This window comes from Heterodontus francisci, chromosome 5 (genome assembly GCF_036365525.1).
Source record: "Heterodontus francisci isolate sHetFra1 chromosome 5, sHetFra1.hap1, whole genome shotgun sequence".
Lineage (NCBI taxonomy): Eukaryota > Metazoa > Chordata > Chondrichthyes > Heterodontiformes > Heterodontidae > Heterodontus > Heterodontus francisci.
In genome coordinates this window covers 194964611-195513907 of record NC_090375.1, presented here as the reverse complement: position 1 = coordinate 195513907, position 549297 = coordinate 194964611, and the positions used below count along the sequence as shown (strand labels likewise).

The following is a 549297-nucleotide window of genomic DNA, read 5'->3' as shown; positions in this document are numbered from 1 at the left end:
TTTGCCAGCTGCCTTAAATCTGTGTCCTCTGGTTACCGAGCCTCCTGCCAGTGGAAACAATTTCTCCTTATTTACAAAAGGTAAAATACAGCGGTTACTGGAAATCTGAAATCTAAACAGAAAATGCCAGAGATGCTCGGCAGGTCTGGCAGCATCTGTGGAGAGAGAAAGAGTCAATGTTTAAGGTCTCTGAATTTTTGTCAGAATTCCTCTCCTTATTTATTCTCTTCTTTGTAAATAAGGACAAGCATAGTGAGCCTTTGTGGGTTGGGATTCTGTGTATAGCAGTTTCCAGTGTGAGGAGGAGGTCCATTGAATTTAGGGGGCGAGGGAGGTGAGGTTGTGGGCAGCTGTCAGTATTTGGATCCTGTGTGGTGAAAAACACGATGAGAACTGATAATGTCCGTATAATGCGGGGAAGCTTGGAGTAGAAACCTTAACTGTTCAACCTCCCAGGTACTTCTGTAAAAGAATAGTCCTGTCTCAGTTACAACAAAAAGGCAGCATCCAAGAACGCCTAGTTTAACTTCATTGGGTTGGCATCCTTTCATCTATGAAAGATGGTGGACAATCCATTTAGGTGGGGTGTCTTCTCTTGGTGCATCTTTGCTGATGGCAGTGAAGGCCAAACCTTGAGAGGCAGATTCTGCCACAAGTGCTGCACATGAAGCTGCCAAATGACGCTGAGAGTTGTTGTTTTTGATAGCGCCTTTTGCCAAGCTGCTGTCGCCACTGGTTGTCGTGGTAGTGCACACCAGTCCACAGGATGTGTCAACATTTCCCTCTTTCGCCAACTAGTGACCTCACAGATGCGATAGTCAGTGTTCATGGCCTCCATGTCAGGCTTGCAAGCATCCTTGAAGCGGAGCTTTGGGCACTCCACTGGTTGTCTGGTCCCAGCTACCTCACCATACAGAAGGTCCTTGGGTATGCAACCGTCTTCCATCCTGCAGATGTGTCCGATCCACCGAAACTGCCTGTTTTGACTAGTGCCAACACACTTGGGGAGCTCTGCCTTTGCGAGGGACTGCTACATTGTGACCTTCTCCTGCCAGGATATACCCATAATGCACCGCAGACAGCCAAGATGGAAATACATCATTAATGGTTCCTCCCTTGAGTGCTGTAAGTGGTTTTCACACTAGTTTTCAATCCACTTAATAGCTGCAGCAGAGCGATTTTCTGCAAAAATATTTACTTTTTATTCATTGCTTCAAAGTTGATGCCATTGGCAAGCCTGACATTTATTGCCTGTCCCTAGTTGCCCGTCTTCTTGAACCATTGATAGGATGGCAGCAGTTTAATGCAACTGAGTGGCTTACTAGGGCACTTCAGGGGGTAGTTAAGAGTCCACCACATTGCTGTGGAACTAAAGGATGGCAGGTTTCCTGGACATGAGTGAATTTTTGAAAGAATGCGTAGAAAAAGAAAAATGTAGAGGCTGATAGAAAATGTATTTTAAAAAAAACGTGTTTCTTGAATAAACTTTTAGAACAGGGACAGTTGAACATTTTAAATATACTTCGTCTTTCTGTATCTGTTGGGGTTGTGATAGACCAGTTGTAATGATGTTTCTTTTATATACTGAATGTAAATGTAAGGAAAAGAGACACATGTTTTGTACGTTTTTACTTTGCTGTGGATTTTTTTTTTCTTATTTATTTTAGAGATTTTGTTTTAATGTAATTTGTGTTATTGAGAGCTTTTTAAACTGCTCAGTCTATCATTCTTTGCAAAAAAAAAAGAAATCTCTTCACACAAAATGTCAAATATCTATGTCAATACAGACATTTAATACCAAAGGATTAAGATTCGGAGTGCAGCCCAGATTTTTTTGAACTGACGGCAGAGCAAGCCTGCTGGCTAAATCAGCTGCAGTATTTTTCTCTGTCTGTTACTGCCCCTCCAGTGCTTTCCCAATTTTCTGACCTTTGAGTGAGCTTGGAGATTTGAATCCCTATGATTTTGGGGATAGCCATCTCAGCAGTGTTTAAACCCAGTGACCGCTTCTGACAGGGAGAACGTGATGGAGGCGCTTGATAGTGTCACTCCATCCGTCCAAAGAGCAGCTAGACTTTGGAAATTTAATTAAAATCCACTCCTGTGGTCCATGGGTGCTTAACATTTGAGTACAATTTGGAATTAAATTTGATGACATATTGATGGACGGCAAGCGCTTTAAACAAAGCGATGAGCTTTCGTGAACCCATAGCCTGTCCTTTATCTCTGTTTCTGCTTCTGTTCAGTGGGGCAGTCAAACCAAGTAAAAATGAGTGGAAATTGTTGGATGATTGCCATTACAAGTGTCAAAGTGTTCCTCCTCACCTTATCAGAATAGATGTATAATTTAGGAATTAACATTAACCTTGCACCCCCTCCCCCCAAATTCTCCATTAACTACCTCCCTTCTGAAGTGGATAGAAACCAGTTGCTTGGAAGTTTGAGTGCAAAGCGAGGACACGTTTACACTGAAGTTTGTGAGAAAGTGTTGTGTTGAGAAGATGTCAAGTCTCTTGGGCTCAAGTAAACTCTCTCCAGTTTAATTGTCTTTTTGAAAGCTGCATTAGAAGTCATTTTGACTGTCAGATCTGGGTCATTTTGCTGTTGGAGGGTGGGGGGTGTTGGGGAGGGTGAGAGGTTAATAGCTTGACACCATGAACTCAAGAACAGTGCCATCCTGGGGCTGTGCCTAATTCTTCCTCTGTTGACTTCTAGCTTGCAGGTCGCAGCAGAAAGGAGACCAAGTACTCGCTGAAGGTTGTGGAAGATATGTTGGAAGCATTGCAGATCACGCAGTCCTGAAGCCATTGCACGAGTCTGGATCAACCACAACCTAACCTGCCACTTCAGCGCACTCTTCGGACCTCTATCGCCAGCAGCCCTTCTGTCCCTCTACAAACTTTATTCTGTGGAATGTAATTCAGAATTCTACTGCCTGTGGGGCTGCTACTTCACATCAGTGACAATTAACCGACATTCGGGCACGAAACAACAATTAGAGACTGGTGGTAGCTTGTAATGTTTTAGTCGTTATTAAAAAAAAATATTTAAGATTCTATGGAAAAGCCCATTCACAAAATAAAGTGCTTCACCAGTCACTGGTGAGCTCCTAATGATCTCTGACTCAGAGACCACCCTCATTGAAGGAAATACCCTGAACTCGGTGTTGCAGTTGAGAGGATGGCTAATCCTGAGTCTGTGAATGTAGCGATGAGAACTTTGCAAGCTGTGTTTTATGTCTGTCCTGCTAGAATTTGCTCAGGCTAGTGATAAAAGGCAGCAATTGTGGGCCAGAGCACTAGCATTACCCCCTGCATGCACTGTGAAAATGCTTCCGCTTAGTGCCGCTGTGCTGGAATATCCTTGTGTGCCTGCCCTAGCTGATGCATGCCGCTCTCTCCAAACCAATGTGTAGCACAGATATTATCCTGTCTATAATAAAAGCAAAATACTGCGGATGCTGGAAATCTGAAACAAAAACAAGAAACGCTGGAATCACTCAGCAGGTCTGGCAGCATCTGTGGAAAGAGAAGCAGAGTTAACGTTTCGGGTCAGTGACCCTTCCTCGGAACTGACAAATATTAGAAAAGTCACAGATTATAAACAAGTGAGGTGGGGGTGGGGCAAGAGATAACAAAGGAGAAGGTGCAGATTGGACCAGGCCACATAGCTGACCAAAAGGTCACGGAGCAAAGGCAAACAATATGTTAATGTGCTGGAGAGAGAGGTCCAGTGTGTGCATGTGGCGGCGCATAGCATTATCCTGTCTAGTTAGCCTAGGTGACTGAACCAGGCAGTCCTGTTTCCTGCCCAAATCTCAGCGCAGGGACATGTGCAAGAGACAGTGGTGTGTACCTGACCGGAGTAAGCCAGAGCACCAGTGGAACCCAGTGGATGGGAGTGAGGCCAGTGTAACTCAACCTCACCAGTCCAGTGACTGTAACAAAGCTGTCAATGCTACTGTTGTGCATTTATAGATCCCAGAGTTTAATTTTCTGATCACTGCTTGTAAATAAGATCCTATTTTAACTTTCATACAGGCTTGCACGTGAATCCTAACATACTCCGGCAAAGACGCTGGTCCAGTAGTATCCGTATGTTGCATTTGTCCTGTAAGCCTTTGCTTACCCTCCCTATACTCACAATTGCAGTAGGTAGCGATTGCAGGTTTGATCTGTTCCAGCAGTAACTGTGTTTTAGACCAGCTATGGTCTGCGAATGGAGAACGCTGTACATTTGGAACAGCTAATTGGCGAAGTTTACCATGCATGAAGCGGTTCATGGAGGTGGGGAGGGGGAGTCATGACCGGTGCCAGGTAATTTCTTCCTGCCTGTACCTGAGTTACCTGTAGTGTAGTAGATTTTCAATCATCTGCTCATGTTGCAGAAGTAAATATCCACGCGGCTCGCCCCGGACTTTGCAGTAGCTCAGTGCTGCTGCCGTGATCCGATTATCCCGTGATACTTGACTCTGCGCTTTTGGTTATTGGATTATCGTTGTGCACACTTTAAAATAATTGGGATAAATAAAACAGCGTCAAAAAAATGTTTTAATTTCCGTTCTCCCCCGCTGAGAGGACGCCAAGCTTTGAAAAAGTCTTTTGACCAAATCCTTGTTCCAAGAAAATAACATTAAAAGAAGTTTGTTCGAATTGCGGAGAGTATATATAACCAGACTTAAGTCTAGTTTTGAAGAGATGACACGATTAGCCTCCTCTGCTGAAGTGACCCAGAGTGTTTTAGTCGTGTTAATTGTGTTAAAAGCTGGCCAACACTGGAGCTGTCTATCAGCGCCATCTACTGCGTGCTGACTCCATGAACGCCCTGTGTTTCCTTTTTTTGTTGTTGAAGGTGCTGTTTGTCCTTTAATCTGAGAGAGTTCAGTGATCAGTTCCCCAGCTGGAATAAAGAAGGCAAGAAAATTGTGTTTCGCTGATGCCAGGCAATGGAGAGTTCTCTTCCAGCTAGTCTGGAGAAGATGCATTAAGAGCAAGCAGTGAAATGCATTTGTCTTCAACATCTGTCTTGAATGGTGCAACCCAACATAATATATACCTGAACTCTTCAAATAGTACCGAGATCTCAACATCCAGGAAATCAGCCTGAGATTGTGTTTATTTGACTTAAACTCTGTGAAGTGTTTAAATATCTGCTAGTAATTGACCTACACTTGGTCTGTCTCTCTCTCTCTCTCTTTGTCTTTCCCTCCGTCTGATCCTGGTACTTTATAATGATGCAGTGCCAAGCAGGCATGGGATTGCTTTTGCAGTTTAATACTCTGCCTACTCACATAGGATAGTAGCAACGAGGGTGGGCAATTGAGGTCGCACTGTCTCCCAGCACAGCTTGTGCAAGCTAAGTCAAGTATGTGTGCACAGAGTCAAGTACAGTACATGCATGGACTGCTCATTCCAGGCCCCTATCATCAGCTCCTTCCCACTGAGAATACGTGATGAAGCAGTCAGCAGCATTCTGTCAGCAGAAATTGAAATGTGGCCTATTGTTCTGCCAGAATTAACAGCAATTTGCATTCATACACTGCCTTTAACATAGTAAAACAGCCCAAGGCACTTCACAGGAGCGTTATCAGACATCAAAAATTGACACCAAGCCAAAGAAGGAAACATTAGGACAGGTGACTAAAAGCTTGGGCAACAAGATAGGTTTTCAGGAATATCTTAAAGAAGGAGAGAGAGGTGGAGAGGTTTAGGGAGGGAATTCCCGAGCGTAGGGCTCAGGCAGTTGAAGGCACAGCCGGCAATGCTGGCAGGGAGGGAGTGGAGAATGTGCAAGAGGCCGGAATTAGAGCTGCACAGAGGTCTCGGTGGGTTGTCGGACTGGAGGATATTACAAAGAGAGGAATGGATGAGGCTGTGGAGGGATTTGGAATGTGAAGATGTGAATTTTAAAATTGAGGTGCTGGTGAATGGGACTTGGTGCGGGTTAGGATACGACTAACAGATTTTTGGCTGAGCTTAAGTTTATGGAGGTTGGAAGATGAAAGGCCGGTCAGGACAGCATTGAAGTGTTAAACATTTCTAAAATGTAAATTATACAGGAAACTTTGCAACTGGAGCAATTACATCACCACTGAAGACAACTCATTACACCTTTGCGGGGCTCCTATTCCTTTTGACCCATTCTGCACATCCGAAATGCTGGGGTACTGAAGCCAGAGTTGACGTTTTCAAGACAGCATGAACCATTCACCAACACCTCTTTATAGGCACAATGGTAAGCCTTGGTTGCAATGCATTGATGAGACAAGTTCATAGAGTACACCGTGCATCTCACATCCTACAGGAGAGGTTTTAGTAATGAGTGAACTTGGCTGTAAAGTGGCAGCATTATTAGTGTATTCTGTGAATACTCACTATGTGCATCGCTGGTTAATTGCTGTGTGCACCGTTGACTATCCGGCGCATGCGCCGCTGCATACCCGCTGCACGTGGTGCTGATTTCTGCTGCGCGCACCGCGGATTATTCAGTGTGTGCACTGCTGGATATCCACTGTGTGTACCACTGATTACCCTCTGTGTGTACCTTTGATTACCCTCTGTGTGTACCTTTGATTACCCTCTGTGTGTACCACTGATTACCCTCTGTGTGTACCTTTGATTACCCTCTGTGTGTACCACTGATTACCCTCTGTGTGTACCACTGATTACCCTCTGTGTGTACCTTTGATTACCCTCTGTGTGTACCACTGATTACCATCTGTGTGTACCTTTGATTACCCTCTGTGTGTACCACTGATTACCCTCTGTGTGTACCACTGATTACCATCTGTGTGTACCTTTGATTACCCTCTGTGTGTACCACTGATTACCCTCTGTGTGTACCACTGATTACCATCTGTGTGTACCTTTGATTACCCTCTGTGTGTACCACTGATTACCCTCTGTGTGTACCACTGATTACCCTCTGTGTGTACCACTGATTACCCTCTGTGTGTACCTTTGATTACCCTCTGTGTGTACCACTGATTACCCTCTGTGTGTACCACTGATTACCCTCTGTGTGTACCTTTGATTACCCTCTGTGTGTACCACTGATTACCCTCTGTGTGTACCACTGATTACCCTCTGTGTGTACCACTGATTACCATCTGTGTGTACCTTTGATTACCCTCTGTGTGTACCACTGATTACCCTCTGTGTGTACCACTGATTACCCTCTGTGTGTACCACTGATTACCCTCTGTGTGTACCTTTGATTACCCTCTGTGTGTACCACTGATTACCCTCTGTGTGTACCTTTGATTACCCTCTGTGTGTACCACTGATTACCCTCTGTGTGTACCACTGATTACCCTCTGTGTGTACATTTGATTACCCTCTGTGTGTACCACTGATTACCCTCTGTGTGTACCTTTGATTACCCTCTGTGTGTACCACTGATTACCCTCTGTGTGTACCACTGATTACCCTCTGTGTGTACCTTTGATTACCCTCTGTGTGTACCACTGATTACCCTCTGTGTGTACCTTTGATTACCCTCTGTGTGTACCACTGATTACTCTCTGTGTGTACCACTGATTACCCTCTGTGTGTACCTTTGATTACCCTCTGTGTGTACCACTGATTACCCTCTGTGTGTACCACTGATTACCCTCTGTGTGTACCTTTGATTACCCTCTGTGTGTACCACTGATTACTCTCTGTGTGTACCACTGATTACCCTCTGTGTGTACCTTTGATTACCCTCTGTGTGTACCACTGATTACCCTCTGTGTGTACCTTTGATTACCCTCTGTGTGTACCGCTGGTTACCCTCTGTGTGTACCGCTGATTACCCTCTGTGTGTACCTTTGATTACCCTCTGTGTGTACCACTGATTACCCTCTGTGTGTACCTTTGATTACCCTCTGTGTGTACCACTGATTACCCTCTGTGTGTACCTTTGATTACCCTCTGTGTGTACCGGTGGTTACCCTCTGTGTGTACCGCTGATTACCCTCTGTGTGTACCGCTGATTACAAGCTGTGTGTACCTTTGATTACCATCTGTGTGTACTGCTGCTTACCCTCTGTGTGTACCGCTGGTTACCCTCTGTGTGTACCGCTGATTACCCTCTGTGTGTACCTTTGATTACCATCTGTGTGTACTGCTGCTTACCCTCTCTGTGTACCGCTGGTTACCCTCTGTGTACTGCTGGTTACCCACAGTGTGTACCGCTGATTGCCCTATGTGTGTACCGCTGATTGCCCTCTGTGTACTGCTGATTACCCGCTAACCGCTGATTACCCTTTTTGTGTACCGCTGATTACTCCTGTGTACTGCAGATTACCCGCTGTGTTAGTGTCTAATGGATTTCATTTGTGCCACCCGAGATGTGAGGGTGGTCCTATTCGGGTGAGGTAGGTTGTGCTCCAGGTGTACAGGCTGTGTTGTGAGGGCTTGGTAATGTCAATCTGTGGACTTGCCACTGCAGGGAGCTAGGAGTGGGAAGCAGATTTTGAAGAATGTCTGTGGTTCAGCTTCAGTGAGTTTGATTTCCTCAGAATTGGCAAACCACTATCTGAAGGTTCAGCATGATTGGGAGAGATAACATTTTGCTATATATTCTTTGAGTAAGTTTGCAAACTGATGTATTGAAGCTAGGCATCCTTATACTGTAATCTAATCCCTATAGCTGAAGTTAAAATGTTTCTCAGAGTATCCCAAACAAGGCTGAGAGTATGCTGTGTGGTCAGATGGATACAAAGCACAGAGATGGTGGGATGGGTATCTCTCTCTTAACTTGCTGGCACTGTGGTAGTGGGATTTGAGGGCATTTTAATGAGCTCTTTCCTCTTGAAGTGTTAGGGCCACTTTTCCCAGAAGTAAATGCCATGTTTCCCTTCAGTCCAGAAGGTGAAGCCTTCCAGTGTCCTACCTTGCCCATGCAGGGACCCCGGACCCTTGCAGTGCTGGATCAGTCGTGTCCCGGAACATCATCTCTCAACATTTCTCCCTGGGACACAGTGTTATCAGCATGCTGCACTGCACTGGGCTCAGGTTCAGAATGAACTAACTGTGTTGACAGAAATTAAACAAATTGAGAGAAGTGTGGGGAGACCAAAACTAGGGGACATAAATCCAAGATCGCCACTAATAAATCTAATCGGGAATTCAGGAAAAACATCTTTACCCAGAGAGTGGTGAGAATGTGGAACTCGCTACCACAGGGAGTGGTTGAGGTGAATATTAGCGATGTATTTCAGGGGAAGCTGGATAAACACATGAGGGAGAAAGGAATAGAACACAATGCTGATAGGGTGAGATGAAATAGGGTGGGAGGAGGCTCACGTGGGGCTTGTTGTGACGCACACACACAGGCAGATGGTAGGGTGGCTTAGGACTTTAATCCCCCAGGACCTCCACAAACATTGTAGGCAGTTAAATGAAGGCTTAACGTACTACAAAAGCTCATAAAACATTTGTCAACCAAAGATACAAAAGGTAGTAGTTTTTGCTTGAAAAAGTAGGGGTTAAGTGAGTTGTTTAACGTTATATACCCTATAATTTATTGAGGCCACTGTCAGTTAATCCTTTACACAATTGCACAGATACATGCAGGAGCTGTAGTGGTATTACAGTAATGGCATGTTGTAACTTGCAACACTTGCAAGCAATAAACCAGTTTTACCACTCAGTGGGAAGAGAGCAGAAATTTAAAGTTAATTTTGTTTTTAGAAATTGCATTTTAATAGATTTTCAGCGGGAAGTTAGCTTGCACATATGCAGATTACTCTAACCGTTCCCATCTGTAGAACTAGCGGAATCTGTGAGGAAGACATCTGCTTCTGTGGTATTGTGTAGGTGTGTAAACCATGTGGGGTGAGTGAAGTATGCAAGGGAGATTATTGGATCGCAGCTCCACTGGAAGTCAAGGTTGTAGCACATCTGGAATAAATGACTCTTGCATGCCAAAGGTATTGAATTAATATTGAAGGGAGAAGTGTTCATGTTGATGGGTCAGGCCATTTAACTTCATACCTGAAGTATGAAAGCACTTTAACTGTTCCATGTGTTAATAAATTACATATTGTAGGAAACAGATTTTCACTAATGAGAGGAGGTTAGGGTTGCCAACCCTCCAGGATTGTCCTGGAGTCTCCTGGAATCAAAGATTAATCTTCATACTCGCAAAAACCCAGGGGAAAAATCACAGGCGCATTAGAAAAAAAGTTGCGATTAATTTCATTTTAGTTTAAATCTTTTTAGTTTATCTGTTGTAAAACTATCTGAGATGTGAAAAAGGCTGTTTGATGGTCAAGAATCACCCAATCAGATAACAATGAGTCTGCTTTCCGATTGGCTGTGGGAAGGCAGAGCGGCGAGAGGATGGACATATTGGACAATCAATGGTGAGCGTGTGAGGGCATGGTGTCTGGAGAGTAGGGGTTGTATGCATATGTTGGTAAAATGGTAAGGCATGAAGCAGAGTGCATGAGTTTTTTGATCATTGTGAACACTTTGCTTCCTTGGTTACAAAATGGTGAGAGATGCTTGCGCAGTAAGTATCCACACGTGAACTACATTTACCTGCATTGTGTGTGGCTGCATCTAAAGAAAGGTTTGCATTTGTTTGGCTCCTTTCATGACCTCAGGGTGTCCCAATGCGCTTTACAACCAATGAAGTGCTTTGAAGTGTGATCACTGTTGCAATGTAGGAAATATAATGTAATGTATTCTACTTAAATGAGTGCATGTGGCTGATAGTCTTTGTTAGCCTCACCTCTAGCTAGCCAGCAATTTCTAGTGAACAAATATATCATAAGGCACTTAAATAAAAAAATATAATGACATTTTATACTGGAAATACGTAACATTTTAAAAATGAATATATGTGCATCATTAATCTTTCATGTTGCTTAATATGAAAATTCAAGTTACTGCCATTCCCCTGACATCTGTGATGATGCCAAGCAAATCCGAGTACTCGCAGGAAAGAAGCATGTGAAAGATTACCAGGTCACGAGCGCTAATATAACAAATAAGTACATTGGAAAGAAGGTAAAGAATGAAACAGCAGCAATGCAACTTTTATATAATGCCTTTGATGTAGTAAAACGTCCCAAGACGTTTCACAGGAGCAGTACCAAACAAAGTACAAGAAAATATTAGGATATTAGGACAGGTGACTAATAAGCTTGGTCAGAGATGGGTTTTATGGAGAGCCTTAAAGGAAGAGAGAGCAGGAGAGTTTTAGGGAGGATATTCCAGAGCCTAGAGCCCAGGCAGCTGAAGGCACGACCACCAATGGTGGAGCAGTTAAAATCAGGAATGCACAAAGAGGCCAGAATTAGAGTGCAGAGATCTTGGAGGGTTGTCAGGCTGGAGGAGATTACAGAGATGGGGAGGGGTTTAGGAGGTGCTGGAAGGATTTGTACACAAGTTCAAGAACTTTAAAAATTGTTGCTGAAATGGGGGCTAATGTAGGCATGCGAGCATAAGATAGATGATTGAATGGGACTTGGTGCAGGTTAGGACATAGGCAGCAGAGTTTTGGATGAGCTCAAATTTACTGAAGGTGAAAGATAGGAGCCCGAACAGGTGAACATTGGAATAACTGAGTTTGAGGGTAACAAAGGCATGATTGAGTGTTTCAGCAGGACATGAGCTGAGGCAAGGCAGATACGGCAACATTGTGGAGATGGAAATAGGTAATCTTGGTGATGGAGAGGATATGGGGTCGCAGGTTGTGCACAGTCTGGTTTAACCTGAGAGAGTGGCCAAGGAGAGAGATGGAATCACTTTCTAAAGAACAGAGTTTGTGCCAGGGACTGAAGACAATTAAATATCAGGATTAATATCTGCTCATTGAATACTGAATGTTGGACAAGTAGTGGAGGGGTCGAGAGAGGTGGTGGTGAGGTAGAGCTGGCTTCTCATGAAGGTATATGTGAAATCTGACAAACAGATTACATAGATCGTCAGAGTGATTGTAGAAAAATAGAATTGACTTTATGTCCACAGACAGTAGGTGGAAACAGTGTTTGGACTCCATATTTCATATACAAAACTGAGTGATAGAACGCCTGAACACCCTGACTACCACTCGTACTTTCGTCCTAGTGATGAATTGTTATTTACCTTGTGTCATTGGTTGAAATCCCTCCATGGCCTCACAACTCCCTGTTTCTGTAATCTCCTCCAGCCCTACAACCCTCCGTGACCTCTGTACACCCCCCATACTGGCCTCTTGCACACCCAGACAGAACAGATAGGGAGAAACTGTTCCCATTGGTGGAAGGATCAAGAGCCAGAGGACATTGATTTAACGTCGTTGGCAAAAGAAGCAACGGTGACATGAGCAAAAACCTCTTCATGCAGCAGGTGATTATGATCTGGAATGCACTCCCTGAGTGTGTGGTGCAGGCAGATTAAACTACAGCTTTCAGAAGGGAATTGGATAAGCACCTGAAGAGAGAAAATTTGCAGGGTTACAGGGAAAGGGTGGGGGAGCGAGACTAGCTGAGTTGCTCTTGCAGAGAGCCAGCACAGATGTGACAGGCTGAATGGCCTCCTTCTGTGCTGTAACCATTCTAGGGTTCAGAGGTGATCTAATTGAGACATGCAAGATTCTGAAAGTGCTTGATAGGGTAGAAGCTGCGAGATTGTTCCCACTGGTCAGGGAATCTAGAACATGGGGACACAGTCTCAGGATAAGGGGTCAATCATTCAGGACTGAGATGAGGAGAAATTACTTCACTCAAAGGGTTGAGAATCTTTGGAATTTTCTACCCCAGAGGGTTGTGGATGCTCCATCATTGAATACATTTAAGGCTGGGATAGATAGACTTTTGATCTCACATGGAATATCAAGGGATATGGGGAGCGGGCAGGAAAGTTGAATTGAAGCCCAAGATCAGTCATGATCGTATTGAATGGCGGAGCAGGCTCGATGGGCCATATGGTGTACTATTTCTCCTTCTTCTTGTGTTCTGTGATCCCTGATTTCCTTTGCCCCACCATGCCTACAGCTGTCTGGGCCATAAGCTCTGGAACTCCCTCCTTAAATTTCTCTGCCCCTCAACCTCTCCTCCTTTAAGACACTTCTTAAAAACTACTTCTTTGACCAAGCTTTTGGTCATCAGCCCTGATATCTCCTTCTGTGGCTAGGTGTCAAATTTTGTTTGATAATGCTTCTGTGAATTGCCTTGGGATGTTTTACTACATTAAAGGCACTAGATAAATGCACATTGTTGCTGTAGAATCACAACTTGTTTGTCTTAATAAAAAGAAACCATTTAAACAACATACATTTTGTTAAAAGAAATAAGGCAGAAAAACAACATGGAAACTGCCTAACAGGTTTAACCTCAAATCCACTAGAGAAACTGATACGTTTTGTTTTCTACATTATGGTGATTGATGGCAGAATCTTTTTCATATTTCGAACTGATTGTTTTTGAAGAGTTGAACTTCAGTAATTTAATGAAGATTCCTAACTTGTAAAGGCTTATTATAAGCTAATATTTCAAACTATTGTGTCATGGAAGACAGACCTGGATTAAGTTAATATTGAACTAATTTAAACCAAAATAAGCAGCTGCACCATACTCCTGTTGTGTTAATTGATGGTCTGTCTTATATATTTGTGGTGTATTTTTCCATTTTGTTTTAATAAGTTTCAGACATTTTAAACTCCAACTAGAAAGGACTTTTCTGAAATTGTAGAAGTTCTATTCAATAATTGTAATTACAGAGGATTTTCTTAGATCGGTTGTTATGAAAATTGAAATTACGAGCCATAACTCTCTAAACATTGATCTTATTGTCTGGAATTTTGTAAGTTCCAGCATGTTTGCTGCACATATCCTAATATCAAAGCTGGAGAGCTAGATGTCTCTTAGTCTGTAAAGTTTATTTTGGTTAAAGGTAGTTGCAACTAGTTGTTTGGTAGTACAGAACTTGAGTATTGTTGAAAATAGAGACAGGTTGTCGAAGCTTTTCGTCTTGCTCTCATCAGGACAATACGTAAGAATAGGGGAAAGCAACAACTTATACTGCATGAGAAGAGAGTGTGCCAAGCTTTGTTTGAAATTTAAACCAGGCAGCTTGACTCTGGTCAAGGCATTGCCCTGAGGAATGAACCAGCAAATGGCTGTCACTTATTTTGTTTAGCTAAAACAGGTGCAATGTGTGTACATGTTCTTTCTGTCTACAAAGAGCAGGACCCTGTGTATTAATATATGTAGCTTCCAATACACACACATGCGCCACACTGCGAGCCGTACTATCTTAAATTGGTTGTCAGCTTAATTTTTAGCACATTGCGGATTATTTAGCAAATGCTGTCCAATTGCAGAATCACATCTAATGTTGGACACTGTGTTTTGAGTTTTGCAAGCACGGGCTGGTTGGTTACGGCCTTTACCTTGCCCATTGCAAACAGCAGAAGGGACATGTTGTTTGATATAATCTGCCAGTCTTTGGGACGTACGGCCTATATACCTAGCATCACACTGGCATTGAAATTCATATATCACATTACTCGTTTGTGTGATAGGCAGAATGTCTTTTTGGCTCCATGACAGCATCCTGTTAGTGGCGAACACCACACATGTTACTGCCGCATAATAGCAGCGTGAAACAGCTAGCTTTGCCCTTAGCTCAAATTTTTGGGACACATTACCCTTCTTGGATGATTTGAGGTTGACTGGGCACTTTCCAGGACCGAAAATGACGGCCTTAGGCCCTTTCATTTGTCCATTGGACCTGCTGCTCAACATGACAAGACAGCCTTGCTCGAAAGTAAGCTTAAAAAACACTTCTTGTTTTTGCTTAAAAAACACTTGCTGGACTTGTGTAAGAGCAATGAGTTGCCGGGTGATATATATGACAGGCTTCGTCCTCACGGCTTGCTACGTCTGTGTATGTATGGGCTGCCCAAGACACACAAAAATGATGCCCCTCTAAGCCCTATCTTATCTATGACTGGGTCTGCACAATATGCTCAACCTCTCCCTGCGGTAGCGAGTTCCACATTCTCCCCACTATCTGGGTAAAGAAGTGTTTCTGAATTCCCTATTAGATTTATTCGTAACTATATTATATTTACGGCTGTTAATTTTAGTCTCTGCCACAAGTGGAAAGATTTTCCCTACATCTACCTTACCAAACTCAATCATGAAGACCTCTATTAGGTCATCTTTCAGCCTTCTCTTTTCTAGAGAAAAGAGGCCTAGCATGTTTAATTTTTTTTTCCTGCTGAGGTATAACCCCTCAGTTCTGGTATCATCCTTATAAATCTTCTCTGCATCTTCTCTAATGCCTCCATATCCTTCTTGTGATATGGAGACCAGAATTTTGCACTGCCCTCCAAGTGTGGTTTAACCAAGGTATATGGAGACCAGAACTGTATGTCATTAGTTCTGAGCAGGTAGAGCACCAATACAAGAGCCACTAACAGGATGCTGTCATCGAGCCGAAAAGACATCCTGCCTATCACACAACAGGCCAAATGGTTGGGCGAAACTTTACAACCGGTTTTGAGCAAGTTCTCCACATACACAGTGAAGAATTCCTTCACATTTTCAAAGACCATACAGGCCTTGTATATCGATAGCAATGCCGTGTCCATGTGCTCATTTGACATTGCTAGCCTATTCACCAATGTACCACTTAAGGAAGCCATAGATATTTGCACTGCAACATTATATCATGGCGATCTACACCCACCACCATTGCGTGAATCAGTATTCATTGAACTTATGAACTCAGCAACTCGCGCAGTCGAGTTCAGTTTCAACAACACCATATATGCCCAAATAGATGGTGTTGCCATGGGATTACCTCTAGGCCCAGCTCTCTCAAACATCTTTGTTGGGTTCCATGAGAAACGTGTCTTTGAGGGAATGACACCTAACCTCCTACCTCTTGCATATTTCCCATATGTAGATGATATGTTTGCTATATTTGAATCCGCAGCTGCATGCAGTAACTTCCTTACACGTCTTAATGGGCTCCATCCTGCGCTCAAATTCACCTTTGAAATGAAGCAGTCAAATGAGCTCCCTTTCCTTGACGTATTAGTTGAGAAATGTGCTAAGGGGTTCTCTAACACGGTGTACTGCAAACCTACCTTCACTGGTCAATACACACGTTGGGATTCTTACAGTTCCACACACTGTAAGATTGGCTTTATTGGCAACCTCATAAATAGGGCCCGAGCCATTTTCTCACCATGCAAACTTGATGCTGAAGTAGGGCAAATCAAAGACATCCTACGTGACAATGGTTACCCTGATCAGATCATTTCTCGCTGTATATCGCGCAAACGTATGAACGGGCCGAAGGCCGTCATTTTCGGCTGTGAAAAGTGCCCAGTCTATCTCAAATTACCTTGGAAGGGTAACGTATCCCAAAAATTTGAGCAACAGATAAAGCTAGCTGCTTCAGGCTGCTACTATGCCGTAGCAACACGGTGGTGTTCGCCACTAACAGGATGCTGCCGTGAAGCCAAAAATACGTCCTGCCTATCACACTAATGAGTAATGAGATATATGAATTTCAGTGCCAGTGTGATGCAGGTATATAGGCCGTACGTCCCAATGACTGGCAGATCGTATCAAACAACATGTCCTTTCTGCTGTTTGCAATGGGCAAGGTACAGGCCGTAACCAACCAGCCTGTGCTTGCAAAATCAAAACACAGTGTCCAACATTAGATGTGATTCTGCGATTGGACAATATTTGCTAAATAATCCATAGTGTGCTAGGAATTACGCTGACAACCAATTTAAGATTGTCATTAGGGCTTTGGGTGTGTGGCGCATTTGTGAGTGTAGGAAGCTACATTATATTACATAATACACAGGGCTCTGTTCTTTGTAGGCAGAAAGAACATGTAGACACATGGCACCTGTTTCAGCTGAACAAAATAACTGACAGCCATTCGCTGGTTCATTCCTCAGGGCAATGCTTGACCAATCAGAGTCAAGCGGTCCGGTTTAAATTTCAAACAAAGCTTGGCAGTTAACTGTCAGTCGCTGTAAAATGGTACATTCTCAACGGCAACACCTCTACCAATCAGAGTTCACTTGCCAACCAATCAGCACTGTCTTCTCATGCAGTATGAGCTATTGTTTTCCCCTAAATTGGTTATTCTTGCGTGTTGTCCTGATGAGTGCGAGACGAAAAGCTTCGAAAACCTGTCTCTATTTTCAGTGGTTGCAACTCTTGTATTGATGCTCTATCTGCTCAGAACTAATGACATACAGTTCTGGTCTCCATATACCTTGGTTAAACCACACTTGGAGGGCAGTGCAAAATTCTGGTCTCCATATTACAAGAAGGATATGAAGGCATTAGAGAAGATGCAGAGAAGATTTATAAGGATGATACCAGAACTGAGGGGTTATACCTCAGCAGGAAAAAAAAATTAAACATGCTAGGCCTCTTTTCTCTAGAAAAGAGAAGGCTGAAAGATGACCTAATAGAGGTCTTCATGATTGAGTTTGGTAAGGTAGATGTAGGGAAAATCTTTCCACTTGTGGCAGAGACTAAAATTAACAGCCGTAAATATAATATAGTTACTAATAAATCTAATAGGGAATTCAGAAACACTTCTTTACCCAGATAGAACTCGCTACCGCAGGGAGAGGTTGAGACAGATAGCATTTAATGGGAAGTCGATGAGGGAAAGGGGAATGGAAGGTTGCGCTGATAGGCTGAGATGAAGTAGGGTTGGAGGATATTCACTTGGAGCATAAACATCAGCATGGGCCCATTGGGCCGAATGGCTTATTTCTGTGCACCGAATTCCAAGTAAATGAGGGGGCTTTAAATGTTCGTATCAGCCAGTGAGTGCTAACTCAGGCACCAGTGTGCAAATGTCCAAGGGCAAAGGCCAGGAAAGGAGCCTGAGCTTTAAGTCGATAAAACTAATCAGTATCCAAATTAAGCCTATCATGTACCTCACTGGGTATCTACATAAAAACAAGTGGTTTAAATCCGAGACAATGCCATTAAGTGCAAATCCTCTCACAGATCCTCTTCACAGTGGATGGCTTTAGTGGATCAGCCCACAGTTTTCCACAGTAGCAGGATTATAGTAAGCTGCTTGTCCATCACCTCACTGTGGCTGTGCGTTGGAATGAAAGCAGCTGAACGCCCCACAATATTTTGGAATTCATCTGCACGGCGGTGTTCTAATGCATTTAGGTTTCCCAAACAGTTGCCTGCAAGTCATAACCAGTCAACCGACTCCTGCATTTCTGATGGTTGCTTGTCGTTTTGAAAAAAAAAATCCATCTTTTTATTAGCCTCTTCACCTCGTCAAATCCCAAGCCAAGAAACTTTGAAAAGGCCTGACAGCAGGAAAGGAACGTCTGTCAGAAAGCAGAAACAGGTGAGCTAGATTACTGTCTCGTGGCCTTGGGTGGGAAAGCTTCCTGAGGACCCGGTCTGCTATTGTGACATAGCCAAGAGCTGATGGATTTATCATTAGAAGCCTCACTGACAAATGAAAGCTCAACATCCACGTTTGTAATCACAGAGCTTTTTTTAAATTGAGGACTTGGGCAAGGCCGACATTAATTGCCCATCCTCGTTCCCCCTTGAGACGGGTGTTGGTTGTCCTTCTTGAACTCTGCACTCCATGTGGTGTAGTTTAAAGGAGTGAGAGGTGATCGCATTAAAGCGTATAAAATTCTTAGAGGGCTTGATAGAGCAGATGCTGAGAGGCTGTTTCCCTTGACTGGAGAGTCTGGAACTAGGGGTCACAGTCTCAGGATAAGAGGTCGACCATTTTGGACTGAGATGAGAATTTCTTCACTCAGAGTTGTGAATCTTTGCAACTCTCTACCCCAGAGAGCTGTGGATGCTCAGTCGTTGAGTATTTTCAAAGCTGAGATCGGCAGATTTTTGGGCAGCAAGAGAATCAAAGATATGGGGATCAAGTGGGAATTGGAATTAAGGCTGAGAGTTTGGTGGAGTAGAGCATGGTATCTTACTGACCGATGTCTGTTTCTTTTTGGTTCTAATCATCACACTGACATTTGTAACACATTGTTTTTTTTTACTGAATTCTTCACTTTTATTGTCCCCTCCATATCTCTCCTCAGTCTGTATCTTGGGTAGTTTGTTGGATTCCAGCCATCTTGCTGACAACCAGCTTGACTGTTTCAAGGATGTGGCATACCTCAGGGTTCAGTGATTCTAGTAGACTGTTCAAATATTGCTGGTGTTAATGATGTTGTTTGAAGCCCGCTCTGGGTTACTGTTTGTGAGTTCAATATATAGGTGAGCAGTGGGGTTTGGTGACTAGGCAGTAATATAGTTTATTCCTAACTGTTACTAAGTACATATCTGAATAGTGCAGAGATGACAACATCAACTTGTATTTATATAATGCCCTTAAGGTAGTAGAACATCCCAATAACATTATAAAACAAAATTTGATACCGAGCCACATAAGGAGATATTGGGACAGGTGATCGAAAGCTTGGTTAAAGAAGTAGGCTTTAAGGAGCTTCTTACAGGAGGTGAAAGATGCCGAGAAGTTTAGGAAGGGAATTCCGGAGTTTAGGCTCTAGGCTGCTGAAGGTACGGCCAGCAATGGTGGAGTGATGAAAATCAGTGGGATGCAAGAATTGATATCTGTGCTCCTCCAATTCTGGCCTCTTGCAGAGCCCCCAATTTTAATCACTCCACCATTACTGGCTGCCTGGGCCCTAAGCTCTGGAATTCCCTCCCTGAACCTCTCCATCTCTCTGTCTGCCTGTAAGATGCTTGTTAAAAGCTACCTCTTTGACCAAGCTTTTGGTCACCTGTTCTAATATCTCCTTTTGTGGCTCAGTGTTGAACTTTATCTGATAATTGCTCCTGTGAAGCGCCTTGGGATGTTTTACTACCTCAAAGATGCTACATAAGTAGATGTTGTTGATTATAGGGAGGGGCGAGGCCATACAGGGATTGGAAAACGAGGATGAGAATTTTAAAATCAAAGTGTTGGACAAGGAGCCAATGGAGGTGACCGAGTATAGGTGTGATAGTGGAGTGGGACTTGGTCCAACCTGTTAGTTCCGAAGAAGGGTCACTGACCCAAAACATTAACTCTGCTTCTCTTTCCACAGATGCTGCCAGACCTGCTGAGTGAATCCAGCATTTCTTGTTTTTATTTCTGATTTCCAGCATCCGCAGTATTTTGCTTTTATATCTGTTTACATTCCCCATTGTTTCATTAATCTGGGCCTTTTTATGGTTTATGTTGTTCCTTCTTTAAGGGAACACTTACAGGAAAGAAAATATGCATTTACCCAGCAAATTATTTCCCCTCAAAAACCTTGCAAGGCACTTTGTACACAGTGAAATTTATAGGTGGACAGATTGTGATCTAAGTCTAAACTTATGTTACAAGATGCCCATTCTACAGCATGCAGTAGGGTAACACCTGTTAATGGGAACTACACATTATGCAATGGGATCCCTTGGCATTCCTGAAACTTAGTAGGGTAGACTACAAAAGACTAATAGGACACTGGGAACACACCTACAGTTAGTTAACAGCAAATAGGTGTGTGTGGAATGCAGCACAACCTATTGATGGGCTATTCTTTTGGGCCTCCTTATCTCGAGAGACAATGGATACGCGCCTGGAGGTGGTCAGTGGTTTGTGAAGCAGCGCCTGGAGTGGCTATAAAGGCCAATTCTGGAGTAACAGGCTCTTCCACAGGTGCTGCAGAGAAATTTGTTTGTTGGGGCTGTTGCACAGTTGGCTCTCCCCTTGCGCCTCTGTCTTTTTTCCTGCCAACTACTAAGTCTCTTCGACTCGCCACAATTTAGCCCTGTCTTTATGGCTGCCCGCCAGCTCTGGCGAATGCTGGCAACTGACTCCCACGACTTGTGATCAATGTCACACGATTTCATGTCGCGTTTGCAGACGTCTTTATAACGGAGACATGGACGGCCGGTGGGTCTGATACCAGTGGCGAGCTCGCTGTACAATGTGTCTTTGGGGATCCTGCCATCTTCCATGCGGCTCACATGGCCAAGCCATCTCAAGCGCCGCTGACTCAGTAGTGTGTATAAGCTGGGGATGTTGGCCGCTTCAAGGACTTCTGTGTTGGAGATATAGTCCTGCCACCTGATGCCAAGTATTCTCCGAAGGCAGCGAAGATGGAATGAATTGAGACGTCGCTCTTGGCTGGCATACGTTGTCCAGGCCTCGCTGCCGTAGAGCAAGGTACTGAGGACACAGGCCTGATACACTCGGACTTTTGTGTTCCGTGTCAGTGCGCCATTTTCCCACACTCTCTTGGCCAGTCTGAACATAGCAGTGGAAGCCTTACCCATGCGCTTGTTGATTTCTGCATCGAGAGACAGGTTACTGGTGATAGTTGAGCCTAGGTAGGTGAACTCTTGAACCACTTCCAGAGCGTGGTCGCCAATATTGATGGATGGAGCATTTCTGACATCCTGCCCCATGATGTTCGTTTTCTTGAGGCTGATGGTTAGGCCAAATTCATTGCAGGCAGACGCAAACCTGTCGATGAGACTCTGCAGGCATTCTTCAGTGTGAGATGTTAAAGCAGCATCGTCAGCAAAGAGGAGTTCTCTGATGAGGACTTTCCGTACTTTGGACTTCGCTCTTAGACGGGCAAGGTTGAACAACCTGCCCCCTGATCTTGTGTGGAGGAAAATTCCTTCTTCAGAGGATTTGAACGCATGTGAAAGCAGCAGGGAGAAGAAAATCCCAAAAAGTGTGGGTGCGAGAACACAGCCCTGTTTCACACCACTCAGGATAGGAAAGGGCTCTGATGAGGAGCCACCATGTTGAATTGTGCCTTTCATATTGTCATGGAATGAGGTGATGATACTTAGTAGCTTTGGTGGACATCCGATCTTTTCTAGTAGTCTGAAGAGACCACGTCTGCTGACGAGGTCAAAGGCTTTGGTGAGATCAATGAAAGCAATGTAGAGGGGCATCTGTTGTTCACGGCATTTCTCCTGTATCTGACGAAGGGAGAACAGCATGTCAATAGTCGATCTCTCTGCACGAAAGCCACACTGTGCCTCAGGGTAGACGCGCTCGGCCAGCTTCTGGAGCCTGTTCAGAGCGACTCGAGCAAAGACTTTCCCCACTATGCTGAGCAGGGAGATTCCACGGTAGTTGTTGCAGTCACCGCGGTCACCTTTGTTTTTATAGAGGGTGATGATGTTGGCATCGCGCATGTCCTGGGGTACTGCTTGAGCATTACTGCATTAACATGCAGTAATGTGAAGGAGTAAATAGTTATTTGCAACTTGTCACGTTCAGTAGTAAATACTTTGTGCACCACATACACACACCTGGGGACAGGTATAATTAGTCCACTGGGATCAGTATGTAAAAACTGCAGCTTTCCTAGACACAGTTATCTATCCTGCAATTAAACATTGTGTTGTGCTGTTACAATGAGTCATCGCTGGCATTAGGTACCGTACCTGTCTATTATTAAAAGCACTGCCCTGCAATCAGAACTCCCACTTTTGGGCCAATACAAGGTCTGCAGTCCTCATTTGCGAGCTGTATACCTGAAGCTCCCGGCAGAGGTGTAACACTAGCTGAATTTGGGGACTGCACCTGGCAGGTGCTATTTGTTCAGCCTCTTTAACTCATTTCAGTGCTCTCATTCCATCTTCCTTTTATCTGGCCAGTGTGTAATTTGAAAATGTCTTGGAGAACCAGAGGGCATTTTGGGAAGTGGGATTATCCAGCCATTCATGTCAGGATGCAAGTCCTCTATTAAAACTATAGGGGCTGTTTTAATAGAGGACTTTAAGCCCTCGGGCAACTTTCCTTTCAAAGAGATTCCCTTGGTTCCCTACGCTGTTCAATTTTTTGAAAATGCGAATGAAATGCTAGGACTTAGCAGCACAGTGAGATCGAGATCCTGAGGCGACGTCATTTAGAACAAGAGAAGGTCATTCAGCTTCTCGAGCCTGTTCTGCCATTCAGTTAGATCATAGATGATCTGTACTTTAACTCCATTTGCCCGCCTTTTCTTCATATCCCTCAATACCCTTATCGAACAAATCAATCTATCAGACTTGAGCTCCAATTGACCTCCAGCATCCACAGGGGAAGAGAGTTCCAGATTTACACTACCCTTTGTGTGAAGAAGTGCTTCCTGACATCACCCCTGGACGGCATAGCTCTAATTTTAAGGTTATGCCTCTTGTCTGGAACTCCCCCACCAGAGGAAATAGTTTCTCTCTATATACCCCATTGAAATCTTTTTAATATTTTAAACACCTCAATCAGATCACCCCTCAACCATCTAAACTCTGTTATGATCACCTGGTTGCTGGTTTTTGTTAATTTTCTAGAGGTAACTTTTAATTTGGGAATTGAACTTTTTTTTAATGCAAGACAAATGAAAACACCAGGCTTGAGAATCTGGCAAACAAACCTAGGGTGCTTACAAATCAAAGGGTGGCTCATGTTTATTTAGTATGGTCATATTGGGAAGTGTGAAGGTCCTAAACAATGGGAACCTCTCTGAACTTCTTGATGGAGATGGTGTGTCTGCAGCTGCCTTGATCAGGGGTTTAAATTATTCATATGATTTCCCAGAACAAAGAGAAGATTTGAAGTTAAATATAATTAGTTTAAATTGCTATCGGGGACATCCCACGTGTACTGCATTGCTATAGATATTGATGATGCAGGGGTTGCCTGTTGGTATTTTGATCTGTGTATTTGCTGACAAGTCGTTGGCTTTTAGTTTAGTTTAGAGATACAGCACTGAAACAGGCCCTTCGGCCCACCGAGTCTGTGCCGACCATCAACCACCCATTTATACTAATCCTACACTAATCCCATATTCCTATCACATCCCCACCTGTCCCTATATATTTCCCTACCACCTACCTATACTAGGGGCAATTTATAATGGCCAATTAACCTATCAACCTGCAAGTCTTTGGCATGTGGGAGGAAACCGGAGCACCCGGAGGAAACCCACGCAGACACAGGGAGAACTTGCAAACTCCGCACAGGCAGAACCCAGAATTGAACCCGGGTCGCTGGAGCTGTGAGGCTGCGGTGCTAACCACTGCGCCACTGTGCCTGCTTTTGGAAAAGCAGGTTGGCTTTTGGAAAGCTGTTGGCTTTAGACAAGCTGTTGATCACAGAGAAAGCAAGTGGCTATTGGAAGGCATTGGACGCAGGAGCAAAGAGGCCATCGGGAACCAGGGGTGTTTTTGTTTTGAGGCAGGCCCGTGCTCAAGCTGTGAAGTCCAGATTTGAGAGGTGATCTGATACCTCAGAAGATAGCTGATAGACTAAGAAATTGAAGTGAATTGCTAGGAGCTATGGTACACTTTGGATTGGTCCCAGGAGAAATCCCAGGAACTCTTGGGGTGGAAGTAATAGTCAAACATGAGTGTTCTGTTGAGATTTAGAGTTTGAAGTATTCATCATCATGCTCTGTTAAGATTTTAAGTTTAAAATATAATTGTTTCCAAAATGTAGTGTTAAGTTAGTAGTGTTTTGCTTTGTTTAATTCTGGTGCAGTAAAGTTTTTTTGTTTAAAATGTGAGATCTTGTGGCATAATTCTTTCAGTAATAACTGAGAATTGGACTTTCTCTTTTTAAATGTTAACAGTCCCTGACAGGATCTTATCAACTCAAGGGAATACTCAGGGATGATGGAAGAGTGGGACTTGGTGTGGACAGCAGAGTTTTGGATGAGTTTGTGTGAAGGGAGACTGGAGAGAATAAGAGGTTGAAAGCTCAGCTCAGGATCAGATAGCGCACTTAGGCTGTGTACAACCTGGCTCAACCCAAGATAGTGGCCAGGGAGGCAGGGGCATGGACTCAAAGGTGAGGGTAAGGAGTTTGTAGCGGGAGCTGGAGATGATGGCTTTGGTCTTCCCAGCGGTTCACTGGAAAAAAATAATTGCGTTCACCAATACTGGATCTCGGCCAAGCCAGTTATGTGGAGAGACTGGAGACATGGGATCTCCTTAGAGCAGGAAATATTAAGGGGAGAACAAATAGTGGTGTTTAAAATTATGTGAGATTTTGATAGAGCAAGCAGGGAGAAACTGTTTCGTCTGGCAAATGGGTCAGTAACCAGAGTTCACTGATTTAAAATAATTGGCAGAAGATCTAGAAGGGGAATGAGAAATTCTTTACACAGCGAGTTATGTTGATCTGGAATGCATTGCCTGAAAACGGTGATGAAAGATTCAATAGTAACTTTCAAAAGGAAATTGCATAAATACTTGGAAGAGGCAGAATTTACATGGCTATGGGGAAAGAACAGCAGAGTGGGACTAATTGGATAGCTCTTTCAAAGAGCCAGCACAGGTATGATGGGTCGAATGGCCTCCTCCTGTGTTGTCAGGTCCTTTGGTTTTCTTCTAAGCAGTTTTTTGATTTTTTTTATGACTGCAGTTTTGTTAAGGGTGGGCAGAGTGCCTGAGAAAAGGGAACCATTTACAGTGTTGGGTAATGTGGGACCCAGGAAGGGAAATTGTGTGGCCATAAGTTTAGTGAAAATTTGGTTGAGGGGCCAGAGAGTGGGTCTCAAGGATGAAAGGATTGGAGAAGGAGATGGATGGTGGGAGAATTGGGGAGAAACTAGACTGATAGAATGGTTTAGGGCTGTAATAGGAGGGGTACTAGAGTGGAGGCGGTTTGGCTTGATGGGAAGGGAGGAAGCAACTGAATTAGTGAGGTTCTGTGGGATTAGAATAGATAGGCGCTTGGCTGGCACAGACACCATGGGCCGAAGGGCCTATTTCTGTGCTGTATAACTCTATGACGCTATGTGACTCTATGGGTTGAGACTCAGCAAGCATAAGGCTTTTTATCCCATCAGTCTTGACCGGATCTCGACCCTTGACCCAAATGTGAAAGGATAGTGCGCTAATCCACTCTGTCTTTCAATCAACTTCTCCACCTTGTGTTTTCTCTCTCTGTTTCACAACAGATGTTGTATCTCCCTCTCTTCCCATCTAGACCTCTTTAATGGACCTAGGTCAATGTACGTGCAAGATACAAACTCTGACAGCTCCCTAACTGGTTTCCTGTTTGTTTTACCTGTGTCTCCATACGTCCAGCTAATAAAGAATTGAGCTGTTAGTTTTTAGAATTCACGTGCTCCATTTTTGGAATCACTTCTCTGCTTTTCACAGCCCTATTGGTGCTGATAAAATAATGGTGAGCTGAGGTCTGTTTAATGTACAGAATGTTTGATGGGTTCCCCCGCAATGGTCTGACAGGAATGAATGAAAAAAGTAGTCAGAAATCTTGGTCCTTTTTGTGGGGTGTTTTGTTCTTTTGGTAAACCTGCATCGTTCCTGAATATCTGGCACACAATACGTGCTGAGTTGAACCAGATGTGGGGCCGCATCCACTGCTCTTGGCATCCAGTAAGATGCTAAAGACAAGATTTCAAACATCAGTTGCAGTGAAGAATTTAAAAGCAATAAAGTTTATTTTCTTCCACGGAATCCATAACACCTGTTGTAGCTGGGAGAACGGGAGGAAGTGTGTGGGACAGAGCTTTATGATACAATACATCTTTATTTAGAATAGGAGACAGCTTGGTATTTATGTTAAACCAAAATGTAATTAAATTCTTCAATGGGACAATGGGTACCAGCTGAAAGAAACAAATACATTTTAAGAAGCTCCTGTGGCAAATAAACTCCTGGTGATTTGGGTGAAATGACAGACAAATGCCTCAAAGCCATGTGAGAGTTAATGGGATAGAAGTAAGGGACGAAAGCAAGACTATGATTTTCCCCAAGATTTCTCTAAGACTGGTGCATATGAAAACTACTGTGCAGAATTAGAACACAGGACCCACCTGATGATTGAGTGGGTACATTTACCATGTAGTGTGGTACACTGAGCTATACAAAAAGAAAGACTTGCATTTATATGCACCATTCACAATCTCAGGACATCCTAAAGTGCTTTGCAGCCAATGAAGTATTTTTTGAAGTGTAGTTTTATACGAGGGGAATGGAATATAAAAGTAGAGATGTTTTGCTACAGTTATACAGGGCATTGGTGAGACCACATCTAGAGTATTGTGTGCAGTTTTGGTCTCCTTACTTAAGAAAGGATATTATTGCATCGGAAACAGTTCAGAGAAGGTTCACTCGATGATTCCTGGGATGAGAGGGTTATCTTATGAGGAAAGGTTAGGCAGGTTGGGTCTGTGTTGATTGGAGTTTAGACGGATGAGAGATGATCTTATTGAAACATATAAGATCTTGAGAGGACTTGACAGGGTGGATGTTGAAAGGATGTTTCCCCTTGTGGGAGAGACTAAAACTAGGAGGCAGGATTTAAAAATAAAGGATCTCCCATTTAAGACTGAGATGAGGAGAAGTTTTTTCTCTGAGGGTCGTGAGTCTGTGGAACTGTCTTGCCTGGAGAATGGTGGAGGCAGGGTCATTGAATGTTTTTAAGGCAGAGGTACAGATTCTTGACAAACAAGGAAGTCAAAGGGTATCGGGGGGTCGTCAGGAAAGTAGAGATGAGTCCACAAACAGATCAGCCATAATCTTATAGAGTGACGGAGCAGGCTTGAGGGGCTGAATAGCCTACTCCTTCTCCTAGTTTGTTTGTATGTCACTGTTGTAATGTTGGAAATGTGGCAGCCAATTTGTGTACAACAAGCTCCCACAAACTGCAATGTGATAATGGCCAGATAATCTGTATTTTAGTGATGTTGATTGAGGGATTAATATTGGCCAAGACACTGGGGAGAACTCCCCTGCTCTTCTTGAAAATAGTGCCATGGGATCTTTTCCATCCACCTGAGAGGGCAGATTGGGCCTCGGTTTAATGTCTCATCTGAGAAACCAGTATGCACTGGGAGTGTCAGCCTGGATTATGTGCTCCAGTCTCGAGTAGGTTTTTGCACCTACAACCTTCTGACTCAGAGATTATAGTGGGTGCTACTCACTGAGCCACAGCTGGTAGAGCAGAGTAAGCATTTATTTAATGGCTTTACTGTGTAAAATACTTGAAAACGAAAGTTGTTTTTATTATTGATGCCTTTTTCATTTTATTTTCACCTTAAGAACTTGTAAAATCTCTGCCTGTTTTATGGCGCAGATTGTCACTGTATAGTTTGAGAATTGTAGCTCCTGGGTCACCTCTCTCGTAGAATAAGGCTGCAGAAACTGAACTCCCAGCACCCGAAGTTTCGGTTTTGAGCTCTAGGCGAGAGGGAAGGACTACGTGGGGAAAATATTTGCAGATGTTTGTCACATCAAATGGTCAATTTTATTGGCAAGTTTTGGTGAAGTCTTTTCTCAGAATTATGTATTTTTCCCCAATGATGCTATTTCAAGCTTTACACACTTGGACCAGCAGAGTGAATGGGTATTGGGCCTAATTCTCTCAGGCTTCCTGTAGAAGTGTCCAGTCAACAATCCAATGAGATTGAAGAATGGTGGTCTGCATGCTTAATAGAATCACAGAATGATAAAGCACGAAAGGAGGCCCTTCAGCCCATCCTGTGCTGGCTCTTTGGCAGAGCTGCCCCATTAATCATACTCTCCTTCTCTTGCCCTATTATTCCTCCTTCAAGTATTTATCCAATTCCCTTTTGAAAGTTACTAGAATCTGTTTCCACCGCCCTTTCAGGTAACGCATTCCAGAAATGTTGCCTCTGGTTCTTTTGCCAATCACCTTATATCTGTGTCCTCTGGTTACAGACCTTTATGCCACTGGAAACAGTTTCTCCCCATCTAATCTGTCAAAACCATTCATGATTTTAAACACATCTATCAAATCTCCTCTTAACCTTCTCCGTTCAGAGGAGAAAAACTGCAGCTTCAATTCTAGCAGCTGGTTAAAGCTAATGATATAGGTGGTGAATGTCGCACAAAAAAGGAAATCCTCACAGCCGAATCAACTGTTAGTCTGGGAATCTTAATCCCCTTCCTTGTTTTGTTATGTAGAGGATTTCAATCTGCACATAAGAGTCTGGATTTTCCCATGGGTTTCAGAGCCCCGATACTGGGGCCAAATGGGAATCCTGCACTTGCTGGCAGCGGGATGGGCTCAGCAATCTTCTGGGAGGTAGCCTCCTAATTGGCTGTTTCCGTGCTCGTCCTATTAAGGAGGGTGGGTGGGCTTTTGATGCTGCCAGCCTCCACCACCACCAGGAGACGTGGGCACTGCTGAGGCAGGTCAGGGACCACAAGGTCACGTCAACATGGAGCTGGCCTGCAGACTGAGCAGTGCAGAAATTAACCAGATCTAAGTTGGCAGGCCCATTGGGATGGAGGGGAAACCCCTCTGCTGGATTGGGATTGGCTGTGATTCCAGCCTTTCATCCCGACTGTCCCCTCTTTGGGGCATGGAGTCTACAGCTTTGATGGCCCTTCCCCTTCTGGCCTGCCGACAGGAGGTTATCCCCATTGAGATGGTAGCCTCTGCACATGGCAGGACGGGGTGGGGGCTGATCCGCCAGCGGCAAAATGCAAGCAAGGCTGCAAAATCGCCCCTGATTGTGGTCTCAATCACCTTAATTGGCTGTCTGCCTCTGTGGAGAGGGCAGCCAATCCGGTTCCCTGCTGGCAGCTGGGAATGTTCTCCGGCAGTGGGAATGCACCAGGGAGCTGTCCCAACACTGCTCCCCACTATTTTCCCACCCCCCCACCCACCTCCACCTCCGTCTCCACGGAGTGGGAAAATACAACCTAGTCAATCCGGCCATCTATACATCTGATATTGGAGCAGCTTCTAGTAGATATTCCCATGACCAGAGCATCGATCGTCATAAGGGTCTTAATATGTTGGTTCACTGGAGTATTTTCAATCATAGGTAGAGAATTTCCACCAGCATCAACTATCAAGTTGCATGAACTTTGGCCATGCATCATTCAGAGATTAAAGGGTCAGAGGCAGAAGGAGAGGCTTCTTAGAAAAATGAATGAACTTGTATTTATTTAGTGCCTTTGACAATTACAGGCCGTCCCAAAGTGATTTGCAGCCAATCAAGTACTTATAAAGTGTATTCATGATCCCATAAGCAGCAATGTGATAATGAGCAGATAATTTTTTTTAGTGATGTAGGTTGAGGGATAGATAATGACCGGGAAACTGAGGAGCACTCCCCTGGTCTACTTCAAGATAGTCCCATGGATTCTTTTACGTCTTATTAGTATCTGACATGCTACATTTTGTAAGGACATTGGAAGGAACATGCCAACAGGAGGAGGTCATTCAGCCCTTTGAACCTGTTCCATCACGACTGATCTATATCTTAACTCCATCTACCCACCGTACCCAACAAAAATCTATCAATCTCAGTTTTGAAGTTTTCTTTTGATCCCCAGCCTCAACTTTTTGGAGGGAGAGAGTTTGGCGTGAAGAAGTGTTTCCTGATATCACCTCTGAATGGCCGAGCTCTAACTTTAATGTTTTGCCCCCTTGTCCTGGACTCCCCCCACCAGAGGAACTAGTTTCTATCTACCCTATCAAATACTTAAAAATACTTTTTAAAAAAACCTCGATTAAATCACCCCTTAATCTTCTATATTCAAGGAAACATAAGCCTAGTCTATGCAAACCTGTGCTCATAATTTAACCCTTTTAACCCCAGTATCATTCTGGTGAATCTGCACTGCTCCCCCTCCAAGGCCAATATATCCATCCTGAGGTGCAGTGATCAGAACTGAATGCAGTTACTCTCCAGATGGGGTCTAATCAGAGCTTTATATAACTGTACAATAACTTCCACCTCTTTGTATTACAGCTCCCTTGAGATAAAAGCCAATAATGTCTGATTTTCCTGTCAGCTTTTCTTTGTGACAAAGAACAGAAAATCTGAATGTGATCAAAAATTGTTTGAAGGTTTTCAAGGTGAGAGAGGTAACGTTGAGTAAGATGATTTTATGGTTTTACACCATGTGAATTTGCTCTGAAAAGAGCAGTTGTTTCCTTGAAAAAGGAGTTCTTAAAAGAATGGGCAGGCCTCAACATTTTGGGCAGCATACTCTGCCCACCGTCTGGAGAAATAACTGGAATGGGTGGAAACAGTGTGTTTATATATGGTGGAAATGGGAATGTGGGTGGGATCATACTGCTGATAGGTCATTACTGCTTGCTGCTGTTAGTCAGCTAATTGTGTTCCATGATGGGTCAGTACATGCTATTGTTCCTGCTGCTGGTTGGTCAGCTATTGCGTCTTGTGGTGAGTCGCTACATACTATTGTTTTTGTCAGGTATGTTAGCTGCAGAGCAGGTGGTCTTGAGTAGGGGTGGCCAGATATCACCGATGAGCAGGCCACTGTCTTGGGAAATGGTGTGGTAAAATACTGCAAATGCTGGAAATCTGAAATATAATCAAAAAGTGATGGAAATGTTAAGCAGCGCAGGCAGCATCTGTGGAGAGAAAAACTGAGCTAACGTTTCAGGTCAATGACCTTTCATCAGAAACGGAAAAAGTTAGAGATGTAAGTTAGGGCGGCGCAGTGGTTAGCACCGCAGCCTCACAGCTCCAGGGACCCGGGTTCGATTCTGGGTACTGCCTGCGTGGAGTTTGCAAGTTCTCCCTGTGTCTGCGTGGGTTTTCTCCGGGTGCTCCGGTTTCCTCCCACAAGCCAAAAGACTTGCAGGTTGGTAGGTAAATTGGCCATTATAAATTGTCACTAGTATAGGTAGGTGGTAGGGAAATACAGGGGCAGGTGGGGATGTTTGGTAGGAATATGGGATTAGTGTAGGATTAGTATAAATGTGTCGTTGATGGTCGGCACAGACTCGGTGGGCCGAAGGGCCTGTTTCAGTGCTGTATCTCTAATCAGGTTTTAAGGAAGTACAGAGGAAGGGAAAAGGGGAGGGGGGGGGAAGAATAAAAGGGGAAGGTCTGATAGGGTGGAAGGCGAGGGAGATTAAATGACAAAAGGGATGATAATGGAATAAGTAAAGAAACAAATGAAGGGTCCAGAGGAAGTGGAAATGGGAACAGCAGAATTGCATAGGGAGAGGGTAGCGTGGGAAATCTGGCAAAGCGGAGCAGGTTGCCATGGGACAGAAATGTGGTGGAGAAAGATGGGGAGACTCCAAGGGACTGAACCCCTCCCCACACCCGACCATGTAGCAACAGGAGATCCCCATGCCAAGCATCAGCTCACACCTCCTGCACACCCAGTGACTCTGCTGCAGCCATTCTCCATCATCAGCACCCGAGAGAGGACAGGAGTGGTGACTAAGATCTGGAGTTGTAAAATTCAGTATTAAGGCTCGAAGGCTGCAAAGTGCCAGGTTGAAAGATGAGGTGCTGTTCCTCAAGCTTGCGTGAGTTTGATTGGAACTGTGTAGAAGGCCGAGGACAGAGAGGTCAGAGTGGGAGTGGGGATGGAGAATTAAAGTGGCAGTACGCAATTGGATTTCATCAGACATATGTACAGAGCTGACGGGCAGGGAAAGTCCAGCTGGTCCGTCAGGCCTGCCGCACATACCATGATGGTTGGAACATCAGATCTGAAACCTCCTACCGCCCCACCACCACCGCTGCAGCCATTTAATCCCCTGTGAGAGGCAGAAAGCGAAAGCAATCTCATGTCCTTGGTCAAACTGAAATAATCTATCAGCAGGCAGACAATCCAGCTCTCTGATTATTTGATATACTCCGATCAGGTCACCTGTAAATTTACACTGCTCTGAAGTAAGTTATGACCCCTGCAAGTCAAAGTACTTTCACAAACCAAATTTCATTTTACAAGGTTGTCAATGCTGAGAGCCATTAAACACTCGCATCTGAAATTGTGGCAGGCTCACTTTAGTTCTCGGATTTAGAAATGAACTGTGAACATAATCAAATCTATTAGTGCTTCCAGACAAATTAATTGTCTAATTTGTTTCAGAACTACTGCGTAGGGAATCTCAGCAGTACAGTTGCATCTTTAAACACTCAGACGAATCCCTCTAGTTTTTTTTTGTCGATTTTCTGTGCTGAGGGATAAACACAAATTTTGGTAACACTAACTGTATAAAGTTTCCATGTAAACATTATTTTGGCAGTTTTTTCAAAATGGCATTAAAGTGCTCAATGAAATCTAATGTAGAAATTGCAAAGGACCAGGCAGGGAATTGTTAATGCCTCTATGAAACAATAGCTGCAAAGTCAATATTACAGCATCCAACATGACAATTAGCAAGAAAAAAAGATTTGCATTGCTATAATCACCTTTTACAACCTCAGGACATTCCAAAGCCCTTTACAGTCAATGAAGTACTTTTGAAGTGTAGTCACTGTTGTAATGTAGGAAATGAGGAAATACGAACATATGAATTAGAAACAGAAGTAGGCCATCCCCTCGAGCCTACTCCACCATTCAATAAGATTGTGGCTGATTTCTTTGTGTTTCAAATTCCACACTCCCATCTACCCCGATAACCTTAGATTCTTGTTAGGCAAGGGAATCAATCAACCTCCACCTTAAAAATATTCAATGACCCCGCCTCCTCCACCACCTGAGGTAGACATTTCCAAAGTCACACAACCCTCTGAGAGAAAAGATTTCTCCTCATCTCTGCCCTAAAAGGGAGACCCCTAATTTTAAAACTGCCTCCTAGTTCTGGACTCACCCACAAGAGGAAACATCCCCTCCACATCCACCTTGTCAAGACCGTTGAGGATCTTATAAACTTCAATCAAGTCTCCCCTCACTGTTTAAACTCTAGTGAAAACAAACCCAGTCTGTCCAACCTTTCCTCATAAGACAACCTGCTCATTCCAGGTATCAATCGAGAAAGCCTCCTCTGAACCACCTCCAACACGTTTACATCCTTCCTTAAATAAGGAGACCAAAACTGCACACAGTATTCGAGATGTGGTCTCACCAATGCCCTGTATAACTGAAGCATAACATCCTTACTTTTATTTTCAATTCCTCTCGTAATAAAGGATAGCATTCCGTTAGCCTTCTTTATTACTTGCTGTACCTGCATACGAACTTTTTGTGACTCACGCACTAGAACACCTAGTTCCCTCTGCAGCCCGGAATTCTACAGTCATTCTCCATTTAAGTAATACTCTGCTTTTTTATTCTTCCGGTCAAAGTGAGCAACTTCACATTTTCCCACATTATACTACATCTGCCAGATTTTTGTCCACTCACTCGGTCTGCAAACTCCTTATATTCTCTTCACAACATACTTTCCTACCTATCTTTGTGTCATCTGCAAATTTAGCTACCATGCAATCACTCCCCTCATCTAAGTCATTGATATAAATTGTAAAAAGTTGAGGCCCCAGCACAGACCCCTGCGGGACTTCACTCATTTTATCCTGCCAATCAGAAAAGGACCCATTTATGCATACTGTCTGTTTTCTGCCAGCCAGCCAATCTTCTATCCACGCTAATATGTTACGCCCTACACCATGAATTCCTACTTTGTGCAGTAACCTTTAATGTGGCACCTTGTCAAATGCCTTCTGGAAATCCAGGTACAGTACATCAACGAGCTCTCCTTTATCCACAAAACATGTTACTCCTTCAAAGAACTCCAATAAATTGGTTAAACATGATTTCCCTTTCACAAAACCTTACTGACTATTCCTGATTATCTAGCAAACTAAATAACTAGGGGAGAAGAGAGGGCTTTAAACTAAACAAGGGGGATGAGGAATCAAGGTTGGGTAGATGTAGCAAATCTAGGCATGGAGTCAAGGCAGGAGAGCAGAATAGTAATATGGGAACTGAAGGTCAGAGAATGGCAGCAAGGGACAGTGGGAAAAATCCTAAGAGCACACTAGTCCCAGCCTGGTTCAGGTGCAGATCATCCCAATGGTACAGCCCCCTCTTTCCCCAGTACTGCTGCCAGTGCCCCACGAACCGAAACCCACTCCTCCCACACCAGTCTTTGAGCCACGTATTCATTTCACTAATCTTGTGTGCCCTCTGCCAGTTGGCACATGGCTCTGATAATCTAAAGATTATTACCTTTGAGGTTCTGCTCTTCAGTTTGGTGCCTAGCTGCTCATACTGTCTAAGCAGAATCTCCTTCCTCATCCTTCCTATGTCGTTGGTACCTGCATGGACCACGACAACTGGAGCCTCCCCCTCCCACTCCAAGTTCCTGTACAGCCCTGAGCAGATGTCCTGAGCCCTTGCATCGGGTAGGCAACACAACCAATGCAGCAGCAATTTGCACACTGCACACACCCTTAAAGAACAATGTGATAATGACCAGTGAATCTGTTCTTGTGATGATGGTTGAAGATACATATTAGCCCCAGGAAGAACTCCCTTGCTCTTCTATGAAACTATGTTCTGGGATCCTTGACATCCATCGAAGAGGGTAGGTGGGGCTTGGTTTAACATCACATCCAAGAGACAGCACCTCTGACAGGGCAGCAGTCACTCAGTACTGCACTGGAATGTCAGTCAAGATTTTGTAGACAGGTCCCTGGCGAGGGACATGAACCCACAACCTTCTGATGTAAAGACAAGAGTGCTACCCATTGAACCACAGTTGACAAATAGTTTATTATAACTGAAAATAGAAATAAGAATTTTTCTTATTTTTGACAAAAACGTTTTGAAGACTAGTGAATTCTATGTACATATATATTAAACAAGGATCCTATGAGAACTGCGAAGTTGTACCCATCAGGTGTCGTGCTGGGCCCCCACCTGCCAAGAATGAGGCATATTAATTTTGCCATATGGACATTAAATTTCAAGTTGTTGCTGGGAAGAAGAGAAGGCCTGTTCCAAGGACATTTGCATACCAAGAGGGACAAGAGAGGTTACTTCCCTTATCCACTTATCCTAAAATGGACTTTGATCACCAGGTATTGTGTGTAAGAGGAGCATTTCTGAGACTGCTAAGGTGATACAATCCACAAACTGCTCAAACCAGTTGGTCACATGACTAACATGCTGGTCCAGGGTTTATTGAACTAGCCACAGAGTTTGAACTCAGAGTGTCTCTTTGCTGCTGGACTGAAAAGATCTCTCCTGGCTGGCTCACCACAGCCTCCTATCTGTCTACTCCCATCTCTTTCTCAAGGAACTCCAAATCCACTGAAGACACATGAACCCCAAGAGAGAAAAGTCTCCTACAGCGAACAAGGTTTAAGAAGGATACAGGGCCCCAACAAAAAGCAAGATCTAACTACAATTAAGGATTCTACAGTGAGCTCAAAGATCCGTAACAAAAACCCTCTTCAGATATTGCCTCAAACATTTCCACTTTATTTCTTCTGCTCTGCTCTGTCTGCATGTGTGTGTCGCCTATGCATGCTAGCGTGGGCGCGTCATGTATCCATAGGCGTTAACTGAATTAGAGATTAAGTTTAATAAATTTCAACTTTTCTTCTGTAAACCTAAGAAAGCCTGTTTGTGCTGGTTTCTTTGCCTTATAATTGGAAAGTGGTGAATAAGGATTCACCAAGAGGGAGCTAAAAACACAGTGTGTTTAAAATTAAACCCTGTTACAGTAAGAACAGGTGAAGACTGAGAAGGAACCCTAGACCCCTTTCTCACCTGGTTGTAACAAAAATTTGGGTGCTACCATCCTGGATTTTACCCACAGACAAACGAGAGAAATTGGAAGTGGGAAGCCAAATTGTTCCCAATCAAAAAATAGCAAGATTTCAGTACAGGTGTTCTTGTAGTTGTGTGTGCTTGAATACTAACATGTCTGCAACTGAAGCCAGTAGCTCCCCAAGCCAGGGTGAAGTAACTTGGGATAAGTTAAAAGCACTGTCGATAGAGGAGTTGAGGAAAATGGCTGAGCAGTGTGGGATCACTGTACGTGGCAAAGCTAGGAAGTCTGAACTCCTAAGACTAGTGGCCAACCATTTTTCCCTTGAATCTGAAGAAGCAGAAACAGGGTTAGAAGCAAACCCTGACAGGGTATTGCTAGCAAAGATACAATTGGAACAGAGGAAACTTGAATTAGAAGACCGGGAAAGATAAAGGGAAAGAGAGAGCCAGGAGAGGGAGAAAGAAAGAGCCTTCCAGAAAGAATGTGAAGAAAAAGAAAGAGAGAGAAAGAGAGAATATTTTGGAAGGAATGCGAAGAGAGCTGAAGCAGTTTGAGTTAACTAGGGGGGCGACAGAGTAACCCGAGTGAAAGCATGGCCAGTATGGAGGAGCGTAATTCAGGGCTGGGTAAAAAATTGTTAAAACTAGCTCAACTAATTCCAAAATTCACTGAGGAGGATGTAGAAACATTTTTTGTGTCCTTCGAGAAACTGGCAAGGCAGCTAAAATGGCCAGCTGAGACCCGGCCTCTTTTATTACAGAGTAAGCTAACTGGAAAAGCCCATGAGGTTTATTCCCTGTTGCCAGATGATGTCATGGGTGATTTTAATCTGCATATTGATTGGACAAATCAGATTGGCAGAGGTAACATGGAAGATGAATTTGTAGAGTGCATCAGGGATTGTTACTTAGAGCAATACCTTGCAAACCTACCCGGGAACAGGCTATTTTAGATCTAGTAATGTGTAATGAGGTAGGATTAATAAGATATATCGTAGTTAAGGATCCTCTAGGGGGTCGCGATCACAACATGGTAGAATTTCAAATTCAGTTTAAGGGCAAGCAACTCGGGTCTCAAACCAGTGTCCTCAGCTTAAACAAGGACAATTATGGAGGTATGAAAAAAGAGTTGTCTAAAGCAGGCTGGGAAAATAGACTAAGGGGAAGGTCAGTGGATGAGCAGTGACAGACATTTAAGCAGATATTTCATAATGCTCAGTAAAAATTTATCCTGGTCAAAAAGAAGGACTCGATGAGAAGGATGAACCACCCAGGTCAGGGAGAGTATCCAAATAAAAACTAAGGCATACAAAGTGGTGAAAACTAGTGGTAGGCCAGAGGATTGGGAATTTTTTAGGAACTAGCAGCGCATGACTAAAAAGCTCAGAGGGAGAAAATTGATCATGAAAGTAAATTGGGAAGAAATATAAAAACAAACAGCAAGTGCTTCTATGGATATATAACAAGAAAGAGAGTAGCTAAAGTGAGAGTGGGACCCTTGGAGGATGCAACTGGAGAATTGATAACAGGGAAATGGCAGATAATTTAAACCAATATTTTGCATCGGTCTTCACGGTGGAGGACATTATAAACATCCCACAGATATCAGATAAGCAAGGAGCTAATGGGAGGAAAGATCTTGTAACAGTCTCTATCATGAGGGACAAAGTATTTGACAAATGAATAGGACTAAAGGCAGACAAGTCGCCAGGACCTGATGGCCTGCATCCAAGGATTTTAAAGGAAGTGGCTGCAGAGATAGTGGAGGCATTGGTCGAAATATTCCAGAACTCACTGGATTCCGGGAGGGTCCCAGCGGATTGGAAAACCGTTAATGTGACGCCCCTGTTCAAGAAGGGAGGGAGGGAGGGAAAAAGCAGGAAACTATAGGCCAGTCAGCCTAACATCGGTCGTTGGGAAAATGCTAGAGTCCATTATTAAGGAAGAAATAGCAGGACATTTAGAAAAGCTTAACGCAATCAAACAGAGTCAACATGGTTTTGTGAAAGGGAAATCATGTTTGACAAATTTGCTAGAGTTCTTTGAGGATATAACAAGCAGAGTTGATGAAGGGGAACCGGTAGATCGAGTGTATTTAGATTTCCAGAAGGCATTCGATAAGGTGTCACATAAAAGATTATTGCACAAGATAGGAGCTCTCAGTATTGGGGGTAATATATTAGCATGGATTGAGGATTGGTTAACTCACAGAAGACAGAGTCAGGATTAATGGGTCTTTTTCAGGTTGGAAAGACGTAACAAGTGGAGTACCACAAGGATCAGTCCTAGAGCCTCAATTATTTACTATCTATATTAATAACTTGGAGGAGGGGGTAGAGTGTAATATATCCAAATTTGCTGACGAGACAAAAATAGGTGGGAGGGAATGTTGTGATGAGGACATAAGGAATCTGCAAGGGGATATAGATAGGTTGAGTGAGTGGGCAAAAACTTGGCAGATGGAGTTTAATGTAGGAAAGTGTGAGGTCATGCACTTTGGTAGGAAGAATCAAAGGGCAAACTATTATCTAAATCGAGAGAGACTCCAAAAAGTGCAGCACAAAGGGATCTGGGTGTTCTTGAGCATGAAACAGAAAAAGTTAGCATACAGGTGCAGCAAGTAATTAAGACGGCAAATGGAATTTTGGCCTTTATTGCTGGGGGCTTGGAGTTTAAAAATAGGGAAGTCTTTACAACTGTACAGGGTGTTGGTGAGGCTGCACCTGGAGTACTATGTAAAGTTTTGGTCCCCGTATTTAAGGAAGGATATACTAGCATTGGAGGTAGTTCAAAAGAGATTCACTAGGCTGATTCCTGGGATGAAGGGGTTGACTTATCAAGAATGGCTAAACAGGTTAGGCCTTTATTCATTAGAGTTTAGAAGAATGAGGGGTGATCTTATTGAAACGTACAAGATCCTGAGGGGGTTTGACAGGGTAGATGTTGAGAAGATGTTTCCATTAATGGAGGAATCTTGAACTAGGGGATGTAGTTACAGAATAAGGGGACACTCATTTAAAACTGAGATGCAAAGGAATTTCTTCTCTCAGAGGGTGGTGAATGTCTGGAATTCTCTACCCCAGAGACTTGTGGAGGCTAGATCACTGAAAGTATTTAAAGAGGAGGTAGATTTTTGAAATATCGGGGAGTTGAGGGCTATGAGGAGCTGGCATGAAGGAGGAGTTGAGGTCTGGGGCAGATCAGCCATGATCTTATTGAATGGCAGGGAAGGCTTGAGGGGCTGAATGGCCTACTCCTGCTCCTATTTCTTATATCCTTATGAGAGTTCATAAAATTATGAACTGACCAAAAATGCTATCCTTGGGGCATATGAATTAGTACCCGAAGCCTACCGCCAAAAGTTTAGAACCCTCAAAAAGCAAGCTAATCAAACTTATCTGGAGTTTGAAAGAAATAAGCAACTGGTTTTTGACCAGTGGCTGAGGGCTACAAAAATACAGTTCAGCTATGAGAATCTCAGGGAAGTAATTCTGTTGGAGGAATTTAAACACTCTCTCCCATTCTCCATAAAGACCCATGTAGAGGAACAACGGGTTCAGAGAGCCCGGCAAGTGGCTGCTCTGGCCAATGAGTTTGCTTTAATTTATAAGTCGGTCTCCCAGGGGAGAACCCTTCCTAGTCAACCCCACAAATCTGAAAAGTACAAAGGGTGGGAAGGTGATAGGAGCCCAAGCAGTCCTGGGAGAGAAAGAAAAGCAGGAGACACGGGGAACTCTCCTCTAGCCAAAAAGAAAGGTGCTGTGAGCAGTAAAGAGTAAGACCCAGACACCTGTGTGATTCCATTGTAATAAAGCAGGGCATTTAAAAGCTGACTGCTGGAAACTAAAGGGAAAACCAGCAGGGTTAATCAGGGCACACCCGCTCAGTGAAGAAGTGATCCTGATGGAAATCACAGCAGAACAAGCTGTGACTTTAACTGCAGTAAGAGTGTGGCCCAGGAAGCTTATGGCTGCAAGTGCAGGAAAATTTAACAGGATTCCTGAAGGTTATCAGGGTTTTGTGTCTGAAGGGAAAGTAATCTCATATCCCTCGAGTGGGGCAAACAAGCCCATAGTAATTCTCAGGGCTACAGGGGCCACTAGATCCCTTTTACTGGGAAAAGGCCTGACCTTTCCCCTAGAGAATGCAGTAAACACCAGAATGGTGGTGAATGGTATTGGAGGGCAGTGTATGCCTGTACCTGTATACCAGGTGCACCTGGAGTGTGACCTAGTTTCAGGACTGGTGACTGTAGGGATTGTCACAAGTTTGCCTGTGGACGGGATTGACTTACTCCTAGGTAATGATCTGTCATGGGTGAAGCTGGTAGTCCCCGAGTAGTGAAAGAAAGACCACAGGAGGTCAGAGAGACAGGACTGTGGCAGGAAATGGACCCATGCAGTTTCCCTGAATGTGTAGTGTATCAGGCCATGATCAAACCAGCTTCCCCCAGAGGAGACTGCATTGGCACTGCAGGCAAATGACCAGGTGTGTCTGTCTGAGACTTTCTTTGGAAAGTTGGGAGACCCCAGGGAATTAATTAAATGGATTTTCCTTAGCTGCTCAGTGAGCCGACCCAGTATTGCGAGAGTTAGCACAGGCTGCCCAGTCTGAAAGTGAAGCAGAGGGATTCCCTGATTGCTACTATTTAAAGAATGAGGTACTGATAAGGAAATGGAGTTCTCCTCACAGACCTGAGAGCAAGGAGTGGACAGTAGTTCACCAGTTAATGCTGCTGCAGAGGTACCGGAGAGAAATATTAAGAAAGGCCCACAAGACTACAGTGGCTGTACATGCCGGTATTTGAAAGAGCAAAGCCCGCATAAGACAGCAGTTTGACTGACCAAAACTCCACAAAGATGTGGTGGAGTACTGCAGGAGTTGCCACATGTGCCAGGTTGAGGGGAAACCCCAACCTACAGTGAAATCTGCACCCCTAAGTCCTGTTCCGGTGTTAGGAGGACTCTCCAGCAGAGGGCTGGTGAACTGTAAGGGACCCCCACCGAGAACAAAAGGGGACAGGTAGACACAAGGCTGGCAAAAGGTTAGACAGGGAAGGAGAAAAAGTGACCAAGAGGGCAGGTTACAGGAAGTCCAGGAGAAATCCCAGATGAAAACCCCTACTGTCCGGTCAGCCAACCCCAAAAAATGTGAAAAGTTGGACCCCACATCCTCCTACATCAATGCAGACACTAGAAGCACCCACCTGAGTTGCTAACAGCATTTACAGGAATCTGCAGAGACAAAGAAAGACCTCTAGGGGGCAGAGAAACCATGAGGGTGATGCCTCACATAGTCGAAGTGCCACAGGGGAGTGCAGTAGAGTCTGCACAAATACCTGCAGATAGGAGTGTCCCAGAGGACAAAGGGGAGATTAGCAAAGAATCCTCCTCCACCATCAGAAAAAAGTGGATCAGTCATCCCCTGAAGTCAAAAGCCTTTGCATGACTCAGCAAAGCACTGAAAGAGAGTTCAGGACAGACCCACCCACTACTGACTCTCCTGAAAAAAAATTCCAACTCGGCTAATTAAACCTAACCATCTCAAAGACCCGAGGCAGCTATGGAAATGGGCAAACTGAAGGAACGCCCCCCCACCGCCTGCCCCCCCATCCCCCAACGAACCACATGTGTATTGGGATGCCAACAAAGGGGTAATTAAAGCAGCACTGGAACCAAGAAAAGACAGGCTGTAATAGGTTTTAGGATGTATGAATGAATGGGAATGAATGAGAGAAATGCATGTTTTATTTTGTGTCTTATATTTTCTCACGACCCTTTTAATGAAATGTGCTTTTCACAAATTGCATTTCATTCTGCTGGGTGTGGAGGTGTCATGCAGGCCAAGAATGAGACATATTAATTTTGCCATGTGGACATTAAATTTCAAATTGTTTTTGGGAAGAAGAGAAGACCTGTTACAAGGGCTGCCAGACTTGGATGGAGGACATTTGCATACCAAGAGGGACAGGAGAGGTTACTTCCCTTATCCACTTATCCTAAAATGGACTTTCATCACCAGGTATTGTGTGTATGAGGAGCATTCCTGAGACTGCTAAGGTGATACAATCCACAAACTGGTTAAACCAGCTGGTCACATGACTAACTTGCTGGTCCAGGGTTTTTTGAACTAGCCACAGAGATTGAACTCTAAGTGTCTCTTTGCTGCTGGTCTGAAAAGACCTCTCCTGTCTGTCTGCTCCCATCTCTTTCTCACGCAACTCCAAATCCACTGAAGACACATGAACCCCAAGAGAGAAAAGTCTCCTACAGCGAACAAGGTTTAAGAAGATTGCAGGGCCCCAACAAAAAGCAAGATCTGACTACAATCAAGGATTCTACAGTGAGCTCGAAGATCCGTAACAAAAACCCTCATCAGAGATTGCCTTAAACTTTTCCACTTTATTTCTTCTGCTCTGTACTGTCTCTATCTGCATGTGTTTATCGCGTATCCTTGCTAGCTTGGGCGCGTCGTGTATCCCTAGGTGTTAACCAAATTAGAGTTTAAGTTTAATAAATTTCAACCTTACTTCTGTAAGCCTAAGAAAACCTGTTTGTGTTGATTTCTTTGCCTTATCATTGGAAAGTGGTGAACAAGGATTCCCCAAGGGCGAGCTAAGAACATGGTGTTTTAAAAATTAAGCCCTGTTACGGTAAGACCAGGTGAAGGCTAAGAGGGAACCCTAGACCCCTTTCTCACCTGGTCGTAACACAGGAAAGGATGAACAGCTGGGTCTCTTTTCTTTTGAAAATAAAAGTCTAAAGAGTGATCTAATAGAGATCTTGAAAATTATGAAAGGTTTTGACAGAGTAGACGCATAGAGAGTGTATCTACTTGTGGGGAAGAGTAAAACAAGAGGCCATCAATATAAGATAGTAACCAAGAAATCAAATAGGGAATTCAGGAGAAACCTCTTTACCCAGAGAGTGGTGAGAATGTGGAACACCCGACCACGGTGAGTGGTTGAGGTGAATTGTATAAATTCATTTAAGGGGAAGCTAGATAAACACATGAGGGAGAAGGTAATAGAGCATTATACTGATAGGATGGGATGAGGAAGGATGAGATGAGGCTCAAATGGATGCTAGCATGGACTGGTTGGGCTGACTGGCCTGTTTCTGTGCCGTATATCCGATGTAATTCTATATACATAGGTGGCAGTATAGCAGCTTTTTGAGATACACTTGTTTAGAACTGACACTTAATGTCTACTATTGGAAATTGATAAAGGAATATGATGTAGTGGCAATAATGGAAATATGGATTAAAAATGGTGAGGTCTGGGCACTTAATGTACAAGCGTTCAGAAAAGATTGAGAAGGATAAAAGGGAGTACTGATTAGGGAAGACATCACAGTGCTGGAAAAGGAGAATGTCCTTTAGATGGCAAGGACCAAATCCATTTGGTTAGAGTTAAGAAGCAAAAGGGGTATGATCACACTACTAGGTGTATTCTATAGGCCACTAAATAATGAGAGAGAGAGACAGAGGAGCAAATCTGCTGGGTAATCACAGAGATGTACAAAAGCTATAGATTGATCATACTGGGGGACTTTAATTACCCAAATATCGATTGAGATAATGTTAGAGTAAAGGGTAAGGAGGGGGAGGAATTTCTGAAATGTGTTCAGGAGAACTTCCTTGCTTAGTATGTTCTTGGCCCAACTAGGAAGGAGACATTGCTGGATCTGGTGCTGGGAAATGAGGTAGGCCAAGTGGACCAAGTGTCTGTGGTGGAGCACTTGGGTAAAAGTGATCATCACATCATAAGCTTTAGATTAGTAATGCAGAAAAGCAAGGAACATAAATAAGGTAGAATATCGAGATTGGAAGAGGGTTAATTTCAACACGATGAGAAGGGATCTAGCCAGGGTAAAATGGAACCGAAGACTGGCAGGAAGAGCTGTATCAGAACGATGGGTTATCTTTAAGGAAGAGATGCTTCAGGTACAGGCTAGGAACATTCCAACAAGGGTGAAGGGTGGGGAAACAAGAACAGAGCTCCTTGGATGACGAGGGGAATAGAGATTATGATGAAACAAAAAAGAGAGTGTATGATGAATGTCAGCTAAATTCTTCAAGTGACAACCAGGCCAAATACAATAAGTTGAGAGGGAAAGTGAAGAGGAAAGTAAGATTGACAAAGTGAGGATATGAGAATAGAATGGCAGCCAACATAACGGGAACCCAAAACTCTTCTATTGGCATGTAAATAGTAAACGGGTAGTAAGAGGTAGTTAGCAACAAAGAGGGTGACATATGATTAGAGGCATGGGGCAATGCTAGAATACATAATGAGTACTTTGTATTGGTGTTTACTAAGGAAGAGGAATCTGACAAAAACATCGGTAGAAGCAGAGAGAGTAGAGGCAATGGATAAGGTAAACATTGAGAGGGAGGAGGTACTGGAAAGGCAGGCTATTCTGAGGGTAGATAAGTCACCTGGTCTGGATGGCTTGCATCCCAGATTGCTGAAAGGAAGTGCAAGGGCTTGCCATAATCTTCCTTAGATATGGGGGAGGTGCTAGACGATTGGAGAATGGCAAATGTGACACCCTTATTCAGGAAAGGGTGCAAGGACAGTCCTAGCAACTACAGGGCAGTTAGTTTAACATCAGCACTGGGTAAGGTTTTAGAGACAATCAGGGAAAAAATCAACAGGCACTTGGAGAGGTTTAAGTTAATTAAGGAGAGCCAGCACAGATTTATAAAAGGCAGATCATGCTTGACTAATCTAATTGAATTTTCTGATGAAGTAACAGAGAAGCATGATGAAGGGAATGCGCTGGATGTTGTCTATATGAATTTTAAGAAAGTGTTGGATAAAGTCCCACATAAAAGGCTGATTAACAAAATTGAGGCCCATAGAATAGGAGGGTCAATGTCCAATTGGATAAAAATTGGCTCAAGGGCAGAAAATGACGAGTCGTGGTGAATGGCTGTTTTTCAGACTGGAGGATGGTAGACAGTGATGTTTCCCAAGGGTCAGTGCTAGGACCATTGGTTTTTATTTTGCTATATATAAATGACTTGGATCTTGGAATAGAGTAGAATTTCAAAATTTGCTGATGAACCTGAGCTTGGAGGAGTGGCAAACAGTGAGGATGATATGAATTGCCTGCAACAGGACATAGATAGGCTAGCAGAATAGGCAGAGAGGTGGCAGATGGAATTTAATACTGACAAGTGTGAGGTGATGAATTTTGGCAGAAGGGATAGGGAGAGGCAATATAGACTTAATGACACAGTTCTGAAGAGTGTGCAGGACAGAGGAACCTGGGGATATATGTGCATCGATCTTTGAAATGGCCGAACATATTGAGAGTGTGGTTAGTAAAGCATGTGGGATCTTGGACTTCATTAATAGAGGTACAGAGTACAAAAGCAGGGAAGATAGGCTGAACCTTTATAAAGCTCTGCTTAGGCACCAACTGGAGTACTGCGTCCCATTCTGGTTACCACACTTTAGAGAGGAGATGAGGGTCGTTGAGAGGGCGCAGAGGAGATTTACCAGAATGGTTTCAGGCGTGGGGAATTTTAGCTACAAGGTTAGGTCGGAAAGCTGGGGTTGTTCTCGCTGGACAAGGAGATTGAGGGGCAATTTAATCGAAGTGTACAAGATTATGACAGCCTTATATAAGTTAGACAAGGAAAAACTGTTCCCATTAATTGATGGTACAAGGACTAGGGGACACAGATTGAAGGTTTTGGGTAAGAGATGCAGGGAGAATGTGAGGAAGAACTTTTTAATGCAGCGAGTGGTGATGACCTGGAACTCACTGCCCACGAGGGTGGTGGAAGGAGAGACAATCAATGATTTCAAAAGGACACTTGAAGGAAATAAACATGCAGGACTACAGTGATCGAGCAGGTGAGTGGGATTGACTGGATAGCTCCGCAGAGAGCCAGCATGGACTCAGATGGGCCGAATGGTCTCCTGCTATGCCATAAATGACTCTATGAAAGCACGCTGTACATTTTATCAGCTTGCTGTTCCTATCAATCATCACGACGACTTATATGATTTTTGCTCTAATCTTTGTATCAAAATATACCAAACTGTAGATGTTGTTTCCCAGCTCCCTCTCTGCCATAACCTCACAATATAGGGATTATATTAGATTTAGATTTACAGCACTGAAACAGGCCCTTCAGCCCACCGAGTCTGTGCCGACCATTAACCACCCATTTATACTAATCCTACACTAATCCCATATTCCTACCACATCCTCTCCTGTCCCTATATTCCCATACCACCTACCTATACTAGGGGCAATTTATAATGGCCAATTTACCTATCAACCTGCAAGTCTTTGGCTTGTGGGAGGAAACCGGAGCACCCGGAGGAAACCCACGCAGACACAGGGAGAACTTGCAAACTCTACACAGGCAGTACCCAGAATTGAACCCGGGTCACTGGAGCTGTGAGGCTGCGGTGCTAACCACTGCGCCACTGTGCCGCAGTTTCAGTTTTGATAGTGTTCCGATATGTCGCTTGATAGTTTCTGCAGCAGTTTTGTAAATGGCCACTGTCCCTTTACAAACCAGAAGCTTCAGCTACCCTTACAGATGGTGCATGACTCAGGTTTATAATTGCTCCAATTGAAGTCATCTGTGCACTGGAATTTATGTCGGCTTGAATTCACAGGTTAACCAGGTAATCAGTCTTCTTGTGGCAGAATCTTGGAATGCAGCAGCTTTTACAGTGAAGGTAACAGATTTAAGAACACACAAGTACAAGAATGAGGCACTGTTAGACATGGAGAAAATCAATCATGAACATCGGTTGTTGTTTCCACCGATGATTGTTACCCGTTTGAATTTTCTAATGAAGATACAAAGGTGAACACTTCCACTGAAACACTCTGTAAACTGAGCCTCTCTTGACCATACACATTCTTCAGTCTTTCATTTCCCATTAGAGCCCGGCTGGAAGGTAGTCAGAGACAGGGTTATGATCCTGTATGCTCTCTTTGATTGTCGCACTTCATCTGGAGCACGTGCTCTGCGAACATACCAGTTGATCCATGGTCCAATCATCTGTTGACCACTTCCTTCTGGTCAAGGTTTAGACATGAACCCTCCAACTTGAATGTAGAGGATTTAGGGGTGAACTAATCAAATAGCCCGAGTAAAATTGAAGTCAGTGTGAATTAGAGGAATAACTCTCCGCTGGTTGGAGTCATACCTAGCACAAAGGAAGGTGGTTGTGGTTGTTGGATTCCATTCATCTCTGTCCTAGGACATCACTACAGGAGTTCCTCAGTGTAGTGTCCTAGGCCCAACCATCTTCAGTTGTTTCATCAATGATCTACCCTCCAACATAAGGTCAGAAGTGGGAATGTTCACTGATGTTTGTACAATGTCAGCACCATTCACAACTCTCAGATACTGTAGCAGTTCGTGTTCACATGCAGCAACACCTAGACAACATTCAGGCTTGGGATAATAAGTGACAAGTCACATTGGCATCATACAAGTGCCAGGCAATGACCATCTCCAAAACAAGACTCGAACCATCTCCTCTTGATGTTCAATGGCATTACCACCACTGAATTCCCCCACTACCAACATTCTGGGGATTACCATTGACCAGAAACTGAACTGGACCAATCACATAAATACTGTAGCTAAAAGAGCAGGTCAGAGGCTGGGAATTATGCGGTGAGTAACTCACCTCTTGACTCCCCAAAGCGTGTCCACCATCTAAAAGGTAGAAGTCAGGGGTGTGATGGAATACTCTCCACTTACCTGGATGAAGCTCCAACAACACTCAAGAAACCATCCAGGACAAAGCAGCCCGCTTGACTGGCACCCCATCCACCACCTTCAACATTCACTCCCTTCACCACCGACGCACAGTGGCAGCAGTGTGTACCCTACAAGATGTACTTCAGCAACTCACCAAGGCTCCTTCAACAGCACCTTCCAAACATGCAACCTCTACCACCTAGAAGGACAAGGGCAGAAGATTCATGGGAACACCACCACCTGCGAGTTCCCCTCCAAGTTACACACCATCCTGACTTTGAACTATAACACTGTTCCTTCACTGTCACTGGGTCAAAATCCTGGAACTCCCTCCCTAACAGCACTGTGGGTGTAACAACCCCACATGGACTGCAGCGGTTCAAGAAGGCGCCTTCTCAAGGGCAATTAGGAATGGGCAATAGAGTGCTGGCCTTGCCAGTGATGCCCACATCCCATGAATGAATAAAATAAGTCCCACTCCCCTGCTCGTTCCCCATATCTTTGTCACTTTTCTCCTTCAGGTATTCATCCAATTTCCTTTTGAAAGTTACTATCGAATCTGCTTCCAGCACCCTTTCAGCCAGTGCATTCCAGATCACAACAACTCATTACGTAAAAAGGCTTTTCCTCATGTCACCTCTGCTTCTTTTGCCAATCACTTTAAATCTGTGCCCTCTGGTTATCGACCCAAATGTAACTGAGTGTGTCTGATTGCTACAACAGAGAGAATATGATATGGAACCGTTATCTACCATGCTTGCCAGCAGTATTCCATGTTCAGCTTTATCCAGTCAAAACGTTCTGCTTTCAAGATAAAGAACACACAGCGAGTAAAGCCTTTCTCTGAACATGGCCATCGTGTTTCTTGACTGTTTTTTTCCAACATCCAGGTCCTGGAATTATTTCTTTTTCTAATATTTCATGCACTCCCAAAGTATGTATTTTTTAAGTGGGACTTTTCTTTTTGTTGGGTATTTTTTCTGACATGCATCATTTATCTCAGGGATTAAATATGATCAGGCACACAGGTGGTAGAGACAGAAACCCTCATCACTTTTATAAGTACTTGGATGTCTACTTGAACAGCCGTGACCTGCAGGGCTACGGACCTAGTGCAGGAAGGTGGGATTAGGCTGGGTAGCTCTTCATTGACCGGCATGGCTGCAATGGACCAAATGGCCTCCTTCTGTGTCGTAACTTTTCTATCGTTACTCTGATTTCTGTGGAGTTCTCGGAAGTTGGTAGAACCAATCAGCAAAATTCATTCATATGGCCAATAACACTGTTACACCACTAGTTCAGACAATCACCCACTGAACTAACAGCAGAAGATTGGGAAAACCCCACAGTAATTGAGGCTGGTGTTTTGTAATGGATGTGGGCATCGCTGGCAAAACTAGCATGTGTTCCCCATGCATAGCTGCCCATGAAGTTGGTTGTGAGCTGCTTCCCTTTTGAACTGCTGAAGTCCATGCAGTCGACATTTGGAGCTTGAGATGCACTGCCCTCCACAGACTTCACCACCCACCACCTCCATCAACTTTCTCTGTTCTGGTCTATTTAATCTCTTGTGAAGTATCTCGTTCCCTTATGAAGATAAATCAAGCCAAACTTCAGAACATCAACCTAACCTTACGTTCAATGCAATAAAAACAGAAAGTGCTGGAAACACTCAGCAGGTCTGGCAGCATCTGTGGAGCGAGAAACAGAGTTAACATTTCAGGTTGATTAGTAGGCGTTCTGATGCAAGGCATTTCCAGTATTTTCTGTTTTTATTTCAGATTTCCAGCATCTGCAGTATTTTGCTCACATTCCATGTGCAAGGAGCCATTTTCCAATTCCGAGCTCCATCCAGGAATGTGAATTGGACAAAATGCCTGCAATTTCCAACCAAGCCTTTTTATGGTCGCAATCTCCTGCCTGCCGAATTTTCCAATTGCTGCGGTCAGTGGGTAAGGTGTCGGCTAGCAATAGGAAGGTGCAAAGACTGCAATTGGTGTGTCACTGTTAGTTCAGTGGGTAGCACTCTCGCATCTGAGTCCAAAGGTTGAGGGTTCATATCCCACTTCAGGGACTTGAGCACAAAAATCTAGGTCAACGCTCCCAGTGCAGTACTGAGCGAGTGCTACACTGTCAGAGGTGCCGTCTCTCAGATGTGACATTAAACCAAGGCCCCGTCTGCCCCCTCAGGTGGATGTAAAAGATCCCCTGGCACTGTTGGAAGAAGAGTAGGAGAGTTCTGCCTGGTACCTTGCTCAACATATATCCCTCAACCAACATCACAAAAACAGATGATCTGATCGTTAGCTCATTGCTGTTTGTGGGATCTTGTTGTGTGAAAATTGGTTGCCACATTTCCTACATTGCAACAGTGACTACACTTCAAAAGTAAGGCTTTGGGATGTCCTGAGGTTGTGCAAGTTGCTATAGAAATGCAAGTCTTACTTTCTTTCAGGTTAACTAGGGCTAATGACTATTTACATTTGATAATTGGAGGTGAAATGTTCCGAAGCAGGGTCTATACTGAGGTAGTAGCTGAGCAGTAATGCCTTGCTTCATCACATGGTTCCTGAGAAAACATTTCTACGATACAATAACCTCTCGAGTCCGGTTTCCATGAAGCGGCTATAAATTTAAAATCTCGCGGCTAAGCAGTACTTACCACAGCCTTTGGGCTCACAGTCGCCATCACACCTTCCCTGCTGCATAATAACGTAGTATCGCTATTAAATCATGTTTATGTCCTTCTCCACCTCCCACAGCTGTTGGCACCTGACAGGATTCATCACATCAGCTCTGGCGGGAAGTGAGACAAGTGTTTCAGTAACTGAGCATCGGAGTTACTTTACAGTGAAACCTGAAACATAAGGATTGCAATTGATGCCGCTAAATTGTAAAGAAAGAGATGATTTGACGTTGATGTTCCCAAAGGCTTAGGCATATTATGATGAAGGTTAATGGATTGTTCATCTGCTACCTTCAATTCAACCTAAGTGTATTCACTGCGAAAAGCATGCCCAGCAAGTTAGGATATGTATTGGGTTGGAGGTGGCGGGTAAACACCTTGAAGGATTCTCTTCATATTTGCCCCATAGGGCAGGCGGGCCGACACACTTGGTTGAGGCCGGCCTGTCATCAAACTAAATAAAGGGAATCCCTGCCTCAGCTTACCTGCTGCTGAAACCCGCATCCATACTTTTGCTATCTTCAGACTTGACTATTCCAATGCTCTCCACCTTCCATATCCTTAAGTTCACCTTTGGTAAAGTTCTGATTAGGCTACAGCTCGAGCATTGCGCCCAGTTCTGGTCACCACTTTTCAGGAAGGCTGTGAGTGTCCTCGAGAGGGTGCAGAGGAGATTTACCAGAATGGTTGCAGGGATGGAGGATTTTAGCTACAAGATTAGGTTGAAAAAACTGGAAAAGTTGTTCTCCTTAGAACCAAGGAGATTGAGGGGAGATTTGATAGAGGTGTACAAGAAATTGACAGGATTAGATAAGGTAGATGCGGAGGTGGTGGCATAGTGATAATGTCACTAACTAGTACTCCAGAGCCCAGGCTAATGCTCTGGGGGACAGGGGTTCGAATCCCACCATGGCAGATGATGAAATTTGAATTCAATTAATTAATCTGGAATTTTTTTTAAGAAGCTAGTCTAGTGGTGATCTTGTTGTAAAAACCCATCTGGTTCACTAGTGTCCTTTAAGGAAGGAAATCTGCCACCCTTACCTGGTCTGGCCTACATGTGACTCCAGACCCATAGCAATGTGGTTGATTCTTAAAATGCCCTCTGAAATGGTTGAGCAAGCCACTCAGTTCAAGAGCAATTGGAGATGGCCAATAAATGCTGACCTCGTCAGCGATGTCCACATGTCACACACAAATGAAAATAAAGAAAAACTGTTCCCATTATCTGATGGTACAAGGACTGCGGGGCAAGGCGTTGGGTAAGAGAAGTAGGGGGTTGTGAGGAAGAATTTTTTTTATGCAGTGTGTGATAATGACCCGGAACTCACTGCCTACGAGGGTGCTGGAAGCAGGCGATGAATGATTTCAAAAGGAAATTGGATGGGCACTTGAGGAAAATAAACTGGCAGGGCTACTGGGATAGAACAAAGGAATGGGACTGACTGGATTGCTCTAGAGAGCCAGCATGGACTTGATGGGCTGAATTGCCTCCTTCTGTGCTATAATGACTCGACGACAAAACTCTCCTGCACAGCCATCACCCCTGTGCTCGCTGACCTACATTGGTACTCAGTCTGGCAATACCTTGAATTTAAAATCCTCATCCTTCTCATCCTTGTTGTCAAATCCCTTCATGGGGTCACCCCTCCCTATCTCTGTAATCTCTTCCAGCCCCACAACTATCCGAGGTCTCCTGGGCAGGGGAGATTCTCTCTGGTGTTCTGACAAGCATTTATCTCTCAATCAACTCAGCCAAAACACACCATTAACTGGTCATTCATCTCATTGCTGTTTGTGGGAGCTTGCTGTGCTCTGCAATTTGGCTGCCATGATTTATACATTACAAAGGTGCCTACACTTCAAAAGGCTGGAGATTACTGTTGACAATGGTGCAGTTCATCATTTAAGTCATGCATATCTAATCCCTCCCTCTGCTATTTTAATGGATGCATTATCATAAAAACATAGATTATAAGGCATAGAAGGAGGCCATTCGGCCCATCGTACCTGTGCTGGCTCTTTGAAAGAGCTATCCAATTAGTCCCACACTCTCGCTCTTTCCCCATCACCCTGCAATTTTTTTCTTTTCAAGTATTTATCCAATTCCCTTTTGAAAGTTACGACTGAATTTGCTTCCACCACCCTTTCAGGCAGTGCATTCCACATCATAACAACTCACAGTATATAAAAAAAAAATTCCTCATCTCCCCCTCTTGTTCTTCTGCCAATGACCTTAAATCTGTGTCCTCTGGTTACCGACCCTCCTGCCAATGGAAACAGTTTCCCCTCATTTACTCTATCAAAGCTCTTCATAATTTTGAACACCTGTATTAAATCTCCCTTTAACCTTCTCTGCTCTAAGGAGAACAATCCCAGTTTCTCCAGTCTCTCCACATTAACTGAAGTCCCTGATCCCTGGTACCACTGTGGCAAAATCTCTTCTGCATTAACTTTCTTATCTGTTAATGCCTTGGTTAAAATAGTGGAGAGAGGTGCCTGATGTTGGTGCATTAAGCATTCAAGCATTGAGGTTTCCAAAAGGAATTTGCAGCAACATATGTCACATAACTGGACCATCAGTAAACTTTAGACTTGTTTTCTTTTTCATTCATTGTTGGGTTGTGAACATCGTTGGCTAGGCCAACATTTATTGTCCATCCTTAATTGCCCTTGAGAAGGTGATGGTGAGCTGCCTTCTTGAACCACTGCAATCCTTGGGGTGTAGGTGCACCCACAGTGCTGTTAGGAAGGGAGTTCCAGGATTTTGACCCAGCGACAGTGAAGGAACGGTGATATGGATGGTGTGTGGCTTGGAAGGGAACTTGCAGGTGGTGGTGTTCCCACGCATCTGCTGCCCTTGTCCTTCTAGGTGGTAGAGGTCACGGGTTTGGAAGGTGCTGTCTAAGGAGGCATGGTGAGTTGCTGCAGTGCATTTTGCAGATGGAGCAAAACTCATGTAGTGCTTCAGTGTGTGTAGTATCGTAAGGATTGTTACCAAGAAAGGATGCGAGATTGTAGGCTGGGGTTCTTTTCTCTCAATGAGACAAGATCTGATAGAGCTCTTTAAAATGATGAAGGAGTGCAAGAGGTTAGATGTGGACACAGGACAAGGGAGTGTGAAGAGAACATAGTCACAAACTGATCTTAAGAAAATAATTTCGGAAGAATTTCTGTACAGAGTGTGACGGGGATATTGAACTCACTGCCACATGGAGTGATTGAAGTCGAGAGCATTGAAGTGTTTAAGAGGAGGTGCGATGCATTAATGAGAGAGAAAGGAATAAAGGAATGTAAGGGAGAGAGTGGGAGGAGATAATTAGAGTGGGAGGAGGCTGAAGTTAAATATAACCACTGGCATAAACCTGTTCCAAAACAGCACCCAAACTGTGTCCATTTTGCTGATTTCTGAGCTGTAGATTCTCTGTAATTCTATCTAATCCTTTCTTAACTTAAAACTGTACTGATAACTGAATTCCTTTTGCAGTGTTCCTTTGCTCTAATAATTTATGTTCCTTGGTTGTACTAGTCGACAAACTGGGATTAGAAAAATGAAACGAATGGCAAAAGCAATTTTTTTGTTGTTGAAATTTTAATATCAAGTTGTAGGAATAACTTTGGAAAAGTCAGTTAATTAATTAAAGGCAGATTTCTTCAAGCTCTCGTAGTTGGAAACTATGCAAAAGCCTTCATTCCAGCTTTCAAATTTCAAACTTATCAACATCCACACGTGTGCACTTCTCTGATCGTTCCCAGTCAAGGTACTTTGTCTGAAAAGCTTTGTTTGTGCTTTAATAGAGATGGAAGATTGACCCCAAGTTCAGAAGGAATTGAATTGCTTAAAGTGTAATGTTAACACAAAAATACCATAAACCCTATTCATTGCAGGATTGATTTACATTTCAGAGAATTGACGTCGATCTGAAACGATTACATGAAATATTTTCTTAAATTGCATCTAAATTACAGCCTCATAAATGGAAATTGGCTGATATAATGAAAAGTGTCAGGAACTGGGTACATTGAGCACAGAGGGTGATGTTTAACAGTCCTGGCAGTGCTAATCACATACGCTGATTAAAACACTGATAACCCAAGCATAAACAGCTGCCTGCAATTCACATATTGGAACCTGGCAGGATGCCTCAAAGACGATCTCCTAACCAATAAAATTGGAGCAGATTTATTACGTATCACTACATGTTTACTGTAAATGCCACACTCTTAATGTTTAAATAAAGAACTTGCATTTATATAGCGCCTTTCACAACCTCAGGATATTCCAAAGTGCTTTACAGTCAATGAAGTACTTTTTTCGACGTGTATTCACTGTTGTAATGTAGGAAGCATGGCAGCCAATTTGAGCACAGCAAGCTCCAACAATCAGCATTGTGATAATGACCAGATAATCTGTTTTCAGTGATGTTGACTGAGGGATAAATAGTGTCCAGGACACCAGGGAGAACTCCCCTGCTGTGCTTCAAAATAGTGCGGTGGAATCTTATATACCTAACTGAGAGGGCCGCAGTTTAACATCCCAGCTGAGAGATGGCACCTCTGACATTGCAGCACTCCCTTACTGCTGCAGTAGATTGTCAGCCCAGATTATGTGCTCAAGTCACTGACATGGGACTTGAACCCACAACCTCCTGACTCAGAGGCAACAATTGCCATCCACTGAGACAGAACTAATATCAGGTAATTGCAAAATCTTTTTTGTTAAATTTGCACAGTGGAGAGCATTAAACTGATACATGGGATTAATAAAAAGGAGTTTTATTTCAGCATGTCGGGACCTGCTTGTTAGTCATAGAGTCATAGAGTTATACTGCACAGAAACAGGCCCTTCGGCCCATCGTGTCTGTGCTGGCCATCAAGCACCTATCTATTCTAATCCCATTTTACAGCACTTGGCCTGTAACCTTGTATGCTACGGCGTTTCAAGTGCTCATCTAATTACTTCTTAAATGTTGTGAGGGTTCTTGTCTCTACCACCTCTTCAGGCAGTGCGTTCCAGATTCCAACCATCCTCTGGGTGAAATTTTTTTCCTAAAATCCCCTCTAAACCTCCTGCCCCTTACCTTAAATCTATGCCCCCTGGTTATGACCCCTCCATTAAGGGAAAAAGTTTCTTCCTATCTAACCTATCAATGCCCCTCATAATTTTGTCTACCTCAATCGCATCTCCCTTCAGCTTTCTCTGCTCTAAGGAAAACCCGAGCCTTTACTGTCTCTCTTCATAGCTGAAATGCTCCAGCCCAGGCAACATCCTGGTGAATCTCCTCTGCACTCCCTCCAGTGCAATCACATCCTTCCTATAGTATGGTGCCTCGAACTGTACACAGTACTCCAGCTGTGGCCTAACTAGCATTTTATACAGTTCCATCATAACCTCCCTGCTCTTATATTCTATGCCTCAGCTAATAAAGGCAAGTATCCCAAATGCCTTCCTAAACACCTTATTTACCTGTGCTGCTGCCTTCAGTGATCTATGGACAAGGACACCAAGGTCCCCTGGCCCTCTGTACTTCCTGAGGTCCTACAATCCATTGTATATTCCCTTGCCTTGTTAGTCCTCCCAAAATGCATCACCTCACACTTCTCAGGATTAAATTCCATTTATCATAGCTCCGCCCATCTTACCAGCTCATCTATATCGTCCTGTAAATTAAGGCTTTCCTCCTCACTATTTACGACACCACCAATTTTCGTGTCATCTGCGAACTTACTGATCATACCTCCTATATTCACGTCTAAATCATTAATGTACACTACAAACAGCAAGGGTCCCAGCACCGAACCCTGCAGTACACCACTGGTCACAGGCTTTCACTCGCAAAAACAACACTCGACCATCACCCTCTGCCTCCTGCCACTGAGACAATTTTGGATCCAGTTTGCCAAATTGCCCTGGATCCCTTGAGCTCTTACCTTCTTAACCAATCTCCCATGCGGGACCTTATCAAAAGCCTTACTGAAGTCCATGTAGACTATATCAACTGCTTTACCCTCATCTACACAATTCGTCACCGCCTCAAAAAATTCAATCAAGTTAGTTAGACACGATCTCCCCCCCCCTGACAAAGCCATGCTGACTATCCCTGATTAATCCCTGCCTGTCCAAGTGGAGATTAATCCTGTCCCTCAGAATTTTTTCCAATATTTTCCCAACCCCTGATGTTAGACTCACCGGCCTGTAATTACCTGGTTTATCCCTGCTACCCTTCTTGAATAATGGTACCACATTCACTGTCCTCCAGTTCTCTGGTACCTCTCCTGTGACCAGAGAGGATTTGAAAATTTGTGTCAGAGCCCCTGCTATCTCTTCCATTACCTCACATAGCAGCCTGGGATACTTCTCATCTGGGCCAAGGAAATTATCCACTTTTAAGCCCGCTAAAACAGCTAATACTTCCTCCCTTTCAATGCTAATATGTATATCACAATCCCCCTCCCTGATCTCTACACCTACATCGTCCTTCTCCAAAGTGAACACAGACGAAAAGTTATCATTTAAAACCTCACCTATGTCCTCTGGCTCCACACACAGATTGCCACTTTGGTCCCGACTCTTTCCCTGGTTATCTCTTGCCCTTAATATTCCTTGGTTATCTCTTGCCTTGGGATTTTCCTTTATCCTGCCTGCCAGTGTTTTTTCATGTCCCCTCTTCGTTCTCCGAATTACTTTTTTAAATAACCCCCTACACTTTCTATACTCCTCTAGGGCCTCCGCTGTTTTTAACGCTCTGATTCTGCCTTAAGCCTCCTTTTTTTTACTCTATATCCTCTATATCCCTTCACATCCAGGGTTAGAACAAAGAACAAAGAACCGTACAGCACAGGAACAGGCCATTCGGCCCTCCAAGCCTGCGCCGATCTTGATGCCTGCCTAAACTAAAACCTTCTGCACTTCCGGGGACCGTATCCCTCTATTCCCATCCTATTCATGTATTTGTCAAGATGCCTCTTAAACGTCTCTATGGTACCTGCTTCCACCACCTCCCCCAGCAACAAGTTCCAGGCACTCACCACCCTCTGTGTAAAGAACTTGCCTCGCACATCCCCTCTAAACTTTGCCCCTCTCACCTGAAACCTATGTCCCCTAGTAACTGACTCTTCCACCCTGGGAAAAAGCTTCTGACTATCCACTCTGTCCATGCCGCTTATAACTTTGTAAACCTCTATCATGTCGCCCCTCCACCTTCGTCGTTCCAGTGAAAACAATCCGAGTTTATCTAACCTCTCCTCATAGCTAATGCCCTCCAGACCAGGCAACATCCTGGTAAACCTCTTCTGTACCCTCTCCAAAGCCTCCACATCCTTCTGGTAGTGTGGCGACCAGAGTTGCACGCAATATTCTAAGTGTGGCCTAACTAAAGTTCTGTACAGCTGCAGCATGACTTGCCTATTTTTATACTCTATGCCCCGACCGATGAAGGCAAGCATGCCGTATGCCTTCTTGACTACCTTATCCACCTGCGTTGCCACTTTCAGTGACCTGTGGACCTATACGCCCAGATCTCTCTGCCTGACAATACTCCTAAGGGTTCTGCCATTTACCGTATACTTCCCACCTGCATTAGACCTTCCAAAATGCATTACCTCACATTTGTCCGGATTAAATTCCATCTGCCATTTCTCCGCCCAAATCTCCAACCGATCTATATTCTGCTGTATCCTCTGACAATCCTCATCACTGTCCGCAACTCCACCAACCTTTGTGTCGGCCGCAAACTTACTAATCAGACCAGCTACATTTTCCTCCAAATCATTTATATATAATACAAAGAGCAAAGGTCCCAGCACTGATCCCTGCGGAACACCACTAGTCACATCCCTCCATTCAGAAAAGCACCCTTCCACTGCTACCCTCTGTCTTCTATGACCAAGCCAGTTCTGTATCCATCTTGCCAGCTCACCTCTGATCCCATGTGACTTCACCTTTTGTATCAGTCTGCCATGAGGGACCTTGTCAAAGGCTTTACTGAAGTCCATATAGATAACATCCACTGCCCTTCCTTCATCAATCATCTTTGTCACTTCCTCAAAAAACTCAATCAAATTAGTGAGACACGACCTCCCCTTCACAAAACCATGCTGCCTCTCGCTAATAAGTCCATTTGTTTCCAAATGGGAGTAAATCCTGTCCCGAAGAATCCTCTCTAATAGTTTCCCTACCACTGACATAAGGCTCACCGGCCTATAATTTCCTGGATTATCCTTGCTACCCTTCTTAAACAAAGGAACAACATTGGCTATTCTCCAGTCCTCTGGGACCTCACCTGTAGCCAATGAGGATGCAAAGATTTCTGTCAAGGCCCCAGCAATTTCTTCCCTTGCCTTCTTCAGTATTCTGGGGTAGATCCCATCAGGCCCTGGGGACTTATCTACCTTAATGCTTTGCAAGACACCCAACACACATGGCTCCACACATAGATTCCCTTCTCTGTCCTTTAGTGGGCCAACCCTTTCCCTGGTTACCCTCTTGCTCTTTATATATGTATAAAAAGCCTTGGGATTTTCCTTAATCCTGTTTGCCAATGACTTTTCATGACCCCTTTTAGCCCTCCTAACTCCTTGCTTAAGTTCCTTCCTACTGTCTTTATATTCCTCAAGTGCTTCGTCTGTTCCTAGCCTTCCAGCCCTTACGAATGCTTCCTTTCTCTTTTTGACGAGGCTCACAATATCCCGCGTTATCCAAGGTTCCTGAAACTTGCCAAACTTATCCTTCTTCCTCACAGGAACATGCTGGTCCTGGCTTCTAATCAACTGACGTTTGAAAGACACCCACATGTCAGATGTTGATTTACCCTCAAACAGCCGCCCCCAATCTAAATTCTTCAGTTCCTGCCTAATATTGTTATAATTAGCCTTCCCCCAATTTAGCACCTTCACCCGAGGACTACTCTTATCCTTATCCACAAGTACCTTAAAACTTATGGAATTATGGTCACTGCTCCCGAAATGCTCCCCCACTGAAACTTCGACCACCTGGCCAGGCTCATTCCCCAATACCAGGTCCAGTACGGCCCCATCCCTAGTTGGACTATCTACGTATTGTTTCAAGAAGCCCTCCTGGACTGGTTCCTTGGACTTGTTGGTCCTACCCTTCACCTTAACGGGTACATGTTGGCTCTGAACTCTCACTATTTCCTCTTTGAATGACTCCCACTGATCTGATGTCGACTTTCCTACAAGTAGCTGCTCCCAATAGAAAGGTGTAAGCAAAAGTTTCCCTCCAAAGAGAAGTCCAATTGCTTGAATTAACCTGCAACCATAACTGTGGGAAATGTTATCTGTGCTGCACAGGACATGAGGGGGATTTGTGTTGGAAGCAATGCAGGGGCTCCCTCTGTTGGTGTGATGAGAGGTTGCTTGCTTTGTGCTGCACAGGTCACCAGCAAGGTGGACATTGAAGGCTGGAGTTTCCTCCGTGAAAGAGGTGTTTAGGGTGAGAGGAGGCTCATGTGGAGAATAAACACTGGCATAAACACCAAAACTGTGCCTGCTTTACAGATATTACACCCAAGTATCCATGACAGCCGTGCAAAGGAGACACTGTAAAAACAAACACTGCATCAGCTTATGTCAAGAAATTCAAACTGCATGTGACAAAGGAAATCTGTGAGCTGTGTATGAATGAATCAAGAGGACCTGCCATCACCAAAGTTGCTCCCCTGAAGTTGGCAGATGGTGAAGTACTCACCAATTGAAGTAAACAGATGTCCCGCTGAGTTGAACACGACTGCGAGCAGTACTCCTGTGAGTCGGACATCTCCCAGTCCGCACTGATGCTCTCCCGCAACTTCCTTTCATGGATGAGTTAGATGAAGAACCCTGATCACTGGAGCTCGAGAAGGCCATAGACCACCTCGCGAGCAGGGCACCGGGCAAGGACGGAATTCCAGCCAAACTGCTCAAGCACCTTTATGACCTTCTCCTTCTCTATCGGAAAGTAGGCTCTGTTCCACAGGAGATGCGTGATGCCAAGATCACTATACAAAAACAATGGCGACAGAGGAGACTGCAACAACTACAGGAGCATCTCGCTTCTTAGCGTCACAGGGAAGACCTTTGCTATGGTTATACTTAAAAGACTCTATCTACTTGTAGACTGAGTGTACCAGGAAGCACAGTGTGGTTTCCGTGCCAGCAGATCTACTGTGGATATGATCATCTCCATATGCCAGCACAAGAGAAGTGTAGGGAACAGAGTATACCCCTTTACCTTACTTTCATAGATCTCACTAAGGCTCCTCAGTATCATCTGCTCCTTCCATACAACATGCACTGTACAGTTTGGCTCCACTTCCGACTGCAGTTTTGGAGTGAAGAATGAAGTGAAACAGGGCTGTGTCCTAGCCTCCACTCTATTTGGCATCTTCTCCATGCTCCTGACCTTCGCCTTCCCTGCAGATATGGAAGGAGTTTACTTGCACACTAGGTCAGATGGCAAACTCTACAATCTATCAAGGCTGAAAGTGAAGACAAAAATACATCACATCCTGATCAGAGAACTCCTCTACATTGATGATGCTGTGCTAGTCGCTCACATGGAAACTCGATTACAAAGACTCATGGACTGTCTCTCCCGTGCCTGTAACTTGTTCTCCCTGACTATAAGCGTCAAGAAAACTGTGGTCATGGGACAAGATGTTGCATCTCCACCCCTGATCACACAAAATAACACCTCACTGGAAATGGTTCAAAAATTCTGCTACTTTTGGTCCACGGTGACAATCTGTCCCATGATGCAGAGCTCGATACACACATAGGGAAAGCAGTTACTGCCTTTGGCCAACTTGCGAAATGCGCATAGGATAACACCAAGCTGACCCTTAGGACCAAGTGGATGGTTTATAAGGCCTGTGTTCTCAGCATCTTGCTGTATGGCTGTGAAACATGGGCAACTTTCAACTACCAGGAAAAGAAGCTCAATAATTTCCATCTTTGCTATGTTCAGTGCAATATAGGTATATCCTGGCAGAACAAAATCACAGTGTGGCAGTCCTCTCAAAGACAGAGCTCCCAAGTGTGTTGGCACTAATCAAACAGAGGCGGCTTCAGTGGATTGGACACGTCTGCAGGATGGAAGACGGTCACATACCCAAGGACCTTCTGTACGGTGAGGTAGCCAGGGCCAGATGATCAGTGGAGCGCCCAAAGCTCTGCTTCAAGGATGCTTACATGAAGGCCCTAAATGTCGATTATCACACCTGGGAATCACTAGCTGGTGAAAGAGTGAAATGGCGACACATCCTGTGGACTGGTGTGCACTATCATGGTGATCAGTGGCTACAGCAGCTTGGCAACAGGTGCTAACATCAAAAACGACAATTCACAGCATTTCTTGGCAGCTTCATGTACGGTGCTTGTGGCAGAACCTGCTTCTCAAGGATTGGCCTTCACAGCCATCAGCAAAGGTGCACCAAGAGAAGACACCTCATCCAAATGGATTGTTTGCTGCCCGTCCATCATTTTTGTAGATGGAAGGATGCCACAAAGTTGTCTAAATTCATTAAAAGCTGTGAATCTGCCTAATATCTAAGCATGGTTGAAACTTAATTGGAACACAGCCAAGGGGACCTGAAGGTGTGAGTGTGAGCAGTGCCAGGTAAGCAGCAAATAGCTCTCTGTCCTGCAGATTTTTAAACTTAATCGTTTAAAAAGACTTGCATTTCTATAGCACCTTTAGAGCTTTGGAAGTGTGGGAAATGCGGCAACCAATTTGAACACAGCAAGCTCCCACTAACGACAATGTGATAATGACCAGATAATCCGTTTTAGTAATGTGGGTTGAGGGATGTATATTGGCCCAGGACACCTGGGAGAACTCCCCTGCTCCTCCTCCAAATAGTGAGAGGGAGGAAGTGAGGAGGAAGCAAGGAGGAGAGAGTTCTCTCTCCAGGAGGGACTGGTCAGAAGACATTTACAGAGCGATGGGCCTTTGAAGCCTGACATGGGCTTCATGTGTGAAGATTTCCCTGCTGAAAGAGCATGAGGTCCCTTAGCATTATCAGCAGCGCCACTGAGAGCCTCACGGCTTGGCCTCAGACTCTGCAGTGCTGATCAGCAGCAGCAGCATCACACAGGCTGCTACACCGCCAAGGCCCAACCTGTTTTATTGTAGCCAGAGTGCATCTCCCCTTTAAGAAGCACCAGAGCTAGCTGATATATAGTCCCTTTCCCCAGAGAGGCAGCAGCCAATGAATTACCCTGGCTTCTACGCTCAAGTGATTAAGCCTGAGCCAACTGGCTGCTGAGGGAATCAGAGAATCATACAGCACAGAAGGAGGCCATTCGGCCCATCGTGCCTGTGCTGGCTCTTTGAACTATCCAATTAGCCCTACTGCCCTACTCTTTCCCATAGCGCTTGAAATATTTTCCCCTTCACGCATTTCTCCAATTCCTTTTATGGAAGTTACGATTGAATCTGTTTCCGTCGCCCTTTCTGGCAGTGCATTCCAGATCACAAGAAGATTCACCTAATACGACTGAAATTAAATACCCGTTGGTTTAATGACTCATTCCACATCATAATGATTGCAGCCCCATTGATTAATCAGAGGTTATTTAGCTCATTATTTTACACAAAGTGTATGTTGTTTGTGATTCCTTTACAGGATGAAAGTGAGTTTCTCAGATTAATTGACAGTTTCATCGAAGCAAAATGCCAAATGTACCAGAAGGTGGCAGTGTGGTTGCATGCAATCCGAGGCACTCGGACGGCAGTCCGAACTTGAATTGAAGATGAAGGTCCACAATGAAAGACAAACTGGTCTGGCCGAATGATAACCGAAGGACATAAGAAATAGGAGCAGGAAAAGGCCATTCAGCCCCTCGAGCCTGCTGCACCATTCAATAAGATCATGGCTGATCTTCTACATCAACTCCACTTTCCACACTATCCCCATATCCCTCAATTCCCCTCGAGTCCAAAAATCTATCATTCTCAATCTTGAATGTGACCGATGACTGAGCTTTCACAGCCCTTTGGGGTAGAGAATTCCAAAGATTCACAACCCTCTTGAGTGAAGAAATTTTTCTTCATTTCAGTCCTAACTGGCCGACCCCTTATCCTGAGACTGCGACCCCGTGTTCTAGATTTCCCAGCCGGGGGAAACAGTCTCCCAGCATCTACTCGGTCAAGCCCTCTAAGAGTTTTATGTATTTTGTTACGACCAGGTGAGAAAGAGCTCTATGACCCCTTTTAGCCTTCACCTGGTCTTACTGTAACAGGGTTTTATTTTTAAACACACCGTGTTTTAGCTCCCCCTTGGTGAATCCTTGTTCACAGCTTTCCAATTATATGGCAAAGAAATGAGCACAGACAGGCTTTCTTAGGTTTAAAGAAGAAAAGTGAAATTTATTAAAACTTAAACTCCAATTCAGTTGTCACCTACAGATACATGACACGCCCATGCTAGCATGCATACGTGATATACACATGCAAGTCGAGACAGAAAAGAGAAGAAAAATAAAGTGGAGAGTTTTGAGGCAATATCTGAAGAGTTTCTTTATTAAGGTTCTTCGAGCTCACTGTAGAGTCCTTTTGTAGGTCGTTCTTCCTTTTCGTTGGGGCCTATTATTCTTCTTAAACCTTGTTCACTGTAGGGGACTTTTCTCTCTTGGAGTTCATATGTCTTCAACGGATTCAGAAGCTTGTGAGAAAGAGATGGCAGCAGACAGGAGAGAGATGTTCTCAATCCAGGAGCCAAGAGCTTTCTGTCTTCAAACACTGTTTCTCCAATTTAAAACTCTCAGTTCAAAACTCTGCAACAGCCAGTTAGTCATGTGACTAAATTGGTCTGACCACGTCCATTCTGTGTATTGGGAGCAGGGATTGGTTCCTTTGTTCCAACACTGTCTGCTAGTATGCAAAAATGTCTTTCCGGCTAGGGGTCTGGCAATTCTTTGTAATTCTTCCCAGCAACAATTTGAAGTTTAATGTCCATGTGACGAAATTAATGTGCCTCATTCTTGGCAGGTGGGGGCCTGCATGACAATTTCAATGAGATCACCTCTCATTCTTCTAAACTCCAGAGAACACAGGACCATTTGACTCAATGTTTCCTCAGAGGACAGCCTCTCATCCCAGGAATTAGTCCTTCAAAAGGAACCTTCATTGCACTCCCTCTAAGGCAAGTATTTCCTTCTTTAGGTACCTCATGTCTGGGTCTGTTGTAGACTCATTGTTAGAGATTGATTGCTGTGATTGGTCAATAACTCCATTATTGTTATATCATGTGATTACCAGGATGGGAGATGGTGAATCAGATGGAGTGAGGTACAAAAGCAAAATACTGTGGTTGCTGAAAATCTGAAATAAAAACAGAAAATGCTGGAACTCGGGCAGCATCTGTGGAGAGAGAAACAGAGTTAACATTCATAATGAAGCTCAACGTAAGCTCGAGGAACAGCACCTCGCCTTTCGATTAAGCACTTTACAGACTTCGTGATTCAACACTGGGTTCAACAATTTTACATCCGAACCTCTGCCCCCATGTTTTCAGGCAGCAGTTATTGATTCTGCCGTTCCTTTTTGCACCTCCTTTAGCCTATTTCTTTACTCATTCCATTACCACCCTCTTTTGCCTCACACTATCATCCCTTTTGTCATTTAATCTCCCCTGCCTTCCAGCCTATCACAGACCTTCCCTTTTGTCCCCACCCTCTGCCCCTTTCTCTGCCTCTGTGATTGCTTCAAACCTGTTACATCCCTAACCTGTTCCAGTTTTGACAAAAGGTCATTGACCTGAAACATTAACTATTTAACTGAGCTGCTAGATGGATCTTGGTTTTCCTACGTCCCTATTGATGGAGGGTTGGAAGAGGTGGCTGCAACTACATATTGCTTTTCTGAAACTTTGTGCCCACAATGCCAATTTAATCCTTCCTTAGGTGTCAGATGGATGACCCCTTCATTCATTTCATTGCGTGAAAATGCTGTCGCCTTTTTACCAATTCACCTATGTTAACCTGAGAGGGAAATCATGCTTTTAGCACTGAGACAATGGCCTTGACTCTCAATGCCTTAGGGCAAGAGAATGAGGGCAAAATAGAGATATAAATCCAGGTGGTGAGCTGACATGTTTCAGAGGAAGTTGACACAGCCTTGTAGTTTGATTGTTCTCTTTACATCAGAAAGCATGCTATTGGTTCTCCGTATCTCACATCACAACTGCACTCTAAACTGCTTATCCATTTCCTAACAGATCAGGCAAAATAGACTTCGAGTTCCCACCTTCAAGTATCTAGGACGGATTAATGGATTTCCAACTTCCCTGCAACCACTGTACTGTCCATTGACTACAATGGCAGAAAGGTTTACGACTGCATGGGAGGTCCAACTCCAACTTTGTCAAATGTTCGAAACGCTCTTAATGATTATTGTAGTAGGACTTAGAAACTGAAGAGCTTAATTGTCAGGATTTGAAGAAGGAATCTCTCTTTACAAAACAGTATCCTGTGACAGAGGAAATTTTCATTCTAGTCAGAGCAGCTTGTAGTCAGGATAATGTGGTACGGCAGTGTAAAGGTTATATTACTGGACTAATAATCCAGAGGGCGTGTTCAAATCCCAATTCGAATTCAATTTAAAAATCTGTAAATGAAAAGCTGGTTTCAGTAAAAGTGACCATGAAGCTGTCAGATTGTTGTTAAAAACCAACTGGTTCACTAATGTCCTTTAGGAAAGGAAACCTGTCACCCTTACCCAGTCTGGGTCTTTATGTGACTCCAGTTGGCACCAACATGCTTGACGCTTAACTGCCATCTGATGTGGCCTAGCAAGTCACTCAGTGGTATGAAACCTGCTACCAGTGGGTCAAGAAGGTAGACCACCACCACCACCACCACCACCTTCTCAGGGCAATTAGGTTTGGGCAATAAATGCCAGCCTTGCCAGCGACACCCACATCCCAAGAATTAGTTTTAAAACATCTCTTCCTGATATCACAAATTTCAACAAGTCACGTGTGAAGTGTCAAAAGAAATCTCCAAACTGAACAGCAAGCAACCCTAGCAGAAGTTGCTGGTGGCTTGAACTCGCCCAGACATGGGGTAAATAGAATATTCTCCTTCATCCTGTACTGAAAGTCATCCCTAAGAATTTCCCTGCACTCCTTGAAGAGTTCAGATGTTCTTCACTGGCACATGCACCAGATGGCACTGTGCACCAGGTGATTGGTGCCATCTGCAGGAAACAACACCATTGTGGAAATGTTGGACATGGTCACCATGAGATGTATTGGGTAAGCTGCATTTAACCCATGTTCCATAACTGAAGATTCAGCAATGACATATGTCCTTTTGTCTGATTCAGTTAGTGCACTGTGCTCTCAATTTTCAGTTCTGAAGAAGGCTTTTGCCCAAATGTTAACTTATCATAGAATCATACAGCACGGCAGGCTATTTGACCCATCGTGCCTGTGCTGGCTCTTTGAAAGAGGTATTCAATTAGTCTCACATCCCTGCTCTTTCCCCGCAGCTCTGTAAATTTATCCTATTTGGTCCTGTCAGCTGTGGCTCTGCAGGTAGCAATTTTGTGTCTCAGTCAGAAAATTGTGGGTTGAAGTCCCACTCCAGAGACTTGTGCACTGAATACAGGCTGAGACACGAGTGCATTACTGAGGGAATGCTGTACTGTTGGTGGTACCATCTTCCAGATGAGGTGATAAACCAAGGCTGTGCCTGTCCTTTGAGGTGGACATGCAAGAATCAATAGTGCTATTTGAAGATGAGCAGGGGAGTTTTCTCTGGTCCAGAGCAGCTTTTGGCAACTATAAGTGTCTATAAAAATGATTATTGCTTGTTTTTAATAAAATGTAAAAAAAAAATAGTTGATCACTTTAAAGGCTGAGATCACCATCTATATCCCTCCCTTCATTCTCCCAAGTATGGATTGTACACAATCCAAAGAACAGCTCGGAACCTGCGGGTAATTGCGATGCTTCACAGCTGACCCACAGGAGAATGGTGATGTTTCTGTCTGTCTACAAGGCACTGAGTCTCCCCACCAACTCAAAACACACGGTCCAGCTCTCCATACACCGATTCCGCACCCTCCTGGACCGTCTGATGCGTGTACAATTTCACCTCAAATATTAGGTTTGTGGAATCGACAACAATACATCAAAACACCATAATGAGAAAAGACCATTCTGTCCACAATTCCTCCTTCAATAGCCCAATCCATCATCAACTTAAATCAACACATTTGACCACTTGAGTTCTAAAACCGTTTTCCTTGATGCCAAAGCAAAACTTCTCAACATCCGTCTAACCTTCTATCTGCATTGTTCATTGCTAACCAATTGCCTTTCCTAAATGAGCACTTCGAAAACCCAGCAATAACGTGCATTTTTCTAGCACCTTTAATGTAGTAAAACATCCTACGGCGCTTCAGAGAAATGGTATCAAACAAAATTTGACACTAAGCTACTTAAGGAGATATCCGGACAAATGACCAAAAGCTTGGTCAAAGGGGTAGGTTTTAAGGAGTATCTTAAACAGGGGTAGAAAGGCGGAGAGGTTTAGGGAGGGGATTCCAGAGCTTGAGGCAGCTGGAGGCACAGCCGCCAATGATTAAAATCGGGGAGCTCAAGGTCAAAATTGGAGGAGGCCAGAGATCTCGGTGGGTTGTGGGTTTGGAGGTGATCACAGGGATAGGGAGGGATGAGGCCGTGGAGGGATTTGAACACGAGAATGAGAATTTTAAAATCAAGTCATTGTTGGACTGGGAGCCAGTGTAGGTCAGCGAACACAGGGGTGAAGGACAAATAGGACTTAATAAACAAAGACTTTTGGATGAGGTGAAGTTTATGGAATGTACAAGGTTGGAGGCTGGCCAGGAGTGCATTGGAATAGTCAAGTCGAGAGGTTAAAAAAAGGCAGTGGATGGGCTGAGGCAGGAGCAGAGTCGGGTGATGTTACGGAGGTGGATGTAGGCAATCTTGGTGATGGAGAGGTCAGAAGCTTTGCTGCAGGTCAAATAGGATGCCAAAATTGCAAACAGTCTGGTTCAGCCTTGGACAGTGGCGAGGGAGAGGAGTGAGGTAATTGGTTAAGTGACAGCAGGTACTAGAGGAAGTGACAGAGAAGAAAGAAAATGAAGTATTGCATTCACATATTGCCATGCACATCCTCAGGAGTGCTCAAAGCCAATCATGAACTGTTTTGTCAGTAAAGTAGGAAATGTGGCAGCCAATTTGTGCACAGCAAGCTCCCAGAAACAGCAGTGTGATAATTAACAGATAATCTGTTTTTGGGATGTTGACTGAGGGATGAATATTGGTCTGGGTGACTGGGCCTCCTATTCTTTGAAATAGTGGCTGGGGGATCTTTTACATCCACCCGAGAGGGCAACTGGGGCCTCGGTTCAACGTCTCACCCAAAAGTCATTACCTCTGTCAGTGCAGCACTCCCTCAGTACTGCAGTGGAGTGTCAGGCTGGAGCTTTTGTACTCAAGTTTCTGGAGTGGGGCTTGGATCTCAGAACCTTCTGATCCTGAGGTGAGAGTGCAACCACTGAGCCACCGCTGAATCTCTAATGCAGTAATAAAGCAACTCCTGAACACAATAGCAATGTTATTACTGTAATATTAACTAGCTGTTGAACGTTTCAGTGTGTGAGGGAAAAACTGGCCATCTCAGCTAAAGGGCCCTCAAAGGTTGCTGTTGTCATTGTGTGGGTTGAAGCTTCTTGAAACAAGGGCCAGAGGTCAGAGTTCATTTCTTACCAGGGGACCATTCTAGAGCTCAATATTAGATGCAGTGTTTGTACAAGTTTCAGCACAGACTGGAGGTGGGTGGGCAACATCATAGTGAGTTTTTCTTATCTGATCTAGGAACTCATTTGCTGTCTGCCGACTGAGCAATTCCATCTGTTTGCCTGGTGATTTAGGTGTTTCACTGCAGCATTAGTCAGTCTACAGACAGTAGCCTAATCAGTAAAGTTGAACAAACACTACTTCGAATAATATGAGTTATCTGTTTGATGGGGATAAGAAAGAGAGAGAGAGAGAGCAGGGTTAAAGACGTTCCCTCGACAGCATATTGTGCAGGGACTGCAGAAAGGAAAAGAATTTCCATTTATTGTAGCCCAGAGTTGGTGCAAATTTTAATGCTGAAGCTGTAAAGTTAGCAGCTGCAAGGTAAAAGCTGATCTTCAAAAGGTGAGGTGAAGAATGTTGATACCACCCAGGAAGTGTCTCCCAAAGACCCTTCTGATTTGTTGCCTGCAATGAGGTGGCTGCTGGATTTATCCTTGGAGCTCCATTTAAAATGCAATGTACTCAACAACCTGTATTTATATATGTTTTTATTCATTTCATGGGATGTGGGCATCACTGGCTAGGCCAGCATTTATTGCCCATCCTTAATTGCCCTTGAGAAGGTGGTGGTGAGCTGCCTTCTTGAACCGCTGCAGTCCATGTGGTGTAGGTACACCCACAGTGCTGTTAGGAAGGGAGTTCCAGGATTTTGACCCAGCGACAGTGAAGGAACGGTGATATAGTTCCAAGTCAGGATGGTGTGTGACTTGGAGGGGAACTTGCAGGTGGTGGTGTTCCCATGCATCTGCTGCCCTTGTCCTTCTAGTTGGTAGAGGTCGCGGATTTGGAAGGTGCTGCCTGAGTAGCCTTAGTGTGTTGCTGCAGTGCATCTTGTAGATGGTACACACTGCTGCCACTGTGTGTTGGTGCTGGAGGGAGTGAATGTTTGTGGACGGGCTGCCAATCAAGGGGGCTGCTTTGTCCTGGATGGTGGCGAGCTTCTTGAGTGTTGTTGGAGCTGCACCCATCCAGGCAAGTGCAGAGTATTCCATCACACTCCTGACTTGTGCCTTGTAGATGGTAGACAAGCTTTGGGGAGTCAGGAGGTGAGTTACGCGTCACAGGATTCCTAGCCTCTGACCTGCTCTTGTAGCCACGGTATTTATATGGCTACTCCAGTTCAGTTTCTGGTCAATGGTAACCCCCAGGATATTGATAGTGGGAAATTCAGCATTGTAATGCCATTGAATGTCAAGGGGAGATGGTTAGATTCTCTCTTGTTGGAGATCGTCATTGCCTGGCACTTGTGTGGCGCAAATGTTACTTGCCACTTATCAGCCCAAGCCTGGATATTGTCCAGGTCTTGCTGCATTTCTACACAGACTGCTTCAGTATCTGAGGAGTCACGAATGGTGCGGGACATTGTGCAATCATCAGCGAACATCCCCACTTCTGACCTTATGATGGAGGGAAGGTCATTGATGAAGCAGCTGAAGATGTTTGGGCCTAGGGCACTACCCTGAGGAACTCCTGCAGTGATGTCCTGGAGCTGAGATGATTGACCTCAAACAACCACAACCATCTTCCTTTGTGCTAGGTATGACTCTAACCAGCGGAGAGTTTTCCCCCTGATTCCCATTGACTCCAGTTTTGCTAGGGCTCCTTGATGCCATACTTGGTCAAATGCTGCCTTGACGTCAAAGGCAATCACAAAAAATCCCCAATAAATATTAAAACATTCCAAGGCACTTTAAGGAGTGTTATCAAATAAAATTTGACACAGAGCCACATAAGGAGACGTTAGGGCAGGTGACCAAAAGCTTGGAAAAAGAGGTTTTATGGAGTGTCTTACAGGAGGAGAGAGGTAGAGGGGCGGAAGGGCTTCGGGAGGGAATTCTAGAGCTTCGGGCCCAGGCAGCTGAAGGTACTGCCACCAATGGTGGAGCAATGAAAATCAGGGATGGGAGAACAAGACTTGGTGTGAGCTAGGATACGGAAAGCAGATTTTTGGATGGGCTGAACTTTATGGAGGCTCGAGTATGGGATGCCGGCCAGGAGAGTATTGGCATAGTCAAGTCTGCAGATAACAAAGGCAATGGATTAGCGTTTCCGCAGCCCTAAACAGGGAAGAGAGGGGCGCTGTTATGAAGGTGGATGTAGGCAGGCCTGGTGATGGAGAGGAAATGGGGAAAAGTGGAGAACAGGGTGATTATCACTTACCATTGAGAATGAACAGAACATTCCTCTTTCACTGCATCACTTGTGGGCTGTGATTTTAACAGATTTTTTTATTTGCTTTTAATTTACACAAAATGTGTCTACTGCTTTGACCCTGCTCGCAGTTTATATTTCAGTGTTTGTTTTTGCTGCCTCTTGGCCCCATCAGTTGATGTAATTATGATTTAAATATCGCATCATTAAAAATTCAGTCATTTCTAACTACACAGCAGCTGTTTTGTGTATCAGTCTGAGAGATCTGAGAGCAGAAAACATTTCATTAAAGTGAGAAGCAGTTTTCAAGCTCAGTTTTAACCGGGTTAAAATGCCAGTTCCCCTTTTCACATTCTCTTAAGCAAATAATGATCCTTCAAATATATTTTGAACATTTTTTTAGGGGTTCGGGAAGGGGAGGCTCCCTTGCCCGAGGATATAAACACAGGGAATGCCCTGGTCTCTGAGCCTAAAGCCAGCAGGGACTGCAGGTTTGTTGTGGGGTGACCTTTAGAGCGGATGACCGTAAGAAGCTGTAAGTGAAGGTTACTGGAGGAAGTGATGTCATGTCACACATGACCAGGGGGTTGTGCTTGTAGCCTGACAGAGTGAGATGTGTTTAGATGTGGCTCATGCAGTAACTGTTTGTATATATATGATGTAGTTAAGGTATAATAAAAAAACAATGTTTTCTTTGGATATTACTTGGAGTCCTATGAGTCTTACAATAGTTCACATATCAAAGGAACAAGTAATATTACAAAGTGAACCAGGGATTTTTTTTTTGTTTGATGCGCTCTGATATTTCTCTGGCCAGAGTTAAAAAGAGAGTTGCATTTCCATAGTGCCTGTCACAACCTCAAAGTGTTTTATAGCCAAGGTAGAACTCTTTCAAAGTGTGGTCACTGTCATAATATAGGAAATGCAACAGACAGTTTGTGCACAGCATGGATTGTCTTGGAGTCACTGGGAATTGAAGAGTAATCTCCTGGACACTGCATAGGCAATCCAGGAGATAATTCATCAGAATGTTAAAACAAACGGTGTCTCTTTTAAGAGTCTGTTTGCTTCCTGACTGGCTGTGGGTAGGGGGGCACCATGGAAATGGACCTGTCAGCTGACCAATGGCAGGAGTGTGGGGGTGGGGTGGTTGGAGTCAGGAGGTCATGTGATCAAGCCTCCAGGAATACGTCCAACCAGAGTTGGCACCCCTATGTATTACGCAGGCATGAGGCTTATGGTGACCTTTAACAGTTTAGAAGTATATAAGTACCAAATTTACAATAGTCCAGTGGGAAAACTTATTCCCTGCCAGAAAACACGCCGAAGGATTTCTATTCAGTCTGAACAGTTGGAATGAAGATCTAGTTTCCTTGTAATCTGTAGGGGAGCACAACCGGAATGTGCTCAGAGAATCTTAACTCAAACCTCCACCAAACATCACACTCTCCAAGTCATAAAATGGACTCTGCTCTTATTTAATTGTTAACTTTATGTAACAGATATGGAAGAGTCAAATCACCTTCCTGAAGCTGAGAGCCAAGGTGTGTCTTTAGAAGAATAGAGGGGGAATTGAGTGTTGTGAGTGGCCTGTGCTACACATGACCGGAGCTTGGTTTGCTACTCTCAGATGGAACTCTATTTCCACACCATTGTTATGGCTCGTTTTGTGGAGTGTGTGACAATATCTCTTCTGATCCGTCTCACTACACTCTCTGCTCAAGGCTTGTACGTTTTGGTTTGATACTAGGATGAGTGGATATTCCAGGGAAATGGACAGTTGGTGATTAACAGGTTAAACAGATCGAGGCTTTTGGTGGAAGGTGAATGAAGAGTTCTGGTTTGAAGATACGGTAGATGGTGACAATGATATCGGTCAGTAATAACACCTCACCTTCACACTGCTCAAACTGTTAGTGACCCCGCACACTATTCACTCCAAACATTAACTCGTAAAACAGGACTTGATCGAGAGAAACTCTTCAATTCAAAGAATGAAAGAACGTCTTACATTTCTATAGCACCTTTCATGGCCACAGGAAATCCCAAAGAGCTCTATAGCCAATGAAGTACTACTGAAGTGTAGCTACTGTTGTAAGATAGGGAATGCAGAAGCCCATTTGCACACAGCAAGACCTCACAAACTGCAATGTGATAATGACCAGATAATCTGTTTCTGTGATGTTGATTGAGAGATAAATATTGACCCCAGGACTCCAGGGAGAACTTCCCCCCACCCCCCGTCCTTCTTTGAAATAGTGGCCATGGGATAAGTTACGTCCACCTGAGAGGGCAGACAGGGGCCTCGGTTTAATGTCACATCTGCAAGAAGGGTCCGGAGATTGTGCGAAAATATTTTGAAAGAGCCTGCATTGGGATGAAAAAGCTTTTCTTTTTGAACAGGAGATATTTACCTTTACGAGTTGGGTTGCGACTCTCAAGATCAAATGCAGATTCTACCTTAGGAAAAAGCTATTTGCACAGGTCAGTTAGTTTAGAAATGCCGGTTAAGTGCACTGTGTGGGTTTCTGAGGTGGATTGTTGACAGTAGTACTGCTCTAGGCGCTGGCTGCTATCTTTTCAAAATGCTTATTTGTTAAAAGTCGTTCTTTCTTTTCACAAACCTTGACTGGTGACTCATCAAGAAATGATGCATCGAAAGTGAGATCAGTGGTTTCTATTTCAGAACTCCATGGCATTCTTTTAAATTAATGTATTACTCAGTTTGGAAACGAACTGGAATATATTTTGATAAGGCATATTAAAGGGTGTCAACCATTGCTCAGTGGGTAACAGTCTTGTCTCTGAGTCAGAAGGTGATGGGTTCATAGTCCCATTCCAGAGACTTGAATACAAAATCCAGGCTGACACTCTCAGTGCAGTACTGAGGGAGTGCTGCACTGTCGGAGGTGCTGTCTTTCAGAAGAGATGTTAAACTAAGGCCCTGTCTGCCCTCTCAGGTGGATGTAAAAGATCCCATGGCACTTTTTGAAGAAGAGCAGGGGAGCTCTCCCCAGTGTCCTGGCCAAGATTTATCCTACAATTAACATCACAAAAACAGATTATCTGGTCATTGCAGTACAGCGAAGGTTCACTAGATTGGTCCCTGGGATGACGGGGGTTGTCCGTTGATGAGAGGCTGAGTAAATTTGGTCTCTGAGGGAATCAAGGGAAAATCACTAACAATTACATATAAGAAATATTTTTTAAAAAACCCACATTTAATTGCTGGAAAACACAGCAGGTCTTCAGCATCTGGAAGGAGAACACTTGCTTCCAAAGAAGTCTTACACTTTAAACAGCGACAGTTTACAGATGCTGAGGATCTGCGTACTTGTAAAAGGCCAGATTTCCAACACTGGATGTCAACTTACTCCCCCTTATTAACTTTTACCATTAGTTATACACAAATACTTTGAATGAAGCTTTGCTTTTCAAAGCCTTTGTATTCCTTCGCTCAACCTGTATAAACAAGTCACATCCAATAGCCCCTGCAATCAATAAGTTTTAACGTTGATGATTTTCCAGCCAATCAAATCTTTTTTGACACAAATTTTCCTACACAGCTCACTGTTTCATCAGATGATTTCACTAACGTTTGTTTGTAGGAATGTGGAATCGCTGTAATTAACTTTCCAACAGAGATGTAAATAGATCCTGAGACATAAAGTGGAATAAGGGAACGAAATCATGACTGTGTTTTGCAGGATAATGTTTTCCCTCACAGTGGATTCTATTAATGTGGTTATTTGACATAACTAATGTATGAATGTGCTTCATTTTAAGCGTTTTGCTGCATGCTACCAAGTGTGATACAGTTCCACCTTACACAGCTGTAATAACGATCTTTCTGAGCACAGGAGCTTGAACTAGAATGGGATTAAGTGATCTCTAGCTGGAAAATCCAGATAATTCCAGCCAATCACACCTAGTGCCTTAGCTGCCAGCACTCATTATCCAGGCACTGGAAGCCTATTAGGAACCCAGGAATAGGAGCAGGCCATTCAGCCCCTCAAGCCAGTTCCACCATTCAATGAGATCATGGCTGATCTGTGGCCTAACTCCATATACCCACCTTTGCCCCATACCCCGTAATACCTTTGGTTAACAAAAATGTATTAATCTCAGATTCAGAATTAATCTGAATAATTCAGAATAATTCAGAATCTAGCATCAATTGCTGTTTGTGGAAGAGAGTTCCAAACCTCTACCACCCTTTGTGTGTAGAAGTGTTTCCCTAATTTGACTCCTGTCAAGGCCAGGTGGGCGATGGTGTGGCTGGTTTCCACTGTTCCCCACAGCAAGAGTTTTTGTAACTAGTGTTTTAACCCTTTATGTTTTATTTGCCAAATAAACAGACAGAGACAGGTTTCCCTGTAGGTTTATAACAGCAGATTAAATATTTATTAAACAATGCTCATTCCCCAAATATGTTCGCAACACCACTCATGCACACATTCACTCTCACACACACTCTCAAGAGATGATAGATAGAAAAGTACAGGATAAGAGGTGTTCAGAGTTTGGGTTGTAAAAGTTTGTTGTTTCATGAATAACCTGTGGGATCCCCCACAGAAGGTGAGTTTTTTTAAAGTTGCAGACCTATTTGCTGGTGATCTGGTTTGCTGGTATTTGTTGGGCTGTTGCCATCTCCTGGTGGTTCACTCTGGGTTGAAGACGGTGCTGATGTCTTAGGTCAATTCTCACCGATAGAAAAGTAATTTTTACAAAGGCGCTCTCTTGTCTCTGCTGTATCTAGCTTCCAACTTGTCTCAGCAGGGTTCAACTGTATTGGGTGGAACTGATCTCTCTCTCTCTCGCCTCTGTCTCTGTCTCTCTCAGCCTTGCTGGAATTCAAGATGGCTTTTTGTTGCACAGTATGTCTGAGAACAGACCAGACTGATGATGTTGTCTCTAGTCCTGTCCTGAAAAGACTCCCATTTGTTCCTCAAAATGATTTCCTTTTAAGGAATTTTACAAGGGTTGGCTTCGCCCCTGTGGCTTCAGGTTTCAGTCCTAGCTGGGCTGTATAATGGCCTTGACGATGGCCCCATTCTGAGGAGATGATGATGGTTCACATTCCATTCTAATGGAAATTATTCGAAGATGAGAAGTTTGCGAAAGGTCTTGTCTTATTCTGATTGAATATAGCTCACGTCCAGGTGTGATTATCTGTCGCATTTCCATGCAGACGGGGGCTTAAATAGTTTTCTGTCTTAGTAGACATGGATGTGGATTTGAGTGCAAGAGATGCTGAGGGTCATGTGTCTTGTCCTCCATTTTTTGACAGAACATATGTCAGTCTTTTAAAAACTGTTCCAATTTTTATAACTCTTCAGTTTGGACAATTAAATAACTGACAGGAGGAGATGGCTCCACAAACATTGCCATCCTCAATGATGGGGGAGCCCAGCACATCAGTTCAAAAGATAAGGCTGAAGTATTTGCAACAATCTCCAGCCAGAAGTGCCGGGTTGATGATCCATCTTGGCCCCCTCCTGATTTCCCCAGCATCACAGATGCCAGGTTTCAGCCAATCCGATTCAATCCACATGATATCAAGAAATGACTGACGGCACTGGATACTGCAAAGGCTATGGGCCCTGACAATATTCCAGCAATAGTACTGAAGACCTGTGCTCCAGATCTAGCTGTGTCCCTAGCTAAGCTGTTCCAGTACAGCTACAACACTGGGATCTACCCCGCATTGTGGAAAATTGCCCAGTTACGTCCTGTACACAAAAAACAGGGCAAATCCAACCTGGTCAATTACCAGTCTACTCCTGATCATCAGCAAAGTGATAGAAGGGGTCATCAACAGTGCCATCAAGCAGCACTTGCTCAGCAATAACCTGCTTACTGACGCTCAGTTTGGGTTCTGCCAGGGTCACTCAGATCCTGACCTCATTACAGCCTTGGTTCAAACATGGACAAAAGAGCTGAACTCCAGAGGTGAGGTGAGAGTGACTGCCCTTGACATCAAGGCAGCATTTGACCGAGTATGGCATCAAGGAGCCCGAACAAAACTGAGGTCAATGGGAATCAGGGGGAAAACTCTCCGCTGGTTGGAGTCATACCGAGCACAAAGGAAGATGGTTGTGGCTGATGGACGTCAATCATCTCAGTCCCAACATCACTGCAGGAGTTCCTCAGGGTAGTGTCCTAGGCCCAACCATCTTCAGCTGCTTCATCAATTACCTTCCCTCCATCATAAGGTCGGAAGTGGGGATGTTCTCTGATGACTACATAATGTTCAGCACCATTCGCGACTCCTCAGATACTGAAGCAGTCTGTGTAGAAATGCAGCAAGATCTGGACAATATCCAGGCTTGGGCTGTTAAGTGGCAAGTAACATTCACGTCACCACACAAGTTGCCAGGCAATGGCCATCTCAAACAAGAGAGCATCTAACTATCTCCCCTTGACATTCAATGGCACTAACATCACTGAACCCCCACTATCAACATCCTGGGAGTCACCATTGATCAAAAACTGAACTGGAGTAGCCACATAAATGCTGTGGCAACAAGAGCAGGTCAGTGGCTGGGAATTCTGCAGCAAGTAACTCACCTCCTGTCTCCACAAAGCCTGTCCACCATCTACAAGGCACAAGTCATGAGTGTGATGGAATACTCTCCACTTGCTTGGATGGATGCAGTACGAACAACACTCAAGAAGCTCAACACCAGCCTGCTTGACTGGCACCCCATCCACCACCTTCAGCAATTACTCCATCCACCATGGACACACAGTGGCAGCAGTGTGTACCATCTACAAGATGCACTGCAGCAATGCACCAAGGCTCCTTCAACAACACCTTCCAAACCCATGACCTCTACCAGCTAGAAGGACAAGGGCAGCAGATACATGGGAACACCACCACCTGCAAGTTCCCCACCAAGCCATACACCATTCTGACTTGGAACTATATCGCCGTTCCTTCGCTGTCGCTGGGTCAAAATCCTGGAACTCCCTTCCTAACAGCACTGTGGGTGTACCTACCCCACATGGACTGCATTGGTTCAACAAGGCAGCTCACCACCACCTTCTCAAGGGCAATTAGGGGTGGACAATAAATGCTGGCCTTGCCAGTGACGCCCACGTCTCCTGCATAAATAATTTAATTCTGTATTTTTATCTCTGCACTTCACGTGATTGTGATACTCTTAAAAGGTCTGGCTCTAATTTTTAGACTATGCTCCCTCTTCCTAGACTCCCCAGCTAGCGAAAATAGTTTCTCTCTCTGTTCCCCTTAATATCTTTAAACTTTGCTTGAATAACCCCTGAACCTTTTAAATTCCAGGGAATATACCCCTAGTTTGTTTAACCTCTCCTCATAGCTTAACCCTTGGAGTCCAGGTATCATTGTAGTAAATCTACACTGCACTCCCTCCAAGGCCAATATATCTTTCCTAAGGTCACAGACCTGAAACGTTAACTCTGCTTCTCTCTCTACAGATGCTGCCAGACCTGCTGAGTATTTCTAGCACTTTCTGTTTTTATTCCTCCAAATTGTGTTTAGTTAAATCAGAAATTATTCATTGGGAATGTATTTTCAAGTTCAGTTTTAGTACAAAGTGTATTATTCTGGTGAGGTGCAGAATATCACAGTTTAAATTTTTGATTTGAATTTTGATTTTCCTGATAATATCCTTGTCAGGCTGGTTTGGCAGATAAAGTGGTGTCTATTTTAGCAAAGTGCGATAAGCACAAAAATCAAAGGCAGAAAAGGCTTGGGTTGGTATCCTTCCATTTATGAAAGATGATGGACGTGCGGCAAACAATCCATTTAGGTGGGGTGTCTTCTCTTGATGCACCTTTGCTGATGGCTGGGAAGGCCGATCCTTGAGAGGCAGGTTCTGCCACAGGTGCTGAACGTGAAGCTGCCAAATGAAGCTGTGCGTTGTTGTTTTTGACGTTGGCGCCCGTTGCCAAGCTGCTGTTGTACCTGGTCATTGTGGTAGTAGACACCAGTCCACAGGATGTGTCGCCATTTCCCTCTTTCACCAGTTAGTGATTCCCAAGTTTGATAATCGACATTTAGGGCCTTCATGTCATACTTGTCAGCATCCTTGAAGCGGAGCTTTAGGTGCCCACTGGTTGTCTGGCCCCGGCTACCTCACCGTACAGAAGGTCCTTGGGTATTTGACCGTCTTCCATCCTGCGACGTGTCCGATCCACCGAAGCCGCCTCTGTTTGATTAGTGCCAACACACTTGGGAGCTCTGCCCTTGAGAGGACTGCCACATTTGTGATTTTGTCCTGCCAGGATATACCCATAATGCACCGCAGAGAGAGAAGATGGAAATTATTGAGCTTCTTTTCCTGGTAGTTGAAAGTCGCCCATGTTTCACAGCCATACAGCAAGGTGCTGAGAACACAGGCCTTATAAACCATCCACTTGGTCCTGAAGGTCAGCTTGGTGTTAATCCATGGGCGTTTTGCAAGCGGGGAAAAGGTGGGAGCTGCTTTCCCTGTGTGTGTATCAAGCTCTGCATCATGGGACAGATTGTCACTGTGGACACAAGGTAGTGGAATTTGCTAACCACTTACAGTGGGGTGTTACTTAGTGTGATCAGGGGTGGAGATGCAACACCTTGTCCCATGACCAAGATTTTCTTGACACTTACAGTTAAGGAAAACAGGTTACGGGCATGGGAGAGACAGTCCATGAGTCTTTGTAGCTGAGTTTCCATGTGAGCGACTAGCACAGCATCATCAATGTAGAGGAGCTCTCCGATCAGGACACGATGTGTTCATGTCTTCACTTTCAGCCTTGATAGATTGTAGAGTTTGCTGTCTGACCTAGTGTGCAAGTAGACTCCTTCCATATCTGCAGGGAAGGCGAAAAGTTCGGAGCATGGAGAAGAAGATGCCAAACAGAGTGGGGGCTAGGACACAGCCCTGTTTCACTCCATTCTTCACTCCGAAACTGTCGGAAGTGGAGCCATCAAACTGTACAGTGCAGCACATGTTGTCATGGAGGGAGCAGATGAGACTGAGGAGCTTCGGTGGAGAGCCAGTTTTTCCCAAACTCTTGTACGGCCCTGCTCTGCTGACAGTGTCAAATGCCTTAGTGAGATCTATGAAAGTAAGGTAAAGGGGTATACTCTGTTCCCTACACTTCTCTTATAGCTGGCATATGGAGACGATCATATCCACAGTAGATCTGCCGACACGGAAACGGCACTGTGCTTCTGGGTACACACGGTCTGCAAATAAATGGAGTCTTTTAGGTATGACCCTAGGAAAGGCCTTCCCCATGATGCTAAGGAGTGAAATGCCCCTGTTCTTGTTGCAGTCTCCTCTGTCGCCTTTGTTTTTGTATAGTGTGATGATTTTGGCATCACTTATCTCCTGTCTAGCAGAGCCTACTTTGCGACAGTGAAGGAGAAGGTCATAAAGGTGTGGCAGTAGATGGGACTTTCCGTGCTTGAGCAGTTCGGCTGGCATTCTGTCCTTGCCTGGTGCCCTTCTGTTCTGGACAGTTTATGGCCTTCTCGAGCTCCAGTGATGAGGGTTCTTCATCGAACTCATCCAGGACAGGATGTTGCAGGAGAGCATCGTGAGGATGATTGGGATAAGCACAGTTCTCTGCAGCCGAGAGTGAGAGTCCAGAGGCTGTGTTGCTTGCTCGGTGCCAGAGTTGGGGACATCTCCTCTGGGCTGAAGAGGAACTTGTAGTCAGAAGGGGAGGATCCAGTGGTCATGGTCCATGTAGGTATCAATGACATATGTAGAACTAGGAAAGAGGTTCTGATGAGGGAGTATGAACAGCTAGGGTCTAAATGGAAAAGCAGAACCTCAAAGGAAATAATCTCTGGGTTATTACCTGAGCCATGTGCAAATTGGCGCAAGGCAAATAAGATTAGAGAAATGAATGCATGGCTCAAAGACTGATGTGGTAGAAGTGGGTTCCATTTTGTGGGGTATTGGCACCAGTATTGGGGAAAGTGGGGGCTGTACCGTTGGGACGGTCTGCACCTGAACTGTGCTGGGACCAGTGTCCTAGCGAACGGTATAACTAGGGAAGTAGAGAGGGTTTTTAACTAAATAGTGGGGGCAGGGGATCAAATTTGGGAAGAGGTGGTAAATCAAAGAGTAGAGACAAGGCAAGAGAGAAAGGCATTAATATGAAAAAAGCTAAACAGACTGTGACAGGAAGGGACAGAGAGTACAAATCTAAGAGTAAATCAACAGATAAGGCTAGAGGTTACAAAAATAACAAAAGGACAAAACTAAAGGCTCCGTATCTGAATGCACATAGCATTCAAAACAACATAGATGAACTGATAGCACAAATAGAAATAAATAAGTACGATCTGATAGCTATTAGAGAGACATGGCTGCAGGATGACATAGATTGGGACCTGAATATTGAAGGGTACATGACATTTAGGAAGGATAGGAAGCTAGGAAAAGGTGGAGGGGTAGCTTTATTAATTAATGATAATATTAACACAATAGTGAGGGATGGCCTAAGTACAGGATACCAGGATGTAGAAGCGGTTTGGGTAGAGATGAGAAATGATAAAGGCAAGAAGTCACTTCTGGGAGTGGTGTACATGCCCCCTAACAGGAACCACATGGTGGGACTGGGTGTAAAGGAAGAAATAATGGGAGCTTATCAGAAAGGTACGGCGATAATCATGGGGGATTTTAATCTACATATAGACTGGAAACATCAGATTGGCAAAGGTAGCCCAGATGAGGAGTTCATAGAATGTTTTCAGTATAGTTTCTCAGAAGAGCAAATTCTAGAACCAACCAGACAGCAGACTATACCAGACCCCTCGTATTGTGCAATGAGATATGATTATTTAATGACCACATAGTGAAGGCGCTCCCGAGGCAGCATCGATCATAATATGATTGAATTTTACATACAGTTTGAGGGAGAGAAGAGTGGGTCTAAGACTAGTATTTTAAACTGAAATAAGGATCATTATGAGGTCAGAAAGCAGAGCCAGCTAAAGTGAACTGGCAAATTAGGTTAAGGAATAGGTTAATAGAGATGCAGTGGCAGACATTTAAGGGGATATTTCAGAATACACAGAATAGATGCATTCCAATGAGAAAAAAAATTCCAAGGGGAGGACCCACCATCCGTGGTTCACTAAAAAAGTTAAAGATAGTATCAAACTTAAAGAAAAAGCATATAATTGCTCAAAGATTGGTGGCAGGTCAGAAGATTGGACAGAATATGAAAAAAAAACAGCAAATAATGACTAAAAGACTAATAAGGAGGGAGAATTAGAGTATGAGAGAAGGATAGCTAGAAATATGAAAACAGATAGTAAGAGTTTCTATAGATATTTTAAAAAGAAAAGAGTTAACAAAGTGAGCGTTGGTCCTATAGAAAGTGAGTCTGGGGAAAATAAGGAGATTGAAGATGAATTGAACAGGTATTTTGCATTGGTCTTCACCATAGAGGATGCAAGTAACACCCCAGAAATAGCTGCAAATCAGGAAATGGAAGGGAGGGAGGAACTCAAGAAAATTACAATCACCAGGGAAGTGATAGAGTCATAGAGTCATAGACAGATACAGCACCGAAACAGGCCCTTCGGCCCACCAAGTCCGTGCCCACCATCAACCACCCATTTATATGAATCTTACATTAATCCTATTTTCCCTCTCACATCCCCGCCTTCTCTCAATCCTCCTACCACCGACCTACAATTTTTACAATGGCCAAGTTACCTATCAACCCACAGGTCTTTGGCATGTGGGAGGAAACCGGAGCACCTGGAGGAAACCCACGCGGTCACAGGGAGAACTTGCAAACTCCACACAGGCAAGACCCAGAACCGAACCCAGGTCACTGATACTGAACAAATTGTTGGAGCTGCGGGCTGACAAGTCCCCGGGTCCTGATGGACTTCATCTTAGGGTCTGAAAAGAAGTGACTAGTGAGATAGTTGATGTGTTGGTTTTAATTTTCCAAAATTCCCTAGATTCGGGGAAGGTTCCATTAGATTGGAAAATAGTGAATGTAACTCCTTTCTTCAAAAAGGGAAGGAGACAGAAAGCAGGAAACTACAGGCCAATTAGCTTAACATCTGTCTTAGGGAAAATGTTAGAAGCTATTCCAGATGCAGGGCATTTAGAAAAATTCAAGGTAATCAGGCAGAGTCAACATGGTTTTGTAAAAGGGAAATCATGTTTAACCAATTTATTGGAATTCTTTGAAGAAGATTTATAAGGATGTTGCCAGGACTGGAAAAATGCAGCTATGAGGAAAGATTGGTTAGGCTGGGGTTATTCTCCTTGGAAGAGAGAAGGCTGAGGGGAGATCTGATTGAGATGTACAAAATTTTGAGGGGCCTGGATAGAGTGGAGGTGAAGGGTCTATTTACCTTAGCAGAGAGGTCAGTGATGAGGGGGCATAGATTTAAAGTAATTGGTAGAATGATTAGGGGGAAGATGAGGAAAACCTTTTTCACCCAGAGGGTGGTGGGGGTCTGGAACTCACTGCCTGAAAGGATAGTAGAGGCAGAAACCCTCAACTCATTTAAAAGGTGTCTGGATATGCACCTTAAGTGCCATATTCGGCAGGACTACAGACCAAATGCTGGAAGATGGGATTAGAATAGAAGGATCGTTTGTTGACCAGCACAGACATGATGTGCCAAGTAGCCTCCTTCTGAGCCATAAACTTTCTATGATTCTATGTTTCTAAGTAACATGTGCTGTGGATAAAGGGGAATCAGTGGATGTACTGTACTTAGATTTCCAGAAGGCATTTGATAAGGTGTCACGTCAAAGGTTATTGCAGAAAATAAAATCTCATGGTGTAGTGGACATGGATATGGGCATGGATAGAAGATTGACTAGCTAACAGGAGGCAGAGTAGGCATAATTGGTTCATTTTCTGGTTGGCAAGATGTAACGAGTGGTGTGCCACAGGGAACTGTACTGGGGCCAAAACTTTTTACAATTTATATAAATGACTTGAATGAAGGGACTGAAGGTATAGTTGCTAAATTTGCTGATGACACAAAGATAGGTAAGAAAGTATGTTGTGAAGAGCACATAAGGCGGCTACAAAGGGATATAGATAGGTTAAGTGAGAGGACAAAGATCTGGCAAATGGAGTACAATGTGGGAAAATGTGAAATTGTCCATTTTGGCAGGAAGAATAAAAAAGAAGCATATTATCTAAATGGTGATTGCCGAGCACTGAGATGCAGAGGGATCTGTGTGGCCTAGTGTATGAATCACAAAAGATTAGTACGCAGGTACAGCAAGTAATTAGGAAAGCTTATAGAATGTTACCATTTATCATGAGTGGAATTGAATACAAAAGTAGGGAGGTTATGCCAAAGTTATACAGGGCATTGGTGAGACCACATCTGGAGTACTGTGTACAGTATTGGTCACCTTATTTAAAGAATGATGTAAATGCATTGGAAGCAGGTCGGAAAAGGTTTACTCATCTAATACCTGGAATGGGCGGGTTGCCTTATGAGGAAAGGTTGGACAGGCTAGGCTTGTATCCGCTGGAATTTAGAAGAGTAAGAGGCGACTTGATTGAAACATATAAGATCCTGAGGGGTCTTGACAGGGTGGATGTGGAAAGGATGTTTCCCCTTGTGGGAGAATCTAGAACTAGGAATCACTGTTTAAAAATAAGGGGTCACCCATTTGAGACAGAGATGAGGAGAAATTGTTTCGCTCAGGGGGTCATGAGTCTTTGGAATTCTCTTCCTTAAAAGGTGGTGGAAGCAGAGACTTTGAATATTTTTAAGGTCGAGGTAGATAGATTCTTGATAAACAAGAGGGTGAAAGGTTATCAGGGGTGGAGGGAATGTGGAGTTGAGGTTACAATCAGATCAGCCATGAACTTATTGAATGGCGGAGCAGGCTTGAGAGACCGAGTGGCCTACTCCTGCTCCTGCTCCTAATCATATGTTCGTATGTCCGACTCACAGGAGTACAGCTCACAGTAGTGTTCAGCCCAGCGGGACATCTGTTTACTTCAGTTGGTGAGTACTTCACCATCTGCTGACTTCAGGGGAGCAACTTTGGTGATGGCAGAGCCAAGCGCCCTCTTGATTCATTCATACATAGCTCTTAGATTTCCTTTGTCACATGCAGTTTGGATTTCCGGATATAAGCTGACCCAGTGTTTGTGCAGTATCTCCTTCTCCTTTACACGGCAGTCTTGGCTACTTTCAGGTCATGCAATGTCTTAGCTGTTGGGTTTATGTTGTGCATCATGTAGGCTTTGTTTTTTGCATCAATGAGAGATATCATCTCAGCTGAGTAGATCTCAAACCAGCTCTTGTTACAGGTTCTGCCTTTACTAAATGATGCTTCTGCTGCTTCATAGATCATTGACCTTAGTGACTTCTAATCTTCATCAATGCCAGCATCTGTGCTTCCCATTAAGGCTTTGGTGGGTAGCAAGCGTTCTAGCGACAGTGCGAAGTGCTGGTATTTGGCATCATTGCTTATGCAAGTGATTTTGATATGTGGCGGACTGTCGTGTTTGGAGCTATGGAACTTTTGGGGTGCACATTCACTGTGCTGCTGATAAGAGAGTGGCCAGTGTTGCAATCTGCACTATGGTGGGTGCTGTTGTGAAGAACACTGGGCAGGTCACGCCTCCTCATGATGACTAAGTCTAGTTGGTGCCAATGTCCAGACCTTGGGTGACATCATGATACCTTGTGGCGATGTCTGCCCTGGAAGAAGGTGTTGGTGATGCAGAGTTCATTCAGGACACAAAGCTCAAGAAGGCGTTTTCCGCAATCGTTGATCCTGCCGACCCCATGACCACCACAGCACATTGGCCATGAATCACTGTCTGCCCCAACATGTGCGTTGAAGTTACCCAGGATGAATAGCCTCTCGCCATTTGGCTGTTCCTTAGACTATCTCCGAGAGAGTCACAGAAATGGTCTTTATCAGAGATGCAGGCATTCAGAGTTGGTATGTATACATATATGATGTTGACTGTGCCTCCATCAGATGATAACTGCAGGGAGATGAGGCGCTCCGAGGTTACTGCTGGTGGCTCACTGCGAAGACAACACCATGCTCACAGCGATCTTCAGTACTCTTTCCATGCCAGCAGAAGGTACAATTAGCCTCTTGAATAGAACCTGTGTCAGCTAATCTGGTTTCTTGTAGTGCGGCATTGTCGACATCAAGCTTGTGCAGCTCATGGTCAATCAGGGCTGTCTTGCGTACACTTGCTGTGGAGTGTGGGTTGCTGTTCATTCCAGGACACATAGTCCTCACATTCCAACTTCCAAGCCGAAAGGTTACCTTTCTTTATTTTCTGCATAGTCTAGACATGCTTTTAAGGGGGTGCAGACTTGCCTAGCATCGGCGCCCCTCTCTTGACCTTGTAGGCTGGTGTTCAGAGAAAAGACGAAAGCCTGTATGTCCGGGGCCTATTCGATTGCAGGAGTTGTCGGAAGGTTCTAATGGGACTCCACTCCAGGTTTTGTCAGGTTTACTCCCTTAGCCATTAGCTGTCGATGTTGTTGTTAATGTTGAAGGCGCCAATCGTCAGGGCCCAAGATCGGCACAAACGTAGGTGTGATCTTGTCCTCCAGGTGTGGGAAGGGAGCAGCTACAGGTCACTGCTTCCCACCTCCAGGTTGCCACCTCCATCCCTAAACCCTCCAGCTACTACGTCCTCAGGTGGTCAATCTGAGATGACTGGAGGTCAGAAAATAAGTTGTAAGATTTCAACAATTATACTGGGCTCCTTTAACGTCCCAGGGTGTGTCACAGGAGTATTATCAAACAATATTTGACACTGAGCCATATAAAGTGATATTAGGATTAAGTATTAAGGAACATCTTAAAAAATAAAATTTAAAAATCTTAAAAGAGAGGTGGAGAGGTTTCAGGAGGGAATTCCAGAGCTTAGGGCCCAGGCAACTGAAGGCATGGCCACCAATTGTGGAGCAATTAAAATCAGGGATACATTAGAGGCCTGAATTAGAGGAGTGCAGAGATCCCGGAGGGTTGTGGGGCTGGAGGAGATTACAGAGATAGAGAGGGCGGGGCCATGGAGGGATTTGAAAGCAAGGATGACAATTTTAAAATGAACGAGTCTGCCACCTCTTGTGCAGATTGATTCCTACAGTTGCAAAGCGATTGCTGACTTTACTTGATCAGTTTCTGGATCAAGCTGCAACAAGAAAAAGAGCTCTTTTTACTTTGTGGCTTAGGGTAGGAGATCAGACGTCTGAACAATGGGAAAGGGCCAGTGAGCACAAGCCATCGTATCTCTTAAAGGTTTACATCATGCATTGAGAAAACATATCAAGGGATTATGTCACTTGTAATACAAACTGGCAGTAAAACTAATGTCAAATGCCAATACATTTCTGAAAGTAAGAATCATTCACATGAAACAGACTTGAGGAACCTACTAACTAACTCAGTGCCCGTCTCGTCATTCACTGCAACAGAATAAACATTGTGGTCTGGAGCAGCACAGCTCCGGGCTTCTTAAGATGAGGTTAGCTCAGCTGAGAAAGCGAGCAGGGTCTCTGATCTGTCCTGGCTATCGCTTCCCCCATCTCTGATTGTGGATATGGTTTTTGTGCCTCTGTCTGTGTTGAATTGTGCCAAAAACTATCAGACGATAAAGCTCTGGCACAAGTCTCGAGGTTTTTCTAAATTTTCTGTGCTCCACTGTTTTCTGTCAGATTGTGACATATACAAACCTGCTGTACCATGCTACTTTACATCTGCAGTGGGCGGAGAGAAGAACCACTAGCTAAACAAAGAAAAGATGTTGGGTGGATTTTCATTATTAACCTTAATAGATAAAACAGTAAAGCCCATTACACAATAATTATGATCAACAAAATTTACTTTGTTGTCGTGTTCAAACAAGACCCCAATACTTTTCCAGATAGACATCTCTGCATTATTCTGTGTAGCAAAGAAAGTATTGTTCTTTTTCCTATGTTTAAATATCCAGTGTTATTCAGGCAAAGAAACCCTCTGTTTTGTTTGTCTCTTCACTCATTCTACCTCCAAATCCAAATAGTCTTCCAAGGTGGACAGTCATTTAAGGGCATTGTCCTTTTAAGAGCTTGGCTCATGTTCAGGTGACCTGTCCTTTATATTCAGGGTTTGTTTCCTCAGGTCAGCAGGTGATGGGGTAGGGGGGCTAGTTCCCCCAACAAAGGTCAAAGGGAATCCCAGGAGTCCATTGAATAGAGGGGTCAAAGGTCCCTGCCTTCAGGAGCCATAAAACAGCATGAGAGGGAGGAGGGAGAGAGAAAGCGGACCTGGAGCCTCAAAAGGTGAGAGGGACCGTGAGGGAGAATGGACCTGGAGCCAAGTCTGTGGACTAGCTGCATTCGGAGAAAAATCAAAGCATGGCATCACAGGGAAACAGGTAAGTGACTGGTTGGTGAGTATTTTGCTTGTTTATCTTTCAAAACTCGTGTAATTTATTAGTAATAGTAAGGTTTTATTAGTAGTAGTAAAGTTTACTAGCAATAGTAAAGGTTATTGGGGGTAGTAGGGTTTATTAATTATAAAGTAATTAAGAAAAAAGTAATAAATTAATTATAATAATGAAGATGGCAGGGCAGGTGGTGTGTTACAGCTCCAGTATGTGGGAACTCCTGGATGCCTGTGTGATCCAGACTAAATAGTAAGTGTCTGCGGCTTGAGGAATTTTGGCTCAGAGTCAATGAGCTGGAGGCCGAACTACAGACAATGCATTGTATCAGGGAGCGGGGAAGTTACCTGAACACTTTGCTCCTGAAGGCAGTCACACCCCTTAGGATAGAGTCTTCCGATTTGGTCAGTGGTTAGGGACAGGAGTGTGCGACTGCGAGTGAGGCAGGTAAGAGGATTGAGAAGATAGAAGTGGAGGAGCCTCAGCCCTTGCAATTGTCCAACAGGTTTGAGGTTCTTTCAGCTTGTATGGATGAGAGTGAGGGCTGCAGGGTGGATGAGCAAACTGACCATGGCACTATGGTACAGGAAGCCATTCAAGCGGGGGGAGTTAATAGAAATGTAGTGGTAGTAGGGGATAGTATAGTCAGGGGGATAGACACTGTTCTCTGCAGCCAAAAGCGAGAGTCCAGAAGGCTGTATTGCCTGCCCAGTGCCAGAGTTAAGGACATCTCTTCATTGGAGAGGAACCTGGAATGGGAGGGGGACGATCCAGTTGTTGTGGTCCACGTGGGAACCAGCGACATGGGTAGAACCAGGAATGATGTTCTGATAAGAGAATTTGAGGAGTTAAGGTTCAAATTAAAATGCAGAACATCAAAGATTATCACCTCTGGATTGTTACCTGAATCACACACCAATTGGTATAGGGTCAAGCAGACTAGAGAATTAAACACATGGCTCAAAGAGTGGTGTGGGAAGGAAGGGGTTTCGATTCATGGGGCACTGGCATCAGTAGTTGGGGAAGAGTGAGCTGTACCATTGGGATGGGCTCCACTTAAACCGGGCTGGGACCAATGTCCTGGTCAATCGTATAACTAGGGCTGTGGACAGGGCCTTAAAATAACAGAGGGGAAAGAGGGTTTGGGTGAAGGCAGATTTAGAAATCCAAAGAGAAGGGTCAAGTCATCGGAAGAGTTTAGCATTGTGGGTAAAGACAAGCAGAATGGTACAGGAAGGGTCAGAGAGTTTAACAAAAATTGTACATCAGCAAATAGGTTCATTGCAGGGAATAGAAATGAAAAATGAAATTAAAGGTTCTTTATCTGAATGCACAAAACATCTGCAATAAGATAGATGAACTCATGGCACAAATAGAGGTAAATGATTTAGATCTAAATGCCTTTACAGAGACATGGTTACAAGGTGATCAAGGTTGGGAAATAAATATCACAGGGTAAACAATATTTTGGAGAGACAGACAATGGTAAAGGAGGAGGGATAGGACTGTTAGTAAACGATGACGTAAGGGCATTAGTGAGAAAGGATCTGGCCTCAAAAGATCATTAAGTAGAATCAGTATGAATGGAAATTAGTATTAGCAAGAATCAGAAAACACTGGTGGGAGTAGTTTATAGGCCCCCTAATAGTAGTTATACCATTGGACAGAACATTAAAAATAAATTATTGGGGCTTGTAACAAAGACAATGTAATAATTGTGGAGGACTTTAATCTTCATATAGAATGTGACAATGAAATTGGCAAGTGTGGTCGAGAAGATGAGTTTGTAGAACATTTTTGTGACAGTTTCTTGGAGCAATATGTTGTGGAACTGACAATGGATAATGTTATTTTAGATCTAGTATTGTGCAATGAAGCAGGGTTAATTAGTAATGTCATAGTAAAAGATCCACTGGGAAATAGTGATCATATTATCTTTGAATTCCATGTTAAGATTGAAAGTGGCATGCTCCAATCACAAACAAGAATCTTAAACTTAAACAACGCCAATTATGTAGGTGTGAGAGGAAAACTGGCTAAGGTAAATTGTGTAAATAGACTAAAAGGAACGGAAGTAAATGAACAGAGGGAAATATTGAAAGAAACAATTCAAAATGTTCAACAAAAATACATTCCATTGATAAACAAAAACAAGAAAGACCCATCCATGGTTCACTCAGGAAGTTAAGGATAGTATTAGATTAAAATGATGTGCCTATTTTAAGCAGAGTGTGGAGATACCAATTTGGTGAGTGGGGAGTTCGGTGAAGTGGGGAGGAGGTGCTTCTTTTTTCTACATTTTTCACCCTCCAGTATTTTGTACTTACTTCAATGTAATGGAAGGAACTGGTTGATGAGTAACTGGTCAGCTATTCTACTTATAATAAATAGTCTATAAAGTTAAGGTATGGCAGGGCAGCTCGGCTGAGTGGAATGAACAGCCTCTGGCATGTTGGAAGTCATGGATGCACCGTATGTCCTAGACAAGCATATCTGCAGGAAGTGTCATCGGCTGCACAAGCTTGAGCTCTGGGTTTCGGAACTTGAGTGGCGGCTGGAGTCACTGTGGTGCATCTGCAAGGCAGAGAACTAAGTGGATAGCACGTTTAGGGAGGTGGTCACATTGCAGGTTAGGAGTGTGCAGTCAGATAGGGAATGGGTGACTGCCAGAAAGTCTGGGAGGACATGGCAGTTAGTGTAGGAGTCCCCTGAGTCTATCTTGTTCGCTAATCCATTTTTCATTTTGGATACCGGTGAGGGTGATGGTTCCTCAGAGGAGTGCAGTCAGAGCCAGGTTTGTGTGACCACAGGTGGCTCAGCTGCACAGGAGGGGAGGAAGAAGAGTGGAAGAGCAGTAGTGAAGGGGCATTTGTTCGTTAGGGGAACAGACAGGTGTTTCTGTGGCAGTAAATGTGACTCCAGGATGGTGTGTTGCCTCCCTGGTGCCAGGATCAAGGATGTCACGGAGCAGCTGCAAGACATTCTTCTGAGGGAGGCTGAACAGCCAGAGCTCGTGGTCCACATTGGTACCAATGACATAGGTAGGAAGAGGGAATGAGATCCTGAAAGCAGATTTTAGGGAGCTAGGAAGAAAATTAAAAAGCAGGACCTCAAGAGCAGTAATCTCAGGATTAATCCCAATCCCACATGCGTGTGAGCATAGGAATAGGAGAATTGAGCGATTGAACACGTGGCTGGAGAACTGGTGTCGGAGGGAGGGCATTAGATTCCTGAGGCATTGGGATCAGTTCTGGGGCAAGGGGGACCAGTACGAGATGGACGGCTTGCACCTTAGCAGGACTGGGATGAATATCCTCACAGGGAGATTTGTTAGTGCTATTGGGGAGGGTTTAAACTAGATTGTCAGGGGGATGGGAACCTGAGAGGGAGCTCAGATTAGAAAGAAGCAAAACTGGTAACTTGTCAGGGGTGTGGGAACCAGGAGGAAATATCAGAGAGGAACACCAAGGTGCAAAGAATACTGGGAGAGATAGGTAGCACTAGAGTAGGGAATAGTAAGGTATTAGGTGGGGTCAGAGTAAGGGAGAAAATAATAAAGTCTAAATCAGGGTTGATATGCATGTATGTGCATGCATGGAGTGTAGTGAATAAGACTGGTGAGGTACAGGCACAGATTGCCATGTGGAAATATGATGTTGTGGCTATAACAGAGACCTGGCTCAAAGAAGGGCAGGACTGGGTGTTAAATATTCCTGGATACAAGGTGTTCAGGAAAGATAGTGTTACGACCAGATGAGGAATGGGTCTCAGGCTCCCTTCTTGCCCCTTTCCTGGTTTGGCTGCGATAGGGTTTATTTTTTAAAAACACAGAAATTTTAGCTTACAACCTCAGTGAGCCTTTGCCCACTGCTCTCTAAGTGTAATTGCAAATGAACCAATCAGACAGGTTTTCTTAGGTTTAAACAAGAAAGATGTAAGTTTATTAGCCTTATCACTCTAACCCAGTTAAAATTAATAAAATACGCGTCGCAACCACGCTCGCATTCATATGAGAGGGACATACACAAATAGATACAGAGGGGGAGAAAGAATTGGGAGGGGGGGATGTTGAAGTGGAGTTGGCAAATAATGGAAACAGGTACTGTCTTTTGTCTTTGATGTAATGTCCTTGATTGAAGTTGAGGCCTTGGAGTTCTTGCTGGGGTCACGTGCTCAATTTCAGACTTGCTTCTCTGGTACCAGAAGGCCAAATATATGCTTTGTCTGTAGTCTGGAAGTGTAGAAACTGCCACCGTGGTTTTCCTGGGACTTTGCTGGAGAGAGAGTCAGAGAGAGATGTCTTCTCTTTGGTCTTCAAAATTGCAGTCTGTTCCTTTCTGATAGGCACAATTCAAAAAGCTCCAGTCTGGCCAGCAGGTAGGTCATGTCACCCTCTCTTTGTGTGAAACAGCAGCCTCCGGGAGGGTTGTCGATTTCAAAGCTTTCCACACACACTCGGTGGGGGGCTTTGGGGTGGAGTTCTGGCCCTTACACAGACAAAGGATGTTGGTCATCACTATGGCCCAGACTAATCTTGTTAATTGAATCAGTGAGCACTCCCACTGTCTCTCAGAATGCAAATGTGCAACCATGTTTTCAGCTGTTCAGCTCTGTTGTTTCTTTTTAAACAAGTTATGTGCAATGTCCAGTAAAAAAAAGTCTCAAGTAGTATCCCATATGATGAAATTAATATGTTTCCATTTGGCGGGTGTGATTTCCATCACAATAGGAAAGGGAAAAAGGGGGCGGGGTGGCAGTGTCGATTAAGGAGAGCATTGCAATGCTGGAGAAAAAGGAGGTCCCAGAGGGGTCGAGGACAGAATCAATTTGGCTGGAGCTAAGGAACAAAAAAGGTGCAGTTACATTGCTCGGTGTTGTCTACAGGCCACCAGCTAGTGGGAAGGACGTGGAGGAACAAATTTATAAGGAAATTACAGAGAGGTACAAAGATTATAGGGTAATTAAAATGGGGGACTTGAATTATCCAAACATAGACTAGGATAATAGTAGTGTAAAGGGCAGTGAGGTGCAAGAGTTCCTAGAGTGTGTTCAGGAAAATTTTCTACAGCAGTATGTTTCTAGTCCAACGAGAAAGGAGGCACATGCTAGATCTGGTTCTTGGGAATGAGGTGGACCAAGTGGATCAAGTATCAGTTGGAGACCATTTAGGGGAGAGTGATCATTGTATCATAAGATTTAGGCTGACTATGGAAAAGGCCAAAGAACAATCCAGAGTAAGAATAATTAACCAGGAGAAAACTAACTTTAGTGGGGTAAGAATGGAGCTGGGGCGAATAAATTGGAATCAAAGATTGGCAGGAAAAACAACAGCTGAACAATGGACTATCTTCAAAGAAGAGATAGTTTGGGCACAGTCAAAGTATGTTCCCTTGAAAGCAAATGGTAGGATAAACAAATCCAGAGCTCCCTAGATGACAAAAGAGGTAGAGGTTAAGATAAAGAAGAAATGTGCAGATGACAGATGCCAGGTAGAAAATACTCTTGAGAACCAGGCTGAATATCGAAGGTCCAGAGGGGAAGTGAAAAAGCAAATAAGAGAAGCAAAGAGAGTGCATGAAAAGAGACTGGTAGCTAGTATTAAAGGAAATCACAAAGTTTTCTATAGACATATAAATAATAAAAGGGTGGTAAAAGGAGGAGTGAGGCCGGTTAGGGATCAGAAAGGGGATTTACACATGGAGGCAGAGGGCATAGCAGAGGTATTAAATGAATACTTTGCATCTGTCTTTACCAAGGAAGAAGATGCTACCCAGGCAATGTTGAAAGAGGAGGTAGGTCAGACACCAGAGGGGTTTAAAATTGATAAAGAGGAAATATTAGATAGGCTGTCTGTACTTAAAGTGGATAAAGCACCAGGACCAGATGAGATGCATCCAAGGATACTGAGGGAAGTGAGGGTGGAAATCGTGGAGGTACTGGCCATAATTTTTCAGTCTTCCTTAGATTCGGGCATGGTGGCAGAGGAATGGAGAATTGCAAACGTTATACCTTTGTTCAAAAAGGGTGTACAGATAAGCCCAGCAACTACAGGCCAGTCAGTTTAACTTCGGTGGTGGGGAAACTTCTAGAAGGAATAATTTGGGGCAAAATTAATAGTCACGTGGACAAATGTGGGTTAATTAAAGAAATCCAGCATGGATTTCTTAAGGGAAAATCATGTTTAACTAACTTGCTGGAGTTTTTTGAGGAGGTAACAGAGAGGGTTGATGAGGACAATGCTGTTGATGTGGTATACATGGACTTTCAAAAGGCGTTTAATACAGTGCCACACAACAAACTTGTGAGCAAACCTATAGCTCATGGAATAAAAGGGATGTTAGCAACATGGATACGAAATTGGCTGAGTGACAGGAAGAAAACAATAGTAGTTGATGGATGCTTTTCGGGCTGGAGGAAGGTTTGTAGTGGAGTTCCCTAGAGTCAGTGTTGGGACCCCTACTTTTCTTAATATGTATTAATGACCTAGACCTTCGTGTACAGGGTACAATTTCAAAGTTTGCAAATGATACGAAACTTGGAAGCATTGTGAACTGTGTGGAGGATAGTGTAGAACTGCAAAAGGAGTTGGTGGAATGGGCAGACAGGTGGCAGATGAAATTCAATGTAGAGAAATGTGAAGTGGTAGGAAGAACATGGAGAGACAATATAAAATAAAGGATACAATTCTAAATGGGGGTGCAGGAGCAGAGGGACCTGGGTGTATATGTGCATAAGTCGTTGAAAGTGACAGGACAGGTTGAGAGATCAGTTAATAAAGCATATAGTATCCTGGGCTTTATTAATAGGGGCATAGAATACAAGAGCAAGGAAGTTATGTTGAATTTGTTTAATACACTAGTTCGGCCTCACCTGGAGTATTGCATCCAGCTCTGGGTGCCACACTTTAGGAAAGATGTGAGGGCATTGGAAAGATTCACAAGAATGGTTCCAGGGATGAGGAACTTCAGTTATGAAGATAGACTGGAGAAATTAGGACTGTTTTCCTTAGAGAAGAGAAGGCTGAGAGATGATTTGATCGAGGTATTCAAAATCATGAGGGGTCTGGACAGAGTAGATAGAGAGAAATTCTGCCCACTTGTGAAAGGATTGAGAACAAGAGGGCACAGATTTAAAGTATTTGGTAAGAGAAGCAAAAGTGACATGAGGAAAAACTTTTTCACACAGTGAGTGGTTAAGGTCTGGAATGCGCTGCCTGAGAACGTGGTGGAGGCAGGTTCAATTGAAGCATTCAAAAGGGAATTAGACTGTTACATGAAAAGGAAGAATGTGCAGGGTTATGGGGAGAAGGTGGGGGAATGGAACTGAGGGAATTGCTCTTTCAGAGAGCCAGTGCAGACACAATGGGATGAATGGTCTTCTTCTGCACTGTAATGATTCTGTGATTCTGAAAAGAAGAGGCTTACAATGTTTCAAAGAAATAGTAGCAAGTCGAGGATTGGGAGTGTTTTAGAAACCAGCAAAGGGCCACAAGAAAAGTTGATAAAAAGGGAAAAAAATAGAATGAGAGTAAACTAGGCAGAAATATAAAAACAGATTATAAGGGCTTTTAAAGATATATCAAAAGGAGGAGAGCAGCTAAAGTAAACGTTTTTTTCGAAGCAGAGACAGGAGAAATTATTATGGGAAATGAGGAAATGGCAGAGGCATTGAACAAATATTTTGTGTCTGTCTTCACAGTAGAAGACATAAGCTCCATACCAGAAATAGACAGTAACCTCAGGGCTGAAAGGAGTGAGGAAATTAAAAAATTTGATATTGGTCGAGTAAAAGTATTGGAGAAACTTGAGGGACTAAAATCTGACAAGTCCCCAGGATCAGATGGTCCACATCCTCGGGTTCTAAAAGAGGTAACTGCAGAGATAGTGGATGCGTTGGCTATGATTTTCCAGAATTCCTTTGATTTGGGAACGGTCCCGTCAGATTGGAATGAATGTTACACCGCTTTTCAAGAAAGGAAGGAGAGAGAAAACGGGGAACTACAGGCCAGTTAACATAACATCAGTCATTGAGAAAATCTATCATTGGAATCTATTATTAAGGAAGTCTTAACAATGCATTTGGAAAAGCATAGTATGATTAGAACAAGTCAACATGGTTTTACTAAAGGGAAATCCTGTTTGACAAATTTATTAGAGTTTCCTGAGGATGTAACCAGTAGAGTAGATAAAGGGGAACTAGTAGATGTAGTATACCTGGATTTCCAAAAAGCATTCAATAAGGTTCCACACAAAAGGTTAATTGGCAAGATAAGGGCTCATGGAGTTGGGAGTAATATATTGGCATGGATAGAGGATTGGTCAATTGACAGGAAGCAAAGAGTGGGCACAAACGGGGCATTTTCAAGTTTGCAGGCAGTGGATAGTGGGGTACTGCAAGGATCAGTGCTGGGGCCTCAGCTATTTGCACTCTATATTAATGACTTAGATGAAGAGACAGAGAGTAATGTATCTACGTTTGCTGATGATAGAAAGCTCGGTGGAAAGGTAATCTGCAGGGAGGATGTAGAGAGGCTGCAAAGAGATATAGACAGGTTAAGTGAGTGGGCAACAAGATGGCAAATGGAGTTTAATGTAGGGAAATGTGAAGTTATTCACTTTGGTCGTAAGAATAGAAAAGCAGAATATTTTTGAAAGGTGTGAAACTTGAAAGTGTTGATGTTCAAATAGACTTGTGTGTGCTTGTACCAGTAACACAAAATGTTAACATGCAGGTACAGCAAGCAATGAAGAAGGCAAATGGCATGTTGGCCTTTATTGCAAAGGGATTGGAGTACAGGAATAAAAAAGTCTTTCTACAATCGTACAGGGCTTTGGTGAGACTGCATCTGGAATACTGTGTGCAGTTTTGGTCTCCACATTTAAGAAAGGATATGCTTACACTGGAGGTGCTGCAGCGAAGGTTCACTAAACTGGTACCTGGGATGAGGGGGTTCTCCTATCATGAGAGGCTGAGTAAATGGGGTCTATATTCTCTGGAGTTTAGAAGAATGAGAGGTGATCTCATTGAAATATATAGTGGTCACGAGTTCAAAGTGAGAGGGGTAAAGTTTAGGGGGGGATATGCGTGGAAAGTTCTTTACGCAGAGGGTGGTGGGTGCCTGGAACGCGTTGCCAGCAGAGGTGGTAGATGCGGGCACGATAGCGTCTTTTAAGATGTATCTAGACAGATACATGAATGGGCAGGAAGCAAAGAGATACAGACTCTTAGAAAATAGGCGACAGGTTTAGATAGAGGATCTGGATCGGTGCAGACTTGGAGGGCCGAAGGGCCTGTTCCTGTGCTGTAATTTTCTTTGTTCTTTGTTCTTTGAAACATACAAGATTCTGAAGGGACTGTAGAGGGTAGACACTGAGATTGTTTCTGCTGGTCGGGGAATCTAGAACACGGGGACACAGTCTCAGGATAAGGGGATGATCATTCAGGACTAAGATGAGGAGAAATTACTTCACTCAGAGGGTTGTGAATCTTTGGAATTCTCTACCCCAGAGGGTTGTGGATGCTCCATCATTGAATACATTTAAGGCTGGGATAGTTAGATTTTTGGTCTCTCATGGAATTGAGGGATATCGTGAGCAGGCAGGAAAGTGGAATTGAAGCCTAAGATCACCCATGATCGTATTTAATGGCGCCATTAGCTCGAGGGCCATATGGTCTACTTCTGTTCCTACTTCTTGTGTTCCAGTGTTCAGTGTTGTTCTGAGCCATGCTCCTCAGTCTTTAATATTTGCTGTCGTGAGCTCCCCCACATCCAAACAGTTTGTTCATCATTGGAGAATCTTCTTTATTTATTCTTTACCAGTTTCTGTACTGTTGACCTTCAGTTGGTGTGAGCTCCTGGTCTTGAAGTGTGTATCAGATCTGGTGAATCTTCTCCAGTGAGCAGCACTGTGCCATTAGTGGCCCTGTTTCTATCATTCCAATATCAACTCTCTCACACTCTCTCCCTCCCATACACACTCCCTCACTTTCACACAAACCCTCACTCTGTGACACTCTAACACTCTCACTCTGTCAAACTCTCTCACGCTCTAACTCTCATAGACACTCTCCGACCGCTGCGGTACAGGATTCTCCGATCAGTTCGGTACAGGATTTTCCGGTCGGTGCGGTACAGGATTCTCCGGTCAGTGCAGTACAGGATTCTCCGGGCAGTGCGGTACAGGATTCTCCATTCAGTGCAATACAGGATTCTCCATTCAGTGCAGTACAGGATTCTCCATTCAGTGCAGTACAGGATTCTTCATTCAGTGCAGTACAGGATTCTCCATTCAGTGCAGTACAGGATTCTCCATTCAGTGCAGTACAGGATTCTCCGGGCAGTGCAGTACAGGATTCTCCATTCAGTGCAGTACAGGATTCTCCGGGCAGTGCAGTACAGGATTCTCCGGTCAGTGCAGTACAGGATTCTCCGGGCAGTGCGGTACAGGATTCTCCATTCAGTGCAATACAGGATTCTCCATTCAGTGCAGTACAGGATTCTTCATTCAGTGCAGTACAGGATTCTCCATTCAGTGCGGTACAGGATTCTCCATTCAGTGCAATACAGGATTCTCCATTCAGTGCAGTACAGGATTCTCCATTCAGTGCAGTACAGGATTCTCCGGGCAGTGCAGTACAGGATTCTCCGGTCAGTGCAGTACAGGATTCTCCGGGCAGTGCGGTACAGGATTCTCCATTCAGTGCAATACAGGATTCTCCATTCAGTGCAGTACAGGATTCTCCATTCAGTGCAGTACAGGATTCTTCATTCAGTGCAGTACAGGATTCTCCGGGCAGTGCGGTACAGGATTCTCCATTCAGTGCAATACAGGATTCTCCATTCAGTGCAGTACAGGATTCTCCATTCAGTGCAGTACAGGATTCTCCATTCAGTGCAGTACAGGATTCTCCATTCAGTGCAGTACAGGATTCTTCATTCAGTGCAGTACAGGATTCTCCGGGCAGTGCGGTACAGGATTCTCCATTCAGTGCAATACAGGATTCTCCATTCAGTGCAGTACAGGATTCTCCATTCAGTGCAATACAGGATTCTCCATTCAGTGCAGTACAGGATTCTCCATTCAGTGCGGTACAGGATTCTCCATTCAGTGCGGTACAGGATTCTCCATTCAGTGCAATACAGGATTCTCCATTCAGTGCAGTACAGGATTCTCCATTCAGTGCAGTACAGGATTCTCCATTCAGTGCAGTACAGGATTCTTCATTCAGTGCAGTACAGGATTCTCCGGGCAGTGCGGTACAGGATTCTCCATTCAGTGCAATACAGGATTCTCCATTCAGTGCAGTACAGGATTCTCCATTCAGTGCAATACAGGATTCTCCATTCAGTGCAGTACAGGATTCTCCATTCAGTGCAGTACAGGATTCTCCGATCAGTGCAGTACAGGATTCTCCATTCAGTGCAGTACAGGATTCTCCATTCAGTGCAGTACAGGATTCTCCGATCAGTGCAGTACAGGATTCTCCATTCAGTGCAGTGCAGGATTCTTCATTCAGTGCAGTACAGGATTCTCCATTCAGTGCAGTACAGGATTCTCCGATCAGTGCAGTACAGGATTCTCCATTCAGTGCAGTACAGGATTCTCCATTCAGTGCAGTACAGGATTCTCCGATCAGTGCAGTACAGGATTCTCCATTCAGTGCAGTACAGGATTCTCCATTCAGTGCAGTACAGGATTCTCCATTCAGTGCAGTACAGGATTCTCCGATCAGTGCAGTACAGGATTCTCCATTCAGTGCAGTGCAGGATTCTCCATTCAGTGCAGTACAGGATTCTCCGATCAGTGCAGTACAGGATTCTCCATTCAGTGCAGTGCAGGATTCTCCATTCAGTGCAGTGCAGGATTCTTCATTCAGTGCAGTGCAGGATTCTCCATTCAGTGCAATACAGGATTCTCCATTCAGTGCAGTACAGGATTCTCCGATCAGTGCAGTACAGGATTCTCCATTCAGTGCAGTGCAGGATTCTTCATTCAGTGCAGTGCAGGATTCTCCGTTCAGTGCAGTGCAGGATTCTCTGTTCAGTGCGGTACAGGATTCTCCCGTCAGTGCGGTACAGGAGTCTCGGATCAGTGCAGTGCAGGATTCTCCCGTCAGTGCGGTACAGGAGTCTCGGATCAGTGCAGTGCAGGATTCTCCCGTCAGTGCGGTACAGGAGTCTCCGATGAGTGCGGTACAGGATTCTCCGTTCAGTGCGGTACAGGATTCTCCGTTCAGTGCGGTACAGGATTCTCCCGTCAGTGCGGTACAGGAGTCTCGGATCAGTGCAGTGCAGGATTCTCCCGTCAGTGCAGTACAGGATTCTCCGATGAGTGCGGTACAGGATTCTCCCGTCAATGCGGTACAGGATTCTCCGATGAGTGCGGTACAGGATTCTCCCGTCAATGCGGTACAGGATTCTCCGATGAGTGTGGTACAGGATTCTCCGTTCAGTGCGGTACAGGATTCTCCCGTCAGTGCGGTACAGGATTCTCCGACGAGTGTGGTACAGGATTCTCCGATCAGTGCAGTACAGGATTCTCCCGTCAATGCGGTACAGGATTCTCCGATGAGTGCGGTACAGGATTCTCCCGTCAGTGCAGTATAGGATTCTCCGATGAGTGCGGTACAGGATTCTCCCGTCAATGCGGTACAGGATTCTCCGATGAGTGTGGTACAGGATTCTCCGTTCAGTGCGGTACAGGATTCTCCCGTCAGTGCGGTACAGGATTCTCCGATGAGTGTGGTACAGGATTCTCCCGTCAGTGCGGTACAGGATTCTCCCGTCAGTGCGGTACAGGATTCTCCGATGAGTGTGGTACAGGATTCTCCCGTCAGTGCGGTACAGGAGTCTCAGATCAGTGCAGTGCAGGATTCTCCTGTCAGTGCAGTACAGGATTCTTCATTCAGTGCAGTGCAGGATTCTCCATTCAGTGCAGTGCTGGATTCTCCCGTCAGTGCGGTACAGGATTCTCCGATGAGTGCGGTACAGGATTCTCCCGTCAGTGCGGTACAGGATTCTCCATTCAGTGCAGTGCTGGATTCTCCCGTCAGTGCGGTACAGGATTCTCCGATGAGTGCGGTACAGGATTCTCCCGTCAGTGCGGTACAGGATTCTCCCATCAGTCGTGGGACAGGAGTCTCGGATCAGTGCGGTACAGGATTCTCCCGTCAGTGCTAGTTAATAATCTCTGATCAGTGCTTCCTGAGAGTGCTGCTCCTCACTGGCAGTGACCAAGTGAGCAATCAAATTTATTCTATTTTGCAACAACATGATCATGTCAGTCTTCCCTCATCTGGTGGCATATTTTGACATTTGGAGCCAACTAATATTGACACTGCAAGAGGGCACAGGATCTGACGAGTTAAAGAATTCTATTGTAAACGCTGTGCGACATGGGGTGTTGTGTTTGACAAGTTCGTTTGGAAAGAATAACTGGACTATTTTTACAGCAGTTACAGATACAAAATCCCTGGCTGATTAAGGAAATACCAACATATGAAAGGAGTTCAGTGTTGTCATTTATTTTGCCCAGTCAGATACTCCCGTAGCCTCCCAGGATCTGATAACGTGACCTGCTCAAATGTTTACATTGACCTGCAAGTAGCTTGAGTTGTAACAGAGAACAAGCTGAGCAACAAATACCCACCACAATGTCTCACATTTCTAACATACTTCATTTTACTGGCTTCACTCTCATTTTAATTATCCACCAATAATTAACTGCACTGCTTAATCTAACATGCGCCAAATCCCCAACATGCTGGGGAAGAATGTTCAGCAATGTGAACACATAAACTCATGTTGTAATTCCAATGCCAACAGAAATGAATCAAGTTAAGGGACACTGGATTGATCATAACTACAGGATAACTGAGGGAGTTTTATTTGTTTTTATTATTTGGTTTCCCTACATTGCAACAGTGACTACACTTGAAGTACCTCATTGGCTGTAAAGCGCTTTGGGACATTCTGAGGTCGTGAAAGGCGTTATAGAAATGCAAGCCCTTTAAAAGACTTGCAAAGGAAAGAGTAGCATTTATATAGAATGCCTCATGACCTCAGGACGCCCTAAAGCACTTTACAGCCAATGGCGTACTTCTGAAATGCAGTCACTCTTATTATGTAGGAAACACAGGAGTCAATACATGCACAGCAAGATCCCACAAAAAGCTATGTGACAAATGACCAGATCATCTGTTTTTTAGTGATGTTGATTGAGGGATAAATATTGGCCAGGACACCAGGGAAAACCCCCCTGCTCCTCTACAAAATAGTGCCATGGGATCATTTCCAACCAGAGGGGGCAGACAGGGCCTCGTTTAATGTCTCATGCAAAAGATGGCACCTCCAATAGTGCAGCACTCCCTCAGTACTGATCCTCTGACAATGCAGAACTCCCTCAGTACTGATCTTCTGACAGTGCAGCACTCCCTCAGTACTGACCCTCTGACAGTGCAGCGCTCTCTCAGTACTGACCCTCTGACAGTGCAGCACTCTCTCAGTACTGACCCTCTGACAGTGCAGCACTCCCTCAATAATGACCCTCTGACAGTGCAGCACTCTCTCAGTACTGACCCTCTGACAGTGCAGCGCTCTCTCAGTACTGACCCTCTGACAGTGCAGCACTCCCTCAGTACTGACCCTCTGACAGTGCAGCACTCCCTCAATAATGACCCTCTGACAGTGCAGCACTCTCTCAGTACTGACCCTCTGACAGTGCAGCGCTCTTTCAGTACTGACCCTCTGACAGTGCAGCGCTCTCTCAGTACTGACCCTCTGACAGTGCAGCACTCTCTCAGTACTGACCCTCTGACAGTGCAGCACTCTCTCAGTACTGACCCTCTGACAGTGCAGCGCTCTCTCAGTACTGACCCTCTGACAGTGCAGCACTCTCTCAGTACTGACCCTCTGACAGTGCAGCACTCCCTCAGTACTGACACTCCAACTGTGCAGCGCTCCCTCAGTAATGTGCTGGGAGTGTCAGCCTGGATTATGAGCTCAAGTCATGGGAACACATGACCTTCTGACTGAAATGCGAGAGTGCTACCCACTGAGCCACGGCTGAGCCCTACCTTTCTTTTGTCCTTCCAACTCAGTGGCGCAGTGGTTCGCACTGCAGCCTCACAGCTCCAGGGACCCGGGTTCGATTCTGGTTACTGCCTGTGCGGAGTTTGCAAGTTCTCCCTGTGTCTGCGTGGGTTTCCTCCGGGTGCTCCGGCTTCCTCCCACATGCCAAAGACCTGCAGGTTGATAGGTTAATTGGCCATCATAAATTGCCCCTAGTATAGGTAGGTGGTAGGGAAATATATAGGGACAGGTGGGGATGTGATAGGAATACGGGATTAGTGTAGGATTAGTATAAATGGGTGGTTGATGGTCGGCACAGACTCGGTGGGCCGAAGGGCCTGTTAAAGTGCTGTATCTCTAAAAAAAAAACTAAAACTCCCTTTTTCCTTTGTCAGTTACTGGGCAAATCCCTATTCCTGCTAGGAGTAGTTCTGCCAAGTTCCAGCTGCTTTGACACACTGACACTATGGATTTGATAGTTCTACCCAACAACATTAAAAAGAGACACAACCACTAGCATTTATGGAGCGTCTTGAACCCTTCACATAGGCTGAACTGGACACCGCACAAAAGTGGGAGTAAAATCTAGGAGGTATGACTGAAGGCAAGAGCAAACCAGAAAGGTTTGATAAGCGTTGCTGGCAAAACTGGCAGTTATTGTCTGTCTCTAGCTGCCCTGAGAAGATGGTGGTGGGCCTTTATCTTGAACTGATGGTTGGAGTTTAGTACACACTAGGACGCTACAGAGGGCAGTTAAGAGTCAGCCACCTTGGTGTGGGTCTGGAGTCACATATAGACCCAGATCAGGTAAGGATGGCAGATTTCCTTTTCTAGAGGGCATTAATGAAGCAGTTGCGTTTTTCCAACAATCTGACACCCTCATGGCCACTTTTACTGAGACCAGTGTTTGTTTTTCTTCTCTATTTTTTTTTGGATTAAATTGCTGTGGTGGGCTTTGAACCCTTGTTCAATGCTTTCAACCAATAAATATGTTCCAGCGGTTTTCCCTCATTGACTAAAATTGTGAGAAAGTTCCACCTAACTTTCTGGAACTTTAAAGATACAAATATCAGCCTCAGTAAAGGGCCAGCTTTGCTGCCAATCACTTGCCATGTTGTAATGGGATGCTGCAAGGTTTGAGTGCAGGCCAGGTCCCACTTGCCTTGTAACCTCGCTGAGTTCCGGAACTGTAGAGCCACACATTCCGGCCCCTTCCACAGTCCACATTAATGTTCCTGCAACATTAACTCACCATTTAATGTCCTTCCATGAACTGTACATTCAGGGTGCAGAAACGGGTTAGCTAAATAATATTGCTTCTACATTTTGTTACAGTGTCAGACGTCTTACACAAGGCTTGGAGTCAAAGAGACATTCACTGTCTAGCACCTTGACCTTTAACCCCGTGCATTGCCTCCTCAATGAGAGCAGCTCAACTTACTTGTTAAACATTGACTTGTCAGAGATTGGTGTCCCTTTAACTGACCCATGGAAGCTCTAATTCAAACCAGTCATCACAAGCTTCTTCATCATCTACCAGAGCGTATATAAAAGTGTCACCCCAAATTTCTTTTTGTGCAGTTAAAAAGGGCACCCACTTTGTCAATGAAGTCAAGGTTTGTGGGTCCTTTTTACTGAGAAATTAGGAATTCATTAGTTTTATAAAATTACAAATAAATTACACTACAGAAACAGGCTATTCAGCCCAATTGGTCCATGCTAGTGTTCATGCTCCACCAACCCTATTTCATCCCACTCTATCAATATATCTTTCTATTCCTTTCTCTCTCGTGGTATTTATCTAGCATCCCCTTAAATGTATCTATCCTATTCACCTCACCCACTCCCTGAGTTCCACATTGTCTCACTCTCTGGGTAAAGAAGTTTCTCCCGAATTCCCTATTGGATTTATTAGCGACAATCTTATATTTATGGTCCATTAGCTCTGATCTCCCCCACAAGCAGAAACGTCTTCTCTACATTTACCCTATTGAACCTTTTCATAATCTTAAAGGCCTCTACCATGTCACCCCTCAACCTTCTCTGTCATAGGGAAAATGTTGGAAGCTATTATTAAAGATGTTATAGCAGGACACTTAGAAAAGTTCAAGGTAATCAGGCGGAATCAACATGGTTTTGTGAAAGGGAAATCATGTTTAACCAATTTATTGGAGTTCTTTGAAGAAGTAACGTGCTGTGAATAAAGGGGAACCGATGCATGTATTGTACTTAGATTTCCAGAAGTCATTTGATAATGTGCCACATCAAAGGTTAATTGCATGAAATAAAAGCTCATCGTGTGGGGGATAACATATTGGCATGGATAGAATATTGGCTAGCTAACAGGAAACAGAGAGTAGGCATAAATGGGTCATTTTCTGGTTAGCAAGATGTAACAAGTGGTGTGCCACAGGGATCAGTGCTGGGGCCTCAACCTTTTACAATTTTAAAAATGACTTGGATGAAGTGACCATGTACAGTTGCTAAATTTGCTGATGACACAAAGATAGGTAGGAAAGTAAGTTGTGAAAAGCACATATGGAGGCTACAAAGGGATATAGATAGGTTAAGTGAGTGGGCAAAGATCTGGCAAATGGAGTATAATGTGGGAAAATTTGAAACTGTCCGTTTTGGCAGGCAGAATAAAAAAGAAGCATATTATCTAAATGGTGAGAGATTTCAGAGCTCTGAGATGCAGAGGGATCTTGATGTCCTAGTGCATGAATCGCAAAAGGTTATTATGCAGGTACAGCACGTAATTAGGAAAGCTAATAGAATGTTATTGTTTATCATGAGGGGAATTGAATACAAAAGTAAGGAGGTTATGCTTCAGCTATACAGGGCATTGGTGAGAACACATCTGGAGTACTGTGTACAGTACTGGTCTCCTTATTTAAGGAAGGATGTAAATGCATTGGAAGCAGTGCAGACTAATACCAGGAATGGGCGGGTTGTCTTATGCGGAAAGGTTGAACAGGCTAGGCTTGTATCTGCTGGAGTTTACAAGAGTAAGGGGCAACTTGATTGAAACATATGAGATCCTGAAGGGTCCTGGCAAGGTGGATGTGGAAAGGATGTTTCCTTTTGTGGGAGGACTAGAGGTCACTGTTTAAAAATAAGGGGTCATCCATTCAGGACAGAGATGAGAAATTTTTTCTCTCAGAGGATCATGAGTCTTTGGAATTCTCTTCCCCAAAAGGTGGTGGAAGCAGAGTCCTTGAATATGTTTAAGGCAGTGGTAGATAGATTCTTCATAAACAAAGGGGTGAAAGGTTATCGGGGGTAGCTGGGAATGTGGAGTTGAGGTCACAATCAGATCAGCCATGATCTTGTTGAATGGTGCAGCAGGCTCGAAGGACCGAGTGGCCTACTCCTGCTCCTAATTCGTATGTTTGTATATCTAGTGGTCTGCTTGTGTTGTGCATTATGGCAATCTTCTCCTAAACTTCAGAAAGTCGTACCTTATTAATGACAAGTGAGTGCACGAATATGTAGGGGTAACGCTGTCTCCTTGGAGAAGTAAGTGACTTTTCAAGTGTCAGCTGTGACTCCGTGGTAGCACGGTCTCTCTCCTCTGAGCCAGAAGATTGCAGATTCAAGCCCCACTCCAGAGACTTGAGCACAAAATCTCGACAGACACTCCTGGTGCAGTACTGAGGGAGTGCTGCACTGTTGGAGGTGCCATCTTTCAGGTGAGACAGTAAACCGAGGCCCCGTCTGCTCTCTCAGATCTAGAATATCCCACAGCCACTATTAGAAGATGAGCAGAGTAGTTCACCCCAGTGTCCTGGCCAGTATTAATCCTTTAACCATCATTAAAACAGATTATCTGGTTCGTAGAAAACTAAAATTGGGAAGCATATAAAGCAAAAAAGTAATTCTGAGCTTCTCAGTTTCTTGCTGGGCAGATTCCGTTAAAATTAATCCCAACCTGACATTGAAGTGGCTCCTTGTCCAGCAACTCCTCAATTTGAAAATTCTCATCCTTGTTTTCAAATCCCTCCATGGCCTCGCCCCTCCCTATCTCTGTAACTATCTCCCACAACTCTCTGAGATCTCTGCGCTCCTCTAATTCTGGTCTCTGAGCATCCCCTGATTTTAATCGCTCCAACACCATGCCTTCAGCTGCCTGGGCCCTAAGCTCTGGAATTCCCTCCCTAAACCTCTCCGCCTCTCCACCTCTCTTTCCTCCTTTAAAACGCTCCTTAGAACCTACCTCTTTGACCAAGCTTTTGGTCCTCTGCCCTAATATCTCCTTATGCGATTAAATGTTAGATTTTATTTTAATACTCGCTCCGTTAAAGGTGCTATGTAAATGCAAGTGTTGTTGGTACAGTGCACAGGACTCTGACACTGTGGTCAATACTGGGGAAAGTTAATCTGTGGTCTGCTGAGTGGAACTATTGCCAGTAAAGGGAAGACAAAGAGCATACTGGAAATGGAAAGGGATTAATGTGCAAAGTGTGGAATGCTCGGGAAATGGACCCCGAAGGCACAAGTGTGAAGCTGTATCTCTGGTGAATCGTTCCTTGTCTCTTGCTCATTCTACTGATGATGACTAATGACTTTGCCTGATATCTCTCAAACGAGATCCCGGATATGACATTTTTGAAGAATGCAGCAAGTTCAGGAGCCAGAGCAGGGCTCAGCTAGTTCATTCATTTATAATCTATGAGCCTTGGATCAGTTTTGCAGCTAATTGCTTCTATCCTTTGTCTACTTTAGGCTTTACATTTCTGCTTTATCCAAGTCTTAGATTGCGAGTTGACAACACAAGTCCCAGGGGTCGGATTTATCGCCTTATCATTCCAGCCCAGTCATGACAGACTCTTTAAATTATGTACAAGTGAGCTTTATAAATGTGGAAAATATTAACTAATATCACACTAATCTTTATAATTAGACTTGTTGCATCTGCTGCGTTATCTGTGGCGTGATCTTTGAGTCTGTGGGGATTTTAAAGATCGATGTGATTGGGGGTGGGGTGGGGAGGTGGGGGCAAAGGATGATGGGAAACTGCCTGTCCCTCTGTGGGGTTGAGCTCGGAAAACTTTAACTGCCAGGCCTCATCTGTATGATTGGAGGCAATCTCCTGCTTGGATCCAGCAGGAAGTGCGACATGGCTAGTGGAGGAGGGGAGAGCAGGCTCAAGGAGCTGAATGGCCTCCTACTGTTCCTATGTTCCAGTGCAGTGCTGAGCGAGTGCAATTTTGGTCGCAGTGGGCTGACTGTTGAGTCCTGCCACCCAAGGCTGGTGGCTTTCACTTGGAACCAATTTCTGGCTTAACTTCCACCATCTGGAGTTAGCTTTTATAGTTAGCCCAGCTTCAGCTCCGATTCTATTACCCACTGAGCTTTCAGCTGAATCTCTATCACCAAGTTTATGAACAGCTTCTATTGGCAAGCCAGCTACAAATTCACCTTTTTATTACCCATTCGGCTACAATCGCCAACCCAGTTCCCCTTGCAAACCCTTGTGCAGCGACCAGTAGTTAGGATTTCAGTTGCACTGCCTGATAAGGTGGTGGAAACAGATTCAATAGTAGCTTTCAAAAAGGGAATTGGATAAATACTTGAAGGGAAAAAAAATTGCAGGAGTATGGGGAAAGAGCAGTGGGGAGTGGGACTAACTGGATGGCTCTTTGATTGAGCCAGTGCAGTTGGGCTCCGTGGCCTCCTTCTGTGCTGTACTTATAGGAAAGATTAAACAAACTAGAGTTGTATTCACTGGAATTTAGAAGGTTAAGGGATGATTTGATCAAATTAAGGAGAACAGAGAGGGTAGATAGAGAGAAGCTATTTCTGCTGTTTGGTGAGTCCAGGATTAGGGGGCATAGACTAATAATTAGAGCCAGATCTTTTAGGAGTGAAATTAGGAAACATTTCTTCACATAAAGAGTGGTAGAAGTTTGGAACTCTCTTCCGCAAATGCCAATTGATGCTAGATCAATTGGTAATTGTATATCTGAGATTGATAGATTTTTGTTAACCAAAGGTATTAAGGGATATGGGGCAAAGGCAGGTAAATGAAGTTAGGCCACAGATCAGTCATGAGCTCATTGAATGGTGGAACAGACTCAAGGGATTCCTGTTCCTATGTATTGTTCATTGATTTTATATTTTTCTAGAAGTTCAGGCATGTCCATTTTGCCAAGGGCCTAATCCCTGCTTCCAGGCATGGGCACGGCACATTGGTTTTGTGCCCTTTACCAATATTGTAGCTGCATATTTCTGGCTTATAATGAGCGTGCACCCTGCCACCATATTGGAGGCGTAGGCTGATAATTGGCAAGTGACATTTGCGCCAATCAAGTGCCAGGCAATGACTATTTTCAACAAGAGAGAATCTAACCATCTCCCCTTGATGTTCAATGGCATTACCATTGCCGAATCCCCCCACCAACATCCTGGAGGTGACCATTGACCAGAAACTGAACTTGAGCAGCCATAGAAATACTGTGAATCAAGAGCAGGTCAGAGGCTGGGAATTCTGCCGTGAGTAACTTACCTCCTGACTCCCCAGTGCTTGTCCACCATCTACAAGGCACAAGTCAGGAGTGCGATGGAATACTCTCCACTTGCCTGGATGGGTGTGGCTCCAGCAACATTCAAGATGCTCGACACTATCCAGGACAAAGCAGCCCACTTGATTATCACCCCATACACCACCTTCAAAATTCACTCCCTTCACCACTGACGCACAGTGGCAGCAGTGTGTGCCATCTACAAGATGCACTGCAGCAACTCACCAAGCCTCCTTTGACAGCACCTTCCAAACCCATGACCTCTGCCACCTAGAAGGACAAGGGCAGCAGATGCATGGAAACACCACCACCTGCAGGTTCCCCTCCAAGTCCACACCATCCTGACTTGGAACTATATCGCCGTTCCTTCACTGTCGCTGGGTCAAAATGCCGGAACTCCCTCCCTAACAGCACTGTGGGTGTACCTACACCACACGGACTGCAGCGGTTCAAGAAGGTGGCTCACCACCACCTTCTCAAGGGCAATTATAGATGGGCAATACATGCTGTCCTAACCAGTGATGCCCACATCCCACGAATGAATAAAAAGAGTCCGTTTAGCACCCAAGAAATGGGCACAGCACAGCTGTATGTAGATCATTGCGTTTACTGTGGCTCCATCCATTTTGGAACTTTGATACAAGTTCATTACATTTTTTAATACTTCAGAGAACTTTGTAAAGTCACTGTCCATTATTTTGTCTTAACAACCGCAAATCCTCTAAAGTAGATCGCTGGTTAAGTGGTCACATTATCCGAGGTCTCTTCTCTGCTCCTTTTTCTCGAATGCAGATTCTGATGGAGGACTGTTAAAGCTTCCAGTATCTTGTCCCCAAATAGCAGCAACACCTAGACCTTACTACCTCTGTCACGTTTAAATGTTGCAGTGGCTATCGTAATGTGCAAATTCTTTCCACCCGGTGCTTTTCCACCTCTGCTCATTGTCTTGGTGAACCTAGTGCCAAAAGCGGAGGCAATGTGTTTTAAAATATGTTGATGGTCATCTCTGTTTTTTTCAGATTGTGTTTTCGAGTAAGTGAACATCGGGACTGAAATATGTTTATACTTATTTCTTTTGGAGGAATTTGTTATTGGTTTGAGTGGTTATTCTGCCTGTTTCTGCACTGGAATATATTGTTTACAGATGGGAGCCCACTTACTTATTAAATTCCTTTTATCTATACGCGTGCAGAATTCTTCTTTTGTTCTCTTGGTATCGGATGTCCTCACTCATTGTGTGAATCGCAAGGGGACAAACGCTCCTACCTTGCCAGTATAAGTAATAAGGCCTTGTTTTGATGCATGCTCTTTCATGCCTCTGAGAAATATTTTATCAATCTGTTATCCAATTTTCAGCTGTGGCTCAGTGGATAGCATTCTTATCCCTGATGCAGGAGGTAATGGGTCCAAGTCCCAATCCAGATTGGCATTCCAGTGCAGTACTGAAGGAGTGCTGCATTGTTGGAGGTGCTGTTTTTTTTGGATGAGACGCTAAACCATCTACCCTCTCAGGTGGACATAAAAGACCCAAAGACACAATTTGAAAAAGAGGTTTTCTCTGATGTCCTGGCCAATATTTATCCCTCAACTGGACACTCAGTGCTGTTTGCTACTGTCTTGGGAGTGTGGCTTGAACCCAAGGCTGACCTGTAAGTGATCAATCGATTGCAGATTTCTCACAGCCTAATGCATGCTCCAACTGGCCTGACAAAGCAATCAATAGCTATCCCTGCATCTGAAACAAAGATCTATTAATGAAGGAATGTGATAGACGGGGATAAGTGATCCCACAAACAACAGATCAGATCAAAAGTCTGCAGTCCTGCCACATCCAGTGGTAAATTGTGGTGGACAACTAAACAACTAACTGGAGGAGGAGGCTCCATGAACACCCCAATCCTCAATGATGGGGGAGCCCAGCACATCAGTGCAAAAGATAAGGCTGAAGCATCTGCAACCATCTTCAGCCAGAAGTGCCAAGTGGATGATCCATCTCGGCCTCCTCCTGAGGTCCCCAGCATCACAGATGCCAGTCTTCAGATAATTCAATTCACTCCATGTGATATCAAGGAATGGCTGAAGGCACTGGATAGAGAAAAGGCTATGGACCCTGACAACATCCCAGCAATATTACTGATTTGCCAGGTGAGGGGTTCAAGCATGTCAGAGGGTCATTAATCTTTGGAATTCTCATCCCCAGCAAGCAGTGGAGGTTGGGTCATTGAATATATTCAAGGCTGAGTTAGACAGATTTCTGATCGACAAGGGAGTCAAGGGTTAAGGGGGAGCTATGATCTCATTGAACGGCAAAGCAGGCTGAAGGGGCCAACTGGCCTACTCCTGTTCCTATTTCTTATGTTCTTTTGATCTTATGGAAAGCCCAAAGAAGATCCTATAGGCAGAAGGAAAATTAGGATCATTACTCTTCCACACAATTTAAATAGGATTTTGGAAGGCAGGAAACACTTTCTTTGCTCTTCTGAGAAGAACAAGGCAACTGGGCTCAGAGTTGGACAAGCTGCAAGGTGGACATAAAAACAAGAAATGCTGGAAATACTCAGCAGGTCTGGCAGCATCTGTGGAGAGAGAAGCAGAGTTAACGTTTCAGGTCAGTGACCCTTCTTCAGAACTGGCAGATATTAGAAATGTAAAGCAGGGGTGGGGCAAGAGATAACAAAGGAGAAGGTGTAGATAGGACGAGGTCACAGAGAAAAACCGACCAGAAGGTCATGGAGCAAAGGCAAACAATATGTTAATGGTGTGGTGAAAGACAAAGCATGAGTACAGATAGGGTGTTAACTGACTGAAAACTGAACAGCCACAAGCACAAACATGAAAAAAACAGTGGGTAAACAAACTGAACAAACTAAGATAAGATAAAATAAACACAAAAAAATATTAAAAAGAAAAAAGAAAAAATAACTAAAAATAAAAGTAAAATGGGGGGCCCGTCATGCTTTGAAATTATTGAACTCAATGTTCAGTCTGGTAGGCTGTAGTGTGCCTAATTGGTAAATGAGATGCTGTTCCTCGAGCTTGCTTTGATGTTCACTGGAACACTGCAGCAATCCCAGCACAGAGATGTGAGCATGAGAGCAGTGGGGAGTGTAGAAATGGCCAGCAACCAGAAGCTCGGGGGTCATGCTTTCGGACTGAGCGGAGGTGTTCCGCAAAGCGGTCACCCAGTCTGTGTTTGGTCTCCCCCAATGTAGAGGAGACTACATTGTGAACAGCGAATACAGTATACTATATTGAAAGAAGTACAAGTAAATCGCTGCTTCACCTGAAAGGAGTGTTTGGGGCCTGGGATTGTGAGGAGAGAGAAGGTAAATAGGCAGGTATTACACCTCCTGCGATTGCAGGGGAAGGTGCGGTGGAAAGGGGACGAGGTGGTGGGGGTAATGGAGGAGTGGACCAAGGTGTCGTGGCGGGAACGATCCCTTCGGAATGCTGACAGGGGAAAGGAGGGGAAGATGTAAAAACAAGAAATGCTGGAACCACTCAGCAGGTCTGGCAGCATCTGTGGAAAGAGAAGCAGAGTTAACATTTCGGGTCAGTGACCCTTCATCGGAACTGACAAATATTAGAAAAGTCACAGGTTATAAGCAAGTGAGGTGGGGGTGGGGCAAGAGATAACAAAGGAGGTCTAGATTGGACCAGGCCACATAGCTGACCAAAAGGTCACGGAGCAAAGGCAAACAATATGTTAATGGTGTGTTGAAAGACAAAGCATTAGTACAGATTAGGTGTTAATACACTGAATATTGAACAGCAGCAAGTGCAAACCTGAAAAAAAACAGTGGGTAAGCAAACTGAACAAACTAAGATGAAATGAAATAAATGCAAAAAAAAAAGATTGTAAGAAATGTAAAAAAGAATGTAAAAAAAAGGAAGAAAAAATAACTAAAAATGAAAGTAAAATGGGGGGCTGTCATGCTCTGAAATTATTGAACTCAATGTTCAGTCCGGCAGGCTGTAGTGTGCCTAATCAGTAAATGAGATGCTGTTCCTCGAGCTTGCGTTGATGTTCACTGGAACACAGCAGCAATCCCAGGACAGAGATGTGAGCATGAGAGCAGGGGGGAGTGTTGAAATGGCAAGCAACCGGAAGCTCAGGGTCCTGCTTGCGGACTGAGCGGAGATGTTCCGCAAAGCGGTCACCCAGTCTGCGCTTGGTCTCCCCAATGTAGAGGAGACCACACCGTGAGCAGCGAATACAGTATACTACATTGAAAGAAGTACAAGTAAATCGCTGCTTCACCTGAAAGGAGTGTTTGGGGCCTGGGATAGTGAGGAGAGAGGAGGTAAATAGGCAGGTATTTCACCTCCTGCGATTGCAGGGGAAGGTGCCCTGGGACGGGGACGAGGTGGTGGAGGTAATGGAGGAGTGGACCAGGGTGTCGCGGAGGGAACGATCCCTTCGGAATGCTGACAGGGGAAGGGAGGGGAAGATGCGACTGGTAGTGGCATCACGCTGGAGGTGGCGGAAATGGCGAAGGATGATCCTTTGGATATGGAGGCTGGTGGGGTGAAAAGTGAGGTCAAGGGGAGCCCTGTCACGGTTCTGGGAGGGAGGGGAAGGGGTGAGGGTAGAGGTGTGGGGTATGGGTCGGACACGGTTGAGGGCCCTGTCAACCACAGTGGGGGGAAATCCTCGGTTGAGGAAAAAGGAGGTCATATGAGAAGCACCGTCATGGAAGGTAGCATCATCAGAGCAGATGCGTCGGAGATGGAGAAACTGGGAGAATGGAATGGAGTCCTTACAGGAGACAGGGTGTGAAGAAGTGTAGTCGAGGTAGCTGTGGGAGTCGGTGGGCTTATAATGGATATTAGTAGACAACCTATCCCCAGAGATGGAGACAGAGAAGTCGAGGAAGGGAAGGGAAGTGTCAGAGATGGACCTTGTAAAGGTGAGAGAAGGGTGGAAATTAGAAGCAAAGTTGATAAAGTTTTCCAGTTTGGGGCGGGAGCAGGAAACAGCACCGATACAGTCATCAATGTACCGGAAAAAGAGTCGGGGGAGGGGGCCTGAGTAGGACTGGAACAAGGAATGTTTGACATATCCCACAAAAAGACAGGCATAACTAGGACCCATGCGGGTACCCATAGCAACACCTTTTACTTGAAGGAAGTGAGTGGAGTTGAAGGAGAAGTTGTTCAATGTGAGAACAAGTTCAACCAGGCGGAGGAGGGTGGTGGTGGATGGGGACTGGTTGGGCCTCTGTTCAAGGAAGAAGCAGAGAGCCCTCAAACCATCCTGGTGGAGGATGGAGGTGTAGAGCGATTGGACGTCCATAGTGAAGAGGAGACAGTTGGGGCCAGGAAACTGGAAATTGTCAAAATGATGTAGGGTGTCAGAAGAGTCATGGATGTAGGTGGGAAGAGACTGGACCAGCGGAGAAAAGATAGAGTCAAGATAGGAAGAAATAAATTCAGTGGGGCAGGAGCAGGCTGACACAATGGGTCTGCTGGGACAGTCCTGTTTGTGGATTTTAGGAAGGAGGTAGAAGCGGGCTGTCCGGGGTTGCGGGACTATGAGGTTGGAAGCTGTAGAGCGAAGATCTCCAGAGGAGATGAGGTCAGTGACAGTTCTTTGGACGGTGGCTTGATGTTCGGTGGTGGGGTCATGGTCCAGGGGGAGGTAGGAATAAGTGTCTGAGAGTTGGCACTGAGCCTCTGCAAGGTAGAGGTCGGTACACCAGACAACAATAGCACCACCCTTGTCTGCAGGTTTGATGACAATGTCGGGGTTAGACCTGAGAGAACGGAGTGCCTCAAGTTCAGAGGGGGACAGGTTCGAGTGAGTGAGGGGGGCAGAGAAACTGAGACGGCCATGTCTCGCCGACAGTTTTCAATGAAAAGATCAAGAGCAGGAAAAAGGCCAGGGGGAGGGGTCCAGGTAGAGGGAGAATGCTGGAGGTAGGTGCATGGGTCTGCTGGTCGAGGGGAGGACTCCTGGTCAAAGAAGTTAGCCCGGAGGCGAAAGTGACAGAAAAAGAGCTCAACGTCATGCCGAGTGCGAAATTCATTGAGGTGGGGGCGTGAGGGGATAAAGCTGAATCCTTTGCTGAGTACAGAACGTTCAGCATCAGAGAGGGGGAGGTCAGAGGGTATAGTGAATACACGGCAAGGGGTCAGATCAGAAGGGGTGGGGTCAGGGAGAAGTGAAGGGGAAGAAGGGGCGGCACAGTGGCGCAGTGGTTAGCACCGCAGCCTCACAGCTCCAGGGACCCGGGTTCGATTCCGGGTACTGCCTGTGTGGAGTTTGCAAGTTCTCCCTGTGTCTGCGTGGGTTTTCTCCGGGTGCTCCGGTTTCCTCCCACAAGCCAAAAGACTTGCAGGTTGATAGGTAAATTGGCCGTTATAAATTGTCACTAGTATAGGTAGGTGGTAGGGAAATATAGGGACAGGTGGGGATGTTTGGTAGGAATATGGGATTAGTGTAGGATTAGTATAAATGGGTGGTTGATGTTCGGCACAGACTCGGTGGGCCGAAGGGCCTGTTTCAGTGCTGTATCTCTAATCTAATCTAAAAAAAAAAAGGATCTGGAGGGGCATTAGCCCCCATCAGCTGCTGGAGCATGCGTACCTTGACACCTGAAAGGAAGAAAAAAAGTTTTTTGTTAATGCGTCGGATAAGACGAAGGATGAAATGAAACTGCGGAGTAGAACAGCTTTGAGATCAGGTGAGGTGGTGCTTCTGGAGAGAGAGGAGGACAATTGTTTTTGAGGGTGGGGGGGTGGTTGGTGCTACAGTTCACAGTCACTTTGAGTGAATTCATCTTGCGGTAAAGCAACTGTATGAAGAATTATGTTCTTATTAACAGGAACTCTTTGTTCTTTACGCAGCTGTGTGGGTGACTGGGATATATTTTACTGATATATGGCCCCAACTGCTTTCTCCTTCGATACAGAAAACATTTTTAGGTCCTTACTTTCCTGGATCCAGAGCCTAAGCTTTTACATTTTCCTGAAACACATTACGAATTAAATCCTCACTGAAGTATTTCCTCACTAATTTCGACAAAGCCTCAGATGTTTCCTGCCGCCAGTGAGGAGAGATTTGAGATGTCACAAGACCCGAGAGGAAGCCAAAATTCTCTGTCAACCAATCCATTGTTTTATGATTAGCAAGCATTATGTTACATATTTATTATGGCGTTTGAAATGTTTACACATGTTCTGTATTTGTGAAAAGGAGGCGAATGTCAGCAGGAATGAGAAATATTGTTGGCACCAAGATGAAGCAGAACTACCCTCCGAGGGCACATTCAAACGCTTACTGCATTTTTACTATTTTTCTTCGTGCTCTTTGTGGTTTGTGGCTTTCTGGCGGATTCGGTGCCACACACTCCTCACCCACTCCACAATCCCCTCACCCACTCCTCAATCCCCTCACCCACTCCTCAATCCCCTCACCCATTCTTCAATCCCCTCACCCACTCTTCAATCCCCTCACCCACTACTCAATTCCCTCACACACTCCTCAATCCCCACACCCACTCCTCACCCACTCCTCAATCCCCTCACCCACTCCTCAATCCCCTCACCCACTCCTCACACACTCCTCAATCCCCTCACGCACTCCTCAATCCCCTCACCCACTCCTCAATCCTCTCACCCACTCCTCACCCACTCTTCAATCCCCTCACCCACTCTTCAATCCCCTCACCCACTCCTCAATCCCCTCACCCACACCTCACCCACTCCTCAATCTCCTCACCCACTCTTCAATACCCTCACCCACTCCTCAATCCCCTCACCCACTCCTCACCCACTCCTCAATCCCCTCTCCCACTCCTCACCCACTCCTCAATCCCCTCACCCACTCCTCACCCACCCCTCACCCATTCCTCACCCACTCTTCAATCCCCTCACCCACGCCTCAATCCCCTCACCCACTCCTCACACACTCCTCAATCCCCTCACGCACTCCTCAATCCCCTCACCCACTCCTCAGTCCCCTTACCCACTCCTCAACCCCCTCACCTCTGCTCCACCTACTCCTCAATCCCCTCACCTCACCCCTCACCCACACTTCACCCCTTCACCCACTCCTCATTCCCACACCCACTCCTCAATCCCCTCATCCAGTCTTCAATCCTCTTCACCCACCCCCTCACCCTCACACCCCTCACTCTCACACCCTCCACCCTCACAGCCCCCAACCTCTTACCCCTCACAACCTCCTCCCTCACACCCTCCACCCTCACACCCTTCACTCTCATACCCTCAACCCTCACAGCCCCAAACCTCTCACCCCTCACAACCCCCACTCTCACACCCCCACTGCACACCGTTTACCCAGAATTTCCATCGATTTTTCTGCTGAATTTACAGCACTCAATCAGGGGTAACACCCCCAACCCACCACCAATCCCCCAAGGAAATTCCCAGTGTGAGTGCTGGCTGGCTTTTGAACCACAATGGGCAGCACAGCTGAGGCAACGTTATTGTCATCCCACCTCCAAACATGGGGCTTTTGTAGCCGAATAGCCCAGAACCAGTCTTACTGGATCTATCACGGGTCTCTGCTTAAACTGACATTGTACTATATGCTTCATCAGAGTTACATAGCTGGAACTAATAACAAGGTTGAATCAATTTCTACTTGTTTATGTTCTTTAGGATCTTCAGCTTTGGTACAAGGAGAGAGGGTTTCTGGAGACCTCATCTTTCGATGTAAATGTTGCCCAAAATACACTTAACATCATCGAAAGAAAGAATTGCATTTCGATAGCACCTTTTACAACCCTCCAGACCACCCAAAATGCTTTGCAGCCAATGAAGTACCGTTGAAGTGTAGTCACTGTTGTAATGTTGGAAACGCAGCATGCAATTTGCACACAGCAAGATCCCACGAACAGCAAAGCGATAATGACTAGACAATCCGTTTTAGTGGTGCTGTTTGAGGGGTAAATATTGACCCAGGACACCGGGGAGAACTTTTAGGGCCTTCATGTCAGGCTTGCAAGCATGCTTGAAGTGGAGCTTTGGGCGTCGCACTGGTCGTCTGGCCCCGGCTACCTCACCATACAGAAGGTCCTTGGGTATTTGACCGTCTTCCATCCTGCGACGTGTCCGATCCACCGAAGCCACCTTTGTTTGATTAGTGCCAACACACTTGGGAGCTCTGCCTTTGAGAGGACTGCCACATTTGTGATTTTGTCCTGCCAGGATATACCCATAATGCACCGCAGAGAGCGAAGATGGAAATTATTGAGCTTCTTTTCCTGGTAGCTGTAAGCCGCCCATGTTTCACAGCCATACAGCAAGGTGCTGAGAACGCAGGCTTTATAAACCATCAGCTTGGTCCTAAGGATCAGCTTGGTGCTATTCCATGTGCGTTTTGCAAATTGGCCAAAGGTGGTAGCTGCTTTCCCTATGCCTGCATCGAACTCTGCATGAACGGACAGACTGTCTGTCACTGTGGACCCAAGGTAGCAGGGGTTCTCTCAAGCTTTCTTCAACTGGAATTATAAATTGAGGAACTTCACTTCTGCTTTCAGCTCATTGTATTTATATGTTACACATGAAATGATCAGTTATTTAAATCTTTTTGTTGCAGTGACCTGCATGGGAATAAAGTCATATTGACCAGGTGAGTCCTCAGTTCAATGTCTGCTCTATACTAAGTTAGCTGATCTACAGGGTTGCTAATAATTGGCCTAAGAGCTCTTGCGCTCAGGATAAGGAAATCAGAAAACATAGGAACAGGAGGAGACCATTCAGCCCCTCGAGTCTGATCAACCGAGCAATTAGATCATGGCTGATCTGCACTTCAACTCAACTTACCCTCCCTTTCTCCCCACCTGAAAAAATCAATCTATTGCTCCAACATCCAAAGCCTTTTGCAATTCCAGATTTACACTACCCTTTGTGTGAAAAAGTGCTTCCAGATTTTGCTCCTGGCTCTAATTTGAAGATTATGTCCCCCTGGTCTGGACTTCCCCACCACACCAGAGGAAATAGTTTCTGTGTATCTATCCCGACTCTAATTTATGATTAGTATGCATGGGGGCATGAAGACAGAATGAGACTCACTTGATCCCAGAATGTTGTGACATTCTGTCAACACTCTCTGCCTAGATACGCATAGGAACAATGACCGTGTGGCTGAGGTATTTATTTGCACTTAAATAATTCTCGGATCCCGAAGATATTTCAAGGGTGATAAGAGAGTTCCTATTCCACTCTGAGCTGATCAGTAGGGTTGCATCAGTTTTGTAAAAGGATACCCAGGTAAAGGAAATTTGACTTTACAAAAAACAAAGAGGAGCCACTGACAACTTGGTCCAAGCTGAAGATCTTAAACAGGACTTTTCCCAGCTCACTGAAGATAAACACTGTGACTGTTCTCTATTGAATGCTAAAAAGAGAGATACGGGAAGAGGGGAGGGAGATGAGGGAAGGGAGAGGGAGGTGAGCGGAGAAACAGGGAGAGGGGAGGGGGAGAAATGGAGAGAAGGAGGAAAAGGAGAGGGGAAATCTATTGATATTACTCCCGATCATTTCTTGGAGAATTGTCTCAAAGCAATAAACACAATGAATTAGTTCTGAAGTGCAGACACTGTATTGCAGTCAACAATAACAACAACGTATTTATGTAGCGGTTTGAATGTAATAACATCAAGGCTGCAATTTTACGCCCCCCAAAAGGGCGGGCTTGTGGCAGGGGTGGATGGGGGGGGGGGGGCGCGTAAAATGGAGTGGGAGGCTTGGGGTGGTGGTGGGCTCTTCCCGACCCACTCCCACCTCCGCTGCCAATTTACGCAGGGTGGCAGCGGCGAGAAACGGCCCACCCTCCCCAGGCCAATCAAGGCCCTTAAGAGGCCAATTAACAGCCACTTAAGGGCCTCCGTCCACAGCCACGGGGATTTTACGTTTGGTTGGTGGGCGGCTGATGAAATTAGGTGGCCTTCTGATGGGCTGGGAGAGAGGGGGCCCTCCTGATCGGGCACTCTGTGCCCCACGGAGGGCCACCCCCAAAGTCCCAACCACCCCCCTAACCAACCCCCACTTGCCTCCCTGGGGCCCGACCAATTGTCCCCCGCAAGACCCTAAAAACCTAGCTTTTTTCTGGGGCCGTCCGTCATCTTCGTCCTGCAGCTGGGTTGCAGTCCCAGCAGTGGCCACCGCTCCCAGTGGCGCTGCTGGGTCTAAGAGCTGCCGGGCTGCTGATTGGCCAGCGGCTCCATTAGGTGAGACTTCCTGCCTCAATGAGGTGGAAGTCCCGCCCAAGACCAATTAAAGGCCTGGATCCGGTCTGGATCCCCAGGCCCGGTGGAGGCGGGATTGCCACCATTTTTTCAGCAGGTGGACGGCTCCCCCACTCCCCCCCCAATGCCCAACATAAAATTCCAGCCAAAAAGGCCGTTCACAGAAACATTATAAAGCAAATATTGACAAAAGTAAAATCTCCTCCAGCCCCACGATCCTCCAAGATCTCTGCATTCCTCCAATTCTGTCCTGTTCAACATCCCTGATTTTAATTGCCCAACCATTGGCTGCTGTGCCTTCAGCTGCCTGGGGCCTAAGTTCTGGAGTTCCCTCCCTGAACCTCTCTACCTCTCTCTCCTTCTTTAAGATTCTTGTTAATACCTGTCTCTTTGAACAACCTTTCCTAATATCTCCTGAGCATTAGAGTCATTTACGACACAGAAGGAGGCCATTCAGCCCATCGAGTCCATGCCAGCTCTCCACAGAGCTATCCAGTCAGTCCCATTCTCCCGCTCGATCCCCATAGTCCTTCAAGTCTGTTTCTCTCAGGTGGCCATCCAACATCCTCTTGATATCATTGATCGTCTCCGTTTTCACCACCCTTGTGGGCAGTGAGTTCCAGGTCATTGCCACACGCTGCGTAAAAAAGTTCTTCCTCACATTCCCCCTGCCCAAAACCTTCAATCTGTGCCCTCTCATCCTTGTACCATTAGTTAATGGGAACAGTTTTTCCTTGTCTAACATTTCTAAGCCTGTAATAATTTTGTAAACTTGTATTAAATCTCCCCTCAATTTCCTTTGTTTAAGGAGAACAAACCCAGCTTTTCCAACCTAACCTTGTAACTAAAATCCTCCATCCCTGAAACCATCCTGATAAATCTCCTCTGCACCCTCTCAAGGACCCTCACATCCTTCCTGAAGTGTGGTGACCAAAACTGGATACAATACTCCAGTCGGGTGTAACCAGAGCTTTACAAAGGTTCAGCATAAGTTTTCTGCTTTTATACTCTATGCCTCTATTTATGAAGCCCAAGATCCCATACACTTTACTAACCACTCTCTCAATATGTCCTGCCACCTTCAAAGATTGATGCACATTCACCCCCAGGTGCCTCTGTTCCTGCACACTCTTTAGAATTGTGCCATTAAGTATATATTTCCTCTCCCTATTCCTTCTGCCAAAATGCATCACCTCACACTTGTCAATGTTAAATTCCATCTGCCACCTGTCTGCCCATTCTGCTAGCCTATCACTGTCCTGTTGCAGGCGGTTCATTTCATCCTTACTGTTTGCCACACCTCCCATTGGTGCCATCGGCAAATTTTCAGATTCTACTCTGTATTCCAAGATACAAGTCATTTTTATGTATATATAAAATATATATAGTTATGAAAGTGCTTCTGTTTTTTGTTAAACATATTTTTAACAGAATTCACAATCAAACTGAAAAAATGTTGTACCAATTTTCTTTTCAAGAGGGTCATCAAGAGGACACTGAAGGGACTCACTTGGCAACAACGTTTACTGGTTGTCACATGACTCAAGTTAAAAATAGAAGAGAAACCTTGGTAACTAAGGGAAGATGTGGGGAGAGAAGTGACAGGTGTCCCTTGACAGGACAAGCCTGGGAGCAGCAGCGTGCACCTGAGAGAACAGCAAACTCACAAGCTTTTGTTTGTAAGGTCAGTGTTTACCTTCTGGAATGAAATAAAGTTAGCTCCTGTTGCTGAAGAAGTGGTCACGGAGGGAGAGACCGGATTCTTGCTGAATGTTTAAAGAGTCAAACCTGCTTAAGAAGTGTCACGGAAGAAAAGCCTGCTAAATTAATTCTCAATGCCGCCTAAAAAGAACTGTTCTAAAAGATCCCAGTGATCCGTCTATGTGTACTCGGAGGCCGAACGGTATGCCAGTTTTGGAACACAACATCTCTCATCTGATTTTTCCTCAAGAATGAGCAGGTATTCAGCCCAAGTGTTTTTTTGTCTGTAACAGAATGCTAAACAAAAATCCCTCTTATTTTTCCAGTGTGTGTGTGTGTGTGTGTGTGTGTGTGTGTGTGTGTGTGTGTGTGTGTGTGTGTGTGTGTGTGTGTGTGTGTGTGTGTGTGTGTGTGTGTGTGTGTGTGTGTAAGGGGCTAAGGTAAAAAGGGAACTTTAAAATTTCAATCTGTGTGTTTATGCTTTAATTTATTACTGGCTAAGACTTGTTTTATAATAAACTGATAATTTTATTGTTCTTAAAGAAACCTGGTTAGTGTATTTTATTCTGGGAAAAATAGAGTATACGATTGACCATATCAGTAAGTGGGAAAATTTTAATATATGTTGTGACCTGTGGAGAATTGGGACTAGAATAAACAGAGCACTCTTCCCACCTCGATCGTAACAATAGCAAAAAAAAGCAGTGGGCCCAGCACTGTCTTGGGGAAGACCCCTGTCTACCAACCTCCAGTCTGAAAAACAACCACTTACTATGACTCACTGTTTTCCGTCCTTAAACCAATTTTTTATCCAATTGGACACTGACCCTCTTATTCCGTGAGCCTCAATTTTATTAATCAGCCTTTTCTGTGTTACATTATGCTTTCTTAAAATCCATATAAACAACATCCAGCACATTCCCTTCATCAACCTTCTCTGTTACTTCATCAAAAAACTCAATTAAATTAGTCAAGCATGATTTGCCTTTTACAAATCCATGCCGGCTATCCTTAATTAACTCAAATCTCTCTAAGTTTCCATTGATATTTTCCCTAATTATTGTTTCTAAAATCTTACCTACCACTGATGTTAAACTAACAGGCCTGTAGTTACTAGGACTGTCCTTACACCTTTTCTTGAATAAGGGTGTCACATTTGCCACTTTCCAAACCTCTGGCACCTCCCCCATACCTCGGGAAGATTGGAAGATTATGGCAAGCCCTTCCGTTATCTTCACCCCCACTTCCTTTAGCAACCTGGGATGCAAGCCATCCGGACCAGGTGACTTATCTGCCCTAAGCATACCCAGCCTTTCCAGTACCTCCCCACTCTCCATTTTTATCCTATCCATTGCCTCTACTCTCTCCACTTCCACTAATATTTTGTCAGCTTCCATTTCCTTAGTGCTCGACAAAGTACTCACTAAGTATATTAGCCTTGCCTTGCACCTCTAAGCATATATTCCCCTCTTTGTCCCTAATAGGCCCCACTCCACCTCTTACTACACAATTACTATTTACATGCCGGGAGAATATTTTTGGGTTCCCTTTTATGTTGACCGCCATTCTATTCTCATATCCTCTCTTTGCCACTCTGATTTCCCTCTTCACCTCCTCTCTCAACTTATCGGATGTGGCCTGATTCTCACTTGATGAGTTGACCTGACATGCATCATACACTGTTTTTGTTTTATCATAATCTCTATCTCCTCATGTGCTGTTGTTGTTGTTGTTCTTTAGGGACTTTGATGAGCTTCTTGTCAATGTTCACGTCACACAGCAGCTGAATAAATGGGATGGGGGACAAAAAGTGACGTTCAGTTAGCCCACGTTGAGACGCACTGGTGTGTAAACTTGGCTTCACAACAGTAGAAGGCTTGGCTGTCATGGTCTCAAAGGCCAATACTGTCTAGTCAAGGCCTAGTACTTGCAATTATGGGTGCTGTCATTGCTAAGTCTGGAATATGCAGAATATCCACTTAATCAACAATAACATACATTTATACAGCATCATTAACGTAGTAAAACATACAAGACGCTTCACAGGAGCGATTATCAAACAAAATTTGACACCGAGCCACATAAGAGGATATTAGGACAGGTGATCAAAAGTTTGGTCAAAGAGGTAAGTTTTAAGGAGCATCTTAAAGGAGGAGAGAGAGGTAGAGAGACGTAGGGAGGGAATTCCAGAGCTTAGGGCCCAGGGAGCTGAAGGCACGGCCGCCAATGGTAATGAGATTAAAATTAGAGATGCACATGAGGCCAGAATTGGATGAGTGCAGAGATCTCGGACGGTTGTGGGGCTGGAGGAAGTTAGAGAGATAGGGAGGGGTAAGGCCATGGAGAGATTTGATCACAAGGATGAGATTTTTAAAATCAAAGTGTTGTTTTACCAGGAGGCAATGTAGATCAGAGAGCACAGGGCTGATGGGGGAACGGTGCTTTATACGAGTTAGGACACAGGCAGCAGAATTTTGGATGACCAAAAGAATCGAAGGTTTGGTCACAGGAAGAGAGTCTGAGGTAGAAGCTCTAGTTAAAAACAAACAAAATACCCATACAACTACATGAACATTACCTCAGTCACTCTTGCAATTCTGATGAAGGACATACACCCAAAACGTGAAAACTTGCCTTTCCCTGTGACAGATGCTGACGGAAAGTTCCAGCACTTTCTGTTTATGTTCTAGGCTTCCAATATTATCCTTTTTATCCATAGCAACATACATTGACCTCCAATCAGACCCTTGGAATTTGAACTATGGAAAGGTCGGAACCCTGACACTGTCCTTTCACCACTATGTGATGTGAGATAACGCCTCACGTCAGCTGCCTAGACTTGCTTGACGGCAACACCTTCATCAGGGCTCGGCCTTGTCTCACTTTGCTCCACGTTCACTCACTGTTGCATTGCAAGCCTCCCCTGACTCTCCAGTTCTTGGTCTGATATGGTGGGAACATGGCCTTTCAGCTGAAGGTGCCAAGACAAACACCTAATTGGTTTTGTAAATGTCACTCTCCCTTGCACATCATCAATAGAGGCACCAGAATCCCTTTGAAATTCTCCAGGGTTAGTCATGGCAATGGGACCAAGACACAGTTGGCCGGACGAGCACAAGCTGGTTCAGTACAATGGCTGCGATAACTCAGCGGGTAACACTCACACCTTTGAGTCAGGTGATTATGAGTTCAGGTCCTGTTCCAGAGTCTCAAGCATGTAATCTAGGCTAACATTCCCAGGGCAGAGGAGCCTCTTTCAGTTGAGATATTAAACTGAGGGCCCCATTAAGTATTTGTTGAAGTGTAGTCACTGAAGAGCAGTAGTTGATGCGTACACAGCAAGCTTCCCCCATGCAGCATTGTGATAATGAACAGATAATCTGTTTTTAGTCAAGTTGATTGAGGGTTAAATATTGGTCAGGACAACAAGCAAAAGTCCTCTGCTCTTCTTCAATATACTGCCATGGGATTTTTTTTACATCTACCTGAGAGGGCAGGCAGGGCCTTGCTTTAGTGTGTCCTTTGAAAGATAACAGCTCTGACAGTGTAGCACTCACTCAGTACTGCACTGGAGGTGTCAGCCCAGATTTCTGATGCCCTAAAGTCTGTCCACCATCTACAAGGCACAAGTCAGGAGTGTGATGGAATACTCTCCACTTGCCTGGATGGATGTAGCTCCAACAACTCTCAGGAAGCTCAACACCATCCAGGACAAAGCAGCCCACTTGATCAGAACCCCATCCACCACCTTCAACATGCACGCCCTCCACCACTGACGCACAATGACAGCAGTGTGTACCATATACAAGATGCTCTGCAGCAACTCACTAAGGCTCCTTCGACAGCACCTCCCAAACCCGGGACCTCTACCACCTACAAGGACATCGGCAGCAGATGCATGGGAACAAGTTCCCCTCCAAGTCACACACCATCCTCTCTTGGAACTCTATCGCCGTTCCTTCACTGCCGCTGGGTCAAAATCCTAGAACTCCCTCCCTAACAGCACTGTGGGGTGTACCTACCCCACATGGACTGCAGCGGTTCAAGAAGGCAGCTCACCACCGCCTTCTCAAGGGCAGTTAGGGACGGTCAATAAATGCTGGCCTGGCCAGCAACGCCCACATCCCATGAAACAAATAAAATAAAAGGGCCGGGGGATTAATTTTGGATTTTTCTGCGAAAGGTATAGCTGATACAATAGGATGAATGGCCTCCATCTGGTCCGGCGACATCCATCAGCTTCAGCTGGTCTCTGGCTGAGGTTCAGGGCCAACAATTATACTGAGCCTTTCACAGAGTGGGGGTGGGCAGGGTGTAACTGGGATGTTAAAGACCCACTAGGGAATCACTCCATTCCATATTGAAGTTTTAAGCACCCACTAAGTACTGAGTGGATCAATAGTTGCCCCCGGATAGCCACAGCTTAAATAGGGTTGCCAACCCTCCAGGATTGCTCTGGAGTCTCCAGGAAACAGAGATTAATTTCCAGGACACTGCTATGAGCAGAAACCCAGGAGTAACATCATTGTGCAGGGGGGGGGCATTAAGGAAAATGATGGGTTTGTCCCATTTTCTTTCATTTATCAGTTATAAAAAATATTAGAGCTGGACAAAAGGCTGTCTGGCTGACAATCAAGAATCATCCAATCAGGTAACAAGGAGCCTGTTTGCTTTCCGATTGGCCGAGGGGAGGTGGGGGTGCTGTGACAATCAACCAATGGCAGCCGCATGGGGGTGGAGCAGTTGGTGGTAAGAGGTCATGTGACAAAATCTCCAGGAATACCTCCAAGCAGAGTTGGCAACCCTGAGCCTAAAACATCTCAACTTCAGGATTAAAAGGTTGTTTGTTTTAGGGGGTGGGGACAGCGGGGGTGCGTGGGATGACTACTAACTGGGAATAAATCGATATTAAATAATGAATATACTAACTGCGGGTAATGACTGCAATGGAGGGGCTCTTAGATGTCGCTCAATTATCAGATGCAAGGAAAGCACATGATTCATTGCACACAGGAACTGTCAGGCATGCGGACCAGGTATTGCTCCACATGTGTTACTGGCCCGTTATTAAATCAGGATACTGAGCAGGTAAAAATAATGGGTTGTCAATTGATTTATAAGCTGGGCTGACAGTCTGTTAAACTGCAATAAACAAAGCTCTCATTACCAGCTGAAGACCACCCAGGGAGTATGAGTGGGAGGCCAGAGAGAGTAGGTGGGTGGGGGAACTGGGGGTGCACAAGGTGGGCTGGAGTGCAGGGGTGGGTGGAGCAACTCAAGACATGCAGACGTTGGGATTGTTGGGAATTTTGCACCTCTTATCGGACCTTAAAGAGACAGTCCCCAATTAACACTTTGAGAAGGACATGATTCACCCTCAATTTAATCCAACAAATTGCAGTTTTATTGAAAAGGTCCAGAATTTCTTCACATCGTGCTTGTGCTGTCCAACTAGTCCCACACTCCCAACACCTGACTGAAATGTGGAAGTCATGCCCTGATGATGTCATTGGTCCCAGAAGGCTATTTTAGCAAGAATCCAGGAAGGGAAGGTTACCCAATGTTAAACCCATTCGAGGAACCTGGTGGGAAGCAGCAAAGAGGCTAAGAGTGAACAAGAAAGAAAGAGACAGAGAGAATCATCAAGAGAGTGAGTGTGAGAGAGAGAGCAAGAGAAAGTGGGGATGATTAAGAAAGGGAGAAAGAGAGTGAGCAGGAGAAAGAGAGAGCAAAAGAGTGAGGCAGAGAGAACGCAAGAGAGTGAAAGAGAGTGAGCGAGAGACAGAGTGAATGAGAGACAGAGTGAGTGAGAGTAAGAGAGAGAGAGAGCATGAGTGAGAGAGAATTAAAATATAATCTGTGATGTGCTGCGTGCAGTTTGGGTGATTGACAGTTCCTTTTCAAATTTGGAAGGTCGAATATTCAAAATCGAGGAAGAAATCAGTCAATTTAAGGAAGAATTTTTAGCATCAACAACTGAGCAGGAAAATAATTCCTAAGAACTTGATTGCATGATGTTTATAATTTATTCAAATGATGTTACTGCATGATTCATAACACAAAAAGAGCTGGAAGTGTTCGCTGTGGTTCAGTCGGTAACGTGCTGGCCTCTAAATCCAGAAGGTTGTGAGTTTAAGTCCCACTAAAGATTTGAGCACAAAATATAGCCAACTTTCCCAGTGCAGTGCTGAGGGAGTGTTGCACTGTTAGAGGTGCAGTCTTTCAGGTGAGATGTTAAATCAAGGTCTTTTCTCCTCCGTGGCACCATTTGGAAGAAGAGCAGGGGAGTTCCCCCGGTGTCCTAACCAATATTTATCCCTCAACCAACATCAGTAAAACAGATTATCTGGTCATGATCACATTGCTGTTTTTTGGGATCTTGCTGTGCACAAACTGGCTGCCATGTTTCCTACATTACAACAGTGACTGCACTTCAAAAAGTACTTCATTGGCTGTGAAGCACTTTGGGATGCGCAGAAGCTGTGTAAGGTGCTATAGAAATGAAAATACTTTCGTTTCCAAGTTGCCCTTTTAACAGAAAAATCAGACAATATCTGAGCTTTTTCTCCATAAAAAACAGATGTGGTGAAGTTATAGAAGGTGCTGCTTTAAAATGAGTCATTTTGAGAATGCAGATTCATTGGTGACTCGTTAATTACAGAGAAAAAAAACACGAGGTGTATTCCCTGTTTCACATTAACGAGAGTCTTGGACTCTACCTCAGGCATATTCTGACGTTTGTGGTTGAACCATCTTTGATTTAAAAGCTTCTGTTTTTTTATATATATAATTTATTCTCCCTGTGAGGAATCTTACAAATAAAAAATTATTGCTGGAAATCTGAAGTTAAAACCTGAGACTGTTGGAAATGTACAGAAGGTTTGATGAATATCTGACAAACAAGACAGGTTAATATTTCAGGTGTGGCCCTTCCAGAAACACTCTGTATTTTGTTCTCCTTGTATTGTGATCAGTCGCGATGGAGTGGGGAAAGAATCCCTTTTAACGGGTTTTCCACGGTGGAATACGACAAATTATTTCAAGTAAAGTCGACATAAAGTAATAATTTGCGAGAGTTTGAGTATCGAGTGTTATTCCACTATCCCATTGGTATTGCATGACATCTATGAGAAGCTAATTTATTAAGTGTTCACTGAATTATTAGTTCTCAAAAAGCATGTGATCTCAGAATTGTTAACTATGCAACTGGACAGACTTCGGCTTTCATTTAATTAACGGAGTGTTTTTTTGGCAAACTCTTGGATCAGTTCTAGTGAGAACATTGTCCTCTCACTATATTTTCTTTTGCACTCTGAGCAGTCATGCTGTTGACATGGAGAGATACATTAGGCAGACAGGGTTCAGCAGCAGATATGACACACTCTAATTACTCTGTAGATTTATAAAGAGAAAGAATTGGCAAATGTACCGTACTTGGAAAACAAAAAAAAAAGCTTGCTAACTTGACACTGGGACTGTGAGTTGATAGCACAGACAGTATATTGTCCACTTTCTGTTGCGAAGCATGTGGGATCATAGGGATGTAAGAACAGGAGGAGACTATCTCGGAATTGTTTCCCAACTTCACCCTGAAAGGCCTGGCTCTAATTTTTAGCCAATGTCCCCTATCTCTAAATACGCCTACCTCCAGATCAATTCCCAAATAAAAATAAAGTGTGATGAACATTAGGTTAATAGCTCATCTGGTGGAGAGAGAGAGAGATTAATATTTTAGGTAGAAAGGTCCTTCAGAAATAGTCCAATGAAAGACAGAAGACTTCACAAATTAAAATGAGGGTTGAAACCAGTCAGTGGAGGGTTGGCCAATGAGAAAAAAAATTGAGGGGGGGGGGGCGTTTGGAGGAGGGTGATGACTTGGAGTAATTGGCTACGAGCCTGACCCATGCAACTGGGTAGACTAATTTCACCCAGAAAAGTTCAAATAGGTGCAAAAGCCTCTTAACAGATTTTAAAATGCTGGAACTAATGCACGATATACACAGAGCTCCTCAGACAGGAATTATGAGATATAACATATATACATATATATATATATATACTGCTATCTGATGTGTGTGTGTATGGCCTCCGTAAACATGAATTCATCCGGAATTCTGCTGCTTGTATCCTAACTCACACCAAATCCCATACATCCATCACCCGCTGTGCTCACTGACCTACATTGGCTCCCGGTGAAGCGATTCTAAAATTCTCATCCTTGTTTTCAAATCTCTCCATGGCTTCGCCCCTCTCTAGCTCTGCAATCTCCTCCAGCCCTACAACCTCCGAGATCTCTGTGTTCCAATAATTCTGGCCTTGTGAGCATCCCTGATTTTAATCGCTCCATCATTGGTGGCCGTGCCTTCAGTTACCTGAGCCCTAAGCTTTGGAATTCCCTCCCTAAACCTCTCCACCTCTCTCTTAAGACGTTCTTTAAAACTTAACTCTCAACAAGCTTTTGGTTACCTGTCTGAGTTTCTCTTTATGTGGCTCAGTGTTAAATTTTGTTTGATAATGTTCCTGTGAAGTGCCCAGGGGCATTCTATTGCATCAAAGGCACTATATAAATGCCACTTGATATTGTTTTATGCAAGTATATATATATATAGAGAGAGAGAGAGAGAGACATATACATATTTTTATAAGAAACAAAATAAAGCAACCTTCATGACCTCAAGACATCCCAAAGTGCTTTCCAGCCAATTAAGTACTTTTTTGAAGTGTAGTCACTCTTGTAATGTAGGAAATGTGGGAGCCAATAGGTACAAATATCTCAAAGGGTTGTGGGACTGGAGGAGATTACAGAAGTCTGGAGGGGTGAAGCCCATGGAGGGATTTGAAAACAAGATGAAAATTTTAAATCTGAGGCACTGATAGCCTAGGAGCCAATGTAGATCAGTGAGCACACTGTGGGGGGGATGGGCAAATGGGTCTTCAGCATGGACCTTGCCGGTCTATGTGGCTGTGTTATAACCAAGCCTGTCAGCAAGGGGAGTCTCAGCTCATTTACACCAGCATTCCAGGATTTCCCTACTCCTCGGGAGAAGTTGCAACAGGAAAACAAATTAATCCCCGGCGAAAATTAACCCCATGCGGTTTTAATTTCAATCTGTCTACAATATTTTGTGAAAGAATGGTTTCTCATCAAACTCAGCGAGGTTTACAATGGGCTTGACAGCAATCTTGCTGCAGTTTTATTCACCCGCTGCTTCTGAGGGACAGGAATGGTGTTTATAAACATCGGTGGGGGGGGGGGGAGGGGGGGGTTGTGGGGGAATGTCCCGGCAACTGGACAATCTGTCAGCACTCAGCTTCTAGATCTTTGCTCTGGGCAAGAGACAACAGAATGAGGAAAGATTGCCAGTAGTTTATTCATCTTAAATTTTAAGGAAGATATTCTAAACAATTACTGACTAAAGCTTATTCAAAGACCAGCCACAGCATGACACAGTAGATGAAGGATAGCTCTTAGTACATTGCCCTGGCAGCAAGCCTAAACCATAACCTTGGTGGAGCTCACCCTAAACCAATACTCCACCATTTCCATCACTCTATCTTCATGCTATTCTCAAAGGGCTTTGATGCGCTACAAAGAGATTGTTGACAGGAAGCTCGATTTCTGCAGCTGGGGACAGATCGCACCAAGAGCTCAGCCTTGCAGCCAACGTAGGCCAACCTTGTGGCTCAAACCCACCTATAAAGAAAGATAGCGTCTTTCACAACCTCAGGACCTGCCAGCGCTCTTTACAGCCAATGAAGTACTTTTGAAGTGAAGTCACTGTTGTAATGTAAGAAACGCAGCAGCCAATTTCTGCACAGCAAGATCCCACAAGCAGCAACCTGATAATGATAATCGGTTTTAGCGATGTTGATTGAGGGATAAACATTGGCCAGGACACCTGGGGAGAGCTCACCTGCTATTCTTCAAATTGGCATTCTCCACCTGAGGGGGCAGAAGAGGCCCTGGTTTATTATCTCTACTGAAAGACAGCATCTCTAACAGTGCTGCACTCCCTCAGTACTGCAGTGGAATATCAACCTAGATTTTGTGCTCAAGCCTCTGGAGTGGGTTTTGAATGCTCAAACATTTGACTCGGCGGTGAAAATGCTACCATTGAGCCACGGTAGAGGACTTGGAGAGGCTGAAAAGGTCTTGAAAATCCTGCTTCATGTTCTGTTATCAAGTCCCAGCTGGTGTTGGGGAATGACTGGATGTAGAGGTGCGTAAGCAGCCTGGCACAGTAGAGACAGGAGTGAGTCCACAACCTACTCTGTAGGAAGATAGTCCAGATTGGAAGGCCAATGTTCACAACAACAACAACAACAACAACTTGCATTTATGTAGTCCCTTTAATGTAGAAAGAAGGTGCTTCACCAGTGCATTATAAAACAAAATTTGACACTGAGCCACATAAAGAGATGTTAGGACAGGTGGCCAAAATCTTGGTCAAAGAGGTAGGCTTTACGCAGCAACTTAAAGGAAGAAAGAGAGTTGGAGGGGTTTGGGGGAGGCAGCTGGTGGCACAGCCGTCAGTGGTGGAGCGAAGGAAAATTGGGAATGCTCAAGAGGTCAGAATTAAATAAGCGCAGTTATCTCAGAGGATTGTAGGGCAAGAGGAGATTCCAGAGACAGAGAGGGGTGAAACCATGGAGCCAATGTCAATCAGTGAGCACAGGGGGTGATGGGTGAACGGGACAAGGTGCAAGTTAGGACGCAGGCAGCAGAGTTTTAGATGACCTCAAGTTTACAGAAGGTAGAATGTGAGAATCTTTTAATTAAGGTGGAATTTAAGAACCAAAAATTTGGCCTGTGAAGTGGAAAGTAGAGTGGATCCATTTATTAATTCTTGCCTTAGGGGCATCTCAAAGTGCTTTACAGAATCACATTCTGTGCCCTTGTTAAGTATTTTTTTTGCAGACTCATATTTTGTGGAGATGGATTCATTGGAAAGATGAAGATTTTATAAATGCTGGACTTTGCTTTGTTGTTGACAATTCACTGAAAGGACACTGAGATGTTGTTTGAAAACAACCTTTGCTGGAAATCATGTGCTTTGGGTTCAGTAAACAACAGAAACCTTGGTGACCTGGGTAAGATGTTTATAGAGAAGCCACATATCAAGGTTTATGGAGGTCAGGAGGTTGACTTTCTGTTTGGGGTGTGAACTGTTTTGAAGACAGTTGGAGATCAACTTGCCAAGAAAAAACTACCCAGCTCACCTCTTTCTCTACCTCTTTGAAGAAACCCTGCAAAGATCCAGTGTGGGAGAGCTAAAATACCTGGTACTGCATCTCTCCTGAGAAGTTGGAAAAACCTGCCAGAGTAATTCTCAACACCGCCTGAAAAGAACTGCTTTAAAACAGATCCTAGTGACCCATCTCCATATAGCGGGACACCAGACCAAAAGGGCCAACTGACTTCCTTCCATATCTTCTCTTTTTTCTTCAAGAATTAGCAAGTATTCCTTTTTTCGTCATTTTTGTAACAGACCTCTACAGAGAGAATTTCTGTAGTTTTCAGTGAGTGTTTGAGTGTGGTGTGGGAAATTTTAAAAGGGAACTTTCATATTTCAATCAGTGTGTTAATGCTTTGCTTCATTACTGGATAAGTCTTGTTTTATAATAAACTGATAATTTTGTTGTTTATGAAAGAAACCTGGTTGGTGTATTTTATTCTGGGATAAAGAGTAGAATATATGATTGACCAGAACCAAGGTCACCCCTCCAACCTCTGTCATCGAGCTACAGTATGCTGATGACGCTTGTGTTTGCGCACACTCAGAGGCCGAGCTTCAAACCCTTATCGATGCATTGACGCAGGCGTATGAAAGAACTGACCTTAAGCTAAACATCTGGAAAACAAAGGTCCTCCACCAGTCTGCTCCCACAGCGCAACACTGCCCCCCAACTATCAAGATGCACGGCGAACTACTGGACAATGTGGATCACTTCTCATAACTTGGGAGCCTCCTCTCAACGAAGGCAGACATTGACGATGGAACTCAGCATCCCCTCCAGTCAGCGCAGCCTTCGGTTGTCTGAGGAAAAGAGTGTTTGACAACCATGACCTCAAAACTGGCACCAAGCTCATGTCTACAGGGCCGCAGTGTTACCCTCCCTCCTGTATGCATCGGAAACATGGACACTGTACAGCAGACATCTCAAAACCCTGGAGAGATATCACCAGTGGTGCCTCCGCAAGATCCTGCAAATTCAGTGGCAGGACAGGAGCTTCAATATCAGTATCCTCTCTCAGGCCAGCATCCCCAGTATCTGGTCATGGCTAGTCAGTTACGTTGGGCGGCCACATCGTCTGCATGCCTGACACAAGACTCCCAAAACAAGCTTTCTACACTGAGCTCCATCACAGCAAGAGGTTACCAAGAGGGCAGAGGAAACGCTACAAGGATGTCCTTAAAGCCTCCCTGAAAAATGTGGCATCTCCACTGATTCGTGGGAATCTCTTGCCCGAGACTGTCTAAAATGGAGAAGAAACATCTGTGAAGGTGCCAGCCAGTTCGAACAATGTCGACATGCCCAGGCAGAGACCAAGTGCAAACAGGGGAAGGAGTGTTCAGAAATTCGAGAATCCCATCCCATCACCTCATCGAACACCACCTGCCCCACCTGTGGCAAAGTGTGCGGATCCAGAATTAGACTATTCAGTCACCTAAGGACCCACAACCCTGGAGTGGACGAAAGTCATCCCCATTCCCAAGGGACTGCCTGAGAAGAAGACAAAAAGAACTGGGTAAACATTTAAATATATGTTGTGACCTGTGGAGGAGTGGAACTAGAAGAGACAGTGCACTCCTCCCATCTCGGTTGCAATAATACTCCATTTGCCAAATTTTGGCACAAGTCCCCAGATGTTAGTAAGGAGGACTTTGAAGAGTCAATTGCCACATCTCTCCCTTCCACTAGCCCACCGGGCCAGACCTCCTCTAAAGCTCCCCCCTGCCTAGCCCTGAACTCACATCTTTCTCTAGTTTCTCTCCTATCTCCCCTTGTGCCCTCTCTGAGCTCATTTTGTCCATGACACCCACCTCCTGCTCCCCTGACTCTATTCCCACTAAACTGCTGATCACCCAGCTTCCCCTTCTGGCCCCTATGTTTGCCGATATTGTTAACACTTTTCTCTCTTCAGGTGTTGTCCCTCTCTCCTTTTAATCTGCCATCATCACCCTCTCCTCAAAAAACCCACCCTTGACCCCCATCATCCTGGCAAACTACCATTCCATCTACAAACTTCCTTTCGTCTCCAAAATCCTTGAATATGTTCTCGTCTCCCAAATCCGTGTGCATCTTTTCTGTCTCTGCCACAGTACAGAAACAGCTCTTATCAAAGTCACAAATGACATCCTATGTGACTGTGACAAAGGTTAGCTTTCCCTGCTCGACCTTCTCGACCTGTCTACAGCCTTTGACACGGTTGACCACACCATCCTCCTCCAATGCCTCTCCACTGTCGTCCAGCTGGTTGGGACTGCATTCACCTGGTTCCATGCTTATTTGTTTAATCATAGCAAAAGAATCACTTGCAATGGCTTCTCTTCCTGCTCCTGCACTGTTACCTTTGCTGTCCCCCGGGGATCTATCCTAGGCCCCCTCCTGTTTCTCATTTACATGCTGCCTCTTGGCGACATCATCTGAAAGCACAATGTTAGTTTTCATAGGTACGTTGATGACACCCAGCTGTACCTCATCACCACCTCTCTCAGCTCCTCCACTGTTGCTAAATTGTCAGACTGTTTACGTGACATCCAGTACTGGATAAGCAGAAATTTCCTCCAATTAAATATTTGGTAGACAGAAGCCATTGTTTTTGGACCTCATTGCAAACTCTGTTGCCTAGCTACCGATTCCATTCCTCTCCCTCGCAACATACTGAGATGTCTGTTTGCAACCTTGGTGTTGCACTTGACCTCAAGATGAGCTTCCGACCTCATATTCATGCCATCACTAAGAATGCCTACTTCCACTTCCATAATAATGCCTGACTTCACCCTGTCTCAGCTCATCTGCAGCTGAAACCCCAATCCATGCCTTCATTACCTCTAGACTTGACTATTCCAATGCACTCCTGGCTGGTCTCCCACATTTTATCCTCCATAAACTTGCAGTCATCCAAAACTCTGCTGCCTGTGTCATAACTCACACCAAGTCCCGTTCCCCTATCACCCCCGTGCTCACTGACCTACAATGGCTCCCAGTCAAGCAATGTCTTGATTTCAAAATTCTCATCCTTGTTTTCAAATCCTTCCGTGGCCTCACCCCTCCCCATCTCTGTAATCTCCTCCAGCCCCACAACCTTCTGAGATATCTGTGCTCCTCTAATTTTGACCTCCTTTGCATCCCCAATTTTAATCATTCCAGCATTTGTGGCCGCACCTTCAGTTGCCTCGGCCCAAGCTCTGAATTCCCTCCCTACACCTCTCCGCCTCTCCATCACGCTTTCCTCCTTTAAGACACTCCTTAAAACCTACCTCTTTGAACAAGCTTTTGGTCACCTGACCTAATGTCAACTTGTATGGCTCGGTGTCAAATTTTGTTTTATTATGCTCCGATGATGCGCCTTGGGATGTTTTATTAAATATAAGTTGTTGTTGTCAAAGATCCCACTGCACTATTTTGAAGAAGGACATTGGAGTTCACCCCAGTATCCTGGGCCAATATTTGTCCCTCGTTCAACATCAGTAAAACAGATTATCTGGTCAACATCACATTGCTATCTGTGGAATCATGCTGTGCACAAATTTTCAGCCTTGTTTCCTACATTTAAAGTGTACACTTCAAAAGTACGTCATTGGCTGTAAAGCACTTTGGGATGTCTTAAGTTGGAAACATAGAAGCATAGAAATGCAAGTCTCTTTCTTTGGAACTGTTCATAGGTTGAGTCAGTTTGACACTGAATTGGCAGTTTGAGGATTTTGTAAAAATTATTATTTCATTCATGGGATCTGGGCATTTATTGCCAATCCCTAATTGACCATGAGAAGGTGGTGGTGAGCTGCCTTCTTGAACCGCTGCAGTCCTTGGGATAATCAGAGCAATTTGATACAAATAGGTGGCTTGTTAGGCCATTTCAGAGTCAACCACATTGCTGTGGGTCTGGAATCACATGTAAGCCACACCGGGTAAGGACAGCAGATTTCCTTCTCTTACGGGCATTAGTTTTAATTCTAGATTTATTAATTGAATTCAAATTTCACCATCTGCTGTGGTGGGATTCAAATCCATGTCCCCTGAGCATTTACCTAATTCTCTAGATTACTAGTTCAGTGACATTACCACTATCCCACCGCAGATGATTGATATGGGAAATCTAATGCCGAACCAGTGCAGTGTTTGGGAGAATTTGACACCAGCTGTCCCATTTTATAATGAATTATCCGGAGCGTTTGACACTGTGAAAGTCCAAAATAGTAAAGTGTTCTATTCCTGTCTCCCAGTTCCAAGATGGACAACACCTTCTGGTTGTCTGACTGTAATTAAAATACAAAATTTTAGAAGTTAGTTCTATCTAAGCAAGCAAAAACAATCTTAACAGAAGAGTGTTCCTATCACAATGTTTGAAAATGGAGGAACCAAGTCACAGTAAAATAATGTGTCGAATTTTATGTCGCTTGTGTTACCTTTAAGCAAGTGTGCCAGAAATTACAAAATATCACACTGTTTTCAATCATTTATTAGAAAATCTCTTTATAATATGCATGTGCAGAGAATATTTTTACTTTTAAAAAGCTGTTCGCAAGAACAAAGCAAATACAGAACTCCCTCAGGTGTTTTATCAATATCCTTCATTCCTAAAAGATGGGAACATAGGAATGACTGGATGAAAAGAGACCAGGGTCCATTGAGTTCACCTTCTTCCATCCTGCTGGTCACATGATACAATGATAATGGAGTTATTGACCAATCACAGTGATCAATCTCTATCAATGAGTTTACAACAGATCCAGATATGAGGTGAGGAAAACCCCCAGTGATGGAGAGCTTTGGGAAACTTAGGTCCATAATCACCTGTTCCTCCCGAGCACACTCCACTCAACACACGTCATGTCTCCAATTACTCAGATACTGGATCCAAAATATGCACATTCTAATATTCTGCTTCTACTGCAATGTAATTTAACATTTCTCAGAACTGAACAAGTAAATGCTTTTAGTATAACTTTTCAATCTGTATTAATCGTCCAAACGATGAGGCTTTGATGAAATAAGAGCTATTTACATTGGCGTTTATCAAGCACCTGACGGAGAGATGGAACAGAGAGGCAGAGAAGCAAGGAATTTATAAACATATCAAGTGTTTTGGAAATAGCCCTTCATATTTTCAGCCTGATGCTTCTCGAACCAATTGATGCTGTTCAAAAGGTGCACCATGATAACTGCCAGCAGCTCAAAACCATCCAGGACAAAGCAGCCTGCATGACCCCATCCACCACCTTAAACATTCACTCAGCACACAGTGGCTGCAGTGTGTGCCATCTCCAGGGATGTTCCAGGATCATTCTTTGTTCTCTTTAAATTGGAATTATTTCCACTGTCTGATACACTGACGAGTTCCTGCTGAGTGAGGACTCATTAATTTCCTGGTTATCTCTGTATGTTTTTGGCTCACACAACCAACTCCAGCGTCCTTCTGCTCTGTAAGATGTGATACCATTTGTCTTATACAGGAACAATCCAAGCCAAGCTACAATTAATAATGGTGACAAAAAGTTTATATTCAAGGCCAAAACAAAAAATACACACAAGAAATTGTGCATCAGTAATATATCACTGTGAATTCCTTATTAGCCTTTCTCCATACACTAACAAATGAATATAGTTTTGTGCCAAACTCATTATTTATTTAGTGATACAGCACTGAAACAGGCCCTTTTGGCCCACCGAGTCTGTGCCGACCAACAACCCTAGAGTAATCCCATATTCCCTCCCTACACTAGGGGCAATTTACAACAGCCAATTTACCTATCACCTGCAAGTTTTTGGATGTGGGAGGAAACCGGAGCACCCGGCGAAAACCCACGCAGACACAGGGAGAACTTGCAAACTCCGCACAGGCAGTACCCAGAATCGAACCTGGGTCCCTGGAGCTGTGAGGCTGCAGTGCTAACCACTGCGCCACTGTGCCGCCCATAGAGACTAGATAGAAATTGACTAGAATTTGCCCAATTGCTTTATAGGTGAATTCACTATCTCCCAATGAGACCAGGGCCGATCCTTGACCTGTGTAGAGTTGCTGATCTCAGCCAGGCACTGAAACCTGTCTCCCCTTCAGCCCTCCCGCCTGCACCATTCTTGGCAAATCCGGGGCTGTGAGGAGTTCAATCAGCCCTAAAAACCCATTCAAGCCCCAGAGGTGGGTTGGCAAAGAGGCTGAAAGCTAATAGTTAGAACCAGAGGGCTGAGTGATGTGGAAACAATGATTGACACCCCATCCACCACCTTAAACAGTCACTCCCTCCACCACTGACGCACAGTGGCAGCGGTGTGTACCATCTACAAGATGCACTGCAGCAACTCACCAAGTCTTCAACAGCACCTTCCAAACCCGCGACCTCTACCACCTAGAAGGATAAGGGCAGCAGGTGCATGGGAACACCACCATCCTGACTTGGAACTATATCGCCATTTCTTCACCGTCGCTGGGTCAAAACCCTGGAACTCCCTCCCTAACAGCACTGTGGGTGTACCTACACCATATGGGCTGCAGCGGTTCAAGAAGGCAGCTCACCACCACCTTCTGAAGGGCAATTAGGGATGGACAACAAAGGATGGCCTAGCCAGCAACACCCACATCCCGAGAATGAATAAATAGAAAAAGGTCTTTTCAGTGACTGAGAGGTGACCTCTAGTGTACACAAGTCAGTAATGGTACAGAAAAAGTGGACTGCTTCAAAGTACGTCAGCAGGGGCAGAATAGGGGTCAAACCAGTGAAGGCAAATTGAGACAAAAAACAGAAAATACTGGATATATTCAGCAGGTCAAGCATCAACTGTGGAGAGAAAAATAGTTTCAGGTCAATGGCATTTCATCGGGACTGGAAAAAGAGATGTAACAAGTTTTAAGTAAGTATAAAGGCAGGGAAAGGGGGGAGGGGAGGAAAGAATACAAGGGGGTAGAAGTCATGCTTCAACTATATAGAGCCCTGATTAGACCACTCCTGGAGTACTGTGAGCAGTTCTGGGCACCACACCTTAGGAAGGATACATTGACCTTGGAGGGAGTGCAGAGTAGATTTACCAGAATGATACCAAGGGTTAAAATACAAGAAAAAATTGCACAAATTAGGAATGTAATCCCTGGAATTGGGAAGATTAAGGGTTGATTTGCTCAAAGTTTTCCAAGATAATAATGAGAACAGATAGGGTAGACAGAGAGGAACTATTTCTGCTGGTTGGGGAGTCTAGAACTAGGGGGCATAGTGTAAAGATTAGAGTCAGACCTTTCAGGAGTGAAATTAGGAAACATTTCTACACACACAGGGTGGTAGACATTTGGAACTCTCTTCCATAAATGGCAACTGATGCTAGATCAATTGTTAATTTTAGAACTGAGATTGAAAGATTTTTGCAAACAAAAGGTATTAAAGGATATGGGGCAAAGGCAGGTACCTGGAGTTAAATCACAGATTAGCCATGATCTTGTTGAATGGTAGAACAGGCTCGAAGGACTGAATGGCCTCCTCCTGTTCCTATGTTCCTAAAAGGGAAGGTCATGATAGGTGGAGGGCAGGAGAGATCAAATGACAAAAGGGATGATGGTGCAAGGCCAATGGTGATGGTAATGGGACAAGTGAAGAAACAATAGATGGGTCTAGAGGAGGTGCAAATGGCAACATCAGAATCTTCACCAACAGCTGCTGTCTGAAAAAATGGGGGCGGTGGTTATGGTCTGGGATGAGAAGGCAAAATGAGGACTGATGATAGGAAACACTTCACACAAACTGTAACTGTAAACTGTTTGTCCTCTGCCTTTTTACCCCTTCCAGGAGATTACATGGGGAGGGGAGAGTAAGGGAGACGTGTCAATTCCAGATGCTCTGGTCATCGTGGTGTGAGGGGCAGGCTTGATGAACCAGCTGGTCTTTCCTGCCCGTCACCTTTGTCTGTTGTGTGTGGATTGGGAAAGTGGAATCAAAAGACCGTCAAACTATCCAAGTGGTTAAAGTGTATCTTTCTGGAGAGATGAACTAAACTGAATCGAATTCCCCTGCTTCATCTGTATCGATCTCATCAAACGCATTGAACAAAATAAGAGCCCTGGATTTTCTGGCTTCCTGCTGTAAGGCTGGTGGCGGATGGGCAGAACTCCTAGGGATACTGTGCCAGTGGACATTAATGCTGCTTCTCTGGGGGTTCTCCCAATGACTCACCCCCCCCACCCCCTCGACCCCCCCAGAGTGCAGATCAGGTGTAAACCGAAGTTCAATGCATTTATGACTTTACTTGATGCAATTCTTCCATATTGTGAGTGGAGTTGGGTTCTAGTGGGAATGGGGAAGCTGCTGTGTTGATTTGTCCTGCTCACATCTAAATCTCAATGCATTGGCCATTCAACTAATGAGTCTTTTGGTTTCAGAACCAAACCGGGAAGGAGAAGGGCTGCTGTCGCTTTCGAAAATCTGTGAAGGGGAGTGAGAAAGAAACCCAAGTATTGAAACGGTCACATGAGAAATCACAGAAAACCATTTGATCACATGTACTGCCTTGTTCAGACATGTTAATGAGATGCTTGAATTCATTGGCATCCTCCAGCATCAGTCTGCAAAACATTTCCTTTCTCCTTTTCTGATAAACCTAGTTCAAGTATGTCCTTCAGCGCACTTGCCCCATTTAGAAGCAGTAAGACGGCATGATCTTTATCACAAACAGGTCGTACGCAGAGCTAACAGGCATCATGACAGGGTGCGAGAGGTCCTGTGTTCTGGCTGCCAGTTCACTTCTTGTTGTCGTAAAGATAAACCATTTCTTGCCAGTGCTGGTGGATCCATCTTTGCTCCTTCCCGTGCCCCCCCAAACCCACCCCGCACCCCACACACTTCTCCTGCCTTTCAAATGGAACTCATGAAAAGGAACCTCCTTCTGCCCCCCCACCCCCCCCCCCCCAGTAAGAGGGGCCCATCCATTAGCAGGACTGTCAATGAGGCTATGCGAGAGATGACAGGAGTTCCAAAGTTGCAGTGCTGATGGCACTAATATTCAGCAGTCCTGCCGTCAGTTCAAACATGAAAAGGTTCTTTCTCTCTTCCTCCCTCACTAGTTCACACCCCATGGCAGAAAGGGCAAATCAACGAGTGTATAAAAATCAGGAAGGGTCGATGTGGGAGTGGCCAAGCTGGGAAGAGAAGGAGTGCAGCAAGTTTTAACTCTTTCACTATTTCGAATCCTTGGTAACGGAGAGAGAGGAAAGTTCTGGAGGAAGGTGGCTCCAGCAATTGTCCGGATGCAGTTTCAGATTAGTAATCGGCTTTGGTTGGAGAAGTTTGGTTCAGAAACCCGAAGGCCGTATCATCATGGTGACGGTGCGCAAGGAATAACTCGGGCCTTTGAAGTAATGCCACTTTATACCGTTTAGCTTCCCCAGCTTCTGCCCCGCAGAGTAATATATTCCATTCAGATTCGAGGGCCCACAGGCGTCAAACCACCAGCCTGCAAGAGCACAGATTAGAAAAGTGACAGGTCATCCACATGGGTTAGCCACATATAACAGTCATAGATTCACACAATGCAGAAGGAGGCCATTCGACCCATCATGTCTGTGCCAGCTCTTTGAAAGAACGATCCAATTAGTCCCACTCCCCTGCTCTTTTCCCACAGCCCTGCTAATTTTTCCCTTCAAGTATTTATCCAATTCCCTTTTGAAAGTTACTATTAAATCTGCTTCCACCGCCCTTTCAGGCAGTGTGTTCCAGATCACAACAACTCACCGTGATAAAACAAAATCTCTTCATTTCCCCCTCTTAAACTTGTGTCCCCTGGTTACTGACCCTCCTGCCAGTGGATATAGTTTCTCCTTATTTATCAAAACTCTTCACAATTTTGAACACCTCTATTAAATCTACTCTTAACATTCTCTGCTTTATGGAGAACAATCCCAGCTTCTCCAGTCTCACCACATAACTGAAGTCCCTCATTCCAGTCAATCTCCTCTGCGCCCTCTCCATGGCCTTGACATCCTTCCGAAAGTGTGATGTCCAGAGTTAGATATAGTACTCCAGCCGAGGCCTAAACTAGTGATTTATAAAAGGTTTAGCGCGACTTCCTTGATTTTGTACCCTGTGCTTTATAAAGCCAAGCATCCCATATGTTTTTTGAACAGCTTTATCCACTCATCCTGCCACCTTCAAGGATTTGTCCTGGAAACCTTATTTGTCACACCCCATGTATTTGCGCACATGCACGCCAAAACTGCCTGAGTCTGCTTTATATTTCTGCCCTGTTTGAGTCCTCGTCTTCCTGGATTATTCTTTATTCTAACCATGCCCTACGAGAGACTAGAGAGAGAGAGAGAAAACAGATGCGGTGGCAGCGAGAGCGGGAACAGTGGACCTGCTTGACCAACAAAAATTGAAGTGCAAGTGATTCTGTGTCTTTTTTTTGTTTTGGCCAAGTGATTTAAATCAAGAGACATCATTCCAGGTTGAGAGTAGACTTAAATAATTCATTTTTTAAAAAATACTGAGATCCAAGTTAATTAATTAAATAGAACAGAGATGGCTGGGCAGGCGATGTGTTGCAGCTGTAGTTTGTGGGAGCTGGTGGACGCAGGTGTGATCGACGGTGACCACATCTGTGGCAAGTGTTGGCTGCTGGAGGAACTTCGGCTCAGAGTTGATGAGCTGGACTCCGAGCTACGGAAACACTGCGACACATCAGGGAGGGGGAAAGTTACCTGGACACTGTTTCAGGAGACAGTCACACCCCTTAGATTAATTACATCCAATTTGGACTGTGGTCAGGGACAGAAGGGTGTGACTGCGAGTGAGGCAGGTATGGGGATCCTGAATTTAGCTTTGGAGGCGCCTCAGCCAGTGCCCTTATCCAATAGGTACGAGATTCTTGCTCCCAGTGTGAATGAGAGCACAGACTGCAGGGAGGATGAGCGAACTGACCACAGCACCGTGGTTCAGAGCGCCATTCAAGTGGGGGGAGAAAAGAGAAATGTTGTAGTAATAGGGGATAGCATAGTTAGGGGAGTAGATACTGTTCTCTGCAGCAAAGATAGAGAGTCCAGAAGGCTGTGTTGCCTACCTGGTGCCAAGGTTAAGGACATCTCTTCTGGGCTGAAGAGGAACTTGGAGTGGGAGGGAAAAGATCCAATTGTCGTGATCCATGTAGGTACCAGTGCATGACTAGGAAAGAGGTTCTGCTGAGGGACTATGAACAGCTCGGGGCTAAATTAAAAAGTAGAACCACAAAGGTAATAATCTCAGGATTACTACCTCAGCCATGTGCTAATTGGCATAGGGTAAATAAGATTAGAGATGTAACTGCGTGGCTCAAAGATTGGTTTGGGAGAAATGGGTTCCAATTCATGGGACACTGGCACCAGTACTGGGGAAAAAGAGAGCTGTTCGGTTGGGATGGGCTTCACTTGAACCATGCTGCGACTAGTTGTAGATAAGGCTTTAAACTAAATAGTTGGGGGGGGGTGGGGGGAGTTCAATTGAAGGGAAGTTTAAAAAGTTGAAAAGTAACAAGAGAGCAGAGGTGCAGGATAGTGAAAGAACATACATTAATCAGTGTGACAGGAAGGGGCAGAGAATACAAGCATAAGAGTGCAGCAGATATTAGAGCCAGAGTAAGGTAAAAATGGTAAAAAGTTAAAGCTTAAGGCTCTTTATCTGAATGTACGTAGCATTTGTAACAAGATAGATGAGCTGACAGCACAGATAGAAATAAATGAATATGATTTAATAGCTATCACAGAGACGTGGTTGCAGGATGACCAAGGACTGGAAACTCAATGTTCAAGGATTTTCGACGTACCGGAAGAATAGGCAGACACAACTTGGATGCTGCCAGCAGCTGCTGCTACTAGTGCCAATATATTTCTCCTATCAGGTTACCTTCCTGGTTAATTAACTGTTGTGAACTGTTGCAATGTACCAACTCTACCACTCTTTCCAAGCATCGTTTCTGTGGAATCTGCATGCATGCAGTTGGTTCACATAGAACACAGTCACCATGATGGCTGGTAACCAATAGAATTACTGACTAATGGGCACAGTATAAGTGAACAACGATAACTTTTATTTTTATATGGCTTATTTAACATAAAGCGTCTGAAGGCGCTTCATAGGTGCGTTATAAAGAAAAATTTGTCACCGAGCCACACATGGTAATATTAGGGCAGATAAACAAAGTACTGGGTTTTAAGGAGTGTCTTTAAAGGAAGGTGGAGAAGTCGACAGGCAAAGAGGTTTATGGAGGGAATTCCAGAGCTTGGGCCCTAGGCAGCTGAAGGCATAGCCATCAATAGTGGAGTAATTAAAATTAGGGATACTCGAGACCAGAAATAGATGAGTTGTGGGGCTGGAGAAGATGGGAGGGGCGAGGCCATGGAGGGATTTGAAAATAAATGTCACACTTGTGGGAAGTGCAGTGATGGAAATACAAAAATAAACTGGAGTGTTATTTTAAAAAGACAACTTAAAAGACTGGTACACTTGCCTTCAGCAAGATGGAGGATAAAGTCACATGACATACACCTTCCCCTGCACTGAAATGCACATTCATGTCTACCAGAACTAAAATTCATGAACCCTGACTGCAATAAAAGTATAGACACCTCAGTTTACATGGATGTGTGCTATTTACAAAAATGAGCTAAAATAAAGGAGGTGGGGTAGCTTTGTTATTAAAGGAAGGGATCAGTGTAGTTGTGAGTAATGATATAAGTGTAATAGATGATGATGTAGAATCAGTTTGGGTGGAAATAAGGAATAGCAAGGGAAAGAAATCACGGTGGGAGTGGTCTATAGGCCCCCCAAGGAGTTGTCTCTCTGTAGGACAAAGTATTAATCAGAAATATGGAGGCGTGTAAGAAGGGCACTGCAATTATCATGGATGATTTTAATCTGCATATAGACTGGACAAATCAAATTGGCAAGGGTAGCATGGAAGACGAATTTGTACAGTGCAGCAGGGATTGTTTCTTAGAACAATACATTGCAGAACCTGCCAGGGAACAGGCTATTTTAGATTGGTATTGTGTAATGAGGTAGGATTAATAAGAGATCTCGAAGTAAAGGATCCTCCAGGGGAAAGCAATCATAACATGGTAGAATTTCAAATTCATTTGAGGGTGAGCAACTCGGGTCTCAAACCAGTGTCTTCAACTTAAAAAAGGGCAATTACAGAGGTATGAAGAAAGAGTTGTCTAAGGCGGGCTGGGAAAATAGACTACAGGGGAAGTCAGTACATGAGCAGTGGCAGACTTTTAAGCAGATATTTCATAACACTCAGCAAACATTTATTCCGGTCAGAAGGAAGGACTCGAAGAGAACGATGAACCACCCATGGATAACAAAGAAAGTTAAGGAGAGTATCAAATCAAAAACAAAGGCATACAAAGCAGCGAAAGCTAGTGGTAGGCCAGAGGATTGGGAATTTTTTTTTAGAAACCAGCAGCGGATGACTAAAAAACTAATAAAGAGGGAGAAAATTGATTATGAGAGTAAATTGGCAAGAAATATAAAAACAAATAGTAAGAGCTTCTACGGGTATATGAAAAGGAAGAGAGTAGCTAGAGTAAGTGTGGAGCCCATCGAGGATGAGACTGGGGAATTAATAACAGGGAACGGGGAAATGACAGATAATTTAAACCAATATTTTGCATTGGTCTTCATGGTGGAGGACACTGTAAACATCCAAACAATAATAGATGAGCAAGGTGTAAATGGGAGAAAGGAACTTGTAACAATCTCTATCACAAGGGAAAAGGTCCTTGACAAACTGATGGGACTAAAGGCAGACAAGTCGCCAGGACCTGATGGTCTGCATCCAAGGGTTTTAAAAGAAATGGCTGCGGAGATAGTGGAGGCATTGGTCATAATATACCAAAACTCACTGGATTCCAGTAGGGTACCAGCGGATTGCCATGCGCTTAGCGGCTATGACAGGTTCCAGCTCTTCAAAGCGAGATTGAAACCAGTCTGCATTCTGCTTCTCATGTTTACCATAGGTGGTCATTGCTGAGTCATAGATGGTGTCTTTGATGTGGGCCCACTTGGTCTCTGCATCCCCTGTAGGAATGTTTCGAAGAGCTTTTTCAAGTGAATTTAGAAACTTATGTAACAGCTGTGGATAAGAAATTCTGTTAGTGTTGATGTACAGGTGGCCCTTCTGCTTGGAGTGATGTAACTTCTTTGGTTTGAGTCTAACTTTGCTGCACACCAGGGAGTGGTTGGTGTCCGCACTGTGGAAGCTGCGTGTGATTTGGAAACTGTTTATAGAGGCTCGCCTTGTGATGATGAGGTCCAGCTGGTGCCAACGACGTGATCTTGGGTGTCTCCATGAAACCTGGTGACAGGGTTTAATATGAAAGAACGAGTTGGTGATACAGAGGTTGTAATAGGTTCACAACTCCAGCAGTCTCTGTCCATTCTCACTCATCCTTCCAATGCCATAGCACCCAAGGCTGGAGGGCCATGAGTCATGGTCTGCCCCAACCCTGGCGTTCAAGCCCCCCAGCAGGGACAGATGTTCGGTATTGGGGATGCTACTAATGATATTTAGTTCAGAGTTTAGAGATACAGCACTGAAACAGGCCCTTCAGCCCACCGAGTCTGTGCCGACCATCAACCACCCATTTATACTAATCCTACACTAATCCCATATTCCGACCACATCCCCACCTGTCCCTATATTTCCCTACCACCTACCTATACTAGGGGCAATTTATAATGGCCAATTTACCTACCAACCTGCAAGTCTTTTGGCTTGTGGGAGGAAACCGGAGCACCCGGAGGAAACCCACGCAGACACAGGGAGAACTTGCAAACTCCCCACAGGCAGTGCCCAGAATTGAACCCGGCTCGCTGGAGCTGTGAGGCGGCGGTGCTAACCACTGCGCCACAGTGCCGCCCTCAATATTATGGAGTTCCTCGTAGAACTGGTCTTTAACTTCAGCTGGGGAGCAGAGTGTTGGAGCATAGATGCTGAGTAGGTGTACTGGACCAGAGGCGGTGAGCAATCGGATGGACAGTATGCGTTCCGAGCCATTTAAAGGTGGCTCTATCATGCTGAGCAAAGAGTTTCTGATGGCAAAGCCCACTCCATGCTATCTTGGTTCTTCAGGATCCCTGCCCTGCCAGTAGAAGGTGTAGTCTTGCTCTCTTAGAGATCCGCTCGCAGGGAGGCATGTCTCCTGAAGTGCTGCAATGTCCACATTGAGTCTACTGAGCTCGTTGTTAATGATGGTAGTCTTCCAAGAATCGTTGATTTGTGTAAGGTCTTCCGACAGGCCAGGACACATAGTTCTGACGTTCCAGCTTGCAAAACGAAGGGCTGGTACCTTCTTTCCTTTTTGTGTCGTGCTGTTTGGTGCGGTGTTACAGTCCACTTGTCAGGCAATGACCCTGAGCTTCAAGCACCCATTGATGCAGGTGGACTGTGGCGGGACAGAACCTTTCTGACCAGGGGCTGCCCAGTTTGAGGCGGGCTGTAGCTGTCCAGTGAGATGCGATGACCTCTCCCATCGATAAAGGCAACCTGTGGCACCCAATCTCTACGCCAATTGAGCTGGACTTATAACCCGTAACTGCTGTCTTCCGTGTTGATTTGGTCGCTGTGAGGCGACTATGGAGTGACCTCTCCATGGCGCATGCCTAGGCGGAATGTATGGAGGTTGTGAGTTGCCAAGCATCAAAACCCGCCTCTTGGCCTTCCTGGTGGGGTCCAAAGGAGTGCAGAGCACGACGTTTGGCACCGGTACGGCTGCAGGAACTGCCAGAAACATGCCAAAGGTGACACATGGCCGCCTACAGGGTTCCGCTTCGGATTTTCCGTTAGGGTTTACTCCCTTAGCCTTGGTCTCTCCCGAGATGCCCACAAGGCAGTGGGGTTGTTGGCTCCTATCCCTGAGCAGGGGCCCTAACAAGTAAGCTGTGTGATTTCATGGAGGGAGAGGGAAGGGGGGATGGGGTGCGGGGGGAGAAGGGGGTGTGAGGGGGTGCAGGGAAGAGGGTGCAGGGGGGAGGGGAGGAGGTGCAGGGGAAGGGGAAACAAGGGGGAGGGGGTGCAGGGGAAGTGGGTGTGAGGGGGAGCTGGGAAGGGGGTGCTGGGGGGGAAGGTGGTGTAGTGGGGGAAGGGGGGAGGTGTCCAACGGGGGTCGCGACCCTGGCGAGCAGGCCAGCCCACAGTCTGCCTGGCCTCTTCGATGTCGGCGTCCTCCAGGCTGACGCTGTGCTCATGGTCGCCATCCAGCCCACGGTGAAGCTTCTTTCCCGGCTCCCAGCAGTGATGGCAGAAGAGCGACCGAGGCCGGATTGAGGCCTTGAGCTTCGACGCAAAATGACGCTGAGAAGCAAAATGTGGACTGGTTTCAACCTCACTTTGAAGAGCTGGAACCTGTCATAGCCGCTAAGCGCACTACACTGTTGAACTACAAGAAAGCCCCCAGCGAGTTAACAACCATAGCACTTAAAGTAGCCAAAAGCGCTGCACAAAGAACAGCCAGGTGCTGTGCAAATGACTACTGGCAACGCCTATGCAGTCATATAAAAGCAAAATACTGCGGATGCTGGAAATCTGAAATAAAAACAAGAAATGCTGGAACCACTCAGCAGGTCTGGCAGCATCTGTGGAAAGAGAAGCAGAGTTAACGTATCGGGTCAGTGACCTTTCTTCGGAACTGACAAATATTAGAAATGTCAAAGGTTATAAGCAAGTGAGGCAGGGGTGGGGCAAGAGATAACAAAGGAGAAGGTGTAGATTGGACCAGGCCACATAGCTGACCAAAAGGTCATGGAGCAAAGGCAAACAATATGTTAATGGTGTGTTGAAAGACAAAGCATTAGTACAGATAGGGTGTTAACGGACTGAAGATTGAACAGCAGCAAGTACAAACATGAAAAAAAACAGTGGGTAAGCAAACTAAACAAACTAAGATGAAATGAAATAAACATACGAAAAAAAAATTGTAAAAAATGTAAAAAAGAAAAAAGGAAAAATAACTAAAAATAAAAGTAAAATAGGGGGCCCGTCATGCTCTGGAATTATTGAACTCAATGTTCAGTCCGGCAGGCTGTAGTGTGCCTAATAGGTAAATGAGATGCTGTTCCTCGAGCCCACTACCAAACGCATCTTCCCCTCCCTTCCCCTGCCAGAATTCCAAAGGGATTGTTCCCTCCGCGACACCCTGGTCCACTCCTCCATTACCCCCACCACCTTGTCCCCTTCCCATGGCACCTTCCCCTGCAATCGCAGGAGGTGTAATACCTGCCCATTTATCTCCTCTCTCCTCACTATCCCAGGCTCCAAACACTCCTTTCAGGTGAAGCAGCGATTTACTTGTACTTCTTTCACTGTATTCACTGCTCACAATGTGGTCTCCTCTACACTGGGGAGACCAAACGCAGACTGGGTGACCGCTTTGTGGAACACCTCCGCTCAGTCCGCAAGCAGGACCCTGAGCTTCAGGTTGCTTGCCATTTCAACACTCCCCCCTGCTCTCATGCTCACATCTCTATCCTGGGCTTGCTGCAGTGTTCCAGTGAACATCAATGCAAGCTCGAGGAACAGCATCTCATTTACCGAATAGGCACACTACAGCCTGCTGGACTGAACATTGAGTTCAATAATTTCAGAGCATGACGGGCCCCCCATTTTACTTTCATTTTTAGTTATTTTTTCTTTTTTACATTTTTACAAAAATTTTTTCGTATGTTTATTTCATTTCATCTTAGTTTGTTCAGTTTGCTTACCCACTGGTCAAATGGACCGCTGGGTGGAGCACTACCTAGAACTGTACTCCAAGAAAAATGTTGTTACTTAGACCGCCCTCAATGCAGCCCAGTCTCTGCCAGTCATGGATGAACTGGACGTACAGCCAACAAAATCGGAACTCAGTGATGCCATTGATTCTCTAGCCAGTGGAAAAGCCCCTGGGAAGGACGGCATTACCCCTGAAATAATCAAGAGTGCCAAGCCTGCTATACTCTCAGCACTCCATGAACTGCTTTGCCTGTGCTGGGACGAGGGAGCAGTACCACAGGACATGTGCGATGCCAATATCATCACCCACTATAAGAACAATGGTGACTGCAACAACTACCGTGGAATCTCCCTGCTCAGCATAGTGGGGAAAGTCTTCGCTCGAGTCATTTTAAACAGGCTCCAGAAGCTGGCTGAGCGCGTCTACCCTGAGGTACAGTGTGGCTTTCGAGCACAGAGATCCACCATTGACATGCTGTTCTCCCTTTGCCAGCTACAGGAGAAATGCCGTGAACAACAGATGCCCCTCTACATTGCTTTCATTGATCTCACCAAAGCCTTTGACCTCGTCAGCAGACGTGGTCTCTTCAGACTACTAGAAAAGATCGGATGTCCACCAAAGCTACTAAGTAACATCACCTCACTCCATGACAATATGAAAGGCACAATTCAGCATAGTGGCACCTCATCAGACCCCTTTCCTATCCTGAGTGGCGTGAAACAGGGCTGTGTTCTCGCACCTATACTGTTTGGGATCTTCTTCTCCCTGCTGCTCTCACATGCGTTCAAGTCTTCAGAAGAAGGAATTTTCCTCCACACAAGATCAGGTGGCAGGTTGTTCAACCTTGCCCGTCTTAGAGCGAAGATCAAAGTACAGAAGGTCCTCATCAGGGAACTCCTTTTTGCTGACGATGCTGCATTAACATCCCACATAGAACAGTGTCTGCAGAGACTCATCGACAGGATTGCGGCTGCCTACGACAAATTTGGCCTAACCATCAGCCTCAAGAAAACGAACATCGTGGGACAGGACGTCAGAAATGCTCCATCCATCAATATCGGCAACCACGCTCTGGAAGTGGTTCAAGAGTTCACCTACCTAGGCTCAACTATCTCCAGTAACCTGTCTCTTGATGCAGAAATCAACAAGTGCATGGGAAAGGCGTCCGCTACTATGTCCAGACTGGCCAAGAGAGTGTGGGAAAATGGCGCACTGACACGGAACACAAAAGTCCGAGTGTATCAAGCCTGTGTCCTCAGTACTTTGCTCTACGGCAGTGAGGCCTGGACAACGTATGTCAGCCAAGAGCGACGTCTCAATTCATTCCATCTTCGCTGTCTCCGGAGAATCCTTGGCATCAGGTGGCAGGACCGTATCTCCAATACAGAAGTCCTCGAGGCAGTCACCATCCTCAGCTTATACACCCTACTGAGCCAGTGGCGCTCGAGATGGCTTGGCCATGTGAGCCACATGGAAGATAGCAGATCCCCAAGGACACATTGTACAGTGAGCTCGCCACTGGTATCAGACCCACCCGCCGTCCATGTCTCCGCTTTAAAGACATCTGCAAACACGACATGAAGTCCTGTGACATTGATCACAAGTCGTGGGAGTCAGTTGCCAGTGATCGCCAGAGCTGGCGGACAGCCATAAAGGCAGGGCTAAAGAGTGGCGAGTCGAAGAGACTTAGCTGTTGGCTGGAAAAAAGACAGACGCTCAAGGAGAGAGCCAACTGTGTAACAGCCCCGACAACCAATTTTATCTGCAGCGCCTGTGGAAGAGTCTGTCACTCTAGAATTGGCCTTTATAGCCACTCCAGGCGCTGCTTCACAAACCACTGACCACCTCCAGGTTACTGCAATTTCTTTAGAAATCTTTATTTTTCCAAAGTTGGACCCTCTGTGCTACCGACTTACTTATTGTAGAGCCAGCCCTGTTAATTAGCTTTCTGTACAGCACATGCTTACTATAATGGGCTAAAAAAAATCATTTTTCATCTTACTTGTTTTTATTAACTAAAATACAATATATACATTCATTTAATAAGGCATAAAGCTGTAGTTTCACAAATTCGGGATTACCCATTGTCTCTCGAGACAAGGAGGCCAAAGAAGAAGACCAGTGGATTGGAAAACCACTAATGTGATGCCCCTATTCAAGAAAGGAGGGAGACAGAAAGCAGAAAAATATAGACCTTAACATAGATCTTAACATCTTATTGGGAAAATGCTAGAGTCCATTATTAAGGAAGAAATAGCAGGACATTTAGAAAAACATAATGCAATCAAACAGAGTCAACATGGTTTTATGAAAGGGAAATCATGTTTAACAAATTTGTTAGAGTTCTTTGAAGATATAACAAGCAGAGTGGATAAAGGGGAACCGGTAGATGTAGTGTATTTGGATTTTCAGAAGATGTTCAATAAGGTGCCACATAAAAGGTTATTGCACAAAATAAGAACTCAGGGTATTGGATATAATGTGTTGGCATGGATTGAGGATTGGCTAACACACAGAAGGCAGAGAGTCAGGATTAATGGGTCTTTTTCAGGTTGGAAAGCCGTAACTATTGGGGTGCCACAGGGATCGGTCCTAGGGCCTCAACTATTTACCATCTAAATCAATGACTTGAAGGAAGGGACAGAGTGTAGTGAAACCAAATTTACTGATGATACAAAAATAGGTGGGAACACATGCTGTGATGAGGACACAAAGAATCTGCAAAGGGATATAAATAGGTTAAGTGAGTGGGCAAAAACTTGGCAGATGGAGTTCAATGTGGGGAAATCCACTTTGGTAGGAAGAATAAAAAGGCAGATTATTATTTAGATGGAGAAAGACTACAAAATACTGCAGTACAGAGGGATCTGGATGTTCTTGTACATGAAACACAAAAAGTTAGCATGCAGGTGCAGCAGGTAATTCGGAAGGAAAATTGAATTTTGGCCTTTATTGCTAGGGGGTTAGAGTTTAAAAATAGGGAAGTCTTGTTACAACTGTACAGAGTGTTGGTGAGGCCACACCTGGAGTACTGCGTACAGTTTTGGTCCCCGTATTTAAGGAAGGATATACTAGCATTGGAGACAGTTCAGAAAAGGTTCACTGGGCTGATTCCTGGGATGAAGGAGTTATCTTATCAAGAGCAGCTAAACAGGTTAGGCCTTTATTCATTGGAGTTTAGAAGAATGAGAGGTGATCTTATTGAAATGTATAAGATTTTAAGCGGGCTTGACACGGGCTAGATGTTGAGAATATGTTTCCACTAGTGGGGGAATCTTGAACTAGGGGACATAGTTACAGAATAAGGGGTCACACATTTAAAACTGAGATGCAAAGGAATTTTTTCTCTCAGAGGGTGGTGAATCGCTGGAATTTTCTACCTCAGAGAGTTGTGGAGGCTAGGTCACTAAATGTATTTAAGAAGGAGGTAGATAGATTTTTGAAATCTCGGGGAGTCGAGGGTTAGGCAGAGCAGGCCCGAAAGAGGAGTTGAGGCCTGGGACAGATCAGCCATGATCTTATTGAATGGCGGGGCAGGCTTGAGGGGCTGAATGGCCTACTCCAGCTCCTATTTCTTATGTTCTTATGTATCTTGTTTCCCTGATGCTTCATCCTGGTTCCCTTACCCCAACTAAATTAGTTGCATCAATCTCTCGTTTGATTTAACATTGACTTTAATTTATAATGATTCAAGGGTCTGTCCAGACTGTGACTAGCTGAAGTGTTTGCATGAATTTCCCCAGAATCACCCATATGCAATTATAGAACCTGGATAGCAGAATGCCTTTTACTACTGGAGAGGATTGTAGGTGAAAATATGTCACAATGATAAAACAATATCACATTTAGGATGTGATGCTGTGTTAAACTGTTTAACAACAGACTTACATTCTGACCGGAATGAAACTGGAGCATATTCATTTGATTTTGTTTTGCAATTAACTATGCTGCTTGTTTTAAAAATGTAGGCAATGGATTTCTTCACATGAAGGGTGATCTAAATGTGTTTTTACATAGAAACTTAGAAAAATAGGAGCAGGAGTAGGCCATTGGGCCCTTCGAGCCTGCACTGCCATTCAATACGACCATGGGCTGATTGTCCAAACTCAGTACCCTGTTCCCACTTTCTCCCCGTATCCCTTGATCCCTTTAGCCCTAAGAACTATATCTAACTCTTTCTTGAATATATTTAATAATTTGGCCTCGACTGCTTTCCGTGGTAGAGAATTCCACAGATTCACCACTCTCTGGGTGAAGAAATCCCTCCTCATCTCAGTCCTAAATGGCTTACCCCTTATCCTTAGACTGTGACCCCCAGTCCTGGACTCCCCCGCCATCGGGAACATCCTTCCTGCATCTAGTCTGTGCAGTCCTGTTAGAAATTTGAAGGTTTCTATGAGATCCCCTCTCATTCTTCTAAACTCTAGCGAATATAAGCCTAATCGACCCAATCTCTCTCCATGCATCAGTCCTGCCATCCCAGGACTCAATCTGGTGAACCTTCGCTGCACTCCCTCCATAGCAAGAACATCCTTCCTCAGATAAGTTACATAAATTACATTGCATTACATCGTAACTCCAGCACAAAAACAGGTCATCCATCCCAATTAGTTGGTGCTGATGTTTCTACTCCACATGAGCCCCCTCCCATTCCATCTACCTGATCTCAGCCTGTCTTTCTATCCCCATTTCTCTCATGTACCTGTTTAATTTCCTTTTGAAAGCATCTTAAACTATTTCCCTCTACCACTCCCTGTGGTAGCAAGTTACCCTGGACACACACACACACACACACACACACACACACAACTATCCCCGACAAAGTCTTTCTGTTTTCATATGAGTGCTGTAGAGTGGTGTTTACATTACTAATAATCCAGAGAACTTGCGTTCAGATCCCATCATGGGTAGTTTGAGAATTTGAATTCAGTTTAAAATAATCTGGAAAGAAAAAGCTGGTCTCAGTAAAAATGACCATAAAGCTGTCAGATTGGTTCACTAATGTCCCTTAGGGAAGGAAACATGCTGTCCTTACCCTGTCTGGGCCTATATGTGACTCCAGTCCCACACCAGCATAGTTCTGCCCCTTGTTCTGGACTCTCCCCCTGCCCCCCAACCCCACCAGAGGAAATAGTTTCTCTCTATCTACCCTATCAAATCCTTTAATCATCTTAAACACCTCAATTAGATCACCCCTTAATCTTCTATATTTAAGGTAATATTGCATGTAAGTTTATGCAACTTATACAAGCTCAGTCTATGCAATTTATATAAGCACAATCTATGCTACTTATATAAGTTTCGTCCATGCACCTTATACAAGTCTGGAATTAAAACAAGAAATGCTGGAAATACTCAGCAGGTCTGGCAGCATCTGTAGAGAGAGAAGCAGAGTTAACGCTTCAGATCAGTGACCCTTCTTCAGAACTGGCAAATATTAGAAATGTCAAAGGTTATAAGCAAGCAAAGCGGGGGTGGGGCAAGAGATGACAAAGAAGATGTAAATCGGACAAAGTCACAGAATAGACACCAAGCAATGAAGGTGAACAAGGTAAAAGAGACAAACAAAAATCCCATCAGAGAGAAAAGCAAAACCTCTTCAAGGTAGGCATTCCTGGAAAAGAAGTGGCAGTGAATTAAACACTAAAATAAAAGCAAAATACTGCGTATGCTGGAAATCTGAAAAAAAAAACCTTTGACAGTTCTAATATCTGCCAGTTCTGATGAAGGGTCACTGACCTGAAACGTTAACTCTGTTTCTCTCTCCACAGATGCTGCCAGACCTGCTGAGTATTTCCAGCATTTCTTGTTTTTTTTTCAGATTTCCAACATACGCAGTATTTTGCTTTTATTATACAAGTCTGGTCTATGCAACTTATACAAGCTCAGTCTATGCAACTTATATAAGCACAATCTATGCAACTTATACAAGTTTGGTCCATGCAACTTATATAAGCTCAGTCTGTGCAACTTATATAAGCTCACTCTATGCAATTTATATAAGTCTGGTCTCTGCACTTCCACTCATGCCAGGGATTGGCTTTAAATATCACCCACAGTTTATGCTAGATATTGCAGTTTATCCTTAATCAAGTGCCAATCCCCTCATCAAAACTCTGCTCAGTGCCAGGTCCTTGAGCCAGATGTGAGGATTCACACAAATAAATTGCAATTAACTCTCCATCAGGAGTCGCTGACGTCATCTCCCTTACCTCCTGTTAGCATCTGAGCACACTTGCAGATGCACTTGTCGTGATCCAGGTCTTTGGTGCTGAAATCTGCTCCGTGTAAAATCAAACTGCTCTGCCTGCCCGCTGTGCCACTGTATCCTTTCAGAAAGAGCCTGGGGGGAACCAGAGCAGAATGAGAGGGGAGGCTGAATTATATCACTGTCAGCAAGCCATACAAAATATACAATACAATTTCCTGTCAGTGTGCTGAGGAAGAAAGAAAAGAGAGAGAAACAAAGGAAGTAAAAAGGAACTTGCATTTCTATAGTGCCTTGTTCAACCTCAGGACATCCCAAAGCTCTTTACAGACAATGAAATAGTTTCAAAGTGTAATCACTGCAGTAATGTAGGAAACGCAGCAGCCAATTTGCACACAGCAAACACCTACAAACAGCAATGTGATAATAACCAGATCATCTGTTTTTAGTGATGTTGGTTGAAGGATAAATAATCAATCAGTGAGAAAGAACTCCCCTGCTCTTCTTTGAAACAGTGCTGGGGAGAATCATTTGCAGCCAGCTGACAGTACTGGATTGGGAACATCAGACTAGATTTTTCTTGTTCAAGTCTCTGAAGTGAGACTTGAACCGACAACAACCTGCTCTAGAGCTGAGAGGGCCACCCGCTGAGCCATGCCTGACAACTAAAATTCAGCTCTAAAAAGGAAGGGACATGTGTGAACCTCTTTCTATATTCCTGCCTATTCTCAGCCTGCTCCCAGTTAGTGTTTCTCTCCAATTCCATCTTACAATAGAACAACTTTTTTTTGATAGAACATTTCTACAGCTTGTTCTCCTCTGTGGCATCTGAGACGAGGATTCAGTGCCAGTTCATATAAGCTTGCCCTCAATGAGGAGAGTGAACAGACGAGTGGGTTTTTGTACCTGTCAGGAATCAACAAGGAAAGCAAAATAACAGCCGTGTGTGAACAATGAGTCATCAGGGTGGAGGGAGTAACAGATTCGATGGAGTTTGAGCTGTAATTAGGGAAGTATAGCGGTTTACCCGAGTACATAAAATCACAACAGCTTTTCGCCAACTAACAAATTTTATTACAAAGCCAAGATCTATTTATCTCCAATAAACTTGTAGTTCACATCATGACAGAATTCTTGACAAGTTGTCATTTCCATTTTGGAACAAGTGCTGCTTCTATTTTTCTCTCTTGTCACTGGTACTAACTCCACTGTAATCAGTGGTAATTGTTCATTGCGGTGAAGAGGAGACTAACAGGCCTAAGTGAGTATGTAATCGTGCACAGTGGTCAGAACAGTTAAACCTCAACAAGCACGGGCAACATACCACGCAGGAGGTGCTGTGCGACTCCATCCCTCCCTTCTTCTGCCTCTTTCTAAATACATTTGCAGGAGGTGGGCATTGCTGGCAAGGCCAGCATTTATTGTCCATCCCTGATTGCCCCTTGGAGATGGTGTGGAGATTCTTTGCAGCAGTTTTGATACAAATGCACAGCCACCAGAGGGCAGTTCAGAGTCAACAACCAGGTCAACCACAGGTATTGGGGTGTGATAGTGTCGTGGTTATGCTACTGGGCTAGTCATCCAGAGAATGTCAGTTCAAGTACTGTCATGGCATCTATCATGAGATGGAGAGGTTTAGGGAAGTCATTCCAGAGCTTAGAGCCTTGGCAGCTGAAGATATGGTGAGCAAAGGAAATTGGGAATGTACAAGAGGAAAGATTGGAGGAGCAGGCAGTTCTTGGAGATTTGTAGGGCTGGAGGAGTTGTAGAGAGAGGTAAGGCCATGGTGGGATTTAAGAACAAGGATGAGAATTTTAACCTTGGGGTGTTGCTGGATTGGGAACCAATGTAGGTCAGTGAGCACAGGGGTGAATGGGACTTGATGCTTGTCTCTTAATTGGCCGCCTGCTTGGTGAGACCTGGATGAATGATTCGAGTCTTTAAATTCAATGTTCCCTGAGCAACATAAAAATGATTGGTTCATCGAAAGCAACCTGTCAAACCGTATTAAAACAGCCAGAACACGTCCCATTATCTGTAACTAAGGCAGGTGATCATGGCAACACTTGGCGCACGGCCTGTGCTACTCTCCAGTAGACCAAACAAAGTCAATCTGACACAAAACAGCATTGCCTGAAAGCCTTGTAAAACTCCTGCTAATTGCAAGTCCCAGTGCTCTCCGTTTGTTAAAGTAACCTGGGAACCAAAGACAAAGCTGACAGTGACAGATTGCAGTGGGCGGCAGCTTGTGTAGGTGTAGATGTTGGAAGCAAAATTTGTTTTATTTAAGACGTTGTGTCAGCTGAGACATGACTACCATCAGTTACAGATCGGAAGCCCATTGAGATGTTGCGCCTCACCTGCTAAAACATTAGAATCTTTCATTTTGAATCAAAGCCCTTCACCCTTGAATCACCTGCACAGTCAACCAAGCTATGCTGCCTGAACCAAGGCAAGAAATAAGGAGCAAAATGCAAAGAGCCATCATATGTATACTTAGGGAAAGCTGCACTGTCAAAGGGTCAGTACTGAGGGAATGCTGCACTGTCAAAGGGTCAGTACTGAGGGAGTGCTGCACTGTCGAAGGGGCAGTGCAGGGAGCGCTGCTCTGTCAGAGGGTCAGTGCTGAGGGAGTGCTGCACTGCTGGAGGGTCAGTTCTGAGGGAGTGCAATGTCAGAGGGTCAGTACTGAGGGAGCGCTGCACTGTCAAAGGCTCAGTACTGAGGGAGCGCTGCACTGTCAGAGGGTCAGTACTGAGGGAGCGCTGCACTGTCAAAGGGTCAGTACTGAGGGAGTGTTGCACTGTCAAAGGGTCAATTACTGAGGGAAAGCTGCACTGTCGAAGGGTCAGTACTGAGGGAATGCTGCACTGTCAGAGGGTCAGTACTGAGGGAGTGCAGCACTGTCAAAGGGTCAGTACTGAGGGAGTGCTGCACTGTCGGAGGGTCAGTACTGAGGGAGCGCTGCACTGTCAAAGGGTCAGTACTGAGGGAGTGTTGCACTGTCAAAGGGTCAATTACTGAGGGAAAGCTGCACTGTCAGAGGGTCAGTACTGAGGGAAAGCTGCACTGTCAGAGGGTCAGTACTGAGGGAGCGTTGCATTGTCAGAGGGTCTGTACTGAGGGAGTGCTGCATTGTCGGAGGGTCGATACTGAGCGAGAGCTGCACTGTCGGAGGGTCAGTACCGAGGGAGCGCTGCACTGTTGGAGGGTCAGGACTGAGGAAATGCTGCACTGTTGGAGGGTCAGTACTGAGGGAGCGCTGCACTGTCAAAGGGTCAGTACTGAGGGAGTGTTGCACTGTCAAAGGGTCAATTACTGAGGGAAAGCTGCACTGTCAGAGGGTCAGTACTGAGGGAAAGCTGCACTGTCAGAGGGTCTGTACTGAGGGAGTGATGCACTGTCGGATGGTCAGTACTGAGGGAGTGGAGCACTGTCGGAGGGTCAGGACTGAGGGAGTGCAATGTTGGAGGGTTAGGACTGAGGGAGTGCTGCACTGTCGGAGGGTCAGTACTGATGGAGTGGAGCACTGTCGGAGGGTCAGTACTGAGGGAATGCTGCACTGTCGGAGGGTCAGGACTGAGGGAGTGCTGCACTGTCGGAGGGTCAGTACTGAGGGAGTGTTGCACTCTCTGAGGATCAGTACTGAGGGAGTGCTGCACTCTCTGAGGATCAGTAATGAGGGAGTGCTGCACTCTCTGAGGATCAGTACTGAGGGAGCGCTGCACTGTCAAAGGGTCAATTACTGAGGGAAAGCTGCACTGTCGAAGGGTCAGTACTGAGGGAAAGCTGCACTGTCAGAGGGTCAGTACTGAGGGAGTGCGGCACTGTCAAAGGGTCAGTACTAAGGGAGTGGAGCACTGTCGGAGGGTCAGTACTGAGGGAGCGCTGCACTGTCAAAGGGTCAGTACTGAGGGAGCGCTGCACTGTTGGAGGGTCAGTACTGAGGAAATGCTGCACTGTTGGAGGGTCAGTACTGAGGGAGCGCTGCACTGTTGGAGGGTCAGTACTGAGGGAGTGCAATGTCAGAGGGTCAGTACTGAGGGAGCGCTGCACTGTCAAAGGGTCAGTACTGAGGGAGTGTTGCACTGTCAAAGGGTCAATTACTGAGGGAAAGCTGCACTGTCAGAGGGTCAGTACTGAGGGAGTGCTGCACTGTCGGAGGGTCAGTACTGAGGGAGTGGAGCACTGTCGGAGGGTCAGGACTGAGGGAGTGCAATGTCGGAGGGTCAGGACTGAGGGAATGCTGCACTGTCGGAGGGTCAGTACTGAGGGAGTGCTGCAATGTCGGAGGGTCGATACTGAGGGAGTGCTGCACTGTCGGAGGGTCAGTACTGAGGGAGTGCTGCATTGTCGGAGGGTCGATACTGAGCGAGAGCTGCACTGTCGGAGGGTCAGTACCGAGGGAGTGGAGCACCGTTGGAGGGTCAGGACTGAGGGAGTGGAGCACCGTTGGAGGGTCAGGACAGAGGGAGTGGAGCACTGTCGGAGGGTCAGTACTGAGGGAATGCTGCACTGTCGGAGGGTCAGGACTGAGGGAGTGCTGCACTGTCAAAGGGTCAGTACTGAGGGAGTGTTGCACTGTCAAAGGGTCAATTACTGAGGGAAAGCTGCACTGTCGAAGGGTCAGTACTGAGGGAAAGCTGCACTGTCAGAGGGTCAGTACTGAGGGAGTGCGGCACTGTCAAAGGGTCAGTACTGAGGGAGTGGAGCACTGTCGGAGGGTCAGTACTGAGGGAGAGCTGCACTGTCAAAGGGTTAGTACTGAGGGAGTGCTGCACTGTCGGAGGGTCGATACTGAGGGAGTGCTGCACTGTCAGAGGATCAGTACTGAGGGAGTGCTGCACTGTCGGAGGGTCGATACTGAGCGAGAGCTGCACTGTCGGAGGGTCAGTACTGAGGGAGCGCTGCACTGTCAAAGGGTCAGTACTGAGGGAAAGCTGCACTGTCAGAGGGTCAGTACTGAGGGAGCGTTGCATTGTCAGAGGGTCTGTACTGAGGGAGCGCTGCACTGTTAAAGGGTCAGTACTGAGGAAATGCTGCACTGTTGGAGGGTCAGTACTGAGGGAGTGCTGCACTGTCAAAGGGTCAGTACTAAGGGAGTGTTGCACTGTCAAAGGGTCAATTACTGAGGGAAAGCTGCACTGTCAAAGGGTCAATTACTGAGGGAAAGCTGCACTGTCAGAGGGTCAGTACTGAGGGAAAGCTGCACTGTCGGAGGGTCAGTACTGAGGGAGAGCTGCATTGTCGGAGGGTCGATACTGAGCGAGAGCTGCACTGTCGGAGGGTCAGTACCGAGGGAGTGGAGCACCGTTGGAGGGTCAGGACTGAGGGAGTGGAGCACCGTTGGAGGGTCAGGACAGAGGGAGTGGAGCACTGTCGGAGGGTCAGTACTGAGGGAATGCTGCACTGTCGGAGGGTCAGGACTGAGGGAGTGCTGCACTGTCAAAGGGTCAGTACTGAGGGAGTGTTGCACTGTCAAAGGGTCAATTACTGAGGGAAAGCTGCACTGTCGAAGGGTCAGTACTGAGGGAAAGCTGCACTGTCAGACGGTCAGTACTGAGGGAGTGCGGCACTGTCAAAGGGTCAGTACTGAGGGAGTGGAGCACTGTCGGAGGGTCAGTACTGAGGGAGCGCTGCACTGTCAAAGGGTCAGTACTGAGGGAGTGCTGCACTGTCGGAGGGTCGATACTGAGGGAGTGCTGCACTGTCAGAGGATCAGTACTGAGGGAGTGCTGCACTGTCGGAGGGTCGATACTGAGCGAGAGCTGCACTGTCGGAGGGTCAGTACTGAGGGAGCGCTGCACTGTCAAAGGGTCAGGACTGAGGGAAAGCTGCACTGTCAGAGGGTCAGTACTGAGGGAGCGTTGCATTGTCAGAGGGTCGATACTGAGGGAGTGCTGCACTGTCGGAGGGTCAGTACTGAGGGAGTGCTGCACTGTCGGAGGGTCGATACTGAGCGAGAGCTGCACTGTCGGAGGGTCAGTACTGAGGGAGTGGAGCACCATTGGAGGGTCAGGACTGAGGGAGTGGAGCACCGTTGGAGGGTCAGGACAGAGGGAGTGGAGCACTGTCGGAGGGTCAGTACTGAGGGAATGCTGCACTGTCGGAGGGTCAGGACTGAGGGAGTGCTGCACTGTCAAAGGGTCAGTACTGAGGGAGTGTTGCACTGTCAAAGGGTCAATTACTGAGGGAAAGCTGCACTGTCGAAGGGTCAGTACTGAGGGAAAGCTGCACTGTCAGAGGGTCAGTACTGAGGGAGTGCGGCACTGTCAAAGGGTCAGTACTGAGGGAGTGGAGCACTGTCGGAGGGTCAGTACTGAGGGAGAGCTGCACTGTCAAAGGGTTAGTACTGAGGGAGTGCTGCACTGTCGGAGGGTCGATACTGAGGGAGTGCTGCACTGTCAGAGGATCAGTACTGAGGGAGTGCTGCACTGTCGGAGGGTCGATACTGAGCGAGAGCTGCACTGTCGGAGGGTCAGTACTGAGGGAGCGCTGCACTGTCAAAGGGTCAGTACTGAGGGAAAGCTGCACTGTCAGAGGGTCAGTACTGAGGGAGCGTTGCATTGTCAGAGGGTCTGTACTGAGGGAGCGCTGCACTGTTAAAGGGTCAGTACTGAGGAAATGCTGCACTGTTGGAGGGTCAGTACTGAGGGAGTGCTGCACTGTCAAAGGGTCAGTACTAAGGGAGTGTTGCACTGTCAAAGGGTCAATTACTGAGGGAAAGCTGCACTGTCAAAGGGTCAATTACTGAGGGAAAGCTGCACTGTCAGAGGGTCAGTACTGAGGGAAAGCTGCACTGTCGGAGGGTCAGTACTGAGGGAGTGCTGCATTGTCGGAGGGTCGATACTGAGCGAGAGCTGCACTGTCGGAGGGTCAGTACCAAGGGAGTGGAGCACCGTTGGAGGGTCAGGACTGAGGGAGTGGAGCACCGTTGGAGGGTCAGGACAGAGGGAGTGGAGCACTGTCGGAGGGTCAGTACTGAGGGAATGCTGCACTGTCGGAGGGTCAGGACTGAGGGAGTGCTGCACTGTCAAAGGGTCAGTACTGAGGGAGTGTTGCACTGTCAAAGGGTCAATTACTGAGGGAAAGCTGCACTGTCAGAGGGTCAGTACTGAGGGAAAGCTGCACTGTCGCAGGGTCAGTACTGAGGGAGCGCTGCACTGTCAAAGGGTCAGGACTGAGGGAAAGCTGCACTGTCAGAGGGTCAGTACTGAGGGAGCGTTGCATTGTCAGAGGGTCGATACTGAGGGAGTGCTGCACTGTCGGAGGGTCAGTACTGAGGGAGTGCTGCACTGTCGGAGGGTCGATACTGAGCGAGAGCTGCACTGTCGGAGGGTCAGTACTGAGGGAGTGGAGCACCATTGGAGGGTCAGGACTGAGGGAGTGGAGCACCGTTGGAGGGTCAGTACTGAGGGAGCACTGCACTGTCAAAGGGTCAGTACTGAGGGAGTGCTGCACTGTTGGAGGGTCAGTATTGAGGAAATGCTGCACTGTTGGAGGGTCAGTACTGAGAGAGTGGGGCACTGTCGGATGGTCAGTATTGAGGGGGCACTGCACTGTCAAAGGGTCAGTACTGAGGGAGTGCTGCACTGTTGGAGGATCAGTACTGAGGGAGCGTTGCATTGTCAGAGGGTCAGTACTGAGGGAGCGTTGCATTGTCAGAGGGTCAGTACTGAGGGAGCGTTGCATTGTCAGAGGGTCAGTACTGAGGGAATGCTGCACTGTCGGAGGATCAGTACTGAGGGAATGCTGCACTGTCGGACGGTCAGTACTGAGGGAGTGGGGCACTGTCAGAGGGTCAGTACTGAGTGAGTGCTGCACTGTCGGAGGGTCAGTACTGAGACAGTGGGGCATTGTCAGAGGGTCAGTACTGAGTGAGTGCTGCACTGTCAGAGGTGCCATTTCCCAGGTGAAATATTACAACGAGGCTCCATCTGCCCTCTCAGGTGGGTGTAAAAATTCTCATGGCACTATTCTGAAGAAGAGCAGGGGAGTTCTCCCATGGTCCTGGCCAATAATGATCCCTCAATCAACGTGACTAAATAAATGCTGTTTGTGGGATCCTGCTGTGCTCACATTGACAGCCATATTCCCTACATTACAACAGTTACTACACTTCAAAAGTGCTTGATTGGCTGTGAAATGCTTTGAAACATCCTGAGGTTGTGAAAGGCGCTATCGAAATGCAAGTCTTTCTATTTCTTTGACAGGATGGAAAATAAAGAGCAAGGGAGAGATGAACCACAAGCAAAGTGGAACATGCACCTCACTGCTTACAGTTTCATATATTGGATTAGAGTTAATTGGTAACAAATATATTATCAAACAGCCCACCGTCCACATCTAGACCACACAGTTCATTTCAAATACATTCCACTCTGTTCACTGATTACAACAAACAAACCAGAGAGATTAAAAAGGAAATGATCGAGAGATTTTAGAAAGTTCAAAATGGAAGTTTCAGGTCCAATTTTGGCAAAGGACAGCAATTTCTGGGGAGGACATGTTTTTGCTGCTGAGGCAAGCGGAGTGCACAGTATCACCAAACATTAAAGCATACGGGCAGGCCAGTTTCTTAGGAAAACAAAGATTTGAAAGAAAGAACGAACATTTACTGTCAAAGGAAAGGTCTTCGGGGAGTCGAGTTTTCCAAACGGCCGCCTTTGAAGTCGGAGAAGGGGAGCGCCACCAATCATCGCGCCAGAGATGAACCAGGACAAGGTTAAGGAGGAAGACGAGGGGGAGGGATAAGGAGATTGTCTGGTTTTAAGTGTCAGTCTTCAAGCATGAATGGAATGACTGAGGGACTTTCTAGAAAGCATGAACATTTCCTGCACATTGCAAATAAATAAATACATTTTCATAGATAGTGCAGAGTCTGTTGCGACACACTGAATCCAAACTACAGCTCGGTAGAGTTGCAAAAGCTGGTTGCAAATCATTACATGAAGTGCAAAGCCAGGATGATCCCAGTGTGCGCTACGCAAATACTAAGTGAGCTAAAGTTACAGGACTAACCAGAGGAGTAAATTAACTTAGAAATTCCACACAAAGATCAGTACGATCACTGCACCAACATAATCTTGAGGCAAGACATACCTGGGGGCGCCACGAAAGAATGTCATCTTCTCAAGGTATACACCAGGGAAGAGAAGGATACACAAGTACCATGTAGCAAGGAGGTAATGGGAATGAAAAACTGACAGGCTGTGATTAAGTATTCAATAACACTACAATATAAAGCAATTTGTGTTTCTAATGCACTTTTTACATCCTCAGGGCATCACAAGGAACTTTATAGCCAATGAAGTATGTTTTTGAAGTGTAGCCGCTGTTGTAATGTAGGAAATCTGGCAACCAATGTGCACAGCAAGATCCCACAAAAGCAATAACAGTAGCAACTTGCATTTAAGTAGCACCTTTAACATATCAAAACCTCCCAAGATCCTTCACAAGAGCAATTATCAAATATAATTTGACACCAAGCCACATCAGGGCAGATGATCAAAGCTTGGTCAAAGAGGTAGGTTTTAAGGAGCATCTTAAAGGAGGAAAGAGAGGTAGAGAGGAGGAGAGCTGCAGGGAGGGAATTCCAGAGCATATAGCAGCTGAAGGAACAGGCTCGACGGGCTGAATGAACTACATCTGTTCCTATAATATTCCCATGTGCCAATGATGGAGCGATTAAACTCAGGGCTGCACAAAAGGCCAGAATTAGAGGAGCGCAGAGATCTTGGAGGGTTGTAGGGCTGGAGGAGTTAGAGATAGGGAGGGGCAAGTTCAAAACAAGGATGAGAATTTTAAAATCGAGGTGTTGCTTAAGCGGGTGTCACTGTAGGTCAGTGAGCACAGGGGTGATGGGTGAACAGGACCTGGTGTGAGTTAGAACACGGGCAGAAGGGTTTTGCATGACCTCAAGTTTACAGAAAGTAGAATGTGGGAGACCAGCCAGGAGTGCATTGGAATTGTCAAGTCTAGAGGTAACTAAAGCATGGATGAGGGTTCCAGCAGCAGATGACACGAGCAGAGGTGAAGTCGGGCGATGTTACGGAGGTGGAAATAGGCGATTTTAGCGATGGCACAAATATGTGGTGGGAAGCTCATCTCGGGGTCAAACATAACACCAAGGTTGTGAACAGTCTGGCTCAGTTTCAGACAGTTGCCAGGGAGAAGGATGGGTGGAGTCTGTGACTAGGGAACAGAGTTTGCAGTGGGGATCATAGCCAATGGCTTTGTTCTTTCCAATATTTAATTGGTAGTATGATAAAGACCAGATAATTTGTCTTTGTGATGTTGGTTGAGGAATAAATATTGGCCAGGACACTGGGAAGAACTCCCCCGGTCTTCTTCAAAATAGAACCACAGCATCTTCTACATACACACAAGAGGGAGACAGGGCCTAACATCCCACCCAAAAGGCTGCACCTCCAACAGTGCAGCACTCCCTCAGTACTGCACTGGGAGTGTCAGCCTAGATTATGTGCTCAGGTCTCTGGGATGGGATTTGAACCCAGAGTCTTCTTGATCAGAGATGAGTGTTCTACCCACTGCGCCACTAGTGAAAAGTGAGGGAGAAAGGCTCCCTCTTATTTATTAAGGCCTCATTTAAAAGCTGTGAAGATGCTGATTGGTCAAAACTTGTATCATCAAAAAGCAAATATTTTACTTCAGGTCAATCTTGGTGATGTAAACCCCTAATGTCACAGTAACGGAAGGACATCGACCAGTAGAGATGGGACGTTCCCAGGAGCAAAGATTTGTGGCTTTCCCTCCTTTGTGGTCCTGGATTCTAATACTCAATATTGACTCTGTGCTGTTTGCATTGTACAACTATAGTTGTAAATCACCCAGCTCTAAATAACAGAATGTGGGAAAAACAAGGAGAGGATAGATTTGTCTAACCTAATAACTGCTTCTATCTGTGCAATGGATCTATGCCTCTTAATAAGTAATTTATCTATGGTTCATGTGACTATACATCAGCTTGGTATTGTAAATAAACTAGTGCTTTCCATTCAAACAAATATTCCCAGCCTACATGGCCCTCTATTATCAGAAGGTCATTTATTAAGATTTGAAAATCATCAGTTCTAGAATAGGCAGCTCCTCTACTGCGTAACGTCAAAGATGCAGGAGTCATTTATCACCAAGATGTTGCAGACAAATGGAAGCATTTGCTATTCTATTACATTTTATTAAGATGAATGCAGTTCTGCAGTGGCATGACTACATGGATTAAAACTTTGCCACATCTTAGAGAGACAGGACAGAAGGTCGTTCCTATTTCTTGTCCCTTTTTTTATGCTGTTTTTCTCATCCTTCCCTTGTAACTTCCCCCAAAGTGTTAACTCCTTACTGGTGTATGGCTTTATCTGTTGCCCTCCGGTACTTATACTCGAGCCGTTTGCTATTTGACTGCAGAGGCATCGCAGACAGCCACAGTCAGACCTCACCCTACACCCAAATGTATGCACCTCTGAGGAGGAAAGGGTTGCTGACTGATTGTCCCCCATCTGTCACTCAAGGGCCCTGGGGGCACTTAGTAACACTCCATGTTAACATTTTCACTCTAAGTCAGAAGGCCGTGGGTTTAAGCTGCACACCAGAGACTTGAACTCAAACTTCCAGGCTGACGTTCTCAGTACAGTTTCTGCTCAAGTCTATTTGCATATCACCAAAAACAGAATCTGCCATGAACTAGTGCAATCCAGCAGAGTTTTAAAATGTACTTTAAAAAAAAGCTTTAAAAAACATTCCTTGATAGATTTAAGAATGGTAACTTGCTAAAGCTTGATTAATACAGCTGAACATGGGTTAATCACCAAAAAATAAACATTTTCAATCGCGGTCCCAGACTGGAGCCTGGAGTCTGGAACCCGGATTGGGGAATTGGAGCACGGGTCTGGAACTCAGAGCAGGGAGTCTGAAGTCTGGAGCCCGGAGTCTGGTGTCTGGAACAGGGAGTCCGGAGCCCGAAGCCCAGAGCAGGAGTCTGAAGCCTGGAGTCTGGAGCCCGGAGCAGGAGTCTGGAGTCTGGAGCCCAGAGCAGAGAGTCTGGAGCCTGGAGCAGGGGCTTGAGTAGGGAGTCTGGAGTTGGGAGCCCGGAGCAGAGAACAGGGAGGCTGGAGTCTGGAGCAGAGAGTCTGGAGCCTGGAGCAGGGGCTTGAGTAGGGAGTCTGGAGTTGGGAGCCTGGAGCAGAGAACAGGGAGTCTGGAGCCCAGAGCTGGAGCCTGGAGCAGAGAGTCTGGAGCAAGGAATCTGGAGTCTGAGGCCTGGAGTTTGGAGCCCGGTGCAGGGAGCAGGGAGTCTGGCGCCCCGATTCTGGATCTTGGAGCAGGGAGCAGGGAATCTTGAGTCTGGAGCCCGGAGCAGAGAATCTGCAGCCAGGCTCCGGGCTCCCTGCTCTGGGCTCCAGGCTCAAGATCCTACGCTCCCTGCTCTGAGCTCCACTTTCCAGGCTCCAGACCCCAGATTCTCTGCTCTGGGCTCCACGCTCTAGGCTCCAGACACCGGGCTTCAGATTCCAGGCTCCTGACACTGGACTCCGGGCTCAATATTCCCTGCTCTGGGCTCCTGGCTCCAGGCTCTCAGCTCCAGGCTACCTGCAATGGGCTCCACATTCCAGTCTCCAGGCTCCAGTCCCTGGGTTTCAGACGCCGGGCTCCAGACCCCAGATTTCACACTCCAGACTCTGGGCTCCATGCTCCGGCTTCCAGACTCTGGGCTCCAAGCTCCAGGACATGGGCTTCAGCCTCCAGTCTCCGGGATCCAGACCCCGGGCTCCATGCTCCCGGCTCAGAATGAGCAATGATAACAGAGTGACTGAGCCAGGTACAAGAACTCAGTGGGAAATGCGGGCAGTGGAAGGTGGTCAGTTGTCTGGAGTGAGATTGGAGCAGCAAAGAAATCTTGTTAAGAAGTGACAGGAGGAGAGTGGTGGTCTGTTCTACATAAAGAGCAAACAACTATCAAACAGCAGCCCAGCAGGAATATCAGCGAGATTCATAACTGGATCAGACTGGAGGATTAATGAGAGGCAAACGTCTCAAACTAGAAATATTGTCACCTTGAAAAATAGAAATCTGCTCTCAAGTGGATAAAATTTTATATCCTTTCACATTTCTGACCCCATCAACTTTCAACTGTAACTAAATCAATTGAAAAGTACTTTACATGTTTATGTAAATGATAAGCTGGTCTCCCATGGCATTGCACGAGGCAGAGCCATAAACAAGTGCGGGATTTGGGGCATGCTGAATTAGAGGGAGCAGGATAAATAGACCCAGGCTGGGAAAGGGCTGAGTGGAGCAAGGAGAGGAGAGCAGAAGAGGGGAGGGGAGGAGTGAAGAAGAGGGTAAGAGAGAAGGGAAAAGAGGGGAGGAAAGCAGAGGAGGGAAGTGGAAGGTTGCAGAGGAGAGGAGGGGATGTGAGTGGAGGATGGGGTGCAAAAGAGGGGAGAGAGGGGAATAGGGGGATGCTAGCCCAGCGTGCTTGGGAATGATGAAAGAGTCCTGTTAAACTTACAGGATAATCCGAAGGTGAAAGATCCCAACCACCTGCAAGACCCTTGATCCAGTATCAAGTATTGATTGGCTTTGGAGAGAGTTGGGATAGACTCAGGAGGTTGTTATCCTCGGACCCCACTCATGTGCTCCGCTGAGGTTAATTTGAAAGAAACCTGGGAGCAGATTGTTTCCTTACTCTGTCAACTGTGCACAATGCATAACACAAGGAAATCTGATCAGGAAATGGTTTTGAAGTTTACCTGAAGCTCGTCAAGGTAATTCCTATACACATGTTGCTAACTTCTGTCCCTTGCTCTCTATTGATTGGCCCTGTGTTCTTGGGATCACAAAGAGCAGAGTTCTATGAAATGACTACACAAGCCCCACAACACTGACACCCAGCTCAACCATTACAATGTCGATAGCTTCAAAACACAGCAAGGCAGCATTTTATTCCGCCCCTTAACTCTGGTGCGAGAATCGTCTGTTCACCCAGCAGTACTGGGGAACCACAGAGTAAATGTGTCGTTCACGTACAAGTCAGTTCTTTTTTTCATGGTTAATTGAGACTCGGTTCCTTCATAGAAATCCCCACCCCACAAAAAAACAATAATGAGATATGTGGGACTGAGACTTCTGACTAAATATACAATCGGGCTGTCCAAACATATTTCAACTCCCTCAGTGTGAATTGTGTCTGATAAAGAGTCACACACAATCAAATGGTTCATTGAGAGCGGTGGGCTTCTGTGGGGGAAACCCCTTCAACTGACTGCAGCTTGGACCTGCTGGTGCCGCACTGACAGGACAGTGTTACCTTTTATCTGACCTTTGTCTGCTTTTAAAACATGATGGGGAGGGAAAGGCTGTCGGCCACTTTTATTTTGCTTTTCCCAGCATTTTTCTTTTTATGAGGTACAAAAAGGAGATCTCCAGTGAGAACGAGCAAGCAAAACAAACATGCTTTGCATTCAAGGCTTAAAAATACTTGGGTGATCGAATCAGGCTTTCATTAGAACTATCACCTCGCTTGTAGGACATGGAGCCGAATCTTGCTGGAAAAATAACAGACTGTTAATGATGTCGCTGTTATTAATGTACAATCAGCCAGCAAGTTCAGGGGATGAAGAGAATCTGCGTGAGTTGTGAATCTCCAGAACTTGTTTGTCGATTTATGCTGTTCCGCAGTTTACTTCATACAAACACCCTCTCACCCTCAGCCTCCCCGTTTATTTTTAAGAACTTGCTGGATTTACACATTAATTGCCCTTTAAACTCACCACAGAAAGTTAAAGCTGATAATTAACAGTGTACGAACCCTTTTAACAATGTGATAATTGTTCCTGCCATGTCAATCAACCTCTGTGGCCCAGAAAGGGAACAATTTAAACTGTTCAGTCTGTTACGACCAGGTGAGGGCTGGGGGAGGGGGAGGAGGGGGTCTCAGGCTCCCCTTTTGCCCTTTATCTTGTTTGATCAGAACAGGGTTTATCCTTTCTTAACACAGTGGTTGAATTTACCACCTCAGTGCGTGTTTGCTCTTGTTCATCTAACATGATTGCAAAAGATCCAATCAGACAGGTTTTCTTGAGTTTAAACTAGAAAGAGGTAAGTTTATTACACTTAACATTCTAATCCGGTTTAAAATACTAAAAATAATCTACACATTATCACACACATTCACACGAGAATCACACGCACACACACACAAAATAGATTAGAGGGAAACAGATTTGGCGGTTGGATTAAAATCCAGAATAAATGGAATTTGAATACAGTCTGTAAATCCAGTTGTCCTCGGCTGAAGCTGTATTCTTGACGCCCTTGCTGGGCCACGTGCACAGTGGTTGGCTTGCTTTGCTCAGGGCTCCTGAAGGCAGACTTGGTTGAAGATTCTCTTCCCCTGGTTGCTGGCTGTAGCAGTCTGTAGGTTTGGAGGGAGGGTCCCCCAGTTGTAGCCAGGTCTTCTCTTGATATTTTCTGGGGAGAGAGAGAGAGAGACTCACACACAGGGCAAGCAGCTGCTGCCTTCGCTGGCTTACCCTCGGTTACTGCCTGTCTGCTGTCTGTGTCACAAAACTTTAGTTTCTTCAGGGATGAGCCAGCAGTCACATGGGGCTATCAATCATCTTTGTTTCCAATAAAGTGTTTTCTGGAATCTTCTAATGAAATTCAAGGTGCTACATGCCCCAGGGTGTCCATCCACACTTGGAGGGGGCTGGCTTTTTCAAAGTCAATGGGTGGGAATGGCCTTGACGGCCAAGCTGATAAAGCCATTCTAGGTAATTCAATCACCTAGGGCAAGCCATTGTTCTGGCTGAGCTTCTGTTAGAATCTTTGTCTCCAGTCCAATCTCCTGGTGTTTCAAATGTAAATTGCAGTGGCCATCTTGGCTGCTAGTTTTTTTTAAAGTTAACTTGTTGGATTTTTTCCATTAAAAGTCTAAGGCAAGTTTCCAACCGATGAAATTAGTATGTCCCATTTGGCATATAGGGTTTTCCTGACAAGTCTCATTCCTGCAGCTCATAAATTCTTCCTAGAGATTTAAAAACATTTCTAACTTAAATTTTAAAATGTTTTATTTACTGTTCCTTTTTCTCCATTTACTCTCAATTCAATCTTTCTTTCCCTCTCTGGAGCTGATTTGACTCTAAGTCACCTGATTTCCTTCTCCATCATTCCTCTTTATCTTTCTCAATCCTTAAATTTCATTGGTTAAGGAGACAGTCCGTCGCGTCCATTCTTCACTGAGGTCCCAGATGCCTCATTGCTCTCACCGTGCAGTTATCAGCTCAAATCCGACAAGTTAACTTTTTAAAAACTTGCAGCCAAGATGGCCACTGCAATTTATATTTGAAACACCAGGAGATTGGACTGGAGACAAGTGTCTAACAGAAGCAAGTTACAGGGCAAAAGATCTTTCAGCTGATGGGTGAAGAAACAAGTCTAACTGGTGGAGATGCCCCACTCCAGCGAGATCTGCCCATTGCTGGAAGCCTTGCTTTGCTCTTGTTTCTTGTGGCAAGTTTCACTGTGGTTTTATTTTCATTTTTTTCTGTTCCCAACAGTACTAATGACTTCACACAATTTGTTGGCAAGCTCGGAATATCCCAAATCAGCACAAATTTATCTCCTGTAGTAACCCACTCATTTTACAAAAACACCGATTGGCAAATGGAGACCATTTGCACAGGAGCTTGCAAAATGTTAATAACTCTTGAAACACTGGGGAAAGCCAGAGGAAGAGTAGTGAAGCTTCACCGGAAACTAATTCAAAACATCCCTTCATAACGGGCTATCAGACAATGTCGTCCGGTAGCATCAAAGAGTTAAGGCCCTTTTATGTTGATAAAGCCCAAAGAACCCAGATGTACCCTGCCATTGACGTTGTTCTCTGGTATAGGATCATAGGAACAGCAGAAGGCCATTCAGCCCCTCAAGCCTGTCCACCATTCAGTAAGATCATGGCTGATCTGTATCTTAACTCCATCTTCCCACCTTGGTTCTGTAACCCTTAATCCCCTTACCTAACAAAAATCGATCAATCCCAGTTTTGAAATTTTCAATTGACCCCCAGCCTCAACAGCTTTCTGGGGGAGAGAGTTCCAGATTTCCACCCGCTTTTGTGTGAAGACGTGCTTCCTGCTATCACTCCTAATTTTAAGGTTCTATCCCCTTGTTCTGGACTCCTCCCACCCACCCCCCTCCCCCCCCCCCCAACCCCACCCCACACCACAGGAAAGAGATTTTCTCTATCTACCCTATCAAGGCCCATAAATGTTCTATACTCAAGGGAATACAAGACTAGCTTGTGCAACCTGTCCTCATATTTTAAGCCTCTTAGCCTAGATATCATTCTAGTGAATCTCCACTGCACTCACTGTAAGCCCAGTACATCCTTCCTGAGGTGCGGTGCCCAGAACTGAATGCAGAATGAAGCTGTAAACCTGATAAGCTCCACTAGCCTGCCACCAGATCTCTCCTACCCATACATTGTTCTTTTGAGAGCAATGCAGAAGAGCATTCCTCATGCATTGGCATGTGTGCCCCATGCCGTGCAAGTTGAGAACAGAAAACAGATGAAAATAAATCCATTAACAGAGGATAAAGCCAGTTATGCCAACTCAGGGAGCTCACTCTCTGCAGTGTGTGAGTGAGAAGTGCCTGCTCCATCAGTAAGCAGAGGCTTACAACTGTGAAAGCACATCAGAAAACTAGTCTAATTCTGGCAGCAGTGTCAGTACAACGGTGTTGGTATTTAATGTATATGTTACAGGACCATGTAATTGTCTTCACCACAAGTCCACAGTATTTTTGGGAAGCATCTTAAACATAGAGACTGCACTTGATAGAAGGTAATTCCTCATGTCAGGAGACATTCCAGCAGAAGACAAAGATAAGGATGTGGAGAGTGTGGGCAGCAGTGATAATACCAATTTATTTTTGGAATTGTGTGTCATTGGAAACACCAGCATTTATTGCCCATCCCTAATTGTTCTTGAGAAGGTGGTGGTGAGCTGCCTTCTTGAACCACTGCAGTTCGGGTAGTGCAGGTACACCCACAGTGCTGTTCGTTTGCATTCAAAGCAGAATGACAGTTTTTAATTAATCCGTGCAATTCATTAAGCAGCAAAGAGTTTCTAATAAAATAAAGTTACCTGTTAAGAGGATGGACAGCACCCGCCACGGTTAAATAAACAGAGAGTTTGAGCTTCTGCACATTTCTTAGCGTGAAGGCTTTCTCCTAAGCAGCTGCCAGATTGAGTTTTGTTCCTTATGTCGTTTTTGCTTCTCTTCCCAATTACTTTAAATCTGTGTCCTCTCGTTCTCAATCCTTTCACGAGTGGGAACAGTTTCTCTCCATCTACTCTGTCGAGACCCCGCATGATTTTGAATACCTCTATCAAATCACCTCTTAGCCTTCTATTCTCCAAGGAAAACATTCCTAACTTCTCCAATCTATCTTCATAACTGATTCTCATTGGAGCGAAGAAGGATGAGAGGTGACTTGATAGAGGGGTACAAGATGATGAGAGGCATAGATAGAGTGGATAGTCAGAGACTTTTTCCCAGGGTGGAAAGGGCTATCACCAGGGGGCATAATTTTAAGGTGATTGGAGGAAGGTTTCGGGGAGATGTCAGAGGTAGGTTCTTTACACAGAGAGTGGTGGGTGCGTGGAATGCGCTGCCAGCGGTGGTAGTAGAAGCAGATACATTAGGGACATTAAAGCAACTCTTGGATAGGTACAGGGATGATAGTAGAATGAAGGGTATGTAGGTAGTTTGATCTTAGAGTAGGTTAAAGGTTCGGCACAACATCGTGGGCCGAAGGGCCTGTACTGTGCTGTACTGTTCTATGTTCTATGTTCTAACTGGTGCTATCTTAGTGCCAGAAGTTACCGCTTCCATCTGGGTTAACGCTGGAGTTACAACAACACACAGAGGAAAATCTAGGCTTCCGTGGAAATACATTTGTCACATTTCTCCCGGGAACAGACAACTTGAGCTATGCCTTATTCCCAATGTGATATCATCTGTTGTCAATGGTTCAATCATACATTTCAATACATGAATAGAACGAAAACATTTCAAAAAGCATTTGGAGAAACTCAGAGAACCCAGTAGTCAAATTGTGCGACCCAGTCAGCAGCTTGCACAATGGATATATTCCATTACAAATGCAGACGTGGCAGTTTATATTGGAGACTGTTGACATAGAAAGTGTGACAGAAACATGACAATTGGAAGTCAAGTGTGCCACTAAAAGCAAGTGTGCACAGACATAAGGATCGGAGTATCAGCTTGGTTGCGCTGGATTATTATCTGCCCAAAAATTGGCCAAACCAGCGTAAAAGATTGCAGAATTTCAAGCACTATTTACACTCAGCGCAAATCGAGTTTCTGCAATCCTTGGGGCTGGTTTAAAAAGCAGCGGTCTGGAAGCCCCGTCCCGCCCACATAACTGGCCACGCCCCCCCAGGACTTCGAGGAGGCGCGAAGACACCAATAGACACATTTTAATTGCTTTAAAAAAAATTTTTAAATATCTCATTTACTAAGAAACTGATTAATGTCCACCAACAAAACTAGTAAATGGTTCTGTATAGACTATATAATTATTTTCAGTAATTTAAAATCAGCTTGATTATTTTTGTGATTAAACCCATTTTTTGCTTTTAAATATATCAAGGAATATTCTTTAAGGCAAGAGTAAATGAAATAATTACATTGTAAAATGCTGCAGGATTGCACTGGTTTATGGGCGCTTTTGCATTGGGCCATATGCAAATGAGTTTGAGTAGAAACCTGAGCAGAAAATTCAGGCTGGAATTTTACAGTGGCGGAGGGGACCCGTTCACCGACCAAAAAGTTGGTGGTGATCCCGCCTCCGCCGGGGCTTGGGGTCCAGACCGGGTTTTATGCTCCCCAGGCCCTTAATTGGTCTTAGGCGGGACTTCCACCTCATTGAGTCAGGAAGTTCCGGCCAATCAGCGGGCCGGCAGCTCTTAGTCCCAGCAGCGCCCCAGGAACGGTGGCCACTGCTGGGACTGCAACCCAGTTGAAGAATAAAGATGTCTGGTAGCATTGGAAAATGGGTACGTTTTTGGGGCCTTGTTGGGGGCAATCGGTCGGGCCCTGTGGAGGCAAGGGGGACCGTTGGGGGGGGGGCATGTTGGGGCGGCGGGGGCGGCTTTCCATCGGGCGCATGGTGCATGATCAGAAGGGTTCCCCCCCTACCCCACCCGTCAGAAGGCCACCTACTTTTATCACATGGCTTTTCTAAGGCCTTGGCCACGTGACGGTGGGCGGAGGCCCTTAACTGACCACCTAAGGGTCTTGATTGGCATGGGACGGGCAGGCGGTTTCCCGCCACTGCCGCCCCGCATAAATTAGCAGCGGACGCAGGAGTGGGTCGGGATCGGCCCCCCCGTGAGCTTTCCACTCTATTTTACGCCCCCCATCTCTGCCATCAGCCCACTCTTTTGGGGAGGGGGGGGGGGGAGAAATTCCAGCATCAATCTGGAAAGCAGCTCAATTTGTGACCAGACCACCAACTGCAGTAAAACAGAAACTCTACCCCTTCACATGTTTAATATGTTGAATATGAACGAGGGAAAGAAGAGGCACATTCACGTCTTGATGGCATTTAACAAACTAAGTATACCACAGAATGTATGCAAGGTCTGTTATCATTCTGATTTAGTGTTTATGGACAAGTCCTTAAACGCAATGGAATTCTCATTGCGGTGATAGTGTAAGAAAACTTACAAGTGCTCGAGGCATTTTAAAGCAAATAGCAAGAGCAATAGGATGGAATGTGTGAAATTACACTGAGCAAAGAATTGTATCCACCAAATTCTACTACAAGCTTGATGGTCAGAAAGAAAACTACCAGATGTCTCAGTTCAAACTCTGGTCTACCAGCTGTCTGGCCCCCGGCTAGAAAATTAAACAGAACTTGGTTCTGGAGCCGAACCCTATTCTTTCTTGCGACTGATGAATTAAACTCGTCATCTTTTCTAATAACCTTGGCAATGTTTCTTCTTTCCAACGATGTGCCTTTAACAGTCTACTTTTTTGCCCAAAGAAACGAGCAGTAATTTATCCTTCACCAGTAATTGGGCTTGAGAATTTTGGAAGTAGTTGCCAGGATGTATTTATTAACAGAAAAGTTGTAACGCTTGCTCCTATCTGACATGCCAATCAGCTGGAATGAGTCTCAATGAAATATCCAGGGAGCCACAGGAGCTCAAACACTTACATTTTATTGTACATGTCATTCCAGTGGTCTTGCCAATGCCTATCAGCTCACTAGTTATCGCTTGGATCAATCAGAGCAACAATGTTTTTTCTGCCACTATTTGCAGTAGATGTTGCTCCACACTCTGATGCTATCTCTGTGTGACAAGACTAATTGAATCAATGTGATCACTTCAGTGAATTTTGTTTCTATTTCATGGACAATCTGACACAATGATGCAAGACTTGTGGCGACGCACAGAAATTGATGGTGTGCATACTCGCAGGGATATTTTTCTGTGGTGTTAAGCAGTGGATGATCATCTGGTTGTGCCACCTCCTCAGAGAGCAAGCTCTCGATGTCAATCATGCCACAACAACAACTTGCATTTACAAAGCACCTTTAACATAGTAAGACGTCCCAAGGCACTTTCCCAAGGCATTATCGCGCAGAATTTGACTGAGCCGCATAAGGAGATATTAGGTCAGGCGGCCAAAAGCTTGGTCAAAGAGGTAGGTTTTAAGGAGCGACTGGAAGAAGGAGCGAGTGGTCGAGAGATGGAGAGGTTTAGGGAGGGAATTCCAGAGCTTACGGTCTCGGGAGCTGAAGCACAGTCACCAATGATGGAGCGATTAAAATCGGGGATGCGCAAGAGGCCAGAATTGGAGGAGTGCGGAGTTCTCAGAGGGTTGTATGGCCGGAGGAGGTTAAGAGATTAGGAGAGGCGAGGCCATGGAGAGATTGGAACACAAGAATGAGAATTTCACGGATAGGAAATGGATGGTGACACTTAAGAACAGACAGGAATGGGTGAGATAACATGCCTTACTAATCAAAAGCAGCACTACTGTCGTCACTACCCCCGTACCTTTGTGTTAAACTTTGGATTTGGGCTTCAGAGGATGGGAAATTTCTGCTGTTACCTGAAATCTGAACTAACTCAAGTGCTTATCTCTGAATTTTAATACAAGGTCAATTTTCCATTTGCAGGCACAGAGGCCCATTCACTTCAAGTGTGTAGCCCACAATTTCCTTTCTATTCAGATCAGTGAAGTTCTGCTAAAATCTACCATACAGAACCAAATGAGTAGGGCAAAAAACGACATCAAAATGTATGAAGATAAGTTTGGAAAACGTTTAACCTGTACTAACCGGCTCATAGATCAGAGGCTGGCAATTCTGTGATGAGTAACTCACCTCCTGTCTCCCCAAAGCCTGTCCACCATCTACAAGGCACAAGTCAGGAGTGTGATGGAATACTCTCCACTTGCCTGGATGGGTGCAGCTCCAATAACATTCAAGAAGCTCGACACCATCCAGGACAAAGCAGCCCGCTTGATTGGCATCCCATCCGCCCACCTTCAACATTCACTCCCTCCACCACCAGCGCACAGCGGCAGCAGTGTGTACCATCTACAAGATCCACTGCAGCAATGCACCAAGGCTACTCAGGCAGCACCTTCCAAACCCGCGACCTCTATCACCGAGAAGGACAAGGGCAGCAGATGCATGGGAATACCACCACCTGCAAGTTCCTGTCCAAGTCACACACCATCCTGACTTGGAACTATATCGCCGTTCCTTCACTGTCGCTGGGTCAAAATCCTGGAACTCCCTTCCAAACAGCACTGTGGGTGTACCTGCCACGTCGGGGCCAGGAGCGGCTGGCAGCAAGCAACCCAGTGGCGGCCGGACAATTAAGGGAACTGAGGTGCAGGGGCTGATCAATTACGTGGTCAGTGGCAGGAGCAGTGGCTGAGACACCGGCGCCAGCTGACACCACAGCAGGTGCTGGCGCCGTTTTTAACGTGCTGCCAGCCTGGTATTCAATCTTGCTGTGCACAGAGAGGATTGGCAGAGTTCTGAAAGGCTGCTGAGTAATAGCGGACTGTAGGCCCCGGGCGGCCCCATGTTTTAGTGATGCCTCCCTCCAGGCACTCCTACAGGCTTCCAGGAAAGGTGAGATATACTATTCCCTATGGACAGAAGGGGGAGAGCTGGGAGTCTAATCTAGCAAGCCTGGCTGCAGATTGCAGAGGTGTTCAGCAGTCATGGGGTCACCCTAAGGACATGGACACAGTAACACAACCTGCTCAATGACCTCATCCAGGCAGCGAATGTGAGTACCTCTTAAAACTTTCAGCTCTTGGGCCTTGCATCTGGCAAAGGAGGAGGGTGTGTTGGGTGGGGAGGGAGTGTCCACCCAGATGTGGGCAAATGGTCAAGGGATGCAGATAAACTGCCTGAGGCATGGTGAAATGGCCCTGAAAGGAGGCTATTTGTTGTCGGAGACCCTCCCGAGGTACACAACCTGGAGAACACAGCACACACGTGCCCACATAGCTGATGAAGGCTGTGACAGTCCAGGTCTCTAACAGTCGGAGGACTGTGGGGGGGCGGGGGGGCCAGGCCCATGCTGGGCCCCAGACTCATGATGTGCCTCTGGAGTCCGCAGCATCATAGGAAATGCTGCAGCTGCAGCGAGAGGTCAGTCAACATCTGGCAGAGGTGCCAGAAGTTCTGCATGCCCGAGTGCAGACGATGGAGGAGTCCATCCAGGCCTTGAGTGCTGCACTGTCTCTGCCTGGTAAACGAGTGGCGTCCTCCATTGAGAGATTGGTGGCTCTCCTGGACAGCTACATCCAGCAGAGTATCAACAGCATATTCGTGCAGACCTGCATACCCTCCTCTTCACCATGAGCTCAAGGTAGTCGTGGCAAGACGAGAGGGGGATGGGGGGATCTGGAGTCACCACCAGCTCCTCCACTCTCTCAGGTCAGCAGGGAGGTGCACATGTCCCTTGCAAGGGAGGAGCAGCTGCTGCTCCTCGCTGCTGGGGGCTCCTCTCAGAGTGCTCCTGGTGCGGCCAGCAGTTCCTCTGCCCCTTCTGCCAGTGACATCAGGGCCTCCATGATCCCTGCTGACAGAGGGTGCTAGTGCTTCTGTGCAGGAGGTCCCCAACATGCCAGGACCCACCAGGCCTCAGGCAACCAGAGGATGACTCCCAGTTCATCCCTAGACAAGGTCAGCACCCTGCCTCCAACTCAGACGACAGCTCAAAGGGAGCACCGCGCAGGAGTTCCTGCAAAAGAATGGGGAAGAGCACTTAGATTCACTAGGTGAATGTGTGTTGTAGATGGAAAAGGCAGTGTTAGCTGTCACAGTCATTAAAGCTATTTTCCAACAAATAAGATCGCCTTCCTCTTAAGTAAGGCCTTTGGCCCTTTGTTTCAACCCTGCCTTTGTGAAGAGTCTCGAGGGGAGGTCTCATGCTCCAAGGGGTTCAGTGTGGAGCCTGGCCTGCTGAACTCTGCACAAATGACCAATGAGCCATTGTTCCTACGGGAAAGGCGGGAAAAACAGGGCTGCATTAAGGTAAGTCTTTATTGGTCGATGTACAACTGGCAGTAAGAATCAAAGGAAACGTGGATGTACAAGGGCATCATGACCCTCCCTTGCACGTATCTCATGGTGTCTTTCCTGTCATCCCTGGGGTCCTTCAATTGGCGATTCTTGGCCAGCTTCGTCCTTTGCATCCTCACTGTCCGAGGAGGCATTGCACTCCTCTCATAGGAACATAGGAGCAGGAGTAGGCCATTCAGCCCATCAAGCCTGCTCGGCCATTTAATACGATCATGGATGATCATCCACTTCAATGCCTTTTTTCCCCACATTATCCCCATATCATTTGTATTTAGAAATCTGTCAATCTCTGCTTTAAACATACTCAATGACTGAGCTTCTACAGCCCTCTTGGGTAGAGAATTCCAAGGATTCACAGTAAAGACATTTCTCCTCAACTTGGTCCTAAGTGGCTTCCCCTTATTTTGAAATTGTTCTGACTCCCCAACCAGGGGAAATATCTTACCTGCATCTACCCTGTCTGTCCCTTTAAGTATTTTGTAGGTTTCAATGAGATCACCTCTCGTTCTTCGAAACTCTAGAGAATACAGGCCCAGTTTCCCCAATCTCTCTTCATGGGCAGTCCCGCCATTCTGGGAACATGTCCGGTGAACCTTCATTGCACTCCCTCTATGGCAATAATATCCTTCCTAAGGTAAGGGACCAAAACTGCACACAGTACTCCAGGTGCGGTCTAACCAAGCTCCTATACAATTGAAGCAATATTTCCCTATCCCTGTACTGAAATTCTCTTGCAGTAAAGGCTAACATACCATTAGCCTTCTTAATTGCTTGCTGCACCTGTAAGTTAGCTTTCTTGCCTCACAGTTCAAGGCTTCCCTCTCTGTAGCACCAGGTTTTTACAATGCACAGCAAACCACCACAATACGCGAGACCCTCACTCGGGCATACTGAAGGGCTCCATCAGATTGATGCAGGCACCTGAATCTTATCTTCAGGAGACCAATGGCCTGCTTGATGGTTGCTCGTGTTGTCCCATGGCAGGTGTTGTACCTCTCCTGTGCATCCCTGCGTGGGTTCCTCACAGGCGACAGTAGTCACGTCCTCAGTGGATAGCCCTGGTCTCCAAGGATCCATCCCTGAAGGCGAGCGGGAGTCTGGAAACGCTCTGGCACCAGGGACTGCCTCAAAATGTAGGCACCATGGCAACTTCCCGGGAAGCATGCTGGATCCACTTACGGTGGCTGCAGACCAGTTGTACATGGAGTGGAAGTCCTTCCTGTTGATGAAGGCCGCTGGCTGGCCACACGCGTGCATGACACCCTGCACCTAGGGGAATCCAGCAATGGCCCCGAACCCAACAGACCTCTTAGCTAGAGAGTTGGGATCCGTGTTCAAACGCACAGTTGCCGACCTTCCTGAAAAGGGCGTTGGTGGCCTCCTTGATGCACTGATGAGCCACTGAGAGTGAGATCCCACACATGTCTCCAGTGGATCACTGCAATGATCCAGAGGTGTCGAAGTTCAATGCCACAGTGACCTTCAGTATCACGGGTATTGGATTTCCACCAAGTCACCTGGGGCTCATCCTGCATCATAGTGCATAGGTGAGTGATGGCCTCCCTGGAGAGGCAGAGTCTTCATTTGCACTGCCTCTCGAACATCTGCAGTTAGTTGAGCCTTGACCAGTAGTCCCTCTCTGGAGGGTAGCTTTTCTGTGCAGAGGAGGCTGAAAGCTTTCCCCTCTGCGCCCTCCTCCAGTGTTTGAAGGCTGATGCTGACACTCCTGTGGCCGTCCAGGTCGTTGCGGTGTCACTACAGGTGCCTGGCCCTCTCTCCCGCACTGCCGCACCTCCACTTCAACAGGGTCCCCAAAACCCGGATCAACGAAGCCCATGATAAGTGGCCTCTCCCTAAGTACAAGCCCTTCACTGCCAGCAGCTCCACTCCTTCCCCCCACTTGTCACCTCGGATGAGGTGGTACTTGCCCATTGCCCCCCTTGGAATGTTAACTCCACAGTTCTGGGACCTTTGCCCCCATTCCTTAGACGATGCCCAATGAATTCCTTTCTCCACCCTGCCTGGCAGTCAATGCTGCTTCTTCCAATAGCCTCCCCTTACCCCCAGCAATGAACTCCTGCCTTCAAGCAGGCGAGGTGCTGAAGCCCTGTGAATCCCGTGTGCCATTTATAAAATTTAAAACCGCAAATAAAATCGCTGTCAATAAGCCTCTTAAATACCTTAATTGCCTGCCTGCCAGCCACACTGACGTCTGATTGCCGCCCTCCATGTTTGTCACCATGAGCAAAATTGGGATGGGATGTCATCATGTCGGACTTCCTGTCCAACGTCTCCCATCCCAATTTTTTGCCCCCCCCCCCACCCCGCCATGCCTCCATTCCCATCCCCAAGGCCTGCACAAAATTCTGTTCATTGATTGAGACTGATCGCTGTCAACAACTCCATTACCATTTTATCATGAGATTATCAGGACGGGTGAAGGTGAACAAAATGGAGCTCGGGTCTTTCTTTGTCCAGTGATTCCTGCAAGACTGGGGAAATCTGCTGATGTGCCAAGGCTAGCAGAGACTCAGAAACATTCTCTACCTGTAGTTTTGCTTTTCACTTGCCACCTGAATTTTCTCGTACAAGGAATACGCCTGGTTTCCCTCCCAGTCTCTCAGATCGATTCTCAAAGAGTACTGCCGCTGGTTTGTTTGAAGGAAGATCATCTCATTGCCGAGCCAGTGTTCTCCAGATGGATTGCCAAAACCCTACAGACAAAGGAGAACAGATAATTAGCGTACACCAATTCAAACATTCGGGGGAGGTAATTTGCTCCATCCACAAAAACACAAAGGTGCATTCTTTGCAAATACATTAACAATTTCATAAAGCAGTTGTTTGGTAGTACAGAACTTGAGAATTGCTGAAAATAGAGACATGTGTCGAAGCTTTTTGTCTTGCACTCATCAGGACAATACGCAAGAATAACCAATGTAAGGGAAAACAACAACTTATACTGCATGTCCCTTCTGCTGTTCGCAATGGGCAAGGTACAGGCCGTACCCAACCAGTCCGTGAATGCAAAACTCAAAACACAGTGTCCAACATTAGATGTGATTCCACGATTGGACAACATTTGCTAAATAATCCTCAGTGTGCTAAGAATTATGATTATAACCAATTTAAGATTGTCAGTAGGTCTCGCAGTGTGGCGCATTTGCGCGTACTGGAAGCTACATATATTAATACACAGGGCCCTGTTCTTTGCAGACAGAAAGAACATGTACACACATTGTGCCTGTTTCAGCTGAACAAAATAAGTGGCAGCCATTCACTAGTTCATTCCTCAGGGCAATGCCTTGACCAATCAGAGTCAAGCTGCCTGGTTCAAATTTCAAACAAAGCTTGGCACTTAACTGTCAGTCACCATAAACTGGTGCATTCTCCATGGCAATGCCTCTACCAATCAGAGTTCACTTGCCAACCAATCAGCACTCTCTTCTCATGCAGTCTAAGTTGTTGTTTTCTATTACATTGGTTATTCTTGCGTATTGTCCTGACGAGTGCAAGACGGAAACTTCGACAACATGTCTCTATTTTCAGCAACACTCAATTTCATAAAGTTTGGTGCTGAGGGGGAGTCGCCTCTAATGGTGTTAGAGACTAGGGCTGTGAATGTGGCGTTTCCTGCTACATGGTCTCTGGGACATAAATAGTAAAAGGGTGATAAAAGGAGGAGTGGGGCTGATTAGGGACCTAAAAGGGGATTTACGTATGGAGCCATTGGGCATGGCTGAGGTACGAAATCAGCACTTTGCGTCTGTCTTTACCAAGCAAGAAGATGCTGCCCAAGAAAGAGGAGGTAGTTGAGATACTGGATGGGCTAAAAATTAATAAAGGAGGTATTAGATGGGCTGGCTGCACTTAAAGTTGCTAAGTCACCAAGGACAGATGAGATGCATCCAAGCATACTGAGGGAAGTAAGGGTGGAAACTGTGGAGGACTGGCCATAATCTTCCAATCATCCTTAGATACAGGGACGGTGTCAGAGGACTTGAGAACTGAAAATGTTACACACTTGTTCAAAAAAGGGTGTAAAGACAGCAGCTACAGGCCAGTTAGCCTCGGTGGTGGGAAAGCTTTTAGAAATGATAATTTGGGACAAAATTAATAGTCAATTGGACAAGTGTGGATTAATTTAGGAAAGCCAGCATGGATGTGTTAAGAGCAAATTGTGTTTAATTAACTTACTTCAGTTTTTTTGATGAGGTAACAGAGAGCGTTGATGAGGGTAATGTGGTTGATAGGATGTATGTGGACTTCCAAAAGGCATTTGATAAAGTACCACATAACAGGCTTGTCAGCAAAGTTAAAGCGCATGGAATAAAAGGGTCAGTAGCAGCATGGATACAAAATGGGCTGAGTAACAGGAAACAGAGTAGTGATAAATAGTTGTATTTTGGACTGGAGGAAGGTTTATAGTGGGGCTCCCCAGGGGTCAGTGTTAGGACCACTGCTTTTCTTGATATATATAAATGACCTACACTTGGGCATACAGGGCACAATTTCAAAATTTGCGGATGACACAAAACGTGGACGCATTGTGAACTGTGAGGAGGATAGTGATAAACTACAAGAGGAGCTAGACAGGCTGATGGAATGGGTGGGCAAGTGACAGATGGAATTTAATGCAGAAAAATGTGAAGTGATTCAATTTGGTAGGAAGAATAAGGAGAGGCAATATAAAATAAAGGGTACAACTCTAAAGGGGATGCAGGAGCAGAGGGACCTGGGTGTATATGTGTACAAATCATTGAAGGTCGCGGGGCAGGTTGAGAAAGCTGCTAATAAAGTATATGGGATCCTGAGCTTTTAAAATAGGGCATAGAGTACAAAAACAAGGAAGTTACGATAAACCTGTATAAAACACTGGTTTGGCCTCAACTAGAGTATTGTGTCCCGTTCTAGGCGCCACACTTTTGGAAGGATGTTAAGGCTTTAGAGAAGGTGCAGAAAAGATTCACAAGAATAGTTTCAGGGACGTGGAATTTCTGTTACATGGATAGATTGGAGAAGTTGGGACTGTTTTCCTTAGAGAAGATTAAGAGAAGATTTGGTAGAGGTGTTCGAAATCATGAGGTGTTCTGGACAGAGTAGATAGGGAGAAACAGAGGGCAAAGATTTAAAGTGATTGGCAAAAGAAGCAATGGTGACATGAGGAAATACTTTCTATACACAGTGAGTGGTTAGGATCTGGAAAGCACTGCCTGAGAGTGTGGTGGAGGCAGATTCAATCAAGGCTTTCAAAAGGGAACTGGATAATTATCTGAAGGGAAAAAGTTCACAGGGCTATAAGAAAAAAGCAGGGGAGAGCCGGCACGGACATGATGGGACAAATGGCCTCCTTCTGTGCTGTAACCATTCTATGATTCTATGTTGGCAGCGGAAGGCAGTCCAGACTCTGAACAAGATTCCTGTGATTCTCAAAAATAAAGACAAACTGAATACTGGAAATTTGAAACAGGAAAAAGAAACATGGAGTTCGATGGGGGATTTTTGCCCAAATGCTAACCTGCCTTTTCTCCTTTGGATTCTGTCTGAGCTGGTGTGAAATTCCAAATTTCCTGTTTAATTAATTTTTCATCGAGTACTTTCAAAGAACTATCCAACTAATCTCAGTCCCCTGCTCTTTCCCCATAGCCCTGTAAATTTTTCACCTTCAAATATTTATCCAATTTGCTTTTGAAAGTTACTATTGATTCTGTTTCCACCGCCTTTTCAGGCAGCGCATTCCAGATCACAACAACTCACTGTGTAAAAAATTGTTTCCTCATTTCCCCCTCTGGTTCTTTTGCCAATTACCTTAAATCTGTGCCCTCTGGTTACTGACCCTCCTGCCAGTGCCAACAGTTTCACCCTATTTACTCAATCAAAACCTCTCATAATTTTGAAAACCTCTATTGAACACCTCTCTTAAACCTCTCTAAGGAGAACAATCGCAGTATGTTGTAAAATAACAAAATCCTGCATTTATATAGCAACTTTAAAGTAGAAACATGACCCCAGGTGCTTCACAGAGATGCTATTAGATAAAGATAGATGCCAAGTCAACAAAGAGGTATCAGGAGCGCCGACTAAAAGCTTGGTGAAAGAGGAATGTTTGAAGGATGGTCTGAAAGGAGAAGAGGGAGGTAGAGAGGAGACAAGGCCAAGGGAGGGAATTCCAGAGTGTAGGGTGTACACAGCTGAAGACACAGCATCCAATGGTGGGGTGAAGGGAGTGGGAGGGGGATGGTGGGTGGGGGTGCACAAGAGACCGGAGATGGGGGGAACGTGGAGTTCTAATGCAAAACTGAGGAAAAAGTAAACAAAAATGAGAGCCAATGCAATCCAGTAACAGCATTAAAATCAATTCAGAAAGGTTAACTGCAGTGGTGTGGGAGAATAACAATGCAGCATATGGAAGCTAAATAGAATAAATAGATCAGAACAAGGACATTCCTTCAGGGAACTAGAGTAACTGTAAAAATACGACGTTGGTTAAATATATTTCTTCGTGTTTATTTCTTTTTTTTATATTGCAGAGTTCAACCCAACAAAAGTCAGTTTGCCGTAAATTGCCAACTTGGAACAGTTTTATGGCTTTTGACGTGTCAAGCTCGACAGGATAAGTTCTATGAGCACAAATTGTTCAAAAGAGGAACTACAGAACTTTTAAAAGTAGGAGTGAATAGTGACATTCTGGGAGTGGGGGTGAGTGGGATTTTAACCCACTCCCACCTCCCAGTGCAAACCGGGTTGGCTGGCAGTCAAAGTGCAACATGTGACTTACCCCGGTCCGATCTCACTGGTCCCGATTTTACCTGTATTTCTGAGCAGGCAAGAGGGACACCGGCAGGAAGGATTTAAAAATGCAGACGGCAAAATCAGGGCCTCATGACATCATTGGGGTCCCATGACATCAGAGCCCCTGTGACGTTATCTGAGTCCTGTCATGTAATTGGGGCGTCATGACATCATCGGGACAGCACAACACCATTGGAACCCTGTGAAGCATTTGACATCATCAGAGTCCCATGACATCACCAAGATCCTATGATATAATTAGAACCTCGTGAAATCATTGGGGACCCATGACCTCAGAGTCCCGTGACATCATCAGAACACTATGACATGATCAGGGTCCCATGTCATCATCAAAGTCTTGTGGCATCATCGGGGTTCCATGATGTAATGGGGCCACATGACATCAGAGCACCATGATATCATCAGAGTCCCATGACCTCATTGGGGCCCAACTGCAATCTCAACCTGAGGCCTGCGATGGGGGAATTGGTCACTGATTCTCAGCCAAGGCCCCAAGCCAGTAGGGAAAAGGAGCCAGGGCTGGAGGAGGCCCAGGAAGGGAAGAGCATTTTCTTGTGGGCTGGGAGGAACAGAAATGCTCCTCTGAACTGGGGGACAAGGAAACCTTCCCCCACTTCCCACACATTCACCACCACCACCCACCCCCCACCCCCCCCCCCCCCAAAGCCCTCCCCCCCCTCCCCAACCTCTGGCTTCCTCTGCCCACCCTCAGTGAGCATGTCACCTATGACCTGGAAGGTTTTGGGTTTGAGCACACTCCAGAGAATCGCCGTGAGTGGAGACCAGAGCTCCAGGCTCCGACACCCAGCGAGGAACTCACATCTGATAGGAGTAGAGTGGTAACCTCCGCCCCACATCACATCTAGTCAGTTCTCCTGGTGGGGATGCATGTAAAAAGGAACAGGTTTGCACGGAGTATTCCCTCCAGTATAGCAGATTAAGGCACGGGGACCTCATTGAGATGTTTAAAATTATTAAAGGATTTGGGAAACTATTTCCTCTGGTGGGGAGAGTCCAGAACAAGGGGCAGAACCTTAAAATTAGAGCCAGGTCATTCTGGGGTGAGGTCAGGAAGCCCTTCTTCACACAAAGGGTAGTGGAAATCTGGAACTCTCTCGCCCTAAAATGCAGTTGAGGATGATTGAAAATTTCAAAACTGGGATTGATAAATTTTTGATGAGCAGCGAATCAAGAGATATGGAACCAAGACAGTAAATTGGGATAAGGTACAAATCAGTCATGATCAAATCGAATGGTGGAACAGGATGGAGGGGCTGAATGGCCTCCTCCTGTTCCTGTATTCCTATGGAAGTTTGTTATCAAAACAAAGCAGAACCCAATCTGCTGGGTATGGGAGGAGTGGTAGAAAGAAAGTGTTGGAAAGAAGACTAGGAGACGTAACAATGTCCCATAGATCAATGGTTAATATGTTTGAAAATCTAAAGTGAGGGAGAGAGACACAGTGAGATTCTGGTTAAAGAGAGCAGATTGTTAACAACTTGTACCAGTGCATGCTTAGCTGCCCAGCAATAGCATTGAAGAAAGCTAGCCAATCTTTGAAACTAAAGCAACAAATATATCATTTTCTGAAATTACATACCATTTCCCTTCCTGTGTTTAATGAATAAACTTGCCAGGATTTTACATGACTAACATTAACCCAGATAAAGCAAGCAATTTAGATATAGATTAAGGCAAGTCTCCATGGTGCAATCATTAAAATGGACGAGAGTATCAGGTATCGCAGCCATTGTAATATTGCTCGAGTGCATCTCGAGAAACTCTTCGGGAATGATCTTGTTCTACCTTGTCCTGTTTCACCTACAGTCAGATGCTGAGAATCCCTGTTTCCCTATGGCCAGTGCTAGGTTTCTCTTGTGGCATTTACATAGCACCTGTAAAATCTCACCTCAACACTCCAATCCAGTGCAGAACTTATTCACCAAGAAATATGCTGGTAAACAGCCCAAGTGCGTGTTAGAATGGATTTTTTTTTTGTTGCTTTCATATCTTCACGCTCTTCCCTTGAAGTGTGAGGAACTGGAAGGATTCTCAGATTGATTAACGCTTTGACTTGCCACGACATGAACACTCCTTCCTTGGACTGTAACCATGCTTCTTTTCGGGGTGGTGGTGGGAGGTAGTTTCAGCGCTGGCTTCTGCCTTTCACCCTGTTGGTGTTGGAGTTCTCCTGTGGTGGTTGTTTTCATGCTGGTTCACAGAAGACTTTAAGCAAGTGGCTGCAACCAACACCAGAACTCCAAGTCAAGGGGTGTGTAACACCATTAGTGTGGCAGTGAAAGATAGCGAAGGAGGTGCACCCATGGACCAGACCTTCTTCATTTAGTAAGTCCTTTTTGAATGCTTTTGAAGCTGTGGACATCTTCTGCCTGCAGGATGTCCCCAGCGGCGGCTACTTTGATGTGACGTTCAAGAACATAGCGGGATGCACAAAGTTCCTGAGGGTCTTCAAGGAAACCAGGCACCACTGTTGATCATCACGGTGGAGCTGCTGTTTACGTAGCCATCGCAACAGAACCGGGTGGTGACCATCCACCTCTACAGCCATGTGCTCACCAGGTACGCCGAGGTGGCTGGGAGCAGTGCTGAGGTCAAGGACCCGTTCGGGATTTGGATCAGATCAAACGGCAGGTCAAGGTGATCTTGAAGGTGGACACCAGCAGAGCCATCCTCCACCTTCCCTCCAGCTTCGCTATCGGGGGAAGTCAGGGCTACTTGGTCGTACCTGTGGTAAATCTGGTCATGTGGTGGCCAACTGCAGCACAGTGGTCTGCAAGAACTGCAAGCAGTAAGGCCATCAGAAAAGGGACTGCAAGCAGAGTAAGTGCTGCAACCTGTGTGGTGGGGCAGGCCACCTCTACAAGACCTGTCTCAAACGCTGCCTCAGTTACACATAAACGACGAGAACCAAAGAGAAGCACGAGGAAGGAACGTTGAATGTGGCTGGTGTTGCGAAGGAGACCAGCAACCTTCCCAGCATTGAGCCCCCCCCAGTGAGGAAAGTCTGTCGAAGGAAGACAAGGAGAATAAAGGAGAGGGAGCTGCAGCAAACTGCCAAACACCAACTCCTGTGCCCGGAGCTGCCACCTCAGCAGACAGAATCAATGGAGGAAGAGCCAGCAGAGGGACAACTGGGTGACTGGCAAGTGGTCAAGAGGAAAACTACAAAGAAGATCCAAAAAAGGGAACAGGCCACCACCCAAACCAGTGGCAAGAGGAGGCTAATGTCTGAAACGGACGACAGCAGCTGCTCCTCATTGGATGAGGAAGGACGGGAAAGACGATACCAGCAAAACAAGCAGCAGAATACAAAGGAGCTGGAAAAGAAGGCACCCCCAGCTCCGAAACACTGGAAGCACCGAAGCGCACAGTGCACCCCAGCTTCAGGAAACCAGGAGCAGCAACATCCTCGATGAGGAACAGAGGTGAAAGACAGTGCAAACCTCGCTGCTTACAAGACGCCCCCCGCCACCACCACCCCCCTCCCCACCCCCCCCTCCGGCCGATGTCACCCCAGCGGATCAAACCTCCCGTAACTGACCAGGACAGTGTTCTGAGCCCAACAACTATGCAACAGTACGGGTATGCAGGAACATATCTAAGGACTGGGACTAGTAATGACAGCTGGAGTGGTAAGCAACATACAGTTTTATTGGGTTTAAGGATTGCATCAACGTGCATAGCATTAAGTCCACTATGTGATGTGTTTCGACCTTGGGGTACGTTGCCAAGGTCAAAGCCAACCTGCTCTTTCTGCAGGCATGTGGAATACTGCACCTCAGCACCTCCAGGCAATGGTCACGATGGTAGTCCCACAGGCGACAGATCTAGTCAGGGGGAAATGATTCCCGTTCCTCTGCAGCACGGAGGCAACTTCACCATCTGCAAAGTTAAGGAGGTGGTGGGCAGTCGCCTCCTTGAAGCAGACGTAAAGTACAAAATGCTGCGCTCTGGTTAATCAACATATATCCCCCGGTTCAAAACAGTGAGCAGCTGACCGTCCTCCAGCAGCTCCCACTGCTGCTGGCAACGTCCAGGCCGGTCATTCTAGGTGGTGAGTTCAACTGCATCATCGATGCAACTGGACGATCCGGCAGGGCTGACAGTCAAACAGACGCAAAGTCCCAACTCCTGATGGAAACAGTAAAAGATGCCAAGCTGCACTTCATCTTCAGCAACCCTGCAGATGGAATGCAGCGTAGATACACCTGGTCAAGATCAGACGGGTCTGCCTGTTCCAGGATTGACGTCCTGTTTGTGTCCCGAATGTTCATGGTCAGATCCACCGACATCAATCCAGTGTTCTTCTCCGACCACTGCCTCCTACTGGCGGACTGTCGCTTACAGGATGACCAGTGGGTTGACAGGGGCACATGGAAGCTGAATGTAAGACTGTTGACCCCAGAGAACATTAAGGAATTCAAAAGGGATTGCAAAGGTTGGAGAACCGTGAAACCCCTCTTGGAGTCCCGACACACTGGTGGGAAGCGATAAAGGCGAACATCAAGAGGTTCTTTATCCTCAAAGGTGTTCAGAGGGCGAGAGAGAGACAGAGGGAAATGTCCCGACTCCAGAAAAGTATGCAAAATCTGCTCCGGCTGTAGTCGATGGGGGTCGAGGTCAAAGAGGACCTCCAAGAGGTGAAGAGCCGGCAGGCCTCGCTCTTTGCTGCAGAGGCCTCCAAGATCATCTTCCGGTCCAGAGTCCGCTCCGTTGAGCAGGATGAGACGCGCTCATGTTTCTTCTGCCAAAAGGTACACAGAGAGAGCTCTGTGATCAGCAGCCTGAAGGAAGAGGACGGCTCGGTAACGTCATCACAGTCTGACATACTAAGGATTAGCAAGTCCTTTTATGCTGGGCTGTACGACCTGAAGCCCACAGACAGCACGGCCTCCCAGTCCTTCCTGTCATGTATTACGGAGGTCTTAGATGACAGTACAAGGGAGAGTCTGAACAAACCGCTAACTCTGGACGAGCTGACAAAGGCCGTCAGGTCCTTTGAGATGAGTAAAACTCCCGAAAGTGACAGCTTACCAGTTGAGTTGTATTCAACTCTGTGGGACTGGATCAGCCCAGATCTGCTGGAAGTGTATGACAATATGCCTGTGGCTAGCAGCATGTCAGAATCCATGAGGAATGGCATCATCACCCTCATCCACAAGCGGATGGGGGAGAGGGCGGAAATCTGAAATTGGCGGCCCATCTCACTGCTTAATGTTGACTACAAGATTCTGTCCAATGTCATAGCCAGTCGAGTCAAGTCTGCTCTGGAGTTGGTGATTCACCCCGATCAGACCTGTACTGTACCTGGCAGGAAGATCTCTGATAGCTTTGTGTTACTCAGGGATACCATCACCTATGTACGGGACAGTGAGGTGGACACCTGCCTCATCAGTTTGGACCAGGAGTAGACCTTTGACAGGATATTGCACACATGCATGATAGACGTGATCTCCAAGATGGGATTTGGGGAGGAAATCCGCAATCGGATCCAACTGCTCCACACAAACATCATAGAACAATTTCAATCAATGGGTGGGAATCCGAAAACTTTCCAGTCAAATCTGGAGTCAGGCAAGGCTGTCCTCTCTCCCCTGTCTTGTTCATGTGTTATATCGAACTTTTTGCTGAGTCCATCAGGAAGGATACGGGCATAAGAGAGTTTTTAAAAAACATTCGTTTGTGGGATGTGGGCGTCGTTGACTCGGCCAGTATTTATTGCCCATCCCTAATTGCCCTTGAACGGAGTGGCTTGCTAGGCCATTTCAGAGGGCATTTAAGTGTCGACCACATTGCTGTGGATCTGGAGTCACATGTAGGCCAGACCAGGCAAGGACAGTAGATTTCCTTCCCTATAGGACATTAGTGAACCAGATGGGTTTTACAACAATCAACAATGGTTTCATGGTCACCAGAAGACTAGATTTTAATTCCAGATTTATTAATTGAATTCAAATTTCACCATCTGCCATGGTGGGTTTCAAACCCATGACCCCTGACCATTATCCTGGGCTTTGGATTACTAGTCCACTGACATTACCACAACGCCACCGTCTCCCCCAGGGGTGACAATTCCAGGCAGCGGAGGCACTCAGGTCAAAGCCTCCCTTTACATGGATGATGTCGTCGTCTTCTGCTCGGATTCGCTGTCCATTCGCAGGCTGATGAGCATCTGCGACCTGTTCAAACTAGTCTCGGGAGCCAAAGTAAATCGAGGCAAGAACGAGGCCATGTTCTTTTGGAACTAGGACGACCAATCCTTTGTCCCCTTCACTGTTAGGTCAAACAACCTGAAGGTGCTGGCGATATGGTTTGGAGGGGCCTGTGCCAAAAACTGGAAGGAGCGAGCAGCCATAGTGAAACAGAGACTGGTCATGTAGGAGCTGCGCTCCCTCTCCATTGCGGGTAAGAACTTGGTCATCAGATGCGAGACTGTCTCGGTGTTGCTGTATGTGGTTCAGGTCTGGGCCTACCCCACTCCTGCGCCGAGCTATCTTCTGCTTTATCTGGAGATTGAAAGTGGACCGTGTCTGCAGTGACACAACCTCTAGATAAAGGGGGAGAAAACGTACCCAACATCGCCCTCATCCTGATGGCCACCTTTGTCTATGGCCGTATCAAGCTGTGTGTAGACCCCCCCCGGTACGCAAACACCAAGTGTCACTACATGCTGAGGTTCCCAGTGTTGCGTTGGATGGGTCTGGCCACCTTGCTGCGGTGCAGTCCATTTGGTTGGACCGTGCCCTTCCACCTGTCCCTCACGAAAAAGTTTGTGCAGAAAAACACCTTTGACCACAAGTCCATCAGGCAGTGGTCCACACATAACATTCTCGAGGCCCTGCGGGAAAAGGAGATGGTGGATCCTGTTGAATGTTCCCTCAGCAAACTGTCAAAGTCATTTGGCAGAATACCTCATCACCAGAACTTTCAAACAAGCACCGAGATGTAGCTTGGCTGGTGGTGAGACGGGCCTTCCCCGTCAGAGCCTTCCTGCATGTCTGGAGTCTCACCACCTCTGCACGATGAAGGAGATGTAGTGGTTTTGGTCGAGGTTCCGTAACATAGGACTCTGTGTTCTGCGGTCTGTTCCCAGGGACACACATCGAGATAAACACCAACTGCTGCTGAAGGTCCATCAACTCGGTGAAGGACACACTTTGGTCTGCCCGAAACTTGCTGGTCTTCCAGAGCAAAGAGTTGTCCATGACCGAGTGTTGCAGACTGGCACATTCCAAGGTCCAGGACTATGTGCTGAGGGACGCACCAAAGCTTGGGGCAGCCGCGGCAAAGGCTCAATGGGGAAAGACCACTGTGTAAGGTCCTCCCACCATAGTGAACTGAGGGGCTGGAACCCATGTAAAACCCCTTAGGTTGGATACACCAAAGAATGTTTTGACATGTAATGTAAATGTACATTACAAATATAACCTGTAAAGGCAAGTGTAGTGAGTCACCTCATGTACTGTATTGAAAGAAACTGATCTGTAATGTCCATTTTGAATTGTTTTGTAATGTATTTTTACAAATTTTATGAAGTAAAAAAAAGTCTTTCCCTCAGTGGATGAAGGTGAGGGAGGCAGTGGTCAGTCCTGCATGGTAGGAGGGCTTTATGGGTTCCCACACTCCATATGGTTGTGGTGGGGGGGGGGGGGGGGGGGGCGGGGGGCAGAGGTCACCCACACTTACCAGGCATGAGGATCCCAGTGGATGGCAACCTGGAATTCTGGTCATCCAAAGATTCAGTGTCCACTTGCTGGGACTGTCTGGAGGAGGGGTTCCAATATCCCAGCTGCTGACCTAGGTGGGAATGGCTACCACTGAGCCAAAAGGTCACTCTGTTACAACAGAGTAAGAATAATGGAATGAAAATCAGGCATCATGCGACACCGTGGACGGGCACCTTCCTGAGTTCTGCCATCATCTGCCCAATATGGCAGATGGTTAAGGCCAAAGTGAAAATTGAACAAAATAGTGTTTTGATTCTTTGGATAATCAGAGTTACAAAAAAAAATCTGTTACCAATTTGTGGTTAAATATTCCAAATACTTTATAGGATTACAAGAAAGCCTGAGACTTAGGAATGGCATTCCATAATATAATTTAATCTTATTCCCCCATTGAGTGTGGACCATTACAACTGGATATCGAGCAGTGGCTGTGGAATTTTGGACCATTGTTGACTGGGTTTATGCTCAGTCCCATTGTAACCCTCTTGTTTCCATTCAGCTCAAAAGGTTGTTTCTGTTTTAACCCTTTATTCACAGTGGAGCAGCTTGGTTTATTGCCAATCCTAGCTGACTGGTTAAGGGAGTATCCAACACAAAACTCCCTCCTCCTCATCCCACCAAGGGGTAGTAGAAAGCTGGAATTCTCTCCCCCAAAAGGCTACAGATACTCGGGTAGTGGGTGGGGGGGTGTCAGTTGGAATATAAGGGGGTGGAAGTTATGATACAATTGTACAGAGTTCTCATTAGATCCCATTTAAAGCAGTGCATTCAGTTCTGGGCACCTCACCTCAGAAAGGACATGTTGGTCTTAAAGGGGGAACAGCGCCGTTCAGGGGTGATGTCAGGAAGCACTTCATCACACAAAGGGTAGTGGATATCTGGTACTCTCTCAGTAACTACAACAACTTGAATTTATATAACGCCTTTAACATAGTAAAGCATCCCAAAGCACTTCACAGGAGCGTTATTAAACAAGATTTGACACTGTGCCACCACATAAGGAGATATTAGGGCCGATGACCAAAAACTTGGTCAAAGAGGTTGTTTTTAAGGGACACCTTAAAGGAGGAGGAGAGAGGTAGTGAGGCGGAGAGGTTAATTCCAGAACTTAGGCAGCTGAAGGTAGGGTCGCCAATTGAGGTATTAAGGGTGACAGAACCAAAGTGGATAGATGGAGTTAAAATACAGATCAGCCATGATCTATTTGAATGGCGAAACAAGCTAAAGGGGCTGATTGGCCTCCTCCTGTTCCTAAGTAAAGATTTATCTATGGTTAAACATTGATGCTCCCCCAGAACCAAAGTTTTGGATTTAAAGTTTCGGTCGATGCAGTCAATTCATTTTTTCTCACCAGTGCACAGATTTCCTTTCACCCTGCCTCCACGTCAAGTACATTGTCTGAAAGGTCTCACTTACCATTTTATATTCTTGCCAGGTTCTGTGAAAATCTACACTGCCGTCTCTTCTGTGCTGTATGACCATCCAACCACCTCCAGCTGTCTCCATGTTACAGAATACCTAGAGAAACAGACTGATCAGTGAGACTCAGCTTCGGGAGAGTTGTGTAGACGTTTCAGTCCGTTTGTGCAGTAATATCTACCAGCGCATTCCAATCATCGGCATTTATGCAAATCAAAATGATACAGTAATGCTATTGAGGCGAATAGTATAGATGCATTTAAGGGGAAGCTGGATAAACACATGAGGGAGAAAGGTATAGAAGAAAAGCTGATAGAATGAGATGAAGTAGGTGGGAGGAGGCTCGTGTGCAGCATAAACACCAGCATGGAGCAGTTGGGCTGAATGGCCTGTTTCTACGCTGCAGACTTGGTGTAAATCTCTAAGCAGACTGATACTAAGAATTCTCCCCCACTATTTGTCCTTATGATTGAAAAGTGTCTTTCTGCAATAAAGCGTCACTTTATTAAAGTGTTTTACTGTGGAAAGTGGGAGAGATTAAACCAGGGAGGCCAAAGAACATTTCATTCCTCAAAATGTCCCCATGGGATTTTAGCATTAATGCCCCATTGATGTATTTGTACAGCGACTTTTCACACAGATCATTTATGCTGAGAAGTTGGCTTCAGACTCCAGTTAAACCCATCACTCAATCTTGACAGGTACTTACAGAACAATAAAAGCTCCCTGCAACTCAGCTTGTTAGCATCAAGGTGATGAATGTCAGTGTTGGGGAATCAAACACGTTTCATTTCAGTCTCCCAGACCCCGATCTTAATTCCCCCTCTGCTGGCAGAAGCTGGGTGAGGGATTGGGGGTGGGGGGGAGGGGGAGGGACTGCAGTTAAAATGAACTCCCACAAATCCCACTGCCTTTCCACTGGCTCTCGTTTGTAACTTACTAGAGCGGGTGAGGGGAAGACACCCACAGGACTGCAGCTAGGTCCTCCTTTCAATGCACAGACTCCATCGGGACCTGAGCTGTTAGTTTAGTCCAAGGCTTGAGCTGGGGGTGAAGGGAGGGGGCAGCGGGGGAGTACTGACACTCCAGCCTAGGCAAGACCTGTCAGGAAGGGATCTGTGGGCCAGAAAAGTCACAGGCTGGTAAACCTTTATAAAGACTTGCAGGTTGATAGGTAAATTGGCCATTATAAATTGCCCCTAGTATAGGTAGGTGCTAGGGAAATATAAGGACAGGTGGGGATGTGGTAGGAATATGGAATTAGTGTAGGGTTAGTATAAATGGGTGGTTGATGGTCGGCACAGACTCGGTGGGCCGAAGGGCCTGTTTCAGTGCTGTATATCTAAACTAAACTAAACTAAACATTTCTGGGTTTCTGTCAGGAGGAGCAGGAGTTTGGGCCTCACAAGGAAACCTCAGGCTTCACATCCCTCCCCTTACCACCACCAAACCCCCAGACCCCCTTTACCCAAATGCCAGGGAAGATTCCCTCAAATGGTTGACTCAACATGTGGGCGGCACAGTGGCGCAGTGGTTAGCACTGCAGCTTCACAGCTCCAGGGACCCGGGTTCGATTCTGGGTACTGCCTGTGCGGAGTTTGCAAGTTCTCCCTGTGTCTGTGTGGGTTTTCGCCGGGTGCTCTGGTTTCCTCCCACATCCAAAGACTTGCAGGTTGATAGGTAAATTGGCCGTTGTAAATTGCCCCTAGTGTAGGGAGGTGATAGGAGAATATGGGATTACTGTAGGGTTAGTATAAATGGGTGGTTGTTGGTCGGCACAGACTCGGTGGGCCGAAGGGCCTGTTTCAGTGCTGTATCTCTAAATAAAAAAATTAAAAAAAAAAAACTTGTATTTATATAGCATCTTTAACACAGTAAAGCATCCCAAGGCGCATCAGTGGAGTGTGACCAAACAAAATTTGAGACCGAACCACGTAAGGAACTATTAGGACAGATGACCAAAAGGGGTAGATTTTAAGGAGCGCATTTGAAGGAGAAATGTGAGGCAGAGAGGCGGAGAGGATTAGGAAGGGAATTCCAGAGCTTAGGGTCTTGGCATATGAAGCCATGCCAATGGTGGAGCAATGAAAATCGGGGATGTGTAAGAGGCTAGAGTGCATGGATCTTGGAGGGTTGTAGGGTTGGAGGAGGTTACAGAGATAGGGAGGGGCAGTGCCATGGAGGCATTTGAAAACTGCTCTACTCAGTACATTTCCGACAATTCTGACACAAAACAAAGAGGTTCAGACACGAGAAAGTCAAGGAATTCTGAATAAACCAGCCCAGTTTTCCATGTCGAGGTAGCAGCAGGTTTTCCTTTGCAATTAAGACATGACTGATGTCGTGGCAAACAGCCAGAATGTCATGCAGTCCTTATAATATCATTGCTTAAGGCACCTCACTTCTAACACAGCTGTGAGCGGCTGGTTAATGCAATGTTATGAGCCTGTCCTGGGCTCGGGGAACTTTAATAAGCATTGATAATGTTATCCCATCAGATATAATTCTATCGAGAGCCATAGCTGATTGGCTGTGAGTGCTCTGTACCCGAGAGGGTCAAATTACATCATACACCACGAGTGTGAAACTTGGCACAGTCGAAGCACTAAATTACAGCCTCGTTACTCTCTCCCAAACACCCATTATTTTTCGATATATATCTTATGATCTGAATCAAATAAATACAGTGCTAATGATGGTGAAATGTGGTGCTGAAACAATGATTTGAGACTGGGAGAAGCCAATACAGAATCGTATTGCGACCGGCTGCATCAGAGAGTGTTAGCCAAGGGAATTCTCTGCTTCACTTTACTCTTTTCCAAATTCATATGATTTCTGTCTGATATTAAGGGTTGGTTTTAACCCAGAGTGGAGCTTCAAGATGGTGGGGATGGGTGGTAGTAGCTTGAGGCCTAAATTTCAGGCCTGCAGTATTTTAACTCCTGAGCCTGGCTTTGCTACCAGAACAGGCTTGTTAAGCGGTTGCCAGGAGGCAATGATTGGACATCTCTTGGACGTCTACCAGCTTCCAGGTAGGGGTGGCAGAAAGGTGGCATTCAGAGAGGGTCTTGCAAGAGGGAAGGTAAGTGAGGTTGTAGCGTGAGGGGAGGTGCAGTGGGAGGGAAGGAGGGGAGGTGTCGAGGATAGAAAAGCACTCCACGTTAGGGGATGCTGCTCATTTCCTTGGGGGGGGGGGGGCCTGGAAGATTCTTCTGCCCTTCCTGACCCCATGAAGGGAAGTTGTAGACATACCAGAAAGGCCCAAAGTTATGCCCAAAATCTAAGCCTAGCAGGACCCACCGAAGTCGCTATCTCAGGTGTTTTTGCAGTGTCTATTTTTGAGGTTCACTCCTGTTCCTCCAGGGCCAACATAATAATTCAAGACTTCCTCTTGCTGAGCCTCTTCAGTTCCATCACCTGTGGGATTGATCAGGGTGAGACTGGCCCAGGCCTCCACCTAAAAGGGAGATCAAGTTCCTATTTACATCATTGGACCCCAATTTCCATATTGAAAGGGCCAATCTCTTGAATCAGGCAGGCGCAATGGACAGCCGATGATAGGCCCCCTTTCATAATTGCCACGTTGCCGGTGGTAACAGGGCGGTGAGGCTCCTGAAATCCATTTGAAGGCTGTTACCCTCTCTGTTAACCCTAAGTAAGTAGGCAAGTGACCTGCAGGATCATATTTTCCCACTCGCCTGGTTTCTGTCGGCTTTTTGCATTAATTAGAATACAATTCGCCGCAATCCTACCAGCCGTTCGCAATCTTCAGCTTGACATGCGGCACTTTCCCGTCCTTGAAAAGCTGGCGCCACCAAGGCAAGAGTCCTCAATGCCTGCAAGGGTTAGGTAAGTTATGCCTTCCTACTCTGCAGAATTTGTTCAAACATCGGACACTGCCACCACGGTTAATCCCTAGAAGTGAGGGGAGGTTGGAGCTCTGCATGTGTATATTGTTGAGGAGGGGGAAGGGGGAGAATTCTGCAAGGGTCTATCTGTAAGGCTTATGATGTAATTGAAAGACGCATAATTACTCCATGGTGGAATGTGGTTTTCAGACAATAAAGGCTGATGATTGACAGGACAACACATTTAATTAAAGTACACATGACATATCTGTCTCACCCGTTAAAACCCATATGTGTCAAGGTGTCTTTTTAATGTATTTCTGGGTGCTCCTTCATGGTGTTACCTCTGCGCTAGCAGCTGGACTGCAGGCAGGCTGCTGATCAGGAAACCCATTGGCCTGGGATGACTTTGGCAGTTGGCCTCTGGGTTCCTGAGGCCTGGAGGGCCCCGGCTGTCTGAGGGCCTCCTGCACCTGTGCAGAGCTGTCGTCAGGCATCACTGCTGCTGGAGCTGGACTCACTGGCGGAGGGGCTGAGGAGCCCATGACAACACTCAAATCACCCTGAGGGGAGATCCCAAATGTTGAGCACAGCCTCTCCTTCTCCCTCTCAAGGCTCATTGGAACCATTGCTCTCTGGAGAAGGACTAAGAGTGAGAACACTTTCTTGGTCCTTATCTTGCCCTGCCACTGCTGATTTGAAGTCATGCCCAAGGCAAAGGTGTGCAGGTGATTGAGCACAAGTGGAATGTGGCTCTCCATGAGGGTTGCCAACCTCTTGATGGAGGAAGCCATGCGTTCACATGCCTGGGACATGGCAGCACTCATGGTGTGGATGGACTCCTCCATCATCCACTCATGGCTGCACATGGCCTCTGGCATCTCAGCCAGATGTTGCCTTACCTCTCTCTGAAACTCCAGCACGCACTGTGCTGCTGAAACCAGAGGCTCGTCATCAGCCTGGAGCTCAGCATGGGCCTGGACACCCACAGTCTTCCGACGTCAGATGCCTCGGCTGTCTCAGCCTCAATCAGCTGCTCGGGCGTGTGTGTGGTGCTCTCACCAGCTGATTCTAATGCCGATCGTATACCCACCGAGGTGAGAGTATCTGCGCTGGTGGAAGGTGCAGGAGAGTCATGGGACGGTGCATCCTCTAAGTATAGCTCTTCCTCGGAGGTTGTTGTCATTCCCTTGGTGTCCGCAAGCATTTGCGAGCGCCCCCCTGCAAGATGCAATGTGAAGAACAGACATTTAGTGTTATGGTACACATGTCACAATGATGACAGTATTGAGTTTCTCTATAAAATGTAATTTCAATTCATTCTGTGTTTGCCAATAATCACTCTCTTCAAATGGGGCCCCGAGCTCCATGTCCAATATGGCACCTGCTTCTTGACTCCCAGATAACTCCAGCACCTCCTCTTCGGCCTGGGTCAGAGGCCTCAGGTTGGGCACCCCACCTCCAGTCCAGGACGCCTCTCTGCTCTCTTCTGAAAGATCAAGAATGCAGTCACTGTTAAGTTCCAAATGTCTCTACATCATGTCAATGCTAACATGGGCCCCTCTTCTGCACATGGGGGGTGTCACTGCTCTCATAATGACTCGGCCATGGGTCTAACATTAGCTATGATAGAAATGAGGGGGACTGGTCTCACTTATGCAGTCGGTAATCAGCTATCATTATGATATGACGATCCTATCATTAGAATGGCTATCTCGTGCACCTTTACGCTCGTGGGCAAGTGGATCGCAACAAGCTATGTGGAACCGTGAAACTTACCTTGGCTGAGCATAAGAGGTCATTGACCCTCTTTCTACAATGGACCCAGTTTTGACGGGTGACCCCATGGCTGCTAACCTCCTCCGTGATCTCCGTCCAGGCTTGCATGGTCAGGCGGGAGGACCTCTTCTTGCCATCGCTGGGGAAGAGGATCTCCCGCCTTTTCCTTGCAGCCTGGAGGACAATCAGCAGGGAGGCATCACTGAACCATGGGGCCACCCTTGCTCTGACCTCTGACATTCTCAGCACTATGCCCAAGGATTCTGCTTGCTGAGATTGAAATTGATGTTAATATACAGACGTTTTTGATGGCTGAGCTGCTATAGAGTTTGAAGGAGATGGTGAATGCAGGGCTGGCAGCCTTTTAAAGATGGTGCCAGCACCTGATCCAATGTCAGGTGACGCCGCTCACAGCATCGCCAATGCCATCCCCACCACGTGATTGGAGGGGGAGGGGGACGGGGGATGGCTGCTGTCATTATGGTAAGTGGCCGCCTGCCATGTAATTGCGGCAGCATAGCCACGAGGATCACATGCGGGACGGCCGACATCTTTTTCACCCATTGCTGCAACTACAAAATCCAGCCCATAGAGTCGTAGAGTAATAGGGTCCCAGAAGGAGGGCATTTGGCTCATCAGGTTCATGCCAGCTTTCTATAGAGCAATTCAGTCAGTCCCACTGCCCCATTCGATTCCCGTAGCCTTGCAAGTTTATTTCCCTCAATTGCCCAACTAATATCCTTTTGAAATCATCAATTGTCTCTGCTGCCACCACCCTCGTAGGCTCAGACAAAATTTAACACTGGGACACATGTGGAGATGTAAGGACAGATGACCAAAAGCTTGGTCAAAAAGGTAGGTTTTTAGGAATCACTGAAAGGAGGAGTGAGAAGTCGAGAGGCAGAGAGGTTTATGGAGTGAATTGCAGCAGCTTCAGTTCAGGCAGCTTAAGGCACGGCCTCCGATGGTGGAGCGATGAAAATCAGGGACACGCAAAAAGCCAGAATTGGAAGAGCACAGAAAGGCAAAAAAAACACAATTAAACATTTTTAGAACTTGGGAGCATGACCTCAAATTGAAAATTCAGTTCATAGCGTACTATTAAACCAAAGCCCATTGTTCGAATGATGTGGAAATCACCAGCATTTAGACAATTCATCATTTAGAAAACTAATAGGACATTTAGAACACGCCTTTTTAAGTTTGCAAAATGAGTTGATGAGTGTATTTATCAATGTCAACAATTAGTTGTGACTTTCAGGCTAATGAACAATGTTAAGAATTTGTTCTGAACTGTAGCAATTGACAAACAAATGAAATAATTGCTTCTTAATTGAAGGAGGAAAATGAACACATGAACTAGTTTCTGGCTGATTTAATCTTGGCACACATACAATGTTTTGTAGTTCTCCCCGCTCAGATTTCAAAGCCTGTCTCTATGTGTGTGTGTGGTTGCTGGTCAGTGTAAATTGATTTTGACTCTGTACTATGTCATGTAATGGGACAAGTCACCAGGGGCTAAGACTACACAGAACAATGTGAAAAAGAAAGACTTTTCATTTTCCTCATAACCGGTTTAAAAAAGAAAGAATGAAATTTTTTCCCCAGACATAACAAACCTGAGAACACTTGACTTCTAACATTGGAAATCACACAACAGTCAGTCTGAGCATTTCACCATCATTGACTCTGGTTCGTATGTACAGAATTAAGGCTATCAGCCAGTGACAGGATGCGGTCTACAGATTGGATTATCCAGCCCCCCACACACCCACCCCACCCTCCCTTTTCCCGGTGATAAACGGGTACTGACGGGTGCAATATGGCATGCTGCGTTTTGCACCAGTTATGGGACTTCACGCTATTATCACTATATTGGACCGTCCCTGGAGGCTGCCTGAACGCATCATTGGCCCAACTGAAACGTGCAAGGAGGACCCCAATGTTCCGTCTCAGGATCCTTCACCATATTGGACAAAACCCATTGGAATTTGTGCTACGCAAACTCCGACAGGTTTACTTTCTAAAGCAGGATAGCTTCGAAGGGACCGCTGCAGACTTGCAGAATAAAAAACACAAAGGTCAGTTTTTGTAACACACCTAAACAGTGAAGCCAGGACGAGCAGGAGATCTCGTCTTCACTCCAGCTAAATGCTGCGGGCTGTACTCGCACTGCCACCAACCCCCATTCGCCCCGATAGCCTTTTGCTATCCCCTAAACTTACTGTGCCAATTTTGCTCCTACCCATGTTCATTGAACTGCCACATGGGGTGTGACTAGTGCCTGCAGTTTGCCTGTCACCTTCTGATGATGGAAGATTTCACACTCCTCTGGCCCATTGTTTCCATCACTTGTTTCATTCCCCAGGTCAGGCACCAATGAATTACCTGGCCTAAGTCCCAAAGCCAGTCTACCATGAGATTCTTACCTTCTTAGGTTCTGACATGTCGCTGATGCGAATGTTGTAGACCCCACTTGTGTTGTGACCAGTCTGATAGGCCTCTGCACAGTCCCGGAATAATTTCTCCTCTTTGGTGCCTTTCATTGCAGCTGGAGTGAGAAAAGGTGCAACTGATCATATCAGATTGGTACAGGGCTGGAAAGGGGCTCTTTATTGCCAGAGGCAATGAGGAAATATATCTCAAAGTTAAAATGCTGAAGAATGTGGTGCATTTGAATGGCATTGTGTCTTTGGACCCTGGAGCCATGATAGGTTGTACCATACTGTAATAGGAAATGCAGTTTGCTCCTCTGATTTTACCAGTCTTGCCTAGTGTTGTGTCCATGTGAATGCTCAAATTGGTTTGGTGACAACTAGCTGCTTTTATATCCAGGCCCTCTATGACATGTACTCCATTGTCAGATGGATGAGACATTAAATCAAGGTCCTGTCTGCCCTTGTAAAAGATCCTGCAAACACGATTTTGAAGACGAACAGGGGAGTTCTCCCTGGTGTCCTGGCCAATATTATCCCTCAACCAACATCAATAAAAGCAGATTATCTGGTCATGATCACATTACTGTCTGTGGGAGCTTGCTGTGCACAAATTTAATGCATTTCCTGCATTAAAACAGTGACCACACTTCAAAAAGTACTTAATTGACAGTAAAGTGCTATGGGATGAACTGAGATCATGAAAGGCTTTATATAAATGCAACTACTTTCTTTTCCCTTTCTTTGTTTTGGAGATTTTCAATTATTATATTTGTTTGATTATCCACTGATGAACAACCAACCACTGGATTAATAATGTTTTAGCAGTTTTGTCTGAAAATCAAGAGTTGGAGAATTAGAGAGGAAATGCAGCTGAGTTTATAGATCACTTACAGGCAACCAATAACCACAAAGCTTGGCACTATGTTCTTATCAAAGTTCATCTCTTATTTTTATATGTTATTTTCCTTGATTTGAATTTATTAGATTGGCTGTATTTGAATTGAATTAGTTGAATGTTTGTATTTGAATTGAATTAGTTGAATGTTTGTATTTGAATTGAATTAGTTGAATGTTTGTATTTGAATTGAATTAGTTGAATGTTTGTATTTGAATTGAATTGCTTGATCATGAGACCAAACAATATTGACTGGGACAATATTGATAACATGATCTGCTTCACTCCACATCTGCAGAGTGTCACAGGGTGATATGCCTTCCCAGTGGCTTTACGTTGGCTCAATTGAATCGTGATATTTTCTGTGGAATTTGACTATTGAATTGCCCTACAGATTTTATTAGCAGTTCTCTAATGTAGTCGAATTCCTATGGGAGCTACAATTTGTCGTACGAGATCCTGTGGGGATTCCATGCTTATAGATTCAGATTTAACTTGTAAATGGATTCAGGCTATTTTGAAAGCGGTCAGAGAAATTAGCCATGCCCAGAACAAGAATGAAATCATTATAAACCCCTCAGTTGCAAAAACAATAAAAGTACATTGTTTAAAAGTTTATTTTTAAAAAACTATTTGCTAAGTCTGCTCTCTCCATGCAGCTTAATTGAAAAATAAACAATTTACTTAGGTCTGTTCTTGGTAAAAATAAAGGAAAAAAAAGTCAATGGTATCTTTTTCTGATCACATAAGACATTCCTTATGTGTCCCCAATCTTAACTGATCCATCAGCAAAATGGGATTTGGCAAGAAAACGTCCACTGCAATTAATGCAGTTATTGGCACTCTCAGAATAACTGGCAGAAGTCAACCTTTAAAGTGCTTCAAAGCAGAGTTATTAGAAACACTAACAAACAGAAAGGGCTGTGGTTATTATATAACATGAATAGGGATTTCACCTCCCCCCAGTCCTTGCCAATCATCAGTTCCTTGTTTATTCACAGACCTCAACATCTGGAAATAATTGCATCTGGAATGATATTAATTGATAGGGATGGCCACTTTAAGAGAGGGAACATTTAGTAGGTGTGACGGTGAAGGAGACCAGTGGCGTGCTGCTGTCTGCCAGGTTTTCAAGTAATACAGTGAGGCGCTCATCAGAGAAAGTACGTTTGTTTCCTACTGAGGCAGGGAGAAGTCTTTTTAGCAAGTGGATTTGAATATGTAGATCAGACATAAGTAGCATAATTCAGGCATTTATTTTCCGCATAGACAGTAATTGTGGGGTGCGGTGGGGAGGGTATTCAACTTTGATGGAGGCTCAAAACAAGCAGTCGTGCATCATCTGGCTGTTAAAGAACCCACCCGATTCTCCTCTGCATTGAAGACAGCAGGTGTACAACAGGATTACAACATCCACACCATGGGTGTACAGAGGATGTACATTGGGTGTACACTGGGTGTGTACTGGCTGTACAGTGGGTGTACATTGACTACCTGAAGGTGTTGGGGATATGGTTCGGAAGGGCCGGGGCGTGCACCAAAACCTGGAAGCAACGAGTAGCCAGGATACACCATAAGCTGAGCATGTGGGAGCAGCGATCTCTCTCCATTGTGGGTAAGAACCTGGTCATCAGGTGCGAGGCGCTCACGTTGTTGCTGTACGTGGCGCAGGTCTGGCCCATACCCCACTCCTGCGCTGTGGCGGTCACCCGAGCCATTTTTTGCTTCATATGGGGATCTAAAATGAACTGGGTCTGGAGAGACACAATGTTCAAATCTCTGGATAAGGGCGGGAAAAATGTACCCAACGTCGCCCTCATCCTGATGACCACCTTCGTGTGCGGCTGCAACAAGCTGTGTGTCGGCCCCCAGTTCGCAAACTCCAAGTGTCACTACGTGCTGAGGTTCTCTGTATCCGGTGTTACGAAGGATGGGCCTGGTCACATTGCCGCGGAACACTCCATCCAGTTGGACCGTGCCGTAACACCTATCCTTCATAGAAAGGTTTCTGTGGAAAAACATCTTTGACCACCAGAGGCTAGGAATCCTGAGGCGAGTAACTCACCTCCTGACTCCCCAAAGCCTGTCCACCATCTACAAGGCACAAATCAGGAGTGTGATGGAATACTCTCCACTTGCCAGGATGGGTGCAGATCCAACAACACTGAAGAAGCTCGACACCATCCAGGACAAAGCAGCCCGCTTGATTGGCACCCCATCTACAAACATTCACTCCCTCCACCACCGACGCACAGTGGCAGCAGTGTGTACCATCTACAAGATACACTGCAGCAATGCAACAAGGCTCCTTAGACAGCACCTTCCAAACCTGCGACCTCTACCAACTAGAAAGACAAGGGAAGCAAATACATGGGAACACCACCACCTGCAAGTTCCCCTCCAAGTCACACACCATCCTGACTTGGAACTATATCGCCGTTCCTTCACTGTCGCTGGATCAGAATCCTGGAACTCCCTTCCTAATTAGCACTGTGGATGTACCTACCCCACATGGACTGCAGTGGTTCAAGAAGGCAGCTCACCACCACCTTCTCAATGGGCAATTAGGGATGGGCAATAACTGCTGGCCTAGCCAGTGACGTCCACATCCCATGAATGAATTAAAAAAAATCCATCAGGCAGTGGTCTGCACAGAATGTCCTCAAAGTCATGTGGCAGAATGCGTCATCACCAGAACTTTCAAACAAGCACCAAGATGTAGCTTGGCTGATATTGAGAAGAGCCCTCCCTGTCAGATCCTTCCTGCACGCCCGGAGTCTCACCCCCTCCGCACAATGCCCTCGAGGTGGCTGTGGTGGGGAAGAGACTGTTGTCCACCTCCTTCTGGAATGTGTCTTTCCAAAGCAAATGTGGAAAGCGATGCAGTGGTTTTTGTAAAGGTTCATCCCAAGCAGCTCTGTAACACAGGAGTCTGTGCTCTACGGTCTGTTCCCAGGGACGCACATTGAGATAAACATCAACTGCTGCTGGAGGACTATCAATTTGGTGAAAGACACCCTTTGGTCTGCCCGAAACTTGCTGGTCTTCCAGCGCAAAGAGTTGTCCATGACCGAGTGTTGCAGACTGGCACATTCCAAGGTCTAGGACTACGTGCTGAGGGACGCACTAAAGCTTGGGGCAGCCGCGGCAAAGGCTCAATGGGGAAAGACCACTGTGTAAGGTCCTCCCGCCATAGTGAACTGAGGGGCTGGATCCATGGGAAACCCTCGAACTATATCCAGAAAATATTTGTTTGCTGCAAAAAGTACATGGCATGTAAAATGAAATGGAAGGCTTGTGAGGCAACTCACTCCTGTATTGAAGGAAACTGATCTCCTTTGCACTCTTTGTATTGTTGACTTGGTGCTGTTTTGAACTATTTTGTAATTTTTTTTTTTTAGAGTTTTTAATGAATAAAGTAGATTTTGGAAATAAAAAAGCACAATGGGTGTACATTGTGTGCAAAACAGCTGTAACCACCAGTATTCTGCCTTCACCAAATGGAAAATAACTCCCTAGATATTTTTGGAACACACACATTTACACCCGGCAAGTGATTCTCTTACCCACTGTCAACCTGAGGTGGGCACTCTGTGTGCCCACTTACAGCCGGTCTGACGGGGCTGAGTGTTAAAGGGGCAGTCAATGTGCCTCCCCATCCCTTCTCCCAACCTGCCCCCCAACTTTACAGATGAAAAATGGGCAGGCCAGGTGTTGACTTTCTCCTTGTGCCTCTCTTCCTCTCTACCTCTTTTCTGTGTCTTTTCTGTTTGTCTTCCATTGTTTCCTCATGTAGGTAATAGGGTGGTGAAAAAGGCATATGGAACACTTGCTTTTATCAATTGAGGCATAGATTACAAAAGCAAGGAGGTCATGTTGGAGTTGTACAGAACTTTGGTAAGGCCACAGCTGGAGTACTGTGTGCAATTCTGGTCGCCACATTATAGGAAGGAATTGCATTGGAGGGGGTGCAAAGGCGATTCACCAGGATGTTGCCTGGGATGGAACATTTAAGCTATGAAGAGAGGTTGGATAGGCTTGGGTTGTTTTCACTGGAGCAGAGAAGACTGAGGGGTGACCTGATCGAGGTGTACAAGATTATGAGGGGCATGGACAGGGTGGATAGGGAGCAGCTGTTCCCCTTAGTTGAAGGGTCAGTTACGAGGGGTCACAAGTTTAAGGTGAGGGGCGGGAGGTTTAAGGGGGATTTGAGGAAGAACTTTTTTACCCAGAGGGTGGTGACAGTCTGGAATGCCCTGCCTGGGAGGGTGGTAGAGGCGGGTTGTCTCACATCCTTTAAAAAGTACCTGGATGAGCACTTGGCACGTCATAACATTCAAGGCTATGGGCCAAGTGCTGGCAAATGGGATTAGGTAGACAGGTCCAGGGGTCTTTAATGTATCGGCGCAGACTCGATGGGCCGAAGGGCCTCTTCTGCACAGTATTATTCTGTAATTCTGTGCTATCTGACTCACACATACTCTCTCTCACTGATGTCTCTGTATCTCTCCATTTGTCTCCGAGTCTGTTCCTTAACCTTTCTACCTCCTTCTCCTGCAATTCCCTCACCTCTCCTTTCCCCGTCTCTCTCGCTCTCTTTGGATGTATCTTTACAAATTTTCCTTTACTGAATTGGTGTTTCCTCTCCCCTACATGGATGCAACATAGAACCTTTGTATTTTCTGTTATTTTAAATAACACAAGATTTTAAATATACATAAATACACTGTGGTTGGAGCTTCTTTAACTAAGGACATTGCAATGTCAAGTGTTGTAGGAATGTAATTTTTTATTATCGCACTTCATCACACCAATAGGATCTATTCTGTGACTCTTCTATGTTTGAGTCAACACCATGTACTGAACTTCCTGTTGTTATTACAGTGCTGGCAACACTACTCCCATGTTGAGTGATGTTATTTAATGTGAATTTGTTTTTTTTAAAAGAAAATGGTTCCACCAACTTTAGCCTCCCACAGGGCTACAGCTCTCAACGATCAGTCTGTCAGTCAAAGTACGCATGACTACACTCAGATGGGGAATGATTCCAGCTGCTGAATGTAAGATATGAACAACACCATTATGGATCCAATTTTTAAGGGGGAGAAAATCAGAATTGGTATACAATGATTATCTAAAGATAATTATCTGTATTTCTCTAGTCCCTATCACAATCTCAAAATGTCCCAAAGTGCTTTACAGCCAAAGAAGTATTTTTGAAGTGTAGTCACTGTTGTAATGTAGGTAATCTGGCAGCCAATTCTCCCACAGCAAGATCTCACAAATGGCAAACGTGATGATGACCATATCCCCTCTTTAGTTTTAGTGGTGTTGACCTGACCATGCAGCAGGGAATGGTCTCTGTGAGGGACATCCCAGAACAAAAGCAGAAAAGAATTCCCTTTGCATCATAGAGACTGGCTTCAAAAATCTAAGCGATGTTGTGCAAATGCTGTTTCAAAACAAATTCTTCCCCGCAAATAAAATTCAGACACTGAATAAGTGGAACAGCCTTCTCCTCTCACTGCTGAAGACAGCAAGCTTTACTCATGTCAATTGTATGGTAATTGTGTTTAATTATATGCAGGTGGTGGACATTAACTGGGGATTCACTTGTGCCCGTATAAAGAGGCACAGACTGAAACTGTGGTTGTTGAGTTAGGAGATGCATGCTTGTAATGTGTAATTCTGTAAATAAATGCAAATTAAAGGTGTGTAAAGATTGGCTCCAGTTTTGTCCTTCGCCAACTGGAATAGAACAACAGAGGCAAATGAGACAACAGCAACATTTGCATTTATATAGTGAACAGGATTGTTCCCAACATTACAGCAGTGACTACACTTCAAGAAGTACTTCATCAGATGTAAAGCACTTTGGGACATCCTGAGGATATGAAAGGTGCTATATAAATGCAAGCCATTCTTTAGCTATTCAGAAAAGTAATAATTTGATAGTTTTCATCTTTTTGCATGTTCACCGAGCAAGGAAATGCAGGAATAATTGATCATACTGTTGAGATATAGCTTCACCACATACAGATAGACATGTGAAATAGTCCAGGGACATAGGAACAAGAGGATCCCATTCAGCCCCTTGAGCCTGCTTCACCATTCAATGAGATCACGGCTGATCTGTATTTTAACTCCATCTACCTGCCTTGGTTCTTGAACACATATTACCCTTGATGAATTATATTTTTTACAGTTTTGGTCTCCTTACCTAAGGAAGACATACTGGCTGGAGCATGGCTACCCGACTCGAACCCGACGGGACCCTATGACACGTGTCGGGTTCGGGTCAGGTCGGGCCGCTCATCCGGCTCCAGAATTCGGGCTTGGGTCGGGTCAGGTCGGACACAGTGGCAGTGCTGCCTTTTGGTCAAGGAGGGAAAGGGAAGTAAGAGTAAGCGTCATTAATTTCCGGTCGTCGAGTCGAGTCGAGTCGAGTCAGGTCGGGTTGGGCGTGGGAAAAAAAACCAAAGGACTCGGACCTGGGTTGGGATCGGGTTAGATGTGGTCGGGTCAGGCCCCTGTCGGGTTTATATTGTATATCCAAGCAGGCCTTTAATACCAGCCCTACCGGGAGTGCAACAAAAGTTCACTAGACTGGTTCCTGGGATGAGGGAATTGTCCTGAGCGGAGCTCGAGTAGAATGGACGTACATGTCTGGAGTTTAGAAGAATGAGAGGTGATCTGATTGAAATATATCACATTCCTAAGGGGCTTGACAGGGTAGATGCCAAGAAAATGTTTCCCTGGTTAGGGAATCTGAACCACAGGGTCACTGTCTCAGAATAAGGGGTCGGCCATTTAGGACTGAGATGAGGAGAATTACTTCGCTCAGAGGGTCGTGAATCTTTGGAATTCTCTACCCCACAGAGCTGTCGATGCTCAGTTGTTGAGTATATTCAAGACAGAGATCAATAGATTTTTGGGTAGTAAAGGAATTAAGGGATATGGGAATAGTGTGGGAAGTTAAGGTACAAGATTAACCATGATCTTATTGAATGGCAGAGTAGGCAAAAGGGGCCAAATAGCCTACTCTTGTTCCTATTTATTATGTTCTTGTGTTGTTATGTTCCAATTGCTTATAGTTCTGCAGTATATAGTCAGCCTACTGAGCTATCATGGATAACCATAGACATCTTGAAGTTATTTGATTGCCTTAGGAAATTGGCCACAGATTTTCACTCCATTTTGTTGTCTCCACATGATTTAAAATTACATGGATTCGGGGAGCAGGCATAGGAAGGGAATCAACAAGTTTAATTGATAGGGCAAGCGCAGTTGAACCGAGCGACCGTTTGCTATGTTTCTCTACAAATGTCTTTCCCAGTACAGGACAGCTGAGGGGGATTGCAGGTGAACTTTGACCCTGGCCTGAGTTTGGCTGCTGCGATTGCACGGTTGCAAAGACGAGAGCTTTGAAAGCATTCCTGAGACCATCCAGGTGTATGACTCAGGGTCAGTGCATCACCTTAGAATGGAACTAGAGCAGGTGCAAGATGACACACAGGGGATGCTCAGCTCCATCTGTCGTCAAGACTCTGGTCGTCGCACATCTGCAGTGGGATAGCCACAGATCGAGTGCAGTTCGTGTTACCCTCCCAACCCTGAGTCCTAAGCCTGCCACCCAGGCTACAATGTAAGCTGTGTGTTATAGCTGTCACTTTGATCATTGGATTGTGTCAGCTGCACTGAACCCACAGATGGGAGACTCCCTGGAATGTGAAGGAAACACTTTGATGTTAAAGCAACACCCAAATTTAGTTCAGCAATTCGAATAAGTGCACGGAAATGCAGTGAGCAGATACAGAGAACAAGCAACCATCACTCATTGGGTAGTCATCCTGGATTCAGATGTTTACCCACCTTTCAGTTATCTCAGTCTAGAAAAATAAACAGGGAGGAAAAACACACACTGAAACAGGAAATTCTGGAAATAATGTTTCTGATACGAACCCTTCATCAGGACTGAAACCCAACAGACAACATAAAGACCCAAAATATTAGAGAACACATCAATTGAATAGCAGGCACTGCGATCAGAGAGATTATGGTCGTCTAGACTGCAAACTACTCACTAGGATAGCTGAAAAATGAGAGAGAAGATTCTCCCAGTCAGGCAAAAATAGTGTTCAAAGTGTTTGTAATTCTAAGCCATATATTGACCTAAAGATTGTCACCCTGTGTCTCCAGCAATTAAAGATTAATCTCGAGGCCACTGCTGCATGCAAACCTGGGAGAAAAATCACAGGTCATTCAAAGAAATTAATGTCCTTTTTTAAAATTTTCTTTGAACACTTTTGGTTATTGCTGTTTGACAGTCAAGAATAAGCCAATCAATTGGCCAAGGGAAGGCGGGGCATCGTGATGATGGACGTGCCGGGCAGCCAATGGTGGGGAGTGACAGAGCAGGAGGTCTTGTGATGTAACCTCCAGGAGTTCGTTCATTCAGATATGGCAACACTATGTTGACCCTTGCACATCACACTTAACATTTGCCCCATATTTACAGTGCTAACTGTAATGAGTTAGCATGTCATCATTATTTATTTTTCAGTATTACAAGTTTCGATATGCAAGGTTGTACAGTACGTTGTCAAAACTCAGTGTTAGAGAGCTCTTGCCATCTGATGCCCTCGCAGCAGGTTTGTGATCCTGCTGCAGATTCGCACTCAGCTGCAAGAGGCAGTGAGTTAGTATGTGTGATCCCATTTCCAAAGAAGGAAGCTCCCACAAACAGCAATGTGGCAATGGCAAGACAATCTATTTTTTAGTGACGTTGATTCAGGGATAAATATTGGCCCCAGGACACCAGGGAGAACTCCCCTGTTGTTCTTCAAATAGTGCCACGGGATCTCTTACGTTCACCTGAGAGGGCAGACAGGGCCTCGGTTTAATGTCTCATCTGAAAGACAGCACCTCCAAAAGTGCAGCACTCCCTCAGTACTGCACTGGGAGCGTCAACGTTGAGTTTTGTACTCAAGTCTCTGGTGTGGGGCTCAAACCCATAACCTTCTGACTCAGAGGCACGAGTGCTACCAGCTTTACCTAGCAAGATGATCAGCATTTTTTTTGTGTGTGTGTTAAAACTGTTAATAGGATTTCTTTGAGCAGACGGTTCAGCTGAGGCTTTGTATTGACAGTGGGATGAACACATGAGTAAGGAGGATTCTTTTATCAAGGTCAGCTGAGATTACAGACAGCAAGGTGTCCACCATGGCTCAGTGGGTCGCACTCTCAGCTCGGAGTCAGAAGGTTGTGTGTTTGAGCCCCATTCCACAAAATCCAGGCTGACACTCCCAGGGCAGAACAGAACCAATGTTACACTGTAGGAGATGCTGTAAACTGAGTCTTCATCCAGATCTAATGATTCATATTGACTCAATGTCATCATGGGTGCTGTTTTCAGATGGGACATTAAACTGAGGCCCCCTCTGCTCACTTAGGTGGGTGTAAAAGACCCCATGGCTATTAATTCAAAGAAAAGCAGGGGAGTTCTCCCCAGTGTCCTGGACCAATATTTATCCCTCAATCAACATCAAAAGACAGATTATCTAGTTATTAGCGCATTGCTGTTTGTGGGATCTTGCTGTGCACAAATAGGCTGCTGTGTTTCCTACACTACAACAGTGACTACACTTCATAAGTACTGCATTGGCTGTAAAGGGCTTTGGGCCACCCTGTGGTCATGAATGCAAGCTGGATCAGTCGAATAATTTTGCATTTCTTACAGAGATTACCTCAACACTCGGAGTGAAAGGGAGAGCGTCACAATTCCCCAAATCAAGGAGAAGCTCCAAAGGAGAAGCCAAGTCCTTCTCCACAGAAACAGGAAACCAGTGAGGGAGCACTTGCTTGATCACTAGGAACTGGCAGTGGAGATGAATTGGCAGAGGTCATCTGCCTTTGTCTGTCACCTGGGAATGTCGTGAGCTATGGGGCGTTTGCATGGGAGGTAGTAGAATAGAAAGTCATTTCAATTTAAAAAAGGGAATCATTTTAGAATTATACAGATAGAATTACATAGAGTGTACAGCACGGAAACAGGCCATTCAGCCCAACTAGTCCATACTGGCTTTAATCCTCCACTCGAGTTCCGTCCCCATTTTTCCTTCCTCATCTAACTCTATCAGCATAATCCTCTATTCCCTTCTCCCTCATATACTTATCTAGCCTCACGGTAAACACATGTGTGATATTCACCTCAACCGCTCCATGTGGAAGCGAGTTCCACATTCTCACCACTCTCTGGGGAAAGACCTTTTTCTGAATTCTCTCTTTGATTTCTTGGTGACTATCTGATATTGATATCTTCTAGTTTTGTTCTTCCCCACAAGTGAATACACTCCCATTGTATGCACTCTATCAAAACCTTTCATAATTTTAAATGCCTCCATTAAGTCAGCTCTCAGCCTTCTTTTTCCAGAAGAGACTCAGCCTGTTCATCCTCTCCTGACAGATATACCCTCACAGTTCTGGTATCATCATGTTTAAATCTGATTTCCATCTGATCGAAAATGGGACAAGTTCTACCATGGACACAGAGGTGAGGGAGGTTCCACTGCACCAAATTAGTTGGGTGTTCTTCTCCAACAATCTCTCCAGGCTCAGCTCTTAGCCTGATTCCTTCCTCTGAGGAACCAATTGCTTTATAAGTTACTATTTAGACCCATCTCTCACCTCCTCCTTGCGAGACCAGTTTGAGGAGATTCTGCACCGTGTCTGTCAGCTCCCGTTGTTGCTTCTGCAGGCTGGTGTTGTTGACAGTGGCTCGGTTCAGCCTTGCCTCCAGCTCATTGATAACACGGCTCTGGCGGAGGACCAGGTCCTGGAGGCTGCTCTTCTCTTGCCTCAGCGTCTCGATCTCGTCTTTATGCCGGCCTTCCATTTCCAGAAGTTTCTGCTCCAGAAAGCTGAGAAAGTGGGGATTGGAAGAGTTGAAAGAAGGAAAGAAAGACTTGCATTTATATGGAGCCTTTCATTTCCCAAAGTGTTTTACAGCCAATGAAGTGTAGTCACTGTTGTAATGCAGGAAACGTAATGGCCAATTTGTGCACAGAAAGATCCCACAAACAGCAATGTTAAATGACCAGATAATCTCTTTTAGTGAAGCTGCTTGAGGGATAAATATTGACCCCAGGACACTGGGGAGAACTCCCCTGCTCTTTTTCGAAATCGTGTCATGGGATTTTTTACCTGAGTGGGCAGACAGGGCCTCAGTTTAATGCCTCATTTGAAAGAGGGCACCTCCAATAGTACAGTGCTGATCACATTGAGCTGACATGAAACTTTATATTTGAGTGAAGACGCAATTACTATGGGGCAGATTTGAGACTGTAGTCTTCACGGCAAGTTACATGTGTCAGGGAAGCTGACTGGTGTAGTGGCCATGGAGATAAATTTGCACAATTTTCAACCCACCCAATTTAGTAAAGGGCGAGTTACTGCAGGGCCCCACGCAAACATGTTTCATTGAAGTGTAGTATATTATGATATGATTTGCATTATTAGTGCAGTGTGCAAATATTCTTCAGGGCTAGTTTTTCATGAATTTCACTATATATTTGTGTTTTCTTAGATTGGGGGTTGTAGAGGGGCACTGAGAATTGACCCTGGATGAATATTGAGCCCTGAAGAAACAAGGCACATTATCCTCACCACTTCAATGTTTAAATTAGCACTTCCATTGCACACCAGGTGTGGAGAGATCCAACAGATCAAAAATCTGCTACATCTGAGTTTCAGGTGGCCACTTGTCTGGTTTAATACTGAACAGTCCTGTTTTCAGCTGGTCTGTCCCCTGTCTGGTACCGGTCACCTTTATGCCTGGTATTTTTATTTTGTAATTTATTTACTTATTTTATGTATTACGCCTCTGGCCCCGATCTTGATTTGGATGCCAAAACATTAATTTTCTATCACCAATTTGAGATATCAATGGCAGATTGTTTACCCAGAATTCCATGTGCAGCAGCACATCCCCTATCAGTGCCTACAGGAGCACAGAGCACTGGCCTGTGCTCATATCTTGCACTCTGATATTAATGGTGACAGACTGAGGGGGAGCAGGTGGTTTGGGCAGGGGAGTGTCCGGTATTCTTCAGCTCCGTCAGTGGCCACCCTAAGCGCCATAGAGGGGCGGGAAATGCTGCATACTCCCCAATTCCCCTGAATTCCCAATCTGAGCAACGTCAGATGGAAGCTGCAGCATCTCTTTAAACCAGGAGCAAAAGAAAGCCTGTTATGAGGGGCCTGCACTGATAGTTGATCAAAAGGCTGCAATGAGAGGCAGGACTGCCACCACAGGTTGAAGAAGCTGGGCAGTTTTAAAGGGGAGGGTGAGCAGCCAGAGGTCGTGGTCCATATTGGTACTAATGACATAGGCAGGAAGAGAGATGAGGTCCTGCAAACTAAATATAGGGAGCTAGGCAGAAGGTTAAAAAGCAGGACCTCGAGGGTTGTAATCACAGGATTACTCCCTCTGCCACATGCTAGTGAGGGTAGGAATAAGAAAATAAGTCAAATGAATGCGTGGCTGAAGAGCTGGTGTTGGCGGGAGGGCTTCAGCTACTTGGATCATTGGGATCTCTTCTGGTGCAGAGGGACCTGTACAAGAAGGACGGGTTGCATCTGAACTGGAAGGGGAACAATATCATTGCAGGGAGGTTTAAACTAGTCTTGCAGGGGGCTGGCACCCAAAGTAGTATTCTCTCCTATGAGATAGTTGAGGCAAATGTAGAGGTTAAAGCAAGTCCAGTAGGCAGGCCGGGAAGGGGCAGGACAGGGAGCGTGGAAGGTCTGGTAGGCTAAACTGCATTTACTTTAATGCAAGAAGCCTTACAGGTAAGGCAGATGAACTCAGAGCATGGATCGGTACATGGGATTGTAATATTATTGCTATTACGGAAACGTGGTTGAGGGATGGGCAGGACTTGCAGCTCAGTGTTCCAGGGTACCGATGCTTCCGGCGTGACAGAGGTGGAGGTAAGAGAGGAGGGGGAGTTGCACTATTGATTAGGGAGGACATCACGGCAGTACTTAGAGAGGATATCCTGGGGGGAATGTCCAGCGAGGCCATATGGGTAAAACTTAGAAATAAGAAAGGGGTGATGACTTTGATGGGATTATACTATAGGCCACCCAATAGTCAGAGGGAAGTGGAGGAGCATATATGCAGGGAAATCACAGATAGGTGCAGGAATAATAGGGTTGTAATAGTAGGTGATTTAAACTTCCCTAATATTGACTGGGACTGCCTTAGTGCTAAGGGATCAGATGGGGAAGAATTTGTTAAGTGTGTCCAGGATAGTTTTCTGAAGCAGTATGTGGATGGCCCTATTAGAGAAGGGGCTACACTCGACCGCCTCTTAGGAAATGAGTATGGGCAGGTGGTTGAGGTGTCAGTGGGGGAGCACTTTGGGACCAGTGACCATAACTCTATTAGCTTCAAGATAATTATGGAAAAGGATAGGACTGGTCCTCAGGTTGAAGTCCTAAATTGGGGGAAGGCAAATTTCGATGGCATCAGACAGGAACTCTCAAAAGTTGATTGGGAGAGGCTGTTTACAGGTAAAGAGACATCTGGCAAGTGGGAGGCTTTTAAAAGTGAGATAGGAAGATTTCAGGGCCGGCATGTTCTTGTTAGATGGAAGGGCAAGGCTGACAAGTTTAAGGAACCTTGGTTAATGAGGGATATTGAGGGTCTGGTCAGGACAAAGAAGGAGGCATATGTCAGGTATAGGCAGCTGGGATCAAGCAAGTCCCTCAAGGAGTATAAGGGATGTAGGACTACACTTAAGAAGGAAATTAGGAGGGTGAAAAGGGGCCATGAGATTTCCCTGGCAGATGTTGGAGGTTTTGCAGCGCATTAAGGTGGAAAAATCCCTAGGGCCAGACCAGGTGTATCCTAGGATGCTCTGGGAAGCAAGGGAGGAGATTGCTGGGGCCCTGGCAGAGATTTTTGTATCATCATTAGCCACGGGTGAGGTACCGGAAAACTGGAGGATAGCTAATGTTCTGCCTTTATTTAAGAAGGGCAGCAGGGATAAGCCATGGAACTACAGGCCAATGAGCCTTACATCAGTGGTGGGAAAGTTATTGGAAGGGATTCTGAGAGACAGGATTTATATACATTTGGAAAGGCATGGTCTAATTAGGGATAGTCAGCATGGCTTTGTGTGTGGGAAATCATGTCTCACAAATTTGATTGAGTTTTTCGAGGAGGTGACCAAGAGGATTGATGAGGGCAGGGCGATGGACGTTGTCTACATGGGCTTTAGCAAGACCGTTGACAAGGTCCCGCATGGTAGGCTGGTCCAGAAGGTTCGAACACATGGGATCCAGGGTGAGCTAGCAAATTGGATACAAAATTGGCTTGGTGATAGGAGGCAGAGGGTAGTAGTGGAGGGTTGTTTTTCAGATTGGAGGCCGGTGACCAGTGGTGTGCCGCAGGGATCGGTGCTGGGCCCTCTGTTGTTTGCCATATATATTAATGACTTGGATGAAAATGTAGGGTACATAATTAGTAAGTTTGCAGATGACACCAAAATTGGTGGTATAGTGGACAGTGAAGAAGGTTGTCTAAGGTTACAACAGGATATAGATCAACTGGGAAAGTGGGCAAGGGATTGGCAAATGGAATTTAACGCAGACAAGTGTGAAGTGATGCATTTTGGGAAGTTAAACCAGACATATACAGTGAATGACAGGGCCCTGGGGAGTGTTGTTGAGCAGAGAGACCTTGGGGTGCAAGTACATAGTTCCCTGACAGTGGCAACACAGGTAGACAGGGTGGTGAAGAAGGCGTATGGCATGCTTACCTTCATCGGCCGAGGCACTGAGTACAAGAGTTGGGATGGCATGTTACAGTTGTACATAACGTTGGTTAGGCCGCATTTGGAGTACTGTGTGCAGTTCTGGTCGCCACACTACAGGAAAGATGTGATAAAGCTAGAGAGGGTGCAGAAAAGATTCACAAGGATGTTGCCTGGTTTGGAGGGCGTGAGTTATAAAGAGAGATTGGATAGGCTGGGTCTGTTTCCCTGGAGCAAAGGAGGCTGAGAGGGGACATGATAGAGGTATATAAAATTATGAGAGGCATAGATAGGGTAGATAGCCAGAGTCTGTTTCCCATGGTAGGGGTGACTAAAACTAGAGGGCATAGATTTAAGGTGAGAGGGAGGAGGTTTAAAGGGGATCAAAGAGGTAAATTTTTCACACAAAGAATAGTGGGTGTCTGGAATGAGCTGCCAGAGGAGGTGGTGGAGGCAGGAACACTAGTGACATTTAAGAGGCATCTGGACAGGGACTTGAATGAGCAAGGCATAGAGGGATATGGAATTAATACAGGCAGGTGGGATTAGTATAGATAGGCATTGTGGTCGGCATGGACGTGGTGGGCCGAAGGGCCTGTTTCTATGCTGTACGACTCTATGACTATGACTCTATAACCCATAAAATTAAATTGAAGACAATAATTGCCAATACCACTGTAGTACTTCAAAAATGTTTCCTTAATCTTTTCTCAGCTGTTCTACAAAATAACTTCAGTCAACATTTCAACTGTTAGCTCACGAGAGAGACAAAATTCTTTTAAAGGGCTATAATTTTCATATATATATATATACATATATAAACATCCAAAAAGCAATGTGTTTACTTTATCTGTAAACAGATACATATTTAACATAGAAATATGCAGTAGGCTGAAACACTGCCATTTTTGGATGTGATATCAGCACAATCGTGTTGCCCATCAGCCTCTTGGGTTTTTCCCTTTCTCCAAACGGACAAAAAAATTTGCCAAATACTTTATCGCCAGTGCACCTGACCTCAGACCATCATCTGTAAAGCAAATGACCTGGTTATTATCACATTGCTGTTTGTGGGATCTTGCTTGTGTAAATTGGCTGCCACGTTTCCTACATTACAAAAGTGACCCCACATCAAACAGTACCCCACTGGCTTTGGGAGATCCTGAGATAGTGAGAGGTGCTGTCGAAAGACAAGGCTTTCTTTCAATGCGGGGAATCTATTAAATACTCAGTAACTACATTTTCTTTTTGTTTTAGTCATATATCATTGTGGATAAAGGAAACTAAGGATGGGAAAGGAAAGCTCCAGAGCTACGTTGAATACCGCAGCAAACATCTTAAAGTTGTGATCAATTCAGAGTTTATAAACAACTTTGGTAAGCATAATTCTTATCCGTCAAAATAATGCCCAAACTTGCTTAAGTGATCTTGGATACGAACCAACTTTAATTGCAAAATATTATATTTCCCTCTTTAAGAAAACTAAGGAGTAATTTTTCAAAAACTGGGGATTTTCAGAAGGTAATTTTTCATTGAAGTGTTTCCCCGCTATCGATCCCCAGAATGTGACACAACTCTTTTTCCCTTCCCCAGCCATTCACCATGACAGGTACAATGGGCCAGCTTCACACCTCAGGCCATAAAACCCCTCCTCCCTCTCCTGCTTCTGCCCACCGTCACTTCGAAACAGACTTCCTGTCGTACTTACGGCGAGGTTATGATGTTCTGGCCCGAGATCTAAGACAAAAATAACCAGAAGGCCCTCGCAGAGCAGGGAGAAATATTTCAGCAATGCTGCCAAACATTCTTCTGTTGTTACCCTTGTGAAGTGCTCATTAGCGTAAAGCACAGTCTGATTAATGGTATCAAGTGTATATGAGTTATGTATATGATCCCAGAAATAAAAACTGCCTCAAATCCCAGCTAAGACCTTTCCTTCAAACTGTTCAGTGAAGATTTATTTTTCTATTACTTTTAAGCAGTAGAATTTGTGCTTCAGTGGAAGAAAATGAGCGGCCTCGTGCTGAAGAAATAAATTACATTGAATTTACTGCACGGAAACAGACCATTCAGCCCAGCTGGTCCATGCTAGTGTTTATGCTGCTTCTGCCTCACATCATCTCAAGCGATCAGCATAACCTTCTATTCCTTCCTCCCTCATGTGTTTACCTAGCTTCCCCTTGTATGCACAAACTATTGTGCCGAGCAGGCCAGGGTTGTTCAATCGTGTTATTTTGCAAGTGACGGACATGGTTTGTCGTTTTGAGCTGAATCTCCACAGAATAAAAGGACTTTACCATATCTGTTTAGCAATCAGGTTCGGTGGACTCTGCTAGAATGATCTGCAGTGCCCTTTTGGTCCAAAGCTGGTTCACTCACCCCCTTTCCCCTGAATGGCTGGTCCACATTTGCCTTGTCCTCCCTTACTTTGGGCCACTGCCTCCAGTAGGAGAATGCACCATCAACAACGCAACATCATTCATGTTAAACAATCGCATTATAGTTTTCAAGAGTTGAAAACTATCTGGGATTGGTTGGTGACTGGAGGACACAGATTTAAGGTGATTGACAAAAGCACCAGATGGTAGGTGAGGGGGAAATAAAATTACACAGTGAGTTGTTGTGATCTGGAATGCGCTGCCTGAGAGGACGGTGGAAACAGATTCAATAGTAACTTTCAAAAGGGAACTGGATAAATACTTGAAGGGGAAACGTTTGCAGGGCTAAGGGGGAAAGAGCAGGGGAGTGGGACTAATTCCAAAGAGCCGGCACAGGCACGATGGGCCGAATGGTCGCCTTTTGCACTATGTGGTTCTATGATTCTATGATTGTGCTAAAAGTAGGATCACTGGCCAATTTTAACTGGGGTTGTCCAGGGAACCAGAGCATTGCCTGAAACAGAACCCCTGGCTGATGCTGCTGGGAATAATGTCACAGCAGGCTCACACCCTGGACATTGCCACACACAAGTAATATTCTCTACAGCCTTCAACGTGTCATTCTTCCGAGGTCCTGTACAAAAGGAGCTTGGACTCTAGTCATACCTTACAGTTTCTTGATTGACTGATTACCCACCGACTGCATTTCTTATCTTTGCTCAGTGGGTCGCACTTTCAACTCTGAGTCAGAAGGTTGTGGGTTCAAGACCCACTCCAGGAGCTTGAGCACCTAATCCGGGCTGTCACTAGATTCCCAGTGCAGTACTGAGGGAGAGCTGCCCTGTTGGAGGAGCCGTCTTTCAGATGAGATGTTAAACAGAGGCCTGTCTGCCCTCTCAGGAGGATGTAAAAAATCCCATGGCACTATTTTGAAGAACAGGGGAGTTCTCCCCAGTGTCCTGGCCAATATTTATCCCTCAACCAACATCACTTTAACAGACTATCTGGTCGTTATCACATTTCTGTCTGTGGCTCGTGCTGTGTGCAATTTGGTGGCTGCATTTCCCACATTACAACAGTGACTGCACTTCAAAAGTACTTCATTGACTGTAAAGTGCTTTGGGACATCCTGTGGTCATGAAAGGTGCTATAGAAATGCAAGTCTTGTTATTTCTGTTCTATTTGGTGTTTAATGAGATTAGGTTCACTACACTCCAGTCCCAATCAATGTTCCCTCAAAACTGCACTGCTACACAGCAACCCAAAAATCCCCAAGTAGGTGACACACAAGTCAGCCCTTTCAAGTGACCGTGCATGTGGGGCAAGCAACAAAATTTAAAGGGGCCGCACACTTAAGTAAATTGCCCGTGCTCTCCAAAGAAATTAGCGGGACGTTGGTCCCAACCGTGTGCTATCGCAGCTATTGCAGAAGGAGTCTGTAATAATGTAGACAGATATATTTTATATTAAGGAAGGCTGACAATGGCTGTTCTACCTGGTCCACCTGTACTAATAACTATTGTTGCCTGTTCTGTACAACTGCAACTGAACAATTTTCACTGAAGAAATCAGGGATTTGCACAGAGGAAACAGTCGTAAATCCCAAGATCTAGCGAATCAGCAGCCTGCCCAATTATCAGGAGCAGCCGATTGCCTATTGGTCATCTTGTGCTACAGCCCAGGACGTGTTTTGTCCACATTTGTTTCAGGATAACCTCGTAGCTCTGTCCCTATCATTAAGGCAATGTTTTGTCACTGATATAAGATAATAGATGGGCTGAACCTACCTGTTCTTCTCATGCAGCCTGTAGATCTCGTTGGTCTGCAGAAGCAGCTGTTTCTCTAGCTTGTATGTAAACAAGGAATTTTCCAAGAGCTGGATTTCGAGTCTTGAGGTTTGGTTCAAGACCTAAATGTACATTTTTAAATCGTTATTCCCTTGAAATATATTTCTTCCCTCAATAAAAATGACAAAATGGGAAAGTAATTCACAGAAACAGATTAAAGTAATCATTAAACAGAAGCAGCTCTAAAGAACACAGCCAGGTCCCAAACAGAAGGGTCACTAACCTGAAACGTTAACTCTGCTTCTCTCTCCACAGATGCTGCCAGACCTGCTGAGTATTTCCAGCACTTTCTTGTTTTTTATTTCAGATTTCCAGCATTTGCAGCATTTTGCTTTTATTTTAGATTGCTGTTCATTTCAGTGTAACATCGTTTGGACCAGGAAGGTGACAAATTTGATTCCCATTCTGCCTTGAGACAGCTGATCAAGGAACATAGGAGCAGAAGGAGGCCGTTCAGCTCCTCGATGCTGTCCTCCCTTTCAATTAGATCAGGACTGATCTGTATCTTAACTCCATCTGGCCGCTTTGGCTCTGTGTCCCTTGATATCCTTACCCATCTCAAGATTACCAAGTCTCAACCAGATGCGACACTGACGAGATGTTAATCTGAGTGCCTCTGGGTTAGGGGTCCTATTCCTGGTTGTTGTTCAGTGATCCCTAATGACAAAGGGAATCTGTGTCAGCAGAGGGAAAACTCAGGCTGTGTTGAGTTGTCCCCAGGGTGCAGTTGAGGAATGACTGACAGTGCTCACATCCTAGGCTCATGAAGAACGCCCACCTGACTAAGGTACTCGTGGGTGATTGGCCAGTCACTCTGGGATGGTAATCCTGCATCAGAAAGTTTCAAACTTTACAAGTTGTAGAACTCCAGCAAAAACATTGGACTCTAGACACTGCATGTGAGTGTGCGCGTGTGAGTGCCTGTGTGTGAGTGTACGTGAGCGTTTGAGTGTGATCTGAGTACATATCGTGTGTGTGTGTGATTGTTCAAGTGTGAGTGTGTGTGCAAGTGAGTATGAGTGTATATGAGAGTGTGTGTATGAGTGTGTGTGTTTGAGTGTGTGTATGAGTGTGTGTGTATGAGTGTGTGTGTTTGAGTGTGTGTATGATTGTATGTGATTGAGAGTGTGTGAGTATATGAGAGAGTGTGAGTCAGTTTGTGTGTGATTGAGAGCATTTGAGCGTGTGAGTGTGAGTTTTGAGTGTGTGAGTCAGTGTGTGAGACAGTGTAAGACTGTGTGAGTCAATAATTTACTCTCTTTCTCTCCTCCCACTGCAATCTCTGAGCCAGTTAGATCACATTAAAATCCATTAAAACTGAACTCTGGAGATCATCTTTAGTAAACACTGGGTGAATCCAGAAACAGGAGGCACCATCTTAAAAGTGAAGCATTTAGATTTGTGGGTCATCTCAGTGCTCTTCGCCAAGCAGCTCCCGCCAGCCTCTCCCCCCACCCCCCCCCCTCCCCCCCGCTGAAGAAAGTGTTCAAGAAACAAGCAACTAAAAGTGATAAGTAACAGGCGCTAACACAAAGACTGTGAAAATCGCCCCATCCCTTCAGAAAAGGGCCTCAGAATCGTCGCAATCTTGAACTATTTATTGACATTTCCTTCAGCTTTGTTTCCATGCCAAGGGGTGGATCACTCTTGCAAACCAATTTAAACAAAATTCTTACAACATGCTGTAACCAGATAAAGCTACCAGAGACATATTTACAAGAATCACTCAGTCTTGTGCGATGCTTTGCCAGTGAATGTTTTTCAAATGCTCTTATTTAACTTGGAATGAGGTGTTTGAAACTGTGCATTATTTGGGGCCAGTTTTAGCCATAAGCCGTATGTTACACCTCTTGCAGGCGATGGTTGGTTCCTTCCCCAGCGTCTGCCCCACCTCCCACCCAGTGGGACCTTACCTGCGTTTCCACATCTGTTAGCCTGCGTGTCTGCTCTGCTGACTGGCTCAGCAGACTGGTGCCAAGCTCCAAGATGGTGGCCGTGTGATTCTGAACGGCATTCTGCTGCATCTGAACCATCTCTGCCTTCATGCTCTCCTGAATGTAGGTCTCCAGCTGCAACAAATTCATTTGAAAACCATTAAAAATCTACAACGATAGTCTGGTCCATGCCAGGAGCCACCTTCCTCCTGAAATAAACCCAGTGTGATTATTGGGCAAAGTACATTAAACAGCAACAACTTGCATTGCTATAGCACCTTTCACAACCACTGGATGTCCCAAACTGCTTTACAGCCAATTAAGTACTTTAGGAGTGCGGTCACTGTTGTACTGTAGGAAACATGGCAGCTAATTTGTGCACAGCAAGATCCCACAAAGAGCAATATCATAAATGACCAGAACATCAGTTTTTGTAATGATGATTGAGGGCTAAATATTGTCCAGCACACCAAGGAAAACACCCTGCTCTTCTAAATAGCGACCATGGGGTCTTTTGTACCCACCTGAGATGACTCAGTTTAACATCTCATCTGAAACATGTCACCTTTGCCAGTGCAGCACTTCCTCAGTAATGTACTGAGAGTGCTAGCCTAGATTCTATGCTCAAGGTTGTGGAGTGGGACTAGAACCCACAGCCTTCTGGCTCAGAGGCAAGAGGGCAGACACCTAACGGAATGCTTATAGACAAGATAAAACTAAACTCTTCTGATCACAGAATGGGCAGCGTCACAAATTCAAAAGTGGTAGCTGACCTCTGGTAACCACCCATGTTTTGCTCAATAGTATTTCATTGGCTGTGAGACCCTTTGGGACGTCCTGCGGTCACAAAAGGTGCTATGTAAAAACGGGTCACGGGAAAGAGCTGAAGTTAAGAAGAATGTCATTTCGCTCGGAATTAATTTCAATGTTGTGTGGATTAGACATGCATATATTAATACGAGAACCTGGAGTGATTGATTGTCTAATCATTTTATTCATGCCTGGATGCAGTTTGTGAATCGGTCAAGCAAAAAGATGGGCGTATTGGATGTGTGATTCTGGATGTAGAATTCCATTCCAAACCCTGTGCTCAATCTTCAACAATTCAATATTTCAATCAAACCCAAAGACAGAACGTTATTGGAGTAATGTTAGCACAATCCAATCTATCACACAACTGCAATCCTTCTGCTCAACTCACCAACTATTAAATGGGTCTAAAGCTTGAAATAACATTGGTTTAACCAGCCCTATCTATTAACCCCGGTGAATTACTACACTGTTGGGAAGAAAAGCTACTGATTAAAAATAACCAATCATATAAAAACTTTCAGTTCCCAATCAGGAACACGCAACTATCACGCAATGAACCAATCAGGTCACTGCTTTCTTTCAGTAGCCTCAATCATATTGTTCTCTCAACTGGTCCTGAGTAAACAGCAGGACAAAACAAGGATCATAAACAACATAACGAACCAAGCATCTATTTATAGCTTTGTGAGTGAGAGGCTTTGCATAAAACATCCACAAATCACAACTGAACAACACACAAAAAGAGAAGAGGATCCCAGTTATTTCTCCTTTTTTCTGACCTTGAGGCTACTGGAGAGGTGATTATAATAGGACCCAATCTGGAGGAACTTCTATCAACAATTAACCTATTTAGAGCATTTTCCCCATACAAGTGGCACCTGCACAGTTGTCTAAGCAAGTGAGGTTAGCAGCTGAATATTGAAACTATGATCCAGACACCAGACCACCTATGAGCAATGGAGGATATAGTTCACAAATTATGGTTAACCTTACCCATCAAATTCTCATTGCTTTGTTGGAGGCTACTCCCATAGGTTTTGCCCCAAAAGGCCAACTCTCTTTCTCAGGAGCCTTGGGCTGGAATTTATCTCCTTCCCAGGCACTCACTTTCTTCCCTTAAATATGGAGCCTCTACATGTGTGTAAGCTCAGTGCCTAGCTGGCCTACCCCAGCCCAGCCTTGCTTCTGACCTGCCCCAGCTATAATCCCATCTCTCTCTGATGCCTTGGCTCCTTGGCATACTCCTGTGTCATTAGATTGTCCCTAAAATGGTGCTGCCACTGAGCTCCAGCTCCCAATGAATTCCTTTCTCTATCAAGCACCAAAAAAGAAAGAACGTGCATTTATATAGTGCCTTTCATGACCTCAGGACGTCCCAAAGTGCTTTATAGCCAATGAAATGTCGTCACTGTTGTACAGTAGTAAAGTAATGTGCCAACACTGACACATCCTCCGATGAGAAGAGGCTCCTACTCCCTGCTGAGTCCTTGCTTTCAATGTCCTCTCCTCCCCCTTACTAAGCACAAACTCTGGCTGCCTTCCCTCCTCCTGTCGATCGTATTCCGACAGAACCCCTCCCCTTCTCAGTGTGGGCTCTTCTTGCCCCTTCCCCATTCAGTGCCAACCCATGGTAATGCTTCATGGGAACACAGGAAGAGCAGGAGGCCATTCAGCCCCTCGAGCCTGTTCTGCCATTCAATGGCTGATCTGCAACCTAATTCCATATACCCACCTTTGCCACAGATCCCTAAATCCCTATGGCTAACAAAGTATCATTTGCCATTTGTGGAAGAGACTTCAAAGCTTCTACCATCCTTTGTGTTTCCTAATTTCATTCCTGAAAGATATGGCTCTAAGTTTTAGGCTATGTCCCCCCTAGTCCTAGACTCCCCAACCAGCAGAAGGAGTTTCTCCAAATCTACCCTATTACCCTATTAGTTCCCCTCAAAAAAAATGTGCAACAAGACAAATCAAGATAAACTGAAGTACCAAAAATATCGGACTCAAGAAAGTTGAATGAAGTCAAGGAAGAACAAAATGAAAAACAATTGAGGCAAAAGGTAGCAACAAAACATAAATTAAAAAGAGACAGAAGAAAAAAAAAGGTAGATTTACAACAAAGTCCTAATTTTTCCTGCATTCCGCACCACGAGCAATGCCATGGAAGGTCGGCATGTGTTTATTAAATATTCGAGAGGAACCAAAAGGCAAATAAAGAATCCTGAAATCGCCTTTATTTTTGTTATATTAGCACCTTATATTCCTTTCCACGGAGTCTAATAGAAAGGTAAATAGAATGCTATTAATTCTACTGATTGAAATGAAACCAATTTCCAAATCAGCAATTTCTGTGCCCTTTTATGAATTAAATCACTTTAAAGAGTAGAGTTTCGCCATCAGTATCTTTCAAAAGAGTGAATGGATGGATCAATGTTTCAGACACTCTCTTCATTTCCCCTCCCCCCACAACATCTCACCTCCTTCTCTTCTCAAAGTGTTGAATCTTGAGCCATGCTTCTGTGGAAACTGACAATTCTCCCAAGTGGCCATATGCAGTTCTCGGTGGTGAGTTTTGGATGGCCATTGCATCATGTGGAGCAACAGATTTGCATCTGGTCCCAATTCTCACCAACACCCAATTTTACACACCTTCCGAAAGCTGATAGATCAGGTGTTTGATCCAATTGTGGCATTCGTGTTTTCCAACATCCCCCTCCAACATCAGCTGAGATCTGTTGATTCATGTGTACCAAGAAACAAACACCTCTCACCCATGTGACTTCATAGAATAATACAATAAATCAGCACAGAAGGAGACCATTCAGCCCCTTGTGTCTGTGTTGGCTCTTGGAAAAATCTATCCAATTAGTCCCGCTCCCCTGCTCTCTCCCCATAGCCCTGCAAATTTACTCCCCTTCAAATATTTATCCAATTCCCTTTTGAAAGTTACTACTGAATCTGCTTCCACCGCCCTTTCAGGCAGCACATTCCAGATCACAACAACTCACTGGATAATGTTTTTTTCCTCATCTCCCCTCTGGTTCTTCTTATCAATTATCTTAAATCTGTGCCCTTTGGTTACCGACCCTCCTGTAAATAGAAACCGTTCCTCCTTTTTTACTTTCTCCTCATAATTTTGAACACCTCTACAAGTCTGCTTGTTTGCTGATGATAAAAAGGTAGGTGGAAAGGTAAGTTGTGGGGAGGACACAGAGAGGCTGCAAAGAGATATAGACAGGTTAAGTGAGTGGGCAACACGATGGCAGATGGAGTTTAATGTAGTGAAGGGTGAAGTTATTCACTTTGGCCATAAGAATAGAAAAGCAGAATATTTTTAAAAAGGTGTGCAACTTGTGTCAATTTTCAAAGAAGCTTGGGTGTGCTTGTACAAGGAATGTAGAAAGTTAACATGCAGGTACAACAAGCAATTAGGAAGGCAAATGGAATATTGACATATTTTGCAAGGGAATTGGAGTATAGGAATAAGGAAGTATTGCTACAATTGTACAGAGTCTTGGTGAGACCACACCTGGAGTACTGTGTGCAGGTTTGGTCTCCACATTTAAGAAAGGATATACTTGCACTGGAGGTGGTGCAGCAAAGGTTCACTAGTTTGGTCCCTGGAATGAGAGGGTTGTCCTATGACGAGAGGCTGAGTAAATTGGGCCTGTATTCTCTGGAGTTTAGAAGAATGAGAGGTGATCTCAATGAAACATACAAGATTCTGAAGGGGCTGGAGAGGGTAGACACTGAGAAATTGTTTCTGCTGGTCAGGGAATCTAAAACACAGGGGCACAGTCTCAGGATAAGGGGACAATCAATTAGGACGGAAATGAGGAGAAATTACTTCACTCAAAGGATCTTGAATCATTGGAATTCTTTACCCCAGAGGGTTGTGGATGCTCCATCATTGAATACATTTAAGGCTGGGTTAGATAGATTTTTGGTCTCTCGGGGAATCAAGGGATATGGGGAATGGGCGAGAAAGTGGAATTGAATCTTAAGATCAGCCATGATCGTTTTGAATGGCAGAGCAGGCTCGATGGGCCATATGGTCAACTCCTATTTCTTGTGTTCTTGTTCTTGTGTCTCCCTTTACTCTGCTCTAAGGAGAACAATCCTAGTTTCTCTAGTCTTACCCACACTTTGCCTATATCAACTGCCAACACCCATTAAGTTTGAATTCAGCCCAGGCTGATGCGATTATTAGTCTCCTGCCTCTAATGGTTAGGAGGGTCGTACATAAGGTAAGTTTGGTCAGTCTCCAACTGCTTACTAGCGGTTGTAATTCTAATGCATGATTCTGCACAGTTTGGAAATCCCACTTAAAGAAATGAAAAGGTTGGTTGGTTTGTGAAATGTATCATTTATATGTTATTTCTGAGGTTAGGGTTATGTTATTACTGGGGCTAAAGGTTCTCAACTGTAATCCCCGGGACTTGCTATCCTGGGACTGGAAAGTCACGGGACACTCCAGGGACACAATGTCTACTTACAAGAATGGCTGATGATGCTGAACCTGAGTGAATATCTTGCCTTAAATCCACAAACTGTGACAAGCAGCATTAAAATAGCGTACACGAGAATTTCAGGATAAATTCACTGATCTCACACACCCTGTGAGGAAATTTTGCTGGTAGGGAATTTGTGCGGAAGATAGGATTACAAAAAAGTGTAGCATTGTTTTCCCAATCCAGGAAGCTCAGGGAACTTACCCAAGGAAGGAGAACCTTGGCAGAGATTGGAGGCTGTAATGTTAGGGCACACTAGCATTTTGATGAAGTGATTGCAGTTACCCATTAAAAACGGAAGCACGACAAACTACTATTTAATGTCACCTTCAAACCAGCAATCTTTAGAACAAGGGCAGCAGATGCATGGGAACACCACCACCTCTAAGTTCCTCTCCAAGCCACACACCATCCTGACTTGGAACTATATCGCTGTTCCTTCACTGTCACTGGGTTAAAATGCTGGAACTCCCTTCCTAACAGCACTGTGGGTATACTTACCCCACATCAACTGCAGCGGTTCAAGAAGGCAGCTCACCATCACCTTCTCAATGGGCAATTTGGGATGGGCAATAAATGCTGGCCTTGCCAGCAACATTCCTGAGGAGATATTCCCTACCAAGCCCCAGGTGGACAGGATCAAATGAACACCGCAGTTATCGAGAAATGGACTGGATCCTTAAAGGAACCTACTCGATTTTTCTACCACTTTACAATTGCCCGGGCTTAGACTCAGAACGAATGTTCTGTTCAATCTCTTTTAACTAAGATTCAAATTCTCCCATGTAGAGAACATTAGGATCTTCTTTCCATAGGAAATTGTCCAGGATAAACAAAGTCAAGATTCTTTCTAAAAAGAAAATAATAAACTCCAAGTGAAATCCTGTCTCAGTGGGAATGTAGACCAGGAAATATCTTAATCACTTCAATAAGTTCTTGAAGAGCTGAAAACTTGTCTAATTAGGTGTGAATGATGATCTAGGTCACATACACATACAAGTTCCACCAACAAGGCACAAGCCAGGAGTGTGATGTAATACTCTCCACTTGCCTGGATGAGTGAAGCTCCAACAACACTCAGGAAGCTCGACATCATCCAGGACAAAGTACCCTGCTTGATCAGCATCCCATCCACCACCTTCAAAATTCACTCCCTCCACCACCAACGCACAGTGGCAGCAGTGTGTACGATCTACAAGATCTACTGCAGAAACTCACCAAGACTCCTTCAACAGCACCTCTCAAACCTGCAACCTCTATCACCTAGAAGGACAAGGGTAACAGACGCAAGGGAACACCACCACCTGCAAGTTCCCCTCCAAGTCACACACCATCCTGACTTGGAACTATATCGCCGTTCTTTCACTGTCACTGGGTCAAAATCCTGGAACTCCCTTCGTAATAGCACTGTGGGTGTACCTACCCCACATGGACTGCAGCGGTTCAGGAAGGCAGCTCACCACCACCTTCTCAAGGGCAATTAGGGATGAAATTCAATATAGATCACTGTGGGATCGTACATTTTGGTAGAAAGAATAAGGTGGCCATGTACATCTTGGAAAATAAGTGTTTAAATTGGAGACAGGAACAGAGAGATCTGGGTGTACAGATACACATATCACTAAAACTAGTGACGCCGGTTAATAAGGCCATAAAAAACAAGCATTGGGGTTCATTTCTAGAGGGATAGAATTGAAAAGAGAAGAAGTAATGTTAAACTTGTGTCGAACCTTAGTTAGACCATACTTGGAGTTACTGTGAATAGTTTGGTCTCCATATTATAAAAAGGCTATCAAGGCACTGGTGAGGATGCAGCGAAGCTTTACTAAAAAGATACCAGAACTGAGAGGTTATCCCTGCCAAAAATCAGGAAATATTGAACAGGCTGGGACTCTATTCTCTCGAAAAGAGAAGACTGAGGGGTGACTGAATTGAGGCTATTTATAATTATGAAAGGTTTGATAGAGCAGACGGAGAGAAAATGTTTCCACTTGCAGGCAAGATCAGAACTAGGGGTAATAAATATAAGACAGCTACCAATAAATCAAATAGGGGACTGAGGAGAAGCTTCTTTATCTGAACAGAGACAAGAATATGGAACTCACTACCACAGGAAATGATTGAAGCAAATAGCATAGATGCATTTAAGGGGAAGCTGGATAAGTAAATGAGGAAGAAAGGAATAGAAGGATATGATGATGGAGTGAGATGAAGAGAGGTGGGAGAAGGCTCTTGTGGAGCATAAACACCAGCACAGAGCAGCTGGGCCGAATGGCTTGTTTCTGTGCTGTAAATACTATGTAACATTATGTAAGACTAACTGTAGTGGAGGCAATAAGAGATGCTGGATATTATTTCATGGATTCGATAGTCTAAATGAAAGCACTGTCTCACATTTCTACACTGATGTACAATTTTACTATAGATCTTAAAATATCTTGCTCCTCCTGATATATATTAATGACCTAGACCTCGGTGTACAAGGTACAATTTCAAAATTTGCCGATGATATGAAACTTGGAAGCATTTTGAACTGTGAGGGGGATAGTACAGAACTTCAAAAGGACAGAGACAAGCTGTGGAATGGGCGGATAAGTGGCAGATGAAGTTCAATGCAGAGAAATGCGAAGTGATTTGTTTCGGTAGGAAGAACGCAGACAGACAATATAAGATAAAGGGTACAACTCTAAAGGGGGTGCAGGAGCAGAGGGACCTGGTGTATATGTGCATAAGTCATTGAAGGTGACAGGACAGGTTGAGAGAGCGGTTCATAAAGCATACAGTATCCTGAGCTTTATTAATAGGGGCATTAATAGAGACAATCTGTCCCTTGATGCAGAGCTCAATACAGACATAGGGAAAGCAGCTACCACCTTTGGCTGACTCGTGACACATGCATGGAATAACACCAAGCTGATCCTTAGGACCAAGCTGATGGTTTAGAAGGCCTATGTTTTCAGCACCTTGCTGTATGGCTGTGAAACATAGGCGACTTACAGATACCAGGAAAAGAAGCTCAATAATTTCCATCTTTGTTCTCTGTGGCACATAATAGGTATACAACCATACGAGCCAGGATCAGAGTAGGCTATTTGGACCCTCAAGCCTGCTCCGCCATTCTATAAGATTATGGCTGATCTGTTTGTGGACTCAACTCCACTTTCCTGCCGACCCCCCGATACCCTTTGACTCCTTTGTTTATCAAGAATCCGTCTAGCTCTGCCTTAAAAACATTCAATAACCCTGCAGTGTCATTAGCAGGAGAAAATCACAAATGTGGCAGTCCTCTCAAAGGCAGACCTCCCAAGTGAGTTGGCGCTGATCAAACAGAGGTGGCTTCGGTGGATCGGACACGTCCACAGAATGGAGGACGGTCACATATTCAAGGACCTTCTGGATGGTGAGGTAGCCAGGGTCAGACGGCCAGTGGGGCAGCCAAAGCTCTGCTTCAAGGATGCTTGCAGGCATGACATGAAGGCCCTAAATGTCGACTAACGCACTTGGGAGTCACTAGCCGGTGAAAGAGGGAAATGCTGATACATCATGTGGACGATGACCAGTTGCTACATCAGCTTGGCAACAGGTGCTAATGTCAAAAACAACAACTCACAGCATCACTTGGCAGCTTCATGTTCAGAACCTGTGACAGAATCTGCCTCTCAAGGATTGACCTTTACAGCCATCAGCAAAGGTGCACCAAGGGAAAACACCCCACTTAAATGGATTGTTTGCTGTCATCTTTCATAGATGGAAGGATGCCAACCAGAGTACAAGAGCCAGGAGATTATGTTGAACTTGTGTCAGACACTAGTTCGGCATCAGCTGGAATATTGTGTCCAGTTCTGGGTGTCGCACTTTAGGAAAGATGTGAACGCATTAGAGACAGTGCAGAAAAGATTCAGGAGAATGGTTACAGGGAAGAGGAACTTTAGTTATGAAGATAGATTGGAGAAGTTAGGACTGTTTTCCTTAGAGAAGAGAAGGCTGAGAGGTGATTTGATAGAGGTATTCAAAATCATGAAGGGTCTGGACAGAGTAGATAGAGAGAAACTGTTCCCACTCATGAAAGGATCGAGAATGAGAGGGCACAGATTTAAAGTAATTGGTAAGAGAAGCAAAAGTGACATGAGGAAAAACTTTTTCACGCAGCGAGTGGTTCAGGTCTGGAATGCGCTGCAAGAGAGTGTGGTGGAGGCAGGTTCAATTGAAGCATTCAAAAGGGAATTAGACTGTTATCTGAAAAGGAAGAATGTGCAGGGTTATGGGGAGAAGGCGGGGGAATGGAACTGAGTGAATTGCTCTTTTGGAGAGCCAGTATGGACACAATGGGCCGAATGGCCTCCTTCTGTGCTGTAACACTTCTGTGATTCTGTGAAAATGATACCGTTTAACACTTGCAGAGCAGAGCATTGCAAGACAGGAGTCGATATTGGGAATTAGGCCAAGAAAACATATTGCACACCCCTACAAACCATGCCCTCTGTTCCCGAATTCCCGATCTGTGCTCCTATCAGGGGAATGCTGAATTGTAAAATTCAATGTATAATATCACGTCCCTGTGACAAATTAAAATCGGATGTTATCTGTTGTTGCAAGGGGCCCAAAGTTCCCTGGATGGAAAGGGTACAACTTGGGTTGATCATTCATGGGAGGAGGCCAGAATTAGTGGGGGGATAAAGCCAGAGGAACACCATGTCCATACTTCCAATTTGAGTTAGCTCCTAGAACTCCATCATTACAATCGATTTAGGATTCTGAATCTTGCATTAAGAAGGATCCAGCTTCCTTCAATGAGGGAAGATGATCAAGACTAGAATGGATCGCTGCTTTCTAACATTGTTTCCCAGTGCAGAATACCATTCTTCAATTCAATCATTGGCCCTTTAAGGGCCTCTGACTTAGCCCTCTTGCTGCTCCTTGTTTTCCAGCCCTTCTTTTCAAGGTGAATGCTTCTGTTATTCCTCCACACGAGTGGCACACTGGCCCCTGGATTATTAAAACAACCCCGCCATTGGAATTTGGGATAGGATTCAATTCCGGAAGCATTTAGCGGCTGGATGTCCCATCCCACTGTACTTCACGCAGCAGAAAGGCAGCCAAAAGTTTCAGTCCCACTGACTTCACATGAAAAATAAACATAGATGGCAGCTTTGTTTCTGTTCTCTGGGGAGCTTGAAGCAACCCCAGAGCAGGTCAGAGTGATACTGGCGCTGAAAGGGTTAAGAACGAGGACAGGTTGCATAAACAAACTTGTATTCCCTTCAGTTTAGAAGATTAAGGGGTGATCTAATCGAGATGTTTAAAATGATTAAAGGACTTGATAGGGTAGATAGAGAGAAACTATTTCCTCTGGTGGGGGGAGTCCAGAACAAGGGGGCAGAACCTGAAAATGAGAGCCAGGCCGTCCAGGGGTGATGTCAGGAAGCCCTTCTTCACACAAAGGGGAGAGGAAATCCGGAACTCTCTTCCCCCAAAAAGCTGTTGAGGCTGGGGGTCAGTTGCAAATTTCAAAACTGAGATTGATGGATCTTTGTTAGGTAAGGGTATTAAGGGATATCGAACCAAGGTGGGTAGATGGAGTTAGAATACAGACCATCCATGATCCAATTGAATGGTGTAACTGGCTCGAGGGGCTGAACGGCCTCCTCCTGTTCCTATGCTCAGCATTTTCATCGCAAGGTACTTATACACAATGATACAGTTCTGCTCTCCAGTGGAGGTTCCAACATAAATGGGATGCCCTGAGGTCATGAAAGGCACTTTATGAGAACATAAGAATGTAAGAAATGGGAGCAGGAGTAAACTATTCGGCCCCTCGAGCCTGCTCGGGCATGGAATAAGATCATGGCTGATCGACTACCTCAACTCCACTTTTCTGTCCTATCCCCTATCCCTTGAATCCCTTAGAGTCCAAAAATCTATTGATCTCGGTCTTGAACATACTCACGACTGAGCATCCACAATTCTCTGGGGTAGAGAATTCCAAAGATTCACAACCCTCTGAGTGAAGAAATTTCTCCTCATCTCAGTCCTAAATGGCCAGCCTCCTTATTTTAATTATAAATACAAGTCCTTTCTTTCAGAGACTACAGTTAACTACACAGAAACGTAGAAAATTTATGGCACGTAAGGAGACCATTCGGCCCATCCTGTCTGTGCTATCTGAAAAAGAGCTATCCAGCCTAATCCCATTTTCCAGCTCTTGGTCCATAGCCCTATAGGGTTACAACACTTCAAGTGCATATCCAAGTATTTTTTACATGCAATGACGGTTTCTGCTTCTACCACCCTTTCAGGCACTGAGTTCCAGGACCCATCACCAGGTGAAAAGGTTTCTCCTCAACTCCCCTCTAATCCTTCTACCAATGACTTTGAATCTGTGCGCCCTGGTTATTGACCTCTCTGTTAAGGGAAATAGATCCTTCCTATCCACTCTATCTCGGCCCCTCAGTTTTCTCCACCTCAATTAAATCTCCCTTCAGCCTCCTCTGTTCCAAAGAAAACAACCACAGCCTATCCAATCTCTCCTCATAGCTAAAATTCTCCATTCCTGGCAACATCCTTGCAAATCCCCTCTGTACCCTCTCTAATGCAATCAGATCCTTCCTATAGTGTGGTGACCAGAACTGTATGTAGTACACTAGCTGTGGCCTAACTAGTGTTTTATACAGTTCTTGCTCTTATATTCTATGCCTTAGCTAATAAAGGAAAGTATCTCGTATGTCTCTGAAGCATCTTATCAACCTGCCCTGCTACCTTCAGGGATCTGTGCACATACACTCCAAGGTCCCTCTGTTCTTCTATACTTCTCAGTATCCTACAATTTATTGTGTATTCCCTTGCCTTGTTTGCCCTCCCAAAATGCATTACCTCACACTTCTCCATTTGCTCCATTTCAGGTGTGTGTTTCAAAAGAGCACGTATTACTGCAATGTGGGAGTCAGCTGCTGTCCTCTTGAAGACGACTTTGCTGCCCACCTGACCAGTCCATTGATATCATCCTGCAGTCTACAGTTTTCTTCCTCACTATCAACCACATGTTCAATTTTTGTATCACTTGCAAACTTCTGAATCATTCTCCCCCTACATTTAAGTTTAAATCAGTTGATATATACCACAAAAAGCAAGGGACCTAGTACTGAGCCCTGCGGAACCCCACTGGAAACAGCCTTCCAGGCACAAAAACACCTTGGCTTTCTGCCACTGAACCAATTTTGGATCCAATTTGCCACTTTCCCTTGGATCTCATGGGCTTTAACCTTTCTGGACAGTCTTCCATGTGGGACCTTGTCAAAAGCCTTTCTGAAATCCATGTAGACCACATCAAACACTACCCTCATTGACCCTCCTTGTTACTTCCTCAAAAATCTAATGAAGTTATTCAGACACGATCCTCCCTTAACAAATCCATGCTGACTGTCCTTGAGTAATCCGTGTCTCTCTAAATGAAGATTTATACTGTTTCTCAGAACTTTTTCCAATTATTTGCCCATCGTGAACTCAGGCTGATTGGCCTGTAATTACTCGAGCTATCCCTTTTGAAACAATGGTACAATGTTACCAGGTCTCTGGCATCATGCCTGTAGCCAGAGAGGATTGGAAAATGATAAATAGGCTGGTGATCATTCATACAATCCTGTTGGAAATGCTCACGTGTGATATCAGCTGAGGACAGGATTGGGTTCAGTGGTGATGACACTGAGGCACTCTCAGAACTACCAATTCTGGTCACACTTACACATGAACAATAGTTGCTTCGGTGGGAGTGTTCGCCAATGGAACCAAACACCAGCAGAGAGTTGGGGATGGTTTTATTCCCAAGGGCTGCTGCCAGATTTTACACAATGGTACAAAGTCAAGACCTACCCCCAATGAAGCCTGGAGGAGAAGAGTGAAAATTGGTGAGGTTATGTGTATATATAAAAAAAACAATTAGCACACGGGAGGAAGCTGAAACTGTTTTTACTGCCTGACTTATAGGGTCCATGGGGGGCTGATGGTGGGATGGGGGTGGTTTGGCTGATTATTTCTCCAATAAACATTCCAAGCTGAAAAGTAATGTCATCACTTATTCTTAATCGTGTTTTTTTTTCCCAAAAAAGTAAATGCTTTCTTTTGCTCCCTGTTTTTTCTTTTCGGAAATTGCAGCTTGCATCAAATGCTTTCGAATTCCTTCTCTCGCACATGTTAGCCTACACTCTTCAAAACAAACAGCCCTGTTTTTCAGGAAGGTTTCAGGTGTGTTTTTCAAAGGAGCACGTTATAACTGCAATGTGGGGCTCAGCAGCTGTTCTGTTAAAGACCAACTTTCAGAGAAATAGGTGCAAGAACTACATGTGTGAGAGCAAACTAAACTTATTAACATAAACTTCAGAGAACCTTCAATGTTCAAAAACATCCCAACAGAATAAAAGAGAAAGAACTTGCATTTATATAGCACCTTTCTCAACCTAAAACCAGCAGCTGTTGGTAAAGGTTCTGCTGTTACCATTTCCACCTCCTCTAGACCAATCTTTGGTTTCTTTACTTGTCCCATTACCATCCCCTTTTGCGGCGGCACAGTGGCGCAGTGGTTAGCACCACAGTCTCACAGCTCCAGGGACCCGGGTTCGATTCCGGGTACTGCCTGTGTGGAGTTTGCAAGTTCTCCCTGTGTCTGCGTGGGTTTTCTCCGGGTGCTCCGGTTTCCTCCCACAAGCCAAAAGACTTGCAGGTTGGTAGGTAAATTGGCCATTATAAATTGTCACTAGTACAGGGAGGTGGTAGGGAAATATAGGGACAGGTGGGGATGTTTGGTCGGAATATGGGATTAGTGTAGGATTAGTATAAATGGGTGGTTGATGGTCGGCACAGACTCGGTGGGCCGAAGGGCCTGTTTCAGTGCTGTATCTCTAATCTAATCTAATCTAAACCCTTTTGTGATTTAATCTTTCCTGCTTTCCACTCTATCACACACCTTCCCTTTTGTTCTTGCCCCCTCCTCCCCTTTCCCTTCCTCTGTACATGCTTAAAACACATTACATCTCGAACTTTAGTTCTGACGCAAGGTCATTGACCTGAAATGTTAACTTTGTTTCTCTCTCTCCACAGATGCTCCCAGATCCACTGAGAATTTCCAGCATTTTCAGTTTATACTTCAGATTTCCAGCATTTGCCTTTGACATAAATGTAAGATCAGTTTCAAAAAATTGAAGCGTTTAGATGTTTTTTATGCACTGGGTTTATAGAATATTGAATGCTATCTCAGAAAGAGTGAAGACAGAATCCGTAACAAAAGGGAATGAAACATGATGATGTAAATAGCTCTATCAGACATAATGGGTCAAACAGCCTCCTTCTACTCTGCAAAATTCTGTATTAAGCACACCCTTGAGTGTTCAATACGGAACAATGCAATAGAGAGTGATCAGAGTGGGAAATATTAGAAATTCATGGGGTAGATTTTAGTTGTCATAGGTTGGGAAGTTATCTAGTGAAGTGGATCACATGCAGTTTGCAGAACCCGCCTGGCTCTAATCCCACTGAAATCAATCAATGGACACAAAATTGGACAAGTTCTCCAAAGTGGGTGTGATCAGATCACCGTGTGTTAAGAGAAGGTAAAACACCACAAGGTGTTTCAACCCACTGTCATGTTAGACCCCAATCTGCCAGGAATGAGGCATACTAATTTCGTCATATGGACATTAAATTTCAAATTGTTGCTGGGAAGAAGAGAAGACCTGTTACAAGGGCTGCCAGACACTTGGCTGCAAGACATTTACATACCAATAGGGACAAGAGAGGTTACTTCTCTTATCCATTTAACCCACAATGAACTTTGAGCACCAGAGATTGAAGGCAGAGAAGCGCAACCCAAACACTGCTAAGATGATACAATCCACAGAGCCAAGACATAGTCAGACCAGTTAGTCACATGACTAACCTGCTTGGCAACCTGGGTTTTTCTGAATTGTACAAACAGTTTGAACTCAGAGAGAAAGTCTGTTTGCTCCTGGACTGAGAAGATCTCTCCTGTCTGCTCCCATCTCTTTCTCACAAGCCTCTGAATCCACTGAAGACACATGAACCCCAAAAGAGATAAGTCTCCTACAGCGAACAAGGTTTAAGAAGAATACTGGGTCCCAATGAAAAGCAAGATCTACCTACAATCAAGGACTCTACAGTGAGCTCAAAGAACCATAACAACAACTCTTCAGATATTGCCTCAAACTTTTCCACTTTATTTTTCTTCTGCTCTTTTCTATCTCTATCTGCACGTGTGTATCGGGTATGCATGCTAGCATGGGGCACGTCGTGTATCGGTACGCGTTAACCGAATTAGAGTTTAAGTTCAAGTTTAATAAATTTCAACTTTTCTTCTTTAAACCTAAGAAAACCTGTTTGTGCTGGTTTCTTTGCCTTATAATTGGAAAGCGGTGAACAAGGATTCACCAAGGGGGAGCTAAAAACACAGTGTGTTTAAAATAAAACACTGTTACAGTAGGACCAGGTGAAGGCTGAGAGGGACCCCTAGACACCTTCCTCACCTGGTTGTAACATCACTAAGAAACAAAGTAGTAAGCCCATCAACAACACCACCAGTTCCGATGAGGGGTCACTGACCCGAAACGTTAACTCTGCTTCTCTTTCCACAGATGCTGCCAGACCTGCTGAGTGGTTCCAGCATTTCTTGTTTTTATAACAACACCAACAGACTGTGTGGCTAAAATCAGACTCTGATTTTAATGGAACCGCCATTCAAAACTTTTTCAATGCTTGTTTTTATTGGCGGGACACTGTGTGGGGAGGATGGTGCAGGGGGGATATGAGGCATTTTAATTTTTATCGGCAGCCGAAAACCAGGCAATAGTGAATCTGCTGCCTGTTTAAACCCTGCCAGCTACATAATGGAAAAGAGCATTTGCATTTAGAAAAGAATCCTTAGATCAAAGTCTTAAAATGATAGACAATCACACATCTAGCGGTCAAATAACAAGCTGATATACAGAGCAATATTATAGATATATCTATTAGTTAGAGACAGATCTGGCAGACAAGCAGCTCCCTATGCACATTCAAATGGATGGCAAAAGCACATTTCCCCCTGACAGCCAAATATGATCATTAATACATCATAAACATTCATTTAAACTCAGGTTTCTACTGATTAACAACTTGCCAAGCTTCCTTCTATTGCACCTTGCAAACCCGCGACCTCTACCAACTAGAAAAACCAGGGCAGCAGACGCATGGGAACACCACCACCTGCAAGTTCCCCTCCAAGCCACACACCATCCTGACTTGGAACTATATCGCCGTTCCTTCACTGTCGCTGGGTCAAAATCCTGGAACTCCCTTCCTAACAGCACTGTGGGTGTACCTACCCCACATGGACTGCAGCGGTTCAAGAAGGCAGCTCACCACCGCCTTCTCAAGGGCAGTTAGGGATGGGCAATAAATGCTGGCCTAGCCAGCGACACCCACATCCGTGAAAGAATAAAAGAATCAGAGCCTGTGTCTTTTGTTAGTAGTGAGCAAGGGCAACAGCCCGTCTCATTGACTAGAAATACTTAGATGTATTCTGTTACAACAGTGACTACACTTCAAAAATATTTCATTGTCTCATCCTTTTAGATGAGATGTTAAAAGAAGGTCCCGTCTGCCCTCTCAGGTGGATATAAGAGGTCCGACTGCACTATTCCAAAGAAGAGCAGGGGAGTTCTCCCCTGTATCCTGGACAATATTTATCCCTCAACCAACACATTATAGTAGGAAAAATAGAAAAGTGGAATATTTTTTAAGTTGTGCGAGCTTGGGATCTGTTGATAGTCAGAGGGATTGGGGTGTCCTTATACATGAATCACAGCGAGTTAACATGCAGGTACAACAAGCAATCAGGAAAGCAAAATGGTTTGTCAGCCTTTAGTATAAAGGGATTGGAGTATAAAAATAAAGAATCTTATTCCAATTATACAGGGCCTTGGTGAGACCACACCTGGAGTACTGTGCACTGCTTTGTTCTCCTTACCCTAGGCAATACAATGAAAGTTCACTCGACTGGTGCCTGGGTTGCGGGGATTGTCCTGGGAGGAGAGATTGAGTAGACTAAGCCTATATTCCCTGAAGTTTTGAAGAATGAAACATATAAAATTCTTAAAGGGCTTGACAGGGCGGATGCTGAGAGAATGTTTCCCCTGGCTGGGCTCAAAATAAGTCTCAGAATAAGGGGGTCATCCATTTAGGACTGAGCTGAAGAGAAATTTCCTCTCTCAAAGGGTTGCAAATCTTTGGAATTCTGGACCACAGTGGATGGATGCTCAGTAGTTGAGTATATTCAAGACAGAGACTGATAGATTTTTGGAAGTAAGAGAATAAAGGATATGGGGGATAGTACGGGAAGGTGGAGCTAATGTAAAAGATCGAGAAGATCAGCCATAATCTTATCGAACAGTGAAGCAGGCTCGAGGGGCTTCATGACCAACTCTTGCTCCTATTTCTTATCTTAACGCTCAAATAGATTATTGAGTCATTATTACACGACTGTTTGTGGAACCTTGCTGTGCACAAGTTGGTTGCCATGTTTCCTACATTACAACAGTGACTACCAAATGAAAACTACTGAACCCATTTCAATTTGGACGCTCTATTCTTGCTCAGTTAGAAGCACCACTCAAAGCTTTTATTTCCACGATTAAAAATACTGGATTACTAATGTTTTGACAAAACAAAACTATTTAATTTCTAACATCAGGGGGAGCTTCAGAAAGTCATCTGTGATTATTTACAAATGTTGTTCTGGCATTATTATTGGTTGTGTATGATTGTATTTCCCACTCTTAGTGACTCCACGTACAGCACAGCCAGATGTTCCACTCCCCCACCCCTCGGTAATTCGACTCATTAGTGAGGGAAAGATTGAAAGAAAGTGATATCAGCAAGAAACCTTGGAAGGCAAACATTGGAGTGAAAAGATATATTCCAGTTTGTTTTTAAGGCTGTGGTTTCAATAGCTTTAAGTGGTGTCAGCGTTCTAATACTACAGATTACTATTGGCTTCTTTTAGGTCAGGCTGCAAGCCACCAATGGTTTCCATTGGGTCAGGTTGCAATGGCTTCAATGATTTTTTACTCTGCTATTGTTGGTGCTTATTTTTACAGTTCTCAAGAAAGTCCATGGCACAGTTGACTAACTAAGATAATAGCCAATGTCACAGCAGTGGTAGAGGTTAGTTCATGCACTCACAAGAGAATAAATGACTCATGGACAAACACATCAAGCAACTCGCTAAATTCCATCACAATCCGTGAGTTCACTGGCCAAGGGTTGTGCGATAAAGATGTTTGAGGCCATTAGTAATATGTCAGTCATTCATTTCATGCAACCAACCAATGGCATCATTTCCTTTGGCTGGACAAGCAGGAGTTTATTTCTAGAATGGTAAAACTGAGAAATAAAGAAGTTATGCGAAACTTGTATTCAGCCTTGGTTAGACCACACTTGGATGATTCTGAATACAATTCTGGTCACTATAATAAAAAAGGATATAGAGGCACTGGAGAAGGTGCAAAAAAGATTTACAAGGATAATACCAGAATTACGAGGTTATACCTATTGGGAAAGGATGAATGGACTGAGTCTCTTTTCTCTTGAAAACAGAAAGCTGAGGGGTGACCTAATGAAAGCCTTTAAAATTATGAAAGGTTTAGATACAGTGCATACAGAGAGAATGTTTCCTCCTATGTGTCACCAAGAAATCAAACGGAATTCAGAAGGAACTCCTTCACCCAGAGAGTGGTGAGAATGTGGAACTCACTACCACAGGGAGTGGTTGAAGTGAATAATACAGATACATTTAAGATAAGCCTATGAGGGAGAAGGGAATAGAGGGTTGTGCTGATAGGGTGAGATTAGGAATAGATGGGAGGAGGCTTGAGTGGATTATAAATGCTGTTGTGGTCTAGTTGGGCTGAATGGCCTGTTTCAGTGCTGCATACCCTATGTAATCTTGTTTGTTGTCCTTGTCTGGAGGGGAGACAATCATTGGACAGAGACTCAGGTCTTTCAACAATGAAGGAAACTGACAGTATAGTCCCATTGTCAGATTATACAGGAGCTTGGATAACTGTGATCTCATATTCTGACCAGAAACCTCCTACAAATGGCGTAATTGTCTTTAATCAGAGGAATCTGAACATACCACAAAACTGGCTGGAAACAACAAACAGGTTTCTTGAATCTTCTCTGGGTGCAGTGACATGGTAGATTTAGTGTTGGTGTGAGGGAGTTTCCACTTGTGTCCAAAGTTAAACTGGCAGCAGGTGTACTTCCTGAGTCAAGGCCCAAGCTGAACTCTGAATAAGCAGAGTGAGGCTGCTTCCCCTCCGAGGAATCTCACTCCACATCACCTCAGAGTCACATCAGACCCACTCTGAATGGATCTGCATTTAAACTAGCTGCGGTGTTGAGACAGAGCACAATAGTTCTGCACCAATGCTGCAGTCAAAGTGTAAATGCACCCCTTCCACTTCAAGAGGAAGTTGGATGGCCACCTGAGAGAAACAAACATGCAGGGCTACAGGGATTGAGCGGGGGAGTGGGAATTACTACATAGCTCTGTGGTGAGTCAGCATGGACTCGATGGGCCAAATGGTCTCCTTCTGTGCCATAAATGACTCTTTGACACCCTGCCTAAAGATGCTAGGTGTTGTGAGGTAATACTGTTTATAAGTTATTGTTGCTGGTCCTCATGTCTTCACTTTTGCCCCCATCTTTCTTTTCCACCTTTTTTCTACTCCATTATTTGTGATTCTATTCCTTTGCTGCTGCTTTTTCACCTCTACGACTTCTCTCATTCCCCTTCCGACATTGCGTTTTTCTCTAACTTGCATGTCACCCTATTCTAGGCTGATAATCAGATTTATTCTATTTATACCCGACTTCTTTCTCCACCTCTTTCTCTGCTTCTGATGCACAATTCCTCAAACTGAATATGACCGCTCTCTCTCTCTCTCTCTCTCTCTGTCTTACTGTCTCTCTCTGTCTCTCCCTCCCTGCTTCTTTCTTGTGCTCTCTCTCTCTCGCCAGTCTCCCTCTCTCTCTCCCACCCCTCTCTCTCACCTATCTGTCTCTCTGCCTCTCTTTTTCTCTCCCTATCTCTCTATCATTCTTTCTCCCTCTGGCTCTCTACCCATCTCTTGCCCTGCTCCTGTCTCTCTCTCCCTCGCTGTCTTGCTCTCACCCCCTCTCTCTGCCTCTCCCTCTCTCTCTCTCCCTCGCTGTCTCGCTGTCACCCCCTCTCTCTGCCTCTCCCTCTCTGTCTCTCCCTCTCTATCATTAACATCTCTCTCCCTGTCTTTCTGCCTCGCTCACTGTCTCTCTGTCATTTACTCTCTCTCACTATCACTCGGCCTCCCTCTCTGTCATTTACTCTCTGTCCCTGTCTCTCTGCTTCGCTCTCTGTCTCTCTGTCATTTACTCTGTCTCCCTGTCTCTCCCGTTCTCTCTGATATTTACTCTCTCTCCCTGTCTCTCTCTTTGTCTCTCTGTCATTTACTCTCTCTCCGTCTCTCTGCCTCTCTCTCTGTCATTTACTCTCTATCGCTGTCTCCCTGCCTCACTGTAGGTTATTTACTCTGTCTCCCTGTCTCGCTTTCTGTCATTTACTCTGTGTCGCTGTTTCTCGGCCTGTCTCTAATTTACTCTCTCTTCTCTGCCTCGCTCTTTGTAATTTACTCTCTCTCCCTGTCTCTGTGTGTCTCTCTCTGTCATTTAATATCTCTCTCTGTCTCTCTCTCTTCCTCTGTCATTTACTGTCTCTCGGCCTCTCTCTGTTATTTACCGACTCTCCTTGTCTCTGCCTCTCTCTGACATTTACTCTCTCTCCCCATCTCTCTATCTCTCTCTCTGTCTCCGTCATTTACTTTCTCTCCCTGTCTCTCTGTCTCCATCATTTACTTTATCTCCGTCTCTCTGTTTCTCTCTTTGTCTCTGTCATGTGCACTCTCTCCCTGTTTCTCTGAATCTCTATCTGTCTGTCTGTCATTTAATTTCTCTCCCTGTCTCTCTGCCTCTCTCTGGCTCATTTACACTCTCTCCCTGTCTCCTTGCCTCTCTCTCTCTCTCTGCCATTTACTCTCTCTGTCTCGCTATCATTTACTCACTTTCCCTGTTTCTCTGGCAATCTCTCTGTCATTTACTCTCTCTCCCTCTCTCTCTGTTTCTCTGTCATTTACTCTCTCTCCCTGTCACTCTGCGTCTCTCTTGGTCATTTACTCTCTCTCCCTGTCTCTCTGCCTCTCTCTCTGTCATTTACTATCACTCCCTGTCTCTCTGCCTCTCACTCTGTCTCCCTGTCATTTCCTCTCTCAACCTGTCTCTCTGCCTCTCTCTCTATCTCTGTCATTTAATAGCTCTCTCTGTCTCACTGCCTCTCTCTCTGTCATTTACTCTCTCTCCCTGTCTCTCTACCTCTCGCTGTCATTTACTTTCTCAACCTGTCTCTCTGCCTCGCTTTTTGTCCCTCTGCCAATTTACTCTCTCTCCCTGTCTCTCTGATATTTACTCTCTCTACCTATCTCTGGCTCTCACTTTGTCTCCCTGTCATTTACTCCCTCTCTCCCTGTCTCTTTGCCTCTCTCTCTGTGTTCCTGTCATTTACTATCTCTCCTCATCTCTCTGACTCTCTGCCTCTCTCTCCGTCTCTGTCATTTACACTCTCTCCCTCTCTCTCTGTCCCTCTCAGTCTGTCTCCCTGTCATTTTCTCCCTCACCCTCTGCCTCTCTCTCATTTACACCCTCTCCCCGTCTCTCGCTCTCTCTCATTTACACTCTTTCCCTGTCTCTCTGTCTCTCTCTCTGTCTTTTACTCTCTCTCCCTGTCTCTCGCTCTCTCTCATTTACACTCTTTCCCTGTCTCTCTGTCTCTGTCTCTTTGTCTTTTACTCTCTCTCCCTGTCTCTCTGCCATGCTCTTTGTCTCTGTCATTTCCTCTCTCAACCGGTCTCTGTGCCCTTTTCTCTGTCTCTCTGTTTCTCTGCCTCTCTCTCCGTCTCTCTGTCATTTACACTCTTTCCCTGTCTCTCTGCCTCGCTCTTTGTCTCTCTGTTATTTATTCTCTCTCTCACTGAATCTCTGACTCGCTCTCTGTCCATCTGTCATTTACTCTCTCTCCCTGTCTCTCTGCCTCTCTGACTCTCTCGCTGTCATTTACTCTCTCTCCCTGTCTCTCTGCCTTTCTCTCTGCCATTTACTCTCTATCCCTGTCTCTGTCTCTCTGTCATTTCCTCTCTCAACCGGTCTCTCTGCCTCGCTCTTTGTCCCTCTGCCAATTTAGTCTCTCTCCCTGTTTTTCTGCCTCTCTCTCCGTCTCTCTGTCATTTACCCTCTCTCCCTGTCTCTCTGCTTTTCTCTCTGTAATTTACTCTGTCTCTCTGTCTGTCTCCCTGTCATTTACTCTCTCTCCCTGTTTTTCTGCCTCTCTCTCTGTTATTTATCTCTCTCCCTGTCTCTCTGCCTCACGCCCTGTCTGTGTCTTTTACTCTCTCTCCCTGTCTCTGTGCCCCTCTCTCTGTCTCCCTGTCATTTACTCTCTCTGTCTTTCCGCCTCTCTCTCTGTCTATCTGTCATTTACACTCTCTACCTGCCTCTCTCTATCTCTCCCTCTCTGTCATTTACTCTCTCTCCCTGCCTCTTTCTATCTCTCCCTCTCTCTCTGTCAATTACTCTCTCTCCCTGTCCGTCTGCCCCTCTCTTTGTCTCCCTGTCATTTACTCTCTCTCCCTGTCTCTCTGCCTCACTCGCCCTGTCCCTCTGTCATTTACTCTGTGTCACTGTCTCTCGGCCTGTCTCCTGCAATTTACTGTCTCTCTCTGCCTCTCTCTCTGTCTCGCTATCATTTACTCACTCTCCGTCTTTCTGCCTCTCTCTTGGTCATTTACTTTCTCGCCCTGTCTCTCTGCCTCTCTCTGCCACTCTCTGTCATTTACTCTCTCTCCCTGTCTCTGCCTCTCTTTCCATCATTTACACTCTCCACGTCTCTGCCTCTCTCTGTGACATTTACTCTCTCTCCCCATCTCTATCTCTCTCTCTGTCTCCGTCATTTACTTTCTCTGTCTGTTTCTCTGCCTCGCTCTTTGTCTCACTGACATTTACTCTCTCTCCCTGTCTCTGTCTCTCTCTTTGTCTGTGTGTCATTTACTTTCTCTCCCTGTCTCTCTCTCTCTGACATTTACTCTCTCTCTGTTTCTCTGCCTCGCTCTTTGTCTCTGTCATTTACTAACTCTCCCTCTCTCTCTGACTCTCTCTCTGTCATTTAATATCTCGCTCTGTCTCTCTCTGTCATTTACTCTCTCTCCCTGCTTCTCTACCTCTCTCTCTGTCTCTGTCATTTACTCTCTCTCCCATTCCCTCGAACATTTACTCTCTCTCTCCCTGTTTCTCTGACTCTGTCATTTACTCTCTCTCCCTATCTCTCTGCCTCTCTCTCTCTCTCTCTCTGACATTTACTCTCTCTCTCTCTGTTTCTCTGCCTCTCTCTGCCTACCTCTCTGTCATTTCCTCTTTCAACCGGTCTCTCTGCCTCGCTCTTTGTCCCTCTGCCAATTTACTCTCTCTCCCTGTCTCTCTGACATTTACTCTCTCTCTCTGTTTCTCTGCCTCTCTCTCCGTCTCTCTGTCATTGACACTCTCTCCCTGTCTCTCTGCCTCACTCTCTGTCTCCCTGTCATTTACTCTCTCTCCCTGTCCCTCTGCCTCTCGCTCTGTTATTTATCTCTCTCCCTGTCTCTTTGCCTCTCTCTCTCATTTACTCTCTCTCTCCCTGTCTCTCTGCCTCACTCGCCCTGTCTCTCTGTCATTTACTCTGTGTGACTGTCTCTCAGCCTGTCTCTCTCTGCCTCTCTGTCTATTTACTCTCTCGCCCTGTTTCTCTGCCTCACGCCCTGTCTCTGTTTCTTTTACTCTCTCTCCCTGTCTCTGTGCCCCTCTCTCTGTCTCCCTGTCATTTACTCTCTCTCCCTGTCCCTCTGCCTCTCGCTCTGTTATTTATCTCTCTCCCTGTCTCTCTGCCTCTCTCTCTCATTTACTCTCTCTCCCTGTCTCTCTGCCTCACTCGCCCTGTCTCTCTGTCATTTACTCTGTGTGACTGTCTCTCAGCCTGTCTCTCTCTGCCTCACTGTCTGTCATTTACTCTCTCGCCCTGTTTCTCTGCCTCACGCCCTGTCTCTGTTTCTTTTACTCTCTCTCCCTGTCTCTGTGCCCCTCTCTCTGTCTCCCTGTCATTTACTCTCTCTCAGTCTCTCTGCCTTTCTCTCTGTCATTTATTCTCTCTCCCTGTCTCATTGACTCTCCGTCATTTACACTCTCTCCCTGTCTCTCTCTATCTCTCCCTCTCTCTCTGTCAATTACTCTCTCTCTGTGTCTCTCTGCCTTTCTCTTTGTCTCCCTGTGATTTACTCTCTCTCCCTATCTCTCCTTCTCTCTCTGTCAATTACTCTCTCTCCGTGTCTCTCTGCCTCTCTCTCTGTCTATCTGTCATTTACACTCTCTCCCTGTCTCTCTGTCTCTCTCTGTCATTTACTCTCTGTCCCTGTCTCTCTGCCTCTCTCTCTGTCATTTACACTCTCTCCCTGTCTCTCTGCCTCTCTCTCTGTAATTTACTCTCTCTCTCTGTCTCTCTCTGTCCCTGTCTCTCTGCCTCTCTCTGTAATTTACTCTCTCTCTCTGTCTCTCTCTGTCATTTACCCTCTCTCCCTGTCTCTCTGCCTCTCTCTCTGTAATTTACTCTCTCTCTGTCTCTCTGTCAATTACTCTCTGTCCCTGTCTCTCTGCCTCTCTCTCTGTAATTTACTCTCTCTCTCTGTCTCTCTCTGTCATTTACCCTCTCTCCCTGTCTCTCTCTGTCATGTAATATCTCTCTCTGCCTCTCCCTCTCTCATTTACACTCTCTCCCTGTCTGTCTGCCTCTCTCTCTCTGTCTATCGGTCACTTACTCTCTCTCCCTGTCTCTCTGCCGCTCATCATTTACTCTCTCTCCCCATTTCTCTGAATCTCTCTCCGTCATTTTCTCTCACTCCCTGTCTGTCTGCCTTTCTCTCTCTGCCATTTACCGTATCTCCCTGTCTCTCTGCCTCTCTCTCTCTCATTTAATCTCTCTCCCTGGTCTCTCTGCCCCTCTCTGTCATTTAATATTTCTCTCTGCCTCTCTCTCTCTCTCTCATTTACACTCTCTCCCTGTCTCTCTGTCTCTGTCATTTACTCTCTCTCCCGTTCTCACTGACATTTACTCTTACTCCCTGTCTCTCTGCCTCTGTCTGTCATTTACTCTCTCTCTCTGTCTCTCTGCCTCTCTCTGTCATTTACTCCCACTCCCTCTCTCTCACACTCTCTATCCCTGTAATTTGCACTCTCTCCCTGTCTCTCTGCCTCTCTCTCTCTCTCTCTCTCATTTACAGTCTCTCCGCCTCTCTCTCTCTCTCTCTCTCTCTCTCGTTTACACTCTCTCTCTCTCTCACACTCTCTCTCCCTGTCATTTACACTCTCTCCCTGTCTCTCTGCCTCTCTCTCTCTCATTTACAGTCTCTCCCTGTCTCTCTGCCTCTCTCTCTCTCTCATTTACAGTCTCTCCGCCTCTCTCTCGTTTACACTCTCTCCCTTACTCTCTGCCTTTCTCTCTGTCTCTCTGTCATTTACTCTCACTCCCAGTCTCTCAGACATTTACTCTTTCTCCCTGTTTCTCTGCCTCTCTCTTTGTCTCTCTGTCAATTACTCCCCCCCCCTCTCTGCCTTTCTCTGTCATGTACACTCTCTCCCTGTCTCACTGCCTCTCTCTTTGTTTTTAGTTTTTTTTTAAGAGGTACAGCACTGAAACAAGCCCTTCAGCCCACCGAGTCTGTGCCGACCATCAACCACCCATTTATACTAATCCTACGCTAATCCCATATTCCTACCACATCCCCACCTGTCCTTATATTTCCCTACCACCTATCTATACTAGGGGCAATTTATAATGGCCAATTTACCTACCAACCTGCAAGTCTTTTGGCTTGTGGGAGGAAACCGGAGCAGCCGGAGAAAACCCACGCAGACACAGGGAGAACTTGCAAACTCCACACAGGCAGTGCCCAGAATCGAACCCGGGTCCCTGGAGCTGTGAGGCTGCGGTGCTAACCACTGCGCCGCCCTTCTGTCATTTACTGTCTCTCCCTGTTTCTCTGACTCTCTCTTTGTCTCTCTGTAGTTTACTCTCTCTCTCTGTCTCTCTGACTCTCTCTCTGTCTATCTGTCATTTACTCTCTCTCCCTGTCTCTCTGCCTCTCTCTTGGTCTCTCTGTCATTTACTCTCTCTCCCTGTTTCTCTGACTCTCTCTTTGTCTCTCTGTAGTTTACTCTCTCTCCCTGTCTCTCCTGTTCTCTCTGATATTTACTCCCTCTCCCTGTCTCGCTGCCTCTCACTCTCTCGTTTACAATCTCTCCCTGTCTCTCTGCCTCTCTCTCTCTCGTTTACAATCTCTCCCTGTCTCTCTGCCTCTCTCTCTGTCATTTACTCTCCCACCCTGTCTCACTGTCTATCTGTCATTTACACTCTCTCCCTTTCTCTCTGCCTCTCGCTGTCATTTTTTCTCTCTCCGTGTCTCTCTACCGCTCTCTCTGTCTCTCCGTCATTTACTCTCGCTCTCTGTTTCTCTGCCTCTCTCTCGATTTACTCTCTCTCCCGTTCTCTCTGACATTTACTCGCTCTCCCTGTTTCTCTGACTCTCTGCCTCTCTCCCGTTTTCAGACATTTACTCTCTCTCCGTCTCTCCCGTTCTCTCTGATATTTACTCTCTCTCCCCTGTCTCTGCCTCTCTCTCTGTCATTTACTCTCTTTCTCTCTGTTTCTCTGCCTCTCTCTCTGTCTCTCAGTCATTTACTCCCTCTCTTCTCCCTGCAATTTACTCTCTCTCCCTGTCTCTCTGCCTTTCTCTCTGTCATTTACTCTCTCTCCCTCTCTCTCTGACATTTACTCTCTCTCCCTGTTTCTCAGTCTCTCTCCGTCATTTACTTTCTCTCTCTGTTTCTCTGCCTCTCTCTCCGTCATTTACTCTCTCTCTCTGTTTCTCTGCCTCTCTCTCTGTCTCTCATTCATTTACTCCCTCTCCTCTCTCTGCCTCTCTCTGTAATTTACTCTCTCTCCCTGTCTCTCTGCCTTTCTCACTGTCATTTACTCTCTCTCCCTCTCTGACATTTACTCTCTCTCCCGCTCTCTCTGTCTCGCTCTTTGTCTCTCTATCATCTACTCTCTCTCCCTGTTTCTCTGTCTCTCTCTCCGTCATTTACTCTCTCTCTGTTTCTCTGCCTCTCTCTCCATCTCCGTTTCTCTACCTCTCACTGTCATTTACTCCCCCTCCCTCTCTCTCTGCCTTTCTCTGTCATTTGCTCTCTCTCCCTGACTCTCACTCTCTCGTTTACAGTCTCGCCCTGTCTCTCTGCCGTTTACTCTCTCTCCCTGTCTCTCTGCCTCTCTCTCTGTCTGTGTCATTTACTCTCTCTCCCTGTCTACTGTCTCACTCTCTCCCTCTCTGTCATCTACTCTCTCTCCCGTTCTCTGACATTTACTCTCTCTCTCTCTGTTTCTCTGCTTCTCTCTCTGTCTCTGTCATTTACTTCCTCTCCCTGTCTCTCTGCCTCTCTGCCTATCTCTCATCTACCCTTCTCCCGTTCTCTGACATTTACTCTCTCTCTCTCTCTGTTTCTCTGCTTCTCTCTCTCTCTGTCACTTACTCTCTCTCCCTGTCTCTGTCTTTCTCTGTCATTTACTCTCTCTCCCTGCTTCTCAGCCTCTCTCTCTCCCTCGCTGTCATTTACTCTCTCCCTGTCTCTCTGCCTCTCTCTCTCTGTCATTCACTCTCTCTCCCTGTCTCTGTCATTTACTTCCTCTCTCTGTCTCTATGCCTATCTCTCATCTACTCTCTTTCCCGTTCTGCTGTCATTTTCTCTCTCTCTCTCTGTTTCTCTGCCTCTCTCTCTCTCTGTCACTTACTCTCTCTCCCTGTCTCTGTCTTTCTCTGTCATTTACTCTCTCTCCCTGCTTCTCAGCCTCTCTCTCTCCCTCACTGTCATTTACTCTCTCTCCCTGTCTCCCTGCCTCTCTCCCTCTGTCATTCACTCTCTCTCCCTGTCTCTCTGTCTTTCATCTCTGTCATTTACTCTCTCTCTCCCTGTCACTCTGCCTCTCTCTCCGTCTGTCATTTACGTTCTCCCCCTATCTCTCTGTCTCTCTCATTCTCTCTCTGTCATTTACTCTCTCTCCGTCTCTCTGACTCTCTCCCTGTCATTTACTCTCTCTCCCTGTCTCTCTGCCTCGCTCTTTGTCTCTGTCATTTACTCTCTCTCCCTGTCTCTCTGCATCGCTCTGATATTTACTCTCTCCCTGTCTCTCTGCCACTCTCTGTCTGTGTCACTTACTCTTCCTCCCTGTCTCTCTGCCTCTCTCTCTATCTCTGTGTCATTTACTCTCCCTCCCTGTCTCTCTGCCTTTCTCTCTGTCTCTGTCATTTACACTCTCTCCCTGCTTCTCTGCCTCTCTCTCTCTCTCTCGTTTACACTCTCTCGTTTACACTCTCTCGCTGTCTCTCTGCCTCTCTCGCTGTCATTTACTCCCTCTCCCTGTCTCTCTGCCTCTCTCTGTCTGTCTCTCTGTCATTTACTCCCTCTCCCTCGCACTCTCTCTCTGTCATTTACTCTCTCACCGTCATTTACTCTCTCTCCCTGCCTCTCTGCCTTTCTCTGATGTTTACTCTCTCTCCCTGTCTCGCTGTCTCTCTCTGTCATTTACTCTCTTTGCCTCTCTCTCTGAAATTTACTCTCTCTCCCTGTCACTCTGCCTCTCTCTCTGTCATTTACTCCCTCTCCCTCTCACTCTCTCGTTTACCATCTCTCCCTGTCTCTCTGCCTTTCTCTCTGTAATGTACTCTCCCTCTCCCTGCCTCTCTGCCTTTCTCTCTGGCACTTTCTCTCTCCCTGTCACTCTGCCTCTCTCTGATATTTACTCTCTCTGCATCGCTCTTTGTCTCTCTGACATTTACTCTCTCTCCCTGTTTCTGACTCTCTCTGTCATTTACTCTCTCCCTTCTCTCTTTGCCTCTCTCTCTGTAATTTGCTCTCTCTCCCTGTCACTCTGCCTCTCACTCTCTCGTTTACCATCTCTCCCTGTCTCTCTGCCTCTCTCTGATATTTACTCTCTCTCCCTGTCTCTCAGCCTCTCTCTGTCATTTACTCTCTCTCCCTCGCTCTTTGTCTCTGTCATTTGCTCTCTCTCTCTGTTTATCTGCCTCTCTCTGTCTGTCTCTGTCATTTATGCCCTCTCCCTGTCTCGCTGCCTCGCACTTAGTCTCTGTCATCTACTCTCTCTCCCGTTGTCTGACATTTACTCGCTCTCCCTGCTTCTCTGACTCTCTCTCTGTCGCTCTGTCATTTACACTCTCTCCCTGTCTCTCTATCTTTCATCCGTCATTTACTCTCTCTCTCCCGGTCACTCTGCCTCTCTCTCTGTCATGTACTCTCTGTCCCTGTCTATCTGCCTCTCTCTCTGTGTGCCTGTCATTTACTATCTCTCCCTGTCTCTCTGCCTCTCTCTGTCCGTGTCATTCACTCTCTCTCCCTGTCTCTCTGCCTCTCTGATATTTACTCTCTCTCCCTGTCTCTCCCATTCTCTCTGATATTTACTCTCTCTCCCTCTCTCTCGCACTCTCTCTCTGTCTCGCTGCCTCTCACTCTCTCATTTACCATCTCTCCCTGTCTCTCTGCCTCTCTCTCTGTCTGTGTCATTCACCCTCTCTCCCTGTCTCTCTGCCTCTCTGATATTTACTCTCCCTCCCTGTCTCTCTGCCTAGCTCTTTGTCTCTCTGTCATTTACTCTCTCTCTCTCTTTGTTTCTCTGCCTCTTTGTCTGTAAATTACTCTCTCTCCCTGTCTCTCTGCCTTTCATCTCTGTCATTTACTCTCTCTCTCCCTGTCACTCTACCTCTCACTGTCTCTCTCTCTCTCTCATTTACTCTCTCTCGCTGTCTCTCCCGTTCTCTGATATTTACTCTCTCACCCTGTCTCTCTGCCTCTATCTCTCACTGTCATTTACTCTCTCTCCCTGTCTCTGTCTCTCTCTCTGTCGATCTGTCATTTACTCTCTCTCCCTGCTTCTCTGCCTCTCTCTCTCACTGTCATTTACTCTCTCTCCCTGTTTCTCTGACTCTCTCTCTCACTGTCATTTACTCTCTCTCCCTGTTTCTCTGCCTCTCTCTCTCACTGTCATTTACTCTCTCTCCCTGTTTCTCTGACTCTCTCACTGTCATTTACTCTCTCTCCCTGTTTCTCTGACTCTCTGTCATTTACTCTCTCTCCCTGTTTCTCTGACTCTCTCTGTCATTTACTCCCTCTCCTTCTCTCTTTGCCTCTCTCTCTGTAATTTACTCTCCCTCCCTGTCTCTCAGCCTCACTCTGTCTCCCTGTCATTTACTCTCTCTCTCTGTTTCTCTGCCTCGCTCTTTGTCTGTGTCATTTACACTCTCTCCCTGTCTCGCTGCCTCTCACTCTCTCGTTTACACTCTCTGCCTGTCTCTCTGCCTCTCTCTCTCTGTCATTTACTCTCTCTCCTTCTCTCTCTGCCTCTCTGTCTGTCATTAACTTTCTCTCCCTGTCTCTCTGCCTTTCTCTCAGTCTGTGTCACTTACTCACTCTCACTGTCTCTCTGACTCTCTCTCTGTCTATCTCTCATTTACACTCTCTCTCTGTCTCTGTCATTTACTTCCTCTCCTTCTCTCTTTGCCTCTCTCTCTGTAATTTACTCTCTCTACCTTTCTCTCTGTGTGCCTGTCATTTACTCTCTCTCCCTGTCTCTCTGTCATTTACACTCTCTCCCTGTCTCTCTGCCTCACTCTTTGTCTCGGTCATCTACTCTCTCTCCCATTCTCTGACATTTACTCGCTCTCCCTGTTTCTCTGACTCTCTCTCCGTCTCTCAGTCATTTACTCTCTCTCCTTCTCTCTTTGCCTCTCTCTCTGTAATTTACTCTCTCTCCCTGTCTATCAGCCTCTATCTCTGTCTCCCTGTCATTTACTCTCTCTTCCTGTTTCTCTGCCTCGCTCTTTGTCTGTGTCATTTACTCTCTCTCCCTGTCTCTCTGCCTTTCTCTGTCATTTACTCTCTCTCCCTGTCTCTCTGCCTTTCTCTGTCATTTACTCTCTCTCCCTGTCTCTCTGCCTTTCTCTCTGTCTGTGTCACTTACTCACTCTCACTGTCTCTCTGACTCTCTCTCTGTCTATCTCTCATTTACTCTCTCTCCCTGTCTCTCTGCCTCGCTCTTTGTCTCTCTGTCATCTATTCTCTCTCCCGTTCTCGCTGACATTTACTCTCTCTCCCTGTCTCTCTGCCTCTCTCTCTGTCATTTACTCTCTCTCCATGTCTCTGCCTTTCATCACTGTCATTTACTCTCTCTCTCCCTGTCACTCTGCCTCTCTCTTCATCTCTCTGACATTTACTCGCGCTCTCTCTCTCTCTGTTTCTCTGTCTCTCTCTCCCGTTCGCTCTGACATTTACTCTCTTTTCCTGGTTCTCTGACTCCCTCTCTGTCATTTACTCTCTCCGCCGTTCACTCTTTGCCTCTCTCTGAATTTACTCTCTCTCCCTGTCTCTCTGCCTTTTATCTGTCATTTACTCACTCTCTCCCTGTCACTCTGCCTCTCTCTCTGCCTCTCTGTCATCTACTCACTCTCCCTCTCTCTCGCACTCTGTCTGTCATTTACTTTCTCTCTCTGTCTCGCTGCCTCGCTCTCTGTGTGCCTGTCATTTACTCTCTCTCCGTCTCGCTGCCTGGCTCTTTGTCTCTGTGTCATTTTCACTCTCTCCCGGTCTCTCTGACATTTACTCTCTCTCCCTGTCTCTCTGCCTCTCACTCTCTCGTTTACAATCTCTCCCAGTCTCTCTGCCTCTCTCTCTGTCATTTACTCTCTCTCTCTGTTTCTCTGCCTTTCTCTCTGTCTCTGTGTCATTTACACTCCCTCACTGTCTCTCTGCCTCGCTCTCTCTGTCATTTACTCTCCCTCTCTCGGTTTCTCTGCCTCACTCTCAGTCTCTGTGTCATTTACTCTCTCTCCCTGTCTCTCTGTCTTTCATCTGTCATTTACTCTCTCTCTCCCTGTCTCTCTGCCTCTCTGACTGTCATTAACTCTCCCTCCCTGTCTCTCTGCCTCTCAGTCTGTCTGTTATCTACTCTCTCTCCCTGTCTCTCTGCCTCTCTCTCTGTCATTTACTCTCTCTCTCCCTGTCTCTCTGCCTCTCTGACTGTCATTAACTCTCCCTCCCTGTCTCTCTGCCTCTCAGTCTGTCTGTTATCTACTCTCTCTCCCTGTCTCTCTGCCTCTCTCTCTGTCATTTACTCTCTTCTTCTCCTTCTCCCTTTGCCTCTCTCTCTGAATTTACTCTCTCTCCCTGTCTCTGTCTTTCATCTGCCGTTTACTCTCTCTCTCTCCCTGTCTCTCTGCCTCGCTCTTTGTCTCTCTGTCATTTACTCTCTCTCTCTCTGTTTCTCTGCCTCTCACTCTCTCATTTACACTCCCTCCCTGTCTCTCTGCCTTTTTCCCTGTCATTTACTTTCCCTCCCTGTCTTGCTCTCTGTGTGCCTGTCATTTACTATCTCTCCCTCTCTGTCATTTACACACTCTCCGTCTCGCTGCCTCGCTCTTTGTCTCTCTGATATTTACTCTCTCCCTCTGTTTCTCTGCCTCTCTCTCTGTGTGCCTGTCATTTACACACTCTCCCTGTCTTTCTGTCTCTCTCTGTCTCTGTCATTTACTCTCTCTCCCGGTCTCTCTGCCTCTCATTCTGTCTCCCTGTCATTTTCTCTCTCTCTCTCGGCTTCTCTGCCTCTCTTTCTGCCTCTGTGCCTCTAACTCTGCCATTTACTCTCTCTCCCTGTCTCTCTGTCTTTTACTCTTTCTCCCTGTTTCTCTGACACTCTGTCTCTGTCATTTACTTTCTCTCCCTGTCTCTCTGTCTTTTACTTTCTCTCCCTGTCTCTCTGCCTCTATCTCTGTCTCTGTGTCATTTATTCTCCCTCACTGTCTCTCTGCCTCGCTCTCAGTCTCCCTGTCATTTACTCTCTCTCCCTGTTTCTCTGCCTGTCTCTCTGTCTCTGCCATCTACTCTCTCTCCCGGTTTCTCTGTCTTTCATCTGTCATTTACTCTCTCTCTCTCTGTGTTTCTCTGCCTCTCGCTCCATCTCTCTGTCATTTACTCTCTCTCCCGTTCTGACATTTACTCGCTCTCCCTGTTTCTCTGACTCTATCTCTGTCTCTGTGTCATTTATTCTCCCTCACTGTCTCTCTGCCTCGCTCTCAGTCTCCCTGTCATTCACTCTCTCTCCTTTTCTCTCTGCCTGTATCTCTGTCTCTGCCATCTACTTTCTCTCCCGGTTTCTCTGTCTTTCATCTGTCATTTACACTCTCTCTCTCTGTTTCTCTGCCTCGCTCTCTGTCTCCCTGTCATTTACGCTCTCTTCCTATCTCTCTGTCTCTCAGTCATTTACTCCCTCTCCTTCTCTCTTTGCCTCTCTCTCTGTAACTTACTCTCCCTCCCTGTGTCTCAGTCTCTCTCTCTGCCTCTGTCATTTACTCACTCTCCCTGTCTCTCTGACTCTGTCTATCTGTCATTTGCTCTCTTTCCCTGTTTCTCTGACTCTCACTCTCTCATTTACACTCCCTCCCTGTCTCTCTGCCTCTCTCCCTGTCATTTACTCTCTCTCCCTCTCTCTCTGCCTCTCTTTCAGTCATTTACTCTCGCTCCCTGTCTCTCTGCCTCTGTCATTTACTCTCTCTGCCTGTCTCTCTGCCTCTGTCATTTACTCTCCCTCCCTGTCTCTCTGCCTCGCTCTCTGTCTCCCTGTCATTTACTATCTCTCCCTGTCCCTCTGCCTCACTCTCTGTCTCCCTGTCATTTACTCTCTCTCCCTGTCTCTCTGCCTCTCTGCCTGTCATTAACTCTCTCTGCCTGTCTCTCTGTCATTTACTCTCTCTCCCGTTCTCTCTGACATTTACTCTCTCTCCGTTTCTCTGACTCTCTCTTCGTATCTGTCATTTACACTCTCTCCCTGTCTCTCTGCCTCTCTCTCTGTCATTTACTCTCTCTCCCTGTCTCTCTGCCTCTCTCTCTGTCTGTCATTTACTCTCTCTCCCTGCCTCTCTGTCATTTAATCTCTCTCCCGTTCTCTCCGACATTTACACTCTTTCCCTGTCTCTCTGCCTCGCTCTCTGTCTCCGTCATTTACTATCTCTCCCTGTCTCTCTGCCTCTGTCATTTATTCTCTCTCCCGTTCTCTCTGACATTTGCTCTCTCCCTGTTTCTCTGACTCGCTCTCTGTCTCCGTCATTTACTCTCTCTCCCCCTATCTCACTTGCCTCTCTCTCTGTAATTTACTCTCCCTCCCTGTCTCTCTGTCTTTCATCTTTGTCATTTACTCTCTCTCCCTGTCACTCTGCCTCTCTCTCTGCCTCTGTCATTTACTCACTCTCCCTGTCTCTCTGACTCTGTCTATCTGTCATTTGCTCTCTCTCCCTGTTTCTCTGACTCACTCTCTCATTTACACTCCCTCCCTGTCTCTCTGCCTCTCTCTCTGTCATTTACTCTCTCTCCCTCTCTCTCTGCCTCTCTTTCAGTCATTTACTCTTGCTCCCTGTCTCTCTGACTCTGTCTATCTGTCATTTGCTCTCTCTCTCCCTGTTTCTCTGACTCTCACTCTCTCATTTACACTCCCTCCCTGTCTCTCTGCCTCTCTTTCAGTCATTTACTCTCGCTCCCTGTCTCTCTGCCTCTCTGCCTGTCATTAACTCTCTCTCCCTGTCACTCTGCCTCTCTCTCTGCCTCTGTCATTTACTCACTCTCCCTGTCTCACTGACTCTGTCTATCTGTCGTTTGCTCTCTCTCCCTGTTTCTCTGACTCTCACTCTCTCATTTACACTCCCTCCCTGTCTCTCTGCCTCTCTTTCAGTCATTTACTCTCTCTCCCTGTCTCTCTGCCTCTCTGCCTGTCATTAACTCTCTCTCCCTGTCACTCTGCCTCTCTCTCTGCCTCTGTCATTTACTCACTCTCCCTGTCTCACTGACTCTGTCTATCTGTCATTTGCTCTCTCTCCCTGTTTCTCTGACTCTCACTCTCTCATTTACACTCCCTCCCTGTCTCTCTGCCTCTCTCTCTGTCATTTACTCTCTCTCCCTCTCTCTCTGCCTCTCTTTCAGTCATTTACTCTCGCTCCCTGTCTCTCTGCCTCTGTCATTTACTCTCCCTCCCTGTCTCTCTGCCTCGCTCTCTGTCTCCCTGTCATTTACTATCTCTCCCTGTCTCTCTGCCTCGCTCTCTGTCTCCCTGTCATTTACTCTCTCTCCCTGTCTCTCTGCCTGTCATTAACTCTCTCTGCCTGTCTCTCTGTCATTTACTCTCTCTCCCGTTCTCTCTGACATTTACTCTCTCTCCCTGCCTCTCTGTCATTTACTCTCTCTCCCGTTCTCTCTGACATTTACTCTCTCTCCGTTTCTCTGACTCTCTCTTCGTATCTGTCATTTACACTCTCTCCCTGTCTCTCTGCCTCTCTCTCTGTCTGTCATTTACTCTCTCTCTCCCTGCCTCTCTGTCATTTACTCTCTCTCCCGTTCTCTCTGACATTTACTCTCTCTCCCTGTCTCTCTGCCTCTCTCTCTGTCTGTCATTTACTCTCTCTCCCTGCCTCCCTGTCATTTACTCTCTCTCCCTGCCTCCCTGTCATTTACTCTCTCTCCCGTTCTCTCCGTCATTTACTCTCTCTCCCCCTATCTCACTTGCCTTTCTCTCTGTCATTTACTCTCTCTCCCTATCTCTCTGCCTCAAAAGAACAAAGAACAGTACAGCACAGGAACAGGCCATTCGGCCCTCCAAGCCTGCGCTGTTCTTGATGCCTGCCTAAACTAAAACCTTCTACACTTCTGGGGACCGTATCCCTCTCTCTTCCTTTCTCTCTGCCTCTCTGTCTGTCATTTACTCCCTCTCCCTGCTTCTCCGCCTCCATCTTTGTCTCTGTCATTTATTTTCTCTCCCCGTCTCTCTGCCTTTCTCTCAGTCTCTGTGTCATTTACTATCTCTCCCTGTCTCTCTGACTCTCTCTCTGCCTTTCTCTGTCATTTACTCTCTCTCCTTGTCTCTCTCTCCCATTTACACTCTCTCGCTGTCTCTCTGCCTTTCTCTCTGTCGGTGTCATTTACTCTCTCTCCCTGTCCTCTGCCTCTCTCAGTCATTTACTCCCTCTCCTTCTCTCTCTGCCTCTCATTTAATCTCTCTCCCTGTCTCTCCGCCTCTCTCTCTGTCATTTACTCTAATTCACTGTCTCACTGCCTCTCATTCTGTCATTTACTCTCTCTCCCTGTCTCGCTCTCAGTCTCTCTGTCCTTTACTCACTCACCCGTCTCTCTGCCTCTCTCTCCCTGTCTCTCTACCTCTCACTGTCTCTGTCATTTACTCTCTCTCCCGTTCTCTCGCCTCGCTCTTTGACTCTCTGTCATTAACTCTCTCTCCTTGTCTCTCTGCCTCTCTCTCTCCCATTTACACTCTCTCCCTGTCTCTCTGTCCATCTGTCCTTTACTCTCTCCCTGTCTCTCTGCCTCGCTCTTTGTCTCTCTGTCATTTACTCTCGCTCCTGTTCTGTGTCATTTACTCTCCCTCCCTGTCTGTCTGCCTCTCTGTCTCTGTCATTTACACTCTCTCCCTGTCTTCTGCCTCTGCTTCAGTCATTTACTCTCTCTCACTATCTCTCTGCCTCTCTCTCTGTCATTTAATTAGATTAGATTAGATTAGAGATACAGCACTGAAACAGGCCCTTCGGCCCACCGAGTCTGTGCCGAACATCAACCACCCACTTATACTAATCCTACACTAATCCCATATTCCTACCAAACATCCCCACCTGTCCCTATATTTCCCTACCACCTACCTATACTAGTGACAATTTATAATGGCCAATTTACCTATCAACCTGCAAGTCTTTTGGCTTGTGGGAGGAAACCGGAGCACCCGGAGAAAACCCACGCAGACACAGGGAGAACTTGCAAACTCCACACAGGCAGTACCCGGAATCGAACCCGGGTCCCTGGAGCTGTGAGGCTGCGGTGCTAACCACTGTGCCGCCCAATCGCTCTCCCTGTCTCTCTGCCTCTCTCTCATTTACACTCTCTCCCTGTCTCTCTGCCTCTGTCTCAGTCATTTACTCCCTCTCCCTGCCTCGCTCTCTGTCATTTAATCTCTCACCCTATCTATCTGCCTGTCTCAGTCATTAACTCTCTCTCCGTCTCTCTGCCTCTCACTTTGTCTCTCTCTCATTTACACTCTCTCCCTGTCTCTCTGCCTCGCTCTCTGTCTGTGTCATTTACTCTCTCTGCGTCTCTCTCTGTCATTTACTATCTCTCCCTGTCTCTCTGCCTTTCTCCCTGTCATTTACTCTCTCTCCCTGTCTCTTTGCCTCTCTCTCAGTCATTTACTCTCTCTCCCTGTCTCTCTGCCTCCGTGTTATTTACTATCTCTCCCTGTCTCTCTGCCTTTCTCCCTGTCATTAACTCTCTCTCCGTCTCTCTGCCTCTCACTCTGTCTCTCTCTCATTTACACTCTCTCCCTGTCTCTCTGTCAAACCCTGTCTCTCTGTCTTTCACTCTCTCTCCCTGTCTCTCTGTCTCTGTTGCTCTGTCATTTATTCCCTCTCTTTCTCTCTCTGCCCCTCTCCCCATCATTGACTCCTTCTCCCTATCTCTCCATCTCTCTGTCCTTTACTCTCTCTCCGTCTCTCTGACTCTCTCTCTGTCTATCTGTCCTTTACACTCTCTCCCTGTCTCTCTGTCTCGCTCTTTGTCTCTCTGTCATTTACTCTCTCTCATTGTTTCTCTGCCTCTCTCTCTCCAATTTACACTCTCTCCCTGTCTCTCTGTCTCTGTCATTTACTATCTCTCCCTGTCTCTCTATCTCTCTCTGTCATTTACTTTCTCTCCCTGTCTCTCTGATTCTCTCTCTCTCTCTCATTTACTCTCTCTCCCTGTCTCTCTGATTCTCTCGCTGTCTATCTGTCCTTTACTCTCTCCGTCTCTCTGCCTCTCTCTCTCTCTGTCATTTACTTTCTCTCCCTGTCTCTCTGATTCTCTCTCTGTCTATCTGTCCTTTACTCTCTCTCCGTCTCTCTGTCTCGCTCTTTGTCCGTCTGTCTCCGTTCTCTCGGTTATTTACTCCCTCTCCTTCTCTCCCTGCCTCTCTCTCTGTCATTTACTTTCTCCCCCTTTCTCTCTGCCTTTCTCCCTGTCATTTACTCTCATTCGCTGTCTCTCTGCCTCTCTCTCTGTCTTACTGTCATTTACTCCCTCTCCTTCTCTCTCTGCCGCTCTCTCTGCCTCTTACTCTCAAAGAACAAACAGTACAGCACAGGAACAGGCCATTCGGCCCTCCAAGCCTGCGCCGATCTTGATGCCTGCCTAAACTAAAACCTTCTGCACTTCCGGGGTCCATATCCCTCTATTCCAATCCTATTCATGTATTTGTCAAGATGCCTCTTAAACGTCTCTATGGTACCTGCTTCCACCACCTCCGCCGGCAACAAGTTCCAGGCACTCTCCACCCTCTGTGTAAAGAACTTGCCTCGCACATCCCCTCTAAACTTTGCCCCTCTCACCTTAAACCTATGTCACCTAGTAACTGACTCTTCCACCCTGGGAAAAAGCTTCTGACTATCCACTCTGTCCATGCCGCTCATAACTTTGTAAACCTCTATCATGTCGCCCCTCCACCTCCGTCGTTCCAGCGAAAACAATCCAAGTTTTTCCAACCTCTCCTCATAGCTAATGCCCTCCAGACCAGGCAACATCCTGGTAAACCTCTTCTGTACCCTCTCCAAAACCTCCACGTCCTTCTGGTAGTGTGGCGACCAGAATTGCACGCAATATTCTAAGTTTGGCCTAACTAAAGTTCTGTACAGCTGCAGCATGACTTGCCTATTTTTATACTCTATGCCCCGACCGATGAAGGCAAGCATGCCGTATGCCTTCTTGACTACCTTATCCACCTGCGTTGCCACTTTCGGTGACCTGTGGACCTGTACGCCCAGATCTCTCTGCCTGTCAATACTCCTAAGGGTTCTGCCATTTACTGTATACTTCCCACCTGCATTCTTCTTTGGCCTCCTTATCTCGAGAGACAATGGGTAAGTGCCTGGAGGTGATCAGTGGTTTGTGGAGCAGCGCCTGGAGTGGCTATAAAGGCCAATTCTAGAGTGACAGGCTCTTCCACAGGTGCTGCAAAAAAATTTGTTTGTCGGGGCTGTTACACAGTTGCAGACTGTTGCACACTTCCCACCTGCATTAGACCTTTCAAAATGCATTCCCTCACATTTGTCCGGATTAAACTCCATCTGCCATTTCTCCGCCGAAGTCTCCAACCGATCTATATCCTGCTGTATCCTCTGAAAATCCTCATCATTATCCGCAACTCCACCAACCTTTGTGTCGTCCGCAAACTTATTAATCAGACCAGCTACATTTTCCACCAAATCATTTATATATACTACAAACAGCAAAGGTCCCAGCACTGATCCCTGCAGAACACCACTAGTCACATCCCTCCATTCAGAAAAGAACCCTTCCACTGCTACCCGCTGTCTTCTATGACCGAGCCAGTTCTGTATCCATCTTGCCAGCTCCCCTCTGATCCCATGTGACTTCACCTTTTGTATCAGTCTGCCATGAGGGACCTTGTCAAAAGCTTTACTGAAGTCCATATAGACAACATCCACTGCCCTTCCTTCATCAATCATCTTTGTCACTTCCTCAAAAAACTCAATCAAATTAGTGAGACACGACCTCCCCTTCACAAATCCATGCTGCCTCTCGCTAATCAGTTTGTTTGTTTCCAAATGGGAGTAAATCCTGTCCCGAAGAATCCTCTCTAATAATTTACCTACCACTGACGTAAGGCTCACCGGCCTATAATTTCCTGGATTATCCTTGCCACCCTTCTTAAACAAAGGAACAACATTGGCTATTCTCCAGTCCTCTGGGACCTCACCTGTAGCCAATGAGGATGCAAAGATTTCTGTCAAGGCCCCAGCAATTTCTTCCCTTGCCTCCTTCAGTATTCTGGGGTAGATCCCATCAGGCCCTGGGGACTTATCTACCTTAATGCTTTGCCAGACACCCAACACCTCCTCCTTTTTGATAATGAGATGACTGAGACTATCTACACTCCCTTCCCTAGGCTCATCATCCACCAAGTCCTTCTCCTTGGTGAATACTGATGCAAAGTACTCATTTAGTACCTCGCCCATTTCCTCTGGCTCCACACATAGATTCCCTTCTCTGTCCTTGAGTGGGCCAACCCATTCCCTGGTTACCCTCTTGCTCTTTATATACGTATAAAAAGCCTTGGGATTTTCCTTAATCCTGTTTGCCAATGACTTCTCATAACCCCTTTTAGCCCTCCTGACTCATTGCTTAAGTTCCTTCCTACTGTCTTTATATTCCTCAAGGGATTCGTCTGTTCCTAGCCTTCCAGCCCTTACGAATGCTTCCTTTTTCTTTTTGACGAGGCTCACAATATCCCGCGTTATCCAAGGTTCCCAAAACTTGTCAAACTTATCCTTCTTCCTCACAGGAAGATGTGGTCCTGGATTCTAATCAACTGACGTTTGAAAGACTCCCACATGTCAGATGTTGATTTACCCTCAAACAGCCGCCCCCAATCTAAATTCCTCAGTTCCTGCCTAATATTGTTATAATTAGCCTTCCCCCAATTTAGCACCTTCACCCGAGGACTACTCTTATCCTTATCCACAAGTACCTTAAAACTTATGGAATTATGGTCACTGTTCCCGAAATGCTCCCCTACTGAAACCTCGACCACCTGGCCGGGCTCATTCCCCAATACCAGGTCCAGTACGGCCCCATCCCTAGTTGGACTATCTACGTATTGTTTCAGGAAGCCCTCCTGGATGCTCCTTACAAATTCTGCCCCATCCAAGCCCCTAGCACTAAGTGAGTCCCAGTCAATATTGGGGAAGTGAAAATCACCCACCACTACAACCCTGTTACCTTTACATCTTTCCAAAATCTGTCTACATATCTGCTCCTCTACGTCCCACTGGCTGTTGGAAGGCCTGTAGTAAACCCACAACATCGTGACTGCACCCTTCCTATTCCTGAGCTCCACCCATATTGCCTCGCTGCACGACTCCTCCGAGGTGTCCCCTCGCAGTACAGCTGTGATATTCTCATTAACCAGTAATGCAACTCCCCCACCCCTTTTACATCCCCCTCTATCCCGCCTGAGCTTCTAAATCCTGGAACATTTAGCTGCCAATCCTGTCCTTCCCTCAACCAAGTCTCTGTAATAGCAACAACATTATTGTTTCAAGTACTAATCCAAGCTCTAAGTTCATCTGCCTTACCTGTTATACTTCTTGCATTGAAACAAATGCACTTCAGACCACCAGTCCCGCTGTGCTCAGCAACATCTCCCTGCCTGCTCTTCCTGTTAGTCTTACTGGCCTTATTTACTAGATCCCCCTCATTTATTTCACTAGCTGTCCTACTGCTCTGGTTCCCACCTCCCACCACACTAGTTTAAACCCTCCCGAGTGACGCTAGCAAACCTCGCAGCCAGGATATTTGTGCCCCTCCAGTTTAGATGCAACCCGTCCTTCTTGTACAGGTCTCATCTGTCCCTGAAGAGAGCCCAATGGTCCAGATATCTGAAACCCTCCCTTCTACACCAGCTGTTCAGCCACGTGTTTAGCTGCACTATCTTCCTATTTCTAGCCTCACTGGCACGTGGCACAGGGAGTAATCCCGAGATTACAACCCTAGAGGTCCTGTTTTTTAACTTTCTACCTAACTCCCTAAACTCCCCCTGCAGCACCTCATCACTCGTCCTGCCTATGTCGTTGGTACCGATGTGTACCACAACCTCTGGCTGTTCACCCTCCCCCTTCAGAATGTCCCCTGTCCGTTCAGAGACATCCTTGACCCTGGCACCAGGGAGGCAACATACCATCCTGGAGTCTCTTTCACGTCCACAGAAGCACCTATCTGTGTCCCTGACTATAGAGTCCCCTATAACTATTGCTCTTCTGCGCTTTGTCCCTCCCTGCTGAACAACAGTGCCAGCCGTGGTGCCACTGCTCTGGCTGCTGCTGTTTTCCCCTGATAGGCCATCCCCCCCAACAGTATCCAAAGCGGTATACTTGTTAGAGAGGGGGATAGCCACAGGGGTTTCCTGCACTGACTGCCTGCCCATTCTAGCGGTCACCCATCTATCTGCCTGCACCTTGGGTGTAACCACTTCTCTAAAACTCCTGTCTGTGACACTTTCTGCCACCTGCATGCTCCTAAGTGCATCCAGTTGCCGTTCCAACCGATCCATGCGGTCTGTGAGGAGCTGCAACTGGGTACACTTCCTGCAGATGCAGTCGTCCGGAACGCTGGAAGCATCACGGACCTCCCACATCTCACAGGTGAAGCACTTCACCCCTCTAACTGACATTTCTAGCACTAATTAATTAATTAATATAAAATAAGTACTAATTAAATCCTTACTAAATTGTTATAATTAACTATATGGTCCCTTGTGCTAGATTCCTACTATAAATATTAAATGCTAACTAAATACAGTAATCTTCTCCCTCTGGTTTAGTTACTCTACTTATTAATTAGTTAATTAAGGGTTTTAATCAATTTTTACCAATGTTTTATTTTCAAATTCAGTACAAATTCTCCCGGTCACTCTGCTCTCTCTCTGCCTCTCTGTTGTTTACATTCTCTCCCTGTCTCTCTGCCTCACTATTTGTCTCTCTGTCATTTATTCTCTCTCCCTGTTTCTCTACCTTTCTCCCTGTCATTTACTCTCCCTCCCTGTCTCTCTGCTTCTCTCCCTGTCATTTACTCTCCCTCCCTGTCTCTGTGCCTCCATCTCTGTCATTTACTCTCACTCCCCATCTATCTGCTTCGCTCTCCGTCTCTGTCATTTACACCCTCTCCCTGTCTCTCTCTCTGACTCTCTTTTACTCTCTCTCTCTGTTTCTCTGCCTCACTCTCTGTCTCTCTGTCATTTACTCTCTCTCTCTCCCTGTCTCTCTGCCTCGCTCTCTGGCTCCGTGTCATTTACTATCTCTCCCTGTCTCTCTGCCTTTCTCCCTATCATTTAATCTCTCTCCCTGTCTCTCTGCCACTCACTCTGTCTCTCTCTCATTTGCACTCTCTCCCTGTCTCTCTGCCTCACTCTCCGTCTCACCGACATTTACTCGCTCTCCCTGTTTCTCAGACTCTGTCATTTACTCTCTCCCCCTTTCTCTCTGTCAAACCCTGTCTCTCTGTCATTTACTCCCTCTCTTTCTCTCTCTGCCTTTCTCTCTGTCATTTACTCTCTCTGCCTTTCTCTGTCATTTACTCTCTCTGCTTTTCTCCCTGTCATTTAATCTCTCTCCCTGTCTCTCTGCAACTCACTCTGTCTCTCTCTCATTTGCACTCTCTCCCTGTCTCTCTGCCTCGCTCTCCGTCTCACCGACATTTACTCGCTCTCCCTGTTTCTCAGACTCTGTCATTTACTCTCTCCCCCTTTCTCTCTGTCAAACCCTGTCTCTCTGTCATTTACTCCCTCTCTTTCTCTCTCTGCCTTTCTCTCTGTCATTTACTCTCTCTGCCTTTCTCTGTCATTTACTCTCTCTGCCTTTCTCCCTGTCATTTAATCTCTCTCCCTGTCTCTCTGCAACTCACTCTGTCTCTCTCTCATTTGCACTCTCTCCCTGTCTCTCTGCCTCGCTCTCCGTCTCACCGACATTTACTCACTCTCCCTGTTTCTCTGACTCTGTCATTTACTCTCTCCCCCTTTCTCTCTGTCATTTTCTCTCACTCTGCCTCTCCCTCTGCCTCTCTCTCATTTACTCACTCTTCCGGTCTCTCTGCCTCCCTCTCTGTCATTTACACTATCCCCCTTTCTCTCTGTCAATCCCTGTCTCTGTCATTTACTCTCTCTCTGCCTCTCTCTCTGCCTCTCTGTTGTTTACTCTCTCGCCCTGTTTCTCTCACTCTCTCTCCATCTCTGTCATTTACTCTCTTTCCCTTTCTCTCTGCCTCTCTCTCTGTCCTTTACTCTCTCTCCCTGTCTCTCTGCCCTGCTCTTTGTCTGACATTTACTCTCTCTCTCTGTTTCTCTGCCATTTACTCTCTCTCTCCCTGCTTCTCTGCCTCTCTGTTGTTTACCCTCTCTCCCGTTCGACATTTACTCTCCCTCCCTGTCTCTCTGCCTCTCTCTCTTTCTCTGCCATTTACTCTCTCTCCCTGTCTCTCTACTTCACTTTCTGTCATTTACTCTCTCTCCCTGTGTCTCTGCCTCTCTCTCTTTCTCTGCCATTTACTCTCTCTCCCTGTCTCTCTGCCTCGCTCTTTGTCGCTCTGTCATTTACTCTCTCTCCCTGTTTCTCTGCCTTCCTCTCTGCCTTTTACTCTCTCTCCCTCTCTCTCTGCCTCTCTGTCTGTCATTTACACTTTCTCCCTGCTTCTCTGCCTCTCTCTCCGTCTCGGTCATTTACACTCTCTCCCTGTCTCTCTGCCTCTCTCTCTGTCCTTTACTCTCTCTCCCTGTCTCTCTGCCCTGCTCTTTGTCTGACATTTACTCTCTCTCTCTCTGTTTCTCTGCCATTTACTCTCTCTCCCTGCTTCTCTGCCTCTCTGTTGTTTACCCTCTCTCCCGTTCGACATTTACACTCCCTCCCTGTCTCTCTGCCTCTCTCTCTTTCTCTGCCATTTACTCTCTCTCCCTGTCTCTCTACTTCACTTTCTGTCTCTCTGTCATTTACTCTCAGTCACTGTCTCTCTGCCTCGCTCTTTGTCTCACCGACATTTACGCGCTCTTGCTGTTTCTCTGCCTCTCTCTCTGTCATTTACTCTCATTCGCTGTCTTACTGCCTCTCAATCTGTCATTTACTCTCTCTCCCTGTGTCTCTGCCTCGCTCTTTGTCGCTCTGTCATTTTCTCTCTCTCCCTGTTTCTCAGCCTTTTTCTCTGCCTTTTACTCTTTCTCCCTGTCTCTCTGCCTCTCTCTCTGTTATTTACTCTCATTTGCTGTCTCACTGCCTCTCAATCTGTCATTTACTCTCTCTCCCTGTCTCTCTGCCTCGCTCTTTGTCGCTCTGTCATTTACTCTCTCTCCCTGTTTCTCTGCCTTCCTCTCTGCCTTTTACTCTCTCTCCCTCTCTCTCTGCCTCTCTGTCTGTCATTTACACTTTCTCCCTGCTTCTCTGCCTCTCTCTCCGTCTCGGTCATTTACACTCTCTCCCTGTCTCTCTGCCTCTCTCTCTGTCATTTACTCTCTCTCCCTGTCTCTCTGACATTTACTCTCTCTCCCTGTCTCTCTGCCTCTCTCTCTGTCATTTACTCTCTCTCCCTGTCTCTCAGCCTCTCTCTGTCTTTCTGTCATTTCCTCTCTCTGTTTCTCGGCCGCTCTATCTCTCATTTATTCGCTGTCCCTCTCTCTGTTTCTCTGTCATTTACTCTCTCCTTGTCTCTCTGCCTCTCTCTCAGTCATTTACACTCTCTCTCAGTCTCCCTGCCTCTCTCTCTGTCATTTAATCTCTCTCTTTCTGTCTCTCTGCCTCTTTCTCTGTCTCTCTGCCTCTCCCTGTCTCTCTGCCTCTCTCTCTGTCTCTGTCATTCACTCCCTCTCCCTGTCTCTCTGCCTCACTTTCTTTCATTTACTCTCACTCCCTGTCTTTCTGCTTCGCTCTCTGTCATTTACTCTCCCTCCCTGTCTCTCTGCCTCTCTCTCTTTCTCTGCCATTTACTCTCTCTCCCTGTCTCTCTACTTCACTTTCTGTCATTTACTCTCTCTCCCTGTGTCTCTGCCTCTCTCTCTTTCTCTGCCATTTACTCTCTCTCCCTGTCTCTCTGCCTCGCTCTTTGTCGCTCTGTCATTTACTCTCTCTCCCTGTTTCTCTGCCTTCCTCTCTGCCTTTTACTCTCTCTCCCTCTCTCTCTGCCTCTCTGTCTGTCATTTACACTTTCTCCCTGCTTCTCTGCCTCTCTCTCCGTCTCAGTCATTTACACTCTCTCCCTGTCTCTCTGCCTCTCTCTCTGTCCTTTACTCTCTCTCCCTGTCTCTCTGCCCTGCTCTTTGTCTGACATTTACTCTCTCTCTCTCTGTTTCTCTGCCATTTACTCTCTCTCCCTGCTTCTCTGCCTCTCTGTTGTTTACCCTCTCTCACGTTCGACATTTACTCTCCCTCCCTGTCTCTCTGCCTCTCTCTCTTTCTCTGCCATTTACTCTCTCTCCCTGTCTCTCTACTTCACTTTCTGTCTCTCTGTCATTTACTCTCAGTCACTGTCTCTCTGCCTCGCTCTTTGTCTCACCGACATTTACGCGCTCTTGCTGTTTCTCTGCCTCTCTCTCTGTCATTTACTCTCATTCGCTGTCTTACTGCCTCTCAATCTGTCATTTACTCTCTCTCCCTGTGTCTCTGCCTCGCTCTTTGTCGCTCTGTCATTTTCTCTCTCTCCCTGTTTCTCAGCCTTTTTCTCTGCCTTTTACTCTCTCTCCCTGTCTCTCTGCCTCTCTCTCTGTTATTTACTCTCATTTGCTGTCTCACTGCCTCTCAATCTGTCATTTACTCTCTCTCCCTGTCTCTCTGCCTTGCTCTTTGTCACTCTGTCATTTACTCTCTCTCCCTGTTTCTCTGCCTTCCTCTCTGCCTTTTACTCTCTCTCCCTCTCTCTCTGCCTCTCTGTCTGTCATTTACACTTTCTCCCTGCTTCTCTGCCTCTCTCTCCGTCTCGGTCATTTACACTCTCTCCCTGTCTCTCTGCCTCTCTCTTTGTGATTTACTCTCTCTCCCTGTCTCTCTGACATTTACTCTCTCTCCCTGTCTCTCTGCCTCTCTCTCTGTCATTTACTCTCTCTCCCTGTCTCTCAGCCTCTCTCTGTCTTTCTGTCATTTCCTCTCTCTGTTTCTCGGCCGCTCTATTTCTCATTTATTCGCTGTCCCTCTCTCTGTTTCTCTGTCATTTACTCTCTCCCTGTCTCTCTGCCTCTCTCTCAGTCATTTACACTCTCTCTCAGTCTCCCTGCCTCTCTCTCTGTCATTTAATCTCTCTCTTTCTGTCTCTCTGCCTCTTTCTCTGTCTCTCTGCCTCTCCCTGTCTCTCTGCCTCACTCTGTCTCTCTGCCTCACTTTCTTTCATTTACTCTCACTCCCTGTCTTTCTGCTTCGCTCTCTGTCATTTACTCTCTCTCCCTGTCTCTCAGCCTTTCTCTGTCATTTACTGTCTCTCCCTCTCTTTCTGTCATTTACTCTCTCTCCCTCTCTTTCTGTCATTTACTCTCTCTCCCGGTCTCTCTGCCTCTCTTTCTGTCATTTACTCTTGCTCCCTGTCTCTCACATGTGGGAAATGGGAGTGCTGGGCCAACTGAAGCTGGGAATAGCCAGGAATGCACATTAATCCTGGTGAAGTTCTTAATTTCCTCCCCTATCCTGTATTTGAACACAACAGTCTATAAAATACTGGAATTATCCAAAAAAACACAGAGCCCTGTGTTGGAAACAAAAACAAGAAATGCTGGAATCACTCAGCAGGTCTGGCAGCATCTGCGGAAAGAGAAGCAGAGTTAACGTTTCGGGTCAGTGACCCTTCTTCGGAACTGACAAATATTAGAAAAGTCACAGATTATAAGCAAGTGAGGTGGGGGTGGGGCAAGAGATAACAAAGGAGAAGGTGCAGATTGGACCAGGCCACATAGCTGACCAAAAGGTCATGGAGCAAAGGCAAACAATATGTTAATGGTGTGTTGAAAGACAAAGCATTGGTACAGATTAGGTGTAAATACACTGAATATTGAACAGCAGCAAGTGCAAACCTGAAAAAAAAACTGAAAAAAACAGTGGGTAAGCCCTGTGTTGGGATGTGTTGAAAGAAGGAAACGTCTGAATGTTCACCTAAATGTTAGCAAGGATCATATTGCCACATCTTTCAGAAGCAGATCAGTGATATGGAGTAAATGGTCATATAGCTGCAGCATGCACTGAATGGAACAATGTCCATTCTCCAATATGTGGGTGAGTTTTCAAAAGCAGAGTCACAGAAACTTTCAGCACAGAAAGAGGCCATTCAGCCTCACCTGCCTGTGCTGGCTCTTTGACAGAGTAACCGTCCCTCATTCTCCTTTTTGTCTGTAACCCAGTAAGTTCCTCATCCTCAGGTACCTGTCTAACTCCCTGTTAAAATTAGTTATGGAATCAGCTTCCACCATCTTTTCAGGTAGAACGTTCCAGATCCCGACAACTCTCTGAGTGAAATCATTTCTCCCTATCTCCCCCCTAGGCTTTTTCACCAATGATTTTGAATCCATGACCTCTTGTTATTGAAATTATTGATAATTTCTTTAAGTCAAATTCATATGGTTCATAAAACACAAGTAACAAAAACAAATAATAACTTACTTCCGCAAAACATTTAAAGATCATACAGAGATTGTGCTGTTAATCAGACTCATTGCCTTTCCACTACAGATTGCAGAGTAACCAGTTCCGAAGAAGGGTCACTGACCCGAAACGTTAACTCTGCTTCTCTTTCCACAGATGCTGCCAGACCTGCTGAGTGAATCCAGCATTTCTTGTTTTTGAACCAATTCCTCTGACAGTTCCTGACTGCCTAACTACCCTTTACTCTGCCAATGTCAAATTCAGAAGGGGGCAGATTATTGTCTTCAATGACTGAGCATCAAACATCAGCTCCAGGACGTCACTGCAGGAGTTCCTCAGGGTAGTGTCCTAGGCCCAACCATCTTCAGCTGCTTCATCAATGACCTTCCCTCTCTCAGAATTGGGGATGTTCGCTGATGATTGCACAATGTTCAGCACCATTCGCGACTCCTCAGATACGGAACCAGTCCGTGTAGAAATGCAGCAAGACCTGAACAATATCCAGGCTTGGACTACTATGTGGCAAGTAACATTCGCGTCACACAAGTGCCAGGCAATGACCATCTCCAACAAGAGGGAATCTAACCATCTCCCCTTGACATTCAATAGCATTACGATTGCTGAATCCCCCACTATCAACATCCTAGGGGCTACCATTGACCAGAAACTGAACTGGAGTAGCCATATAAATATCATGGCTACAAGAGCAGGTCAGAGGGTAGGAATCCTGAGGCGAGTAACTCACCTCCTGACTCCCCAAAGCCTGTCCACCATCTACAAGGCACAAGTCAGGAGTGTGATGGAATACTCTCCACTTGCCTGGTGGGTGCAGCTCCAACAACATTCAAGAAGCTTGACACCATCCAGGATAAAGCAGCTTGATTGGCACCCCATCTACAAACATTCACTCTCTCCACCACCGACGCAAAGTGGCAGCAGTGTGTACCATCTACAAGATGCACTGCAGCAATGCACCAAGGCTCCTTGGACAGCACCTTCCAAACCCGCAACCTCTACCACCTAGAAGGACAAGGGCAGCAGATGCATGGGAACACCACCACCTGCAAGTTCCCCTCTAAGCCACACACCATCCTGACTTGGAATTATATCGCCATTCGTTCACTGTCACTGGGTCAAGATCCTGGAACTCCCTTCCTAGCAGCACTGTCAGTGTACCTACACCACATGGACTGCAGAGTTTCAAGAAGGCAGCTCACCACCACCTTCTCAAGGGCAATTAGGGATGGGAAATATATGATGGCCTAGCCAGCGATGCCCACATCCCATAAAACGAATAAAAGAAAACATGACTTAACCCAGCAAAGAGGGGGACAACCCATCAGGGTCATCAAGAAAACCTAATGAAGCACATCGGATTTCCATTTAAATCAAAGATCGGCGAGACAAATAAGCAGACTGACTCCATTATGGGCGTGGGACTTTCCGCATTGTGCTGTGCCCAGATGATGCTTTGCCTCCAGAGTGTGAAAGACAACAATCTACCCCAGCATGTCACCAGCAAGCTAAATGTACAGTTTCCATCAGTTAGCCTTTATTACAAAGGGATTGGAATTTTACTGTAATTGTATGGGGCCTTGGTGAGACTACACCTGGAGTACTGTGCACAGACCTGGGGCTGGATTTTCAGTTTAGGGGCAGGAACTGGAAGTCGGGATCAGTTCCAGGTTCTGACCCCGTGTAGCGTGTTCCAGACACACCCAACCGGATTTTTAAAGGGTCGGGCCAATTAGTGACAGGGAGCAGGATCGCCGTCCAATTAAGGATGGCGGGACAGCTCCTGAGGCTGGAGGGCCAATGGGAGGCCCTTCAGTAATGACACATCACCAGCCCCACTGGCTGAGGTGAGAGCTACTGATTCGTGATGGTGAGAGAATGGGTGCCTCAACATGGAGGCGCCCTCCAAAGAGGAGATCATTTTTTCTAAATCTAAAATGGCCACTGCTCCTGTCCGTGATTATAGAGGGGCAACCCCACCACTGGACAGCCAACAGCCACCACTGCGGCCTGGCGGCCGTGATTGGTGTGGGTTGGGTGGGGGGTTGGGGAGGGGGTGGGGAGTCCCTCACAGGATGGAGAACAAAACCCACCCACCCCTCAGCCCCCACTGTTTCTCAACGTAAGCTCGCCATGGTTGCCTGGCCACGTTCCAGGTCGATATCTCTTTCCTGCTTTGCCAACTGAGAGTTCTCAGTTGGAGCAGGAACAGGCCTCAATAGGCCCCGTAATTGGCATACCTGCCACTTGTGGGCAGGTAGCCGTTCCGACCCCGAGCCATCCTCTCCAAAAATGACTCCTGGTCAGGATCGTGGGGCCGAACCAGCACGTCAGCTGGCCGTGCAAAATTGCGGGCCTGCCTACCTCTGATTTCGACCACGACCTGCTTTTAAATTACAGCCCAAGGTCGACTTACCCAAGCACGGGTATACTTGCCATAGAGAGGGTGCATCGAAAGCTTCATTGGATTGATTCCTGGGATGGTGGGATTGTCCTATGAGGAGAGACTGAGTAAATTGGGCTTGCACTCTCTAGAGTTTAGAGTGAGAGGTGATCTCATTGAAACATATAAAACTCTTAAGGGGCATGGCAGAGTAGATGCTGGGAGCATGTTTCCTTCAGCTGGAGAATCTAGAACTTGGGGTTGCAGTCTCAGAATAGTTATTGTGAAAATTTGACATTGTCTCCCCAAAGACTGTGGGTGTGATTTCACTTGGAATTTGCAAGACTGACTGTGATAGACTTTTTGTTGGGTTAAACTAGTCAGGGATTTCAAGTAAAGGTGTGTAAATGAATTTAGGATACAGACAAGCCATGGTCTAATTGATTGGCAGAACAGTCTCAAGGAGCTGAATGGCTTCCTCCTGTTAATAATCCATTGTTATCAAACAGGAGCATATCGTTCCTGTCTCAGACATGAATATGAGACAATACTGATTCAACTATCAACAAAGCCCAGTAAAGAAACACATCACCCACACAGACTAATTCAGGCATGTTTACTTTGTCTGCATGACTAATGCAGATTTATTGGAGGGAGCTAAGACCTTCTAGCTCAGAGGACGCAATGCATTAGAATCATAGAATAGTACAGCACAGAAGGAGGCCATTTGGCCCATTGAGTCTGTGCCAGCTCTTTTGAAGAATGACCCAGTCAGTCCCACTCCCCCGCAATTTCCCCATATCCCCCGCAATTTTTGTCCTTCAAATATTCCCTTTTCAAGCCTTCTACTGGTTCTATTTCAGGATGAAATGGGCTTACGTGACACGGAAATGAATAGGTAATGATTTGCATGTGATTAGAATGCTAATTGTAAATTTAGACAGATGGCGAGTGATGGAAAGTAAACATGAACAACAATAAACCACTCAAGTTTCTCAAAAAATATTGAAACTTGTCGATGAACCTTAGAAATGAGATAACTGGTCTATTTAAAAATGGGTTAGAAAATTAAACTTTACCCAATCTTCCTTCTTATTTCATGGAATTCTATTTCAAATAAGATATTTTTGTGCATTTGTCCAGCAGCTGTACAAATTCTAGCTCCTTGTACAATAAATCTCTTTTTCACATGTCATATAATTTTGGGCCAATTTCTAACCCAGAAGATTGATTATTTTCACATGGTTTAAGCTAATCACTGCCTTCCTCTAGCTGATTTTAGCTGGCACTGGTCAGCTCCAAGTGACTGAAACTAGGAAATTGCAAGCGTGCGAGTGAAAGGACCCTAATGCTGAAAGAATGGGGCCCCAGAGTTAGCGGAAAGAAGCTGAGGGAAATTCACGCCAACTAAAACTGATCTGGCCTCCAATTCTACTCCTGATTTCACAGTTAATGACCAATCATTGAGATACACCTCGTTTGGAGCACGCCAGGTTCACAATGGCAGTTTGTAGCTCAGTCGTATTAATGACTCGCGAGTTTGTTTGATGACATTGATGGATGGGCCATAAACTGTGATGGAGGTAGCAGTCTAGTGCTTTTCTGTGCCACTTAGCTCGATAATTGGTAATGTTTTATGGCATTTACTGCAGACTTGAGTTAATCGTAACTGTGCCTCCAACGTGACCCGTCTCGTAGTCGAGCTCAGGTTTCACGCGTAAAGCTTCAAGGTCAGGGGTGAAGTGACCGATACAAATACATGGGTCAGATCCAAACGGATTCTAGCATTGAATATATTTAACTGTTGAACTGCATCGGTAGCTTCTGAAGAACGTTAATCTCCATCAGATGGTTTTTAAAATCTATTCTACTAAAATGTTATTGCATTAAGTTATGAGAGCACAATATACTTCTACAAATGGATCTAAAACCTGTGGTTGTAGATTTCATTTCTCTTCGCCTTCTGTCCTGAAGGTGACGGATAGTGGGGGTACATTTCCACAGGCACAGGGGGTCCTCTCCGCCAAACCTCACCTCTCCGCCAAACCTCACCTCTCCACCAAACCTCACCTCTCCACCAAACCTCACCTCTCCACCAAACCTCATCCAAAAGAAAGAGACTTGCATTTTTATTACGCCTTTCACATCCTCAAGATGTCCCAAAGTGCTTCACAGCCAATGAAACACTTTTGAAATGTGGTCACTGTTGTAATATAGGAAACACAGCAGGCAATTTGCACACAGCAAACTCCCACAAGCAGCAATTACCAGATAATCCCTTTTAGTGATGTTGGTTGAGGGATGAATATTGGTCAGGACACTGGGGAGAACTCCCCTGCTGTTCTTCAAATAGTGACCATGGGATCTTTTGCGTCCACCTGAGAGCGCAGACAGGGCCTCGATTTCACATCTCATCTGAAAGACACCACCTCTGACAGTACAGCACTCGCTCAGTACTGCTCGGGTAATGTCGGCCTTGCTATTGTGTTCAAGTCTCTGGAGTGGGTCTTGAACTCACAACCTCCATGATTCAGAGGTGAGAGTGATGCCCATTGAGTCTCTCATTGGCAGTCTGAGCCCTTGTGCTTTGCCAGCATGTTGATGAAGCCAGAGGCCATGGTTGAAGGCCAGTGATGCATAGCTGCACATTCTGAAATCTTAGTCCATAGCAAAAAGCATGATACAATGGGGGAAATGAAGTCATTTCACAAGAGCCATGTAGACTGCAGCTTCATGGAGCATTCAATATTCAATGAAAGAAGGAATTTGCATATATATATATATATATATATATATATATATATAGCACCATATCACATAGGAACAGCAGTAAGCCATCCAACCCTCAAGCCTGTTCCACCTTTCAACTAGATTATTTCAATTAGTCCCAATCCCCCTGCTCTTTCCCCACAGCCCTGCAAATATTTCCTTTTCAAATATTTATCCAATGCACTTTTGAAAGTTTCTGTTGAATCAGCTTCCACTGCCCTTTCAGGCAGCGCATTCCAGATCACAACAACTCACTGTGTAAAAAAAAATTCTCCTCATTTCCCCCTCTGATTCTTTTGGCAATTACCTTAAATCTGTGTCCTTTGGTTACTGACCCTCCTGCCAGTGGAAACATTTCTCCTTATTTACTCTGTGAAAACACATAGGGCTGAATTTTATCGACCCCCGAAGTCGGGGTCATGGCAGGGGGGCCAATAAAATGTCTCCGGGAGAGGCCCGTCACGGGCCTTCATGCCGGGAAGGCCCCGCCCCATATTGCCGCCGGTGGTGAGGCCTCATGGCGGCCCCCCGCCGCTCGGTGACGCGAGCCACATTTAAATATATTAAATAATATTAATTAAGGAATTAATGAGTTACCCGGTCCAGCCGGCCGTCCTTCCCCGATATTGCGGTTGGCGGCCGGCACTCCCGTGCCATCTGATCTCCAACCAGTGAGGTTTGGCGGAACACTGGTGGGGAGGGGGGAGGAGGTAAGTATATCAGTACGGGAGGGGGGAGTGGGGCCAAACTTACCTGATTGGTCTAGGGGGTGATGGGAAGGGGTAAAGTTTAAACTGGGGGTGAGGAAGGTCAGGTACACAAGGTGAGTATTTTGAGGGGGGGGGGGAAGAGGGCAAGGAATGAAATGTAAGTTTATTGGGGAGGTGAGAGTGGGGCTGGGAACATTTATTTAATTATTTTAATTAGGGCTGGAAGCCTTTTAAAAATGATGCTGGCGCCTGTGAAATGGCGGCGGACGCCATTGTTGGGGACAGATCACCCGCCCCCTCCACGTCATCGTGGAGGCAGTCCACCCGGCCATGTAAATGAGCTCCCGCGTTTGCTATCGTGGCAGCTCAAAGGAGTAACGCCCACGCATGCGGGCTGCCATCTTTGAAGGCGACGAGCTTGTAAAATGCAGCCCATAATTTTGTAAACCTCTATTAAATCTCCCTTAAATCTTCTGTGCTCTAAAGGTGAACAACCCAACTTCTCCAGCTTCTCCTCAAAACTGAAGTCCCTCATCCCTGGTTACCATTCTAGTGAATCTCCTCTGCACCCTCTCCAAGGCCTTGACATCCTTCCGAAAGTGTGGAGCCCAGGATTAGACACAATTCTCCAGCCAGGGCCTAAGCAGTGACTGCAAAAGGTTTCACAAAAAGCTTTATGAAGGATTAGTAAAGAAATGTTACGTTCCACAGTTTTGAGACTGTTTTCTGCCAGTTCCCTGGCTAGAAATAAAGGTCCAATTTTGGAGATTGTGTCACTTAAGGTGGATGGGGTAATTTTTCAAGTATCTTGCCGGTCCCCTCCTGTATAGGTTAATGAAGGTCCTGTTTTAGGATCCCTCAGCTGTGCAGGGCTTTCTCCGCCCAGCTTTTCCTGTTGTAGAATAGGGCCTAGGAACCAGGCACTGCCTCCCAGCTCTGATGCACTCCTGAGGGCCACCACCAGCCTTTGGTCAACCCTCCCACTCCTTCCTCCCCCTCTATCCTGGGGGCCACTGCCAATGTTTGATAGCATAGCTGTCCAACACATACACCCAAAACCCAAACCCAAAACCCAAAACCCAAACCCAAAACCCAAAACCCAAACCCAAAACCCAAAACCCAAAACTTTCAAATGAAATACTCCTTTTGTACCACTTTAAACATCTAAGTGGCATCAACACTTTCCTCTACAGCAATAACAGATGTCCATTTGAGTTTCAACACATTTCAAGATTAAGGAATTTCTTAAAACAATTTATTCTTTAAAGAAACATGAAACAATTTTAAGGAGGTAAATAATGAGGACAGCAGGTTTCGTTAACACCAAGCTGTTAAAAATAGGAGCTGGAATGCATCTTTCAGCAGTGAGGCTCATGGACTGAATTGATTCAGGTGTCCTAGAGTCTTGCCTCTTTATAACTTATTACCGTCACGATCACTATTCTGGTTTGAAAGACATAACAACTGGTGATAGCATGTCTTACTGTCAACTTTTTTTTAATGGAAGTTTTAAATCTATGCAGTGAGGTCGATTTTTCATTTTGTTTGGCAGCTTTGAGATGTACTTATCAAGATTCCACTATTGTATAATAATATTTCTGAGTCCAACATTTACTCTGCAGTTCTTTGCCACAGACAGTGGTTTGACTGAGTCTTTGTTTCATTTTCCACAGCTGTGTGTATGTGTAGGGAATAAAAGCAGAATAAAGAAAATAGCTGGAGTATAAGGAATGAGGAGAAAGATTGAAGATTCCACTCTCAATTAAAGAAACAGTCTCTTCAGTACTGGCAGCAACACCTGGACCTTCCATATAACATTTGCATTGTGTAGACATACGATGAGGAATTATTCATTCAGCCCCTCAAGCCTGCTCTGCAATTCAATGAGATCATGGCAGATCTGCACCTTAACTCCATCTACCCACATTTGCTCCATATTCCTTAATCCCCCTACCCAACAAAAATCGGTCGATCTCAGTCTCGAAGTTTTCAACTGACCCCCTACCTCAACAGAGTTCCAGATCTCCACAACCCTTTGTGTGAAGAAGTGCTTCCTGACATCACCCCTGAATGGCCCGGCCCTAATTTTAAGGTTGTCTGGACTCACCCCAACAGAGGAAACAGTTTCTCTCTATATAGCTTATCAAATCCTTTAAACATTTTAAACAGTTCCATCCAATCACCCTTCAATCTCAAACTCAAGGGAATAAAAGCCAAGCTTATGCAACTTGCCCTCATAATTTAACCCTCGAAGTCCCGCTACGTCATGTGCTACACAACTTACGCAATGATGGTCCAGCTGAATTGAATTACAGCATTACATCTAAGTCCCAATTTTAACCTAATCCCCACAACGGGAATGGATTGAGTTTGTTTCAATTATCCAATTACATCCTGGCTAATTGACACTCATTGTCTTCATCACCTCACTGCGGTTTGACAAGCAACCAGAAAACATATTGTCCCACTGCCTCTCGTATTTCAGGAGACAATCCAATGTGGAACAGAGACATCCACTAATAAGAGCTCAGTTTGGTTCTTAAGTTACTTGCTTGATGATATTAGAGATGCTACAACTGGTCCTCACAAACCCTGGGTTCAAGTGGAGGAAAATTAACCTGGGTCACAGCTCCTGATCTCTATCCAGTGACCCTCACCTCCGCTGCACAGTGCACCCATATAGATGTTGTCAGACTCGGTGCGGTGCCTCGCACAGATGAACAGCATGTCCAAGCTCAGACAGCATGGTCAGATGAACAAAATACTAGAGGGAGACCTACACCCGTGACTATGATCAGGCAAGCAGTATGGAAAAAGGCCATCTTCTCCATGAAACCATCCAGACATGGTTCATCTGCCCCTACATCATTTACATCCTCTCAAATTCTAGGAGAGGCAAAAGAACAGAGAGAACAAAAAATACCATGCCTGATTTAGGCAAAACTCTGGTACAATCCCCTCCAACTCCCACAGCAATCAAGCAAAGGTCCAGCGTAATAGAAATAAATCCACCCAATCCCAGCTAATCTCCAATTTGCTATCTATAACTGCAGATCCCCTAGCTCTCTGAGAAATGTGCCCAGGTCTCTTTCAAAGGACTGCAGGGAATCCGTACTGACTGCACAATTCAGTCACCTGTTGCCAATGCCCCTCACACTCTGCCATGTTGATACGTTGAGGAGAGAAGGGGAACAAGAAATCTGAGGAGGCAGGCAATGCCCCTTTAAAGGGTAATTGTGGACAAGTACTTTGTTACTTCAATAAGTTAAACCCAAGCTTGAAAAACCTGGAAATTTTGGGAAAGTTTGCAGAAATGTATAGTGTTCAGGCTTTGTTTAGTGGTGGGCATACTTCAGTGGGTAGCATTCTCACCTCTACGTTAGAATGTTGTGGATTCAAGTCCCACTCCAGAGATATGAGCACAAAATCCAGGTGGTTGCTGAAGTGATAAAAGCAGGGGGAGTTCTCCTTGGTGTCCTGGCCAATATTTGTATCTCAAGCAACATTACAAAAAAATGATTATCTGGTCTTTCCTTAGGTTCCGGAATGGTCCCATCAGATTGCAGGTTGACAAATGTATCACTTTTTAAAAAATTCTTTCATGAGATGTGGGTGTCACTGGCTAGGACAGCATTTACTGCCCATCCCTAATTGCCCTTGACAAAGTGCTGGTGAGAGTGGTTTTTCAAGAAAGCAGTGAGAGAGAAAACAGGGAACTACAGGCCAGTTAGCCTTACATCAGTCATTGGGAAAATGCTGGAATCTATTATTAAGGAAGTATTAACAATGCACTTAGAAAATCACAGTATGATCAGAACAAGCCAACATGGTTTTACAAAAGGGAAATCCTGTTTGACAAATTTCCTAGAGTTTTTTGAGGATGTAACTAGTAGGGTAGATAAAGGTGAACCAGTAGATGTAATACACCTGGATTTCCAAAAGGCATTCGATAAGGTACCACACAAAAGGTGCATAGGCAATATAAGGGCTCATGGAGTTGGGGTAATATATTAATATGGATAGAGGATTGGTTAACAGACAGGAAGCAAGGAGCAGGGATAAACAGGACATTTTCAAGTTGGCTGGCTGTAACTAGTGTAGTGCCGCAAAGATCAGTGCTGGGGCATCAGCTATTTACACTCTACATTAATGACTTAGATGAAGAGACAGAGAGTAATGTATCTACATTTGCTGATGATAAAAAGGTAGGTGGAAAGGTAATCTGTGGGGAGGACACAGAGAGTCTGCAAAGAGATATAGACAGGTTAAGTGAGTGGGCAACAAGATAGCAAATGGTGTATAATGTAGGGTAGTGTGAAGTTATTCACTTTGGTTGTAAGAATAGAAAAGCAGAATTTTTTTTAAAAGGTGTGAAACTTTTAAATGTTGCTGTTCAGAGAGACTTGTGTGTGCTCATACAAGGAATGCAGAAAGTTAGCATGTAGGCACAGCAAGCAAATAGGAAGGCAAATGGCATGTTAGCCTTTATTGCAAGGGGTTTGGAGTACAGGAATAAAAAGGTCTTGCTACAAGTGGACAGGGCCTTGGTGAGACCACATCTGGAATACTGTGTATAGTTTTGGTCTCCATATTTAAGGAAGGCTATACTTGCATTGGAGGCGGTACCATGAAGGTTCACTAGATTGGTCCCTGGGTTGAAGGGGTTGTCCTATGATGAGAGGCTGAGTAAAATGGGCCTATATTCTCTGGAGTTTAGAAGAATGAGACATGATCTCATTTAAATATACAAGATGGTGAAGGGGTTTGACAGGGTAGATACTGAGAGATTGTTTCCACTGGTTGGGGAATCTAAAACACAGGGGCACAGTCTCAGGATAAGGAGCCAATCAGTTAGAACTGAGATGAAGAGAAATTACTTCACTCAAAGGGTTGTGAATCTTCAGATGTCTCCACTCCAGAGGATTGTGGATGCTCCATCGTTGAATATAGTTAAGACTGAGATAGACTGATTCTTAGTCTCTCAGGGAATCAAGGGATATGGGGAACGGGCCTGAATTGTGGAATTGAAGCCCAAGATTAGCCATGTTCATATTGAATGGCAGAGCACGCTCGGCAGGCCATATGGTCTACTCCTGCTCCTATTTCTTGTGTTCTTTTATTCTTATCACACAGCTTCTTGTGGGGGCTTGCTGTGTGCAAATTGGCTGTCACATTTCCTACATTATAATAGTGATTACACTTCAAAAGTACTGTATTGGCTGTGAGGTTGTGAAAGACACTATACAAACGCAAGTCTTTTTTTCTTATTCGTTGCTGTTGAATACTCAAAGCAGCTGAGTTATCAACAACAAACTTGCATTCCTATAGCGCCTTTAATATCGAAAAACATCCCAAGGCACTTCACAGAAGCGTAATGAGATACAAATAGATATTGAGTCAGACAAGAAGTTATTGGGAGGGTTGACCAAAAGCTTGGTCAATGTGAGCTATTTTAAGGAGGGTCTTAAAGGAGAAGAAAGAGACAACAACAACTTGTATTTCATGTAGTGCCTTTAACATAATAAAACATACCAAGGTGCTTCACAGAGGCGATTATCAAAAAAAGCTTGGCAAAATCCTCGCTCTCTACTCTTCACCCAAGAGACAATGATGGACAGGTTTGGGGGGAATTCCAGAGTGCAGTTGAGTATCCATTGTTTGCCATAGTGCACTCTGTTTACACAAAGGATGTGAGTATAATTCTGTGTAATGTCTTATGTTTTACTAATTCCTACAGCAGTGTGGCTTTAATGGTAACCATTACTAAGGGCAAGCAGGCAATGGGGAGAGCAGCTGTCCATTGCATCATATAAACTGATCCTCTGCAGAACACCTTGAGAACTCCCTTAGCGAGCGATGGAAAGATTAAATTCACACAGCAATTAGTATTACTATTTACCACACTTGTGTGAATTGTAAGCCGCTGACTCAGTTCCAAGACAAAGTATGTTGCCAAGTGGATAAGGTTGCCTCATTTCAGGACAGTTGAATCAAGTGTAAAGAAACACTTACAAAACACCTGGATATATAGCAGTTCATAGCAACAATTGAAAAAGGTATGGTAATATAGCAAATTTATATCAATGACAGGTCCTATCCCCTCCTCCCTCACTTCCTGCTGCACTGACTCTGATGGCCTCCTCTCCATCTGCTCCATGCTTGCTGCAACTCCCTCCCTATGCTAAGTAGGCACTTTAGATCCCAGATGACAAATTGTTGCAAACCAGACACGCTGAGCTCCAATTCTCTGGTCCACACTACAATGGGATGAAACTCCAGGAGGAAGATTTTCTGAACATTTATACCAGTGCTTTTGAATGTATCCACGTGGATAGAGAAAATCTAAAGTATTCAAATTAGTTTAGAAAAAAGGAAACTTAAATTTAGTGCTGATGCCATTGAAATGAAACATTGATCTGAGCAACATAGAACACATAGAACTAGGAGCAGGAGCAGGCAATTCAGCCCCTCGAGCCTGCTCCACCATTCAATACGATCATGGCTGACCTCATCTCGGCCTCAAGTCCACGTTGCTGCCCGTTCTCCATAACCCTTCAACCCATTACTAATTAAAAATCTGTCTATCTGCTCCTTAAATTTACCCAATGTCCAGGCATCCACCACACTCTGGGGTAGTGAATTCCACAGATTCACGACCCTTTGAGAGAAGTAATTTCTCCTCATCTCTGTTTTAAATCTGCTACCCCTTATCCTAAAACTATGACCTCTCATTCTAGATTGCCCCACAAGAGGAAACATTCTCTCTATGTCTACTTTGTCAATCCTCTTAATCATCTTATATATCTCAATTAGATCTCCTCTCATTCTTCTAAACTCCAGAGAGTAAAGGCCTAAACTGCTCAATCTCTCTTCATAAGACAAGCCCCTCATCTCTGGAATCAGTCTAGTGAACCTCCTCTGAACTGCCTCCAATACAACTACATCCTTTCTCAAGTAAGGGGACCAAAACTGTACGCAATACTCCAGGTGCGGTCTCACTAATGCCTTGGACAGTTGCAGCAACATTTCCCTACTTTTATACTCTATTCCTTTAGCAATAAATGCCAAAATTCCATTTGCCTTCCTTATTACCTGCGATACCTGCAAACTAGTTTTCTGCGATTCATGCACGAGGACACCCAGATCCCTCTGCACTGAAGCACTCTGAAGTTTCTCCCCATTTAGATAATAATTTGCCTTTCTATTCTTCTAACCAAAATTGATAACCTCACATTTATCCACGTTAAAATCCATCTGCCAAATTTTGGCCCATTTATCTAACCTATCCATATCCATTTGTAGATTTCTTATTTATTTCTTGCAACTTACTGTCCCACCTATTTTAGTGTCATCTGCAAATTTGGTTATAGTACCTTCTATCCCTGCATCCATGTTATTAATATAGATTGTAAATAGTTGGGGCCCGAGGACCGAACCCTGCGGCACCCCATTAGTTACATCTTGCCAACCAGAAAAAGAACCAATTTTCCCGACTTTCTGTTTTCTGTTGGTTAGCCAATCCTCTATCCAAGCTAATAAATTTCCCCTAAGCCCAGGTGAACTTACCTTGTGTATTAACCTTTTGTGCGGCACCTTATCAAATGCCTTCTGGAAGTCCGGATAAACTACATCTACAGGATCCCCATTATCTACTTTCTTCTTACAGCTTCGAAGAACTCTAGCAAATTAGTCAAACACGATTTATGCTTCATAAAACCATGCTGACTCTGATGGATTGCGTTTTGACTTTCTAAATGTCTTGTTATTACTTCCCTAATAATGGATTCTAACAATTTCCCAACGACAAATGTTAAACTAACTGGTCTATAGTTTCCTACTTTCTGCCTCCCTCCCTTTTTGAATAAGGGCGTTACATTAGCTTTTTTCCAATCCACTGGAACCTTTCCCATATCCAGAGAATTTTTGGAATATTATAACCAATGGATCCACTATCTCCACAGCCACTTCCGTTGAGACCCTAGGATGTAGGTCATCAAGCCCTGGGGACTTGTCTGCCTTCAACCCCAATAGTTTGCTCAGTACTTTTTCCCTCGTGATGATGATTGTTCTAAGTTCCTCCCTTTCTATAATCTCTTTATTACCTGGTACTATTGGGATGGTACTAGTGTCCTCCACTGTGAAAACTGAAGCAAAATACTGATTTAGTTTTCTTTTATTCATTCATGGGATGTGGACGTAACTGGCTAGGCCAGCAATTATTGCCCATCCCTAATTGCCTTTGAGAAGGTGGCGGTGAGCTGCCTTCTTGAACCGCTGCAGTCCATGTGAGGTAGGTACACTCACAGTGCTGTTAGAAAGGGAGTTCCAGGATTTTGACCCAGCGACAGCGAAGGAACGGCGATATAGTTCCAAGTCAGGATGGTGTGCGACTTGGATGGGAACTTGCAGGTGGTGGTGTTCCCGTGCATTTGCTGCTCTTGTCCTTTGAGTGTCTCTGCCATTTCTGTGTTCCCTTCTATTAACTCCCCAGTCTCATCGTCCAAAGGACCAACATTCACTTTAGCTACTCTCTTCCCTTTTATATAATCTTTTGCTATCAGTTTTTATATTTTGCGCTAGTTTTCTTTCATAATTTACCTTTGCTCTTTTTATTACATTTTTAGTAACCCTTTGTTGATCTTTAAAAGTTTCCCAATCCTCCAGCCTGCCACTGGCCTTTGCAATATGGTATGCCTTAGTTTTTGTCTTTATGTTATCCTTAACTTCCTTGCTTAGTCATGGGTGTTTTTACCCCCTCTTAGAATCTTTCTTCCTCTCTGGAATATATTTTAGTTGGGACAAATTAAATATCTCATTAAACATCTGCCACTGCTCATCAACTGTCCTATCTTGTAGTCTTCCTGCCCAGTCTGCTAGGGTCAAATCTGTCCTCATGCCTATATAATTACCTTTGTTTAACTCCAGAACGCTCATGTGGGACTCCAGCATCTCGCCCTCAAACTGAACTTGAAATTCTAGCATGCTATGATCACTTTTCCCGAGAGGATCCTTAACTATGAGATTATTAATTAATCCCATCTCATTACACAACACCAAATCTAGAATAGCCTGTTCCCTGGTTGGTTCCACAACATATTGCTCCAAAAAACAATCTCTAATACATTCAATAAACTCTCCCTCGAGGCTACATGTTTGCTAACTTTAAAACAGTGACTGATTTAAAGAATTACATGACAAGATTTCACGCTTTAAGACTTTTACAATAACAACTAAATTAAAAATCAACATTAACTAAACAGTATTTAGTAGGTAGCTGATACACTAAATTACAGAGAAAGATATTTCCCATTAACTTAGTAATATGCTTGAAAATCCCACACCACATTTATATGTTACACAGTGTTCTCAGTAAAAAAAGGAATCCTTGCGGTTAAAAGCCCCAAACTCCTCCCAGCTACAATGGGTTGATTCCCCCAGTGTCCTTCTCAAAGTCAATGTCCTCTTTGCTCACTTCTCCCGAGCACATTCAACTGGTCTTCCATTAATAAGGCAATCTCTGGTGACCACATGGTCTTTTCTCCTCCACAAACCTCAACTTTTAAATCGGGTTCAAGTCTTAGCAGCCTTTTGCTGTATCGATGATCTGAAAGCAGCTGTTTCTCTCTTTATCTCTCTCTCTCTAGGCTGCGCTGCTCTACTCTCCGGTCTCTATCTTCCTTTCAGCCTGTCAGACCTAGGAAAGCCTGTTGTATTTATCCGCTTAACAGTCAATAGTTGTTTGCCTTTTATAATTCTCAGCGTCCATAAGTCTGACCATAGCAAAACCACCTGGGCCTTCCTTTGTTTCCAGGTGTTAAAGATTACAACTCAAATCTGAATGTTTAGAGCCCCTGGCACCCTGTTTACAATCTGAGAGTCTGGGAGGGTGAAACCCATTGTCCTTTAGGTGTTTCAACCTTGTACACTGCTTTCAAAAGGGTCTCTGATTTGGGTTCCTTGTTTGCATGGTAACCAAGACCCCTGGCTTGTCTCTGGGCAGAATTGGTATGAGGTCACATGTCTCCTCCAAGTCCATTTTACACTGCATTAAAGATCACAGTTTTTAAAAACATAATCATACTACAAAGTCCACCGTTCATAGTAATGATGATGATGATGGCTAGTTCTTCACAGATGAAGATCAAGGGAAGATCTGGCTCTATGGGAGCTGGAACGCTCGCTGGTGACTAAAGAGTCCAATTCTAGATCTACAGGCTCTTGACCATTTGGGGCACAGGAATTCTTGACCTGGGGGGAACATGGACAGAAGCAGATTCCTTCCATTTTCAACATTTCTCTCCTATGGCTTCGCGTCTTAAGGACTCAAACTTGTGCGTAGCATTCCCGACTTTTGAGCGCCAGCTGTTTTTGTCAGCAGCTTCCTGCTCCCACATCCACTGTTTGATGTCACCCAAGGAGAGTTGTTTCATCAGCTGGTCCATGAAACATTTTCACGATGAACCTCGATTCTTTTTCCCGAGGCACAGTTCTCCCTACAGCACTGCTTTAGGCATTCTGGTATCCTCCATGTGTGACACATGCCTTGTCCAGCACAGCTGTCCTTGCTGGGTAAACTCACTCTTCTAAGGACGTCAATATTTGTAATGTAGCCCTGTCATTTGATACTCATGATGGAGCGCAAGCAGCATTAACGGAAACATTCAAGTAGCTTGACCCAGGATTCTGAGCCATACAAGAGGGTAATGATAAGAACAGTTCCGTACACCTGGATTTTCGTGGAAATCGGCAAGGAGTGATTTTTCCAGACTCGTTTACAGAGGCCACCAAAAAAGCGGTTGGCTTTGGACATGCGATTGTCAGTGTCTTTACTGATGGAGGCATTGTTTCACATAACGCTGCCCAGACATGTGAATTGGTCAGCAGTGTTGAGACTTTGGTCATCGATATTATCTGTGGGGGGTTGTAATTTTCACGGGGTGGGGTTTGGAACAGCGCTTCTGTTTTCTTCAGGCTAATGATGAGGCCAAATGCCTTTGCTGCTTCAGAGAAACGGTTCTCAGTGAGCTGTAGTGCTTCCTATATGTGGGCCACAAGGGCACAATCATCGCCAAAACGAAGTTTCAAGATGTGCACTTCTGTGGTCTTTGTAAGCACCAATAGATTGGCATCAAATGGCAAAGATGGAATCAAAAAGTGTGATTGCTCAGCATTCGCTGAAAGAATTGAGTGGGTGCAAAGCTGATAATCAAGTTTAATCAAGTACAGCACTGGGATTCATATGAGAGGAACACAATTACAAGTTGAATCAGGAGACTGTTGGCTTTTTACCAACATGATCCAGCACTTGACCAAGCAACCAATGCCGATAAATCACCTGAAGCAATCACTAGTAAAGCATTGCGCAACATTAATTCAAACATTTCATTGAAATTATTTATGCTTTCCCCCTTAGCCACAATTCCAGCACACCTTTCATATCCATTTCGAGTTCTCTGTCACCACGGTGACATGTTATTTCATGTTTCAAACATGCCTACACACTTCTGCAGATGGGTCAAAGGCAGGGATAAAGTGCTGACGGCGCACTGCACTTTCGGATGGTCAGTACTGAGAGAGTGCTGCACTGTCAGAGGGTCAGTACTGAGTGAAGACAGCACTGTTGGAGGGTCAGTACTGAAGGAATGCTGCACTGTCAGAGGGTCAGTACTGAGGAAGTGCTGCACTGTCAGAGGGTCAGAACTGAGTGAGGACAGCACTGGCAGAGGAGCAGTACTGAGGGAGAGCTGCACTGTCAGAGGGTCAGTATTGAGTGAGGACAGCACTGTCGGAGGGTCAGTACTGAGGAAGTGCGGCACTGTCAGAAGGTCAGTACTGAGTGAGGACAGCACTGGCGGAGGGTCAGTACTGAGGGAATGCTGCACTGTCAGAGGGTCAGTACTGAGGGAGCGCTGCACTGTCAGAGGGTCAGTACTGAGTGAGGACAGTACTGTCAGAGGGTCAGTACTGAGGGAGTGCTGCACTGTCAGAGGGTCAGTACTGAGGGTGTGCTGCACTGTCAGAGGGTCAGTACTGAGTGAGGACAGTACTGTCGGAGGGTCATTACTGAGGGAGCGCTGCACTGTGGGAGAGACAGTACCTAAGGAGTGCTGCACTGTTGAAGGGGCAGTACTGATAGAGTGCTGCACTGTCAGAGGGGCAGTACTGAGGGAGTGCTGCACTGTCAGAGGGGCAGTACTGAGGGAGTGCTGCACCGTCAGAGGGGCAGTACTGAGGGAGTGCTGCAGTGTCAGAGGGGCAGTACTGAGGGAGTACTGCAGTGTCAGAGGGGCAGTACTGAGGGAGCACTGCACTGTTGGATGGTCAGTACTGAAGGAGCACTGCACTGTTGGATGGTCAGTACTGAAGGAGTGCTGCACTGTCAGAAGGTCAGTACTGAGTGAGGACAGCACTGGCGGAGGGTCAGTACTGAGGGAATGCTGCACTGTCAGAGGGTCAGTACTGAGGGAGCGCTGCACTGTCAGAGGGTCAGTACTGAGGAAGTGCTGCACTGTCAGAGGGTCAGTACTGAGGGTGTGCTGCACTGTCAGAGGGTCAGTACTGAGTGAGGACAGTACTGTCGGAGGGTCAGTACTGAGGGAGGGCTGCACTGTCGGAGGGTCATGACTGAGGGAGCGCTGCACTGTGGGAGAGACAGTACCTAAGGAGTGCTGCACTGTTGAAGGGGCAGTACTGAGGGAGTGCTGCACTGTCAGAGGAGCAGTACTGAGGGAGTGCTGCACTGTCAGAGGGGCAGTACTGAGGGAGTGCTGCACTGTCAGAGGGTCAGTACTGAGGGTGCAGCACTGTCAGAGGGTCAGTACTGAGGGAGTGCTGCACTGTCAGAGGGTCAGTACTGAGGGTGTGCTGCACTGTCAGAGGGTCAGTACTGAGGGAGTGCTGCACTGTCAGAGGGTCAGTACTGAGGGAGTGCTGCACTGTCAGAGGGTCAGTACTGAGGGTGTGCTGCACTGTCAGAGGGTCAGTACTGAGGGAGTGCTGCACTGTCAGAGGTTCAGTACTGAGGGAGTGCTGCACTGTCAGAGGGGCAGTACTGAGGGAGTGCTGCACTGTCAGAGGGGCAGTACTGAGGGAGCACTGCACTGTTGGATGGTCAGTACTGAAGGAGCACTGCACTGTTGGATGGTCAGTACTGAAGGAGTGCTGCACTGTCAGAAGGTCAGTACTGAGTGAGGACAGCACTGGCGGAGGGTCAGTACTGAGGGAATGCTGCACTGTCAGAGGGTCAGTACTGAGGGAGCGCTGCACTGTCAGAGGGTCAGTACTGAGGAAGTGCTGCACTGTCAGAGGGTCAGTACTGAGGGTGTGCTGCACTGTCAGAGGGTCAGTACTGAGTGAGGACAGTACTGTCGGAGGGTCAGTACTGAGGGAGGGCTGCACTGTCGGAGGGTCATGACTGAGGGAGCGCTGCACTGTGGGAGAGACAGTACCTAAGGAGTGCTGCACTGTTGAAGGGGCAGTACTGAGGGAGTGCTGCACTGTCAGAGGAGCAGTACTGAGGGAGTGCTGCACTGTCAGAGGGGCAGTACTGAGGGAGTGCTGCACTGTCAGAGGGTCAGTACTGAGGGTGCAGCACTGTCAGAGGGTCAGTACTGAGGGAGTGCTGCACTGTCAGAGGGTCAGTACTGAGGGTGTGCTGCACTGTCAGAGGGTCAGTACTGAGGGAGTGCTGCACTGTCAGAGGGTCAGTACTGAGGGAGTGCTGCACTGTCAGAGGGTCAGTACTGAGGGTGTGCTGCACTGTCAGAGGGTCAGTACTGAGGGAGTGCTGCACTGTCAGAGGTTCAGTACTGAGGGAGTGCTGCACTGTCAGAGGGGCAGTACTGAGGGAGTGCTGCACTGTCAGAGGGGCAGTACTGAGGGAGTGCTGCAGTGTCAGAGGGGCAGTACTGAGGGAGCACTGCACTGTTGGATGGTCAGTACTGAAGGAGCACTGCACTGTTGGATGGTCAGTACTGAAGGAGTGCTGCACTATTGGAGGATCAGTACTGAGGGAGTGCTGCACTGTCAGAGGGTCAGTACTGAGGGAGTGCTGCACTGTCAGAGGGTCAGTACTGAGGGAGTGCTGCACTGTCAGAGGGGCAGTACTGAGGGAGCACTGCACTGTTGAATGGTCAGTACTGAAGGAGTGCTGCACTGTTGGAGGGTCAGTACTGAGGGAGTGCTGCACTGTCAGAGGGTCAGTCCTGAGGGAGTGCTGCACTGTCAGAGGGTCAGTCCTGAGGGAGTGCTGCACTGTCAGAGGGTCAGTACTGAGGGAGCACTGGACTGTTGGATGGTCAGTACTGAAGGAGTGCTGCACTGTTGGAGGATCGGTACTGAGGGAGTGCTGCACTGTCAGAGGGTCAGTACTGACGGAGTGCCACACAGTCGGAGTTGCCATCTCTCAGAAGATTCAGTCTGCCCTCTCGAGTGGATTAAAAGTTCCTACCGCACTATTTTGAAGAAGGGCAGGGGAGTTCTCCCCTGTGTGCTGGGGCCAATATTTATCTCTCAGCCAATATCACAAAAAAGCAGATGATCTGGTCATTATCACATTGCTGCTTATGGGATCTTGCTGTGCACAAATTAGCTGCTGTGTTTCATACATTACAACAGTGACTACACTTCCAAAAGTAATCCGTTGATTGTAAACCATTTTGGGATGCCCTGAGATGGTGAAAGGCGCTATCGAAATGCAAATTCTTTTCTTCATTCCTTTCACACCTCCAATGGGCACCGACCAGAAACGAAAGATCCTGGAAGGTTAACGTCGCCAGTACCAGTAGGTTATATAATGTGGTTTATGATGGGGGGGGGGGGGACAATTGCTTTGTTGGATGTGCAGTAGCAGCAGTAATTTCTGCTGCAGTTCTCCTGATCTTGCACTGTTGGAGGTTATTGATGGCACCTTCCTGGCTCTTCAGAGTTTAGCATCACTGTCGGTGGTGGAAAATCCATGGAGTCACAGGCTTGCTTTGATCGAAAGTGGCACAGACTCATGTCGATTAGGATCACTGCTTCCAAAATAAATTCTGATCTGAAGGAGTAAAACTGACCAGGGATCTCAAGCTGTTTGCAGGGAAACGCAAAGTGCCATTAAAACCCAATGTTGTGGTTCACATTAATTCCCACTTTTACAGTCTTGTGCTGCCAGAATCCATCAATCATATTGTCCACTCTCTCAGAACAAGAAATTTTTTTGTTGTTGTCATTTTCCAAAAACACAGGAAGACCCCAAAGAAAAACAAGCGAGGGAAAGCCCTGGCACAGTAATCGCCGCAGAACATTTACAGTGAATTCAAACGAAGGTGCAAACATTTGTGAACAGCACAAAGTGTTTCAACTGCTACCAACGGCTGCCGGGGATGGGACACACACAGCCTCAAAGCAGCATCGGTTAATGCAGATCAAGGGAAATAGTCGAGGGTGGCCAGGGGCTGTGGCTTTTCAGGGAAAATATACAGAGTCTTGGGATGGAAAATGAAACTGCATCCAAAATATGAAGCATCGTAACTCACAATTTCTCAAACCTCCAGCACTGCAGGCAACACATTTTCCTCTGTTTCCCCACCAACACGCAAACATCCAGTTAAAAACATAGAAGCAGAAATTCATCAGAAATGAACGCGCTCAGGGCAGCAATAGACAAAAACGGTGTGAGGTATCTCACCGAGCTAAAACGGTGAGAGGTATCTCACTGAGCTAAAACGGTGAGAGGTATCTCACTGAGCTAAAACGGTACGAGGTATCTCACTGAGCTAAAACGGTGAGAGGTATCTCACTGAGCTAAAACGGTGAGAGGTATCTCACTGAGCTAAAACGGTGAGAGGTATCTCACTGAGCTAAAACGGTGAGAGGTATCTCACTGAGCTAAAACAGTGAGAGGTATCTCACTGAGCTAAAACAGTGAGAGGTATCTCACTGAGCTAAAACGGTGAGAGGTATCTCACTGAGCTAAAACGGTGAGAGGTATCTCACTGAGCTAAAACGGTGAGAGGTATCTCACTGAGCTAAAACAGTGAGAGGTATCTCACTGAGCTAAAACGGTGCGAGGTATCTCACTGAGCTAAAATGGTGTGAGGTATCTCACTGAGCTAAAACGGTGTGAGGTATCTCACTGAGCTAAAACAGTGAGAGGTATCTCACTGAGCTAAAACGGGGTGAGGTATCTCAATGAGATAAAACGGTGTGAGGTATCTCACTGAGCTAAAACGGTGTGAGGTATCTCACTGAGCTAAAACGGTGAGAGGATCTCACTGAGCTAAAACGGTGCGAGGTATCTCACTGAGATAAAACGGTGTGAGGTATCTCACTGAGCTAAAACGGTGTGAGGATCTCACTGAGCTAAAACGGTGTGAGGATCTCACGGAGCTAAAATGGTGCGAGGATCTCACTAAGCTAAAACGGTGTGAGGTATCTCACCAAGCTAAAACGGTGTGAGGTATCTCACTGAGCTAAAACGGTGAGAGGTATCTCCCTGAGCTAAAACGGTGAGAGGTATCTCACTGAGCTAAAACGGTGTGAGGATCTCACTGAGCTAAAACGGTGAGAGGTATCTCACTGAGCTAAAACGGTGCGAGGTATCTCACTGAGCTAAAACGGTGAGAGGTATCTCACTGAGCTAAAACGGTGAGAGGTATCTCACTGAGCTAAAACGGTGTGAGGATCTCACTGAGCTAAAACGGTGAGAGGTATCTCACTGAGCTAAAACGGTGCGAGGTATCTCACTGAGCTAAAACGGTGAGAGGTATCTCACTGAGCTAAAACGGTGTGAGGATCTCACTGAGCTAAAACGGTGAGAGGTATCTCACTGAGCTAAAACGGTGAGAGGTATCTCCCTGAGCTAAAACGGTGAGAGGTATCTCACTGAGCTAAAACGGTGAGAGGTATCTCACTGAGCTAAAACGGTGTGAGGATCTCACTGAGCTAAAACGGTGAGAGGTATCTCACTGAGCTAAAACGGTGAGAGGTATCTCACTGAGCTAAAACGATGTGAGGTATCTCACTGAGCTAAAACGGTGAGAGGTATCTCACTGAGCTAAAACGATGTGAGGTATCTCACCGAGCTAAAACGGTGTGAGGTATCTCACTGAGCTAAAACGGTGAGAGGTATCTCACTGAGCTAAAACGGTGAGAGGTATCTCACTGAGCTAAAACGATGTGAGGTATCTCACCGAGCTAAAACGGTGAGAGGTATCTCACTGAGCTAAAACGGTGAGAGGTATCTCACTGAGCTAAAACGGTGAGAGGTATCTCACTGAGCTAAAACGATGTGAGGTATCTCACCGAGCTAAAACGGTGTGAGGTATCTCACTGAGCTAAAACGGTGTGAGGTATCTCACTGAGCTAAAACGGTGTGAGGTATCTCACTGAGCTAAAACGGTGTGAGGTATCTCACTGAGCTAAAACGGTGTGAGGTATCTCACTGAGCTAAAACGGTGTGAGGTATCTCACTGAGCTAAAACGATGTGAGGTATCTCACCGAGCTAAAACGGTGTGAGGTATCTCACTGAGCTAAAACGGTGTGAGGTATCTCACTGAGCTAAAACGGTGAGAGGTATCTCACTGAGCTAAAACGGTGTGAGGTATCTCACTGAGCTAAAACGGTGTGAGGTATCTCACTGAGCTAAAACGGTGAGAGGATCTCACTGAGCGAAAACGGTGTGAGGATCTCACTGAGCTAAAACGGTGAGAGGATCTCACTGAGCTAAAACGGTGAGAGGTATCTCACTGAGCTAAAACGGTGCGAGGTATCTCACTGTGTTAAAACAGTGTGAGGATCTCACTGAGCTAAAACGGTGTGAGGATCTCACTGAGCGAAAACGGTGTGAGGTATCTCACTGAGCTAAAACGGTGTGAGGTATCTCACTGAGCTAAAACGGTGTGAGGTATCTCACTGAGCTAAAACGGTGTGAGGTATCTCACTGAGCTAAAACGGTGTGAGGTATCTCACTGAGCTAAAACGATGTGAGGTATCTCACCGAGCTAAAACGGTGTGAGGTATCTCACTGAGCTAAAACGGTGTGAGGTATCTCACTGAGCTAAAACGGTGAGAGGTATCTCACTGAGCTAAAACGGTGTGAGGTATCTCACTGAGCTAAAACGGTGTGAGGTATCTCACTGAGCTAAAACGGTGAGAGGATCTCACTGAGCGAAAACGGTGTGAGGATCTCACTGAGCTAAAACGGTGTGAGGTATCTCACTGAGCTAAAACGGTGTGAGGTATCTCACTGAGCTAAAACGGTGAGAGGTATCTCACTGAGCTAAAACGGTGTGAGGTATCTCACTGAGCTAAAACGGTGAGAGGTATCTCACTGAGCTAAAACGGTGAGAGGTATCTCACTGAGATAAAACGGTGAGAGGTATCTCACTGAGCTAAAACGGTGCGAGGTATCTCACTGAACTAAAACGGTGAGAGGTATCTCACTGAGATAAAACGGTGCGAGGTATCTCACTGAGCTAAAACGGTGCGAGGTATCTCACTGAGCTAAAACGGTGAGAGGATCTCACTGAGCTAAAACGGTGTGAGGATCTCACTGAGCTAAAACGGTGTGAGGATCTCACTGAGCTAAAACGGTGAGAGGTATCTCACTGAGCTAAAACGGTGAGAGGTATCTCACTGAGCTAAAACGGTGAGAGGTATCTCACTGAGCTAAAACGGTGAGAGGTATCTCACTGAGCTAAAACGGTGAGAGGTATCTCACTGAGCTAAAATGGTGTGAGGTATCTCACTGAGCTAAAACGGTGAGAGGTATCTCACTGAGATAAAACGGTGAGAGGTATCTCACTGAGCTAAAACGGTGCGAGGTATCTCACTGAACTAAAACGGTGAGAGGATCTCACTGAGCTAAAACGGTGTGAGGTATCTCACTGAGCGAAAACGGTGTGAGGATCTCACTGAGCTAAAACGGTGCGAGGTATCTCACTGAGCTAAAACGGTGCGAGGTATCACACTGAGCTAAAACGGTGAGAGGTATCTCACTGAGCTAAAACGGTGCGAGGTATCTCACTGAGCTAAAACGGTACGAGGTATCTCACAGAGCTAAAACGGTGTGAGGTATCTCACTGAGCTAAAACGGTGAGAGGTATCTCACTGAGCTAAAACGGTGAGAGGATCTCACTGAGCTAAAACGGTGTGAGGTATCTCACTGAGCTAAAACGGTGTGAGGTATCTCACTGAGCTAAAACGGTGTGAGGTATCTCACTGAGCTAAAACGGTGTGAGTTATCTCACTGAGCTAAAACAGTGAGAGGTATCTCACTGAGCTAAAACGGTGTGAGTTATCTCACTGAGCTAAAACGGTGCGAGGTATCTCACTGAGCTAAAACGGGGTGAGGTATCTCACTGAGCTAAAACGGTGTGAGGTATCTCACTGAGCTAAAACGGTGTGAGGTATCTCACTGAGCTAAAACGGTGTGAGGTATCTCACTGAGCTAAAACGGTGTGAGGTATCTCACTGAGCTAAAACGGTGAGAGGTATCTCACCGAGCTAAAACGGTGTGAGGTATCTCACTGAGCTAAAACGGTGAGAGGTATCTCACCGAGCTAAAACGGTGTGAGGTATCTCACTGAGCTAAAACGGTGAGAGGTATCTCACCGAGCTAAAACGGTGAGAGGTATCTCACTGAGCTAAAACGGTGTGAGGTATCTCACTGAGCTAAAACGGTGAGAGGTATCTCACTGAGCTAAAACGGTGAGAGGTATCTCACTGAGCTAAAACGGTGTGAGGTATCTCACTGAGCTAAAACGGTGTGAGGTATCTCACTGAGCTAAAACGGTGCGAGGTACCTCACTGAGCTAAAACGGTGTGAGGTATCTCACTGAGCTAAAACGGTGTGAGGTATCTCACTGAGCTAAAACGGTGAGAGGTATCTCACTGAGCTAAAACGGTGCGAGGTATCTCACTGAGCTAAAATGGTGAGAGGTATCTCACTGAGCTAAAATGGTGCGAGGTATCACACTGAGCTAAAACGGTGAGAGGTACCTCACTGAGCTAAAACGGTGCGAGGTATCACACTGAGCTAAAACGGTGAGAGGTACCTCACTGAGCTAAAACGGTGAGAGGTATCTCACTGAGCTAAAACGGTGAGAGGTACCTCACTGAGCTAAAACGGTGTGAGGTACCTCACTGAGCTAAAACGGTGAGAGGTATCTCACTGAGCTAAAACGGTGAGAGCTATCTCACTGAGCTAAAACGGTGAGAGGTATCTCACTGAGCTAAAACGGTGAGAGGTACCTCACTGAGCTAAAACGGTGAGAGGTATCTCACTGAGCTAAAACGGTGAGAGCTATCTCACTGAGCTAAAACGGTGAGAGGTATCTCACTGAGCTAAAACGGTGTGAGGTATCTCACTGAGCTAAAACGGTGTGAGGTATCTCACTGAGCTAAAACGGTGCGAGGTACCTCACTGAGCTAAAACGGTGTGAGGTATCTCACTGAGCTAAAACGGTGCGAGGTACCTCACTGAGCTAAAACGGTGAGAGGTATCTCACTGAGCTAAAACGGTGCGAGGTATCTCACTGAGCTAAAATGGTGAGAGGTACCTCACTGAGCTAAAACGGTGCGAGGTATCTCACTGAGCTAAAACGGTGAGAGGTATCTCACTGAGCTAAAACGGTGAGAGGTATCTCACTGAGCTAAAACGGTGCGAGGTATCTCACTGAGTTAAAACGGTGTGAGGTATCTCACTGAGCTAAAACGGTGAGAGGTATCTCACTGAGCTAAAACGGTGCGAGGTATCTCACTGAGCTAAAACGGTGAGAGGTATCTCACTGAGCTAAAACGGTGAGCGGTATCTCACTGAGCTAAAACGGTGAGAGGTATCTCACTGAGCTAAAACGATGTGAGGTATCTCACCGAGCTAAAACGGTGTGAGGTATCTCACTGAGCTAAAACGGTGAGAGGTATCTCACTGAGCTAAAACGGTGAGAGCTATCTCACTGAGCTAAAACGGTGAGAGCTATCTCACTGAGCTAAAATGGTGAGAGGTATCTCACTGAGCTAAAACGGTGAGAGGTATCTCACTGAGCTAAAACGGTGAGAGCTATCTCACTGAGCTAAAACGGTGAGAGGTATCTCACTGAGCTAAAATGGTGAGAGGTATCTCACTGAGCTAAAACGGTGAGTGGTATCTCACTGAGCTAAAACGGTGAGAGCTATCTCACTGAGCTAAAACGGTGAGAGGTATCTCACTGAGCTAAAACGGTGAGAGCTATCTCACTGAGCTAAAATGGTGAGAGGTATCTCACTGAGCTAAAACGGTGTGAGGTATCTCACTGAGCTAAAACGGTGTGAGGATCTCACTGAGCTAAAACGGTGAGAGGTATCTCACTGAGCGAAAACGGTGAGAGGATCTCACTGAGCTAAAACGGTGAGAGGTATCTCACTGAGCTAAAACGGTACGAGGTATCTCACTGAGCTAAAACGGTGAGAGGTATCTCACTGAGCTAAAACGGTGTGAGGATCTCACTGAGCTAAAACGGTGAGAGGTATCTCACTGAGCTAAAACGGTGTGAGGATCTCACTGAGCTAAAACGGTGAGAGGTATCTCACTGAGCTAAAACGGTGAGAGGTATCTCACTGAGCTAAAACGGTGAGAGGTATCTCACTGAGCTAAAATGGTGTGAGGTATCTCACTGAGCTAAAACGGTGAGAGGTATCTCACTGAGCTAAAACGGTGCGAGGTATCTCACTGAACTAAAACGGTGAGAGGATCTCACTGAGCGAAAACGGTGTGAGGATCTCACTGAGCTAAAACGGTGTGAGGATCTCACTGAGCTAAAACGGTGCGAGGTATCTCACTGAACTAAAACGGTGAGAGGATCTCACTGAGCTAAAACGGTGTGAGGATCTCACTGAGCTAAAACGGTGTGAGGATCTCACTGAGCTAAAACGGTGAGAGGTATCTCACTGAGCTAAAACGGTGAGAGGTATCTCACTGAGCTAAAACGGTGAGAGGTATCTCACTGAGCTAAAACGGTGAGAGGTATCTCACTGAGATAAAACGGTGAGAGGTATCTCACTGAGCTAAAACGGTGCGAGGTATCTCACTGAACTAAAACGGTGAGAGGTATCTCACTGAGATAAAACGGTGCGAGGTATCTCACTGAGCTAAAACGGTGAGAGGATCTCACTGAGCTAAAACGGTGTGAGGATCTCACTGAGCTAAAACGGTGTGAGGATCTCACTGAGCTAAAACGGTGAGAGGTATCTCACTGAGCTAAAACGGTGAGAGGTATCTCACTGAGCTAAAACGGTGAGAGGTATCTCACTGAGCTAAAACGGTGAGAGGTATCTCACTGAGCTAAAACGGTGAGAGGTATCTCACTGAGCTAAAATGGTGTGAGGTATCTCACTGAGCTAAAACGGTGAGAGGTATCTCACTGAGATAAAACGGTGAGAGGTATCTCACTGAGCTAAAACGGTGCGAGGTATCTCACTGAACTAAAACGGTGAGAGGATCTCACTGAGCTAAAACGGTGTGAGGTATCTCACTGAGCGAAAACGGTGTGAGGATCTCACTGAGCTAAAACGGTGCGAGGTATCTCACTGAGCTAAAACGGTGAGAGGTATCTCACTGAGCTAAAACGGTGAGAGGTATCTCACTGAGCTAAAACGGTGAGAGGTATCTCACTGAGATAAAACGGTGAGAGGTATCTCACTGAGCTAAAACGGTGCGAGGTATCTCACTGAGCTAAAACGGTGAGAGGTATCTCACTGAGCTAAAACGGTGAGAGGTATCTCACTGAGATAAAACGGTGAGAGGTATCTCACTGAGCTAAAACGGTGCGAGGTATCTCACTGAGCTAAAACGGTGAGAGGTATCTCACTGAGCTAAAACGGTGAGAGGTATCTCACTGAGATAAAACGGTGAGAGGTATCTCACTGAGCTAAAACGGTGCGAGGTATCTCACTGAACTAAAACGGTGAGAGGTATCTCACTGAGATAAAACGGTGCGAGGTATCTCACTGAGCTAAAACGGTGAGAGGATCTCACTGAGCTAAAACGGTGTGAGGATCTCACTGAGCTAAAACGGTGTGAGGATCTCACTGAGCTAAAACGGTGAGAGGTATCTCACTGAGCTAAAACGGTGAGAGGTATCTCACTGAGCTAAAACGGTGAGAGGTATCTCACTGAGCTAAAACGGTGAGAGGTATCTCACTGAGCTAAAACGGTGAGAGGTATCTCACTGAGCTAAAATGGTGTGAGGTATCTCACTGAGCTAAAACGGTGAGAGGTATCTCACTGAGATAAAACGGTGAGAGGTATCTCACTGAGCTAAAACGGTGCGAGGTATCTCACTGAACTAAAACGGTGAGAGGATCTCACTGAGCTAAAACGGTGTGAGGTATCTCACTGAGCGAAAACGGTGTGAGGATCTCACTGAGCTAAAACGGTGCGAGGTATCTCACTGAGCTAAAACGGTGCGAGGTATCACACTGAGCTAAAACGGTGAGAGGTATCTCACTGAGCTAAAACGGTGCGAGGTATCTCACTGAGCTAAAACGGTACGAGGTATCTCACAGAGCTAAAACGGTGTGAGGTATCTCACTGAGCTAAAACGGTGAGAGGTATCTCACTGAGCTAAAACGGTGAGAGGATCTCACTGAGCTAAAACGGTGTGAGGTATCTCACTGAGCTAAAACGGTGTGAGGTATCTCACTGAGCTAAAACGGTGTGAGGTATCTCACTGAGCTAAAACGGTGTGAGTTATCTCACTGAGCTAAAACAGTGAGAGGTATCTCACTGAGCTAAAACGGTGTGAGTTATCTCACTGAGCTAAAACGGTGCGAGGTATCTCACTGAGCTAAAACGGGGTGAGGTATCTCACTGAGCTAAAACGGTGTGAGGTATCTCACTGAGCTAAAACGGTGTGAGGTATCTCACTGAGCTAAAACGGTGTGAGGTATCTCACTGAGCTAAAACGGTGTGAGGTATCTCACTGAGCTAAAACGGTGAGAGGTATCTCACCGAGCTAAAACGGTGTGAGGTATCTCACTGAGCTAAAACGGTGAGAGGTATCTCACCGAGCTAAAACGGTGTGAGGTATCTCACTGAGCTAAAACGGTGAGAGGTATCTCACCGAGCTAAAACGGTGAGAGGTATCTCACTGAGCTAAAACGGTGTGAGGTATCTCACTGAGCTAAAACGGTGAGAGGTATCTCACTGAGCTAAAACGGTGAGAGGTATCTCACTGAGCTAAAACGGTGTGAGGTATCTCACTGAGCTAAAACGGTGTGAGGTATCTCACTGAGCTAAAACGGTGCGAGGTACCTCACTGAGCTAAAACGGTGTGAGGTATCTCACTGAGCTAAAACGGTGTGAGGTATCTCACTGAGCTAAAACGGTGAGAGGTATCTCACTGAGCTAAAACGGTGCGAGGTATCTCACTGAGCTAAAATGGTGAGAGGTATCTCACTGAGCTAAAATGGTGCGAGGTATCACACTGAGCTAAAACGGTGAGAGGTACCTCACTGAGCTAAAACGGTGCGAGGTATCACACTGAGCTAAAACGGTGAGAGGTACCTCACTGAGCTAAAACGGTGAGAGGTATCTCACTGAGCTAAAACGGTGAGAGGTACCTCACTGAGCTAAAACGGTGTGAGGTACCTCACTGAGCTAAAACGGTGAGAGGTATCTCACTGAGCTAAAACGGTGAGAGCTATCTCACTGAGCTAAAACGGTGAGAGGTATCTCACTGAGCTAAAACGGTGAGAGGTACCTCACTGAGCTAAAACGGTGAGAGGTATCTCACTGAGCTAAAACGGTGAGAGCTATCTCACTGAGCTAAAACGGTGAGAGGTATCTCACTGAGCTAAAACGGTGTGAGGTATCTCACTGAGCTAAAACGGTGTGAGGTATCTCACTGAGCTAAAACGGTGCGAGGTACCTCACTGAGCTAAAACGGTGTGAGGTATCTCACTGAGCTAAAACGGTGCGAGGTACCTCACTGAGCTAAAACGGTGAGAGGTATCTCACTGAGCTAAAACGGTGCGAGGTATCTCACTGAGCTAAAATGGTGAGAGGTACCTCACTGAGCTAAAACGGTGCGAGGTATCTCACTGAGCTAAAACGGTGAGAGGTATCTCACTGAGCTAAAACGGTGAGAGGTATCTCACTGAGCTAAAACGGTGCGAGGTATCTCACTGAGTTAAAACGGTGTGAGGTATCTCACTGAGCTAAAACGGTGAGAGGTATCTCACTGAGCTAAAACGGTGCGAGGTATCTCACTGAGCTAAAACGGTGAGAGGTATCTCACTGAGCTAAAACGGTGAGCGGTATCTCACTGAGCTAAAACGGTGAGAGGTATCTCACTGAGCTAAAACGATGTGAGGTATCTCACCGAGCTAAAACGGTGTGAGGTATCTCACTGAGCTAAAACGGTGAGAGGTATCTCACTGAGCTAAAACGGTGAGAGCTATCTCACTGAGCTAAAACGGTGAGAGCTATCTCACTGAGCTAAAATGGTGAGAGGTATCTCACTGAGCTAAAACGGTGAGAGGTATCTCACTGAGCTAAAACGGTGAGAGCTATCTCACTGAGCTAAAACGGTGAGAGGTATCTCACTGAGCTAAAATGGTGAGAGGTATCTCACTGAGCTAAAACGGTGAGTGGTATCTCACTGAGCTAAAACGGTGAGAGCTATCTCACTGAGCTAAAACGGTGAGAGGTATCTCACTGAGCTAAAACGGTGAGAGCTATCTCACTGAGCTAAAATGGTGAGAGGTATCTCACTGAGCTAAAACGGTGTGAGGTATCTCACTGAGCTAAAACGGTGTGAGGATCTCACTGAGCTAAAACGGTGAGAGGTATCTCACTGAGCGAAAACGGTGAGAGGATCTCACTGAGCTAAAACGGTGAGAGGTATCTCACTGAGCTAAAACGGTACGAGGTATCTCACTGAGCTAAAACGGTGAGAGGTATCTCACTGAGCTAAAACGGTGTGAGGATCTCACTGAGCTAAAACGGTGAGAGGTATCTCACTGAGCTAAAACGGTGTGAGGATCTCACTGAGCTAAAACGGTGAGAGGTATCTCACTGAGCTAAAACGGTGAGAGGTATCTCACTGAGCTAAAACGGTGAGAGGTATCTCACTGAGCTAAAATGGTGTGAGGTATCTCACTGAGCTAAAACGGTGAGAGGTATCTCACTGAGATAAAACGGTGAGAGGTATCTCACTGAGCTAAAACGGTGCGAGGTATCTCACTGAACTAAAACGGTGAGAGGTATCTCACTGAGCTAAAACGGTGCGAGGTATCTCACTGAGCTAAAACGGTGTGAGGTATCTCACTGAGCTAAAACGGTGAGAGGATCTCACTGAGCGAAAACGGTGTGAGGATCTCACTGAGCTAAAACGGTGAGAGGTATCTCACTGAGCTAAAACGGTGAGAGGTATCTCACTGAGCTAAAACGGTGAGAGGTATCTCACTGAGCTAAAACGGTGTGAGGTATCTCACTGAGCGAAAACGGTGTGAGGATCTCACTGAGCTAAAACGGTGAGAGGTATCACACTGAGCTAAAACGGTGAGAGGTATCTCACTGAGCTAAAACGGTGCGAGGTATCTCACTGAGCTAAAACGGTGAGAGGTATCTCACTGAGCTAAAACGGTGAGAGGTATCTCACTGAGCTAAAACGGTGTGAGGTATCTCACTGAGCGAAAACGGTGTGAGGATCTCACTGAGCTAAAACGGTGAGAGGTATCACACTGAGCTAAAACGGTGAGAGGTATCTCACTGAGCTAAAACGGTGAGAGGATCTCACTGAGCTAAAACGGTGTGAGGATCTCACTGAGCTAAAACGGTGAGAGGTATCTCACTGAGCTAAAACGGGGTGAGGTATCTCACTGAGCTAAAACGGGGTGAGGTATCTCACTGAGCTAAAACGGTGTGAGGTATCTCACTGAGCTAAAACGGTGAGAGGTATCTCACAGAGCTAAAACGGTGTGAGGTATCTCACTGAGCTAAAACGGTGCGAGGTATCTCACTGAGCTAAAACGGTACGAGGTATCTCACTGAGCTAAAACGGTGAGAGGTATCTCACTGAGCTAAAACGGTGAGAGGTATCTCACTGAGCTAAAACGGTGTGAGGATCTCACTGAGCTAAAACGGTGAGAGGATCTCACTGAGCTAAAACGGTGAGAGGTATCTCACTGAGCTAAAACGGGGTGAGGTATCTCACTGAGCTAAAACAGTGAGAGGTATCTCACTGAGCTAAAACGGTGCGAGGTACCTCACTGAGCTAAAACGGTGTGAGGTATCTCACTGAGCTAAAACGGGGTGAGGTATCTCACTGAGCTAAAACGGTGTGAGGTATCTCACTGAGCTAAAACGGGGTGAGGTATCTCACTGAGCTAAAACAGTGAGAGGTATCTCACTGAGCTAAAACAGTGAGAGGTATCTCACTGAGCTAAAACGGTGTGAGGTATCTCACTGAGCTAAAACGGGGTGAGGTATCTCACTGAGCTAAAACGGGGTGAGGTATCTCACTGAGCTAAAACGGGGTGAGGTATCTCACTGAGCTAAAACGGTGTGAGGTATCTCACAGAGCTAAAACGGGGTGAGGTATCTCACTGAGCTAAAACAGTGAGAGGTATCTCACTGAGCTAAAACAGTGAGAGGTATCTCACTGAGCTAAAACGGGGTGAGGTATCTCACTGAGCTAAAACGGGGTGAGGTATCTCACTGAGCTAAAACGGTGTGAGGTATCTCACTGAGCTAAAACGGTGCGAGGATCTCACTAAGCTAAAACGGTGAGAGGTATCTCACCGAGCTAAAACGGTGTGAGGTATCTCACTGAGCTAAAACGGTGAGAGGATCTCACGGAGCTAAAACGGTGCGAGGATCTCACTAAGCTAAAACGGTGAGAGGTATCTCACCGAGCTAAAACGGTGTGAGGTATCTCACTGAGCTAAAACGGTGAGAGGTATCTCACTGAGCTAAAACGGTGAGAGGTATCTCACTGAGCTAAAACGGTGAGAGGTACCTCACTGAGCTAAAACGGTGTGAGGTATCTCACTGAGCTAAAACGGTGAGAGGTATCTCACTGAGCTAAAACGGTGAGAGGTATCTCACTGAGCTAAAACGGTGTGAGGTATCTCACTGAGCTAAAACGGTGTGAGGTATCTCACTGAGCTAAAACGGTGCGAGGTACCTCACTGAGCTAAAACGGTGTGAGGTATCTCACTGAGCTAAAACGGTGCGAGGTACCTCACTGAGCTAAAACGGTGAGAGGTATCTCACTGAGCTAAAACGGTGCGAGGTATCTCACTGAGCTAAAATGGTGAGAGGTATCTCACTGAGCTAAAATGGTGCGAGGTATCACACTGAGCTAAAACGGTGAGAGGTACCTCACTGAGCTAAAACGGTGCGAGGTATCACACTGAGCTAAAACGGTGAGAGGTACCTCACTGAGCTAAAACGGTGAGAGGTATCTCACTGAGCTAAAACGGTGAGAGGTACCTCACTGAGCTAAAACGGTGTGAGGTACCTCACTGAGCTAAAACGGTGAGAGGTATCTCACTGAGCTAAAACGGTGAGAGCTATCTCACTGAGCTAAAACGGTGAGAGGTATCTCACTGAGCTAAAACGGTGAGAGGTACCTCACTGAGCTAAAACGGTGAGAGGTATCTCACTGAGCTAAAACGGTGAGAGCTATCTCACTGAGCTAAAACGGTGAGAGGTATCTCACTGAGCTAAAACGGTGTGAGGTATCTCACTGAGCTAAAACGGTGTGAGGTATCTCACTGAGCTAAAACGGTGCGAGGTACCTCACTGAGCTAAAACGGTGTGAGGTATCTCACTGAGCTAAAACGGTGCGAGGTACCTCACTGAGCTAAAACGGTGAGAGGTATCTCACTGAGCTAAAACGGTGCGAGGTATCTCACTGAGCTAAAATGGTGAGAGGTACCTCACTGAGCTAAAACGGTGCGAGGTATCACACTGAGCTAAAACGGTGCGAGGTACCTCACTGAGCTAAAACGGTGCGAGGTATCTCACTGAGCTAAAACAGTGCGAGGTATCTCACTGAGCTAAAACGGTGCGAGGTATCTCACTGAGCTAAAACGGTGCGAGGTATCTCACTGAGCTAAAACGGTGAGAGGTATCTCACTGAGCTAAAACGGTGCGAGGTACCTCACTGAGCTAAAACGGTGTGAGGTATCTCACTGAGCTAAAACGGTGAGAGGTATCTCACTGAGCTAAAACGGTGTGAGGTATCTCACTGAGCTAAAACGGTGCGAGGTATCTCACTGAGCTAAAACGGTGAGAGGTATCTCACTGAGCTAAAACGGTGTGAGGTATCTCACTGAGCTAAAACGGTGAGAGGTATCTCACTGAGTTATAACGGTATGAGGTATCTCACTGAGCTAAAACGGTGAGAGGTATCTCACTGAGCTAAAACGGTGAGAGGTATCTCACTGAGTTAAAACGGTGAGAGGTATCTCACTGAGCTAAAACGGTGAGAGGTATCTCACTGAGCTAAAACGGTGAGAGGTATCTCACTGAGCTAAAACGGTGAGAGGTATCTCACTGAGCTAAAACGGTGAGAGGTATCTCACTGAGCTAAAACGGTGAGAGGTATCTCACTGAGCTAAAACGGTGAGAGGTATCTCACTGAGCTAAAACGGTGAGAGGTATCTCACTGAGTTAAAACGGTGAGAGGTATCTCACTGAGCTAAAACGGTGCGAGGTATCTCACTGAGTTAAAACGGTGTGAGGTATCTCACTGAGCTAAAACGGTGAGAGGTATCTCACTGAGTTAAAACGGTGAGAGGTATCTCACTGAGCTAAAACGGTGAGAGGTATCTCACTGAGTTAAAACGGTGTGAGGTATCTCACTGAGCTAAAACGGTGAGAGGTATCTCACTGAGTTAAAACGGTGAGAGGTATCTCACTGAGCTAAAACGGTGAGAGGTATCTCACTGAGCTAAAACGGTGAGAGGTATCTCACTGAGCTAAAACGGTGCGAGGTATCTCACTGAGTTAAAACGGTGAGAGGTATCTCACTGAGCTAAAACGGTGCAAGGTATCTCACTGAGCTAAAACGGTGAGAGGTATCTCACTGTGTTAAAACAGTGTGAGGATCTCACTGAGCTAAAACGGTGCGAGGTATCTCACTGAGCTAAAACGGTGCGAGGTATCTCACTGTGTTAAAACAGTGTGAGGATCTCACTGAGCTAAAACGGTGCGAGGTATCTCACTGAGTTAAAACGGTGAGAGGTATCTCACTGAGCTAAAACGGTGTGAGGTATCTCACTGAGCTAAAACGGTGTGAGGTATCTCACTGAGCTAAAACGGTGTGAGGTATCTCACTGAGCTAAAACGGTGCGAGGTATCTCACTGAGCTAAAACGGTGAGAGGTATCTCACTGAGCTAAAACGGTGTGAGGTATCACACTGAGCTAAAACGGTGAGAGGTATCTCACTGAGCTAAAACGGTGAGAGGTATCTCACTGTGTTAAAACAGTGTGAGGATCTCACTGAGCTAAAACGGTGAGAGGTATCTCACTGAGCTAAAACGGTGCGAGGTATCTCACTGAGTTAAAACGGTATGAGGTATCTCACTGAGCTAAAACGGTGAGAGGTATCTCACTGAGCTAAAACGGTGCGAGGTATCTCACTGAGTTAAAACGGTATGAGGTATCTCACTGAGCTAAAACGGTGCGAGGTATCTCACTGAGCTAAAACGGTGTGAGGTATCTCACTGAGCTAAAACGGTGCGAGGGATCTCACTGAGCTAAAACGGTGAGAGGTATCTCACTGAGCTAAAACGGTGCGAGGTATCTCACTGAGCTAAAACGGTGAGAGGTATCTCACTGAGCTAAAACAGTGAGAGGTATCTCACTGAGCTAAAACGGTGAGAGGTATCTCACTGTGTTAAAACAGTGTGAGGATCTCACTGAGCTAAAACGGTGAGAGGTATCTCACTGAGCTAAAACGGTGCGAGGTATCTCACTGAGTTAAAACGGTATGAGGTATCTCACTGAGCTAAAACGGTGAGAGGTATCTCACTGAGCTAAAACGGTGCGAGGTATCTCACTGAGTTAAAACGGTATGAGGTATCTCACTGAGCTAAAACGGTGAGAGGTATCTCACTGTGTTAAAACAGTGTGAGGATCTCACTGAGCTAAAACGGTGCGAGGTATCTCACTGAGCTAAAACGGTGCGAGGTATCTCACTGAGCTAAAACGGTGTGAGGTATCTCACTGAGCTAAAACGGTGCGAGGTATCTCACTGAGCTAAAACGGTGCGAGGTATCTCACTGAGCTAAAACGGTGCGAGGTATCTCACTGAGCTAAAACGGTGTGAGGTATCTCACTGAGCTAAAACGGTGTGAGGTATCTCACTGAGCTAAAACGGTGCGAGGTATCTCACTGAGCTAAAACGGTGCGAGGTATCTCACTGAGCTAAAACGGTGCGAGGTATCTCACTGAGCTAAAACGGTGCGAGGTATCTCACTGAGCTAAAACGGTGTGAGGTATCTCACTGAGCTAAAACGGTGCGAGGTATCTCACTGAGCTAAAACGGTGTGAGGATCTCACTGAGCTAAAACGGTGAGAGGATCTCACTGAGCTAAAACAGTGAGAGGATCTCACTGAGCTAAAACGGTGTGAGGTATCTCACTGAGCTAAAACGGTGAGAGGATCTCACTGAGCTAAAACAGTGAGAGGATCTCACTGAGCTATCAGGGAGACAGTGGTGGAGGGGGAAGTTGAAACCAGTCCCAGGAGGGAGGACCTAGGGCCTCACCCCAGGACATCCCAGAGGAAGCAACATTGTTGGCAAGAGGTGAGGTACATTTTTCAATGAACGAACGGCCCAGCACTTGCTTCACTCCACAACCCATGGCATCGCAGTGTCAGAAATCACAGGGTGGATCTTCCAGCTCAGCCTAGGGCAGACGAGGCCGAGTGAGGCAGAAATATTTGATGGGCATGATTCCATGGTCATTATCACCCCCCATGAAAAGAAAAGAGCAGAAAACCATTAGCGATTGGTGCTCGGTTTTGTGATTCCGGTTTCTGTCCCTTCAAGTTCTTACACCCTGGCGCTGGAGAGAAAAATGTACCTCCCAGAGGTTTGAACTCCTGGTGTTCCTGGGATTTTCTTTAGCCAGATATTTTCTTGGGTTTTTTTTGCTAATAAAGGAATCTTGGGGCCTCCTCGATTTAACAAAAAATAGAAATGCTCACATTTATATATCACCTTTCATGACCCCAGGACATCCCGAAGCTCTTTGCAGCCAACAAAACCCTTTTGAAGTCCAGTCATTAACTTACTTCATGTTACAGCTGCTGAGTGTATATTAAGTATTCCTAAATACTGTAAATTAAATATACATCTCCGTCTGGCGTTCTGACACGAACCACTGCTTTAGATAAATATTCCGCAACTGCTGTCAATGATTTGAATGCCAGAAAAACAAGAGCAACTCTCCATGTGGACTGGTGCCTAAGACAGCAGCTCATTCTACTGCACCGCTCTCCATTTCGCATACCAAGAGGGTTCAGATGGGGCAGGAGAGGGACTATTGGCTGCTCATTGCCTATCACTGTCGCCTCCCCCAGCCCTACAACCCTCTGAGATCTCTGCATTCCTCCAATTTCAGCCCCTTGTGCATCTCCGATTTTAATCATTACATAAGAACATATGAAATAGGAGCAGGAGTAGGCCATTCAGCCCCTCAAGCCTGCTCCACCATTCAATACGATCATGGCTGATCTTCTACCTCAACTCCATTTTCCTGCCCACTCCCCGTATCCTTTGATCCCCTGAGAGACCAAAAATCTGTCTATCTCAGCCTTCAATGTATTCAACAATGGAGCATCCACAACCCTTTGGGGTAGAGAATTCCAAAGATTCACAACCCTTTGAGTGAAGGGATTTCTCCCCATCTCGGTCCTAAATGATCGGCCCCTTATCCTGAGACTGTGGCCCTGTTGTCTAGACTGCCCGGCCAGGGGGAACAACCTTTCAGTGTCTACCCTATCAAGCCCCTTCAGAATCTTGTATGTTTCAATGAGATCACCTTTCATTCCTCCAAATTCCAGAGGCTACAGGCCCAATGGACTCAGCCTGTCATCATAGGGCAACCCTCTCATCCCACGAACCAATCTAGTGAATCGCACCATCATTGGTGGCCGTGCCTTCAGCTGCCTGGGCCCTGAGTTCTGGAATTCCCTCCCTAAACCTCTCTGCCTCTCTTTCCTCCTTTAAGATGCTCCTTATAACCTACCTCTTTGACCAACCTTTAGGTCATCTGCCCTAATACCTCCTTATGTGGTTCGGTGTTAAATTTTGTCTGTTACCACTCCTGTGAAGCACCTTGGGATGTTTACGGTGTTAAAGGTGCTATATAAATGCAAGTTGTTGTTGTCACACCCAGGCAGGAAGATTCCAATTGTTTGCAGTGTAGGAACTGCCCCATGGGGTAAACCCACAAAAGGCAAGGAATCGCTTGAAAAAATAAACTCAAAAGCAATTTATTCCAGCTTTCATCGACTGTAGCGAATCAGCTCGTGCTCCAGAATATTTTTTTCCCTCAAAAGATAAAAGCCATCTGATCATGAATCACCAACCAGGTTTGGTTTGCATTTAATCAATGGCAGGCGATGGGTTCCAAAACACTTGGGCCACACAACCTGGAGGCTGTCTTTTGGGATGAAAAATGAAGAAAAGACATTCCTCCAAATGTCTTCGAGACTAAACAGATTCCCCACATATCAGCCATGGCTTTATGGGTGGCACTCTCGCCTCTGAATCAGAGTGTCTTAGCTCCAGTACTGATCCAGAGACTTGAGCACATAATCAAGGCTGACACTCTAGTGCAGTACGAGGGAGTGCTGCAATGTCAGAGGTGCCATCTTTCAGATGAGATGTGAAACTGAGGCCCTCTCTGCCCTCTCAGGTGGATGTGAAAGATCCCATGGTCACTACTCAAAGAACAGTGGGGGAGTTCTCCCTGGTGTCCTGGACAATATTTATCCCTCAAGCAACATCACAAAACAAAACAGATGATCCAGTCATTGTCACATTGCTGTTTGTGGGATCTTGCTGTGCACAAATTGACTGCCATGCTTCCTACATTACAACAGTGACTACATTTCAACACGTATTCCATTGACTATAAAGTGCTTTCTGTCTTTTATTGACTAGGAGATAGCTGGTGGCTTTCACATGGAGGTACTTATTGTTATCATCACACTGTTGCCCTCAACCAATTCCTTTGGCTTTGCGATTGCACCATGATATGATCATACAAATGATACCAATTTGCATTCATGCAGCGTCTTGAATGTCAAAAAAATCCCACTGAGAGTTGTGTGAAAAAGAGACATGGAGTCGGGAAAGGAAGCATTAGGAGCAGTGGCCAAAGACTTGGTCAGAAAGTTGTGTTGTTGAGAATGCTTCTAAAGGAGCAACCCATTAGATAGGCACAAGCAGGTATGTAGGGAGGGAATTCCAAAGAGTAGAAGCCAACTGGCTCACAAAGCTCTTTTAATATTGATGGTGGGGCAAAGAGGGGAGATGCTGGATCAGAGAAACAGAGAGTTTGTGGGGTTGGGGGTGAAATATAGCACTGGAGAAGACTCAGACAGGATAGTGCCAGGTTATGGGGGTACAGAAAGATTTTAAATTTGATGTTTTAGGGGAATCACAGGCAGGAATAGGCACCATGAACATTTGACAAAATTATTGACTCAGCTATGGACATGGGGGCAATTAATCTGTATATAAAGTGTATAGCCAAACTAATGCCATCAAAACACAGTCCAATTTAAAACACATATAAATAAAACACCCTATAAATAAAGTAGCTAAGCATACAAACATCAATGGAGAGTGGCACAACTGTATTAGCCAGCTGGCATACAGAATAGTATGCAATGCCAAAGCGAATTACTTTTGTTGACAGAATAGAACTAGCTACACCATGTCACGGGGTGGTAGATGGACTTTATCGGATGACCTCTGTGGATTCACACAGTGTCAGGACTGCAAATTCATCCAATAAACCATGAAACTCAAGGAGAGGATTGTTATCGTGGTTATTGAGGTGAGGCAGTAGAAAAATCAGCAATAGGAAGACCGACCATTTTTCACACTGTTGTTGTCACAAGACGATTTAACCAGTGGTCAATGTTTGTGCAACTTCTCCACCTACTGATAATATGGCCGGAATTTTACACCATCCCAGCGAGCTGGGTGGTGGCAGGGATTGGCGTAAAATTGAGCGGGAGGCTCCGGGAGGCCTTCCCGACCCGCTCCCGCCTCTGCCCGACTTTACACGGGCCAGGGTGGAGGGGGGCGGTGAGAAATGGACCACCCGCCCCAGGCCAATCAAGGCCCTTAAGTGGCCACTCAACAGCCACTTAAGGGCCTTCGCCCGCCTCCGCGGGGATTTTACCCGTGGCAAGTGGGCATCTGGGAAATGTGAAGGGCCGCTCAGGGAAACCTGGCGGCCTCTCAGCACACCGGGGGGAAGGAGGCCCAGACAATTGGGCACAGGGTTCCCGATTGAGGGCTGCCCCTGCTTCCCCAACCACTCCCCAAGACCCGAGACAACCTCCCCTTCCCCCACATGATCATCCTTTCCTCGCTGGGATGCGACCGATCACACCAGCGAGGCAACCAAACTTACCTGTAGTCCTGGCTCCAAAACAACAGAATCTCCCATGGACAAAATGTCATTTGATCTCCAAAGCTAGTGACAAAATTAGATAAACACAATTACAAATAAAGAGCGCCCTTCAGTTCCTTAGTAAAGCAATTCACTTAGATTCACTTAAGTCTATATCTCAGTCTATCAATATCAATTCTGATTCAGCTCTAACAAGATAATTATTAACAAAAAGCTTTTCTGCAAAAGATCGAGTGGTTGTTGTGCATGTATTATTTAATTACAAAATGTTTAGTCATGATCTGTAAGATTGTACTCCAGACTAACCAATTTATGCCCAAGCCAAATCTATTACCTGTTAGCAAATGTAATTATATGATACAGACAACTTTCAAATGACATTGGCCATCAGCTTATCTGCTTTTGACATAATTATAAAACTTGTCCTTTGACCCCAATTCACAGCTAAAAAAAAAAATCAGTTAATAATTGTTTCTAACATGGTCATTGAAACATAATAAAGTTTTACTATGTCTTCCCTGACAATTTTTAAAACTGCAAATGCAGCATTGATTTTGTTAAGGAACTGTTCATTAGAGATTAAGGGTTATTAAAGCTATCCATTACATTGTATTTACTAACTATTGAATATGGGTCAGCAGCATCCTGTTTTTGTCAATGTCACTCACCCGCATTACACCGTACTTTTGTATTCATGAGGAACTTACAGTGCTGACTTCTGGAGATTTCTTGGATTTTCTGCCTGTTTTCCCCGCAATACAAGTTCTGGAACAATGTGATTCCAAATGGATAGTGGCGGAATTGCAACATTTATATGGAAGTAAAAGTCCAGCAACTTTCAACATGTCACTGAGCTTGTGTCCCAGGTGAAAGTAATACGTGCCAGAGCACAGAAATGGAGACATTCCCTAAGTGACTTTTGCCATCTCAAAATGAGTTTACATAGCACAAGACTTTAAACTTGTGTTTAAAATAACCTAGCTGCTAGGCTATTTTAAAACACAATGTTAAAGGCTTGAAGCAGGGTTGTCCAACCTTTTCACATGGGGTGGTGGGGGGGGGAGCACAATACAATTTTTGTGTTACATAGGGGGCCGGTGAGACAATTTTTGAAAGACAAAGACATTAAAAATTTATCTTACTATTCATCAAAACAACAACAAATATGCATTTTTGTGAAGATGCTTTAAATGAGAAGACTAATTTATTGACTTACTTTCTCATCACTAGGTTGGACACTGATTTAGTGAGAAGCCTGGCATCTCTTTGCTTGCACAAGTAGTCAGTGTTTGCCCGCACACTTGTAGCGATGCGGTGTATTCCAGATAGATGTCCATCTGTCAGGAGTGATCTGGATTGCTCTCTCACCCTCCTCTCTCTCTCTCTCTGCCTCTCTCTCTCTGTCCCCCTCTGATTTGCTCCCCCTCTCTGTGTTGTCCCCCCTCCTTCTCTGCCCCTCCCTCTCTACACTCTCTCCATGCCCGTCTCTCTCTCTCTCTCTCTCCCTCAGTGCCCCTTCTCTCTCTCTCCCCTCCCATTTCTCCCTGCCGACCCTCCCCCCCCACCCCCCTACAGGTGCAGAGAGCGGGAACTCTCAGTAGAGCAGCTTTGTAGTTGGTCCATTTTATAAAATCACAGCCGTCAATTTCACAGCTGTCAGGGGCTTACAGCAGAGTCACCGTTTCCGCACTTCGGACAAGTTTGTGGTTTTCCAGCGGGTTCTGATTTTTATCAAAGCCCGCGGAAAACCACGAACTTGTTCGACAATCGGAAGTGCTGTCTCTGTTCTAAAGCACCTGTCAGTTGTGAAACTGACGGTTGCGATTTTTTTAAAGCCGGACTGGTCTGGAAGAAGACGCCAATGGGAAATTTCCCATCCCTGAAGTTACTAGTCATGGACCTCAAAATGTTTTACCACAGACACTGCATTAAACATTTATATGTTAGGGTCCTATGGCATAATGTCAAGGTTTAAATAACTGTCCTACATTCGTGTTCAGATTGTGTGAATACAGAACAAGTAGTTGCATAGGTTCAGGAATGCCTGTTTGCTATTTAAATTGTGACAATGTACCTCAATGTGCCTCAATGTGCCTCAATGTGCCTATTTGAGGGCAGATAGTGGTACAATGCTAAGATATCTCAAATGAGACCAGCTCTTGGAGTTATATCACACCCTGTCTATTAACAGTCCATTAATGGACAAGGGGAAGGAATGTTCTAGAATACATTATCCTGAAATGTCTCTGCTCACATAAGTTATTTGTTTTCTACAGAATGCAAACATCTATTCCCCTCACCCTTGAGGGGTGTCAGGATGGATCAGCATTGTTAACAGAAACTGGTGACGAGTCTGAAAGGAGAAGGGCCCCTGGGGGTTCGGAGTGGGAGAGGGAGCCCGGCTGGTTCCATTTCTTTCGGAAATGTTTGGGACGCTTCCAAGTTGTTATCCGATATCTGTGAAGGGACAGGAATCATAACACATCAGCTGATCTTTATCATCGCTTGTTCCACTCATCTGAATGAGATAAAATAAAAACCATATTTCCATCTTTATGATGTCACTGTGAAGCATACGGTCCTTTCCCATTAATCTGACCCAATGGATGTTCAGAATATTCACAAATGAATTGCAGACCGTCAGTGTCAGAATGGGCGGCACAGTGGCGCAGTGGTTAGCACCGCAGCCTCACAGCTCCAGGGACCCGGGTTCGATTCCGGGTACTGCCTGTGTGGAGTTTGCAAGTTCTCCCTGTGTCTGCGTGGGTTTTCTCCGGGTGCTCCGGTTTCCTCCCACAAGCCAAAAGACTTGCAGGTTGATAGGTAAATTGGCCATTATAAATTGTCACTAGTATAGGTAGGTGGTAGGGAAATATAGGGACAGGTGGGGATGTTTGGTAGGAATATGGGATTAGTGTAGGATTAGTATAAATGGGTGGTTGATGTTCGGCACAGACTCGGTGGGCCGAAGGGCCTGTTTCAGTGCTGTATCTCTAATCTAATCTAAAAACTACAGGGAGGTCTAAGTTTTCTTTTTGACACATCAGCACAATCCTAACTCACTTATAATTCTGTCACCCACCAGTTATGTGCAATGTGGCTTATAAAGACTGTCAAGCAGACCTCCGTGAAGTGCCTCTTATGGTATTATCTTTTACACAGTGGATAGGACGATGCAATCAGATAAATGTTTAACTTACAACCGTTGTTTTTGTTTGTTTTGCACATTTTGGTGAAGGGGTCAATTGACACCCTGTCACCAATGCTTGACTTAGTGTCCTCTGTTAAGTTAGAACACCTCCGTTCAGTCCCCAAGCATGACCCCGAGCTTCCAGTCGCCTGTCACTTGAATTCTCTACCTTGTTCTCAAGGTGACATCTCCGTCCTAAGCCTCCTGCAGTGCTCCGATGGAGCTCAATGTAAGCTCGAGGAAACGTGCCTCATCTTTTGAGGTGGGCACTTTACAGCTTTCTGCACTCAACATTGAGTTCAATAATTTCAGACCGTAATATCTAGCCCCATTTTGCTCCCTTTCCTTTGCAGGTGTCGGTTTTAGTCTCAATTTTGCCTTGTTTTTGCTTTTGGACAGCAGTTGCTGCTCATTCTGCGTCCACAGCTCCTCTAGACACATCTTTTGTCTCTTCACTTGTCCCAGTACCACTCCCTTTGGCCCTGCACCACCAATTCATTTGTCATTTAATCTCTCCTCTCTACCACCCTATCACAGACCCTCCCTTTTGCTCTTTTTCCACCCTCCGCCCACTACATCTCAAATTTTTCCCAGTTCTCTTGAAAGGTCACTGACCTGAAACATTAACTCTGCTTCTCTCTTCACAGATGCTGCCAGACCTGCTGAGTATTTGCAGCATTTTCAGTCTTATTTCAGATTTCCAGCATCTGCAGTATTTGGCTTTTATACTTGAGTTAGTCTCGATTTGGTTGGACTTTAAACGTGAAAAGTTTCCTTCTGCTCTGTTGATTTGACAATAGGAACAGGACAAGGCCATTCAGCCCATCAAGTCTGATCTGCTATTCAGTTAGATCATGGCTAATTTGTATCCCAACTTAATTTATTCACATTTGCTCCATATCCCATTATATCCTTAGCTAATAAAAACACATCAATCTCAGTATTTAAAATTCAATTCACCCCACTCTCCATCCACCCAGCACCCATAGCTTTTGTGGGAGGGGGAGAGAGAGAGCTGCAGATTTCCTCTCCCCTTTGTGTGAAGAAGTGCTTCCTGACATCACCCCTGAACGGCCTGGCTCTAATTTTCAGGTTCTGCTCCCTTGGTCTGGACTCCCCCCACAGAGGAAATAGTTTCTCTCTATCTCCCCTGTCAAAACCTTTAATCTTAAACATCTCGATTAAATCACCCCTTAATCTTCTAAACCCAAAACCCTTTACTCCTCCGCAGCTCCTAGTATCATGATTAGGAAAATATTCCGATTTGCCTTTCTTGGATCCAAACATAGGAAAACAATATGCAAGTTCTTCCGTGATGACCAGAAATTCCTCTTTTCAAGTGCATTTGAATCAAGCACCGAAGATTAATTCCATTTACGTCATTTGGCAAAACTGCTCCCTCTGCTCAGTGCAGAAACAGCACAGAGGACAAATAATAAGGACAGAAAATGGTCCATCGTGTTGCTGGGACTTCAGATTATACAGCAATTAAGGACCTGTCACTGAAGAAGAGTATTGTACCATCAAAGACATCACCAAGCATTCACCACAAGCTGCACTTTATTTATAATAACCTATCTTATCCTAAAGCAGTGCTGCATAACAAACAGCCTTACGTAATTTTACCATCCATTGTTTCTTAAACACAATTACATAGAACCACAGAAACAGCAGTAGGCCATTCAGCCCTTCAAGACTGTTCTCTCATTCAATGAGATCATGGCTGATCTGTGATCTAACTCCATATACCCGCCTTTGCCCCGTATCCCTTAATCCCTTTGGATAATGAAGATCTATCAATCTCAGCTTTAAAACACCAGAAAAGTCAGACAGTACATGATCTTGCTGTGGACAATTGCAGTAGCTCAGTCCTTATCAGAAACGTGAAATTTGCAGGGTATTTGCAAATGACTGTGGATTTAACTTCCCATGATCATGGCCGGACAACTTCTTTAACAGTTACAAAATAAATCTTTGTGAATTGACCAGACAAATCTCTGATCTGAACATCAGACTCACAGTCAAAAGCTTCCACGACAGATTATCAATGTAAAAAGCCTGTGCACTTATTTAAACAAAACTAAACCAAATATGCAAAGTAAACATGATGAAAGGGGTGAAAAGTCTTCATAAAACTATATGCTTGAATAAAATGCATCTCATAACAAAAAAAGGGCCAATTACTTTTTCTTCAGCACTTTTGTGTCCTCCAAAAAACACAAGCATTCTTGGCTTCAAAACTTGCAAAAATAACATTACAGTAAGCAATTATTAGTTCCAAGAATATTTTTATGGTGTATGTAGAATCATACATACAGAAGGAGGCCATTTGACCCATCATTCCTGTGCCGGCTCTTTGAAAGAGCTATCCAGCTAGTTCCACTCCCCCCCTGCTCTTTCCCCATAGCCCTGCAAATATTTAGTAGATATATTTATTTGCATAATATGTGTCCTATCAGATATATTGAGTATTGCCTCTTGGTGAGGAAATGACTCTCTTTCTGTCTAAATCATGCTTCACTCTGACTTTGAAGGGTGGTGGAATGTGAGAATATTTCTTGGTCTCTCCTTTATTTTCACTAAATCAAATTGATTTTCCTGAAGGTGAGAGCCCTGAGCTCTTTGCAATCTGTTAATTTATTTTCAGCATGTCAAAAAAAACCAAATATCACTTTCACCAACTCTGCCTCCCACCATTTTTAAATAAAAACGCTCGATAGAATCTAGTTTGAAAACTCTTGTGGTTAATCTGATCAGATTTATAGATCTACATACACTGAAGAAAATAAACGCTCTGAGACTCAGCCCCCCCACTGCATGTAGCATAGCGGTGAGACTCTGGAAACTGCTCTTATTTAGGAAAATTAATTCAAGACAACACAACTTGTGTTTATGACATGCATAGCACAGCCAGTTCCTCCTGATTTGTCATTTAATTGAGAACAAATGACATTCAGGCTATAAAAATAATGGACAAATTATCCACAATAAGTTATGAAGTTATAAGTTATAAGTTACACAAGAGTATTCCTTGTTGATCCCCCACAGGGTGTACAATATTTTCAATTCCAATCCACATAATGACTCTCCCAGTTATCATGTTGCAATCATCTGGAGCTGTCCTCATTTCCATTGAGAGCTTCTCTACCTAACGCAACACTCCACCCATCCCAAGTTATAAGTAGCATTGCTTCACCTAGGAATCACTGAATAATAAATACTTACCTTGTCGGGCCGGCCGTCCTGCTCCCATATTAAGGTCGGTGGCCGAAACTCCCGCGCCGTCCGATCCCCGACCACTGAGGAATATCGGAACCCTAGTGGGGAGCGGGGAGTAGGTAAGATTACAGGGCGGGTGGGAGTGGGGGGGCGGATAGCAGTGTTAAACAATTCCAATTGGTCAAGGGGGTGATGGGAAGGGGTAAAGGTAAAAGTTTCTGAACTTTGGGAGGGGCTAAGGGCAGGTAATGAAGGAAAGTACTTTATTTGTGGGGGGGGGGAGCATGGAGAGGGCAGGAAATCTGTTCCTTTAAAAATTTAACTTGTCACTTAGGGCTTTAAACCATTTAAAAATGGCGCCTGCGCAGTGGCACTGGAGGCCGGCGCTGGGGACGGAGTGCCCGCCCCCTCCACGTCATCAGGGGCAGTCCGCCCCAGCCATTTAAATGAGCCGTGCGATTAATATCATGGCATTTCCACAACGGGTGGTCTGCATGGGCACACCGCCACGATCAATGGCATGCTACTAAAATGCAGCCCATTATGCCTCAAACTACTCATGTACTGAAAATGTATGTGGTGAGTGTAAAATGCTTAATGAGCATGGTACCGGAGCAATTTTGTGAGAATCTGTTCCTGCGCGCCCTGACCAACAACAAGAGCTGTGACAGAGATTGGCGGAATGCCTCATCACCAGAACTTTCAAACAAGCACCAAGACGTAGCTTGGCTGGTGGTGAGAAGGGCCCTCCCCGTCAGATCCTTCATGCACACCCGAAGTCTCGCCCCCTCCGCACAGTGCCCCCGCGTTGGCTGTGGTGGGGAAGAGACGGTCGCCCACCTCCTCCTGGAATGTGCCTTGCAAAGCAGGTGTGGAAAGAGATGCAGTGGTTTTTGTCAAGGTTCATCCCAAGCAGCTCTGTAACACAGGAGTCTGTGCTCTACGGGCTGTTCCCAGGGACGCACACCGAGACAAACATCAACTGCTGCTGGAGGACTATCAATTCGGTGAAAGACGCCCTTTGGTCTGCCCGAAACTTGCTGGTCTTCCAGCGCAAAGAGTTGTCCACCACCGAATGTTGCAGACTGGCACATTCCAAGGTCCAGGACTCCGTGCTGAGGGACGCACTAAAGCTTGGGGCAGCCGCAGCAAAGGCTCAATGGGGAAAGACCACAGTGTAAGGTTCCCCCACCAAGCTGGACTGAGGGGCTGGAACCATGGGAAGCCCCTCGAACTGTATCGTTAATATTCTCAATTGCTGTAAATGTAAAACTGTAATTGACATGACAATTGTGAAACGGAAGGGTTGGGAAGAAACTCATGACATTATTGAAAGAAACTGATCTCTTTTGCAATGTTTGTATTTTTTTCGTGCTGTTTGGAAACTGTTTGGCAATGTAATTTTTACAGATTTTTATGAATAAAGTATATTTTGGAAAAAAAAAGAGATGTCCACCCAACAACACTAGCAACTTAGCGAGTCTCCATACCAGAAACAGACCATTGCAAAGTCATCTTGTATGAGGTTGTCTCTGCTCCAGCCAGAAACAGGAGCAGCTCCCTCTTGAAGGAACTCATTGAAGGAACAGCATCCCACAGTACAAGCTGGCAGCCTATTCCACATACCCACTATTCTGTCGAAAAAGAGCAACCGCCCAGTACAATCCTCCCTAAACCATCCAGTTGAAATATTTCCTTTGGCCTCCTTGTCTCGAGAGACAGTGGGTAAGCGCCTGGAGGTGACATCTCCAGTTGAAATATACGGTCCATATAAACACAATCTGGTCCATTCAATCAAATCACTCCTGAATTTATGCTCCTCTAAATTATAGAGACCCAGTTCTTTGATCCCATTTGCATAACAAAGATGTTTTTACCTCGGGCTTTTGCTCCTCCTCTCTACTTTCATAGGGACACTCGCAAGTTCTCATGGATGAGCGATTGCAGTTTTTCTCCCTCAGTTTTCTCTCCTCTCCTGAAGGAACTGACTTTTCTTTCTGGGCATTGTTTGACTAGGGAGGTCATTCTTCATATGTTAGTCTAGGCATCAACAACAATAATTTACATTTATATAGCACCTTTAATGTAATAAAGCATCCCAAGGTGTTTCATGGGAGGGTTATTGGACAAAATTTGACACTAAGCCACATAAGGAGATAGTAGGACAGGTGACCAAAAGCTTGGTCAAAGAGATAGATTCTAAGGAGTGTGACAAAGGAAGAGAGGTAGAGAGGCGAAGAAGTTCAAGGATGGAATTCCAGAGCTTAGGGCCCAGGCAGCTGGAGGCATGGCCGCCAATGGTGGAGCAACGGAAATCAGCTTTCTTATCTCTCCTTGTCTTTTACTAAGGCTAAGACAGCAGTTAGTCTTCAATAGTCTGAAGTAATTATAATGCCCCTGAAAGCTTTCAAACTTTGTCAAGCTTCCCAGCATGCCTTCTGATTTTGGTCACGTTTAAGCACTCTTTGCTTTGTTGTTAATGCTTATAGTCAAATTCTGTTCTTTTAGCAAGTAATCCAGGGCTTCCATCCCATCCTTTTAGTTTACTTTAAAAATTGGCATTAAAAGTCCATATTGAAAGAGCCAAAATCCTTCAGCCCCCTCAAGTGAGTTTGAGAGTTTAAACAACTCACTTTTCAATGTGATCTTTCTTTGAATCTGAATTGCACTCACCACAGACAAGGTTAAGCGATGTAGTTACAAGAGGCTTAATCACCAGGACATCTACACAAAAGTTCTTTCGAATACTACAAATGAGAACAGAGAAAGGTTACGATGATAACAAGCTGTATGATAACAAAATTCTCACACAATTCTCACCAGGGATGTTGTCTATCTCCCACCAATCGTCTTTCCCCAATGGTGGATGTCCCCTTTTCAATGTCAGCATTGCATTGTTAGATACTCACTGTCAGTCTTCCAATATCAGGGATTTTAAACTAGGGAAGTAATGCAGGAATATGGCTTCCCTTATTACTTCCGGGCCTAATCTCCTACCAGTGCTTCCTCGAATACAGTAGATCTTCCTGCTCTTAGGTGTCACATTAACCCGTTCACGTCATCGTGTAGTCAACGTAACTGAGCAGGTCTTGAGACCCATTCTTCAATGCACTGCAGTCATGCATTCCACATACCAGTTGCCTCGCAGGCAACATATCACATTCACGCACACACGTGATATCAGATATAAACCATAACTGTTCTTTCAGACTATCTTATCAAAAGATCAAAGGGTGTCTGGAGGTTTTTGCTTATCTCCCCCTGCATGCTTCCGATGACTTGGGTCGTGGCAGGGACTGTCACTGTTCAGGATAGGCAAGGACACAAACATCTCCAAGAGGAAGCTATCAATTATCGATTCTCAACGACACTTCCCTGATTTTCACTGGGTTATGCACTGACGCCAGATTTATATCTTCTGATGAAATGTGTCCAAGTGATTTATGCTACTCTTTAGTGCATTCACACCTCCTTTCCCTAATCCTTCTGTTCAGATTCTCAAAATTCACCTGTAATCATCTGAGTCAATGACATTCGACCCCATGTGGTGGTCTAGTTTAACTGTTTATATCTCACACCCTCAGTCATTTCCTCATGTCCAATTTACACATCTCATTATATCACCATTTCATCTCATTCACGGGGGAAACATATTGTCCAAAACTTAAAAATTCATTAGCCCTTTAAAACAATGTATTTACATTTACTTAGTTTATTGAATCCTTCTACATATTTGGCACATCACATCTAGTTTAATCAGTGTCCTCCCCAAGCTGATAAGTGACACTGAATGAGTTGAAACTGGACCACTAAGACTCTGCCTTATCAGCATGCCGTGACACTTGTTGATATTTGATGGACAGCTGCAGATCTGGTCTTAAGTTCTTACCACTGAATCTCCTCCTTGCACCCAGACCTGTCCAGCGAAGGCTGCTCTGTAACTCTGTGGAGCTACTTTCAGGTAAAAGAATGCTCTTGGTAATCCTGCGCCAGCACCGTTGATGCGGTCCTGAAAACCACGCCTTACCTGCAAATAAAGGACAGAAAATCTGTTGTGGCCCTTCTGGAGAGCCCTGAGGTGGGTCAATCGCATGGCATGCCTTCGTAAAGATGCACTCAAATTAAGCCTGGACACTGAAATAAAATAGCTAACAATGTAGCAATGCAACTCAGCAAAAGCTGCTGCTTCGTAAATCTAGTCTGATACGAGGGAAGAAAACGTTCAAAATCCCACAGGTTAAGATGTTGGCGACGCTACTTGTGAACAGGACAGAGCCAGCTGCAGCTCACAGCCTCAACACTGATTTCAAGTTAATTGAAAGTAGTTTTGCCCAATTCAAAAGTAAACAATCGATTTAAATCTCCAAATCTCAAAGACACAAAATTGGTAATAATCTTATAATGGTGTAATTCTCCAAACTACCCAAGTCTTTGACCATTTAATTTTGCTATAGTGGATCTGGTGAATTTATAAACCTTGCCCCAGTCAATTTAACTTAAAACAAAATTTACGCAATGATCCTGATACAATTAATATAGATATGATTTTCCCAAACAAATCCATCTAGATTACTACTCTTTGATTTCTAATTTTCCACACATCGGGCTGGATTTTGTGCAGGAGGTGGGCCGAAAAGGTGGGGGCTGGGGGATGCGCGTCTCTGTATTTTTTTTTCAGAGCCCCGGAGCGATCCTCCAGTCTTTTGGTGTGAAAGTTTGAGGAGATTGTCTCCCCGTCCCTTTAAAGACTTAATATGGACGGGGATCCCGCCCCCAAGAGCTGCCGGCCAATCACAAGGCCAGCAGTATCGGCAGCACCACTGGGAGCATTGGCCAATGCCTGTACTGCAGAGGCCTCGGGCCCAGGCCCAGGCCCAGGGCTGGAACCCCAGACAAGAGGTAGGTGAGACTGGCCCTGGCGAGGGGGGGTAGGCGTTTGGTCCAGGGGGAGGGGCATGAATTGGTTCCTGGTGGGGGTCCTCCGTGGGCTGCAAATTGCACACAAAGGAGCAAGCCCCCCCCTTCCACCCAAGCCCACAGGGAGGGTGCCTCATTTTCTAAGGCATCCTCCCCATGTGGCAGAGGCTTCCCCCCACCCCCCCCCCCCCCCCCCCCACCCTCCGCCGTTGGTAAGATCCCAGTGGTGGTGGGAAGATGCCCTTAATTAGCCATTAATGGGCCACTTAAGCTTCAATTGGCCTTTGGGCGGGAAGGCGGTCATCGGCCTATCCCGCCTTCGGGAGAATCGGAACCGGGAATCTCAGCGTCAGGTTTCATGGTGGCGGCCGCTGCTCTAATTCTCCGCCACCCACCACCTCCCCTCGCCACGAAACCTGCTATCAGGTTGGGAACAAGATGCAGCTCACTATCTGTGAAGGCGCAGACATTTTACTAATATTTTATTAACTCTTTGGCAATCAGTACAGTCTTCAATCACAAGCTGTCTCCAGTTGTTGCCATGGAGATAGCAGAAGACGTTCCAGAAACACAATCACAAGATCCTAAAGCAAGCTATCAGTTTCCTGACAGCTATCCATTACCAAACTTAATCCAGCACATTCCAGCTGAATTAGCTTTAACAATAGATACAACAGGCAAGCTGCTCAGTTAAGGTCAATTAGGGATAAGCAATAAATGCTGACTTTGCCTTAGATGCCCACATTCTGTGACTGATCTAGGAAATATATATATCGATGAACTGGACTTAAGGATACAGGGCATAATTTCAATGGTTGCAGATGAAACAAAACTCAGAAACATATAAACAATGAGGAAGATAGTAACAGACTTCAGGAGAACATAGACTGGTGAAATAGGCAGATAAAATTTAATGCTGAGAAGTGAGAAGTGAAACATTTTGTTGGGAAGAATAAGGAATGGCAAATATCAACTAGATGGTACAATTTCAAATGGGGTGCAGGAACAGAGAGACCCAGGGGAGGATGTGCACAAATCTTTGAAGGTGGCAGGACATATTGAGAAGCTGTTTAAAAAAAGCATATGGGATCTTTGACTGTATTAATAGAGGTGTAGACAACAAAAGCAAGGAATTTATGCTAACCCTTTATAAAGCACTGTTCAAGCAGCTGGAGTATCGTGTCCAATTCTGGGCATCGCACTTGAGGAAGGATGTGAAGGCTTTTTGAGAATGGTTCCAGAGATGAGGAACTTCATTTACGAGGATAAATTAGAGAAGCTGGGTTTGTTCTCCTTAGAGAAGAGAAGGTTGAGAGGAGATTTGATAGAGGTGTTCAAGATCATGAGGGGTCTAGACAGAGTAGATAGAGAGAAACTGTTCCCATTGGCCAAACGGTCGGGAACCAGAGGGCACCGATATAAGGTGATTGGCAAAAGAAGCAACAGCAACATGAAGAAAAATATTTTTACCCAGCGAGTGGTTGGGATCTGGAAAACACTGCCTGAGAGTGTGGTGGAGGCAGGTTCAGCTGTGGCTTTCAAAAGGGAACTGGATAAGCAGCTGAAGAGAAAAAAAATTTAAGGGCTACAGGGGAAGGACAGGAGAGCGGGACTAGCTGAGTAGCTCTTGCAGAGAGTCAGAATGGACACGATGGGCCAAATGGCCTCCTTCTGTGTTATATGGTTCTATATTAACTGTCTTTGCATTCTCTGATACACAACAATTCCAATAACCTTATTTAAACTCAGCAATTCACTACTTATTAAATATGTGATTCCCTACTATGGGTGATGAACTCACAATTTAATAATCTGTTCAGACTGTTGTTAGCAAAGGGTTAATCAAATGGGACTGCTCTTGATTGCTCATTCTATTAAATTAACTGTGTCCAATAACTTTTCAATTGGTACTGATCTGACACGTAGTTTTATTATCGCTTTGACATGAACGGATCCTGGAAGAAGATCCTGGAAGAAGATCCTGGAAGAAGATCCTGGAAGGCCTGTAGCTGCGACTGGGTGTGTAGATGGACTGTCATTGTAGATCATTTCATTTCACATGGACACAGGAGAGAGCTGAGAATGTTATGATGGTCGGATGTCTATAAAGTTCAACGTGATTGCACTAACACAGAAATAGCTGATATGCAGAGGAAAGGAATGCAGCCGAGGTTAATGGAAAAGTAACACAGGCATAAGACTGTTCAAAGGAATTTCTGTAAGTATTTGATTGACAGATCAAGCAGGATGTGTCAAACCGAATGATTGACGTGTAAGGATTATTCTGTAAAACTAAAACACAACCGGATTGGGAGAAAAATAATACAAAAGGGTAAACGCTGAGAGAGCATGCTCAGGATTCAATGATCAGATGACACATTAATTCTTAACATTACTGGATAATTTTTGTTTTATAATAAACTGATAATTTGTTTGTTTATTAAAGAAACCTGGTTGGTGTATTTTATTCTGAGATAAAGAGTGGAGTATATGATTGACCGCATCGGTAACTGGGTGAACATCTAAATATGTGTTGTGACCTGTGGAGAAGTGGAAATAGAAAAAGACAGTGCACTCCAGCCTCGGTCGTAACAATTACAACAATGACTACAGTCCAAAAAGTATTTCATTGACTGTGAATTTCATCAGGATGTTGCCATGGAAATGCAAGTCTTAGGATGTGGGTGTCGCTGACTAGGACAGCATTTGTTGTCCATCCCTAATTGCCCTTGAGAAGGTGGTGGTGAGCTGCCTTCTTGAACCGCTGCAGTCCATGTGGGGTAGGTACACCCACAGTGCTGTTGGGAAGGGAGTTCCAGGATTTTGACCCAATGACAGTGAAGGAACGGCGATATAGTTCCAAGTCAGGATGGTGTGTGGCTTAGAAGGGAACTTGCAGGTGGTGGTGTTCCCGTGCAACTGCTGCCCTCGTCCTTCTAGGTGGCACAGGTTGCAGGTTTGGAGGGTGCTGTCGAAGGAGGCTTGGTGCATTGCTGCAGTGCTTCTTGTAGATCGTACACACTGCTGCCACTGTGCGCTGGTGGTGCAGGAAGTGAATTTGTTAGACAGTGATGGGGTACCGATCAAGCGGGCTGCTTTGTCCTGGGTGGTGTTGAGCTTCCTGAGTGTTGTAGCTGCACTCATCCAGGCAAGTGGAGAGTATTCCATCACACTCCTGACTTGTGCCTTGTAGATGGTGGACAGGCTTTGGGGAGTCAGGAGGTGATTCCCTCGCCACAGAATTCCCAGCCACTGACCTGCTCATGTAGCCACAGTACTTATATGGCTGGTCCAGTTCAGTTTCTGGTCAATGGTAACCCCCAGTATGTTGATAGTGGGGATTCAGCGTGGTCAAGGGGAGATGGTTAGATTCTCTCTTGTTGGAGATGGTCATTGCCTAACACTTATGTGGCACGAATGTGACTTGCCACTTATCAGCCCAAGCCTGAATGTTGTCCAGGTCTTGCTGCATGAGGGCACTGACTGCTTCAGTATCTGAGGAGTCATGAACGGTGCTGAACATTGTGCGAACATCCCCTCTTCTGACCTTATGATGGAGGTAAGGTCATTGATGAAGCAGCTGAAGATGGTTGGGCCTAGAACACTACCCTGAGGAACTCCTGCAGTGATGTCCTGGGGTTTACATTGTCATGCAGACCCCCACCTGCCAAGAATGAGGCACACATTATTTTGCCACATGAACATTAAAACTTAAAATTGCTGCTGGGAAGAAAAGAGGGCCTATCACAAGGAATTGCCAGGTCCCTCACCGGAAAGACCTTGTTTGCATACTAGCAGACAGTGTTGGAACAAAGGACCCAGTCCCTGCTTCCCTAGTACACAGGAGACCTGGTCAAACCAGTTTAGTCACATGACTAACTGGCAGTTGGAGTTTTTTGAATTTGAACTTGCCACAAAGTTTTAAAACTCAGAAAGTTGTTTGCTCCTGGACTGAGAACACCTCTCTCCTGTCTGCTCCCATCTCTTTCTCATGAAAGACACATGAACCCCAAGAGAGAAAAGTCTCCTACAGTGAACAAGGTTTAAGAAGAATACTGGGCCCCAACGAAAAGCAAGAATACCTACAAAAGGTCTACAGTGAGCTCAAAGCACAGTAACAAGGAACTCTTCTGATATTGCCTCAAATCTCTCGACTTTATTTTTGTCTTCTGCTCTTTTCTGTCTCTATTTGCATGTGTGTATCGCGTATGCATGCTACCGTGGAGCACGGCATGTATCAGTACGTGTTAAGCGAATTAGAGTTTAAGATTAAGTTTTAATGAATTCCACTTTTCTTCTTTAAACCTAAGAAACCCTGGTGTGCTGTTTTCTTTGCCTTATAATTGGAAAGTGGTGAACTAGGATTCACCAAGGGGGAGCTCAAAACACGGTGTGTTTAAAAATCAAACCCTGTTACAATAATACCAGGTGAAGGCTAAAAGGGACCCCGAGGCACCTTTCTAACCTGGTCGTAACAATATGTTTGGCCTCCAACAACCACAACCATCTTCCTTTATGCTAGGTAGTTTTCAGGGCCTACGATCTCTGCTGTCCTTCACCGGGACAGCGCATCTGTGAATCAAGAACTTGCACATAAGGGGCCAAGACCCCACTGTCAGCTTAGTTTGGCCCGAGGTGACTGTACGCCTGCTGCTGTCAGGAAAACCAGGTCAACATGTGTCTAACAGGCAATCCTTAAAGAGACAGCTGAGGGCCAGTGCCTCACATCTCCCCCTCCCACCTCCACCCATCAGTACCTCTTGTCTTGGTTGGCCTCCTCATCTACTATCCAGTCACCCCCACACCCCTGTCCCGGTTCCTTCAATCACTTAGCTGAGAGCCAATGCTGGCGTTGTCAGTGCTCAATCTTCTCTGCTTTGCCAGCGAGCTGTCCATTAACGACTGCAGCCCACTGTCCAGAGGCCCAATCTCAGATGAGCTTCAGACCGCACTATTCAGTTTCAGGGAGTGCTCCCTGCAAACCCCACTCCCCAAGCGGCCCCTTAATGGCGTGCCCAAATTTCTTAGCCATTGTCGTCGGTAAACATTGTCTTCCACAATGTACAGTGAGTGTGCGGTCACCCAGCAAGTGTCTGTATTACCACCTCGTCCGCAGGAAAGAGGCAACTGGGGAACGCGGGAACCAGGATCTTGCCAACGCCAAGAATCTCTGTTGACCTTGAAGTGACAATTCAAAGGATATTAAATGAAATTTCCGTGCATTATTGAGGGTTCTAGTCATTGTTCTGCCTTCTTAAACCGGAGCACACAGCACCTGCTCACTGATGTGATCATGTTAGGACTGATCACACTCACTCTCTTTCTCCCCCTCTCTCTCCCTTCCTCTCTCTCCCTTCTCCTCTTCCTCTCTGTCTCTCTCTTTCCCTCCTTCTCTCCCCCCATCTCCCCTCCTTTTCCCTTTCCTGTCGGTCTCTATCTCTCCCTTTCGCCCTCCCTTTCTATCCCTCCCTCTGTCCCTCTCTCTTCATCTCTCCCTCCCCTCGCTCTCTCCCCTTCCTCTCTGTCTCTCCATCTCTTCACCCTCTCCCCCTCCCTCCCTCTCTCTCCCCCTATCTCACTCACTCCTTTACACTCTCACTCCCACCCTCTTTCACACTCACATTCAGCTGCTGTTTGAATAGCTCAGACTACTTTGTTTCACTGCTCCATTTTGCAGTCTGCAAAGAATTAATGGAACTTTCTGACTTTCACTGTGTGAGTTTCAATTGGAAATCGAACACCAGACCCAAACCTTAGCTCACAGGAATGCAATGTGGCAACTGTACAGCTGGGGCCCCTTGGGAGGCTCCGAACCTCTTCCAGTACCCAATGACTACTCCCACTTGTTACCTGTCTGTTCTCTGCAGAGCTTCAGCTTCCACCAAGGGTCGAATATGCCTGAGTCCTCACTATTCAGGTGAGCCAGGGGATCAGGACCAGCAATAACAATAAACCTCCAGCACCAGTGATTTGATCAAGAGTGACAATCTTCAGCCTGTTTTCGGCTTTCTTGCTCCCTGGAGGTCAAGCTTTGTGGTTTTGGTCAGTTGACATAGAATGGAAAAATTTGGGTTGCGTGACGAGGCTAGAAATTCAATGTTTCCATCTGAAATTCAATAAATTCTCTCGGATACCATTGTGCTGCACATATCAAGTTTCCGTTTGAAGTCTACAAAGATTTGTCCCTCGTGAAGACACCACACTCATTCCTACGCTGTCCATTCATCATTAGTCTATATTCAGCTGTGAACAAAGCAAAGGAAGGTGTCATTTGAGGGGAAACCGGGGCTCAGTGGGTAGCTATCTTGTTTCTGAGGCAGAGGTTTGTGGGATTGAGTCCCCACTCCAGAGACTTGAACACAAAATCCAGTCTGATGCTCCCGGTGCAGCGCTGAGGGAGTGCTGCACTGTCGGAGATGCCATCTTTCGGGTGAGCTGTTACACTGAGGCCCTGCCTGCCCTCTCAGGTGGGTGTAAATGATCCCACGGCGCTGTTTTGAAGAAGAGCAGGTGAGTTCTCCCCGGTGTCCTGGCCAATACTTATCCCTTGACCAACATCACTGTTATCTGGGAGGGAGGTGGGGTCATTTCAAACTAGCTCGCCCAGTGGAAAAATGCCGCGATCTGATTGGCTGCCTGTTTTAAGCATTATTCAAAGTACAAACAGGCAGCCAATCAGATCGTCTGTTTCCCGCCAAGTGAGCTGAATTAAATTTACCCCCTTGCCTCCCCCCCCACCCCCACTCAACCTGGCCCTTTCTCCCATAGTCCGCTGGTGGGATCTTGCTGTGCTCAAATTGTCTGCCTTATTTCCTCATATTACAAGATCACACTTTAAAGAGTGCTTCATTGGCTGTGAAGTGCTTTGGGATTTCCTGAAAGGTGAGGAAAGGTCTTTCTTTCTGTCGCATTCTGTTCACTCGTTGCAGTGGAACTTTGTAAAAATGTAGGTGTGTCACACGTTGATGGTTACCAGTGAGATCTGTGTCCCCCTGCTCGTTAGATTGTTCCACTGTCCTTCATTGTACAGAGTGGGCCGTGTGCCAGGAACCTGTTCACTGGCCTCTCTCTGAGGCCTGCTGAAAAGGGCGTGAGACTCAACCAACCTGGATTGTCACTTTTCAATGTTCGGGCCATTATCAAACAGCCTTGCTGAGGGGAGACTGATCCCAAAAGTCAATTAACAGCATTAAACATTTGTTGTTGACATCCTTCCATTTACGAAAGATGATGGACACATAGCAAACAATCCATTTAGGTGGGGTTTCTTCTCTTGGTGCACCTTTGCTGATGGCTGTGAAGACCAATCCCTGAGAGGCAGATTCTGCCACAAGTGTTGCACGTGAAGCTGCCAAATGAAGCTGTGCGTTGTTGTTTTTGACGTTGGCACCTGTTGCCAAGCTGCAGTAGACACTGTTGTCGTGATAGTGCACACCGGTCCACAGGATGTGCCATCATTTCCCTCTTTCACCAGCTAGTGACTCCTAGGTGCGATAGACGACATTTAGGGCCTTCCTGTGATGCTTGCAAGCACTCTTGAAGTGGAGCTTTGGGTCGTCTGGCCCCAACCACCTCACCGTACAGAAGGTCCTTGGGTATGCAACCGTCTTCCATCCTGCAGACGTGTCCGATCCACTGAAGCCGCCTTTGTTTGATTAGTGCCAACACACTTGGGAGCTCTGTCTTTGAGAGAACTGCCACATTTGTGATTTTGTTCTGCCAGGATATGTGCATATTGCGCTGCACATAGCAAAGATGGAAATTATTGAGCTTCTTTTCCTAGTAGTTGCAAGTCGCCCATGTTTCACAGCCATTCAGCAAGGTGCTGAGAACACAGGCTTTATAAACCATCAGCTTGGTCCTAAGGGTTAGCTTGGTGTTATTCCATGCCTGTTTTGTGAGTCGGCCAAAGGTGGTAGCTGCTTTCCCTATGCCTGTATCAAGCTCTGCATCAAGGGACAGATTGCCTGTCACTGTGGACCAAGGTTAAACATTTAGGCTACTTTAATTTCAACAGTGTCCATGTTGATTCAGCTCTTTTGCGATGCAAGACTGTCTAATTCGCCCGGACTGGGTTTCCCTATAATGCCAATGACACTTGATATTTAAACAAACTTTCCAAGAAAAATAACAGAGATAGAGAGAAGAAACCATAATGCCTTGAGGTTAATTATTGTTATTCAGATTTATTTTTACCAGGGGGTCCTGTTGGTGACACTTACTCATTCTGTGTCCCTTTCTGACAGTTTTGAAAAGTGCACTTTAATTCACATGCGTTCTTCACGAGATCCCAATTTTCAAACCTGTCAGTCACAATGTTAAACATGGAACATGCAGCCAACACAATCTTTCCATTCTGCCACCCAGTCAAACACTCTCGCTCTGTGTGGAGTTTTGTAAACAGATTTTTTTGCAATCCAGCAACGTTAGTTGTGGAGCCCATTGAAACCAGTTAAAGTGTCAAATAATCAGAGTGAAATGATTATAATGACATAAGCTTCAGACTAGAGAAAGTGACATTAATCCTTCGCACACTGAGTTAGTAGTGTGTCATTTGAAGCAGATTTGGGGTTTAATTAAGCACCAGCAAGTCAAGTATTGCAAAACAAGGTCATCAAATCATATACAAAAGAAGGAGGTCATTTGGCGCATTGAGCCTGTGCCAGCTCTCAGGCACCTCATTGGCCCATTCAAAGCAAGGTCCTATGACATCAGTAGATCCTAACTGAAAATGTATTTATTATATATTAAATTTGGTACTTTCAGCGCACATTTCATTGGCAAAAGTACCTGGAGAACTAATTTCTCCTATAAATGGCACAGCTGTGCATACTTATCAGCCTTGGTGCAATGAGTAGCATTCTTACCTCTCAATCAGGAGATGGTGGGTTCAAGTCCCATTCCAGAGACTTGAGCACAAAACCCAGGCGAACACTCCCACGCAGTACTGTGGGAGTGCTGCACTGTTGATGACGTTGTCTTTTGTATGAGATGTTTAAACCAAGGCTCTGTCTGCCCTCTCAGGTGGACATAAAAGATCCCAAGGCCACCATTTCAAAGAAGAGCAGGGGAATCTCACTGGTGTCCAATATTTAGCCCTCAATCAACATCACAAAACTGGATTATCTGGTCATTATCATCATGGGATCTTGCTGTGCACAAATTGGTGGCCACATCTCCTATATTACAACAGTGACTACACTTGAAAAGTACTTCATTGGCTGTAAAGCACTTTGGGACATCCTGAGGTTGTGAAAGGTGCTAGAGAAATGCTGCGTGGCTTGCAAGGCCATTTCAGAGTCAACCAAATTGCTGTGGGCTTGGAGTAAACCAAGTAAGGACGGCAGATTTCCTTCCCTAAAGGACATTAGTGAACCAGATGTTTTTTTTACAATAATCAACGAGCTTTTTTAAAATTCTCGATTTATTAATTGAATTAAAATTTCACCATCTGCTGCAGTGGGATTTCAACTCTTGCCCCCAGAGCACTGGCAGGGCCTGTGGATTACTAGTCCAGTGACAGTACCACTATGCCACCACTGCCCACTATAGACTGCTCTGGATAGGAAATGAATGTGTGGAGCAGAGAGGATCCAGGTTCATAGATGAGGTGAATGACAGCACAGCAAGGGGAGGAGATAGTTTGGGTGGGTAGTTCCGAGGGGATGAGCTGAGGGAACTGATGGGAGTGAGGAGGAATGGTTAGTTGGAAGGTGAAGGGGTAGGAGATCTGACAGGGGATAGAAGGCAGGTGAACCACAAGCCACTGGAGAAGGGGGTCGGAAGGGAATCCCCCGAGGGTTATATTTAACCCACAACTAGATATGGCCTGCAGCCATTTGTCCCAAACCATATCACTCACCACCTTCCACTTTGCAGGAAAGAGAAAGACAAAGAGAGAAGTAGAGAAAGACCAAGAGAGAAGCCAGAGGAAGAGTTAAAGGGAGACAAGCAGGACAGAAGAGAAGGAGACAGACAGAGGCAGAAGAGGAGAGAAACAGCAATATGAAGACATAGAGATGGGTTGGAGTTGATTATATTCTCCAACGTACTCTACACAGAAGATGTGGAAGAAATTAATTTGCTGTATTTGCAATATTCCCGTTGCCCATGTTGAATCTCCCTGATCTGCAATCTATAACGTTCTGATGAATTATTTTAGAATTTTTAAAAACTTAACTTAGTGTCAATCATCAAAATAAAACATGGAGCTGATCAGGAATCAGCAGTATAATATTTGGAATCGCAGAGCTGGGATAGTCTTCATGCAAAAGGCTTAAAGGGGGCGGAATTCTTAAAGTGCATCCAGGAGAGCTTTTGAGACAGCACGTAGAAAGTCCTACAAGGGAAGGGGCGTTACTGGACCTAATCCTAGGGAATGAAGCCGGACAAGTGGTAGAAGTGTCAGTGGGGGAGCATTTCGGGGATAGTGACCATAACTCTGTAAGATTTAAGGTAGTTATGGAAAAGGACAAAGGGGGACCGTAAATAAAGGTACTGAATTGGGGGAAGGCCGATTTCATTATGATAAAACAGGATCTGACCAAAGTGGACTGGGAGCAGCTACTTGTAGGAAAGTCTACATCAGACCAGTGGAAGTCATTCAAAAAGGAAATAGTGAGAGTTCAGGGCCAACATGTTCCCGTTAAGGTGAAGGGTAGGACCATCAAGTCCAGGGAATCCTGGATGTCAAGAAATATAGAGGATTGGATAAGGAAAAAAAAAAGGAGGCTTATGGCAGATTCAGAGGGCTGAAAACAGCAGAGGCACTAGAGGAGTATAGAAAGTGTAGGGGGGGGGATACTTAGAAAAGTAATTAGGAGAGCGAAGAGGAGACATGAAAAAACACTGGGGGGCAAGATAAAGGAAAATCCCAAGGTGTTTTATAAGTATATTAAGGGCAAGAGGATAACCAGGGAAAGATTAGGGACCATTAGGGACCAAAGTAGCAGTCTGTGTGTGGAGCCGGAGGACATAGGTGAGGTTTTAAATGATTACTTTTCATCTGTGTTCACTATGGAGAAGGACGATGTAGGTGTAGAGATCAGGGAGGGGGATTGTGATATACTTGAACAAATTAGCATTGAAAGGGAGGAGGTATTAGCTGTTTTAGTGGGCTTAAAAGTGGATAAACCCCCAGGCCCAGATAAGATGTATCCCAGGGTATGTGAGGTAAGGGAGGAGATTGCAGGGGCTCTGACACAAATTTTGAAATCCGCTCTGGCCACAGGAGAGGTGCCAGAGGACTGGAGGACAGAGAATGTGGTACCATTATTTAAGAAGGGTAGTTGGGATAAACCAGGTAATTACAGGCCAGCGAGTCTAAAATCAGTGGTAGGGAAACTATTGGAAATAATTCTGAGGGACAGGATTAATCTCCACTTGGAGAGGCAGGGATTAATCAGGGATAGTCAGCATGGCTTTGTCAGGGGGAGATCATGTCTAACAAACTTGATTGAATTTTTCAAGGAGGTGACTAGGTGTGTAGATGAGGGTAAAGTAGTTGATGTAGTCTACATGGACTTCAGTAAGGCTTTTGATAAGGTCCCGCATGAGAGATTGGTCAAGAAGGTAAGAGCCCATGGGATCCAGGGCAATCTGGCAAATTGGATCCAAAATTGGCTTAGTGGCAGGAGGCAGAGAGTGATGGTTGAGGGTTGTTTTTGCAATTGGAAGCCTGTGACCAGTGGTGTACCGCAGGGATCGGTGCTGGGACCCTTGCTGTTTGTAGTGTACATTAATGATTTAGATGTGAATATAGGAGGTATGATCAGTAAATTCGCAGATGTCACAAAAATTGGTGGTGTCATAAATAGTGAAGAGGAAATCCTTAGATTACAGGATGATATAGATGGGCTGGTAAGATGGGCAGGGCAGTAGCAAATGGAATTTAATCCTGAGAAGTATGCGGTGATGCATTTTGGGAGGACTAACAAGGCAAGGGAATATACAATGGATGGTAGAACCCTAGGAAGTACAGAAGGTCAGAGGGACCTTGGTGTACTTATCCATAGATCACTGAAGGCAGTAGCACAGGTAGATTAGGTGGTTAGGAAGGCATATGGGATACTTGCCTTTATTAGCCAAGGCATAGAATATAAGAGCAGGGAGATTATGATGGAGCTGTATAAAATGCTAGTTAGGCCACAGCTGGAGTACTGTGTACAATTCTGGTCACCACACTATAGGAAGGATGTGATTGCACTGGAGAGGGTGCAGAGGAGATTCACCAGGATGTTGGCTGGGCTGGAGCATTTCAGCTATGAAGAGAGACTGGATAGGCTAGGGTTGTTTTCCTTAGAGCAGAGAAGGCTGAGGGGGGACCTGATTCAGGTATACAAAATTATAAGGGGCATTGATAGGTTGGATAGGAAGAAAGTGTTTCCCTTAGTGGAGGGGTCAATAACCAGAGGGCATAGATTTAAGGTAAGGGGTTTACAGGGGATTTGAGGAAACATTTTTTCACTCAGAGGCTGGTTGGAATCTGGAACGCACTGCTTGAAGGGGTGGTGGAGGCAGGAACCCTCACAACATTTAAGAAGTATTTAGATGAGCACTTGAAACACCATAGCACACAAGGCTATGGGCAAGTGCTAGAAAATGGGATTAGAACAGACTGGTGCTTGATGGCCGTCACTGACACAACAGGCCGAAGGGCCTTTCTCTGTGCTGTATAACTCTATGACTCTATGAGCTGCCAGTTACAAATCAGTAGAATTCTGGTCTTCAACACTTTGAGGAATCATCTGTCATAGAATCGTTACAACACAGAAGGAGGCCATTCATCCCCTTGTGTCCTTGCCAGCTCTCTGTAAGAGAAATTTAGCTAGTCCCACTACCCTACATTTTCCCTGCAACCCTGCAATTTTTTTCCCTTCAGGTAATTATCCAATTCTCTTCTGAAAGCCACTATTGAATCTGCCTCCGCCACACTCTCAGGCAGTGCATTCCAGATCCTAACCATTCGTTTTCTTCATGTTGTCTTTGGTTCTTTTGCCAATCACCTTAAATCAGTGTCCTCTGGTTCTCGACCCTCCACCAATGGGAACAGTTTCTCTCTATCTACTCTGTCCAGAGCCCTCATCATTTTGAATACCTTTATCAAATCTCCTCTCAACCTTCTCATCTCTAAGGAGAACAATCCCAGCTTCTCCAATCTATCCACATAACTGAAGTCTCTCCTCCCTGGAATTGCCTTGAGAATCTGCAAATCCATTGACCAGATATGCAATTATGCACTTCCTTGCATTCATTCTCAGGATATAAGTGTCACCAGCAAGGCTGGCATTTATTGCCCATGCCCAGTTGCCCTGAAAATGTGCTGGTGGTGGGCCAGCTTCTTGAACCTCTACTGTAGTGTTTTGATAGAGCTAAGTGGTTTGAAAGGCCATTTAAGTCAACTACGTTGGTGTGGGACTGGAGTCACATATAGACCCAGACTGGGTAAGGATGGCAGGTTTCCTTCCCTAAAGTACATTAATGAACCAGTTGGTTTTTAGGACAATCTAATAGCTTCATGTTCACTTTTACAGAGACCAGCTTTGTATTTCCAGTATTTTTGAACTTTTGAAGTGCCTTTTAACGAGGGAACCCTAGCAACCCCCTCAGCCCGGAGTCAGCAAACAACCCGCACGGGTTTGCTTGGTGTTCTCCCCGTGTGGCGACAAGCCCGCCCACCACTAATCTAATACTGGTGGAGGTGGGATGAGGCCTTTAATTGGACACTAATTGCCCACTTAAGGGCCTCAATTGGCTGCAGGGTGGGAAAGTCATCCACGGGCCTTCCCACCACGGACGTAATTGGAGTGGAGGTGGAAAGCTGGAGGGGTCCCGCCCTGCCACCGTCTCGCCTGATTAAATGCTCTCCCCATTTCCAAACTCAAAGCAGGGGAGAGCATAACATTTCCCCCAGTTTATTGCAATTTTGGTCTCCATATTTAAGAAAGGATATACTTGCATTGAAGGCGGTACAGTGAAGGTTCACTCGATTGGTGCCTGGGATGAGGGGGGTTGTCCTATGATGAGAGGCTGAGTAAATTGGGCCTATATTCTTTGCAGTTTAGCAGAATGAGAGGTGATATTGAAATGTGCAAGATTCTGAAGGGACTTGACAGGGTAGACATTGAAGGGTTGCATCCGCTGGCTGGGGAATTTAGAATGTGGGAGTACAGCCTTAGGATAAAGTGATGATCATTTAGGACTGAGACGAGGAGAAATTTCTCTACTCAAAGGGTTTGGAATTCTCTACCCCAGAGGGTTGTGGATGCTCCACCATTGAATACATTTAAGGCTGGGATAGAGAGATTTTTGGTCTCTCAGGGCATCAAGGGGAGTGTTGTGATATTGCTTTAATTGTTTTAATACTAATTAACATACTAATAGATATGTAAATAGCTTAGTTTACATCATAGCAGGAAGTGATGCAAGTTAACATGTGATACAATAGTTGGAGCAGTGTTAGTCAGCAGGTAGCATGCGTATTGAAGAGCTCTCCTAGCATCCTGTCATTCTTCAATAAAGAACCCTTCATTTAGTTTACAATCGTTATTATCGTGTTTGGTACCTTCATGTCAAAAGCCAATAACACACCAGGGAGCGGGCAGGAAAGTGGAGTTGAAGCCCAGGATCAGCCACGATCATATTGAATGGTGGGACAGGCCATGTGGTCTACTCCTGCTCATATTTCTTATGCTTTCAGGCTCTAATGAGGAATAGCACTCAGGTCCGGCATTCACCCGGGTATGCTGTGAAGTTAAATATTAGGAGCGGCTTTCAAGTCATGACTTTTTGTCGCTCTAACACCATCTAAATATATTGCATTACACAAGAAAAATACTTCATGAAAATCCTACCCCCACCATTAGATTCTTATTGGGCCTGCAGCCAGAAAATTAACCTTGGCCATTAAGAGGTTAATGGACTTTCTTTGAGTTTACAATATTGAAGAGATTGACACTATCTACTCATGGCTGTTATTCCCCATAATACTGACAAGCACATGCCCTCCAGTCGTCTGCAATCACAGTAAATGTTGTTCATCAAGATGAATAGCAATTCTGACGAGACATTAAACTGTCTGCTCTCTCGGGTGAAAGTAAAAGATCCTATGCTACTATTTCAAAGAACAGCAGGGGAGTTCCCCCAATATTTATCCTTCAATCAAAATCACTAAAAACAGATGACCTGGTCATTATAACCGCTGTTTTTCGGAGCTTGCTGTTCTCAAATTGGCTGCTGCATTTTCTAGATTACAGCAGTGACTTTACTTCAAATATACTTCATAGTTGTGAAGCACTTTGAGATGTCCCACAGTCATGAAAGGTGCTATAGAAATGCAAGTCTTTCTTTCTTTGTCCAATCTTTCGACCTGTTTTTATCTGTCGCAGGGAATTGTTGCCACAGTGGTTCATAGTATTCACATTCCGTTTAATTTTGTGATTAATTTCTGTTTCACCCGTTATATCCATGAGACCAAACTTTCGATTTACCCTCCCAGCGCTGAAACACTGAATGAGCAGAAAAAAAGGGTGCTCCGAAATCTTAGAACCATAGAAAACTTACAACACAGAAAGAGGCCATTCAGCCCATTGTGTCTGCGCCAGCTGAAAAACAAACCAGCCGTCCACTCTAATCCTACCTTCCAGCACCTGTTCCATAGCCTTACAGGTTACGGTACTTCAGGTGCAGGTCCAGGTACCTTTTAAATGAGTTGAGGGCTTCTGCCTCCACCACCAATCTGGGCAGGGAATTCCACACACCTATCACCCTCTGGGTAAAAAGGTTTTTCCTCATGTCCCCTCTAATCCTTCTATCAATCACATTAAATCTGTGCCCCCCGCTAAGTGACCTCTCCGCTAGGGGAAACAGGTCCTTCCTGTCTACTCTAGGCCCCTCATAATTTTGTACGCCTCAATTAAGTCACCCCTCAGCCTCCTCTGTTCCAAGGAAAACAACCCTAGCCTATCTAATCTTTCCTCATAGCTGCAACTTTCAAACCCTGACAACATTCTTGTAAATCTCCTCTGTACTCTCTCCAGAGCAATTATGTCCTTCTTGCAAAGCGGTGACCAGAACTGTACGCAATACTCCAGCTGTGGCCGAACAAGCATTTTATACCGTTCCAGCATTACATCCCTGCTTTTGTATTCTATACCTCGGCCAATAAAGGAAAGCATTCCATATGCCTTCTTCACCACTTTATCTACCTGTCCTGCCACCTTCAGGGACCTGTGGACATGCACTCCAAGACCTCTCACTTCTTCTACCCTCTCAATATCCTCCCGTTTATTGTGTATTCCCTCGCTTTATTTGCCATCCCCAAATGCATTACATCACACTTTACTGGATTGAATTCCATTTGTCACTTTTTCGCCCACTCAACCAAGCCATTGATATGATTCTGGAGTCTACGGCTATCCTCTTCACTATCAACTACATGGCCAATTTTTGTGTCATCTGCAAATTTCCCAATCATGCCTCCCACATTTAAGGCCAATTCATTAATATATACCACAAACAGCAAGGGACCCAACACCGAGCCCTGTGGAACATCACTGGAAACAGCTTTCCATTCACAAAAACATCGTTCGACCATTACCCATTGTTTCCTGTCACTGAGCCTATTTCGGATCCAACTCGCCACATTCCCTAAATCCCATGGGCTTTTACTTTTCTGACCAGACTGCCATGGAGGACCTTGTCAAATGCTTTACTAAAATCCAGGTAGCTAACATCCACTGCACTACCCTCATCAATCCTCCTTGTTACTTCCTCAAAAAACTCAGTTAAGTTAGTAAGACATCACCATCCCTTAACAAATCCGTGCTGATGATCCCTGATTAATCCATGCCTTTCTAAGTGACAGTTTATCCTATTTCTCAGAATTGATTCTAATAATTTGCCCACCAATGAGATCAGATTGTCCAGCCTATAATTATTTGTCCCATCCCTCACACCCATTTTAAACAATGGTTCAACGTTTACAGACCTCCAATCCTCTGGTGCCTTGCTTGTATTTAGCGAGGATTTGTAAATGACCCTCAGAGCATCCACTATTTCCTCCCTGGCTTCCTTTAACAGCCTGGGATACAATCCATCTGACCCTAGTTATTTATCCACTTTCAAGGATGTCAGACCCTCTAGTACTTCCTCTCTCATTATGCTTATCGTATCTAATATTTCACACTCCTCCTCTTTAAATGTCTGTATCATCCCTCTCCTTTGTGAAGACAGAGACAAAGTACTCATTAAGAACCCTGCCCACATCTTCTGCATCCAAGCATAAGTTCCCTTGTACATCTCTGATAGGCCCTACCCTTTCCTTAGTTATCCTCCTGCTTTCAATGTACTGATAAAACATCTTTACGTTTTTCTTGATTTTACTTGTCAATATTTTTTCATGTCCTTGCTTTGCTTTCCTAATTTCATTTTTTTACTTCACCCTGCACTTTCTATACTCTTCTAGGCTTTCTAAAGTATTAAGTTTTTTGTGACTGTCATTAATTTCCGGTAGTCGAGTCGGGTCGGGTCAGGTCGGGCACAGGAAAAAACCAAAGGACCCGGGCCGGGTCGGGTTCGGGTTAGATGTGGTCAGGTCGGGCCGGGTTTAAATTGTATACCCGAGCAGGCCTTTACCCTGTATGCTTCTAGATAACCAGGGGGCTCTAGATTTGGCACTACCACCCTTATTCTTTGTGGGGGCATGTTTACACTGTGCCTGTAGAATCTTCCTTTTGAATTAGTCCAGTTGTTAATGCAAGATCTTTTTTAAACGATGAAAAATAAAAAAAATCCTGCACTCCATACATTTCTATTGAGAAACTTTGGTGATGGGCCAAGTTCAGGATGCAGAATACAACAAAGATTCAAAAAAGAGAAATGAAGAAGATAAGATAAATCGAGATATAACAGATGATACTTGAATCTTAACAGATCACCTCGTACAAGACATAGTTACCCTGTATTATATATCATTGTCAATGTGATCACCAGTAACCTGTCTCTCGATGCAGAAATCAACAAGTGCATGGGAAAGGCATCCGCTGCTATGTTCAGACTGGCCAAGAGAGTGTGGGAAAATGGTGCACTGACACGGAACACAAAAGTCCGAGTGTTTCAAGCCTGTGTCCTCAGTATCTTTTTCTACGGCAGCGAGGCCTGGACAACGTATGTCAGCCAAGAGTGACGTCTCAACTCATTCCATCTTCGCTGCCTCCGGAGAATCCTTGGCATCAGGTGGGAGGACCGTATCTCCAACGCAGAAGTCCTCGAGGCGGCCAACATCCCCAGCTTATACACCCTACTGAGCCAGCGGCGCTTGAGATGGCTTGGCCATGTGAGCCACATGGAAGATGGCAGGATCTCCAAGGACGCATTGTACAGCGAGTTCGCCACTGGTATCAGACCCACCGGCCGTCCATGTCTCCGTTTAAAGACGACTGCAAACTCGACATGAGGTCCTGTGACATTGAACACAAGTCGTGGGAGTCAGTTCACAGTGATCGCCAGATCTGGCGGACAGCCACAAAGGCGGCTAAAGAGTGGCGAGTCAAAGAGACTTAGCAGTTGGCAGGAAAAAAGATAGAAGTGCAAGGGGAGAGCCAACTGTGTAACAGCCCCGACAAACAATTTCTTCTGCAGCGCCTGTGGAAGAGTCTGTCACTCTAGAATTGGCCTTTATAGCCACTCCAGGTGCTGCTTCACAAACCACTGACCACCTCCAGGCATTTACCCATTGTCTCTCGAGACAAGGAGGCCAAAGAAGAAGAACAATGTGATCTCCTGGACTGGTTTCAACCAGCCAGGGGTCGGAAAGGAATTTTCCAGATTTTTATCTGATTTTTTTGCCTCTCCCAGGCAGCTACATTCTTAAAAATGATTTCTCGAAATGTGGGTGTTGCTGGCAAGGCCAGCATTTGTTGTCCATCCCTAATTGCCCTTGAGAAGGTGGTGGTGAGCTGCCTTCTTGAACCACTGCAGTCCATGTGGGGTAGGTACACCCACAGTGCTGTTAGGGAGGGAGTTCTAGGATTTTGACCCAGCGACAGTGAAGGAACAGCGATATAATTCCAAGTCAGGATGGTGTGTGGCATGGAGGGAAACTTGGAGGTGGTGGAGTTCCCATGCATCTGCTGCCCTTGTCCTTCTAAGTGGTAGAGGTCATAGGTTTAGAAAGTGCTGTCAAGTGGTTGAGGGAGTATATATTGTTATGCACAAGCCAACAGGATGATGTGGGACAACCTGGATGGAGGAGTGGATTTTTCCTGTCCATCATCTCCGTATGGTCATTAAGAAACTTACACTAAAGCAACTATTCCTAAATAACAGCCTAAAGTTCACAAAGCAGTGAAGTCAGCAAACAAAATCCTAAGTATAACATGACTTGTAGTTTAAGCTATTTGAGTTTTGACTCTGCACAAGTGTGCCTTCACTTACAGACAGTAAACAATTCTGTCACCACCAGCCTTGTGTCGCTGCATGCTGTCTTTATGATTGATTGAGGTATTGCAGACTGATCCTTAGGAGATTGACAGGTCCAGCTCTCTGGAAATTTCATAGAGGTGTTCAAAATTATGAAGTCTTTAGATAGAGTAGAGAGTAGAGAGAAACTATTTATTCTGGAGTTGTTGTGATCTGGAATGAGTGTTGGAAGCAGATTCAATAATGAATTTCAAAAGGGAATTGGACACATATTTCAAAAGGAAAAATCCGCAGGGCAATAGGGAAAGACCAAGGGAGAGGGACTAATTGGATAGCTCTTTCAGAGCTGGCACAAGCACGATGGGCCGAATGGCCTCCTTCTATGCGGTAAGAGTCCATGAAATGGAGCAAAGTGTCGGTGGGACTGGAAGAGGATGATCAGTTTTCCCGTCTTTCTGCACGTGAGTGAAAATGGAAATGGGGCTGTGTCTATAACAGGTGACATATCCACAGCACCACTATTGGACCCAGGTGGCAAATTGAAAATCTACCCCGACATCTGGTGTCAAGAAATGTTCGACACTTGTAAACCTTAAACAGTGAACCCATGATTTAAGACTGGCAAATGCAGAAGGCGGAAAGTCAACCCCTGTCATTGTGGTACACAAAAGCTGAACTTCTCATGACCCAGGGTCATCTAGCCTACCAATCTTTCCAGCAAATAAGTTGTTTGTGCAGAGACCTGAGGATGCAGAGGGACAGGAAGAACTTACTTGTGGTTTTAAGGTAAAAGGTGAGATCCAAATAGGTTTGCATGCCCTAAGAAGTAAGTGACGGACAACATTGAGGTTGAGAATTCTGCTGTTCACTTTGTACAGTCATACTGAAAACATCCTGTGAAGAGTTGCTATTTCTTGCCTGTTCTAAAAGAACTTGTTTATGATTTCACCACCAAGCAAACAATGAAAACACAATTACAGTGTGGTTATAGATGCTGCTGCCAGCTTTGGGTGGAATTCCCTGGAGAATATTAGAAGTGCTGGTGGTAAATAAACGAATGCCAACTCCAACATAGAAGAACTATTTTTGAAAAACTTAAGCTCCAGGATTTGATTAAAGTCATAATTAAAGAAAAAACAAATATCTCTCTCTATAGAGAGTTTGGTTTGGGCCATCAAATGAGAACATTAAGAGCGATCCAATTTTAACATTCTAGTAGATCATGGTTGATCTGTACCTCAAGTCCATTTACCCTCCTTTGTTCCTGTAGTATTTGATTGATCTGGGTTTGATTGTATTAGTCTGTCCACTGATCTATGTTCACTGTGCTTGATTGCTTAAGTCTATGGGTGGAGCTGAAGAAGTTTGAAACTGAAGCTAAAAAGAGCCAGTGCTAAATGTTATACTAAACACAGACCGTCCTGAAGAAGATGTTGTACTGAGATCTTGTAGTGCTGAAATATTTTAAAATGCTGTAAATAAACCAGTTGGTGATTTAATACAAGTGTAATATCTGCATTGCTCTGAGATAAATCAGATATACATAATATATCCAGAAACCCAGTGTAAACATAAAATTTCCATATCCCTTGATATCCAACAAAACCTATCACTCTCAATTGAACCCCCCAGCATCCACAACATTTTGAGGAGTGCTAAGTGTCAGCTGTGGCTCAGTGGGTAGCACTCATGCCTTCGGGTTAGCAGCTCTCACATTTAATTGCCCAATCCAGAGACTTGTGCCCATAATCTAGGCTGACATTTAAATGAGCGCTGCACTGTCAGAGGTGCTGTCTTTCAGATGAGACGTTAAACCAAGGCCTTGTCTACTCTCTCAGGTTGATGTAAAAATCGCACAGCAGGCGTTCTCAATGGTTTGCTAACCAACATTCATCCCTCAACCAACATAACTAAATCAGCTAACCTGTCATTATCACATTGCTGTTTGCGGGAGCTTACTGTGTATTTCATACACACCAACAGTGACTACAATTCAAAAGTACTTTATTGGCCGTAAAGCGCTTAGGGACATCTCGAGGTTGTGAAAGGCTCAATATAAATGCAAGTTCGTTCCCTCTTTTCCTATCAGCCCATTGCACTAGACGTTCAAGATGGCTCATACAGATTCAAAAATAATGACATTGTGCACCAGCATAGACCAGTTGGGCCGAATGGCCTGTTTCTGTGCTGTCAAACCTATGTACAAGCAGCTGCTTTACAGTTTTCTCAGGCTGATGAATAGATCTTTGCTAATCCCCCATCCTATGAGTTTTCAGTTATGTTGGAAAGCTTCAAAGAGGCAGCTATTGCCAGCGGACACTTTAGTAAAATGACTTTCTTTGAATGTGAAACAATCAGGCCACTCCTTCTCATTCCAAAACTACTTTACCTTCTGTGATGTAGCAAAGTTAATTAAGGCCAACGTAAGTGACATTTCATAGCAAGTCCTAATATTGAGTCAATAAGCCTGTGGAAAAGGCCCTTCAGAGCAAATTACTCAATAAACAGCAACACTCAATCAGCAACTCATTATTCTTGGCAAGTCCTTGACATCTTTATAGCAAACAATCTGCTAATTACAGATGAAATGTTATAATTACTTTACACTGTTCATCTCGAGCAAGAATTTGTTAAGCAGTTCGTGAATTGAGAAGGTCAAGGTTAAATGTGCCCTTGGTCCCAACTTGTGTAGTTTTGCTTAAGTTCTGAAGTGATGACATCCATATATAGTTAGGATACTGTAGTACCATGTGTTGTATGTTGCATGTGACAGCTGCAGGTTTCCCAGTTTTAGCATATGTGCTCTGGCTGGTGAGAGATTAGCAGGTACAGAAAGTATGGGTTAAAGAAAGCAAGCTTTGCTTGTAATATGATCATCATACTCAAGTTTTCAACGTGTTGTACTCATGGGTGTCAGCTACAGCTCTGTTGCTAGCCCTCTTGCCTTTGAGTCAGATGGTTGAGGCGTCAAGCCCCACTCTTTGAGTGCAAAACACAGACCAACGTTCTCAGTGCAGGACTGAAAGAGTGCTCCACTGTTGGAAGTGCTGTCTCCTAGATGTGATATTAAACTGAGGCCCCATCTGCCTTCTCAGGTGCACGCAAATCTTCCAATGGTGAGTCCCATTTTGAAGAAGAGCAGCAGAGCTCTCCCCCAGTGTCCTAGTCGATATTAATCACTCAACGAACACCCAAAACAGATTATCTGGTCACTATCACATTGCTGTTTGTGGGATCTTGCTGTGCGCAAATTGGCTGCTGCATTTCCTACATTACAGCAATGACTATACTTCAAAAAGTATTTCCTTTTCTGTAAAGTGCTTTGGGACGTGCTGAGATTGTGTAAGGTGCTATCTAAATGCAAGTTCTCTCTTTTGTTCACCACTTCCATGATGGCATCATATCAATAGTTAATGGGTAGGAGCCAGACAGATGAAAACCAGGTTAGTGAAAGGTTTAGTGTTACTTTTAAAAGATTAAGATGATGTAGCAGATTGAAAAACGTAAAGTTAGAAAATAGAAACAGGGCTTACAGGTCTTGAAATTACTGTGGGGGTAATTTCAACCTTCCGCCTTCAGCGGGATACTGACAAGATCCAGTGGGAAAGTCCAATTGAAAACAAGGGAGAATAAAATGGGTATGTGATTGGCAAAGGAACGAGAATCTGAAATTCACTTGGTGAAAAAGGATAGGTTCCTTCTACTGACAGTCTGGTGTTACCTTTCCAACAATAGACCACAACTTGTTTGGATATATTTCGCAAGACATAATTTAAAACACTTAAGCCATAATCGGTAATGACACATCCCACTTGTCCTGCCTTCGAGTGAAGCTGTGATTTCCAAGCACTTACTCAAAATTTTTGTGACATTTGATTTCATTACACAAAGATAAAAAGAAAGCGAATTACACTCAATATTCTGAACCCTTGCATCCTGCAGAACATTATTCATCGAGACTAGTGCCTATACTGTTTGAGAGATAGAAGGGGAAGATTCATTAATGAATTAGAACTCTTTAGCTCATTATCCTTTTAACATTTCCTCAGATTGCAATAATTGTGTTGACAACAAGTTCACAATATAGTACATGGCAACATAATTACAACTTGGCATATTGTTGGCTCTTTGCAGGCCAAGGCTGGGTTTTTAAACCTCTTTGACTTCTGAGTCATATTGGATGGGTGCAGTAGTGTAGTGGTTATGTTACTCGACTAGTAATCTACGAAGCCTGGACTAATAACCCAAAGAATGTAAGTTCAAGTCCAGCCATAGCAGTTTGAGATTATGAATTCAGTTCTGAAAAGCTGGAAATAGTATCAGTAAAAGTGACCATGAAGCTGTTGGATCGTCACAAAAACCCAACTGGTGCACTAATGTCCCTTCAGCGAAAGAAATCTGTCGTCCTTACTTGGTATGATCTATATAAGACACCAGACCCACAGCAATGAACTGGCCCAGTAAGCCACACAATCAGTGTAACTAAGGATGGGCAATAAATGTCAGCCTTGCCAGTGATGTCCGCACCCTGAGAATAAATAAAACAAAATCGAGGAAAAATGGCCCAACAAATTGAAGGAAAAAGGCTATCAATTGTTAAGAGAAGGAGACAGGTGGGATCAGATATTCGCGCAATCCTTAAGGTACAATGCCTGTGTTTACCATCGCAACAACGTAGTCTGGGTGCTATAATCTATCAGCCCTCCAGTCATCCCTGTCTAACAGCCAGCATGTGCAGAGATGTCTTGTGATTGTTGGTTGCCTGTTTACGGGAACAGTTGAGAAGCAATCCAGGCTGTCTTCCCTTTCGACAGAGTCAAGCGTGCCAGAGGATATGAATAATTACCACTTTGCTAATGTTTATGTGGTCGAGGGAAAGAAGTGACAGAAACCAGAGTACAAGTTGCACATAAACAGCGAAAAGACTCTTCCGCCAAACCCATAATTGCAGACCATCTGTCAAAACGTCTGATGACTGGGTATGATGCATCATTCAAGATAGATATGGGGATTGTGCAGGAAAGTGGAGTTGAGGTAGATCTTGAGCCATGATCTTACTGAATGGCGGTGAAGGTTTGAGGGACTGTACGGCCTACTCCTGTTCCTATTTCCTCAATACTTATGACAGATGCTAAGTGGAAGGGCTCCATCATGAGTGTGTGATCCTTCCCCCCCAATTTTCCTCACCCAAGTGGCCCAATGAGCTCACAAACAGGAACAGGAATGTCTATAGAAATTCGTAGCATTAAATGCTAGTTTTGGATGCAACGCACTGGCCTGGAATTTCCTGAGGACTACTTCCAGCCCATCATTGTAGCTTTACTGGAAATGCATAGGAAAGTCCTGTACTCCCAGTCAGTCACGTCCAGCAAGTAAATCTGCTGAAGCCGCAGTTACTGCTTCAAGAAATGAATCATGTCTTTTAAAAACACCTCCCATTACTCACCACATGTTGGTTGGGCACCTTGACCTCTTCTTATTGTGTGGACTAAAGTCATGTAATGTCCACTTTCAACATCACCTTCCAAACTTCACATTTCAAAGAACAGCAAAGGTGTTCTCCCCGGAGTCCTGGGGCGGCACAGTGGCGCAGTGGTTAGCACCGCAGCCTCACAGCTCCAGCAACCCGGGTTCAATTCTGGGTACTGCCTGTGTGGAGTTTGCAATTTCTCCCTGTGTCTGCGTGGGTTTCCTCCGGGTGCTCCGGTTTCCTCCCACATGCCAAAGACTTGCAGGTTGATAGGTAAATTGGCCATTATAAATTGCCCCTAGTATAGGTAGGTGGTAGGGAAATATAGGGACAGGTGGGGATGTGGTAGGAATATGGGATTAGTGTAGGATTAGTATAAGTGGGTGGTTGATGGTCGGCACAGACTCGGTGGGCCGAAGGGCCTGTTTCAGTGCTGTATCTCTAAAACTAAAAAAAAACTAAAACAATATTAGTCACGTAAGTGACATCACTGATAACAGATCATCTGGTCATTTATCGCATTGCTGTTTGTGGGAGCTTGCTGTGCACAAATTGGTTGCAGTGTTTCCTATGTCACAACAGTACGAAAGTGCTTCGTTGGTTATAAAGAGCTTTGGGATGCCTTGATGTCAGAAAAGGTGCTAGAGAAATGCAAGACTTTCTTCAAAATCGCACAACTGGGACAAAGGTCATGGTATGATGTCATACAGTTTCTGAGTTTATTGTGAGGGAGATCTGACATCACTTACATAATTTGAAAAAAGGCCTGTTTTTAGCAGAACACCAAGAGAAAAGTATAATGTTTATTGAGTTAGAACATTGTTGGATGTGGAAACCCGTGAAGGCACCTGCAGGTCTAACCGTATCTTCTGACTTCAAAAAAAGTACTCTTAAATATGTCTTTTCATGTAAAATAAAATCAATATTCTATAAAACAAGTGCCATGAGAGATCATGACTGAAAGTTTTACAAATGCAATCAGTCAAACCACACGCGACAAGCAGAAATAAACTGAGCAAGAACATGAGGTGACTGGGCGGTTTTAGAGTCATGGAGTCTTTATGACACAGAAGGCGGACACTTGGCCTACCGACTCCATGCCAGCTCTCGGTACAGCAATCCAGTCAGTCCCATTGCCCTGCTCTGGCCCCGTAGCCCTGTAAGTTTATTTCCCTCAAGGGCCCATCTAATTTCCTTTTGAAATCATTCATCATGTCTGCTTGGGCAGCGTGTTCCAGGTCATTACCACTTGCTATGTATAAAAGTTCTTCCTCACATTCCCCCCTGCATCTCTTACCCAAAACATTATATCTGTGTCACCTAGTCCTTATACCGTCAGCTAATGGGAACAGTTTTTCTTAAACATCATTGCTTTCCACAGCCCCTGAGAAGCTCTATGCTGCCGACTCCTGTCTGAGATCTAGGAAATGTCCTCCTTTGTGATGTCTCAATTACTGATTCTAAACAGTCAACCCCCCACCCCATCCCCACTTGGTGCCCCATAACCCATATACACCCACATCTTCTATGTAGGTTAAAGCTTACATGGTCAGTGTTGATGTGGTATCTCAGAACATCTTAAGTGTTTTTTTTTCTCTACTACAAGACAAACCTCTCACTGAAGTTTCCCTCTGTACTTTCACCCATAATAGACCAAAATGAAGGTATAGGCCATCAGGTAAAAAACATGCATTAGAACAGATTCTGGGGAAATTCATACGAACATGTTAACATAAGAACATAAGAAAGACGAGCAGAAGTCAGCCATACAGCCCCTCAAGGTCGTTCCAACATTCAATACGATCATGGCTGATCTTCTACATCAACTTCCCCTTCCTACACTATCCCCATATCCCATGATTCCCTTAGTGTCCAACATCTATCGATCTCAGTATTGAATATACTCAACAACTGAACATCCACAGCTCTCTGGGGTAGAGAATTCCAAAGATTCACAACGCTCTGAGTGAAGAAATTTCTCCTCATTTCATTACTAAAAAGCCGACGCCTTAGTTGATTATATATTATTTTTGTTGAATTGTACGCAGGTTCGGATTAGGGTTAGCTGCGTGTCCATCATCTTTCATAGATGGAAGGATGCCAAACATGTACGCAGGTGATGGACATTAACTACAAATAGGCACAGACTGAAACTCAGGTGATTGGTTTAGAAGGTGTATGCTTATAATGTGTAACTCTGTAAACAAATGCTTATGAAAGTGTGTAAAGATTGGCTCCGGTTCTCTCCTTCACCAACAGGCTTTCTGGAGTATATCACCCTAATTCTGAGACTCTAACCACTAGTGCTAGATCCTCCAACCAGGAGAAATAGCCTCTCAGTATCTACCCTGTCAAGCCCTCTTATAAAGCAAAATTTCAACTCCGTAGTGCCTGGGTTTTGATGTGTCCAAATCTTTAATGTACCAGTCCGTTCGCTTAACATTTAACCCTTTTAAAGCATTTTTAGGGATCAATGATTGTTTTGCCATCACCCTCACTGAATCTGTTCCTATCACAAATATTTGTCACTGATACTGACCGCAACTTCTTTTTCAGACTGCTGGATATTTAGGAACCCAAAAGAATGGGAAATATTTTGGGTTGAGAAAAGCAAACAGAACAGAAATGTTCCTCTTTCTATATGAAAAGGGAGTCTCTGCCAAGAGTGATCATGAAAGACATTATAATGAGGACAGAGTGATGTAAAACAGAAACCTTTATTTTGCTATCCGCTCTGGAGAAGATCAAAAAACACTTCATTGGCCTTGGGTTCGTGCAGCAATGCTGTGCTCCTCCAAATTTAAATAAGGGGGTTGGCTATGGTGTCAACTAGTAGGTAAAGGCTGTCTCACTCCAGAGACTTGAGAATAAAATTCAGGCTGATACTCCCAGTGCAGTACTGAGGGAGTGCTGCACTGTCGGAGGTGCTGCCTTTCAGGTGAGACGTTAAACTGGCCTCCATCTGTCCTCTCAGGTAGGTGCAAGTGATCCCAATGGCACTATTTTGAAGGGAAGCTCTCCAGGTGTCCTGGCCAATATTCATCCCTCAACTAACATCGCAAAAACGGATTATTATCCTGCTGCTGGGTGGAACTGACTGGAGGATTTCCCAACATTATCAAAGTACCTCATTGGCAGTAAAGGGCTTTGGGATATGGTGGCAAGCACTATATTAATGCAAGTCTCTCTGCTCGATAAAACAATGGCAGGAGATTTGTGTTCACAAATATTCGTTCACAAATGGAAAATCTGGGCCACTAAATGACCCCACCTCTCATTTCCTGGATTTTTGCCTTTTGAACAACTGTTTAACAGAATCACCCCCCAGTCCAGACTAATTCCAGACACAATGCCAAACTGGTAGCAGTTACCATTTGTCACTGGGCTAAACCAGTATGAGACGTTACCACATTCCACCGATGCTGATAAAAACTCCCTTACCATGTAAAATGACATTTCATAATAAGTAAACGGTAACAAAACCATAAATGCTAAGAAGTTAGGTTACCAACCCTTCAGATTTGTCCAGGAATTAAAGATTAATCTCCAGGACGCAGCTGCAAGCAAAAACCCAGGAGAAAAAAATCACAGGGACATTAAAAAAAGGTTTCAATTTTTTTTCACTTTTATTTATTAGTTATAAAACTGTTGGAGATTGGGGGCGTGAAGACTGTTTGACTGAGAGTCAAGGGTCATCCAATCAGGAGTCTGTTCACTTCCCGAATGGCCGAGGGATGGTGGAGTGTCTCAAGAATGGATGTGCCAGTCAAACAATAGCCGGAGCTTGGGAGTGGACTGCAAGGCTGGACATGTCAGGCCACCAGGATTGTGGGGGTGGGCACCACAAGCATGGACATGTTAGGGCAGCAATTGTGGGAGTGTGGGGCACAGCACTTGCAAGCAAAAGATCCAGTGGTAAATCCTCCAGGAATGCGTCCAACCACAGTTGGCGACCCTACTCTTAAAAGGTGCTTATCCTCACTGGCTGGCAATGGGACATTGGTCTTATGCCTCCAGTCCCTCCATGGGTTTAGGAATCAGACAATTTCTTTTCCAATTTCCAATCTAAATTGCTGGAGTATGGCTCAGAATCTGAACTCCAAATTAATCCAAATATGAAGGTTTATACTCTTGCTCTACCTCCTTGAAGTCTACACACGATCTATTTAGAATGAAGTCTCATTGGGTTACTGCGGCACAGTGGCGCAGTGGTTAGCACCACAGCCTCACAGCTCCAGCGACTCAGGTTCAATTCTGGGTACTGCCTGTGTGGAGTTTGCAAGTTCTCCCTGTGACCGCGTGGGTTTCCGCCGGGTGCTCCGATTTCCTCCTACATGCCAAAGACTTGCAGGTTGATAGGTAAATTAGCCATTATAAATTGCCCCTAGTATAGGTAGGTGGTCGGCAAATATAGGGACAGGTGGGGATGTGGTAGGAATATGGAATTAGTGTAGGATTAGTATAAATGGGTGGTTGATGGTCGGTACAGACTCGGTGGGCCGAAGGGCCTGTTTCAGTGCTGTATCTCTAAATATATAAATCCATTGCTTTTGAGAAGTTTAACAGTTTAATCTTAGGACATGGCCTGCAGGAATTGTGTGCAGTGAAATGGTTTGTTTCTCTCAATCGTGCCTGTTATAACTGTTGACTTAAATCTTGGGACAAAGCATTCGAAAAACCCTGTACCACTTAGTGAACAAAGTCTTCCATACTTGTGGTGGCTGGACCCCATGCTGCCAGAGAAGGACCTTATTCCAGAGGGAGGTTACTTGAGGCAAACGCAGTGTCATAGAAAAGAAAGACTCGTGTTTGTAGAGAGTTTTACCCTCTCTCTAAGGAAAACCTCATAGCACCTTATCGGCAATGATCTGCATAATCCAGGCTAACCCTCCTGGTGGAGTTACTGAGGGAGTGCTGCACTCTCAGTGGCTCAGTACTGAGGGAGGGCTGCACTATGAGAGGGTCAGCATGAGGGCGTGCCGCACTGTCAGAGGGTCAGTACTGATGGAGTGCTGCACTGTCGGAGGGTCAGTACTGAGGGAGTGCTGCACAGTCGGAGGGTCAGTACTGAGGGAGTGCTGCACTGTCGGAGGGTCAGTACTGAGGGAGTGCTGCACTGTCGGAGGGTCAGTACTGAGGGAGTGCTGCACTGTCGGAGGGTCAGTACTGAGGGAGTGCTGCACTGTCGGAGGGTCAGTACTGAGGGAATGCTGCACTGTCGGAGGGTCAGTACTGAGGGAGTGCTGCACTGTCGGAGGGTCAGTACTGAGGGAGTGCTGCACTGTCGGAGGGTCAGTACTGAGGGAGTGCTGCACTGTCAGAGGGTCAGTACTGAGGGAGTGCTGCACTGTCGGAGGGTCAGTACTGAGGGAGTGCTGCACTGTCGGAGGGTCAGTACTGAGGGAATGCTGCACTGTCGGAGGGTCAGTACTGAGGGAGTGCTGCACTGTCGGAGGGTCAGTACTGAGGGAGTGCTGCACAGTCGGAGGGTCAGTACTGAGGGAGGGCTGCACTGTCAGAGGGTCAGTACTGAGGGAATGCTGCACAGTCGAAGGGTCAGTACTGAAGGAGTGCTGCACTGTCGGTCAGTACTGAGGGAGTGCTGCACTGTCGGAGGGTCAGTACTGAGGGAGTGCTGCACTGTCTTTTGGATGAAATGTTAAACTAAGGCTCCTAAGTAAAGGTAAAAGATTCCAATAACGTTACTGGAAGAATTAATATTTATCCCCCAATCAACACCTAAAATAGGTTATCAGGACATTTATTTCATTGCTGTTTGTGGAAGCTTGCTGTGCATAAATTGCTGCTGTATTTCCTACATTATATCAGTGACTACACTTCGTTGGCTGGACAGCGATTTGGGTCATCCTGAGGTTGTGAAAGGTGCTATAGAAATGCAAGTCCTTCTTTCTGACTTATTACAAAACAGAAGGAGGAACCTTCCACCTCATCAGTCTGAGTTGGATTGAGTGTAAGATTACGCTGTTAACACATTGAAGATTTTTGTTACATTTATTTTGCCTTATTTCCCTCTGAAATTTGCAGCCATGTTAGCATGTAATGAGCAGTACACACCCACAAAAATAATTAATGGCAACTCTACACATAGGGAGAAACTTTTTCCCTTAGCGGAGGTGTCAATAACCAGGGGGCATAGATTTAAGGTAAGGGGCAGGAGGTTTAGAGGGGATTTGAGGAAAAATATTTTCACCCAGAGGGCGGTTGGAATCCAGAATACACTGCCTGAAAGGGTGGTAGAGGCAGGAACCCCTCACAACATTTAAGAAGTATTTAGATAAGCACTTGAAGGCTATGGGCCAAGTGCTGGAAAATGGGATTAGGATAGGTGCTTGATGGCCAGCACGGACACGATGGGCCAAAGGGCCTTTTTCTGTGCTGTATGACTCAATGACTCTACACATGAGAGAGGTTTGAAGGTTTACCGTTATGGTCATTGGCCATTAAAAGCCCTGGTAAATTAACTTTATTATGTTTTCAGATCCTTTGCGTTTGACACAAACCCTATTTGGTCATAAATATGTTCACTTTATGAGTTGTCGAGATAACGCTGATGGATTCAAACATTACAGTGACATTAATATAAGCAGAATGATTAAGGGAAAAATATGCATTTGTTCACGTGACACAGCCAGCATTGTTTTATTTGGCTAATAATAGCTACCAAACCAGTTTCTCCAGGCTCCCACATCACTAACAGTAATACGCTCATGATGGCAATTGCCCCACATTCGCATGGTCTGTATTTTGTCTGGTGAATGTTTTCTTAAACTTAACCTTTTGGGGCTCTTTGCTGTTAGTATTTGCTTTCCTTTGACAATCCAACGCGTGGAAACTCAGAATTAAAAAATATTCTGTTGGTGTCTCGATCAAAACCGCAAGGCTTCACAATTAAACTGTAGTTTCAGCGGTTTCAACATACGATTCATCCCTTGCATTCTGTGCTTTCTTTTGTATGACAGTTGAAGTAAATTTTTAAGGATGATATGTCTTAACAAGAATCAGAGCCAGCAATCGTAGGGAATGTCTACCACAGAGCATACAGGCCCCTGGGCTATATAGATAGAAGCATAGAGTACAAAAGCAAGGAAGTTATGCTAAGCCTTTATAAAACTCTGGTTGGAGCTCAGCTGGAGTATTGTACTCAGTTCTGGACAGCACACTTTAGGAAGGATGTTAAGCCTTTGAAGAGGCTGCAGAGGAGATTGACTAGAATGTTACCAGGGATGAGGCAATTCAGTTATGTGGAGAGACTGGAGAAGCTGAGATTCTGTTCCTTAGAGCAGAGAAGGCTAAGGGAAAACTTAATAGAGGTGTTCAAAATTATGAGGCGTTTTGATAGAGTAAATAAGGAAAAACTGTTTCCACTGATAAGTGGGTCAATAACCAGAGTACACAGATTTAACATAATTCACAAAGGAACCAGAGGGGGAGATGAAGATAATATTTTTTAATGCAGTGAGTTGTTGTGATCTGGAACGCGCTTCCTGAAAGGGCGGTGGAAGCAGATTCAATAGTAACTTTCAAAAGGGAATTGGATAAATACTTGAAAAGGAAAATTTTCAGGGCTATGGGGAGAGAGCAGGGAGAACAATGTTCCTTCTAAGCAGCGCGGTTGTGTGTGCAGGCCACGCGTAAATCAGTATCTTTATGTTACTGCGCACGCACAGTTACGCGAAATAAATTATCGGGCCACGCACTTAAATAAATCATCTGGGCACTCCAAAAAAAATTAGAGGGGGAATGGGACTAATTGGATAGCTCTTTCAAAGACCTCTTTCCCCATAATCCTGTAATTTTTTCCTTTTCAAGTATTTATCCAATTCCCTGTCTTTAGTGATTGGTCTGCAGTTTTTCCTTGTTTGCATCTCAGCAGGTATACACCTCCACTGTGCCTTGCCAAAACCTATCAGACTCTGACCATATACAGCTGGGGATTTAAACATTAGGATTTTGAATTTGTGCTCTGTTGAGTTTAGGCTGGAATGCTGCAGGATCCTGTCGTTCTAGAGAGTCTCTCTATATACATTCAGTTTCAAAAAGTCCATTTCTAAAGGAGCTTGTAATATTTGTGTCAAATATTTTAATATATTTAACCAAATAACTTGAAATTTGTGGAGTGGTTCAGTCCAATCTTAATCCCACCTATATGAGAAAACAAGCACAGCAAAATCCTGCAGTTACAACAGACTGGCTTAGGTCATTGGGAAATTACAGCCTGTTTGCATCTCTATCTAAAATCTTCAAGAAACCAATTGTTCAGTAGAAATGTCTTTATTCAGAGAATGGTGAGAATGTGGAACTTGCTACCACAGGGAGTGGTTGTAGTGAATAGTATAGATACATTTTAAGGGGAAGCTAGATAAACACATAAAGGAGAAAGGAATAGAAGGATATGCTGATAGAGTGATATGAAGGCTGGGAGCATGGACCAGTTGGGCCGAGTGGCCTGTTTCTGTGCTGTAAATACCATGTAAGAATAGATTGGTATGTAATCAAACAGAGGGGATGTTGTCTGTTTGTGACTGCCCCAATCCTATTAATTGTCTTGTTCTTAAAGACCAAACCAAAGCTTTGCTGGAACCACATCCATCTTGCTGCAATGATTTTCCACAATTTATAAGTCACCCACAAAAGGTGACAACTATTAGGATCTCAGCCTCACTGCTTTAATGCTTGGAATGGATCCAGAGCCAGATCCAGATCCAAACCCCTTACAAACCAAACACAGGTGGGACAAAAAGTAGTGTTGACAAGTTGGAAACAAACTGCAGCGATTACAAACTTCAGACTGTCACATTTCGGTGTTGGCTGCAGAACATAAACTTTATCTCAGTTGGAGCTTGAGAGCTCTCACATTTGATGAAATAACCCATTTAATCCAGAACACTTGTGAAAGATTTACCGCTCGGGGTGATGTCAGGAAGCACTTCTTCACACAAAGGCTAGTGGAAATCTGGAACTCTCTCCTCCAAAAAGCTGTGGAGGCTGGGGATCAATTGAAAAATTCAAACCTGGGATTGATAGATTTTTGTTGGGTAAGGGGTATTAAGGGATATGGAACCAAGGCGGATAGATGGAGTTAAGGTATGGATCAGCAGTGCTCTAATTGAACGGAGCAGGCTCAAGGGGCTGAATAGCCTCCTCCTGTTCCTAAACCTGTGTCATATTCAGAGGCTGAAATGAAACAACTACTTACAGCAAATTACATTTCATTACCTCAGAAAACAAATCGCTAAATAGGATCCCATGGCACAACTCAAAGAAGAGCAGGTAGGTTTCTCCCTGGTCTCCTGGTCAATATTTATCCCTCAACTAACATCACTAAAGCTAGTTATCTGGTCATTATCACAATCGCTGTTTGTGGGATCTTACTCTGCACAATTTTAGCTGGCGGCTCTCAGAGGGCAGGACTTCTGTCACAGGGATCCTTGATCCCATGGAAAGCCTGCCGTTGTCCAGTTAAGTGCCTAATTGGCACTTGATTCTGTGAGCCTTCTGCAATACACGGTTCTCGGCATCGCTTTTGCCGGACGTCAAGACCCACGCCACCTGGATAAAATCCCAGCCCTTGTATACGCTTTGTTTGAAATCACCTTGATACTTGAATTAGCGAACAATTCAGCTGTTTTTGCATCCACATAAACACTGTGCACTGTGAGGAGAAATCTCGAAACACATTTTTAAAACATTTAAACCCCATTAAAATGCCAAAAATTAACAAAAATTCAAATTGAGGCCCAGTGCAAAACTGGATCTGAAAGAAAAGGCCTTTGAGAGCTCAGATACTCATGGAACTTTCCGGTTTAAATGGGCTTTGGGAGTCTCCAGCTCAATCCCATTGTAAGGAGACAGGAAATCATGCTAGGCTCCACAATACATTGTCATATTTAATTGAAGCTGTTGAACATTTTCCACTTTAAGCCAGTCTCAATGGTCCAGCAGAGGATTGCGTTGAGGCCTATACTGATCTGGGGTAAATTGTGTAGCTCCTACACTATTGGTCCTAGTGATCAGAATATATGCCCATACTTTGAGAGGTGTATCCATTGGTTGTTGATGAGGTCAATGAGAAGGCATCGGATGCACTTTCACCTCCCACCCCAACACCCCCATTCCCCCCCGCCCCCCACAAGCCCATAGTGCTTACAATAGTAACTATTGAAGCTCAAGCAGTGCCAAGGGAAATGAATGGCAGATGAAAAGAATAAAGGAGAATACATTTTATTTGATGAATTACCTCAGTTTCCTTTGTTTTTCTCAGAACACAACAACTATTTCCAGGTGATAAACATATGTAAAATATATTCAAATTTGATGAGGTTTTAAATTAACAGGGATGGTTAAGATGGGAGTGTAGACAATTAATTACTTTAGAAATACGTGGGTAGCACTCTCACCTCCGAGTCAGAAAGCCATGGGTTCAAAACCCACTCCAGAGACTTGACCACATAATCCAGGCTGACACTCCCATTGCCAGTCCTGAAGGAGTGCTGCACTGTCAGAGGTGCTGCACTGTCAGAGGTACTGCCTTTCAAGCGTCCCAAGGTTCTGCAGGGGTTGGTATTAGGACAACAGCTTTTCTAATCTCTCTTAATGACCCAGACTTGGGTGAGCAGGGCACAATTTCAAAATTTGCAAATGAAACAAGAACACAAGAAATAGGAGCAGGAGTAGACCATGTGGCCCATCGTGGCTGATCTTGGGCTTCAACTCCACTTTCCTGCCCCTCCCCATATCCCTTCATTTCCCTGAGAGACCAAAATTCTGTCTATCCCAGCCTTAAATATATTCAATGATGGAGCATCCACAACCCTCTGGGGTAGAGAATTCCAAAGATTCACAACCCTTTGAGTGAAGTAATTTCTCCTCATCTCAGTCCTGAATGATCGGCCCCTTATCCTGAGACTGTGTCCCCGTGTTCTAGATTCCCCGACCAGCGGAAATAATCTCTCAGTGTCTATCCAGGCCCTTTAGAATCTTAATATAAAAGCAAAATACTGCGGATGCTGGAAATCTGAAATAAAAACAAGAAATGCTGGAACCATTCAGCAGGTCTGGCAGCATCTGTGGAAAGAGAAGCAGAATTAACGTTTCGGGTCAGTGACCCTTCTTCGGAACACTGATCCGAAACGTTAACTCTGCTTCCCTTTAGAATCTTATATGTTTCAATGAGATCGCCTCTCATTCTTCTAAACTACAGAGAATACAGGCCCAATTTACTCAGCCTCTCATCATAGGACATCCCTTTCATCCCAGGGACCAATTTAGTGAACCTTTGCTGTACCGCTTCCAATGCAAGTCTATCCTTTCTTAAATGTGGAGACCAAAACTGTATACAGTACTCCAGATGTAGTCTCACCGAAACCCTCTATAATTGCAGCAAGACTTCTTTATTTTTGTACACCAATCCCCTTGCAATAAAGGCCAACATCCAATTTTCCTTCCTAATTGCTGTACCTGCATGCTAACTTCTTGCGTTCCTTCTTTGAGCACACCCAAGTCTCTTTGAAAACCGACACTTACAAGTTTCACACCTTGTAAAAAATATTCTTTTCTATTCTTACGACCAACGTGAATAACGTCACACTTCCCCACATTACTTGGAAGCATTGTGAACTGTGAGGAGGATAGTGATAGACTTCAAGAGGACATACACAGACTGGTGGAATGGGTGGACACCTGGCGGATGAAATGTAATACAGAGAAGTGTGAAGTGATACATTTTGGTAGGAAGAACGAGGGGAGGCAATATAAACTAAAGGGTGCAATTCTAAAGGGGGTGCAGGAACAGAGGGACCTTAGTGTATATGTGCACAAATCATTGAGAGTGGCAGGGAGGGTTGAGGAGGTGGTTAATAAAGCACAAGAGATCCTGGGCTTTATAAATAGAGGCATTGAGTACAAAAGCAAGGACGTTACAATAAACCTTTATAAAACATTGGTTCAGCCTCAACTGGAATATTATGTTCAATTCTGGGCATTGCACTTTAAGAATGATGTGTAGGGTTTAGAGAGCGTGTAGAAAAGATTTATGAGAATAATTCCAGTGATGAGGAACATGGATAGATTGGAGAAGTTGGGATTGTTCTTCTTAGATAAGAGAAGATTAAGAGGAGATTTGATTGAAGGGTCTGGACAGAGTAGATAGAAACTGTTCCCTTCTGGTGGAAGGATTGCGATCTAGCGGACACCGATTTAAGATGATTGACAAAAGGAACCAACCATGGCCATTAGGAAAATTCCTTTTACACAGCGAGTGGTTAGGATCTGGAATGCACTGCCTGAGAGTGTGGGGAAAGCAGATTCAATCATGGCTTTCAATGCAAATTGGATAATTATCGAAAGGGAAAGAATTTGCAGGAGTACAGGGAAGACTTGCTGGATTGCTCTTGTAAAGATGGGCTGAATGGTCTGTCCTGTAAACATTCCATGACTCGATCAGTGAAAGGCTTATCTATGTTTCAGTTGTGTCTTGCATTGTTAGTCAGTCCACATTCCAGAGTGTGAGAATACTGGAAATCATCCCAGGAACAAGAACAGAGAACATAGTTTACATACAACAATTCATTGCAGTTAATCTTCATACAAGTACTAAATCCTCATTGAAAAATACATGTAATGCAGCCAAAACTTGCAGCTGGAAGAAGAGAACAGAACTCATCACTGGAAGAGAAATGGGAGATTAAAAGTGGCATTAATCAATTCCCTCTTGTTCAACACACTAAATTTGAGTCATATGGGAACAATTGGAGTGCTTCATCCCATACTGTTCCAGAATTAATTGTTATTTCTGCATTTTTCAGTTAAACTAGTAGAACCAATTGTGCTGCAGTTTCTAGTACCTTGTAGATGTGGCTTTCCATTAGGTCATTGTCATTTTGAATATATTTACCGAGACTCAATGGGATGAACTCTGACCTGAGATCGTTCCTGGGCTGGTCATTACTTGAGTGTTGCACTCAGACCATCATTGGCTCGACATGCGGTAACCCCTGCCTGTGGCTCCACGGCGTGCAGGCGTCCTTCACATTTCAAGCTGCCCAATACAGGCGCTGGGAAACAACAGGACAATTTTTCCAGCTTGCACACTCAATGATAACAGGAAAGAATCCTGGTTGGGCATTTTGGGGAGTTAAGCATTCATTATTAAACTGCCTTACATCTTAGAGCAACAGGCTTACTAAGAAGCAGGAAAACAGCGGGACATCACAACAAGGAAAGAAGAGACCCGGGACACATCGACAATGAGTGATTAAAATATATTTTCAGTGGCTACGTAGGTAGAGTGGTCCATTAACCATAGAATCGAAGCAATCTTTAAGCTGTCAATAAGGATTCAACTAAAGATAGGTGAGGAAGTCTCATTTGAGGGAAGTATGTAAGAAGTAAATAACTATGACTGTTTATGTAAATAGACTATTTTGAAAGGATTCGGGAATAGTTACATAATGGACTCTTACCTGCAGCATGTACCCTGGATGCAGGTAACTAAGGTGTATAAAGCAGCATAGGTTTCAATGGGTAGTTGGAGGCCTCAAGAGACAGCGCAGGGAAAAAGCTGCACTCTCTGAATAGATTGATCACCTGTGCTGTATATCAATAAAGTCTGTTCCACATACTCCATCATCAAGTGTCTCATGCTCACTTGAAACATGTCATTGTGAACCATGGAGGGAGGGAGGTTGTCTAACAGTTGATCCAACATTCCTTAGGTCGGTAATGTCCTTGTCGTTGCTCCCATTCACACCGTAACTACACACCATTTACCTGGGAAAATTGGGGTTTGCACCATATTCCTGCCAAAGTGTACAGTGCAGAAAATTCCTGGCTGTAGTGTTGTGCTGTGTTCTTAAGTCTTCTTTAAAGAGTGCAAGCTTTATATTCAGATTCAACACAAACACTATTTATTGTCTTATTTACATTGCATTGATTTCATGTACAGGTCTTTTCCTTGCTGGTGTGACTGTTCTCTGTAAAGCCATGTGCTGAGTGAATGTCACAAAATGGTGTCTCTCCTTATATATGCATGATGATGTCATCCATTGCATTAGTGGCCTGATCTCTTAAAGGTTCGTTTCTTATAAGGTGAAGTCACCACTGCACTACATTATATGAGCCATTGATCAAAACAGTGCAAACCTGGGAAACATCTGTACTAATCCAGATACACCTATGCACTTCCTTAGCCTGTGTCACCTGTACTGTAGGGAATTTCACACTCTGGATTTACAGGAATGTAGGAATCGCTGGATGAAAAAAGGCCCGAGGTCCATCTAGTTCAGCTTCTCCCATTCTGGTAATCACATAATACAATGACAATGGAGTTATTGACCAATCACAGCGATCAATCTCTATCAATGAGTTTACAACAGACCCAGACAGGAGGTGAGGAAAACCCCCAGTGGTGGAGAGCTTTGGGAACCATGATCCATAGTCACCTGTTCCTCCCAAACACACTCCACTTACCACATGTCATGTCTCCAATTACTCAGATACTGGATCCCAAAATGTTATTTTCTGAAAGAAATCTCTAATTTGCATTTTAATGAGTCTATACTAACAGCTCCCACTGTCTCCTTAGAGAGACTGCTCCATAGGTTGACCACACACTCACTGAAATATTGTTCCTACTGATTAATTTTGAATTCTCCTCCTTTTCAAGTGCAGTTTGTGTTCTCTAGCACAGCAGTTCTGAACAAGGTGACACGCTCTACATTATCCAGTCCCTATAGAATCCTAAAAAGAGCAATCACATCCCCTCTCAACCTTATTCACACATTAGTAGAAGATGCTTTCTTTCTGTTTATTAGGAGCTGGTTCAAATTCCACATTTCTCAGACTTTAAGACACATTGGGTGTGAATTCTCCTGGGATTATAATGTTACATAAGAACAGGAGGAGGCCTTTCAATCCCTCCCTCACTGCTGATCAGGCTCTCAAAATCATTTTTGCTCCACATCTAACAAAAATCTATTGATCTCAATCTTAAAAAGTTCAATGGATCCCCATCATCCGCAACCTTTTTGGAAGCAGAGTTATCAGATCCTATTGCACATAAAAATTTGGAAAGCATTGGTCACACTTTAGAGCATCAAAAGCAAAATGAATGAAAAAGCGAGTCAGTTGATTAATGCGGACATTAATTACAGATGAATTGCAGTTTGTGAGGAAAGTTTATAGATTGCCCTAGGGCTGGAAACGTAAGAGCACTGGCAATCTGCAAAACCTTCCTCAATTGGCCTCTAGATTTACAACCATTTGACTCTACGGCAACTCCCCTTCACCCATTATCTCTGTGCTTGACGGCCTTGATTTTAAAATTCTCATCCTTGTTTTCAAATCCCTCCATGGCCTCACCCCCTCCCTATCTCTGTAATCTCCTCCAGCCCTACAACCCTCCGAGATCTCTGTACTCCTCTAATTCTGGCCTGTTGCACATCCCTGATTTTAATTGCTCCACCCTTGGTGGCCGTGCCTTTAGCTGCCTGGGCCCTAAGCTCTGGAATTCCCTCCCTAAACCTCTCCAGCTCTCTACCTCTCTTTCTTCCTTTAAGATACTCCTTAAAACCTACCTCCCTGACCAAGCTTTTGGTCACCTGACCTAATATCGCCATCTGTGGCTTAGCGTCAAATTTTGTTTGATAACACTCCTGTGAAGCACCTTGGGCCATTTCACTATGTTAACGGTGCTTTATAAATGCAAATTATTGTTGTTGTATCCAGAAGACTCCTTTATTCTTTGGAGTTGGAAAGGGTTAATTGGCGAGTTAGTTGATTCTCTTTTCAGAAATATGCAGCAAGCCCACAACAGTTTCAAAGGTTTAATCATCCACCACTCGCTCTTGTAGTCATAATTGTTCATCAAGAGTTTGAAGCAGATCTTCTGCTCAAGGGGCAAAAGCTTTCACATTCCAGCAGAACACGTGACTCCAAATGACCTTGGATTTGTCATGTAGTTGGCATGTCACCCAGCCCTCCCAGGATGTGTGGGACTACTGAACCTTCTTCAGTGGCAGCTTAATTAGGCTTTCATTCTTATCTTCACCCATCAACATTTGTACAACATTTGAGTTATACTGTGACAATGGGAATCCTTAGCCTGGCCCTCCTAAAGTGCTGGGATCGCACAAACAATTTCACCCTCTGGGTCACTATAAAACTTCTAAAGGACCAATAGAGTGAGATCGTTCCAGATTCAACTCTCCCTTGCAGTTTCATTACATTTGGAGCTGGCTGACGGTTTGATGGAACAAAATTGTGAAACTATAGGGGACATTAAAGCAGCAAACTTCTTTTCTTGGGTTATGAGAAAGATATTTATATTTATCAATGATGTTAGTTCAAGACAACATATTGGCCCAGGACACTGGCAGGAACTCCCATGCTCTTCTTCGAAACACTATCGCTATTTATCCGTCAACCAACACCTAAAACAGATGATCTTTGTCATTTATCACATTGCTCATTGTGGGAGCTTGCTGTGCACAAAATGGCTGCCACATTTCCTCTATTACAATAGTGACTACACTTCAAGAGTGCTTCATTGGCTGTAAAGAGCTTTAGGATGACCCGAAGTCGTGAAAGATGCTAAATAAATGCTAGCTCCTTCTTTCTTTCTGCCGGTCTCTTAAAGGAGTGTTATAGTTATTGGGAGTCTGGTGGATGGGGTTGTACAAGAACAGAGGAGAAGGAGGCCATTGAGTATATGCAAGGCTAGAATAGACAGATTTTTGATCTCTAAGGGAATCAAGGGATATGAGGAGTGGGCAGGAAAGTGGACTGAGGTTGAAGAACAGCCATGATCTTATTGAATGGTGAAGCAGGCTCGAGGTGCCAAATGGCCTACTCCCATTTCTATTCCTTATGTTCTTATGCTCTTAAGAGCCTGTTCCAATTAGATTCAATTAATATCACAGCTGGTCTGTATTGTAACTCCATCTACCCACCTTGGTTCCTTAACCCTTAACACCTGTTGTGTATTAAGAGTAAAATTACATGAGGTCTCAACTGGGAGCAGCATGCTGGATACTTTTATTTACACCTCCCAACAGAGGGGGCAGCAGAGAGGCAGTATACAAAAGATATTACAATATACCACAATACCCCGACCCAACAAAAATCTATCGCTCTCAGTTTATGGGAAATAAGAGTCTACTGAGAGGGAGATTGTTTTCATTGACAACCTGGCAGCAATTGTCCATCAGGTTAGGACAGTCACATGGTGATATGAGACACATGTCTGATCTATGGCATTCTCCTTCCAATGATGTCAACGAGAGAACATTGAAAGCTACGGAGTGAATAATTCCACATCCTCATGGCCCAGAAATAGGCAGTCTAATTATTCTAAGAATCATAGAATCATAAAAATTTTAAGGCACAGGAGTGCAACAATTAGTCAGACAGTTAATCACCGATCGACTCTAAATGCAGCTGAATTAGCTGAATTGGATTGTGATGGTTGACCAACCATATGGCTATGGGCCTTTGCTTATTGTCCAATAATAACACAGGCTGATGCAAACCATGCACCCACAAGAGGCACTTCAGCTCCCCAGTGATTAATTCAGCAATGAGGAAATTGGCCTGTGCAGTGTCAAGCTGGTCCCATGCCTCTGTAATGTTAATTAGTAAAACATCACCATGCATGCCAGACCCCAGGCCCACACAGACATACTTGATGCCAAGAGTGGATCGTGTAACCGTGATGGTGCAATAGCTGGAACCTGAGTCAAAATAGGAAACATTTCTGGTTCAAAGAAAGTTCGGCATTTCTGGTTGATTAGCATGGTTCCATCAGAAATTACATCTCATGCGGTCCTTGCCAAGCCATACAGTTCATCATTGGAATTACCCTTTTAAACTCATCTGTTTGGCCATGGATCAGTCAGATTTGTTTAAGCTTCAATCCACTGGAATTGTTTGTAAATGACTCCCTGGAGGATGTGGTGCTAAATGCGTTGTTCCTGAAATGCTGGTGGTTAACTTTCTGCAATTAGAAAAAAAACTTGCATCTCTATAGTGCTTTTCATGACCTCAAGATGTCCCAAAGCATTTTACAGCCAAGTACTTTTGAAGTAGTCAGTGTTATAATGTGGCAAACGTGGCAGCCAATTTATGCACAGCAAGCCCCCATAAACAGCAGATAACCGATCATCTGTTCATAGTGATGCTGACTGAACGACTGTCCACAACACTGAGGTGAACTCCCCTGCTCTTCTTCAAAACAGTGTCATGGAAGCTTTTACATCCCCCTGGGACTGCAGTTAGGACATTGCTTTAACACCTCACATGACTTTTTTTTAAAAGTATTTTGAGACAGCAGTTCCGTGGTTTCGACACTGTAAAGGTACCTATTAAAACACTGTGCGATTCTATTGTTGTCGGAGAGTGCAGCGTGTGGATTTTATACAGAAAGCGAATTACTTTTTAAAATCATTCCAGCTCCTGTGGTGTCATTTTTCATATTGAATGGTGAATGTTTAAAAGATATATATTGCATTACCCCCACTCAGAGTGCTTGTGATGATCCTGACAGTGTCAGCGTGACACAGATCACTCCCCAAATCACCAATAGCACAGTCTGTCAAGCAGCTAGCAATAGAAATGATTGAAACTGTGACATTAACCTGGAGATAGGGCACTCGCTGATTACTCACTCCAAGTGCAAGTTTTTTTTTTAATCACTTCTACTTGGCAACTATGACACAGTGTAAATAATGACTGATAACGGAATCTTAATGTGGTGCGTTAACACAGTCAAAGTAATTTTGATTCCGTGTGCTTGTATTTACTTTCCTAAAAGTGAAACTTGGCCCTCCGCCATTTTGTAGCGAGACAGGATGTTACAAATATTTCTGTTATTCATAAATACATGGGAATAATGAGCCATAACTCCAGGGGATGGTACCAAATGTTCTGTGTCGCTGGATGGCACAGTGGGAAATATCTCAGAGAGACTTGCATTTCTATAGCACCATTCCCGACCTCAAGGTGCCCCAAAGTGCTTTCCAGCCAATGAAGTACTTCAGAAGTAAAAACACAAAATGCTGGAAATACTCAGCAGGTCAGGCAGCATCTTCTGATGAAAGGTCATCAACCTGAAACGTTAACTCGGTTTCTCCCTCCACAGATGCTGCCAGACCTGCTGAGTATTTCCAGCACTTTCTGTTTCTATTTCAGATTTCCAGGATTTTGCTGTTGTGCTTTTAAATTGTAATCGCTGATGTAATGTAGGAAACACAGAATCCAATTTGTGCACAGAAAGCTCCCACAAATGCCAAGGGGATTAGATTAGTACTGCACTGGGAGTGTTAGCCTAGATTTTTGTGCTCAAATCTCTGGAGTGGGGCTTAAACTCACTGAGTCACAGCAAAAACCCAATCTCTTCCATAGATTTCAAAATTGGCACCAATCTGCAATTCTTTCTTTGTAAACTTTCAACAGGTAATTAGAAATATCTGTCAGGCCACGGAGCAACTTTTCTTTTAACTAAAGTGTAAGTGGCATCTTAGTATTTTAATTCACAGCAAAATTTATCACAAATCCCTCAGTACTCAACAACTAATCCAAGAAAAATTATACTTCTGATTTGGCAGATTGAAAAGAAAGCAAGGGAACGGGCTGATAACTTGTTGCTGAGTCTTTATTTATACTGTTATTTGCTTGGTGCTTCATTAGAATTAAAGACAGGAAGAATATCACCCCACGTCTGTAAGCAGTTGTATATTTATTGGACCATCTTTAATCCGGCACTGTTCCTGTACCATTGCTGACACCTCTGGTCATGATGTAACCTGTCCCTCTGCTGACCAACTCCTTGTCCAGTCCAGAGATGCCTTTAATCATCTTGGGAGTAACTTCTCGGAGATCTCCGTTCTTTCTCAAGTGAAAAGTTCAGGGAAAAATCAAAGATCCCACTCGCTAATCAATGTGCAATGTTTGAAACGGCCTATTCAATAACACATGACGCTGATTCCATCAAATATCCCAGTAAGGAATGAGGGTTCCCGTTTCAATCGAATTCATGGAATCATACAGCACGGTGGGGGGGGGGCATTCGGCCCATCGTGCCTGTGCTGGCTCTTTGAAAGTGCTATCCAATTAGTCCCACTCCCCCTCCTCTCTCCCCCACAGCCCTGCAGATTTCAGATGGGCTTCGGGCCCATCCATTCTGGCACAGGGATTGATCTTGGCCTACAGATCTAGGCTAGACGTGCACACTCACACTCAGATGCATACAAAAGCAAAATACTTCAGATGCTGGAAATCTGAAACAAAAACAGAAAGTGCTGGGAATGGTCAGCAGGTCAGTCAGTGGAGAGAGAAACAGAGTTAATGTTTCAAGTCTGTGACCTTTTTATCAGAACTGAGGAAGGTTAGAAATGTAATAGGTTTTGAGCAAGTGGAAGGGGTGGGGGAGGGGTGAAGAAGAACAAAAGGGAAGGTCTGTGAGAGGGTGAGAGGGCAGGAGAGATTAAATGACAAAAGGTTTCATGGTACAAAGCCAAAGGGACAAGTGAAGGAACAAAAGGTGTGTCTAGATGAGTTGTGAATGACAGGATAGCAGCCGTCTGAACACAAAGTAAAGGGATTAAGAGCGAAACGAGAGAAAAAAAAACTGAACCAGCAAAAAAATCACAAAACAAAATGGGGCAGAGGTTATGATCTAAAATTGTTGAACTCAATGTTGAGTCTAGAAGGCTGTAAAGTGCCCAGTCAAAAGATGAGGTTCTGTTCCTCGAGCTTGCATTGAGCTTTGTTTGAACAGTGCAGCAGGCCAAGGACAGAAAGGTCAGAGTGGGAGCAAGGTGGAGAATTGAAATGAGAGACGACTGGGAAGCTCAGATATGTACACACTGACTCACACACACTCATACTTACAGGACTATCTGCTGCCTGGATGTTTTTTAGTCCGAAGATTTGCTTGCTCTTTTTATTACGGTATTGTAAGGGATGCAAAGGGGATCACAGAATCGTTACAGTGCAGAAGGAGGCCATTCGGCCCATCGTGTCCGCACTGGCTCTCTGCAAGAGCAACTCCCTCAGTTCCATTCCCCCGCCTTCTCCCCATAACCCTGCACATTCTTCCTTTTTCATATAACTGTCTAATTCCCTTTTGAATGCTTCAATTGAACCTGCCTCCACCACCTTCTCAGGCAGCGCAGTCCAGACCTTAACCACTCTCTGCGTGAAAAAGTTTTTCCTCGTGTCACTTTTGCTTCTCTTACTAAATACTTTAAATCTGTGCCCGCTCGTTCTTTATCCTTTCATGAGTGGCAACAGTTTCTCTCTATCTACTCTATTCAGACCCCTCATGATTTTGAATACCTCTATCAAATCACCTCTCAGCCTTCTCTTTTTCACGGAACACAGTCCTAATTTCTCCAATCTATCTTCAAAACTGAGATTCCTCATCCCTGGAACCATTCTCGTGAATCTTTTCTGTACTCTCTCCAATGCCTTCACATCTTTCCTAAAGTGTGGTGCCCAGAACTGGACGCAATACTCCAGCTGAGGCTGAACTAGTGTCTTTTACAAGGAAATGCGTGTAGCTCAGCACATCAATGCAAAAGACAAGGCTGAAGCATTTGCAACCATCTTCATCCAGAAGTGTCGAGTGGATAATGCATCTTGGCCTCCTCCTGAGGTCCTCAGCAACACCAATACCAATCTCCAGCCAATTCCAACAATGTGGAAAATTGCCCAGGTATGTCCTGTCCACAAAACGCAGGACAATCCAATCTGGCCAATTACCAGCCTATCAGTCTTTTCTCGGATCATCAGCAAAGTGATGGAAGGTGTCATTGACAGTGCTATCAAGCATCATTTAAACAGCAACAACCTGCTCATTGATGCTCAATTTGGGTTCTGCCAGGGCCACTCAGCTCCTGAGCTCATTGCAGCCTTGGTCCAAACATGGACAAAAGAGCTGAACTCAAGAGGTGAGGTGAGAATGACTGCCCTTGACATCAAGACAGCATTTGACCAAATGTGGCATCAATGAGACACAGCCAAATTGAAGTCAATGGAAATCAGGGGGAAAACCGTCTGCTGGTTGGAGTCATACCTAGCACAAAGGAAGATGGTTGCGGTTGTTAGAGGCCAATCAGCTCAGTCCCAGGACATCACTGCAGGAGTTCCTCAGGGTAGTGTCCTAGGCCCAATCATCTTCAGCTGCTTCATCAATGACCTTCCTTCAATCACAAGGTCAGAAGTGGGGATGTTCGCTGATGATTGCACAATGTTCAGCACCATTCGTGACTCCTCAGATACTGAAGCAGTCTGTGTCCATGTGCAGCAAGACCTGGACAACATCCAGACTTGGGCTAATAAGTGGCAAGCAACATTCACGCTACGCAAGTGCCAGGCAATGACCATCTCCAACAAAACAGAATCTAACCATCTCCCCTAGACATTCAATGGTGTTACCATCGCTGAATCCCCCACTATTCTGGGGGTTACCATTGACCAGAAACTGAACTGGACCCTCTACATAAATACTGTGGCTACAAGAGCAGGTCAGAGGCTGGGAATTCTGCAGCAAGTAACTCACATCCTGTCTCCACAATGCCTGTCCACCATCTACAAGGCACAAGTCAGGAGTGTAATGGAATAATCTCCACTTGCCTGGATGAGTGCAGCTCCAACAACACTCAAGAAGCCCGACACCATCCAGGACAAAGCAACCCACTTGAACGGTACCCCATCCATCACCTTAAACATTCACTCCCTCCACCACCGACGCACAGTGGCAGCAGTGTGTACCATCTACAAGGTGCTCTGCAGCAATTCACCAAGACTCCTTCGACAGCACCCTCCAAACCCGCGACCTCTACCACTTAGAAGGACAAGGGCAGCAAATGCATGGGAACTCCACCACCTGCAAGTTCCCCTCCAAGTCACACACCATCCTGACTTGGAACTATATCGCCGTTCCTTCACTGTCGCTGGGTCAAAATCCTGGAACTCCCTTCCTAATAGCACTGTGGGTGTACCTACCCCACATGGACTGCAGCGGTTCAAGAAGGCAGCTCACCACCACCTTCTCAAGGGCAATTAGGGATGGGCAATAAATGCTGGCCTGGCCAGTGACACCCACATCCCTTGCAATGAGTTAAAAAAAAAGAACTTTATTACAGAGCGAGTAGTAATGACGCTGCCTATGAGGGTGGTGGAAGTGGAGACAATTTATAATTTCAAAAGGAAATTGAATGAGCCCGTGAGGGAAATAAACTTGCAGGGCTATGGGGATCAAGTGGAGGTGTGGGACTCACTGGATTTCTCTACAGAGAGCCAGCATGGACTTTTTAGAGATACAGCACTGAAACAGGCCCTTCGGCCCACCAAGTCTGTGCCGATCATCAACCACCCATTTATACTAATCCTACACTAATTCCATATTCCTACCACATCCCCACCTGTCCCTATATTTCCCTACCACCTACCTATACTAGGGGCAATTTATAATGGCCAATTAACCTACCAACCTGCAAGTCTTTGGCATGTGGGAGGAAACCGGAGCACCCGGAGGAAACCCACGCAGACACAGGGAGAACTTGCAAACTCCACACAGGCAGTACCCAGAATTGAACCCGGGTCGCTGGAGCTGTGAGGCTGCGGTGCTAACCACTGCGCCACTGTGCCGCCCTTGATCGGTTGAATGGCCTCCTGTCCTGCTGTGCCGTAAATGGCTCTATGGGCTGGATTTTACCAGCCCTCTGGATCCGGGCTGGTAGACGGTGGGTGGGGGGGGGGGGTGTGCGGGGGTGGCGTGGTTGGTGGTGGGGAACATGGCGTGGGAAGGCAGGGGTGGAGTGCCCATCATCTTTCTCCCGCCATGCCATTTTACCAGCAGTGGGGAAGGTGGCGGATGGTCCACCCACGCAGACGCCAATGGAACCTTTAAAGTGGCCAATTAAGGGCCTCTTCCCGCTGCCACTGGCAATTGGGCACTCTGTGGCCCATGGAGGGGGCCTGGCAACAATGACTGCCCCCACAGCACCTGCCCCCCCCCACCCCACCCCCATTCTCTTACCTCTACCCACCTCGCCGGGGCCTGCCAGACCCCACTTACCTAGTTGGGAAGGTGACCTGCTCCCCTCTCTTCTTCCAGGTGCAGTCCCAGCAGTGGCCACCACTCCCAGTGGTGCTGCTGAGACGGAAGAGCTGCCGGCCCTCTGATAGTCGAGCAGCTCTTAAAGTTGGGCGCCCAACCTTTAAAGGGACGGGAGCCCCGACGGCAACTAATTAGTTGCCAGGCAGCCAGAAAATGTGGCTTGGGGGGGGGGGGGTCCCTCAAACGGTTGAGGCGGGATTACCCCCGGCTTTCACTGCACCGACAAAATTCTGGCCGATGACTCTATAATTCTACTGGCACCGACCACAAGTGTGAGCGCCAGTGTGAATTCCCATTAACTGACTGCGCATTTCACAAGTGCTGACTTACCTGCTGTGCACTCTCGATTCAGGTTTTCCACAGTCCCCGGCTTCTTTGATCTTTCGCCAGAGAAGCAACAGCTCACCCAGCACTCACAGTGATGGGGAGATAGGGAAACACACGTAAACCCTTGCATGGTCACGGTGTCACATCCTGGGGACCGGGAGAGGTCAGTCCAGTGATGCAATTCAGGAAAATGTGTGCAGGGATTAGCAACTGATTAACCCAATTCTGAATCAGTTTCAGCGCTTACTGCTCCCAAGGGGTGATCCTGCTGGAGTGAGTGGGGTATCTCACAGCATGCTGTGGTAGTTCGACCCAGCCTTCAGTTCAGAAACCATTCACCCTCTCACTTGCTGGGAGTGTGAGCTGCCCCACAGCGAGGGGCAACCAGGCATCTGGATTCTCAGTAAATGATGGAACGAACAGTCTGTCTCCTTAACCAGTGAGTTTTAAGAATTGAGAAAGACACAGAGGAGAGACAGAGAAGAAAATTGGATGAATTAGAGTCAAATCAGGCCCTGAAAAAGAAATAAAGAGGGAGTTAAAGAAAGATTGGATTAAAAGAGAGAGGAGAGAAAGGAAAAGTAAAAAAAAAAATCAAGATTAAAATTTCACATTTTTGCAATCTCCAAAAACAATTTACTTACTACCTGAGGGAATGAGACTGAACAGTTTAAATTGTTCCCTTTCTGGGCCAGAGGTTTACCAGCATTGCATTCACGATTATCACATTGTTAAAGGGTTCTTACGCTGTTAATTATCAGCTTGAACTTCCTGCGGTGAGTTTATACGTAAATCCTGCAAGTTCTTAAAAATAACGGGGAGGTTGAGGACGAGAGGGTGTTTGTGTGAAGCAAATTGCGGAGCAGCATAAATCGCCCAAGAGGTTCTGGAGATGTGCTACTCAGGCTGTATCGCTTCATCCCCTGAACCTGCTGGCTGATCGTGCATTAAAAGGGCACATGTCGTTAAAGCACTGTTATTATTTCAGCAAGATTCAGTCCCAACAGTATAAAAGAATTTGGGTCATTTCGGACAGGTTTATTCATCCATTGTAAATTTCTACTTGCTGTTGCAATGTACAATTTAAATAGCCTCACATTACAACCCCCCCGAGGTAAAGTGTGAAAACAGCAGAAATGTCAAAGGTGGGAAATATTTGGTTTAGCAGTATTTGCGGTGTAGGTACAACGTTTAGTCTATGCTTGGTCTAGCAGGAGGTTCTGTATCTTGCTGTCCCTCCTTTAACAGGTAGCTGATCTCAGACTGAGTATTTCCATCTCACCTCCTGTGATTAACGGGAGAGTGCAGTTTCGATAATATGGTAATGTTGAACAATCACACCAAGGGGAATGATCTAGTGCTGAAAAAAAGCACCTGCCACAAGCAGGCGGGAATGAATTGGAAGAGTAACTGCACAGGAACTCCCTCGCCTCCAATAATTATTAAAGAACACTGCTTCACATCGTTCTTAAAGTGCACACACACCCACACACACATCCATACACACTTACACACACTCACACCCACACCCACACACACATCCATACACACTTACACACACTCACACCCACACCCACACACACATCCATACACACTCACACCCACACACACACACACATCCATACACACTTACACACACTCACACCCACACCCACACACACATCCATACACACTCACACCCACACACACACACACATCCATACACACTTACACACACTCACACCCACACCCACACACACATCCATACACACTCACACCCACACACACACACACATCCATACACACTTACACACACTCACACCCACACCCACACACACATCCATACACACTTACACACACTCACACCCACACCCACATCCATACACATTAAACACACTCACACACACACCCACACGCACATCCATACAGACTTACACACACTCACAGCCACACCCACACACACATCCATACACACTTACACACACTCACACACACACATCCATACACACTTACACACACTCACACCCACACCCACATCCATACACATTAAACACACTCACACACACACCCACACACATCCATACACATTAAACACACTCACACACACACCCACACACACATCCATACACACTTACACACACTCACACACACTCACACACACTCACACACACACATCCATACACACATACACACCCACACACACATCCATACTCACTTACACACACTCACACACACACCCACACACACATCCATACACACATACACACATACACACACTCACACCCACACACACATCCATACACACTTACACACAGTCACACACACACTCACACACACACCCACACACACATCCATACACACATACACACACTCACACCCACACACACATCCATACACACTTACACACACACATCCATACACACTTACACACACTCACACCCACACACACATCCATACACACTTACACACACTCACACACACACACATATCCATACACACACACACTTACACACACACACACTTACACACACACACTTACACACACATCCATACACACACTCACACCCACACACACATCCATACACACATACACACACTCACACCCACACACACATCCATACACACTTACACACACTCACACACACACACATCCATACACACTTACACACACTCACACCCACACACACACACACATCCATACACACTTACACACACTCACACAAACACTCACACATCCATACACACTTACACCCACACACACATCCATACACACTTACACACACTCACACAAACACACATATCCATACACACTTATACACACTCACACACACACCCACACACACATCCATACACACTTACACATACACACACACACTTACACACACTCACACACACACCCATACACACTTACACACACATCCATACACACTTACACACACACACACATTTACACGCACTCACACACACACACACACACACATCCATACACACTTACACACACACACACCTACACGCACTCACACACACACACCCACACACACATCCATACACACTTACACACACTCACACACACACCCACACAGACCCACACACTCACACACACATCCATACACACTTACACACACACACACATTTACACGCACTCACACACATACACCCACACACACATCCATACACACTTACACACACACACACCTACACGCACTCACACACACACACCCACACACACATCCATACACACATACACACACTCACACCCACACACACATCCATACACACTTACACACACTCACACACACACACATCCATACACACTTACACACACTCACACCCACACACACACACACATCCATACACACTTACACACACTCACACAAACACTCACACATCCATACACACTTACACCCACACACACATCCATACACACTTACACACACTCACACAAACACACATATCCATACACACTTATACACACTCACACACACACCCACACACACATCCATACACACTTACACATACACACACACACTTACACACACTCACACACACACCCATACACACTTACACACACATCCATACACACTTACACACACACACACATTTACACGCACTCACACACACACACACACACACATCCATACACACTTACACACACACACACCTACACGCACTCACACACACACACCCACACACACATCCATACACACTTACACACACTCACACACACACCCACACAGACCCACACACTCACACACACATCCATACACACTTACACACACACACACATTTACACGCACTCACACACATACACCCACACACACATCCATACACACTTACACACACACACACCTACACGCACTCACACACACACACCCACACACACATCCATACACACTTATACGCACTCACACACACACCCATACCCATACACACTTACACACACACACTTACACGCACTCACACACCCACACACACATCCATACACACTTACACGCACTCATACACAGACCCACACACTCACACACATCCATACACACTTACACACACACACTCACACACCCACACACACATCCATACACACTTACACACACTCACACACACACCCACACACACATCCATACACACTTACACACACACACTTACACACACACCCACACACACATCCATACACACTTACACACACTCACACACACACCCACACACACATCCATACACACTTACACGCACTCACACACACACCCACACAGACCCACACACTCACACACATCCATACACACTTACACGCACACACACCCACATCCATACACACTTACACACACACACTTACACACACTTACACACACATCCACACACACATCCATACACACATACACACACACACCCACACACACATCCATACACACTTACGCACACTCAAACACACACACACCCATACACACTTACACACACTCACACACAAACACACACACCCACAAACACATCCATACACACTTACACACACACACACATCCATACACACTTACACACACTCACACACACCCACATACGCAACCATACACACACACACCCACACACACATCCATACACACTTACACACACACACACACACACACATCCATACACACTTACACACACACACACACATCCATACACACTTACACACACATCCACACACTTACACACACTCACACACACCCACACACACATCCATACACAGTTACACACACACACTTACTCGCACTCACACACACACACTTACACACACTCACACACATATCCATACACACTTACACACACATACACACACACCCACACCCACTTACACACACTCACACACATACCCACATCCATACACACTTGCACACACACACTTACACGCACTCACACACACACCCATACACACTTACATACACTCACACACACATCCACACACACATCCATACACACTTACACACACCCACACAGACCCACACACACATCCACACACTTACACACACACACTTACACGCACATCCATACACACATCCATACACACCTACATACACACCCACCCACACACACACACATATCCATACACACTTACACACACACACTCACACACACATCCACGCACACATCCATACACACTTACACGCACTCACACACACACCCACACACACATCCACACATCCACACACACACACACACACACACATCCACACACACACCCACACACACCCACACACACATCCACACACTCACACAGACCCACACACTCACACACACATCCACACACACATCCATACACACTTACACACCCACACACACACACCCACACACACACACACATGCACACACACACCCACACACACATCCAAAAACTCACTCACACATCCACACACACTTACACACCCACACACACACACCCACACACTCACCCACACACACACCCACACACACACCCACATATCCACACACACATCCATACACACTTACACGCACTCACACACACACCCACACACACATCCACACACTCACACTCACTCACACACCCACATATTCACACACACACTCACACATTCACACTCACACTCACACTCACACATTCACACCCACACATGCCGACACATTCACATACCCACACACTCACACTCACGCACACACACAATCACACCCACACATTCACACACATGCCGACACATTCATACACCCACACACACACGCTCACACACACACACACACACACACACACATACACATACACGCACACACCCACACAAAACATCCACACACTCACACATTCACACACACCCACACACACATCCATACACACTTACACACACATCCATACACACTTACACACACTCACACACACACACACACTCATACACATTCTTTGTGTGAGAAAGTGCTGCCTGATTTTGTTCTTAAACAGCCTGGCTCTGATTTTCAGGTTATGCCCTCTTGGACTTCTCCAACAGAGGAAATAGTTTCTCTATATCTACCCTATTGAATCATGTTATCATTTTAAACTCCTCAATTAGATCACCCCTCAGTCCTCTAACCTCAAATGTATACAAGCCTGGTCTCTGCAACCTTTCCTCAAAATTTACCCCTTTTATTCCTAGTATCATTCTGGTCAATCTGCACTACACTCCCTCCAAGGCCAATATATCCTTCCTGATATGCGGTGCCCAGAACAGAATCCAGTTACTCCAGATCAGGTCTGACCAAGACTGTACATCTGAAGCATCACTTCTTCCACTTTGTGTTTCAGCTCGCTCGAGATTATGGCCAACATTCCACTAGACGTTCCGATTACTTTGTGCACCCGTGCGCGAGCTTTACACGACACGTGTACTTGAAAAGAAAAGAAAAGGTTTATTGCACGGAAGGAGTCCATTCTGCCCATCATGTCTGTGCCGGCCAAAACGGAGCCCTCCAGCATAATCCCATTTTCCAACTCTCGGTCTGTAACCCTATAGGTTACGCCACTTGGACGCCCAAATCTCTTTGCTCCTCCACAACTATTACTCCCTCTCTCACACTAGTGACACAATATTCCAATTTGTCTTTCTTGAATCCATAGTGAATGGCCTCGAACGTGTTCATATTGAACTCCATTTGCCACAGATTTGCCCGTGCACTGCAGCTAATTTTGAATATACTGTAAAGGGGATACTTGGGAGGCGATGTGTAATGGGCGACCAATCCAATATTGAGTCACCCAAAGTCAAAACTACTCCCTCTTAGTCTATCTATGTCCCTTTGTAACGTCCAGCTACAATCTACTCAACTAATATAGCGTCCTCTGCAAAGTTGGCTAAAGAACTCGATTCAAATTGTCTCTTGGTAATAAAGAACATGAGTATTGCTGAAAACAGAGACATTTTGTCGAAGCAATTTAGCAATTATTAATTTAGCAATCAGCACTCTCTTCTCATACAGTATAAATTTGTTGCTTTCCCTTACATTGATATTCTTGCACATTCTTGTTGATGAGTGCAAGACGATAAGCTTCAATAAAATGTCTCTGATTTCAGAAAAACTCAAACTTTCTATTCCTTCATCCAAGCCATTAATAGCTAGATGGGGAAAATCTGAGGCCCCAGTACAGATCCCTGAAACCCTGGGGAACATCTTTTGTCACATCCCACCAATCAGACTATATTCCCTTTACCACTGTTCTCTGTCTCCTACAATCCAACCAATGAACAACACACGTCACAAGGGTTACCTCCAATTCCATTGTGCTTTTCATCAAATGCTTCCTGGAACTCCAAATAGACAACCATCCACAGACACTGCCCTATCCACCATGCTAATGGCCTTTCACAAATCCATGTGTGATCTCTGATCAGCTCCTAATTGGCCAACTGTTCAACCACATTGTCCCCGATGACAGATTCCAGAAATCGCTCCAGACCTCACGCTAAACTCACAGATCTATAGTTACCTGGTTTCTCTCTCCCTCCTGTCTTAAATAATGACATTTGATTCACTTGAGTGTCAGGGACACTCCCTTCCTGACCCCCATCCCCCCACTCACCTACCACTTCCCGCCAGTTTCAGTTGGGCAACCAATCGGGTATCGGGTGGCGGGGGGGATGCAAATAAGCCCCAGGAGTGAGTGAATCATACTGGCCTCACGCTGCCAAGGTCTGGGATGGGGTTTAGTGCCTGAATCAGCACCCGCCCACCCAGAGTTACAGTCAGGGCTTCAGACGGTTCACTCTTCGCTGAGATGAGAATTGGCGTTTTTTGCACACTTTGCGACACTTGGCGTTACAAAGAATTACATTGAATTTAATGCACAGAAACAGGCCATTCGTCCCAACTGCTCCATGCTGGTGTTTATGCTCCACATCAGTCTCCTCCCACCCCTCTTCATCTCACCCTATCCACATAATCTATTCTTTTCTCCCTCAAGTGTTTATCCAGCTTCCCCTTAAATGTATAGCTGCTATTCACCTCCACCACTCCCTGTGGTAGCCAGTTCCACATTCCCACCACTCTCTGGGTGAAGGTTTTCCTCATAAGTGGAAACATCTTCTCTATGTCTACCCTCTCAAACCCCTTTCATAATCTTTAAGATTACTAATCGGTTCACCCCTCAGCCTTCACTTTTCTAAAGAATAAAGCACCAGCCTGTTCACCCTTTCCTGCTAGGTATAACCTCTCAGTGCTGTTATTGTCCTTGTCAATCTCTTATACATCTTTTCTAATGCCTCTATCTGTATAATACAGAATCAGCGCAGTGTTAACAAACACTGGACAGTTGTGTAGCTCGAGTGGAAGTTCTGAGTGACAGGGGTGGGTCAGACATCGGCTAGAGCTGTCGTTGCTGTGTGAGGGATGGGGCGGGACTGGGTTTGGACGGTGCGGGGTTCCTGCAGAACAGAGACTCAGCCACTTTGAACAGTTACTTGGACTTTACTTTTTCCAAGTTCAGATCTACCGAGAAAAACAGTGGAGGGCATTTCGACTTTCGATAGACAGAGAGGGAACATGGAAGAAGGTGTGTGCAATGGGTGGCTGGTCCAGTACCATTCTGCCTTAGACTATCAGCCCAAGTGACTCCAGCAGTGTGCATTGAGTTACAGATTCTCCATTTCATGGAGCAATGGAATAGCAACTGAGAAACCATTGTAACTCTTTGTGGCTGCTGAGTGAATACTTCTAGAAGTAAAGTAAATTAACACAAAAGCTTGCTATTGCGACAGCTCACCACGGCAACAGATACTGCGAATTCTGTCTGATTCTCTTGCGCAAAAGCATTTTGAAAATGTCACTCGCTCCCCCCAATGCTTCTCACTCTTTCTAACGATGGTTTATGCTTTCATACAGTCCCCAGTTGGAAACACAAGGCCATGGGGGTGAAGACGCTCATTTTCCAAACACACACATATATATATATTGTTTTTGCTTAAAAACTATTTGTACTGTCAGGACTTCTACCCATGCAATCACCTGTGTGTAACCAGTGTGTAACTGTGTTACTGGTTCTGTTTCTTGCAATGATGAGTGTTGGATCTGGTCCCATGTTTACGGACATGTTTATACACAGAGCAGTCTGGAAGTGAGGCCAGATTGAAGCTCGACTGTTCGAGGCTGAGAAGATTCCCACTCCACCCCCCTTCCCCACCTGTCTGTTCTCAGCCCTCAGTAATACTTCAGCCACTGTGCAGCTCTGGGTTTTTGATGCATTTACAGCAAGTGAGCAAAAAGCACCGAATGACAGCTCTTAAAACACCTATTTGTTCCGTAAACACATACAAATAGGGAATGTACACCAAACATTCAACACAAGCTGCGCACAGCAATTAAACCACACTTTACAAGTCAAGCAGAACGTTATGGGGTGGATTTTGACTTTTGTGCAATCATGTGATCTGGGCCATAGCGAATCGGTAGTCTCGTTTTTCATTTCTCCCTAATTTTACTTCCATTACAGTCAACGAAATGAGATGTAAAGCAGAGCTTCTGATTCGCTGTCACTCTATTTATAGAATCATAGAACGAATCGTAGAACGGTTACAGCACAGAAGGAGGCCATTCTGTCCATCATGTCTGTGCTGGCTCTCTGCAAGAGCAGCTCACCTAGTCCCACTCCCCCACCTTTTCCCTGTCGCCCTACATTTTTTTCTTCTTCAGGTGCTAATCCAATTCCCATTTGAAAGCCACCATTGAACCTGCCTGCACCACACTGTCAGGCAATACATTTTAGATCCTCTTGTTGCATTGCATTATAACACAAGGTCAAAATGACTCCCATCTTTAACCTGCACAGATAGTTCAAAGCATATTGTTTCACAATACTGATGGAACACAATCTATAACCTGCACAAGTCATTTAAACCACATTCATTCATATAACATCAAATTACCTACAGCCTATCATCTGTGGTTGAACAAAACATACTCCGTGTATCATAAAACAAAAACAATCCACGTCTAAAAACACAATAGCATATAGAGAGAGGGAGACAGACAAAGAGAGGGGGGGGCGATAGACAGACAGAGGGGGAGGCAGAGAGAGGCGGTGACAGACAGACAGACAGACAAAGTGGGAGGCAAGCAAAGGGAGAGGGAGACAGACAGAGAGGGAGATAGACAGAGAGTGGGAGATAGACAGAGAGTGGGAGACAGCATATAAAATATACACAGCATATACAACCACATAGCATAGCTGGCTCGAGAACAACTCTCACAACACATCTCTATTCAATCAGCTTCAAGGATACCCAGACCCATTGAAGTATTGTAAATACAGTAGCACCCCTGATAAGATTGAGCTTCTGACTAACATCAGCAATTCTTGTCAAGATTCACCAGTTTGATCAGAGCTCCAGTATCACTGAAGACACAGCCACTGTGTGTAAACCTCAAGTTCAAACTGTTTACCAGCAAGATTTATAGCTCACCTGAGTTGACCCAAAGTGTTCAATCCAAGAACCACTTTGAGGAATGAACTGTTCATTCCAATGCACAGGAGATTGTTTTTCACATGCCATGTAACGGTTATCCAACACAACAACACACTGGTGTTTATATACCGCCTTCAATATAGCAAAACATCTTCACATGAGCAATTATCAAACAAACTACTGACACTGAGCCACATAAGGAGATATTAGGACAGGTGACCAACAGCTTGATCAAGCAGGTAGGTTTTAAGGGAGGAAAGAGAGGCGGAGAGGTTTCGGGAGGGCGTTCCAGAGCTTAGGGACCAGGTAGCTGACGACATGGTCACCAATGGTGGAGCGATTAAAATCGGGGAGGCACAAGAGACCAGAATTGGAGGAGTGCAGAGATCTCGGAGGGTTGAGGAGCTAGAGGCGATTACAGAGATAAGGAGGGAGTGAGGCCATGGAGGGATTTGGAAACGAGGATGATAATTTTAAAATTGTGGTGTTGCTTAACCAGGAACCAATGTAGGTCAACGAGCAACAGGGGTGATGGGTAAACAGGTGATGGTGTGAGTTAGAATATGAGCAGCAGAGTTTTGGATGAGCTGACATTTACAGAGGTGGGTAGGCGGGAGGCCAGTCAGGAGTGCATTGGAACAGTCAAGTCTGCAGGTAACAAAGGCATGACATCCTACATTAGTTCTTCCATCGTTGGCAGAGATGGATGTTCTTGGCAGTTTCTACGTGGCCGAGAATCCAGTTCACGTTGAGGCACAGGCAGCGGGAGGCTGCACGCACTCGGGCGCCGACATTATAAAAGAGACGGAAGTCAGAACGAACTCTTACCTTCCGCAGCCACTGCGTGTTGTTGTCCGACCTGCTCTCCAGCCGCTGCAGCTTCTGCGAGGGCCACTCCTCATCTTCCCGGGGCGCGTCCTGCTGGAGGGAATTGGTACTGTGGGGTTCGGGAGTCCCGCGACAGCCCCCCTCGGGTTCGGGCAGGACGAAAGTGTAGCTGCACGCCCCATGCTGGACCCTGCTGAGCCTCCTGCGGCCTCCCTCTGTCCCTCGTGATTGACCGCTACAGCCTGCGTGAGCCAGCGCAGCACACAGCAGAGCCACGGAGAGAGAATCTATCGGCCACATTCCCTCTGCTGACTGCCGTCGCTCCTTCCTTTAGCTTTTCTCTTCAATCCTCACAGGAAAAACTAATAAAACGTAGGGAAGCAATGGACAACTATTTGCTCCTTAAGTGCAGTTGCTTCAACAAGTTTTAATTTTGAATTAGACAGTGCAGGTGATTTAAAAAAATAAGTTTTGTTCCAAAATATAGAAGATCAAGTAAGTGAAAGTCTGTATTTCCCCTTCTTGATCTTACTTGATGTCTCACTCACTTCAGCACCAGACCTTTAATGAAAGCACTCGGCCGTTTCCCAGTCTGTTGTAGGTTAAAGCTGCTTCAGCCCATGTACTGAGCTCCTGAGTGTACTCCCCAGCTTGATCCTGACTGAACAACTCAGCGTAGGTTCAGGCTGGAGAGAGGCGTGCAAAGACTTTGACAGGAATGTATGCGCCACTATGTTAAGGATGTCTGATACCCCAGTTGCACAGGGATCATCTTACAAAAAAAAAACACAGCTTACATGACCTCAAGCATGTGCAGAAGTCCAGCCCCCACCCCCGCCCCCCTCCCTCGTCCTTATCTGTTCCAGTCCCACCTTTCAGTTTCCTTTTGATATGCCATGAGTGAAATCTTTTAAGTTTTCTTTGGGCATGACGAAGTTCAGAATCCGGAGGTTCTGTTCAGAAGCTGCTGACCACATTTTGGTGATATTATGTTGTAGTGAACAGCAAAGTTACTGCAGGCAATTAGAATAAATTACATTGCTCTATGAACTGTTCAGTATCCAGCTGTTTTAATAAAAGCAGAGCACAGTCGGAGATTACAGTGAATTCCTTATTATTTTGCTGCTTTCCCCTTTGGTTTGAATTCCTGCCAAATGCTGACAGGCTTGTCAACTTCTGCTTTTTTACACTTTCAAATCTGTAGCTTAACCTCCTCTCTCTCTCACTCACTTCCCCTCACTCTCTCTCTCTCTCACATTCACTCTCTCATTCTCACTCTCAATCTCCCTCACATTCTCTCTCTCTCACACACACACAACATTCATTCTCTCTTTCTTTCTCTCCCTCTCATTCTATTTCACATTCTCATTTTCTCTCTCACACTCATTCTCTCACAATCTGTCGCACATTTTCTCCCTTTCATTCTCTCTCATTCTCTCGCTCACATTCTTACATTCTCAGATTCTCTCTTTTTTTCTTTCTCACACATTCTCTTTCTCTCACGTTCTCTCTCTGTCATTCTCTCATTCTTTCACATTCTCTCTCTCTCATGATCTCTCACATTCTCTCTCTCACACACACTGTCTTTCTCTCTCTCTGACCTCTTCTCTTCCTCTCCCACCTCCCTCCCTCACCTCCCTCCCTCACCCCCACTCCTCAGCCAATCAGGCCTACAGTGGATATACCGGTCCAACTACAGATTCTGAATGAGCAGGCAGATATCTGAGCACAAAGCATATAAATGCCTCCAGTGGTGTTTGTGATGAACTGCAGGAGAAATCCTCCTGCTGTGGGACACATGCACTCTGCAGTTGTAGAACAAACATGTTAGTGTTTCATTTCAATGAAGAAGACAGTGGAAATAATCCCAGGAGGTCAGAGTGAACTGTGTCCTACTGATCACTGTCTGGGGATCGTGGAACATCTAACCCTCGACTTTTCAACTTACCGCAGTCTCCGTCCATGACTTTATATTGACAGTTTTCTCTGGTGCTGGAAGTGAGTTTGCTGATCGTTCACCTCTGACACCTGAGTTCAAATTCAGCCTAATCTGATGGGTCAAAGCAGCTTTTATAATGGGCTGTCTGAAAGAACCTCTGTAAATTTTACATATCGTTATAACATCTCTCTGAAACTTCGGAAAGTAGTGTACAAACAATGATTTACATTGCATAGAGGTTACAGCACAGAAACAGGCCATTCGGCCCAGCTGCTTCATGCTGGTGTTTATGCTCCACATGAGTCTCCTCCCACCCTACTTCATCTCACCCTATCAGCATAATCCCTCTATTCCTTTCTCCCTCATGTGTTTATCCAGCTTCCCCTTAGATGCTATTCACCTCAACTACTCCCTGCGGTAGCCAGTTCCACATTCTCCCCACTCTCTGGGGTAAAGAGGTTTCTCCTGAATTCCCTGTTGTGTTTGTTGGTGAATATCTTTTATTTATGACCCCTAGTTTTTCCCCCCCCCCCCCCCCCCCCCCGGCAAGTGAAAACATTTTCTCAACATCTGCCCATCAAACCCTTTCAAAATGAGTTCTGGAATGTTCTACCTGAAAAGGTGGTGGAAGCAGATTCTATAAATAATTTGCAAAGGGAGTCGGACAGGTACCTGAGGATAAGGAACGTAACCAGGGTTACAGACAAAAAGCTGATGATATGGGGCTAAACGCTCCTTCAAAGAGCCGCTGCACGATGGGCAAAATTACCTCCTTGTGTTCTGTATGATTCTATAATGTTAAAGATCTCTATCAGGTCACCCCTCAGCCTTCTCTTTTTCACAGAAGAGGGCCCCAGCCTGTTCATAATAGCTATAAACTCTCAGTTCTGGTGTTACTGTCAATTGTTTTTGCACCTTCTCCTAAATCCTTTATGTTATATGCAGAACAGAACTGTTTAGTTTAGTTTAGTTTAGAGATACAGCACTGAAACAGGCCCTTCGGCCCACCGAGTCTGTGCCGACCATCAACCACCCATTTATACTAATCCTACACTAATCCCATATTCCTACCACATCCCCACCTGTCCCTATATTTCCCTACCACCTACCTATACTAGGGGCAATTTATAATGTCCAATTAACCTATCAACCTGCAAGTCTTTGGCGTGCGGGAGGAAACCGGAGCACCCGGAGGAAACCCACGCAGACACAGGGAGAACTTACAAACTCCACACAGGCAGTACCCGGAATTGAACCAAGGTCCCTGGAGCTGTGAGGCTGCAGTGCTAACCACTGCGCCACTGTGCCGCCCAGTTCACAGTGATCATGTGAAAATAAACAGCCATTTTACACAAACTAGATCCCACAAACAGCAATTAAAAGAATGACTTGTTCATTTCTCTTTGGTACTGTTAATTTGAAGGAAAGAAGGATCTTGCATTTATATAGCGCCTGTCACTTTTCCCCTTGGAGATCCTGAGGCTAATTATTCCACCATCATTGCTACCAGTCCTGCCTCTGATTAGGCCAGAGCCAGATTTAGTTGGCGTCAGTTGTGGCTCATTTGGTAACATGCTTGCCTCTGAGTCAGGTGGTTGTGGGTGCAAACCCCACTCAGCAGTTTGACCATAAAATCTAGGCTGACTCTTGGAGTGCTGCACTGTCAGTGGTGCTGTCTGTTGGATGAGATGTTAAACTGGCGTCCTGTCTGCTTTTTCATGTAGGTGTGAAAGATCCCATAGTGCTACAGAGCAATTTTTCCCAAGGTTGTTTATCCCTCAATCAGCATCACGAAAGACATATTATCTGGTCAATGTTGCATTGCTGTTTGTGGGAGCTTGCTGTGCATAAGTTAGCTACCTTGCTTCAGAAAGGGCAACAGTTCAAAAAGTACTTCTCGGACTAAAGACACTTTGGGATGTTGTGAAGGGTGCTATAGAAATGCAGGTCTTTCTTTCTACACACCTGACTGACACTGGGAAGTATCGAGTCTATGCAGAGAGGTTCTTAGACTGTAGTGTTTAAACATTAATCTTTATTGTATAGTAACTATATACACTCCACATTAGCCTGTGTGCCTCCTTCAAAAGCCACGCTCTGACTGTTCTCAAGTCTCTCCCACATGATCTTTTACCTCATCCTGGTGGGCGGTAATCTTTACATTCCTTATACCACAGGAAGCAGCATATCCTCTCTTCTTTTTCGGAGTGCAGAGGCAATTTGTTTAAATGCACAGTAACTTAAAGGGGCCGTCTTGTACCTGGCCTGCACGGGAACTTTTGGATTCAGTGCAATGAATGAAAGATTGTACTCTGAGCACCTGTAATAAGTCTGATACCAACACGCAATTTACTTTGTGTGGTCCAAAGCAGGAACACAACTGGGACTAACACCAAACCCAGGATCAGACATCCTAAAAACTCCCAGTGTGATACAGCATAATATTACCTGCCCTGCTCAGCCCTTTAACCCTTCCTCTATTCTTCCATTTCCTCATAACAAGTTGAGTTGTGTAAAAGAAAATCTGCGGCAAGAATGTTTAAACAAATATGATGTCAAACATTTAGTTTAGGGGCAAAATTTGCAGGCGACGGGGAAAAGAACAGGGGGATTGGGACAAGAGCCAGCACAGTCACGATGGGCCGAATGACCTCCTTCTGTACTTTAAGTTTTTCTGATTCTATGAGTTTTCAGTCAGATTAATAGCCCTAATTCAGGCATTCTGCAAAATTCTGTTACCATCAGTCACCTGGTTAATTACTGCCACACAAAGTCCAGAACATTATTAGCTGGGAAATGACTTGAAAGAGTTACAGTAGTTTGCAGAGATCGTTCATTGTGGCTTTCTGTAGTTAGCAATGCAATTGTACAAGTGCTTAGCAGAATAAAGCAAGAGCCTGCTGTCACTCAAACCCCCGATCTGGTGTTTCAGTGTAAGGGCAAGCTGTTCAATAGCTTTTTCTCTACTAATTGCAAACTCGCTGACTGATTGTTTCAAGTACCTTAACTCAAATCAAAAGGACACAAGCAAGTGAGAGACAGAGACAGAGACAGGTATACAGAGAGAGAGAGAGAGAGAGACAGACAGAGAGAGAGGGAGACAGAGAGAGAGACACACACACACACAGACAGAGAGAGAGACAAGAGAGGCAGAGAGAGAGACAGAGAGAGACAGGTACACAGAGAGAGGGAAAGGGACAGAGAGAGAGAGACACGCACAGAGAGACAAGAGAGGCAGAGAGAGAGACAGAAGGAGATGGAGAGAGAGACAGAGGGAGACAGAGAGAGAGAGACAGAGAGAGAGACAGAGAGAGGCAGCGAGAGACACACACACACACAGACAAGAGAGGCAGAGACAGAGACAGAGGGAGACAGAGAGGGAGACAGAGAGAGACAGGTACACAGAGAGAGGGAGAGGGACAGAGAGAGAGAGAGAAAGACAGAGACAGAGAGAGAGACATACAGAGAGGCAGAGAGAGAGAGTGATAGGATTACAGGACAGTCTTTTGTTTTATTGAAAAAGGAAGTCGGGTGGGGGGTGATATTTGACCTTGGGGAGGGGGGCGCTAAACAAAGTCAGTGGATAGAAAATTGGGGCGGGATGTAAAACAGGATGTAATCCCCCCCACCCACAGTCCCTGTCCCTTTAATCTCCTAATGATTTCATCTGAAATGTGCATCACTTCAATTTCAAAATGTACTGAGAAAACAGTCAGAGTTTGTCTGTTTGCTCAACCAACACAAATAAACTTTGTCGTCAGAAAAGCGTGATTGATAACTCGCTGTTGGGTAACCAGGAAACTTTACCTTGTAGGTCAGGAAAGATGATTAAACATGCATTCATAATGGCAGATGGGAGCACAAATATGACCCAAATAACTAATTCCAAATTGCCACTAATATTGGGGAAGATTAGCCCCCATACTGGCCCAGACTGGACTCAGCACACATCAGTGTGTTTCTCTTATCTTCTCATCCAACATTTCTAGTCTTCCACACACAGACTCTCTCCTTCCATGTTGTTAGCGTAGACAATCAGTAAATAAAATCTGTTTAGAGACAAAGAAACTGCATTTCTATAGCACCTTTCATTCAACATATACCAAAGCATTTTACAGGCATAGAAGTAATTTTGAAGTGCATTCACTACTGTAACATAGGAAACACGCAGCCAATTTGTGCACAGCAAGTTCCCACTAACAGCAATGTGATAATGAGCAGATTTAGTGACATGGTTGAGGGATAAATATTGGTCAGGACACCAGGGGAGAATTCCCCTGCTCTTCTTCAAAATAGTGCCATGAGATTTTTTACATACACCGGTGAGGGCAGACGGGGCTTCACCTTTAATCTCCGACTGTGGCCCACTCCCTCAGTACTGACCCTCCAACAGTGCAGCACTCCCTCAGTACTGACCCTCCGACAGTGCAGCACTCCTTCAGTACTGACGCTCCAACAGTGCAGCACTCCCTCAGTCCTGACCCTCCGACAGTGCAGCACTCCCTCAGTACTGACCCTCCAACAGTGCAGCACTCCCTCAGTACTGACCCTCCAACAGTGCAGCACTCCCTCAGTCCTGACCCTCCGACAGTGCAGCACTCCCTCAGTACTGACCCTCCAACAGTGCAGCACTCCCTCAGTACTGACCCTCCAACAGTGCAGCACTCCCTCAGTCCTGACCCTCCGACAGTGCAGCACTCCCTCAGTACTGACCCTCCGACAGTGCAGCACTCCCTCAGTACTGACCCTCCAACAGTGCAGCACTCCCTCAGTACTGACCCTCCAACAGTGCAGCACTCCCTCAGTACTGACCCTCCGACAGTGCAGCACTCCCTCAGTACTGACCCTCCAACAGTGCCCCACTCCTTCAGTACTGACCCTCCAACAGTGCAGCACTCCCTCAGTACTGAACCTCCAACAGTGCCCCACTCCTTCAGTAGTGACCCTCCAACAGTGCAGCACTCCCTCAGTACTGACCCTCTGACAGTGCCCCACTCCTTCAGTACTGACCCTCCAACAGTGCCCCACTCCTTCAGTACTGACCCTCCAACAGTGCAGCACTCCCTCAGTACTGACCCTCCAACAGTGCAGCACTCCCTCAGTACTGACCCTCCAACAGTGCCCCACTCCTTCAGTACTGACCCTCCGACAGTGCCCCACTCCTTCAGTACTGACCCTCCAACAGTGCAGCACTCCCTCAGTACTGACCCTCCGACAGTGCCCCACTCCTTCAGTACTGACCCTCTGACAGTGCCCCACTCCCTCAGTACTGATCCTCCAACAGTGCCCCACTCCTTCAGTACTGACTCTCTGACAGTGCCCCACTCCCTCAGTACTGACCCTCCAACAGTGCCCCACTCCTTCAGTACTAACCCTCCGACAGTGCAGCATTCCCTCAGTACTACCTCTCCAACAGTGCAGCACTCCCTCAGTACTGACCCTCCAACAGTGCCCCACTCCTTCAGTACTGACCCTCCGACAGTGCCCCACTCCTTCAGTACTGACCCTCCAACAGTGCAGCACTCCCTCAGTACTGACCCTCCAACAGTGCCCCACTCCTTCAGTACTGACCCTCCGACAGTGCCCCACTCCTTCAGTACTGACCCTCTGACAGTGCCCCACTCCCTCAGTACTGACCCTCCAACAGTGCCCCACTCCTTCAGTACTAACCCTCCGACAGTGCAGCATTCCCTCAGTACTACCTCTCCAACAGTGCAGCACTCCCTCAGTCCTGACCCTCCGACAGTGCAGCACTCCCTCAGTACTGACCCTCCAACAGTGCAGCACTCCCTCAGTACTGACCCTCCGACAGTGCAGCATTCCCTTAGTACTGACCCTCCAACAGTGCGCCACTCCTTCAGTACTGACCCTCCGACAGTGCAGCATTCCCTGAGTACTACCTCTCCAACAGTGCCCCACTCCCTCAGTACTGATTCTCTGAGTGCAGCACTCCCTCAGTACTGACCCTCCAACAGTGCCCCACTTCCTCAGTACTGACCCTCCAACAGTGCAGCACTCCCTCAGTACTGACCCTCTGACAGTGCCCCACTCCCTCAATACTGACACTCCAACTGTGCAGCACTCCCTCAGTACTGACCCTCCGACTGTGCAGCACTCCCTCAGTACTGACCCTCTGACAGTGCCCCACTCCCTCAGTACTGACCCTCTGACAGTGCCCCACTCCCTCAGTACTGACCCTCTGACAGTGCCCCACTCCCTCAGTACTGACCCTCTGACAGTGCCCCACTCCCTCAGTACTGACCCTCCAATAGTGCCCCACTCCCTCAGTACTGACCCTGCAACAGTGCAGCACTCCCTCCGTCCTGACAGGGAGTGTCAGTCTAGTCTATGTCCTCAAATCTGTTCAGTGGGGCCTAAACCCATGACCTTCAGTCTGAGAGAGAGTGCTACCAAGTTAATTAACGTGATGGTGCTGTCCTTGCGTGGTGTGGGCTTCAGAAAAAAAGTGTTGCTGCAATTGCCTGCAGCTTTCTGCAAGTTATCTATAGCGGGGTCAATTGGTCCAGGTCATGGGCAGTGTTTGGAACGGACATTTAAACAACAAGAAATGTTTGATTAAGTGCGAGATGGGTTGGTAAAGCAGGATCCTCAAAGCACAACGATGAAGCATGACTTCATCCTGGCTGTCCGCAGCACAAGGGTCAACATTTGTTTGGAAACAAGACCGATGCTCACAAAAACAAAACTGCGCTTAATTGAATCCTGCAGAGAAGCTGTGGCCCACACTTCATAACAGGGCTCAATATAGACAAAACACCACAAGCAGCAGCAACAGACAGCAGCAGCACGAGCCTGGAGCCTGCGTGTGGCTTGTGCATTCACTGGATCAGCTAATTGACAGCACTAAAACCTCATTATTACTGAGTTACGGATACATCCTGATAAGGCAATGTTGGTGGTATCTGCCTTGGGAATCTTGTTTTCATTTTTAATCTTATTTTTATCATCCTGATTGCACACCAGAGAAAGAAGGGCCTTATATTTCTGCAGCGCACTCTCACACCTCTCCGAATACTCTAAGGAGTCATTTGACCTGAATTACTAGTGCATGGCGGGACATAGGAATATTGGAGCAGGAGGAGGCCATTCAGCCCCTCAAGCCTGTTCTGATATTCAATGCGATCATGGCTGATCTGTGATCTAACTCCAAATACCTGCCTTTGCCCCGTATCCCTTAATAGCTTTGGTTCACAAAAATCTATCACTCTCAGATTTAAAAGCAGCAATTGATCTAGCATCAATTACCATCTGTGGACGAGAGTTCCAAACGTCTATCACCCTTTGTGTGTAGAAGTGCTTCCTAACTTCACTCCTGAAAGGTCTGCCGCTAAATTTTTGACTCTGCCCCCTCGTCCTACTTTCTTACAATCGATCATATCTGTTCTCTGGATGCAGCAAAGAAAAGCTTGCATTTTTATAGCGCCTTTCACGTCCTCAGGGCATCCCAAAGCACTTTACATCCAATGAAGTATTTTTTTGAAGTGCAGTCACTGTTGCAATGTCGGAAAAGTGGCAGTCAATTTGTGCACAGCAAGATCCCACAAACAATGATCCGAAGGGCTGGTTAATCGTTGTTTTCTTTTCCCTGGTTTCAGTTGAGTGAGTTGTTCTTGGCAGGAAGAACTCCAGCTTTGCTTTGAACAGTGTCGTGGGATGTTTTGCACCCACCCGAGAGGGCAGACTGGGCTTCAGTTTTCTCCCATCTGGAGGATAGAACATAGGGTTGTCTGCCACACTCAGTTATTTTTCACCATGGGAATATTTTCTGATCCTTATTTCCCACGCGATATCTTCCTTCCTTTGTTGCATTTTCAGTAGGTAGGGGAATACGGCGTCATTGTCAATCAAATCCAACCTGGGTACAAAAGCAAAATACTGCAGATGCTGGAAATCTGAAATAAAAACAGAAAATGCTGAAAATACTCAACAAGTCTGGCAGCATCTGTGGAGAGAGAAACAGAGTTAACGTTTCAGTTCGATCATCAGTCAAACCCAGCCTGGGACAACACCAATGGATGCACCGACAGACACAATAGTAAACCTATCCCAACTGATTAAAGTTAGGAATACAGGACAAGGGTATGGAGATATAACAGGACAATGATTCCACCCATCTTTCTGGATGTGTGCCCTATTCTGTCTCTCATGCTCAGTTTGTATTTGTCCTTGTTTCACTCTATCCTACATTGCAACAGTGAGTACACTTCAAAAGTAATTCATTGGATATAAAGCGCTTGGCGACATCCGGAAGTTGTGATAGGTGCTATAGAAATACAAGTCTTCTTTCTTTAAAATAAACAGTTAATTCAGCAACCCTGAGCTCTCAGTGTGGAGTTGTAATCAAAAGGATGGCAGCTTAAAGAGAAAATCTTTGCTGATTCTCTGACCCACACTTCCATCGAGTAGAGCTGCCACTGGGAGGTCTCAATCGCTAAACTGATGCACAGAGGGGGAGGCAGTGGCGTAGTGGTATTGTCACTGGACTAGTAACCCAGAGACCCAGGGTATTTCTCTGGAGATATGGGTTCAAATCCCACCACAGCAGAAGGTGGAATTTGAATTCAATGAATAAATCTGGAATTTAAAAAAAGCTAGTCTAATGATGGCCATGAAACCATTGTTGTAAAAACCCATCTGGTTCACTAATGTCCTTAGGGAAGGAAATCTGCTGTCCTTACCTGGTCTGGCCTACATGTGACTCCAGACCCACAGCAATGTGGTTGACTCTTACATGCCCTCTGAAATGGCCCAGCAAGCCACTCAGTTGTATCTAACCGCTAGCACATGGATTGCAGCGGTTCAAGAAGGTAGCTCACCACCACCTTCTCAAGGGCAAGTTAGGGATGGGCAACAAATGCTGGCCTGGCCAGCGATGCCCACATCCCATAATGAATTAAAAAAAAGAGTTTTTGTTTTGCCAGCTCAGTTGTGAGCAGAGGTGTCCTCCATCCACCAGTATTTTGAAGTCATAGTTCCTCGCTTCACACGTACAGGCTGAAAAACAATCTTAGCTGGTGATAATGTCACCCAACCAGCTCAGAAATGGGACAGTTTATCCAGAGACACTGTCACTTTGGGGGTTTATTAATGGACTTGCTTATCCACACATTGTCAATCAGGGGCCCCACACGTGTGTTTTCCCTCAGAGAATCTTACACTGGAGGGTTAACAGTAAACTGACCCCCTAAGAGTGTGATACAGAGGGTCACTAATGGGCTGGCCGGTTCCCACAGAGTACAAATAAGCAGCACTACCAGATTAACTTGTCCAGCGATTGAGTGAGTCGGAAATAAATTTTAATTAAAAAAATAGATATTCCTTTTTTTTGCGCGATTTTCTAACACTCGCCCAGCTGTAACAATGCCTGGTGTAATCAAGGAATTCTGCTCCCTGTCATGAGACAGGAAGGATACTGTCTGATGACAGGCTGCACAGCTGAGATCTCCCTGTCTCTTTAAAATGCAAGCAATTAGAAAGCAACAAGACACATCACTGTGATTTGGATGTCAGTCTGAGTTGGGATTTTAACTCGATGCACAACACTCTAGTGATACAGCCATGGGATCTTTTTATTTCCATCTGAGAGAGCAGATGGGGCCTCAGTTTAGCGTCTCATCCAAAAGACGGCATCTCCGACAGAACTATTTAACTTTCAGATTAATGATTTCTTTCACATAGGTCCTGCAAGTACCAGTGTGTGCCATCAGTGTTACTTTTCTTTGATACAGTTCTAGTCACCACATTGCAGGAAGGATGTGATTGCATTAGAGAGGGTACAGAGGAGATTTATGAGGATGTTGCCAGGAATGGAGAATTTTAGCTCTTGGGAAAGATGGGCTGGGGTTGTTTTCTTTGAAACAGGGGAGGCTGAGGAAAGATTTAATTAAGGCATATAAAATTATGAGGGGCCTAGATAGAGTGGCTCGGTAGGACCTATTTCCCTTATCAGAGAGGTTAATAATCAGGGGGCATAGATTTTAAGCCATTGGTAGAAGGATTAGAGGGGAGTTGAGGAGAAATCTTTTCACCCAGAGGGTGGTGGGGATCAGGAACTGACTGCCTGAAAGGAGGGTAGAGGCAGAAACCTTCACTGCATTTAAAAAATACTTGGATATGCACTTGAAGTATTGTAACCTACGGGGCTACAGACCAAGAGCTGGAAAGTGGGATTAGGCTGGTTAGCTCTCTTTCAGCTAGCACAGACACAATGGAATGTATGGCCTCTTTCTGTGCCATCAACGTTTCTCTGTTTGAGCACATAATCCAGGTTGAACCTCCCAGTGCAGTACTGAGGGAGTGCTGTACTTCCAGAGGTGCAGTCTTCCAGATGATATCAAAGTGAGGACCTGTCTGCCCTTTCAGGTGAATATAAAAGATCCTATGGCACTATTTTAAAGAAGAGTCGGGAAGTTATCTTGCTTTAAGACAGCGGAAACTCTAAGTTGAGTTCTGTACGATAAAAGTTAATTGTAATCCCACTCATAAATTATTTGACCATGCAATTTTTTTTTATTCATTATGGGATGTGAGCATCACTGGCAAGGCCAGCATTTGTTGCCCATCCCTAATTGCCCTTGAGAAGGTGGTGCAGTCTATGTGGGGTAGGTACACTCACAGTGCTGTTGGGGAGGGAGCTTCAGCATTTTGATCCAGGGTTGGTCCCCCGACTTGAGTGTAATGGTTGAGTGGGGGGGGGGGGGGTGTGCCTGGCCATAAGTGTGGCCCCTTGTTCTGGACACCCCCCCACCCCCGCCCCCCCCCCCCATCAGAGGAAATAGTTTCTCTCTATCTAATAGTTTAATTATCTTAAACACCCCGATTAGTTTACCCCTTAATCTTCGACACTCAAGGAAATACAAGTCTAGTCTAGTCAACCTGCTCTCATAATTTAATCCTTTTAGCCCCTGTTATCTCTGATAGAAACTGTAACTAAACAGACAGCACAGCGACAGCAAACATGTACAACGCAGCATGGTGTACAGTTTCATCCTGCGATTAGTCATGGTATTTAAGCTTGGAACTGACTCTATTCCACACAGCGGTGCACAGGCTCAGAAAAAAAAGCATGATTGGAAAATGACTAAATAACCAGCGGGAAAATCCAGACAAGTCAATGGACGCTGTTCAATGTCTGTGGCTGGTCAAGTAGCTGACCAAGAACACCATCGATTGTAGACGGAGATAGGTTCAACAATTAGTTTTTTAAATGTAAAAATGTAAAAGAATTTCAATCACCGATATGAATCACTAACACAAATACACATAAGAATGCAATAAATAGGAGCAGGAGTAGGCCATTCGGCCCTTCGAGCTTGCTCCACCATTCAAGAAGATCATGGCTAATCTATGTCAAGTCCACCTTCCCACCCTATCCCCATATCCCTTAACACCCTTAGTACCCACAAATCCAGCAACCTCTGTCTTGAGTATACTCAATGACTGAGCATCTACAACCCTCTGGTTTCTGAGCTTTAGCAGAGCTCTAGCAGAGCTGACACAGCATTGTTTTCAGAGTATAAATTGAGGGGACTCTAAATGCTGCTTGTCTGCACTGAGTGTGAAGAAGGGAGTTTGGTAGAAGGAGTTCAGTAAGGAGGAGAACTATAAATTAAAGAAGAAAATAAATTTGAGTGCACAGAGTTAAAAGTGGGAGTATGGTGTGTGAGGGAGGGGCTCCTTTCTTTCCTTCTTTCTTCTACCTTTTTCCGCCTCCAGTAACTGCCTCTTTTTTCGATACAGCGGAAGAAGTTGATTGATGAGTAACTGGTAAATTATTTTACTTCTCATTGTAATAAAAGGTTTTGAAAGTTACATTATGGCAGGTCAGCTTGGCCAAGTGGAATGTACGTCGTGCAGTATGTGGGAAGTCATGGACACTCCATGTGCCCTAGACGAACATGTCTGCAGGAGGTGTCACCAGCTGCAGAAGCTCGAGCTCCGAGTCTCGGAACTTGAGCGGCGGCTGGAGTCACTGTTGTGCATCCGCAAGGCAGAGGACGACGTGGACAGCATGTTTGGGGAGGTGGTCACACTGCAGGTTAGGAGCATGCCGGCAAAGAGGGAATGGGTGACCGCCAGGCAGTCTAAGAGAACCAGGCCAGCAGTGCAGGAGTCCCCTGAGTCCATCTTTCTTGCTAATAAGTTTTGCATTTTGGAAACTGGTGAGAGCGATGGTTCCTCAGGGGAGTGCAGCCAGAGCAAAGTCCGTGGCACCACGGGTGGCTCAGCTGCACAGGAGGGGAGTAAGAAGAGTGGAAGAGCAATAGGGATAGGGGATTCGATAGTCAGGGGATCAGACAGGCGTTTCTGAGGCAGTAAACGTGTTGCCTCCCTGGTGCCAGGGTCAAGGATGTCACGGAGTGGCTGCAGGACATCCTTCTGGGGGAGGGTGAACAGCCAGACAGTGTGGTCCACATTGGTACCAATGACACAGGTAGGAAGAGGGAGGAGGTCCTGAAAGCAGATTTTGGGGAGTTAGGAAGGAAATTAAAAAGCAGGACCTCTAAAGCAGTAATCTCAGGATTACGCCCAATGCCACGTGCTAGTGAGCATAGGAATAGGAGGATTGATCAATTGAACACGTGGCTGGAGAATTGGTGTAGGAGGGAGGGCATCAGATTTCTGAGACATTGGGACTGGTTCTGGGGCAGGTGGGACCTGTACAAGATGAACGGGTTACACCTTAACAGGACCGGAACTAATATCCTCGCAGGGAGATTTGCTAGTGCTGTTGGAGAGGGTTTAAACTAGCTTGTCAGGGGGATGGGGGAACCTGAGGGGTAGCTCAAATTGGAAGGAAGTAAAGCTGGTAACAGGAGGTAGAAAAGTAGCAAGTGACATTAAAAGACAGGAGAAACAAAGGCGAGCATCAACTAGGCTTAGAATGCAGAATGTCACGACGACAAGGTTAAGGGCACTCTACCTGAATGCAGGCAGCATTCGCAACAAGGTAGATGACTTAAAGGCACAAATAGAGGTAAATGGGTATGATCTAATTGCCATAAGAGAAACGTGGCTACAGGGTGACCAAGACTGGGAACTGAATATTCAAGGATATTCGACATTTACAAAGGACAGGCAAAAAGGAAAAGGCGGTGATGTTGCACTGATAATAAGGGATGGGATCAGTACATTAGTAAGGGAGGATCTCAGATCGAAAGAACAAAATGTGGAATCTGTTTGGGTGGAGCTAAGAACCAGAAAGGGGCAGAAAATATTGGTAGGAGTTGTTTATAGGCCACCAAACAGTAGTGGTAGTGTGGGACATGGTATTAATCAGGAGATTAGAGAAGGATGTAGCATGGGTAATACAGTAATCATGGGTTACTTCAATCTGCATATAGACTGGGTAAACCTAATGAACACTAATGCTGTGGAGGACAAGTTTCTGGAGTGTGTTAGGGTTGGTTTTCTAGAGCAGTATGTTGAGGAACCGACTAGAGAACAGGCTATTTTAGATCTAATATTATGTAACGAATAAGGACTAATTAATAATCTTGTTGTAAAAGAACCTTTAGGGATGAGTGATCATAATAAGATAGAATTTTATATTATGTTTGAAAGTGAGGTAGTTCAATCTGAAGCCAGGGTGTTAAATTTGAATAAAGGAAATTATGAACGTATGAGGGGCAAATTGGCTGAGGTGGATTGGGAAAATACATTAAAAGGTATGACAGTGCATAGGCAATGGATAGTCTTTAAGAAATAATATATTCAATGGCAATACCATCGCTGAATCCTTCAGCATCAACATCCTGGGGGTTACCATTGACCAAAAACTGAACTGGACCTAGCACATAAATACCATGACTACAAAGGCAGGTCAGAGGCTAGGAATCCTGTGGTGAGTAACTGACCTTCTGCCTCCCCAATGCCTGTCTACCATCTACAAGGCACAGGTCAGGAGTGTGATGGAATACTCTCCACTTGCCTGGATGGCTGCAGCTCCAACAGCACTCAGGAAGCTCGACACCATCCAGAACAAAGCAACCCACTTGATTGGTACCCCATCCACAACATTCACTCCCTCCACCACCAGTGCAAAGTGGCAGCAGTGTGTACCATCTACAAGATGCACTGCAACAACGCACCAAGGCTCCTTAGACAGCACCTTCCAAACCCACGACCTCTACCAACTAGAAGGACAAGGACAGCAGATACATGGGAACACCACCCCCTGCAGGTTCCCCTCCAGGTCACACACCATCCTGACTTGGAACTATATCGCCGTCCCTTCACTGTCACTGGGTCAAAATCCTGGAACTCCCTTCCTAACAGCACTGTAGGTGTACCTACCCCACATGGGCCGCAGCAGTTCAAGAAGGCAGCTCACCACCACCTTCTCAAGGGCAATTAGGGATGGGCAATAAATGCTGGCCTAGCCAGCAGCACTCACATCAAGTGAGTCTGAGTATGTGTGTGTGTGTGTGAGTGTGAGTGTGTGTAAGTGTGTGTGTATGACTATGAGTGTGACTGTATGTGAGCGTGTGACTGTGTGAGTGTGACTGTGTGACAGTGAGTATGTACGTGGCTGTGAGCATGTGTGTCACTGTGAGTATGCGTGTGACTGTCTAAGTGTGAGTGTGTGTGTCAGTGTGAGTATACGTGTGAATGTGAGTATGTGTGTGACTGAGTATGCGTGTGACTGTATGTGTGTGAGTGTGAGTATGTGTGCGACTGTGAATATGCATGTGTGTGTGAGTATGCATGTGTGTGCGAGTATGCGTGTGTGTGTGAGTATGCGTGTGACTGTATGTGTGTGAATGTGACTATATGTGTGACTGTGAGTGTGAGTATGTGTGAGTGTGAGTATGTGTGTGACTGTGAGTATGCATGTGACTGTATGTGTGTGAGTGTGAGTATATGTGAGAGTGTGAATATGTGTGTGAGTGTATATGTATGACTGTGTGAGTGTGTGTATGACTGTGTGTGTGTATGTGTGAGTATGCATGTGAGTGAGTATGTGTGTGCGAGTATGTGAGTGAATGTATGTGTGTGAGCGTAAGTACAAGTGCAAGTGTAAGTATGTGTGCGACTGTGAGTATGCGTGTGACTGTGAGTATGCAAGTGACTGTGAATATGTAAGTGTGTGTGCATATGCATGTGTGTGAGTATGTGTGTGAGTGTGAGTATGTGTGTGAGTGAGAGTATGTCTGTGACTGTGAGTATGCATGTGTTTGTGCGTATGCGTGTGTGTGTATGTGTGTGACTGTAAGTATGTGTGTGAGTGTGAGTAAGTGTCTGATTGTGTGAGTGTGAGTATATGTGTGAGTGCATGTGTGTGTGAGTATGTGCGTGAGAGTATGTGTGTCTGTGAGTATGTGTGTGACTGTGTGTGAGTGTGAGTATTTGTGTAAATGTGAGTACGTGTGTGACTGTATGTGTGTGAGTATGTGTGTATGTGTGAGTATGCGTGTGACTGTGAGTATGTGTGTGACTGTGTGTGAGTGTGAGTATTTGTGTAAATGTGAGTACATGTGTGACTGTATGTGTGTGAGTATGTGTGTATGTGTGAGTATGCGTGTGACTGTGAATATGCATGTGTGAGTCTGCAAGTGACTGTATTTGTGTGAGTGTGAGTATATGTGTGAGTGTGAGTATATGTGTGACTGTGAGTGTGCGTATGAGTATGTGTGTGACTGTCAGTATGCGTGTGACTGTATATGCGTGTGTGTGTGAGTATGCATGTGTGTGTGAGTATGCGTGTGCGCGAGTATGTGTGTGACTGAGTATGCATGTGTGTGACTGAGTATGCATGTGTGTGAGTATGCCTGTGTGTGAGTATGCATGTATGTGTGTGACTGTATGTGTGTGAGTGAGTATGTGTGTGAGTGTATGTGTGTGACTGTGAATATGCATGTGACTGTGTGAGTGTGAATATGCATGTGACTGTATGTGTGTGACTGTGAGTATGTGTGTGACTGTGAGTGTGAGTATGTGTGTGAGTGAGCATGTGGATAAGTGTGAGTATGTGTGTGACTGTATGTGTGTGATTGTGAGTATGTGTGTGACTGTGAGTATGTGTGTGACTATATATGTGTGACTGTGAGTATGTGTGTGACTGTATATGTGTGACTTTGGGTATGTGTGTGACTATATATGTGTGACTGTGGGTATGTGTGTGACTGTATATGTGTGACTGTGGGTATGTGTGTGACTGTGAGTATGCATGTGACTGTATGTGTGTGACTGTGAGTATGTGTGTGACTGTATGTGTGTGAGCATGTGTTCCTCTTCTCAGGTTTATTGCCAAATGCCCCACTTCCTTCACTTCAGCATTGGTGGGCTGTGCCTCAGTCCTTCAGCTGTCTAGATAATTCACTCCCTACTCCTCTCTGCCTCTTCAAGACGCACCTTAAAATCTATCCCTTTGGCCAAGATTTCATTCACCTGGCCTAGTATCTGCTCCTTTGGCTCTGTGTCAATTTTAGTGATTAGAATCCTGTGAAATACCTTTTTGGAGGAGTTAACATCACAGAGGAAACAACTGTTACTGTGACTAGATTCCATGTCATTACTGTTTCAAACCAAAAATATTCCTCCCCGTCTCCAGTCTCTAGTTTTGTGCTCACAATTCAAGTTTGGGTAACAGCTGTGGCTCAGTGAGTAGTTAAAGTAAAGGAACTTACAGCCACTGTTTTGAGGAAGAGCAGGGGAGTTCTCCCTGGTGTCCTGGTCAATATTAATCCTTCAATCAACATCACAAAATGCAGATTATCTGGTCATTATCACATTGCTGTTTGTGGGAGTTTGCTGTGCACACACTGGGGACAGTGATTTCTAGATTACAACCATGACTGCACTTCAAAAGTACTTGATTGTCTATAAAGTGCATTGGGATATTCTAAGGTTGTGAAAGGCGCTATAGAATTGCAAACCTTTCTTCCTTAAACGTCCAGCATCCATTCTCTCTCTCACTCACACACACACACACACACACACACACACACACACACACACACACACACACACACACACACACACACACACACACACACACCAATTGAATCGACAGTTGGTTGCCTCCTGGACTGTCTGAATATCCAGTTACATTCTTCCACACTGGCACCACTTGACGTTGGAGAGAGTGTTGATGTGAAATTTAGACCAATCAAATAACATGGCCAGTGAGATGGAATGGAAAAGTCCAACTTCCCTTTTGCCGGTTGTTAATCAAACAAATCATAGGATGAACGATCCAGAAAAGAAGGTGCAAGCTGTACTTTGAAGGTTAGCCTGGCAGTGAGAGCCCGACAGCAGACAGATAGAGCAATGCTGCTGAAAGGTGTTGATTCCATCCGCACCTTATCACATTCCCTCCTGTGACTGGCTGTCTAGATCCCCACAACTTCAGGAGTTAAAAATAAAGCAGAGGTGTTGGTTAAAGTGGCTTCCTCAGAAAGTGGCTTCAGTCAAGCAAGTGTTAGCTGACAGACAACATCTGGCCTGTGATGGTTTCGACACCTTGCAAACCTCACGGTTTATGCGATAACCATTGCTCGGTGTCTATTTTATTCTCTGAGGGTAAGAGGTATTATTAACAATATACAGTACACAGTAAACCCGAAATATACCAGTGTCAAACTGAGACATAATGAAGGCTTCATTATAATTATTTATTATTATTTCCTGTGCTGTGTTGGTGATATGCAACATCTCACACTCTCTATAAGGATTGCAATAGGCACTGTTGCACTAATACCCTTAGCCTTTTTTTCCACACATCTTGTTTAAGTAACTAGCTCTCGACCTAAAATGGGCAGTTGATGGACTAATAGTTGGATCTTGTGATGCGATTGTTAATAAGATGTTAAACACTCAGTTATACTGATGGCAAGCTGGGACACGCAGGTTCAATTCCTGCTCTCCGCTAGTTGGACATTACCATCAGGTTGGATTCAGCTGTAAGGTCGCCAACTCTTGCAAGATTGCCCTGGAGCCTCCAGGGTTTGAAGATTAGTCTGCGAGAAAAATCAAAGGGGCATTAAATGTGTTTTTATTAATTTTCTTTGATCACTTTTGATTATTAAGTAATAAAAATATTGGAGATGGGGGAACAGGGCTGTCTGAGTGAGCAGAATAGTTGGACACACGAGGGCATGGGATGAAATCTCCAGGAATAAGTCCAGCCAGAGTTGGCAACCCTCTCGTCAGTGGTTCTCTCCTTGGTAAAATTGTTTGCCAGCACCCAACTCATAAGTGAACAATGGGATGTGGGCGAGGTACTGGCGGGAGCCTGGCAGCTCTGCAATTGGCTCAGTGGGTAGCACACTTGCCTCTGAGTCTGGAGCTTTGTGGATCTAAGCCCCACTTCAGAGACTCTTGGACATAATCCAGGCTGACACTCCATGTGCACTACTGAGGGAGTACTGCACTGTCGGAGGTGCTGCCTTTTGGATGAGACGTTAAACCGAGGCCCCAATTACCCTTTCAGGTGGGTGCTAAAGATCCCATGGCACTATTTTAGAGAAGAGCAGGGGAGCTCTCCCCATTGTCCTGGCCAATATTTGGAAAGCAAATACTGATCATTATCATCTTGCTGTTTGTGGAATATTGCTGTGCGCAAGTTGGTTGCCTGTGTTTCCAACCTTATAACAGTGATACACCGCACCAAACAACATGAAAAAAGGAAAGAAGGTACCAGCCCTTCGCTTTGCAAGCTGGAACGTCAGAACTATGTGTCCTGGCCTGTCGGAAGACCTTACACAAATCAACGATTCTCGGAAGACCGCCATCATTAACAACGAGCTCAGTAGACTCAATGTGGACATTGCAGCACTTCAGGAGACTCGCCTCCCCGCGAGTGGCTCTCTAGCAGAGCAAGACTACACCTTCTTCTGGCAGGGCAGGGATCCTGAAGAACCAAGACAGCATGGAGTGGGCTTCGCCATCAGAAATTTCTTGCTCAGCATGATAGAGCCTCCCTCAAATGGCTCGGAACGCATACTGTCCATCCGACTGCTCACCACCTCTGGTCCAGTACACCTACTCAGCATCTATGCTCCAACACTCTGTTCCGCACCTGAAGCTAAAGACCAGTTCTATGAACAACTCCATAACATCATTAGCAGCATCCCCAACACCGAACACCTATTCCTGCTGGGGGACTTTAATGCCAGGGTTGGGGCCGACCATGACTCATGGCCCTCCTGCCTTGGGCGCTATGGCGTTGGAAGGATGAATGAGAACGGGCAGAGACTGCTTGAGTTGTGTACCTATCATAACCTCTGCATCACCAACTCGTTCTTTCACACTAAACCCTGTCACCAGGTTTCATGGAGGCACCCAAGATCACGTCGTTGGCACCAGCTAGACCTCATTGTCACAAGGCGAGCCGCCTTAAACAGTGTTCAAATCACACGCAGCTTCCACAGTGCGGACTGCGACACCGACCACTCCCTGGTGTGCAGCAAGGTTAGACTCAGACCAAAGAAGTTGCATCATTCCAAGCAGAAGGGCCACCCGCGCATCAACACGAGCAGAATTTCTCACCCACAGCTGTTACAAAAATTTCTAAATTCACTTGTAACAGCCCTTCAAAACACTCCCACAGGGGATGCTGAGACCAAGTGGGCCCACATCAGAGACGCCATCTATGAGTCAGCTTTGACCACCTACGGCAAAAGTGCGAAGAGAAATGCAGACTGGTTTCAATCTCATAATGAAGAGCTGGAACCTGTCATAGCCGCTAAGCGCATTGCACTTTTGAACTACAAGAAAGCCCCCAGCGATTTAACATCCGCAGCACTTAAAGCAGCCAGAAGTACTGCACAAAGAACAGCTAGGCGTTGCGCAAACGACTACTGGCAACACCTATGCAGTCATATTCAGCTGGCCTCAGACACCGGAAACATCAGAGGAATGTATGATGGCATGAAGAGAGCTCTTGGGCCAACCATCAAGAAGATCACCCCCCTCAAATCTAAATCGGGGGACATAATCACTGACCAACGCAAACAGATGGACCGCTGGGTTGAGCACTACCTAGAACTGTACTCCAGGGAGAATGCTGTCACTGAGACTGCCCTCAATGCAGCCCAGCCTCTACCAGTCATGGATGAGCTGGACATACAGCCAACCAAATCGGAACTCAGTGATGCCATTGATTCCCTAGCCAGCGGAAAAGCCCCTGGGAAGGACAGCATTACCCCTGAAATAATCAAGAGTGCCAAGCCTGCTATACTCTCAGCACTACATGAACTGCTATGCCTGTGCTGGGACGAGGGAGCAGTACCCCAGGACATGCGCGATGCCAACATCATCACCCTCTATAAAAACAAAGGTGACCGCGGTGACTGCAACAACTACCGTGGAATCTCCCTGCTCAGCATAGTGGGGAAAGTCTTTGCTCGAGTCGCTCTGAACAGGCTCCAGAAGCTGGCCGAGCGCGTCTACCCTGAGGCACAGTGTGGCTTTCGTGCAGAGAGATCGACTATTGACATGCTGTTCTCCCTTCGTCAGATACAGGAGAAATGCCGTGAACAACAGATGCCCCTCTACATTGCTTTCATTGATCTCACCAAAGCCTTTGACCTCGTCAGCAGACGTGGTCTCTTCAGACTACTAGAAAAGATCGGATGTCCACCAAAGCTACTAAGTATCATCACCTCATTCCATGACAATATGAAAGGCACAATTCAACATGGTGGCTCCTCATCAGAGCCCTTTCCTATCCTGAGTGGTGTGAAACAGGGCTGTGTTCTCGCACCCACACTTTTTGGGATTTTCTTCTCCCTGCTGCTTTCACATGCGTTCAAATCCTCTGAAGAAGGAATTTTCCTCCACACAAGATCAGGGGGCAGGTTGTTCAACCTTGCCCGTCTAAGAGCGAAGTCCAAAGTACGGAAAGTCCTCATCAGAGAACTCCTCTTTGCTGACGATGCTGCTTTAACATCTCACACTGAAGAATGCCTGCAGAGTCTCATCGACAGGTTTGCGTCTGCCTGCAATGAATTTGGCCTAACCATCAGCCTCAAGAAAACGAACATCATGGGGCAGGATGTCAGAAATGCTCCATCCATCAATATTGGCGACCACGCTCTGGAAGTGGTTCAAGAGTTCACCTACCTAGGCTCAACTATCACCAGTAACCTGTCTCTAGATGCAGAAATCAACAAGCGCATGGGTAAGGCTTCCACTGCTATGTTCAGACTGGCCAAGAGAGTGTGGGAAAATGGCGCACTGACACGGAACACAAAAGTCCGAGTGTATCAGGCCTGTGTCCTCAGTACCTTGCTCTACGGCAGCGAGGCCTGGACAACGTATGCCAGCCAAGAGCGACGTCTCAATTCATTCCATCTTCGCTGCCTTCGGAGAATACTTGGCATCAGGTGGCAGGACTATATCTCCAACACAGAAGTCCTTGAAGCGGCCAACATCCCCAGCTTATACACACTACTGAGTCAGCGGCGCTTGAGATGGCTTGGCCATGTGAGCCGCATGGAAGATGGCAGGATCCCCAAAGACACATTGTACAGCGAGCTCGCCACTGGTATCAGACCCACCGGCCGTCCATGTCTCCGTTATAAAGACGTCTGCAAACGCGACATGAAATCGTGTGACATTGATCACAAGTCGTGGGAGTCAGTTGCCAGCATTCGCCAGAGCTGGCGGGCAGCCATAAAGACAGGGCTAAATTGTGGCGAGTCGAAGAGACTTAGTAGTTGGCAGGAAAAAAGACAGAGGCGCAAGGGGAGAGCCAACTGTGCAACAGCCCCAACAAACAAATTTCTCTGCAGCACCTGTGGAAGAGCCTGTCACTCCAGAATTGGCCTTTATAGCCACTCCAGGCGCTGCTTCACAAACCACTGACCACCTCCAGGCGCGTATCCATTGTCTCTCGAGATAAGGAGGCCCAAAAGAACAGTGACTACACTTCAAAAGTACTCCATTGGCTGTAAAGTGCTCTGGGACGTCCTGAGGTTGTGAAAGTTGCTATAGAAATGAAAATTAGCGAAGAGGAGAGAGGAGGAGAGATGATTGCGCAGGACAGGGAAGACTGCAGGATCTTTCTTTCACTCCAGCTGTCAGTTGGGTTTCATCACATCCTTGGCTGCTACGTGAGCTGAGGATGTTTCGAAATCCACTTAGTCAGTCGGGGTTTCCAGACTCTGTCTCAGCTCTGACTCTGCTGATATCACCCTGTTGTCTCAGAGTGGAACTGATGAACTTCAATGGCTGCAGCTGCAGTGACTCACTCTGTTCCGTGGTTTATCCCAGCTCTTGTTTTCAGCGTCTGCTGCTGCCACACAATCTGCTATTCCACGCACTTCCCAGCAGCGTCAGCCATGGTCCAGTGGGTAGCAGTCTCACCACAAAATCAGGAGGTCAAGGGCTCAAGTCCCACTTGACAAGACTCGAGCACAAAATCCAGGCTGGTGCTCCAGTGTGGTACTGACGCAGTGCTAAATGCCTCAAGTGATATGACCATGTGACAATAGGAGCCATAATGGGACCAATAAAAGGCATTTACGGAATGCAGAGAATGTGTGAGTGGTTTAGATGCTCAGCGAGATCCCTGGTGTCAAAGGTTTCCTTTACACTTAGGAACTGTGCAGTAACAAGAGGAAAGTCTGTGCCATATCAAAACCTTATACAGACCCAAGACCCACAACTGGAGCAAATTCCAGCAGAGAATAGGGGAGCAGTATCCAGAGTGCAGAGCTGTGAGTACCAGATATCTGGACCCCCCTCCACTGCCTCTGATTTTTCAGACTGTTTGTCCAACATTGAGTACCGGCTGAACAGAATTTCCTCCAACTAAATTTTGGGAAGACTAAAGTTTTTGGTTCCTGCCACCAAGTCCATTCCCATTGACTCCAACCCTCTCCCTGGCGACTGTCTGATGCTGAACCTGTTTGCGACCTTGGTTTTATATTTGACCCTGAGATGAGCTTCCGACCACATATCCTCTCCATCACCAGCACCGCCTAGTCCCACTTCCGTAACATCACCCGACTCTGCCCCTCGTCTCAGCTCATCTGCAGCCAGTGACTTGCTGGAACAACTTTACAAAATGGAGGAATCCAACCTGCAATCCACCATTAAAGAAAGAAAAAGGAACAAAGAACTTGAATTTTCTCAGTGCTTTGCACCTCCTCACAATGTGCCACTACTCATGGAGTACTTCTGGCCTGGACCCTCCCCATCTCTGTAACGTCCTCCAGCCCCGACAACTCAGAGATCTCTACGGTCCTCCAACTCTAGCCTCTTAGCCTATCCCCAATTTTAATCCCTTTGCCATTGGCGGCCATGCCTTTAGCTGTCCTAAGCTCCGAAATTCCCTCCCAAAATCTCTCCGCTTCTCTGTCCTCCTTTAAAATACTCCTTAAATATTACCTCTTTCATCAAACTTTTTGTCACCTGTCCTAATATCTCCTGTCAAATTTTGTTTGGTTATGCTCCAGTGAAGCTCCTTGGGACATTTTATTATGTTAATGGTGCTATATAAATGCAAGCTGTTGGTGTTGTTGTTCAAAGGTAGCCACTATTGCAGGCAACCAACTTGTGCACAGCAAGCTCCCACAAACAGCAAAGCGCTACATGACCAGATAATCAGTTTTTTTAGTGACTTGTTAGTTGGTTGAGGGATAAGTATCGACCAGGACACCGGGAAGGACTCTCCTAATCTTCTTCAAAATAGTTCCATGGGATCTTTTACGTCCACCTGAGAGGGCAGGTGGGATCTCAGGTTAGCATGTCATCTGAGAGGTGGCACCTCCAACCATGCAGCACTCCCTCAGTACTGCACTGGGAATGTCAGACTGGATTATGAGGTGACTTCAAACTCACAATGTGCTGTCTTGTGTCTGAGCAGAGCAGAGCTGAGCAACAAGTCATTTGAATGAAGTCGAAGGAGCCTTCAGTGTGTTTGCACCTTCACATCCTTGAATTCTGCCAGGCTCAGAAATTGAAATGAAATATATAGAGGAGTAATAATGGGAATTTGTTTTTTATATATTGAGACAGACACAAATCTGATTGGAATTCCAGACACACGGAGGTCACTGGAGTATTGTGTCTGGCATGGTGATTGTAATTACACTCTACCTAAAATGTAATGCAGGTGACTTGGGACCTCGAGCCAGGGTTGCTAACCCTCCGGAATTCTCCAGGAATTGAAGATTAATCTCCAGGAAACGGCTGTGAGCAACAACCCCAGAGAAACATTATCGGGATATTCAAGTAAATTGTGTGGGTTTTTCTGTTCCATTTTCTCTGAGTATCTTGTTTATTATTTAGGGAAATATTGGAGATGGGGTGGAAAAAGCTGTTTGGACTAATAGTCAGGGATTGGGTGACGAAGAGCTTGTTCGCCTTCCAATTGGCCAGGGGAAAGGCGGAACACGGCTATGATGAGCATGTCAGGCGACCAATGGTAGGAAGGTGGGGGGGGGGGTGCGGGGCTGTTGGAGGAGGGAGGTCATGTAATGGGACTTCCAGCATTACATCCAGCAATGGAATTGTAGAATCATAGAATGATCCAGTGCAGAAGGAGGCCATTCGGCCCAACCTGCCTGTGCTGGCTCTTTGAAAGAGCTATCCGATTAGTCCCACTCTCTCCTGCTCTTTCCCCACAGCCCGACAACATTTTCCTTTTCGAGTATTTATCCAATTCCCCATTGACAACTGGCGCTCCTACTTGGAGTGGCGCTAAATTATACTGTGTCGCGGAAGTCAAACTCTGCACTTGGCCCCTCATACCTGCTCTGTCACCATCAATGCACACAGATGACTGACAGAACTCTCTGCTGGCACTCAAAAAAACTTTACAAAATAAAGTGTTTCAACGACCTGCTGAGTTTGTTTCACTGCAGTTGCAGTTACGTCGCAGCACATATGACCCAGAGTGATGAGATCCCAGATCCAAGGATTCCGTTGACCTGATGCTGAGATGGGTGGCAGGTGCAGAAAATGGCAGTCACCATGCCACTGCGATTACGTGGCAGGCGGCCACTTGACATATTGACGGCGGCCAAACCCCCCCCCCATATCATGGTGGAGCCGCCTTTGGCAACACCGTTCACGACGTCACCTGATGCAGGAGCAGGCGCCATTTGTATAAGGCTGCCAGCGCCTGTAAACAGTTCAAATTCATGCAGAGTTGGCCCTTTTCCCCCCTTCCACATACAAATCAGAGTTCACCCTTCCCCACCTCGGTGACACCAGCTTCTTCTGGACGGGGAAGTGAAGGCGCGTGAGTGCCGCACGATGTGCTCAAGATTGGGAAGTGAAGGTCTGATCGCAGGGAATTAGATTTAAATTTATGCGGACAGGTGTTTTAAATATTTAAAGTAGGGCCCCGTCACGGAGCAGCGAAAGTGCTGCCACGGAGCCTTGCCACCGCCGGGAAGATCAGGCCCGGCAATCCCAGCGTAGGGCTCCGTAGTGGCCACTGCCACTCCCCCCACACCCTGCCACGAAACCCGCGTCGGGCTGAGAACAAAATCCAGCCCAAGAAGTGGCCCCTGCTTACCTTCAAAAATATATTTTTTTAATTCATTACCGGCATGTGGGTATCGCTGGCAAGGCCGACGTTTATTGCCCCTTCCTTAAGAAGGTGGTGGTGGTTTTATTCCTGTTTGATACAACTGAATGCCTTGCAAGGCCACCTTAGAGGGTAGTTAAGAGTCAATCACGTTGGTTTGGTTCTGGAGTCACATAGAGGCCCTGATGGGGTAATGATGGCAGGTTTCCTTCCCTAAAGGGACATTGTTATGACCAGGTGAGAAAGGGGTCTAGGGTTCCCTCTCAGCCTTTACCTGGTCTTACCATAACAGGGTTTCATTTTAAACATACAGTGTTTCTAGCTCCCCCTTGGTGAATCCTTGTTCACTGCTTTCCAATTATAAGGCAAAGAAAGCAGCACAAACAGGCTTTCTTAGGTTTAAAGAAGAAAAGTTGAAATTTATTAAACCTAAACTTAAACTCTAATTCGGTTAACGCCTACGGATAGATGACGTGCCCACGCTAGCATGTATACATGCAAACAGAGACAGAAAAGAGCAGAAGAAAAATAAGGCGGAAAAGTTTGAAGCAATATCTGAAGAGTTATTGTTATGGTTCTTCGAGCTTACTGTAGAGTCATTGATTGTAGGTAGATCTTGCTTTTCGTTGGGGACAAGTATTCTTCCTAAACCTTGTTCGCTGTAGAAAACTTTTCTTTCTTGGGGTTCATGTGTCTTCAGTGGATTCAGAGGCTTGTGAGAAAGAGATGGGAGCAGACAGGAGAGATCTTCTCAGTCCAGGAGCAAACAGTCTTTATGAGTTCAAACTGTTTGTACAATTCAGAAAACCCCAGGTTGCCAAGCAGGTTAGTCATGTGACTAACTGGTCTGACCACATCTTGGCTCTGTGGATTGTATCATCTTAGCAGGGCCTGGAATGCTCCTCTTACACACAATACCTGGTAATCAAGGTCCATTGTGGGTTGAATGTGTCAGGGAATGGTCCTTTGTCCTTCCAATCACTGTCTATTAATATGCAAATGTCTTTTCCAGCCACAGCTGATCTATTTAACAAGTCCTTTCTTCACTCCAGTAACAGTTTAAAATCAATGTTCATGACAGAATTAATGTGCCTCATTCTTGACTGCTGGGGCCTAGCATGACAGATTAATGAACCAGTTGGCTTTTTACGACAATCCAACACTTTTACTGAACCCAGTTATTTTATTTCCAGAACTTTAGAATTAAATTCAAATTTTCAAACTGCCCAAGGTGAGATTTGAACTCATACACTCTGGATTATTCATCCAGTCACAAAACTGCTATCAGTTCAGTGGCTTCACTCCCCAGCAAGTTTATGTGTGAATGGACTGTGAAAACCAAACCACATCAAACCAAGAGTCGGTTGTCCATCATACTGCCCCCAAGCAATACACCACAAACTGAACACACAGCCAGAAATGGCACTTGATGTTACGATAAAACAAGCATATGCAATACAAAATGTGAAGCAGATGCTGTTAAATGAGGTTTACAAAAATAAAGCTGAGCCCTTCATTTCTGAATCATTCCAAGTCTGTCAGCTGTGGCTCAGTGAGTAGCCCTCCTGCTTCGGAATCAACGGGCTGACAGCTCAAGTCCTACTCCAGAAATTTGAACACATAATATTCACATGAGTTCAAAGAAGAGCAGAGGAGATCTCCCCAGTGTCCTGGGGCCAGTATTTATCCCTCATCCAACATCACTAAAAAACATTATCTTATGATATCCCACATTGCAGTTGGTGGGATCTTGCTGTGTGCAAATTGGATGCTGTGTTTCCTACATTAAACACTTCAAAAGTACTTCATTGGCTGTAAAGTGATTTGGGATGCCCTGAGGCCATGAAAGGTGCTATAGAAATGCAAGTCTTTCTTTCTCTGGAGTGTGTACGATCTTGACTTTTTGTGCAATGGTGCAAGATGTGTGTTAGCGAATCAAAAGCCTGTTTACATTTTTCTTTTTATTCATTTAAGGGTGGGTGTCGCTGGCAAGACCAGCATTTATTGTCCATCTCTAATTGCCCTTGAGAAGGTGGTGGTGAGCTGCCTTTTTGAACCGCTGCAGTCGTTGGGGTGTAGGTATACCCACAGTGCTGTTAGGAAGGGAGTTCCAGGATTTTGACCCAGCGACAGTGAAGGAACGGCGATATAGTTCCAAGTCAGGATGGTGTGTGACTTGGAGGGGAACTTGCAAATGGTGATGTTCCCATGTATTTGCTGCCCTTGTCCTTCTAGGTGGTAGAGGTCATGGGTTTGGAAGGTGCTGTTGAAGGAAGCGTGGTGCGTTGTTGCAGTGCATCTTGTAGATGGTACACACTGCTGCCACTGTGCATCGGTGGTGAAGGGAGTGAATGTTGACGGTGGTGGCTGAGGTGCTGATCAAGCACGCTGCTTTGTCCTGGATGGTGTTGAGCTTCTTGAGTGTTGTTGGAGCTACATCCATCCAGTTAAGTGGAGAGTATTCCATCACACTCCTCACTTGTGCCTTGTAGATGGTGGACAGGCATTGAGGAGTCAGGAAGTGAGTTACTTGCTGCAGAATTACCAGTATCTGATCTCACAGTATTTATGTAGCTGGTTCAGTTCAGTTTCTGGTCAATGGTGACCCTCAGGATGTTGACATCTGTCCCAATTCCACTGTGGAAATAAAAATGTGGAGATCCCAACCTATACTATAGAAAGTCAAAATTAGCCCTGCATGTGTCTCACTGGCTCTGAAAATTCCATATTCCCTATTCTGTCTAAGTTCTTTAAGCCCATTTGTTGTAGGACATTCTGCCCTGAATCCTCAGCTCCAAATCAGCCGCGTCATTTACTGCACTCAGCTTTCGGTGAATATGGCTACTGTCTTCAGGGCCCACTTTGGCCAGAGCTTTTTGATTAAGCACTTCTTTTAAGAAATGTCTCTTCTCTCATGGACTGATGTCCCTTTTCTAAAAAGGGTTTGAAACTTTGGTGAGTGAAAGCGTTTGCAAGCTTCAAGCTGGCTTTGTGTCCTTGCTTCAGCAATCAAGTTAATAAATAGCAAGTCACGCACAAGACGCAACGACAGAAGAAGAGACAGCAAACTCCCACTGTAGCCTGAATAATTGGTGCAGTCATATTAAATAGAGCATGATTATTCTGTTCTATTCATTCTCTGCTTATGGCCAATCAGCGTTTGTTGTCCATCCCTAGTTACACCGAGAAGGTGGCCAAGGGCCCTCTTCTTGAACTGTCAATATTCTTTGTAGTAATGTGATACAAAGTCTTGCTAGGCCACTTCAGAGGGCAGTTAAGAGTCAACTGTGTTGGTGTGAGACTGGAGTCACGTATAGGCTCATAATGAGTAAGGACGGCAGGTTTCCTTCCCTAAAGGACATTAATGAACCAGTTGGGTTTTTATGACAATCCAACAGCTTCATGGTTGCTTTAACTGACACCAGAATTATATTTCCAAATTTTTAAAAACTGAAATCGGATTCCCAAACTGCCCTGGTGGGAGGTGAAGTCACATGACTAATCTAGATCCACAGGTTTATTAGCCCAGCAAAATAACCATGACACTAACATGATCATATCTGCTAAGAATATAATAGCTCCCTTATTCTAGAAAGGCCACTCTGTTTCTATAATATTCTTCTTTAAAAAAATGCAGTTTGTACAGGGAAAGGGCAGGGCAGTGGGACTAATTGGGCGACTCTTTCAAACATCTAGTACAGGCAAGATGGATCAAATAGCCTCCTTCTGTGCTGTGTCAGGAAAACATGCTATGCTAATTGAGGATTTTTAATTCATTGGTTGGAAATCTACATCAAACTTTTAGAAAGGAAAGCTGGAATCCTACATTTAACTTTTAAAAAGCTGGCAGCTAAGATGGCAACCACAATTTGCATTGAAATACCTCACATTCCAGGGCATCGAAGTGAAGATGCCTGTCTAAAAAGCTCTCATCCAGGACAATGGCTTGGACAGTTGAGTAAATTATCTAGTATCACATTTGTTAGCTAGACATTCAAAGCTATCTTGGAGCATTCCCTAGTGGAGACTTACCTCCAGGCAGTAAACAGCAAAACAATACAACCTGAGAGAAATTTGGGATTCTTAGATTTTGGACCTCATTAAAGTAAACAAAAAACTGAGTGAACCATGTGACAGTCTCCCCTGGAGTTTTGTTACACATAGCAGACAAGCTTTGAGAGCTAACCAGGTGGGGCTTTCTCTTGCTCCCGCTCTCTCTCTCTTCAGGTAACTTTGCAAGTTTCAGAACCTGTCTGCGAATGCAGAACATCCAAATCTACCCCCGTTGCTACAGACAGAGACCCCAGGGGAGAAAGCCACCTATATCACTGTCTCCAAAAAAACACTGAACCAGGTGGACCAGCTGCAAATGCACTTCTACCAATCAGAAACTTCAGAACCACAAATTCAGCTGGAAGACTACTAAATTATCAGCCCCCAAAGACTGTACGTTATTTATATTTGTTCTGGACTCTGATCCAACCAAACTCTTCTTCATCACTCTGTAACCTATTTGTGTGTGTGTGTGTGTGTGTGTGTGTGAAAGTTGGAGCGTAGTTTATTATTTTCACTTAGATTGGGTTTTGATTTTTAGTATAATAAACTAACCTTTCTTGTTTAAATTCAAGAAAACTTGTCCAATTGGTTCTTTATGATCATAGCACATAAAGTGTTAAACACTCACTGAATTGGTAAGCACATGCACTTTTTAAAAGAAATAAACCCTGTTGCGGTCAAACAAGGAGAGGAACAAGAGGGGAGCCTTTCGACCCCTCCGCGCCTGATTGTAACAGCTGTATCATTATACAATTCTATACATCAGTAAGGATTTGAATACTGTTCCTGAAACCCTCAGTGCTGCTTCACATGAAGACCACTGAGATACAAGCTAAGTTCCATACAACAACAACGTGCATTTCTAAAGTAAAAGCCAAATACTGCAGATGCTGGAAATCTGAAATAAAAACAGTAAGTGCTGGAAATATTTGGCAGGTCTGACAGCATCTGTGGAGAGAGAAGCAGAGCTAACGATTCAGGTCGGTGACCTTTCATCAAAGGCAAAGGTTACAAATGTAAAAGGTTTTAAACAAGTGAAGCGGGGGTGGGGGGGAAGAGAATAAAAGGGAAGGTGTGTGATAGGGCAGAGGGCAGGAGAGAGTAACTGAGAAGGAGGCCATGGGGCAAAAGGCAAGGGAGTGTGCTAATGGGGTCCCTCCACCTGGACCCCTCACTCTGGCCTCTTACCCACTCTTGATCTTTTCATTGAGAACTGTCGGCAAGACATCGGCCATCTCAATTTCTCTTCCCCCCCCCCCACCTCACTCACTCTAACCTGTCTCCCTCTGAACTTGCTGCACTCCGTTCTCTCAGGTCTAACCCTGACATTGTGATCAAACCTGCTGACAAGGGTGGTGCTGTTGTTGTCTGGAGTACAGACCTCTACCTTGTAGAGGCTCAGCACCAACTCTCAGACACTTCTACTTCCCCCTGGACCATGACCCCACCACCGAACATCAAGCTGCTGTCCACAGGACTGTCACTGACCTCATCTCCTCTGGAGATCTTCCCTCTATAGCTTCCAACCTCATAGTCCCGCAACCCCAGACAGCCCGCTTCCAGCTCCTTCCCAAAATCCACAAACAGGACTGTCCCGGCAGACCCATTATTTCAGCCTGTTCCTGTCCCACTGAACCTATTTCTTCCTACCTTGACTCTATCTTTTCTCCCTGGTCCAGACTCTTCCCACCTACATCCGTGACTCTTCTGACGCCCTACGTCATTTTGACAATTTCCGATTTCCTGGCCCTAACCACCTCCTCATCACTATGGACGTCCAATCTCTCTACACATCCATCCCCCACCAGGACAGTTCAAGGGCTGTCCACTTCTTCCTTGAACAGAGGCCCAACCACTCCCCATCCACCACCACCCTCCTCTGCCTGGCTGAACTTTTTCTCACATTAAACAACTTCTCCTTCAACTCCACTCACTTCCTTCAAGTAAAAGATGTTGCTATGGGTACCTGCATGGGTCCTAGTTATGCCTGTCTTTTTGTGGGATATGTCAAACATTCCTTGTTCCAGTCCTACTCAGGCCCCCTCCCCCAACTCTTTTTCCGATATGTTGATGACTGTATCGGTGCCGTTTCCTGCTCCCGCCTGGAACTGGAAAACTTTAGCAACTTTGCTTACAATTTCCATCCTTTTCTCACCTTTACATGGTCCATCTCTGACACTTCCCTTCCCTTCCTTGACTTCTCTGTCTCCATCTCTGGGGATAGGCTATCTACTAATATTCGTTATAAGCCCACCGACTCCCACAGCTACTTCGACTACACTTCTTCACACCCTGCCTCCTGTAAGGACTCCATTCCATTCTCCCAGTTTTTCCATCTCCGACGCATCTGCTCTGATGATGGTACCTTCCACAATAGTGCTTCCTCTTTCCTCAACTAAGGATTCACCCCCACCCCGGACTGTGATTGACAGGGCCCTCAATAATTTCTGACCCATTTCCCACACCTCTGCCCTCACCCCTTCCCCTCCCTCCCAGAACCACGACAGGGTTCCCTTTGTCCTCACTTTCCACCCCATCAGCCTCCACATCCAAAGAATCATCCTCCGCCATTTCCGCCACATCCTGTGTGATGCCACCACCAAACGCATCTTCCCCTCTCCTACCCTGTCAGCATTCCGAAGGGATCATTCCCTCTGCAATACCCTGGTCCACTCCTCCAATAACCCCACCACCTCGTCCCCTTCCCACGGCACCTTCCCATGCAATCGCAGGAGGTATAACACCTGCCCTTTTACTTCCCCTTTCCTCACTATCCAAGGCCCCAAACACTCCTTTCAGGTGAAGCAGCGATTTACTGGTACTTCTTTCAATTTAGTATACTGTATTCGCTGCTCACAGTGCAGTTGCCTCTATATTGGGGAAACCAAACGCAGATTGGGTGACCGCTTTACGGAACACCTCCGTTCAGTCCGAAAGCATGACCCCGATTTTCCAGTTGCTGGCCATTTCAATTCACCACCTTGCTCCCATGCCCACATTTCTGTCCGAGGCCTGCTGCAGTGTTCCAGTGAACATCAACACAAGCTCAAGGAACAGCATCTCATTTACCGATTAGGCACACTACAGCCTGCCGGACTGAACATTGAGTTCAATAATTTCACAGTATGACTGGCCCTTTTTTATTATTATTTTATTCTATTTTGTTGTTTGAACCATGTGCCTGCTTTAAACTTGATTTTTCATGTTTGTGCTTTTGGCTAGGGCTGTTCATTATTCTGTCATTAACACTCTCTCTGCACTAATGCTTTGTCTTTCACCACACCATCAGCAGACTCCCTTTGCCTTGGCCCCATGACTTCCTTGTCAGTTTATCTCTCCTGCGCTCTGGCCTATCACACACCTTCCCTTTTGTTCTACTTCCCCATCCCCTCCCCCACCCCCGCTTCACTTGCTTAAAACCTATTACATTACTTTGCCAGTTCTGATGGAAGGTCACAGACCTGAAATGTCAACTCTGTTTCTGTCTCCACAGATGCTGCCAGACATGCTGTGCATTTATAAAGCATCATTAATGCAATAAGACTTCCCAAGGCACTTCACAGAAGCATTATAAAACAAAATATGACACCCCGTCATGCAAGGCGATATGAGGACAGGTGACCAAAAGCTTGGACAAAGGGGTGGGTTTTAAGGAGCATCTTAAAGGAAAAAAGTGAGGTGGAGAGGTTCAGGGAAGGAATTCCAGAGCTTAAGGCCCAGACAGCTGAAGGCACGGCAGTCGATGGTGGAGCAATGGAAATCAGGGATGCTAAAGAGGCCAGAACTGGTGGAGCACAGAGATTGCCAAGGGTCATGGGAATGGAGGAGGTTACAGAGATAGGGAGGGGTCAGGTCATGGAGGGTTTAGAAAACAAGGATGAGAAATTAAAAATTGAGGCATCGCTTAATCAGGATCCAATGCAGGTCAGTGAGCCCAGTGGTGATGGGTGAACGGGACTAGGAGCAAGCTAGGACACATGCAGCAGAGTTTTGGATGACCTCAAGTTTATGGAATGTAAAATGTGGGAGAGCCGCGGGGAGTGCATTGGAATAGAATACTAGGGGCTGTAAGGTTTGTGTATTCTTGCTAATTAAGATGTCCAAACAATCTAAACAATCTTTAAAGTGATAGACTGCTAAGTTTATTCCAAGAATGAAGAGCATTACAATGATCAACATTGTTCCCATTAACTAATGGTACGAGGACTAGGAGACACAAATTGAAGTTTTTGTGCAAGAGATGCAGGGGGACTATGAGGAAGAACTTTTGTACACGGTGGCTAGTAATGACCTGGAACTTGCTGCCCACGAGGCTGGTGGAAGTGGAGACAATCAGTGATTTCAAAAGGAAATTGGATGGGCACTTGAAGGAAATAAACATGCAGGACTACAGTGATTGAGCAGGAGAGTGAGACTGACTGGATTGCTCCGTGGAGAACCAGCATGGACTCGATGGGCTGAATGGCCTCCTTCTAGGCCATAAGTTAAAGAAAAAGGAAATGGTCACAGAGTGAGTTCTATCCTTGTTACAGGAACATCAAGCAGGGAGCGAACATGTAGACATCCAAATAACAGACAAGTTCAAACCTATTTCAACAACTTAATACATTCCCACATGATTCACCAACAAATAGAGTCAGATAATTGGTTTTCAAAAATATTTGCTTTGGGAAACCCTTTAAATACTGACACACTCCCCAGGAACCCCTGTAAATACTGACACACTCCCCAGGAACCCCTGTAAATACTGACACACTCCCCAGGAACCCCTGTAAATACTGACACACTCCCCAGGAACCCGTGTAAATACTGACACACTCCCCAGGGGCCACGTGCAAATATTAACACACTCACAGAGGAACCCCTGCAAATACTGACACACTCCCAGGAGCCCCTTTAAATACTGACACACTCCCCAGGGGCCACGTGCAAATATTAACACACTCACAGAGGAACCCCTGCAAATACTGACACACTCCCAGGAGCCCCTGTAAATACTGACACACTCCCCAGGAACCCCTGCAAATACTGACACACTCCCAGGAGCCCCTGTAAATACTGACACCCTCCCAGGAGCCCCTGTAAATACTGACACCCTCCCAGGAGCCCCTGTAAATACTGACACACTCCCCAGGAACCCCTGCAAATACTGACACACTCCCAGGAGCCCCTGTAAATACTGACACACTCCCCAGGAACCCCTGCAAATACTGACACACTCCCAGGAGCCCCTGTAAATACTGACACCCTCCCAGGAGCCCCTGTAAATACTGACACCCTCCCAGGAGCCCCTGTAAATACTGACACACTCCCCAGGAACCCCTGCAAATACTGACACACTCCCAGGAGCCCCTGTAAATACTGACACACTCCCCAGGAACCCCTGCAAATACTGACACACTCCCAGGAGCCCCTGTAAATACTGACACCCTCCCAGGAGCCCCTGTAAATACTGACACCCTCCCAGGAGCCCCTGTAAATACTGACACACTCCCCAGGAACCCCTGCAAATACTGACACACTCCCAGGAGCCCCTGTAAATACTGACACCCTCCCAGGAGCCCCTGTAAATACTGACACACTCCCCAGGAACCCCTGCAAATACTGACACACTCCCAGGAGCCCCTGTAAATACTGACACCCTCCCAGGAGCCCCTGTAAATACTGACACACTCCCCAGGAACCCCTGCAAATACTGACACACTCCCAGGAGCCCCTGTAAATACTGACACACTCCCCAGGAACCCCTGCAAATACTGACACACTCCCAGGAGCCCCTGTAAATACTGACACCCTCCCAGGAGCCCCTGTAAATACTGACACCCTCCCAGGAGCCCCTGTAAATACTGACACACTCCCCAGGAACCCCTGCAAATACTGACACACTCCCAGGAGCCCCTGTAAATACTGACACCCTCCCAGGAGCCCCTGTAAATACTGACACACTCCCCAGGAACCCCTGCAAATACTGACACACTCCCAGGAGCCCCTGTAAATACTGACACACTCCCCAGGAACCCCTGCAAATACTGACACACTCCCAGGAGCCCCTGTAAATACTGACACCCTCCCAGGAGCCCCTGTAAATACTGACACACTCCCCAGGAACCCCTGCAAATACTGACACACTCCCAGGAGCCCCTGTAAATACTGACACACTCCCCAGGAACCCCTGCAAATACTGACACACTCCCAGGAGCCCCTGTAAATACTGACACCCTCCCAGGAGCACCTGTAAATACTGACCCCCTCCCAGGAGCCCCTGTAAATACTGACACACTCCCCAGGAACCCCTGCAAATACTGACACACTCCCAGGAGCCCCTGTAAATACTGACACACTCCCCAGGAACCCCTGCAAATACTGACACACTACCAGGAGCCCCTGTAAATACTGACACCCTCCCAGGAGCCCCTGTAAATACTGACACACTCCCCAGGAACCCCTGCAAATACTGACACCCTCCCAGGAGCCCCTGTAAATACTGACACACTCCCCAGGAACCCCTGTAAATACTGACACACTCCCCAGGAACCCCTGGAAATACTGACACACTCCCCAGGAACCCCTGCAAATACTGACACACTCCCCAGGAACCCCTGTAAATACTGACACACTCCCCAGGAACCCCTGGAAATACTGACACACTCCCCAGGAACCCCTGCAAATACTGACACCCTCCCAGGAGCCCCTGTAAATAATGACACACTCCCCAGGAACCCCTGCAAATACTGACACATTCCCCAGGAACCCCTGTAAATACTGACACTCGCCCCAGGAACCCCCTGTAAATACTGACAGTCGCCCCAGTAACCGCTGTAAATACTGACACATCCCCCAGGAACCCCTGTAAATACTGACACTAACCCCAGGAACCCCTGTAAATACTGACACACTACCCAGGAACTCCTGTAAATACTGACACATTCCCCAGGAACCCCTGTAAATACTGACACTCGCCCCAGGAACCCCCTGTAAATACTGACAGTCGCCCCAGTAACCGCTGTAAATACTGACACATCCCCCAGGAACCCCTGTAAATACTGACACACTCCCCAGGGGCCACGTGCAAATATTAACACACTCACAGAGGAACCCCTGTAAATACTGACACTCGCCCCAGGAACCCCTGTAAATACTGACACATTCCCCAGGAACCCCTGTAAATACTGACACACTCCCCAGGGGCCACGTGCAAATATTAACACACTCACAGAGGAACCCCTGTAAATACTGACACTCGCCCCAGGAACCCCTGTAAATACTGACACATTCCCCAGGAACCCCTGTAAATACTGACACACTCCCCAGGGGCCACGTGCAAATATTAACACACTCACAGAGGAAACCCTGTAAATACTGACACTCGCCCCAGGAAACCCCTGTAAATACTGACACACACCCCAGGAAACGGTGTAAATACTGACACATTCCCCTAGAACCCCTGTAAATACTGACACACTCCCAGGAGCCCCTGTAAATACTGACACACTCCCAGCAGCCCCTGTCAATACTGACACACTCCCAAGAGCCCCTGTAAATACTGACACACTCCCAGGAGCCCCAGTAAATACTGACACACAACCCAGGAACCCCTGTAAATACAGACACATTCCCCAGGAACCCCTGCAAATACTGACACACGCCCCAGGAACCCCTGAAAATACAGACACATTCCCCAGGAACCCCTGTAAATACTGACATTCTCTCCAGGAACCCCTGCAAATACTGACACGCCCCAGGAATCCTTGTAAAAACTGACACACCCCAGGAACCCCTGTAAATACTGACACACTCCCCAGGAACCACTGTAAATACTGACACCCTCCCCAGAATCCCCCTGTAAATATTGACGCACTCCCCAGGAACTCCCTGTAAATACTGACACACTCCCCAGAATCCCCCTGTAAATATTGAGACTCCCCAGGAACTCCTTGTAAATACTGACACACTCCCCAGGAACTCCCCAGGAAACCCCAGTAAATATTGACGCACTCCCCAGGAACCCCTGTAAATACTGACACACTCCCCAGAATCCACCTGTAAATATTGACACACTCCCTAGGAACCCCTGTAAATACTGACACACTCACCAGGAACTCCCCAGGAATCCCCTGTAAATATAGACACACTCCCCAGGAACCCCTGTAAATACTGACACACTCCCCAGGAACCCCTGTAAATACTGACACACTCCCCAGAATCCACCTGTAAATACTGACACATTCCCCAGGAACCCCTGTAAATACTGACACACTCCCCTGAATCCCCCTGTAAATGCTGACACATTCCCCAGGAACCCCTGTAAATACTGACACTCTCTCCAGGAACCCCTGTAAATACTGACACACTCCCAGGAGCCCCTGTAAATACTGACACCCTCCCAGGAGCACCTGTAAATACTGACCCCCTCCCAGGAGCCCCTGTAAATACTGACACACTCCCCAGGAACCCCTGCAAATACTGACACATGCCCCAGGAATCCTTGTAAATACTGACACACATCCCAGGAACCCCCTGTAAATACTGACACACTCACCAGGAACCCCTGTAAATACTGACACACTCCCCAGAATCCCCCTGTAAATATTGAAATTCCCCAGGAACTCCCTGTAAATACTGACACACTCACCAGGAACCCCTGTAAATACTGACACACTCCCCAGGAACTCCCCAGGAATGTCCTGTAAATATTGACACACTCCCCAGGAACCCCTGTAAATACTGATACACTCCCCAGGAACCCCTGTAAATAGTGACACACTCCCCAGAATCCCTCTGTAAATATTGACACTCCCCAGGAACTCCCTGTAAAAACTGCCACAATCCCCAGGAACCGCAGGTAAATACTGACACACTCCCAGGAGCCTCTGTAAATACTGACACACTCCCAGCAGCCCCAGTAAATACAGACACATTCCCCAGGAACTCCCTGTAAATATTGACACACTCCCCAGGAACCCCTGTAAATACTGACACACTCCCCAGGAATTCCCTGTAAATACTGCCACAATCCCCAGGAACCGCAGGTAAATACTGACACACTCCCCAGGAACTCCCTGTAAATACTGACACACTCCCCAGGAATTCCCTGTAAATACTGACACACTCCCCAGGAACCGCATGTAAATACTGACACACTCCCCAGGAATGGCCTGTAAATACTGACACACTCCCCAGAAACCCCTGCAAATACTGACACGCTCCCCCGGAACCCCTGCAAATACTGACATACTCCCCAGGAATTCCCTGTAAATACTGCCACAATCCCCAGGAACCGCAGGTAAATACTGACACACTCCCAGGAGCCCCTGTAAATACTGACACAGTCCCAGCAGCCCCAGTAAATACAGACACATTCCCCAGGAACCCCTGTAAATACTGACACATTCTTCAGGAAGCCCTGTAAATACTGACACACTCCCAGGAGCCCCTGTCAATACTGACACACTCCCAAGAGCCCCTGTAAATACTGACACACTCCCAGGAGCCCCAGTAAATACTGACACACTACCCAGGAACCCCTGTAAATACTGACACACGCCCCCGGAACCCCTGCAAATACTGACACACGCCCCAGGAACCCCTGTAAATACTGACACACTCCCCAGCAACCCCTGTAAATACTGACACATTCCCCAGGAACCCCTGTAAATACTGACATTCTCTCCAGGAACCCCTGCAAATACTGACACGCCCCAGGAATCCTTGTAAACACTGACACACACCCCAGGAACCTCTGTAAATACTGACACACTCCCCAGGAACCCCTGTAAATACTGACACCCTCCCCAGAATGCCCCTGTAAATATTGACACACTCCCCAGGAACTCCCTGTAAATACTGACACACTCCCCAGGAACTCCCCAGGAATCCCCAGTAAATATTGACGCACTCCCCAGGAACCCCTGTAAATACTGACACACTCCCCAGAATCCCCCTGTAAATACTGACACACTCCCCAGGAACTCCCCAGGAATCCCCTGTAAATATTGACACACTCCCCAGGAACCCCTGTAAATACTGACACACTCCCCAGGAACCCCTGTAAATACTGACACACTCCCCAGAATCCCCCTGTAAATACTGACACATTCCCCAGGAACCCCTGTAAATACTGACACTCTCTCCAGGAACCCCTGTAAATACAGACACACTCACCAGGAACCCCTGCAAATACTGACACATGCCCCAGGAAGCCTTGTAAATACTGACACACATCCCAGGAACCCCCTGTAAATACTGACACACTCTCCAGGAACCCCTGTAAATACTGACACACTCACCAGGAACCCCTGTAAATACTGACACACTCCCCAGAATCCCCCTGTAAATATTGAAACTCCCCAGGAACTCCCTGTAAATACTGACACACTCCCCAGAATCCCCCTGTAAATATTGAAACTCCCCAGGAACTCCCTGTAAATACTGACACACTCCCCAGGAACTCCCCAGGAATCTCCTGTAAATATTGAAACTCCCCAGGAACTCCCTGTAAATACTGACACACTCCCCAGGAACTCCCCAGAATCCCCTGTAAATACTGAAACACTCCCCAGCAACTCCCCAGGAATCCACTGTAAATATTGACACACTCCCCAGGAACCCCTGTAAATAGTGACACGCTCCCCAGAATCCCCCTGTAAATATTGACACTCCCCTGGAACACCCTGTAAAAACTGACACACTCCCCAGAATCCTCCTGTAAATACTGACACTCCCCAGGAACTCCCTGTAAATGCTGACACACTCCCCAGGAACGCCCCAGGAATCGCCTGGAAATATTGACACACTCCCCAGGTACCGTTGTAAATACTGATACACTCCCCAGGAACTCCCTGTAAATATTGACACACACCCCAGGAACTCCCTGTAAATACTGACACACTCCCCAGGAACCGCTGTAAATACTGACACACTCCCCAGGAATTCCCTGTAAATACTGCCACAATCCCCAGGAACCGCAGGTAAATACTGACACACTCTCCAAGAATTCCCTGTAAATACTTACACACTCCCCAGGAATGGCCTGTAAATACTGACACACTCCCCAGAAACCCCTGTAAATACTGACACATCCCAGGAACCCCCTGTAAATACTGACACACTCCCCAGGAATTCCCTGTAAATACTGCCACAATCCCCAGGAACCGCAGGTAAATACTGACACACTCCCCAGGAACTACCTGTAAATACTGACACACTCCCCAGAATCCTCCTGTAAATACTGACACTCCCCAGGAACTCCCTGTAAATGCTGACACACTCCCCAGGAACGCCCCAGGAATCGCCTGGAAATATTGACACACTCCCCAGGTACCGTTGTAAATACTGATACACTCCCCAGGAACTCCCTGTAAATATTGACACACACCCCAGGAACTCCCTGTAAATACTGACACACTCCCCAGGAACCGCTGTAAATACTGACACACTCCCCAGGAATTCCCTGTAAATACTGCCACAATCCCCAGGAACCGCAGGTAAATACTGACACACTCTCCAAGAATTCCCTGTAAATACTTACACACTCCCCAGGAATGGCCTGTAAATACTGACACACTCCCCAGAAACCCCTGTAAATACTGACACATCCCAGGAACCCCCTGTAAATACTGACACACTCCCCATGAAGCCCTGCAAATACTGACACACCCCAGAAACCCCCTGTAATTATTGACACACTCCCCAGGAACCCCTGTAAATACTGACACACCCCAGAAACCCCCTGTAAATACTGACACATCCCAGGAACCCCCTGTAAATACTGACACACTCCCCAAAAACCCCTGTAAATACTGACACACTCCACAGGAACCACCTGTAAATACTGGCACACTCCCCAGGAACCACCTGTAAATACTGGCACACTCCCCAGGAACCACCTGTAAATACTGAAACATCCCGGGAACCCCTTGTAAACACTGACACACTCCCCAGAAACCCCTGTAAATACTGGCACACTCCCCAGGAACCACCTGTAAATACTGGCACACTCCCCAGGAACCACCTGTAAATACTGAAACATCCCGGGAACCCCTTGTAAACACTGACACACTCCCCAGAAATCCCTGTAAATACTGACACACTCCCCAGAAACCCCTGTAAATACTGGCACACTCCCCAGGAACCCCCTGTAAATACTGACACACTCCCGAGAAACCCCTGTAAATACTGACACACACCCCAGGAGCTCCTGTAAATATTGACACACTCCCCAGGAACCCCCTGTAAATACTGACACACTCCCGAGAAACCCCTGTAAATATTGACACACACCCCAGGAACCCCTGCAAGTACTGTCACACTCCCCAGGAACCCCTGTAAATACTGACACACTCCCCAGGAACCCCTGTAAATATTGACACACACCCCAGGAGCTCCTGTAAATACTGACACACTCTCCTGGAACCCTTGTAAATACTGACACACTCCCCAGGAGTCCCTGTAAATACTGACACACTCCCCAGGAACCCTTGTAAATACTGACACACTCTCCTGGAACCCTTGTAAATACTGACACCCTCCCCAGGAGTCCCTGTAAATACTGACACACTCCCCAGGAACCCTTGTAAATACTGACACACTCCCCAGGAACCCCCTGAAAATACTGCAACACTCCCCAGGAACCCCTGGAGGTAGTGACACACTCCCCAGGAACCCCTGCAAAGACTGACACACTCCCCAGGAACCCGCTGTAAATACTGACACATCCTGGGAACCCCCAGTAAGTACTGACACACTCCCCAGGAACCCCCTGTAAAGACTGACACATCCCAGGAACCCCCTGTAAATACTGACACACTCCCCAGAAACTCACTGTAAATACTGACACACTCCCCAGAAACCCCTGTAAATACTGACACACTCCCCAGGAATTCCCTGTAAATACTGACACACTCCCCAGGAACCGCTGTAAATACTGACGCACTCCCCAGGAATTCCCTGTAAATACTGCCACAATCCCCAGGAACCGCAGGTAAATACTGACACACTCACCAAGAATTCCCTGTAAATACTGACACACTCTCCAAGAATTCCCTGTAAATACTGACACACTCCCCAGAAACCCATGTAAATACTGACACACACCCCAGAAACCCCCTGTAAATACTGACACACTCCCCAGGAACCCGCTGTAAATACTGAAATATCCCGGGAACCCCTTGTAAACACTGACACACTCCCCAGAAACCCCTGTAAATACTGACACACTCCCCAGAAACCCCTGTAAATACTGGCACACTCCCCAGGAACCACCTGTAAATACTGGCACACTCCCCAGGAACCCCCTGTAAATACTGACACACTCCCGAGAAACCCCTGTAAATACTGACACACACCCCAGGAGCTCCTGTAAATATTGACACACTCCCCAGGAACCCTTGTAAATGCTGACACACTCCCCAGGAACCCCCTGTAAATACTGCAACACTCCCCAGGAACCCCTGGAGGTAGTGACACACTCCCCAGGAACCCCTGCAAAGACTGACACACTCCCCAGGAACCCGCTGTAAATACTGACACATCCTGGGAACCCCCGGTAAGTACTGACACACTCCCCAGGAACCCCCTGTAAAGACTGACACACCTGCCAGAAACCCCTGTAAATACTGTCACACTCCCCAGGAATTCCCTGTAAATACTGACACACTCCCCAGGAACCGCTGTAAATACTGACACACTCCCCAGGAATTCCCTGTAAATACTGCCACAATCCCCAGGAACCGCAGGTAAATACTGACACACTCTCCAAGAATTCCCTGTAAATACTGACACACTCCCCAGAAACCCATGTAAATACTGACACATCCTGGGAACCCCCGGTAAGTACTGACACACTCCCCAGGAACCCCCTGTAAAGACTGACACACTCCCCAGGAACTCACTGTAAATACTGACACACTCCCCAGAAACCCCTGTAAATACTGACACACTCCCCAGGAGTCCCTGTCAATACTGACACACTCCCCAGGAACCACCTGTAAATACTGACACACCCTGGTACACCATGTAAATACTGACACACATCCCAGGAACTCCTGCAAATACTGACACACTTCCAGGTATCCCCTGTAAATACTGACACACTCCCCAGGAACCCCCTGTAAATACTGACACACTCCCCCAGGAACCGCCTCTAAATACTGACACACTCCCCAGGAACCCTTGCAAATACTGACACACTCCCCAGGAACCCTTGTTAATACTGACACACTCCCCAGGAACCCCCTGTAAATACTGACACACTCCACAGGAACCCCTGTAAATAGTGACACACTCCCCAGAATCCCCCTGTAAATATTGACACTCCCCAGGAACTCCCTGTAAAAACTGACACACTCCCCAGAATCCTCCTGTAAATACTGACACTCCCCAGGAACTCCCTGTAACTGCTGACACACTCCCCAGGAACGCCCCAGGAATCACCTGGAAATATTGACACACTCCCCATGACCCCTGTAAATACTGATACACTCCCCAGGAACTCCCTGTAAATACTGACACACTTCCCAGGAACCCCTGTAAATACTGACACACTCCCCAGGAACCCCTGTAAATAGTGAACACTCCCCAGAATCCCCCTGTAAATATTGACACTCCCCAGGAACTCCCTGTAAAAACTGACACACTCCCCAGAATCCTCCTGTAAATACTGACACTCCCCAGGAACTCCCTGTAACTGCTGACACACTCCCCAGGAACGCCCCAGGAATCGCCTGGAAATATTGACACACTCCCCATGACCCCTGTAAATACTGACACACTCCCCAGGAACTCCCTGTAAATGCTGATACACTCCCCAGGAACTCCCTGTAAATACTGACACACTTCCCAGGAACCCCTGTAAATACTGACACACTCCCCAGGAATTCCCTGTAAATACTGCCACAATCCCCAGGAACCGCAGGTAAATACTGACACTCCCCAGGAACTACCTGTAAATACTGACACACTCCCCAGGAATTCCCTGTAAATACTGACACACTCCCCAGGAACCGCATGTAAATACTGACACACTCCCCAGGAATGGCCTGTAAATACTGACACACTCCCCAGAAACCCCTGTAAATACTGACACACACCCCAGGTAGCCCATGTAAATACTGACACTCATCCCAGGAACCCCCTGTAAATACTGACACACTCCCCAGAAACCCCCTGTAAATACTGACACATCCCAGGAACCCCCTGTAAATACTGACACACTCCCCAAAAACCCCTGTAAATACTGACACACTCCCCAAAAACCCCTGTAAATACTGACACACTCCACAGGAACCCCTTGTAAATACTGACACACTCCCCAGAAACCCCCTGTAAATACTGACACATCCCAGGAACCCCCTGTAAATACTGACACACTCCCCAAAAACCCCTGTAAATACTGACACACTCCCCAAAAACCCCTGTAAATACTGACACACTCCCCAGAAACCCCTTGTAAACACTGACACACTCCCCAGAAATCCCTGTAAATACTGGCACACTCCCCAGGAACCCCCTGTAAATACTGAAACATCCCGGGAACCCCTTGTAAACACTGACACACTCCCCAGAAACCCCTTGTAAACACTGACACACTCCCCAGAAATCCCTGTAAATACTGGCACACTCCCCAGGAACCCCCTGTAAATACTGAAACATCCCGGGAACCCCTTGTAAACACTGACACACTCCCCAGAAATCCCTGTAAATACTGACACACTCCCCAGAAACCCCTGTAAATACTGACACACTCCCGAGAAACCCCTGTAAATACTGACACACACCCCAGGAGCTCCTGTAAATATTGACACACTCCCCAGGAACCCCTTGTAAATACTGACACACTCCCCAGGAACCCCTTGTAAATACTGGCACACACCCCAGGAACCCCTGTAAAAACTGACACACTCCCCAGGAACCCCTGTAAATACTGACACATTGCCCAGGAACCCCTGTAAATACTGACACACCCTCCAGGAACCCCTGTAAATACTGACACACTCACCAGGAACCCCTGTAAATACTGACACACTCTCCAGGAACCCCTGTAAATACTGACACACTCACCAGGAACCCCTGCAAATACTGACACATGCCCCAGGAATCCTTGTAAATACTGACACACTCCCCAGGAACTCCCTGTAAATACTGACACACCCCCCAGGAACTCCCCAGGAATCTCCTGTAAATATTGACACACTCCCCAGAATCCCCCTGTAAATATTGACACACTCCCCAGGAACCCCTGTAAATACTGAAACACTCCCCAGGAGCTCCCCAGGAATCCACTGTAAATATTGACACACTCCCCAGGAACCCCTGTAAATACTGACACACTCCCCAGGAACCCCTGTAAATACTGACACACTCCCCAGGGTTCCCCTGTAAATACTGACACACTCTCCTGGAACCCTTGTAAATACTGACACACTCCCCAGGAGTCCCTGTAAATACTGACACACTCCCCAGGAACCCTTGTAAATGCTGACACACTCCCCAGGAACCTCCTGTAAATACTGGCACACTCCCCAGGAACACCTGGAGGTAGTGACACACTCCCCAGGAACCCCCTGTAAATACTGACACACTCCCCAGGAACCCCTGTAAATACTGACACACTCCCCAGGAACCCCCTGTAAATACTGACACAATCCCTGGTACACCATGTAAATACTGACACACTCTCCTGGAACCCCCTGTAAATACTGACACACTCCCCAGGAACCCCTGCAAAGACTGACACACTCCCCAGGAACCTGCTGTAAATACTGACACATCCTGGGAACCCCCGGTAAGTACTGACACACTCCCCAGGAACCCCCTGTAAAGACTGACACACTCCCCAGAAACCCCTGTAAATACTGACACACTCCCCACGAGTCCCTGTAAGTACTGGCACACTCCCCAGGAACCCCTGGAGGTAGTGACACACTCCCCAGAAACCCCTGTAAATACTGACACACTCCCCAGGAGTCCCTGTAAATACTGACACACTCCCCTGGAACCCCTGTAAATACTGACACACTCCCCAGGAGTCCCTGTAAATACTGACACACTCCCCAGAAACCCCTGTAAATACTGACACACTCCCCAGGAGTCCCTGTAAATACTGACACACTCCCCTGGAACCCCTGTAAATACTGACACACTCCCCAGGAGTCCCTGTAAATACTGACGCACTCCCCATGAAACCCCTGTAAATAATGACACACTCCCCAGGAACCCCTGTAGATAGTGAACCACTCCCCAGGAATCCCTGTAAATACTGACACACTCCCCAGGAACCCCCTGTAAATACTGACACACTCCCCAGGAGTCCCTGTAAGTACTGGCACACTCCCCAGGAACCCCTGGAGGTAGTGACACACTCCCCAGAAACCCCTGTAAATACTGACACACTCCCCAGGAGTCCCTGTAAATACTGACACACTCCCCTGGAACCCCTGTAAATACTGACACACTCCCCAGGAGTCCCTGTAAATACTGACACACTCCCCAGAAACCCCTGTAAATACTGACACACTCCCCAGGAGTCCCTGTAAATACTGACACACTCCCCTGGAACCCCTGTAAATACTGACACACTCCCCAGGAGTCCCTGTAAATACTGACGCACTCCCCATGAAACCCCTGTAAATAATGACACACTCCCCAGGAACCCCTGTAGATAGTGAACCACTCCCCAGGAACCCCTGTAAATACTGACACACTCCCCAGGAACCCCCTGTAAATACTGACACAATCCCTGGTACACCATGTAAATACTGACACACATCCCAGGGACTCCTGTAAATACTGACACACTCCCCAGGAACCCCCTGTAAATACTGACACACTCCCCAGGAATCCACTGTAAATATTGACACACTCCCCAGGAACCCCTGTAAATACTGACACACTCCCCAGGAACCCCTGTAAATAGTGACACACTCCCCAGAATCCCCCTGTAAATATTGACACTCCCCAGGAACTCCCTGTAAAAACTGACACACTCCCCAGAATCCTCCTGTAAATACTGACACTCCCCAGGAACTCCCTGTAAATGCCGACACACTCCCCAGGAACGCCCTAGGAATCGCGTGGAAATATTGATACACTCCCAGGTACCCCTGTAAATACTGACACACTCCCCAGGAATTCCCTGTAAATACTGCCACAATCCCCAGGAACCGCAGGTAAATACTGACACACTCCCCAGGAACTACCTGTAAATACTGACACACTCCCCAGAATCCTCCTGTAAATACTGACACTCCCCAGGAACTCCCTGTAAATGCTGACACACTCCCCAGGAACGCCCCAGGAATCGCCTGGAAATATTGACACACTCCCAGGTACCCCTTGTAAATACTGACACACTCCCCCGGAACTCCCTGTAAATGCTGATACACTCCCCAGGAACTCCCTGTAAATACTGACACACTCCCCTGGAACCCCTGTAAATACTGACACACTCCCCTGGAACCCCTGTAAATACTGACACACTCCCCAGGAATTCCCTGTAAATACTGACACATGCCCCAGAAATCCCTGTAAATACTGACACACTCCACAGAAACCCTTGTAAATACTGGCACACTCCCCAGGAACCCCCTGTAAATACTGACACACTCCCGAGAAACCCCTGTAAATACTGACACACACCCCAGGAGCTCCTGTAAATATTGACACACTCCCCAGGAACCCCTTGTAAATACTGGCACACACCCCAGGAACCCCTATAGGTAGTGACACACACCCCAGGAACCCCTGCAAGTACTGACACACTCCCCAGGAACCCCTGTAAAAACTGACACACTCCCCAGAAACCCCCTGTAAATATTGACACACTCCCCAGGAACCCCTGTAAATACTGACACACTCCCCAGAATCCCCCTGTAAATACTGAAACATTGCCCAGGAACCCCTGTACATACTGACACAGCCTCCAGGAACCCCTGTAAATACTGACACACTCACCAGGAACCCCTGCAAATACTGACACATGCCCCAGGAATCCTTGTCAAGACTGACACACACCCCAGGAACCCCCTGTAAATACTGACACACTCTCCAGGAACCCCTGTAAATACTGACACACTCACCAGGAACCCCTGCAAATACAGACACATGCCCCAGGAATCCTTGTAAATACTGACACACACCCCAGGAACCCCCTGTAAATACTGACACACTCCCCAGGAACTCCCTGTAAATACTGACACACCCCCCAGGAACTCCCCAGGAATCTCCTGTAAATATTGACACACTCCCCAGAATCCCCCTGTAAATATTGACACACTCTCCAGGAACCCCTGTAAATACTGACACTCCCCAGGAACCTCTGTAAATACTGACACACTCCCCAGAATCCCCCTGTAAATACTGACACATTGCCCAGGAACCCCTGTAAATACTGACACACCCTCCAGGAACCCCTGTAAATACTGACACACTCACCAGGAACCCCAGCAAATACTGACACATGCCCCAGGAATCCTTGTAAATACTGACACACACCCCAGGAACCCCCTGTAAATACTGACACACTCTCCAGGAACCCCTGTAAATACTGACACACTCACCAGGAACCCCTGCAAATACTGACACATGCCCCAGGAATCTTTGTAAATACTGACACACTCCCCAGGAACTCCCTGTAAATACTGACACACCCCCCAGGAACTCCCCAGGAATCTCCTGTAAATATTGACACACTCCCCAGAATCCCCCTGTAAATATTGACACACTCCCCAGGAACCCCTGTAAATACTGAAACACTCCCCAGGAGCTCCCCAGGAACCCCTGTAAATACTGACACACTCCCCAGGAACCCCTGTAAATACTGACACACTCCCCAGGGTTCCCCTGTAAATACTGACACACTCTCCTGGAACCCTTGTAAATACTGGCACACTCCCCAGGAGTCCCTGTAAATACTGACACACTCCCCAGGAACCCTTGTAAATGCTGACACACTCCCCAGGAACCCCCTGTAAATATTGGCACACTCCCCAGGAACCCTTGTAAATGCTGACACACTCCCCAGGAACCCCCTGTAAATATTGGCACACTCCCCAGGAACCCCTGGAGGTAGTGACACACTCCCCAGGAACCCCTGCAAAGACTGACACACTCCCCAGGAACCCGCTGTAAATACTGACACATCCTGGGAACCCCCGGTAAGTACTGACAGACTCCCCAGGAACCCCCTGTAAAGACTGACACACCTGCCAGAAACCCCTGTAAATACTGTCACACTCCCCAGAAACCCCTGTAAATACTGACACACTCCCCAGGAACTCCCTGTAAATACTGACACACTCCCCAGAAACCCCTGTAAATACTGACACACTCCCCAGGAGTCCCTGTAAGTACTGGCACACTCCCCAGGAACCCCTGGAGGTAGTGACACACTCCCCAGAAACCCCTGTAAATACTGACACACTCCCCAGGAGTCCCTGTAAATACTGACACACTCCCCAGGAACCCCTGTAGATAGTGAACCACCCCAGAAACCCCTGTAAATACTGACACACTCCCCAGAAACCCCTGTAAATACTGACACACTCCCCAGGAACCCCTGTAGATAGTGAACCACTCCCCAGAAACCCCTGTACATACTGACACACTCCCCAGAAACCCCTGTAAATACTGACACACTCCCCAGGAACCCCTGTAGATAGTGAACCACTCCCCAGAAACCCCTGTAAATACTGACACACTCCCCAGAAACCCCTGTAAATACTGACACACTCCCCAGGAACCCCTGTAGATAGTGAACCACTCCCCAGAAACCCCTGTAAATACTGACACACTCCCCAGGAACCCCTGTAGATAGTGAACCACTCCCCAGAAACCCCTGTAAATACTGACACACTCCCCAGGAACCCCTGTAGATAGTGAACCACTCCCCAGAAACCCCTGTAAATACTGACACACTCCCCAGAAACCCCTGTAAATACTGACACACTCCCCAGGAGTCCCTGTAAATACTGACACACCCCCCATGAAACCCTGTAAATACTGACACACTCCCCAGGAACCCCTGTAAATACTGACACACTCCCCAGGAACCCCCTGTAAATACTGACACACTCCCCAGGAGTCCCTGTAAATACTGACACACTCCCCAGGAGTCATTGTAAATACTGACACACTCCCCAGGAACCCTTGTAAATGCTGACATACTCCCCAGGAACCCCCTGTAAATACTGGCACACTCCCCAGGAACACCTGGAGGTAGTGACACACTCCCCAGGAACCCCTGCAAAGACTGACACACTCCCCAGGAACCCGCTGTAAATACTGACACATCCCGGGAACCCCCGGTAAGTACTGACACACTCCCCAGGAACCCCCTGTAAAGACTGACACACCTGCCAGAAACCCCTGTAAATACTGTCACACTCCCCAGGAAGCCCCTGTAAATACTGACACACTCCCCAGGAACTCCCTGTAAATACTGACACACTCCCCAGAAACCCCTGTAAATACTGACACACTCCCCAGGAACTCCCTGTAAATACTGACACACTCCCCAGAAACCCCTGTAAATACTGGCACACTCCCCAGGAGTCCCTGTAAGTACTGGCACACTCCCCAGGAACTCCCTGTAAATACTGACACACTCCCCAGAAACCCCTGTAAATACTGACACACTCCCCAGGAACTCCCTGTAAATACTGACACACTCCCCAGAAACCCCTGTAAATACTGACACACTCCCCAGGAGTCCCTGTAAGTACTGACACACTCCCCTGGAACCCCTGTAAATACTGACGCACTCCCCTGGAACCCCTGTAAATACTGACACACTCCCCAGGAACCCCTGTAAATACTGACACACTCCCCAGGAACCCCCTGTAAATACTGACACAATCCCTGGTACACCATGTAAATACTGACACACATCCCAGGAACTCCTGTAAATACTGACACACCTCCAGGGACCCCCTGTAAATACTGACACACTCCCCAGGAACCCCCTGTAAATACTGACACACTCCACAGGATCTCTTGTAAATACTGACACACTCCCCAGGAATCCACTGTAAATAGTGACACACTCCCCAGAATCCCCCTGTAAATATTGACACTCCCCAGGAACTCCCTGTAAAAACTGACACACTCCCCAGAATCCTCCTGTAAATACTGACACTCCCCAGGAACTCCCTGTAAATGCTGACACACTCCCCAGTAACGCCCCAGGAATCGCGTGGAAATATTGACACACTCCCAGGTACCCCTGTAAATACTGACACACTCCCCAGGAACTCCCTGTGAATGCTGATACACTCCCCAGGAACTCCCTGTAAATACTGACACACTCCCCAGGAACCCCTGTAAATACTGACACACACCCCAGGAATTCCCTGTAAATACTGCCACAATCCCCAGGAACCGCAGGTAAATACTGACACACTCCCCAGGAACTACCTGTAAATACTGACACACTCCCCAGAATCCTCCTGTAAATACTGACACTCCCCAGGAACTCCCTGTAAATGCTGACACACTCCCCAGGAACGCCCCAGGAATCGCCTGGAAATATTGACACACTCTCAGGTACCCCTGTAAATACTGACACACTCCCCAGGAACTCCCTGTAAATGCTGATACACTCCCCAGGAACTCCCTCTAAATACTGACACACTCCCCAGGAACCCCTGTAAATACTGACACACTCCCCAGGAATTCCCTGTAAATACTGCCACAATCCCCAGGAACCGCAGGTAAATAGATTAGATTAGATTAGATTAGAGATACAGCACTGAAACAGGCCCTTCGGCCCACCGAGTCTGTGCCGAACATCAACCACCCATTTACACTAACCCTACAATAATCCCATATTCCTACCAAACATCCCCACCTGTCCCTATATTTCCCTACCACCTACCTATACTAGTGACAATCTATAATGGCCAATTTACCTATCAACCTACAAGTCATTTGACTTGTGGGAGGAAACCGGAGCACCCGGAGAAAACCCACGCAGACACAGGGAGAACTTGCAAACTCCACACAGGCAGTACCCAGAATCGAAACCGGGTCCATGGAGCTGTGAGGCTGCGGTGCTAACCACTGCGCCACTGTGCCGCCCCTAATACTGACACACTCCCCAGGAACTACCTGTAAATACTGACACACTCCCCAGGAATTCCCTGTAAATACTGACACTCTCCCCAGGAATGGCCTGTAAATACTGACACACTCCCCAGAAACCCCTGTAAATACTGACACACACCCCATGAAGCCCTGCAAATACTGACACACTCCCCAGAAACCCCCTGTAAATACTGACACACTCCCCAAAAACCCCTGTAAATACTGACACACTCCCCAGGAACCCGCTGTAAATACTGACACATCCCAGGAACCCCCTGCAAATACTGACACACTCCCCAAAAACCCCTGTAAATACTGACACACTCCACAGGAACCCCTTGTAAATACTGACACACTCCCCAGAAACCCCTGTAAATACTGGCACACTCCCCAGGAACCCCCTGTAAATACTGAAACATCCCGGGAACCCCTTGTAAACACTGACACACTCCCCAGAAATCCCTGTAAATACTGACACACTCCCCAGGAACCCCCTGTAAATACTGAAACATCCCGGGAACCCCTTGTAAACACTGACACACTCCCCAGAAATCCCTGTAAATACTGACACACTCCCCAGAAACCCCTGTAAATACTGGCACACTCCCCAGGAACCCCCTGTAAATACTGACACACTCCCGAGAAACCCCTGTAAATACTGACACACTCCCCAGGAGCTCCTGTAAATATTGACACACTCCCCAGGAACCCCTTGTAAATACTGGCACACACCCCAGGAACCCCTATAGGTAGTGACACACTCCCCAGGAACCCCTGCAGGTACTGACGCACTCCCCAGGAACCCCTGTAAAAACTGACACACTCCCCAGAAACCCCCTGTAATTATTGACACACTCCCCAGGAACCCCTGTAAATACTGACACACTCCCCAGGAACTCCCCAGGAATCCCCTATAAATATTGACACACTCCCCAGGAACCTCTGTAAATACTGACACACTCCCCAGGAACCCCTGTAAATACTGACACACTCCCCAGGAACCCCCTGTAAATACTGGCACACTCCTCAGGAACCCCTGGAGGTAGTGACACACTCCCCAGAAACCCCTGCAAATACTGACACACTCCCCAGGAACCCCTGGAGGTAGTGACACACTCCCCAGAAACCCCTGCAAATACTGACACACTCCTCAGGAACCCCTGGAGGTAGTGACACACTCCCCAGAAACCCCTGCAAATACTGACACACTCCTCAGGAACCCCTGGAGGTAGTGACACACTCCCCAGAAACCCTGTAAATACTGACATACTCCTCAGGAACCCCTGTAGATAGTGAAACACTCCCCAGGAACCCCTGTAAATAATGACACACTCCCCAGGAACCCCCTGTAAATACTGATACACTCCCCAGTAACCCCCTGTAAATACTGACACACTCCCCAGGAACCCCCTGTAAATACTGACACACTCCCCAGGAACCCCTGTAGATAGTGAAACACTCCCCAGGAACCCCCTGTAAATAATGACACACTCCCCAGGAACCCCCTGTAAATAATGACACACTCCCCAGGAACCCCCTGTAAATACTGACACACATCCCAGGGATCAAGAGGGGCACCATTGATGTCAGAGGAATACATAATGGTTTAGAATTCTGACGTGATTCTTCAGTGTTCAGCAGGTTAAAGTTAATTTGTAGATGTGCTGTTTTTATAATAGAAATATCTTAGATTGGGTTGTCGTGGGCTGGTGGAAGGCAGCAGATTTCTAACGTCCTTTAAGGAAAGGAAATCTGCTGCCCTTCCCTGGTCTGGCCTACATGTAACTCCAGACCCACAGCAATGTGGTTGACTCTTAAATGCCTTCTGAAATGGCCTAGCAAGCCACTCAGTTCATGGGCAATTAGAGATGGGCAATAAATGTTGGCCTAGCCAGCGACGTTCACATTCCACAAACGAATAAAAACAAATTCACAGTCAGAAGGTGAGTGTGATACCTGTATATTTATATGTTTAATATGTAATGGTGAAAGGGGAGGTAATTCAGACCCATGTAGGACTTAAAATTGATAAGGAGGAGGTATTAGATAGGTTGTCTGAACTTAAAGTTGATAAGTCACCAGGACCAGATGAGATGCATCCAAGGATACTGAGGGAAGTGAGGGTGGAATTCGTAGAGGTACTGACCATAATTTTCCACTCTTCCTTAGACTCATGGGTGGTGCCACAGGACTGGAGAATTTCAAATGTTACACCCTTAAGTGGCGCAGTGGTTAGCACCGCAGCCTCACAGCTCCAGCGACCTGGGTTCAGTTCTGGGTACTGCCTGTGTGGTGTTTGCAAGTTCTCCCTGTGACTGTGTGGGTTTCCACCGGGTGCTCCAGTTTCCTCCCACAGCCAAAGACTTACAGGTTGATAGGTAAATTGGCCATTGTAAATTGCCCCTAGTGTAGGTAGGTAGTAGGAGAATTGTGGGGATGTGGTAGGGAATATGGGATTAATGTAGGATTAGTCTAAATGGGTGGCTGATGTTTGGCACAGACTTGGTGGGCTGAAGGGCCTGTTTCAGTGCTGTATCTCTCTATGAATCTACCCTTGTTCAAAAAAGGGTCCAAAGATAAGCCCAGCAACTACAGGCCAGTCAGTTTAACTTCAGTGGTGAAGAAGCTTCTAGAAACGATAACTCAGGACAAAATAAATAGTCACTTGGGCAAATGCAGGTGAATTAATGAAAGCCAGCATGGATTTGTGAAGGACAAATTGTGTTTAACTAACTTGCTGGAGTTTTTTGATGAGGTAACAGAGAGGGTTGATGAGGGCAATGCTGTTGATGTGGTGTACATGGACTTCCAAAAGGCATTTGATAAAGTGCCGCACAACAGACTTGTGAGCAAACTTGTAGCTCATGGAATAACAGGGACGGTAGCAACATGGATACGAGATTGGCTGAGTGTCAGGAAACAAAGACTAGTGGTTACTGGATGTTTTTCGGGCTGGAGGAAGGTATGTAGTGGAGTTCCCCAGGGTCAGTGTTGGGACCTTTGCTGTTCCTGATATTTATTAATGACCTAGACCTTGGTGTACTGGGCACAATTTCAAAATTTGCAAATGATATAAAATTGGAAACATTGTGAACAAGGAGGAGGATAATGCAGAACTCCAAAGGAACATAGACAAGTTAGTGGAATGGGCGGATGAAATTTAATGCAGAGAAGTGTGATTTGATTCATTTTGGTAGGAAGAATGCAGAGAGACAATAGAAAATAAAGGGTACAATTCTAAAGGGAGTGCAGGAGCAGAGGGACCTGGGTATAAATGTACATAAATCACTGAAGGTGGCAGGACAGGTTGAGAGAACAGTTAATAGAGGATACAGCATCTTAGGCTTCATTAATAGAGGCATAGAGTACAGAAGCAAGGAAGTTATGTTAAACTTGTATTAAACACTGGTTTGGCCTCAACTGGAGTAATGTGTCCAGTACTGAGTGCCACACTTTAGGCTAGATGTGAAGGTATTGGAGAGAGTACAGAAAAGAGTCATGAGAATGGTTCCAGGGATGAGGAACTTCATTTACGAGGCTAGATTGGAGAAGTTGGGACTGTTTTCTTTGGAGAAGAGAAGGTTGAGAGGAGATTTGATAGAGGTATTGAAAATCATGAGGGGTCTGGACAGAGTAGATAGAGAGAAACTGTTCCCATTGGTGGAGGGATGAGAACCAGAGGAGACAGCTTTAAGGTAATTGGCAAAAAAAAGCAATGATGTCATGAGGAAAAGCATTTTCACACAGTGAGTGGTTAGGATCTGGAATGCACTGTCTGAGAGCATGGTGGAAGCAGGTTCAATTGAGGCATTCAAGAGGGAATTGGATTATTATCGACAAAGGAAGAATGTGCAGGGCTACGGGGAGAAGGCGGGGGAATGGCACTATGTAAACTGCTCTTTCAAAGAGACGGTACAGACATGACAGGCTGAATGGCCTCTTTCTGTGCTTCTGTGAATATCCATTACTTTAACACAACTGTCATCTTATTTACAGCTATGTTAAAACAGTGAGAAGAGGAACATGTTATACTGCATTAACATATTCATTACTAACATGGCACAGTGTGACTCCAAGTATTTTGGTTTAATTGATGTCTTGTTGAATTGAGCAACTTTGTAAAGTGATGAGGATTTTCAGCAAGTGAGTTGCTCACTCCTGCATTTTTTTAACTAAAAAAGAACCTGCCGTTTACATTGTCGTTTCTCATCTCTTAAAAAAATGAGTTTTCATTCTGCTTTGGCAATGCTACATCAGGTGCACGTAACACCAGGTTCTGTGGTTCACTTAACAAGTACTGCTCCAATGCTCAGTCTGAATACTGGAAGGTGACAAGCCATTCCTGTGTGTGTGTGTGTGTGTGTGTGTGTGTGTGCGTGCGTGTGGTTACACTGCCATTGTATCCCACACTCATCCAGTGCGGATTTATCTCCTCATCCCTGATCCCTTTCAAATTAGCTTCGGAAAGACAATGTTTAACAAAGACTAGGCTTCACATTAGTTGCCTTCTTTGCTTACTGCATCTGTGTTGACTGAATGAATCTTTAATCCACTCATTGGGCTGGATTTTACAGCCCCACCCACCGAGGTCAGGGATCGTGGTGATGAGGACTGGAAAATGCCTCCAGGAGAGAGCTCCCCGACGCCGGGAAGGCTCAACCCCATATTGCCAGCAGCAGCGAGGTCTCGTGGTGGCCTCACCCGCTGCTCAGCGATGGGAGCCAAATTAACATAGGCAAATGAATTTGAATAAATGAATTAAGTACTTACCCACTCCTGTCATCTGTTCCACTCTGATATTGTTGCTGGTGGCCGGCACTCCTGTGTCTTCGGATCTCCAGACAGAGATCCGAGGTGTAACACTGGTGGGGAGGGGGAGCAGGTAAGTATTTCTGTGCGGGATGGAGGGGGTGCAGAGCAAGGTTAAATTCCTCTGATTGGTGTAGGGGATGGTGGGAAAGGGTAAAGATTAAAGTTTGCAAACTTTGCGGGGAAAAGTCAGGTGCACAAGGTAAGTATTTTGGGAGGGGAGAGGCCAAGGAATGAGTGTATGGTTTTTGGGGGGGGGTGGGGAGGTGGGGGCTGGCAGTGGGTGGGGGGGCTAGAAACATCTATTTAATTTTTTAAAATAAATTTGACTGCACTATCGTTTTATAACTTTAACTTGCACTTTAGGGCTTGAAGCCCTTTAAAATGGCGTTGGCGCCTGCACAGTGGCCCCTGACGCCGTTGCCGGGGACAGACCACCCACCCTCTCCACGTCGTCGGGGTGCAGTCTGCCCCGGACATTTAAATGAGCCGCCGCATTTACTATCGCAGCTGCTCCGCGGAGCTCGGCCCGCACATGCGGGCCATTGTTGTTTACGGCTGCCGCAAAACATAAATTTGAGCCCATTTTGTTGGTTACAGTTTCTGGCTGTTTCCATTTCCTGCTACCATCTCATTAGTTTGATAGGTTACTTGTTGAACTTTTAAATCCTGTATCACTTACTCATTCTATTAAAGGATTTGAAGGACATCAGAGCAAGTGAGCAGCCCAGCTTTCAGACTGAAAGATAAGCACACCATACTGGTTATAACCCTCTGAGATCTCTACGCTCCTCCAACTCGGGCCTTTTGCTCATCCCAATTTTAATTGCTGCATCATTGGTGGCCGTGCCTTCAGCTGCCTGGGCCCCAAGCTCTGGAATTATCTCCTGAAACCTGTCTGTCGCTCTCTCCTCCTTTAAAATACTCCTTAAAACCTACCTCTCACCAGGTTTTTGGTCATCTGTCACTGATATCGTATTAGGTGGCTGTAACAACACCTTGGAATGTTTTACTGTGTTAAAGGCACTATGTGATAAATGGTTCCAGGGATGAGTAAGACATGAGTTACATGGATAGATTGGAGAAGCTGGGGATGGTCTCCTTAGAGAAGAGAAGTTTAAGAGGAGATTTGATAGAGCTGTTCAAAATTACGAGGGGTCTGAACAGAGTAGAGAGGAAGAAACTGTTCCCATTGGCAGAAGGTTCCAGAACCAGAGGACACCGATTTAAGGTGATTGGTATAAGAAGCAACAACGACATGAGGAAAAACATTTTTACGCAGCGAGTGGTTGGGATCTGGAATGCACTGCCTGAGAGTGTGGTGGAGGCAGATTCAATCATGCCTTTCAAAGGGAATTGGATAAGCAGCTGAAGAGAAAAAATTTACAGGGTTACAAGGAAAGGGTGGGGGAGTGGGACTAGCTGCATTGCTCTTGCAGAGAGTCAGCATGGACACAATGGACTGAATGGCCTCCTTCTGTGCTGTAACCGTTCTACAATTCTCTGACTCTATATAAATAGAAGTTGTTACATTATCTAGGGCACATGTTACAGCCCTAACACTGAAGTGCACTCGCTGCAATCACCCTCATCTCTGAGTCAGAAGGCTGTGGGTTCAAATCTCACTCCAAACACTTGAGCACAAAATCTAGACAGCCACTCCAATGCACTACTGAGGGAGTGCTGCACTGTCAAGGAGCCCTTCGGATGAGATGTTTAAATCAATATTCCATCTGCCATCTCAGATGGATGTAAAAGATCCCATGAGAACTATCCCGAAGTGGAGTAGGGGAGCTCTCCCTGATGTCCTCCACCAACGTCATTAAAAACAGATTAATCACATTGCTGTTTGTGGGAGCTTGCTGTGCACAAATTGGCTGCCACCTTTCCTACATTGACTACATTTCAAATGTATTTCATTGGCTGTAAAGCTCTTTGGGACACCCCATGGACGTGAAAGGTGCTATAGAAATGCAAGTCTTTTTTTTCATCATCTCCACTAACCCTAACTCAGTTCTGTAACACTGCCTCAAAAAGTTTAATGGGAAGAGAAAAATAAATCAAAAGATGGTAAAAAGCAGATCAATTCTCTCCACTTTTCACCTTGTTCCCAATTACATAGTATTGCAACCTTGTAATTAATGACACTTCTGATTATTTGTTACATTTCTCCTTATTTGTTGCTATAGCTTCTGTGTAACTTCCATTGTAGACAAGACTAAGGCTTCAAAACGTTCTCCTGTAAAGTTACTTTGCAACGAATAAATAAACAAGAGTGTCTGCTGACATCCACAGGATGGGACTGATTATTTTTAGTAACAAGAGTTAGTGACAAGCTAACTAAGGCTGTTCGAACAGATCCAGATGGTGCAACTGTTGGTCCCAATGTGTTTCCATCAAGTCACATCCTTACCTCAATCCAACTTTACCAGAACTTAGGATCTGAGTTTGGACAGGGTCGTAAAGGGATGCTTTCTAGCCCATTCCGCAGGATCACCTTGATTGTGAGGTCACTGGATCAGTTCAATTCTCAATGAGAGCAACTAGCTAGCACTGCCTTACCATTCGCTCAATGCGTAGGCAACAATCCAGTGCATTGTCAGCTCAGCAACCTTACATAGAACCATAGAAAAATTACGGCACAGAAGAAGGCCATTCAGCCCATCGTGCCTGTGTCGGACAAAAAAACTGGCCGCCCAATCTAATCTCACCTTCCAGCACCTGGTCCATAGCCTTGCAGGTTACAGCACTTCGGGTGTATGTCCAGGTACCTTTTAAATGACTTGAGGGTATCTGCCTCCACCACCGATCCAGGCAGTGGATTCCAGACACCCACCACCCTCTGGGTGAAAAAGTTTTTCCTCATGTCCCCTCTAATTCTTCTACCAATCACCTTAAATCTGTGCCCCCTGGTAACTGACCTCTCCGCCAGGGGCAACAGGTCCTTCCTGTCTACTCTATCTAGGCCCCTCATAATTTTGTACACCTCAATTCAGTCACCCCTCAGCCTCCTCTGTTCTAAAGAAACAACCCTAGCTGATCCAATCTTTCCTCATAGCTGCTACTTTCCAGCTCTGGCAACATTCTTGTAAATCTCCTCTGTACTCTCTCCAGAGCAATTATGTCCTTCCTGTAATGTGGTGACCAGAACTGTACGCAATACTCCAGCTGTGGCCTAACCAGTGTTTTATACAGTTCCAGCATTACATCCCTGCTTTTGAATTCTATACCTCGGCCAATAAAGGAAAGCATTCCATATGCCTTCTTCACCACTCTATCTACCTGTCCTGCCACCTTCAGGGACCTGTGGACATGCACTCCAAGCTCTCTCACTTCTTCTACCCCTCTCAATATCCTCCCGTTTATTGTGTATTCCCTCGCTTTGTTTGCCCTCCCCAAATGTATTAACTCACACTTCTCTGGATTGAATTCCATTTGTCACTTTTCCACCCACTCAACCAAACCATTGATATAATTCTGGAGTCTACGGCTATCCTCTTCACAATCTACTACACGGCCAGTTTTTGTGTCATCAGCAAATTTCCAAATCATGCCTCCCACATTTAAGTTCAATTCATTAATATATGCCACAAACAGCAAGGGACCCAACACTGAGGGCTGTGAAACGCCACTGGAAACCATTTTCCAATCGCGAAAACATCCGTCGACCATTTCCCTTTGTTTCCTGTCACTGAGCCAATTCTGGATCCATCTTGCCACATTCCCCTGTATCCCATGGGCTTTCATTTTACTGACCAGTCTGCCAGGCGGGACCTTCTCAAATGCCTTACTAAAATCCATGTTGACCACTAATAGGGTTGCCAACTGTCCAGGATTGTCCTGGTGCCCCCAGGAAAAAGGAAAAAACTTGCATTTCAATAGCACCTTTCACAACCTCAGGATGTCCCAAAGCGCTTCAGAACCAATGCTGCACTTTAGAAGTGTAATCATTATTGTAATGTAGGAAACGAGGCAACCAACGTGCACACAGCAAACTACCAAAGACAACAATGAGATAATGACCAGTTTTTAGTGATGGTGGTTGAGGGATAAATATTGAACCCATGGCATCAGGGAGAACAACCCAGCTCTTCATCAAATGAGGGCAATAGGATCTTTTACACCTTCGTGTGAGGCAGACAGGGCTTGGATTTAACCTCTCATTTGAAAGATGGCACCTCTGACAGTGTAGCCCTCCCTCAGTACAGACCCTCCGACAGTGCAGCACTCCCTTAGTACTGACCCTCCGACAGTGCAGCACTTCCTGAGTACTGAACCTCCAACAGTGCAGCACTTCCTGAGTACACCCTCCGACAGTACAGCGCTCCCTCGGTAATGATCCTCCGACAGGGCGGCGCTCCTTCAGTACTGACCCTCCAACAGTGCAGCACTCCCTCAGTACTGACCCTCCGACAGTGCAGCACTCCCTCAGTACTGACCCTCCGACAGTGCAGCACTCCCTCAGTACTGACCCTCTGACAGTGCAGCACTCCCTCAGTACTGACCCTCCGACAGTGCAGCACTCCCTCAGTACTGACCCTCCGACAGTGCAGCACTCCCTCAGTACTGACCCTCCGGCAGTGCAGCACTCCCTCAGTACTGACCCTCCGGCAGTGCAGCACTCCCTCAGTACTGACCCTCCGGCAGTGCAGCACTCTCTTGGTACCACACTGGGAGTGTCAGCCTGGATATGTGCTTAAATATCCAGAGTGGGACTTGAACCCACAACCTTCTGGCTCAGGGATAAGAATCTGATGCATTGAAACTGAACATTGTGCACTGATGTGACAGGAGAATAAGTTGCATTGAGATGAAAGGGAAAAAGAGCAACAATTAATTGCTCCCAAACTGACCCAGATGTCAGATCTGCTGTAGAAGACTGTATGGCCATTTTATGCTGTATTTGAACTTAGGAACATACGAGCAGGTGTAGGCCATTCAGCCCATCGAGACTGCTCCACCATTCAATTAGATCATGGCTGATCATCTACCTCAACGCCACTTTTTCGCACTATCCCCATATCCCTCGAAGGCATTAGTATCCAGAAATCTATCAATTCCTGTCTTGAACATGCTCAATGATTGAGCTTCCACAGCCGGCTGGTGTAGAGAATTCCATAGATTCACCACCCTCTGAGTAAAGAAATTCCTCCTCATCTCAGTCTTAAATGGCCTGCCCCTTATTCTGAGACTGTGTCCCCTGGTTCTGGACTCACCAGCCAGAGGAAACATCCTATCTACATCTACCCTGTCACGCCCTGTAAGAATTTTGTAAATTTCAATGAGATCACCTCTCATTCTTTGAAACTCTGGAGAAAACAGGCCTAGTTTCCTCACTCTTTCCTCATAAGACAATGCTGCCATCCCAGGGATTAGTCTGGTGAACCTCCTTTGCATTCCCTCTAAGGCAAGTATATCCTTCCTTAGATAAGCAAACCAAAACTGTACACAATACTCCAGGTGTGGTATCACCAAGGCTCTATATAATTGCAGCAAGACTTCTTTACTCCTGTACTCAACTCCCTTTGCGATGAAGGCAATTGCTTTCCTAATTGCTTGCTGCACCTGCATGCTAGCTTTTAGTGACTCATGAACAAGGACACCCAGGTACCTTTGGACATCAACACTTCCCAACCTCTCACCATTTAAGGAATACTCTGTCATTTTTGTTTTTTCTACCAAAGTGGATAACTTCACATTATAGTCTATCTGCCATGTTCTTGCCCAATCACTTAGCCTGTCCAAATCCCCTTAAAGCTTCCTTGCATCCTCCTGATGATTTACATTCCCAACTAGTTTTGTGTCATCAGCAAGTTTGGAAATATTACATTTGGAGGCCACATCCAAATCATTGATATAGATTATGAACAGCTGTGGCCCCAACACTGATCCTTGCGATACCCCATTAGTAACAGCCTGACATCCTGAGAATGACCCGTTTATTCCTACTCTCTATTTTCTGTCTGTTAACCAATTCTCAATCCATGCCAGTATATTACCCCCAATCCCCCGTGCTCTAATTTTGTTTACTAACCTCCTGTGTGGGATCTTATTAAAAGCCTTCTGAAAATCCAAATACACCACATCCACTGGTTCTCCTTTATTTATGCTACAAGTAACATCCACAAAAAACTCCAACAGGTTTGTCAAACATGATTTCCCTTTCATAAATCCATGTTGACTCTGCCCAATCATATCATTATTTTCTAAGTGTCTAGGTATCACATCCTTTATAATAGATTCAAACATTTTTGCTACTACTGATGTCAAACTAACAGGTCTGTAGTTCCCTGTTTTCTCTCTCCCTCTTTATTTAAATAGTAGGGTTACATTTGCTACTTTCCAGTCTGCAGGAACCTTTCCAGAATCTGTAGAATTTTGAAAGATAACCATCAATGCATCCACTATCTCTACAGCCACCTCCTTCAACACTCTGGAATGTAGCTCATCTGGTCCAGGGGATTTATCAGCCTTCAATCCAGCTAATTTTTTGAGCACTACCTCTTTATTAATACTAATTTCTTTCAGTTCCTCATTTTCACAAGTCCCTTGGTTCACCAGTATTTCTGGAAGAGTTTCTGTATCTTCCTCCGTGCAGACAGACACAAAGTGATTGTTTAGTTTCTCCGCCATTTTCCTATTCTCCATTATAAATTCTCCTGTCTCCGCCTGTAATGGACCCACATTTGTCCTCGCTAATCTTTTCCTTTTCACATACCTAAAGACGATTTTACAGTCCGCCTTTATGTTTCTTGCTTGCTCTTTTCCCTTTCGTTATCAGTTTCGGACATATGAACATAGGAATTAGGAGCAGGAGTAGGCCACTCGGCCCTTCGAGCCTGCTCTGCCATTCAATAAGTTCATGACTGAACTGATTACTCCACATTCCTGCTTCTACTGATAACCTTTCACCCCCTTGTTCATCAAGAATCTATCTACCTCTGCCCTAAAAATATTCAAGGACTCTACTTCCACTGCCTTTTGAGGAGAGAGTTCCAAAGACTCACGCCCCTCAGAGTGAAAAAAACTCTCCTCATCTCTGTCTTAAATGGGCAACCTCTTATTTTTAAACAGTGACCATTGTTCTAGATTCTCCCACAAGGGGTAACATCCTTTCCACATCCACCCTGTCAAGACCCCTCAGGATCTTATATGTTTCAATCAAGTCACCTCTTACTCTTCTAAACTCCAGCGGATACAAGCCGAGCCTGTCCAACCTTTCCTCATAAGACAACCCGCCCATTCCAGGTATTAGTCTAGTAAACCTTCTCTGAACTGCTTCCAACGCATTTAAATCCTTAAACTTTGATGTGGCACCTTATCAAATGTCTTCTGGAAATCTAAGTACAATACATCCACCAGTTCCCCTTCATCCCTCAAAGAACTCCAATAAATTGGTTAAACATGATTTTCCTTTCACAAAACCATGTTGACTCTGCCTGATTACCTTGAATTTTTCTAAGTGCCCTGCTGTAACGTCTTTGATAATCGCTTCTCACATTTTCCCTAAGACAGATGTTAAGCTAACTGGCCTGTAGTTTCCTGCATTCTGTCTCCCTCCCTTTTTGAATAAAAGAGTTACATTCACTATTTTCCAATCTGAAGGAAACTTCCCCGAATCTAGGGAATTTTGGAAAATTAAAACTCACGCATCAACTATCTCACTAGCCACTTCTTTTTAAAGACTCTAGGATGAAGTCCGTCAGGACCCGGGGACTTGTCAGCCCGCAGCTCCAACAATTTGTTCAGTACCACTTCCCTGGTAATTGTAATTTTCTTGAGTTCCTCCCTCCCTTCCAGTTCCTGACTTAAAGCTAATACTGGGATGTTACTTGTATCCTCAATAGTGAAGATCGATGCAAAATATCTGTTCAATTCATCTGCCATTTCCTTATTATCCATTATTAATTCCCCAGACTCACTTTCTATAGGACCAATGCTCACTTTGTTAACTCTTTTCATTTCTAAATATCTATAGAAACTCTTACCATCTGTCTTTATATTTCTAGCTAGCTTTCTCTCGTACTCTAATTTTACCTTCCTTATCAATCTTTTAGTCCTTCTTTGCTGTTTTTTATATTCTGTTCAATGTTCTGACCAGCCTCTCATCTTTGCGTAAATATATGTTTTTTCTTTAAGTCCGATACTATCTTTAACTGTTGTAGTTAACCACGGATGGCGGGTTCCCCGCCCCCTTGGAATTTTTCTTTCTCGTTGGAATGTATCCTGTGTATTCTGAAATATCCCCTTAAATGTCTGCCACTGCATCTCTATTGACCTATCCCGTAACCTAATTTGCCAGTTCACTTTAGCTAGCTCTGCTTTCATGCCCTCATAATTGCCCTCATTTAAGTCTAAAATACTAGTCTTGGACCCACTCTTCTCTCCCTCAAACTGACTGTAAAATTGAATCATATTATGATCACTGCTACCTAGGGGCACCTTAACTATGAGGTCATTAATTACTCCTATCTCATTGTACAATACCAGGTCTAGTATACCCTGCTCTCTGTTTGGCTCCAGAACGTCCTGTTACAAGAAATTATCCAGAAAACATTAGATGAACTTCTCATCTAAGCTCCCTCTGCCCATCTGACTTTTCCAGTCTATATGTAGGTTAAAATCACCCATGATTATCACCATACCTTTCTGACAAGCTCCCATTATTTCTTCCTTTATACCCCATCCAACAGTGTGGTTAATGCTAGGCGGCCTGTTCACCACTCCCACAAGTGACTTCTTACCTTTGTAATTTCTCATCTCCACCCAAACTGCTTCTACATCCTGGTTTCCTGAACTTAGGTCATTCCTCTCTATTGCGCTAATACCATCATTAATTAACAGAGCTATCCCTCTACCTTTGCCTAGCTTCCTGTCCTTCCTAAATGTCATGTACCCTTCAATATTCAGGTCCCAATCTATGTCATCCTGCAGCCATGTCTCTGTAAAGGCTATCAGATTGTAGTTATTTATTTCTATTTACGCACTCAGTTCATCTGTTTTGTTTCGAATGCTACGTGCATTCAGATACAGAGCCTTTAGTTTTGTCCTTTTGTTATTTTTGTAACCTCTAGCCTTATCTGCCTTATTGGCCTTTCTGATTACATAATACTAAATCTAAAATAGCCCAATCTTGCTTCTTCAACATACTGCTCCAGAAACCCATCTCATACACACTCCAGGAATTCATCCTCCACAGCATTAATGCTGATAAGGTTTACCCAGCCTATATGTAAATTTAATTCGCCCATTATGACTGCATTACCCATGTTACATGCACATCTAATTTCCTGATTTATACCATGCCCAACATTATCACTACCATTTGGTAGTCTATAACTCCCACTAATGATTGCTGCCCCTTGCTGTTTCTTAACTTTACACTAATTGATTCTACATCTCGATCCTTCAATCTAAGATCTTCTCCCGCTAATATACATATGAACTGTGGTTTTTAACTCTTCAATTTTCAGTCCTCCCTTCGGGACAAGGTGAGGGAGGTTAAACTGAAGAGGGGGGAATTTGCCCACTTCCTTCCCATCCCAATCTGGCTGGCTATAATTTGCAGGAGCCAAGGACACCAAACTAGCAGAGTCCTCTTTAAATACACAGCTCAGGCTCCGATCTGCCAGGTTAACCTGAGCCCTGAGCGAGATGGAGTGTTGACGGATTCCCCTCCCAACCCCAGGTCAAACCAGCAGGAAGCTTGATTGAGTGCCCTGGGGAGACCCAGCAAGGTAAGTTATTACTTTTTAAAGTTTCCTTGTGATCCCCAATGGGGCTATACTAATGTTGATGTGGAGAAACTGTTCCCACTTGTGTGTGAGTCAATACACTGGGGCCCCGCCGAAACGCAGTCCATGGGAGCCATAGCCCAAGACTGTGTTATAACGAGGTCCTTTCAAAAACACCAAGTCAGTAGCCAGACAACTTTTGTGTTAATTTTCAGCTGATGTGAATGTTTTAATTTGGTGACCCCTCTCTCTTTCCTTTCCCCCACTTCCCCCCCGGCACCACACCACATCCCCCCCCCCCCCCCCCCCACCCCCCAAATTATGTTATATTTATGATGTATTGCACTAATAGAACTTGGAGTTTCTGCTCGCCTAACAATCATAGGTTGCTTTGTTTTACTGGCTGCTAGATTCTGATAAATGTTGTCAGTTAGTTGAACCGAGTAAGTTAAACTGTTGTGGGTCAATCTCTCAATCTCCTTGTATCCTTCTATTCCTTTCTTCTCCGTGTCTGCCTCACACCTCCCCTTAAACACATCAATGCTATTTACCTCAACCATGCCACGTGGCAGCACATTCCACATTCTCACCTCTCCCTGGGTGAAGAAATTGTTCCTAAATTCTTGATTTGATCTGTTTGTGACTATTTTATACACTCGGCCCCACTATAATGCAGCCCACAATGGCACGGAGCTCCATATAATGCGGATCCGTCTTGGACCCTATAATTAACATCTGGGTAAAGAACACCAACAAATGGCTATTGTGAACCATGTCTGCGCTCATATGAGGGTTTGAAATGTTTAGAAAACAAGCCATATCTCACCCAAATTAGCAAATAATAAAAAAGACACAGAAAAACAGCAGTATTTCATGGCAGTGAACACGCTCCCTCTATTTCAAATATTTTTACTCAATAATTTTGAATGTAAACAATATAGCAGTAAAGAAGTCAGTCAAATATACTCTGAGCAAAAGTACAGGCTCCACTGTACCATAACGTCCACAGAACACTTTCCCACCACCCCCCCCCCCCCCCTTGTTTCTTCTTTATTTTAAACAGCAATTAAAATTCAGTCAATATTAACCTACAACAGTTTAACCTACTCAGTTCAACTAACTGACACATTTAGCAGAATCCAACTAACAAAGCAACCTATGATTGTTAGGCAAGCAGAAGCCCCAGGTTCTATTAGTGCAATACATCATAAATGTAACATAATTTGAGGGGGAAGCGGGGGAAAGGAAAGAGAGAGGGGTCACCAAACTAAAACATTCAGTTGAAAATTAACACAAAGGTCGTCTGGTTGTTGGCTTGGCATTTTTGAAAGGACCTCATTATAACACAGTCTTGAGATATGGCTCCCGTGGACTGCGTTACGGAGGGGCCCCAGTGTATTGACTCACACACAAGTGGGAACAGTTTCTCCACATCAACCCTATCAAACCCCTTCATAAATTTTAAAGACCTTTATCAGGTCACCCAAAGAAAAGAGCCCCAGTCTGTTCAATCTTTCCTGATAGTTGCTCTCAATTCTGGTATCCTTGTAAATCTTTTTTGCACTTACTCGAGTGCCTCTATATCCTTTCTATTGTACAGAGCCCAGAACTGCACACAGTACTCCAAGAGTGGTCTAACCAAGGTCTGTATATCTTTAACATTATCCCCCTGCTTTTGTACTCTATTCCTCTAGAAATGAACTCCAGTGCAATCCCCATGCACATTTAAATCGGGCAATTGTTTAAAAGGTAATACAAAAGTAAAACACTGCAAATGCTGCAAATCTGAAATAAAAACAGAAAATGCCGGAAATACTCAGTAGGTCAGGCAGCATCTGCGGAGAGAGAAATAGAGCTCATGTTCCAGGTCGAGAGCTTTGTTCTGACAAAGGGTCATCAGCCTGAAATGTTAACTTTGTCTCTTTCCACAACTGTTGAAAAGGATTGAGTGCTGATTTTGAAACAAGGGCTCAGTGAGTAGTTTGCATCCCGTTAAACTGCAATTACCTGGAATACTTAATCATCTTTACGTGTTGCTGACTAGATAAGATTACATAGAATATACAGCAAAGTAACAGGCCATTCGGCCCAACCAGTCCATGCTGGCGTTAATATGCCTCTTGATCCTCCTCCCGTCTTCCCTCATCCAACTCTATCAGCATTACCCTCTATTCCTTTCTCCTTCATGTGTTTGTCTGCATGTAGCTGTACTATTCACTTCAACACTCCCTGTGGTGGTGAGTTCTACATTCTCACCACTCTCTGGGTAAAGAGGTTCCTATTTGATTTCTTGGTGACTATCTGATATTGATAGCCTCTAGTTTCGCTCTTCCCCACAAGTGAATACACTCCCATTGTATTCACTCTATCAAAACCTTTCATAATTTTAAAGACCTCTATGAGGTCACCCCTCAGTCTTCTCTTTTCAAGAGAAAAGAGACCCGGCCCATTCATCCTTCCCCAATAGGTATAACCTCACAGTTCTGGTATTGCCCATCCAAATCCTATTTTGCACCTTTTCCAGTGCCTCTGTTTTACAATATGCCGATTAGATGCTGGCATTATTCTCCTTGTACTCTGCTTAGTGAATTCAGAGTTACCCAGTGATTAAAATGCCAACATTTCCACAGATCTTTTCTTATGGCCATGGTATGAAGTCAGGAATTTGTATTTAAATATATCACATTAAACATCGACTTTCCCGGATACCTGTAGTTTCAATAAGTTGGTCCAAACATTTTGACATTAATCAAAAAGATCTGTTCCTAATGCACTACCACTTTAAAAGGTGCAAGTTTGCAGGATTCCAGTAAGATTCATATTCAGGGGTAGGCTGATTTAATGGTTTTGTCACTGGTTCGAGTTAACCCAGAACCTTCGACTAATAAGCCAGACAATGGGTTCAAATCTCGCCTGAAATCAGGCGAATGCTCTAGACGTCCATCTCAGGACCCCACCAAGATGGTGAAGTCTGTGGCCCCGGGTAACCGGCGACGGTAAATGACCCAACACCATTTTCACACGGCTGTTTATCCCAGGTGCTGGGCCAATTAGCATCACTCCGTGGTGTGCCCCATTTCCAATATCTGTGATCAATGATCTTCCACAACCAGTGTTAAAATATCCCAATACCAAAACAACAACTTATATTTATATAGCACCTTTAACATAATAATATGTCCTCACAGGAGCGATTATAAAACAAAATTTGACAGCAAGCCACCTCAGGTGATACTAGGACAGGTGACCAAAAGCTCGGTTAAAGAGCATCTTAAAGGACGAGAGAGAGGCGGAGAGGTTTAGGGAGGGAATTCCAGAGCTTAGGGCCCCAGGTAGCTGAAGGCATGGCCACCAATGGCGGAGCAATTAAAATCGGGAAGGCTTAAGAGGACAGAATTAGAGGAGTACAGAGATCTCAGAGGGTTGCGGGGCTGGTGGAGAGTGCAGAGATAGGGAGGGGCGAGGCCATGGAGGGGTTTGAAAATGAGGATGAGAATTTTAAAATCGAGGGGTTGCCGGATTGGGAGCCAATGTAGGTCAGCGAGCACAGGGGTGATGGGTGAATGGGACTTGCTGCGAGTCAGGATAAGGGCAGCGGAGTTTTGCATGAGCTCAGGTTTACAGAGGGTGAAAGATGGGAGGTCAGGCAGGAGCACGTTGAAGTAGTCAAGTACGAACAATGACAAAGCTGGACATGAGGCACAGGCATTGTATTTGGAATGAAAGCAGAAAAATCATAGGGCTGAATTTTACCAGCTCCTGCTCCCCCCCCCGATATCGGGGGTCGTGATGGGGTGGGGTGGCCCGGAAAATGCCTCCGGGAGAAGCCTGCCACGGGCCTCGACGCCGGGAAGGCCCCGCCCCATATTGCCGACGGCAGTGAGGCCTCATAGCGGCCCCCCGCCGCTCAGTGGCAGCATCACAATTTAAATATGTTAATACGTTAAAATTAATGGATTAATGGCTTACCTCCCCCCCCCGCCACCCCAGCTGTCCCGCTATGATATTCCGATCGGTTGCCGGAACTCCAGCCGGAGATCCGATGCAGGACACTGGTGGGAAGGAGGTGGAAGTAAGTTTACAGGACGGGGGGGGGGAGAGCGGGGCGAAACCTTTTTGATTGGTCTAGGGGGTGGTGGGAAGGGGTAAAGTTCATAGTTTATAAACTTTAGGTGGGGGGAGGGGAAGGTTGTGATTGCAAGGTGAGTGTTTTTTGAGGGGGAGAGGGCAAGTAATAAATTGTTTCGTCATTGAAGGGGGGGGGGTGGGAGAGGGGCTTGAAACTTTTATTAAATTTTTTACTTTAAATTTATATTACCTATAACTTTAAAGATTCAAATACAATGGATGCCCTTTAAAAATGGCGCTGGCACCTGCGCAGTGACACTGGACCCCGTTGCTAGGGATGGAGCACCCGCCCCCTCCATGTCAGCGGGGGGGTGGAGGGGTGGGGCGGTCCGCCCTGGCCATGTGAATGAGTCACCTCCTATAATATCACGGCGGAGTAAAACCCCCGCATGCGGGCCGCCACCTTTAACGCCATAACGGGCGGCAAAATAAAATCCAGACCATAGGGCGGAAACTGAGAAGCAGAAATAAACAAAAGCTCTAGAAAATTGTGTTTGGGTGAGGAAGAAATTAATAGCTGAGGGGAGGCTGGGGAGGGACAGGAATACAAAGCGGAACGTCCTTGAACATTAAGGTACAGAGTAGAGTAGAACCAGTTTGAGATATGATACGTGAGGAGCAAGGGGGTGACCATGCAGGAGTTCAGTGCTGATTTTGGAACAGTAGATAAGAGATTGACAGTAGCAAGGGGATGAATTGATTGTGCAACTAACACCAATTCATGGCATCTGAAGGTTAAAAAGGGAGAAGTTAGTTAAGATAGTTTTGACATTCCCCAATCTGGCAGGAAACTAATTAAACCTGAAATTAAATTTAGTAACAAAGATTGGAAAGAGCAAAACAGCTGTCTGAGGAGGTAGATCTGACCCGAGAGGCACTGATCTTAATTTTTAATCAAGCAAGGAATATTGTGTTAGGAGATTTGTCCTGCAACTGTGTGCAAACATTTTTGGCTACAAATCTTGCGATTTTAAACATCACAATTATTGTGACCTCAGTTGAAACCGTCAATTTTGAAACAAGAGATATGAACTTCCCCGCACCAATTAAAGAATCACACAACAAGATTTCACATTTTAATACTTTTACTGTAACAACTAAACTAAAAATCAGCATTCACTAGACAGTATTTAGTAGGTAGCTAATACACTAAATTACAGAGAAAGCTATTTCCCATTAACTTACTAACACGCTCGAAAACCCCATACAATGTTCTCTTTGCAGTTAAAATTCCCAAACTCCTCCCACTTGCAATGGGTTGAATTTCCCAGTCCTTCTCAAAAACCAATGTCCTCTGCTTTCACTTCTTCTGTTGATAAGACAATCTCTGGTCACCCTGTTGGCCTTTTCTCCTCCACAAACCTAGAGCCTTCGAACCGGGTTCAAATTTTAGCAGCCTTTCGCTGTATCAGTGTTCTGAGAGCAGTTATTTTCTCTATATCTCTCTTTTCTGAGGCCGTGCAGCCCCTGCTCGTTTCTTCATGTCTTCCTTTCTTCCTTACAGGCTGTCAGACTTAGGAAAGCCTGTTGAATACATCCAGAATCAAAAGTCAATAATCATTTTCCTTTTACAAATATTCAGAGTCCATAAGTCTGGCCATATCAAAACCACTTGGGCCTTCTTTTGTTTCCAGGTGTTAGCAATTGCAACTTGAATTTGCGTTTGAGAGCCCCTGGCTCCCTGTTTACAATCTGAGAGTCTGGGAGAGTGAACCCCACTGTTCCTTCCAGGTGTTACATCCTTGCGCTCTGCTTTCAAAAGGGTCTTTGATCGGTGTTCCTTGTTGTCATGGTAACCAAGACACCAGGCTTGTTTCTAGGCAGAATTGGTGTGAGGTCACAAGTCTCCTCCAAATCCATTTTACCCTGCATTAAAAATCACAGTTTTTAAAACATAATCATATTACAAAGTCCAGTGTTCATAACACAGTTAAGAGTAAACAAGGGTTGGTTTGGAAGTTGAGGGATTCAGAACCATTGTGTGGTTCATTCAAACACCCCAGAAATGAGAAATTAGCAAAAAATGTCATGAGGAAAATCTCTCCACACTATTTTTACTGCTTCTCGTTTCTGTCAGTGAAGATCGTGCCCTCGAATTCCGTGGAATAATTTGTATGATAAATGACTTTCAAATCAAACATAAATTAATGACGGTTTCTCTTTTTCTCTAGTTTCTGGTCACGAAGAGTTCAGTTCCGACAAGAGCACTCACAAAGCACGCAGTGTAATCAGCTTGAGTATCAGAGCACTCTGTCTGTTCACTGCAGGTTTCATTCAACAATAGAGAAGTCATTTGTTTGTGAGGATGTTAGTTTGATCCATCATTTTGTGAAGAGGTGTCATTTAACACTCCTGGACATTTATGAATGGCCAGCTTGAACTGTTCGGCAGGTTCTGGTTTGTAATCGTTCATTGTATTTCCTACACAGACCCATGTATCATTATGAATTAGTCTTTAATCTGGGTTCAACTGTAAAGTGAGACAGCAGCTACATTATTTCGTAATGAAGGACTTGCATTCCTATAGTGCCTTTCATAACCTCAAGACATCCCAAAGCACTATATTGCCAATGAAATACTTTTGAACTGTTGTCGCTGCTGTAATATAGGAAACTCAGAAGTCAATTTGCACACAGCAAGATCCCACAAACAGCAATGTGATAATGACCAGATAATCTGTTTCAGTGATGTTGGTTGAGGGATAAATATTGGCCAAGACACCGGGGAGAACTCCCCAGCTCTTCTTCACAATATTGCCTTGGGATCTTTAACACCCACCTGAGAGGGCAGACAGGGCCTCGGTTTACCATTTCATCCAAAAGATGGCACCTCTGACTGCAGCGCGGAGAGTGCACAACAGCTGGTTACTGCCAGTGACCACTTCGAGAGCGACCTTTGCCACCCATTAGTTAAAATTGACCATTATCATCCTAACCACAAGTTAAAGTTAAAGGTCAGCCTTTCCGGCTGCTGTGTAATTCACACCATCACTTTTCACTCCCTTCTATCTCAATTCCGCCAACTGAATGTGTGGAATGATCCAGAAGGTATAAATAGAATTCAAGAGATTAGTGTTTTTATGTATTAAACTGACACCTTTTCACTTGACGAGATGCAGGAGCTGTAAGAAAAAAAAAAGACAACCCCGAGTTATCTCGACTGTCTCTTTATAGGAGTGGTGACCACTAGCAGCCGACAACAACATGCATTTATATAGCACCTTTAACATAGTAAAATGTCCCAAGGTGCTTCACTGGAGCATTATCAAACAAAATCTGGCACTGAACCACATCAGGAGATATTAAAACAGGTGGTCAAAAGCTTGGTCAAAGTGGTAAGTTCTAAGGAGTATCTTAAGGCAGGAGAGAGAGTTAGAGAGGCGGAGAGCTTCCTTGGATGGGTCAGACGTTACAAGTGATGAAAATGGCCGGGAATTTCATCGCACCTGATTCCATTCCCCCGCCGCAACTTCATCGGAGGTGTGAACAAAATGGGATTTCTGCTGCACGTGCGGCGAAGTTACAGCATCCCAAGCAGGAATGGCTCTGAGGAAATTCATGTCCTTCTCTGCCTCCTCCTGCAGTAGCAAACTTGAATACACCACATCTCAAAGGTGGAAGAAATTGCTTATGTTAATGTTATGCATTTAACAATCCTCTCCTAGAAAAGAAGAATTTAAACACTTTCACAAACTCAGGACGTCCCAAAGAAACTTATAGCCAATCAAAAGCTTTTGAAGTGTAGTCACTGTTGTAATGTAGGAACCAATTTGCACACAGCAAGATCCCACAAACAGCAATGAGATGTTGGTTAAGAGATAAATATTGGTCAGGACATTGGGGAGAACTCCCCTGCTCTTCTTCAGAATAGTGGTCATGGGATCTTTTATATCCATCTGATAGGGCAGACGGGGCCTCGGTTTAACATCTTATACAAAAGACGGCACCTCCCGACAGTGCAGCACTCCCTCCATACGACACTGGGAGTGTCAGCCTGAATTTTGTGGTCCCATAACCTTCTGACTCAGAGGCAAGAATGCTACCCACTGAGCCACAGCTGACTCTAACCTAGAGCCTGGCAGATTTTACTCTTTTGCACTAAGCAAAGTCAGGATGGGAAGATTGCTTACCTGGATGTGTTGGCCTGAATTAGGTAAATGAGGGTCTGAGGACCAATGTCAGGTCACCATCTGGCCCTCCCGGTCTGCACGCGCCAAAGCCAAACAAACAGGCACAATAGCCAATTTCCGCCCCTCAGCATTTTAGTCCCATCTCTAGCCTGGACTCTTTCGAAGTGTGGCCATCCACCGGGGGCTCTGGGATGGGCAATTTAGGAGTATGTAAACACACTTGGAATCTAAAGGCTTGAAACAGTTTCCCTTTTGCTGAGCTGCTATTCACCAGAACACACTTAATGCAATTTCTCAGCACTGACTAGTACGACTCTCTTGGGGCTTTAACCATATGGAATTTCTTGAACTATACAAAAACGTCCATGGATTTTAACTGCAAATTAGCATTAATTATGTATTGTTATGATTGTTGAAAGGCAATTAAGCAAGTACTGCTGTCAGCTGTAATGATTTGCAAAAACAAAACCACAGAACTAAAGCAATACGCTACTTCCATTCGATCATCAATCAGACACGTGTTGGCCTGACTAGATAATTCCTTCGGAAGACTGGTTCCTGTCCCAGCCCTCAGAGCACTCAATGACTGAGCACTCACAGTCCCTGGGGTAGCGAGTTCCAAAGGCTTTCCATTTGGCTTGCCCAGGAGCACTAAGCCATTAAGGTGAACAGTTTGGACCATGATTCACACACGGAGAGTTGGACCTTCACTGCAAGTCTACTGTTCTTGAAGTGAGATGGCAGAAGCCAGAGAGCCTGTCTGCCATTTTCAGTTTGCCCTCCAAGATAAAATGCGCGACCACCAGGATCCCCAAGGAATGTCGTGAATCAAAAACTGGACAGATGCCTGTCACAGATTATCCGGTCATTATCACATTGTTGTTCATGGGAGATTGCTGTGCGCAAATTGGCTGCCCCATTTCCTATATTTCAACAGTGAGTACACTTCAAAAAAGTACTTCATTGACTTCAAAGCACTTTGGGATGTCCTGAGGCCATGAAAGGTGCTATAGAAATGCAAGTTCTTTCTTTGTCTCATAGCTTGCAACCAATATCATTCACATCACATCTTTATCATGGACCTTGCAACCTTAATAGATATATCAGTCTATAGGGGAGATTTTCCTGGGTCTGAGCACTAGATTATCCGAGTACATTAGCTATTGGAAAATCAGACAGGTTAGGAAGAAACCCACCTAGCTCTTTGATATCCACTGCAACCACGAGTTCTACTGCTTCTGGGCACTAGTCCAGCGAATCCCAGCTATAATGCAAACACCCTAAGTCAATCTCAATCACCTCCCATTTAAATCAGCAGTAGTGTGTTTCGTTAAACAAAAACATTGAAATACTTTCCTTCTGGTTGAATGAAAATATCCCTAAACTTTTGTAGCATCTGAACGTAATTATTTTAGATTTTTGTTAGGCATGGGTATTAAGGGTGGGTGGATGGAGTTAACACACAGATCAGCCAATGATCTAATGAATGGGTGAACAAGCTCGAGGGATTAAATGGCCTCCTCCCGTATCCACATCCTTATTTGACCACCCATCTTTTTTTTGCCCAAACAGTAGCGCCTGGGTTTTTTCAGAAAGAATTGCGACAATGTGTCACTCCAGTTAGCAATTACACAGAAGCTTCAGCATTCTGCTTATGCATTTCTGGTACCACATTGCATCAATAGTGTTTAGACTAGAGTAAACCGTGTTCTTGAATTAACACAACTCAGTGACCTCACTCTCATTTTAGCTTCCATTGTCAAATATCACTTTACTCACGCACAAAACAAAGGAATTTATAGCTCTTCGAGACTTCGAGTGTATAATATATCCTCAGATACAAAACCATTATTAGCTATCACAAATTGGCCTTTGCGTCAGATAAATAGCCCCTGAATCAGTTTGGTTGACTAATTGTGCTGTCTGAGCACACTATCTATTGCAGAAGCTAATTAGCTCAGTGGTGGGTCGCACTTTCCCTGATAAGAAGTTGCTCCTCTTCCTGACACAAACGGGAGTGGAAAGCTGGAACTCTCCCCCCACCCCACAACTGAAAATGTGAAAACTGAGATTGATAGATTTTTTTTTCATGAATGGGTATTAAGGGTTATGGAAACAAGGTGGCTACATGGAGTTAAGTTACAGATCAGCCATGATTTAACTGAATGGTGGAAGAGGCTCAAGGGGTTGAATGGCCTCATACTGTCCCTCTGTTCCTAAGAAGGCAGCACAGTGGCACAGCGGCTAGCACTGCAGCCTGACAGCTCCACTGACCCGGGTACGGTTCTGGATACTGCCTGTGTGGAGTTTGCAAGTTCTCCCTGTGACCATGTGGGTTTCCTCTGGGTGCTCTGGTTTCCTCCCACATGCCAAAGACTTGTGGGTTGATAGGTAAATTGGCCAGTGTAAATTGCCCCTAGTGTAGGTAGGAGAATTGAGGGAAGGTGGGGATGTGAGAGGGAAAAATGGGATTAATATAGGATTAGTGTAAAATCTGTGGTTGATGGTGGGCTGAAAGGCCTGTTTCAGTGCTGTATTTCTCTATGACTCTAAGATTGTGTTGTTAAAAACAGAAAATGCTGGAAACACTGAACAAGTTAAGCAGCATCTGCAGAGAGAGAAACAAGAGTTAACATTTCAAGTCAATAAACTTTCATCCAAACTGTTCTGATGAAAGGTCATTGACCTGAAAGCTTTAACTCTGTTTCTCTCACCGCAGATACTGCCTGACCTGCTGAGTATTTCCAACAGTTTCTGTTTTTATTTCAGATTTCCAGCATCCACAGTATTTTGCTTTTGTAAGACTGTGGTGTTGATGTATTCACTGCAGGGGGGCTGCACTGTTGGGGCCAATTTTTATTGTCTTGTTAACCCCATCGATTATGGGTTTAGATGGGCTATCCCGCACTATGACATCTGGCATAAAGGAGTGACACCTTTCGATGTCAAGTCATGAGCCCTACCCCATTTTTTGCACTGGCATTTGAAGACTCCCCTTTGAAGCAAGCTTCATTATTTAATGCACAAACAAGTTATTGCTGAACCTTTTATAAATGGTTGGGTTCTGCCCCAGCTGGAGAATTGTGTCCAATTCTGGGCTTCACACTTTAGGAAGGATGTCAAGGCCATGGGGAGGATGCAGGGGAGATTTACTAGAATGATACCAGGGATCAGGAACGTCGGTTATGGGGAGAGACTGGAGAAGCTGGGATTGTTCTCCTTAGAGCAGAGAAGGTTAAGGGGAGATTTAATAAATGTTTTCAATATCATGAGCAGTTTTGATCGAGTAGATAGGAGAAACTGCTACCGGCAGAGGGGTTGATAACCAGAGGATGCAGATTTAAGGTGATTGGCAAAAGAACCAGAGGTGACATGAAGAAATTTTTTTTTTTACACAGTGAGTTGTTGTGATCTGGAACGCACTTCCTGAAAGGGCGGTGGAAGCAGATTCAATAGTAACTTTCAAAAGGGAATTGGATAAATACTTGAAGGGGAGTAAATTTGCAGGGCTATGGGGAGAGAGCAGGGGAGTGGGACTGATTGGATAGCTCTTTCAAAGAGCCAGCACAGACATGATGGGCCAAATGGCCTCCTTCTGCACTGTATCAGTCTATGATGCTTACCAGAGGGCCTCTTCTATCTTCAGACCAGCTGCTGACCTGATCCCTCCATCAAACCCCTCTTCAGAATTGATGTCATGGGACCCCGATTAGTGTTTAATCGTCAGCTCCATATTAACCCCTCATCCTTTCCATTCTCGCCCGGCAGGAGCGAGTTAAAATCCTGTCTGCTCTCCTCATTTACACGTGTGTAAGTGAAGTTTCCAATGCACTTCCAAAGAAGTTACACAGCGCAGCGGCAGAGAGAGACATTGTCCCGTGGCAGCCGCTAATAAATTTTCATTCCTATGCTCTCAGAGGTTCTGTTGGAGACCTCGCTTTTATATTGCCTTTCAACACCTCTGCTTCAGGAAACACCTCACAGCTTGGCAGCTGCTGGCATCGCTACATTGACCTGGTGCTTTGGCACAGTTACAGAACAAATCCAACCATTTTCCTGAATTTCAGGGATGGCTCAGCTTGATCTGTAATGGTCGTAGTGAGCCATTCTCTTCCTTGTTTTCACGGACCTCCATGGCCTCGTCCCTCCCTCTCTCCGTAACCTCCTCCAGCTACACAAGCCGCTGAGATATCTGCGCTCCTCCAATTCTGGCCTCTTGTGCATCCCCGATTTTAATCGCACCAGCATTGGCGGCTGTACCTTCAGCTGCCTGGGCCCTAAGCTCTGGAATTCCCTCCCTAAACCTTTCCGCCTCTCTACCTCTCTCCTCCTCCTTTACAATGCTCTGTAAAACCTACCTCTGTGACCAAGGTTTTGGTCACCTGTCCTAATATCTCTTTATGTAGCTCAGGGTCAAATTTGACTGATAACTTTGCTGTGATGTGCCTACGGTAAATGCACTATATAAATGCAATTTGCTGTTGCTGATATTGATCTGCACCCTGTTGATGTGATGCCATATTCTTGCTGCTCAGTTAACCTGGGAGTTACAATCTTTGGTTGCAGTAGTCTTATCAAATAGACCCTTCCAGTATTGATTCGTTACCATGGTTATCCATATCATTTCCTCTTCATTGTTAAGTAATTTTTCTGCTGAGCAAAGTTGAACTGCTCCACCTACAAGATCCCTTGCTGCTCAGTCTTTGATTCCCCTCAGAGCGTGGGAATCAAGCTGTAAAGTATTGTATCGGCTTGTGTTAGCTGTTCTCTTGTGTGCAGTTGTCTGGACTGATGCCACTGCACATTTGAAAGGTGCCAGTTTGTATGTCCGTCGTAGCTTTGCTAACAGGGTATCATCCTTATGAAAAGAATGTTTAGCAAAGCCCATTACTAGTGAGGGGGAAGCCAGAAGATCAGTGTGTTTCATTATTATCACAACAATCAGGTGAGGTGGAAACATTTTAATTTGATTGAGTTCATTTTTTTTTTAAACTCCTTTTGCTAAGGGACAGCTGCATAATCAGAGGCCCCATCTACAAGAGAAGATGTTCCTCCAAGGTCCCTTCTACCTTCTCGCTTGGACATAAATAATCCTGTACCACTGTTGAAAGAAAAGACTTCTCCTGGTGTTCCAAGCCAACATTCCTCCCGCAAACTTCACCACAAAAAATAGATTATCTGGCCGCTCACTCATTTGCAAACATCTTTGTTGGGCTCCATGAGAAACGTGTCTTTGAGGGAATGACACCTAACCTCCTACCTCTTGCATATTTCCCATATGTAGATGATATGTTTGCTATATTTGAATCCGCAGCTGCATGCAATAATTTCCTTGCACGTCTTATTCGGTCTCCATCCTGCACTCAAATTCATCTTTGAAATGGAGCAGTCAAATGAGCTCTCTTTCCTTGATGCACTAGTTGAGAAATCTGCTAAGGGGTTCTCTACCACGGTCTGCATCAAACCTACCTTCACTGGTCAATACACACATTGGGATTCTTACAGTTCTACACACTGTAAGATTGGCTTTATTGGCAACCTCGTAAATAGGGCCTGAGCCATTTGCTCACCATACAAACTTGATGCTGAAATAGGGCGAATCAAAGGCATCCTGCATTACAACGGCTACCCTGATCAGATCATTTCTTGCTGTATATCGCGCAAACGTATGAACGGGCCGAAGACCATCATTTTTGGCTCTGAAAAGTTCCCAGTCTATCTCAAATTACCCTGGAAGGGTAATGTATCCCAAAAATTTGAGCAACAGGTAAAGCTAGCTGCTTCAGGCTACTACTATGCCGTAGCACATGACACTGCTGTCAAGCCAAAAAGACGTCCTGGCTAACACACAAATGAGTAATGAGATATATGAATTTCAATGCCAGTGTGATGCTAGGTATATAGGCTGTACGTCCCAATAACTGGCAGATCGTATCAAACAACATGTCTCTTCCGCTGTTCGCAATGGGCAAGGTACAGGCCGTACCCAACCAGCCCGTGCTTGCAAAACTCAAAACATAGTGTCCGACATTAGATCTGATTCCACGATTGGACAACATTTGCTAAATAATCTGCAGTATGCTAAAAATTGCGCTGACAACCAATTTAAGACTGTCAGTAGGGCTCGCAGTGTGGCACATTTGCATGTACTGGAAGCTACATATATTAATACACAGGGCCCTGTTCTTTGCAGACAGAAAGGACATGTACACACATTGCGCCTGTTTCAGCTGAACCAAATAAATGACCGCCATTCGCTGGTTCATTCCTCAGGGCAATGCCTTGACCAATCAGAGTCAAGCTGCCTGGTTTAAATTTCAAACAAAGCATGGCAGTTAACTGTCAATCACCATGGACTGGCAACGCCTCTACCAATCAGAGTTCACTTGCCAACCAATCAGCATTCTCTTCTCATGCAGTTTAAGCTATTGTTTTCCCTTACATTGATTATTCTTGTGTATTGTCCTGATGAGTGCAAGACGAAAAGCTTTGACAAATGTCTCTAATTTCAGCAATTCTCATTTGCTATTTGTGGTATCTTGCTGTGCGGCAGTTAGGTTACAGTCTGTTCTCTAGCATCAGTAGTGACTGCACTTCACTGGTTGTAGAGGCGTTCAGGAAGTCCCGCCGATTTGATGGCCTAAGAATTTGGCTCTGGACATTGGTGAGTGCAGGGATTGATATCTGCGCTTGAAGATGGTTGCTCGAGGCTTGCGAAGGATTTTGTGGAGTGCAGCCACAGTGATAAAGGAGGGTCTGAGCATCACCAGCAAAGGGGATCCAACTTTGGATGAGACTAGCTTTGGAGGAAATTTAAGAGAAGAGAAATTAATGATAGGAAATCATACAGTTCACCAGAGAAAAAGAAAGAAATTGGGGTGGAATTATTTGAACAAATAAAGAGTGCATCAGGGAAAAAGGCAGGGGAATAACTCTGGGTGATTTTAATTGCCATAGATTAAAGGGTAGATATCTTTTAACAAGACGAGGTAAATTCATTAAGTTAATTGAGACTGTTTCTTGACAATCAGACTAGCGAAATGTTTATGGCTGGTCTAATATTTATTAGCCAGTCTCAGATGGTGAGAACATTTGAACTCCAGCAATCGAAGTGTTATAAGATTTGAATATCAGGGAAGAGATAATATAATTAATAGATGTTGGATATTCAAAGTGCTGACTCTATGAGATCCCAAGTGGGATGGATTCATTGGGTGATTATTCAGGATTAGACTAGCTGTGATGATAGGAGAACAGAAATTGCTCTTCATCAAACTTCAACAGCCAGTAAGTATAAAGCTCTTGAGATTTGAGTTCTACGCTCCGAACAACAGACTTTCTTCCATCAACTCTCTAAAATTCCTGGACAGAGTACAACAAAAAGCTTATTATCTGATGAACAATTTATCCCTATTGGTTTCAACTGTTCCATTGCCATTATGTTTATCATCTCCTCCTCGGGACATAGAGAGTCAGCAAGGGCTCGATGGGCTGAATGGCCTCATTCTGTGATGTAACCATCCTATGATTCTATGGTTCCAGGAGGCAGCCATTCAGCCCCTCAAACCTGTTCTGCCACTCAATGAGATCGTAGCTAATCTGTGACCTAACTCCACACACCCGCCTTTGCCCCGTATCTCTTAATACGGTCACGGTCTTGTCTTTTTTTTCTTCTCGGAAATATTGTGTGTGCCTTTAAGACTGTAAAAAGATCAGTGAACCTTTAAGGCAGAAAGTTCCGGAGACTCGGCCTGCCGGTTGCATTCTGGTCGCTAAGCAACAGCAGCAAGAGAGAGAGGTCACATGATTCAATGTTGCAGTTTTGACTTTAAACTAGCTGGCAGAGACTGGTTTTAAGCAGAGAGAACTCTAAGGCGATTTGAACTGAAGAAGCTGTGTTATTCCTCTCTCAAAATTCTACAAAGCTTCAAGCCAAATTAATTCCATAAGAGAATAAGAAAAACATTTCTTTCCCACCAAATTTTTGGTATGTGCTGTGTTCATCGCTGAAGGGACAGTTTAACGCTACATCAGCCGAACTGCTGAATTCCTATCTTTGAAGGACCCTTTTTTCCATTGGACCACTGTGAAGACTTCAAGCAACCTTTGACTGTTTCTACATTGGAAGACTCCATTCATGAGGAACGTAACTTGCAAAGACTTTTTTTATTTTATTCTCAATGGTCAGCTAATTAAAAACAAACTACTGTTAGTTTGAGTATATGTATGCGAATGAGGGAGTTAGATTTTTAAATAAGAAGTTATGAGGTCTTTAGACAAAAGTTTATCTCAGTGGTGTTTAAGATTTTAGTTTCTTTTAATAAGTAGTGAATTTGTTGTTGTCTGAACATACCTGGTTTCTTCCGCTTCATTTGGGGGATACTAGAGTGTTTAATTTGGCTGCTTTTCTGATTTGGAAAGCTTAAAGAAATATCCTGCAACCTGTGGAGCGATGGGACTAAATTAACAGTGCATTGCTCCCACCACGGTCGTAACAATACCTTTGGTCAACAAAAATCTATCAATTAAGGTGCAGAATTAATCATTGATCTAGCATCAATTGCCCTTTGCAGAAGAGAGTTCCAAAATTCTACCACCCTTTGCGTGAAGAAATGTTTCCAATCTTCTGACTCTAAGGTAATGAGTGCTACCTACTGAGCCATAGCTGATACCTATGTGCTTTCCGACCAAATTTGCTTTGAAAGGTACCCTATTTACAATAACTTAATCCAAAATATTTGTCAGGAAAACCGTATATGCCAAATGGGAACTATTAATTTCATCAGTTGGACACTTGCATTTGACTTTTAATGGAAATACCCTCCAAGTTAACTTTTAAAAAATAGCAGTCAGGATGGCCACTGCAATTTACATTTGAAACACCAGCAGATTAAACTGGAGATGAAAAGTCTAACCATGCCCAGCCAGAACAATGGCTTGCTCTCAGTGATTGAGTTACCTAGAATAGCTTTATCAACATGGTCGTCAAGGCCATTCCCATCCATTGACATTGAAAGAGCCAACCCCCTCCAAGTGTGACTGGACATCCTGAGGCATATAGCACTTTGAATTTCAGAGAAGATTCCAGAAAAAAACTCACTAAAAACAAAGGGGTTTGATAGACCCAAGTGACTGCTTGTGCAGCTCTGAAAAAACAGTAAGCTTTGTCGCAGACAGCAGAAGCAGTAACTGAAAAGCCATCAATGAAGCAGGCTCTCTCTCTTCCCAGAAAATATCAAGAGAAGATCCGGCTATGACTGGGAGTCCCCTCAAGCCTACAGACTGCTACAGCCAGCAACCGGGGGAAGAGAAACCACCACCCATTCTGCCTTCAGAAGCCCTGAGCAAAGCAAGCCAACCACCTTACTGGTGGCCCAGTGAGGACTTCAAGACTACAACTTCAGCTGAGGACTATTGAACTCACATACTGTATTTAAATTCCATTTATTCTGGACTTTAATCCACCCACTAAATCTGTTTCCCCCTGTAATCTATTTGTGTGTGTTTGACTCTCGTGTGACTATGTGCACGAATGTGTAGCGCATTTTTAGTATTTTAAATCAGGTTAGAGTGTTAATTGTAATAAACTTATCTCTTTCTTTTTTAAACTCAAGAAAACCTGTCTGATTGGTTCTTTTGCAATCACATTAGATTATCAAGAGCAAACACTCACAGAGCTGGTAAGTTCAACCGCTGTGTTAAAAAAGGATAAACCCTATTGTGGTCAAACAAGAGAAGGGGCGAAAGGGGAGCCTGAGACCCCCTCCTCACCTAGCCATAACACATTACTTGCAGGGCGATTTGCTAGTGCTTTTGAGAGGGTTTAAATTAACTTGGCAGGTGTGTGGAAACCAGGAGCTAATATTAGAGAAGAAAAACAAGGTGCACAAGGAATTGGGAGAGAGATAGCACTAGAGCAGGAGAGGTTGGATAAACTTGGATTGTTTTCACTGGAACGACGGAGGTGGAGAGGCGACATGTTAGAGGTTTACAAAGTTATGAGTTGCATGGACAGAGTGGACAGTCAGAAGCTTTTTCCCAGGGTGGAAGAGTCAGTTACTAGGGGACATAGGTTTAAGGTGAGAGGGGCAAAGTTTAGAGGGGATGTGCGAAGCAAGTTTTTTACACAGAGGGTGGTGAGTGCCTGGAACTTGCTGCCGGGGGAGGTGGTGGAAGCAGATACGATAGCGACGTTTAAGAGACATCTTAACAAATACATGAATAGGATGGGAATAGAGGGATACGGTCCCCGGAAGTGCAGAAGGTTTTAGTTTAGACAGGCATCAAGATCGGCGCAGGCTTGGAGGGCCGAATGGCCTGTTCCTGTGCTGTACTGTTCTTTGTTTGTTCCTTATTAGGTGGGGTTAGATTAAGAGGAAATGTGATAGGTCTAAATTAGGTTTACTGTGAATGTACATGAATGTGCAAAGTGCGATAAATAAGATTGGTGAGCTGCAGGCGCAGATAGCCATGTGCATATATGAGGTTGTGGCAATAATGGAGATGTGGCTCAAAAAAGGGCAGGACTGGGTACTAAATATTCCTGGATACAAGGAGTTTAGGAAAGATGGGGAAGGGAAGAAAGAAGGAGGGGTAGCGGTATTGATTAAGGAAAACATTACAGTGCTGGAGAGAGAGGATGGATGTGCTCGAGGGGTCAAGCACAGAATCTGTTCAGTTAGGGCTAAGAAACAATAAAGGTACCATTACAGTACTGGGTGTTTTCTATAGGCCACCAACTAGTGGGAAAGTTATAGAGGAACAAATTTGCAAGGTAATTATGGAGAGGTGCAAGAATTATAGAGTAGTTATAACGGGGAGCTCTAATGATCCTAATATAGACTAGGATAGTAATAGTGTGAAGGGCAGAGGGGGCAAGATTTTCTAGAGTGTGTTCAGGAGAATTTTCCAAATCGGTATGTTTCCTCAGGAGGAAGGAGGCATTGCTGGATCTGGTCTGGGGAATGAGGTGGGTCGAGTGAATCAAATGTCTGTAGGGGAACATTTAGGGGACAGTGATCATAGGGCTTAGGTTAGCTATGGAAAAGGACAAGGAGCAATCCAGAGTAAAAAATAATTAATTGGAGGAGGGCCAATTTCAATGAGGTGAGAACAGATCTGGCACGAGGTAAATTGGAATCAAAGATTGGCAGGCAAAACTGTAAATGAACAATGGGCTGCCTTTAAAGAGGAGATAATTCGGGTGCAGTCAAGATACATTCCAAAGAGGGGGAAAGGTAGGACAAACAAGTCTGGAGCTCCCTAGATGATGAAAGAGATAGTCAGATGAGGCAGAAAAAGGGTGCATTTTACAGATGTCAGGTGGGTAATACAATTGAGAACCAGACTGAATATAGAAGGTTCAGAGGAAAAGTGAAAAAAGAAAGAGAAGCAAAGACAGAGTATGAGAAGAGACTGGCAACTAACATAAAAGGGAATCCAAAAATCTTCTATAGGCATACAAATAGTATCCCATGGGGTAGGAGGTAATACACTGGCATGGATTAAGGATTGGCTAATAGGCAGAAAACAGAGAACAGGAATAAACTGGTCATTCTCTGGTTCTCAGGCTGTGACTAGTGGTGTACCACAAGGATCAGTACTTGGGGCCCAGCTGTTCACAATATACATCAATGATTTGGATATGGGCACCAAATGTAATATTTTCAAGTTCATGGATGACACAAAGCCAGGTGGGAGTGTATGTTGTGAGGAAGATGTAAAGCAGCTTCAAGGGGATTTGGATAGACTTAGTGGGTCAAATTTTACAAGCCTGCCATCGAAATAGGCGGCAGGTGCAAAAAATGGCAGCCCAGCTATGTAGGCCGCATGCCAAAGAGCCGCCACGATTTCAAGCACGGAGTCTCATTTAAATAGTTGGTGTGGGTCACCCCAATGATCACATGGAGGGGGCGGGCTGTCTGGCCCCAGCATTGGCGTCAGCTGCCTGTGCGCAGGCGCTGACGCCATTTTTAAAGGGCTGTTAGCCCTACCGGCTTATTTAAATATTTAAAGAAAGATTGAATGAGATTAAATAAATACATCTCTTTTGCCCCTCTCCCACTCCCCACTAACAATTAAATTAATTATTTGTCCTTCCACCCCCAAAACACCTTTACAATCTGACCTTCCCCTTCACAAACTGCACAAACTTTAAACTTCAACCCTTCCCACCATCCCCTACATTAATTTGACCCTGTCACTACCCCCCTCGCACTTAGAAACTCATCTCCTCCCCCCTCCCCACCAGTGTTGCGCCTCGTTTCCCCGGACTGGGATCCGAAGGCGCGGGAGTGCCAGCCATCATCTGAAGATTGCAGCGGGACATCAAAGTTAATGGTAAATACATGCAAATCTATTAACTTACTTTATTTGCATATGGTGCTTGTGCTCCTGTCGCAGAGCGGTGTGGGGGCTGCCATAGTGCCCTGCCACCACCAGGAGGATCGGGCTGGGCCCTGCCAGTGTCGAGGTCTGTGGCGGTCTTCATCCGGAGCCATCTTCAGGCACCCCCCCTGCCACGGATCCTGACATCGAGGGCTCCTTACAATCCAGCCCAGTGAGTGGGCAAGAGCATGGCAGTTGGAATATAATGTGGTTATTCCCTTTGTTAGGAGGAATAGATGTGCAGAGTATTTCTTAAATGGAAAGAAATTAGAAAGTGTAGATGTACAAATGGAGCTGGGTGCCCTCGTCAATAAGTCACTGTAAGCTAATATGCAGATGTAGCAAGCAATTAAGAAAGCCAATGGTATGTTAACCTTTATCACAAGAGGATTTGATTACAGGAGTAGCAAAGTCTTGCTTCAATTGTATAGAATCTTGGTTGGACTGCATCTGGAGTATGTGTGCAGTTTTGGTCCCCTTACCTGAGAAAGCATATTATTGCCGTAGAGGGAGTGCAACGAAGGTTCACCAGACTTGTTCCCGGGATGGCGGGACTGTCCTATGAAGAGAAATTGGGGAAACTGGGCCTGTACTCTCTAGAATTTTGAAGAATGAGAGGTGATCTCATTGAAACCTACAAAATACTTAAAATGATAGACAGGGTAAATGCAGGTAAGATGATTCCCCTGGTTGGGGAGTCTAGAACCAGGGGACACAATTTCAAAATAAGGGGGAAACCACTTAGGACAGAGATGAGGAGAAATTTCTTTACTCAGAATCTTTGGAATTCTCTACCCCAGAGAGCTGTGGAAGCTCAGTCATTGAGTATGTTTAAAGCAGAGATTGACAGATTTCTAAATACAAATGACATAAGGGGATATGTGGATAGTGTGGGGAAAAAGGCATTGAAGTGGATGATCAGCCATGATTGTACTGAATGGTGGAGCAGGCACGATGGGCTGAATGGCCTCCTCCTGCTCCTATGTTCCTATGGAAAAGGGTGGTAAAAGGAGGAATGGGGCTGATTAGGGACCAAAAAGGGGATTTATGCATGGGAGCAGGGGGCATAGCTGAGGTACTAAATGAATCCTTTGCATCTGTCTTTACCAAGGAAGAAGATGCCGCCCAAATCAAAGTGAAAGAGGAGATAGTTGAAATACATGATGGGCTAAAAATTGACAAAGAGAAGGTATTAGATAAGCTGGTTGTACTTAAAGTTGATAAGTCACTAGGAATGGATGAAATACATCCAATGGATGAGGGAAGTAAGGGTGGAAATTGCGGAGGCACTGACCATAATCTCCCAATCCTCCTTAGATACAGGTTTGATGCTGGAGGACTGGAAAATTGCAAATGTAACACTCTTGTTCAAAATAGAGTATACGGATAAGGGGAGATGTGTAAGGGGGAGTGGCACTAGGTGAATTGCTCATCCGGAGAGCTGGTAATGGGCTGAATGGCTGCCTTCTGCACTGTAACAATTCTGTGATAAGCCAGCAACTACAGGCCAATGAGTTTAACCTCGATGGTGGAACAGCTTTTCGAAACAATAATTCGGGACAAAATTAAAACTCACCGGGACAAATGTGGATTAATTAAGGAAAGCTTGCGGGACTTGTTAAGGACAAATCAGGTTTGACTAACTTGTTTGAGTTTTTTGATGAGTTAACAGAGAGTGTTGATGAGGGTAATGCTGTTGATGTGGTGTACATGGACTTCCAGAAGGTATTTGATGTAGTACCACATAACAGGCTTGTCAGCAAAGTTAAAGCCCATGGAATAAAAGGGACAGTAGCAGCGTGGATAAGAAGTGACAGGAAACTGAGAGTAATGGTGAACGGTTGTTTTTTTGGATTGGAAGAAGGTATATAGTGGGGTTTGCCAGGGGTCAATGTTAGGGCTTCTGCTTTTCTTGATACGTATTAATGTCCTAGACTTGGGTTTGCAGCACACAATTTCAAAATTTGCAGGTGGCACAAAACTTGGAAGCATTGTGAACAGTGAGGAGGATAGTGATAAACTTCAAGAGGACTTAGGCTGGCAGAATGGGAGGACACATGGCAGATGAAATTTAATGTGGAGAAGTATGAGGTGATTCATTTCAGCCGGAAGAATGAGGAGCGGCAATATAACTTAAAGGGTACAATTCCAAAGAGGATGCAGGAGCAGAGAAACCTGGGGGTATATGTGCACAAATCATTGAAGGTGGCAGGACAGTTTTAGAAAGTAGTTAATAAAACATACAGGATCCTGGGCTTTATAAACAGAGGCATAGAGTACAAAAGCAAGGAAGTTGTGATGAACCTCTATAATACCCTGGTTCAGCCTCAACTAGAGCATTGTGTCCAGTTCTGGGCACCACACTTTGGGAAGGATGTGAAAGCATTAGAGAGGATGCAGAAAAAATTCACGAGAATGGTTCCAGGGATGAAGAACTTCAGTTAGATGGACAAGTTGGAGAAGCTGGGGTTGCTGTCCTTGGAGAAGAGAAGATTAGGAGGGGATTTAATAGAGGTGTTCAAACTCATGAGGGGTCTGGAATAGATAGGGAGAAACTATTCCCATTGGCAGAAGGATCGCGAACAGATTTAAGGTGATTGGCAAAAGAAACAACAGCGACATGAGGAAAAACTTTTTTACGCAGTAAGTGGTTTGGATTTGAAATACACTGCCTGAGAGTATGGGTGGAGGCAGACTCAATGGAGGCTTTCAAAAGGGAATTGGATAATTATCTGGAGAGAAAAGATTTGCAGGGCTATGGGGAAAAGGCAGGGGAGTGGGACTAGGTGAGTTGCTCTTGCAGAGAGCCAGCACAGACATGATGGGCTGAACAGCCTTCTTCTGTGCTGCAACCATTCTATGATTCTGAGTAAGATCAGCAAGTCCCAAGAATAATCTCTGCATAACTGTAGATCCCATGATAAGTCAATAGTAACCAATACAGCCAACAGCAAGTCTCTGGTTCCACTTACCTCATCAATTTATTGTCCAGTTAACAACTTCCTCCTTGATCTCTTGTGTGTTCAGTTCAGCCAGCCTCGCTTGGCGGACTCAGATGTATTTCCAATGTTAAGCTACACATCAGCTGTATTATTTTCATCCCTTAAACTTGCTTCTCTCCTCTCAAATAAAAATACCATTCTGTTGGACATACTGCGCTTGTCGGAAACCCAGATTACCTTCTAACAGATACTCCTGAATTATTCTTCAACATCATTCATTTTCTTTCCATATACTGGCAGATCCAAAATTTCCATTACAGCAATTCAGATTTTGAAAAAAAATATTGGATTTATCCCCAGCATCCAAAGATTTTTTTGTGGAATTTCCACCACACGTCCCCTACTTCTGGTCTAATTCTGTTTAGTATTCTCAGCTGGATTCCATCAAAACCTGATGCGTTACAAATCCAATAGTAAATTCAATATCTCAATGACTGCATCACTTTTGGGCTCACTGTTTGCTATCATTCCTTTCAAAGTTTCTGCCAACTTGGATACGAGATGAGAAATAGTATTTACATTTTCTATTCTGAAAAATCAGTGAAAGAAAGAACTAAATTTTAGGCATTTCCTTTACTATTTCAGCTCACTTATCCTTTAGGGGCCCACTTGATCTTAAAATCCATGTGTATAAAAATAAAGCGGTATAATTTATTTCCCCCAATGGCAATTATAGCTTTTTCTTTTTCTCTGTTTTCTTCGCAGATTATCTTTTTCATATCGCTTAATAGTCAGAAGGCTGAGGGATCAAGTCCCATTCCAGAGACTTGAGCACAAAATCTAGGCTGACATTCCCGGTGCAGCACTGAGGGAGTGCTGCACTGTTGGAGGTGCCGTCTTTTGGATGAAATGTTAAACTGAGACCCCGTCTGCCCTGTCAGGTGGTTGTAAAAGATCCCATGGCACTATTTGCAAGAAGAGCAGGGAAGTTCTCCCTGGTGTCCTGGCCGATATTTATCCTCCAATCAACATCACAAAAATAAGTTATCTGGTCATATGACATTGCTGTTTGTGGGATCTTGCTGTGCACAAATTGTCTGCCGTATTTCCTACATTACAACAGTGACTACACTTCAAAAGTACTTCATTGGCTGTAAAGTGCTTAGAGACGTCCAGATTTACTCTCGCTTGAATAATCCACTCTAAAGATTTGTTCACAACGTTAAATATAAAGGCCTGATATCAGTCTACCATACCATTTCAAATTCACTGCTCAGCATTAATCAAACAGGGCTTATTGCCCTTACCTCACCACCTTACCTCAAACATCAGCCTTATAAAGGCTTCTAGAACAGAAGGAGATAGGAAATGGTATAAGCAACATTTTCCAAGAACAATTTTGCTCACTTACTCCCATCCTGGTAATCACATGATACAATGATTTATTTATTTATTTAGAGATACAGCACTGAAACAGGCCCTTCAGCCCACCGAGTCTGCGCTGACCAACAAACACCCATTTATACTAACCCTACAGTAATCCCATATTCCCTACCACCTACCTGCACTAGGGGCAATTTACAATGGCCAATTTAGCTATCACTTGCAAGTCTTTGGCTGGAGGAAACCGGAGCACCCGGCGAAAACCCACGGGGTCACATGGAGAACTTGCAAACTCCGCACAGGCAGTACCCAGAATTGAACCCGGGTCCCTGGAGCTGTGAGGCTGCGGTGCTAACCACTGCGCCACTGTGCCGCCCATGATAATGGAGTTATTGACCAATCTCTATCAATGAGTTTACAACACGGCCAGACACGAGGTGATGAAAACCCCCAGTGGCGGAGAGCTTTGGAAAACATGGGTCCAAAGTCACCTGTTCCTCCCGAGCACACGCCACACACTACAACAACAACTTGCATTCATATAGCGCCTTTAACGTAGTAAGAAGTCCCAAGGTTTTCACAGGAGCGTCATCAAACAAAAATTGACACTGAGCCAAAGCAGGAGACATTAGGATGGGTGACCAAATTCTTGGCCAAATAGGCAGGTTTTAAGCAGCATTTTGAAGGATGAGAGCTAAGTGAAGAGGTTGAGGAAGGGAATTCCAGAGCTTAGGGCCCCGCATGTCATTGATTTCTCTTTTCACTAGTCCCTCCATTAATTTCATCCCACGATTCGAATCCTCCCGCACCATGGGCTGAATGGCCTCTACATGTGCCATAAAGACTCTCTAACCAACATCTTATTTACTGGAAACATTCATTCATGATATGAGCTCAGACATTCGACTGGAAGTTCTGAATTTTCACAGCAACAACATGAAACAAACCAGATAACAGCTGCAAGAAAGGAAGATGATACACTGACAGGGAATAAACTGCTAGTCAGCAATAATGCAAGCAGAACAACAAGTAGAGAGAAACAAAGGGATTCTAAAGGGTGCTCATGCACACAGAATCCAGGAAGCGAAACAGAGGAATCTTCAAAAGACTCAATCCAGGTTCACCAACGTGTGAGAATCCAACAATAAAACACCAGAAATAGCAGGAGCACAACACAGGAAGCTGTTCATATGAAAGTAACAGGAACAGGTTCACTAGATTATAGAATCATAGAATGGTTACAACACAGAAGGAGTCCTTTTGGCCCATCGTGTCTGTGCCAGCTCCACCGCCTTCTCCCCGTAGCCCTACACATTTTCCTTTTCAGATAACAATCCAATTCCCTCTTGAATGTTTCGATTGAACCTGCCTCCACCACACTCCCAGGCAGTGCATTCCAGACCTTAACCACTCGCTGCGTGAAAAAGTTTTTTCTCATATCGCTATTGCTTCTCTTGTCAATTACCTTAAATATGTGTTCTCTTGTTCGCGATCCTTCCGCCAATGGGAACAGTCCCCTCATGATTTTGAATACCTCCATCAAATCTCCTCTCAACTTTCTCTTCTCCAAGGAAAATAGTCCCAACTTCTCCAATCTATCCACATCACTGAAGTTCCTCATCCCTGGAACCATTCTCATGAATCTTTCCTGCACCCTGTCTAATGCTTTCCCATCCTTCCTAGAGTGTGGCACACAGAACTGGATGCAATACTCCAGTTGAGGCCAAACAAGTGTTTTATACAAGTTTAATATAACTTCATTGCTTTAGTACTCTATGCCCCTATTGATAAAGCCAAGGACGATGGATGCTTTAGTTGCAAATTGTAAAGTTATCTCAGCCTTACTGAGATCTAAGCAGAAATTAACTTTAGCTTTAGGATGCAGCTATCTGTTAAAACTAAATCTGTTGAAAGGCAATTGTATTTTTCTCCCAATCTGCTTGCTTAATACCAGGATGACATGCTGTGTACCAGGATGACTTGCTTACTTCGAGATCAAAGTTACAAAATATCTTGCAATTTTAATGACTTATAACAGGCGGAGTGTGAACAAATCTTGTACAGGGTTTACAATCAGTTCTTGCATCTGTGTCAGCAAAGTTACCTAGGCGATTGTTGAGACAACAGAGCAATGGGAGGAACTGTAGACTATACAGGAAAACTCTCAGCTGTGGCACAGTGGGTGTGCCACATTACTACAAAACCTAGGCCGACACTCCAGTGCAGTGCTGAGGGAATGCTGCGCTGTCAGAGGGGCGGTACTGAGGGAGTACTGCACTGTCAGAGGGCCAGTACTGAAGGAGTGCTCCACTATCAGAGGGGCAGTACTGAGGGTGTGCTGCACTGTCATCCAAAAGACAGCACAGCACTCCTTCAGTACTGCAATGGGAGCATCAGCCTAGATTTTTGTGCTCAAATTTTGGAGTGGCTCTTGAACCCAGAACCTTCTGACTCAGGAGTAAGAGTGCTACCAACTGAACCACAGCTAAATTGTAGGTTGGCTTATGTAACTATTAATCCAATTTGGACTGGTAAATGTAAGACAGTTCAAACAAACTAAATTGAAGGCATTTTATAATCCCTATGTGTGGACAGACACTGAATACACAGACAGTCCATTGATGAGTTATGTGAGGAGGTTATAGATTCATCTGGGGCCTTTTAATTAATGTTCTGCCAGATTTATAAAATACACTGCCCTTTTCTACAGTCCCTAAAGCAGTCCGTAATTAGTAGTAACAGCACTGTGGGTGCACTTACACCAGATGGACTGCAGTGGTTCAAGAAGGCAGCTCATCACCACTTTCTCAAGGACAATTAGGGATGGGCAACAAATTATTTTGTATTCTTTCATGGGATGTGGGTATTGCTGGCAAGGCCAGCGTTCATTGCTCATTCCTAATTGCCCTTGAACTGAGTGGCTTGCTAGGCCATTTCAGAGGGCAGTTAAGAGTCAACCACATTGCTGTAGGTCTGGAGTCACATGTAGGCCAGACCAGGTAATGACAGCAGATTTACTTCCCTAAAAGATTTTAATGAACCAGATGGATTTTTATAACAATTAATGATAGTTTCACAGCACTATTGTTGAGACTAGCTGTTAATTTCAGATTTTTATTAAATAATTGAATTTAAATTCCAACAGCTGTCATAATGGGATTTAAACTCATGTCCCCAGGGCATTAGCCTAGGCCTCTGCATTACTAGCACAGTGACATTACCACTATACCATCACCATTGAGCGCATGAGGAAATAAAAAAAGTTTCTTTCTCATCCTGTTGCACGTTGCTCCCAGATATAAACCATAGTCAGCAGTTTCCCTCGCCTTCTGTAACTCCTCCCATTTTGGTTTTCTTTCTGAGACACAAACGTGGAACTTGTTCAACTGGTCACATTGCCAACGACTCCTTCGAGGACTGAGCTATTTTGGCACCCAGTCCTGGTGTTAAGTGTGATGAGGATGTGTAACAATCTAAATACCTAACCTGTGACTTGCTAAGCACCAGAGTTCTTATCCAATCCCCATACAGTGCTAGGAAAGCATAGCCCCTGCACATTGATTTTAAATATTAAAGTTTTCATAATTATTAAATTATGGTTTCATAAATAAATGTCAAGCTGTCATAGAGAAGGAATGATTAATCAGACAAGGGGACGGGAGAATTTAATTTGATCATTCTTTTGGTCTTTCACCAAATGGATAGTGTCTACCAACAGCACAAATCTGATTATCGTCTCAATAAGAGAATGGCTAGTGTCGGAGTTAGAGAATCACACTTGTCTGATAGGTGTGAGACACACTATTGGAACTGGTTACAGGGAGCTTGACTAAAGAAACACTTGCATTGATATAGCGCCTTTTACAATGTCGCAAAGCACTTTACCATCTATGATGTGTAGTTATTGTTCCGATGTAGGAATGCAGCAGCCAATTTGCACACCGCAAGATCCTGTAAACAGCAATGTCCTAATGACCAGATAATCTGTTTTAATGATGCTCGATAAGGAATAAATATTGGCCAGGACACCAAGGACACTGTTCTTCCTCGAAAAGTGCCATGAAATCTTTCACATCCACTTGAGAGGACAGACAGGGACAGCTTAACATCTCATCCAAAAGACAGCACCACCAATAGCATAGGACTCCCTCAGTACTGCACCGGAGTGTCAGCCTAGATTTCTGTGCTCAAGTCTCTAGAGTGGGAATTGACCCACAACCTTCTGACTCCAGGGCAAGATGTGTTACCCACTGAGCCACAGCTGACAGAGAAACTCACAACCCCAATGGTGGTCAACCAAAATAAGAAAGTGTGGGGAAGTCCTGCCATTGACACCTTTCACCTTAGGATTAAAACACAAAAATGCATTTTTATTTTTTTGACGGATATTATCAGGTTGATTTCACAATCAGGAGCTTGTGACATGGGAGTGGAGTTCCCAGAGATCACAAGTGGGACATTCACAATCCCGAGGCACAGGATTATACCCATCCATTAGCATCAGCCCCTCGGAGTTAAACACAAGGACCAGTTTAATGAGTGCCATCTCAGTTCTGGTCAACACACCTCAGGAAGGATATACTGGCCTTGAGGGGGAGCAGTGCAGATTCATCAGAATGATACCGGGCTAGAAGGATTAAATTATGAGGACAAGTTGCATAGACTAGACTTATATTGCCTTGAGTATAGAAGATTAAAGGGTGATCTAATCAAGGTGTTTATGATGATTAAAGGAGTTGATGGGGTAAATAGGGAGAAACTATTTCCTCTGGTGGGGTAAACCAGAACGAGGGGCCGTTATAACAACTTGCATTCAACATAGTAAAACATCCCAAGGTGCTTCACAGGACTGACCATCAAACAAAAAATGGGCACTGAGCCACATAGGAGATATTAGGACAGGCGACTAAAGGTTTGGTCAAAGACGTAGGTTATTAATGAGTGTCTTAAAGGAGGAGAGGTAGAGAGGCGGAGAGGTTTAGGGAGGAAATTGCAGAGCTTAGGGCCTAGGCTGTTGATGGCACAGCCGCCAATGGTGGAGCGATTAAAATCGGGAATGCGGAAGAGGCTACAATTAAAAGAGTGCAGATATCTCAGAGGGTTTTAGGGTTGGAGGAGATTACAGAGATAGGAAGCAAAAGTCTTTCTCCATAAACACAAGGGATAAATATATGGCAGTTGGGTCAGGAAGCAGCCATGATCAGTTGGGTCCCCCATTGGTATTAGGAGTTCGATAGTGGCCTGATGAATAAGTTGTACTGCACTTGATTCCTGCAGGTTAGATACATTCCAACAAGAGGGAAAGGCATGGGAACCAAAGCCAGGGCTCCTTAGATGACAAGGGAGATAGAGAATATGATGAAACAAAAAAGAGGGTGTAAGGTGCATGTCAGCTGAATTCTTCAAGCGAGAGCCAGGCCAGATCCCATGTTGTATATTGCTGTCAGCATGTTGGATGCTTGGTTGGTCTGGCTTGCATAGATTTCTGAGGCTTTGGTCTAAACAATAACTCATTTATTACATTACTGGAACTATATTCACTTTCACTTAAGCATGGCTAACCCTCTGCTGACTCGATGCTTCTTCTCTTTCTCAAATCTCTTACATATGTGACCTTTGACATTATCGCAGTGGGAGGTGCTACTCACACTGTCCCAAACATTAAACCTTTCAAACCCTTATACTACACACCATAAGCTGGGAGGGGAAGTGAAAAGGAAAATAAGACTGGCAAATGGGAAAATAACATATTAACATAGCAGTTACCATAAAAGGGAACCCAAACATCTTCTACCAGCATGTAAATAGTAAGCGGGTAGTAAGGGGTGGGGTGGGTCCGATTAGGGACAAAGAAGGTGATATATGCTTAGAGGCTCAGAGCAAGGCTAGAATACTTAATGAATATTTTGTATCAGTGTTTGCGAAGGAAGAGGATGCTGACAAAATATTGGTTGTAGTGGAGATGGTAGAGGTAATGGATGGGGCGAAAATTGATAGGCTGGATGTACCAGAAAGGCTGGCTATGCTTAGAGTGGATAAGGCACCTGGTCCAGATGGCTCGCATCCCAGGTTCCTAAAGGAAGTGGGGATGGAGATAGTGGAAGGGCTTGCCATCATCTTCCAATCTTCCCTAGATACAGGGGAGGTGTCAGAGGATTGGAAAGTGGCAAATGTGACACCCTTATTCAAGAAAGGGTGTAAGGACAGTCCTAGCAACTACAGGGCAGTTAGTTTAACATCAGTGCTGGGTAAGGTTTTAGAAACAATAATCAGGGAAAATATAACAGGCATTTGGAGAGGTTTAAATTCATTCAGGATAGCCAACACAGATTTGTAGAAGGCAGATTGTGTTTGACTAATCTAACTGCATTTTTTGATGAAGTAACAGAGAAGGCTGATGAAGGGAATGCAGTGGATGTTGTTCATATGGATTTTAAGAAAGTGTTTGACAAAGTGACACATAAAAGGCTGATTAACAAAATCGAGGCTCAAGGAATAGGAAGGTCAGTGTCAACTTGGATAAAAAATTGGCTTAAGGACAGAAAACAGAAAGTCATGGTAACTGGTTGTATTTCAGACTAGAGGATGGTAGAAAGTGGTGTTCCCCAAGGGTCAGTGCTGGGACCACTGCTTTTTTGACATATATAAATGAGTCTGATATTGGAATAAAGAGTAGAATTTCAAAATGTGCTAATGATACCAAACTTGGAGGAGTGGCAGACAGTGATGATGATACCAATCAACTACAACAGGATATAGATAGGCTAGCAGAATGGGCAGACAAGTGGCAGATAGAATTTAATACTGACATGTGTGAGCTGATGCATTTTGGCAGAAGGGCTAGGAAGGGGCAATATAGAATTAATGGCACTGTTTTAAAGAGTGTTCAGGGACAGTGGGACCTGGGGGTTCATGTGCATTGATTTTTGAAGGTGGCAGGGCATACTGAGAGAGTAGTTAGCAAAGCATATGGGATCTTGGGTTTCATAAATAGAGACATTGAGTACGGAAGCAGGGAAGTTATGCTGAACTTTCATAAAGGTTTGGTTAGGCCACAACTAGAGCATCCAGTTCTGGTCACCACACTTTAGGAAGGAGGTGCAGAGGAGATTTACCAGAATAGTTCCAGAGATGGGGGGATTTTAGTTTCAAGGTTAGTTTGGAGAAGCTGAGATTGCTCTCCTTAGAGCAAAAAGATTATGGGCAGATTTGATTGAGGTGCACAATATTAGGTTTAGATAAGGTAGACAAAGAAAAGCTATTCCCATTAGCTGATGGTACAAGGACTAGACGACCCAGCTTTAAGGTTTTGGGTAAGAGAGACAGGAGAGATATGAGGAAGAACATTTTTTATATAGAAAGTGATAATGACCTGTAACTCGCTGCCTATAAGTATAGTAGAAGCAGAGACGATGAATGATTTCAAAAGGAAATTGGATGGGCTGTTAAGGAAAATAAACTTGCAGGGCTATGGGAATGGGACTGACTGGATTGTTCTTCAGAGAGTTGGCATGGACTCGATGGGCCAAATGGTCTCCTTCTGTGCCATAATGACTCTATGATGCTAATTTGAATCAGATTTTCAGCAGTAACACAATCTCTTGAAGGTTTGTCTGCTTCACAGTGAATTTAATGTTTCCTTTATCCAGAAAGAAAATCAGAACATAAAAAGCAGATCTAACTGTTCAGGCATTTGAAAAGATGGAGAGTTACAGTGGGTGATTTTTAACACTATCCTCCCAGTGGGATGAGGTCAATAGTGCTCTACAAAGCATGGCAATTGACTTATGAGCTTGTTCCCTCTTGCCTCTATCTTGATTCGGCCCACCGTGCCTGTGCTGGCTCTTTGAAAGAGCTACCTAGTTAGTCCCACTAACGTTGCTCTTTTCTCACAGCCCTGAACAATTTTCCCTTTCAAGTTTTGATCCAAATCCCTTTTGAACATTATTGTTTAATCACTATCAAGTGTGATTCACCCAGCATCTGCTCTGCTCGCTGACCTACACTGGGCCCAGTGCAGTAATGCCTTGATTTTAAAATTTGTACCCTTGTCTTCCAATCCCTCCATGGCCCTCGGCTCTCCCTATCTCTGTAACCTCCTCCAGCCCTGCAACTCTGAGATCTCTGAGCTTCTTCAATTCTGGCCCCTTGAGCATCCCTGGTTTCCATTGCTCTACCATTGGCCTTCAGTTGCCTGGGCCCTAAGCTCTGGAATTCCCTCCCTAAACCTCTCTGCCTCTCTCTCCTCTTTTAAGATGCTCCTTAAAACCTACGTCTATAACTAAGCTTTTGACCATCTGTCCTAATATCTCATGTGGTTTGATAATGCTCCTGTGAAGTGCTTTGGGTGGGATGTTTTGCTATGTTAAATAAATGCAAGTAGCTTTTCTTATTGAAAAGCGTAACAACTTGCCGCGTTAAAAAAATTTCTCATCTCCCCCTCTGGGTCTTTTGCCAATTACCTTAAATCTGTGTCCTCTGGTTAAGGATCCTCTGGCCAGACGAAACAATTTCTCATTATTTACTCTATTAAAACCGTTCATAATTTTGAACATCTCTATTAAATTTCCCCTTAACCTTCTCTGCCAGATTTAAATTTTAATTGTTCTCTTTATTGCACAAAAAAAGAAACGAGAGATGTCAATTCAGTCAATGTGGGTGCATGGCTAAAAGTCCTTATCACTGAGAGCAATGTAATTATTTCATCTGGACACACTGATTCATGGCAGGAGCTGAAAGAGTGACGAGGTTTGTGACAGACTAACACTCACAAAAGTATCATTGTTCCATCACGAAGCAATCAATCAGCTCCGGCTGGACCATTGCATGAATCGTTTTTACTAGCCTATCAACATTTCTTCGACCCACCACTCACAGTATTTTAATTTCCTGCTGCATAAATGTCTATTAACCGCACGACTACTTTCATTATTCACACAGCAGGAGTGTGAAACCAAAATAGCAAAGCATAAATCGCAAGGCAATGTTGCGAAGGAATGTTTGGGGAGAAATGCAAGCTCATGTTGTGGACTCATGGTCAGACTGCCTGCCATTCTATAATGTGACACACACTGGCTCAGTGGGCAGCACTCCCGCCCCAGAGTCAGAAGCTTGAGTGTCTGAGCCCCATAATCCAGGCTGACACGCCCAGTGCAGTACTGAGGGAGTGCAGCACAGTCGGAGATGTTGTCTTTTCAGATAAGACGTTAAACCCAGATCCCGTCTGCCCTCTCAGGTGGATGTAAAAGATCCCACGGCACTATTTTGAAGAAGAACAGGGGGGTTCTCCATGGGGTCCTGGTCAATATTTATCCCTCAGTTAACATCACTAAAGAGAACAGATGATCTGGTCATTATCACATTGCTATTTGTGGGATCTTGCTGTGTGCAAATTGGCTGCTGCTTTTCCCAATTTGCGACAGTGACTACACTTCAAAAATACTTCAATGGCTGTATAGCATTTGTGGTCGTCTTCATGTCATGAAGGGTGCTATAGATTTGCAAGTCTTTCTTTAATTCAAGCAACATTCAATTAGATCCTGGCCAATTTGTCTCTGATCTCCATTTTTCCGCCTTTGCTCCATATCCCTCAATACCCTGACCCAACACAAATCTATTAATCTCACCCTTGCAAGATGACCTCCCTATCCTTGACAGCTTTTTGGGAGAGAGTGTTCCTGATTTCCACTCCCCTTCATGTGAAGAAGTGCTTCCTGACATCACCCCTGGATGGCCTGGCTCTAATTTTAAGGACTCCCCCCACAAGAGGAAATAATTTCTCTCTATCTACCCTATCAAATCCTTAATCACCGTAAAGACCTCAATTAGATCACCCCTTAATCTTTCATATTCAAGGCAATACAAGCTTAGTCAATGCAACCTGTCTTCATAATTTAACCCTTTAAGCCCCGATATTATTCTGGTGAATCTGCACTGCACTTCCTTCAAGGCCAATATATCATCCTGATATGCGGTGCCCAGAACTGAACACAGTTACTCCAGATGAGTTCTGAGCAAGGCTCAGTGCAACTGTAATATAACTTTCCCCCCTTTGCTTTCCAGCGCCTTTGTGATAGAGACCAACATTCCAGTCGGCTGTTCCTGCTAGAGGCCAAATATCCCTCTTTTCAATCTGTCTTGCGTGCACACATTTGACACCACTGGGCTCAGGTAATCAAGCGACAGCGGGGAAAGCAGGAACACAGTGGGATGTGTCCCGGGGAACTTTTCCTGCAACGTCCACAGGAGACACAACCAGTCACCGTCACTAACTCTTCTGGTGTGTTTGCTGTAAGAGGTTTCAGCTCCACCTCTGGAGCAAGACCAACAGCACCATCCAGTGTAAGAACTCAGAATGGCAGGTGTTACAGTCCCAGTATTAGAAAGAGCTTGCATTTTATACAACTTATATTTAGAAAGCACCTTTAACTTAGTAAAACGTCCCAAAGCCCGTCACAGGACCAATTATCAAACAAAATTTGAACTGAGCCATAACTGAGATATGAAGGTCGATGACCAATATCTTGGTCAAAGAGGTGGGTTTCAAAGACTGTCTTAAAGGAGGAGAGGGGGTAGTGAGTGGGTAGAGAGATGGAGAGGTTTAGGGAGAGAATTCTAGAACTTAGGGCTCAGGCAGCTGAAAGCACGGCCACCAATGGTGGGGCAGTGGAAATTGGGTTTGAGCAAGAGGCCAGAATTGGAGAAACGCAGAAATCTCGGAGAAGATTACAAAGATAGAGGGAGGCTAGGCATTAGAGGGATTTGCAAACAAGGATGAGAACTTAAAATCGAGCTGTTGCTGGGCCAGAACCCAATGCAGGTCAGCAAGCACAGAGGTGGTAGGTAAACAGTGCCTTTGATTTCCCCAAAGCAATCTAAAGTGCTTCACAGCAAATTAATTATAGGCACACAGCACAATCCCACATTGAGCAGATAATCTGTTTTCGTGATGTTGATTGAAGGATAAATATTGGCCAGGACACCAGGGAGGACTCCCCTGCTGTTCTTCAAAATAGTCCTATGGAATCTTTTAAATCTACTTGTAACCTATATTTATGCTTCCTCTTGTCTCTGAATCAGAAGTTTTTGGGTTCAAGTCTCACTCTAGACAGGCTGACATTCCGGTATAGTACTGAGGGAGTGCTGCACTGTCGGAGGTGCTATCTTTCGGATGAGATATTAAACTGAGGCCCCGTCTGCCCTCTCAGGTGGATGTTAATGATCCCATGGCGCTATTGTGAAGAATATCCCCGGTGCCCTGCCCAATATTTATCCCTCAGTCAACACGTAAAAAGAGATTATCTGGCCATTATCACATTGCTGTTTGTGGGACCTTGCTGTGTGGAAATTATCTGCCATATTTCATTACAACAGTGACTACACTTCAAAAATTACTTCATTTGGGTATAAGGCACTTTGCGACCGCCAGTGGTTGTGAAAGGCGCTATATAAATGTAAGTTCTTTATTTTTCTCTCTCACTGCCATTGAGCACCAGGGTTTCATCCAGCTATTGAGGTTTTGTCCTCCCGCTGGTGTCATCCCTCCAATTTTCTCTCTGAGTTTCTCTCTCTATTTTTTCAGTTGTGCAGTCTCATCCTTACTTTCCTGAATTGCTTTGACAGTTCATCCCAGACTCCAACTTTCTTCATTTGCTGACTGATTGAGAGTGCAGTTGTGGGATTGTTCTTAGAACAGAGAAGGTTAAGAGGAGATTTAATTGAGGTGTCCGAAACCATGAGGGATTTTGGAAAGAGTAAACAAAGATAATCTGTTTCCACTGACAAGAGGGTCAGTAACCAAAGGAAACAGATTTAAGGTAATTGGCAAAAGAACCAGAGGGGGAGATAAGAACACAAGAAATAGGTGCAGGAGTAGACCATATGACCCATCGAACCTGCTCCGCCATTCAATACGATCATGGCTGATCTTGGGCTTCAATTCCACTTTCCTGCCTGCTCCCCATATTCCTTGATTCCCTGTGAGACCAAAAATCTCTCTATCCCAGCCTTAAATGTATTCAATGATGGAGCATCCACAACCCTCAGGGGTAGAGAATTCCAAAGATTCACAACCCTTTGTGTGAAGTAATTTCTCTTCATCTCAGTCCTAAATGATTAACCCTTTATCCTGAGACTGTCACCCCGTGTTCTAGATTCCCTGACCAGTGGGAACAATCTCTCAGCTTCTACCCTAACAAGCCCTTTCAGAATCTTGTATGTCTCAATTAGATCGCCTTTCATTCTTCTAAACTCCAGAGAATATAGCCCCAATTTACTCAGCCTCTCATCATAGGAGAACCCCCTCATCCCAGGGACCAATTTAGTAAATCTTCGCTGCACCGCCTCCAGTGCAAGTATATCCTCTCTTAAATGTGGAGACCAAAACTGCACACAGTATTCCAGGTACAGTCTCACCAAAGCCCTCTTCAATTTTAGTAAGACTTCTTTATTCCTGTGCTCCAATCCCCTTGCAATAAAGGCTAACGCGGCATTTGCCTTCCTAATAGTCTCTCTGATCAACACTTACCAGTTTCACACCTTTTCAAAATATTCTGATCTATTTTTATGACCAAAGTGAACAACTTCACATTTCCCTACATTATACTCCATTTGCCATCTTGTTGCCCACTCACTTAGCCTGTCTATATCTCTTTGCAGACTCTCTACATCCTCCCCGCAGCTTACCTTTCCACTGAGCTTTGTATCATCAGCAAACCTAGATATATTACTCTGTCTCTTCATCCAAGTCATTAATATAGAGTGTAAATAGCTGAGGAGAATTTTTTTTACAGTGAATTGTTGTGATCTGGAATGCGCTGCCTGAAAGGGCAGTGGAAGCAGATTCAATAGTAACTTTCGAAAGAGAGTTGGATAAATACTTGAGAAAGGAAGAATTTTGCAAGGCTATAGGGAAAAACACAGGGGAGTGGGACTAGTTGGATAGATCCTTCAAACGCATTGTGGCACTTATTTCATTTGCATTTATCTACAAGGTGTCAACGCTACCATGCTGGGATTTCCCGAGAATTTGCTCCTGCAAACGCCCGCAACCTGGTGAGGAACAAGAAACAATCGCGCGGCTCTAAAGATTGCGAACTTTGGGGCTGTAAGCAAATTGATGGCATGAGAATACACCCACACCTCCTCCATCTTTTATTGCTGTCTGTTGAAGCGTCCACCCAAACACAGCTCCAACCGCAACACTGGCCCCCAGCATCAGAGTCTCAATGGCAAATATCCCGCACTCATGATGTGCTCACAGTCTCTCCAAATTACAACCAGGTTTATTGAGGTGCAGCGGGAAAGAGGGTCGTGTTTTATTCCGGTGTTTCATTGCGATTTTGTGAGCTTTTTTTTTTCAAAATTTACCCTCAGTGGATGTACAAGTCGCACACAACAAAACAAATTGAAAAGCCTCACCACTTACAAGTTTAACTCACTCAAAACCCCATTCACTTAACACAAGAGTTAAAATCAGGCTCGTTGCGTCTGAATGATGGTTCAAAGAGTTGAAATTTATGTTTTCATACTGAAGGGATGACAGTGCAATGTAAACTGAGCGTATTCCGGGACCCCACTCCGGATTGCTCACGCCAATTCCACGTCTGCTTTTTGCCCACGTGGATTCTAATGAGACCGGCAGCAGATTTGAGCCTAACTTTGATATCGGCAGAACGGGTCACATTTTTGAGTCTGACTCCCGGAGGAAACGCCGGGGCTGCGGTTCTTGACATTTGACACAAGAACGAAGCAAAAGGAAACTCGTCCCATTGCAGAAATTAAAGTTCCGCTTCAATTTACTGAGGAGCTGATTGAACGGCTTAAACCCGTGCAATACTACCTCGGCCTCCATTCCTGGTCACATTATGTTCCCAATTGAGTGACACCAAATACAAAGCCTTAAATGAGGTACGGATTTAAACTATTTTCCTAAGCCATTTCCCACCATAATAAAAAAAAAAGTCTTAGTCCCCTTCTGTCTTCTAGCTCAGCAGGTGAAATAAATGAGGACCAAGAACTGAGTATTATAAGGACTATTCCTGCCTGTCCACAGATGTCTGTGTGAGAATATACCCCATATGTATCCTGGCTGGGCAATCGTTCAGCTTCCTAATGATGTTAAAGGAAGACAGCCAAACTCTTACATCATGTTTCTCATTTTGAGTAATATATATTTCTTTGTAACTTACTTGGGGCTTTTACCCACTGCCAGAACATTTCTGCTTCATTTACAGTTGATAAAAACCACCTGCTGAGTACTTGTCTCCTGTCAGAAGTTGAAGTTTGAAATGTGCTGCTCTCAGTACCACCGACTTGGGCACTTAATCCTGGCTGGCACTCCCGTAGCTGGCATGGAGAGAGTGCTGCATTGTCAGAGGGGACAACTTTCGGACAAGACGTTAAACCAAGGTTCAGTCTGCCCTCTCGGATGGATGCAAGAGATCCCAGAACCACTATTTCAAACAAGAGCAAGGAAGTTCTCCCCCGTGTCCTGGCCAATATTTATCCCTCAACCATCAGATTAACTGGTCGTTTTTCGGATTGCTGTTTGTGGGACCTTGCTGCACACAAATAGAGTCATTTACATCACAGACAGAGGCCATTCAGCCCCTCAGATCCATGCCAGCCCTCTGCGGAGGTACCCAGTCAGTCCCACTCCCCGGCTGGGTCACCATAATCCTGCGAGTCTATTTCTCTCAGGTGGTCATCCAACTTCCTAGAGGTCATTGATCGTCTCTGCTTCCACCACCTTTGTGGGGAGCGAGTTCAAGGTCATTACCACCCCTGTGTAAAAGCAGCAGTTCCTCACATTGCCCCTGCCTCGCTTACCCAAAACTTTCAATGTATCCCCATAGTCCTTGTACCATTTGTTAATGGGAACAGCTTTTCCTTTTCTAACTTATCTAAGCCTGTTATAATCTCGGAAACTATTAAATCTCCCCTCAATCTCCTTTGTTCTGAGAACAAACCCAGCTTTTCCAAACTAACCTTGTAACTAAAATCCTCCATCCCTGAAACCATTCTGATAAATCTCCTCTGCACCCTCTCAAGGGCCCTCACATCCTTCCTGAAGTGTGGTGACCAGAACTGGACACAATAGCCAGCTGGGGCCTAATCAGAGCTTTATAAAGGTTCAGAGTAACTTCTCTGCTTTTGTACTCTATGCCTCTATTTAGGAAGCCCAAGGTCCCATATACTTTGCTAATCACTCTCAATATGTCCTACCATCTTCAAAGATCAATGCACATGCACCCCAGGTGTGTCTGTCCTGCATACTCTTCAGAACTGTGCCATTAAGTATATATTGCCTCTCCCTATTCCTTCTGCCAAAATGCATTACCTCACATTTGTCAGTATTAAATTCCTATTGCAGGCGGTTCCCATCATCCTCACTGTTCGTCACACCTCCAAGTTTGGTGTCATCAGCAAATTTTTAAATTCTACTCTGTATTCCAAGATCCTAGTCATTTATATATATCAAAAAAAGCAGTGGTCCCAGCACTGACTCTTGGGGAACACCACAGTCTACCATCCTCCAGGCTGAAAAGCAACCACTTACTACAACTCACTTTTTTCTGTCCATAAGCCAATTTTTTTAAAAAATCTATTTGGACACTGACCCTCCTATTCCATGAGCTTTAATTTTAACCAGCTTTTTATGTGGTACTTTATCAAATGCTTTCTTAAAATCCGTATAAACAACATCCACCACATTCCCTTCATCAACCTTCTCTGTTACTTCATCAAAAAATTCAATTAGATTTGTCAACTATTATCTGCCTTTTATAAATCTGTGCTGGCTGTCCTGAATTAACTCGAATCTATCCAAGTGTCATTGATATTTTCCCTGATTATGGTTTCTAAAACCTTATCCACCACTGATGTTAAACCAAGTGGCCTGTAGTCGCTAGAACTGTCCTTACATCCTTTTTGAATAAGGGGATCACATTTGTCATTCTCCAATCCTCTGATACCTCCCCCTTATCGAGGGAGGATTGGAAGATTATGGCAAGCCCTTCTGCCATCTCCATCCCCACTTCCTTTAGCAACCTGGGATGCAAGCCATCCGGACCAGGTGACTTATCTATCCTAAGCATAGCCACCTCTTTAGTACCTCCCTCCTCTCAATTTTTAATCCTATCCATTGCCCCTATTCTCACTGCTTCTACTGATATTTCGTCAGCCTCCATTTCCTTAGTAACACTGATACAAAATACTCACTAAGTATATTAGCCTTGCCCTGTGCTTCTAAGCATATGATACCCTCTCTCTCCCTAATAAGCCCCACTCCTCCTCTACTACTCGATTATTTATATGCCAATTGAACTCGTTTGGATTCCCTTTTATGTTGTCATATTCTCTCTTTGTTGGTCTTATTTTACTCTTCACCTCCCCTATCAACCTATTGTATATGGCCTGGTTCTCAGCTGATATGCATCATACATCCTCTTTTTATTATTTCATCATCATCTCTATCTCCCTCGTCAACCAAGGAGCCCTGTTGACTTGGCTGTTATATTTCCTACAATACAACAGTAACTATCCCATTCATATCCCACCCAGTCTAATCACATTCACTCTTCCTTGAGATCTTTATCACCCGAGAGGGCAGACGTGGCCTCAGTTTATCACATTCAAAATACAATTCCTCCAACAGTGCAGCACTTCCTCAGCACTGCACTGGGAGTGCCAGCCTAGATTTTGCACTCTGGGGCAGGATTTGAACACAGAACCTGATTCTGAGGTGCATGTGCTGGCCACTGAGTTACAGCTGACTCTATATAATGTAGGATATTCTGAAGCTTTATTGACTGAGCTTTGAGAGGATGAAACTTTGCACATGTAAATAACTTGGGTTCAGAGCATCATGGAACAGATTGCATATAAACTGTGGCAAGTACAGACTGGATGAGCCAACTGGTCTCTCTCTTCCAGTTTATCTTAAATTGTTAAGCCTCCATCAATAGGAATAAAAAGTTTGCGTTTTTAAAAAACAAATGCTGGAAATCTGAAATAAAACTGAAAACTGCAAGTAATACACAGCAGGTCCAGTACCAGCTGCAAAAGAGGAAAAGCAGCTTGAAATTCTGGGCAGACACCCTTCAGCAAAATCTGAAACTGAAAAGCAAAAGAGGCCTCTTCATAGAACTGGCTAAAACAATGGGAGGAGGTAAGCATAAACAGGCAAACATTGAGTCAAACAAGCTATAGAAGTGGATAATGCTCAGGTACAGTAGTAGTGCAGTGGTTATTTTACTGGATAGTTGCATCCTACTCGTATCAGAATGAGTTGCTCAGACAGATAAATGCTGATTTTGAGCATCTAGTGACCATGCAGGTAAAGGAAAGTTTGCTTCAATAGTTGGTTTGGAGTAACTGTGTGTTCAGTTCTCGGCACCGCACCTCAGGAAAGAGTTACTGGCCTTGGAGTGGGTGCGGTAGACTGATACCAGGGCTTAGAGATTTAAATTATGAGGGCAGGTGGCCTGCCCCAAACATGGATTGTACTCATTTGAGTTTAGATGGAAGATTGAGGGATGATGGAGAAATTTTTGTTGATTAACAGTATCAAAGGAGAGCATTGACGGGCAGGGGTAGTGACAATGGGCGGGACAGAACGACGACACATATCAGCCACAATCTAACTGAATGACAGAGCAGGCTCAAGGGGCTGAATGACTGATTCCTGATGCTCATGTCCCTACAAACAGATCAGACCCCCTCTTAATTCCTCCTGCTCCTATGTTCATCAAAGGGGCAGAATTAAAGACACAAGTCTTTATATCCAAGAATATCCAAGCTCTTATCTAGAGATGGAGGTTGAACAGCAGCAGCTACAACTAAGGCAAAACGACCAGAAAAAGAGAAAGGTCAGCACAGTGCACATTTCACTATGCTTGTACTTTATTCACAATCGCAGAATCAACTATTGCTCCAAAATATCATTTTATTTACTATATTTACCAGAACTTGTGTTTTGACTAGTCACATTTTGCAATACATTCGAACCTCACTGCCCTGTTCACGGGGGTGGAGAATCCATAGGGGCAATAATTATGGCAGTACTCAGTCGTCCTCTGGTATTAATCAGGGCTGTTACAAGGGTGGGGTGCCGCTGCTGGGTCTGCCCAGCATGGAATGGCCTTGGTAAAAGATTCTGGGCATGCTCTTGTTGGTGAATTTAAAGAGCCAAAGCCAGCAGCAATATCATCATTGAGAACTACCCTCAGGACAGTGAATCACCGTAATCAGGAAGCCCTTTGGCAAATCACATTTTGCTTGACTGCAGTTTGGTGGAGTGAGGTTCTGCTGCAGAGACTGCATATTCCATTTTTGTTTCATTCACCACTTTACCCGATTAAAATTCCGCTAGATAAAACTCATCGTTCTTTATTTATTTGGTATAATTCAACTTTTAATAACTTTCACCAGGCCTTTCTTTACACTGAATATCTCCAGGAAAAAAAAAATCACCCCTGAAAAGCTGCAGTGAATGCAAGCTTGGTAAAAGACTATTTACAAAAAGTTATCAGCTCGATTAACCAGTTAGTGAAACGCCCATAAATGATCTGCAACAGTTGCTTAAAAGAAGTTGTGTTCCTGGAGATTTTGTTTGGTTCAGTCTCTCAGTCTACCTCTCCTCCCCATTCCCAACTCAGCCAGGGGTTAGTGGTGTCGCCAACACTTAGAAGCTGAACCAAGGGGATTTGTAAATCCTGTTTAAAGGAAAATATTTACAATCTCATTAACAGTATCATTTGTCAATCTTTCACTTGTTCTTCCAGAACCAAAATTCAACTAGCAAACCCCTGGGCAGTTTGACTAAAGGGTAATATATAAAAGTGTTCCATAACATACACACAGTACTGGTGAGGGGGTGGGTAACTAAAGGGGCAATATAAAATGGTGTTTGTTAACATAGTGTATTCATTGGATCACTTGAATAGCTGCAAATATTAACATGGAACGAATCTGAACAGCTATAAATACTGCAATTACAAATCATTACTCAGAAAAATGTTTAAAAAACTCAACAAACCTCCAAATTCCCAAAACATTATGAATCTATCCTTGTACTAATGCCAGTACATGTTTGAGATCTAAATGAGGTTCAAACCTAAAACAAAATGCTGTCCGCAGCTTTATCAAAGGACCGATTGAAGAATTTGCATTTTCCCGTCAGCTAGCTGAAAGCTATTACAGTTCATGAAGAGTTTTTTTTTTCTCTTCCATCCATCCTGATCCTCTTTTCCAGTTGGGAAATTGTCTGGAAGAAAGCAAGCGGACGTTGACTGGTGTCTAGGTCTCATTTCCGTTGGACGGTGTTGAACGGCGGTGGCTGAACGGTCTGGATGGACTGAAACACTGGTTTCTTTTTTACATCAGAGGACAGGGCTTTCACCGAGGGCAGCAGCTGGTTCCTTTTGATGATCTGCAGTGCCAGCTGTGTGTTCCCTGCGCAAAGAACACACAGACAAACCAACTTACGAAGAGAATACATGAATTATGAGAATACTGTTTTAGAAAACGAAGTGGACATTGATTGTAGGAGGCACCAGCTACCAGTGGAAGGGAAGGAAAGCAGTACAAATTTGAAAATTTTAAACTTTAGCAGATTTGAAATCTGGCAACAAGACTGTGCATACAAGTTCTGAACATGATGGAGAGGAAAGAAACATAGTAACTGTAGGCCGTTCAGTCCCTCGAGACTGTTCTTGTGTCTCAATTGCCATCTTCCCACCTTGGTTCCGTATCCCTTAATGCCTTTACCCAATAAATTCTATCAATCTCCGTTCTGAAATTTATTTTTTTTTAAATGCTTTTTGGGCAACAGTGTACAGATTTCCACTAACCTTTGTGTGAAGAAGTGTTTCCTGACATCACCCCTGGCTCTAATTTTAAGGTTATGTCACCTTGTTCTAGAATCTCTTACACTAGAGGAAATAGTTTCTCACTATCTACCCCATCAACTCCTTCGATCATGTTGAACACCTTGATTGGTTCACCTATTAATCTTCCAAAGTAGAGGGAATACAAACCTGGTCTATGCAATATGTCCTCATAATTTAACCCTTTTAGCCCAAGTATCATTCTGCTGAATCTGCCCTGCACCCCCTCCAAGGCCAATATATCCTTCCTGAGATGTGGTGCCAGAACTGAATGCAGTTACTCTCCAGATGGGGTCTGACCATAGCTTTATATAACTGTACAATAACTTTCATCCCTTTTTATTCCAATCACCTCGAGATAAAGGCAACTTTCTGAAACAAAACACTTTGAGGATGTTATGGCATTAGAGAGGGTTCAGAAAAGAATTACAAGAATGGTTCCAGAGATGAAGGACTTCAGTTACGTGGATAGATTGGAGAAGCTGGGACTATTCTCCTTCAAGACGATGTTGCGGGGAGATTTGATAGAGGTGTTCAAAATCATGAGGGGTCTGGACAAAGTAGATAGAGAGAAACAGTTCCCATTGACAAAAGGGTCAAGAACCAGAGGACACTGATTTAAGGTGATTGACAAAAGAACCAAAGGTGAAATGGTTAGGATCTGGAATGCACTGCCTGAGAGTGTGGTGGAGGCAAATTGCGGCATTCAAAAGAGAATTGGATAATTATTCTGAGAAAAAAATTGCAGGGCTACAGGGCAAAGTGGGGGGGGGTGGGTGGCTAGCTGAGTTGCTCTTGCAGAGAGCCAGCACAGATGTGTTGGGCCGAATGGCCTCTTTCTATACTGTAACCATTCTATGATTCGATGAAAAACATAAAATACTAGACCCTCTTCATTGCAGCAGGCAACAGATTAAATTCATCAAACCCACACTCTTAGCAGGAAGCCACACTCAACAGGAGCAGAGGTCAGTTAAAGGGACTCTTGTATCCTCGCTGACCTACAGTAGCTCCCGGTTAAGCAAGGCCATGATTTAAAAATTCTTGTCCTTGTTTTCAAATCTCTCCATGGCCTTACTGCTCCCCATCTCTGTAATCTCCTCAGAGGTCTCTGCACTCCTTCAATTCTGGTCTCCTGCACGTCCTTGATTTTCATGGCCACTAATGGTGGCCATGCCTTCAGCTGCCAAGCTCTGGAATTCCCTCCCTAAACCTCTTCACCTCTTTTTCCTCCTTTAAGAGACTCCTTAAAGCCCATCTCTAGCCAACCATGTGGTCATCTGTCCTAATATCTCCTTATGTGGCTCAGTTTCAAATTTCTTTTGATAACTCTCCTGTGAAGTGCCTTGGGATGTTTTTCTCTGTTAAAGGTGTTTTATAAATGCAAGTTGTTGTTGTGCAGATTCTTCAACCCATGTCCTCTTTAAGCACAGGATTGATGAATGTACTCAATTAGGAGGGGCATCTGCTGCATGAAAGGAACGTGGACAGAAGAGCAGCCTCAAGGCAAGCCCGAGAGTCAGAAACATCACCCAATACACCAGTCACAACATCTCTCGAAGGGGTCGGAGCCCCCACGTTATCTGCCCATTGGGTAGAAGAACTTCCTCATTATTTAACTTCCAGTCACTTAGGGCGAACTGGATATTTATTACAGCAAACTTCAAATTGAAAACCAGTCACTCAGACATAGACCATTTGTGCCGAACTACTTCTCCGTCCCCTCACCCCCAAAGGAAAACAATGTACACACCTACATAATAAAAACAATTAACAATTACTTATTCAAATACAGCCAGGAGAAAATAACCTTCCTTTCCCCCTACATGTTTTGGTTTCAGGGCAACAGTTATCGATCACATGCAAACTTACCATTCTGCAATTCAAGATAAACAGCCAGTAGAATACCTTCAGGAGGAATCTCTTTAGGATTAACCATTGAAGCAGCCTCCAATTTAAAAACAAAGGAAAACATTAGAATGGGGAATTATATGTTTACAATGCAGTTAGACTATCCTTCAGTAAAGACTAAAGAAGAGAGACAGACAAATCTGGACCTTCTGGAAGCCCATTTAAACCTCGTCTACTATATATATCCTGCCTGCATTACTCATTATTCACAGAAAAAAACTGTTTGCTGCTAACAAAGGGAGATAACAAAAGCTTTTCTGAACTAGTCAGGAAAAAGATATGAAAGAGATATACATTATTTAAAAATGAACAAAGTGAGATCACTATGCTATATAAGGAAATGGCAGTCACTTTAACTCTTAATCCAGAAGCCTTTTAAGACTTATTTCACTCTCCTCTCTAAGAACTGAAGCAAGGGGAACAATGGATATATACATAAGGGAATGCTTTAGGGAATGAGGGTGCTAAAGATAATCCAGGTCCCAATGGTAAGCAACCCAGAAAACAAAGGTTAAGTGGGGATTAACATGATTTTTCAGAATTCATTAGAGACAGAGGACTGGAGGATGGCAAGTATTACACCTGGGCTCAAACAGAGATAGATGAGTTATCCTTGAGTCAGCAGAAAATTAATGGCGACTGCAATTAAAGATAAAATAAAATTAATACTAAGCAAGGCGCGGGCTGATCAGAGACAGTCAACATGGAATTTGTGATGGGTAGGTCACATCTGACTAACCCATTAGAATTTTTCGAGGGAATGATGGTAAGTACAGGTGGGATCATTCAGTGGATGGGTTTACATAGATATATGATAAAGTGACGCATAGGAAATTGGCTGGGCCATTGATAGCCTGTGGTATAAACAAGAAAGCGATTGGAAGGAGAGAAAATGGCTGAAAGCCAGAGAGCAAGGGGTTTGATAAATGGACGTTTCTCAGAGTGGAAGGTGACAGATACTGGGGTGTTCCAGGGATCAGTGCTCTCTTCATTTTTGTAACATAGACACAGATTTCACATGGTACTGCTCACCGAGTCAGAGGATAACAGGAATATTACAGATCATCAGGGTCACTGCTTTACACAGAGGTCAAGATCCATATTTAGGTAACGGCCTTCCAGGATTTTTACTGGTGCCTTGGGAATCTAACTATTTTGTGAACAGCATAAATAAGTGGCAATACTTATATCTATTCCATTACCATGCATTTAACTGAGATTCCTTACCATTTTTAAAAAGTAGATGATAAATAGCAAGGTGGTATCAAGGCAGGTATTTGCTATTTAGCAGTACTGGGCATGAGAGTGGGCTGTAGTACCACTGGATGCAATCCTGGGCTTTGGGTAGCGCAGAGACAATCCTAGAATTTGGAGGGGAATGGAGCAATTTGGATACATGGGATCTGGCACCATTGCAATCTGGTTGGCGACTCTGTAGTTATAGGCCACATATTTAAGAGATTTAAGAACATTACCAAAAGAACAAAGGAGGGCTAGGAGAATATTTTTCTTGAACTCTGGATTGTTAGGATATGGAATGACCTTCCAGAAACTGCAGTGGAATGAGAATCTAAAATAGCTTTTTAAAAGTGGATAAAGATTTGGGAAAGAAGGCAGAGGACAGGGGAATAAGGCCAAGTTATTTGCTCTCAGGTAACCAGAAAAGGCATAATAGGCCAACTGACCCCACCTGGTGCTGTAGAATTCTACAATTCTATGATGTTTGTACACATGCGCAGATTGCGATATCTGCCGTCAGACACCAGATTCAAAGCTTTGGCTAAAGTGGAGGAGCAAAGGCTTTCGGGACAGCAGATATACAATTCCTTAACAGGTTGACAGGTTAACAAAACACATTCAGGTGTTAAATGGGATTACAGCAAAAAGGAAAGCACAATGCAGATTTAGCAGGATTTCAAGATTAGCACATAAAAAGGGGTAGTTTAGACAAACTTTATCCTGCATTGTGTTTGCTGCAATCTATGTTAAACCACCTACAGCATTCAGGCAGGATCTGGACAATTAGTTAATGGATACAAAAGGGTATGGGGAGAAAAATCAGAAAATGGCACTGTGTAAAATCAGGCTCAAGGAGGAACCTAAATTCAGACAAGCAAGGATGGCCTCCTCCCACACTAAAATGTCTCGAGTTTTTCTTCATTTTGGTTGCTACACATTTTGACAATTCGATGTGATAGGTAATTGGACAGGAGTTACTTGAGCCAATGATTCTTGACCCCCTACGGATGTGGGACGTTTTAAAAAAAAAAAGAGGCAACATATTTGACCTTTCAGACTTGACACTTAAAAGACAGCGTGTTACATATGACACTAGATGCAGTTGATCGACTGATGTGGATAGACTGGGCTATATTACACCGTCTTGCTTTTCTCACCTGGTGAAGACATTTGCGTGCCTTGTCATATTCACTACGCAGGCAATATGCACTGCCCAGGTTGAAGAGCATCATTGCACAAGCAGATGAAACGGAATTGGGGTAACACTGCAGTATCTGTTTGCCAGCTGTTAAACACACAAAATAAAACCAATTAGAAGACCTACATTTTAACTTAGAATCATGGAACAGTACAGCACAGGAGGAGGACTGTCGGCCCACCAGCTTTTTCGAAGAACAATCCAGTTGGTCACAGTCCCCTGCTCTTTCCTTGCAGTCCTGAAATGTTTTTTCTCCCTCAAGTATTTATCCAATTCCCTTTTGAAGACTACTATTGAATTCACCACCCTATCAGGCAGTGCATTCCAAATCCTAATCATTCATTGCACAAAAGTGTTCTCTCATAAGAAATAGGAGCAGGAGTAGGCCATTCGGCCCCTCAAGCCTGCTCCACCATTCAACAAGATCTCAATTTATCTATTACCTCAGCTGCACCTTCCCAAGAGAATCCCTTGATTCTCGTAGTATCTAAAAATCTATCGATCTTGGGCTTGAATATACTCAACCCGAGCATCCATCGGAGAGAATTCCAAAGGTTCACAACACTTTTGAGTTAAGAACTTTCTCATCTCAGTGCTAAATGGACAACTCCTTATCCTGAGAAGGTGACCTGTAGTTCCAGACTCCCCAACCACGGGAAACATCTTTGCAGCATCTAGCCTGTCAAGCCCCTTAAGACTTTTATACGTTTCAATTAGATCATCTTTCATTCTTCTAAACTCTAGTAAACACAGTAATAAAAACAAAGTGCTGGGAAAAACTCAGCAGGTTTGGCAGAATCTGTGGAGAGAGAAGCAGAGTTAACGTTTCAGGTCAGTGACTTTTCATTTCAGTTCTGATGACAGGTCACACAGACCTGAAATGTTAACTCTGCTTCTCTCTCCAAAGATGCTGCCAGACCTGCTGAGTATTTCCAGCACTTTCTGTTTTCATTTCAAGTATATCCTGCCTTAAGTAAGGAGACTCATATCGCCTCTGCTTCTTTGAGGCATGTGTGTTCAACTTTTAAAAGGCCTCTGACCTTGGGATAAACAAATCTCTCTTCTTAGGCTTAGGGGAAAATTATTCTACATATATCATAAAGAATCCGACAAGTATAGCAGTGTATAAACCAATACTCAAGCATGCACAAAGATTCAATCTCTCAAGTATTGATAAAGAACTGAAAATACGAAGAAATAATAAAAAGAAATCAACTGGAGGCAAAATGGAATTGTTGCTTTTCCGGTAGCTCATTGGTGCTGTCCTTTAAGGGGTAGATTCTGAAAGACCTGGAAATTATCATCATTGGGAGTAATATTCAAATTCATCAGCCGTAATAAATTAATTAGCAGTAAATGTTTAACTGGAGGTTTGAAGTTGGTCATTCTTGCTGACAATAGAACAAATGCCCAGATGTGTGCAGTCCACATCCTATTTATCGGAGGGTGAGCAAACTGGCCATACATTAAAGCACCAACCAGAACAAAACCACAATGCCAGAACACATCAAATCATGGCAATTGTTTTAAATTTGTGTGTTTCAACACAAATACATTTTCTGAAGTGACTTGCATCTTTTTTTTTTAGTTGGCTTCGAATTAATTCTTGTTATTTTAACACACGAAAAAAAAAGAGTTCAGCTGAGCTAGGGTTTAATCATTTTGCTGTATCGCACCAATAAAACTTGGCCCACTAACAGGTGAGAATATAGTGCAGACAGGTCCTGAACAGGAAGCTTGCACTCAACAACTTGCATTTATATAGCGCCTTTTAAAGTGGTAAATTGTCCCAAAGTGCTTCACAGGAACGTTAACAAAAACAATTTGGCACTGAGCCACACAAGGAGATATTACAGATGACCAAAAGCTTTGTCAAAGAGGCAAGTTTTAAACAGCGTCTTAAAGGAGAGAATTCCAGATCTTTAGGCCCAGGCAGCTGAAGGCATGACCGCCAATGGTGAAGCAATTAAAATCACAGATGCACAAGAGGCCAGAAATGGAGGAGCGCAGAAATCTTAGAGGGTTGCAGGGCTGGAGGATGTTACAGAGATAGGGAGGGGCGAGGTCATGGAGGATTTGAAAACGAGGATGAGAATTTTAGAATCAAGGTGTTGCCAGACCAGGAGCCAATGTAGGTCAGCGAGCATAGGGGTGATGGGTGAACGGAACATTAACAAGTTGTTAATGTTCAATTATGTTAATGTTAACTTCAATTATATGGTTATATGTTGACCCATGAGGCAAGGGCATTAACAAAGATAACAGATTACAGGAAGCTTTACATTTCTCCCCCCCCCCCCCAACCCTCCCTGATTATATGCATCACAGGAATAAGTAATTCAAGGTATTGCTCATCATCTATAATTTAAAAGAGACAAACTTCAGTATTCTGAGGCTTTAAAAAGTACATTAAGTTTTTAGACCGACACAATTGCCATATATGATCCATTATCATCCTTTTGTCATTTAGTCACTTCTGTCCTCCACCCCATTATTGGTCTTTTGTTTTTTTCTTCTCTTCCCGCCCCCCCCCCCCCCCCCTCTTTTTCTCTGGCTCTGTACTTGTGTAAAAAGTGTTGATTCTCTAACTTCCAGTTCTGACGAAAGGTCATCAACCTGAAAAGTTAACTGTTGCCCTCCCCACAGATTTTGCCTGACCTACTGAGTACTTTCCAGCATTTTCTGTTTTTATTTCAGATTTCCAGCATCTGCAGTATTTTGCTTTTGTTCCTAAATATGTTGTTAAACATATACTTACAACTTTCCATCTGTTCATTTTCCCCTCGGTCAGATCCTGAAAAGAAATGGCAAAAATCTCTCAATTCACGTTTACTTCCCAAGCAGCCGACTTGCATGTTCATTTTAATTGCCACTGTCTGTTATAGCATTCACTGAACTGAAATAAAATACACTCGCTGTCTTTCATCTATGACAGTCTGTGAAACACCAGTGACACGAGAAGTTGTTTCTCCAAAATTGCAGCTCACCACCTTCTCAAGGGCAATTAAGGATGGGCAATAAATGCTGGCCTAGCCAGCGACGTCCACATCCCAGGAATGAATTATACAACTTCCACAGCACCTCCCAAACCCCAAGATCTCTGACACCTGGAAGGACAAGAGCAGCAGGTGCTTAGTAACACCAATTGAACCCAGGTCGCTGGAGCTGTGAGGCTGCGGTGCTAACCACTGCGCCGCCCTACCTGAATGGTACTGGGGATGAGGGCCTTCAATTACGCAGAGACACTAGAAAAGCTGGGATTGTTCTTCTTGGGGAAGAGAAGGTTAAGGGGATATTTAATAGGGGTGTAAAAAATCATGAGGGGTTTCGATAGAGTAAATAAGAAGAAACCGTTTCCACTGGCAGGAGAATTGCTGGAGAATTTATTTATTTCAAGTTATGATTAACTGGAATGTGCTGCCTGAAAGGGCAGTGGAAGCTGATTCACCAATAACTTTCAAAAGGGAAATGGATAAATACTTCAAGGAAAAATTTGCAAGGCTGTGGGGAAAGAGGAGGGGAGTGGGGCAATGGATAGCTCTTTCAAAGAGCCAGCACAGGCACAATGGGTCGAATGGCCCTCTTCTGTGCTGTATTATTCCATGAGTCTACAGGAAAAAAAACCTTAAGATGAACTATTCCTGAAAAATCGTTTCTTCAGATGAAACAAATCTCCAAATGGATAACTGTGCCAGCTAAGAGGATTGATCATTCAAACAAAACATGAAATTATTCACCTTGATCCTGCTCATTTGATGAAACTCCAAGGAATACATCAGTGACATTTTCAGGGTTCAAGTGAGTGATGGCATCAGAGATCCTGTCCAGAGAGATGAGGGACTCTGCTGCATACAAGTGACCCAGAAACCTAAACACAATTTCAAACAAAAACAGTCAGAAATGTCAAATTAAAATAATTTAATTGTTTCAAGCTTTGCAAAATCAGCTGTCATTAAAGCACCAATTAGGAGTCAATATTTTGATATGGCCTTTCAAAATCATACTAAAATACATTCCTAATTTAATCTCCAAGGTGAGCTTGTTGCACATTTTTCCTAAAGTTGGTTTATTTTTAATTCCCTACATGCAAACCACCTCCTCCCACATTCAACAACTCACATCTATATAGCACCTTAATATAGTAGAACATTCCAAGGCACTTCACATGTGCATTATCAAACAAACAGGTGCTTCTCCCCAAGTAGAAATCCAACGGAAGCATACTTATAAAAACAGATCTGGAAAGGAAGTATAAAGAGAGATGGGGAAGGATGAGAGCGTCTATGAAAGACAACTAGCAATCACCATAAGGGAAAACAGCAAGGGCGCCTGTAAGCACACAACTAAAAGGGTAATCAAAGGGAGGTGACCCCACTTATAGATGGAGATCATGTTAAACTCGAGTATGAGGGAACAGTGGAGATGCTTAATAAGTCTGGCACCTTAGATCTTAGAGGAAGATAAAAATAGGACTGAAAGGTGTACCTGAGGGCATGTGACAGCCACCACTGATAATTATTCAAAAGGAAATTATATTTAAAAAGGTTAATGGGTTAAAAGATTATGACAGGATTCTTCTTTAAAAAAAATGTTTTTCAGGACTCATATGGAGTCATTTGGAAGCCTGAAGAAATACTGAACTTGTTTTTTTCCCACTGGGGTCATTGAAAGGACACTTGACCGAAAACACTTACTGGAAGAATCAAAGAGTGCTAAAAACAACCTCTACTGGAGATTTTTCAGGTTTTTTTTCAGGTTTGCACTTGCTGCTGTTCAATATTCAGTGTATTTACACCTAATCTGTACTAATGCTTTGACTTTCAACACACCATTAACATATTGTTTGCCTTTGCTCCGTGACCTTTTGGTCAGCTATGTGGCCTGGTCCAATCTGCACCTTCTCCTTTGTTATCTCTTGCCCCACCCCCACCTCACTTGCTTATAATCTGTGACTTTTCTAATATTTGTCAGTTCCGAAGAAGGGTCACTGACCCGAAACGTTAACTCTGCTTCTCTTTCCACAGATGCTGCCAGACCTGCTGAGTGATTCCAGCATTTCTTGCTTTTGTTTCTACTGGAGATCACCTGCCTTAAGATAAATAAACAACAGGAACCTTGGACTAAGGGGAGATGTTTACAGAGAAGCCACATGTCAAGGTTTATGGAGGTCAAGAGGTTGACTTTCTGTTTGGGATTTGGATTGTTTTCAGTTCAGCTGGGGTCTGAACAGTTTTGCCTGCCAAGGAAAAAGAAACCCCCAGCTCATCGTTCCTGCATTTCTCCAAGAGATCCTGAGATGTCCAGTGTGTCAGCTCCTCTTTCCTCCTGTCTTTGGAAAAACCCTGCAATTCAAGCGTGCACTGGCTGAAACCCCTGATGTCACATTTCTCCTGGAAAAACCTGCCAGATTAATTCTCGACACCGCCAAAAGAAAACTGCTCCAGAAAAGATCCCAGTGACCCGTCACTGTATACCCGGATGCCAGACCAAAAGGAACAACTGACATCCTTCCATATCTTTGTTTTTTCTTCAAGAATTAGCAAGTATTTGGCCAAAGATTTTTTTTTTTGTCTTTTTCTTGTATCAGACCTCTGCAGAGAGAATTTCTATATTTTCAGTGTGTGCGAGTTTCTGTGGAGGATTTTAAAAGGGAACTTTTATATTTCAATCTGTGTGTTAATACTTTGCTTCGTTACTGGATAAATCTTGTTTTATAATAAAGTGATAATTTTGTTGCTTATTAAAGAAACCTGGTTGGTGGTGTTTATTTTGGGATAAAGAGTAGAGTATATGATTGACCGCATCGGTAACTGGGAAACATTTAAATATTTGTTGTGACCTGTGGAGAAGTGGAACTAGAAAAGACAGTACACTCCTCCCACCTCAGATGTATGAAGGTAGAAAAGTCACTGAGACAGTAGGCATCCTAGAATACTGAAGGGTTTAGGGAATAGTGGAGGAGGTCCAAAAGAATGCAGATGCACTAACTCGTGCCCAAAAACCTTTGAAAATGGGAAATGTGCTAAAGTTTTGGAGGGTGGAAATCGCTCAATCATGTTCAAGAAAGGAGATGGCTAAGTGAGGAAATTATAGGAGCATGATACAGGATGTACTTGGTGAACATCTAGAAAGGCAAGGGCTGATCAGGATCATTAGCACAGATTTGTGAAAGGTAGATCATGCTTTACTAACAGAACTGTGCTTTTCAGTAAATCACTGTAGAGACGGCTTTAAACTAAATAGTGCGGAGGGGGAATTCAGGTGAGGGGAAATTTAGAAAGTTAATGAGAAACGGCAAGGCAATAGTGCAGGGTATCAATGTGAGTAATGTTAACCAGAATGTGACATGAAGGGACAAAACATAGAGACATTTGCATCAGCAAATAAGGTCAGAGTAGGGAAAAATGGTTTTAAAAAAATAGAATTAAAGCTTCTATCTGAATGCATGCAGAATTAATAACAAGATGGATGAATAGATAGCACAAATAGAAATAAATGAGTATGATACGATAGCTAGCACAGAGACACAGTTGCAAGGTGACCAAGGCTGGGAACTAAATATTCAAGGGTTTTTGACAATTTGGGAGGATAGGAAGAAAGGAAAAGGAGGTAGGAAGCCCTGTTAATAAAGGATGAGATCAGTAGATAGAAATGATCTTGGCTTGATCAACCTGTAGAATCAGTTTGGGTGGAGATAAGAAATAGCAAAGGAAATAATTCACTGGTCGGATTAGTTTATAGTCCCCCTAACAGTAGCTACACTGTTGGACACAATATAAAGTAAGAAATAATGGGGGCTTTTAGAGTGTATTAGGGGCAATTTCTTAGAACAATATGTTCTGGAACCAACCTGGGAGCAAGCTATTTTAGACCTGGTAATGTGTAATGAGACAGGATTAATAAATGACCTCGTGGTGAAGGATCCTCCAGGCAACAGTGATCATAACATGATGAATTTCACATTCAGTTTGAGGGTGAGAAGTTTGGGTCCGAAACTAGTGTCTTAACCTTAAATGAAAGCAATTGTAAGGGTATGAAGACAGGGTTGGCTAAAGTGGACTGGGAAAATAAATTAAAATGTAAGACAGTAGAGAAGTGGCAAACATTTAAGGAGATATTTCATAATTCTCAACAAAGATATATTCCATTGAGAAAGAAAGACTGAGAAGGATGCACCATCCAAGGTCAACTAAGGAAGTTCAGGATGGCATCAAATTGAAAGAAAAGGCATACAATGCTGCAAAAATTATTGGTAGGCCAGAAGATTGGGGAAATTTTAGAAGAGATGACAAAAATATAAGAGGGAGAAATTACAGTACAAGTAAACTAGCAAGAAATATATTGACAGTAAAAGCTTCTACAAATATATAAAAAGGAAGACAGGTGAAGTAAGTGTTGGTCCCCTAGAGGATGAGACTGGGGAATTAACAATGGGAAACAAGGAAATGGCAGAGACTGGGGAAAACGGTGGCTTAGTGGTAATAATCCAGAGGCCCCGGCTAATGCTCCTGGAGACATAAGTTCAAATCCCACCAAGACAGCTGGTGGAATTTAAATTAAATTAACTAGAGAGAAAATCTGGAATTGAAAGCTAGCCTTAGTAATGGTGCCATAAAACTATCATCCATTATCGTAAAAACCCATCTGATTCACTAACGTCCGTTAGGGAAGGAAAGCTGTTGTCCTTATATAAAAGCAAAATACTGCAGATGCTGGAAATCTGAAACAAAAACAAGAAATGCTGGATTCACTCAGCAGGTCTGGCAGCATCTGTGGAAAGAGAAGCAGAGTTAACGTTTCGGGTCAGTGACCCTTCTTCGGAAGCTGTCGTCCTTACCTGGTTCGGCCTACATGTGACTCCAGGCCCACAACAATGTGGTTGATTCTTAACTGCCTTCTGAAATGGCCTAGCAAGCCACTCAGTTGTCAAGAACAATTAGGGATGGGCAACAAATGCTGGCCTTGCCAGCGATGCTCACATCCCATCAAAGATTTAAAAAAGTTTCTTCATCTGTCTTCACAGTAGAAGACACAAAAAGCATCGCAAGAATAGCAGAAAATCAAGAAGCAAAAACGGATCGAGGAATTTAAAACAAAGGTAAATCGGCCATTAGAAATTGCCCATAGTATAGGTAGGTGGTAGGAAATATAGGGACAGGTGGGGATGTGGTAGGAATATGGAATTAGTGTAGGATTAGTATAAATGGGTGGTTGATGGTCAGCACAGACTCGGTGGGCCGAAGGGCCTGTTTCAGTGCTGTATCTCTAAAACTAAAACTACCATTAATGAAAAAGTACTAGGAAAGCGAACGGGACTGAAAGCTGGCAAGTCCCCTGGACCTGACTGCCTGCATTCTAGAGTCTTCAAAGTGGCTGCAGAGATGCATTTGCTGTAATCTTCCAAAATTCCCCAGAGTCTGGAACGGTCCCAGCAGATTGGAAAACCGCAAATGTAACACCTCTATTCCAGAAGCCGGGGGAGCGATACAAAGCAGGAAACTATAGGTCAGTCAGCCTAACATCTGACATTCGGAAAATGTGAAAATCCATTAGTAAGGATGTAATAGCAGGACCTTTGGAAAATCATAATGCAATTAGGCACAATCAACATGGCTTATGAAAGAGAAATTATGTTTGACAAATTTATGAGAGTTCCTTGAGCATGCAACAACCAGGGGAACCAGTAAATGTAGTGTATTTAGATTTCCAAAAGGCATTCGATAAGGTGCCACATAAAAGGTTACTACACAAGATAAGAGCTCATGATATTGGGGTTATATATTAGCATGGACAGAGGATTTGCTAACTAACAGGAAACAGTCAGGATAAATGGGGGATTTTTAGGTTGGTAAACTGTAACTAGTGGAGTGCTGGGGCCTCAACTATTTACAATCAATATTAAATGATTTGGATGAAGGGACTGAGTGCATTGTAGCACAATATGTAGATGATACAAAGATAGGTGGGAAAGCAAGTTGTGAGGAGGACACAAAGTGTCTGCAAAGAGATATAGATAAGTTAAATGAGTGGGCAGAAATTTGGCAGATGGAGTATAATGTGGGAAAATGTGAAGTTGTCCACTTTGGCAGGAAGAAAAGCACATGGAGTGAGACTGCAGAATGCTGTGGGTGGAGGAAGAATCTGGGTTGCCTTATACATGAATCACAAAAAGTTAGCATGCAGGCACAGCAAGTAATTAGGAAGGCAAATGGAATGTTGGTATCTATTGCAAGGGGGTTGGAGTATAAAAGTAGGGAAGTTTTGCTACAACTGTACATGGCATTGGTGAGGCCACACCTGGAGTACTACATACCGTTTTGGTCTCCTTATTTAAGGAGGGATATACTTGCATTGGTTCACTCCACTGATTCCTGAGATGAAGGGATTATCTTATGAGGAAAAGCTGAGCAGGTTGTGCCTATATTCATTGGAGTTTAGAAGAACGAGGGATGATTTTATTGAAACAAAGATGATTCTGAGGGCACTTGACAGGGTAGATGCTGAGATGATATCTCCTTTCATGGGAGAAATCTAGAACCAGGGGGCAGATGGAGATGAGGAGGAATTTCTTCTCTCAGATGGCCCTTAATCTTTGGAATTCTCTACCCCAGAGAGCAGTGGAGGCTGGGTCATTAAATATAATCAAGGATGAGTTAGACAGATTTTTGATCTACAAGGGAGCCAAGGGTTACTGGAGACAGGCAGGAAAGTGGGGTTAAGGCCACAATCAGATCAGCCCTGATCTTATTGAATGGCGGAGCAGGCCAAATGGCCCACTCATGCTCCTATGTTTTATGTTATGTTCCAAAGAGGTATTTGTACACTTGGATTATCAGAACGAATCTGATGAGGTGCCACATAAGGGATTGGTCGCAAAAATCAAGGGAATTTCACCCTCACCACCCTCCCAACCACTCTCTCATGATTAACTAAACCCCTGACCCAGCTGAATTTTAAGCCCCACATTCATCACCAGTAGTATTTACACCCATCTTAGTACCAATGCTTACTTCTGCCCTTACCTCGGCCCCTCAATTACTGAGATTCGTCACTTTCAGATTCAACAGTAACTTTCAAAAAGAAATTAGATATAAAAAGGAAAAATTTGCATGGCAGACCGCTAAGGAGTGGGACAAATTGGATAGCTCTTTTAGCTAGCACAGCCATGATGAGCTGAATGGCCACCTTCTCAGCTGTATTTTCCATTTTAAGTATATGTCCAATAGGCTAAGCTTGTATAAGCACTTCCATCACATACAGATCAAGTTCAATTAATTTCATTTAATAATAAACCCATTATATATTCTTTTGTTACTTACTTTAGAGATCCAGACAGTTTGGTCTGCTGTAGAAGATTCTCTGCATGATTTAAGGCCATAAGGTTGTCACCAAGTGCAAGGGCAACATATGCACTGCCAGCCAATATGGAACATCTGAGTGAACAAAGAACAAGACTTGTGATGTGATCAGCCTGCAATCCTGGCCCTCTATTCTTCACAGGATTTCAGAGTTCAGGCCTCTCTTGAATGTCATTTCATTTATAATCTATAGCCAAGAATCCCATTTGGATCGTCAATGTTTAGAAAGTTTTATGACACTCATTTCTGCCCCAGTAAACATTTGGCAGGAACTAATCATTTAGGACATGAACCATACTCTTTTATTCTCTTTTTCCAGGCTCAATTGCATCTTTTCGGATGACTTGGGTGGAACAGAGGAGAGAATCTCAGACACTGAGGTTATTAATGAAACAAACTCAAGCAAACTTGTACAGAGGCAATTAAATATTGAATAAATTAACCATCCCTCTCAGAATAAAAAAAGAGTGAGATAGATGTAGGAGGAGAAAGAAATGAAAACACTGATGGGCAAATAATTATCTTCCATTCCAGTACCACCTAGACCTGTCCAGAGCAGGGCCTGACTGCACCGCGTTAAAACAGTTAACTTGGTTTGTCGTCAATTGCAGCTGCCAAGAGCATCAGAAGTGTGACGATACATCATTCACGGACTAACTCTGAAAAGTTATGAAAAAATTAAGTCTGTCCTTAAAAAATGAACAATGGTCCAAAACGGCCACCGAAGAAAAAGGGGATTGACCTTTTGTGTATTCAAACAGTCAGATAAAGCCAAAGGGTGTTAATGTAACCCATCTCACATCTATCCAAAAATATTCAGAATTGAATGCACTCTTTAAAAATAAAGGGACATGTGAAGTAGCCACATCCTGGGCCATTGTGTGATCACCATGACTAAAAAACCAGAGTGTCTTCTAACAGGAATTGAGAGGTGACACAGTTTTACCTTAAAATAAAGACAACCACGGCGGGGGAGAGGGGAGAAGAGAGGGAGGCAGAGGGAGCTGGAACATGGTGGGGCGTGCAGAGGGTGCGGGAGTGGGGTCAGAGGGAGCGAGGGGAAAGAGAGCGAGGGGGAGACCCAGAAGCTGAAGCTACTTGTAACAGCTGGCATTGCAGTGAGCCAGAAAAGCACATGCCCTGCTGAAAAAATCCAGCATCTACATTATACAGCAGAGAGAACTGTAAGGAGCCACCATCTTCAACAGAACCTTCAATCAAGAGAGAAATCTACAATCATCTCAGGCCTGCAACTCTCTGGAACTTGAGTCTCAAGAAAATTCAACAGGTTTATCATAACCCTTCTCACCCACCAAAACCCACCTACCTCTTTCCCATCTCTATCTGTTTCTTCTTCAGTGTGTGTGCATGCGCACAAACGAATGCGTGAGTGAATGAAGTTGCGACAATTTTGAGATAAGGCGTATTGATCAATAAACAATTAACTTTGTTTTTTAAAAACTTACAAGAAAACCTGTCGCTGTCTATTTGTAAAATCAAACCCCAAGGGGCTAAACTCTTACTACAAATATACTTGCCATGGTCACTGAATAGTAGGAACCACCCACATTACGCAACGTGACCATAGCATAGCACTAATCCAAGATTTTTATTTCACATGTTTGAAATATTCTGAACGAACAGCAGCACAATTGTGCATCAAAGCTCCTGTCACATTGTTGCACTTAGTTGAAAACATAGTAGCATGAAGTGAACGGATAGATAAGGAATAGGAATGTATCCTTACCTCAGATTGTCTAATTCCTCTTTCCTTAATGGAGAAGATGGTGGGCCTGGCACTAAGAACTTATCTCCTTCATGAGGCTTACCACTGTAGAATGGGGAAAATAATTTCAGCATATATTAGTATAACAAGGGAGCATTTCAGTGGATTTGTTATGAAATGCAGCAGGGTGCACAGGCTGCTAACCTCCAACTATGATAAAGGCATTAATGTGCTTTTATAGTTAGAACCATAGAAAAGTTACAGCACAGGAGGCCATTCATCCCATCGTGTCTGCGCTAGCTGAAAAAACTAGCCACCCAGTCTAATCCCATCTTTCTGCACCCAGTCCGTAGCCTTGCAGGTTACAGCACTTCAGGTGCATGTCCAGGTATCTTTTAAATGAGTTGAGGGTTTTCTGCCTCCGCTATCAATCTGGGCAGTGAAATCCAGACACCCACCACCTTCTGGGTTTTTCCTCATGTCCCCTTTAATTGCCCCTATGGAGGCGCTTGAATGGGTGACTAAGGAAGCAGAGCTTATGGCAGGGCCTGAAGACAATAGCTTAGTTGGCAGATGAGGCTCACCTGACACTGGGTGTTGGTAAAAGCATTGACAACAGAGGTTGTGGAGGGGAGTTGCGAGAGGTGGTGGGAAATTAGAGCTGGCTGTCAATCTCCACACAAACTGAAACTGATCCCATGCTTTGAATGATATCACTAAGGGGCAGAACGAAGCTGAGGAGAGGGGAAAGAAATCCATGGATGGATCCTTGGAGGATTGTTGAGGTTGATGGTGCAGGGTTAGGAAGAGAAACCATTGTCAGAGATTGCTTGCATTTGACTTACTTATCAGCTGTTAATACTGAACATTTGGGCTACTAAGCAAATTAATGAATGCAAGAACATAAGATGAGACCATGAGAAATAGAAGGTCATTCGGCCCTTCAAGCAAGCTCTCCCATTCAATAAGATCATGGAGATCACAGCCAGTCTTCAATCTCAGCTGCACCTTCCCATACTATCCCCATATCCCTTGAGTGAATAAAATCGGATTCCACTATATTAGTACATTGGCGTTACACTCATATGGTCACTGAAGTATGTCATTGTGCTGTACCTGCATGCCTCACTGCTTTCATTGCTAGTTTCACCACTGCCTGACTGATTGAAATTTCTTAAACCATTATCTTTTTTGGTCTCCTGTTGATCTTCAGGGAGCAGAAGCAAGGCATTTCTTAAGCAGATGGCTGCAAACTCCATGCTGGCTACAGGAATGGCTGAAGACTGCCCATCACTGTGGAACAAAATGAAAACAAGCTTCATGGCTTCAAAGTCCAACTTGAAACTTTTATACAGATTAATCTCAAATGCACCTTTCACTATTCCCAATGCATTTAATACTGGTTTTGCCTTGCTTGGCTGATATGCAAATCAGGAAGGCCACAAGTTCCAGTCCCCACTAACTGTAAATCATCCAATCTCAGTTGAGGGAACGAAGAACAACATAGCACAAAAGGCCACCATTCGACCCATGATGCCAGTGTTGGCTCTTTGAAAGAGCTATCTAGCTGGTCCCACTTCACCCCTGCTCTTTCCCCGTGGCCCGTAAATTTCCGCTTTAAGTATTTACCCAATTCACTTTTGAAAGTTACTTTTGAATCTGATTCCGCCGCCCTTTCAGGCAGCGCATCCCAGATCACAACTGCGTAAAAAAACACCGCATGGATTTTTTTAACCAATTATTTAAAAAGAGAAGAGTCTCAATTTCTATCCAGTAGCCGCTCCCACCACCCCCCAGGAGAATGGTTTGGAAACGAAAACACTCTCTGGTACTGCTCCCTGCAGTTGAATAACACACTATCTTAGTTCAAACTTGCCTGGCCACTTGGATGAGGCACTGATGAGTTGCCAGAACCCAGAAATTGAAGCAGGAATTGGTACTTTCAGGAGAGAGGGATTAATTTAAACACAATGCTTGCAGTAACTGTTGAAGGAAAAGACTTCTGCCTGACAACCTCCCTCATAGTTTGTCCCCTACAGTCACAGGAAATTTCATATTTCCTGTGAACATGCTTGTTGAGTATTTCACTGCCCAAATACATTTAAGATCCTTAACAGCCAAAATCTGAACATACTTGTGCCCAGATCACACACACCACTTCACCCGATGTAAAGTAAGTGAATCTCAAGTAACAAGTCTCAAAAGTTTTAAATTCTAAACAGTTTCTATACAGGCAATATCCATACTTGAAGCTTTGACATTTAAACATTCTAAAAGTTCACTTATTTGCACACTGCGCTACACAGTCACCTGTTGAATCATTTACAGCCTGTAGTCATTCGCTCACACATAGCATCACCCTTGTGCACACTATACCACTCCCCACCCCCCCCACAACTCGCCCCGTGCTCACACATGGTGCTCACTCACTTATACACGGTGTTCTGCATGGACTGCGATGCCAAGACTATCTTTTGGTGATAGCCTTGACCCAGAATTGATTGCACAATCCCTTTCTTACTTGGCAGCCCTCTGGTCTCTTGTTCTGATGTCTGAAGAAAAATAATGCTGAAATTTAACATAACAGAAAAAAAGTAGGGAAAGAAACACTTTGGAACAAATGGGAAAGCAGTTGATATATGAATTAGTCCACTTACCCCCTTATTAGCAGCAATGCAACACTCTGCCAGCCTCAACCAAAGACGTGGGTTGGCGTGGTATACCTGAACTGCCTCCATCAGGCACTCAAAGGCTGCCAGTGGTCGACCTATGTGCAATAGCTGGATTCCACAGTTGTGTAACAGTTCATATCGTTTGTTTGTGAGCAGAGTACTCATAGGTCTGCCTGAAAACTTCTTCCCTAATCATGAATAGAGGGGGAAAAAAAACTCCAAATATTAAGCAGCTGCAAAAAGCAGAAATTAAAATTGTTCAATAAAACTTGTAAGCTATTTCATTGCTACTTTTTATTATTCTTTTATAGGATATGAACATTGATGGGGCGGCACAGTGGTGCAGTGGTTAGCACCGCAGCCTCACAGCTCCAGCGACCCGGGTTCAATTCTGGGTACTGCCTGTGTGGAGTTTGCAAGTTCTCCCTGTGACCGCGTGGGTTTCCTCCGGGTGCTCCGGTTTCCTCCCACAGCCAAAGGACTTGCAGGTTGATAGATTAATTGACCATTATAAATTGCCCCTAGTATAGGTAGGTGGTAGGGGAATATAGGGACAGGTGAGGATGTGGTAAGAATATGGGATTAGTGTAGGATTAGTATAAATGGGTGGTTAATGGTCGGCACAGACTCGGTGGGCCGAAGGGCCTGTTTCAGTGCTGTATATCTAAATCAAATCAAATTTGTTGCCCATCCCTAATTGCCCTCGAGGTGGTGGTGGTGAGCTGCCTTCTTGAACCATTGCAGTCCATGTGGTGTAAGTACACCCACAGTGCTGTTAGAAGGGAGTTCAAACTATTCAATTAAGAAGTTCATTGGAAACTGATTTTAAAGTCAACTTTCAAATAAAGTTACTGAAGTGAAACCTTGTGCACTTTTACATATAAGCAGTTCCTTTTCTTTTAAATTAAGGAAAAAGATGCAGTTTGCTTTGCAGCAATTAAAATGTAATCTGTACAAAATTATGTTCAACACAAATGCGTGAAAAATGCCAATCATCTTTAGTTTCAGGGAAGTGCATTTGGAAACATTTTTAGAACAATTGGATTATATCAGAAGTTATTTCTTTCACAACCTCAGTGTGTCCCAAAGTGCTTTACAGCCAATGAAGTACTCTTTGAAGTGAAGTCACTGTTGCCATGTTGGAAACATGGTAGCTCATATGCACATAGCAAGTAGTTGAAGAATGAATACTGGCCATGTAAGATCTCCTCTGCTTTTCTTCAAAACAGTGCCACAGGATCTTTTATGTCCGCCTGAGTCAGCAAACGGCGCTTCGGTTTAACATGTCTTCCAAAAGACGGTGCCTCAGACAGTGCAGCGCTCCAATGACAACCTAGATTTTGTACTCAGGTTTCTGGAGTGGTGGGGGGTTCCTGAACCCCACTGAGCCAAGGCTGACATCACCAAGTTGATCACCAGAAAGCACAAAATAAGAACTTCGCTGGGTTTCATTAGCAAGGAGTTAATAACTGACCCATGCATTTATGCACCATTTAACTTCAAATTATTCACACTGTGTTAACCTTTATATAGTGTATTTGACCAAACGTAGCGCACCTTGGTCTGTGCTTGTTCCCGTTAACTGCACACAAGCGACATCATTCTCCTGCAAGGCCTTTTTAAAGTAGAAGATTCCAAGATTGTGTTTCCCCATAGCAAAATGGATGCATCCAAGGTTATTCCAGAACATACATCTAATACATTCACCTGTTTGTAAATGTTTTGAGAAAAGTCAAAAGTTAAGACATTGCTTTTTTTATACAATAATGAATTTGTTAAAACAATCAGTGACAGATGGCACATTTCAGGTTTGAGGGGTTTTATTTCAAGGAGGTTAATTTAATATGAGACAATGAGAAGGAACTGTTTCCACTGGCAAGAGGGTCAGTAACCAGAGGACACAGATTTAAGACAAGTGGCAAAAAGAAGGAAATTGAGCAACGTTGCCACTAAGCAGCCTGCAAAGTATCAATACAGGACTGGTTCTGGGAAAAACAACACGTGTGCACAGCCGCACAAAACATTTTATAGACGCACTAAAAAAAAACAGGCCGCACACAGTAACTAAATTTTAAAGGGAGCATTGGAGATGAGGTTTTTTTTTATTTTGCAAGAGTTTGAATGATCTGGAATACGGGGTGAAAGGATGAAATTGGACGCAATAGTAACTTTCAAAAGGGAATTGGATAAATACTTGAAAAGGAGAAATGCGCAGGGCTATGATGAAACAGCAGGGGAGTGGGCCTAACTGAATAGCTCTTTCAAAGAGCAGGGAAGGTACGATGGGCCAAATGGCCTCCTTCTGTGCTGTACAATTCTATGAGTTAAAAAGTGTGCATACCCATAGAGATCTGTGAAGTGTGCATTGCAAGATGAATGTGTAAACTGAAAAGTCACTGGAGTGCATTATCAAATCAAATGAGGATGGACAGTCCATGCAAATTTGAGAGACAGGACTTGACATAGATGGAATAGTTCTTTCAAATCTGTCTAGACAATAAGACACAAACATAGATAAGTAACCAGTGAGGGGATTTTTTCCTACTTGGATGAGTAACAAATGTTGGCCATGACCCAAATGGCCATGGGAATAGGGTCATGCAATGGAATCACAATAGCACAATGTACTGATTCCAGAATCCATCAAAATAAATTTTGTATGGTGTCAAGTGACATGGAGTGAAAAAAGTGAACAAAGAGTTATTCTCCTGTCCTTTCTGCATTACTGTTAAATTGGAAGGCAAAGATTAGTTCTGCTGGTCCTGAATAAATTCAATTGTACTGAATTGGAAGTGTTGTTGGGGGGTGGGGGGGGGGTGCTTAAACTCCACTCAAACAGCTGGTACTTGGCAAATCAAACTGAAATCGCCTTCTTTCAGAAGATGACAGTTAGGATTAGAACACTAGCCCTTTCTATAATAAAACTACAAAATTAACACACTAGATAGAAAAGCTTCTGAAAGTGAACATGAAAAAAGATTTACCACAGTCACCGGGTGCATGGAACAGACACTGCACTACTAGGACACAAGAGCATTGCTGGGAAGACTGCTCCTTATGAAGCAGCTTAAAATTTATTTTATACTCCTGAGAACCTTGAAGGAAATTGGCAAGACCAAAGATTTAAATACAGGTAAGAAACAAAAGGATTTTTCCCACTTGAGGCAAGCTTGAGATTGTTGGGTCTTCATTTTACTGATAAATTGATGTAAAATATTTACCCACACTTGCCTCGATGAATCATCCCAATAATCATCTACAGTAAACAGTGAAACAAAGCCACTCTTCGGATTCCTACCAGTGCTGAGGAATCCAGGATGATCCGTGATGTTTGCGCTGTTCAACAGTTTCACTGCTTTCCGAAAATTCCCTCTTAAATACTCAAAATTGCTCTTGAGAAATAAGGAGGGAGCAGACTGCATAAAAAGACAATAAATAGTTTAGAGATATGCACACATAGCTAACATTTAAATATAACTGATAAAGTCCATTTTTAGCAGAGTAATTAAAACCACATGAATGAAATGATAATCTGACAACACAGACTACTAGCTTTATAATGAAAATTTAGATATTCTGCAATGATCTTCACGCAAGCAAGGAGGAATGATTACACCCCACCGATCTGGACATACAGATGCAAACTGTGTTCTTATAGAATCATTAAGTTAGTGTCAGTTGTGGCTCAATGCGTAGCACTCTTATCTGAGTCAGAAGATGAATTCAAGTTCTACTCCAGCAGACAAGAGCACAAAATCCAGGATGACACTCTAGTGCAATACTGAGGGAATGCTACACTGTTAGAGGTGCCGTCTTTTGGATGAGACACAAAACTGAGGACCCATCTGCGCTCTCAGGTGGATGCAACAGATCCCAGGGAGCAAGGTAGTTCTCCAGTGTCCTGACCTCAAATCAACAACTAAAAAAATCATCAAATCATTTCTCTCATGGCTCTTTGTGGGAGCTTGCTGTGTGCAAATAGGCTGTCACATTTCCTACATTACGACTGTGATGACACTTCAAAAGTGCTTCAGTGGCTTTAAAGCACTTTAGGATGTCCTGAAGTAGTGAAAGGTGCAGTATAACGATAAGTTCTTCTTTGTAACACAGAAAAAGATATTATGGCACTTCACAGGCATGTGAGGAAAACATACTGAGCCAAGAGAGGAGAAATGAATAGCTGACAATCCTCTCCACATGCACTCCCAAACTGGTGCTGTTACAGTGCTCCTGGTTGATAACCAGTAGCAGATTTTAAATTGATATGTATAGCCAGACTGATGAAGCACAAATCCCAGGAGGTGATTACTGACCCTTCACAAGGCACTGGGATGGCAACATCTGCAGGAGTGTGTATAAATTCCAGTCGCTGTACTACAGCGAGGATATCCAGGTATTGGAACAGTGCAGAAAAGGGGAAACAAACCGATAGTTAACTTAAGTCATCTGAGATAAGAGAGATGGATTATTCTGGAGATGAGAGGATTCAGAACAAAGTCTTTGAGTATTAAAGGTTTCTTTATTCGTTTCATGGGATGTGGGAGTCACTGGCCAGGCCAGCATTTATTGCCCATCCCTAATCGTCCATGAGAAAGGGTTGGTGAGCTGCCTTCTTGAACTGCTGCAGTCCATGTGGGGTAGGTACACCCACAGTGCTGTTAGGAAGGGAGCTCCAGGTTCTGCAAGGAACAGGCACATTGAATTCCACATGTTTAATACGTGATACTTGGGGATAAATTGGTAACCCGAGGACATAGATTTAAAGAATTGGTGGAGATTCAAGATTTTTCAGCACAGGAGGCCATTTGGTGCAGAGTCCATGCCCGTTCTCTGCACAGCAATCCATCCACTCAGTCCCATTGTCTCAAGGCCCTGCAGGTATATTTCTCTCAAGTGCCCATCCATTTTCTTCTTGAAGTCATTAATTGTTGCTGCTTCCACCACCCTTGTCAGCAGCAAGTTCTAAGTTACCATTCACTGCATAAAAAATGTTCTTCCTCACATTCACCCTGCATCTCTTGCCCAAAACCTTAATGTGTCCCTTAGTCCTTGTACCATCAGCTCATAGGAACAACTTTCCTTTGTCTACCTTATCTAAACCTGTCAATCTTGCACTCCTTTACAAATCTTCCCTCAATCGCCTTTGCTCCAAGGAGAACACCAACAGTTTCTCCAACGTAGCCTTATAGCAAAAACCCTTCATCCCTGGAACCATTCTGGTAAATTTCCTCTGCACCCTCTCAAGGACCTGCACATCCTTCCTAAAGCATGGTGGCAAGAACTGGACACGATACCCCTGTTGTGGCTTAACCAGAGCTTTAAAATGGTTCAGCATAACTTCCATGCTTTTGTACTCAATTCTACTCTTTATGAAACCCAAGATCCACATACTTTGCTAACTACTAATAATATGTCCTGCCACCTTCAAAGATCATTGCACATGAACCCCACCCTCCCACTAGTCCCTCTGTCCCTGTACACTCTTTAGAACTATGCCAATTAAATCTATATTGCCTCACAATATCCCTTCTGACAAAATGCACTACCTGCATTAAATTCCATCTGCCACTTGTCTGCCCATTCTGTTAGCCTATCTATGTCCTTTTGCAGTCAAATGGTTATAGTCACTGTTTGCACTCCAAGTTTGGTATCAGCAGCAAATTTTACTCTGTATTCCAACATCCAAGTCACATATATTTAAAAAAAAAGTGGCCTTGCACTGACCCTTGGGGAACACCACTGCCTACCATCCTCCAGTCTGAAAAACAACCATGAGGAGCATTTTGATTTTATACAGCGAGTTGTGATCTGGAATGTGCTGCCTGAATCAGCGGTGGAAGCAGATTCAATAGTAATTTTTAAAAGTGAATTGGATACATGCTTGAAAAGGAAAAATCTGCAGGGCTATGAGACAAGAGCAGGGGGAGTGGGACTAATTGGATAGCTCTACCAAACAGCTAGCACAGGTACGATGGGCTGAATGGCCTCCTTCAGTGCTGAATCATTCTATAATTCAACACTGTCACAAATACCAGAAGCACAAGATTAATATCAGATGGTGGTGAGGCTGAGGGTGGTGAAGAGGGAGGGAGAATGCGTGAGCGAAGGATTCCTAACACTTAATTCCGATTTGTATAGCATAATTTTTGTTTGTGTAGTTTACTTACATTTCCAGCTGTATTCATAACAGATTTGATTTCCCGTTTACAGGCTTTCAAAGATTTCATCTGGACGTAAGCTCTCACTTTACACTGCAAACAAAACATGGACAAGTCATGCAAGGAGAACAAGAATATCTATATAAAAAAAACTGACACTTGCAAATACCATGAAATCCATTTACATCTAAAGTTTTAAAATTCATATATTAATATCCATTTCCAGGCTGTTTACATGCCAGTATTTTCTCATTTACCCCATCAAAACCCCTCAATTTTGAATCATCTATTAAATATCCCTTTAACCTTCTCTGGTCTAAGGAGAGCCAAGACACTGAGGATAAATTATCCACATACCTGATGAATTTTAGACTTAGTAGCTTCCACCATAACTCCAGCATCAACCTTCTGATTTGCAACATCTTTGTAAGTCTTCGTTCAAATTATAAAAGAGAAATGACTGAATAAAAATTTTACATAGCTGTATACTGTAAGCTTAATGAACACTCATTATGGCTAAGACTTAATCAGTTATTTCCCCACACCACAATCAAATCTTCCCTGAATATATACAGGGAGGTTTACAAATCCCACTATGGCCTTGCCCCTCCCTATCTCTAATCTCTTCCAGACCCGACAACCCTCCGAGATCTCTGCGCTTCTCCAATTCTGGCCTCTTGAGCATCCCCAATCTTAATAGTTCCACCACTGGCGGCCATGTCTTCCGCTGCCAGGGTCCTAAACTCTGGAAGCCCCTCCCTAAACCGCTCCACTTCTCCATCTCTCTTTCCTCCTTTAAGGCTTTCCTTAAAATCTACCTCTTTGACCAAGCTTCTGGCCATCTGATCTAATATCTCCTTGCGTGGTTCGGTGTCAAATATTGTTTGATAACCATTTCTGTGAAGTGCCTTGGCACGTTTTACTACGTTAAAGACCCTATATAAATACAAGTTGTTGTTGATGGGGCTACTAGGTGTGTTTGCGTTAGGGATGTTGTTAGGAATGGTCATGCTGGCTGCTGTTCTTTTTCTTACAATCTAATTGGTGAGAAATTTGTGCAGAGTGGACAATCAAGCAGAAAAGATTCTTTTAGGGAGCAATGGAAAAACTTTGCAGAATCTTTCCACAGGACCTTAAATGGCTGGGACAGAATCTATAATTGGATGCATTGCAATCTGTGACAGGAACAGAGTTAAAGGAGCAAACAGCCTTTTTACAATGCACACTTGTGTTGTGAAATCCAGGATGAACTCAGCAGAATAGAGAATAAAGGAAACCTAAACCAACAGCCCTGAAAGCAGTAAACATGTTCAGAATCTGGAAGCTAGTGTCAGGGATGCTTAAGTCCATCCCAACTGAGTGGCTCAGGGGTTGAGGGCAGGGGGTGGTGTCCCAAACTGCCTTGCCTGTCAATTCGCTGCAATGCCAACATGTTCCATGAGATGGAAAAAAAATGAACACTGACCTTCTCATTCACAAAGACTTCAAAAACTCACAAAGAAAGCATTTAAAATCATGGCAACAGCATCCAACATTCACACAGCTGGTATCAACCCACTATCCGGAATCATGGGACGCGTGCAGCATAAAAAGAAATGTCATCATTGACTCAACAGCAGAAGGCCCTGGATTTAGCCTCCCTCGAAGACAGGGGCTAGCACTCAACTAAATCCACACAGGGCACAGATGGTGCAGCCACCTGCTCCCTAAGTGGAAGATGAAGCACATCCCAAAGTGTGATTGTGGCTGTGAGTTCCAGACCGTGGAACAAATCACATCAAACCGCCCACTAAGATGTGTTGCGGGAGATACCTCATTTCTCCACTTGGCATCTCAGGAGTTCATTGAATGGACAGCCAAACCAAACACCCCATTCTAAGCATTTCCCATCATATGACAGTAGTAGTCTGCATTTGGGACTTCAACAGGTCAAGCCCTTTCATTTCATTTGCAATCCAAAAAAAAGAGCCAATTGACGTCTGGTCTGGAGTCAAACACCAATCTAAATCAGGACAGTCGTCAGGAATCACCCTGACTTACAAGATCATTTTGATCTCTTGCAATTATAAAATCTTGGTGCTTGCCTCTCTGCAGCAAGTCACCATTAAAATCCAAACAGTTATACTGACCTCGCCAGACTTGCCATTTTTATTGTTTCCTTGGGAAATCATTTTCTCCAGAACTGCGAGCAGCAGCAAAGCTTTCTCAGGCTGGTACGTCAACAGATAAAGGTCAACAAGCAAGAAACACAAAGCCTGGGCAAATTTCTCTTCTGCTTAAAGATTGGGGACAGAAACAAATCAGATTTTAATGACCCGAGCACCGAATGCCCAAATAGATAGGCACAGTTACATCAAGCTTTTGTGGTATCCAGTTTTTACAGTACTGCTGAAAGAAATATTAATATAAGCTCTAGGTTAACCTCCAAATGTAGCATCGTTACCTTAGATCAGCTCAATGAATATTTTCAGTTTCACTACAAGCATTCGCTGTATGCTCCATAAGGATGATAGGGCAACATTAGTGGAATATCACTGTACAGGCACCATGAAACTCGATTTCCCACCCCATCTCAATAACGCCGGGCAGGAAATTAACGAGCTAAAGGAGATTTATTTTTTTAAATCTTTGTATGGAATCCCCTGTTTGTCCTCATGCATTCTCGTGTGCTGCTCTCTATACATGTCCCAATACCTCTGCAAATGATAGCAAACTGGAAGGGATGGCCAACAACCTGGAACCAGCTGATCGTACAAAGATTGGGGAGCTGGACTGAAAGTGCTGGAGGCCATTTAATGTGAAGAAATGCAAAGTCATATGGTTGGGAAAGAATAATGTATGCTGAATGGTATTACTGTACTGGATATAACACAGAAAACTGATGCACAGATCGATCATTGGAGTTTGCGGAAGCAGTAATGGTAGCAAACAGCATCTTGGCTTACATAGGTAGATGATTGGAGTACAAATTGCAGGGCTTGTAAAGATCTCTAGTCCAGGCCTACCGGGTAGACTGTGTACAACTGTGATCAGCTATTGTAAGGATAGAGACCTCACCACTAGAGAGGGTACCACGAGGCGCAACTCGTCTGATAGCTTCTCTGATGCTTAGTCTCAGCCAAGACTGTTTACGCAAGCAAAGAGCAGCTCAGAACAAACCTTATTCAAGGTCCTAAAGGAGTACAGGCAAGATAAATGTCAATATCTTTAAACAGTTTTGATTTTTTTTTTGAGAAGACATGACATTAAACTTATAAGAAGGAGGGTAAAAAGCCAGTTTAGAATTAGCAACTTTGTGCAGGGTGGTGAATGCACAGAATGGATTTCCAAGGGAGGCAATGGAAGCCGATAAGTTATCTAACTATTCCAACTTGCTTATATGATCTGGAGAAAATCTTGAGGGATTAGGGGATATTTCCTAGACAATGGAACAGTGGTGGCTTTTCCTGGTCCTCGAAATTCCTATTGTCTCAATAGCTCAGTCATCAGATTTTCAGAAAACAGTAAAAACATTTGTCTGCTCAATACAGCTTAAGAGACCATTTAGAAATATTTAAATAATATAAATAAAAACTGAAAATGTTGGAAATACTCAGATAATCAGACAGCTTTATGGAGAAAGAAATAGAGTTAACATTTCAGGTCAATGATCTTTCATCAGAACAGGAAAAAGTTAACAATGTAAAAGGTCTTAAGCAAGTGAAAGGGGAGAGGATGGAATAAAGAACAAAAGGAAAGGTCTGTGATAGGATGGTAGACAGGAAAAATTAAATGACAAAGGAGTTGGCGGTGCAGGGCCAAAGGAAGTGGTAACGGGACAAGTAAAGAAACAAAAGATGGGTCTAGAGGTGTGAATGGTAGAAAAATGAACAGCTGCTGTCCAAAAAGCAAAAACAAGGGAAAAACAAAACCTGCAAAGAAAGAACGAAATAAAATAGGGCAGAGATTATGGTCTGAAATTGCTGAACTGAATGTGGAGTCCAGAAGGCTGTAAAGTGCCAAATCGCTAGATGAAGCGTGGCTGTTCCTCACACTTCCATTGAGCTGCAGTAGGACACAGTAGGAAGCTGAAAACAGAGGTCGCACCAGAGCAAGGTGGAAAATTAAAATGACAGATGACTGGAAGCTCAGAGAAGCGCTTGTGGATTGAATGGAGGTGTGCCACTAAGCAGTCACCCAATACGTGCTTGGTTTCCCCAATGTAGAGCAGACCGCATTGGGAGCGGCGAATTTAAATACCATGACAATCAACAGTATAGAAGTATAATTTATTAGAATGCCATCATTTTGAGAGAGAGGGAAACAGGAAATACCTACCGAAAGGCTCTATGAAGTGGTAGAGTTTTTCTCCAATTGATATAGCTTCAGTGTACTGGCGGAGATGGTAAAGAATGATTGCTTGGTTGTAGTAAAGCATGCTGTTATCAACATCGTCCAGTCCATCCATGTCCTCCACTGTGGAATGGACCTAAAACAAATCCAACAGTTTGCTGTTACCCAAATAAGCATTTAGCATCAATTCTCCCATTTTCAACATGCTCCCAAAACAGGTACAAGCGATATAACCTAAAACCTTCTGTATCATCCCTCCTCAGCACTCTCCCTCTACCCGCCTCACCCTGTCCCCCAACTTTGCCCACCTGCACCCCCCACCTGGCCCCTCGACACTTCGCCCGTCTGCCCAAACTGACCCCCCTCGCCCGTGCCCCCCGAAACCGCCCATGGCGGCACAGTGGCGCAGTGGTTAGCACCTCAGCCTCACAGCTCCAGTGACCTGGGTTCAGTTCTGGGTACTGCCTGTGCGGAGTTTGCAAGTTCTCCCTGTGACCGCGTGGGTTTTCGCCAAGTGCTCCGGTTTCCTCCCACAGCCAAAGACTTGTAGGTTGATAGGTAAATTGGCCATTGTAAATTGCCCCTAGTATAGGTAGGTGGTAGGGAATATGGGATTAATATAGGATTAGTATAAATGGGTGGTTGTTGGTCGGCACAGACTTGGTGGGCCGAAGGGCCTGTTTCAGTGCAGTATCTCTAAAATAAAAAAGTCCCCCCTCATTCGTGCCACCCTCACCCTGCACCCCGACACTTTGCCCGTCTGCACCCCCCCACCCTGCACCCCGACACTTCGCCTGCAACCCCCCCACAACTTGCCCGTGTCCCCCCCACCTTGCCCCCAATACATTGCCTGTCCCCCCCCACCTCGCCCGAGAACCCCCCAACTCGGTCCTCCGAGATTTTCCTCCAACCGCCCCCCGACACTTCTCACATCACTCCTGCATCCTCCCCCCTCACCCTGTCCGCATCCTCCTCCGCTCCTACCCCCTCACCCTGTACGTATCCTCCTCCGCTCCTACCCCCTCACCTTGTCCTCATCCTCCTCCACTCCTACCCCCTAACCCTGTCCACTCTGTCTAATCTATGGTATGCAGCTCTGGTCAATACAGAGAGAAAATTATTGGCTGCAAGGGGTACAGCTTCTGTGATTTCCCTAATGTTATACACCCTAAGATTTCATGCAAATCGGAGGGGCAGACTAAATTAATCCTTTTGGTTAACTGAGAAAATTAAGCTATTTAAAAATCTTAAGTGTCAGCTGTGTCTCTGCGACTCTCACCCGAGTCAGAAGCTTCTGGGTTCAAATCTCATTCCAGAGATGCGAGCACAAAAATGCAGGATGACACTCCAGTGAAGTACTGAGGGAGCGCTGCACGGTTGGAGCTGTCGTCTTTCCGAGATGTTAAACCAAGGCCCTGTCTGCCCTCTCAGGTGGGCACAGAAGATCCTATGACACTTTTTCGAAAAGCAGCATGAAAGTTCGCCCCAGCGTCCTGACCAATATTTATCCCTCAACCAACATCATTAAAAAAAACAGATTATCTGGTCATTATCACATTGCTGTTTATGGGAACTTGCTGTGTGTGAATTGGCTGCCGTGTTTCCTACATTACCATAGCCAATGTACTTTAAAAGTTCTTCATTGGCTGTAAAGTGCTTTTGGGTGTCCTGTGGTTATGAAAGGTGCTATATAAATGCAAGTCTTTTTTTGTAATGTTACTTCATTCCCTGGATAACCACTGCAATCTACTACAGAAAAGAATTTTCACTGAAAAAGGCTCTTCCCATAATCACTGGGTAAAGAGCGACTGGAGAAAGTGTTGCAATGATCTGTCAAGGCACATCTTTCCTAATGTTTTAGACAGAATATAGAAAGGTTACAAACACTATATGTGGTTCTTTGCTCTTACCTGATTTTTCAGCAGGTTGAGAGTTTGTCTCAAGGTATCTGTCAAAGTCTGCCCATTTTTGTAGAATTCCACCACTGCTTTATTCAGAGATATTTTGTAATCATCTTTGTTTAGCTCTTGCAGATGACCCAGGTACTGCAGACAAGTGTCAAACTGTCCTGCCTATAGCAAAATGAGAGAAAACATAGCTGTAAACAACTGCCGTTTGCTGCAAGCAATCTTCTGGAACTTCATACCAATTATTCGGATTGGACACTCCTGTAGTTTTAATATATCACAGTGCTCAGGGACAAGAAACAAACTGGCAACGTTGCAGGGCTGCAAAGAGTGAAAAGGACAACAGTAGGTCTTACAGGAGAGAACTGGGAACAAGCACATGATGCAGCGTCCAGACATTCCTACAAACAATGCAGAGCTCTGTCATGTTTCAAACTGTAAAATCCTGTATCTTTTTTCCATTTGAAACTTCAAATAAGCTAACTTGAATAATTACCCTTACATTGTGAATTTAAAATCGACAACTGTGGTTTTGTTTGTGTGCGCACGCGCGTGTATCGTCCAGTTCCCCAGCCATTGCCTCATCGCAACAATGCAGCAAGAAACTCCACATCATGCTCATCTTGGTTAAAAGATTCTAAATAAAAACCCCATGACCTGATTACAAATGCTGTACTACAGGTTACTTTGTGTTTGTTTCCTTCTGCATCATTATTTGTCTTGAAAATAAGTTCAACTGCTGGTTTTAGCCCGAATGTTGCTGTCTGATTGTGTTTTGCAGAAGAGAGAGCTTGATAGATAACCCACTTGATTCTCGGTGGTGAAAAGGCTAATTGTGACACGCTATTTTATGCCACACTTCAGACATTAGGTTCAGATTATAGCGGCGACGGATCAGTTTATGGAAACTGCCTTGTGGTTGCTGGCACAAATAGAGTATGGGAGACAGTCCCAATTGTAACGGCCCAAAAAACACCAATAGTTACTTGGTTGAGGAGCTCAATGAATGATAATTAATTGTAATGGAATTAAAGAACAGGAAAAGAAATGCTCCAATTGTCCTGGTCCTATAGTACGCTCTGTATTTCATGGTCATTCTCAACAAGGTAATACTTACTGTGTAGGCCTGATAAGCATTGTTTGCGAGCTCCTTTATATGGTCAGCAACTCCTGAAGACAGAGAATTGGTCTCTGTTTTAACATCAGTACCCTGATCTGCAATACAAAACAAACAATTAATCAACATAATAAAAGCAAAATACTGCAGATGCTGGAAATCTGAAGTAAAAACAAGAAATGCTGGAAATACTCAGCAGGTCTGACATCCATCTATGGAGAGAGAAGCAGAGTTAATGTTTCAGGTCAGTGACCCTTCATCAGAACTGACAAATGTTAGAAATGTAATAGGTTTTAAGCAAATAAAGAGGGGGTGGGGCAAAAGATAACAAAAGTCAAGGTGTCGATGGGACAGAGGGTCACAGAGAATAACTGACCAGAAGGTCATGGAGCAAAGGCAAACAATATGTTAATGGTGTGCTGAAAGACAAAGCGTTAGTGCAGAGAGGATGTTAACTGACAGAAAAATGAACAGCCCTAGCCCAAAGAACAAACATGAAAAAAAAAGTAGGCTGGCACATGGTAAAAAAATGAATGATGAAACAAACTAAAATAAATAAAAAAAAATTTAAAAAGTAAAAATAAAAAGGGGGGCCCCGTCATGCTCTGAAACTACTGAACTCAATGTTCAGTCCAGCAGGCTGTAGTGTGCCTAATCGGTAAATGAGATGCTGTTCCTCGAGTTTGCGCTGATGTTCACTGGAACACTGCAACATGCCCAGGACAGAGATGTGGGCATGAGAGAAGGGGGGAGTGTTCAAATGGCAAGCAACCGGAAGCTCAGGACTGAGCGGAGGTGTTCCGCAAAGCGGTCACCCAATATGCGTTTGGTCTCCCCAATGGAGAGGAGACCACATTGTGAGCAGCGAATACAGTATACTACATTGAACAAAGTACAAGTAAATCGCTGCTTCACCTGAAAGGAGTGTTTGGGGTCTGGGATAGTGAGGAGAGAGAAGGTAAAAGGGCAGGTATTACACCTCCTGCGATTGCAGAGGAAGGTGCCATGGGAAGTGTTGGGAATAATGGAGGAGTAGACCAGGGTGTCGCGGACAGGGTGAGGGGGTAGGAGCGGAGGAGGATGCGGACAGGGTGAGGGGGTAGGAGCGGAGGAAGATGCGGACAGGGTGAGGGGGTAGGAGCGGAGGAGGATGCGGACAGGGTGAGGGGGTAGGAGCGGAGGAAGATGCGGACAGGGTGAGGGGGTAGGAGAGGAGGAGGATGTGGACTTAAAAATCGGGGTGCAAAAATAGATCTATATAAAACCTAACAAAGATAAAAGTTGGAGTGCTGTGCAGAGTTTTGGGCTCCACATTATAGGAAGGATGTTGAGACAAGAGAAACACCACAGATTCACTAGGACACTGCCCGTTGTGAGGAAATACATGTACATAGAAAGGCTTCAAAACACATGGGGACTATCTGACAGAATCTAGTGGATTATGGAGTGATTTAAGAACATGATATACGAATTAGGAACAGGAGTAGACTGTATAGCCCCTCAAGCCTGTTCCACCAATCAACATGATCATGGCTGATCTACTTCAACTCCACTTTCCCGCACCATCCCCATATCCTCGATTCCCTGAGAATTTAAACATCTATCGATCTCAGTCCTGAATATACACAATGACTCAGCACTGGGGTGAGAATTCCCAAGATTCACAACTCTCCGAGTGAAGAAATTGCACTGGGGTGAGAATTCCAAAGATTCACAACCCTCTGAGTGAAGAAATTTCTCATCTCCGCCTTAAATAGCTGACCCCTTATTCCAAGGCTGTGACCTCCTAGCTCTAGACTCCCCCACAAGGGGAAACAGCCCCTCAGCATCTACCGTGTCCAGCCCTCTCAGAATCTTATATGTTTCAATGCAATCACCTCTCATTCTTAGCTCCAGAGAATATAATCACAAGCGACTATCAAGACAGAGACCATAATGATATTTAAAAGGGAATTGGTTAAGTGTTTTGAAAGGAACTGGAAGGGATACAAGGAACAGACAGGGGAAAAGTGTTTAGAATAGAGTTCCAGTAAAGAGCTTTGGCCGGCACAGACACGGATAATTACATTATTGTGATTTATACATTGCATACTTATATGGAAAATTTCAGTTCTTAAAAGTCTCACACCAGATCATTTTTAAACCATAACAAATGCTGATTGCTCTGTACTAAGCAAATGGAACAGCATTTCCCCCTCCTTTCCCATTACTCTAATGATTTATCAATTAATTTTCCCAACATCAACAAAAATTTTCAGCACAGGAGACCATTCAGCATATCATATCTGTGCCAGCCAAAAAAGAGCTAGCTGACCTAATCCCACTTTCCAGCTCTTGGTCTGTAGCCCTATATGTTACAGCACTGCAAATGAATATCCAGGTATTTGATTAAAAGAGATGAAGGTTACTGCCTCTACCAACCTTTCAGGCAGTGAATCCCATCACCCTCTGGGTGAACGAATGGTGAACACCAGGTTCTATATCAAAGTTACAATTCACCACCCCAAAAATGCGGGAGTGCTCCATTTCAGTTGCTGACTTTTGACCCAGTTTTAAGTGATGTCCTGTGTGGCCTAGATAAAACCTAGTTGCTCACCGCCCTGAGCTCCAGGGCAGGCACCCACCCCAGAGCGTCCATGCAAGGGCACCCACCCAGCCACCCCAGGGTATCCATAGAAAAATTACGGCACAGAAAGAAACCATTCAGCCCGTTGTGTCTGTGCCGGCCGAAAAAAACTAGCCGCCCAATCTAATCCCACCTTCCAGCACCTGGTCTGTAGCGTTGCCAGTTTCAGCATTTCAGGTGCAGGTCCAGGTACCTTTTAAAAGAATTCTGCCTCCACCACCGCTCCTGGCAGTGAACTGCAGACACGCAACACTCTTTGTGTAAAGGTTTTTCATGTGCCCTCTAATCCTTCTACCAATCACCTTAAATCTGTGCCCCCTGGTAACTGACCTCTCCTCTAGGGGAAACAGGTCCGTCCTGTCTACTTTATGTAGGCCCCTCAATTTTGTATGCCTCAATTAAGTCACCCCTCAGCCTCCTCTGCTCTAAGGAAACCAACCCTAGCCTATCCAATCTTACCTCATAGCTGCAACTTTCGAGCCCTGGCAACATTCTTGGAAATCTCCTCTGTACTCTCTCCAGAGCAATTATGTCCTTCCTGTAATGTGGTGACCAGAACTGTACGCAATACTCCAACTGTGACCTGATCATCTTTTTATACAGTTCCAGCATTACATCCCTGCTTTTGAATTCTATATCTCGACCAATAAAGGAAAGCATTCCATATGCCTTCTTCATCACTCTATCTACCTGTCCTGCCACCTTCAGGGACCTGTGGCCACGCACTCCAAGGTCTCTCACTTCTTCTATCGCTCTCAATATCCTCCCGTTTATTGTGTATTCCTTCGCTTTATTTGCCCTCCCCAAATGCATTAACTCAGACTTTACTGGATTGAATTCCATTTGTCACTTTTCCACCCACTCAACCAAACCATTGATATGATTCTGGAGTCTACGGCTATCCTCTTCAATATCAATTACACAGCCAATTTTTGTGTCATTAGCAAATTTCCAATGATGCCTCCCACATTTAAGTCCAAATCATTAATATATATCACAAACAGCAAGGGACCCTACACTGAGCCCTGTGGAATGCCACTGGAAACCACTTTCCATTCGCAAAAACATCCGTCGACTACTACCCTTTGTTTCCTGTCACTGAGTCAATTTTGGATCCAACCTGCCACATTCCCCTGTATCCCAAGGGCTTTCATTTTACTGACCAGTCTGCCATGCGGGGCCTTGTTCAATGCCTTACTAAAATCCATATCGACAACATCCACTGCACTACCCTCATCTCTCCTCCTTGATATTTCCTCAAAAAACTCAATTAAGCTGGTAACACATGACCTTCCCTTAACAAATCCATGCTGACTATCCCTGATTAATCCGTGTCTTTCTAAGTGGCAGTTTATCCTGTGTATCAGAATTGATTCTAACAACTTACCCACCACTGAGGTCAGACTGACCAGCGTATAATTATTTGGCCTGTCCCTCACACCCTTTTTAAACAATGGTACAACGTTCGCAGACCTCCAATCATCTGGTACCTTGCCTGTATCTAGTGAGGATTTGAACATAATCCTCGGTGCATCTGCTATTTCCTCCCTGTCTTCCTTTAACAACCTAGGATGCAATCCATCCGGCCCTGGCAATTTATCCACTTTCAAGGTCAGATCCTCTAGTACTTCCTCTCTCATTATCGTATCTAATATTTCACACTCCTCCTCTTTAACTACAATGTCTGTATCAACCCTCTCGTTTGTGAAGACAGAGAAAAAAACTCATTAAGAACCCTGCCCACATCTTCTGCATCCACGCAAAAGTTCCCTTGTACATCTGATAGGTCCTACCCTTTCCTTGGTTATCCTCTTGCTCTTAATGCACTGATAAAACAACTTCAGGTTTTCCTTGATTTTACCTGCCAATAAATTTTCACGTCCTCTCTGTTTTTCTAATTTCCTTTTTTACTTCACTCCTGCACTTTCTATACTCCTCTAGGCTTTCTAAAGTATTACATAGAAACACAGAAAATAGGAGCAGGATAAGGCCCTTCGGGCCTGCTCCGCCATTCAAAAAGGATCATGGCTGATCGTCTAATTCAGTAACCTGATCCCGCTTTCTCCCCATATCCCTTGATCCCTTTGGCATTAATATATCTATCTCCTTCTTGAATATATTTAATGACTTGGCCTCCACTGCCTTCTCTGGTAGAGAATTCCACAGGTTCACCACCCTCTGAGTGAAGAAATTTTTCCTCATCTCAGTTCTAAATGGCATACCCCGTATCCTGAGACTGTGACCCCTGGTTCTGGACTCCCCAGCCATCGGGAACATCCTCCCTGCATCTAGCCTGTCTAGTCCTGTTAGAATTTTATAGATTTCTATCAGATCCCCTCTCATTCTTCTAAACTCTGGTGAATATAGGCCTAGTCGACCCAATCTCTCCTCATACATCAATCCAGCCATCCCAGGAATCAGCCTAGTAAATCTTCTTTGCACTCCCTCCATGGCAAAAACATCCCTCCTCAGATAAGGAGACCAAAACTGCAGACAATACTCCAGATGTGATCTCACCAAGGCCCTGTATAACTGCAGTAAGACATCCTTGCTCCTGTACTCAAATCCTCTTGCAATGAAGGCCAACATACCATTTGCCTTCTCAACTGCTTGCTGCACCTGAATGCTTGCTTTCAGTGACTGGTGTACAAGGACATCTAGGTCTCGTTACACCTCCCCTTTTCCAATCTATCACCATTCAGATAATAATCTGCCTTTTTGCTTTTACAACCAAAGTGGATAACCTCACATTTATCCACATTATACTGCATCTGCCATGCAATTTGCCACTCACCCAACTTGTCCAAATCAAATTGGAGCCTCTTTGCATCCTCCTCACAGCTCACATTCCCTCCCAGCTTTGTGTCGACTGCAAACTTGGAAATGTTACATTTAGTTCCCTCACCCAAGTCATTAATATATAGTGTGACTAGCTGGGGCCCAAGCACCATTCCCTGCGGTACCCCACTAGTCACTGCCTGCCACCCAGAAAAAGACCAGTTTATTCCTACTCTCTGTTTCCTGTCTGTCAACCAATTCTCAATCCATGCTAATAGATTACCCCCAATCCCACGTGCTTTAATTTTGCACACTAACCTCTTGTGGGACCTTGTCAAAAGCCTTCTGAAAATCCAAATACACCACATCCACTGGTTCTCCCTCATCTATTCTACTAGTTACATCCTCAAAAAAAACTCCAGTAGATTTGTTAAGCATGATTTCCCTTTCGTAAACCCATGATGACTTTGCCCAATCCCGTTTATGCTTTCCAGGTGTTCTGCGATCACATCCTTTATAATAGATTCTAGCATTTTCCCTACTACTAATGTAAGGCTAACTGGTCTCTAATTCCCTGTTTTCTTTCCTCTGCCTTTTTTAAATAATGGGGTCACATTTGCCTCCAATCTGTAGGAACTGCTCCAGAGTCTATAGAATTTTGGAAGATGACCACCAATGCATCCACTATTTCCAGGGCCACTTCCTTTAATACTCTGGAATGTAGATTATCCGGCCCTGGGGATTTGTCAGCCTTTAACCCCATTAATTTCCCAAGCACTTTTTTTTTTTTACTAAGACTGATTTCCTTCAGTTCCTCCCTCTCATTCGACCCTTGGTTCCCTAACATTTCTGGGAAGTTATTTCTGTCCTCCTTTGTGAAGACAGAACCAAAGTACGTATTTAATTGTTCTGCCGTTTCTTTGATCCCCACTATAATTTCCCCCTTTTCTGACTGTAAGGGACCTACATTTGTCGTCACTAATCTTTTTCTCTTCACATATTTATAGAAGCTTTTACAGTCAGATTTTATGCTCCCCGCAAGTTTACTTTCAAACTCTATTTTCCCCTGCTTAATCAACCTCTTTGTCCTCCTTTGCTGAATTCTAAACTGCTCCCAATCCTCAGACTTGCTGTTTTTTCTGACAACTTTATATGCCTCCTCTTTGGATCTAATACTATCCCTAATTTTTTTTGTAAGCCATGGTTAAGCCACCTTTCCAGTTTTATTTTTGCGCCAGACAGGAATGAATAATTGTTGTAATTTATGCACACTTTCTTTAAATATTATCCATTGCCTATCCACCATCAACCCTTGTAGTAAAGTTCCCCAATCTACCATAGCCAACCTGCACCTTATACCTTCGTAGTTTCCTTTATTTAGATTCAGGATCCTAGTTTCGGATTCAACTACTTCACTCTCCATCTTAATGAAGAATTCTATCATGTTTTGGTCACTCCTCCCCAAGGAACCCTGCACAAGACTGTTACTTAATCCTTTCTCATTTAACAATACCCAGTCTATGATAGCCTGTTCTCTAGTTGGTTCCTCAACGTACTGGTCTAAATACCCGTCACGAACACACTCCAGGAAATCCTCCTCCACAGTATTATTGCTAACTTGGTTTGACCAATCTATATGTAGATTAAAGTCACCCATGATTAGTTGTACCCTTATTGCATGCATCTCTAATTTCCTGTTTAATGCCATCCCTTACATCTCCACTACTGTTTGGGGACCTATAGACAACCCCCACCAATGTTTTCTGCCCCTTGGTGTTTCTTCGCTCCACCCACACAGATTCCACAACATGATTTTCCGAGCCAATATCCATCCTCACTATTGCATTGATTTACTCCTTTACTAACAACACTACCTCACCTCCTTTCCCTTTTTGCCTGCCCTTCCTAAATAGTGAATACCCCTGGATGTTCAGTTCCCATCCTTGGTCACTCTGCAGCCAAGTCTCCGTAATCGCAACCATATCAGCGCCATTTATATCTATTTGCGCTGTTAATTATTTATTTCTTTTATTTTTTTATTTAGAGATGCAGCACTGAAACAGGCCCTTCGGCCCGAGTCTGTGCCGACCAAGAACCACCCATTTATACTAACCCTACAGTAATCCCATATTCCCTACCACCTACCTACACTAGAGGCAATTTACAATGGCCAATTTACCTATCACCTGCAAGTCTTTGGCGGTGGGAGGAAACTGGAGCACCCAGCAAAAACCCATGCGGTCACAGAGAGAACTTGCAAACTCCGCACAGGCAGTACCCAGAATTGAACCCGGGTCCCTGGAGCTGTGAGGCTGCGGTGCTAACCACTGCGCCACCCATTAATCTACCTTATTGCAAATGCTCCGCACATTAAGACACAATGCCTTTAGACTTGCCATTTTAACATTGTTAGTCATCTTAGCTTTATTTTGCACTATGGCCCCATTTGTTTCTCACTCTTCCACTTTTGCCTTTCTGTCTTTCATTTCTATCCTTGTTACCCCCTCCTCTGTCTCCCTGCCCAGATTCCCATCCCCCTGTCATTCTAATTTAAACCCTCACCGACAGAACTGGCAACCACCACCAGCCCCCCCGACATATACCGATATGTACCACGACAACTGGCTGCTCTCCCTCTCCCCTCAGAATGCCCTGCAGCCGCTGAGAGACATCCTTAGGATTTGTATTAAGATTTTTGAGATCGTCATAAGCTTTTTTTTCTGCTTTAACTTACCCTGTAAGCTTCTAGATAACCAGGGGGCTCTAGATTTGGCAGTACCATCCTTTATCTTTGTGGGTCATGCCTACACTGTGCCTGTAGTATCTCGCATTTGAATGCCTCCCACTGGTTTGCCACTGATTTTCCTTCACGTAGCTGCATCCAGTCCACTTTCACCAGGTCACCTCTCAGTTTCATAAAATTTGCCTTCCCCCAATTTAGTACGTTTACGCCTGTTTTATCTTTGTTCTTGTCCATGATTATGCTAAAATTAACTGCATTATGGTTACTATCTCCAAAATGGTCACCCATTGTTACTTCATCCACTTGCCCAGCTTCATTACCAAAGACTAAATCTAGAATTGCACCCCCTCTCATTGAGCTTGTTACGTGCTGGTTAATAAAGTTCTCTTGAATGCAGTTCAAGAATTTTGTCCCTTCTGTGCCCTTCACACTGTTTGTAACCCAGTTGATATTGGGGTAATTGAAATTCCCAACTATAATTGCCCTATAGTTTTTGCACTCAGAAATTTGCCTACATATTTCCTCTTCTATCTCCCACTCACTATTTGGGGGTCGATCGTACACTCCTAGTAGTGCGGCTGCCCCTTTTATTTCTGAGCTCAACTCAAATGGCCTCGTTTGATGATTCATTTAGCATATCACCCCTCCTCAAAATTGTTATTGATTCCTTAACTAATAATGCTACACCCCCTCCTTTTTTATCTCCATCTCTATCCCACCTGAAAACTCTAAATCCAGGGATGTTGAACTGCCATTCTTGCCCCTCTTTAAGCCAAGTTTCCATTGCAATGATATCATGTTGCCATGTGTCTGTGCCCTCAGCTTTATTTACTATACTCCTTGCATTTAAATAAATACCTTTTAACATTTCCAAATTCCATACTGCACACTTTTTAACCTTTGCTTCTTCTGTCTTTCAGAGTTACTTGTTAATTTTCTGCCTCCCATTCCCTGCCCTGAAACTGTCCTATCTAAGATTGCACTCAGGTTCCCATCCCCCTGCCAAACTAGTTTAAACCATCCCCAACAGCACTAGCAAACCTACCTGCAAGGATATCCATGCCAAGGCACCCAGCCACCCCATGGCAGGTTCCAACCAGCCTGACGCCAAACCCCCTCACCATCTCCTCCACCACCCCCCACTCCGAGCCCCTCACCTCCATTATTTGCTGCACAAGGGTCCGACATGACGCCCATCCGCCCCCCGGGCCGTGGGGGTGCCGAGTTACCGAGGCCCCGGTGCCGGGGGGAGGGGGGAGCCGAGTTACCGAAGCCCCGGTGCCGGGCCGGGGAGGAGCCGAGTTACCAAGGTCCCGGTGCTGGGCCGGGGGGGAAGGAGGAGCCGAGTTACCGAGGCCGCTCCGGAACAACCGCCACTAATGGCCAGCAGCGCTCAACCAATCACCGACCAGGCGCATCGAATTAGCGTCACTTCCTGTGACCCCAAAGGTCAAATCCTATGCCTATGGGTATATTGAAATATTGTACATCCAAAGGGTTATATATCTACCACATCCTATGGAAATATAATACATTGCATTCTACAGCAATATAATATACAATGCACTGGATCCTATGGGTACATAATATTTTATACACTGTATGCTATGAAAATACTGTACATCCCATGGTTATATAATATACAAAACCACACCCTATGGGAGTATGCTTGCATTCTGTAGGAATGTAATATACAATGCACTGTATCCTATGGGTATATAATATACACTGTATCTTATATCCTATGGGAATATTAAAATACTGTACATTCCATGGGCATATAATATATAACACCACATCTTATGGGAATATAATATTTTATACAGAACGCAAGTAATAATAGGGAACTTCAAGCAGCAGACATTGTGCCTACATGTCAAAAGGGGTATAAATCCACCCCATTAACCACAGGCCAACTAGCCTTTCATGACCTCCCCTGGATAAAGCAGTGTAAAGCGGATTCAGCTTTAGGTTAGAGGTGTAGCAGTTTAATGGATAGATTTAGCAGTGGGAAGGGAAATGTCTGTTAAAGAACTTTGAGGATATTAGAAATAAAATTCCAACTTTGTACTTTGGTTTCCATGTGAAAGGATTTAATAAAAGCTAGGTCAGAAGAATTCAAAGCAGAAAGTGGGACAGCACCAGATTATAAAAATAGAAACAGAAAAAACATGCCCTGGACAGGCGTAGTGCAAAATTGAGCCGAGGTACTGGGTGGAGTGAGAAAAGAAATAGAAGCTGGATTGAGCCTGCTCCACCATTCAATAAAACTATGGCTGTTCTACTATCTCAAATCCACTTTCCCAGCCTCTCCCCTTATCCCTTGATTCGCTTAGTGCCTAAAGATCTATCAATTTCAACCTTGAATATACTCAACAACTGAACATCCACAGTTCTCTAGGGTAGAAAATTCCAAAGATACATAACCCTCTGAGTCAAAGGATTTCTGCTCATCTCAGTTCTAAATGGCCAAACTCTTATTCTGAGAGTGTTGGAGAAGGGTCATTGTTATTTCCAACTTATACCAATGAGCTGGATACAGAGAACAATTATAAGTTTGATACATTTTCAGACAACATCCAAAACAGGAAGTGCAGGGGGGTGGGGGAAGGACATACCATCATGCTTAATGATGCTTAAGGCTTAACCATCATGCAACTGGATAGATAAATGCAAATACAAATTTTAGAGCAGATGCAAGATGTTGCTTGTTGGAAGGACAGTGATGCATGAGTGTGGAAGGGTTGAAGTCAGTCTCTCTGTGGGTCACACTCTTGGTCAATGTATGGGCCCATCTCTCTATGGATCACCCCCTGGTCATTGTATGGA

The 549297-nt window shown here is 45.1% G+C and overlaps 3 protein-coding genes and 1 long non-coding RNA gene across 6 annotated transcripts in view; 1 reads left to right on the top strand and 3 right to left on the bottom strand.

Annotated features, from left to right (window-relative positions):
• The window catches only part of emc2 (ER membrane protein complex subunit 2), a 138908-nt gene extending 135792 nt beyond the window's left edge, over nucleotides 1-3116 (top strand). Inside the window, exon 11 of the mRNA XM_068032585.1 lies at nucleotides 2716-3116. Within this exon, the coding sequence (XP_067888686.1) occupies nucleotides 2716-2802 (87 nt within the window). The 3' untranslated portion in view covers nucleotides 2803-3116. The remainder of the gene's footprint in view (nucleotides 1-2715) is intronic.
• A 140794-nt stretch (nucleotides 3117-143910) lies between these two features.
• Nucleotides 143911-392357, bottom strand: LOC137369664 (angiopoietin-1-like). 2 transcript variants are annotated; one of them, XM_068031003.1, is made up of 9 exons: nucleotides 391725-392357; nucleotides 229504-229659; nucleotides 227531-227652; nucleotides 219233-219465; nucleotides 207643-207764; nucleotides 199584-199685; nucleotides 186154-186320; nucleotides 158938-159068; nucleotides 143911-144435 (listed from the first exon to the last, which is right to left on the bottom strand). In XM_068031003.1, the coding sequence occupies exons 1-9, from the start codon at nucleotides 392022-392024 to the stop codon at nucleotides 144275-144277; spliced, it is 1494 nt and encodes a 497-aa protein (XP_067887104.1). In that variant the 5' UTR covers nucleotides 392025-392357; the 3' UTR covers nucleotides 143911-144274. The 2 variants fall into 2 exon arrangements, with proteins under 2 accessions (XP_067887104.1, XP_067887105.1); XM_068031004.1 differs by lacking the exon at nucleotides 391725-392357 and adding an exon at nucleotides 328117-328174.
• Nucleotides 375694-380646, bottom strand: LOC137369663 (uncharacterized). The gene is made up of 2 exons (XR_010974995.1): nucleotides 380515-380646; nucleotides 375694-375944 (listed from the first exon to the last, which is right to left on the bottom strand). It is a non-coding gene; the product is annotated as an uncharacterized lncRNA (long non-coding RNA).
• A 111317-nt stretch (nucleotides 392358-503674) lies between the features above and the next one.
• cnot10 (CCR4-NOT transcription complex, subunit 10) lies at nucleotides 503675-547877 on the bottom strand. 2 transcript variants are annotated; one of them, XM_068032583.1, is made up of 19 exons: nucleotides 547626-547877; nucleotides 538322-538419; nucleotides 537208-537369; nucleotides 535283-535433; nucleotides 533095-533240; nucleotides 531323-531397; nucleotides 530975-531058; nucleotides 528106-528223; nucleotides 526365-526514; nucleotides 524793-524995; nucleotides 524566-524687; nucleotides 523252-523428; nucleotides 522157-522240; nucleotides 520371-520484; nucleotides 513789-513919; nucleotides 512810-512845; nucleotides 510011-510138; nucleotides 507576-507651; nucleotides 503675-505269 (listed from the first exon to the last, which is right to left on the bottom strand). In XM_068032583.1, exons 1-19 carry the CDS (start codon nucleotides 547663-547665, stop codon nucleotides 505121-505123), a joined length of 2244 nt encoding a protein of 747 aa, XP_067888684.1. In that variant the 5' UTR covers nucleotides 547666-547877; the 3' UTR covers nucleotides 503675-505120. The 2 variants fall into 2 exon arrangements, with proteins under 2 accessions (XP_067888684.1, XP_067888685.1); XM_068032584.1 differs by having other exon boundaries at nucleotides 533095-533237.
• Nucleotides 547878-549297: the final 1420 nt, after the last annotated feature.

Bases quoted from the DNA above. Each gene is read 5' to 3' on its own strand.
- LOC137369664 (XM_068031003.1), bottom strand. From the start codon at position 392,024: ATGTGGCCGATAGATTCTCTCTCCGTGGCTCTGCTGTGTGCTGCGCTG. The intron at 207,765-219,232 runs GTGAGAGATGGG...TTCTCACTCCAG, and splicing joins ACTGGTCTCGCAAGGAGGAG to CTGCAATGAAAGGCACCAAA. The intron at 159,069-186,153 runs GTAGAGAATGTT...GGTTCCCCCCAG, and splicing joins AGTGAAAAGCAAAACTACAG to GCTCTTTCTGAAAGGATACA.
- cnot10 (XM_068032583.1), bottom strand. From the start codon at position 547,665: ATGGGCGTCATGTCGGACCCTTGTGCAGCAAATAATGGAG. The intron at 538,420-547,625 runs GTGAGGGGCTCG...TTTGTATTGCAG, and splicing joins TTGTGCAGCAAATAATGGAG to ATCAGGGTACTGATGTTAAA. The intron at 524,688-524,792 runs GTAAGTGGACTA...ATTTTTCTTCAG, and splicing joins GCATTGCTGCTAATAAGGGG to ACATCAGAACAAGAGACCAG.